Source organism: Calliphora vicina, chromosome 2 (genome assembly GCF_958450345.1).
Source record: "Calliphora vicina chromosome 2, idCalVici1.1, whole genome shotgun sequence".
NCBI classification, from domain to species: Eukaryota; Metazoa; Arthropoda; class Insecta; order Diptera; family Calliphoridae; genus Calliphora; species Calliphora vicina.
Window position 1 is genome coordinate 62,811,506 of NC_088781.1, and position 576,716 is coordinate 63,388,221.

A 576,716-nucleotide genomic window follows, 5' to 3' on the forward strand; every position below is an offset into this window, starting at 1 on the left:
TTTAGCTTATAGTTATTTTGGGAGCTTAAAAAATCTTCCTAAAATATCAAACATCTCGTAATTTTCCGCGATTTGTGAATCCCGAAAAATTCTGGGACTTATTTTCACAAATCCCGGGATTTGGGAAATCCCGATGCCGAAAAATCGCGGGATTTTCGGGATCGGTATTTCGGGATTGGCATCCCTAGTGCATACGCATTGTAGAGAAATAAACAACTTTTAATCAGTCTAGCTTGAGAACTCAAACAAGCAGGTTGTGTATCGTTTTTTTTTATATCTCAATTTAAGAATCAGCGTTGCCAGTGAAAAAAAAATGTCCCAACTTTTAAAGATGTATGAAAATTTTACATTTTTAATTGGGGAAAAGAGACGAAAGTTTACTAGCAACACCGATTCGTGGAGAGAGCGGAGAGAGTGTATAACTAATACAATCGTACAATATTCAGTAAAGAGGCCTTTCTAAATGCCTCATTTTGTAGACACAAGGACTTCTAGCTGCGTTGCAAGAGAAAAGGCCTAAAGGATGGGCTGCCGGTAGCAAACAAGCAATTAATTTTTGGAAATTTGTAATAAGAGTTAATCAAAGAGATGCAGAGTATTTTATTTTTTGATGTAGACTATTTTCATTTACTCACTTGTTATTAGAAGGGGGTTCATTGGGCTTCTTGAACACCTTCTAAGAGCAGGCAGTGTGAATGAAGAAGGCAGTGTGAATGAATTAATTTGACTAAGTACAAAATATGTAATATAAAATTTGCGAGTAATTTTAAAAATCCTGCTTTTTATAATATTTACTTCGGAATTCCGCTTTTGCATTCTTCATATCCCGCTTGTGACATTATGTTTGCACGATTTGAGGTTCTTTTTATTGCTAGTGCAAGAAAAGATCTTGCGATTTGTCTACACTTTTCTTGAGGGCTTTCTGAAGTCGCGAGTATATTTATTAATTTAATCTTAAGCCGTGTGTCCACTAGCATGAACTTCTGCAAGTATTTGCTGAAATGTTTCCACTCAAACATAAACGTTCGGAAGTCTGCTTCCAGAAGTAGTTTGTAGAAGTAATTACGACGAACTTGCTGCAAGAAATTGCAGATGTGTTTCCACATAATGTGAGTACAGCTAGCAGTACAGTTTGCCTTTTTCACGAATGACAGTATAAAAATAAGATTGGCAGCTGAATATTTAATTTAAAAAAAAAACAAATTAATAAAAAGAAACAAAAAGGTTTGGGTGAGAAATTGGGTGCTTGAAGAATTGCGGACTGAAGATTCCATACAGCTGAAACATTTCCTGAGAATGTCTAATGATGATTTTGAATACATTTTATCTTTAATTCAAACAAGTATTCAAAAGCAGTGTACTAAAAATAGATTGACTATACCTCCAACAGACCGGCTTTTAGTTAATCTTCCAAAAAAACACAAAACAAAACTGAAAACAGAAGATAATACTACGATTCGTTTACCCGACTTCTTCTGCAAGTCTTCAAAACACTTTCAGTTCACAGCAAGTTGTTCAAGTTACTTCCAGCAAGCAACAAATTCGTGTTTACACATAATTGCTGCAAGCAACTTCGGCAAGCCGTGACTTCTGAAAGTCGACTTCTAATACATGTTTACACGACAAAAACTTCTGAAAGTCACTTCTGGAAGTAACTTCCGCAAGAAAACTTGGTAGTGGACACACAGCTTTAGATAACCATTTCTCCAAGTGCATTAAACAATGTGTTGTAGCAATTACATCTGTACTGCATACGGTTTATTTCGAATGTGTACAAAAATCAATTGCTACTAATTTATTTTTACCATCTTTAGTCATATTTTATCCCCAATTGTAGTTGGGAGAGTAGTAATTTAAGTCGCAGAAGATTCTCTTCCTCGTTAGTTCTAACAATATGTGACAATTGTTACACGCATCTTTAGAAAAATGTCGTTTATCATTAAATATGGTTATGACCAGTAGCGTTGTTTTCATTTGATTCTCTCTGTTTTAGCTTGTCCTCCAAAAGTATCTAGTGCTACAATTATAAATGTGTCTGGGTGATATAGATGGTGCCTGGCTTTTTGCTTAGATTTAAGATTTGTTTCTGGCCACTGTCCGTGAATACATGCTTTTGGCATTCAGTCGTATTTGTCAGGCGAGCGCGTAAGTGTTCTTATTTCTGTTGCTTCTACTTTTTCACTAAATAAGTTTTTATGGTCAAAAACACTTAAGTGCCAATTGAAATTTTAACAAGTTGCTGGTTTTAAAAGTTTTACTCGGTGTTGTTACGCGCATGCTGTCGTCGTTGTCGAATGCGTAAATTCTACATTCAGGCAGACGCAGGTGGTAGCCAGCCACTGGTGCTGATACGCAACAGATCGTGTTGTAGTATTGTGTAGCTGCATTTTTAATTAGTTGTAAGAATTTTCCTCTGATTGCTAGTGCTAAGATTTTCATGTTAGAAATGTTAGACGGGATCTTAGACTGCTGTTATTAAATGCAAAAGAAGTGTTATAAAAATCTTTATTTATAAGGATATAAAATGTAATAATTACCATTTTATTGTATTTTAGCTCAAATGTTACAAGTCTGTAGTTTTCATTTAGGAATATAATACAATAAATTATATGCTAATTTCCATTTGAAGAGCAGTATTATAAATTTCACTACTTCATAGGTTCCTTTCTATAAATAACCCGATACAATTACCAGATGTAACACAAAAATGTGTTGGCAATTGCAGAGCACTTACAATTACACTTAAAGGCCATGAATACTTTTAGTCTGGAGGACGAAAGTTGTTGGCTGTTAATGGTCCATGTAGTTGGGTTTTGATTTAAGATGTAATTCATACATACAGCATTTAAGGGCAATAAAAAGGTTTGTTTTTCTACATTTAGTAAAAACGTTTAATATGTAAATAAATAAAGGTATAGTTACAGCATTTTTTTTTAAACGCACAAAAAATTGAGATGAAAACCATAAACCCCTGGAGATTTTCCACAAGTCTTCTATGGCAACAGAAGAAATTAAGCAAACTATTTTAATGTGTAAATAAATAAAAGTGTAGTTAAAATTTGCGTACCTATTCTACACGTTTTTACTGATTCTCATTACTAAAATCTACTAGAGAGGAAACAAAAATGTTCAACAAGTTTTAAATTCGTAAAAACTTGCTGAATGGTCATACAACATTTGAAGTTGCATTACAATTTTAAATTCGCTTTGATTTGTCTTTTAACGAGGTTAAAATTGTATATTATTCATGTATAGTTTTTGATATTTATGATTAGTATATTCTGGCAAATCATCATAAATAGATTGATACTTGAACAATGCTATCAAATTGTCCAAATTTACTTTGAAAATCAGTCATTGATTCGAGCAACTTATATACGACTGTTTTATCGCAAAATTGTGTTCAGCATTAAGGCTCATTTTTGGTATTTGTTGCATATGGAGAGTGACCTATCCACAACAGACCCTACAGACACAATTACATCCAAAACAAGTAAGAAAATATAGTCGGTCAAGCCAGACCATATGATACCATACACCGAGATTATGATTATAAACAGTTTTCTTTTAAAATTTATATCGGAGCTATAGCTAATTGTGGAATCTGGCGACATGACTTTTGTATATAGGAGATTTAATGCCAAGTGAACCACCTCTTCCGATCGGGATGAAACCAAGGTTTGTTCTACTGATAGTAATTCAGAAAAAAATTTCCAACAAGATCGGTCAAGAACTCTGAGTTAGAGGGAGTAAAAATTTGACATTTATAACCTATTGTTCTTAGCAAAATGTTTAGATTGCTATTTCTTCAATTTAAAAAAAAAAATTTATTGGAATACATCATTTTTTTAGAGATTTATGCTAGTTAAAGTGATTTTCGGAAGTGGTCCTTATATGGGAGCTATGACTAATTATGGAACGATTATCACAAATTTTGGTGGTACGAGTTCGGCTTATAAAAAACTTATTTGTGCTTAATTTGGATATTTATGTAACTAAGATATTTATGAGCTTATATGTATATTTGCAGATAGGGAAATAATGGACCAATTCTAACCAAATTCAATAGGCTTTGTCTTTGGGGCAATAGAAAAGCTTGTACCAAATTTTGTAGAATTATCTTAAAAATTCCGAAGTGTAGTTTGATTAAAATGTTTACATGGACTGACAGACGGACGTACATCGCTTAATCGACTCATATTCTGAGCAGATTTTTATACTTTAAAGTATGTGTTGGAACAATATTTTTGCACGTTACCAAACATTAGCACTAATCCTAATGTCCCAAAATTGGAGGCCATATGCACGAAATCGTTTCAAATAATCTTCGGAATAAAAAAATAGTCTTTATTTTCTTAAAAATACTTTTCTTTTGAACGCAGGATGTTGAACAAAAAAATATCTTGGTCAAAGGATATCTCAGAAAAGCTGTATTCCATTTTCTAAAGACTTCCCTGAATTATAAGCCATTAACAGCACATACCAAATTCAGAAAATTTCCTAATATTTCGAAGAATAAACAAAAAACTTCAAATATAATTTTGGGCATATCTTTGTAATTAAATTGTCCGATTTTTATAAACTTAGTCTTACAAAAATCGATGGGACATTAGTATTCATCTTCAATTTTTCTTTTTTCATTTCTTTTCTTATTTTCAATTTTCGGCATGTTTTTGCTAACAGTATAAACTAATTTTTATAAAAACAAAATGCAAACATTAATAAAAGTGTTTTTTTTACAGATACATTGGAATCAAAAACTTTCTAGAATTATTGTAAGATTATGTTTATAAAAACTGAACAATTAGTTATATCAATTTGAATTTAACGATCTATAACGACTGCATCATTTATCATGTTTACAAACATTTCCATCAGTAGAAACTTCTACTTATGAACAATGTTGATAATAAGCAGATATAACCAAACTATATCGAATTCTGAAACAGAATTCTGAAAATCTTTAAATTGTTTATGGCCATATATTATTCAAATATTATCGAATTCAGAAGAATAATTTTTAAAAAATTCATAGTTTTGTTCGAAATTTTTCGTTTTGTCCCACTATTCGTAAGCGTTCTTTAAAAAATGTCTTTATCCCCATTCCTCCCATATGATACATTCTTCCTAAATGCCTGTAAGATCTACCATATTTTCAATCTATTCCAAAAATTTGATCAACGCTACTAAACAAGTTTTCATTTTCATATATTGGCTCACAGATTTACTTCATATAAATATATGTATATAGAAAGCGAATATCATCATTAATGAAAAAAATACATTAAGAACGACATTATGTATCTAATTTCTCTATAAACATGACAAATGTTTTATTATAATAATAAACAAGATCTTACTTTTAATGTCTTGAGAATCAAGCAACAATTTTTATGACATTTTTTTTAATTTTAGCCCAAGACCAGCAAAGAAGGTACAACAAACTTGTATATTTTGTTTGTAAGTTTTTGCTTTTATAACGACTTAATTACATAATAATTATAAATATTACCAACAACTCTATATGACAAACATTTTATCCATATTAAATTCCTGTTAATGACATTAACCCAGCAAGCAAACACACTCCTTCCTTAAACTTGTATCACTAATTATCTATTCAAGTGGAATGAATGATGGGGTAGCTGGAAAAGAGGTGTTAATGCAATATTATTGCTTTTACGCTGATTAACTTCGGCCGCTGTCCTTAGTTATATCCAGACATCGAGCGAGAGCTGGACTACTAGCTGGACTCTCTATCCGAGGGCACTTCCTTTGAGCCTTTTGAAGTCTCAATTCTCATAAATGAGGATATACTGTAATGGGCCTGCGTAGTTTTGACCCATATAATTCAGCGGGTCCTAATGGTATTATTCCGCCTGATCTGCTGATCTGTTGACTCGTATATATTCGCCCTGCTTAGCTTGGTCATATATTCCGAAGTCCTGGACCAGGCTTCACACACTAGACCTAAAGTCTTTAGGTCTATTGTTATTCCTCTTGAACACTATGGAAAGGATAATCGATCTGCACCTTCGTTCATCGATTGATCCGACACGTCATTCCTTGTTTCAGCATGCCAATATGAATGGTGGATCTGTTGCACTTCATATAGGCATGTTGGATTTGTAGAAAAATCACTTGAGCACAAAGAACATGCATTGGTGGCCTTTAAAAATGTGACTCCAGAGACGATTCTTTCGGCTTTAGGCGGACTGGATATAGATCAGTCTATTATCTGCTTCATAGGTAGATTTCTGACCAATATAATCAATATTTCTACTATCTTTAGATTATTGAAGCTGGAGACACCGCAGGGAGAGGTTTTATCGCCACTCTTGTGGAATCTTAATACTAATATACTTCCCAATAAATTAGACTCCAAGATGTGCAAATCTGTCTCATATGAGAAACATAGTTCTGGGAAACATATCGACACATTATCACAATGCCTATAAACTTCACTTAGTATACTTAGCCATTGCAGCACTGATAGTGGACTTAATAGTGAATCCGGGGGAAACGGAGCTTGTGCTCTTTCATGAAAGTACAAAATTCCTGCTTCCCATTACCGCGCCTCAGCGGAGTGGAACTCAAGCTATCGGATAGTGCGAAGTACCTAGGTATCATTCTAGACTCCAAGCTATCCTGGAGTCCGAATACCAACGCCTTTGGCGCTCCCCAAAGGCGGCTATTGATATTTATGCCAGCAGAAGGGCTATTTGGAAGACCTGGGGAATGTGAAATGGTTATTTGACATGATGGTAAAGCCCATTCTAATGTATGGAGCACTAGTATGATGGAAGGCTCTAAGTAAATACACCTACTTCAGGATGATTGAGAGAATCCTACGAATCTCTGCACTAATAATTACGGACAAATGATACAGCCGTCCAAAAACAAGTAACTTTTTGTAGATGCACTTCATGAAAACCCCATTTAATTCGATATCGTTGCGCGGCGAACTATTTTTTCGAATGAATAATCCATGAGCTGTTATTAGGTTGAGTTATTGGTCATAGCAAGGCGAATTTATATACAAGGTGGTGTCGGTGGCGAATTCAGGAAAATACGAGCGAATTCATGCATTTTTTATATGTGGAGTTTGACATTCAAAACCACTCTCTCATTGTTTCGAATGTCAAACTCCATATATAAAAAATGCATGAATTCGCTCGTATTTTCCTGAATTCGCCACCGACACCACCTTGTATATAAATTCGCCTTGGGTCATAGTATGTTTGTGTTTGAGTCACTGCAGAACCATTCTCTTGAGTTCTGTTTTTACACATTTAAAAAAAAAAAAAACAAAAAAAAACAAACACAAACTGCGAAGCGTTTTGCTTGTCTGCAGATACACCCAGAGTCTCTGGCGGGAATCGAACCAGCAACCTTCAGATTAATAGTTCAGCACACTATTGACTGGTCTATCGGGGCACCCATGCTACATTTACATATAAATATTGTAGCCTGTCAAATGTACAACGTCCTTGGACATATTGACATCACATAATATCCAATAATACCATATTTCTCCTTTCAAATGTTTCATAGAATTCATAGACGTCAAATATCCTGCATCCATAACAGTGTTCAGAAGATTTGTCATTTGGTTTGCGATTTGTGTTTCTTATAGTGAGTTTAAAATTTTGTTCTAGCGATAAAATGGTATTAAACCGCCAAAACTTGCATGCGGTTTATTCTGATTTCTTATGTGGATTATCGAGAGAACCATGCATTATTAATTAATAAAAGGAACTAAATTAACTACCACATTTTGCCCAAACACCCTCTACAGCCATCCAACCGCAATATTTCAAAATATACAAGAAAACGATGAAAAAAACCTTAACTTCTTATTAAATTACCATCACTAAAGTTGTAATTAATTACAATTTTATTATATTCTACACATCAGCATGTTTAAGCATGTTTAACATAATGATGGGTAGAACAATCAAATGGAATGACATGACTCTAGTACTGCGACTAGGAAGAACTCTTCTTTTTTATTTAATGCTTTTATTTTCAAAAACAAAATTACATTATAAAATCCTTGCAACCCGAGTACATACATTCATTTTTGCAACAATCATTTATGCAACATTTATGTATGTGTACACTGCTTGTCATTCAAAATGTGCTGAAATGTTGAGTGCAATAAAACAAAATAAAATTATTTTGTCTGCAAACAAAAAAAAAGGAAAAAGTGGTTTCTTAAGGAGATTCGAAATCGGTATTGTGCAATTTGATTGATTTCTGCTATAATTATAAAGTCATTGTAAGTCGACGAAAATTTACAAAAACTTCAACTGCTGAGAAGAGTTAATCTAAATGTAGATCAGAGTTGGAAAGGAATTTGCTCGGCCGGATTGTGACTGTTATATTGAGTAACGAATTACAGAAATAAAGCGAAAAAGTAGTGAAGAAAGGGAGACTTATGATTTTTATTCTGAAAGCAATAATTATTGTTATTAAGCGGCGCATCTCCAATAAAGTTAATGACTAATAAAAGCGCAAAAGAAGCATTTCCAAATTATTTAAAAGCAGATACACAGCCCATATAATGCACGATATTTGTTCGATTTGAACCTTAGCTTAAAACCAATATTATTGCTTAGAAATTGAAAATCGCAAAAATATCCCTTACGCTATTTATACTTTGCTACATTTCGGTAAGCTTTTAGAACGAGTAGCTTCATTGTATTACATTCACTAATTTTTGCTGCATTCGAAAAATAATTTGGCTGGTATATAAAAGACATTAAGCTTAAAAAAATTTAAATTTTACACGACACCTAGTACATTATTTAGCGAAAGCATGATCTGGTTTCTTTAACAAACTTTGGTTTTTAGATTTGAGTTCAAGGGATATTTACCCAGAGAACCCCAATATTTATAGCTCTGCAAACTAGAATTGTAGCATATGATCGTTCAACTATCTGACTTACTGTCTTTCTGTCTCATGTTTGTTTGTTTCATTTAGTCATCCAACATGAGTAGCGTAGTGATGACGCTGGCTACAGATGATGATGACAGCGTATTAAACAAAAATCAAAAAAGCTAAACAAAAAACGTTAAGGAAATAGTAACAATACAATTATTGTATGAGGACTTGCAAGATTCATTCAATGATGATCATCAACAGGGATTTAGAAATAATAATACGAGTACAATGAAAAAAATAGCAACAACAAAAAAGTGTTGAACCAAGTAGACATGCTAAATCAAGCAGAAGATGCTATCAACACCAACTATGTTAAACAAAAGACTTGATGTTCATGATGACTAACAACAGCAACAATATTATCGACCTTACAACAATAACCACCATCCATGTAGTAGACAAAATCCTTCCTGCCTTCTTAACCATCAAAGAGACCACAAGTAATTGGCTTTATTCTCTCATCGTACTCGTTTATATTACTCCAAAGTATGACTTTTTTCATCCTTCACTTGGTCTCGAGTCATTTGCAAAAGTTCGTCATCATCATCCTCATGATCAGCTCTACCGAAAATGTTTACAAGTGTGTGGAGTGTATGAAATATTTGTATTTTCTCAAAGAAGACATTTAAACTAAGAGGTTATAAAACTTACAAATGGACAGACGAAATTAAAATTTTTGCAGATGAGGTTGAATAAAAAATACATGGAGTTTTGTGGTCATTGCACAGTGGGGCAAAGTTAAAGTGTAGTTAGACTAGTATTGGTTAGACTTCACAGTCCTCACTGTTTCAAACCACTTTGGAACAATGAAAATCTGAATAAAACAAATGTATATACAATACATATTGATATGGACAAGCTTTTCAAGTCCATTGGAAAAATTAACGCCGCGCAGATGGTACAATTCTCTAACAAGGAGTAGTATGTCGGTATTATCACATCTCTGTCAGGGGATAGAACACTTTTGTTCTGAAGCTGAAGCAAATTGCATGAAAGTACCGGCTTACATGCAATTTGCAATATGGCATTCCACAGCTCTCAGTTAAATAAAGGCTAAAGAATGAGGTTAAGTCGAAAATACTTACAGTTCTTCTAGTGATATTCTGTGAATATTCTGTCCGGGTGAACAGCCGGTGAAACAGAAAGATGCCCTAAAATTTACACAATAGAGTACAATTAAGTTTGCAAAAAGGATTTCTTGTAGCAAGAATTGTACTTTTGCCATAGAAACGATTTTCGGGGTCTGGGATTTAGGAATAAGAAATCCAACTAAGCCCAGAGATAATCAGCTTTCTTCATAAATGGGATTTCCACTTCATTGTGGATCACGATTCCTTTACTAAATAGGATGATGTAAGGTTAGCAACTTCGGTTTAGGCATTCTCAAGTTCAGGTTCCCTTCATCACATTGAAAAAGCCGAATTGACAAAATTTTTCATCTTCTCACAAACTGACGTCGATTATAATCGAAAACCTTGGATAAACCAAAATAAGGTTTGCTTTACGAGCTGCAACTTTTTTGTCCCGTCTATGGATAAGAAGGTTTGGACTTTTATTAAGATTGATTGAATATAACGTTTTACCTTTCTTGTTATTTCTGGACAACGACAGATGGCAGCTCCATTATCCTAGACCAGCTAGCAGACCAATCATCTACTTAGCTGGAACAACAACCGATTAACGAAACTAATACAAGGTAAAAATAAAAATATACTGGATCTTATGCCAATATCGTACATGTATCTTTGAACCCGCTAGAGTAGACCAATCATCTACTTAGCTGGATAAACAACCGTTTAACGAAAACTGATACAAAATAACAATAGACTGGTTGTAATGGCTACATCGTACATGGAGACGCACGATACTCCAATAACTAGGACAATGAAATCTTACACGGAAAATACGCGAAAACAACCGCAACAAATCAAGAGGGATAATGGAGAAAAAAAGCTGTAGATTAACGGAATTGAAATTGATAGAAGGTACAAATAACAATAGACTTGATGTTACGGCAACATCGTACATGTACCCTTGGACCCGCTACAGCGTACATGTATCTACTTAGCTGGAACAACAACCGTTTAATGAAAATGGATACAAAATAACAATAGACTGGTTCTAATGGCAACATCGTACATGGAGACGCACCTTACTCCAATAACTAGGGAAATATGCGAAAACAACCGCAAGAAATCGTACAACATGGAGATGCTTTGTGGAATCCAAATTCTCCCAAGAGGGATAATGGAGAAAAAAAAGCTATAGACCCACCGGTCAACAAGTTGATAAGACTCACACAGCCAGTTGAAGTGACAAGGATACGATGCATAGCATAGCTAAAGGGGTAGCAAAGAAATCAATGAAAGTGACTTAGTTTTTTAATTCAGCTAATGTTTATGAATAGAGATCGGGATGCACTGGCAACTGATTATCCTTTTATAGATTACAGTAGGATTGGACTTTAAAGAGTCGTAACTGGATCCCTATAGAAAACAAGTCGGTGGATTTTCAGACCACCAGTAGGGCCAAGATCAATACAGTAAAAGTTGACCAGATTAGGTAGAAAGCATGATGAGCTATTCCACCTAGTAACACTTCCATGAAGAAAAAACAAATAAAATGATAAACCTAGTAATTGAGTGATTAAAAGTCGACAGTTCGTAGGTTGATAAAAAGGAGATTCGAAATGAGCGAAAAGAACTTAATGGATTTCTTATTTTAGGTCCATTAATTCTGTCAACGAGTGACAAAGATTCCAACAAATACTATCCAAGGTCCCCATTGAAATCGGACATATTCAAAAAAACTATGTCTTATTGAGAGAATCTAGCTCGGACACTGTCGGTCTACTTATGAGGTGCAATTTCCGGGTTATAGTGATATAACACTATACAACAAAATCAAATTATTTTCAAAACTATAAGGTCCGAACAATAAATTTTGATAGAGGAGACAAAAAAAGACACGTGTATCGGCGTTTTGAAATTTTACAGCTGAATTTCATTTGAGGTGGGGTTAAAGTTTCCCAACTCTGGCACATTCTTATTGTTAATCGGCATAAGAAACCATGCGATCCTTACATTTTAGGTATAAAATGTGTTCAGCAAAGTTATGTAAAATGTTACGGAGAACATTTTTGTGGAATATATTAACCCTCTAAATCCTCAAGGCATGGGTCTTTTTTGTCCTTCTTTAAAAACCGCAAAAAACACCATTCAAATAGATATTTAGAAGGTTAAAATGTTCCGTACAAATATTATCCGTGAAATATTACTATAAGTCCCTGAATACACCAAAACGGAAAATTCAACCAGAAAGCCAGAAATAAAACACAACAAAAGAGAGCTGAGGGTTAATTTCGCATTTATTAAGAATTTTATTTTGAAGAACATGTTTGGTATAAAATGTATTCAGCATAGTTATGTAAAATGATACGGAGAACAGTTTTTGTTAACCCTCTAAATCCTCAAGGCATGGGTCTTTTTTGTCCTTCTTTTAAAAAAGAGCAAAAAACGCCATTACAAGAGGGATTTAAGGGGTTAAAATGTGCCGCAAAAATATTATCAGTGAAATTTGACTATAAGTCCCTAAATACACCAAAACGGAAAATTCAACCAGAAAGTCAGAAATAAAACACAGCAAAAGAGAGCTGAGGGTTAATTTCGTGTATATTAAGAAATTTAAAGTACCCAAAAAATTTAGCATGAACAAAAAATAATTCAAATTTAACTAAAAATCACTAATATCTCTATTATTTTACTTTCGACAGCAGATTTGGATAGGAAGTATTACATTAATTACATTTTTTTTAGCTCAAGGCAATTGCTGTCGAAGGTAAAATAATAGAGATATTAGTGATTTTTAGTTAAATTTGGACTATGACTCAGCGAGTTATAGAAAAATTTCATGGATAATGTTTTAGCGAAAAATTTTAACCCCTTAAATCCCTGTTTTATTGGAGCTTTTTGCTCCATTAAAACAGACCAATGCCTTGCAGATTTAGAGGGTTAACATATTCTACAAAAATGTTCTCCGTAACATTTTATACAAATTTGTTGAACACATTTTTGACTCTCTGTCGAAAGATTTAAGACCAATCATTCTGTCGTCTTCTCTTGAAAAATTTGTGGTATAAACTGGAAATATTTATTTATTTATTGATCTATTAACTTATAATTACAAATTATAAACTAACATTATTATGAGCAATAGCATCAGGGGCCTTCAGCTCTAACTGGGAATAATCTTGATGCTATCATCTGAATTTTCCATTCTAATTTTCGAAGACACTACCATAGGGTTGTTTTAGAGAAAACCTTACAAATCATGGATGAGGAGTATTGTGGAACAGATTAACCAGGCTGTAAATATAAATTATATTAGGGTAGTAATATGTTACGAGTCAATACCCTATTTGACTTGAAAATGATTTCGTTAGGATATTTCAAACAGTTTAATAGTTATGGTTCTTGGTAAATTAGATACAAGAAATTCCGAACTGTATCTTAAAAAGGTATATGGGGGATTTCATGTCAAGTGAACCAACTTTTGAAATCGATGTCTTCCGATCGGGATGAAATTTGCACCAAGGTTAGCTCTATTGGATAGTACCTCAGACACAATTTTTCAACAACATCGGTCGAGAACTCTCTGAGTTATAGGGGGTAAAATTTTGACAATTTGGTCAAACAGGGGTTTTTTCTTATCCATGTAACTTATTACCTATTGTTCTTAGCAAAATGTGTTCCAAATAGTATAGATAGCTATTTCTTCGATCTTTCGAAAAAAAATATTTAAAAAAAAAAATAAAAAATTTTTAATATTTTTTTTCCGAAATCAAAAACTTTTTTGACTTTTTTTTAAAATACGCTATTTTTTTTTATTTTTTTTTTTTTCTTAAAATAAAGTTTAGATATTTTCCTTGAACACCTACTTGGTCGCTTAGTGGGATGCGAGTGGGATATCTATCAAAATAAATATTTTGTAACTCAAAACATAAAATTTTTGACTTTTTTTGCAAAATCAAAAACTTTGTTGACTTTTTTTTTTCAAAATGGACCCTTTTTTAATCTTTTTTTTTAGGTCAAACAAAAGCTTAGATATTATCCTTGAAGACCCTTTTGGTCGCTTAGTGGGATGCGAGTGGGATATCTATCAAAATAAATATTTTTTAACTCAAGACTTACAATTTTTGACTTTTTTTTTTGCAAATACGATTTTTTTTTCAAATGGGCCCTTTTTTTAAAATTTTTTTTGTAGTCAAAAGAAAGCTTAGGTCCATTCCTTTAAGATATTTTTAGTCCCTTAGTGGGATGCGAGTAGGATATCTATCAAAATAAATATTTTGTAACGCAAGACATACAATTTTTTAATTTTTTTTTGCAAAATCAAAATTTTTTTCCAATATGGGCCCTTTTTTAATTTTTTTTTTTGCTCAAAAGAAAGCCTAGGTCCATTCCTTTAAGATATTTTTAGTCCCTTAGTGGGATGCGAGTGGGATATCTATCAAAATAAATGTTTTTAATATACATAAATCTCTGAAATATGTCAGTATCCAAACAAAATTCAACACAAATATGTTTCACATATTCGCAACTCATTCCACCAAATTTTGTGACGATTGGTCCATAAGTAGTCATAGCTCCCATATAAGGCCTACTACCGAAAATGTGTGTATTCACATAAGATTCAACACAAATAAGATTCATATTAAAAGAAAACTCTTTATAATCATATACCCGGTATAGGGTATCATAAGGTCGGACATGCCCGACTATACTATTTTACTTATTTATTAAAAAGTCTTCTTCGTTGCTTCTCACAACGGATATTGTTATATTTCTTCGTATGAAATTTTAAAACAAAATATAAAAAATCAAATAATTCAAATTTAAAATATTTTTTAACACTTAAGTAGTTAAGATAGAAGGATAAAATTTGTCATGTGGTATTTAATATTTGGATCTTTAACTCACTATTTTTAAAAAAAAATTATTGGAAATCTAAAAGGATATTCAAGGATAAAAATTTGAAAGGACATTTTTGACATCTTTTGATCCTTACAGGATAAAATAAAAATAATACGAAATATTTTACAACTCTTCTTGATCATTTGACACCAAATTTCACATAGTGGGATGATCAGAAGTATTTTAAAATTTTTTTTTTAAAAATGTACTTCTGTGAAAATTTTAAGACTTTTAAAAGGAAACAGGATCACGAAATGAAAAACTTTAAACGCAGTTTTTCTCTATTTAATTTAGTGTTTCAGACGTATATCATCCGGTTAACGTCTAATATTGAGTGTCGTACGGTGTTATAATCACTCTTTGAGTCAATTCGAAATTATTTCTCTTAATATATGGGGGATTTCATGTCAAGTGAACCAACCAACTTTTGAAATCGATGTCTTCCGATCGGGATGAAATTTGCACCAAGGTTAGCTCTATTGGATAGTAACTCAGACACAATTTTTCAACAACATCGGTCGAGAACTCTCTGAGTTATAGGGGGTAAAATTTTGACAATTTGGTCAAACAGTAGTTTTTTCTTATCCATGTAACTTATTACCTATTGTTCTTAGCAAAATGTGTTCCAAATAGTATAGATAGCTATTTCTTCGATCTTTCGAAAAAAAATATTTTAAAAAAAAAATAAAAAATTTTTAATATTTTTTTTCCGAAATCAAAAACTTTTTTGACTTTTTTTTAAAATACGCTATTTTTTTTTATTTTTTTTTTTTCTTAAAATAAAGTTTAGATATTTTCCTTGAACACCTACTTGGTCGCTTAGTGGGATGCGAGTGGGATATCTATCAAAATAAATATTTTGTAACTCAAAACATCAAATTTTTGACTTTTTTTGCAAAATCAAAAACTTTGTTGACTTTTTTTTTCAAAATGGACCCTTTTTTAATTTTTTTTTTAGGTCAAACAAAAGCTTAGATATTATCCTTGAAGACCCTTTTGGTCGCTTAGTGGGATGCGAGTGGGATATCTATCAAAATAAATATTTTTTAACTCAAGACTTAAAATTTTTGACTTTTTTTTTTGCAAATACGATTTTTTTTCCAAATGGGCCCTTTTTTTAAAATTTTTTTTGTAGTCAAAAGAAAGCTTAGGTCCATTCCTTTAAGATATTTTTAGTCCCTTAGTGGGATGCGAGTGGGATATCTATCAAAATAAATATTTTGTAACGCAAGACATACAATTTTTTAATTTTTTTTTGCAAAATCTAAATTTTTTTCCAATATGGGCCCTTTTTTAATTTTTTTTTTTGCTCAAAAGAAAGCCTAGGTCCATTCCTTTAAGATATTTTTAGTCCCTTAGTGGGATGCGAGTGGGATATCTATCAAAATAAATGTTTTAACACAAAAATTGTATGTCTTGAGTTACAAAACATTTATTTTGATATATATCCCACTCGCATCCCACTAAGCGATCAAAACCATCTTAAAGGAATAGGCCTAAGCTTTCTTTATAGCAAAAAAAAAAATTACAAAAAGGGCCCATTTTAAAAAAAAGTCAAAAAAGTTTTTGATTTTGCCAAAAAATCAAAAATTGTATATCTTGAGTTACAAAATATTTATTTTGATAGATATCCCACTCGTATCCCACTAAGGGACCTAAAATATCTTAAAGGAATGGACCTAAGCTTTCTTTTGACTAAAAAAAAATTTTTAAAAAAGGGCCCATTTTGAAAAAAAATTCGAATTTGCAAAAAAAAAGTCAATAATTGAATGTCTTGAGTTACAACATTTTTATTTTAATAGATATCCTACTCACATCTTCCTAAGTGACAAAATAGGTCTTAAAGGAAAAGACCTAAGCTTTCTTTTGAGCAAAAAAAATTTTTAAAAAAAAGTCCCATATTGGAAAAAAATTTCGATTTTGCAAAAAAAAATTAAAAAATTTTATGTCTTGCGTTACAAAATATTTATTTTGATAGATATCCCACTCGCATCCCACTAAGGGACTAAAAATATCTTAAAGGAATGGACCTAGGCTTTCTTTTGAGCAAAAAAAAAAATTAAAAAAGGGCCCATATTGGAAAAAAATTTTGATTTTGCAAAAAAAAATTAAAAAATTGTATGTCTTGCGTTACAAAATATTTATTTTGATAGATATCCTACTCGCATCCCACTAAGGGACTAAAAATATCTTAAAGGAATGGACCTAAGCTTTCTTTTGACTACAAAAAAAATTTTTAAAAAAGGGCCCATTTGAAAAAAAAATCGTATTTGCAAAAAAAAAAGTCAAAAATTGTAAGTCTTGAGTTAAAAAATATTTATTTTGATAGATATCCCACTCGCATCCCACTAAGCGACCAAAAGGGTCTTCAAGGATAATATCTAAGCTTTTGTTTGACCTAAAAAAAAAGATTAAAAAAGGGTCCATTTTGAAAAAAAAAAGTCAACAAAGTTTTTGATTTTGCAAAAAAAGTCAAAAATTTTATGTTTTGAGTTACAAAATATTTATTTTGATAGATATCCCACTCGCATCCCACTAAGCGACCAAGTAGGTGTTCAAGGAAAATATCTAAACTTTATTTTAAGAAAAAAAAAAAAATAAAAAAAAATAGCGTATTTTAAAAAAAAGTCAAAAAAGTTTTTGATTTCGGAAAAAAAATATTAAAAATTTTTTATTTTTTTTTTAAAATATTTTTTTTCGAAAGATCGAAGAAATAGCTATCTATACTATTTGGAACACATTTTGCTAAGAACAATAGGTAATAAGTTACATGGATAAGAAAAAACTACTGTTTGACCAAATTGTCAAAATTTTACCCCCTATAACTCAGAGAGTTCTCGACCGATGTTGTTGAAAAATTGTGTCTGAGTTACTATCCAATAGAGCTAACCTTGGTGCAAATTTCATCCCGATCGGAAGACATCGATTTCAAAAGTTGGTTGGTTCACTTGACATGAAATCCCCCATATATTAAGAGAAATAATTTCGAATTGACTCAAAGAGTGATTATAACACCGTACGACACTCAATATTAGACGTTAACCGGATGATATACGTCTGAAACACTAAATTAAATAGAGAAAAACTGCGTTTAAAGTTTTTCATTTCGTGATCCTGTTTCCTTTTAAAAGTCTTAAAATTTTCACAGAAGTACATTTTTAAAAAAAAAATTTTAAAATACTTCTGATCATCCCACTATGTGAAATTTGGTGTCAAATGATCAAGAAGAGTTGTAAAATATTTCGTATTATTTTTATTTTATCCTGTAAGGATCAAAAGATGTCAAAAATGTCCTTTCAAATTTTTATCCTTGAATATCCTTTTAGATTTCCAATAATTTTTTTTTAAAAATAGTGAGTTAAAGATCCAAATATTAAATACCACATGACAAATTTTATCCTTCTATCTTAACTACTTAAGTGTTAAAAAATATTTTAAATTTGAATTATTTGATTTTTTATATTTTGTTTTAAAATTTCATACGAAGAAATATAACAATATCCGTTGTGAGAAGCAACGAAGAAGACTTTTTAATAAATAAGTAAAATAGTATAGTCGGGCATGTCCGACCTTATGATACCCTATACCGGGTATATGATTATAAAGAGTTTTCTTTTAATATGAATCTTATTTGTGTTGAATCTTATGTGAATACACACATTTTCGGTAGTAGGCCTTATATGGGAGCTATGACTACTTATGGACCAATCGTCACAAAATTTGGTGGAATGAGTTGCGAATATGTGAAACATATTTGTGTTGAATTTTGTTTGGATACTGACATATTTCAGAGATTTATGTATATTAAAAACATTTATTTTGATAGATATCCCACTCGCATCCCACTAAGGGACTAAAAATATCTTAAAGGAATGGACCTAGGCTTTCTTTTGAGCAAAAAAAAAAATTAAAAAAGGGCCCATATTGGAAAAAAATTTTGATTTTGCAAAAAAAAATTAAAAAATTGTATGTCTTGCGTTACAAAATATTTATTTTGATAGATATCCTACTCGCATCCCACTAAGGGACTAAAAATATCTTAAAGGAATGGACCTAAGCTTTCTTTTGACTACAAAAAAAATTTTAAAAAAAGGGCCCATTTGAAAAAAAAATCGTATTTGCAAAAAAAAAAGTCAAAAATTGTAAGTCTTGAGTTAAAAAATATTTATTTTGATAGATATCCCACTCGCATCCCACTAAGCGACCAAAAGGGTCTTCAAGGATAATATCTAAGCTTTTGTTTGACCTAAAAAAAAAGATTAAAAAAGGGTCCATTTTGAAAAAAAAAAGTCAACAAAGTTTTTGATTTTGCAAAAAAAGTCAAAAATTTTATGTTTTGAGTTACAAAATATTTATTTTGATAGATATCCCACTCGCATCCCACTAAGCGACCAAGTAGGTGTTCAAGGAAAATATCTAAACTTTATTTTAAGAAAAAAAAAAAAATAAAAAAAATAGCGTATTTTAAAAAAAAGTCAAAAAAGTTTTTGATTTCGGAAAAAAAATATTAAAAATTTTTTATTTTTTTTTTAAAATATTTTTTTTCGAAAGATCGAAGAAATAGCTATCTATACTATTTGGAACACATTTTGCTAAGAACAATAGGTAATAAGTTACATGGATAAGAAAAAACTACTGTTTGACCAAATTGTCAAAATTTTACCCCCTATAACTCAGAGAGTTCTCGACCGATGTTGTTGAAAAATTGTGTCTGAGTTACTATCCAATAGAGCTAACCTTGGTGCAAATTTCATCCCGATCGGAAGACATCGATTTCAAAAGTTGGTTGGTTCACTTGACATGAAATCCCCCATATATTAAGAGAAATAATTTCGAATTGACTCAAAGAGTGATTATAACACCGTACGACACTCAATATTAGACGTTAACCGGATGATATACGTCTGAAACACTAAATTAAATAGAGAAAAACTGCGTTTAAAGTTTTTCATTTCGTGATCCTGTTTCCTTTTAAAAGTCTTAAAATTTTCACAGAAGTACATTTTTAAAAAAAAAATTTTAAAATACTTCTGATCATCCCACTATGTGAAATTTGGTGTCAAATGATCAAGAAGAGTTGTAAAATATTTCGTATTATTTTTATTTTATCCTGTAAGGATCAAAAGATGTCAAAAATGTCCTTTCAAATTTTTATCCTTGAATATCCTTTTAGATTTCCAATAATTTTTTTTTAAAAATAGTGAGTTAAAGATCCAAATATTAAATACCACATGACAAATTTTATCCTTCTATCTTAACTACTTAAGTGTTAAAAAATATTTTAAATTTGAATTATTTGATTTTTTATATTTTGTTTTAAAATTTCATACGAAGAAATATAACAATATCCGTTGTGAGAAGCAACGAAGAAGACTTTTTAATAAATAAGTAAAATAGTATAGTCGGGCATGTCCGACCTTATGATACCCTATACCGGGTATATGATTATAAAGAGTTTTCTTTTAATATGAATCTTATTTGTGTTGAATCTTATGTGAATACACACATTTTCGGTAGTAGGCCTTATATGGGAGCTATGACTACTTATGGACCAATCGTCACAAAATTTGGTGGAATGAGTTGCGAATATGTGAAACATATTTGTGTTGAATTTTGTTTGGATACTGACATATTTCAGAGATTTATGTATATTAATGACATTTTCGAGAATGTTGCTTATATGGGAGCTATGGAATATTGTTGACCAATCGTAACGAAATTTGGTCGTGAGGCTTACATAAAACTTAATTGTGCTGAATTTGGTTTGAATATGTTTATAATTAAGATATTTATGAGAGCTTAATTATATTCAAATAGGCCAATTGTATGGGGCTAGGATAAATAATGGGCTGGTTCTAACCAAATTCAATAAGCTTTGTCCTTGGGGCAATATAAAGGCTTGTGCCAAATTTTGTCGAATTATGTTTAAACCTGCGACCTGTAGTTTGATTGCAAGATTTACAATGGATGGACGGACGACATCGCAGAAAGCGATCCTGAGCAGATTGGTATACTTTAAGGTTGGGACAATATTTTAATTTGACCTGTATATATATAAAGGATGAAATTTTGACATTTAGTATAGAATATTTGGGTCTTTAACGCACTATTTTTTTAAAAAGAATTTATTGGCAATCTTAAAGGATATTAAAGAATAAACATTTTAAAGGACATTTTGATATATTTTGATCCTTACAGGATAAAATAAGGATAATACAAAATATTTTTCAACTCCTCTTGTTCTATTGACATACAATTTGTCATTGTTGGAATAGCAGCATTATTTTTAAATATTTTTTGAAAAATGTACTTCTTTGAAACTTTGAAGTCCTTAAAAACGGACACAGGATAACGAAATGAAAAACTGAAACACAGTTTTTCTCCATTAAATGTATAGCTTCAGACGTATATCATCCGGTTCGTGTCCAACGATTTTTTCTCTATTTGTCGGACGGTGTAATCAGTAAACCTTGAGGTTAGTGTACAACTATTTCATTTGGGCGCCTATGTACAAGAAATTCTAATTCATGTAATTGGTCTGGTTCCACCGTACCATTAATTTTATAGCTCACAATTTTGTTCGTTGCCCCATCGCTTTACCACTTGATTTGAGTGCAGTTTTTGATTTGTTTTTTTCTTTTCATTGTGTTTAACTTAAACAAAAAACAGTAACTAAACACAGTATTAAACTTTATGTCAAAAAGTTTAATTTGGATTTTATTTTTGCCTCATTCTGCATTTAGTTTTAGTTAAGGTTGTTCGAATATTTTAGTTCTACGTCTGTTTTTTTTTTCTACGTTCATAATGATTATTATACGTAGTTTAATAATGTTAAATCATATTAGACATGGTGCCACATTTGCTGATGTTTATTGTACAAATTTAACCAACAAATTTGTGTCTTCTTCATTTTGCATCTTCTTGTGCCTTTTCAGCTGTAGCAAATTTAAACTTGAACTTCACCCATGTTGAAGATCACAGTGATGATGATGATTAAGATGATCATCATGATGATGACGATGATGCCATTCAATATATTTTGTTGTTTATGCGGATGTGTGTTCGTTTGTATACAACGACCTACCAAAGTTTTCTTTCTTTTTGCATTGTGTTGCTTGATTTGTTGTCTGCCACATAAAATCATTAAGGTCAAGTTCAAGGTTTTGATATGCAATTATATTAGTTGTTGTTGTTGCTTCTCTTCGTTGCAAGTTGTTTGTGTAGAATGGCAAGTTTTAAGATATGTATTTGTCTTTTTTCTTTTAATTTTTAATGGTTAAGCCAAAATAAATTTGGTTTTATGGCTTTGAAGTTTATTTTGCTATTTTGGTATCACAAATGTGAGAGTCTCTAATATTTTATGAAATTTGTGACACACTTCACTTTTTCACAAACCATCTGACAGTTACGACTTTTTTTGATTCATTGAATTGTCCAATTTCCAAAATAGACCTGTTGTTAGATGACCATAAAAGATGGTTTTGCAACAATTTATACATTTTTGAACGAAAATTTATTGCAAACAGCAAATGTTGTTTGTTGCCTGACAAGTGTGTAGGAAATTTGAATTGACTTGAGAGAATGTAAGACGATCAAGTCTATAATAAAAAGTGGTTCTTGGAGTATTTGAGTTTTTAGTGAAAAATGGTTCATGTCATAATTTCTTAATTGGCTATTAAATAAAACAGTTTTTATATACACAGGACATGAGTCATTTTACCCGATTATTTGTGAAAGCAATTTTAAGTACAATTCTTTAGCAATCATTATTTTCTCTTGCTGATCTAATTTTCATGAATTCTACTTATTATTACTGAAAAGCTAGATGAAACATTATGGTGGTTTTTATTACTTATGAAATTTTGTTTTAGAGGAGTGCGAGATTATTGTGACAATTGATATAAACCGTTACATCTCTGAAATTGGAAAATTCGTTTACTGGGTGGAAAAAACGGTTTTTATTTTCAGCTTATTTTATACAAAATTATCTTTCCAAAAATTTGTAAAAGCAAAATGTCACTTGTAAAAGTATTCGAGTTATTAAAAATTAAGGAAATACAATTTGGTTCAAATTTGAGTAAATTAATTTCGCGATTTTTATTTCTTAGCAGTTCAGTAGCGTTTTGTATGAACAAAAAGTAGTACAAAAACATGTAAAATTCATTGGCCTGAATTATTTTGGTGAAAAGGACCAATTTAGCATTTATACAATATAAATTTATTCAAAGTATTAACAATTGTTAACTATGTATAATAGAGTGCTCCAAAAAAATAAAATTGCGAATTTTGACCGTCCCCCCCTCTAGAATTGTTCTATGTATTGTAGAAACACATTGTGTAAAATATTAGGATGATAGGATAACGTTAACTGGTGGCGCAACGACGCTGAAGTTTTGAGGTGCATTTACAAGGGGGAAAATATGCAATTTTTTCAGTTTTTGTAAAAATTTTGCCATTAAATAATGACTTTTACAATTTAATTTAAAAGAATCGAAATGTGTACGTAATTGTCCTTATAATAAGATATAAAAGACAAAAATTGGTGAAAAAATGTTAAAGTTATTAAAAAATCGCCAGGCCATTAACGTGTCTCAGGCCACTAGAACAAGAAATTTATGAACAAAATTAACATATTTTGAGAAATATTAAAATAAAAGCTTATTTTTACTTAAACTATATCCATATTTACTTGTATATGAGTTTTTGTCCCCGTAGGATACCGTTAACCTATTCGCAGGTATGACCAAAAAAATTAAATTTTTTTAACGGCAGTTTCAAAACTCCAATTTCAAATTTTTAAAAATTTTGTTAAACAAATTTCAGAATTTTTTGATCATCACATGGGGATTTATTGACAACATAATAGGGAATAAAAATGTGAAAAAAGTATGTCAATACCTCCTATAGTTTTTCCGTACCTGCGATATAAATTTTGCGATTTTCGAGAAAAACTAATTTTTTGGCCATATTTTGGGGAATGACCAGAATTTCCTTACTGTAATGATTTTTAAGTAAAAGCTATTCTGAATAATATAGTCCAGGTAATTCTAAATATAGTCTGAAAGTTTTACTAAAATCGGAAAACTTTAACCCTTAAATCGTGAAGGTCAAAGGTCAATTTTTTCAATATTTGGAATTTCTCAGGGAAAGATAGCGAAATATTATATATTTTTGGGCCGATTTTGATGAAACTTAAGAAAAATATAAAATGAAGTCTAGTATTCACAATAACAGTACAAAAATGGAAATTAACCCTTAAGAGTACTTGGGGTCAAAATGAATGTGTTTTTCGTGATTTTAAAAGTTGAGGGTCATTTGGACCCCAAGAGCTATTAAGGGTTAATTTCCATTTTTGTACTGTTATTGTGAACACTAGACTTCATTTTATATTTTTCTTAAGTTTCATCAAAATCGGCCCAAAAATATATAATATTTCGCTATCTTTCCATGAGAAATTCCAAATATTGAAAAAATTGACCTTTGACCTTCACGATTTAAGGGTTAAAGTTTTCCGATTTTAGTAAAACTTTCAGACTATATTTAAAATTACCTGGACTATATTATTCTGAATAGCTTTTACTTAAAAATCATTACAGTAAGGAAATTCAGGTCATTCCCCAAAATATGGCCAAAAAATTAGTTTTTCTCGAAAATCGCAAAATTTATATCGCAGGTACGGAAAAACTATAGGAGGTATTGACATACTTTTTTCACATTTTTATTCCCTATTATGTTGTCAATAAATCCCCATGTGATGATCAAAAAATTCTGAAATTTGTTTAACAAAATTTTTAAAAATTTGAAATTGGAGTTTTGAAACTGCCGCTAAAAAAAATTAATTTTTTTGGTCATACCTGCGAATAGGTTAACGGTATTCTACGAGGACAAAAACTCATATACAAGTAAATATGGATATGTTTTAAGTAAAAATAGGCTTTTATTTTAATATTTCGCAAAATATGTTAATTTTGTTCATAAATTTCTTGTTCTAGTGGCCTGATACACGTTAATGGCCTGGCGATTTTTTAATAACTTTAACATTTTTTCACCAATTTTTGTCTTTTATATCTTATTATAACGACAATTACGTACACATTTCCATTATTTTAAATTAAATTGTAAAAGTCATTATTTAATGGCAAAATTTTTACAAAAACTGAAAAAATTGCATATTTTCCCCTTGTAAATGCACCTCAAAACTTCAGCGTCGTTGCGCCACCAGTTAACGTTATCCTATCATCCTAATATTTTACACAATGTGTTTCTACAATACATAGAACAATTCTAGAGGGGGGGACGGCCTGTACCTAGAAAGTTTTTTTCGTCCATACAATCTTGGAGCACTCTAATGTATAACCTTTTTCTATCTTTCTGATCACATATGGACTCCGAGCCAAAAGAACTGCTCATCTTTAGAGGCCATGAACGAATACAGCCAAATTCGGATACTCATGTTCTTTAGTGATCCGTATCCCAGAGAAAGCGTTCTGCATCATTCGAAACAAATAGTAGTCGGATAGGGCAAGGTCTGGACTATAAGGCGGGTGAGGCAAAACTTCCCAACCTCTTTATTCTAAAAATTTTTTAACAGGTATTACAATATGCGTTGTCATGATGTAATATTAAGGTTTCATGTCTGGCCGCATAATCGGGGCATTTTTCGGCCAATGCTCGCTTTAAACGAATCAGTTCGATCCGTACAGGTTCTCTGTGATGGTGTGGCCAGATTTCAGCAGCTCCAAATAGAAATGACCCTTTTGGTCCCACTAAATGCAGATAATTGCCTTAGCGCTATGGGTATTTGGCTTTGGTGTCGCTTCGGCTGGTTGGCCGGGGTTTCAATAAGATCTCTTACTCTTCGGGCTATCTTAATGGATCAGTTTTTCATCGCAAGTACACGCAGAGAAAAAATATAGTTGTGCATGTTTACTGTAACCATTTCAATATTGTTACAAGTTTTTTTAACTATATTATAGTAACAGTAACTATTTACATGATTGTGGTAACCATAATATGATTAATTAACGATTCACAAATAATTGTTTGTGACAACCATATTTATGATGAATAATTTTATCATAATATGTTGTTCTCAGATTATGATATTCATAAGCCGAAAGCAACATAATATGGTTGTCACAAACATATAATTGTTTACTGTAACCATATATATGGTTGACACAATCATGTGAATCGTTAATTAATCATATTATGGTTACCACAATCATGTTAATAGTTACTGTGACTATAATATTGTTAAAAAAAACTTGTAACAATATTGAAATGGTTACAGTAAACATGCACAACTATAATTTTTCTCTTTGTGTACTGATTCGGTGCAAAAATGATTTTCTTTTAAAGCGTACGAGCATCATTTCGGATATGCAAAATTCTCTCTCAAGGTCTCTCGGCTTCAATTTGTATGGTATACAAATTCCCTGATTCTGGGTCTTCAAACTTTGTCAATATTACTACTTCTGAACCGCACAAACCATCTGTACAACCATATTTATGATGAAACCGATGGAACACATTAATCATAAGCTTTGCCGCTATACTTCCCGCACATGACCCTTTTTGCCCCAACATTCGATTTTTTCGAAGCCGGGCTTCCAACAGGATGTCGCTACATGCCATACGACGACCGCAATTATCGATTTATTGAAATCAAAATTTTTCGATAAAATGATTTCTAGAAATATGCCTGTTAATTGACCTCCAAGGTCGTGGGATTTAACAGCTCTCTATTATTTCCTGTGGGGCCACATGAAGTCTATGCTGATAAACCAGAAACATTTGACGCCTTTGAGGCCAACATTGTTTGTGTTATTCGTGACATACGGCCAGCAATGCACGAAAAAGTGTGTTAAAATTGGACGTCCGGAATACAGCCGCGGTGACCATATTTCCGAAATCATGTTTAGATGTTAATGTTATGTATTGATCTTTCTAATAAAAATTTTTTTTGATTAACATTTAATTTTTAATAAAATAAATTTAGAGTATTTTTAAATGATCCACAAAAAATATTCATTGAAGATTTTGATGTAACTTCAGAGACATATGTATTTCATTAAGAGGATATATTTTTAGTCAAGATATTTTTAAAATCAAAGTAACATCAGTTGTTTAAAAAGCTTAAAAACACAGTCTAATTTAAAAGTTTGAAAGATGAACTTTAGAAGATTTTATAATGTTTTTCTTATAGTAAAACTAAATAAATATATCATTCTAAAATTGGCCAGAAATTGTAAATCTATTCTGAAATTACATACAAATTCACTGAAATATTAATAAATTTTACCTCATTGGTGAAAGTGTTAACGTAATCTTATTTTAATAAAATCTAGAGTATATATTTCCTATTAATTGAGTAACAATATCCTGGATTTTTTTATGAACAAGAGTACAAAATTATTGTATATTGACCAAAATATTGTCGGGAATTGCGTTCTTGTCGAAATCTTTAAAGTTTAAAGTTGAGAGATTTTGAGCCATTTTAAAAATGGTATAAAAAATCTATATTTTTTTGGTCACAGTTCAGAATAGGTTATTCTTGTTAGAAACAAATTCTATTGGAGCTTTGATGAATCTTGGAATGATAAAAAATTGTCTTCCACTATAACAATTCCCAAAAGGAATTAAATTTGTTCTGCATTTACTTTAAAGGAAAAAAAAACTACCCTAATCTTGTCTTCCAGATTAATTAGTTTAGTGGGCGTTTGATGCATTAGATATGAAATTCTATGTTAGAAGTGAAATCAAAATCATGTTTATGACAGAACTTACACCTTAATCTTACAGATACATACTAAATAAAAAAACTAGAAAATCTGTTAAATTTCCTTGGTGTGAAGTTCAAGTTCAAAGACTTAGTACCCATAAGACTACGTAAAACAGTTTTGTGTGAAATTTATACAACTTCCTTTCAATTTTAATTAAAAAATATTTTCAAGCTTAAACAACTTTTAAATGCTTCCAATTTTCTTAAATATTTTGCAAAGGGACTATTTTTTGTTGCCATATGCCATCCACAATACCGGCAGTTTTTCTAAAATTCAACTTTTGTATGAATTTTATTTTGGCTTGGTTCATAAGCCACTTCATATGCATTTAATTCGTTGCACTATAGTTTAAAAGATTTACTTTATAGTTATTCTTATATGAAAACGTATGCAACATATAAACATACATATATAAATATAAATAACTATTGTTGTTGGCTGGTGTTGTTGCCTGGTTTCTCTTATATATCACGTGTCCCGGAATATGACACATACGCGCCACAACTTAAAGCTGTCAAAAGTGTCAGTTACAACAAGTGCGTGTAGTGCGTTTATAACAGGGTTTATTTCATAAAATATTACTCGTAGTTACAACTACATACATTCATAAATAGTCTTGCCAATTTACAACAATATAGATAGACCAAAAAAATCTGTCTGCCGTTTTTATTTAGTTTTTTTTTTCTTGGTAGGGAGACGAAGCTTGGATTAACTTGATTATAAAATATACAACGTTTTTCTAAATGATGAACAAAGGGTTTAAGTTGTATATTTGTTGATGCCACAAATTGAAAGTTGCTGTAACTGCTGCTGTAACAGAAACACCCTGAATCATGTTTTGAAAATTAATTTTGACTTTATGCTTTTTTTACGAAAATAAAAATACATAATTATTTAATTTAAATTTTTCAATAATAATACTTACATATCTGTGAACTTTTGACAAAACAACTTAAGTGGAATTTTCAAAATTTTCAGGAGAGCGCAAAAACTGTTGAAAGAATCGATCAATATTAAGAATTCTACAAAGAATAAATAATTATCGATAAATTCAACAGTTTTTGCGAAATAAGTTGTTGTGTCAAAAACAAATCAACAACAACTCCAAATAAGTTGATTTGCTTTTTTATGATATCTCAGAAACTATCGTTTTGAAAAGTTAGTTTTAGTACAAAAAACTAAGATATTTTCTTATCTCGACTTAAGATGTTTTGTCCAAACTTCACAGATATGTATCTAGTATGTTGATAAGAATAAATACATTACATATTTTAAAATTGCCGCTAATTGATTTAAGATTTACCTTTTAAACTTGTGTTTTGTTTCTAAACCGAAAATAAAGTGTGGTTAAAATATAATTCAGTTTTAGTGTTTAAGGAGTTTGATTGAAGTAATTATGTGGGTGTTTTCATCTCAAGTGATACAACTTTTGAAACCGATGTCTTCTGATCGGTATAAAATTTGCAGTCCTATTTAACAGTAGTTTAGACAAAATTTTTCAACAAGATCGGTAAAGAACTCTCTGAATTAGATGGGGTCAAAATTTGTCATTTTGGGCAAACAGGTATTTTGTAGTTACCTTATAAAGAGAATATTTGTGGAAAATTTCCGACATAAATATTTAAATATCAGTATTTCATAAGGACCCAGAATTTATATACATATGTAGTTTTGACGTGCTACAAACGGAATGAAAAAACAATATCGTTTGATGATGGGAATGTCGAAATACTTTAACCTGTCGCATAAAATAAACAATATATAAGGTTATAAAAGCTTTACTTATATAAAATCAGCGTCATTTACTACAGCTTTTCTGAATTTACATTATTTGCCGGGATCAAGTACTATTAAAGTATAAAAGGTTACCATCATATCGAGCCCTTAGCGCCAAATTATCGTAAGCAACATTTTCTAATTTTTTTTTTTATTGCAAAAATTTTAATTTTATGGACCGACTGATGCTTTAGCGTTCTCAGAATATCAAAATTGTTAATAACTTCAAAATTATACGGGGTAAGATTTTATCGTAAGTCAATGTTTACATTTTACAGTAAACGAATTTTATCGTAAGCGACACATAGTGGTATAGAAAAAAAAGAGAGAAATAAATCTGTAACTTCTAAATGGTTAGCTTGGTTTGAATGAAATTTCACATGCGCAAAGAAAAGGTATTCTCGAGTTTAAGTTCTGAACGTGGACCTCATGGGCCTACCAGGGCCGCGACGAAGTGTCCTCAAAGTAGGACACCTCGGGTATATTATATTTTTAAAATTATCCTATTTCTTCGTTTGTGTTCCGATTTTAAAAAATTACAAACATAAAATCTTTTCATCGAGTGCTACAAAAGACCTCGTCTTAACTATCAATTGTCTCTTATAGCTTAGGAGATATTCGCATTTGAAAATTAAATTTTCAACATTTTTACCCAACCTACTCCAGTTTTTTGATAACAGCGTATTCACTTATTTTCCGATCTTCTCCAGTTTTCCTTCATTACACTAACAAAGTACGTATGTATCAAATAAGAAAAGAACTGTTTAAAAATAATGACTAAGTCCAAAGTTATATGCACTTGAATTTAAAAAATGTTGAAAAGCCGATTTTTCGCAAATTTTTTGGGAAAAAAGAACTTTTTTTCTTTTTAAGTTATCGCAAAAAATTTCTAAGAGGATAAGGAATTTACACCTTCTAAAAGCTAAGTTTTCATAGAATATTTTATATGAAAAAAAATTAAAAATTTTTGTTACCGAGTCAAAAAAACACCTACTTTTTTATGTAATCTTCAAAAATTTTCAAATCGCATATTAGATATCAAAATATAATAATCGATTTTAGATGGCCCAATATGCTTTTAATTATTTTGTAAAGGATTCCGATAACTTCCCGGGAAATAAAATTATCCGGGAAACCCCAAACCCTATATGGACTAAGTGATTGAGAGTAATTTTTTGGTATCAAAAATCTAAAATATTTTTTTCGTTTAAGATAGTTGATGTAAAGATAGCTTTTCAAAAAGATTAAATTCCTTGTGCATCTGTTAGAAATATTTTCGATAGCTTAAAAAGAAAAAAGTCTAAAAATCGCCTATTTAAAATTTTTTAAATTCAAATGCATATAACTTTGGAGTCAGACATGATTTTTAAATACATAATTCTTATTTTATTTGACATATACATTTGTTGATAGTCCAATAAAAGAAAAATCGGGAAACATTTTATGAAAATTTAATTTTCAAATGCAAATACATATGTATATCCTAAGCTGTAAGGGATAATTTTTGTGGTGCTCGACAAGGAGAAATTTAACATTCCCGAGGTGTCCTACTTTGGGAATCCCTGGGCGAGCCCATGGTGGACCCAAGAGGTCTGAATTCAAAACTTAACTCGACAAATCTTCCTCTATGCAATAGAGGAAATTGCGGATTTATTTCCATCTTTTTTTTCTATACAAGTGCAGAGTGATACAATTTTAAATTTTTTGGACTTGCATGAAATCATATACACATGAAAATAGCAAGCGCTACTATATACGCTTCTCAGTTTTTCATTTTCTGATATTATCTCATTTTTAAGGGACTTCAAAATTTTAAGGATATAAAAATATATTTAAATATTTCTACCCTTTAATTTTTGTCATTATTTTTGTCAGGTATCCAATAAAAGATGACAATCTCTAAAAATGCAAAAAAAAAATTCAGTTTTTAGGACTAAAAATTGTAAATAAAGTCTTTTGACAATTTAATCTTTTTATAGTCCTTAGAATTTTCAATATATTTTTTATAAAGGATGGAATTATTTAATTGATAATTTGTTTTTATTTATCAGGACGAAAAAGAGTCAGTTGGTGTACTTTAAAGTTGGTGCTGGAATAATATTTTTGGTTACAAACATTAGCACAATCGCATAATTTAACAAATATTTAGCGAAGATTCTAAGGTCAAAGTCGAATTTTATATTATTCCTTAGCAAATAATGTGTGAGGTCCATCATAAATACAAAACTAAAGGTTTAAAATCTTTATAAACTATTAAATTGATGTGTTTATTTTGCATAAAATTCCATCTACTGCCACCATCAACATCATCGCCATTACACACACCAGCAGTTATAATCATTATGATGTAAAAATTCCTCTAGATGCCCAGCAGTTAAGCAAGTAGTCAATGTATCCCTTATAGACAGTAATTGTTACTTATGTTTGGTCACTTGGCTAACTCCAGTTGATATAATTTGGGTCACTTGGCATTATGTGCTCTTTGCAGTACAGAGTGAAGCCAATTGGTTACTTTATACAGCCCAGGTAATCTAGCGTTAAGTCAGTTGTCACTTAAGTGTCTCTAAGTAATCTAAAGTGTGGCCACTTTAAATTTTTCGTTAGAAATTTGTACAAATTAGTTTTATCAAAAATGTGTTGATATAATTCTCATATAGTTTATTTTATTTTTGACACTTTAGTGTCTTTAAGTAACCTATAGTGTAGTGACTTTAAACGTTTATTTTGTACTAGAATTCAGAAAGTCTTACCCATCAGAATTTATCTATTGAAGAGGTGTCGGAGAATGTTTTGTTCACAAGCAATCGGTATTTGAGGTCAATTAGCATCCGCTTGCACCAGCAGATGTTAAAGTAACTAGTTACGTAGCTGATCAAGTAACCAGTTAGGTAAACGGTATGTAACCGGTATTTGAATCCAATGCATTCACTATTTTGGATCAGCTATCAGACAGTCTCATTGTAATCCAAAAGGGTCAAGGGTTTATGACATATACGTGTTAAAATAACCAATCACTATTTCGGGACAGTCGCTCAGAACTACTGGGTGTATGTAGATGAGTAATGTGGCTTAAGGGCTCTTAAGTGTTATGTTTACAGTTAAATTGAATTTAAAATGTTGCATGATAAAACTCAATTAAACTGTAACATTATTATAATGTGGAAAATTATTATTTCGCATACAAAAAAACCAAAAATAAAAATAAGAAAAAGAAAAACGTAAACCTAAACTACAAATGGAATAACCGAAATGCCCTTAACCCAACCAACATCGTTCATATACAAACACGCAGTATTGCATTCTAGTTCAATCTTGAATCTTACGCTGTGTGTGAGTACAATTCATGTATTTCGTAATGGTACTTTGTGGAATGGACACCATATACATATTTATGTACATATGCAATGATTTAAGAGGGGTGTTTTCTTCTAGGCGTTTATCAATTAAGAATTTCATTCGGGATAAATTGATTTGTTTAATGTTAAATTGATGTACAATATTAAATAAAACTAAAAGATAAAGTACCTAAAGTCCTTAAATGAGAACAATTATTTTTTAAATCACAACAAAATACTTTAGACACGAACTTGAACGTTATTAATTGAAAAGTTGTTTTGAACTTGAAAACTTTAGTAAAGTAGATAAATTGTGTGATTGGAAGTAAAAGATTATAGGCGATATTGGTAGTCTAAAATGTAATTTATGTAAAGAAATGTGTGAAATTTTCGAACTTGTGTAGAAAAGTCGTTATATACAATTTTAGAATTAATTAAAACATTGAATATACATATTGAATATAACTGTTGAAAATTAAAAACAAACTGACAAAAAGTAAAAAATTATGCCGAAATATTTTGGGAATCATTTTAAAACATTGGCATCCTCATTTGTAGGGGAATAAATTTGTAACTTTTAGGCTTAATGCAATCGAAGTATTAAATTTTTAACATAATCAGTTTTAACTTGAATTTTTAAAATTTGTTTGTTAATCCACATCCTTGAGTTATAATTACATTTGCTTATTATCTGCTAGTTATCTGATAGAAAATTAATAGCATAAACATTTTAATTGCATTTTTTATCAGAGGCAAGCATTTACACATATGGGCAATTCCATGTCATCATACGTGACATTTGTACGTCTATAGAGTGGAATAGGTTTTGCCAAAATTAGAGTATCTGAAAAATGTTTTAGTCCTTATTAGGGTATTCATTCGATTAACCGTTAATCGGTTAACCGATTAATTTTTGTCGGTTAACTGTTCGAATAATTTAAAATTGCCGATTTTCAAATAACAAATAAACCGATTAATTTGTGTCGATTAACCGATTAACCGAAATTTCTTAGTTTTTTTCACTTTATATAGAGTTTTAAACACTCAAATTTTATGTCGTAACTCAGGAACATTCCCTTCTAACAATAGTTTTTTGTAGTATAGCTCCAAAACTGAAACTAATGAATTTGGAAATTACCTTTTTCTAGAATGTTCTATGATTAACTTTGTCCAAATGACAGAAACGAGTCTTTTATCAGAACTTAAAGAAACAAGTGTATTCAAAATCTAAAAAAAATTAGAAAAAACTAAAAAAAGAACTGAGAAATTGGATATTCTTTGTCATGCCTTACTTTTGATTTCTCCAATATCGACAATCAGTGATAGAGTTTTTTCCAAGTCAACTTTTATTAAAACTTAAGAAAAAATTCATTTAAAAGGAAAACATTTAAATTATTTTCATTTGTTTAAAGATTTTTTCAGAAGATCTCACTAAAATCCTAAAAAAACCCACATTTGTATATAGAAAGGATTGTTGAATTGTTATGTTTTGTTTGTTTTTATACCCTTCACCATGAGTGGCAAGGGTATATATAAGTTTGTCATTCCGTTTGTAATTTCCACATTTTTCATTTGCGACCCCATAAAGTATATATATTCTGGATCTTTATAGATAGCGGAATCTATATAGCCATGTCCGTCTGTGTGTTGAAATCAACTTTCCGAAGCCCCTAAATAACTTACATACACGATTCATACATCAATATCTCCGAAATTCTTCCGGCTCGGTCGCTATTTAAAATCGAGAAAATCGGTCCACAAATGGCTGAGATATAAGGAAAAAACTAGGACAACCTCGATTTTTGACATATTATTGACCTACATATATCTGGATTACTAAGTCATTAATATAGACAATATGGATATCTAATGATAGATATTTCAAAGACCTTTGCAACGACGTATATAAGGCCATAGTAAGTTGGGCAAAATCGGAAAAAATATTTTTTAACCCGAATTTTTTTTTCATCAAAAATTTGTTTTTTGTCATAAATTCTTTTTCCAAAAAAATTAATTAAAGAAATTTAAAAAAAAAATTTTTGAAAAAACTTTTTTTAAAAAATTAAAAAACAATTTGGAAACAAACATTTTTTTTAAAATTTTAAAACATTAAAAAAAAAATTAATTTTGTTTCAATAAAAATATTTTAAAAAAAATTATTTTTAAGTATAATTTGGTGAAGGGTATATAAGATTCGGCACAGCCGAATATAGCTCTCTTACTTGTTAAGTTTAAAATAGAAATTATTCGGTTAATCGAATCCGTCATATTTAAATAAAAACAATCCTTGGAAGATTTTAAATTAAATAAAATTGTATATCGTACGTGACATACCGCACGGGAAAGATTTTTCTCTTACAGTAAAATATAATTATACAATAACTAGAAAAATAAATAGAAAGTATATATTCGGTTTTAATAAACTATCGAAAACAACTAAATCGATATCATTTTTGAGATGCTTATTAAACCACTACACAATTTTGATGTATTGTGGTTCCAGTAGTACAAATATGATCCAAATTTTAAATTCTATGGAGAAGTTTTTTTTATATTTATACCCTACACAACCATAGTGGAGAGGGTATAATGCGTTTGTGCAGATGTTTGTTCAATTTTAAAAATAATAATATTTCTTCGTTTGTGTTCCGATTTCAAAAAAATTACATATATATAGAATCTTCTCGTCGAGTACTACATATATCATCTCGTAGCTATCAATTATCTCTTATAGCGTAAGTGATATTGGCATTTGAATAATACATTTTTAACATTTTTACCCACCCTACTCCAGTTTTTTGATGACCGCGGTTTCAAATATTTTCCGATTTTCTCTATTTTTAATTTATAGGACTAACAAGAAATGTATATATAACATAAAGAAAAAATTGATTAAAAATAATGACTGAGTCCAAAGTTATGCTTAAATTTCAAGAAATTAAAAAAGGCGATTTTTCGTTATTTTTTTGGGAAAAAGGTGCTTTTATTCGTTTTAAGTTATCTAAAAAAATTTCGAAGAAGATACATAAAGAATATATAGCTACGGGATGTTATATGTAGTACTCGACGAGAAGATTCTATATATATGTAATTTTTTTGAAATCGGAACACAAACGAAGAAATATTATTATTTTTAAAATTGAACATACCCGATGTCTCCTAGCAAAAGAGGTCTTGAGCTCCAAATCTTCTCGTAAAAAACCGGAAGCTCGATTTTGATTTTAGAACCATGGTTTCTTCTGAAAAAGTTCATAGAATTTTCCGTAGATTACGAATTTGCTATACGCTTTACCACGTTTTTTGGGCCCGAACAAATTGACCCACCCTAATGTATATCAAAGAAAAAAGATAAATTTTGTGAAAATGTGTGAATTTACGTAATTGTGAATAAATTCGAAAATAATCTATCAATTTTTATGTTCGATATCTCATTTTGTTGCTATTATATGCAGCTTTGAACAAATTCTGCCGTTTTCGATTTTTTATGAGTTTTTTAAAACACAAAAATTTTATATTTTCACGTAAAAAATACATTTTTTGCTTCAATTTGTTATTATAACTCCGAAACTTCTGAGCCGATTAATGCGCAATATATAAACAGATTAAAGGCTATGTAAATTTTAACTTTTATAAGTTTGTTTGAACAATATTGGGCTGACCCTTTTCGAGTTATCATAAATTATGTGGAGAAAAATCTAAAATAAAAATTCACAATTTTAGAAAAAAATTATTTTTAAAAATCTGTCCATAGAATACTTAGGTAACCATGATGCATCAAATCTACATAGTGGTTAGTGAAGAGTTTTTTTGCTGTTGACCTGTGTAATAGCAAATATACAATCAGATTCATATTTATTTCATTAGTTTTCGAAGCAATTTTAGCCTAAAACATAATATAAACTATTATTTTTGCCCTTAAAATGTTGTAATAAGCTCTAAATACTTTCACATAGAAACATTTTAGTGTTTTCTTCTATTCAAATCATATTGAAAAAAAGTTTTAAGGGCTTTTGTTTTTTCAGTCGTGACTGTCATTCTCGTGGAATTGCCCATATGTAGATCTTTTTGCCAACTTCTAAATCAATAGAGATGTTGGTTTGTTGAATAAATGTACGATAACTAAGGCTTTCTGATGAACACTTTATCTGGTATGTACGACATAAAATCACATCTAAATATTTACAGACATCTGCCCAATCTTAGTTAAATATAAAGAGCTAACATTAAGAAATGGCATAGAAGCCAGAAAAGCATTTTTGTAAAATAATTGTATTATTCTTAGAACAATTTCCAACAAATACCACTGTCACAATTAAACGTAACGTAGCTAAACGTTTCGATCACGTTTCGTAGGAAAACGACTTCATAAATGACAGTTATCAAACGGAAGTTCTAAATAATTCAAAAACTATTAGTACATTATCAGCAACATCATGTGTATATTTGCAATACAACTTAATGCTAAATGGAAATAGAATCCTATAATACAGACAGACGACCAGCATTGCTTCTTTAGAATTTCATTTGCATGTGCAGAAAATATAAATGAATTTTTCTCTGGCATCATGTAATGAATGCAGTATGCATAATTGACAGTTAGAAACAGCTTTTAATTTCTTATGCAAGTATGTAAGTATATACAAATGAAATGATACTGCTCTGCGAGATCTTTATTTTTTTCTTTCTCTCTACTACCTTTTTAATAAGTTGCTTTTTTATTGTAGCTCTCTATTACGAAATAAAAATCTTGAGAAAAGTGGTTTAGATCATACGAAGCATTATGATCGTATCATAATTTAAAAGTTTAAGCACAGCTAAAAAATATGCTTATTTTTAAAAAATGTATTAAACTTAATACAACAATACTCGTTATACTTGTATGTCTTTATGTATGATAATAAAGAAATTTCTCATAATGTAAAGAAGTGCTTGGCTAAGGTGTATCCGAAGAGGCGAAGATAAGACATGATATCATATCATGCATTTATTTGATGTTATAATATAATTTACTTTTTCTTTTTCCTTCTAAGATGACAGTTAATTTACAGCCTGTTAATTGGTTGAAAATATTACATTTTTCATTTTATTATTACTTTAATTTTGTACACACTCTATAAGCCATCATGGAGTTTTCTTACAATCTAATATTATGTTATATTATTCATTGTTAGTTAAATTTGTTAATAAGTGCTAACGAAATTCAACCGGAAATTGTTAGAAAACTATATTGTAATTATTTTAACCCTTTCGGGACTGCTGAGATAATACGTTCCAGCAAATTTTCAAATGCAATTTCTTATCTAAATAACACCTATTAATTATAATATTTGAATAAAAACATAACAGTACATGTCAGTGTATTCATGCAGCTTGAAAATGAATTTCACAAATTTATTGAAATTTGAGCAGTTTGAAAGTCAGTCGCACAGAAAAATATAGAGGGAAATAAATCTGTAACTTCTAAACGTTTAGTCCTATTTGAATGAAATTGAAACCTCTCGTTTAGATTCCGATTTCAAACAAATTGCAAATGAATAATCTCCTAATCAAGCACTATAAAAAATCTTATTGTATCTATCAATTAACTCTTATAGCTTAAGAGATATTTGTATTTGAAAATTAAATGTTCAACATTTTTTTTGATATCAGAGTGTCCAAATATCTCCATTTTTATTTTATTATTAGTATGGTCTAGTGACATACTGGTCTTCACTTGGTATCGAAAAGTGTACACAAATGATATGCTCAGGCTGCAACAACGCTTTGTGTTACAAGTGTTTTGGACAATTTTCTATAAATAAGCAAATAAATGTGTACTTTCATCTAAAGTTAATATTATTCTCATGTTTTATTAATTTTTTAATTTAGAATCACCCATCAAGAACACTGATTGGGATTATATGTCCCACGAAAAATGTTTATTGGGATTATATGTCCCAGGATAAAAGGACGATTTCAGGATTTCTGAGTATGCAAAACATAATACTTTTTCCTCATCTTTTAGAATATTCAAACATTTCTACCATATATATTTTGGTTCTCAAAATAAAACTTCGTCGCGAAAGGGTTAATGTCAAGAGCAAAGAAGTAAATTTTTGACTGGCAGACAGTGTTGGGTTATATGCAAATATGGTTGTATGCAGGCATTTTATGACCAATTATGAAGCTTTGGCCCTCAGTATTTGGTAGTGAGATTTTTATTATCATGAATGTCATTTAGACTTATTAAATTCCAACTTACAAAAGAAAGGATAACATCTTGCAGAGCTTCAAAGTAGTGTCCCATAGGGTGGATCTTTTTTCTTCTGTTTCGATACCCCTAAGTTCTAATATTTTTTCTCCGTCATCTAAAAATCAAGTACTTAAAATTTCACTAAAATCAGATGATGTTAGAGGTTCCACATTTTATTTAAAGTTTCGAGTTTTGCGTCAAAGAAGCAATATTTTGAAAAAAATCAAAAATGTTTGTGCACTTCGTATCTCTATAAATGTTTAAATATAAAATTCCATATTTATAACTAACCAGGCGTGTGCTACTAATCTAAAAAAATAAACAATTTTGAACAAAATGCCGCTAAAGTACAACGATTGCTCACCGAAGCTTCGGTGAGCACTTCTTTGAAATCGGATGGGAAACAAAAAAATGGCACGTGTTTAAACATTTTACATGTCGAAGGTACCCTACTTTGAGCCTTCATAGCGCAGCCCCTGGATTATTTGGGCCCATTTTAATAAATTAAACTCGAATACTCCTTGGCTACACCCAACTCAAATTTTATCCCGATCGGACCTGCCGTTTAGAAATGCCAGATTTATTTCCAAAAAATTTCGATTCTGCCCCACTGTGCGAAGCAAGATGTGTTTCAGTTCAGAAGTGGTGATTTTGACACGGAAGATAAAGATCGGCAAGCCAAAACGGTTTGAAGACCAAGAATTGGCTGCATTGCTTCATGAAGATTGTTGTCAAGGCTTGCAAAATCATTGGGAGCTACTCAAACAACAATTTCAAAACGTTTGAGAGCAGCAGGATTCATCTAAAAGCTGCGAATTGTGTACCATGTGGCTTAGAAACGTTTTATGTATTTATTTTTTTAAATAGTTCCCGAGATACTATTTTAGATATTGTGATATATGGAAAAACTTAAAAATTTGTCATAGGGGGAAATGTTTGTGGAACTTCTGAGGAGTAAATAAAGGCTTTTTTATATACATACGTATTTGATATTGGTGAAAACCTTAGGAATTGAAGATTGATATTTTAAAGTAAAATTAAATAATTTTATAAATTTTTTGGGACACAATTATAATATGGTGATTTTTCGTGAAGAAAATTTTAATTAATGTAAAATTTTAACGGTTAAAGATATCATAACTCAAAAGTCATTTTTGACATTTTTATACCCTTCATCTTCGTGAGAAGGGTATATATAAGTTTGTCATTCCGTTTGTAATTTCTACATTTTTCATTTCCGACCCTATAAAGTATATATATTCTGGATCTTTCTAGATAGCGGAGTCGATTAAGCCATGTCCATCTGTAGGTCTGTCTGTTGAAATCAGTTTTCAGAAGACCCCAGATATCTTCGGGATCCAAATCTTCAATAATTCTGTCAGACATGCTTTCGAGAAGTTTGCTATTTAAAATCAGCAAAATCGGTCCATAAATAACGGAGATATGTATGAGCAAAAAACCGGGACAACCTCGAATTTTTCCCCATTTTTGATCTATATCTCGATTACTAAGTCATTAATATAGACAATATGGATATCTAATGATAGATATTTCAAAGTCCATTGCAACGATGTAGATAATGCTATAGTAAGTTGGACCTACGATGGGTCAAAATCGGGAAAAATATTTTTTAACCCGAATTTATTTTTCAACAAAAAATTTTTTTTGTTTTAAAAAAATTTGGAAAAAACTTTTTTAAAAAAAATTAAAAAACAATTTCAAAAAAAAAAAAATTTGAAAACCAATAAAAAAAAAATTAAATTTTGTTTACCAAAAAATATTCCAAAAAAATTATTTTAAAGTATAATTTGGTGAAGGGTATATAAGATTCGGCACAGCCGAATATAGCTCTCGTACTTGTTTATTTTCAAATACCGAAATTCCTAAAACGGGGTAAATATGTTCCAATAACTGAGTTTTTTTAGAAAAGTGCCTACTGTGGCATTATTTACCGTATGATAGTAAAATAAATTTGTAATTATTTACATAATACATAGGGTTATACAAATATGGAGCTTTTTCGAGGATCGGTGCTTTGGCTTTTTAGAATTTTTTACTCAAACCGGAATTTTAATCCGCTTAAGTGAGCCAAATTTTTCTTTACACGCTTTTGCATTAAGTTACCTTTCCGGATCATATAAAGATTGTATATAGTTCTGAACAAAATTCTTTTCTACAAAAGAAAAATATATGGGCTTTTTGGGAAAAAAATTTAAAAGATACGGCCCTTTTTACGTGTTACAACTTTGGATGCTTTTTATAGGGACGAGATAACTGTTAGCAAGTTGTTTTTATTTTATTTAGAATTTTATCGCCAATACATTTGATATTTTTAAAAAAATTGCGACCATAAAAAGATCATAAATGAATTTTAGGCGATTTTTTTTAAATTTATGGCCCGATATTACCAAATTTAAGGGGCCACGCACTGGCTCTCATTAGCACTAGAAAGCTGAAATTAACTCAAGCTCAGCTCCCATTATGTGAAATTTCGTAACAATATCTCAATAGTCCCCGAGATACCGAATATTTCCAAAAAATTTTTGCATCGGATCCATTCTATGGAAAATACTGTTATACACAATATTTTCTAGAGAAAATACTGTTATACACAATATTTCCTATGTAAAATACTGTTATACATAATACTTTCTATGGTAAATACTAACCAGTAACTAAACTACGTAAACTAAAAGTAGTCAGCCAAAGTTGCGCCAGGTAACTCCATAGTTTTTTTAAAAAACAGAAAAATTAGAAGTTTAATGTCCAAAAATGAGTTTAATGGAACCAGAAATCTTTAACATTATTTAAAATTATGGTTTGTTTAATGCACATGCATAATAACATAAATTCATTCAAAATAATTAGTGAAATATGTTCAAAGCGTTAGGTGTGTTTTTCTCGTGTTTTCAAAAATGGAGTTATCTCGTTTTTCCATACGACCACAGAATTATACTGGAACTCTTAACAATATTCTAATTTCATATTTGATTGTATTAAAATATTTGTCAAAACCAAATAAAAAGTTTGTAAAGAAAAAATTTTGGTATCGGAATGTTGTCTATTATAAAGATGTTTAATTTTTATAAAAACGTACTTGATTTCATGTACATAATGTAAAACAAAGTTTAAAGAAATAGATGTTTTCGATTATTCAAATTATATTTTTTTATTCTGAATTTAGTTTGTATTTTTTCAATATTAATTTGGATTTCTGAATTGAAATTTGTATTTTCTCAATATTATTGTAACTTAAAGAAAATTGCATAAAAGTTTTTAAAAATATCAACTTTTTGGAGATTATCTCACATTGCGTTCCATAACTCTAGTACTACATGATCGATTTTGCCCATTTTCAATACGAAATATTTCAGACCAACAAAAAAATATTTCAACAATTTATCACTAAGGAGATGATAAATTGTTCCCTGTAAACCCTATCGTGCCTTCGGACATAGCCAGATCGTCTTAGAATTTTGTAAGGACACAGAATATGTAGCCATCATTGGTTTGCAATGAATAATTCGATGCGTTATAAATGGAATGACAAAACTAATATACCGCCCAACTTTTTGGTAGTGGATATGAAAAGAGTAGGTCTCTCAATGAATTGGTCAGTGGTACCGCGAAGTAAACTCTTGTACGAAATACTGCTCTAAATGATACATATACGAATTTGCTCCAATTTTTGGAATTTAGAAAAATAAAGGTCTCCCTTAGGGTTCCTAAGCGGGAAAAATTTCCCGGGAAACAAAAAAATAATTTTCGGAAAATGTTTGCCGGGAATTTACGGGAATTTCTTCATAAGTTTTCTTCTAAAAGTTACAATAATCACATTCGATGGCTAAATTTGTTGCTAATTGAATCAATCTATTATATCCTAGATTTTTTTCAGTTCAAGCAACAGATAGTCATTTGGTAAAGAAGTATTACGGTTGAAATAACCGAATTTTTTTCACTCAACTCAAGCCACAGCAGAAAAATTTGGTTATTAAGAATGAATCTAATTTAAAGTTTATGCTCTTAAAGGAATTATAAATTTTAGGGATATTCAAAGAATATTATCTATTCATATTTAGAGAAAATAATTACAATAATAGTGGTTCAAATTTGTTTATCTACAATCAGATATGAAAAATGTCTCAACTATGCATGTTTTATAGAATTATAAATTTTAGGGATATTCAAAGAATATTATTCTGGTACAATTACAAGTCAATTTATTCGAAACAAATTTCTAGTTTTCCGGGAAAGAAAAAAGTCCGGGAAATTAGGAAGCCTAGTCTCCATACACCAAAAAAATTAAACACAGAAATTATTAATCTTATTCTTATTTTATTAAAATATGGAATTTCAAACAGGGTTTCTTTTGCTTTTGTAAAGATATTAGAGTATTTTGTAGTCGGAGGATACTTATTATTTTCTTAAAAAATTCTAAAGGGTCTCATTTTATTAAAACATCACAAGAAAACATAAAAAAATCTACAAGGTCTTCAAGTTGTTATATATGATGGAATTAAATTTTTAATTTCCTATCGTTTTATGCAACATTTTCAAAAGAACATGTTGGCCATTTAAAATAACAAGATAAGTCATTAGTGAAAAGGCAGCAAAGATCTTTTTGCAAACAACATGAATTACTTTATATTTTTGCAATCTCAAATGAATTTATGCAAACAGAAACCACTAATTAAGGGAAAGGTATACTTGGAATACGAAATTGGACATACTAGCTTGTTCTATTAAGCTTAATGTCCTTAAAATGCTACAATAAATAAGATAGAAACTTAATAACATTATTTTCTAAACAAACACAAAAAACCGTCTCTCTTTCTATCTGCAACATTGACAAAAACATCTTATTCGGATAAAACTAAAGGAAAAAATGCAGTTTTTTTAAATAAAAAAATAATAGACCAAGAATAAAGTAAATAAAATCTAATGAAATGACATCAGCTGTCTTAAAAGAAGGTCCAACACTATAGGCAAATTAATTCTTTTTTAGACAATTAAGCAACTAAAGTATAGCTCGCTTTTAATAAGGCGGCAGGTTTTTTGTAACATAATCAAACAACACCTCGAAACAAAAGATATAAGCAACAAACTTGCAAATAAGTAAAACTAAAATGTGTCATTTTTTTTTAGTTTTTTTTTTTTGTTTCCATACTAGTATGTACTTAGTTTTCTATCTTTTTAGTCTAACATCTTATTAAAACAGCGAATGAGTGAGTGACATACTTTATTCTTTACATATTTATACAGATGCAAAACTAAAACTTGTAAAAACCACATGCTCTCAAGGCAAGAATACTTTGTTTAAGTATTTATTATGCTGCATTTATATGGACCGATAGACGGATGAATGCATATATAATCATGGAAATGTTTACATACATAATTATTAGAGAAAAATGGAAAATCAAATAGTCACCTATAATTTTCTAAGTATCAGGCTTTTGTGAAAAGCAAACAGCATAAGTATATAGATTGCTTATTTTTTTTTTTTTGTTCGGAAGAGTTTATGGAAAGTAGTTTAGATTGTAGCCTTAAGTGTAAATGAACAAATTTATTCTTGCATATGAAAGTATATGACAAACGTCTTGACTATGATTGGCAACTAATGCAAAATTCTGAAAGCTACTGACCCATATTTTATGGCGCTTAATTGCTTGACTTCAGCCAAATTTGTTATTTATATTTTTCAAAAAATAATTCTTTTTGTTAAGTGAAAATAAGGGTGCAACTTATATCGTTATTGAAAACTGGCTAATGATAAATTAGATCTCAGAATTTACCCTAAAAAATATGTGGGATACAGTGCGCTTGGGATAACTTCAACACCTTTTTATTGACATTATCTGTTCCAAAACGGCAATCTAAGCAAAATTTTGGCTTTACTAACAATTAAAATAAATATGTACATTAGAGTGTCCCTTAGAATTAAATTTTTTGAAATGCTGAGACAGTACCCGCTGAAAACATTCGTAATGACCTAAAATACCACCAACAACATTTTTAGATTGTTCTAAGAAGGCTAAACTTTCAGAGTAGATTTAGAATTATCCGGACTATAATATTCTGAACAGATTTTACTTAAAATTAATAACAGTTTCGCCAAAATGTGGCCAAAAAAATTAGTTTTTCTCGAAAATCGCAAAATTTATATCGCAGGTACGGAAAAACTATAGGAGGTATTTACATAATTTTTTGACATTTTTATTCCCTATTATGTTGTAAATAAATCCCCATGTGATGATCAAAAAATTCTGAAATTTTTTTAACAAAATTTTCAAAAATTTTAAATTGAAGTTTTGAAACTGCCGTTAAAAAAATATGGAAATTTTTATGATAAATCTCAGAATTTATAGATAACAGAGTATTCATTATAGCATCACCTATCATTAAAATATTTTCATTTCGGCTTAATGCTTCTATTGTATTCTTAATAGGGTTTAAAACCTCTACTAATATTTCTAAATTTGAAACAAGGCCTTCCTCAAACAAAGATGTTATATTTAAAGCTAAATTTGTTTTAAATTAATTTTAAATTTTCCGTTTTCCTGGCACTCCCGACAATAATTTTACGAAAAATCCCGGGATGTCCCGGTCGGGAATTCACATAACCCAACCACTAATGAGGTGGTCTTATTATACCCTACACCACCATAGTGGGGAGGGTATAATACGTTTGTGCAGATTTTTGTAATGCCCAAAAATATTATTCTAACAACAACCTTAAAGTGGGTCTTAGAATCACTTTCTGAGTCGATTAAACGATGTCCGTCTGTCCGTCCGTCTGTCCGTCTGGCTGGCTGTCCACTGTGGTTCCAAATCATAATCTAGGTGGACAAAATTATTTGGCGCTCTTTTTATATAGAATTGGTATCTCCGATTCCAAAGAATATATGATTCAAAATTTGTTGAACTTCTGGCGCTTCTGTCGAGAAAACGAAATGTCCAATGGAAAAACCCATTTGTATTGGAGGAGAGCAGATTGTGAAGATACCGATTTTCATAATTTTGTCCACCTAGATTTTGATTTGGAACCACATGTAAAATTTGTTCGCAGAGTACAGGTCGCAATTTTGAACATATTTCGATAAAATTTGGTAAATATAATTTTTTCGGCCCTAGGACGGAGGTTATTGAAACTGGCTGAAATCGGTAAATTATTTCACCTAGCCCCCATACAAATGTCCTCTCGAAATTGGACTTTATCGGTCATAAATGTTTAATTTATGCATGTATCTGCAGAAAGTTTTCTGCAGATAAGTTTTATATATACAAAATTCATGTCACCAAATTTTGTTACGATCTGTCAATAATTACTTATAGTTCGCATATAACCCCGCTTCAGAAAATCACTTTAATATGCATAAGTCTCTCAAAAATTTTGGTATACACACAAAATTCTCCACAAATGGCTTTCATATAGACAGAAATCACGCGACCAAATTTCATAGTGATCAATCCATAATTTTTCATAGCTCCCATATAAGGCCCACTTCCGAAAATCACTTTAACGTGCGTAAATCTCCTAAAAATTTTTGTATACACATAAAATTCAACATAAATAATTTTATAGTAAGAATTGTGCTAAATTTCAAAATTATTGATAAATTCTCTGAAATAATTTTCATATAGACATAAATCACGACCTAATTGCATGGTGATTGGTCCATAATTGGTCATAGCCCCCATATAAGGCCCACTTTCGAAAATCACTCAAAAATAGAAATTATTGATATTTTTAAAAGAAAAATGTTTTTGCTCATTTACTTAGTGTAGGGTATTATAAGGTCGGGCTTGACCGACCATACTTTCTTACTTGTTTTAATTTCAATTAAGCAAAAGCTGTATTTTTAAGAATTATATTTAAATATATGCCAAATCAAGCTAAAGAAGCCAAGAAAGCATCATCTTTTGTAAACATTCCTTGATGTAAATTTCGGTATTTGTAGAGCCCGTTGCAATAAATGTTTGCCATACTAAGAACTTTTTGGGAAACTTTTCTGCTTTGGAGTCCTAAACTTTTCTAAAACATTCTCTCGAGCATCAGAAATATAAAAACAAGCTGCGAAAATACCATTTGTCATCCATTATACAGCAGGTATATTTTTTTTTTATTAAATTTGCCTTCAATTTCCGTGCTCTTTCTATGGCCTCTAAATTTGTATCAAAATTTTTGTCAGGATCTTTTTGAGCCTTGTATGTTTAAACCTGGATTAGCTTTAGCTTTTCGTACCAAATAGTCTGATTGTGTGACCAACTTGTTGTAGGAAAAGTTTGGTTTTGTTAAAAATATTGAATAATTTTAGTACGCACTTTTTTATCGTCACTCATTTTAATCAGATTAACAACAAATGAACACAACTGACATTAAACATAATAACTGACATAGTTTTCAAAGGTAAATTGATAAAAAAAAAAATCAAATAATTCTCTTGTTTGTTCGATCTCAGTTCTTATATATAAATGTTATGAATTGAAAATCAATGAAATCAAATCATACTATTTATTTTGAAACTTTTTTCTGTTTAGTAAAATTCTATAAACATTTTTGACTTTGCTCATATATTTACAGCTTTCGAAGGTGCAAAGTCAAATGGGTAATTTTTGTATATTTTAATGCTACTTTTGGCATAATTCTAAACTATTGATCAAGCTTAAAAGTATCATAATATTTACGAGCAGTATCGGAAAATCTATGGATTGCACTAAGGTACCGTTTATCTAAAAATACAAATAGTATTGATTAATTGGCTAAAATATTTTTAGCTTAAACGTTGTTCAGACAAATACTAGATCATTTTTATTTTTGTAAAACTTATTATAAAAATTTATTTCTTTTTCAATTTGATACACAATGTGACAGATTAAATTATTTTTGGAACCCCAATTGGAGATACGAAAATTAATTTCAGTATTTTTTTTAAAGAAAGTAAAATTTTTTGTTTTGAAATGCAATCCATATTTCCAGATCAACGAAGAACTGATTAGTACAATGTGGATTGTCTATAATATACTCGCCGACTCGTTCAGATATTAATTAATCTAAAAACATGGATTATATTTCAAAACAAAAAATTTTACTTTCTTTAAAAAAACAGCAATTGTGTATTTTTGAATAAACAGAACGAAAATTATTTGTCATTATTATTTTATCGGTCACATTTCGCTGTGTCTTAACGTCCATGTATATTACGATATTTGACATTATGACGCGCTATCACCAGGAATACTAAATTATGATTTTGTAGGTCATTTGAAATAAATTGAAATATTATTAATATATGTTTGTTTAACTTATATTTAAATTGTTACACAATAGAAATCTGTTCACAAAAATAATTTTCATTTACTGTAGTTATATTTTATTCATCTATCTTTATGTTGCTATACATTCATTTTCATAATTGTGTTTATTGGTTTTGTCCCAGTAAACTAATTTTTTGGTTATTTATTGAGAGCAACTTAACATAAAGAATGAGTAATAATGTCAACAATTATGTTTTTTTTCTCTAAAAATACCAATTTTATTAATTTCGTTAATAAATATAAATTTCTCATCATAAATTATTAGCTTTGCAATAATTTAAATGTTGACAAATTTCAACTTACCAAGTTTAGCAAATACAAAAAATAAAAATTACCAAATGCATAAACCAAATCTCAATCATTTTAAATGAGTCTAGTAATGTGCATTCCTAAACTAAAACAATATTTGCTAAAGTCCAAATTGTAAATAAATATTAAACACATTTCAAATTAAGAAACTTTTTTTTTTTCGAAACCACGATTTCTTTGTACAATTCATTACTTACTTTTAGTCAAAATGCCAATTTAAAATAAAATGTATGGGTTTATTTATTTTTCGGTAATTTATGCAACAGAGTTTTGCTAAATAAATAAAACGCTGATTTGAATTTCGTTTGTTTTAAATTTTAACAAGAAATAAGTAAATAATGATCATGATTAATTTGGTTTGTTAAGTCGTATTGAGAAATTCATTAAAAATTTGCAATAAAAAAAATTATATATATTTAAAGGCGAAACACACACAAAATATAAGCATTAGAATGGGGGAAAAGATTAAAGATTATTTCAAAGATCTTAAGAATTTGATGAGAATTTAAAAATGGCCAAAATATAAATTTAATTAAAGGTAGTTTTAAATTTTAAGCTTTACTTAACCTACTCAAATTTCACAAGGTTGGCTTCTTAACTCTTTTGTTTGTTACTAAGAATGTGCAGAAAGAACTCAACAAAGAGGTTGGTTGCTGCCATTGACCGCTTATAATTTGTTTGGCATTTAATGTTTTGTGCGAAGTATAATATTAAATTTGCAAATGTATAAAACTCTAACTTTAGAACTTTCATAGTATTTGTCAAAGTTTGAGCCAAAATTTCTAAAATTCAAAACATATGATGTCATTTTAAGATTTTTTAAATGCAGGGTTAGCAATGCAGGATTTAAGAAATTTACTTCTGCTTTAAGAAATTTAATAAACTAAGTGCTGGTTTGCACACGTCATGTTTAGAGAGAGGAAAGGAGATTGGAAAGATATGACTCTTTTTATTCCTATCTCTTCACAACTTGACGGGTGTGAACCAACACTAAATGTCGCTGATGTTTTAAATACAGTATTTCCTTAGAGAAGGGTTCCAAAAAAAAAAACACCCAAGTTGTTTACATATTTTATGTTTACACCTTAATGGAAATCTGATATTTTTGCCAAAATATTTATTACTTTTGCGTATTAACTCATGTTTTAAACTGACTTGAAAAGTATAATATTGAAATTTATATTCAAACCTTAATCAAAATATACATTTGCTTTAAATTTATGATTCTTAATTTGCCCTAATACTATGTATTTTATTATTCTGATGTTGTAGCTACAAGTCTGTACCTTAAAGAAATAAAAATGGCAAACATACAAACCTACATACACTTCATACTTTCTAATTATATTACAGTTTTTTTTCGCACAACATCTGCAAAATTCATTACTCGGTCTTGTGGTGTCATCGTTTTATGTGGCACTGTGCAGTGAAGAAAATAAACACACAATTCAGCATACAATAACAGTGATTAGTTGCAACAATGTTATTTTATTATAAGCCACAAATTGAGGAACATGAAGAAGTAGAATAAAAAAAAAATAAAACTACAAGGAAAGAATTTTATTATAGCCATATTATAGTTATTCATTCTAGTTCTAAGGTTAGTTTGGCGCAATAGGGCTTTTGCCAACCTCTACTTACCACTCTACTAATTATTTTACATTTGTTTTTTTTTCTTATAGAGTTTGTAATAAACTTTTATGATAGATATAGCAGAGATATGGACCAACTGCAGCTGCAAAAGTTAGATAGCCATAACATTTGAACATAGACGTATAGAGAATCATATCGTATATAGAATTTTATTAATTGCCATTAAACAATTTACTCCATCATTCAAAGGGCAGTTTATTACTATTTTCTTATTATTTAGCTGCTGTGCTAAATTGGAAAATCTAAATTGAACCATTGGCATTAGGCCATTAAATTGTCTTTGGGCTATTCAACCTTAATACATGCTGACTTTGATTTGCAAATAAAAATACAATGTTTATCAGACATTTTTAAGTGTTTGAAAAGATGCAGCAGCATCATACTTTAAAAGTCTCATTAGAATAAAGTTTTTTAATACGCGAATTTTATAGTATCCACTAAATATAAATACATTAAAGACTACTAAAAATAATTGACAATATTTAAATGTGGAACTAATTCAATTGTTATAGAAATCAAATATTATATTTAAAGTAACTAAAGTTAGTGAAATAAAATATTAAACCCATGATACAATAATATTTCAATTCAGAATCATTAGGGAGAATTGTAAATTTTAATTCTTGTTAGAATAAAGAAAAAATACCATTAAGTATCCCCTTGAGTTTTCACTCACTTAGCACCATTGTTAGAGAAAATTCAAAAAGTACCATTATACTTAATATAGAAAAAGTACCAAAAAACACCCTCTTGTAAATTTCTACTCATTCGGGCCCATATAACCTTTATTAAAGTTTCATTGATGAAGAAATTACAAAATGTACCATTCGAATAAAGAAAAAGTATATTCAAAAAGTACCACTAGAATTTAAAAAAGTACCAAAACGCAACCACTTGTGGATTTCCACTCACTCGGCTCCATATGAAGTCCCCGCCTTGAATTCTTACTCACTTATGACTAAGGGGCAGATTTATATGCAAATTCATGTTTTTTCTCGAACGTTCAAATACAATGTAGACTAATTATCTATCCGATTCGCACATTTTGGTGCAAAATGGCATCGATTTGTTAGTGCATATTTTTGCATATTTTATTGATAATGCATATTTTGTTATATTTTATTTCAAACTGCATATTTATACGCATATTATACAAGTTTTTAATAAAAATATATTTCTTTGTCGTCAATGGGCAATATGTTGCCTGAAAAAAGTTTTTTGTCAAATTTGTTATAGAAATAGGATTAAATATTATCGATTAACTTCCTTCAACATTGAGAAACTGGCACTAAGTTCTTCATTTCTCTATCAGCAATTGAAAAATATCATTTCTAAAAATTTTGCATCAAAAAAGTTTCGAGTTGTTATTAAGTATCAAAAATTTATTAATGTGCTGTTTTTACAATACAAGCGAGTGATTTGAGTGGATGTTTAACAAAAGCCAAATATATGTAAAATTTTCACTCTAGTACTCGCTTGTATTATAAAAACAGCACATAAATGTATCGAAAACATTCATATTTGTTTTCATTGCAATTTCGATTTATAAGAGATTTCGTCATCGAAAGATTTTGTAACTTCACACAAACAGTTACCACTCCTGACAGTCATTTCGCAACAGTTCTAAGAGGTTATCCCGAACTAGTGATTTTATCTATCATTTAGGGTGACAACTAGTTACATAAGTAGCTACGTGACTAGTTATTCTAGCATGTGCATGTCCTAAGCAAAGTGTCAATTGATCCTTTTAAATAACTTAGAGACAAATGCACTAAACAATTAAAGTTTAAAGTGATTACACTATATATTACTTAGAGACACTTAAGTGACAAATGTCTTTATGCTAGATTACATGGGATGTATAAAGTAACCAATTGGCTTATATCAGCGTTACAAATAGCACATATGTACATGCCAAAAGACCCAAAATATATAAATTGGAGTCAGCGATCAGACATTAGTGAGAATTACTTTCTATAAGGGATACACTGACTGATTACTCGTTTAACTGCTGGGTTAATACGAGATAAAAATTAAGGTTGGATGCTACCTTACATCATGATCAAAATTTTGATGATTTTAAATGCAATTCGTAAGATAGATGCTCTAAATATTAATATATCCACCGTTTTTTCAGAAGAACAATTATAATTTTAAAACTTTAACTATTTAAATCCGGGTATAATTTAAAGAGTAATAACTGCTGGGAACACTGTTGTGTATTTTTTAGACATTGCTCGATCCATAGTTTATTATTTTATGTTTCTGCACAAAAATATAAGTGCATATTTTTTAAATTTTTAGGTCATATTTTGATTTTTTTAAGCATATTTTGGACGCATATTTTCCAATCATAAATGCATGAAAATCCGCCCCTACTTATGACCATATATGCTTAATTTCATGTTTCTAGGTTCATTATTATAGAAAATTCAAAAGTATCATTAGAAAAAGTACCACAAGTTAAAATGTCATACTTATATCTTCATTCGTTTGGGCTGTGCGATTATGAAACAGTCAGTAACGTTACTCTTTTATATATATATTGATAAAATGAGGAGCCGCAGAACAAAAGGTACTTTTTAGCATTTTTTGACAAATTGTATATGTTGACAAAGTAAATATGGATATATTTTAAGTAAAAATAAGCTTTTATTTTAATATTTCTCAAAATATGTTAATTTTGTTCATAAATTTCTTGTTCTAGTGGCCTGAGACACGTTAATGGCCACGTTTCACCAATTTTTGTCTTTTATATCTTATTATAACGACAATTACGTACACATTTCGATTCTTTTAAATTAAATTGTAAAAGTCATTATTTAATGGCAAAATTTTTACAAAAACTGAAAAAATTGCATATTTTCCCCTTGTAAATGCACCTCAAAACTTCAGCGTCGTTGCGCCACCAGTTAACGTTATCCTATCATCCTAATATTTTACACAACGTGTTTCTACAATACATAGAACAATTCTAGAGGGGGGACGGCCTGTAGCTAGAAAGTTTTTTTCGTCCATACAATCTTGGAGCACTCTAATATATATATATATATATATATAGCACACTCAAAGGCAGTTAATTTGTCTTAACTTAACGATTTTAAAATAGAAAGGTTAAGAATATTTGAACTCAAGTACAATTTCGTAACAATATATATTTTTTTTAATTTAAATATGACTATGAATTTTATATCTCAAGAACTGACTTTTGAAATTTTGAATGAAAATATTTTCTGTCCGCTTTGGTGTGGAGTTAACAAATATTATTTTTTTTATTTATTGCAGTGATAATATAGTAACAAAGTTTAATATTAATACCATTCAGTTGTCTTAAAAGCAATATGTCCATTAAGACAATGCATTTTCTACAATATATTCCTTGTAATATAGAAATTGGACCATCCTGAACAATATTAACGATAATATGTCATATTTAGAACAGTCTGACATAGTGAAAAAGCTATGTATAATAAAGTTATTAACAAACAGTATTTATTACCCATTAAACATTGACCATTAAAGAATTAATCTTAATGTTCCACCCACATCTAATGACAAATTTATTACTTCATGCTTTTGTGCAATAAATGACTAATGATCTGAACAAATTTAGATCATTAAAGTCGTTGCTAGAAATTTCAAGTAAAATTTAAATAACAGAAAAAAGTTTATTTCGTAAGTCTTTTGTTATTACGCAAATAAGACTTTAAACAACAAATTTCAACAAACTCACCACTATTGATATCAATACAACAACCACAAACAATAACAACTGTCAAAACAAGGCAAAACAAAAACACACAATAACAAAAGATAAATACGAGAAAAAAATAAACAAAACAAAAAAAAAACCGGCTAAATTAACAACGAAACAAATGCCAATAATAAAAAAAACAACACAAAACCACGTGAGTTACGCTGGGCGAATGTGGAAAGGAGGAGAAACATAGAAAAACAAAACAAAAGAAAACAACACACTGACAGTTGAATATTTCCAGTTGTCAATATTGGAAATGTTTGTTTACAAATGAGAGTCACAAAACACAGGTGAGCACAACTCACTAGTCTTACTCACACTCTCAGCAGGTATTGAGGTATGGGTTGTTTACCTTCACATACTCACAGACACACATTTCCACTGTCTGGCTGTATGTGTATATGGATGCAATTCCTCGGCAATTTGTGCATTTGGTCAAGTTCAAGCGTGGTGAAAAAAATACTCGTACTTTTAGGCAATCAACCAGCAGCCACAACAGCTTCAACTATTTCTTGAAATAGACTTTAACAGCGCTCTGGTTACAATGCAGGCCAGTGAGTATCGAAGAAAATGTAAGATTTTTCTTTGCAAGAATTTTCAGCAAAGATTTCATTGCATCTAGTTAGCTGCAGTAATGCAGGCAATGATTAGCTAGCTACTCTTTGGAAAGAGAGCATGCAAGTGTTTTCTAGTCTCTAGTTGAATGCAACTGTTAACTAGTTGCCTAATTTAGCTTTTACAAGTTTTTCAATATAAATTTTCCACATTATATTAGCAAATTTGTGCAATTCGCATTTAGTCTTGCTTTAGACTTCGTGTGAAGTACAACTCCGAATAATTGCTTAGTTGTGGACTCGTAAGTAGTGCTCGGTTTAGAAAAAAAAACAGAAGTGAACTGTGAAGTGTGAGTGTAATTGGTTTTATCTAAGTGAGTGTAAGAGTGCAAGTGCAATTTATTTTGGCAAAAGCCTCTCTAAGTTGGCTTCTTACCTCATCTCTCACTCTCTTTGGCCCGCTACAGTGCTAGTCTATGCAAGAGTATTTGTGTGTGTGTGCAAAATTTACTCAAAACTAGTGCCAGCAGCAGGCATTTGAAAACAAAACAAACAAATAACCATAAAGTGGAAATAATTTGTGCTCTTTCAAAACGAAAATCGCGTTCGCTAACTCTCTCAAACGTAACACAAACAAATTCGTTGATCTATTCGTCGTTTAAACGGTCGGTCGTTTCTACGTTTACACGTTACGTATAAACCCACAAAACGCTGACGTAAGCGTCAACATCTTTAAGACCAACTACAAAAAAAAAATCAACAAGAAGAAGAGAAAGACAAAAATAGAAGTTGTTAGTAGAAAATTCGCATTTCGTAACCCAAACGTTACTCGTACTCTCAACAACTTCATTATTGTGTTCATCATTCATCGTCATTATTAACTATTGTTGACGTAATTATCGTCCATATCTCGATTTCTTCTTGTGCCGTATTTATTTTTTTCTCCCTTTTTTTATTCTATTTGGGATTTTGATGTGCGAACACAAGTTCATCGTGTGGCATTACGAGTCTCTGTAGTAAATGGTGAGTGAGTATGAGTTTAGTTTTTAGCGCATAATTAAACTAATTTGCAATCAGGTGAAAATTAAAAATAGACATTTGTTTCGTTTATTGCAAATCAAAAAAAAAAAAAATAATACAATAAAAAAGTATTCAACTAATTGCAGCAATGTATTTTTGTATGAGTGGAATGATGTTGAATAATGTAGACATGCAAAATGTGTTGTAATTAAATGCAAAATTTAGTAATAATAACACTATAGAATAAATCATATTTATTTAGAAAATTACTTTTGTAGTGAAAATGTAAAAAGTAATTATTTTCATCAATACAAGGGCTTCATAATTATAAAATATATGTATATCCGTGCATTGTTAATCCATATAAATAAATATATATGCATATGTCTTTGTAAGTTTGTTTGACAATCATGACTAAACGGCTGAACCGATTTGAAATTTCGAACATAGATAGATCCTTACTTGGAAACATCAATAGGCTATATATTGTTTCATAACTTGGATCATAAAGGGTTAAAAATGGAAAAATATGTACTTTTAGTTTAAAAACATTGAATATTTGTTTAAAAGGGTAACATTTCTTAATTAGCTCGTATACACACAAAAATAGGTATTTAGAAAGTACCTTTTCAAAATTCTACCTGCAAGGGGGCAAAATTAGGAATTTTGTATTTATCCATATTTAAGTCTGTTTATTTGTTTGTTTGTACCCTATATGAGGCTAAACCACTGCTTACCTCACAATGGATGGGATTGTATAAATGGGCGTGGAACCACCCCTACAAAGTCAATAGTTATTTTCGAATATTTAACTATCAAAACTACAATTGTGAGAATATTCAAAATTTATACGAATCGATTTCTTATCACTGCATGAAGTTTAACCAAAAACGCGACGAATCGGAATAAGGGATTTAACAACTCCGATACGAAGTAAAAACAAGGACAGCGTTAGCATTTTATATGGGCCATATTTAATTAGTGGGAATAGCACCTACCATACTAAGTAAATAGTTACTTTCGAATATATGGAGTACTATAATTGTGAAAGTCTTCAAACTTCATATGAATCAATTTCTTATCACTGCATGAAGTTCAACGGAAAATGGAAGGGATGGGAACTGGGGGTGAGTCACCTTCCATACAAAGTAAATAGTCAAACTTTGTCCGAATATTTCATTTATAATTTTACATACTCTAGTTGAAATTGGGCGTGAGTAATCCACTCAGTGGTCGAGGCGCCTCCCATGCAAAGTAAATAGTATTTTAGAATATCTGCAGAACTATAATAGTAAAGGTAGGGTCACACATGACAAATATTTGACGAAAAAGACGTAACCGCTAAATAAAATACATTTGAATTCTTTTATTTATTTCAAAAACTTATTTTACTTAGGATGATTCAAAACAAAAAATTTTGTTTTGTAAACATGTCAAACTAATTTGTGCTAATAAAAAGTGGTTACGCTTTTTTGAGCAAATATTTGCCGTGTGTGACCCTAAATTAAGTCTTTAATTCTTATACGGATTAATTTCTTTTCATGCATACGGTTTAACCAAAAATGGAAGAGGTAAGAACAGGGGATAAGTCATCTACCAAACAAAGTAAAGAATTATTCTAAACAATACAAGAACCATAACATTATACAACAATATCATATTTTTTCCAAAATTACAAGGTCCGACCAATAAATTCTGATAGAGGAGACAAAAAAAAAATACACGTGCATCGGCGTTTTGAAAGTTTACATCTGAATTTCATTTGAGGGGGGGTTAAAATTTCCCAATTCTGGTACATTCTTATTGTTAATCGTCATAAGAAACCATGTGATTCTTTCATTTTAGGTATAAAATGAGTTCAGTAAAGTTATGTAAAATGTTACGGAGAATATTTTTGTAGAATATGTTAACCCTCTAAATCCTCAAGGCATGGGTCTTTTTTGTCCTTCTTTTAAAAAAGTGCAAAAACCATATAAGTCCCTGAATACATCAAAACGGAAAATTCAACAAGAAAGTCAGAAAAAAGACATAACAAAGAGTGCTTTGGGTTAATTTCACATTTATTATGCAAAATGTTACGGAGAACATTTTTCTAGAATATGTTAACCCTCTAAATCCCCAAGGCATGGGTCTTTTTTGTCCTTCTTTTAAAAAAGAGCAACAAACACCATTAAAACAGGGATTTAATGGGTAAAAATGTTCCGCAAAAATATTATCCGTAAAATTTTACTATAAGTAATTAAATACACCAAAACCGAAAATTTAACCAGAAAGTCAGAAATAAGACACAACAAAAGAGAGCTTACGGTTAATTTCGTATTTATTAAGAATTTGGATAGGAAGTCTTTATTAATTAAATTTTTTTAGCTCTAGGCAATTCCACTTTATTACCATACGCATATTTCAGCTATAAGCGTTCTTCAATGGGTGCGCATGTTAAATTTTTGGGGTACTTTAAAATAAAATTCTTAATAAATGCGAAATTAACCCTAAGCTCTCTTTTGTTGTGTCTTATTTCTGACTTTCTGGTTGAATTTTCCGTTTTGGTATATTCAGGGACTTATAGTAAAATTTCACGAACAATATTTTTGCGGAACATTTTAACCCCTAAAATCCCTGTTTTAATGGAGTTTGTTGCTCTTTTCTAAAAGAAGGACAAAAAAGACCCATGCCTTGAGGAGTTAGAGGGTTTAACATATTCAACAAAAATGTTCTCCGTAACATTTTGCATAAATTTGCTGAATACATTTTATACCTCAAATGTAAGGATCACATGGTTTCTTATGACGATTGACAATATGAATGTGCCAGAGTTGGGAAACTTTAACTCCCCCTCAAATGAAATTCAGATGCAAACTTTCAAAACGCCGATACACGTGTCTTTTTTTTTGTCTTATCTATCAAAATTTATTGGTTGTATTGTGTAACTGAAAGATTCATCAAACATTGTCCGAATAGCTCAGTTATTCATTTACATAATTTGTCTGCAAATGGTCAGGATTAAATTAGTTGTCTTGAGGTGCCACGTCCACTAATATAATAGTAATAAAAGTAAATAATTAATTTCGTAAATCTAGAACACTGTAACCGTAAAATTATTTAAACTTTCTATGAATTAATTTCTCATCATGGTACGAGTTTAGCTAAAAATGCCTGGGATAGGAACTGAGGGTGCGGGCTAGAGTGTGCCTATAAGCCAAACATTTTTTTTGGGGATTTTTGGAACGGGTACCCTCTATTTTTTTAATATATATAAAACTATAGTTAAATATGAAATTTTTTCTTTCTATCATGATTGCAATCCGTGCCGCTCGTCGCTCAAAATTTTGAGGTGCATTTACAAGGGGAAACATTTTTTTTTTTTTAGTTTTTGTAAAAATTTTGCTATTAAGTAATTACTTTTTTAATTTAAAAGAATCGAAATGTGTACGTAATTGTCGTTCTAATAAGATATAAAAGACAATAATTGGTTAAAAAATGTTAAAGTTATTAAAAATTCGCCAGACCATTAATGTGTCTCAGGCCACTAGAACAAGAAATGTAGGAACAAAATTAACATATATTGAGAAATATTAAAATAAAAGCTCACTTTTACTTAAAATATATCCATATTTATTTGTTTATGAGTTTTTGTCTTAGTAGGTAATAGTATAGAAATAGTATGACCAAAAAAAATAATTTTTTTAACGGCAGTTTCAAAACTCAATTTTCAAATTTTTAAAAATTATGTTAAACAAATTTTAGAAATTTTTAATCATTACATGGAGATTTGTTGAAACATAATAGGGAATCAAAATGTGAACAAATTATGTGAATACCTCCTATAGTTTTTCGGTACCTGCGATTTTCGAGAAAATCTAATTGTTTGACCATAGTTTGGCGAATGAACCCAATATCCTTACTGTTATTAATTTTAAGTAAAATCTGTTCAAAATATTATAGTCCAGGTAATTTTAAATATAGTCTGAAAGGGTGCAGTGAAATAAGGCCATAGGCAATAAGACCATATGGCTCTATTGCTCAACTAGTTGGGAAATAAGACCATATGGCCTTATTTCCCATGGTAGAAGTGAAATAAAGCCATTATGGCATTATTGCATCTTAGAAAATTTTTTGTTTGCTTAAATGATTTATTTAATTTGACAAAAAAAGAAAGTTCAATAAAAAATTAAAGAAGATCACTCCAAAAAAAAGTATTTTTTAATAATTTATTTACAAGAAAGGCTTTATTTAGCGAAGCCGCCTGCCGCGTTCCATGGAGGAGAAAGTCCCTAAGATCGGCCGCAGGCCGCTATGCAGAAAAGCGTTATTTGCGAAGACAAGTTTTTTGCACTCAGTAGTATGGCTTGCAACTATTCGGTTTCGCAGAAAAGGGTTTTTTTATTGGCGGCCTGCGGCCGCTCTTTGGGGCTTTCTCCTACATGGAACGCGGCAGGCGGCTTCGCTAAATGAAGCCTGTCACTATAATAACCATACATATGTATGTATGTAATTATAACAAGCTATTTTGCACTGATATGGCTTTATTTCCACTTTGACCAATAATTGAATATGACTTTATTTCACTCCATCGGTGGTAATAAAGTCACATGGTCTTATTTCTCAACACAATATGTAATAAGGCCATATGGCCTTATTACCTATGGCCTTATTTCACGGCACCGTCTGAAAGCTTTCCTAAAATCGGAAATTTTTGGAATTTCTAATGGAAATTTTTAGATTTTGATGAAACTTAAGAAAAATATAACATGAAGTCTAGTATTTACAATAACAGCACAAAAATTTTAATTAACCCGTATTTAAAATTTGGCATTATAGGCAAATTAATTAAATACAGACGATTTTTTCTACAACAATATTAATTTTGTATAAATATAACTAATAGGTAGATTTTCCATGGTAAGAATTAAATTTTAATTTTAATTTAATTTGTGACTTAGGTCGAGGATATTTTATTCATATTATTTGATGTATATAACAAATCAAAAGATACATATACATTAGGGTGGTCCAATTTTGTTGGTCAACAGGGGTATAGTAAAAACGTAATCTAAGAAAAATTCTAAGAAAATTTCCCCAAGAAACTATGGGTCTAATTTAAAAACAACTCTTAAATATCTATGTCTCTCGGCGGGAGCTAGGTTTTCATTTTAGACCAATACTTTCTTTTGGTACTTTTCCTAGAATTTTGTGTAGATTCCGATTTTGATATACGCCTGTCAAGTTTTTTTTTCACCCGAACAAATTGACCCACCCCGAACAATTGACCCATTTAAAATGATACAATTCCAATGATTGAAACAGTACAGCTGAATACTCGAGTAGTAAATATTTTAGATCCCATGTTACATGTTATATTCTTGCATTAGTTTCAGACATACAGCTAAAAATTAAATTTGAGAATTGTGTTAAACTTTTAACACTGAGCAACACCAACTTTTCTGGCTTTCGCTTAAAATTGTATCTTTTCAACCCCGATAGAACTTAAAATTGTGAATGACACAAAAAAAGTAAATTTTAATCTAACAATTTTTTTTATTAGTCCATGGCACTATAGGAAATTTTCCCCATTTCTTGGCCAAAATGCAAAATTAAAATTTTTGAAAATTACATTTTTTATGCTTTAGTATAAATAAAAATATAACAATGTAAATATATATTTTTAAATTTTGCAAAAAAGTTGATTATATGTCACTTTATCAGTTGTTTTGTGTTCGATTTCTAAATAAGTTTTCATATAACGATTGAGTACAACAAAATTTGATACAATTTCTAATAAAAGTTTTCATAATAAAAATATACAGTTTTTAAAAATTAAAAAATAGAAAATAATGGTGAAAGTGAGTACTTTTTTAATATATAGAGAAATCTTGGTGAACTCTATTAGACCGATTAAATTGGAAGAATTAAAGTGACCTCACGATGAAATAATAAAATTATGAAACGGAATTTTATTTGGACTTACAAAAAAATGTTAGCAGATGTTAGTTATAACATCATAACAGTTCTTTAGGACAGTCAATTACCTACAGAATTTTTCATATTTCAGCTGCATATATTTGCATACTTTTTCAAAAAATGCATTTTTTTCAGGTAAATACAGTGTGAAAAACTCAGAACTATTTAATGTGTGGCATGAGAAATATGGTGAAAATGAAAAAAGAGCCGCTATATATGCATATTTCTTGTCACATATTGATGAAAGCGATTGTTCAGAAAATCTAAATCAATGTTTAGAGGAGCAGTCACAAATGTTTTGTGCAAATATAAAAACCAAATTAGTAAAAGTTATAGGAGTTTAAAGCATTGTAGCCGTGTGAATAATTTGACCGACGTTTTTAATAGAGCATTGGATACATCTGATCCTTTCATTTCCAGTATTTCTCTAAACAAACGGATTAAAAAACCGAAGAAATTAAAGCTTTCTACAGAAGTAATCAATTTGCTGAAATCTTATCCTATTTCTTTATAAAATTACCAAACAGATGAAGAGCAATCGGAAAGTGAAGATGAAGAAATAGAAATAGAAATAGAATCGAGCGGTCTTTAGAACCCTTGTTTTTATACCCTTCAGCTTCGTGAGAAGGGTATATATAAGTTTGTCATTCCGTTTGTAATTTCTACATTTTTCATTTCCGACCCTATAAAGTATATATATTCTGGATCCTTATAGATAGCGGAGTCGATTAAGCCATGTCCGTCTGTCTGTCTGTCTGTCTGTCTGTCTGTCTGTCTGTCTGTCTGTCTGTCTGTCTGTCTGTCTGTCTGTCTGTCTGTCTGTCTGTCTGTCTGTCTGTCTGTCTGTCTGTCTGTCTGTCTGTCTGTCTGTCTGTCTGTCTGTCTGTCTGTCTGTCTGTCTGTCTGTCTGTCTGTCTGTCTGTCTGTCTGTCTGTCTGTCTGTCTGTCTGTCTGTCTGTCTGTCTGTCTGTCTGTCTGTCTGTCTGTCTGTCTGTCTGTCTGTCTGTCTGTCTGTCTGTCTGTCTGTCTGTCTGTCTGTCTGTCTGTCTGTCTGTCTGTCTGTCTGTCTGTCTGTCTGTCTGTCTGTCTGTCTGTCTGTCTGTCTGTCTGTCTGTCTGTCTGTCTGTCTGTCTGTCTGTCTGTCTGTCTGTCTGTCTGTCTGTCTGTCTGTCTGTCTGTCTGTCTGTCTGTCTGTCTGTCTGTCTGTCTGTCTGTCCGTCTGTCTGTTGAAATCAATTTTCTGAAGGCCCCAGATATCTTCGGGATCCAAATCTTCAACAATTCTGTCAGACATACTTTCGAGAATTTTGCTATTTAAAATCAGCAAAATCCGTCCATAAATAACGGAGATATGAGCAAAAATCCGAGACAACCTCTGAAAATTTCATCAAAAAACACAATGTATTGCATGCTTTGACAAAAAAACAACAAAACGTATGCTTGGATGTGCAAGCTTTGTGTATTTTGTTTTTTTTGTGTTTTGTTTCTTTTGGCGTTGTTGTTGTTTTTTATACAACTAAAGTTTAGTTTTGTTGTGTGTTGGTTTTTTTGACAAAAAAACAACAAATCGTATGTTTGAATGTGCATGCTTTGCGTATTTTGTTTCTTTTGTCGTTGTTGTTGTTTTTTATACAATTAAACGTATGTTTGGATGTGTGTTGGTTTCATTGCCTTGCGTATTTTGTTTTTGTTTTTTCTTTTGGTGTTTTGTTTCGTTTGGCGTTGTTGTTGTTTTTTGTGTTCTTGATAAATTTAGGATGCTGTACGCTGAAAGTGGGCAATGTACATACATATATACTAATTATAAAAAATAATAATGCATCCACAACAAAGGTGAAGGGTATATAAGATTCGGCATAGCCGAATATAGCACTCTTACTTGTTTTAAATATAGTTGATAATTTAGAATTAGAAAATCAAATTGATGAATAAAATAAAATTTTAAACATAACTAAGTTTGTTTTATTATCAAAAGTTAGTTTACACTCAAAAAACAAAATGGAAGAAAAGAGTTTAGGCAAATATCTAAGAGTTACAGGTTTGGACCGTATCCAGGAACATACAACCCGGAAACACGGTTTGGAAGGAATTTTTAGTTAATTTTATTTTTATCTTTGAAGTTAGTTTTTCTGTAAGATCGTATCAGCTGTTTTTAAAATAATAACCAAAAAACCAACTTGGTGATTTTGTTACTATTTTTAGTGTTTTTTGTATTTAGACCGTCAACATATTATTGTGAACATTTTTATAAATACATACATATATTGTTTGGTAATGATTTAATTTAAACTAACTTTTTTTAATACATTAGAAGAAATTTATATTTATTTTATAAAATTTCAATGTTTTTTTAAAAATATTATATTTTTTATTCTTTTGTTAATAATAAATATTTTCCTTTCAAAAATGTTGGCACCACTGTTAGCATTTTTGTGTGTATATGATATCAGCTGTTTTAGCTGTCACTAAACGTTGCGGACAAAATTCAGTTTTCAACAGATTCATCCGCAACAGAACGGCAACGTTACAGAAAAACTAACGACATACACAACTTCCCCTAAGCTAAAAACAAAACAGCTGATTCGTTACGGAACGGAACGTACAAACTAATTAGGCCTTCATTTCATCGACGCGTGGGTGTTATTGCACCTTTTAGAGAGTATGTGGATGAAATCGATCCACAGTTCGACGGATGAAAATCACGAAGTCGTCTATAAGTTGCAAGAATCGATGACTGGTTTTCAAAGTAAATTTGGATAATTTGGTAACGTTGTTCAAGCGTCATGATGATTCGCCAGAGTATATTGATCATAAATGTCCAAAAGTGAGAGTAGTATGACGTTCATTTGAGGGTTAACCCTTTCGTAAGTTCTATCGGGCTTAAAAAACACCTTTTATTTTATGTACTAGGTATCTTTTTTTAAAACATAATTTATTTTTTGTTAACATATTAAAACTTTTTTAAAACATAGATTTGAAAGAATGAAAGGTATAATAACTAAGCTTTCAAATTACATAAGTTATTGACATGTAGCCTAGGTATTATTTTCGTAATTATACCAAAATTATTAAAACTAATTTATATAATCAAAGTTTAATTCAAGTATAATCAATAATATTTCATTATTTCTCTTCTTTTGATATTAGGTTTATAATTGAAAAGGTCAATGGCATTATTGTGTTCTAGTGTTATTTACATCGCGTTTTTTTAAGATATTAGTCATATTAATTCTATCTGAATAGATATTGTATGACACTGATCAATTATAAAATTAATAAATTTAAATATCAAAAGACTTAAGACAAAAAAACAAAAAAATTGTATATCCCATATACCTATAATGAAAAGAAAAAAATTATAAACAAGATGTCAATGAATGGTGGCCATTATTATATTAGAATAGATTTATATAATATTTTGTATCTTTAACCTTTTCTCACTATTATGATCTTAATAGAATACCATTGTTAAGCTGAATGAATAACGGCATGTTTTTTTTTAAATAATTCAATTTTAAACCCGAAACATTTAATTACTTAATCATTGAACTTTTTGGTACAAGTAAATTAATGCAATATAATTATAAACATTTAAATCAGTTTCACATTAAGTGTAAACAACAAATAAATTTAACAAGAAGCTAAACAAAACAAACCTAAAACGATTACAACATTTAAATTACAACATTAAGCAACTTTATATTTTTACAATGTTTCGAATTATTGTAGGTTGTTGTGGCTGTAGTTAGTTGTTGCAGTTGTTGTATTCGTACAATATATGAACTGTTGCTGTTGCACTGTTAACATTGCACTCGTTACAAATGACAACAGCAACAAATACAATAACAACAACAAGTATAATATTAGTACGAAATAAAAACAGCTACTAAACTAGCCAACAATATAGCAAATTGTTTTACATGCAAATTGCTAAAAAAAAAACAACAAAGTAACAGCAAACAACATCAGAGACAAAGATAATAAAAATAAATAACAAGTAAGAAAATAAAAGCGGTCGAATATGACTTTATACGATCCTACACTAGTTGAGGGACCAAAAGGATAGTGTTGTATGTTTTCTGAATAAGTTTCAAGATGATGAAATTGATACACTACACTATATTCTTTTTGCAATAAAGTAGGAACTATTGGTATAGCTTGGAAAATCTCTTCTATCCAAAATTCATTCGATAACTAATAATTTGAATACTGTGCAAATTTTCATATTACCTATCAGCTTTATGTCGACACAAACTTTAAAAGCTCTATTGAGAATTTAATCCGAAACATTTTCAAACCTGTTTCATGCGAATATGCAAATTATGTTCCAACAATTAATGCAGAAACAAAGTATGTACCATCGAATTTTCTATGTTTTTCGAATTTTACTAAAAAAAACCTTAAAAATAAAAGTAAATTTTTTGACTTTTTCTGAAATTTGGGCCCTTGACAAATGATTGAGAAAGCTATCGAAAAATCGATGGCACAATATCAAAAAATGTTGGTCTTACAAATCGACCCACCCTAATGCTCATCCAGATCCTGCTAACGGCCTTAGCCAACATAGAAATGAAATACAACAATTCTTGCAACTTCAGGAAATTTATGTACCACTCGTCTCTGAAACACACTTTAAACCAAAGAACTCTTTCAGGAACAACGGATACTATACTAATGATACAAAACATCCAAGTGGTAGAGCATGCGGTGGAACAGCAATTTTAGTGATTGAAGGTATTAGATATTTCCCAATGCCAGAATACAAAAAGGAACATATTCAACTATATATATATAGCTGCTGGTGATTATTTTCCGAAGAGAATTTATTTCAGTGATCCCTTCACTGGACCTCTCATTAGACCACTCGCCTACAATTTTAACGTTAATAGAACTCCAAGATAATTGGAAAAGTATTGTTCGTTTTTCACTAACAAGAAGACGAACTAGTTAATGTATAAAATGAATGTTAGCTCATACTTGCCACAAAACATCTCTTTATATATATCACTAGCGGATATCCAGCGAGTGCTACTACGCTAAAAATTATTTATTAATAGTGGGATTTTATAATAAACATTTTTTATACCATATTAATGTATAAAAAGTACCAAATAGAGGGATGAATTTAACCCCTTTTACGTTCAAATTTCTAAATATTGACAAAATCCATTTAATTTTTTTTTAGAAGGACTACAATTCCATTTAAATTGAATATGGATTACAAAAGAGTACTAAAGATTGGGTTTCACCAGTTTTATTCCCTTAACATCAAAAAGTACCACACACCTGTCAACTTATTTTTTGCATAAATTTAGATTAAGTTCGACTTTTAGTGTTAGCTTAATTAGTTCCGGAGATATAAAGATGCCGATTTTACCCGGTTTTATCCGCTTAAAATTCGAATTTCCAAAAATCCTTTCTTAGTGGATCTACACATCGTACCTACATACCGAATTTGAAGACATACAAATTTACACAATTTCAAATTTGGAAAAAATTTCTGTGTGAAAAAATTCGAAAATGGGCTTTACGAATGGACCAAATGTAATATTTTAGGTGTCTGGAACCATCTTCATCGAATGGACCTACTGTAATATTTTAGGTGTCTGGAACCATCTTCATAAAATTTCCTTTCCAATGAAACCGTATAGGACATTTCCCTTCCGAGATAGTTATGATACTAAAACTGTCCCATAGCCTGTTGTAAATATACTCGAAATGTTCTGAACGGTTGCTGCTTGAAAGCTTGTTTATTAACTATAATTGCATCCTGACCATCAGTTTGGTTTCAGTAGGAAGCACGGCACTATCGAATAGGTACATCGGATAACAACTCTTATCCAGAAAAAAATCAGTAATGCTCAGTATTATTTATTGACATATATCAAGCCTTCGACAAAATCTGGCTTAACAATTATATACTAGAAAGAACTTTCCAAATCATATCAAAAGATAAGATCTCTTCACATCGAAAAATATCCGCTGGAGTACCTCAGAGAAGTATTCTAGAACCTTTCCGATTTGGAAAAATGGCTGGACAAATGGAAAATTAAGGTCAATGTATTCACGTTACATTTACTCTAACACTAACAACTAATTCTTAATTCAACATTCAAAACCAAATTAAATTTTATATATAGTCGTATTAACCATTCCCTTAAATAATTCATTACAAATTAATTCATACACTCAATTCCTTCAAGCGTATTAAATTCATTCCTTTTAGAACTTATTCTATGGTTTGGTAGAATTAATTCCTGATTGAATCAGTCAAGTTTTTTTAATTGAAATCTATCACAGAAAATCTTAAATTGTTCTTCAATTCATTTTATAAATTACCAACAGCATTTTTGTATCAGAATAGTGACCCTATATTTCTGAAGGGGCATGTCGAATAGATAATTTTTATAAAATAACATTATAGTCCAGCTGGTTGGTCGAAGGTAGAATTATACTAAATGAGAATAATGATATAAGTTAATGTCTGAGATAATTGAATTTTATGAGGATCGTTTTTGTGGAAGATCTTAAGGAAAACAAATTTAATGAAGAAAAATGTCAATTTGGATTAAATTTTAATTAACAAAAATTTAACCATTCAAAAGTTAAATAAATTTTATTATGAACTAATTCAACATCGATTGAATTCTAATCAAAGAAAAGCCTTTGAATAATGCTCAAAAATTTGTTTCGCTGAGAAAGATTTAATGAAATAAATGGCTGACAATTTTGAATTAAGATTTTAGTGAATTAAGCTTAATATGAATTAATTAATTAGAAGCTGTGTTCTTGAGCTTCCAAAATTCCCTGCAGAATTATTTTTGTCACTTACAACACATTTACTTAAACCAGTAATCGGCACTCATAGACATCAAGGCAGAACATACTCGACTATTTCGATGTACACAACACGAAAATGGGTGAAACTCCTTTAAATTACAACACCAAAAAAAATTACGTGGTCCGACCAATAAATTTTGATAGAGGACACAAAAAAAAGACACGTGTATCGGCGTTTTGAAAGTTTACATCTGAATTTCATTTGAGGGGGTTAAAGTTTCCCAACTCTGTCACATTCTTATTGTAAATCGTCATAAGAAACCATGTGATCCTTACATTTTAGGTATAAAATGTGTTCCGCAAAGTTATGTAAAATGTTATGGAGAATATTTTTGTTGAATATGTCAACCCTCAAGGCATGGGTCTTTTTTGTCCTTCTTTTAAAAAAGAAAATTAAAACAGGGATTTAAGGGGATAAAATGTTCCGCAAAAATATTGTCCGTGAAATTTTACTATAAGTTCCTGAATACACCAAAACGGAAAATTCAACCAGAAAGTCAGAAATAAGACGCAACTTAGGGTTAATTTCGCATTTATTAAGAATTTTATTTATCGCACTGTATAATAATGGGTCATACTCTGGTTGCTGATTCAAATAAAGAACATTAATTTAAGGCAAAAATTTAACTTCTCTTAGCCCTTAATATTTATTTTACAGAAATTTATTATTACTAGGGTCGCCTGGTGGCCGAAATTCGACCACATTTTTAAACGCTTTTTACCACTTTTATGGAAAGAATTTGTAAACAATTTTTTAAATTTTTGACAGAAACCTTTTAAACCATATACGTTTCATCAATATTTGTTGACAATAACATACTTAAAAGTGTATATTTATATATAAGATAGGTTGAATTTCGTCTAAATCAGAACATGTGAACAAATATGATTTGGTGGCTATTAAATACATCTCGAATTCATTCAAACTTAGCTAAAGGTCAAAATCAATATTTTTTTGTCGAAATCTTAAAAATTAGCCTACATTTAAGATGTGAATTCTTTTCTCATAAAAACTCTCCTTTACAAGATCCACAATTTTAGGTTTGAAATTCGTGAATTTGTATCCAGAAAAATTGCAGGACATATCACTGATAAAACTTAACAACATATTATATGTTACAACCCTCACAACCAAACACAAAATTCCCTCAATTAGATCATAGCTCACCTTAGCGAGATATGTGTAAGTAGAGGAGCTGTATAAAAGTCGAGAAAATGATTGTAGTATTTTGTGAAGATGAGCAACCACAGCTACAGCTAAAGCTACAACACAAATAACAATAAAGTGGCGGCTAAGCTTAAATACAATAATGTTTAACTTTATAAACTACTTAATATATGCAAAGAATGCAGCACATAAAACAACAACAAAGTTGAATAACAAAAAAAAAAACATTACCTTCATTGCTTAAGAAGGGATTAAAAAATAAAAATTATTTTAGATTTTTTTTCTACGTTTAAATTTAACTTAAAATATGCAGTTGATTTCTTAAGCTCATCGTTCTACTATTTTTATGCTGTTGCACAATGGAAGTTGATTCTATTTTGCGGTTGATTTTTGTTTAATAAGTATTTGGTCAAAAATACACTTTCAGAAAAACCAATGTGTAATATGTGTACGTTTTTCTAACTGTAAACTTAGTAGACATATAGAAATACAAATCAGAAGGATCAGCATCAGCCGCAGATGAATTAATCAGCACGATCGCACCATCAGTTGCTGATATATGAGAGTTAAAGATACTAAATGAACAAAAAATTTTTTAAAACTTGTTACTCAGATTATTTATGGGCATATACAATTTGAAATTCCTTAAAAATATGAAAATCGCATTAGTTTGATTATTTAAGATTATTGTTACAATATTTGTCTAATAGTAAAGCTAATGTACTCTAGTTTCAATATAATTTCCTAAAAATCCTTTTTTCCTATCATAGGATATTGAACCAAAAAATTGTTTTTAAACATTTATTTGCATTTAGTATAATGTTCCTAATATTTCTAAGAATAATCGAGAAACTTCACATATATTTTTAGGCATATCTGTGTTAGTAGTTGTTCGATTTCCACTTTTTATATATGTATATCACCAAAAACCCTTTGCCGAAGGAAAATGATAATAAATTTAAATAATATCCTTTGAACAAGGTAAATTACATTACATTATTTATTTATATTATTGTTCAAATAATATACCTTAATGCAAATAACGTGACTGACTGACTGATTCATTCATCATCGCAAAGCCCAAACCGCAAAAGCTAGAAATTTTACAACATATAGATTAGAGTTTCGTGTTCGGTTTTAATCGAAACCGAAACCCCGGGTTTTCAAGGCCTAAAACCGAAACCAAAACCGACAATTATTATTCGGTTTTTACTTTAAATCTATTTTCAGTAGAAAAATTAAAAATTTAGAAATGAAAAATAAACTTTTTCATCCAAAGATTCATCAGAGTATTTTATTTAATTAAAAAAGAATGCAAAGTGTTTTTAACAAAGACATAGTTATTTTCAAATATCCAATAAAAGTATGGAGTACTTACTGACTGACCCGGTGCGCTTCGCCACCCCAATTAGAAGAAAGAAATAGTACTATTAAGTCTCTCTTTGTGAATTAATAATAATTCAGGATAACATGTCTCTAGTTTCAAGTTTATTGGTTCATTGTAATGTGGATTCTAAAAAAGTACCATAAAGACCTACATTTTGTATTCCCACCCATTATTGAAAATGTAAAAGAAATGTACCACTAAAGTCACCTTTTGCGAATTCTAACTCATTCAGAATCATGTGTCTAATTTTTAGGTTTATTATTATAAAATATTCTAAAAGTACTATTACAATAAAGAAATAGTACTATAACCAACTATTATGTCCACAAAATAAAATAATTAATATAATAAAAAGTACAATTAAAGGACAAAGTACCAATTTTCCACAACTGAACCCTAGTCAAGTTTGAAATTAAAGTAATTTCCTGATTATAGTTTCAATATTATGCAATATTCAAAAAGTACCATTTTGAAGAACGAAAAAGTACTTCTTAGTTGGTTTAGTTCTTTTTTTTTGGTATCATATTACCACTGAGGCCCCTATTCTTGATTATTTCTTTACTGAGAAGCATATTAGCCAACTTTAATGTATATAAGCTAACTAATTTTATTAAAAAAGTACAATTAAAAGAAAATGTACCAATTTTCCTTTATCTTCTTGAATTTTAAATTTGTTAGTTTTTCCTATATTATCTACTGATTTTGTTTCTATAACACTTGATATTTAATAAATTATCTCAAAACCGACCGAAACCGCGGTTTTGAAATCCTTCGGTTTTTTGGAAACTCTAATATAGATCCACTAAGAAGGGAATTTTGGAAATTATATCATTAAAGAGGATAACAAAAAATAAATCTAGAAGTAGCTGTTTAAATGTGTCCGTCTTTAATCTTGTACTTTTTGGAAATTCAAAACGCAAGTGACCATATGTGGTAAAAATGTGTAGCGTGGATAAGTATCTACCTACTTTCCCGTACATAATATAAAATAATGAATTTAATAATAAAACCATTTAAATCATAATGATGAAATTACCACCTAGTAATTCTCATTTAGTTCATAATAATTTGTATATAAGTAACGAAAGATTACACACTGAAGGCGCGGTTTATACCAGACATAATTTGCCAACCACTTTGATAATAACTTATCAAAGAAGACTGACATAAATCAGTCAAGCCTTTTTCTTTTCGGTACTCATAGTTCTATACAGATACTTCTGTCGCATGTTCCTTACAGGGGCTTTGGCCGACTGTTCAAGACAGAGGCTTCGGCCAACTGTTCAATAAAGAGACTTCGGTCGTTTGTTCCTTAGAGGGGCTTCTGCCAACTGTTTAATACTGATACTTCGGTTGTCTGTTTCATACAGGGCTTCGGCCGACTGATCAAGGCAGAGGCTTCGGCCAACTGTTCAAGACATAGGCTTCGGCCAACTGTTCAAGACATAGGCTTCGGCCAACAGAGACTTCGGTCGTCTGTTCCTTACAGGGGCTTCGGCCGACTGTTCAAGACAGAGGCTTCGGTCGTCTGTTCCTTACAGGTGCTTCGGCCGACTGTTCAAGACAGAGGCTTCTATGAATGAACCTGTCACTCTAACATGGCGATGTCCTAGGAGAGGGTCAATTGACACCTTTTAAGCACTCTGTGATAGGTCACGGTACTAACCAAAAGAATTTATTCTGTTTTCGATATTTTAATACTAGTCATACATTTCATTAAAATATTTTTACCTTTCGCTACATTGTATCCATATGGATACATTTTAGATTTTTGCACATAACTTCGACATTTATGAATATTTTTAAAAAAATGTTTTTGAGTCTATTTCTGGAATATATTTAGAGATGTTTACAAATTTACTTTATTGAATTATCGCTATGCGTGTTCGATTGATAGCAATTTGAAAATGTGTGAAAAAAGATTTTTGAATCCAATTTTTTTTTAAAAAACTGCTTTCGATTTTTTGCATATTTTTTCTATACAAAAGACTTAAAAGTCTTATATTCCAGTACAGAACTGAGGAATTGTAAAACACATTATATAAAATGTTGCATAGCATAACTAAATTTTTATGACACGTAGGAACTTAATATTAATATCTGTCAATATTGATATCAATACCAACCATATGATACACTTAAAACATCTATTAACACCTCCAGTTAAAACTTGTAGCGAAAGGGTTAAAATTCATTGATAAAATAGTTGACAATTTATAAATTGTACATGTCAAGTGATATGTCCTCTTTTCATATATCACGAGATATGTCAATTGTTCCTTTGAAACAATTGACACAAATTTCCCGCAGGGAAGTATCTAAAATATTATAGTCTTAGTTATCCCCTGATCCTGTATCAACGAATCGCATTACCAGAAACCCGTAGTTACCACTTGTGACAAACTGCCCAGTTAGTGAGTCGTATCTATACATCATACCGCCGACGATTATTGAAATCCCGAAGAACCGTATTAATCCGAACATATTATAGTAGCTGTTCGTAATTCGTTATATATAAACACTTTTTATTAACTGCATTAAATTTTAAAAAATAGGGTTGATAATCCTAGAAAGGGTAAATCAATTGTGTTATCACTCTATGTTTGTGAATCCGTTTGTTTATCCTTGACTCGATTGAACTACCTCAGCCGACGACAAAACCACGTTATATATAGTCTCCGTAGTACCGTCTGTTTACATGTATATCTCCTAAATAAATAAACATAGAAATACAATTCAAAATGCATCTGGCTCAGATAAATAAAGACACTAGTGTTTTTGTACTTTTTTTAAATTCGAATTCTTTAGGTCTAAACATTGTATTATATTCGACGATCTTGAACATATGAAATTATTGATATGAATTAGTTTCAGAATAGCCGAATATAGAATTATTTTTTGTTATTATATTAGAACGTTAACAAAGTTTCAGACTTTCTGAAATTTCTACATTTTTCCAACTATCTTGAACTTCAGACCCATTGTATGGTTATTTGGTTTTGTTATTTTAATTTTTTGTTTTTAGTTTTTCAACATACATATATAGTATAGAATATATTGTATTTACTAAAAAGAACTTAATATAGCTGGCGGTTGCTTTAAATAATATGCAAGAACGGAGGCTGTATGCCTGCCAGTACCATGTTTGGCTACTATTTTGTTCATCTTGGTTTTAGTTTGTTTTACTTCATTTTTGGTACGTTTTAGTATCTATGCCATGCGTAGAAATATACAAACAAACCTAAACATATAAAATACAAACATACATATGTATATTGCGGCTGTTGAAGCAACAACACCAAAAACTCGCAAAAAATTTATATAGTAAAGATGCGTATTATGCCTACATATCCGGTTCCATATAATAATGGTATGCTGCATGTTGCAGTGGCAGTTGCAGTTGCCTAGCTGTTGCTAGCTATCATGTATGTATGTGAATGTTTTGTAGCCAATCTGCATTATAAAAATTGTGAATATTCATAGCTTCAGTCTATATTTAGACTTAATGGATTTTTTTGGTTTAGTATGTATGTAAACATACATATCGAGTTGAAATATAAAATCAACAGCCAGCCAGCCAAAGAAAAACATAACAAACAAAACAAAATCTGGAAAAAAACTGTATCACGAAGTTAAATTTTTATTTTAAATAAAAAAAAAACTAAACAAATTCAGCAATCACCCTCTTTTTTGTTGTGGAACAAACTAACCTCGTTCAGTTTCTTCTAATTTTCTTTGTTTTTTATTTTTAATTTTGAACAAGGTTTGTTGCTTAAGTGTTTTGTTTTTCATTAGTGTTTCGTTTTAGGTCTTAATATCTGGAAACCGTTTATAAATTTATTGGTTTTGTTTCCAGTCTTTAAACCAACAAATCATAATAAATGCCAAAGTGTATAGAAATAATACTCAATATGCAGTTTTACATTCAACGTTAATTGCTCTATATATATCTTTATATATATATTATGCACTTAAATTGCAAGCTTTGGTATAAACTAAGAACTGCAATTGCGGTTTATGCTGCTTAATAAGCCTCATATGATTTAATGAACTGTTGCTATTAAAAACAGACATTCATAAATATATAAAGCTAGTATATGCAGCTATAATTAGACATAGATAATACAGAGGCGTATACAAAATCCGTGACTGTATGGTGATTACCAGGGAAACCGAAATCATTCAAATTCATGTTTACTGCATTACATAACATTTTAAGAATTTTTCCATCGATTTGTTAGTGCATATATTTCCCTTAACATCATATTTCTGCATTTATTAATTTTTACAGCATAGCTATGACATATTTTGTCTTTTTAGTGCATATTTTGCCTAATTTTATGTTAATTTTATTATCAAGCAATTTTTCTTCAAATTTTTTTTTTATTAAATTTACATATCAATATTACCAGAAATTAGGAACCGGCTGCAGAGATCTTCGTCCTTCTTATCTTAAAATATACTCAGTTCAGACATATATTGCTTTTTTTATTAAATTTACATAAATACCATTGCGTATGACTTCAAAATGCACAATAGATGGCGCACAGTGGCTCAAAACCGTTTTGCATAGGACAAAACTCTGTAACTTTTGAATCGATAGAGATATTTTAGAAATTTTTTTTATGGACAGGTATTTTCTTAGATTTTTCTCCTTTTTTAATTTCATTAAAATCGGTTCGCCATGAATTTAGGTCGTGTGATTTATGTCTATATAAATGTTACTTCTGTTGAATTTTATGTTTTTACCAACATTTTTAAGAGATCTAAGCACGTTAAAGTGATTTTCGGAAGCGAGACTTATATGGGAGTTATTACTTCTTATAGACCGCTCGCCATGAAATTAGGTCGTAGGATTTATGTCTATATGGAAGTTATTTCTGTTGAATTTCATATCTGTATTTTTAACAGGCCTTATATGGGAGCTATGACTTATTATGGACCGATCGCCATAAAATTAGCTGTCATAAATTCAGTTAAGTCGACTTTATTTTAAAATAGAACATTTGTTTTTATTTGAAAAAAGCTTCAAAACTTTTTCCAACATATACATTCAAATAATTGAAAATATTTTTCAATTGATGTAAATAAAAAGAAGAAATTTCAAAAAATTACAAAAAACAAAATGTACATAAAAGTTCAAAACAAAAAGCTTTTTTTTTAAATAATAAAACATTTGAAATTTGTTTTATGGTACGAAACATAGAGAATAGACATAGAGGGGAAACTCTCCTGTCAAAACCTAACTCAGTTGTCAGAAACCTAAGTGGTGATAATGTATTTGTCGAAAAACCTATGTGAAAACAAAAACAACACTCGTATGTGTGATTATTTTGAGTAATTTTTTTGTTTGAGTTTTTTTCTAGTTTCCGCTCTATGTTCTCTATGGTACGAAATTTAAAATAATAGTCAACTTTATGGACTTAAAATCGACTTTAAGGCTTTCGTAGTTAGGCTGAGTATATACACATATTGATATTTGGAGTAAAATTTGTTGAGATACCTATATAAATTAACTATTTACGACCGATAAATTCCAATTTCGGGAGAACATTTGTATGGGTGCTAGGTAAAATAATGCACCGATTTCAACCAGTTTCAATAGGCCCGGAAAAATTTATGTACCAAATTTTATCGCAATATCTTCAAAATTGCGGCTTGTACTTTGCGCCAGTCATATGAACAGGTAAAACAAAAATAGAAACAAATTTGGAAATAATTTCATTCAAATGAAAAAAGTGTTCAACAAACAGGTCAACAATTATATATGGGCTTAAAGAGGACACTTTGGCCTTACTCCTGATAGTAAAACCCTTAGACTTCTATTCCACTGAAATTAAAATTTGACTAAAATATAGAACCTGAGAAAAAAAATAATAACACAACAGTTATAAACGGTACAGTGATACACCATACTAGTTCTTAAAGACTATTATCCTACCAATATAACAACAAAAAAAGTCATCCAATTACCGAGAACAATTTGCGAGTAATGATAATTTACTTCTGATCAAATTTACAAAAATCAAATTTTTTATAAAATAAAAAATTGGCAATATTTTTATGTAATGTTTTGGCTACCTTAGTTTCAATATGTTTACTATTGAATGACATTAAAATTTTTTAAATCGGAATTAACAAAAAGTTGGATTTTTGGCCGATGAAATTAAGTTCTGTGCCACCGTGTGGCGTATCATTTGCACGCGGTTTTTGTTTTCAATAACTTATGTAATTTTGAAGGATGCATATCTGTCATTTTTTCTCACTTAGTTATAGAACATTATAGTGTAAACAACAAAGTTTTTTTCCTTCAAATATGTCGAGTTTTCTGCTAACAAATGCATTGAAGCACACCGATTGCTCACCAAAGCTTACTGTGAATGTGTTCCTACGGTTTCAACGTGCGAGATAAGGTTTGTGCGGTTCAAAAGTGGTTATTTTGATACGGAATATAAAGTTCGCCCAGGTAAGCCAAAAAAGTGTGAAAACCAATTGAAGGCATTACTCCACGAATATTGTTGTGAAACTTAACAAGAGATTGCAAAATATTTGGGAGCCACTCAAGCAGCAATTTCAAAAAGTTTAGGGTAACATACGAATTGGTTCCGAGAGTCTTAAAAGACGATTTTGCATGTCTGAAATGATATTTTAACGCTTCAGATGATAAATGGATCCATTACGATAACCCGAAACGTAAGATATCGTATGTGAAGCCCGGCCAAGCAGACGAATCGATACCAATGCAAAATATCCATGGCACTAAGGTAATTTTCTGTATTATGAGCTGCTGAAATCTGACCAGAATATTACAGGGAACCTATATCGAATGCAACTTATTTGTTTGAAGCGAGCATTGGCTGAAAAACGCGCAGAATATGCGTCCAGTCATTAAACCGTAATATTCTATCATGACAACGCTCGGCCACATGTTGCAATACCTTTAAAAAAGTATTTAGAATGAAGATGTAGGGAAGTCTCATTTGCTTTATAGTCAAGACCGTGCCCCTTCCGACTACTACTTGTTTCGTTCGATGCAAATGCGCTCTCTGGAATACGCTTCACTTTGGGACACAGTATCCGATATTGGCTTGATTCGTTCTTTTCCACAAAAGATAAACATGTCTTTTGGTTTGGAATTAGGTTTCCTAATTACCCGGACTTTTCACTTTCTATAGGGAAATTTTTCAAATCAGATGGTAGATAAATAAATTTAAACCAGAATTATTTTTATTATTTTCTCTAAATATGAATATCCTTAGAATATGAAATTTAAATTTGATTCATTCTTAATAACCGAATTTTTCTAATGTGGCTTGAGTTGAGTGAAAAAAATTCTGTCATTTCAACCGTAATGCTTCTTTGTCACCTGTCTATCTCTTGCTAGAACCAAAAAAATCTATGAATATAATAGAATAATTCAATTAGCAAGAAATTTGACCATCGCAACGAATCTGAATATAGTAACCTTAAGAAGGAATTCCCGTAATTATAATCCGTATGTTGCCAGAATTATAGGAAAAGGTTGTTAAGTGCATGAAAATTCTATGGTGGTATTAACGGGTGTGTATTTTTAAAATTTCAATATTGGGCTGAAGGAGTCATTTGTATCGATAAAATACAAACCTTTTATCTGCCATAATTTATTAATAATTACAATTGCACTGATATCATTCCTTTACAATAATGTTGCTTTCTTATCATATTCGTATCTTGCTACACAATTCGTACCCTTCTCCACAATATCACTACGAGCCTGTAATATTGAATTAAATTTTGTATTACTCATAACTCCATAAATTATGATCAAAATGTGGGTGAAGCAAACATTTTTTTAACCAGCTTAAAATAAAAAGTTATGAAAACTTAACAGCAAATGTTTATTTTTAGATATTTTCAGTAAAAAATATTAAATTACATACAAAATAAATAACTAATACTAAAAATTCGAGTATTTTATAATTAAAAAACTTTTTTTCTTAACTATTTCATTACAGCTTTTTGTCTTAACAATTTGCCTTTCACAACAACAGAAAATTTTATTTATAATTAAATAAATGTTAAAAAAGAGCCATAATAATTATCATTATGTGGTTTTACATCAATTGATAATTAATTAAAAATCATTATTTCATAAATGAAAAATAATCAACAATTCAATTCAACTAAAAGTGTTTGTTCTCAGTGTTTTTATTATTATTAGCATATAATCAAATTAACATAAAAAATATATAAAATAACAAAACAAAAAATAAAGTTAATAATTAATCATAAAAATATACTTTAAAATTATTATATTTATTTAAAATATCATAAAAAGATAAATAACAAATAATTAAGAGAAATAAACAACGGCTAGAGAAACAAGACAAAAACGGACTTCAAGCGTAAATATTAATGCATCAAGGATTTTGTATACGAAGAAATGTTTAACATCAACATTTAGGTAAATATTTATTTACTACCAAACAATATTTAATATTTACAATACTACCATGAATATTTAATTAGATAACAACAAAAAAATAAAAATTTATTATTTCTCATAAGCGAAAATAAAATATTCAATATTTATTTGTGTACTTAAGTACTCAATGTACCTACTCAAATGTACTTAAATAATTGTCATACTTTTTCTCAGTTTTTATTTAAATGTCTTTAAACGTTTTTTTTTGCATTTTTCTGTGGTTATTTAAGCAGAACTGTGCTTTTAAGTGTAATTTTAAAAACATCTCTAACCTTGAATACTATAAATAATATTCTGATATTGATTTTATTGAAAATATTCACATGTAAGATCGAGTATAAAAAGGGTTTAGTCGGGCTTTCCCGATCATATGATACCCTACACTACCAAGAGAAAATGGTAATCAATTAATCAATTTATTTGCTTAAACAAACATAAGTATTCCCGATCAGTAACTTGACAATAGATAAGATGCTAATAAAAATTGGATACATTTTATAAGAAAAAACTTACGAATGTTAGATTAATGGACCATTTGGTCCATATAAACAGCTAATCTAAAAAACAAGCATAGGATTCAACTTTTTTGTTTTTTTTTTTAATCAACATAGATTAAATACGTAAAAGATAATTGCGGCTTGGTTCGCTTTGTGTGTAGTTTTTAATAGTACAGACGTGTTTTACTTACGACATGGCAAACTTGAACGAAGATGAAATACGAGAACTGCTTAATGCAGAAATTTACTCCGATATTTCAAATTCGGAAGTTGATTATATTTCAGAAAACATATAAAACCAATACAAAATGCAAAAATTAAAATTTTCACATTTTTTGGAATTTTTATCATTAAAATATTTCGTTCAAGGCTGGTAAAAAAAATAATACTAATGCATTGGAATACATCAGATTATCTAAAAATAATGCCAAATTTTGAATTCCAGTTATGAGATTTTAGAATACTAGGATGAATTCAAAATTTCAATAAAAATTAAGTTCAATTTGGGCGTAGGGAAACCTTTATTACACTTGGGTGTATGCACTGTTGCCAGATTTGCCATTTATCGACATTTTGGCGATTTTTGATTGTAAAAATGGCAAAGTGCGATTTGCCGATTTTAGTCCTCAAAATGACGATTTTATGAAAAGTCTATATTTACATCAAGGTTTTCATATAATCATTTAATTAATAAATATAATAAATACAAACTGAACCATAATTGTTTTGGTAAGATAGAAGATGATATATAAAAATGTAATCTGAATTTAAAGAGATTAAATTACTCAAAATGAAAAATGTTTGTTAGATTTTGGAAAAAAAATTGTTAAATTTTTACTTTTAGCCGCGACAATATATGCGAAACGAATATTTAGCCAAGACAAATTAATAAAAAAATTAAATCGTTTATACAAACAGTTACTTGAAGGATGTCTATAAACCTATACTAAAGACTTTTTAAAATTAATAAAGCCTGATACTTGATTTTTTCGAAATTGACATATAGTTGGTTCGAATATCGCATACGTCTTTGGAATGTCTTTGAAATCCCTTTCATATGATATATGAATTGTTTATGTACATGACTTAGTATTCGAGATATATGTAGGTAAGTCGTGGCTTTTTGTGGAAATATGAAAAATACAAACTGAATTATAAACTTACAGTAGCCCAATAAAGTCTACATACAGGAATTCAAATTAAATTTCTTTCGTTGAAAGCTGTATTTGTAAGTTAAAAGTAGTGAAATATATTTGTTAAAAAAATAAATTCACATTAAAAAAATTAAAACAACATCACTTAAGTCGGTTTTAGCAACATTTCCTATCAAATAACGAAATTTTTTTTTGGTTTTTTTGGCTTTAATGTTCAAAATATTATGAAACTAATAGTCCCGCCCACCTAAAAGTAGGCGTGACCGAGAATAAATTTTTCGTTATTTTACTCAGAATCAATAACTCTAATAACGGTGAACTTTTGGGCGTTATTTGATTTTTTTTGCTAAAATCGACATAAGACATTTATTATTATATATCTCATAAAAAAAACTAAAAAAACTGCTTTAAATTAAAATAACATACTAATTTTTCCTGTATGTAGACTTTCTTGGGCTACTGTATATATGCCCTTACCACTCACGGTGAAGAGTATACAAATATTTAATTTTTGTATGCAAATATTAAATAATTCTTATTATATAAACCTATTTTACAACATTAATTGTTTAAATATGTGAATTCTTTATTGGATTGTTAGTTTTCTTTCTAAAAAAACTGACAAATTTCACAAAAAAGTAGGTATTTTTATTTTTTCCAATTTTTTGACGATTTCAAAAATATTTTGCCGATTTTGACGATTTTTTAGTCAAATTTTGACGATTTTATACCAAAATTATCTGGCAACAGTGGGCGTATGACTTAAAAATGCTGGATTCATTCAAATGTTTAGCTTTTATTTTGAAACAAAAACTTCCCACATGACGATTCGTTGTTAAAAAATTGGAAATTTTTTGGGGGGATAAAATAACTTTTTTGTTTACACTATAATGTTCAATGACTAAGTGCGAATAAATGACAGATATGTACCCTTTAAAATGGCATATAAGTTATCAAAAACAAAAGTCGCGTTCAAAATATACTACATCTATTGTAAATCCCACATTTTTAAATTAAAAATCATTTAACTTTGGACTCGTAAAAGATTTTACTTTGAAACATTTTCCATAAATGAAAAAATTTTTAATGAAATCGAAAATGGTTTGTATGGATCTAATCGAGGGCTATTAGAATACCACAAACAATTTTAAAGCGTCTAAATTTATTTTTGGCTGAGATGCTCTACTTTGGAACTACACAGCGAGACAGCGAGACATAGACTCTGTCGTCAAAACTTCAACTGGAATTCTCATCTGCTACACATATCGCACTGGTTTCTCTAAAGAAAGTAAACTCAAAATTTAAAAATGTTCAGTAGAAGCAAAAACCTGTTTTTTTAATACAGTATTTTTTGGCGAAAGAGTGGAGGAAATGATAACAGATTTTTACAGTGGGTAGGTATAACCACAGCCCAGTGGTATGAGAAAAAAAAGAGGGAAATAAATCTGTAACTTCTAAACCCTTTGTCCACATACCCAAATAGGAAGTGTTGTCGACCTTATGTTTTGAACTTAGACCTCATGAGCCCGCCGGGAGCTGGGCCAGGAGTCACCAAAGTAGGTCACCTCGGGTATGTTCAATTTTATAAATGATCCTATTTCTTCGTTTGTGTTCCGATTTCAAAAAAATTGCACATATAGAATATTCTTGCTGAGCATTAAATAAATTCTAAACACTAGGTAAATTCTCAGCGAGTGTTAGGTTTTCCCTAATTAATTTGCCATGTAAAAAACATAATGTAGACATGTTATATATCAATTGATAGAAGATTTTGTCTACTTTCCAATAATGTATACAACTTTTGACAATGAACAAATGCATGGAATACTTTTTTGAAAAATATGACAAAAAATGCTTTTTAATTAGTTTTGGCATAGATACAAATTTTTCAAATTAAAATAAAATTTTTATTTATGAATATTTTGTAATGAAATTTTACACTTGTATAGAATTTCTTAATGAAAATCGAATCTCGCAATTCCCAAAAAATTATTGAAAAATTCCAAAAATGGGATTTTTTCGTTTTTTGGCTATAATATCCATACTAGGGGCGGGATTATCGGAACTCTTTACAAAATAATTTAGAACATATTGGGCCATCTAAAATAGATTATTACAATTTGATACCGACTATGCGATTTGAGCATTTTCGCCCTAAAGTTGAATTTTACATAAAAAATAGGCGTTTTTTGAATGGACTGGGTATCATGGACTCGGTATCAAAAATTATATTATTTTTTTTTCATTCAAAATATTTGATGTAAAGTTAGCTTTTCAAAAAGTACAAATTCATTATAAATCCTCTTAGTAATTTTTTAGATAACTTAAAAAGAATAAGAGTACTTTTTTTCCCCAAAAAATAGCGAAAAATCGCCTTTTTTATTTTTTTAAATTCAAATACATGTCACTTTGGATTCAGTAATGATTTTTAAACAATTCTTTCTTTATTTGATATGTACATCTATTGGTAATCCTACAAAAGAAAAGTGGATAAAATCGGGAAATATTTGGAACCGCGGTCATCAAAAACCTGGAGTAGGATGGGTAAAAATGTTGAAAATTTAATTTTCAAATGCGAATATCTCCTAAGCTATTTTATGTCAATCGATTAATTCAGTTAGAAATTGCTGATCTAATTCCAAAATATTTTGAGTTTGTCCCACTGTGATATCTCATAATCGTCTTAAAGCGATTTTGAGCAGATTGGCCCGGTTGGAGAAATATTTTTGAAAGTTATCAGAAACATCAGTACAAACGCATAATACATCTCCACTAAGATGGTGTAGCGTATAAAAATAAATATTTATGTATTACAATTACAAATAAATGATTTCAAATTATCAAACTGGAAGATGACAAATATGTGATTACTATGCGCCCCAATACTTACACTAACTATAAAGACTTTTGTCATTAAAAGCTGTTACAAATATTAATTATAGTTTTCATAACATTTTACTCCTCTTAAATTATAAATCTAATTTAACCCATTGAGGAATGACACAAACCTTCTGTCATCTTAACTGAGTCTACATAAAAAACTTTCCCAGACCTGAAAAATTTCTCAGGTATTTTTAGATTTTCTATTTGATTAGTTGGATTAAAAAACAGTAGTCTTAGTAAATGAGGTTTAATTTGAATATTTAGCTAAAGCTGAAATTTTCATTAAGAAGGAATGAAATATGGTTTAATTTATCGAATAAACAATAAATCAAACGCTCATAAACTAAACCAAAAAAAAAAACAATTCTAAAAATATCCATTAAGTTCTTTTTTGTTAAATTTATTCCAAAATTCTCTTCAACTTGTTTCAAATGCACTCTGCATAAAATAAAACAAAAAAACAAAAGCTAAATATATTAATATTTCAAATATAAATACATTTTATATATTTAATCACACTCTTCACTTGATAATAAACAAAATGACATCATTTTCTTCATCTACCAGCGATCATAAATATCTTTTCGTGTATTTGTATCGCTTTAAACGGTGTCTGATCATACAAAAAAATATACTCGTACACCAGTTTCATTAAAATACAAAACTTGTTGCCAATTTTTGTTGTTTCATTTAACACGTTTTTACTTTATAAGTAACAAACATGTGTAAAGTACAAAAGAAAAAAAAACTGAAATTAAAAATAAAAAAAACACATACTTATAATAAAAATCGTATTAATGGCTTATTTAGTCATGTATCAAATAGAAGAAAAGAAACTATTAAATAGAAAATATAAAAAAAAAAAATAATAATAAGGTCATAACGAATTTGAGACACACTTCATTGTGATTGTTACAACATTTTAAATATAGATTGACAGCTGATGTGTATTCAAAAAGATAAGCTTAAATGAATTAAATAAAATTAAAATTACCATCAAATATTGGCAAACTACTTATTTTAAGATCTCCATTATTTTAAAATATATAATATGAACTTGTATCTGGGTGTGTGTTACACATTCTATGTTGAACTTTAGATATTATCATTTTATGGAGTTTAATAAAATCTTTCGAGCAGATTTAAAAATTCAATAACAAATATGTGACACTTAGTTGAGTACTTATTCGGAGTACAAAATAAAATCTATGCAAACAACTACAGGCACATATTTTTTCGAAAAATGTTCTTTCAGATAACAAATTAATAAAAAAGTTTGCTAAAAAATGCGAAAAACGTACTTTTGTACTTTCATATTTATATTGGGCCTGGGGTATGCTCTACCAACCTACTTGCTGTCAAGTCATTGACAGGGAATACTTGAGTTTTATATAGACCGAAAGACAAAATTATTCAGTTAGATCGAAATGTGTTTTTTTTTTGGCGAAACTTTGAATATGTATTATATATGTATGTATAATTGATCGCGATATATTTAATATATCGCAATGGAACATGTAGTTCTAAATATTTATTTGACATACGTACATACATTTAAATATTTAAAAGAAAAAGAATTCCATAATTCCCAAAATACGATAAAAACATAAAAAAAATAATTCTAAAATGTCATTATACGTTGAAAAGTAATTAGATCATCAAAAATACATATTTATTTTTTACCAAAAAATATTGAGTTTATCACTCTGTAACATATTGAAATATTGTTCGTAGAACTAAAAAGAATACATATTCTAAATTCTAAGACGATCTAGCTATGTCCGTTCGTCTGTCTGTTGTAAGGGGATAGATTTTTTTGCAAATATTCTATTTTGATCAGAAATTTTTGGTATAGAAAATAGGCAAATACGCTAAATTCGCTGAACCAAAATGAAAGTCAACCTCCAAAAAATCTGATATTTTTCGAAAATGTTTTGCTATGTTCTTTATATAGGAGTACATTGCAGATAATACCATGAAATTTTGCACACATTGTTCCTTTGATAAAAAGACAAGCTTCTCCTACCTCCCATGCAAATGTCTTCAAGTAATTTGGCTCAATGTTACATATATTCCAATATAATAACAGCCTCATATATAAAAAGAAATCACATAACGAAATTTAGTTTGAATCTGTCCATGTTTGACCATAGCCCCCATATATAGGTTACTTCCAAATATCACTTAAATACACCTAATTCTCTTACAAATATTAGGTCAACTTCCAAAAATCACTTAAATAAGCACTTAAAAATGCCATTATGTATTGAATATAAATAACATCGTGCAAATGTCCGCCGCGTCTTCTCTGTGTGGCGCCCAGCCTAATTGTCCAATTTTCCATGACTCTGGCGTATACATCAGGCTGAATTTTTGAACCTATTGAATGGATTATGTTTGCTCTAAGGTAAATACAACCTCAGAGGCTAGTTCACATCACCTCCACGTGGGATGACCATTAGAGTGACAATCAGTTGCATGGAGAAAAATTGTTGTTCGAATTTTGAAGAGTCCCAGCCGGAATATTGTGACACTAGATCCAAATTTTTTGCTGGAATTTTTTGCCAAATCCGACAACGATCGAGGTCATCGAGGTCAAAAGTCAGATTTATGCAAAATTTTATTATCTATAAGAAATAAATTTGTGAAACTCTTTAAAATTCTGCGTTATTTTAGAGAAATATACAGATTTATTTATATTAATGAAAATTACAGTAAAAAAATCTTTTGGAGATTAACCCTATATTTCCTTTGGGTCCAAATGACCCACAAACTATATTATGGGTATAATTCGGAAAAAATGCAAATTTTTCAGTTTTTGTAAAAATGTTGCTACTAAATAATTACTTATGCAATTGAATGCAAAATAATCGAAATGTCTTCGAAATTGCCGTTTTAATGAGATATAAATGACAAAAATTGGTTAAAAATGTTAGAGTTATTAAAACTTTCCCAGTCCAATAACGTGTCTTAGACCACTTGAACAAGAAATTCAGGAAATTTTGCGAATTTCGATAAAAACTAATTTGTTGGTCATATTTTGGCGAATGAGCCCAATATCCTTACTGTTGTGAATTTTAATCAAAGCCTATTCATAGTGTTATAGTCCATAGTGGATTGGTATCGTCCAAAATTTAACGATTTTATTTGTTGACGTACCATCCATCCATCCGTATTATCCAGAAATAGGCCTCATCGCTAAAGATGATTTTTTAATGAATATTTTTATAAAACAATTTTATCGTTTGCAAATCACAATGGACTGAATACATGACATCCAATGTGACAGATATAGCTTTAACAATATGGCCGCGATCAACAGTCATTGACCGAGAATACTTGTGTTCCGTTTAGTCAGAATGATAACTAAATATATCTGTGGGATTTTGACAAAATAAGATAGAAGTCAATTGGTTACTCTACACATCATAGGTAATCTAGAATGAAGTCAATTGTCACTTAAGTGTCTCTAAGTAATCTAGAGTTTAGTAACTCTAAATTTTTATTGTGTACTGCACTTTAGAAAGTAGTTGCTCCTATTTTACCCACCAGAAGTAATTTATTGTAGAGTAAATATAGCTGATCAAGAAACCAGTTACCAGATTACTTTGGACCAGCTATTGACAGTCTCATTGTAATCAAAAAGGGTCAAGAAGGGGTTTATCATTAGGAAATGCATGTGTTAAAACAACTATTCAAGTAACTACTTATGTAACTAGTTGTCACCCTAATTGATAAGTAAAATCAATAGTTCCTTACATTCACCAAGAACTGCTGGGTACTTATTTAAATACTTCTAAATACCCACATTCATGTGTGTTTAATTACCTGAATTGTAGAGACGTAATTAAATTATTAACAAACGACATAATGAAATGACAATTTTTCAAGCATCATAAAAAGTCTATGAACTTTGGAGATTTCATTCATTTGCTCAAACATTAATTATTTCCAACTCCAGGGTTTAAGGCCGTTATTTCACGTAATAAGTTGACTTTTTCAAAAATATAACTGTTTGTATGATTTCAAAATACCCCAAATTATTTTTTTTATAATTTTTTTGTTCAGCTTCCATAAGATTAATGTATTTGGGTACATACACAAAGGTGATTGAATTTTTAATGATTATCGTATGTACAATTTGCCTGTGTGTTGCTCTAGGTAATACTAAAATTTTATTTGACCCATAAATTTTAGCTGGACGCTGTTTTTGTTAAGTTTTTGCACATTGTTTTTTCCCTCATTTAATTTACTGTTGACAGTTTTTATATAAATTTATAAAAAAAAGAATAAACATTCTTGTGTCGATTTCTTGGCTGTGGTCAGTTTGCTACTGTTTTTACAGCCTGCCACAGTATTTTTTTATGTTCAATTTTGTAGTATTTTTATTTTGTAGTTCGTACTAAATTAAGTTGTTTTATGTTTTTATGTCGGTTTCCCACCATAATGTTTAAAAGTCAACATCACGATAATTTATGGTTTTATTAATTTTTGTTTTAAATTTTTTTTAATTAAATGTGAACCGTTATTAAAAAAAAATATATATATAAAATATGTATCTATATTAGTTTTCGATTTGTAGAGATAATTGCTGGAGGTTTAAGTATGTGAGATTTCCTAATAACGTCTATTCTTTATTTATTATCACATGGTGCACTAAATTAGAAAAGAAACATTTATTTCAAGGCTTGATGATTAATTTATTTGTTATCCCATAGTGCACTACATAAATTTCAAAGGCATCTTAATGAATCGACATTTAATTGAAAATACGAATTAAGCATTCTAATTAAGATTTGTGTTCTTATAATTACATCACAAAATTCCACATACGAATTTATATTTCTCACTCGTGGTTTCGAATTTAGATTAAATAATTCAACAAATCAACAAATGCATTTTATTAGAATTATGTCAGTTGCTGTTTAAAGGTTTCATGTTTTTAATACATATTTAAATCAAATCGCCCACTTTCAGTTTTATGTTTTTTAATTGAAATAAAATTTTGCTATCTTTGAAACAGTCGTAATAGTCAATATTTTAAATAGTTCTAAAATTAAAAATTAGTTTTACCAAATTAATATTTTATTCAGTGTTTAAAAAACTAGACTACAAGTAGCTAGACTACAATTAATAAAAACTCGGAGTCAATAATTACTACTACTCTTGCTACCTTCACATTTTGGTAGCAGTAGTTGTAGTAGTACTAATAAAAGAAAAATTTAAAAGTAGCAGAGTAATTTATTTTCTATTGCTACCTTAAAAAAGAAAAAGTTTTGATGTAGCAGTCATTTATTAATTCTGCTACTTTTAAAATTTAGTAGTAATAGAAGTAGCAGTTGAGGTAGTAGAAGAAGTAGCAGTTGAAGAAGCAGCTAAGTAGCAGTTGAGGTAGCAATAAAATAAGTCAAAAATAAAAATCTTCAGCCAAAAAAGTATATTATGTGTTGTTGTTGTGAATGTATATTTGTGTAAGTTGGTCGTGTTGTAAACAAAAGTTCGGCTTTTCTGTTATACACACAGAAAACACGATCTTTCTGTTAGCAACACGAACATCTGAGACGAATAAAATCGAATAATTCTTTCAAAGTCTCTCAAAACAAAAACAACACACAGTGTTTAATTCTGTCAATTTTGGTGTTATGACTGAATATTTTCTTTTTTGACTACTTTTATTGCTACCTTAACTGCTGCATCGACTGCTACTATAGAGCAGTAGCAATGATTTGTATTTTTATGGTACTACTCCATTTACAATTCATGTTTTATTACTACTGCTCTGTTAAGAGTTTTATATTTTGAAGGTAGCAGTAGTTTTAAAAAATCAAGAAAACGAAAAAAGACAAATGCTACTGCTACTGCTACCGCTACATACACTTTTTTGAAGCAGTAGTTGTAGCAACAGTTAAAAATTTGTTAGTTATCGTAGCTTTTTAAACACTGATTTTATTCGTTTGTGTAACTCTTTGATAAACATAAAACTTCCGATGTTTCTTGGCTGTAATTAAAAAAAATTAAAAACTTTGATTCTTCTTGTGGATTATTTTTATTTGGTCTTTTAATTTTTTTTAGATCAAGTCGAGAATATGATGTCACTTAACTGGCCGCCGCCACAGTTGATTGTCATTTGAGCCCTTTTTATGGCATTTTCCCTAACTTTGGCCAAAACTTCCGGCGATAGGTCATCACATTCTTGACGGATATTGTCTTTAAGAGCTGCAAGAGTCTAAGGCTTGTTGACATAAACCCGCGACTTAAAAGATCCCCACAAAAAGAAATCTGGAGCGGCCAGTGCAAATCGCCAAAACGGGGGACCGGGAAATGCATCGTTCAGCATATCGGTTGTGCCATGTGCAGCGTGTGCCGTTTCACCGTCCTGTTGGAACCACAAGTTTTCCAATCCCAATTCATCAAGTTGTGGTAAAAAGAACTCGTTGATCATTGCTCTGTAGCGCTCGATGACTCCTCCAGCGCAAACAGCACACCATACATTGACTTTGAGCGGGTGCAATGGCTCATCGTGGGTTACACGCGGATTTTCAGTGCCCCAGAAGCGTAAATTTTGCTTATTTACGTACCCGCTAAGATGGAAATGGGCCTCATCACTCATGATTATTTTTGATGAAAAATCATCTTCCTCTTGGTGGTGATTAAGGTCAAATAAATAATCAGCAATATTCCGCGTTCTGGAGCAGTGTAGCGTAACATTGTTTATTAACGTGTATTTCGCATGTGTTTAACATGTATTTCGCATGTGTACACATGAACTTTTTAAAGAGTTTAACATCATATTGCTATTTGTCCCGAAATAACTATTCGTAATCATCCACTCGTTATACAGTGTATTCTGTTTCCGTTGTCCATATCTAACCAATTAGGGTTTTAGAGCTTGTAAATATTTTATTTTTTCAGAAATATTTAAAAACAAATATTTTAGGTCTTAGTATTACATAGGAAGAAACCAGTCAAGCGCTGTCACTTGACTTATTTATTTTCACGTCATTGATTCACCATAGTATTTATGTTTTTTTTGCATTAAACGATGCATTTACCTTTACAAAACAGTAATCGCCCAATAACACAATTTTGAATTTTATGTTGCTTGACTGGTTTTTGAAATAAACGATTCAATTATCCCATGCATATGGGATAATAATAAAAAAAAAGCGAAATCTGATTCCAGATCTGATTCTATCAAAATGCGGACCAATGCAAACAATTTAATTTTGATATCTTATCGAACCAACCTTTTATTGAGTATTTATGAAATCCCCAATAATACTGAATATTTTCTAAATATACAGTATGTTTCCGATCACAAGAAAGAAATTTCAAATCAGTATTCTGTATGAGTCCAAAAATAAAAGAAATTTGAAGTTAATATTGTGTATGTGTTCCAAAATAGGTTACTGTGAAATTTAATATTGCAGACATTTTGAATTTGATAGATTTTTAGTCAAAAACAAATCTTAGCCCCTAAAAAAGATTTAGAAATTTACAATATTTTTATTATTTTCTAAAATATATTTCATATTTTTTTAGGAATCTTACACACGTTTTTCAAAATTTAACCCATTTTATGTAGAATTTTCGGCTTTAGCCGTTTATCAACCTCGGTCCAAATGAGGTTGATAAAATCCTAAAATTCGCATTCTGTTATTTTATTATTATTATTATTTTTCGGTAATTTTATGGATTTTTGTTTTTACAAAATATTCTAATTTTAAATAATTAACTATTTAGAATAAGTATATTCCGCCGGGTCGATTTGTATGGACGATAAAAAAGTAAAAAATCGTATAGCAGAAACGCAATCTACGGCAAATTCTAAGAATGTTTCCTCAAGAAACCATAGGTCTAAAATCAAATCCTATCTTGCGCATTTCGTCTTTTATCCAATGTATTGAAATATCATGCGATAAATTCGTTGATGTATACCGCACAGTAGGGCAGAATCGAATTTTTTTGGAAATGCCGGATTTATTTCGAAAAAAATTCGATTCTGCCCCACTGTGTACCGTTAATCTAATCTATGACCAAAACAATGTAATTTTTTAAACTGTAGTTTAAAAACTTCTTTTTCAAATGTTAAAAATATTATTAAACAAATTTCAGAATGTTATCATCCAACTAAATATCAGGATTTTATATCCTCTGGTAAATAGTGACAATTCGGTCCAATATAACAAATTGACCCACGATTCCATAAGATCACTTATGGTTGGTAGCACAATCTTATTAGCATATGTGACTATAATGTTATTAGTCCTATAGCTATAATAGCCAAATAACTATAACTCCTGCTTCTGGTAACCTTTAGTCACAAATTTTAAACTATTCTCATACGATTAGAATTAAAGACACTGCTTTTCCTGATACAGACTAAAAGGACTTAGGGCCTATTAAGGTATTTACACTCTTTCAGACTCCCACTATATCCATAAAATATTACACAACTTAGCCTTCCCTGTCCAGTATTTCATCGATAGTACAAACAAAGTCTTTCCTTTAAAATATTATTTTTTTTCCTTGAAGAAATTACCCGAAGTCAGAAAATATCTGACAGCAAAAAGTCTTTCCAGCGTTTTCAATAAAAACAATTACTCCCTTTAACACGAAGCCTGGTTATGCCTTAACTAATAGTTATATGGTCGGTTAAAATTATTTTTGTATGAAAACTGTCAGTATAACTATTAGTTAACACATAACCAGCCTTCGTGTTACTGGGGGTTAGTCTTTATTGCTTTAGGGTATTTCTGTTTGTCTTTCTCCATTGGGAAGTATTCTGACTAGGGTTGTATACATTGACTTTTTCGTAAAACATCGAATCAATATCACAAAAAAGTCGATTTTTTTTTGTAAAAATTTTATTAAAGTCGTTTTTCTCATTAAGAAATCTAGCAATCATGTACTTTTTACATTAAAATATGATGAAAAGTAGAAAAGAATCGAAAGCAAAAGTCGAAATGTCGACTATTCAAAAATTAAAAAAGTCGAAAGTTCGAAAAGTCGAAAAGTCGACTTTTAAAAAATCGGAAAAATAGCGGGTTGAAAAGTCGTTTTTTTGTTTTAATTATACAATTCTACGTCTAACTCCAGACTATTCTAAACAATAAGACTTGTAACGATGACTTGACTTGTTGTATTATAAACTAAACAATATGCAATAATAACTTTAAGCGAATCTATTTATGCATGCCAATTAGAAAATATTCACACTAGATAATAATATTTTAAAATAAACTTTACTACCAACTATTTGCTGATTATATTTTGTGTAGCTAATAAAATAATGTATTTTTTACGGGTTTTCATAATTATGAATATAATAACACTGTTCAGTAACTGAATACTGTAACTAATCATCACAACGTTTTACAGTTTTTTTTGAATACGTGCACGTTTCTTCAATAAATTATTTTAATAATTCGTAGTAATTTTTAGTTACTGAATAATTAAAATCACTGATATCATCCGGAAATATTTCAAAATGTTATCAGTATTTCTTAATGAATAGGTATTTATATTAGAAAAATATTTCTAACCTTAAATTTGTTACAAATAAAATCATAAAAATAATGCAGGTTTCTGCCCTGAACTATTTTCTAAACTAATCTAGAAAAGTAGTAAATATTTGAGTCATTTTAAATATAATTCTACTTAGTAAGCAATGACTTAAAATGCCAACTAGATATATTAAAAAAAATACGCTATTGATGGCAAATATTTTAAATCACTTAACGAATTTGGACATAATGCGACAAGACAACTTTTAACATTAAATTGAAATTCTAAATAAAATAAAAAAGCGCAAAAACATCAAAATACCATAAACTTTAAACAACTTATCAGTTTTTTTTTGTATTGCTTAAAAGACATTGGAATTAATTTAAGCCATAAAAGAAGATGTTTATAAAATAAACATTTTTAATGCATTAAAATTAATTTCATAAAATCATGAAATTTGTTTCACAATAAACAAAAATAAAATCTCACACCACAAAAAATCAATTACGTTTTCTTAGTCGTTTATAAATAAATTTGACATTTCAATTCTGTAGTAAGATTTTGTATGCAAGCAAAACTAAATTATTACCTTTTCTACATTGTCTTGTTATTATTATATTTAAATGTCCATATGATTTCCTTATTACACTGAATTATGGTAATTTTGAGTAGATATATTTTATGTGAATTCTAAAAGATTTTTTTTTGGATTACATAAAATTACCGATAATTGAATTTTTAAGCCAATTTGTAGATCATAATAATTTAATAAACTATGAAGAGTTTTTGTAACCGGATTTTTTTTGACTTGTATTTCATCGTGTTTTTTGTTTATCAATAACCTTAAGGCTTAAAATACTATAATAAATGAAAATTAGTATGATTAATGGGTAGAGCAACATATGGAGAATTTATGAAAACATTGTATTAAGAATAAAATCTAAATTTTGTGTAGAGTTGTGAAAAATGTAAAGGTAAGTAAAGCATGAGAAATAATGTTGGGAGGAAACAAAAGATTTCGACAAGTCATCGGAGCTTATCTGTTTTTTTAATTTGTTAAAATTTGATACACCAAAACTTTGGCCAAAAGTTTTAAAATCGCTTTGGTTTGTCTATTGTCGAGGTTCGGTGAAATAACTCCCCACGAAAAAATGAAATAACACCCAACAAATTTTTCATACAACTTGGGACTTATTTCATTATGAAACAACTCCTAACGTATAGGGAGACATTTCATAATTTTTTGTTGGGAATTATTTCATAATGCAATAACTCCCAATGAAATTTTTGTTGGGTTTTATTTCATTTTATTTTGAGAATTTGGAGTTATTTCACTGTATTGGGAGTTATTTCATTTTTGTTGGGTTCTACTTTGCAAATGCAAAATATCAAAAACTGGCTTCGCTCATAAAACGGCCTTTGGCCGGTCTCTAAGGTTTTCTCCTCTGGGGTGTATCAAAAACTGTCTTCGCTTAGAAAAGTTTATTGCATAACCGGCCTTCGGCCGTGCGCAAAGGTTTTCTCGTCTGGGGTGTTTCAAAAACCGGCTTTGCTCAGAAAAGATTCTTTTTACATTGTCGACATTTTTCAGGTCGAAACGATTCTTAATATGGTGCGAAATGAAAATCGGCTTTCTGAATTATTATAAAACCTTTCTGCATTGAAAAAATCCTTTCTGGGTAAAGCCGTTTTTTGATACACCCCAGAGAAGAAAACCTTAGCGGTCGGCCGAAGGCCGGCAATGCAAATCAAATTTTCTGAGCGAAGCCAGTTTTTGATACACCCCAGAGGATGAAAACTTTGCGCTACGTTATAGACCCGCAATGCAAAAAATGTTTGGTAAGCGAAGAATAATTTCACTTATGTATTTCTTTATTTCATTGAGAGTTAGATTACATAAATAAATTGCTTCGAATTGGGAATTATTTCATTTCTATTGGGATTTATTTCATTGGGAGTTATTTAGATTTTTGGGACTAATATTTTATAAAATTATGAAACCGCCAATTATTGGGAGTAACTTAATTTTACTCTTTGGTAGTTATTTCATTTTTCAAGTTTCGGAATTATTTAATTTTTGATGGGAGTTATTACATTTGGGAGTTATTTCACGGTACCTCGAGGTTCAAAGTTCAAACTTATTTCCAGCCAAAATATAAAGGATTACTTTTATATAATAATAAGTAGTCTCTTAGTCAAATTCCCCTTATTTTTCGGTTTATTTGGAAGCTCAGTTTGTGCTGGGTATTTAAGACAAATCTTTGGAAAATGGAACATGACTTTTTTGAGATGTCCTTTGTTCAAGGACGATTTTCTATGATAATCCTGTTATGATAAAAAATGGATTTCTACAAAAAAAAACTTTAAAATCTAATATTAATTTATATGACTTTAATATGAGATCAACCATTTAAAAATCTAACAAGCAGTTCTAAAGTAATTGATAGTTTTACTTTAGGTATATTGTATGCTTCTTTTCAAAACCAAACTATATCGAATATCGAAACTGTGGAGAACTTTAAATTTTGTATGGCCATGTATGTATATACAGGTCAACAGCAAAAAAGACTTCACTAACCACTATACAGATTTGATGTATCATGGTTACCTAAGTACAAAAATGGTAAAATGTTTGAATTCTATGGACGTATCATGTATCATGGTTACCTAAGTACAAAAATGGTAAAATGTTTGAATTCTATGGACGTTTTAACACATAATTTATGATAACTCAAAAAGTGTTAGTCCGATATTATTGATGTAAACTTAGGAAGCTTCAAATTTACATAACCTTTAATATTATATATAACGTTTTAATCGGCTCAGTAGTTTCGTAGTTATAATAACAAATTGAAGCCAAAACTATAATTTTTTCGTGAAAATATAAAATTTTTGTGTTTTAAAAAACTCATGAATAATCGAAAAAGGCAGAAATTGATCAGGTTTATTACTTTGTCGCAAAGCCGGATATAATAGCAACAAAATGTGATATCGAAGATATCAATCTATTGATTCGTTTGGAATTTATTCACAATTAAGTGAATTCGCTCATTTTCACAAACTTTAACTTTTTTGTTTAATATACATAAAATTGAGTAGTTAATGGTCTTCTTTCGATTGATTGAATTTTGAAAACATTTTCCCCATGCTATGCACAAAATTTCACATATATATTGCGTTTCAGTAGTTTCGGAGTTGAAGCAAAAAAAATATTTTATACGTGAAAATATAATTTTTTTTTTGTTTTAAAAAAATCATGAAAAATCTAAAACGGCAGAAATTGTTTAGATTTATTGCTTTATCGCAAAGCCACATGTAATAGGAACAAAATGAGATATCGGCCGTAAAAAGCGATGGATTATTTTCGAATTTATTCGCAATTAAGTGAATTCACTCATTTTCAGAAAATTCTCCATAGATTTAAAAATTTTGAAAATATTTGTACTACTGGAACAGCAATACATCAAAATTGTGTAGTGGTTTATATTTTTTTTTGATTTTGTTGCCCTGTGTTATTATCGAATTTAGAAGTGTAAAGGTTCAAAAATTTAGTTTTTTATCGATATTTTTCATAAATATGGAAAACAAAAGATTGTAGAAGCAAACTTTACAAAATAATTAAATCTTAAATTAAATTAAAAAAAATTGTATAATTTTTTTGTTAAACACACACAAACTAACTTGAAAACGAACTTTTATTATTTATGTGCTGAAAATTGTTTTTATTTAAATTATTTGAAAGAAAAAACTGGGACAAATGTTGTCTTGTTTCTTCCTTATTTCAATCTAATGTATTTCAAATATTGTGGCTATTTTGCCCCATTTTATTCACATGACAAAAGCCAACTTAAAAACTTATACAAGTATTTGTTTAAGCATTTGAATGCGCAAAAAAAAGACACACAAATATAAGTGAAAGTTGTTATTGTTTTGAAAACCGATTACAAAGTTAAGTGACATGTTTCTTTTCTTTATTGTAACTCTCAGCATGTCTGTCCGTCCGTCGGTACTATGCTGTCATTCACTTACTTGCCTTCAACCATATGGACTACTCTAGTTATTTTTTATTTATTTTTTTAGTTTGATATACCATTTATGGCATGTTGTATGCATGATAAACAAAAACAAAAACCAAAAAAAAACATAAAATTTAGACTACGTCAACTAAAGTCAAAAGGAAGTCGAAAATTATTGTATAAATACTGTGTTTTACCTATATATTTTTATACGAATTTGTGGCTCTAGAGCAATGGGAATTTCTGTATTTTGTTTTTTGTGACAATTGCTGTTTTAAGGGAATGTAAGTTTTTTCTTTCTATTTGAGGTTGATGTTTAACAGTGAAATTTTCTTGCAATTCAAGATGATGTAAGCTTTTAAATGCATGTCATGAAATTGAAATTGTTGCTAAAAGAAAAAGCAATAAATAAAACAATTTAGTGCAATTAATTTTTCGCCTTTTTTATATTATGGTTAAACTAAAACCGTTATTAAGAGGGGGTGTATATGAATTGAAAGTAATAAATTAAATAATAATTTGTGATTTTTGCTTTATTTGGAAAGATTACTAAGTAGGAAACTTATGTGGGAGTTTAATTTTAAAGACAATAATAATTTGTTTATTTCGCAACTTCAATTAGTTAAGATAATTTATGAAATTATACATTTTTGATATTAGGAAATATTCTTGTTACAAACAACATAACAGTACTGTCATTTATTTTCGGTTTCAGTGAAATTATATTTTGGTATATTTTTGGAGCAAAGAATAGACAGTGTTTGCTTATTTTCGCTTTGGAATTCAAATCCATAGTTTATTCTTGTTCAAACAGGTGATCACGTCTACACAATATGTAATTCTATGGACCATTTTTAAAGAAATTATTTAGCAAAGTAATATAAATTAAATATGAAAGAAGCTCGTCCATAGGATCATAAGATTTTTTGCGCCGAATCTTAAATCGCTCATACGAAACCGAAGGACTATTGATCGATAAGTGTAGCCTCCTTCATTTTGGAAAACTTGAAAAGTGTAATTGATGTTCGACACTATATTGTTCCGTTTTTACCTTTTAAAAACGTGGTCTATTTCGTTTAAATAAACCGGATACTTTTGATTACAAATAAAAGCAGTTTAGTAGTTTAAAATTTGTAATAACTCTTTCTTTATTTAAAATGTACAGGTAGCCACTCAGTGTTTTTATACACGTTTATAAGTTCGCAGAAATACACACAAATATACACTTGTAATGCAGTTGACGTATTTACTTAACGATGCTTCAAATTATACTCATTCACTACTGCAACCGCAGTCAATATCTATACACACAGCCATCTTCATCTGAGTAGCCTAGATTGTTCTTAATGATCAAAACTCGGATATTCGAATTCTAGAGCTTTCGGTGTTAATGTTAGCAGCCTAACATTTATCCCCATATTCATAGACATTTATAAGAAGTTTGTAAAACCAAATTTCCATACAAAATTAATTTTATTAAATTTTTAAAAATTTAAAAACGTTTTATGAAACAATGCTAATCAACCGCATGCTATCAACATTGTTGATACGTAGAAGCTTCTACTTTTGGACATGTTTATAAACATGATGAACATTGCAGGCAGACGTTACAGACCGTTAAATTCAAACCGCTACATTCGCTTGTGAGTTATATTGTGAAAATTGAGTTAGATTTTAACCATTCATAGAGATATTTCCGACCCTGAGTATCAGTACATTTACAATGTACGCAACCACCATCTCGTGGATGGCAAATCGAGGTACTCCACAAAGTGGTGTATTTTTCCCCTCTTAATGAAGCTTGCAATTACATCATTACTTTTGAAAATTTATTCTACTGGTCTTAGGATTGTTGAATATGCTGATGATGCGTACGTGTCAGTACTAAAAAATATCTGGATACTATATCGCAAAGAATGGGATGGGCACTGTTGTCACTCTGTACCTGGAGTAACAAGAGTGGACTCGGTGTGAACCCCAGAATAACTATTTGCGAGGAAACATAACATACTTTCTCTCTACCTCGCTTAAACGAAGTAGAACTTAATTTATCTAACAGAGCATAAATTTTAATTTATTCATGTAGATCGGGAATTACTCCGAAGAGTAACAGAAGCCCATATTAATGTATAATGTACTTGTTTGGGGTGCTCTTGTGAAAGTTACCCACAGTCAATCGTTGTAGGAAATCTTACTAACTTCGGCACTTATGACTACTGGTACAATACGCCACGCCATCAAATGCTATTTTCGCTTTGATGAATTGGAACTCTTAACTCAAACACTAGACTCAACGTTTCTGGGGCATAGAATGTAATGGAAATGCCAACGGGCTTAGGAGGCCGTACAACATTAAGTACTGTACTCCAAAATCTTTCTTCGACAGAGGCACATTTCCTTTATCAGGAGAGTCTATTTTAGGTATTCACTACTGGTTCTATGTCAAAGGAATGAGTTGTGTCGTGGATTGTATATTGCGCATACAGGGACGGGGGTGTATTTGAGAATTCTGGACTAATTTCGTGTTTTGCAAGCTGAAATCCATAAAAAGGGGCGTAAATTGGTTATACGGGGTTGATATTCGAATGTATACTGATTGTCAGACAGACCTGATATCCATTAGGGGTGTCTATAAATATCCTACATGGTCCTGAAATGCCGAGCATCTCTTTAAGAGATGGCCTAATACACTTGGACTCTATTGGATATCTAGGCACCAAGATGAACCAGGTAATCATATCGCGGATAATACTCTGGCAAAGAGGGGAACAACTTAGAAGCTTTTTATCGGTGTACCCCTTTCATAGTGCAATTATTCTGAATGCAAATGTGATTCACAGAGGCTACTTGTAGGACGGCATAGACAATATGCCAGAATATACATAGTTGTCGTTTATTGATTGCTATGATAAACATTCCGCGAGCTCATCTCCCATTTCACGACTACAGCAGAAAGTGCTACAATGAGGAAGAGGAGGAAATTGTTAAACATCTTCTCTACCACTGTCCGGCCCTATCGGATCTGAGATTCGGGACGTTATGCAAACTCTTTTTGAACGACTTGACGAATCTGTCAGATGCGTGACATTAAAAGGAGAAATACCTTCGTTCGTGCCACAGAATGATATGGTAAAGGACTCAATACGGTTGGTACTGACCTTGTACTTCTAACATCAACCATTTAATCCATGGTGGAACCAAATGTGTTACTAGCTAAAGGACATCCTATTGTTAACTAACCATAGATCGAAAAATACTTGGTTATAGAATGATTAAGTAATGGAAGTCAATAGTTACAAATATTTTGTAGGAAACGTTAAGTATTCAAATATATATGAAGATATATTTCGTACTCAATAACTTAGGCGAAACTAATGTCGATAAATTTCTACTATGACTTTTGGTAGATTAGTTTTATAATTTTATCTCTTGTGTAAGTTCACAAAATCAAATCTATTTTGATTTTTCTATATCAGCGATATCTGTGTGACCCACATATTATCAAACTATGTCAATTACACTAACTCAAAAGAGTTATGAACTTTAATCAAACCAATTCGAATGTTCCTCTATGAGATAACTAAAGTAAGGAACTATTTATAACATATACTACTGCTGAACTATTTAGGTTTGCTTAGATTTAAATTTAGTAATCAAAATGACTTCATCTTTAGGATTGTGTTCTTAATAAAGAATTTAAAAATAACATCTATATACGTGTGTTTAAGTCTTTTGTTTGGCTTTCAACATGAGTGAAATATTTTCTATGTTAATTAGTAAATTTATTTTTATTTCATTCTGAATTTATTATTTCCTTTTGTTAGGAAATCACACAATAACAGTGTTTGCACAAATTAGCAAATAAATTAGTCATTTTTTTATTTTTAATATTAAATTAACCGCTATTTTATGTAGAATTAACCGCTATGATATTTCTGTTTTGTTTTTGTTTTGTTACAAGTACGAGTATTTAGACAATTTTCATATAATATCATCATTTTTATAATAATAATTTTATAGCGTATTTAGTTTTTTATTAGCAAAACGGAAAAATAACTTTTTTTTGCGATTATTAAAATTAACAATGACTTTCATAATGTCAAGTTGTTTTAAAATTTTTTTCATCGGCAATTTTTTTGTTTGTCCTCTCTGACATACAAACCATTCATGCAAAACACTAAAATGGGCAATTTGTTTGAAGTGTATGGAGTGTGTCTTTTGTTTTAAAAGGTCTTCATGCAAAAAAGTAATCATGCTGAATTTTATATTTTTTTCTGTTGTAGTTATTGCATTAAGAAAAATAATGTTAAAGAAGGTCCATTTTAATGATATTTTGTATTGTTGTCATCAGCAACATTGATATGGGTACTCACAAAAGTCAGCATTAAATAACAAAAACTGAAATAAATAAAATACAACCAAAAGTAGGTCTAGAGTACACGGGGGTATTTAAGTTTTTTGTTTTTTTATATTTCTTGTTGTCAATATCAAAAACAAAAAAATAAAAAGTTCAAGGTTAACTGCCTGGATTTATTGATCATTAAATAAAATGCAAATAAATAAGAAACCAAATAATTGCTAATAAAAAACAATTTAAATGAATTTTTTGTTTTCTGTTTTTGTGCATAATTAGGCACTTCCTTTGAATTCTGTTGTTGTTGTTAAAACAAAAGACTTGAGAAGTAAACTTTTTATTTAGTATTATTTGCGAGCAGAGTAAAGATTGGGTGGGGGTGGATTGGTTGGTTGGTGGAATTTAACCATTTTATTAAACATTTGTTATATGATGAATTTAGAAAGTAAGCACATGTTATTTTAATGGAAGTTTCTTCGGCAATTAATATATTGCTAGCATCTAGATACTGTTAAAGAATGAAAAACATGTTACTAATTGGTTAGTTCTGCACAAATTTTAAAATTTCACTTGTTTTGTATATGACAGATCACCAGCAAAATTCTCTTAAACTATTTTTTCTTCTAAAATATAAATTGATACAAGTGTTTGCAAAATTTTTTTCAAATGAAAGATATCTTTACTGAACTTAACCGTTATTTAATACACCTCAGAGGATGAAACCTTTGCTACCGGCCGAAGACAAGGTATTTTTAAGAGAAATTACCTTTTTTATAAGTGTTCATAAATAAACTGCTTCCGAATTGAAAATGATTTTACTGTTGTTGGGATTTACTGTATTTCATATCACATTTTGGATTTGAGACTATTTTTGTTATTATAACAAAACTATAATTCTGAAGATTATTCGGATAAAAATATCAGGTTTCGCTAATATTATTGATACCTTCTTTGATGGGATAAAACCATTTGGGGACAAAGATTATGTGTTAATCGCGTGGGAAAACCCATACTCTCTTGCTAATTTAGACATCGATATATAAATAGGAAAATACCAAGTCTAAATATTAGAATTGTAGGCATGCGCATCTGCGAAGATAATCTACCTTTATTATCTAACTGATTCAAATGTAGGGATTCGGTTTCAACAGTTTGCAGTGGTAGCACAATTTTTTTAAATTTTTAATCTAATTTTATTTAAAATTGGGAGGATCTATGTGAAAGCGGACAGCAGTCGGATTTACTATCTCCGATTTTAGTGAAATTTACCACATACATAATATAAACAATACGTTCCTCATATCAGAGACTTTTTCAATGGAAACTTTATTTTTTATATGAATTTAAATTTTTATATGAATTTATATGAAAAAACGCCTTTCTTTATAATTCCTGAACTAATTGAGTCTCCATCGAATATTTTTTGCTCGAATATAGTAGATAGTTTAGGTGTCCTCTTTGATATTTTTACATCGAAATATACACTCCGAAAATTGACATTTAACCTTTTGGTTGTAATCATTTTTTCACACACATTTTAAAGACAATGTCTTTGCTTTTAAAATGGAATCAAATATTATGTTGGAGTTTGAGTAGTTTCATAGTTATGGACAATTATGTATATATACTTTTAGAACATTTTAACATATTCTTCAGTTTTCAAATCGAGATAGTTTTGAACTGGAATGGGTTTCCGATGAAAAAGTCATTGATTTGGAACCATAATATGAGTGGTAAATTTCATTAAATTCGAAGACGTCAAATCCTAAAATAGCAGTCTTCTGTCCGTTTTAATATGGATACTCCCAATTTTTATTTCTAATCCAATTATCTTCATTAATTGTTCAAATTATTCGACTATTTTGCACTTTCGTTCATGATTCTGGATTTTATAAATAACCAAATAAATCTTCTATCTTCAAGGAGTCTTATTAAAGCAAAATGCTCTATAACAAATTCTGTGAGGATCGGTCTCCTTCACATTGACTCAATAAGATAAGTATAGACCTTTCCATGTATAATCGTATCCAGCATATATTTGTAAAAGTGATTTGAAGCTGACTAAATATGAAAAGGTTCCGCTACAATAGGTTATTTGAAGTATTTTAGAACAGTTTAGTTAGAATTGAATTTAAAAAGCTAATTCTTCTACTTACCCATCATAGAAAATGAATAAGTGAACCGCAGGTCCGAAAACCGATAAAAAAGAGGGGAAATATAGTCTTCCATTGCACTATGTGCCCATTTCCAATTTTGGCTGCAAAAATTCAAATGTTCAACTTTCGCTTTTTAAAAAAACAAATTTACGATTCAATTCCTAACACTTCGACGACATAAATGGCAAGAATTTATGCAAATTGGCCACTCAGTTTATATATAAACAGCTATGAAAGTTTACAATTTTTAAATAGAGTTTTCAAGCTGAAAAAAGTAAAACAAATTGCATTAGGGAAAAAGTGATTTTTTTAAAAAAATTGGTTATAACTAAGATTTTACCAAATTGGATTACAATACCGAAGGTGTGTAACTAGAAAAATTTTCTTTTTTCTAGAAACAAACTCAAATTTTTTTAACTACTTTTACCGAAGCATGAGAGCATAATGTAGCAAGTTTTATAACGATAGCGAATGTTAAAGACATAAACAATTGCTTACTCAAAATTTACTTATAGCGGATCCCCAAGAAAACGCCAAACAAATGAAGAAATGCTATTTGTAGATATTGTTATGAGAATATAAAATGGATTTTTTTGAAAGTGCTATGAGAATATAGATTGAGAGTTTTTTTGAAAATGTTTGTGAATTGGTGGGGGAGGGGTTTATCAGAAAATAGGGAAGGGGGTATTGCCAATTTTTTGAAAATGCTTATTTTAGCAGAAGGGGTCTCTATACAAAGTTTTATGATGCTAGATCCCTTGGAAATAATTTTTGACGCAATTTTGGCTTTTGGACACATAGTGCATTGTTTAATCTAGGACGTAAAAGTTGCATTTTTTAATTTTATCAAGAGTAAATATCATATAAAGGACCACGTACTTCATATGTATATTTTGTCAATATTTTTAAACCATTGTACTGAGCTTAAAAGGATTAATCCGTAATTACCCGTAGCGTCCATATAAGTATTTTTCAGAAAAATGTCAAGATCAAATTCAACACAAATAAATTTCGTATTTACAAAATACTATGAGGATCGGAAGAAAAAAATATATTTTAAATAAGAATTTCTCGGAATAATATGATCGGGCGCTATCTTTCTGAAATTATATTGTTGGCACAATAAAGAAGGATTCATTTTTAAATGCTTTACCGAATTTAAAATTATGCAATTTTTCTATTGTGTATAACTTAAAACTGGGGGATTCACAACAGATGGCGTATTTTTTGAACCTGGTTTTTTGTCTTTAATAACTTATACATATGTCATTTTGAAGGGTACATATCTGTAATTTATTTTATTAAATATTATCGGGTAAAAAACAAGGTTTTGTTACTTCGAAAATGTCGAATTTTGTACGGTTCAGAAGCAGTGATTTTGGCACGGAAAACTAGATCGCCCATGCCAGCCAAAAAAGTTTGAAGATCAAGAATTAGAAGCATTAGTCCATGAAGACTGTTGTTAAACTCAACAAGAGCTTGCAAAATTATTGTGAGCTACTCAAGCAGCAACTTTTTTTTGCATATCTGAAATGCTGCTTGAAGCCCGGCCAACCAGCCGAATCGACACTAAAGCCAAATATCCATAGCGCTAAGGTAATGCTCTTTATTTGATGGGGCCTATCTATTACAAGCTGTTGAAATCTAGCCAGACCAACAAAGGGAACCTGTACCGAATGCAACTGATTAATTTGAAGCGAGTATTCACAGAAAGGTAATATTCCATCATGGCAATGCTCAGCCTGTCAATACTTGTTAAAAACTATATAGATCTTGCCCGTCCGACTACAATTTGTTTCGACGGATGCAAAACGCTCTCTCTTGGGTACGCTTCACTTCAGAACAGAGTACCCGAAATTGATTTGATTCCTTCTTGGCCTCAAAAAATTAGCAGTTCTACTAGCGCGGAATCCATATGCTGCCAAAAAGATGAAAAAATGTCATGGCTAACAATTCACAATACTTTGATTAAATTTATATTGTACAAATGTTTTACAATAAAAGCATTTTTATGTTATACACCCAATAAAATATGAAATGTCGTCAGTTTGAGTATTTCTTGCAAAACCTAGAAATCTGGCCAGTACTGTCACATAGCTAATACTTGATTACACACAACAATGTCCAGTGGGTGTACTTCTAAGTATGATTCCAAGAAATAGATTAACCATTAAATCAAGTTATTTTTTTTTGTTCGTCTTTCACTAAACAAAAATGTAAAGAAAAAAAAACCAACAAAGTTATTTGCTTTTAATCATTAACGTTTTTAATAGAAAATAAAGCATCACGTACCATGATCAACATTTCACTACTCGCAGCTGAGTATTTTTAAGAGAACAAGAGAATGAAAAAAGTTAAATAGAGTATTTTGGTTATTCATTGTTATGTTTTAATGATTTTCTGTCCAACTGTCTGTCGGTCTGCCAGTTTGTAGGTCTACTCAAAGCTAACTTAACTTATTCTACCTTAAGTACTTGATGAAAAACATATTTGCAATTGTTGTGATTTTTCTGCAATTTGATTTATTTATAGTGAGTTTTTTTTCATTTCATTGCATTTGTGCTTTGTTTATATTTATTTTCCGCAACAAAAACAACTTCTTAGCGCCTTGACTGAAAGCCAAGTCTAGAAATGTGTTTGAAAAAGGTTTTGTCTTTGGCTACAATTATTTTAACATGGCTCTCGCTGGCTAGCTGGCTCTCTTTAATGGCCGATGCCGGTAAGTGTGTGAGTGGTTTTTCTATAACTCTTGGTCTGTATATTGATTGACCAAGTTGTAGGTATTAAATGAGATCTGAGAGCAACAACATAAATTGTAGTGCAAACAAAAAAAAAACATGGTCTATAAAAGCAGCGGTAATAGTTTGAAGTGAACGACCATCAAGGTAACTACATAACTGGTAACTGGCAAAATACCAACAATAACAATAACAACAACAACTACCACATTCACGTTCAGAGAAACAGCAACAGAAACAGTCACTGCCACTAACAAAGGCGCGTTAGTCAAAAGAAAATCCAAACTATGTTTAAGACCAAATGAAAAAATTGCTGGTAATAGCAGCAACAAGCAACAACAACAATAACAAAAACCAAAACATTTATTGTTATTTCTTTGGTGGCTGAAGTCAATACAAAGTATTTTGAGGTGATTGTGCTGCAGTGATTGTTGGGTGGATGGAGAGTTATTATAAAAAGTTAAAATAAAAACAATAACATTGTAACATGGCAACTCTAGTTGTCTTCTACTTCTTGTATTTATTTGAACCAAAAGAGAAAAAAGTAAAAGAAGTGTAATGATCACACACATACACACTCTACAGCTACTACTACAACTACTATTTATTATTACAATTGATGTGTTGGCGAATAATTTCGTTGCTGTTTGTTGTTTTGAAGTTTATAACCAATTTAGGCTTGTCAGCACTATTACACGTTTCTTTTTGCCCGCTCTCTTTACGCTATAAACAGTGGTTTGTTTGGCCGATTGAAGGTCGTATAAACAAAATTAGTTTCAGACAAGTCTTTTTTTTGGAAATTGCCTATTGTTGTAAACTACATGGACTTCTGTTTATAAATCATCTTACTCTTCAACTTATTTACCTTAATAAGTACTGAATTCACATCATGCAGTACATCGTTAACTTTTGGATACTTTGGAAAAGCATAATTTCTCAAACTCCTAAATATAGGCTATGATATTGCTCATGAGTTTTTATTCGTGGAAACAGCCATATTCAAGATTGAAAACAAAGAGGAGTCAAATGCACCATCTAATATGCATTACAATGATGAAACCAAAAAACGTGGAAAGTTTTCAAAAATTTTCAATTTATTGTATTTTGTATTTGCGTTTATGTATTTTTTTTTTGCGTTTACTATAATAATGTCTCGGACTTACAATACGTAATTAAATCTCATAACTAAACAATTATTGTTCTCTCAGTGGAGAATCATATTTGGAAAATTAGTCTCAAATTAGATGAGTAAATCAGCTCTACGCAGCCTTGATTTGTCTTGAGTTACTGTAAGTAGGGTACCGCGAAATAGCTCCCAAATGAAATAAATCCCAATGAAATAATTCCCATCAAAAATGAAATAATTCCCAAACTTGAAAAATGAAATAACTGCCAAAGGGTGAAATGAAATTACTCCCAATAATCGGCGGTTTCATAATTTTAAAAATATTAGTCCCAAAAAAGCGAAATAACTCCCAATGAAATAAATCCCAATAGAAATGAAATAATTCCCAATCCGAATCAATTTATTAGTGTAATCTAACTCCCAATGAAATAAAGAACTACAAAAGTGAAATTATTCTTCGCTTACCAAACATTTTTTGCATTGTGGGCCTATGGCGTAGCGCAAAGTTATCCTCCTCTGGGGTGTATCAAAAACTGGCTTCGCATAGACATTTTTTTGGCATTGCCGGCCTTTGGCCGGGCGCTAAGGTTTCCTAATCTGGGGTGTATCAAAAACTGGCTTCACTCAGAAAAGTTTTTTGCATTGCAGGCCTTCGGTCGGCCACTAAGGTTTTCTCCTCTGGGATATATCAAAAACTGGCTTCGCTCAGAAAAGATTTCTTTCATTGACAAAGGCCGACAATGTAAAAAGAATCTTTTCTGAGGGAAGCCGGTTTTTGATACACCACAGAGGAGAAAACCTTTGCGCACGGCCGAAGGCCTGCAATGCAAAAAACTTTTCTGAGCGAAGCCAGTTTTTGCTACACCCCAGAGGTGGAAACCTTAGCGGCCGGCCAAAGGCAGGCAATGCAAAACAAATTTTCTAAGCAAAGCCAGTTTTTAATATTTTGTTTTTGCAAAGTAGAACCTAACAAAAATAAAATAACTCCCTATACAGTGAAATAATTCCTAATTCTCATAATAAAATGAAATAAAACCCAACAAAAATTTCATTGGGAGTTGTTTCATTGACAGTTATTGCATTATGAAATAACTCCCAGCTAAAAATTATGAAATAACTCCCTATGCGTTAGGAGTTGTTTCATAATGAAATAATTCGCAAGTTGTATGAAAAATTTGTTGGGTGTTATTTCATTTTTTCGTGGGGAGTTATTTCACGGTACCGTAAGTAGCCTTGCGAGTGTGTTCGGATTATGATGTAATTTTGACAAATAAGCTTCACAAGTTTTTCTAACTTCATCCTTGACCAAAGGCACATCTAAGTCTCCCTGAATGTTCTTATTTCTTACGTAAAAAATACTAGTTTTAAGAAATATATACTGGTATTGCTTACTGTTCCCCATAATTGGATTCCATACGTCCAAATTGGTTTTAGGACTGTCTTATACAGGATAACTTTACAATTAAGACTTAATCGCATAGTCTCTTGTCACATAATCGCCGCATTTTATCCTAAACAAGCTATCCGATATGTAAGACTCTAGTATTTTGTGTTTACTAGAGGCAGTATGAATTTAATCTTGTATAACACTATACGACAAAATCAATTTTTTTCCAAAATTACAACGTCCGACCAATAAACTTTGATAGAGGAGACAAAAAATCGGCGTTTTGAAAGTTTACATCTGAATTTCATTTGAGGGGGGGTTAAAATTTCCCAACTCTGGCACATTCTTATTGTAAATCTTCATAAGAAACCATATGATACTTACATTTTAGGTATAAAATGTGTTCAGCAAAGTTATGTAAAATGTTACGGATAACATTTTTCTAGAATATGTTAACCCTCTAAATCCTCAAGGCATGGGTCTTTTTTGTCCTTCTTTTAAAAAAGTGCAAAAAACACCATTAAAACAGGGATTTAAGGGGTTTAAATGTTCCGCAAAAACATTATCCATGAAATTTACTTAAAACAGTAAAAAAAGACGTAACCGCCAAAAACCAAATTTTAACTATACATTGCATTTATTTTATTACGTATATTGCCAAGATAACGGGTATTTATGTCGCTTACATCATTATGTTCAAATTATATTCGTGTACAAAAATCCAAATTATCAATTTTAACCTTAAAAGACTAATATTAATTAATTTGTTAAAACTAATAAAGACGTAAGCGCCACTTCATATTCACAAAATATGTAGAAAAAACAATAAATTGTACATACGTCTAAATTGTTTTTGCTGTAAAATCATAACGGTAAATTATACAGCGATGGTATTTTGTGAGATGATGCGAATGAGATGATGTTTTTTAAAAAACGAAAATTGATTATCATGGCGCTTACGTCTTTTTGGCGGTTATGACTCGAAATGTTCAGCAAAAACTATGGCTTTTTCCTTTGCACTACGTTCCCAGGTACCATCAGATTTTCTTATCGGACTTTGACCCTCTACCGGTGGCTTAGTATTCTAAGCTGATTTCCAAAGCACGAAGTTTGAGTGCTTAGTGCTGGTTAAACTTCCAAATGAAGGCCTGTTTTTAGTTTCTTACTTGCAGTCTCTGTTTAGCAGCATGAGATCTGTTGTATTGCTAATCTCTTCTTTTCGAGGAGGAGTATATTAATTTCTGCGTTACAAATATGCATTTTAGGTTTAGGAGGAATTTGGTACTTAGAGTGATCCAAGGCCAAAGATATTAGAGACTTGAAGTCTCTGATACAATTATTGATATCTTCCTCACACTGTATATTATATTCAGTGTGGATATGGCTAATGATGTATTTTTTATATTATAACCAATCAGTCTTAAATAATGAAGCTTCTGTATTAGACCATGGAAATTTGCGTAACAATTGATTATAACGGAAGAATGATCAGAAGATAGTTCATATGATATTTCTGCAGTAATAGAGTTTCTATTTAAATTCCTATGTGGCAAAATCTATTAGATCAGGGATTTTTCTAGGATCAGGATGTTTATGAAATTTGTTTTTATTTTGGAAACTTTCGTTTGGCTCAGTTTAATTTAGCGAAAATAAAGCATCAAGTGAGTAATTTTCACATATACAGAGTTAAAAATAAATAAAACGAATTTTGTATGAATTTGGTTTGAACTATCATTCGAATCATCGCTAACATAAAAGTGGATTTATAAAACTCAAAGTAAAGTTAATGCTGGGTTAAAAATGTATAAAGTTCAGAAAGTTACAGATCTTAATACCTTAAAGAACTTAGAATCAAAAGAACAAACGAAAAAATTTAGGTCAAAACCCTAAAAAAAATACACATGTTGTGTGATGGACGATGGAACTTATGTACTGGCAGACTTTTCACAACTTCTGGATCAAGATTTTTAAATTTTGTATCCACCCAGATTTGCGGGAGGCAAATCAACCCAACTGTCTAGAACTTCGCCCAGTGGAAAGAATTAAGGAACGCAGGAAAGTTATACCAGGGCATTTCCAATTTTAAGCGGACCACCTCCTCTAAAAATGTAACGGAAGCAACGATAAATACTTTAATGGAATACCCAGTAATATGCCAATATTTTAATGTCAAAAATTTGTACAAGATGTGAATAAATTTACGTATATTTGAGAAATTTTATATTGAACGGTTTAAGTTTTATTTAACGTAACACAAGTATAAGTTTTTTCCGGCTAATACTAAATTAATGTTAAAATCGCAAAATAATTGCATCCCCTTAATATCTGTGGAGTTTGGACAAAACATCTTAAGTCGAGATAAGAAAATATCTTAGTTTTTCTATAATAAAACAAACTTTTCAAAACGCTCCGTTTACACTAATCTGCTTTTTTTACGAACAGAGTTTCTGAGATATCATAAAAAAACAAATCAACTTATTTGGAGTTTTTGTTGATTTGTTTTTGACAAAAACAACTTAATTCGCAAATACTGATGAATTTATCGACAATTATTTTATTATTTATCCTTTGTATAATTCTTTTAGACAAATAATAAAGTTCTTCAAGGACAAATAATAAAATATTGATCGATAAATTCAACAGTTTTGGCGCTCTCCTGAAAAATTTTAAAATTCCACTTAAGTTGTTTTGTCAAAAGTTCACAGATATGATCTTTAATGATTTGAATAGGGGCAGTCGTTGTGAAGCCTAGAAATAGATAGCATTTGCAAATTGCATATATGCAATTACATGAATATGTCAACCACGACTGAAACAACTAAAACCCCTAAAACATTTTTCAAGATGAGTCTAATAGGAAAAAAACACTAAAATTCAACTTTATAACAACTTTTCAAGAGCATAAATAACGGTTTAAACAGAATATCTTTAATTATATCCATAGTGCGGAGAAAGTTATGTGTTTGTGCTGATGTTTGTTACGTCTCTTTCTGCGTCGACTAATCAATGTTCGTTCATCAGGCTGGATGGTTGTCTATCCATGTAAACATTGTGCGCAAAGTATATTTCAATAATTAGGCAACAACCATCTAGCCCCATAGTCACGTGAGATATACCTTTATTTCGCTCGATACTTTGGACAACAACGTTATGTGTTTGTGCTGATGTTTGTTACGTCTCTTTCTGAGTCGACTAATCAATGTTCGTTCATCAGGCTGGATGGTTGTCTATCCATGTAAACATTGTGCGCAAAGTACTGGTCGCAATTTTTAAGATATTTCAATAATTAGGCAACAACCATCTAGCACCATAGTCACGTGTGATATACCTTTATTTCGCTCGATATTTTGGACAAACAAATTTTAGAAGCTACTTAATTTTTTCAAACTATAGTATCCTCTGAATGGAACATATTTTATTTTTCAAAATCTAGTCAACTCTATAGACATACAAATGTCACGTAGGATGGTATGGAAATGCCCATATGTTTCAGTAGGGAGTCTAAATAAATTTACTTATCTAGCTAACTTACTAATATAACGTTTGATGTTTATATTTTCATCTTTTATTGGACTTAAAATTATTCTCCTGATTTCATATTTTATAAAGGAATTTTTCCTATAAATATATTTTCTATAATAAACATTTTATTGTAAACTTCAATATACAGCAGAAATCGACATCTTGTACCAATCAGCAGTTTTACTATTTGTTATTATTATGATTATTGTGGCTGTGGGTTTCTTGCTACTCCAGCCCTATACAACTGGACTACTCAAGTTCATGGCGTTTTTTGTTGCAATTTCTAAAAGACTTTAAAGCAAAAAAGGGCTGAAAACTTTGGACAAGTAATAATAGTTATATGTGCCAATAATAAGTTGTAATAATCATGATAATAATAGTTTTTAAGTGGTAGGTTGTCTTATGAGTTGTTTCCCTTTTATCATAAAGTCTTTTTTTTCGAATTTTACGTATATTTTTTTCTTTTTTGTGTTCCAGCCAACTTTTAAAATTTTGTTTATCTTTTGTGTAGATTTGCTATTTGCACTAAGCTGCTGCTCTGTCATAAAAAATAAATATTTCTGTATATAAAAATTCTTTTTAATTTTATTTCATATAAAAATCATATCGGTCGCCGCTACATACGTATACGAGTGAGTGTAAGTATGTTTTTCTATATATTTAATTGTTGATAGTTGTTGTGTGATAAAAAGCGTTAAGAAATGAAATGGTATAAAATGAAATGAAAAATCTTTAAATAGAAATATTAAAGAATTTATGGTATTTAAATTGTTAAGCATTTCAAAAAGATATTTATTTAATGCCATGGCTGGGGCTAAACGAACGACTTAAGATACAAAACATGTCGCCTAGTGCTGATGTGAGGGACTGGATGTTTGAGAAAATATTTAGTGTTTTTAGCGGTATGTGTGAGTGTGTGAAACAAACTGGCCATATGCTGAGATAGTTCTTCTTTAAAAGCAATTGATACTGACTTTGCTAAGATTTCACACAGACTGAAACTGGAACTAAGTTCAACATTATTTAAGTTTGTGACAAGATATTCTTAAAATGTTTGTTTTAAAGGGATTGATTTAATTTGAAGAAAAGAGATTTTCAACTCAAGGACATGCCAAAGCAGCAGGTAACATTTTTGTGAAACTTTTTCACAAAACTATAATTTTAATTTAAAACGCTAAATGTGTGTATATGTGTTCCAATATACATATTTCTAGAGAACTTTCAAACAACCATAATTTATTATTTGGTTTTATTCATACAAATGAAACTCACAAAATCCGCTTATCACGTTGTACATATTACGAATACAAGTAGAGCATAATGTTTGAAGCATGTTGCCAATAAGACCAAACCTCAATCTGGCCAAAAGCCAATTTATAAACTGCACAAAAAATTAAGTTGATTTTTATTTGTGTTTATTCCATTATTAAGACCAAGCCTGTTTTCTGTTTCATTCCGCTGTTGGAGTTGTTCTCCTGCTTAAAGTAAATCATTGTTTCAATGATATTGTTTTTCTGGTTTCTTAATAAAACTTTAATGTTTTTTGCTGTTTAGTTTTGCAAAATCCAAACAAAAAAATATTGTATATTGTTTATATCCATAAACAAGTTTCTGTTTCTTTTTATGTTAGTTCATATTTAAGACAAAAATTATCACGATTTTATGTCATATTATTTTATAAAATCATTGTCATAGCTAGAGGTAAATAATACCAGAAAAACTCCATGCAGTCGAATTGACTATCTGAGCTTAATGGGATTTCATTAAGGCGATTTAGGAGAACAAGAAGTGAAAACAGAATTATTGAAAAGTTTAAAGTTTTTTTAGATGAATTAATATATTTCAAATTAATTTTCATTCAAACTGAAGTCGAAAAGGAGTTCAATGAAACTGATTATAAATTAAACTTTTAAAAATACTGATCATTACCGCTAAGTTAATCCACCCCTCTACTAATTTTTAAAGTTAACGAAAAGCAACAATTTTTGCATCTCTTGATCCGTCTCTCTTTAATAGTTGCACCAATTAAAGTAGATTTTAAAGATATCAATTATGAATCTAAGACATATCAGAATATCTTGTAAATATATACATCTGACATAGTTTGTGTAAACTTTTGACCCACAACAATTATTAAACACAAATTCTCTACATTCTTTAGCAAAACACAAATTTTCTTAAAATTCCTTTGCCACCATTTCTAACGCCCAATTGCACTACAATGTCTGCAAATAACGGCAACTGTTTCTTAAAATCTGTTAAAAAAAATCACAAAATATAGATTTGCTATAAAAAATCATCTACCGTAATTCCTTAATGCTTCCTTAAAGGTTTGAAAATATGTTTCCTAGATCAAAAAAACAACAAAAAAAACTTAAAACACTGTTCATTCCAAATGGGAAACTATTATGCAAAAGCCATAGGAAAAACAAAACAACTACAACTTAAAGCGTTATACAACAAAAAAATAAAAACTTAACAGTCTCCAAGTGAAAAACTAGCAGAGTAAACAGAAAAAAGCCTAAGCTACTGTTACTGTAACTTTCAATTAAAGTTGGATTTTCTAGCTGATGAGTGTAACTACACAATACTTGCAGAGACACACACCCAAGGAGGGGTCTTACCACAACCAATGCGAACAAAATAAATAGATGGAGTATAGGGAACATCTGAAATTACTGTAATCACTAAAGGAAAGAAATGTAAAGAAAATAGAAAAAACTGTACACACACTCGTGGCCTAAGACAACAAATTTTCTATTTATGTAAGACACACTGCAATTTTCTTAAAAAAAAATCCCAACCTACTTGTTCTATTGTGAACAGTTTTTGAAGTAATCATTTCATACGTGATAATTTGGACAAACGTACATGTTTCTGAATTATTTCTTAATAAAATCACAATACCAAACACACAGAAAGTTAACCATTTTTTACATTTTCGCAACAATGAATTCTATAGAAAATGATGAAAATCGGTCTACAATTGCACCTAGCTCCCATACATATATACTCCCGGAATTGCGATTGAACGCTCATAAATATAACAAATATGCCACAATCGTAGTTAAATTCCTGCAGAAGTTATATTTAAATATTCAGAAATTATTCCACACAATTAGGTAAACATAGGACAACATACACTGGTGTATATTCCTATAAACGCACTTAATTTTTTTCTGTATTTTTGTTATATCTTTGTTGTTCTCATCCAAAAGCAAAATTTAACTTTTTTAATGAGACAACTTAACGGTACTTTTTGAAAGTAAACTAGTTTTCAAATTAAATTGTTCACGACCAAGGATGTTCCAATAGAGATATTGGACGTAAAATCGATCGTTCGGAAAGTGTGGTGCGAAATTTTTTGAAGAAAGGTCCAAAATATGGAGTTCGCAAACCTACAATGGGAAATACAAAACTAACAAAAAGACAACTTAATCTAATAAAACAAGAAGCATCCCGCAACAAATTGAATTCCACACAAATAAAGAATAAATTGAATCTTCCAGTGATTTCCAAACACGTTGCACACATTTTACGAAACGATGAAAACATATAATGGAAAAAGCCGAAATGTAAACCAATGCTATAAAAGCACCATAAAGAAAATCGTCCAAAAATTCGCAAGAAAATATATGAGTAATTTTCTCTGACGAAAAAAAATTAATTTAGACGGTCCTGACTCATACTCATGCTATTGGCACGATTTGAGATCAAACGATGTTCGGATGTCAAAACGTAATTTCGGTGGTGTCAGTGTTATGGTTTGGGCAGCGTTTTCTGCAGTTGGCAAGTTGAAAATAGGTTTTGTTCCGACAAAAATGAATAGTGCGATTTATAACGAACTGTTGGAAGATGCTCTTCTTTCATTTATGGATGAAAAAATGGATGAAGATTGCTTATTCCAACAAGATAATGCTGCAATCCATGTTTCTAAGCATTCGAAATCTTGGTTTAATGAACATAGCATTCCTCTGTTGGACTGGCCGGCTTGTAGTCCGGACTTAAACCGAATGGAGCACTTGTGGGGATACGTGGCCCGTAAAATTTATGCAAATAATGCCCAGAATGAAAGCATAATGACTGTGACAGAGCTGAAACTAAAAATTAAACAAATCTGGGAGGAAATTGATTCCGATCTGCTTAAAAAATTAGTGGAATCAATGTCAGACCGTATTTTTGAAACAATCCATAACAAAGGATCATCCACACATTATTAGTAATGCTATAATGGCCCATAAATGAAAGTGCGTTTATAGGAAAATACCCTTAAAAATGGCTGTTAATTTCGAAAATTAAGTAAAAAATAAAAATAAATAAAGTACAAATGAATTTTTTTTGTAAACAATATTTTAAGTGAAGTCTTAACTAATTTAATAAACAAATTTGTAGCCCCCTAAATATGTTCATGTTTAATTTTTACAATCTTTTTTAAAAAAAAGTAGTGTGCGTTTATAGGAATATGCACCAGTGTATAATGGGTTCCCCAAAAAACATGTAACGAGATAAAACTGAGCACTTGAACATTTTGTTGAAATTTTACTTGAAAGCAAATATAATTATGTTTTAAACTTGAAAAATATTTGAAAAAATTAAATATCTTTCAAACAAAAAACATATGGCTTGAATTTATGTTTCCTATTTACTGGAGAATTATAATTTTTCCTGAAGTATTTTTTGCCCATTCTCCGTTCTGAAGGCGTATGGGCGACTCATATACAATAGGGCATTGTATATTTTTCATAGCTTTCCAGAGACTATATTCTGTGTTCTTAGTAGGGTCTAAGTTTTTAAGATAATTTCTCAGATTATATTCTTTATTAATCTTTAAGGCTACGTGAAGTCTTCTTTGGCACTGATTAAGTTTAACCTTTACGTTCGGAGATCGCGATTGTTGCCATTGAGGTCTGAGTGTTCTCTTTTCTTTGATAAGAGACTCAATGTTTTTAGGACATTTTGAATGTCTGTAATTCCCCAGGGTGACTGGGGGCGTGGACACTTTAACGGCGTTTGTTAAAATGTCTGAAAATATATCGACAGCGGATTGTATCTCATATTAATTTTTCAATGAGATATTTTGTGGCAAGTGTGAGCTAACATACATTTGATACTTTAAACATGCATGATGAAAAGTCATTTTAAGCTTATCAAAACGTCCCAATGTTTCCTTTCTATCACAACCCGTTAAAAAGTTATATTGCATTTAAAATATTTTTGAATTGTATTCAATGTCTCCGGATTAAAACGATGTAACTTACCGGAGAGAGATTTTGCAAAAATGTTGCTAACAAGTATAATTCATTAATACAATTGAGGTTGACATCAGAGTCAGTGTTGTCCGATTATATTTTTTCCTTCTTCATCAACAAATTTTCAAATTTATCCGTTTTGGCTAGCCGAATCTTGGATCACTTTCCTATAGGTATTTGAAAACAAATACCCTCATTCCTCTGCAGTCAGACGCAGGGTGCCGCTTAATATGAGTCAAATGTATTTAGAAAAAGGTCACCGTATTTCACACTAACATAATCAGATGGCATGATGGAGCAGACCAATGCCACAAAGCTTAAAATTCAAAAAATACGTAAATTTATTTAAATATTTTACAAATTCATAAAACATTAAATATTGGCATATTACTCGCTATTTATAAATTTGTCCACTTTTTCCGGGATACTGCTCCAGTGTTCTTTAATTATTTTTTTACAAGAGCTCAATATCTTTCCAAGGGAGGAAGTTCTTGACAGTTGGGTGGATTTCTTAAATTTATACTACTTCATCCCAGCATTAGCTTTGGCTCTGCGCAAAAAAGAATCAGAGCATTTAACTTTACGAGCTGCTTTTCTGATAGAAGTGGGCGGTGCTCTTCGAAAGAGTTGTTCGACATCTTTTGCTTTATCAATATCTGTTCAATACATCATTATAATGTATAATGGCTTTTAGAACAGTGTGTTGATAAAACTTCAGATCTTTTGTTATTCTTTGAAAAGTTTTAATTATTTTTTTTAATATTTTATAATTTGTTGGACCAAGGATAAGTTTTGGCTGAAATAGTGTGTATAAGTTTGTTTTGACTCACTTTTTATATGGAAGCGATGATGCATTCTAATTCTCTTGACATGCTCAAGATTCATTTAAAATCCATTAAGCAAAACGGATCCCTCAAAAAATATTTGTCTGTTCAAGATGAATATAAGATTGAACTGAGAAAAAGGTCTCAATGTCAAAAAATTAACTGAAATTATGGTTGTCATTCGAATAACAAGATTAACAGTTCATAATTTTATTTCAAGTTGGCTAAATTAATAATTTTATTATAAATGACTTTCTGCAATCAAGTTTTAATTGACTTTGGATTAAACATTATGAAAACTTACTTAAAAATTAAAAGACCTAGGAAATCAAGCCAATTTAGAAGCGTTCCAAATAGAGCGATCTGCATCGATCGACATAAACAGTAGTCGGTAGGGGCAAGGTCTAGACTATAAAGCGGTTGAGGTAAAACTTCCCAACGACTGCATTATAAATAGTTTTTAACATGTATTGCAACATTTCGCCGAGCGTTGTCATGATGTTGTCATGATGTAATACAACTCTGGCCACATACTCAGGGCATTTTTCGGCTCGCTACAAATGAATCAGTTCGTTGAGTACAGGTTCCCTGTAATAATCTGCCCAGATTTTAACAGCTCATAATAGATAGGACACTTGGGTCCCACCTCATATAGAGAAATACCTCAGCGCCGGTTGGCCGGTCTTCACGTATGATATTTTAAGCTTCGTGTTATCGTAATTGATCCACTTTTTTATCACAAGTAATGATTCGGTGCAAAAAGATTTTATTTTGTAGCGTTCGATTTCAAATTGTATGGTAACCAATTTCCCTGCTTTTGGATGAATCCAATGAGCTCCCAATGATTTTGGCACCTCTTGTTGAGTCTCCTTCAACACTTTTGAACCTTTTTCAAATTAAAGAAGTAAAGCAAAACTTCCGCATATGACGCTTGACAAAATTCGACATTTTCTAAGCAAAAAAAAACTTTGTTGTTTACACTATAATGTTCAATATGGTAGAATAAATGACAGATATTTTCTGGTTTTTAATATATTTTATTAAATTATTAGAATAGTAATAATAAAATTTTATTCGACTAAAATAATACTCGAATAATTGAGAACCCTAACTTTGATTTAAATTGTTCCTTCTTATTTCGTATTAAGCAGAATATTGATTTTTTTGTATTGAAAATGAAATAATTACAGTCGGATTCAAATATTAGGATTCTTAGCTGAATTTCATACACAACGTTACTTCAAACAAACTACAGTTAATAGATAACCCTTTTAAATGTCTGCCTTAAAATCTAATGAAAAGAATTACACTTACTAACTCTCATCAAACTGAAAAAAGAAAAATAATGAACGCACAAAATAGTTTCTAACAACAACATTAAACACAACAACTTGCAACTCAACAACATTACATACAACTTTATGCTAAAAGCAACAAAAAGTGGCAGCAAAGTTAGAACTGCAACACAACAGGTAGTTGTTATTTTCGATATTTCTTTTTATTTTTTTTCTTTCTTATTTTATTTTTTTTTTTGGTAACACAAAATAATAATGAGGCAAGAAAAAACTCAACTCAATGTTACAACTTGCTACCAATAAAAACAACAACAGCAACTCCAACGGAAAGATAACAACAAACCTGGAAGAAAACCAGTTACATTGTTAAATGTTCTAACATTTGTTCTTCTTCTTCAATAATACTCCACTGTCTGCTGTGAGTATCAAGAAAAATATTCAAATAGACAAGACAAACATTTTCAAACATGAAAAAAATAAGAATAAAATCTAAAGACTTTGCCACGTTCAAAGAGTTTAACAAAAAAAAAAAAAAGGAAAAAAGGTAGTGTGATGTTATTGTTGTTATTGTAAGTAGTTGTATAATCTACTATTTGTTAAGATTTTAACACCTTTGGGGGCTCAAAATAAACAAAACAAAAGGCCTTAGAAAATCATATACTCTACACACGAGAATAATCGAATCTTAAGGTAGTATTGAATAGATTACAACAACTCAACTGCTGCTAAATGAAATTTGTTTGTGGTTGTTGTTTTATTTATATGATGATGATTAGCTTATTTAGAATTTGTATTTTACATATTTATTCTCTAAATGACAATTCTAATATTTTTTTACATTTGTTTTACCTATATTGGTGGAATTGTTTGAGAAAATTATTTTTAAATACAATAATGATTTCTAATGAATTATGTATTGTTAACACTGGATGCTTTAAGAGGGGTGCAGAACCAGAACAAGACATTTTAATTGTGTTGAAATGACGTTAATATTTTATAAATTTTTAAATTGTTGAGATTTTTGTTACAGACAAATACTTCATGTAATACACAGCAAATACATTTACATACATATATAGTAAGGCATTTTAAGAAATTGGCAAAACTTATTGTTTTATAAAATCTAATTATAGTAATAACTAATTATTGTTTAATATTTGTTAATAATTTGGCTTGTAACTTGCAGTTCTGTCAGTTTCTATTTATAGGAAAGTTGTTGCTTAATAGTTTATAACAAATTTATTTTCAATGGCTCTTGTTAAGTGAGATGTTGCTTTGAGAATTATTTATTTATTTAATTGAAGCGGATAATATAAATTAAATTATGATTTTATAATTACTATGATCATAATAATACATAGCAGCCATAAACAATAGCATCATTATATAAATTAAAGATGACCAACCCAAGGGCTTGTTAAGATGCATGCACATTAGGGTGAACCTTATATTGAAATTTTTAGATTTTCAGGTCTAAAGTTGTTCTTCGTCGCCTAAAAACAAATGGTAAAAATCGTATCAAAATCACATAATGTTTAGAGAATATTTATTTCCAATACGGGATCAAATTTTGCAAAATAATCATAATTAAAAACAGTTTTTGTATTTTATTTATCCATAAATCACAAAATTTCATACATATTAAAAATCTCAAATTCAGCATTTTCAAAATTTTTATTAAATTTTTTTTAAATTTTGATTAAAATTAGTGTATGTATATTAGAGTGCTCCAAGATTGTATTGGCGAAAAAAATTTATAGGTACAGGCCGTCCCCCCCCTCTAGAATTGTTCTATGTATTGTAGAAATACGTTGTGTAAAATATTAGGATGATAGGATAACGTTAACTGGTGGCGCAACGACGCTGAAATTTTGAGGTGCATTTACAAAGGGAAAAAATGCAATTTTTTCACTTTTTGTAAAAAATTTGCCATTAAATAATAACTTTTACAATTTAATTTAAAAGAATCGAAATGTATACGTAATTGTCGTTATAATAAGATATAAAAGACAAAAATTGGTTAAATAATGTTAAAGTTATTTGTTGTGTCTTATTTCTGACTTTCTGGTAGAATTTTCCGTTTTGGTGTATTCAGGGATTTATAGTAAAATTTCACGGACAATATTTTTGCGGAACATTTTAACCCATTAAATCCCTGTTTTAATGGAGTTTGTTGCTTTTTTTTAAAATAAGGACAAAAAAGACCAATGCCTTGAGGAGTTAGAGGGTTAACATATTCTACCAAAATGTTCTCCGTAACATTTTGAATAAATTTGCTGAATACAATTTATACCTAAAATGTTCTTTAAAATAAAATTCTTAATAAATGCAAAATTAACCCTATGCTCCCTTTTGTTATGTCTTATTTCTGACTTTTTGGTTGAATTTTCCGTTTTGATGTATTTAGGGACTTATAGTAAAATTTTATGGATAATATTTTTGCGGAACCTTTTAACCCCTTAAATCCCTGTTTTAATGGTGGTTTTTGCACTTTTTTAAAACGAGGACAAAAAAGACCCATGCCTTGAGGATTTAGAGGGTTAACATATTCTGCAAAAATATTCTCCGTAACATTTTACATAACTTTGCTGAACACATTTTATACCTAAAATGTAAGGATCACATGGTTTCTTATGACGATTAACAATAAGAATGTACCAGAGTTGGGAAACTTTAACCCCCCCTCAAATGAAATTCAGATGTAAACTTTCAAAACGCCGATACACGTGTCTTTTTTTTTGTCTCCTATATCAAAATTTATTGGTCGGACATCGTATTGTATAGTGTTATGAACAATTGTAATGTTGGGCTCTTTAATGAGCCAATTCATTGCTAAAATAATAGTTTTTGCACACAAAAATAAAGCTTGGACCTTTTTCTTTTCCTCAAAAGTAAAGAAAATAAGAAAAAAACTTTTTGTGGAACACTAATGGTCATAGTCCCCATACAAGACCCCCTCATAAAATGGCTTTAACATTTATAATTGTGTTATAATAATTAACATCGTGATGAAATTGGACATAAATAAGTTTTATATGAACCTAAATCTTAAAAGTTGGCCAGAGTAAATGAGTTTTTGATCAGCAGCGGGTAGTTTGCTAGGATAAACCACAGACATATGAGACTACAGCCGTTTGATAAATCACTTTCAATCACATGATCTTCGTACTGATATTAGATGACTTAAGCAAAAGTTTTACATGAGAGGCAGATTTAATGGAAGCCGCTCCAACTTATGTGAGGATCGGTCCATAATTGATCCTACCCCACATTTAACCTCTATATCAGAAGAATATGGTATTATCAATAAGTAATTTATATACATATAATTATAAAAAAAAAAAAAAAATCGACAAGTCATTTAAACTTTTAAAAAATTAATCACACTATCATATTCAGTACAGTTCGGATAGTGGGTATACAAGATTTGGTACAGATGAATAAAACACTATTACCTGTTAAATTTGGGTTAATATGGGTTTAATATGTACAAGTAAAAAAATGTATTTATGTTATAATAGTCACGGTTCAATAGAGTACAATAATTTATATTAACAAACAAATTTCGTCTCTTATATGCCAAATAAGTGCCACCATAATACACTTCTATTAATATTTTACAAGATTTTAGAAGTTTTAAATATTAATCACTTTAAATGTCTCGAGTGTAGATTTTGACAAATATCTATATTTTATTAATACCAATTTGTAACTGTACAACAATAATATTTCAAATATTTAAAATCTTCACAACGTTAGCATTTTGTTACCTCAACAAAATACTAATTTTTACAAAGGCCACACAAACAAATATTTGTCGCAAGTCAGTGCCAAAATATATATATTTTTTCAGTAAAGAAAATATTTTTTATCAGATTCATAAAATATTTGTATGCAAGTGTTTAAAACCATGTTGTAATGTTGTAGCACAAATTTAAAACAACCCATAACATTCATATTGTAAGAACACAGTTGGTATTCAGTTAAATTTTAAACACTTGTTACCCCAAACTATCTCTGCTACCAAACTATTATTTAATATTACAAATGCATTCACATAATAAATAAATGTTTGTCTGCCACTCATTGCTTTGCATTTCTAAATAGATGCGTACGACTTATTTTGAACGTGTTTTAGATCGCCTAAAACTGATAAATATTAATAGAAATTTGTGTACAAAAACAAATTAGCCATAGGGTAATAAATAGACCTGAATAACTGTTTGTAGACAAAATTCTTATAGAAAATTGCATTTTCGTTGTTCTTATGAAATAGGAAGCTGCTTAGGTAGTAACTAATGACCAATGCGGTTACTTTTGTATTTAAAAAAACTCAGTTTTTTGAATATTTTCAATGTGCTTAAAATAGTGCCTGGTAAGTCTTAGGTACCGAATGTATGATCAGCAAATAAGTAATACTGTGATATTACAAACATTGCAACATTATATTCCGGTTCGAAAAGTTAGGTTAAAAAAGATCCAGGGAATTGAAAATATAAAAAAAAAATCAAAAAAAATGGGAGTTTTGGGACCATATTTGGTCCGAGGCTAACAAATGGAATAAATGACGTATTAAAAACTGAGTAGGGTATTCGAAACTGTATTCGAATATTAAATTTGGAAGGGTCTCTGAAGGACACCTATTCAAAATTTAATTGGATTGATCGGTAAGAACATTGATCTTAGTGGAAAAATATTAAAATAGCAATTTCAAAAAAAAAACACGAGAAAGAAAGTGTAATAATACCCTACACTAAGTAAATGAGCAAAAACATTTTTCTTTTAAAATATCAACAATTTACTTTCGTGAGCGATTTTCGGAAGTGTACTTATATGGGAGCTATGACCAATTATGGACCGATCACCACGAAATTGGGTCGTGTGATTTAAGTCTGTACGAAAGTTATTTATGTTATTTTATGTGTATACAAACATTGTTTGGAGATTTGTGCACGCTGAAGTTATTTTCGGAAGCGGGTCTTATATGGGAGCTGTGACTAATTATGGACCGATCATCATAAAATTTGGTGACATGAATTCGGTATATATAAAACTTATTTGGAGCAAAACTTGTGTAGATACCTATATAAATTGACCCTTAAAGTCCAATTTCAGAAGGTCATTTGTATGAGTTCTATGTGCAATAATGGATCGATTTCAGCCAATTTCAACGTACTTCGCCTCTGGACCGAAACAATTATATGTATCAAATTTGATTGAAATATCTTCAAAATTGCGCACAAGGTTTACATGGACAGCCAGCCAACCAGCCAGACGGACGGAAATAGTTTAACCGACTCAGAAAGTGATTCTGACGTTACAAACATCAGTAAAACGCATTATACCCTCCCCACTATGGTGGTGTAGGGTATAATTATCTGGAAACAGTTGAATTGAAATTTCCGGTCTAGTAAAAAAGTGCTTCACAATTTTCTGGTTCACTTCAGCTAAAGAGCTTTAAATTATAGTTGAATGTACTGAATTTTCAAAATTTTTAACATTGACCTCAAATATTTAGAGTTATCCAATTAATACATGTGAGTTTTATCTATATAGTCTATAGTTCCAAAATACAAGGTTCATTTTCAAAAAAACGTTAACTTCTCTTTATAATTGTGAAGTTACAGATTTTTTACTACAGTTAAAAATTTCAAGGCAATTATATTTTCTAATTATAAAACAAATAATTTAAAAAACTCCCTTTGCTAATTGCAAAGATTCTACGGTTGATTCGTTAATCAGTGCCTTAAATAATCATTGTGATTGTCAAAGTATCATAGACATTAAAATTGATATTCTGGCAAAGATTGACTTAAAACTATGTTATTGAAGAGTTCTTTGCTTCACTTGAAAATGTTCATTACTAAAATCTGGTTTCTTTTCAAAAAATCCTAAAAGCTATCTAAAATAAATATAACTTTTAACATTAATCAAAATAACTTAATAATAACTATTCAACAACTTTTATCAGTCAGACAACTTAAAAATTCTTAAAACTATTTTTTTTCTAAATTCCTTGCAGCCATTTGAAATTAATAAATTTTAAGACAATCATTTAGAAATCAATTCAAATAATCTAGATTCTTTTAAAAAAAGTATTTAAGGCAATAAAATTTAAACAGAAAAAAACAACATAAATATGCAATTAATTGATACTGTAGGCTGTAAAAGCCATTAAAACAAAGTAAAAAGCAAATAAACTACAGAAAACATATTTCAAATTTCTTAATTTAAAATGCCTCTGTACAGTTGTATAAATATGTATTTAATGAATAAATTTTGATCACATCATCGCATAAAACTCTAACGTACAATATATGATTTATGATAATAACATCCATGGACTAATACTTGTCAATCATATCAATCAATGTGTAATTCTTACTTAATTGAAGGAAAGTAAACAAAAAAAAAAAGAAACAGAAATCAAACAGTTGTTTCCTGATTCTTCTTAGTTTTTTTTATAATATTGTTTGCTGATTTAATTTTTCCTACAACTTCTAGTCGTTCGTCTATAGACATTCCTTTCAATCACATGTCATTCTATCAAACACTTTAAAATGTTATTTTAATTATTTTCATCTGTATGGGTTTTGATACGTATTATAGACTGGGCTGAGTTTGTTCTTAAGATTTCTTACAGCTGTTGTGATGGCAAAGTAAATAATACAAAAACAAGATGATGATGTTGATGATGGAAACTTCTTTTTTAGTTCTCTTGTTAAGTTTTCTGGTTCTAGTCATCATCATCTCGTCATACTTTTCTCTTAGACTTATTTTCAGTTTGTTTTTTTTTTTTTGCTATTAATTCACCTTTACTCTACTTACATAATTTACCGTTACATTTCAATTACCGCTACCAAACGCTACAATAACAACTTCAAAAGAACCAACAGCAACAACAACAAAAGCCACACTAACGTCAGAAAACAGTAAGAAGAAGATACAAATCCAACTAACATTTCTTTTGCTTGCAACTTGTAGCAATTCTCCTGATGTTGCTGTTCTATGTAGTTGTTGCTGTAGTTATCATTTGTATTGTTGTTGTTGTTTTCATAAGTATGTAATCTGGTTTTCATAGAGCTTGTTTCATAAGTCTTTTGATTTTGTTTGCAGCGCTCCACAGTGGGGGAATTTCAACAAAAAAAGAGATTTGATAAACTTTATGTTTTGAATTAGGGAACCTCGGGTATAATAACTTATAATTTGCTTTGCTAATCCACGAAGAAAATTTTTCCAAAATTTCGTAAAGTTTAGGATCCGCTATTAGTGAAAAACCAGATAAGGTAAGGCCAAAGAAAATTCTATTTTAATTTAAAAATCTATGACCTTAAGGCTACTCTTACAATGATGGAGTACTCGACTCTGCAGCAAATTACAGTTCTTATATTTGATTTGGGCTTTCACTTTTTACTTTTTTTAACTTTGGACTTAGCATTCAAATGTTATCATTAACATGACTTGTGTTAATTATTAAATGACAAATTTTGTCAATAAAATTTAAAATATTTTAACCGAACAGTTAACAGTTTTAATTGAAATGCAGATTTATAGTGACTCTACCATTGTGAACATACATATCTTGATTATATGGCTCTTTTATAGCCATGTTTTATTAAAATCAAATTATCTATTTAGAAATGGCAGATTTATATCCACTTTTTTCAAAATTCACCCACTGTGCACTCTTTGGTTCACATACACATACACTCGTAAACATTACAGAAAACTGAAAAAGCAGCAAAATAAATCCGTTTAGTTGTGTTTTTTTATTCATTATTATTTTTTTTTTTGCATATTTTCAATATCAATTCATATTTCTAGGTACTCGTATTTGATATACAACAGACATACTTACCCATATAAAATCGAGGGGAATCTGAAAAGCTATTTCAAAGGAATCAAAAATAATATTCACCTTTTATATCCAGCTCCTTTTACATCCAGCTATCTCTTAAGGCTTCAAAAGAAAGGATTTATAGATATATATAAAGAATTGTTCACATAAAATCGGGTTGCTCTGTAGAAGCTTTTTACAAAAAATTATTGGCAACATTTTGGACATAACTTTCTTAATAAACCAACCGTTATTCTGTCAAGATTTCAAATTAGTTGAACACGTGGCGAGCAATGGAAAATCATATCAAAAAAATGTTTCCACAATTTTCTAAAAAATCCAACATGCACCTGACAATGAACAAAAAACCTGAAGCTTCCAAACAGTTCTGTGAATGATGTTATAAAACGTTGCAGAGGAACCTTAAGCACGGATCGTAAGAAAAAAGAAACCAAAAAAGTTAGCAGACAAGACCTTACAACGAAAATAATTCGTTGTTGATCGCACGAAAAAATATAAAAACAGTCATAGTATAGCAAGAAGAATACACCTGGATGCTGGTTTAGGGTCATATCGTAGCATTAAATATCCAAGTCGTACTGAAAAGCAAAATATTACTGCTGTAAAACGGTCTACTTTACGAACAAGTTTTGACAAAATTTAATAACTGCCTTATCATGGAAGATGAAAGGTATGTGAAAATGGACCTTCAACAGCTACCAGGACGTAAATTTTATGTTGCGCGGGAATGTCAATCAAAAATATAAATATAAAAAATTAATAAATTTGGAAAGAAAGTACTGGTGTCGCAAGCCATTTGCAGTTGCGGTCTTAAGAGTGCTCCGTTTGTAACCTTTACAGCAATGACTTCGGATACTTACGTCAAAGAATGTCTTCAAAAACGTTTGCTACCCTTTATTAGACAACACCATTCTTCAGTAAAGTTTTGGCCTGATTTGGCCTCCTTCCACTATTCCAAAACTGCCATGGATTGGTATTGAAGCAACAAAGTCGATGTAATACCAAAACATATGAACCCACCCAATTGTCCTCAGCTTCTGCCAATAACCTCTACAGCTATGACTTCGGATATTTGCACCAAAGAATGTCTTCAAAAACGTTTGCTACCCTTTATTAGACAACAACATTCTTCAGTAAAGTTTTGGTCTGATTTGGCCTCCTTCCACTATTCCAAAGCTGCCATTGATTGGTATTGAAGCAACAAAGTCGATGTAATACTAAAACACATGAACCCACCCAAGTTGTGCAAGCCAAAAGTAGAATTTTTATTAGAAATAAAGATATTTAACTAGTTTTTTTTGCATATTCATAATTGCTAATAAATAAGATTGAATTTAAGGTTGAACATTATTAAATCGCATTTTTCTTTATATATATATTAAAGCTTAAGTGCGAGCGGATTTTAAGTGAACAATGTTTTAATAGGATGACCCTTACTTTGCACCTATTCGATTTTCGATTCTCCCAACGGATACTTTTGGAGGTTGCACATTTTATTTGATATTTCGAATATTTTGCATTTCTGTATTAGGCGACGATCGAGATGTAGACCGAGATATTTCCAAAGTATGCTGAGGAATTATGTGGTTATTAAGTTTAATGGGGTGTATAGATTCACTACACAATGTAAATTTTAAATACGTGCGGTCTGCCTTATTTTAGCTGTTGAGCTTCTGATTTGAGATTTTTATCAATTATAATTAAAGAGAGATCTACATTTTCTGGAGCATTTTGCAGTATGTTTTCTGAGCAGTGAGTACTTAGGTACTTTCTGTATTTGCGGGAATATATCGTTGTATTTGTTTTTGCCAAATAACCTCTTGGGCACACAATTTCTTTGCGGGCTAAGCAGGAAGACGATGAAGATAGGTCTGGTGACGACTCTGCTCGAATCATTTATCATTTATATTTTTGTAACACCAAAATCAATAACATCCAATAGTTTTTATCGATCGGCAGGGTAATAAGTAGGTTGTCTAATCAAGATCTCAATCATATTCATTTTGAAAATTTAAAAAAAAATTATCATATTGATTTTCAGCAATTGAAAATCTGGAGGGAAAAATTAAATCAATAAGTTTCGATCACAGATGGTAGTTGCTTGAAGCTCTTCCAAATTAAGGATAAATGTCGCTTGAATTATTAAAAAAAACTGTCTTTTGGAAACTAATTTTGTTTAAAAACTACACTCTCCAATTCCAAAATATTTAAAAGACTTTCCAGATAGCCCTCATATTCACGTATATAAGTCTACATGAGTGTACGTATGTGTGTTTGAGTAAATTGTGTTCAGTGTCGCCTCACGCATTAATCAGTTATGCGATGACGTTTCATGCAACCTAACAACATTTATCACCTTCTTTTTTTGTATTTGTTGTTGTTTATTATTGTTAATGTTTTTTTTATATTTTCAATGGAAATTTAAGCCGCCAATAGTTTTAAATTACCTACATATGTGTGTGTATGTTTTGTTTAATTCGTGTGTATTTGCATTTGCAGTACAGAGTAGCAGAAGACAGAACAAACAAACAAACAAACAACTCAATATGCCAAACGTTACAGTAAAGTTACGTAGATTTTATATAAATACATATTTATAGATTGAATGAACTGTTTACATGTATTTTACCATGTATATGCGTTGTGATTGTTTGTATAAATAGACATGCATATCATTGCATACAGTTTTTGTTTTTGTTTATTTAATTGATAAAATCTAATGTCAGCTTTAACTCACAATAAGCATATAATGCACTATGGGGAAAATGTACTAATTAGCATATTCACTTACGTTATTTTGTATAAGTTTAAAGTAGCAGTAAAATAATTAAAAAAATAATTGATGAGTATTTTTACTGCAAATAAAACTGAAAACATAAGTATAATAAAAGCGATCATGCAATAAAATATATAGTGATGAAAATCAGAAAAATTGGACCATAAATGTATGCTTACGTTTGTCTCCATCGGTCGGACGTTTTCGTCTTATGTGAAACACATGTATCTGAGAATGCTGATCCACAGGATTTTCATATATCCTTCTATCGCTTTTCAATTTCCATTGGGGCATTGCAATGTACATACGCGATCCTTAGGGACATATGATGCTGAATTTAACTGTCTCTGGGTAAAATTAATAATCAGGGCACACTATTTGCACTTTGGGTTTTTGTATAGAAGTCCTAACGAGGGAATTCACTATAAAGCTTAGATGACCTTTCCAATTCCATATTGAAGATTCTTGAGAGTTGTATGAGCCGTGACATTGTAGTTGCTGGTGATTTCAATATGTTGAGCTATTCGCCGCTCACAGCCACCTTGCACAATTAGTGAATGAACCAACATACATTTCATGTTGGAAGGACACCAACATAACACTCTTGACCTTTTCCTCACCACACACCCTGAATAGTATGAAATGAATTCGGATCATTGTACCAATTCCGGCTCCTTTTCGCTTTCGGAGCTTCGCAATGTTTCACAAACAGCTACGAAGCGTTCAATTCTGATATACGAAAAGGCTCGTTGGGCTGAGCTCAGCGATTTCTTCGGAATTTTAATTGGAAACTTTGTTTCCTAGAGAATAACGCAAATCCCATTACGAAAATGGTTGAGAAAGTAATCATGTTGGAAATGAAGACTTTCATTCCATCAAAGACATCCCTGAATAGACCTAGACAAAAACCTTGGTTTAAACAGACGTGCAAAATCAGATCCAGAGGAAGGGGAAGCATTCAGAACATGGCACAATAATCAAAACGCACAATAATAAAAGCATTTGGTCATTCATTAAAAGAGTAAAGGATAATTCTTATTCCTCAATTCCGACTCTTTTAAAGGATGACCAAATATTCACTGACCCCACTGATAAAGCAAACCTTTTAGCTGAATTATTCGCAAGTAATTCTCACTTGCCGGAAAGTAACCAACTCAAAAGAGTATTAGTGGCTATGCCAAGTATATTCTTTCGAGCTGGTGCTGTTAAAAGGATTTTTATCGGATCTAAACGAAAATAAGTCTCTTGGACCAGATGGCATACCAGCGCTGGTCTTGATGCAGTGCTCTTCGATTAGCTAACCTTTTTTTTTAAACGACCTACTACGTCAAACTTTCAACCCTAAATATTCTTCTGCAGATGACAGCAACATTTGTCATTCGTATTCATTCAGTTATAGACCAAACCTGTCGGAGAATGGGAAAATCAGGCAAAACATGAATGATTTTCTTAATCGGCACCTTGTGGCAACATCTGAATGGAGTCGTGCGAATAGGGTAGCTTTCAACGCTCGCAAGGCTCAAAGTTCAATGTTGACACAAAAACGAACGACAGACAATGTCGCTTCATCCGTATTTATGGGTGGTGTAAATATTGTGTAATCAGACGCTCTTGATCTTCTCACTACTTACACCATCTATATCCGACCAGAAATGGAACATTGATAGCATTCAAGTCGAGGTAGTCGTAGATTTTTTCTTATATCTCAGCCATTTATGGACCGTTTTTCTCGAATCTAAGCTGAACTATATCGAATATATTGATGTATCAATCATGTATGTAAGTTATTTGTAGGCTTCAACATACAGAGGGAAATACGGAAATGGCTATATCGATGATCCAGAACATTCGATATTTCGTAAGACTTGTAGTTTGAATTTTATTATTTCTTAATGAATGAACAAAGTATCGAGCAAAATCCGTAGTATACTTCTGTATAGTTCTTTCAATAAAAATAAATTTTCGTAACTCTTTTTCTCATTATCTATACAAATTGTAAAATTTGTCTAGCCCATAGTGTCCAACACAAATAACGTAATCAATTTTCAAATTAAAAAACAAATAAAAGAAATGTTATAAAAACAAATTTATACTATTGCAAATTGAATATTCAATGACCTTAGTGATGACATGCATATAGATGTATGATTTATATAAAATTTATTTCTCTATTAAAAAATAAAATAAAAAATAAAGAACAAATAATGAATTCTAAAAAATAAAAAACAAAATGATAATTCTAAACAACAACTAGAAACTAAAACGTGTTTAAAATTCACAAAAAATTAAGCTCATCTCATCATCTCCCAGTCGTCATCTTTTTGCACACTCTACTCGTATTCGTATTAGTGTGATCGTATGCATCTGATTAGTGTTACAACTCAGGTGATATTAAGTGATCATGATGTAATTTGATGTTGATTATATTTTTAGGTCAATTGTTTTCTTTTTTTTTAATTTGAGTTTTTTTTTTCAATTTTATTTAGCAAAGATTTTTTTTTATAAACAATGAACAAAATCAAAAGCTGTAATAGTTTCGTTTTTGTATTTTGAGACTATTGTAAGTTGCTTTGTGTGTATTGTGTCATGTTAAACACGCGCTGTCAATAACGTCATTTTGTGTTTAAGCAACATATTCTAAACATTATCAGAAACAGCAACAGAAAAACGCCAACAATAAAAACATGCAAATGCTCTCCCATATCATACACATCTTCCAACCCAATATTGCATAAAATAATGGAAACTAAGCAGCAAAAAATAACAAAAAAATTTGCAAACTTTTTTACGCTTGATAAATTTAGGTTAAATTTTTATACAAATATTTATTCATACATCCAGTAATAGCTACAGCAAGCGGCAACAGCAGCAAATACCAACAAAAACAAACTAGCAACAACAAATCACAAATAATTAAAATTCATTTATAAATTTATTTAGTATGTAGAAAAATGTTTAATTAAAAAGCACCCAATAGGGATTTTCCAAAACCACATTATTTTTTTTTTGCAATTTTTGCCACTATTTAAATATTCCACAAGTTTGTAATTTACTTTTGCATACGGTTACAAAGAAATTTTAAAAATTAAATGGAAATATTCAAGGGTTAAACAAGTTGTAAGGTCTTATTGGTATTCCAAATTAAAAGCATTTAAGTTTTACGTAGATGAGTTAAAAAAAATTACTGTGATTGCAAGCGACAAAAATATAGTTCCGTTTAAAAAATATTAACAAAATAATTCCTACTAATTAGCAATATCGCAGCAAATACTTGGCAATTACTGAATAACACATTTATCAGTGAATAGCTACTACACAGAGAAAACAGATTCGCAATAGCAACCGAATTTGTTGCCAATCGAATGATTCTGCCTTAGTGACCGAATTTTACAGTTGTGGCTACAAAATTTTAGAAGTGGTAACAAAAGTTTGGTTGTATCAACCGAAATTCTTCTTTATCCACTGATTTTCAGTTGATAGAATCGAAAAATTGTACGTGTGCAACCGAATCATTCGATTGGCAACAAATTCGGTTGCTATTATTAATCTGTTTTCTCTGTGTAGTATTGTCATTTGAAGAAAAATTAATGACTAAAATGTTTCAGTTTAGAAGAAAAAGTATAGTCGGTCAAGCCTGACCATATGATACCCTACACTGAGGAACGGAGCAACAACATTTATCTCTTCAAATTTTAATAATTTATTTTCGTGGGTGGTTTTCGGAAATGGGACTTATATGGGAAATATGACCAATTATGTACTGATCGCCATCAAATTAGGTCGTGTAATTCATACAAACATTTTTAAGAGATTTATGCTAGTTAAAGTGATTTTCGGAGGTGGGCCCTATATGGGAGCTTAATCAATTATGGACCGATCACCTTGAAATTAGGTCGCGTGATTTATTTCTTTATGTTAAATTTTATTTGCATACAAAGATAGAGATTTATGCTGTGATTTGCGAAGTGAAACTTATATTGGAGCTATTACCAATTATGCAGCGAACGCCCTGTAAAGTAATCTTCGGAAGTTGGCCTTAAATGGAAGCTATGGTTAATTATGAATCGATCCGCTAAAAATGTTTAGGTTTGCTTTCTTTGTATCAATTATCGAATAATCGAACATTTAATTAATTTCCAACTAAAGTTTTATAAAATATTTCATATTGGAAAAAATATCACAATGAAACAAGATCATTAATTCATAATGTTAAATAAAATTGGTCGTCATTGGAAATTTTACAACAAATGAATTACTTCACTTTATGGATTAAGGACCCATGATCCTAATATTTCCAACCATAATTTTAAAACATGAAAACTTTGTGGCTAAAAAAAACAGTGGAAATTATAAAGTACTAGTTGAATGTTAGTTCTTCAAGTTTCTCCAACCCACATACACCTGCCTGTTCTTATTTATTTTCAAATACAATATATAAGTTTGTATTGCATACTATAGGTAGCTTTTTTAATACAGTTGCCTGGACTGAAAAAAAAATTTCCAACTTTTACCCCGAATTTTTTTCTTTACAAACCATCTCCTGAAAATTTCGAATCGAATAAAAACAAGTAAGAAAGTATGGTCGGTCACTAAGTAAAAGAGCAAAAACATTTTTCTTTTAAAATTTAAATAATTTATATGTATTTTTGAGTGATTTTCGGAAGTGGGCCTTATATGGGGGCTATGACCAATTATAGACCGATCACCATGAAATTAAGTCGTGTGATTTATGTCTATATGAAAGTTTACTATGTTGAATTTTGCGATTTATGCACGTTAAAGCGATTTTCGGAAGCGGGTCTATATGGGAGCTATAACTAATTATGGACCGATCGTAACAAAATTTGGTGACATGAATTTTGTATATATAAAACATATTTGGAGCGCAATTTGTGGAGATATATTTATAAATTAAACATTTATGACCGATAAAGTCCAATTTCGGAAGGACATTTGTATGGGGGCTAGGTGAAATAATGGACCGATTTCAGCCAGTTTCAATAGGCTTGGTCCTTGGGCCGAAGAAATAATATGTACCAAATTTGATCGAAATATCTTCAATTGCCGACCAGACGGACGGACATCGTTTAATCGACTCAGAAAGTGATTCTAAGTCGATCTGTATACTTTAAGGTGTGTGTTAGAGTAATATTTTTGGGCGTTACAAACATCTGCACAAACGCATAATACCCTCCCCACTATGGTGGTGTAGGGTATAAAAATCAGCCAAATCGCTCCCAACCGTTCTGACATGATGCCATTACATACATGGACCATTTCATTTTTATATATAAAGATTTGCAATATAGTTGGAATGGTTTTGCAATAAATGATAACTAATTTTGATAAAATTGTAATCAATTTTCTTCATAGGCTGTTTGTAATATGTATTAAAAATAGTTATTTTAATAAGTATGAATTTAAAAAATGTTTTTTTTATTATTTTTTACGAACAAATCATTGAACATTTGAGGACATTTTTAAAATCGAATAATAAAAAAATATTAACTTTTATTCGATTAAAATTAAACTCGAATATTTAACAACCCTAGTGACTTTTGCACTTAAAAATGTACATAATCACGTAAATGTTCATATGAATATTTGTAACGTGACATACGACATATAATTATCATTTAGTTGAAAATATTTTACGCATTCAGATCTGTTGCCAAAGGAGAGGGTGCAGTTTCCGTTTCCTCTCGTTATATGTATACTAGGGTATTCAATTAATCGGGTTTCTGGTTAAATCGGTTAATCGAGCAAATAATTAATCGAGGTTTAGATTTATTCGGTTAATAATCGGTTAATTTAAAGTTATTCGATTAACCGAATAATTTCTATTTTCATTTTAAATTGAAAATACAACAACGAATTTTGTGTACAAAAACATAAAAAACAGCTAATAAGGTATTTGAGATCATATCTGATAACATATCGCCTATTTGCTGCAACAACGTCATAACTCAAAATCCGTGTTTTATGAACTGAGTAATACAAAATATGCGCTGTTCTATAATCCTTCATATAGTTTCATTAGTTTTCAAAAAAATCAATTATTTTTTGTGTGAGAGTGTTTTTTTTTGTTGTCACATCAAAATTAAAATTCATGTTTTCTCGTATATTTGATAAATAAAAATTTGGGTTAAATACAAATTATTTATATTTCTGAAATCGCATGAGTTGTTGAAAATTTATTTAAGAAATAGTAAAATGTCATAAAATATTCAAAGTCGTTTTTCTCGAAACAACTTTTTTTTATATTATGACGTTGTTGCAGCAAATGAGCGATGTGTGAGTTTTTTAGGGTTTTAGTGAGATCTTCTGAAATAATTTTTTTATAAAACTTTTCTGGAAAAAAAACTCTCTCGCTGATTGTATATGTTGGAGAAATAAAAAGCATGATAAAGAATATTCCTTTTTGGATTGTTTTAGGTTTTGATTAATTTAATAGTTTCGTTTAGTTATGATTAAATACTCAATTCAAAAAAAAGTTTCGTTTATACATGTAAATACAATCAAAGTTTCAAATACATGTAAATTAAATATGTCAGTTGTTATACATACTCACTAATCATGATTATTGGATGTTCAAAAAATATCTAATTTTAATTTGAAATTTGTATTTGAATTGAAATGGAAAAATAAATACAAAAATTTTTTAAAGTGCAAAAAAAGGAATTTCGGTTAATCGGTTAATCGACACAAATTAATCGGTGTATTTGTTATTTGAAAATAGGCAATTTCAAATTATTCGAACAGTTAACCGTCCAATCGTCAAACCGGTTAATCGATTGAATACCCTAATGTATAATTTACTATATATTTTCGAAGGTATAAAACCAAGCGTCCCATGATTCGTTGCAGTACAGTAGTAAATAACCTGTTTTTACAGATACAAAAACTCTACCCAAGCACAGTGGGTTCAAAGTGGCCATTAATAAAGGAAAATCGTAATTTTAATATATTTTTTATTGGTCAATAATCAAAAATTCATAAAAAACAACATTTTACAAAAAAAAAATGTTGCTGCCTTTTAGTGTATTTTTCATTTTTTGGAAAAAAAAATTACTTGATTCACAATTTTCGCTGTGACTTTAAAACGAAAAGAGACAAATAAATTAATTAAATTGCAAATCAGAGCATACATGATTTAATATTTAAAAAACACATTTTTGTTTTTTGTATTAATATAATATTAGACGGATATATGCATTTGACGAATTCAATATTTATTGGTATAATTACAAGGAAGAATGTATAGTTGGTCAAGCCCGACTATATGATGCCCTACGACGATAAACAGTTTTCTTTAAAAATTTAATTTTTTTTCGATTTTGTCGTGCATCGCTTTGGCGAATAAGTGCAACAGTTATAGCGACTTTAAGGAGCGGTTATTGACATTATTTTAGAAATAATGAAGACATAAATTCTGTTTCAGCGATTTGAAATGGTTTGTACTGTATGAAGCTATGACCTATGAAGGACTGATTGTCAAAAAATTAAGTGGCTTAATTTCTTTGCATATAAAACATTAGATGTCAACCAATTTCAATCATAATTGTATTAAAATATCTTAAAAATTGCGACCTGGGCCGAATTAACGCATTCGATATCAAGTAAAACTGATCGAAATTTTCTTATTTGATATAATGACAGCAAGAAATTTTGTATATTTCAATATAATTTCGATATCGAAATCATTTTTTGATACGACAGCTCATTCGATCACGAATGGGGTAATTCGTTTGGGCACAACTTTACATGGACAGCCAGACAAATGGACGGGTGTCCATGTAAAGTTGTATCTGTATGTTTTAAGGTGGATACCATACGAAATATTTAAAAACCTTTCAAAACTTTTCCGACATACATTCAAATGATAGAAAGAAATTGAAAAAACAATAAGACAGCTATATTCGACTGTGACGAATCTCAGATACCCTTCACCAAATTATACATTAAAATAAAAATTTTAAATATTTTTAGTAAACAAAATTAAAAAAAGTTTTTGTTAAAAAATTTTATGGGAAAAAATATTTTTTAAATTCATTAGTGAAAAAAATAACAAAAAAATTTTTTGGTGAAAGACTTCCCTATATATTGATGTATGAATCATAGCTACGGAAAGTCGTTTTGAACATACAGATGGACATGGCTATATCGAGTCCGCTATCTATAACGATCCAGAATAAATATATTTTGTGGGGTCGCAAATGAAAAATGTTGGAATTACAAATGGAATGCCACTCATGGTAAAGGATATAAAAAGTTTTAAAATCTATTTGAAATTTGTTTTATGGTACGAAATTTTAAATAATTGTCGATTTTATGGATTTAAAATCGACTTTTCGGCTTTTGTGGTTAGGCTGTATGTATTAAAACAAAAATCAAAACTAAATCATATTTTCTATTTAGATATATTTCATAAATTCTTAAATTTGAATTAAAATTAAATAATTTGGAAATTTTTAATTTAATAAAAAAATACCTCAAAATTTAGACCTTTTTAAAAAAAATATATTAAAAATATTTAATTTTTTTTTTTAAATTACGAAATAATTTGTAATAAATTACAAGTTTAGCTAACTTTGACAAATAAATATTGAAAATGTATACAATATAGATTGTTCATATTTCAGCAGTGTTTATAAAAAACCGGTTTGTCGGTTAACCGAAAAATGGCCTTTTTTAGAAAACCGGTTTTTCGGTTACCGACATCGAAAAAACCGTTTAAACCGGTTAACCGTCATATATGTGTAGAAAACATAAAATGTCCAATAAAGTATATACTTCTTTAAAAATTTGTAGTTTTTGTAGGAATGGTTAATATTAAATAACTAAAAATATGCAAAAGTGCAAAAGTCCATTTTATTTTGTAATAATTTCAAAATTACTATCTCAGTCAAATGGAATTGAGTATAAATATGTTACTAAATATATAATACTTGTTTAAATTATTGGTTTATTCATTAAATTTCAACCAAGAAATGTAAGTCAATTTTTTAATTAAATATTCGATAATTTTTGAAATTTATTATCACCTCGACTTTGAAACAGAAAATGTTACAACTCCAAAAAAGGACCTATAAGTTGCAAACGCACTTCTTCTTAGATGTAATTATTTGTCATTATAAATCATATAATTAATAAAACTCCACTATCAGATTTCAAAAATATTTCAAATCATGAATTTTAGAACGTTTTTTTCGCTCCTGTAATATTTATGAAAAGGACTTTGAGATTTCGAAGAAAAATCGGTTTTTTGGTTAACCGGTTTATAAAAACTTTATTTCACATAGTGATATGAAATTTTATCTAGTTTTAGCCAATACCCGTAACTATGAAAAAACTGAATTCTTAAATATCAACCAAGCGCCACACAGAGGGATGGCTTCATACATTTTTGGCAAAAATTATAAGGAGTGGTCGTAGAGCACCGAGAATTATATGGACCAAACTAAGAAAATAATAAAATTTTATCAAAATCGACCACGCCCAACGCTCACTTTACATACAGTACAAATAGATTTTTTCGCATTCCTATCCAAGTAAAAGTCTAGAAATTTGTTACATATATTTTTTGAAACAAAAGAAGAACGTATGCTGAGTTTCAATAAAATCGGCCATGCCCACCGAATACCGCCCATGCAATCCAAATGCAATACATTTTTGTGTAAAAATTATAAGGAATGGTCGTAGAGCATTGAAATTTGGCACCGAGAATTATATGGACCAAATTTAGAAAAAAATAAATTTTATCAAAAGCGACCACGCCCAGCGTCTACTGCCCATACAATCCAAATAAATTTTTTCCCTATCCAAGTAAAAGTCTAGAAATGTGGAACATATATTTTTTGAAAAGAAGAACGCATGCCGAGTTTCAATAAAATCGGTCGCGCCCACCGCCTACGAAACCCATGCATAGATAAGAATTTTTTTGATATTTCGTTTATTATTCGACAAAAAATGTTAAGTTTTCATCCTGTTCCGAAAACTATTTTTTTTAAATCGAAACAAGACACTCCCACCTTTTATTTTATTAAAAAACCAGCTTGGGGGAAAGTGGGGCTACATTTTTTTTCTCCATGGAAAATCAAAAATAAAATAATTTTTAGAGACTTATAGATTTGGGCATATCTTCTTAACGGTTTATGGTATCCCCATAATTTTTTTTATTGATGGAGAAATATTATATTTTTCAAGTATGTTAAAGGTAAATGGTATTATTAGGAAAATTATACACATATAAACCACTGAATTGCGTGAAAATATAAGTAAATTATTGCTTAACACCCTTGCATGGACTTTACTTCAATTTTTTAAAAATAAAATTAAATTTTTTAATAGACTCGTTATTTAATATGGAAAACCCTAATTTTAGAATATTTTATGCAATTTTATACTCATGTTTGTTAACTTTAAATCGACTTAATCCTTATTTGTAAATAAAAGTACACCTGTTCCTGATTCCTTATATATTTGCATCAAACATTTTTATATTATATACAAAATGAATAGTGATGCACTATTCATTCCCACATAAAAACAAAAACTAAAAAAACAATCATTAGTGTATTTCAAACTAATTCACAAACAATCAATTTTCAACTGGGTATTTTGGTGATGAAATGACAGCCGAGATGTACATATGTACATTTTTAATAAATGATATCATATTATTTAAAACCGCATTTTTTTGCAATTGTCAACAGCAAAAACAACATACGAAAATAATCTAAAATTTCCAATATTTATACAAATGTTTAACGCCAGTTTAATCTACATACATACAGACACATCAACACTTACAATTTTAATAATTATTTCTAGTAACAAAAAATTTTTAGTTTATTTGAGCATAACTCAATGACAAAAGTCGCAAAAATAACAAACAAATTAGGAAAAATTGTGTCATTCAGTTTTGCACAAAACTCATACATACAATAATTGCAGTTAAAACCGAAACATTAAAGCTAATATTTTAACTACTACTAATAACATCGACTTATTAATATGTATTTTTGTTTCAAATTAAAAAAAAATATATGTGTCAATAAATATTTATATATTTTGTAGTTTTTCTATTCACGTTTAAGTTGATTTTTTGTTTGTTTGTTTATTGAGCTACAATGTGTTAACTCATATTTTAAAAAGGAGAAATATCCCCCTTAACTTGAATATAAAATAAATGCAATGATACTTTTAATTTACTTATTTCCCTCTCAGGTATACTTCTCTTTGTGGTTTTTTGTCTATTGAAATATATTTAGTACAAATTGCTAGTGTCAACAATGTTTGTCTGTGTTAATTTGAAGTAACGTGACTTTAAATAATGACAGACGCCTGCTATGAATGAAATTCGTTTGTAAATTACTACTAACGGAAATGTTAAAGATGCATTTGATAAACAAAAATTCAACATATTTTACAATTAGAACAAATTTTTCAAAAGTCGGTTTTTTGTTAAATGCAATTACTCAACAGACAGCTTGAATTTGAATGTGGTTTTAGTATAAATTAAATTTGTAATTCACAATATGGATATATAAATGCATGGACATGTCTAGCTGTCATCAGCAGTTTGTGTATAATTTGACAAGTAAGCATGATCACAAAAGTGGATGGTTACAATGTATGCATGCGAGTTTTAATATTTTGTATAGTTTCGGCTCTTTTTCACCACTCACCTGTATGGTGTATTGTTTCTTCATAATCATCAACAGAGCAAGTTTAACAGCTCCCGAATTCGGGAAAATATGCCGAAAAAGTATGGAAAATATGCGGAGAAAATCGTGGACACGTACATGAAAAATAAAAGTTTAAATTTATTTTGTTGTAATAAATACAATTGGGGTATTCAAACCGTCTCCTATTAGGTCGTATTGTCATAATGTCCTAAAATATTTTTTTAGTTTAAACAAATTCTTGTTGTGCTGCAAACAAAAAGCGATATTTTATGACAAATCAATAAACATAGTTCAAAAAGTATTATTAGTTTATAACTTTTTTGTTTGAAACCCAACAAAAATTTGTTTAAACTAAAAAAATGTTTTAGGACATTATGACAATACGAGCTAATAGGAGACCGTTTGAATCCCCCAAATAATAAACAATAAACTTTTTTTCCACTTTCTCAAATTGAATTAAATTATCTTTATTTTATTTAAAACACAAAAAAATTAGTAAGAAAATTTTATGAAAACAAAATTCATGACAGCAATATTTTTTTTCTTTATTATTATTTTAATCATAGTGAGGTGTATCATATTTCCAAAGAAGTCTAGTATGAACCTTTTAGTTTATTTAAAGATTACATGCACTTTGTCACCAAAATTCCCGTTAACATTTCCGTCGGCATTTTGCAACTTTATAGGAATCTAATTTTCACCAGAGAACTTCATTTGGAACTTTTAATGTATGAAATCCTTCCTTAGGATTTCGAAAGTATGTAATGTATTGATTCTAATGACAATATGAATAACTGCATGTTCTCAACTTCCAGTACGACATTCATGCTGAAACCTATAGCAAAATTGATAACTTTTGCATTAATCGTTCAAATCTTTCACATAGGAACTTCGATCGAATGAGTCCTACACACGTCTCTATGTTCTCCTCGGGCTTACAAAACTTATATCTGTCATGCCTGGGGAAACTCCAATTTTATAATGTCGTAATTAGGTTAATTACTCGATGACCTGCTGAACCTTTATTGCTTCTAAATAGATCAGTAATATTTAAAATGCAATTTTTCCAAAATTTGGTAAAAAATAAAGTATTCAAGAATTTGTTACAAAATATGTGAATAATTCATAACGCTATTGGAGTGCCAAAAAGGACACCTCGTGCAAAATATCTTGTGTATATAATTTGGAATGCTGAACAAATAAAATTATTCGAAAATAAATTTTAAGCACAAAATTCTTAAAAAGTCTTTATATTTACATATGTAGGTATTCATAAACTCCATAATTTATTAGGGCAATGTTTGGCCGGGTACCGTGAAATTGCTCCCAAATGAAATAACTCCCCACGAAAAGATGAAATAACAACCAACAAATTTTTCATACAAGTTAGGTCTTATTTCATTATGAAACAACTCCTAACGCATAGGAAGTTATTTCATAATTTTTTGTTGGGAGTTATTTCATAATGCAATAACTCCCAATGAAACAACTCCCAATGCATTTTTTGTTGGGTTTTATTTCATTTTATTTTGGGAATTAGAAGTTATTTAATTTTTGCAAAGCAGAACCCATAAATATCAAAAACTGGCTTCACTCAGAAAAGTTTTTTGCATTGCCGGCCTTTGGCCGTGCGCTAAGGTTTTACTCCTCTGGGGTGTATCAAAAACTGGCTTCGCTCAGAAAAGTTTTTTGCATTGCCGGCCTTTGTCAGGTTGCAACGATTTCTTAATCTGGTGCGAAATGAAAATCGGCTTTCTGAAATATTATAAAACCTTTCTGCAATGAAAGAAATCTTTTCTGAACGAAGCCAGATTTTCCCCGGAGGAGAAAACCTTAGAGTCCGGCCGAAGCCAGTTTTGATACACCCCAGAGGAGAAAACTTTAGCGACCGGCCGAAGGCCGGCAATGCAAAAAACTTTTCTGAGTGAAGCCAGTTTTTGACACATCCCAGAGGAGTAAAACTTTGCGCTACGCCATATGCCCGCAATGCTTGCTTCGGATTGGGAATTATTTCATTTCTTTTGGGAGTTATTTCGCTTTTTTGGGAGTAATATTTTTAAAATTATGAAACTGCCGATTATTGGGAGTAATTTCGTTTTACCCTTTGGTAGTTATTTCATTTTTCAAGTTTGGGAATTATTTCATTTTTGATGGGAATTATTTCATAGGAAGTTATTTCATTGGGAGTTATTTCATTTGGGAGCTATTTCACGGTAACGTTTGGCCTATTTTAAAAGCAAACATTTTAACAAATTAAAAAGATGAAGGTGAAAACAATCTGACAACAGAAGAAACTAAAGATATTATACAAATCAAGCCATAGAGTGAATGAGAATTACACTCAAGCTTTATTTGTAAAAATATCAAAGCTTAAACAAAACTCCAATAATAAACAGCGAGTTTATCTTTTCTTACATTCATTACATTTTTAATTTTTTGGAAAAAAAAATTTCGAATTGTTTTTTTTTTAAATTTAAAATTTTTAAATTTGGACAAAAAGTAAGATTTTGCAAAAAAAAAAAGTCAAAAATGACTTGAGTACAAAATATTTATTTTGAAAGATGTTCCACTAGCATCCCACTAAGCGACTTAAAATATCTTAAAGGAATGAACCTAAGCTTTCTTTTGAGCAAAAAAAAATTAAAAATTTCTTGAGTTAAAAAATATTTATTTTGATAGATATCCAACACGCATCCCACTAAGCGACCAAAAGGGTCTTCAAGGAAAATATCTATGTTTTGTTTGGGCTAAAAACAATTTAAAACAGGGTCCATTTTGAAAAAAAAAGTTAACAAAGTTTTTGATTTTGCAAAAAAAAGTCAAAAATTTTATGTTTTGAGTTAAAAATATTTATTTTGATAGATATCCCACTCACATGCCACTAAGCAGCCAAAGAGGTCTTCAAGGAAAATATCTAAGCCTTATTTTAAGAAAAAAAAGGGCTCATTTAAAAAAAAAGTCAAACAAGTTTTTGATTTCGGAAAAAAATATTAAATTTTTTTTATTTTTTTTAAATATTGAAGAAAGAGCTATCTAAATATCTTGTTGAAAAATTGTGTCTAGGTTACTATCCAATAGGTTTAACCTTGGTGCAAATTTCATCCCGATCGGAAGACATCGATTTCAAAAGTTGGTTCACTTGACATGAAATGCCCCATATTTTTGGAATAATATCACAATTTTTGATATTCTTTTATAACTTTTTTAGCTATTCCTAGTCTATTCTTTTTAAACAACAATAATATTAAAGCCAGTGTCCTTCTGAGTAAAATAAGCTTTCACTTATTATGTTAGTTACTAGATTTGGAATTTATTTTTACTCACTAGAATACTGTGCTCAAGAAAAAAATATACTTTAAAAAAGTACAAAACTGTTTACCCGAATTTGGTCCACCTTTAAATTTGGTTCAGTTTTAAATTAAAAGTGTTTTTACGTTTTACCGCATTTTGAAACTTTTTCCGCCGTTGAGATGATACTATTCAAAAAAATTTCAATATTTTTGGAAGAGCTGTTAATAAAATATTCATGTGTCAATTTATAGAAACACATATTTAATGAAGATGTACCAAATTTACCCATCTGGGTTTGAATTATAAAAAATTACAAAATTTGTATTTGGCATTTTTTAATAAGTACACAAGTAAGGAAGTATAGTCGGTCAAGCCCGACCACATGATATCCTACATTAATACAATAAAATTAGGTGGCATGACTTCTGTATATATGAAACCTATTTGTGTTGAATTTTATTTGAATACCAAAATTTTTAAGAAATCTATACTCATTCAAATGAATTTCGGAAGTGGGCATTATATGGGAGCTATGCCTAATTATGGACGGATCATTATAAAAATTAGTGACATGACTTTTGTATATATAGAAATTATTTGTGTTGAGTTTTATTATAATACCAATATTTTTAAGAGATTTATGCTAGTTAAAGTGATTTTCGAAAGAGGGCCTATATGGTAGCTATGACTAATTGTGGACCGATTATCACAAAATTTAGTGAGGCAAGTTCGACTTATATAAAACTTATTTTTGTAGAATTTGTTTTGGATATCTAGTTGAAAAAATCGACTCAGAAAGTGATCCTTAGCAGATTGGTATATTTTAAGGTGGGTGTTGGGACAATATTTACGATTCAAAATGTATTTCTGTGTTTATTGGTTTAAAATACACATAGAGTGACAAAATACGGTTTTTACACCACAAAAAAAGTACTAAACATCTGACCACTTATATAGATAAGAATAGGGTAACCTATATTCCAAATTTCATGACTCTAAATTTAGTTATGTTAGGTTTTTATAAATATAGATATAAAAATGTTTATAAAACTTTATTAATTAAAAAATATAGTTAGTACAATAATATTTATTAATGTACTTGATTTCGATAAAAAAAACATTTATTTAAGCCATTTTTTATAGATTTAACATACTTACTTATTCTATTACAAACAAATTATAATTTTAATTATTTTTCTATTTTCTTACAGGTATGCTCAATAATATATTACTTAAAGTACCTAATAAGCAAATTACTGAATAACATTAAATGAGGTAATAATTACAATATAATTAAAATATAATTATAAAATTTACATACTATCTATTCAACAAGTTGCTGTAAAACATTTTAGAAAAACCCCCATAAAAACACTTTGATACTTTCAAAAATTGGCAACTCTTGAGGTATAACACTTACGCTGAAACCCACAACTGTTATACTCGTTTAAGATACACAAGCTTCTAACTAAACTTGTTTTCTAACAACAACGAAACGAATTTAAAGAAATAAAAAAACAAAAAAATAGATACAAACAACTCAGCTGATCAGACAATATAAAACGTATCGTAGCTACTTTGCTAAACAATATAAATTGTTTACAGCAAAACAAAAGCAAAAAAAAATGTAAAAATAGCCAACAAACAAACATGAAATTAAAACAAGTCCAAACAACAACAAATATTATTAAATTGCATTAAACAAACTATTAAAACGTTAAACTAACTACAAGTACACAGTAACACATATTTATAAACATATGTAGTTGGAGCCAAGTTTTTGTGTTGAGATACAATGAGTATGAATTAAATTGAAATCCACATATTTAGTTTAGTACAGAGAGTTGAAACGATACTACGTAACTGGTACTTTTAAAGGTACTACGAGTAAAATGAATTATAAAGCGGATCTAAATAAATTTTAATTTCTATGATAATTATAATTATTTTTTTGCTTAAACTGTGTGTAATTAAAATGAAATATTGTTATAAACAAAAAAATAAAAATAAAATAAGTTAAATCAAAAAATAGATGCAACAAATGTTTTCATTTTGTTTAAAATTCTTTAATTTCAATTTGAATTTCCCAGTTTTTAAGTGTGCGTTACAATTGGCGCCAACTAAATAAATGGTTTTAGTGAGAAAAAATTTATTTAAATTTATGTGAACTACATTTAATTGTTTTACGTGACTTTTCGAAAAAGCATAAAAAGTAAATAACAAATCAGTTAACAGAAACCCCTCAATCACTTGCCATAAAAAGACAAGACATTAATATAATGAAAAAGAGAGCAAACAACTAATGTTGGTAATAGAGAGCAGCTAGTCAGACGAGCGAGAACACTATGAGTCTTACATAATTTCAGCATACTTCTACCCCGTTCCCTCTCTGGCATTCGTAGACGTATTTAGCATTTAATTTACACAAAAAAAAAATTGTTTAAAAACAATTTTTGTGTGAACATGTGAAGTGTGTGTTCAAATGTATTGGGTCTAAATTATTAGTTATTCGTACAATTATTATTATTTTTGCTAAACTAATTGCTGCAAATTTGCTGCTATTGTTGGTAAACAGTGAGATATAAAAGTAAGCATACATTATAATTAAAGGTTTAATTAAAAAGTTAATATAGGAAAATGTCTTCTGTAACTTTTTTATATAGGACTTCTAAACTTCTTAATTTCTTTATGGTCATACAAACTTCAGAGTTGCTCGAAATTTTAATGTGTTTCATCGAAGTCCAAATTTTATATAAGAATTGTTACACCATCGCTAATTTTTTCCTAATTTATAAGCTCTTAATCTTCAATAAATCATAGGGACTATCATTTTTTGAGTTTGTTGTTTGAAAAATGTCCAAAAATCAACAGATCATGCAACTGTCTGATTTTCACTAGTATTTGCTCTCAATGTCAAATGGTTTTATTACATATTACATTTCAACTGTCCCATTCTTACTCTTCTATTAAAAATGTTGGCAGATCATATTACTTGTGGGACAAAGTTATCCGATTTTGCTCAAATGTCAAGCAATTGGTTTCTAGATGACGGAGAATAAATATTAGGTTTTGCAGGGCTTCCTAATGTCCATACGAAGAGAAAAAATATAGTTGGGCATGGTTACTGTCACCATTTCAATATTGTTACAAGTTTTTTAACTATATTATAGTCACAGTAACCATTTACATGATTGTGGTAACCATAATATGGTTAATTTACGATTCAGATGATTGCATCAACCATATATATGGTTACAGTAAACAAATATATGGTTGTGACAACCATTTATATGATGAAGGACTTACCATATTATATTGCTCTCGGCTTATGAATATCATAATATTATGATAAAATTATTCATCATAAATATGGTTGCCACAAACATATATTTGTTTACTGTAACCATATATATGGTTGATACAATCATGTGAATCATAAATTAACCATATTATGGTTACCAAAATCATGTAAATAGTTACTGTGACTATAATATTGTTAAAAAACTTGTAACACTATTTAAATGGTTACAGAAACCATGCCCAATTATATTTTTTCTCTGCGTGCATATTTACATGTGAAGTGTACGACTTCTTCTATATTTAAGCTTGACTTATCTGTTAATGACTGTGTTTAAAGCTTAACTTCTATATTTATTAACATTACCATGCATTGTTGTACGAACATTTTCAACTCCCACTGTCTTTCAAATGAATTGTTCAATATTTTTCATATAACTATGATTGCAGATTGTTTGTGGTTGCTGTAGTTGTCTACATAGTTTTCCTTTGTTTATTTATTTCTCCATTATTTTTTTTAAATTTTTTGTAGCTATCGATTTTGCATTGAATAAAATCAAATTTATTGTTGAGTGTTTAAAAATATTTTTTCAATGTTAGTTTTGTATTTGAAAAAATGTTAAAATTAATGCCAATTTTTATGGTGTGCAGTAACAATATTGACGTAATTCGATCAGACTATTTGGGCCAAAAATAAAATAATTTATTACTCTATGATATCCTGCAGTGTAGGGTAACATAATGGCATTTACCGCATAATGGATAATTGGTAACATACTGAAAAAAATAAAAAAAAAATATGACCATATGTATTTGTCTTCATCTATATAATTAGAGAAAATTAAATATTAATTTAACCCCAATGAAAAGTTAACCACTTTTGTATGGAAACTGTTATTAATAAGAGTTTTATTACAATTTTCACATAGTCAGAATACGGGGATAATAATATAAATTTGTTTATAATCTAAAAATATTAGACAGATCGTTTTTTGACTGCCCCATTTTCTTAAGTCTCCAATATATTTTTGATTTTATCATGAAGGGTATATCAAATTTCATCTACACAAACTTGTAATACTCTTACTTATTTTGAAATCATTTGCCGATTTATGTGATTTTGTGAAAGTGAGTTTGGCATGATTTATTTTAACGACTTTTCAAATTGACATGAATAAACAAAATGACTTACAAAAAATATTTTTGTTTGTGCTTAAGCAAATGCCAAGACTCTCCAACAAAAACCAAATTAACCCTAAGGCTAAAGAAGTAAATATACACACTCTCTACCACAAACACTTTAAAGTAAATTTGTCAATTAAAAGTAAATACATAAAAATTTGTTGAAAAAAAAAACTTTTAAAAGTATTTGTTTTGAAACAAAAAACAAATTTAAGAAGTTTGTTTATACAACTTCATCAGTATTTATTTATATTTGTTTACACGAGTATAATGCAAAACAAAAGATTTAAGACACAAAACTTATGAGAAACCTAAAACATCTAAGCAATTATAAAACTAACATTTGAAAATGTCCAATTTTAGTGAAACTACTAATAAAATAATAATAAAGTTAATTGCGCACCTTTTATTTGTTGCTAATATACACTAATAATACTATAATTTGAACTGATATGGAAAATTTTAAAATTCCTCTAGAACAAATGTTAATTAAGTGTCATTGTGTTTGGCAGTTGCAAAAAAAAAAGAAAAATACTGTTGACTAATGTACGGCGCCGCCCCATATGTTGTTTAGTCGTATTGGATGTCACTGTCACGATGACATTGGTTTCGATAACGTAAACGTTTTATTAATATTAACAATAATTGTGTTATAAATGCAAAGATGTTTCTATATAAATATTTTCTTAGAAACATTTCTTTCGAATGTATATAAATGCTTTTAAAACATTTCGCTGAAGGTTTGATTTTAAATTCACTCAGCTTTTGCTGTCTTACATTACATATGTCTTACTCAATGAGAAGAATAGTCAGAAAATTTGGCACTCAATCATTGTAGCTAACTATTCTATGAATGTTTTACAAAACAACTCAATAACAATAGGATGACTTTATCTAAATGCAAATGAGTCCTCAACATTAGTGGCAAGGGTATACTAGGGTGGCCCTTAATAAACGAAAGTTGGATTTTGGCCATTCTCACACTCCAGTTTGATGAACATTAGTAAAAAAATCATCCTGAAAAAATTTTAGGTAAATCGGTTGGGGATAAGACGTGCCGCAAGCCCTCTGAAGTTTTGAGATGCATTTACAAGGGGAAAAAATGTATTTTTTCAGTTTTTGTAAAAATTTTGCCATTAAAAAATTGCTTTTGTAATTTAATTTAAAAGAATCGAAATGTGTACGTAATTGTCGTTCTAATGAGACATAAAAAACAGCAATCGGTCAAAAAATGTTAAAGTTATTAAAAATTCACCAGGCCATTAACTTGTTTCAGGCCACTATAATAAGAAATGTAGGAACAAAATTAACATATTTTGAGAAATATTAAAATAAAAGCTCATTTTTACTTAAAATATGTCCATATTTACTTGTATATGAGTTTTTGTCTTCGTAGGATACCGCTAACCTATTCGCAGGTATAACCAAAAAAAAATATTTTTTTAACGGCAGTTTTTAAAAATTTTGTTAAACAAATTTCAGAATTTTTTGATCATCTCATTGGGATTTATTAAGAGTATAATAGGGAATAAAAATGTGAAAAAATTATGAAAATATCTCTTATAGTTTTTCCGTACCTGCGATTTAAATTTTGAAATTTTCGAGAAAAACCAATTATTTGGCAATTTTTAGGCCAATGAGCTCTATTTCCTTACTCTTATGAATTTTAAGCCAAACTTATTCAGAATATTATAGTCCAGATAATTCTAAATATACTCTGAAACTTCTACTAAAATCGGAAGACGCTAACCCTTAAATCGTGAAGGTCAAAGGTCAAATTTTTCAATATTTGGAATTTCTCTTGGAAAGATTTCGAAATGTTCGAAATGTTGTATATTTTTGGGCCGATTTAGATGAAATTTAACAATAATATATCACAAAGCCTAGTATTTACAAAAACAGCAGAAAAATTGAAATTATTCCTATATAGCACTTGGTGTTAAAATGACCCCAAACATCTAAAACCATAAAAAAATTATGATTTTAAAAGTTGGGGGTCATTTTAACCCCAAGTGCCATTAAACGTTAATTTCCATTCTTGTGCTGTTATTATAAACCCTAGAGTTTATGTTATATTTTTGTTAAATTTTATCAAAATCGACCCAAAAATATACAACATTTCGAACATTTCGGAATCTTTCCAAGAGAAATTCCAAATATTGAAAAATTTGATCTTTGACATTCACGATTTAAGGGTTAGCATTTTCCGATTTTAGTAGAAGTTTCAGAGTATATTTAGAATTATCTGGACTATAATATTCTGAATAAGTTTGGCTTAAAATTCATAAGAGTAAGGAAATAGAGCTCATTGGCCCAAAAATTGACAAATAATTGGTTTTTCTCGAAAATTTCAAAATTTAAATCGCAGGTACGGAAAAACTATAAGAGATATTTTCATAATTTTTTTACATTTTTATTCCCTATTATATTCTTAATAAATCCCAATGAGATGATCAAAAACTTCTGAAATTTGTTTAACAAAATTTTTAAAAATTTTAAAATGGAGTTTTGAAACTGCCGTTAAATAAAAATTATTTTTTTGTTCATACCTAAGAATAGGTTAACGGTATCCTACGAAGATAAAAACTCACATACAAGTAAATATGAACATATTTTAAGTAAAAATGAGCTTTTATTTTAATATTTCTCAAAATATGTTAATTTTGTTCCTACATTTCTTGTTCTAGTGGCCTGAGACACGTTAATGGCCTGGCGAATTTTTAATAACTTTCACATTTTTTGACCAATTTCAGTTTTTTATGTCTCATTAGAACGACAATTACGTACACATTTCGATTCTTTTAAATTAAATTACAAAAGTAATTTTTTAATGGCAAAAGTTTTACAAAAACTGAAAAAAATGAATTTTTTCCCCTTGTAAATGCATCTCAAAACTTCAGAGGGCTTGCGGCACGTCTTAACCCCAACCGATTTACCTAAAATTTTTTCAGGGTGATTTTTTTACTAATGTTCACCAAACTGGAGGGTGAGAATGGCCAAAATCCAACTTTCGTTTATTAAGGGCCACCCTAGGGTATACATTAGGGCGGGTCGATTTGTAGAGACGCAAAAAAATAAGGAACATCGGAATTCATATATAATTCAGTCATTCCGTTCATAATTTCCACATTTTTCTGTTGCGACCTTATAAGGTTGATATATAGATAGCTGAGTTGATATAACAATATCCGTCTATATCTTGAAAACAACTTTCTTAAACTTCCAAATAATTTACATACATGATTGATACATTAATATTTTTGTATCTTAGGTTCCTATTTGAAATCGATCAAATCGGCCCATATAAGCATTAATCCGCGACTATCATGATGATTTCACCTATCTAAAATGTTTTTTTTTCACAAATTTTATTTTATCAAAATTTTTTTCCGCAAAATTGTGTTTTCATAAATTAGTTTTCACTTAAAATTGTTTTCAATCTTTAACTTAAATAATACTTTAGTGAATGGTATATAAGATTCGGCACAGCCGAATAAGCACTCTTACCTTTTTTATAACATTATTTGAGAGCATTGTTCATCATTCAATTGCCAATATATTTTAAAATAACTTTACTGATTGCGACAATTTCTAAGAGAAATATGTATCAGGACTAATGTACCTAGGACTTTTGGTGCAGAAACATTCCATTATTCCATTAATTCACAAATTTATGTGGCAAAGTAGACGATTCTATATTCATTAATTTCAAGAAAGAAAAATTATCGTGAGGAATTTCCCGTTATTGGGTTTATTGGTTTAAAAAACCAAATTGTTTCATTTAGTTTCCTTTGCCTGGTGGCCTTCTATGTTTTATAATGTCTTCTAACGGAGCTTTTTGAACTCATACTATATCAGTGGTGCTGTATGCAATAATTCTTTCTCAAAAGCCATTTCAGATCTTGCATTATTAATGAAATTCCAGTAATTCATCCAATAATTTATAATAACTGACATATAAACATATTGCCGAACGATCGAATTGTTATTCAATAGAAAACCAAATTGAATAAACTCGGATAGAATTTTACTATTTTCTTTTGTAAGTGAAAGTAAGTCTTTACTCCTAGTTTCAAGCTCAAAATAATAATAAAATAATAGATTCTAAAACTAATATCGTAACAATGATTTGCTGTTCAGAATATACACACCATTTTTCGAAAATGAAAACGTCTTAGTGCGGCCAAAGTTCGAAATAACCCGCCCAAACAAAGGTCGTCTCTCAAACAAAAATATTTTCAAAACCGATTTTAGATAAATCCCTAACGAATATGTAACATTGATTAAAATAAATTCGTAATTGCCAATACAAATCCATCAAAACGATACACAGTGGGGCAGAATCAAAATTTTTTGGAAATAAATCTGGCATTTCAAAACGGATGGTTCGATCGGGATAAAAATTCGAGTTCAAGATATTAAAATAGGCCATACAAATGAACCAGGGCACAATGGTTTTTTTACGTTTTTTTTTGGCATAAACTCTAATCTAAAAGCAATTGAAATTTGGTTTGTATACATTTTTTATACTCCCAAGATGACCTGCTAAGTTTCATATGATTTGGAGCACTATTTCATATAGCTGCTATATAGCCGATCTGGCCGATTTGTCCCAACTTTTTTGTTTATCAAGCTATTGAAGTGAAATTTGATTTGTATACATTTTTTATGTTCCTAAGATGACCTACAATATAGCATATAGCTGCCATATAACCGATCTGGCTGACATTTTGACGTTTCCACTAAAAATATAATTTTTAAATTTAGATTTTTTCGAAAACGTGTGGATTCGGACAAAAAGGATTAGTTTATTATTAATCTGCACACTTTGGTTAATAACTTCTCACTTACAACTTTTTGCAACGCTTTGCCATGCAAAAGTACTGATCCACGAAACACAACTACACTTGTTAAGCTCATTCTAAAAATACATATAAACAACACACGGTACAATTGGACAAAAACACATAACAACGTCACAAACATTGGTAAACTATAGTTTTACATACCAGGACAAACGTTTTCCATATTAATCCTTTTCACTTTTGTGTAAACTTTTGCCAGAACAAACAATCAAAGTTGCAAAATGTTTCCCGCCAAATTTACACAAAACGTGTGGTACATAATAAGCTTTATTTAACAGAGCGCAAACAGAACAGTATTGGTCCACATGTTAAAGTTAAATTTTTTTTTCTAACTAGGGTGTTTAAAAACTAAAAATCAACCAAATTTTAAAATACTTAAACAAAAAAAAATTACTTTATGCCAAAAAAAACGGAAAAAGACCAGTGTGCTGGGGCTGTGCTATGGGGGCTCAAATAGGGTACCTTCGACATGTAAAATTTTTAAACACGTTAAATGTTTTTGTTTCCTATCTGATTTCAAAGATTTTTATATTTTTGGAAAGCGCTCGGCTAGGTCTTGCGAGTTATAGGCATTTCAAAATTGAAATTTTAAAATTTTGCCATACCTTGGTCCGCTTTTTTAAAAATATGGGTTCTACTTTTGGACCAAATGGACTCGAATTTTTTTTAGTAGTTAGACAACTAAATTACCAATAACATACAAAAGATTTCAGAGCAATATCAATTATGGATCCAAAAATAAACGATTTTCATTTTAAATATTCAACAAAATAGTTGACTTTTGCTGTTTTTTGAGCGAAAAGGTGACTTAACTCTTTTTTAATTAAAAGAAAACTTTCTTTAAGAACATATAACAATTTTATGTTTTTCTGAAACACATCTTTACGAAGAATATGATATAAATAACGTGTCCTACTCTTAGAATATGTCGCCCCTACGACCTTCGGAATTTGACCTATTTTTTATCAAAAATTCAACTTTGCGCCTCATGTTCTAAAATCCCAAAGCTGAGATCAGAAAACAAAAAGCAGCTTTGGAAACATTGATGTATTCCCTATTTATCGCCAAAGTATTTTCTCAGCCCCGAAGGAAATGTGTACCCTATGGGCAAAATTGTAAAAAATACCATTTTTGGGATTTTCGCTCCAATTTTTAGGAATTGCCGGATTGCCTTTGACTTTCTGACAAGTTTTTTAAAAAATTTGTATAAATTTTCTTAATGTGACTGAGTCAGAACCAATGACTTATATTGAATAAAATATTAAGAAAATTTATACAAATTCACCTAATTGTGAATAATTTCGAAAAGAATTCACCGATTTTTGTGATCGATATCTCATTTTGTTCCTATTATTTGCGATAAAGTAATAAACTCATGCCGTCTTCGATTTGTCATGAGTTTTTTAAAACGAAAAAAAAAATTAGCTATTTTCACAAAAAAAAATATATTTTTTGTTTCAATTTGTTATTATAACTCCAAAACTTATAAGCCGATTGCAACGCAATACATAAACGGATTATGTAAATTTCCACTTTTCTAAATCATTTTAATAATATCGGATTAACCCTTTTTGAGTTATCATTAATCACTGTGGTTACGGAAAATTCTTGGTTTTATGTGATGCCGGATGGTAATCTTTAATAATTTGGTAGCAATGTTATTGGTAAAAATATTATACATTTTTTATTTTTTTAAATGCAAATATGAAAGAATCTAAATTTCTTGTTTGTCTTGCAATAAAATTAATGCAAAAATGCGATCAAATATTTAAACAAGTAAGAAAGTATGGTCGGTCAAGCCCGACCATATAATACCCTAGACTAAGTAAAAGAGCAAAAACATTTTTCTTTTAAAATTTTAATAATTTATATTTTTGAGTGATTTTCGGAAGTGGGCCTTATATGGGGGCTATGTCCAATTATGGACCGATCACCATGAAATTAGGTCGTGTGATTTATGTCTACATGAAAGTTTACTATGTTGAATTTTGTGAGTATACCAAAATTTTTAAGCGATTTATGCACGTTAAAAAATTTGGTGACATGAATTTTGTGTATATAAAACTTATTTGGAGCGGAATTTGTGAAGATACATATACAAATTAAACATTTATGACCGATAAAGTCCAATTTCGAGAGGACGTTTGTATGGGGACTAGGTGAAACCAAATTTCATCGAAATATCTTCAAAATTGCGACCTGTACTCTGCGCACAAGGTTTACATGGACAGCCAGCCGACTCAGTACGTGATTCTAAGTCGATCGGTATACTTTAAGGTGGGTGTTAGACTAATATTTTTGGGCGTTACAAACATCTGCACAATCGCATTATACCCTCCCCACTATGGTGGTGTAGGGTATAAAAACGTCTTAAAAAACTAAAAACGTTAAATCATATGGCAATGTTTAAAATCTTACTTGCAAATAGAGTCATTAATCAGGAATTGTTTTCGTGAGTTAGCTATTCGTAAATAAAAAATTAATTCACTGTTTATGCGGCAAATTTTTTTAATTACAATATTTTTATTTGCGGATAAGCCGTGCATATAAACGTAGTATATATAGTGGTTATTCAAGCTTCTTTTTGCTGTTGACCTGTGTTATTGATAAGACATAGAATATGAATTATAACAAGTTTTCTAAAAATAGTTTGAACTTATTAAAATAAAAAAGAGTTTGTGATTTATCTAGCATCGCATTTTAGTACAAAAACCTCACCCCTGTTATAATTTATAAGTATTATCCTAAATTAATAGAAATTTCGGTACGTATTATATAAATAATAGACGTCTTATCAGAGGCACAACTGACTTTGGCTCCTGCTCTCATACAAAAACCTGCATGGCATCCCCAGATATTTACATATATTTGATCAAGTTTCCACAACATAAACTGACCGTGTTAACAATAGATTTTTCAAAATAGTAAATAAAAAATTGGTGTATTATGAAATCTATGTTTATATAAGTTATGACAATGACCAATAAATTATTTAGTATTAATATATTCTTATCAATCCACTAGCATCTTCTAAATACGTTTGTCATAACGAAGAGATTTAAAATAAATTTATAATCAAAAATCTTCACATAAGAGACAGAAAAACTGTCAAAATCTTCACTATTTACAATAAATAAGACTAGTAGTTCTGATATTCCATATTAATTAGCACTTATTTAGCGAGTAGTCCCACTGTATCTATAAGTATAAAGAAGCGCTAGTTTGAAATTTACCCAATAAATTTCTTTGTTTGTTCTTTTATAATTTAAATTAACTCCAAATTTATTTATGTTGCGAGTATCTGCCAACAATTTCACTATAAAAAAACTTTTACTGCTATTACGTCAAACAAAAAATTCAAGACACATGCACCAAAATATGCTAAAATTCTAGATTCTTGTGTTTTATGCTGATTGTTTTTTTTTTTTTTTTTTGCACTACAACTTAAATATTGCATAACTCTTGTCGGGTTGTTTACGATAACTCGGCCTCATAAAATCATTGAAATTATTGTCTAAAACTGTAAACATCAACTTTTAACGTTTTTGCTCTTTATTTTTACATCTTTTGAATATTTAATTAAAATCAACATAGTAGTCGTACGTTTATTCGATCATTCGGTATTTCTTGTTCATGTTTTTTTCTACTTATTGTGATCTTTTCTTGTTGTTGTTGTTAATATAGTTATTTTATGAATGAATTCTCTCTCATTCTGAGTAAATGAGAGTGTGTGTTGTTAATTCAGTTATAAACGTTTACTGTAGAAAAACGATATTCTTTTTTTTTCATTCTGATATTAAGTCAAAACGGTAGCAGCAGCGGCAATAATACATCTGTTTTTTTTATATAGATATTTATAGCTGGTAGTAGTACTCAAATATAAATATACTTCTATAAAATCATTAAATCAGATACTCGTAAGTGTATCAGTCATGTGTTGAAACGTTTCATACTAATGAACATGATCATGATATAAATGCAGTTTAGTTGTAGGTGGGAAAAAATCAAGTTATCCTTGAAATATGGGTGAATTACGACAACAATATTAAGTAATTAAAACTCGTTAAGCTTTGTTAATTGCAAACGACACGTGAATTAAACACGACAAGAATACACTACACTGCTAGAGTCTTATTTCTTACAAGAAAACTGTTAAATCCTGTATGAAGTAACTATACTTCCTATAAAATAATAATTGTTTTTCAACTTTCATTACCATTACCTTAAATAGTTTGATAATATTATTAATAGTTATTGCATTAATTGCCATTTTGTTTGTTTATTTTAACTAAACTTTAATAACAATTATTTAATAAAAAACAACCCACCCTGCAAACGAATCAGAACCCCTGTCTACTCAATTTGTATACAACTAAGGTAACTTGCAGTAATTAACTAGCAGCGTGTTTATGTCCGCAAAAAAACACCCATTGTGGTAAAACAAAAAAAAACTAAATTCAACAAAACAAAGAAATCATAATTGTTGAACGTGTTATAAGTAATTTTAATTATTCTCTGGTAATTTAAAAAACTACCATAAAACACATCTTCTTTATGACCAGGCTACTGCTTCTGTTTTTGCTCATTGCTCGCTCTTTTTTTGGGGGGTTGTTACCGCTTAATATGAGCACGATTTTTATAAGGACTTTTTTCTTGAAGTAATTTTCGCATTGAAATTTAGAGCACGTCTTTTTAGCAATATTTTTAAGGTCTTATGCATCATTTATGACTTATTTGTAATGAAGGTTGAAGTGTTTTTGTTTTGTTTTAATTTTATTTCAACTTAAATAGAGCATACGTTGCTACAAAGTGTTCGAAAGAGATGGGCGCGGTAGCAGAAAAAATAAAATTTTGTTTTTTTAAGATCTTAACAACAAGATAAATTGTCACAAAAATCAACAAATTGTTAAAGCATATTTATGAAATGACTTTATGTGGTTTTTTCTTATTTCAAAATATTGGTATTATATGAAAAGAGTTAAAATGCTCCAATAGGCCGCACAGAGGGATGGCTACATACATTTTTGTGTAAAAATTATAAGTAGGGCATTGAAATTTGGCACCGAGAACTATATGGACAAAATTAAGAAACAATTCTAATTTTATCAAAATCGTCCACGCCCACTGATCATACAATCCAAATCGATATTTTTGCATAAAATTTTTAATATCCAAGCAAAAGTCTAGAAATTTAGTACATGCATTTTCTGAAACAAAAACGAACGCATGCTAAGTTTTATTAAAATCGGCCATGCAATCCAAATAGATTATTTCGCAAAAAAATATCCTATCCTAAAGTCCAGAAATTTGGCACATACATTTTCTAAAACCAAAAATATCGCATGTCGAGTTTCAATAAAATCAGTATACACAGATAAAAACAATAATCTGTTCCATTAGAAAGAAACAATTTAACTATAAAAGTCTTAAAGTCGATTTTAAGTCCATAAAGTTGACTATTATTTTAAATTTCGTACCATAAAACAAATTTCAAGTATAACACAGTACAACACATGATCTTTGGAGTCAATTCTGACAATTGCACGTGAAAGTATCCCGAACAATAAGAACTTTTGCATCATTAGTTTTGTCAAGTTGGCTGCCGTAACAATTTAATGGCCGTACGAATTTATTTAGCTCATGGTGGATTTTTATCACTTTTTCTATATTTTAACACCGTTATATCTCAGTATACCGTACGGAAGATCTCTTTTATGTCTGAAGCAAAGTTGTAGATATTGAATAGGAGCAAACAAAAGCGGAACATACCTACTCGAAAAAAGTGCATCCAGTGCCTTAGAAATCGCAAAAATTCCCATTTTCAAAATTTTTTCACCTTTTTTGCTCAATAACTGGATTACAAATCCAATTATGGACCGATAACCATGAAATTTGGTCCTGTGATTTGTGTCTGTATGAAAGTTATTTATTATGAATTTTGTATGAATACCATAATTTTTAAGAGATTTATGCACTTTAAAGTGATTTTCGGAAGCGGGCTTATATGGAAGTTATGACTAATTATAGACGGATCATAATAAAATTTGGTGACATGAATTAAACTAATTCGGCTACACTGAATTCTATGTGGCCAACCATTTTTCTAGGTTAGCTCGCATTTTCGAGATATACCGTTATTTCGAAAATGGAGGAGATAGCATAACATTCACGTACCTCAAAAACGGTTTATTCAATAAACTAAACCGTTTTTGAGTTACTCGAAGATATGTTATACAACCTCCTCCATTTTCGAAATAACGGTATATCTCAAAAATACGAGCTAACTTAAAAAAACGGTTCTCATCACTGAATTCAGCGTACCCGAATTAGTTTAAGCCGCTGGGTTCCCCTCTTGACAGAAAAAATTGTAAATTTCATGCAATGGTTTACTCATTAAATTTCAACCAAAAAATGTAAATTATAATTTTTTTAATTAAATATTTGATCATTTTGAAATTTATCATAACATCTACTTTCTGATATGAAACAAAAAATATTCCAAGTCCCAAAAAAGGACCTATAAGATGCAAACGCACTTCTTCTTAACTGTGATTATTTGTCGTAATAAATCATACCAAAAAAACTGCATTAACAGATTTCAAAAATATTTAAAATCAAGGACTACAGAACGTTTTTTTCCTCTTCTGAAAAGTAACTTAGAACATTTGTACTCTAAGCTGACGAAATGATTAATAAAATAAGAACAAGAAACACAAATGAAGTAAAATTTATTGAAAGAAGGTATTTACATCAATGATATGCACATCAAATTCAACGTTTGGTAAAATCATCACTAAGTTTTTAATGAATCATTAGTAGGATTTAGCCAAAACTAGAATTATGCGGAATTTAATTTTTATTTTTAATAGTTGGGCAATTGATTCTAAAAAAGATTTTAAGTAAATTCATCAGGATGAGTTCTTCGCGGCCAAGATTTGGCCCTCTAATCTTGGCCGCGAAGAAGGATTGGATGAATTTTCAATTTACTGACGAATACCGAGTTGTTGTGCAATTGATTCTGAAAAAGTTTTTAAGTAAACTCACCATCCTCTACTATTTAGAATCATTGTAAGTATTAAAACTTTTCATTGAAAGAGTTTTATATTGTAGTTATTATATTAGCAGTTTAGTTTTCAAAACAGACCAAATGTTTGATATAATGTGTATACAATGACTATAAATATTTTTTGGTTTTTAGATCCAAATTTTAAAAACCAGTTAACCCAGTGATATGAACCGGATTAACCGGATAACCTAAATTCAACATTTGAAATTAACCGGTTCGCAAAAAACCGAGATTTCGAAGAAAAGCCGTTTTTCCGGTTTATAAAAGCTAATTGTAATGCAGCACATTTTCTCCATGTATTTATGTAGGGTGTTGATATTTATATTTCAAAACAGTGTTCGAGGTGCCTAAAGTAGACTCAATGAACCGGAATTAATAATCCGACAGGCTTGGTCTAAGCTTGGTATGCGATATTTTTACACCTTTTCTGAGCAAGACAATCTTGTAAACTGTCCAGTTTAATGGGATGTGAGAAAAGCACATTGTTCTAAAATCTCCAACACACAGTGGATTCCCAAGAATATTTTTTGTAAATTTTTGTCGGTAATTTTCGTGAATAACTTTATAAACTTTTTTCTTAAAGTTCCAATATTCAGATTCGTTTTGATGGCCAAAATTTTTTGCTAATTAAATGATTCCATTATATCCACGGAAGCATTACTGTTGAAATAAGCGAATTTTTGAGCCACAGTAGAAAATTCCATCATTAAGTACGAATCAAATTTTATGCTCTTAAAATAATTATTAAAGTGCATAACATTAAAATTTCTGAGGATATTCACATTGAGAGAAAATAATAACTATATAAGTGGTTTACATCTGTTTATATACAATTTGATTTAAAACAAGTAAGAGTGCTATATTCGGCCGTGCCGAATCTTATATACCCTTCACCAAATTATACTTCAAAATAAAAATTTTAAATATTTTTAGGTAAACAAAATTTATTTTTTTTCCAAAGTTGTTTTTTTCATTTTTTGGAAAAAAATTTGTTTTTTTTGGTGAAAAAAAAAATTTCGGATTCATATTTTTTTCCGAATTTGACCCACTGTAGGTCCAACTTACTATGGTATTATATACGTCGTTGCAAATGTCTTCGAAATATCTATCATTAGATATGCATATTGTCTATGTTAATGTCTTAGTAATCCAGATATAGGTAAAAAATAGGTAAAAAATCGAGGTTCTCCTGGTTTTTTCCTCATATCTCAGCCATTTGTGGACCGATTTTGCTGATTTTAAATAGCAAACTTCTCGAAAGCATGTCTGACAGAAAATTGAATTCAACAGACAGACATACAGACGGACAGACAGACAGACGGACATGGCTTAATCGACTCCGCTATCTATAAGGATCCAGAATATATATACTTTATAGGGTCGGAAATGAAAAATGTAGAAATTATAAACGGAATCACAAACTTATATACCCTTCTCACGAAGGTGAAGGGTATAAAATTGTCTATTGATTTTATACCGATTAAAGCTATGAATGTGACAATACCGATCAAATGCCACTTTTAAATTAGAAGCCCTTAAAATTGTTGGACCAATATTGTAATATAGTGATTTTATACTTCTTTAAAACGCTTTGGACACAAAATGATTGCCGCATGGAAAATTTAAAAAAAAAATTAGTTTTCAATACAAATAAAAAACAAGTAAAAGAGCTATAAAAGAGCTATATAAAAGAGCTTATGTACCATTCAAGAAATTATACTTACAACAATTTATTTTTTAAATATTTTTAAATAAACAAAATTTAATTTTTTCGAAACACTTTGTTTTTAAATTTTTTTTTTCGAAATTGTTTTTTAATATTTTTTTAAAAAAGTTTTTTTAATATTTTTATTTATTTTACAAAAGGAATGACAAAGGGTATAATTAAATCAACGCCAAAATTTGCAGGCTTTTTCAAAGTAATAGAACTTTCATGAAAACAAAAACATTTTTTTTAAATTTTCGATATTTTGTTTTCCATCTAAAACTATCATAATTTTTCTTGATCACTTCGTTTTAGTGAAAAAACGGTACTATTAAAGTCACAACTTAAAAACATCATAAATACTTTTTTCTTGAAACTAATTTTAATATTGTTTCTTTTGTTTGAAATAAGTCAGTTTTACTTATTAAACAATTTGTAGCAATTGGTTGGAAAATGGCTGAGTTACGTTAGTTTAATCTCAGAATACTTCCCAAGCAATAACTTTCAGCTATGTTTTTGTTTCATTTGTATGAAAACGTGTTTTGGAAAAAACGGCTTTCCTTCTCACTTAGATAAGAAATCAACTTAGAGTGTGAAGAAAATGAAAATTTGTGGAAAAAAAATGCGTTTTTCTAAACTTCAACGATCGTGACAGAGGCATTTTCCAACCGATTTGCAAAAAGTTTCTTCTTTGTGAAAGGTAAAATATATCTTTTAGATAAAATAAACAATTTTTAAATTAATTTCAAAACAATATACTTATAAGTTTTAACTTTAAGAATATAATTATTTCAACAATAACGAAGTGATCGAGAAAAACTATAAGTAATTCCGAACTCTTTGGACTCCGAATTCTAAAACTGAATTTCTATAGTGTTTTTTCACGACTAGGCTGTTGGAGATAAAGAAAAAAGCTGTTTAAGTACGATTTAGTTTTTATGTGCTAAATTCCCAATTTAATTAGAATTCACTGAAAGGTATTGTTGGTCAGATCATCAGGAAACCTTTTCCTAAAAGGCTTTAGAAAAGCTAAAGATATTATACAAATAAAACTAAGTATAGAGTGAATAAGAATTACAGATGCTCAAACTTTATTTGTAACAATAACAAAGCCTAAAAAAACACCAAAAATAACAATGTTTGTTTGGGCATTATTTTTAGAAAAAATTTTAAACAATTTTTATCGAACATATTTCAGCAAAACAAAATTTAAATATCGGTAAAAGTATAAGAAATAACTTAAAACTTGCTGTACAATGCTTTGCAAGCGCCCTGTATCATTCTATTCTAATACGGTGGCCACAGCATTAATTGTCTAAAAGCTTATATCCTCCTATCCTGGTACATAATTTATTACCACCACATCCAGAACACTCTGCTGAGAAACTACTAGTACAAGTCTATGAATTTTTATGAACTACCTACTAACAGTATAAGAATTCTGTATCTAAAATCTAAATATAATACAATATAAGAATCAGGGTCTTATTTGTATTATTTTTTTTAAAAATTTAGATCATTATATTAGATTTTGCAAATATTATAAAAAAACGTTTTTTCATGTCATTATATTTAATATAACAAATCACTTCATATTTCTAAAGAATTTTTCTTCTGTTAAGACATCTAAAAATTAATGAAATAAATGCTTGTCTTCCTTCAAAACAAGTACTCAAATTAAAATTGTTTTGTAAAATGAGGTCAAATATTTTAAAACTAATAATAACTATCTAACTAACGTTTACTACCAAATGATCATTAATTATTGTTAAATTGTCATAAACATGACTTGTTTGTTGTCTAACTCTTTTGATTTTTTAAAGTCTTTACTGTTCAATTGATTTTTTTTAATATGTTTGGCTGCACGTAAAACTTGTTTCTTTTTTCAAAATGTGACATCAAGTATATTGCTCAAGTCTTTTGATTTTTTTTAAGGCTTAAAATTTTTTAAGACTTCAATGATTTCATTCATACATTTTTTTTTTTGAAAAATTACAAAATTCACGCATAATGCAGTTACCTATAAAACACCTACGCCAACAGACACCATAATTTAGTCATCTTTGAAATTCGTTAAGTTTTAAGACAATGTGCATTTAAAATGTCTGTTGCGAAGAGCTCATCTGCAGCCAGGCATTAGCGAAAGTTATTTTTTAAAGTGTGTTTAAGCAGTAAAATTTTTTACAAAAAAAATTATTAAAGTTTTTGGAAAACTTTTAATAAGAAGTAGGTGTTGGGTAGGCGTTCAAATTGATTTCTTTGGAATAATAACTTTTTTTTCAATTTTTATTAATGAAAACACATTAAAGCAAAAAATAACATAAATTGCGTCAATAAACTTGATTTAATAAATGAACCATTCAAACATGTCAATACCTAAACAACCTGTTTAGATACAAAGAAAAACAGACATACAATAGAATAAATATTATTTACTAAGGCGTTAATTTGAACAACACAAACTCAGACGTATAAACAAAATAGATATCTAAGTTTAACTTTAACACAAAAAAATACATCTTCTTCTCATAAACCTCTACAAAAAAATGCTTGGTTTTTTAACCAGCAAACCAAGTAACAAACACAAAAAGAGCATCAAAGTCAACTTACCAAAAATGGTCTCAAATAAATGAGTGTGGGTAGCCTCAAATAACTAGTGATCCAGTCATCTTACCAACATCATCATCATCGTCATCATCTGCAAGTTTAAGATTTTAACAAATATACTCGTACTAAACAATACAGTGCTCATACTAACCAAATTATCATTGAATTTGTTCTCTATTTCAAATTCTCTGTTAACATAACAGTCTGCTTAGCCATAAAATTACTCACCTGTTAACTTTGAGTAGCTCTCAATACCTGTTGCTGTTTTCATAGCCAACTACCAAATGGTTGTTGGCTTCAAATACCAACTACAAACGATCAGTTTGTTTTTAGCGCTCGTGCGGTACGGTTGGATTTTCTAGAAAGCAAACTCTTTGCTGGTTTCTGCTTTCAAACTAACAAACAAGAAAAAATCAAATCTTGTCTTAGGAAAATTCAAATCTCAACTTAGTGTGTGAAGTTAAAATAAATCAAAATAATAATAAGATCAAATCTTAAAGAAATAATAATAAATAACAAATTGAAGATCAAACCAATAATCTTATTGAGTAAAGAAAAAAGTGTGTGTGAAGTCTTTTTTTTGCAATTCAAGTGAAAGTTTGCTATTTTGTTAAAACAAATATAGCAAACTAAATTATTTGGTTTTCTTTAAAATTAAATAGAAATTGTTAAATAGTTTGAGAAAAAAATTATAAAAAAGATAAAGTGTGTTAAGGAAAGTGTAAATAATTCGGTGTATTAACGCAAAAAAGCGTTGAGGCCAACAATTATTTGTTGTGGATTTAACTTTTGAAGCTGATTAAGCTGGCAAAAGCATGTACTAATTTTGGATTATTTTTGTTAAAAGAAAATGGTGAGCTATTTAAAAATAATATAAATTTAAACAAAAAAAGTGATTCAAATGTTAAATCGACTGACTATAAGGATTTGCAAAAATAAAAGCAAACATTAAAATAATAAATAAATTATTAAAAAATAATTCACAAAAAAGGATTCTATAGATAAATATGAAAATGTGATATAAACATAAATAAAATAAAACTAAATTACCAATAATAAATAAATTTTGTAAGAAAATATCCTTCGAAAGGTCATTCACTAAAAATATTTAATATTTTAAATTAAAAAAAGTTATACACAGTTTTGAGAGATGTTAACAAATTACATTCTGATTAAAAAAATATGTTTCTAAAAAAAGCAAATTTACACAAAATCCTTTAAATGTCCTTAAATTACTTAGACACCGTTCCAAATTCGAAAAATGGCATACAAATTAATTTATGAAAAAAATATTATACAGAACTTTTTTTTAGATATGAAAATTTCTAAAAAACTGTTTAGTTTTATGATAGTGCTTCATAAACCTTTTCATATAAGAAGTGAATTTCCGGAAATTTAAAACAGGACTAAAAAGTAATTTAATTTTACGTTGACAATTTTTACAAAAACCTTTTATTATTAAAACTGGTTCCAATGCCAAATTCAATTGATTTATTTAAATAAGCATCACCAATAAAATCTTAAGTAAAGTTAAACTGTTTAAGAATTTTAAGAAAAATTTTAAATTGAACTGTAATTTTTTCATAACTCAAAAAAAATTAAGGCGTCAGTTTGCAAAAGAAAACAACAACCACTGAAAAGATTTTAATGGAAAATATTCGAAACTCAAACATTTTTCCAAAATGTGTTTATAGAAGTATCAAAAATGTTCCAAGTTTCAAAAAAACGCTTTTCGTTTTTTTGAAACTTGTGTTTGAAATCTGGTTTTTGTTAAATTTTTTTAATGAGTTTAAGTCTTCTTGATTTCTTAAAATTATTTTTTGATTTTCCAAAGAACTTTATCAAAAAAGTTTGTTTCTTAAGACTTTTGTTTTTATTATAAGATATTGGGACTGATTCGGAAACACGACTGTAAACCCATTTTAAAATTTTTGTATGAAAATCGCATAGTTTTGAAATTATTTTTGACTAATCATTTTCACAATTAATTTTAAGGCAGATACAGATAATGTTTCTCAACACTACAGACACTTAGTTTATAAAAACTGAAACGGATATTAAATATTGTTAAAATATTTTTTGTTTGTGTAATATTTTATATTTTTCATTTTGACAATTTTTTTTATTGATTTATTGAAAAAAACATTTTGTTATTGTATATTAATCGTTAAACTTTTTTTCCTTTGTTTCTTCTGTATTTGGATTTTTTTGGAAAAACTGATTTGAATAAATTTTATTCTACAATGAATTAGTAAATAATTGATTCTATTCCCTAAATACGATATAAAATTAATTGGAAAGTATCTTAGACATTAATACAAGCAATCTAGATTCAATTTCTCTGTGCATTGAAATTTGTAATTAAAATAGAATTATTTTAATATAAATTTGTACATCAAATTGTTGGCTAACAGATGCAATTTTTTAACAAAAAGTAACTAAATTTCTTAAAGGTTTACATTATTCAAATTGATTTTTTAAACTGCATTTATGTAGTTAGAAAATATTATCACATTCTCTTAATTTATCATGCGTTTAGTGAAATGTTTTCAAGACAAAGCTTTTCGTATTGTAAAAAAAGAAATCGTTTGTTTTATAAAAATAGTTTAACAAAAACAAAAACTTAGATCCTTATAAATCTTACAATAAAAATATTTGTCTAAAAAGTCATAAATTTGTTAGCTAATTTTTTGAAATTATTGAAAAACAAGGAATTTTATTTAATTTGAATTTGGTTTTTAAACTAAATAAATAATCTTTAATTATCTAAATAATATAGCTAAAATTAAAGCACACAATAATCGAATCCCAAATTAAAACCAATAAATGTATGTTTGAACAACTTGCTATTTTTTTAAGTTTAAAAATATGATTCAATTCATGTTAAATTCCAGCAAAATTTTAAAATTCTTAAATTTTAAGGTTCTTATGCTCTCCGAAGCATTTGTTGCTGAACCGTGTTTTTTTGCACTTCGACTATAACTTCTTTAAACAAAATGTTGCTTTTTAGTATTCTACCTATAACCAGACATCAATTATTGGTTTTAATTCGGGTCCTTATGAAACTTAAAGATAATCTAATCAGTTTTGAATCTCAATTGTTTTTGCATGCTTATTTTAATTTATTTCGTGCATGTTTAAACTTGCCGTGGTGATTAATGTTAGATGGAACAGGATCAATATTAGTTTTCTCCACAGATATATAGTTTTTCATTTTATCAAAGCATTTCACCAGAAAATATTTATTTGATGTTTTGCAGCTCTTAACCTGGAATATGAATTATTATGACGAAACTTATTATCTATTTTTCAAGTTTTTGCAATGTTCAAATCTAAATACAAGATATAGGCAAAGTGTCAATTTTCATGAAATTTATTTACTATTCCCTATACTTTAATACTTTTCCTTCAAATGAAAGGTTTCTAAGGACTATTCTAACCAAATTTTGTCAGGTCAATGTAAATATTGCTAATTTTTCAGATTATTTAGATCAGACCATTTTTGAAGTTCCTTTGTAATCGACGTTGTGAAAAAGGTTTTCTTTACTATTATCTAAGGAACCCTCGGGCTATTAAAATTACTTTTTAGTAAGCTAACGCCCTTCAGAATACAAAGAAAACAATGTATAATTACTACTATTATTATATTTTTATTTTCTTTTTGATAAGATTGATCCTGTATCGACCTTTAAAAATTTTGACTTAAGTAAATAACTAATGGTGTGTTCTTTAACTTGCTAGTTTTTAATATTTCTATTAAATTTGAAAATTTTCAAAACAAAATATTGAAAAATAGTAAAACTGGCAGGTTAAAAAATACACTGACAATTGTTTAAGTTTAAAGAAATATTTTTTATTAATATTAAATATAAATTTTATTAAAATTTATTATATTACTTCAATAAATTATAATTTTACATTCACTCTCCTATACATACATTTCCAACTAAATATTTTGTGCTTAAAATTTTTTCCATCATAAAATATTTTCAATTTTACGCTCTTATTTAACAATTTGAAAAATTTTCATGGAAAGTTTCTTTTGTTTGCGCTTATTATGAAAGTAAATTATAAATAATAAAACAAATTTAAATTTACTAACAACAAACAAATTATGATTGCTAAAATAACTTCGTGCTTAAATTTTTAGTTTTGACTTGAAATTTCATACTGTCAATGACTGTTTAAATACTTATACATTCGGTAAAGACAGTCATATAGCTGGAACACAGATAACAAACAAAAACCATAGTTTTCTTAACAAACATTTTTTTTATTTTCGAATGCTTTTATATTTTGGTATATTCATTATAATTTAGAAAATCATATCAATATGATAGAAATGGAATTCAAAACTAAAAAAAAAAAACTAATCCAATCAAAGTAAAATTCTGGCATTCAAGAAAAAAAGCATCTTAAACAAAATTGTCTGCTAACAAATTTGTTTATTAGAAATAATAAGGAATATAATATTCATAACACTTTCGAAATTTATTTTATAAACCTTTGAAAATAGGACTTCTTTTATAAATACCCTTACTTATATAAAAATCTATTTATCACTTAAAATTTTTCAAAATAAATGTATGCCTTGATTTCCAACACTTAAGTATTAGCGGAATGTGTTCATTTTCTTCCGCTTGAGAAACTAGCCAAACTTTTCTATAACTAAAACATTTTAAAATGAAAAATTCAACACATTAAAATTTCACAAGCAGTTCAAAGTTTAAATAAATTTTATTTATTTTCTTTTCATTTTCATTTAGCCATATTTCAAGTTGATTTATATTTTTAATTTGAATTTTATTTTGAAATCTCTCCCCCTTAATTTGTTTAACTTTAATTACAAAAAAAAAGTGTTAAACCACAAAAATTCTCACAATTAAAACCGTCAATGACCCATTATAAACGCGATTTTTAAAACAAACATAAAATAACTTGTAGTTTATTGAGAAAATTCACTTTCATTATATGAAGTTTTTTTTAAAACTAAACAGCTGTCATAAACAAAGCAATGTTATGGGAAATACCTTTGAACAAATGGTAGTCATCAAAATTGTACAACAAATTATCAGAGAAGGGAAACAAAATTTTGAAAACTGAAAACTACAAACTAATGTTTGTTACTTAAGTCTTTTGTTTTTGGGCAAAGTTGTTTGCTTAATTTAATATTTTATATAGTTATAAATAGTTTAGTAATCTAGCAGTAGTGTGTTTTGAGTTTCTTAAGTTCTTAAAGATATCTTTAGAATATATATTTTTTGCTAGATCTATTTGCCTCTGATCTCTACACTACTTTAAATATTATCTAGAGTGCCACAAATGGCTCAAAGGTTATAGTTTTTTAGTAGCTTTACATATTTCTACATTTATTAAACTCCAGCTACAATTGCATCTTGCAAATATATTTTATTTAACAAACATGAACTCATGACATACTTAACGTACGAAATAAACAAATAACACTACAATAATAAAGCAAACGAAATAAAAAAAACTACTATAAATAATAAAGAAAATAGAGTGTGTTAAGAAAAACTAAAACTAAAAACACAAACATGGGTTATAGCTAAGACCTCTCTATAACCCCCCTTAAAATTTTAATTTTTTTTTCTTAAACAAATAGTAAAACAGTTTAACATCACAAACGGTTTTTCTTGCAAACCTCTCTAAACAACTTTAATAGTTTACAAAATATTTGCATATTTAGTTTTTGTTTTAGTTTTTTCTTTAAAAAATTTATGTAAACTTTTTCTTTCAAAATGCCAGTCATTTCAATGGAACTGCTAAGAAAACTAAACAAAATAAAAAAAAATAGCTGTGATGGAAGATGTTTAGCAAATAAAAATTGTATGGATGTTATGAAGTTTGAGTTTCAAAAAGTAAATTTATTTTGGTATTTTTTTGTCTTCATTATGATGTTAAAGTAAATTAAATAGCTAATAAAAATGTGCTGTTTCTTTTAACTATTTTATGTGTTAGCCAAAGGTGCAAAACTTTCACTCGCAGTCTATTAGGGTAATTTCAGTTTGATGATGATTTTGTTTCTTTGTAGTATTTGGTTTTTGGTTTCTCTAAAAATTTTATTTTATTTTTTTTCACAATTTTATTTATTTTCTTCCACTTTTATTTATTTGAGTGGACTGTTGTTTTTGTTTGTCTTTCTTTGTTCGTCAAATAAAATAATAAGAAAATGATGATAAATTACAACCAACTAGCTGCAGAGTTAAGGTTGTTGTTTTTGTGTTATTTAATGAATTATGATTATAAAACAATAGACTTAAGTAACAAAGTTTTTGGTTAAAAAAACTATGTAATAATAATAATAACAAATATAAAACCTAAAAAGAAAATATCACTTTATGTCTTAAAATTAGTTTCAAGTTGAACATTTGAAATGCTTTAAATGAAAAAAACAACTTTAAGTAGTTTCAAAAACACCAATGAAAGGCTTATTTAAACACTCCCGAATAAGATGAATATTATAATATTGAAAGACATATTGAAAATATCTTCTAAACCATTTTCGAGCACTTCCCAATTCCCTTCAATATACGTAACTGTGACGGATAGTGGCCTTGTTCCGAAATATTGCTGGCTCTAGTTATTGGAGATAATGACTATGGATCAATAATAAACATTAACGAAAGTCTAGTAATGTTGATTTTTGTTATTGCAATATCGAAAAAAATTAATTAATGTTTAAAATTATTGTATTATTGTATTTCAATTCATATGGTTTTTCATTTATAATGAACATTATTGAATTAGTATGTCACGTTCTTGTTTTTAAGTTGCAGTTTTTCCTTGACTGTATGATTATTATTTATAAACTACTAGCTGATCGCCCCGGCTTCGTCCAGTAGCATTTACTAATGTTAGTTCTTCAAGTTTCTCCAACACACGCATACCAGCCTTTTCTTATTTATTTGCAAATAAAATATCTGAATTTGTACTGCATGCTTTAGGGAGCTTTTTTATTACAGATGACTGGACTCACAAAAAAAAAAGAATTTCCGAGTTTTACCCGGAATTTTTGAATTTTTTTATTTACAAACCATCTCCTGAAAATTTCGAATCGAATAAAAAAAATTCAGCCAAATCACTCCAGAAGATAATTCGACGATATAAATATATCGGTTCCGGTCACCTTACTTCTGGTTTCGGTTACAGTTTTGGTACGATACAACTTTTGTAATTACGTGTTACAACGAACCTCAAGGCACTTATTTGTCCTGAAGCCAACATCCGGAATCTTCACCCTTTCAACCCAGAATGTTAGTTGTCAAATCACATCCAAAGTTGCAGAGCTAGTTTCAGTATAGTCCAGATTTGTGGTTACCATAATTGAACAGTGTAATATTATGGTTGGACTTTATGGTTGATGGCAAATTATTTTATGGTGATCCTACTCAATTGTAATTTAATCCCTTGTTAATCATATTATGGTTCAAAATATATATTTGTTCCTTTTAACTCCTACAAGGAGCATAGGGTGATGCACAAAGATTTATTTCATTCCAATGTAGATGAAAATGGTATGTTTCTATTTCGACTTGTCGTTTCCAGGTATGGTATGGTCTTCCTATTCGTCGACTGCCTTGCGAATTCGATTCCATGGCTTGTCTTGCAATATCTGTCTGTGGTTTCCGCAATGTATGTTCAATCCAACACCATTTACGTTCTCGAATTTCCAGGTGAATCGGCTGTTGTTCAACATGCACAACCATAATATTATTATGTACAACCATATTATGAATTCACCTAAACCATTATATAGTCATAAAAAACATGATAGCTGATATGATCTTATTATAGTTGTAGCTCAATCTTATAATAGTTAGGTTATAAAGGCATCCGGTTTTACCAGGTCAATTGTTATATGAATTGGTTCCTTTGTGATATCTAACGGATCATGTTCAGGTCCTCAATAAAGTCCTTCACATGTCGGAAAGGGGTTAGATACCGAACCAACCCGACGCTCGAATTGTGGTAGTTCAGGTTTCCGATAGAGCAGGGCAAAGACAGAGGAGGTGTTCAACCGTTTCCTAATCGTCTTTTACAGAAGTCATAATAAGGAGTTTTCAGTCTCCTAGCATGCGCACCAATTAAGCAGTGCCCTGTAAGCAAGGTTATAAAATTTCGTAGCCGAGCCCCGGATAGCCCCATTAGGAACATTGACCTATGATATTGGTAAAGGTTCCTTTTAAGCCTCGATACCGAGCAATTTGTCAAACTAGAACAATTTAGAACTATTTTTCTTACCTTTTATCGTTTCTTATACAAAAAAAAAATAATTTTCTATTGCACAATTCATCTAAATTTCCTCTAAATTCCAAAAGTTATCTCATAGTAATTTTATTGACATATAAAGTAAAGTTTAAACTCTTTACAAATCTTTAAAATGAGAAGCAATATCTATTTTTTTAGCGATCACGTTTATATCATCAAATATTTAAACAGCCAAAAATGTAGCCTAAAACAAAACACAATAAAAAACATTTAATGCTTACAGGATCCTCCAGTGTCTTCAAAATTTCTATGGCATTGTAAGGAAAAACTTTTAATTTAATTTGTTTTTTATGTTTTCATTTTCCCTTAATGGCCATTAAAATGCTACTACAAATTTAAAGGTTCATCTTTTTGAAGACCAAATTTTATGACAAAATTTCTCATATTTTAATGTGATTTTTATTACTTCCTGGAAACAAATTTTAACCATTAATTTCTATTTTATGGTTGTATTAATAATTTAATATGTAAAATTTAAGGTTTATTCTAAAATTATATAACTTTTTCATATAAATCATTGATCTTTTTCAAGGTCTGGTTTTTCTAAATGATATTCTTAGTGGATTTTACGGGTTTTCACCCAAAAAAATTTAATGATTCTTTTTATTGTAAAAAAAACACCATAGACAGCAAAAAAGACATTATCTTTAAAATGTTTTCTAAAAAAAACAAATTAAATTTTTAACATTGAATTGTTAAAATTTGCTAAAAACCTCCCACATATCAACACTTATGGTGTTTGCCAATAGACTACAAAATAGCAAGATGTTTTTGGAAACAAAAAAAAAACTAATTTATTAATGAATTTTATATATTTTTAAAGATTTCTACATAAATGAATTTAAATGAACAAACATTTTTGTATGCAGTGGGCGTAACACAAGTCGAAAACATCAATTGGTTGAAGTAGAAAAAAAGACAAGACTGTTGTTCAACACCAAATTGGTTTTCTTTAACTATTTGGTAGATTTTTTAGTAGGCTTGACATTATAACAAGTAGGCGGTATTTTCAGGGAAACATCAAGTACCAGCAATATAAGGAATTTATAAATTTATGCATCGCTCTTTCAATGTATATATAAAGATATGTATAAATGGTATTGAAGATGTTTTCAAGTTTCTTTTTCTTTATGATGAAATAATTTTAACTTTCACTTGTTTCAACTATAAATTTCTTAAGAATTGAGGTATAAATTTCAGTGTTTTTTGCTGATATCCCTTTGTTGTTTTCGAATTTTGAGCATCCCCAAAAAACTAATTCTTGATGTTTTTAATAGCCAGTTACCTTGAAGCTGTGCCACCGCAAAACTAACAAATTCTGATTGTTTTTTTGGCTTAAGAAACCAGTAACAAAAAAAGCGAAAGTAAGTATATGTTTAACAAAAGGACCAGTTTAAATTTTTGGCTGATTTTATTTAAAATAAAGCCAAGAAACCATTTTTTTCTTCAGTTTTGCCAAAAAAAAAAACAATCATGATATTTAAACGGTCACCATGTTTATATTGCAGCACCAAACCAAAGCAAAAATCCAAAAGCTAAATAATACAGCAAGTTTTTTTTAAATAATTTTTGTCTGAATTTCATATGAAATGATGTCATGCTGTATGGCCAGCAGCCGGTCTTTTTTTATATGTTTCTCTCAAATATACAAAACACAGCTCAAATAAAAACTTCAAGACTGGTTGGTAATAAAGCAACAAATTTTGCTGTTCACATACATATGAATTTAGTTTTGGTGTTTTTTCTTTTGGTTTTAAGGTTTTCATTTTCAATTTCATTTTATTTGGCTGCAGCATATGCGGGTTGGTTTTTGTTGTAGTAATTTTTTTTATTTTTATGTATTTATTTGTAACATTTTGTATGGTTTTTTTCCTTCTTACCTGTTGTGTGGCACAAGGTACAACACATAAATTTTATAATATAAATTTAGGTAATTGCCGACAGTTCTTTGTTTGGGGGAAAACGAAACAAGTGTAGAGACAAAATTTTAAGGGATTGAAGTAAAATCATCAAAAGAAAGAGTTAAATAAGTTTTAATTTTAATATTTTTTCTATTTCCTTTAAGATTTTGCCATTTAAGTTCAAAAAAACTTAGCTTTCAGCTCATTGCATTTACATATTTTATTGATTTTTTGAAAAGTTGTTTTTCTAGTTTTATATTTTGATTGCATATAAAACCTTTTAAAATTTACCAAACTCAAATTTGCAAATATAAACGTTTTTTTTTAATTAGCGAATGTTGATTTGTAATAAAATCAAAAAAATAAAAAACACAGAATTAATTTTTTGCAAATAAAATTTATTGACCTTAATTTAATAAATATTTCTTTGGCATTTCTTTTAGATTTTTTAAATTTTATATCACATCTTCATTGGATTAGCAGTGAGAAAAATCTACAATAAAATTTCACAAAATAATAAATATTTTCAACGCCCTCTCTCTTTTGACCCCATTTTCGAAAAATAAAAATAAAATGTTTGCGAATAAACTGTTTGATTTTATGTTGAACATTTAATGATAAATTTTTGTACATATTATAAATGATATTTCAACAATAGAGATCCCTAATAAATATCAAAAAACTTAACTAAACATACAAGAAACATATTTTCATTGGAAAAACCTTATTGAAAGAGCTTCTAAAATCAGAATACCGATAAAGAAGACTTTATCATGCTTATTTTTGTTATAAAAAACCTTTTTTGAAATGACCTCTTAGATCAAAATACCGACAAGAGATGAATCGCCTTCAAACTTTATATCGGTTTATACTGACAGTTCAAAGATGGAAACGAGCACTGCCTTGGCCTCTTGCTCTTAGATTGCCCGATATTTCCTTGTAGGGATTTATACAGTAGCGAGAAGAATTCATGAATAAAATATCGAAACTTTTATCATAAAATAAGTTCAAAATGTCTTCGCAATTGCATATAATTCTTGGCTGGACAACATCTTGTCGAGTTGGTATGGGTTCCAGGCCAAACATTTTTCTTGTTTTCCTTTTTTGTATTAAAACTTTTTGGTTTTTGACGGGAGAAATTTCCTTTTTTCACCCCCTGGATCTGCTCCAGGTTCCAGGACATGATGACATATGGAGAAATGAAATTGCTGACGAATGTGCTGTACTGTGAGTAAACTGAGACGCAAAGGAACATTAAAATTCCTTTGGTTGCGGTCGCTAATTGGGCCCGGATAAACACGACGTAGATCGAAGCAAGATTTTCCATACATTTGTATTGATTTTCATTTAATTGGTTCCGAGATACATAATTTTAGCTAAAAAAATAGATTTTTCGATATAAACATTTTCATATTAACGAAGCAAACCGAACTTCAAAGACATGCAACTGAAACTGAAACAAAATCGATGCAACTTCGAAATCGCATAAATTTTAAAAATACGCAACTTCGAAATGATGAAGAACAATGCGACGCTAACCGCGGTATTGGTGTATGTTTGATGAATGGGCGATAAAAGAGACGGAACTATGATGATCTACGACCAACACTTTAAGAATATCCAAAATGCCTTTGCCCTCTCTGGCTAGGAAAGGATCAAGGCCATCTTGGATCTTGAATATTTTTCTGAATGTATGGCTTACCCACGAAAGAGGAACCATTACCGGAGCACAGAATAATATATTTTTCATGATCTGGATTCTCATTAAAGACTATGTCAAATTTGCCTGAAGAGCTTCAATATTTAAAAAGGAACATTTACAGAAAAGATCCAAAAAAATGGCGTTTGACTCAGCTATTTCAAGTGGAAATAAAACGTTATGAGAAGAGCCTGAAAATATAGAACTCGGAGGAACTCCGTCGTTCTCAAACTTTGTCTCACTTAAATTCACATTTTAAACGAATCCATTAAGGCTCACAATATTACCCAAGCCGAGCAAGAGTAATTTTCACTCATAGCCTATTTAACAATATCGCATGAATGATTTCGTTCGCATTCTAAGCGAAAGAAAACTGATTCGTGTACATAAATATGTAGTTAGGGAAACCAAAATTTGTTTTCTTTCGCTTAGAATTCAAACGAAATCTTTCTTTTGATATTGTGAAACAGGCTATCAGCCTCGACCTACATAAACTCTCTTATTAAACAAAACCTTTTAGTCTCGCTTGATCAGTCATTCAATGTGACACAGTGCAGCTAAACTCATTTTAAATATCATTTTAAGTTGGTAATGGAAATTATCGATATGATTGCCCTCTACTTCTATGAATAACCCCCGACCCACAAAGCAGTATATTTTTCTTCTCAACTAAATATCAGTTTCAACAAAAATTTTAAATAATTTCATATTTCTTTTAAGTTAAAATTACGCTATAATAACTATATTTTTCCAAGATTATAAACTATTATTTTATAGACTAATTCTCCACTAAATCACTGCTGCTCTCTCAACTTAATGACCAAAACTAACTGCATCTTTTAATATCTTTTTTTATAGTTTATATCACTGTAATCAATCTTAAGCTACCAGCAATTTGTTGCTTCAAGCATTTTATTTTTTGGTATAATTTTTATTTTATGGCCAAAATTCTATGCTCAATGCTAAATGAAAAAAAAATACAATTTAAAGATATCAAACACGCAGACTAAATTTTAAAGTTATGCTTAACACAGTTTGTTGAGTCTCATTCAAATTAGATTTGATGATACAAATGCATCATTAATATTTCATATTATTACAAAAAAACATGAAATATCAAAATTAAAATCAAAGAGGAAAAAAAAACAAAATAAATCATTTCAATTTTAAGAAAAATAAAAATACAAAAAATAGATATGAATAAATTTTAAAACAAGCGGAAGTTTATTAAGGTTTTTTGCAAAGATTTAAAAATAATAAAAATGTCAACCATATTTTGTTAAAACTTTCAATTTAAGACAGGAGAATGACTTTATAATGGAAATTGAAAACATTTTAAATTTTCAATTTTCTGTATGGCAACTTGAACCTAAATTGATTTATATGTAATTATAAAGTTGCTTGGCATTTCTGGCTGAGTGAGTGACGGACGGATAGATGGACGGACTGACTGAATGACTGGCTGTCTAGCTAGCTGGCTTGACTCTAATGCAAACCACACAATTAAATATTGAATTCTTGAGTGTAAACAAAATAACATACCAAATCTACAAAATACATTTATTACATGTGGTTTTTGTTTCCACTCCTGGCCAGCTAGCCACCAAATAACAATTATTTGTCCTTTTGCCTAGAAAATTGCTTAAACCACAGCCACAGAGAAAACAGACTAAAGAAGGAATAAAATATGCAGCCAAGTTAACCAAGTTAACAATTTTATTTAATGATGATGTTGTTTGTTCATGATCATGAATGACCGTGTGGTGGATGATGCCGATGGTATTGAAGAGGCATCAACCACGAGTTCTGCTAGAAGCTCAATTATCAAATTACATTTAAAGGAGGATGATTGTTAACATGCAAATTCTTTAACAGAGAGAATAAATTTCCTTATACACACAAATCACTGGCAAGTGTCAGTATGAATAACTTGACTTGACAGGTCTAGGAATCAACAAACAACTACTGGTATTTGCTATTTAAATTTCCATTTTTTTCTTTAACATACTTATGAAAAAGGGCCAGGCTAAACAAAGCATAGCTGACTTTAAGTTGCAGAGGAGAGGGGGAAGGTTGTTTGTTGGCAAAATTATAATGTTTTTAAACAATGAAAGGGTTTAATTTATTATGAAATTTATTGAATTAAATCACAAAATTTAATTGAAAAAATAAGTTATTAAATTTGATTAAAACCTATGATTCGCTGTTATTTTCCATAATTTCTTTAAGCCATTTAACACTGGCCCAAGACCACTGACGCCTAACGAAGGTAATCATGTTGTAAAAGTATAAAGAAATAAATAATTTAACTATTAAAAACAATGTGTAGGTTTTCTTTTTATCTAATAAAAAGAAATAATTTCAACATGTTTCATACTTTGTTTAAAATAATTTGAACAAAAAAAAAATTATTACAATTTATGTTAGGAATTATTTGTATTGTAATTAAAAGATTTAAGTGGGTGTTATATTTCTTAGCTCTTTTTTTATCTTGTATAGATATTTATGATTTTTTAATTTAACTTATTTTTGTTTAAACATTTCTTAAAGCATTTGAATGTGTTACTTATTAATTTACTTATTTTCTCATTTTTTATTTAAATAAAAACCCACACTCAGACTATTGTCAATGTATGAGTAAGTAGAGGTGTTTCACATGTGTTGAAAAAAATGAAAGAAGGTCAAACCACAAGACTGAAATACAATTAATACGTTGAAAAATAAAATATATAATACATAAAATAAACAATTGTAACGAATTTGTATTCAACTGTAAGAAAAAACACGGGTATGACCAATCGAAATGTCAAAGAAATCAAAAAAAAATCTACATGAGCAAAAACCATTTGTAAAGCTAATTTGTTGTTTTAAAAAACAAATTTTGCAGCCAGAGAAATTTGGTTGATTTAAAAAGATTTTGTTAGATTTATCTGTGAAAGTTCTCAATGTTTGAAACAACTCAAAACGAAAGACTTATGACACGAACACAAAACATGAATAGAAAGAAACAACATTTTTTTTATAATTTTTCTGGCATAAAGAGTTTCTGAATTTGGAAACCATTTCGCTTATCTAAATCATAAGGTTGGCCACTATAGCACCCTAAGTGTCTGCATACGAATACATTCATTTTTTTTTTTACTTTTTCATTATTGTTTAGTATTAAAATGTAATAAAACTTGAATTATTTTTTTTATTTTTTTCATTATTAAATAAAGCCCGAGTGGGCTTTATATTTGTTTACAGAAACTTAAAAACAAAACTGGTTTGAAAGGCAAATAAACGAAAATTGTTAAACAAAAACCGTAAAAAAGAGAAGGCTTGGTTTAAATATTAATTTCAATAAATAAAATTAATTGAAAGAAAGGCAATTAAAACCGTTAACCACACACAAGAACATTATTAACAATTCAAAAAATAACAAACCTAAAAAACTCAATTAAAGTTCAATAAATACCAGCTTATATTTTTTAATTAAAATATCACTAGCATTCGTAACAAAACAACAGCTTTAAATACTTATGTATCTTTTTGCCATTTAATAATTTTAAACAGCAAACAAGTTTTTTCAATGCCGTTTTTTACGTATTTTTTTATAAATTCATTAATTTATTTCTTGATTTTTGTGTGTTTTTTTTTGCGGATTACGAAAACTCTATTTTTTTTCAAAATAAACATGACATAAGTTTCGGTTTTCTTTTGGTGTTTTATAAATAAACCTCCCCAATTTGGTTTTATTTTTTTTTTTTTTTGCATTTTTTTCCTATTCCATTTACTTAGTTGTGGGCGATTGTATATTGTAAGTGTGTTATAAATACATATTAGCTTTTCTGCACTCACTATAAAGTTTGAAATGGCAATTGGTGCTGGTGGTGTTGGCTTGGCTCCAGAAATGCTTACAAGTTAGTCAACTTGTCAAACCGGACTTTATGACACCCTATTAGTATGAGTAGAAGCTCGAATATACTTAAGTCTGATGAAATGCTTTTTTTGGGGTTATAGGCACAAGAAGTACTTGAATCACCTACACTTGCATTCGTAATAAAAAAAACTAATAAATTTAAAACAGTAGATCAATTTTTATATTCAAAATATTGACAGATTAACATTATTTGAGAAAGTTTTTATATTTTGGGTCCCAACCTGCAAAAAAAATTGTAATTGTAAAAAAGGTTTTCATTAATTTTGATGGCTATAGCAAATGCGACCCACTGAAAGTTTGGCCAACAACCAAAAAAAGTTTGTAACTAAATGCCGGTACGATTTTATCACATAATATGTGAAATATTAACTATTTAAATGGGACTCCTGCTACACACCACAGCAGTAAATGAATTATTCTGAATTAGTTCTTTTCACAACAAAAATAATTGAATGAAATTTGAATCAATTCAAATGAATTAGGCAGGAATGGATTTCCAATTCAAATGAATTTGTCAAAAATGAGTTGCAATTCGTTTTCAATTCAAATGAATCTGTTAAATGAATTGCAATTCATATGAATTCGTTAAAGTGAATTGGAATTGATTTCCAATTCGTTTGAATTGAATTGGTTTTGAATTCATTCAAATGAATTAGAACAATGAATTGCAATTCAAATGAATGAAATATAAAATGAGTTGCAATCAATCAAATTCAAGAGCAGATCTAGGGAGAATGAAAAATAAAAATTTAAGTTTAGGTTTGCTATTCATTTATCAAATTCATTTGAGTTGGAAATGAATTGCAATTAATGTTTACCAAATTCATTGACTCAACTTGACTCAAATTTCATTCAATTAATTTTTTTTTTGTGTGAAAAGAATTAATTCAAAATTTACTAATTCAGTGCATGAATAATTCACAAATTAATTCTAAAGTGAATGATTCATTTACAGCTCTGCTCCACACAGACCCTTTAAACGATTTTCTGAGAGAGCTGCTGGCCTGAGTACAACTTTATGACATAATGAGATGAGATCAATATTAATTCTTCAATTGGTTACCATTTGGCATCAGCTCCACACAGAACCTTTAGAATACTTAGAGGGTGTGCATCTAGGGTCTATGCGCCACAAAGACATTTAGGGTAGTTTCATCAAATTATAGTAATAATATAGTTTCTTCCATCTTTAAAACGTTCAAAAAAATCAAATTTTAATCAATTCAAATGAGTTGAAAATGAATTGCAAATTCTTATTTATAATTCATTTGAATTAATTCAAAATCAATCCAAATGAATTGGAAAGGAATTCACTTTGACAAATTCATTTGAATTAGAAACGAATTGGATTACAATTCATTTAACAAATTCATTTGAGTTGGAAATGAATTTCAATTAATGTTTACCAAATACATTTGAATTGACTCAAATTTCATTCAATTCATTTTTTTTGTGTGAAAAGAATTAATTGAAAATTTACTAATTCAGTGCATGAATAATTCGCGAATTAGTTCAAAATGATTTTCTCCTGGCCTGTGGCTTCTGTACTACGTAGGCAGCTATTAATAGTAGAGTTTTATGACATAATAAGAGCAATATTAACTCTTCAAATGGTTGGCCCTTGGCAGCTGCTTCATACAGATCTTTTGGAATACATTTTGCGTACTATGCGCCACGTTTTAAAACGTTAACAAATATATATTTTTCGACTGTTTACCCCAGGGGCTCATACGCCACGTAAGCCCTTATGCTTATATCATGTTAGAACCAGTAAAGTTTTTATAGTTTTTGTTCTTAAATCATATTGATAATAAATAATTTGTCGGTAGTTTCCCTGGGGATCATTGACCGCACATGCCTTGAAAGCAGTATTATTTTATAATAGTAATACAATATCTACACAAGTTTATTATAATTTTCCTTAACAAAATATGTCTAATATTTTGAGAGCCATGTCTTATACATGTCCTAATCTGTTGGTCCAATTTTCACAGTAAATCTGGCTGTAGTTAAGCAATAACGCGTAAAATTTTGACTTCCAAATACTCAATTGTTTCTGGTTTATTGGCGTAAATCTAGAAAATTGTTAATCTAATGGCGAATGAGGAGTCTCAAACTAATCACTTTTTCTATTTTAGGTGCTCCTAAGATCTAAATTATACTACGTCATCTTAATTTTCTGCAAAATTGTAATACGTTTATAGGTTGCACATTTTATTTGAAGTCTCAAAATTTGATTGAAAATAGTAATCTCCCACTTACATATAAATCCAAGTAAAAGGTTCAAAATTTCCTTCAAACAAATTACAATATAGAATTCAACTAAAATGCAACCATTGTCCTATTAACATTTGACCAAATATCATTTGCTTTATCTATTTAGAAGAAAAATTGCTGAAACCAGATATTCTTAAACAATCTCCAAGTTTGGTGTAGGGTATAAATAGCAAAACATAAATGTAATAGATAAATCTTTAAATCATGCAGCAGTATTTTGAAAGTTTGTTGTAAATTGTTTATTTTTTTCCACAATTTTCAAATACGCTAAGTATTTGTTTGGTTTGGTCTCACGTTTTTTTCGCCTTCTTTTTATTTAATTTTTTTGCAGCAGCAGTTACTTTACTAAAGCATTTGCAGTTCAGTTTTTTTTTCTGTTTCAAACTACTGCTGTTTGTCTATGCAGTTAATATTAGCAGCGGTAAAGTTAGATTGTTATTGTAAAACTACCGTTAATTGGCCAGTTTTGTTGTTACTTTTTTTATGCACCTACCAAATGCAAACGCTGTAACTATGTGCAATTGCTAACGTAAAGTAAACTGAGACCTAGACAGGGAGAGAGAGAAGTGAAAAAAAAACGAAAACAAAAAACCGTGGCCAATTAAATGAAAACAAAAATTTCCGTGTTTTTTCCTTAAACTTTTAAATCAACACCATTTAGGCAAAACTTGTTAAAATATGAAAAACATGTTTTTTGTCTTCATAGTTGTCTAAGTGAATGAATGAGTCATTAGTTGTGGTATTTTGTTAAAGAATGGCAAGAAGTTGCTGAGATATTTAGTTTTGTTTGAATTTTTTTTTTATAAGGAATAAAATTGTATTACAATGTGTTGGAAAATGTGTGTTAGATCAAGTTGACAAGTTTGTGTATTGAGTGTTTTGTTTATGGAAATGACTTTGAATAGTCACTGATTTAGGTGACAAATTGTTGAAGTGCTTAATATACCAATTCTGCTGTAGTTTCAGCAAAACTTGTTATCACATTAGAGTAGGAGTTAAGCTTTAAGAAAGTTGTAGGCATTGATGTCAAGTCTTAACTAAGAGGGTGCAACTTTGTGACAAATTTGAACAATGTAGGTGAGAAAATACTTTCGCACGCTGTAACATTAACAAATTTAAATGTATTTCAGAGATTTTCTAACAGTAAACAAATATGATTTAACAGGACTTCCACAATACTTTGCTATGTTCCACGCAGTCATATGGTTAAATACATTTTATTTCAATAATTAAATATTGTTTTCCACAGTTTTGTTTAATATTTTAATGTATAATTACATGATTGTCGGCATATGGATAAAAATATGATTGATTTTGAACGAAACGAAAAATTTCGGTCAAATAAATTAATTTTTGAACCTTTACTCTTCTAACTTCGATCATATTTGGTATAAATATTTTCCTTGGTCATAGAAAATGGCAATGCAAGCATATTAATGCTCTGTCGAAAATTTAGTTTCCTCCCAACTATGAACAAATATTGTTATATTTCTAATCATGACATGATCACAAAAAATAGTTCATAAAAGCTTTAAAAATAATCACATTATGATTAAGCTGGTGCTACAAGCATAACATGAGCATATCAGCTATTGTTACGTAACCATATTATGGTTGAGATAAAATCTTAATCTAATTGAAAACATTCATATTATGCTTGTGGCTATGATTACCATAACCATGCTTTTTGTTTTTGTATAGTATACGCGGTTCTTATTGGGTTTTTATGAATAGACAAAATGGTGGTTAAATGTCTAAGTATGACAATGAACCCTTTATAGGTTTCACAAGACTAACAAACACTAATCCTGCTCATTTAAACAAATATCATAGATTTAGCCCTAAAAAAGATGAATTGATTGATTTTCTAAGAAAATCTGCAGAAAACAATTGCAGCAGTGAACTTTCAAATAAAAGTCAAACCTCTAAACCCTTTTTGCACAAAATTTCAGAATTTTTTTGTTTAACACAAAAGAATAAAAATCCACTGACCACCATGTTTTTCTACTACAAAAGCAAAACAAAACAAAGAAAAATCCCAACTATTTTCAGTGATTTTCTTTACACAAAAGCCAAGAAACCAAAGCAAATGAAAAGCAAAACGAAGCGAAACCTCCAGTGAACTCTGAGAAAATAGAAAAAGAAAAATAATCGGAAAAAGAAGATAGATCCATCAAAAGAAATCAACAACAACAATCACACTGAGACTGAGAAAAACCTTTAAATAACTACCATCAGCAATAAAAGCAGCAACAAATACAATAATAATAATAACAACAACATTAAAAAAGGCAGAAAAAAATAACAACAATCTCATGAGGTTTAGCTGACTTTATTTCAATGTTATTTTTGCTGTTGTTATTGTTATTGTTGTTGGTGTATTTGAAAAAAGTCAATAAACTGCAATTTTTACAACGTGCTGTTTCTGTTTTTTTTTTCTTTTTTTATCTCTCTCTCTCTGTGCTTCTTCTTCAAATTGTTGTTGCATCTTCTTCTTGTAGCTGGCTGCAAAGGAAAAAAAGCAACATGTGGCAGCAGTTAGAAGTACTACCAAGTGGTTTTTGTACGTTAATAATATTGAGCTGAAGTAAACGTGGTAGTTGCTTTAAATGAAGTAGAGGAAAGAATACCTCAAAAGAATATCTATGTCTAAGAAGTTTTAGTTTTAGATTCATGTTTTTCATTTGCCATTATCTTTTTGTAGTATTACTTCTTTTTTGTTTTAATTTTTACTCAAAAAGAAAACTAAAAAACAACAATATTTCTGTTGTTGATATATTATTAATGATGTTGACGAACATGATGATGTTGTAGTCACTCAGTCAGTCAGTTAGTCTGCTTTTGTATTGTGCTGCATAATCATCATGATATTTCATAGTTTTAGAAAATACTACAAAATTGTGCTACAATATTGAATTTATATTGCAAGAGGAATAAAAAAAAAATACAATCAGAAGTGCTGTGAAAAAAAAATTGGAAAATTATACTTGTTACTTTTAACATGATTTTTTCTATTATAATTACAATGTGGTTAGATGTATTTTTTTGTTGTTGTACTAAACCAACACTTAAACAACAATCAACTTTACAGAGTTCAGTTTAGTGTACAAAAGGTTTCTTGATGTTTGTTTGAGAATTTTGTTTTCTAATCTACGCATTGAATTCAATATAAAACTGGCGAAAAAAAATCTCTCACAATTTTATGCTGGTTTTAGAGAACTAGAACTGAAAATAGTGTACAACAGCATAGATTTGGTATTACAAGTCTCGTGTTTTTCCATGTTTTTTTGTTTAGACAATTGTATAGTTTTTCTTTTTTGTACTATTATTAACAATAATGATAATGATGATGGTGGTAGAAAAGGTTTAATGTTATTTTTAGTTAACCTGCTGTTTTCCTTTTGTTTTTTTTTATTTTCGTTAAGCTGTGTGAAAATGTTAAATAACTATTTTTACTTATATATGTATAGCTTGAAAAATAATTGATAATGTGAACTTGACATTAGAATATATTAAAGAAGAGTGGTGCTTGCTAGAGCTTTGGAAAAGGGTTTAGCAGCATGACTTATTCCTATAAAATCAGAATGTTGGTAGTAAAATTGTAAACAAAAGATTTAAGCTAAAAACTTGATAACAATTTCGGCCTAATAGTTATGACACGAAATGAGGAAAACAAAAAAAGTTTTGCAAAAAAGCTATATATACTTATAAAGCATTATTTAAGAAAAAGATTTATAGCTCCAAATGCTTTATTTATAAAAAGTTTTTTATTGTAACAAAACTTTTTAAAAATTTGTTTTTTTTTCACAAACCAAAATACTTTTCGAAAAAACTTTTTTATAATCGTTTTTTTAGTAATTTTTATTTATGCATGACCTAGATCGTTAGCCCTACATGATTGCTATTATAGCAGGACTGTGCAACATATAGTATAACCAAATGTTGATTTTTATACAGAAAACCCCAATATCGGTTTTCAATATATGTCAACGATTCTCGAAACTATTTCTAGTAAAAGTAATATATCTAAAAGCATTCGAAGCATTCGAAAGCCCAAAATTATTTTGATTTCAAAATTTGCTTCTTAAGTACTTTTTTTTATACTAGCTAAATAAAAAGTTAATCCACAATAAAAAATTTAAAAAAAAAAACTACAGAAAATATTAAATTATTAACAGCCACTACATAAATATTCTATTTAGTTTATTTATGAACAGCAAAGTGCAAATAAACGTGTTATAATCGTACTTTTTAGTTTAAGCTTCTAGTTATATTTTATATACAAAAACATACAAAATCAGCTTATTTACAACCAAACCCAGTCATATAACGTCATGTCTCAGTAACCGTCGGATAGTGATTGTGTTTTGTTCATGCATATGTTTGTTTATGTTGACGATGACTTTTAACATGAATGAAACTACCACTAAATAAATAAATAAATTGCTTTATAAATGAAATGAAAACCGCAGTAACAAAATTCTTGCAAAAACAAGATGCTATAAAACCAATATAACATCTACTGGACATGAATCTATATAAACATTATTTGTTTGTTGTTGCAGTTGCAGCTGTGATACATTTAAGTTAACAAAACAAAAACAAATAAGACATGAAAAATACATATAAACAAAACAAGGTGGTCGTTGCTTGATTATTCTTTGGAAAAAAATGATTGCCCCTGTCCCTAAGGACCCGCCAATAAAAAACAAAAAAGAACAAATACTCTAGGCTAAAAATACTTACAGTTGCATACTACTTCTACCATTACTACTGCAACATACAATTGGCCGAATCAGTCTATAAATTGTTAACATTGTACAACCATAATTTAAATAAAATGACACAAAAACAGCAAACTGCAACCACAGCAACATTTAGCAGCAACTTATTGCCTCAATAAAACAAAATTCCTTGGATTTTTATTTCAAATTTAAAATAAACAACGAAAACAAATTCAAAAAAAACAGAAAAAAAAGAAAAAATTGGTTTCATTGAATGATTTAACATTGAGTTTTAATTGGATTAAAAAACTATTATAAAAAAAGAACTATATGTTTCTTTATTTTGTTTTGTTTTAATTTATGCTGAAGCCATCTTCTTGCCTTTAAATTTATATCCTTTTCATATAGTTTTAGGCCCCTTAAGGCTATTTTTATCGATAATTAACACCTTGCATTTTATATTTGCGACATTATCATGCAGTTAAGAGCCACAGCGTGGCATTTTTATTTTATTACTTGATTGTATTTAACATGTAGTAGGGGTTTTTTCATGCTATTTTTTCTTATAGTTTATTGCTAAAAATAAGATCAATTTCTTTGTTATGTTTGCTTCATTGGTCCGTTGTAGAATGTACGATTGCGTACATTAATGATATTGATTTACATTGAGCATGGAAAATGTACATATGTCGCATAGGAAGATGAAGTATATATAAGATAAAAATTCTGTGTTATTGCTAAATTACCTTGGAATGTTTTAGTTTTTTTTTTGTTAACAAAATATAATGATAATGTAGTGATTAAAATTTTTACATTGGGTGATATTTTTAAAGATTATTAAAGTAGATAGTGTTAATGATAACATTAACTATTTTAAATATTTAGGGAATTTTGTTTAGCTTTTTTCCCTCTCCATATTCTGCATAATATCTCACTATAGCCGTTGACTTGCTTATACAATTCAAATGTTGCTCGGTTTATAAACATCTCTTCCACAGGATAGTTGCTCGGATTGTGTCCAACTTTTCAGTAAAAGAGTTGACTAAAAAGCGGATAATTTGTCCATAGAAAAATTGTTGAGACAGTAAACAATTATATTTAGATTTTGGATAATTTTTCTATGAAAACTTAGCTCAGACAAGTCACTCAACCCGTTGACTTGCTCATACAAGTCAAAAGTATCTCGGATTATTAACATCTTTTCCATAGGATAGTTGTTAGGATTGTCACAACTTGTCAATAAAAGAGTTGCTCAAAAAGCAGACAATTGTCTATACAAAAATTATTGAGACAGTGAACAATTTTATTTAGATTTTGGATAATTTTTCTATGGAAAATTAGCACAATCCAAACAACTTTTCCAAAAAGAAAACTGCTCAAATTCTAGTTAACTTTTCTATAGAAACTCGAATTATGGCTATTTTGCCCATAGAAAAGTAACTTGAATTGCATCTATTTTTAATGTTGGGATTATGGAAAACTTTTGCTCGTATTATTGTCAACTTTTATATAGATTGTTCGTGTTGTGGTAGACTTTTCTATAGAAAAGCTGTTTGGATTGTGGAAGCTTTTCTATAGAAAATTTGCTCGGATTGTGGTAGCTTTTCTATAGAAAAATTGCTCGGATTGTTGTCAACTTTCTATAAAAAAAAGTTGCTCGTATTATGGTAGCTTTTCTATAGAAAAGTTGCTCGGATTCTTGTCAACTTCTCTGTCGAAAAGTTGCTCGAATTGTTGTCAACTTTTCTGTATCAACTTTTCGGATTGTTGTCAACTTTTCTATAGAAAAGTTGCTCGGATTGTTGTCAACTTTTCTATAGAAAAATTGCTCGGATTGTTGTCAACTTTTCTGTAGAAATCAACAGAAAAGTTGCTGTGATTGTTGTCAACTTTTATAAAATAGTTACTCGTATTGTGGTAGACTTTTCTATAAAAAAGTTGCTGGGATTATGGTAGACTTTTATATAGAAATGTTGCTCGGATTGTCGTAGACTTTTCTAATGAAAAGTTGCTCGGATTGTGGTAGAATTTTCTTAGAAAAGTTGTCGGTTTGTTGTCAACTTTTCTATAGAAAGTTGCGTGGATTGTTATCAACTTTTCTAGAGAAAAGTTGCTCGTATTGTGGTAAACTTTTCTACAGAAAAGTTTCTCGGATTCTCGTCAACTTTTCTATAGAAAAGTTGTTTGGATTACGGTCAACTTTGGTATGAAAAGTGGCTGGATTACGGTCAACTTTTGTATTGAAAGTTCCCACGATTGTGATTAACTTTCCTATAGAAAATTTGCTTGGATTGTGGTCAACTTTTTTGTAGTTTTTCGAACTGTGGACAACTTTCCTATGGAATAAATATTGGTGAGATTGTGGACAACTTTTAACTCACTTTTCTGTAGAAAAGATTTCCACATCTTACCCACATTTCTAATCAGTATGGACAATATTTCTATATAAAAGTTTTTGCAACATTGGAATGTTTTTGTATAAAAAACATGATGAGATAATAATTTTATTTAAAGATTATAACCTATAAATTCTAATATAGAAAATATTAAACTAGAGCAGATTTTAAAGTGTTTTTACAAATTTACTCAAGTTGTTTAGTCTCGAAAGTTTATTAAACTTTTTGAATCATAATTGAATTACAAAATAACCAAAGCACTTAAAACATGTCATAATTTTATAACGATGTAAATAAAGACATAAACTTCCTTTTAAAGGATATGCAAATTACATTACAATTTTCAGCTAAAAGCCAAATAAACAAATTGCCATGATTTTTGCATAAACAATAAACAAACCAACATACTTAAATACTTACATACATATTTTTAAATTATGCGTTTTGAGGCAAAAGACACAAATAAAAGTTAAAGCAAAATGAGTCATAGATCTATTATAAATGCTATTATGCATAAATTTATTTCTGAGTTTGTGTCATTTTAACCATTAACCAACCATTCGCGCCAATGGAGCCATGTAAGGAGTCGGTTAACATTTCTTAACGTTTTACATAATAGTTGGTTAAATTGATTTTAATTCAATCAATGCACAAATAATTGTTCACAGTTTTTTGCTGGGTTTATGTTTTGTTGAAACGTTTAGGCATAAAGGGGGAAAAAAGCAACAGACATAGTACTTTTTTTTGTATACATTTATAAATAAATATTTGTATGTAAAAGTCATGCCAAAAGTCATAAATAATAATGAAAAAAGTAAAGAAAGAAACACACACAACATAAAGCTAGAATGAAAGAAAGAAAAATGAATATTGTGGTTTTAAAGAAAGAAGAAAAAACAAAAGAACAATTTCTTATTCTTTTGTTTTAACTCTCTTTGTAATAGTCTTTACCATAGTTAATTTTTATACAATATATGTATGTATGAAACCGTGTGTATTTTGTTCTTATGGATTTCCGGCGGAAAACCCAAGAACTTACCAAGAACAAAACATAATTTACAATTGTATGTCTTTCTTCTTTCATACTTACATTTGGTATGCATTTTTACATTACACTGTACATACAAATTAGAATTATTAACATCATCATGCATGGCGACAGCCCAGAATAACAAGACCCTACAAGACAAGTTAATGATTTAATTTTGGTCTTTTGTTAAGCATGTTTATTTAATATTCCTAAAGTATAATTATTAACATTACTTTTGGTAAAAGAATTTAAAACAAAAAAAAAAATAAACAATATTTACATAAAATGTTTAAACTATTTCCGTTATAAGCAACACATTTCTTTTAGTTTTACAAATTCCTAAACCTAACTTTTTTATATAAAAATGTACTTATTATATAAAAGTTTTTCAAAAGGTTTTAGTATGATTGATTGTCTTGAGCATACCCCATGTGTGGGTCTTTAAAGAGAATTAACATGTGTGTGGTTTCATTACTTTTTTTTCTTCCTTTCCTTAGAATCATACATTTCTATAATGATGAGTAATTATATAAGTTCTGTATTTTTGTAGCTTCAAAGTCTTTAATATTTCTTTTGCCGCTAGTGTTTCTATATAGTAAAGAACCATAAGTCCCAGGTTATGAAAAGTTATTAAGGTTACTCATGTGGAACTATGGTTATGTAAGAAATTTTATATATGAATAATGTAAGGTAAAAATATAAGCATAAATTATGTTAAGGAATTTGTTAGACTTATGGGGGAACATTTAAATAACAAAATACTTTACTTTAAATCAATTTTTCTAAAGCTTACAAAAAATTAGTAAGAATGTATTATTAACTTCAAATTAAATTAATGAACATGTAACACTTTTGACTCTGGTGTACTATTAGCTTTTTTAATGCAAATTATAGACAGGTAGTAGTCCAAGAAATTATACCAATTAATGCCAAACATAAGAAAAATCTTAATTATTTTAAATTGCTTTAACAATTGTTAAAATTTTTAAAAATCAGGCAAACTATAGATTTAGGAAACGGAATGTTTAACATGAATTATCTAAAGCATGCTAGCAATGTAGTACATAAATAGCAGTATTGCTAAGGACTGTGGACAGTTTTTTTATAGAAAAGTTTGTCCGACTGTGGACAACTTTACTACAAAAAAGTTTCTTCTAGAAGTAGCTCGGACTGTGGACAGTTTTTCCATATAAAATCTGCACAAAGTTTGTCGGACTGTGGAAAGCTTTTCTATAGAAAAGTTTTTCATACTGTGGAAAGCTTTTTATAGAAAAGATGCTAGGACTGTGGACAGTTTTTCTATAAAAAAGTTTGTCAGACTGTGGACATCTTTTCTATAGAAAAGTTTCTCGGATTGTGCACAAATTTTCTATAGAAAAGTTTGTCGGACTGTGGAAAAATTGTTAATAGAAAAGTTTGTCGGACAGCTTTTCTATAAAAAAGTTTGTCGGACAGCTTTTCTATAGAAAATTTGCTTGGTATGTGTGGTCAGCTTTTCTATAGAAAACTTTGTCGGACTGTGGATAACTTTTCTATAGAAACATTTGTCATACTGTGGAAAGCCTTTCTATAGAAAAGTTTGTCATACTGTGGCAAGCATCTCTATGGAAAAGTTTGTCATACTTTGGAAAGCTTTTCTATGGAAAAGTTTTTCATACTTTGAAAAGCTTTTCTATGGAAAAGTTTGTCATATTGTGGAAAGCTTTTTTCTAAAAAAGTTGCATGGACTGTGAACAACATTTCTATAGAAAAGTTTGTCGGACTGTGGACAGCTTTTTTATAGAAAATGTTCCATGACTGTGGAGAGCTTCTAGATTTCTAGGTTGTAATTTATAGCGATTACCTTATGTTTATTATCTACACACATTGTTTATAAAATTACATTATTTATAAATCTTAAATATACATAATATATAAACTTTAAACTAATTGTTATTCTTTATTATCTTTACAGGTAAGAAATCAAGACCAACTGCGCAAATCTTATCTACAGAAATAATTTAAATGCATTTAAAATGTATCAAGGAGGTAAGACGATAAAAGAATTAAAAGAAATAGGACCACCAGAAGCAGGAAAACGAAGAAGTTTAATTATTTTAATTAACTTTACAAAACCCTTGACATAGACAAATAAATACAAATGACATTTGCAAAAGGGATTCCAGATATAAATTTTCTTGCTTACATTTTGAACCTTACTGTTTTCTAATGCTTTTATAAATACATTGATTAAACCTAATCTACCTTAGAAAAAAATCTCTCATCGTAATTTAAAATAGCCATATTTAAATAAAAATTGTTCTAAATACAATCCTTCCATGACTACAACCCTTAAAGAAGAAAACCTTTTCATTTACAAAACCCGATTACAGCACATTATCTTTACATTCCATTTAACAGCCTGTAAATGAACAAATATCAACACTCGTACTTACAAAATAAAATAAAAAATAAAAATCTCTTCAACAAAAAGATTTTTGTTCATACATTTTGTAGTTTTAAGCCCTTGACTTTAAGGTAAATACTACCGCCTCTGCTTTGTACTTAGCACTGAGTGTTGTGTATTTTATTTACAGACATTTTGTTGCAGTTGTTTTGTTGTTTTCTCTTAGTGTCTTTGCATTAAAACATTAACAGCATTTAAATTGAACCTTTAATTTTTCTAGGTTTTTTTTTTCTTTTTCAATTTTATTCTCATCTTCTTTGTAAAAATATCACAAGATCAAAGGAATTTTTCAAGTTGTAAAGCGACATCAAGGCAATCAAATATACATACATACATACATGCATGCACTTATACAAACAAAACCAACACTAGACTATTTACAGACAAAACTAGGGACAGACGAATGAGAATGAACAGACGGACGGACGTAGAGTTACTAACCGATACTAGGCTCTTTAAAATAACAACATTTTCTTGTATTTAAAAAGAAAACCTACCTACTAAAATAAATGAAATACAGAAGAATATTGTTAAATGATAAAGGATTTAGTAGTACTGAAATTTTGCTAATTGAGCTGAAGAAAACTGTAGAGTTTAAGGAACAACTGTTGCAACAGCGTGCAATTGTTGACATTCAAAGAAGCGTTAAGTTTAAATTGTATGACTTGTAGTAAAACATAGACAACATGCTGAGTTTTTGCCACAGTATGGCTTTTTGTAATAGTATGGCTATTGATAATGACTTGTGATATTGTCACTGATACTGGTATTGTTGGTTACTGATGTCATCTACCATATCCAGCATCTTACTATGGGTATAGGACTCTGATTTTGATTCATGCTAAATTGTCAGTCTTTGCACTGTGAACTTTTATGCATAAAAAAAGAAACTTAATCTTAATCCAACTTCTTTGAAGAAAAGTGAAAACTAATTGAGGCTATCAGTGCAAAAATAGTGTAACCCCAAACTATTTATTTAGTGATATATTCAAATTATACCAATCTGTTATATTATGCTCTGTGCAAAAACTATCAACTCCATCAGCTTTTGAATATCAAAAGGTAGCGTACCTCACTTTTGTATTAATATCGGTAATGTAAGGACTGTATGTAACACATAACAACAACCAAAAAAACTGTGGGTTACACCACTTTTACGCTGATGGCCTCAATTACCAGGGATGGAAAGTTAAAGCGATCGTAATCTTTTGACACTATCTCATATTCAGAAGTACCACAGTACTCCCTCGACTCATTTAATACATTCAACCATATTTTATATTAAGAGTCTAGCAACTCTGCAAATGCAGAAAACTCATAGCAATCCAGTAACCTAAACAATTTTGCCTTGCCAATGTTGCACAGTGGGGCAGAATTAAAATTTTTTGGAAATAAATATAGGTCGTACTTTTGAACCGAATGGACTCAAATTTTGCAGTTAATTAGACAACTAAATTACCAATAACATACAAAAGATTTCAGAGCAATATCAATTATGAATCCATGTTTTGGGCGAAAATGTGACTTAACTCTTTTTTTATTATATAAAAAAAACTTTCTTTAAGAACAAAAACAATTTTATGTTTTTCTGTAAGATATCTTCACGCACAACATTTTGGTATAAAAAAACATGTTCTCTTTTTCGAATATGCCCTTCGAAATTTGACAAATTTTTTATCAAATTTTCAACTTTGGGCCACATGCTCTAAAATCCCAAAGCTGGGATCAGAAACCGGAAAACAGCTATGGAAATCTTGAAGTATTCCCTATTTATACCCAAAGTATATTCCCAGTCCCAAAGGAATGTAGAATGACAAATTTAAAAAACTTAAAAAATTCGTTGAGTTTTGTTAATAAATAAAGATTTTATTAAATATTTATTTAGTTTCTAAGTCCCGGTTCATACTGTGAAACATTTGCTGCAAAACATTTGAGTTTGTTGATGAATGGGGAAAGAGGAATGAAAAAGGGAACTTTGTTTCATGTACATGAAGTTTTTGTTGATTATGTCATCCACATTTATTCGTTCGTATTCGTACTGTACAGAAATGTCAAAAACTGAAAAGCAAAAACTTCACTGTGTGGACACGAATGCAGTTTCAAAAGAGAATTTAAAAATGTTTTGCAGCTAATGTTTCACAGTGTGGACCGGGACTAAAACTAAAATTTTTTATAGGATTGTAAATAATAGACATAATTTAATCCACATTAATTGTGAACTAATTTATTTTTGCTTAGATAAGTTAATTCCTATATCTCAATTAGATTCAAAAATATGCCACTTTGTTCTTATTAAAGAAGCTAGCGTTATCCGAGGTCCTTCACAAAATACCGATCTTATAAAGAAGAATTATATTAAATTTAGGCTCTATTTAGGGCCAATATCTATCAGTATAAAGGTACGAAATAAGCCTTTTTGATCAGCTCATGTTTTCCACAATAACTAGTATGAAATTTTATAAAATACAGACGAAAAAAATTTAACTGGTTAAATCAAAAAATTCTGATTTGGAAATATTTGCTAGTTATAAAACTTTTTTTGCGCCAATCCGAAAATATTTGTTTTTTAAATCCAAACTTAATTTATGACATAAACTAAATTAATTCAAATTGAATGTTACATAATTTTTAAAACGTTTTGAATGCCTAAGCAATTATAACAAATCTACAAAATTATTGCTCTATAAATTAAAATTGTTAGTGCAAAAAATATGGCGAAATTCAAATTTCAATAAGAAATCACTTAACAGTTTCTTAATTAATTAGATGACAAATGTTTTTTTAAAAAATTTGAAAATCCCGTTTTCATACAATAACACTGAACCAGTTTGCTGATTATTAATGATTTGAAGGTTTGTTTTTTTAGCTATCCCGTTCTAATTCTATAATTCTTTAAAAAATCCAGTTTTTTTAACAAAAAATTAACATGTTTGATAACAAATTTGCAAAAAATAAAAAACAAAATTTTAACCAAAAAAAAACACACAATTTCTATACACTTAAAAAACCAGACTAGCAACCAAACATTAACAAACAACATTACCAACACAGTAAAAGAAACTGAAAAAAATCTTCATTTGCCTAACAAGTCTTAAAGTATGCCGTTGGTTATTTTAAGAAATCTAAGAATGTAACTGTTAATTTAAGCATCCAACTAAAAAAAAAAATACATTAGCCACAACAACTTTAACAAAAAAAACCCAGTATATGAAAATCAAGACTCTTTAGCACCCACCAGTTTTAGCAGCCTCCTAGCCTTTCAGTAACTGAACAAAAAAAAAAGAACTGGTTGGAATTGTAGCATCCTCTACATGCAACATGAACAAAAAACTAAACAAAATCAGTCAACTAAACAACCAACTAAACTAACCGGTACTAAATAAGTATTAAGTGTTAGAGAATTATTTTTGAAAAAAAAAAAAAGTAAATAAAAAATTGCTTAAGCCAGCAAAAAAAAAAGAAAAAATGGTCGAGTTAAATGTCGAAGTATCTAAAGCCCAGACGCGTTGTTGTAGTTACAACTAAAACTATTTCATGTATTTGTAGTTAGCGCTAAGAATACTTACCATCTAGCAACAACATCTAACAATGTTTCCAAGTATTAGATCTATGTGCGCAAGTGTATCTGTGATGTGTATCTGTGTTTTAGAGTAAAACTATGAGGAAATCAAACAACATTAACTTCCTTTTGGCTGTATGTCTGTACTTAATCATTTAGTTAAAACCAAAACAGATTTGGTAGTTAACTGTTCTTTTCTCTGGCTCTCCTTTTCTACTATTTTTTTTGTTCTCTACTTATTTATTGTCTTGTGTCTTAACAAAATGATAAATGTGTTGCACATTTAAACTCGGCGTAATTAGACAAATACATTTGATGGTTGTTTCCTTTAAGGAAAAATAGACAAATACACACAAGAGTTTGTTTAAATGTGAAACAAACTCTTTTAAGTCGTTGTTAAAACCCAGTAGTTCTGGGTGACTCTTCTGAACTAGTGATCTTACCTCTCCTATAGGGCCACCAACTTTATTTGTGTTTGACAGCCAATGATAGCAGACTACCTCGTAACTTGAGGAGAAATTGGAAAAAGTGAATCTCGTCTACTCATCAAGCCTTATTTTTCGCGGAAACAAGTGGTTTACTGAATTTCGTTCTGACCGTACAATCAGGGAAGATACTAAATGATCTGGACTACCAGTTGAGGTCTCTATAATTGAAAAAAATCACGATATGGTGTTGGCCGATCGGAGTTTGAAAGTGCAAGAGATTGTGGAAGCCATAGGCATCTCGCTTGGATCAGCGGTTTCAATTTTGAATGATCAGTTGGGTATGAGAAAGATTTCTGCAAGATGGCTGCAGCGATTGCTCACAATCGGGTGCACAAAATGATGTACAAAAGGGTACACACATGTGCAGTTTCCATAAAAAATAATCCATGAATAAGGTTACGAAAAACTCCATCTTGAGATTTTACTTCAACTATGATAATATCTCACAAAAAAATACTGGAAGGGATAAAAGAAATTGTAGAAACGTTGGATAAAGTGCATAGAGCTCAAAGGAGACTATGTTGAAATATGAAATAATTTTTTATCGAAAATCATGTGTTTCATTCAAAAAGACATGGGGTGGTCACCCCATCTTAGACCCCAAATAATCAGTCTAAAAGTCATCATCCAGCTAGAAAAATACGGTCTAATATAATAGCCTGTTCTTAGTAGTAGACTGAATCGCAGGAAACTCTCCTAGTAGAGACAGTCCAATAAATGATTTTTTGCAAGTAAACCTTTCCCGACTAATATATGCTTACTACAATGGGAATACTAATAAATGTTTATAATCTTTTTATTATTCAAGGGAATAAGAATTATTATTCTAAGTAATTGAGTACAATGATATCTAACGCAAGACAAATAACATGTCTTTAAAATCATATATACCTTTAATACAGGCGCGGATCCAGGGGGATGAAATAGGAATTTACAACCCCTCTCCCCCAAAATCCACAAGTTTTCATATAAAATAGGAAAACAAAGCAAAATGTAAAACAAATTTTAATGGTTGACCTGAATCTGCACCTGCTTCAATAAGAGACAAAAGTAGCTAGTCCTGAAATTAATACAGATTAGTTGAAGAAGAAGAAAAATTAATCATGCTACACTTCAGATTACAAAGGGACATTAAGTGACAATTGACTCTCCAATTGATTGCTTCTGGTGGGTAAAACAACTATTTTCTAAAGTGTAGTAACAAAAAGTGTAAAATAACTACTCCCTACATTACTAAGAGACACTAAAGTGACAATTGACATAACCTTATATTACCTGGGATGGATAAAGTAAACAATTGATTTCTCTCCGTATTTCCAAGAGCACATGCATGTCAAATGACCCAAAATATATAAATTGGAGTCAACCATCAAGAAAATCACTAAAATTTCTAACTACTTGTGTCTAACTACCTAACCTAACTACTTAACTGGCACCAATTTATTTTTATGTTTATTTTTTAATGTGCTCTTTGAATTGCAGAGAGAATTCAATTGGTTATTTTATACATACATTCCTGATAATCTAGCTTGGAGTTAATTGTCACTTTAGTGTCTCAACGTAATCTATATGGTAGTCAATTTACACTTTTTATTTACTGAACTTTAAAAGAATTACGATAAATTACCCAGTAGAAAGAAAAATTATTTTAGATGTTGTATGTTGTAGAGTAATTTATCTCTAAGTGTCCTTTTGTAATACGTAGTTTAGTATTTTTAATTTATGTAGGGTCAATTGACTTCCGCCTAGAAAATGAACATTTTAAATTAATTCCGTATACGGTAGGACACTTAGCCAGAACTGCTAGGTACCTAATCATTGACAGGTTTATAGTGTTTTATCCACTCACGTACAAAACACATATAACACTTTGTAAAACGGAAACCATTAAGCAACAAAGGATTTAATGTGAAATATTAGCTTGGGAATAGTTTTGAATGAAAAATTAAAGTAATTTTTTCAAAACTGTGTTAAAAAGGTGGACGACTTTTTTTGTTATACATACATATTTTGTGTAGAATGCTTACGTTATTGATAATTGATGTGAGAATATTAATCTCCAGAAATGTAGTTATATTCCTAATAACTTTTACTTTTAAGGGCACTGCTACACGTTCAATATATACTGACCGCGATCCAGTATCACGATACTTATTGAACGTGTAGCATGCAGTATTGATGGATCGCGATCCAAATCGCAAAAAAACCTTATTTGGCGTGATCCATTACAATGGATCGCGATCCAAATATCACAATATATATTGAACGTGTAGCAGTACCCTAAGGTAGTTTCAAAATTGTTCATAATTTTCTTTATTGGCGGAAGAATTTCTACTTAATCCTGAGTTTCAATTCAATATAAATTCTATAAATTTTCTCAACTTGGAAAACGTTCATAATGAGAAAAGCTATCAGCCTAACCACAAAAGTCCTAAAGTCGATTTTAAGTCCATAAAGTTGACTATTATTTGAAATTTCGTACCATAAAACAAATTTAAAATGCAATTTAAAATATTGTTTTATTATTATAAAATAAGCTTTTTGTTTTTAACTTTTATGTACATTTTGGTTTTTTTTCTAAATTTTTCTAATTTTTTTGTTATTTACATTCATTGAAAAATATTTTCATTTATTTGAATGTCTGTATGAGTTGGCAAAAGTTTTGAAAGCTATTTTAAAATATTTCTTATGGTACGAAAAAAACAATAGTTCAATTTTAAAATAATGTTGACTTTAACACAAATTAATTTTAAAATTTTTTTTATAGTTAGGCTGTATCATCATTTCAACATTATTATAATTGTTTAATTGTGATCGTAAACATATGATAGTGGTAATTAAGTCCTAATATATTACAGTTAAGATTCACATGATAATATGAATCATATATAAGATTGAAGTAATTTAGTTTGTGTTTGTGGCAATCATTTTTATGATGAAGGACCATTATATTATGATGTAATGCTTCATGATTGCCACAAACATATATTTTATATTACTACAATAATACAAATGATTACTGCAATCATGAGAATTGTAACTGTAACATAATATGGTTGCCGCAATCATATAAACAACTAGAGTGACCATAATATTTTGTAAAAAAATTTTAATTATGTTTAAATGAACGCGCTGATCATGTAAAACTATATTTTGGCATTGATTGGCTTTTCATTTCCTAAAAGCTGTGACATTCAATTGAGTTTCTAAATGGTTCATAATTTTCTCTATTTGCGAAAAAAATATGGAAGTAAATCGATGTTTCTATTTAATACTAATTTTCAATAGCCAAATTCTCGAAATTCTACGTGCTTAAGAAAGCTGGTTTTTCAACTCGACTTTACTAACAATAAGTCTGGAGAATATGTAAATTACAAATTGAATGTCAAACTCCACTCTTGGTGAACTGTATGCAAATCACAATTATCATCAAATCTTTATCTTAAAGTCATACTTAAAGTACCAACAAGTACTTACATACTTAAACACATATTAAAAATTCTAATTTCCCTACACACAAATTCTTAGTATTACTTATTTCGAGTTGTGGCTCGAAACTCTTTCTGATTAAACAACGAAACCGTTTAAAATTCCTGGTAATTTCGCAATAATATTTGAATTTCCCTTTAACAATTCAAACATTTCAGTTACATACATACATACACACACATTATTTGCACAGTTGTTGACAAACTAAATAAGTACATGATGTTTAAAAAAAAGCACAACTAACTAGACACAGAGCTAGCTACTAAAAGCCAAGATCATTGCCCGCTGAGAAGGACACTTTACATTGTAAGGGACACACATACTAAATCAATACGAGTGCGTCTCTTTTTTTTAATAGTCAAACAAATAATAAAACGCTGTTTATTTTTAAACAATAATTCATATAACGTGGATGAGTTTTAAACAAAAAACAAAGAAGAAAAAAAGACAGTTTTTTTTTCTACTTGATGTTGTTAACAATAAGACAAAACCAAACAAATTTTTGTATAAACAATTTAAGTTAAACTCTTTTTTATCTGTTCAGTTGTGTTCTGTTGGGTTTAAGGCTTAAGATTTGTATAAAGTTGTTCGCATACCACTCTCTGACATGAAATGTACTATGTGGAGAAGTTGAAAGCAGAATTCTGATGTAGATGAAGATCATGAAAACTAAATAAACTAAGAAAAATAACAATCTGTGAAAAATAATAAATTGTTAAAGCAATGAGTCCAATTTTTTTTTTAGGTTTTGTTGAGCTGATCTTTATTTCATTTCATTTTCCTGAACATAAATGCTTACTTTACTTGATATATTGTTAAAGTCTTTAAGATTTACAACCCTTTTGTGTTTTGTGTGTCTAGGAGTTTTACACACACACAAACACACACAAAAAGAGGCTAAAACAAAATCTGTGTTTAACAAAATTGTTGCAACGAGTGTTTAAAGAAACCCTTGCCGCAATTTCATTTTCGTGCTTTAACAAGTGTGGCAAATGTCATGTGTGTGTCTTTGACTAGGAAGGCAAATTTAAAGTAGTTAAACTCTACTCAAGCTGCAGAGGATTCATACAACTCTAAACAAGCGCCTTTTTGGCACGCATAAGTGATTTGTAACTAAATTTTGTTTTATTTCTTTATTTGCTGTTGCTGTAGTTGTTGTTGATTGCAACTTCAGAAATCTCTGAAGAAAATTCAACAAAAAAAAACCATTACACCATGTTGCAGTTTTATAAATTGCATTGTTTAAACTGGGAACTGGGAACAGGGACTTTGATCTTTTTTAGTTAAACGTTTGTTTCTAGTTTAAATGTGGCTGCTGTTTTTTGTTTGTTTGTTTGTGCATGTTAAACAGCCTGACATAATTGAGACATTATCGAACTATTTAAATTTATATTTAATATAATTGATTAAGCAAGGTTTAGTCTCAACAGCAAATTGCAGAAAAATAAGTATAGGTCTTGTTTCTTTTGTTTTTGTGTTCAGCAACTGCATTTGAAATGTCAAGTGGTATGATAGTAAAATTAGTCAGATTGTTAAAATAAACTATAAACTGTAGGTTTCTTATGTTTTTTTGTTTTACAAAGACCATAGAAAACCGGTTATGGAATTATCAATATGTTCATAAATTGAAAAATTATAAAAATTCGAGAAATGTACACATTAACATTTCATAAAAGTTCACCCTGAGAAATAACATAGTTGTTCGTGATCACAGCAATCATTTCCTTATTAGTACAAATTCTTTAACAATATTATAGTCGCTGTATATATGTATATATGATTATAGTAATTAAGTATATGATTGTGGCAATCATTTTTATGATGAAGGATTATACAATATTCTGTTGCTCTCAGATTCATCATGAATATGATTGCCACAAAAATATAAATAATTACGTCATCATATATTTATATTATTGCTGCACAGAGAAGACAGATTCTTGATAGAAACCGAATTTGTTGTCAATCGAATGATTCTGTCTTAGTGACCGAATTTTACAATTGTGGCTACAATATTTTGGAAGGGGCAACTCAAGTTTGGTTGCCTAAACTGAAATTCTTCTTTATCAAATGACTTTCTGTTGTTAGAACTGAAAAATTCTGTGTGTGCTACCGAATCATTCGATTGGCAACAAATTCGGTTGCTATCACGAATCTGTTTTCTCTATGTGGTTGCCGCAAACATATACATAATTATATTGTTTACAAAAGTTGCAATTATGTTTAAATTATTGCGGTGATCATGTACTATTTCTCTGGGAGCTGGCTTTTCATTAACTAAAATCTCTTACTTTTAAGTGAGTTTTTAAATTATTAATAATTTACTTTATTGGCGAATGAATAGAGCAAATAAATCGATTTATATATTTAATCCTTATTTTCAATAGCCAAATCCTCGAAATTATCTAGGTTTCAGAAAGCTGCTCTTTCAAATCGACTTCCCAGCCAATAAGGCTGCAGAATGTAGAATGTGCCACATAATTTAAATCTTTCCGGCATAGTGGTCACTTTTCTAACCACCTTTTCTAGAGTCTTTAAACAATTTTTGGTGACGTCTATTGGCAGTTTTCTAAACAATTAAATCATTTTAAGTCATCGTTTAAGTTTTTTGGCAAAACTTTGCATTCAAGTTGCTCTGGTTTAACTATATATTAATTTGAAAATATTGTAAAGCACAGTTCTTCTAAGAGGTTTTCCGCATTCAATAAAAAAAGGGCAGATTGTTTATTGTTCATCAAATTCAGTATTACTTTGTTATTTAGTGTTTGTTTTGTTGGCTTGTGCTAATAAAGTAATATTTTATACTATACTCTTTGATAAAAGTAATAGAGTGGTTAGATTACTAACCACTGCGACTGAAATAGGTTTTATATAATGTATTTATCTACATAATGTTATGTTATTTTGTAAGGAAGCCGCGTGTACTCAATGAACATTAAATTGAAGATATTTTGTTCGAAGGTATGGGAAAAACTTGGACCCAACGAAGAACACAAATTATTAGTTTGGAAGAGCCGGTTGATGATACAGAAGGGGGGGGTATACCAAATAATATAAAAGAATTGGAGAAAGTCTCACCTACACTGTTATTTCGTTTGTTTTGTTCTGAAAATTTAGTCAAAATGATAAGTTTTCGAACAAATTTTTAAAATTTTTACCATAATTATTTTTAATGCCAACCGCCATGTTGGTTAATAAACTAACCACCATATTCCATAAAAAATCTTTAGCTGTATTCTTGTGACATCACACAACTTTCTCATATAGTTGTTCAAATTATTCTACAATAAAATCAGCATATTGTCAGCAATACTGTTCATTTTAGTAGTAATGTTTTCTGATGTTTTCCTAACGACATTTGGCAAATAGAACAAAAGAAAAACTAGCTAGCGCAATATTTATAAATTGCCTACCGGGCATGATCATTGGTCGATTCACAAGGTCTCCTACCATGTCATATTGCCATAACGTTCTCATATTTCACAATGGTTTGAAAATGTTGTTATTGCTTTCAAGCAAAAAATTACCTAAAATAATACTACTTCGTATGCTAGGTTTATTGTGTTATCCTAACCTGCCTAAGAGTGGGTTAAGCCGAGCCGACGAGTGTTGAAATATTAAAACATTATGACAATATGACATGATAGGATAAATTGTGAATCGACCACATATGTCTTAAGTCTTTTGTTTTTTAAACAAAATTTGTTGCCAATTTCTTTAAAGATTGTTCTTGTTTCTTTATTTAATTTTGGTTGTACGAGTCTATATAAAATTAATTTTGAATTTATATTTGGTATTACAGAAACCAAACTCTACACCCACATTACATTAATTCCCATATTATATTTAAAACAAATTACTTTTTTTAATAATCTTGTTATTTTAGTATTTTTGTTGTTGTTCTTGCATTGAGTCATTCTGTTAGACTATGTCTGGTTTTAAGTTGTTTTCTGATTTAAAAGCTTATTTCAGATTTTAACTTCAAGTGTGAAACATCAAATTATTTTGTAAAAGAAGAGAAATTGTCAATATTAACAGATATAAATGGTATGTTGCGAAATAATTATTAATTAAATAATAAAAAAACTATTGAAAAATATATAGAAAAAATATTAAAATATTGCTACAAATTTTTGAAAAAAAGAAAATTATTAAAATTTTAAAAAATATTTTAATATTAAAGAAACCGATGAAACACATTCAGCATAAGCTTCGGTGTGCTTCAGTGGCACTTTTCTTCAAATTAAATAACTAAGTGCGAAAAAATGACAGATATGTTCCCTTTAAAATGACATATAATTTATTAAAGAAAAAAACTATACGCCATCTGTCCAGATGGCGTATAAAATAAAAATTCGGTTGAAATAAGAAATAACATTTAAATTTTTTTTATTAAAAAATATCTCTTATTTAAGAAATTAGCACGATGTATGTTTTTAATAATTCTCAATTAAAAATTCTGAAAATCAAATTTTAATTGATCATTAAAGTAGATATAAAAATGAGATTTAACAAATATATGTCAAACTCATTAAATAAACCACAAACATCCTCCAAAATAAATCTGTTAAAGATGTGATAAATATTTTTTATTTCGAATCATTAAGCGGTGACATCTTAAACTCTGATATAATAAAATTTCTAAAGATTTGTCAAAGACAAACCGTCATAAACAAAAGAATTTTATTTTTAGGTTTAGTGCTTCATTTTTATGACTATTTTATTGATATATTTCCTCATTTGAAAGATAAAAAAAAATAAACGAAACAAAAGAAACAACTACCGTTACTAGTTTTTCAACTCTAAACAAAACTTTATATTCAAACAGAAAAGAATACAAGCAAGACTTTTGAAAAAGTTTAAAAATGTAATTGTATAGTTTGGTTTGAAACTTTTAAATAATACTAATAATAAGTTTTCAACACTATAACTAAAAATTCAATTGTTCTTTTTTTCTGTTTTATTATACATTTTGTGAATATTTATTATGATGGGTGTTAACCCAACAACAACAACTTTCTTTAAAAAAACCAAAACCTTTTAAAAGATTTCAGTTTTTTCTATATTTTTATTCAGTTTATTTAGCTGTAAGCCTTGTAGTAAGAATTGTATTTAGATGTTGTTTAGAGAATAAACCAAAAACTAGTAGATATTTTTATGTTATTTTCTTTTGTCCAGCATTATTTACACTTCCTTGTATGTTGAAATTTTGTAATAAGAGTATAGAAACAAAAATCTTTGTATAAAATCATAATAAAATAAAAAAAAACTGAATTTTGCTTTACCAGACTTGCAACAATAAAAATTTCAACAACACACCCAACTGGTCTACAATTTCATACGATAATTTACAAGTATTTTATTTATAAAAAAAGAAGAAATTCTTTTAAGTTGGTAGTTGTTTATGGTGGCTTAAAATTCTTTTTGTAGATATTTACTGGTAGTACTCCAGTACTTGAATATGTTTTTGTGGCTTTTATCTAGTTTTGTTTATCAGCTAATAAACGCTTAAATAAAATATACACCTTAAGCATAATCATGATAACAAAACACTGTAAGTAATAAAGAGTTGAAAAAAACAAGTCCCTCTTTAGCCCTTTTTGCATTGCAAAACTTAAAAGCAGGGTTAGACTATAAAGTTTACAAAATGTTTTTAAACTAAAAAACAAAAGCTCTTAAATAAATAGTCTAATGTTATTTTAGGCTTAAGCTATGATTACTTAATTAACTTAATTTGTTAAAAAGGGTTTGGTTCTTGCCTTTAACTGTTTTAAGCAGCTTAATCATGATTTTATAATTGACGCAAATTAAGCATCAAATTTAATTTTTTGCCCGTTTTTTTTTTTAAATGTCAAAGCAAAGCTGTTTCTTTATACTTAAAACCTATCTAACAGTTCTTTTTTGATATTTTGCTATTTCACAATATCAACAAAAGTCATCTAAATTCTTTTTAATTCTAAATGAGTAATTAAAAATTCAATTTTGTTGCTTTTTCTCTCTAAAACTCTTTCAAGATATTTCAAACGCTGAGTATTTCAGATGCTGTATGTGATGATATCACACTTGTTTTTGCGTTTGTGAACTCAAACTGAAACCAACAAAAATATAAAAAAATGACATACATTTCATCGAAACTTGTCTTACCATTAAAGAAGAAAAAAAATCACATTTTATACAATTTATTTACTTATTGTATAAAATGATTTTTTTTTTTTTTTTGATTGAACAAAAAATATCTTAGTTATGTTAATCTGGTTTTTGTGTTATTGGTGTTGGGGTTTTTATTAAATACTTATTCATAATTTCAAGGATGGTCTTCTTGCTGTTTTCAGTGTTTCTTTTTCTTCAACTAAAAAGGTGCGTTCTTTGTCATATGTCAGTGTGATTTGTTGTAGGCCGTCTGCCATTGATGTTTATATTTCTTAGTAAAATGTAGATATTGTCGGCTGTCATGTTACCCAGCTAGAGTCTTTATGTGTTTTGGGGTCTAACAGTAGTTACATTATAATTTGAGTAATTATTCAAATATGTCTTACAAGTAACATTTTGTCATAATTTATGATAAAGGTAGTTTTCAATGAAGATTTTTTTTTTGGTTGTAATTAAGAAATATGAATAGTTTAAAGTTCAGTTTTGAATAATGTTTGTGTTTAGAATAATATTTTAAATATATTTTGACATTTTTAGCAGCTCAAGTTTCAAGCGAACATATCGCACTGGTTCTTCTAAAGAGAGTCAACTCAAAGTTTACACATTTTCAGTAGAGGCAAAAAAGATTTTTACCTTGGGTAGATATGACCACTGCACATCAATTTCTTGCAAAAAATTTAAATTGAAAAATTTAGAGTTGACTCTCTTTAGAGCTAGCAGTGCGATATTCTGTATTCCGTTCCTTTAAAATGTAAAAGTTAGCAAAATACTTTACAATAACTTCAAATGTCTTGAATACTTATTTTGGTTTCGCTTGATTAATCACTACTTTCTTATAAAAATAACATCACTTCCAATTCCGTTAATAGTAATCAAAAAAGAATAACATGCGTCATAAAACAAATTCGTTTTAAATTCATTTCGCATAATTTGATGTTTCACTATATCTGATTTGCAATTTCTATTACTTTTTCGGTTCTTTGGAAGACCTTTTAGAATGAATTTACTTGTTTACATGAAGAAGCACTAGGCAAGGTGAGCCGATTCAATGAATAGGAATCAAAAACGTATGACATGCTTCGTAAAACCAACCCGTATTAAATACAATTCGGATAACAATATTTCTTACCATTTCCGTTTAGCAAATTCTATTACCTTTTCTCTTCTTTAGAAGTTCTTTTATGTTTACATAAAGAAGTACAAAATAGTGTGAGCATTTAAGTTAAGGAAGAAAAAATTTTATATCCAAATTTTGTCGTTCTATTAACAAATACATAAATGGTTAAAATATTCAAAAACAACACAAATAAATGCAAATTTAGTTTTCTGCATAGAATTTACTCAATACAAGTAGATTCTTCATAATGTTAGATACTGAACAGATTTTTATATACATCAAGCAATGGAAATTTAGTACTATTGTACTTTTTGACAACTTTTTAAAGAATGTACTTTTTACAGAATATTGATAAATGATTGCTGAATAATAGCTTATTTTGTAAACATCTAAAAAAAAAAATTCACTCGAATTTGCCTGAATTCGCAACTGCCACCAACTGGTATAAATTCGCATTGATGACCGTAATACGATAGATTGTAGCTCTTTCTGGCGATCCTTTAATTTCTTACACAATTTTCTCATGTTGTTTTTTTTTTTTTTGTAATTTGCCGGTAGCAGTTCTGATTATAATCAACCTTTGGTCTTTATATATTTGCCTTTTTATTGTCTTTCTCTTTAACAATGAGATTTAGAGTGCCAGAAATAAGAAAAATAATATAAAAAGTAAGAGCAAAAATTCTCTATATGCCTACCACTGAGTTAGTGTTATCCAACATTGAGTGAGATATTTTATTATTTAGGTGCATAGTTAAGCTAGGAAATGATATCTGTGGTTTAAAAATGTATATATTTACAAACTGTATATTGTTAAATTTAAAATGATCACTTCAAAATTTTAGTTTTTTTACAAAATTTCCAAAGGCTTAAATTATTTAAACGAAAATCTGTGCAATGTTTAAAAATATAAAAGAAGTACTGAAAATCTTGGCATTTTAAATGTTTCCCATTTTTAATTTCTAAATTCAAGCATATATTTTCTTTATAACATGGACCACTTTAAAAAAATATGTATATTTAAGCAAAAGTTAAATGCTCTTCTGCTCTGGAGGTGATCACTTAGACTCAAAGTACTATATGATTATATATATTATTATAGGTCTATTTTATAAATATTTTTCATTCGGAATATGATCGATCTTACATAAAGTCTAAGATTTTTACAATTATAGAACTTTAAGGCAATTTGTTTTATAATTATAATCATCTAACTATAAAAATATCCGAATAAATCAATGTCCCATCATTTAAGGCAAAAAAAAAAACATATCTGTTATAAAGTAAATCTTTTAAATTTCTTTCTATATTAAGCTTTATTTACTAAAAAAAGCCAATGACTCAATTGACACTGGTCTCGTTAACATACACACCCATAAACCTCATAACTTCTTGTCCACAATCATTACTTATTTGTATAAAACTCGTCCAAAATAAAAAAAAACAAACACGCAGGCAGACACAAAAATATTGTAACAAGTATTTACGGTTTGGCAAGCAGCATACAGCAAACATATTTACAATAAGAATTGCCTATGTCTATTTAATTCAAATAACACATATTTGAAATTCATTTTGCTAAACATACCAAAGGAGATCTAACTCGACATGTATGTCGAGTTGAATTTGTTTATAACTATGAGATTTTTTGGTCAAAACCACTAAAGACAAATGAATTTATTTGCCAAACCAACAAATAATCAACCAAGCAGTCAGACAGACAGACAACCAACAAATAAAATAAAACAACAAGTATGGTTGCATATCAATGTCTAATGCAGTTTGCTGCATGTGCAAAACTTACTAAAAGCAGGAAAAAAAATTAAGACCAACAGCAAAATAAACAAACCAAAAAAATAAAAATAACACACAAGAAATGCATTAAAAAAGCTCAACATTATGTATAAAAAAAGCTTACATATAAATTAAAAATGTTAAAGAAAAAAAAAGAATACATAATGGTAAATAAAATATTAAAATGCGTAAAATTTCCGGTTTTACTAGATTTAGCAAATAGAAATATGAAGAAGTCAGTTTTTATTTAACTTTGAATAAAATGACAACAAGTTAGCGAAAAGGCACACAACACACACACACATTTTACTACAATTGTAGGTTTTATAAAGCTAAAAATAAACCTTAAAACCCGATTTAATCAGCTTTAACAGCTTAAAAATTTAGCCGATCTTAAAAATTTAGATAAAAAAAAGAATTCTTTACACCTTTTTTTTGATAAACAATTCTTTTTTTTTTTGTTTTGTACATTTGTTTGTTACATACAAAACACCCAAATTAAAAATATTTTTAATGTCAAGGTTTCTTATTTCAGACATTTTTACAATAAATGTTAAATAAGTCAGAAACCGGTTACATGGTTACATGCTCTTTCAGTTTCGCCTTGCATTCGTAACAAGTAACCAGAATACTCACTTCTAAAACGTCGCAATGTTGTAAAAAATTTGTACATACAACTTGTTAATTCTGAGTTTAGTTTAAATTATATAGTTTTTTTGTTGTTTTTGTTTTTTTTTCTTTTAAGAAATTCATTCATTAAAATCTCATAAATCATATGATGCTTCCAAAACCAAAAAACAAGAAAAAAAAACATGAAACAATATCATACATAATGAGCCCCAGACAGACTTACAAATGGACAGCATATTATATATTACACCAGCCTCAAGTTATAGTTCTCTGTTTTTTTGTTTCTTCTTATGTTCTCCTTTCAATAACCTTTGTTTCCAGCACTTAATGAAGTAATAATGCTCCAAAAAGGAGTCTTACTTACAAAATCCTTTTTTTTAATGTTTTGTAAATGTTGTTTTTTTAGGTTTTGCTTTTATTCTGGCTAGCCTTTTCAGCTTTATGTTAACATGTTAACAGATGTTAAATTAAGAATCTGTGCTAAAAATGTCATTAATATGCAGTACAACCATGTTCATAATTTAAAATATTTTATTGATCAACTATCAAAATTGTAGACGTTAAAAGCTCTACAATTGATGACAAAAAAGTTAATTTATTTCAGTATGTGGCCATACTTAGTAGGTAGTTCGAAGATTCAATTAAGTCAAGAATTGTTGTTAATAATTGAACAAAAATCATGTTAAAAATATTTAATTATTGTATTTTTTTGTTTCCAACTAGAGAAAATTATGAGGAATTCGTGTTTAATCAAGTAGTTTTCTGCATTAAAATAAATTGAAAAACAACATGCTTTTATGCTTAATCAATTTTTCAGTCCAACAAAAAAACCATAATAATGACTTGTATTGAATTAATTAGGTTTAATAAGTATTATGGTAATTATTGTAATAAGTATTATTTAAATATTATTAAAATATTAAAGAAGTTTCAAAACTTGATGAAGTCTTAAGAGTCTTGATTCTCAATAAATATGTATGTTCACGTTTGGAGCATTTGTTTTGAAATATCAAAGCAAAAGACCTTTTTATAAAGTAAAATTAAAGATAAAATAGCTATGAATACAATTGTATAGACTTTTTTAATGTTGCTAAGAATAACTTCAAAAGAAGAAGCCATAAGGCACTTTCACAAAGGTTAGGTTAGGTTATTTGTGCTCTCATATAGAAGTGATCTTCCTAATCTCATACTCGGCTAGGTTAACATATGCTGCAGCCTAACTATAAAATAAATTTAAAAGTTAATTTTTGTTAAAGTCGACTTTATTTTAAAATGGAACTTTGTTTTTTTCGTAACATAAGAAATATTTTAAAAAAGCTTTCAAAACTTTTTCCAACTCATACATTGAAATAAATGAAAATATTTTTCAATGAATATAAATAAAAAAAGAAATTTCAAAACATTAAAATAAAACCAAAATGTACATGAAAGTTCAAAACAAAAAGTTTATTTTAAAATAAGAAAACAACATTTTATATTATATCTGAAATTTTGTTTTATGGTACGAAATTTAAAATAATAGTCAACTTTAAAATAAAAATCGACTTTTGTGGTTAGGCTGGTAGTTTTTTAATAATTTCTTAATGATTTTTAATCCGAATTCCTAAGATATTTCTGGTTTGGCAAGGTGTCTATATAAAAGTTTTCGTCCGCTAATTCGACTAAATGCCGGACAGTGGTACAGGTAATGTTCCAGAGTTTCGTCCTCTAAAACTCAAAGTGTCCAGTTAAAACATGAACTAGTTTTCTTAGTGTTAGCTTATTCAGGTTCAATATCTCCATTGATCTCTTTAGGTTTGAGTTTCTCCAAAGCAGAGCTGGCATGACTCTGAAATGTTCGTTTATTATCCACTCATTTGTTTCGTGCTTAAACTTTTAGAAGGGATGGAATTTTTCCAGATTGATGCCATCCATACGTCCGTCTTCTAATTTCCAATAATTCCATGATGGCTTGGGTTTTTTGAGCTATCTCTTTAACTTTATCTCATATCAAATGAGCATTAAAGCCAGAGGTTGTAAATTCCCACTTGCAAGTAATAAAACATGATTCATTGTAAGCCAATAAGTATTTAAATATTTCACTTACAGTTAGATTCTTTGAAAGGGAAGTAAGCTTTTCATTTATTTTCGCTTACTTTAATACAAAAATCCCTACAATTATTCGCTTATTTGTTGCTTTACAGTAAGGCGTAATGGTAAGCACTGACATCACTGTTTAACTTCCTAAAACCTAAAAAAATGTTTACTTACTATGCCCAGTAGTTTAGAAACGTTTTTTTTTTCTGAAAATAATTCGGTATCTCGGAAACATGTTTGAAGCTGGTGTGTTTTCGAGTGGATTTACATTATAATGGAGGCCAGTGCTTGGCTCCTCAAAGTTGGTCACAAATTTTTACAAAAAATCCAGTTATGATCCGAGTGAACTGAAGCTTAAAATATAAAAAGCCCTACAAAAAATACAAAAAATACGCTTACATGTGCAGGTTAACTCTATTATTTGAAGAGATATTTAGGTTTATTGATTTATTTTTTTTAATTTTGCTAGATATTTTTATGGTGTTTTAGATATGGCGGACCTACGGAGGGTCCACATTTATTTTTAAAATATCAGCTAGATTCATGATAAAATTCTAAATAAAATAAAAAAACTTTCTAACAGTTATCTTGTCCCTATAAAAAGTTACACGCTTCCAAAGTTCGAATATGTAAAAAGTGCCGTATTTTTTATGTTTTTTCCCAAAAAGGCCCATATATTGTTTCTTTTGTAGAAAAATATTATCTTCAGGACTATAATATAATTTATATGATCCGGAAAGAGAACTTAATGATAAAGCGAGGAAAGTAAAATTTGGCTCACATAAGCGGACACAACACCCGCCAGACATATCCAAACTTGGCCAATTTAAAAAAAATCGGTTTGAGTAAAAAGTTCTGAAATGGAAAAGCAGCGATCCTCGAAAAAGTGCAATATTTGTATAACCCTCTATGTTTCTTAAATACTTACAAAGCTCTTTTACTATCACACGGTAAATAATGCCACAGTAGGCAGTTTTTTTAAAAAAAAAAACTTAGTTTTTGGAACACATTTTCCCCGTTTTAGGAATTGCGGTATTTGGAAATAAAAAATTTCAAAAATTATAATCCGTTGATTTAAGGACATTTGAGTCAAAATTGCTTCCAAATTTTGTTACGATACCGTTCAAATTTTTATTCTTTTCTTTATGAAAAATCACAACATTATTTATTTTTTTTAGTTTTTAAAAATATTATAGTCCCAAAATATTATAAAATTTTGTTAATTTGACTAAAATATCAATCTTCATGTCCTGAGATTTTCACCAATACCAAATACTTATATAAAAAGTCTTCATTTACACCTCAGAAGTTTCACAATCCTTGGCCCCTTTGAAAAATTTTTACGTTTTTTCATATATTCCATGCAAAATGTGTTACACCAAAATTTCTTTCAAGTCAGTATGTGTTTGAATTGAAAAGTTCAACAACTACCTAAAGAATGAACAACTACTTGAAAATATCAAACATTGTTCATTAACCAAAGCATACGGAAATTGTATAGCTATTAAACTTTATGGGAACTTTTATCTTATAAACATTCGAGAACGACTATCGCAAACCTTAATTCTAAAAGGTTCGGGAACTGGGATGCAAAAGTTGATATGATCGTACTTTTTCCATTCATGCCGTTTAAATCTTATTTTCTTTCGTTTTAAAAAAGTAACGAGTCACGCCAACCCAATACACATTGCAAAGAATTTTCTCTGGAAGATGTTGTATATAACAGTATAACAAATAATTTTCCTTCTAGTTCGAGAACAATAACAAATTGTTAACAATATCGATCGAGATTTATTTTAAAAGTAATCTAGAGCCTTTGTTAACGAAAATTCCCGAATAATATCAATAACAAATCATTAGCAATATGAGATTTGTTCTATAATAACAAGATTCGTGATTTGAAAAGTTATCTAATTTGCTGCACAAAATTATCGAGTATAATTCGGTATTCTGAACACTCTCTATAACAAAACCAACATTTTTACACGAGAATCGTAACTTTTTTTTCATTTTTGCACAACCTCGATTATTTGGTCAATTGGGTTTTTACACCAAACTCCAAACACCTCAAACACAAAACTGCGAAATCACTCACCAAACACTTGTTGCTCTCGTCTTTGATCTTCTTCAAAATATTTCATTTATTTAACTTAAAAACAATTACCATTGTTCTTAACAAAAAAACGAAGAAAAGAGTAAATTTGTATTGTTAGAACCTAAGCAAATAATAGGATTTCCTGCTTAAAGTATTTTATTAACCCTTCAGCAAAAAAACAAAAAAAAACCAAAAATCGAATGAAGCAAATAACAAAAATGTACTTAAACACCAACAAACTTCTTAAAGAACAATAATAATTTGTTAAAATTTCAAACACGCACTTGATTTAAACACACTTGAGAGCTTAAGAACAAAACACCACCAGCTCTGCAATACCATACAACAAGCTGGTAAAAAGTAGCAACAATTGTTGGTATGAAGACACTACGACAATGTGAAAGAAATTAAACATGTACGAAAAAGAAAAAAAAATCGTTTTCATACGAAACGATAAAGACAAATTTTATATTTATTTTAGTTTTTTTATTTTTTCATACTTTAAGTCCATGTAAATATATTGTATTTATAAAAAGGTTAATAAACTATGAAAGAAATTAAGTGAAACACCAACAAAACTTATAAGCGCTGAAACATTAAAAACTTATTTTTATTTTATACAAACAAAATGTAAAACATGGTGACAGGTAATTGAACTTTAAGCTTAGGTGATTTTGGTTATTTTTGAACATTTTTTGTGAAAAGGAAATAAGTAATTTGTGCAGAATGTTAAGAGAAATTGTTTGGTTTCGAATTTCATGATGATCCCAACAGATCTTTTTAGTTTGTTCAGTAAACATTCTAAATTGACAGTGTTGTTCTAACTAAATGACAAACTCAAAAAAAAAATCCATTTAATTTGGAGCATGTTCTTGTCAATTTCCTATTTGTCTAGATTTTTTTAGCTTCAGCACACACTCTTACAGACTGCGATTTCAGTTGTGTGCTCTTATTTATCCCTACATGTCAGTTGATATCGATCCGTGTTCTAATTTAACCTCTCCACACAACACGAAGCTTTTCTACAGTCACACACACACGCATTATCTGCCATAATAAAGTGTGTGTCTTAGCTCTTACGTTTTAAAATCCACTGTCAAATATAGGACTTTTACAACTAAATCTAACCTTGAATTAAATTTCATTTCATTACGTTACGTTAAAAGCGAAACTTAGCATTTGGCCTGTTCGTTTTATCAGCATAGGGGCCAGATATATATTTCACCTGTTTGCAGCAACATGCGTTTAGAATTTCTTCCTCTACTCCCATCCCAGCCAACATGATTTATAAACACTTGTTATGCTTAAAGCATAAAATATCAATTTACGCAATTTTTCTTATTTTTCCCTAAGATTTGTGTATTCCCCCCGCTTAAATTTACACATTAACCGTGAGCCACCATTTTTTAGTGTTTAACTAACAGCAAAAATCTTACATGGATCTCTTACACAGCCATGAAAGTACTCAGCTTTTATTTTTGTATTAAGCCGCCTTTTTGGCGTTCAGCGTATGGCGCCCTTGTCTTTTGCTATTTTAAAGTTTGCCTACCATACTTACAGTGACAGTTTGACATTGAAAAAGTGTAATTAATTAGTCATAGTTTAGGCGCTTTAGAGACGCTCTTACTCTTAGACTATCAATTAATGTTGTGTACGACTCTATAATTTGAGTATTACTATATTTGTTAAGGATTGTAAGAGAGTAAAACTTCAAAAGATAAACTATTGTGTATTGTGAAGCTCCAATTGAAGCTTGAAATGATAAAACCATAGTTAAGGTGGTATTTTTAACTTGATTAACGATTTTGTATGCATTTTATGTTAAAGATTTACCTCAATATATTTTGTCTTTGTCTTTTATTGAATAATTTATTAATTTATGTATTTTTTTATTATTCTTTCTTATCTTTACAGCAAAAATGAAAATATTTTTGCCACTAGTCACGTGGATAGTGCTACTTTCGAGTACAGTAAGTAACAAATTTTATTTCTTTTTACTTATATATCATCAAATATTAGTTTAGTAAATATTCTTACAGTAGTTTAATTTATTTAAAGTATTTAATTATATTTTTATCATAATGTTATTTACTATGGATTCTTTTGAATATTTCATTATTTTCATTAGAACTTACCAGTTTAAAATTGCCTCTAATAACACAGGGCAACAAAATCGAAAAAAATTTTAGAGGCTTTTTAAACCACTACACAATTTTAATTTATTGTGATTCCAGTAGTAACAATTTTAAATTCTATGGAGAGGTTTTTTTAAAAAAAAAATTTAAATAAAATTGTGAATTTTTTTAGACGTTTCTCTACATAATTAATGATAACTTAAAAACGGTCAATCCGATATTATTAAATTAAACTCAGAAAAATTAAAATTTATATAACCGTTTATATATTGCGTTTCAATCGGCTAATTAGTTTCGGAGCTATAATAAAAAATCGAAGCAAAAATATATTTTTTACGTGAAAATAGGAAATTTTTTTTGTTTTAAAATTATGAAAAATCGATAACGGCAGAAATTGTTCAGATTTATTGATTTATCTCAAAGCCACATATAATGGGAACAAAATGAGATATCGATCATAGAAATCTATGGACTCTTTTCAAATTTATTCAGAATTAAGTGAATCTCCCATTTTCAAACAATTTTTGTTTTTTGTTTGATATACATAAAATTGAGTAGTTAATATTCCTCTTTCGATTACAATCGGCTCAGTATTTTCGAAGTTATAATAACAAATTGAAGCAACAAATTATATTTTTTACGTGAAAATAGAATTTTTGTTTTGTTTTAAAAAAATAGTTTCCCTCAATAGTTTCGGTGTTATAAATATAAATTGAAGCAGAAAATATATTTCTTACGTGAAAAAAGATTTATTTCTTTATCGCAAAGCCACATGTAATGGGGACGATATCATAAATATCGATTGCTTCTATTCGAATTTATTCACAGTTAAGTGAATTCGCTCATTTTCACAAAATTTTAGTTGTTTTGATTGATATACATAAAATTGATTCAGACTAACACCTTTTGAGTTATCATTAATTAATGTGGTAAAACGTCTAACAAAATTTGTAAGTTTACTTAAAAATTTAGAAAAAAATATCTCTCCATAGAATTGAAAAATTTTACCATTTTTGTACTTAGTTCGACATGGTGCATCAAATCTATATAGTGATTATTCAAGCCTTTTTTTGGCTGGTGACCTGTGTTATTGATCGATTGGCTAGTGGACAGCATAACACACTTCAATATTAATTCCTTATGTAGCCATAATGTCTGCATGTGGAATAAACTTTTTGCAGATGTATTTACTATCACATTAAGTTTAGAAAAGTTTAAATTCACTATCAACAATAGAGGATGTAGTACATCCTATATCCACCCTCACCTCATCTATTTTGCAGGTTCCAACATATTGGAATGCATAAAAATGTTTGTATCGGACAAAGAAAACATGAAATTTATGAAGTTTTCCATTATAATATTTATGTATAACAAAAGCCATTTTTCAATAAAACTCGAAGGCAAAAAAAAATAGTTTGGACCTTTTAGTACTCATTTCAAAATATTAAATTTTTGACTTTGTTATGACCCTCCCTACTTCAGTTTATATTATTCATTAGGGAATTACATCAAAAATATCTAAAAAAACTTTAACGACAAAATAAAAACACTTCCTCAATTGACACAAAATTTACTTATTCTGAACTTGAAATAAAATTCACACAATTGTAACTGAAAAAAACATATTTGAACATGCACAATTTTACGAGTAATTCAAACAAATGAAAAAAAACTCATTATAGTTCGTGTTTGAAGTCTTTTGTTTGTATTGTATGCAGCTACATCTAAATAAAATAATTAATTTTAATTTTTGAATTCAATTTCCCAGGCGTATTTACCACCAATTATAACTACATAACTAAAAGCTTTTTTTCCTTAAATTACATTTCGAAGCCATTTAATTACAGTTTAGCATGAGAATATGGTGGAAAAAAATTCAACACAAAAGTTCTTTTTTTACAGTTCAGCACTTCATTAAAATCATAAATGTTTGAGTTTTTGCGAATTTCAAAACATCATACTACACTAAATACTACTAAAGTTAACATTTTTCAAGTAAATTATAAATTATAAACAGAAATTATACATAAATTTAATGATATTTAAAGCGAAATCCATAATATTAAGCAAAAAATAGAGAAATTAATGATGTGCAAATAGTCAAGCAACGGTATTCTTTTAACTACATAATACTGCATACGGCATATTTTAATTGGACACAAATGTTAATGAAAAAAACAAAACAGCGCATAGAAAGAAAGGTTGGAGAAAATTAAGCATAATTATAGATTTAAGCTTGGCTCAAAATAAGATATAAACATCATTAGCCAAAATGTTATAACATGACTAAACATGCTAATTAAACATTGAAATAGTGTATGCCAAACAAACAAATAACAAAAAAAAAACCTATAATGCTGGTTTATACAATTTGTGTAGAAATATTATTAGATATAAAGACAAGATTTCTTGGGAAAACAATCAATGTTATGCGATGAGATGAAAGCAAAGAAAGTTTAAAGACCTTTGGAGTTAAGAAATATTTGCAGAAAACAAAGTTATAAACATAGAACGGTCATTGGTCTTTAGCTGAACTCAACATATCTTTGTCAATGCCATCATAATGGCTTTCATCAAAACACACAGTGCAAGTTGTATAAAAAATAGAAAGAAATTTAACCAAAAATCTTATTGATATAACAACAATAAGCTTAATTTTTAAGCCAATAAAGGTTTTTTTTTCTTCATCTTTCTTTTTTTATAACATGTAATAGTATTAAAACAGATTTTTATTATGTCTTCTTTCTATTTCTATTTCTTAACATTTGCCAAAGTTTATTGACTTCTTTCTCTTTTTTTATATAAAAATTGTATTTAAATAAACAAATATTATTAGAGTTTTTTTGTTGCCTTTTTTTTAATGGGCCTTTTATGGTTCGTGTGTTTGAGTTTTTAATTTATTTTCAAAATAATTTAATTTGTTTAAATTAGCCATAATAAAATTGATTAATTTTCCTTTTTATAATGAATGCTAAATATAAAATTTAGAGAAATGTTGGCTAAATTTCAAGAAATTTGAGTTTGAATTGCAGGAATTTTATTGTATTTTGTAGGAATAAATTAAGATTATCTAAAGCCATGCGAGGTGTTAATGTTAGAAGTTTTTTTTTATATCAAAAGCCGCTATAATGTATATTAAAATGATTTACTTTCAAATTAAAAGATTAAAAACAAGATAATTTTTATTGTCATCATGGCCAACATCAGCATTAAATTTTAGCAAAAATATATTTAAATTTAAGAAGTATTCCAGCACAAACTTTATAATATTATGTCATTACTGATTAACAGAATTTGTAATGACCTTTACTTTTACATTACCTAGATGTATTTTAGTAATGGCTGGCCTAAAGTCTGAAAGTCCTTATTTATTCGACATCTACATCTGTACTTATATGCTTGCTTCACACTTTGCAGCTGAGCTTTGAATTAATTAATTCATTAATTCAAAAACCTAATTCAGAATTAATAAATTCTGAATTTCAGAACTGAATTCCATAAAGTCATTCGCAATAAACTAATTCTTTAGCATCGTTCAAAGCATTTATTTGCAAAGAATTCATTCATGATTGAATTAATTCATAATAGACTTCATTCAAAATTCAGAATATGAGCGAATTCATCCCTTTTTATGATCATTTTGTTTCTATTACATATGGCTTTGCGATAAAGCAGTAAACCTGACCAATTTCTGCCATTTTCGATTTTTCATGATTTTTTTAAAACAAAAAAATTAGCTATTTTCACATAAAAAATAAATTTTTTGCTTTAATTTGTTATTATAACTCTAAAAATACTGAGCCTATTGAAACGCAATCAAAAGAAGAACATTAACTACTCAATTTTATGTATATCAAACAAAAAACTAAAATTTTATGAAAATGAGCGAATTCACTTAATTGTGAATAAATTCGAAAAGCTTCAATCCATTTTTATGATCGATGTCTCAATTTGTTGCTATTATATGTGGCTTTGTGAAAAAATAATAAAACTGGACAATTTTTGCAGTTTTCGATTTTTCCTGATTTTTTTAAAACAAAAAAAATATTTTTTTCGCATAAAAAATATATTTTTTGCTTCAATTTGTTATTATAGCTCCGAAACTACTGAGCCGATTTAAACGCACTATATATGTGAAAATTTGTACATAGTATCAGAGAAATGTTTTCAAAATTCAATCAATCGAAATAAGAACATTAACTACTCAATTTTATGTATATCAAACAAAAAACTAAAATTTTGTGAAAATAAGCGAATTCACTTAATTGTGAATAAATTCGAAGAACTTCAATTAATTTTTACAATCAATATCTCAGTATGTTGCTATTATATGTGGCTTTGCGATAAAGTAATAAATTTGCAGTTTTCGATAATTCATGAGTTTTTTAAAATAAAAAAAGTTTTTTTTTTCACGTAAAATATATATATTTTTTCTTCAATTTGTTATTATAACTCCGAAACTACCGAGCAATATAAAACGAATTAAAGGTTCGTTTTAGGAAATTCCAATTCATCTAGGTTTATTTTAATAATAATTAATTATGTGAAGAAAAGTCTAAAAAAATTCACAATTATACTTAAACATTTTTTTAAAAAAAAACCTCTCCATAGAATTTAAAATGTTGACCATATTTGTACTACTGGAACCACAATACATCAAAATTGTATAGTAAACCACTACACAAGCCTCTAAAATTTTTTTGATATTGTTGCCCTGTGTTATTTATTCTTTATACTTAGGTTTTTGACAACTGAGTTAGGTCTTTCACATGAGAGTTTCCGATCCATTTATCTATGGGTGATATATTCATTAATTTCGACCAACAATCAGTTTTTATTAGTAATTTAAGAAACAATACTTCCATAAAATATACAACAAATACTTTAAGCTGTTTGTGGTGCGACAGCTAAGGGTCATATTATTCATCCTCAAAGTTTCAAATGCGAAATTAAATTAGACTAGTTGTCAAAAAAACCCTCTGAAAAGTTTTGTGAAATTTGTTTGAATTTAATTTTTATTGGCTCTAGAAGTTGGTCTTTCAATACGAGAGAAAGTTAAAAAGAAATATTCATTAATTACACTATGCAACAAATGAAGACTTTTGGGAAAACACAAGATCATGACAGTATAGGTTCGACTCTACTACCAAAGGGTAGTAAACCTCACTCAGTTTGTCCATTTTGGTGACCGATTTTTTTTTATGGGCCCCCAAAGTGTCTGATAATCAGTGGGGCCTCTAAAAAAGGTGTCATCAGTTTTTGGTTAACAGCTAGTTCAGACTTGATGATACGGCTTAACTTTATATGGCAATAATATAGCTAAGAGTCCGCCAAATAAATTTTGTTAAAATTTGTATCCAAAAAATAGCTTTTTCGTGCACTTTTGTTGAAAACATTTATTAAGAACAATTTTTTTTTTACTTTTTTTAGAATAACTTCCAGGGACTCCTAATTTTTCAATAACAATATTTTGCAAATTTGTAGCTACGGTAAATCTGAATAAATCTTGTGAACATATCAATGCAATCCGAACATATCTAGGCATTCTTAATAGCTGTCGAAAATCACTTTGTAGCTCAAAAATTTTAGTTTTTTACTATTTTTTGACTCTAAAACAAAAATTTGTTGTTAAAAAATGTATGTTCAAGTGTATACTTCTCTATTGTGCTGAAATAACGAAGAATGGGCAAATCATTATCGGTATGATCCGGGCGCATCACTTTATCCAATCTTGATCACGCAAGACCGGCTTGATGCAAGATATGAAAAAACATCAAAATTGTTTAAAGTGGGCAAGGTTTGTGGAGCTTCTGAAGAGTAAATATAAGCTTTTTATATAAGTTTTTGATATCGATGGAAACCCCATGACTTGGAGATTGACATTTTAGTGAAATAAATAAATTTTGTGTTTTTTCGGACGTATTTTACCTTAAAAACTAACAATATTATAAAATGGTGATTTTCCATCAAGAAAAATAAAAATTTTGAATTAATGTAAAATTTGAACAGTTGTAGACATCACAATAAAATTTGGAAGTAATATAGACTTAAATGTTCTTAAGTCAATGGCATCACCAATGTTGCCATTCTTTGTTTTCAAACATCGAAATTCCTAAAACGGGGAAAATGTGTTCCAAAAACTGATTTTTTTTTAGAAAATAACCCACTTTGACGTTATTTACAGTATGATAGTAAAAGCGTTTTGTATATATATAAACAATATATGGGGCTATACAAATATGATGAGCTTTTGAGGATCGGTGCTTTGCGTTTTTAGAATTTTTTAATCAAACCTAAAATTTTGTTTCAAAATTGGCCAAGTTTGGATAGGACTGGGAGGTACAGTGTCCGCTTAAGTTAGTTAAATTTTTCTTTATACGTTTTTGCATTAAGTTCTTTTTCCAGATCATAAAAATGTATATAGTCCCGAAGGAAATTAGTTTTTTTATAAAAGAAAAAATATGGGGACTTTTTTGGGAAAAAACTTAAAAAACACACGCATACAAAGTTGAAATATATAAAAAGATGCTTCAACTTTGGATGCGTGTAACTTTTTGTAGGGACGAAATAATTGTTATCAGGTATGTTTTATTTTCTTTAGAATTTTATCGCAAATATACGTCATATATAAAAAAACAAATTTCGACCTTTCGTAGGCTTATCATATAGAAAATACGAAAAAAAGATCGAGCAAAATTTAAAAAAAAATTAAACCTAAATATCTCTTGAACTAAAAGAGATCACCTACAGATGAAAGCATATTTTTGTAGACCTTTCCAAGGACTATCTACATTTTAAATTTCAGCACATTCGGATCATAAATGGCTTTTTGGCGATTTTTTTTTTAAATGTGTGGCATTGAGGGTCCACTCACTGATCCCCATTCCGAACACCTCAGCCGAGTAAATAATACAGCACAACATAGAAGTGTGTACTTGATCATACTATTTTAACAAAAAAATCTTTGTTTTAGCGTCAAAAAATAGTAAAAACTAAAATTGTTAAGGTACAAAGTGATCTTTATGTGCTATTTAGAGTGACTAGACACGTTCAGAATGCATTGATATGTTCTCAAGAGTTGTTCAACTTTACCGTAGCTACAACTTTGCTAAATATTGTTATTGAAAAATTAGGAGACCCTGGAAGTTATTCTAAAAAAAGTAAAAAAAATAATTTTTCTTCCTATATTTTTTCAACAAAAGTGCACGAAAAAGCTATTTTTTGGAAAAAAAATTTAACAAAATTTATTTGGGGGACTTTTAGCTATATTATTGCCATATAAAGTTAAGTCGTATCACAAAGTCTGAATTAGCTGTTAACCAAAAATTGATGACACCTTTTTTAGAGGCCCCACTGATTTTCAGAAACTTTGGGGGCCCATAAAAAAAAATTGGTCACCAAAATGGACAAACTGAGTATAGGGTTTTACTACCCTTTGGTAGTAGAGTCGAACCTATATAGTCATGATCGTGTGTTTTTTTCACTGTTGCACTGTGTTATTCAAAGTGCAATTGCGTGAATTTGTTATCCTATTATTATAGGCAAATTGTACTGACATCGAGATTTTAAACTCCTTGTAGCCAACTCAAGACCTCATTCACATTGTGTTCTAACTCTTTCCTGTATTCATAACTGTATTCCTACAAAAAATTCCCCAAAATAAGCTATTCTCAAAGAGAGTGTTCCGAATTTGAATACTAATTCTATAGTCTCAAATTTGTAGTTTCGAAATATAATCTTTTGACATCAAAATTATATTGAGAGTATGTTTAGCGTCAAAAATAATACCCATGGATGGTATAGACATATAACTAATTGCACTGATCATAATATTGTTAAAAAACTTGCAAACATTATGAAATGATCATGTACAACTATATTTTTTTCTATGTGTAGTTTCAAACTATATAATAAAAATCTATAAAAATCACAATTAACGACTTCATTACAGCGTATCAATTGTAGTTTTTATCTCACTCTGCTTCTGATAGCAGCTAAAATCACAACTTTGATCTCTATGTATAGCAAAATGTCTGAATAACATTTGATTTCAAATGTTATACATCAAACTATCACTTGATTATCGTCTGCAGCAACACAACAAGTGATGTATATGACAATTATAACGGATGCACTCAGCTACACAGAAAATACAACAAGTTGATGTGAAAAAAACGTTTTTCAAAAAAAAGTGATATTGCAACGCTTAATAAATTTAATTGCAATTGCACTTGAAATCATAAAAAATACATGAAAACTACCAGATACTTCAAAGAAAACTTCAGATTTATATTACAAAAACCCCTCTCGCTTTTTCTCTCTCCACTACTGTTAACAATAAAGATGATAGACATGGCAGGCTGTGACTTTATACATTGTATTGAATTCATATATTTTTTGTTGTATATAAAATCAGTCATATAGACACATAGACAATGTCATGGGACTTTGAAAATAAAGAAAAACACAAAAAAGTACTTAACTATTGTTTTAAGATTAATAGCGATTTTTTTCTAATACTACAACTCAAAAGGTTTTTCAAAACCTAAGAGAGCGGGCGAATTACACAAATGTTATAACAAGTAGTAGCAGCGAGTTTTTAATGAGAAAAATCATAAAAAAAACTATTTTATTGTTCTATACATGATGGAGTTATTAAAATTGTATAAATACACAACATATGTTTGTTGTTAAGACGTCTGGCAAGGTCAGGGTGTTTTATTAACTCAAAGCTTTAGGTTAAAAAGGTAATAAATTAAAAAATAGTTAATAATGATTCTTACTCATACAAGAAAACTAAACTTGAACTTGTCTTATTAAAATGCTGTGCATAAACAGTGACTTCTTAACTAACAACAACAAAAAAAACAGCCTATAGCCAATTAAATAATTATAAACTTTATTAAATTAGACATAGATAAAAACTGTATAATTAGTTTAGCTATCAAAACAAATGTTTCAAGACCCTAACAGCTGAAATTAATGATATTTTGTGAAGTTTACTTGAAACTCACTTTTATTTGAAAAATAAAAATAAAATGATTTTTTTTATTATTTTGTTTTAATTACAAAATATAGTTTTTTGTGTAATTTATTTATCTTTTCATTATTAATGGCTTTTCATTCACAGATTTTCTCTCTTAAAATTATACGCAAAACTCAACGATGTGTATCTTGAAAACATGCAATATGAGTATATTGTTTAAGGTTATTTTGAAGATGAAACATATGCTTTTTTTGTTTTCTTCTAATTTTGTTAGATGTTTTTGTCTAATTGCGTTTTATGTTTATTTGTTTATAAGATTAATAGAATGGGAATAGATGCCAGTGGGTTTGTGGGGGAAATTTGAAAATTTATCTAAATGGGGATGGGATCTATTCTTACACTTCATTACTTATTTTAATTAACAATGTGATTCTAGTAAACTAACAATTCGTGCTTTAAGTCACCAAAAAACTAATATTATGTATGTATCTGAAATATAGATTTTTCGATTGGTTCAGTTTCAATTTAACAATTTAATGGTCGTCCTGTTTCACTTGAGTAGAGGCCTATAGAATTCGTCTGACTTTATAAGTTCATAACTACAAACAGGTGCAATAACTGATTTAAACCTAGGGGTTACTGTGGTAGCTGTGGTTTATTTGGTTAGTGTTTGATCATTAAGCATGATATGGTATGGTATTTGCGACCTGGGTTCATTTCCCACTAATACGCCTTCTCACCACCAGAGGCGCTGCAACCTGTACTAATAACAAACATAATGCGCAATTACAGAGTTTTGAAATACAAGCTTTTCTCCTCCTTTCACCACCTTTCCTTCTACAATCTATCCCCTTTCCCAAGAAAGTAAAACAATTAATATATAGGCAGTAATTGCCTGAGTGTTACTTCTATTAAAAAAAAATGGTGTAACGAAGTAACCACCAGGTTTATTCAATTTCAACCCTCAATCAGAGGCCCTTGTGTGATTAAAGTTCATTCAAATCAGTACACAAACACAAGTAATACCTGTCATTTCATTTTCACTCTCTTATCCTTCATACCTTAGTTTCAGAAAGTAACTTGTGATCTAATCTAGTTGATAATTTGTTTATCTCTTTTCCTCATCGACTCACCACGATCAATTATCATCAGCTAGTAAATCTGATCGCTATGAAATGAATATAAATGAAGCGATAAGAAAGGTACGATCACAAATGACAAATATTATTTCAAAAAAGCATCAACACTTTGTTTGATGTTGTTTACTCTTACAAGTGTTTTCAAAGATCAAACTACATCAAATCAAATAAAACAAAATTCGGCAAATGCCGGTATATTTTCAAGCTCATTCGTTAAATTGAGACTTTTTTGAATAAGTTTTAAGCATTGTGGCATAAGTATACAAGACTAAGTACGTCCAAAATTTGGTTTTTATTAACTGTTCTTCGGGAGGTTGACTTGGGGCATAACCAAGAACTAAAAAGCCTTCATTGGGAGAGATTTCAGTTATAAAAATGATCCGCGTTTGAATGAATATCCATTATCTGAACGAAAAAACCATTTAATCTTCTTTATTCCAGATGCCTTAGCCCAAACTAAAATTGTCAGTCTAACCTTTGATAACTTACTTCTTGCACTAATTTCTCTATCGAGAACAAACGTTTTATGTGGTAGCATCTCCAGCATTGAGAATAACATCAGGAGCAAGATCATGCTCACATATAACATAAGGCAACAAAATCTAAAAAAAATTAAAGGATTTTTAAACCACTACACAATTTTGATGTATTGTGGTTCCAGTAGTACAAATATGGGCCAAATTTAAATTCTATGGAGAGGTGTTTTTAAATTTTTAAGTAAAATTATAATTTTTTTCAAATATTTCTCCACATAATTAACGATAACTCAATAAGAATTAGTCCGATGTTATCAAAATAAACTTTGAAAAGATTCAGCTTTGTATAACCTTTAATCCGTTTATATATTGTGTTTCAATCGGCTCAGTAGTTTCAGAGTTATAATAACAAATTGAAGCAAAAAATATATTTTTTAAGTGAAAATATCAAATTTTTTTGTTTTAAAAATATCATGAAAAATCGAAAACGGCGAAAATTGTTCAGATTTATTACTTTATCGTAAAACCATATGTAATAGGAACAAAATGAGATATCGATCATAAAAATCTATTGGTTCTTTTCGAATTTATTCACAATTAAGAGAATTAGCTCATTTTCACAAAATTATAGTTTTTTGTTTGATATACATAAAATTGAGTAATTAATGTTCTTCTTTCGACTGATTGAATTCTGAAAAAATTTATCCCATGCTATGTACAAGTTTTCATATATATATTGTGTTTCAATCGGCTCAGTAGTTTCGGAGTTATAATAGCAAATTAAAGCAAAAAATATATTTTTTGCTAGAAAATAGTAATTAGTTTTTGTTTTAAAAAAATCATGAAAAATTTAAAACGGCGAAAATTGTTCAGATTTATTACCTCATCGCAAAGCCACATGTAATATGAACAAAATGATATATCGGTCATAAAAATCGATTGATTCTTTTCGAATTTATTCACAATTAAGTGAATTAGCTTATTTTCACAAAATTTTAGTTTTTTGTTTGATATACAAAAAATTGAGTAATTAATGTTCTTCTTTCGACTGATTGAACTTTGAATACATTTTCCATATGCTATGTACAAATGTTCATATATGTATTGTGTTTCAATCGGCTCAGTAGTTTGGATGTTATAATAATAAATTGAAGCAAAAATTAAATTTTTACGTGAAAATAGCAATTTGGTTTGTTTTAAAAAAATCATGAAAAATCGAAAACGGCAGAAATTGTTCAGATTTATTACTTTATCGCAAAGCCACATGTAATAGAAACAGAATGAGATATCGATCAAAAAAATCGATTAATTATTTTACAATTTATTCACAATTAAGTCGGATTATGGGATTTTTGTTAAATTGAGTTTCTTTGTACCGGGCTTTTACTCTATTTGTTTTCAATCATCCTAAGTAAAATAAGTTTTTAAAATAAATAATAGATATCAAATATATGTATATTTTATTTAGTGGTTACGTCATTTATGTCAAATATTTGCAATGTGTATTGTAACCACATATTCAAAATCATTAACATTTCATCTTAAATTATAAACTTTCTTTTTAAAAACTTGCTTTTCAGTAATATCATAATTTTTGCGAACTCATAGTTAAATAGCCACAAATCATTTAAAAAAAATTCTTTGTTTGCAAATTTTTTAGAATAAATTAAATATTTTTGCAAACTTTATTAGCATTTTGATATCATGCTTTAATAATTTACAGGAAAATATTTGTGCTAGTTTTGAAATTTGCATAAAATGTATGAGTTTAGAACTATTTAAATCTATTGTAATAACTTAAAATTTATTTAATATTTTATGCTTTTTTGAAATATTTAGGCCGCCAATCTTTGTAATAATTTCACATGTTTATTTGACACCTCGTTAAATATTCATTAGATGCTTGTATATGTATACATTTTTAAATGTCTTAAGTTAGTTTTAGCAGTTTTTGCCAACTTTTGTTATTCCAAGACAAAATATTATAATAAAGGCGAGCATATGTAAATAAAAATAATAAATTTTAAAACCGTTTTAAATTGGTTTTCTGCAAAACAAAAGACATTTGTCTTATTTTAAAAATAAAACTTGCATAATTTGTTCTTAATGTTGACCTAGAAAAAGTTAAATTTGTAGCTTTAACTTAGAAGTTTAAGTTTATAAAACAAAGAACTAACATGTTTTTGCAGTCTTTGGTTTTTTCCATATACAAATTATATAACATTTATTTATATTTTATTTATGTTTCTTAAATATGTTTAATTCTTAAGTCTTTTGTTTTTTGCATAAGCATTTTTTTTAAATTTTGTTTGCTTTGTTTATTTCTTTCTAGGTACATTCACAACTACAACAACAAACACAATTATATACACAAACACAATTATCGCCATTTAAAACAAATTTAAAAAGTAGTCGATTTCGTAACGAAGTATTTTTTCTAAATTTGGAAGATGGTTATTTTGGTTGTCAAGTGAATGAGTCAACCGACTATTTACAATTATACGAATTATCGAAATTATGCGACGGCAATCAAGATTGTTATCTTGGTTCCGATGAGCTTAATAAAGAGCTTAAATGCACAAGTAAGTAGAAGAAGAAAACTTCCCACCATTGACAACTTAATAACTTTATTTTATGTTTCATTTCCTTTTTAGATGACTGTGATAAAGATGGCACTCAGTGCACAAATGGTGTGTGTCTAAATGGTGTCTGCCATTGTAATGATGGCTGGGGTGGTTGTAATTGTAACGTTCAAGGTGAGTTCATTTTGAAAGCTCTAAACGTTTTGCTGTAGTAAAAAGCAATTAAAAGTTTTAAATGTTTGTTACTAATTTGTATTTTGTTTTGTTATTTTTTTTGTTTTGTTATAGATGAGAACGAATGCAAATACCGTCCCTGTGATGTATTTGCACACTGTACGAATACACTAGGCAGTTTTACGTGTACCTGTTTTCCTGGCTATCGTGGTGATGGTCTTCATTGTGAAGGTAAGTGCAAATAAAATGAAATATTTAGATCAAAAACTAACTTCAAAGCGATTTTCAAATCAGATTTGTTAAGCAATTGAAGGGAAATATTTATGCTTTGTTACCTTAAAATTATATTGAATTGTAATCTCATTTTACAATAGTTCTCAAATTCGTTTTCGCTTCCCTGGCTTATAACAATTCCCCACAATATGTTTTCCTTGCATGTCTACTCATAGAAATTATTAAGCTTTACAAATACATAACTACAATGACAAATTTCCAGAAAATCTACAATTATAAATTTAAATGTGTGTCTGCTGCTTACCTTAATTACCTTTTTTATGTAGGGTGTTTGTTTCTAAATAACATAACGTAGTAAAAACTAGTAGAAATTTTATACCCCAAAATCTTCTCTCATGCATAACATTTTCTTGTTGTCGTCTTTATAGTTTTCTTAACGGTTTCTATACTATAAACATAACCTTAAATAATATTTATACAAAATGCATAAACAAATAGAGAAAAAATAAAAAATAAATATGATCAAAACAAAACAATAATCATAAGCCATATAAACATTAGTTTTTCTCTTGTCTGTGGAAAACAATTCCATACATAGGTTGAATACGGTAGAGGTTTTGTTTAGAATAGTAATGAAAACGAGTATTATACTGCCACTTCACTTCACTCCACTCCACTATACTACTTACATAGTTAGTTACATTCAGGCATTTGTATGTATTTAGAATAGTATAACGAAAAGGTAAAAGAAGTAAAATAATTCAAGCTATAAAGTCATCTAATGATAGCATCTTGTAGTACGGAGGAGAATAACAACAAAAACAACAACAGTCAGCAACAAGATTTTCTAGATGATAAGTAAAATAAAACCTTACATTGTTGTTACAAAAAAAAACAAAACAAACTCAAACAAAACACTGTTTCCCTTGAGTTTTTAGTTCAAAATAAAGGCAAAAGGACAACAATTCTGTCTAAGAACATTTTATAGAGGCTAAATCACTGGTGAATACTCGAACAATCTTCTTTTAGCAGAGAAATTATAGAAATCTAATCGACTTTTTATTCAAAAAAAAAGTCAAAATTAGAGTAAACAAAAAAAAATTTTAAAAAAGTTTTTCTTATCAATAAATCTTTCAACCATATATTTTTACATTAAAATAGGATAAAAAGTAAAGTTGACTATTTAAAAATTCAAAAAAGTCGAGAGTTCAAAAATTCGAAAAAAGTCGAAAAGTCGACTTTTTGTTACAACTATTGGACCCTTAGTTGTTACTATAACATGCAGACTTTGGTCCACATAGAATAACAAATCAATATGAATCTATCTCTGATCTCTCATTATAAAGTACCTTTTCTCTAGCAATAAAGTGGTTTCTTACTGACCTGAAACTAAAAAGTCTTTGATGGAATTTCGGATTTCACTGGATTTATTTCATTTCAACTTATTTTAACAAAAAAATTAACTTTGGATCAGGTTTTAACACTAATTGATTAATCATATTTAAGTAAAATGAAATAAATCAAACAAAAAATTAAAAAAAAAAAATACATGCAGAGAAGGGAAAAAAGATAATATAAATATTAGAGTAAATTTTAAAAATTAGATTAATCACATTTTTTTAAGGTTTTTGACTGATGAAATCAGATTTGCAACCATTTTTGCTCTAAAATGAGCTCAAGCCTTTTTCCCAAAAAAAGACCGCCATTATTTTTATTTACTCAAAAATCTTCAAAAAAATTATGATACCCGAAAATCAAATGCTCTCTAATAAATAGATATATATATATGGGTGATTTCATGTCAAGTGATCCAACTTTTGAGATCGATGTCTTCCGATCGTGATGAAATTTGCACCAAGGTTAGTCCTATTGGATAGTAATTCAGACAATATCGTTCATGTACTATCTGAGTTAGAGGAGGTCAAAATTAGATATTTTTGCCAAACATGTGATTTTTCTTATCCATGTAACTTATTACCTATTGTTCTTAGCAAAATGTGTCCCAAATAGTTTAGATAGCTATTTCTTCCATCTTTGGGAAAAAGTTAAACAAAAAAAATTTACTTTTTATTCTCCAAATTAAAAAACTTTTTTGACTTTTTTACTCAAGACCTTTTTGATCGCTTAGTGGAATGCGATTTGGATATCTATCAAAATAAATATTTTGTAACTCAAGATATAAAATTTTTTACTTTTTTTGCAAAATCTAACGTTTTTATTTTTTTTTTTGCTCAAAAGAAAGCTTAGGTCTTTTCCTTTAAGAGGTTTTTGGTCGTTTAATGGGATGCGAGTGGAATATATATCAAAATAAGTGTTTTGTAACGCAAGATATACAATTTTTGATTTTTTTGGATAATTACTGTTACCTATAATTTACCTATAAATAATTTTATATTACAAAAAATATAATTTTTTAATTTCAACAATTGAGATTACAGAAACCTACAAAATTAAAAATATAATAACTACTGTCAGAGACTACCTGTCAGAGTCCTACATTCGGCACAGCCTCACTCGGTTTCACGACTCTAGTGATATTTTTTATATTATATTCTAAATTCTACGTCTATAGTTGTTAGTCCAATCAAAGATAAACATTATTTATTGCCAACGCCTACATTCGAGTGGGCATGGTTTTATATTTATACAAGTATTTTGTCATATAGTAGTAGATAGGGTTTAAAAATAAGAGCGAAAAATAATAAATTTAATTAAATTATACTTAGTTTTCGTTATGAATGCTAATATGTATTACATTTGTAGTGGCATTTTTTAAATAGTAGTAGTAATACTACTTTTTAAAAACTAATAAAATGTAATAAATTTTATTAAATTCTTTTATTTATTGTTATAAACTAAATAACAGCATTTGATTTCAATTTTAAAAATAGTAGTAGAAATAATACTTTTTTAAATAGTGTTAAAAATTTTAAGTTTCTTAAAATTACACTTATTTTTTTAAGTTGCATTTGAGTTTTTAATAATAAGACTTAGTTAGACAAGAGATTACATAGAATAATCCCAATGAACTAATAAACTTATAACACCTCCAATTTAAACCATTTCCCATTCCATGGAAACAGTGTAAACCTTTTGGTTACAACAAAAATAAACAAATATAAATAAAATATTTTATTACACATGAATGCTTGGTTGAATAGTGAAAAGTGTTTTTCTTTGTTGTTTTCCACATTTTTCTTGATGTTTGTGTTACCATACGGTATGATACCGATACGATATGAACATATAGAAAAACTAATCTTTTCCATTGATTTTTTCTTTTCCGTACTGAACGACTGCTGCCAACATGTACGAGTATCTACTACATGTATGAATTGTATTTATACACCTCACAAACTATCCCATCTATCTATCTATCAAAGTAATGCAAAGTAAATGTTTTGTAATGTAACTGAGTTAGAATATTGAAAACAAAGTGGCCAACATGTAACAACGTCATTGAATTCAGATTATGTAATACTTAAATATAATGGCATAATAAGGAAAAGCAAAACATGAACAAATAAATAAATAAAAAACAAGTCAATACTGATCAATAGAAAGAACCAATATTATAAAAGACTACTACTACTTATATGTATCTATAAATGTAGTAAAGAGAATCAGAAGAGAAAAAAAACATGTTAACATGATGTTCATATTACTTTTTATGTTAGAAAATTCAAAGAAAATTGTGACCGATAGAGCAAACGGCAGGGAAAAGGTATGAAGAACTGTTTTTGGCTTTCAGTTACACCATCACATAAAAGTGCAAATATTTAAATATTTCTGTAACAGAAATGGTAATAACATCTAGCAGGAGTTAAATTGTACTCAAGGGATTTGTAAAATAGTAGTTAAGTTTGTTTATATATGGGCTGGGGGCATGTTGGCGAGTAAATTAAAATTCATTTAAAGTTTAAGTGGAAATGAAGCTGTAGAAATGTTTAGCACAACTGGATTATGTTTAATTATGTATATGAAAAATAGTTTGTGAGCTGAACATGTTATTTTATGTGACATGTGTTTAGTTGGAAATTGCAAGTCCCTGCTGACTTTTTCTAGTGTATTTCATGTCAAGCTGTGATTTTGCGTTATTATTTGCTCAAACTAATTAGGACAAAATTAGCAAGTGCTGCATTGTTTAGGTTTTTAGTGCTATTGAAATTTATCTTGTTTTGTTCTGCTGGTATTTGAACAAATTGTTCTTTTTAATAAGTGTTAACAAGTTTTTGTTCAGAAAATCTCAAAAAGTCCTGACGCAAAACTAGTTATATGACTGGTCCTTTGGGGGTAGTTCTAACACTTTATAGTGCAAGACATTGGTAATAAATCTGTATTTTCTAAACTACTGGTCCCATTGCACAGTGGGGCGCTCGGATTGGTATTAAAAAAACATGCGTGCGTGTGCTATTTATCTCTTATCATTTCCGAGTTATAGGCATTTCAATATTTTAAAATTTTGCCATACCTTGGTCGCTTTTTTAAAAATATAGGGCGTACTTTCGGACCGAGAGAACTCGAATTTTTGTTAGTCAGACAACTAAATTACCAATACTAAACAAAAGATTTCAGACCAATATCAATTATGGATCCAAAAATAAACGATTTTCAATTTAAAAATTAAAAAAAAAAAGTATATTTTTGCTGTTTTTTGGTCGAAAACTCTTTTTTATTAAAAAAAAACTTTTTTTAAGGACATATAACATTTTTATGTTTTTCTATAAGGTATCTTTATGGAGAACATTTTGGTATAAAAAACATGTCCTATTTTTCGAATATGTCACCCCAAGCCCCTTCATAATTTGACCTATTTTTTATCAAAATTTAAATTTTGATGTGTTCCCTATTTATCCCCAAAGTATTTTCCCAGCCCCAAAGGAAATATGGCCGCTATGGGCGAAATTGTAAAAATACCATTTTTTGGATTTTCGCTCCAATTTTTAGGAATTGCGGGATTCCCTTTGAGCATTGGCAATTTTTTTTACACTTTGTTATTTAGATTGACAAATTTAAAAAGCGTTGACAATTTCATTGAGTTTCGTTAATAAATAAAAATTTTATTACATCGTCAAATTTTATCCCGATCGGACCAGCCGTTTAGAAATGCCAGATTTATTTCCAAAACAATTTTATTCTGCCCCACTTTTATTTCTGTTGATTTTATTCTGTTGATTCACAAGGATTTCGTCTGTATACATATAACGATGCAATTTTATTGTGACCTGATACCCTGCACAATTTTAGAGCTTTAAGCTCTCGATGAAAGCTTATATTTGATTTGAAGATCGCTTTTCAGTATTCTACATATTGCCTGGATAGGTGTAGACTATCGATCTTCTGCAATACCTAGGCTATTCTTTTCAAGAGCATATTATTTTATATATAGATGCAACAGATCGGTTTTTAGCAGTACTATTGCCCCGGTATGTGTCCACAGAGAAAACCGATTCGTACTTGAAACCGAATTTGTAGCCAATGGAATGATTCAGCTTTAGTGACCGAATTTTACAACTGTGGCTACAAAATGGGTAAAATAAGTTTGGTTACTTTAACCGAAATTCATCTTTGTCAACTAACTTTCTGTTGACTGAACCGAAAAATCCTACGTGTGCAACCGAATCATTCGATTGGCAAAAAATTCGGTTACTACTACGAATCTGTTTTCTCTGTGTATGTATACGGGCATTATATTATTGAAAGCTTCAAAAAAATCCCAGTTTTGTCGCTATATCATGACGTTACATATTACTAGATGATTTCTTCCAAAGTAGGCCTCCAGGACCGTGATTTTCTCCGCGACTTGTCATCATTAGTGACACTTTAATTAAAGACATTTTTACAACTCCATATTGTTTTCTCCGAACTCCAATTCTTTGCAAAAAAGCTCTCTATACCTGAAACTCTTCACTGTCTTGATCATAAGTCGTTTTATTTTTTGGTGTTTCATGTATGTAGTTCAACATATATCATAGAGTAAGATCTTTTACACTCAAGTAATTACGCGTGTCAATGCATGTTCATCGTAGTACGAGAAGTAGTTGTAGTCGTAGTTGTGGCACACAAGAGTGGCATGAAATTAAAACAACAAAAACAACATTAGTAATAATATAAACAGAATCTGTTTTAGTAGCTTAACTATGTAGTGTATCTGATTTTATATGCAAAAATACTTAAAGAAAAAAAAAACTTTGTGTTGTATAGTTCATGTAGATCAGGCTGATGATGAAGATGATGATGCATCATCATCTAGATGACTTTGGTGTTATAGTTTTTTTCTTCTTTTTTTTTTGGTTTTTTTATACATTACATATATTTTATTTTAGTGTAGCATGTAGTAAGCGTAACAAGTTTATCAAATTTTTAAGATCTTATGTTATGAGCGTGTAAAAAATCTGAAGAAAAAAAAAAAAGAAAAAAAATCTGAGCAAAAATGTTAAACCTGATGGTTGGTGGTGTTTTAGTTTTCAAGACATGTTGCTTCTTATGTAGATATATTTTAATATATGATGGGTAGTGTTAAATACGTGAGGTTTTATTTGGAGGACGAGAGTTTTATATTATTTTCTTACAAGTGCGTAAATGTTTGAACAACAATTACAAACATATTTCGATCAGAACAAAAATAATACCAGGAAATAGTCCCACTGTTCCAATTGCAGCCATATATATATAATACTAATTGCTTATTTTTTTTTTCTATTTTAATTAAAAACATGATCAATAATTTTTCTCTTTAGGCCATTTATTATGCCATATTGATTTATTTCCTTAGAGTTTAATTTGTTCAATTCCCAACAATTCAGGCATTTCCTTTGCACTTTTCCATCGCCTTATGAGTGTAGCTAGCTGCTGACTACTTTTACAATAAAATACCAGCAATAAACCAAAACATGTTATCAACATGTTTGGAAAGATCTTGAAAGAACCCAGTACTTCTGCTGCTGCATTTTCCTAATCTAATAAAACCTTAATTATAAAATTGTACAGGTTGTTTCGTTGCTACTTTGGCTCTTCTAATAACAGGTGCATAATTATGGTTAGAACATTTATATGTAGCAGAACAAATCTCAAAAGCAAAAAAAAAATAAACTAAAACCAAAAGATGTTACCACAACACGTAACATGGCTTAAACTACAACAAGCTAAACTAAAAACGAACTCTTACCCATAAACATGATTAAGTTTCTGGGAGTATTTGCTTTGAGAGTATGATATCAAGGAAGTGATTATAAGATTTCATGACTTCTCAGCAAATAACTAACTACTCTATGTATATAAATAGTTAATGGTGAGAAATATGTTTACTATTTATAATAATAAAAAAAAATAAATGAATTTCAAAATAGAAATAGAATACAAACCAATTATATATTTAAAAGCGATGTTGTTTGTACAAAATCACAAAAAGGGGTTCAAACAAGCAACATGAAATTCACCTGCCCATAAACTAAGCAAAGTTCATGAATAAATCTAGCAATTTCCTAACTAATTAAACATACATCATATGTACATAAGGAGTGAGATCGAAAAATTCTTAACATACATATATGTTTATAAAAAAGAAACCACTAAACTTACAGCTTTAATTTTTTTTTTATTTGATTGAAATTATTATTACAATTTACAAAAAAAATTATTTTTATAGTTTTAATCACTAGTGATGAAATTTTGAACCTTTTTCGGAAACCCTTCCATTAACGTTTTTATAGTGCTTTCTGTCACTTTGCTCGAACATGTAGTCCATCTCCGTTTAAAATCTACCACACTTTTGGACACCTTTTTTGTACTCTTCAATTCTCTTTTAACAAGAGCCCAATATCTCTCCACTGGCCTTAGCTCCGGGCAGTTTGGAGGATTTGCCTCTCTTGGTACAAATACCACATTATTGTTCTTGTACCACTCAAGGGCTTGTTTGCCATAGTGACAGGATGCCAAGTCAGGCCAAAAATAAGTGGACACATTATGAAGTCTTATGAATGGAAGCAGCCTTTTTTGTAAACATTCCTTGATGTAAATTTCGGTATTTATAGAGCCCGTTGTAACAAATGAGTGGCTTCTTTTGCCGCAACTGCATATTGCTTGCCATACCAAGAACTTTCTGGGAAATTTTGTCTGCTTTTGGGTCCTAAACTTTTCTTCAACATTCCCTCGAGCATCAGCAACATAAAATTTTTGACCTGGAAGTTGCGAAAAATCTGCCAGAACATACGTTTCGTCATCCATTATGCAGCAAGAATATTTTTTTATAAAACTTGACTTCAATTTCCGTGCTCTGTTTTTGGCCTCTAAATTTTTAGTAGCGTTCCTGTCAGGAACTTTTTGAGCCTTGTATGTTTTTAAACCTGCATTAGCTTTAACTTTTCGTACCAAATAGTCCGAGCACTGAGCTAACCGGGCTGCTTTCCTACCGGATGTGTTGGGAGCTCTTTTGAAAATGCGTTCTATTTTTTTGGCTTTAGAAACATCATGTGGACCATTCCTTCTACCTGAACCAGGTTTTCTATCAACTGACAAGTTCTCCCGGTACTGTTTAATAACATTGGAAACAGTTTGACGGCAGACCTTTGTATGCTTGGCCAACTTTTTGTAAGACCAAGTTGGGTTTTGTTGAAAATATTTAATAATTTCAGTACGCACTTTTTTCTGGTCACTCATTTTAATCAGATTAACAAAAAAATTAATATAATTGACATTACACATAATAACTGACATGTTTTTCAAAGGTAACTTGATCAAAAAAAAATTCAAATAATACTTGGGTTAAAAAATGTAATGAAAAACGTGTGTTAAGAATTTTTCGATCTCACTCCTTATGTTGTTTTCAGCTAGATTTAACAGGAAAGTTAAAACTTAATTTAAGTGTAAACTAATAATAATCATAAAATAATGAGATTTCACTTTTGTTAACCAAAAAAACCATCATCTTTTTATTTTTAACTGGAGGCCTAATTTTCTTTTCTAACTACGTTTTAAATAACCAACAATTTATTAATGTTTTTTTTTCTAAAAAAAAGTAAACAAACATGTTCAAGGCCATTTTTAAACAAATAAAAAAATGTTTAGAAAAAATTCAAGTATGTTTTAAAAAAAAGCGAAAAGTGTGTAAAAAGTAATCATAAAAATTGTTCTTCTGTAGGCCTAAAAAATAATAACAAAATTTCCGGCACTTAAAAAAGACCTTATCACCTTTCAATTATTTTGAATTAATGAGTCTTTTCTAAACAGTAAAGTAGCCCATTATACCAGCACTTAATTCGATTACTACGCATAGAGCTATTTTTATTTAGCTTTGAAAACATTACAAAATGGAGGTAAAACTGGTAACTTTTCTTATTGTGTACCCCCTTTTTGGTACTTTTTTCGGCTTTATCATTACACAGGTCAACAGAAAACAAAGGCCAGAATAACCACTATATAGATTTGATAATTTTACAATTCTAGGACAGATTTTTTTAAAAAAAATTTAAGTAAAATTATAAATTTTATTAGACTTTTCTCCATATAATTAATGATAACTCAAAAACAGTTAATCAGATATTATTAAAATAAACTTAGAAAAATTTAGATTTACATAACCTATAATACCTTTATATATTGTGTTTCAATCGGCTCAGTAGTTTCGGAGTTATAAATAACAAATTTAAGCAAAAAAAAATTTTATGTGAAAATAGCCATTTTTTTTGTTTAATAAAAATCATAAAAAATCGAAAACGAAAAAAATATTTCAGATTTATTTCTTTATCGAAAAGCCATATGTAATAGGAACGAAATACGATATCGTTCATAAATATCATTTAATTATTTTAGAATTTATTCACAATTAAGTGAATTCGCTCATTTTCACAAAATTTTAGTTTTTTATTTGATATACATATAAGTAGTTAATGTTCTTCTTTCGATTGATTGAATTTTGAAAATATTTTCCCCATGCTATGTACATATTTTCACATATATATTGCGTTTCAGTCGGCTCAGTAGTTTCGGAGTTATAATATCATATTGAAGCAAAAAATATATTTTTTACGTGAAATTAGCAAATTTTTTTGTTTTACAAAAATCGAAAACGCAAAAATTGTTCAGATTTATTGCATACCACAAAGCCACATGTAAGGAAACAAAATGAGATATCGATTATAAAAATCGATTGAATCTTTTCGAATTTATTCTCAATTAAGTGAATTCGCTCATTTTCACAAAATTTTAGTTTTTTATTTGATATACATATAATTGATTAGTTAATGTTCTTCTTTCGATTGACTGAATTTTGAAAACATTTTCCCCGTGCTATATACATATTTTCATAAATATATTGCGTTTCAATCGGCTCAGTAGTTTCGGAGTTATAAATAACAAATTGAAACAAAAAATATATTTTTTACGTAAAAATAGCAAATTTTTCGTTTTAAAAAATTCATGAAAAATGGAAAACGCAAAAATTGTTCAGAGTTAATTCTTGTTGCAAAGCCACATGTAATGGGAATAAAATGAGATATCGATTATAAAAATCGATTGATTCTTTTCGAATTTATTCACAATTAAGTGAATTCGCTTATTTTCACAAAATTTTAGTTTTTTGTTTGATATACATACAATTGAGTAGTTAATGTTCTTCTTTCGACTGACTGAATTTTGAAAACACTTTCCCCATGCTATGTACATATTTTGATATACATATATATTGCGTTGCAATCGGCTCAGTAGTTTCGGAGTTATAACAACAAATTTAAGCAAAAAAATATATTTTTTGAGTGAAAATAGCAAATTGTTTTGTTTCAAAAAATCATGAAAAATTAAAAAAGCAAACAATTTTTCAGGTTTATTTCTTGTTGCAAAGCCACATGTAATGGGAATAATATGAGGTATCGATCATAAAAATCGATTGATAGTTTCGTTCAGTTTTTGTATTCAAGATCTTTATAGATAGATACCTTAGGTACTAATTTGGTTAAAAGTACCAAATGGTATTTTTTTAATAAATGAACTTAGAAACTAAATATTTTACACATACTATATTACAGAATGATTTATGAGACTAACAATAAAATTCAAAAGGACTTTTTTAACAAGAAACTATCAATTGTTTCATTAATTCTTAAGAGAATTGTGAAAAACGTTATGTGGCACTATAAAACTACTATTTCTTTTACCTCCAGTGCACAGTGGTACCCTTTGTTTTTATAAAAGAAATTTTTTCTTTTCTGTATTTTCTGAAAAACACTAGCACCTAACACCAGCTGGATAACATCAGCAGGTTTTCTGATATTTTACCAAGTACATACATATTTGCCAAAGTCAAGGGGCGCAAAAATTATAATATTTAGCTGATTTTAATATTCAGCATAACACAGATTTTCTTTTGACATTTCAACAAGAAAAATAACTTAATTACTTGCAAATAATAATACTTACATATGGTTTTATGTTCTATATATAAAAAAAGAAAGAGAGAAACATTTTAACATTTATTTTAATCACACTTCCCGCTGTTAAAACCGAAATCGTGTTGCACTCGCATAAGTGGAGTGTAATCCATTATAAATAATTTCATTTGCCGGTATTTATTACGCATAAATTTTTTTTTGTAATGTCATTTCCAATTCCTTTTCTAGCTGTGAAACAAAAACAGGCAACACCTGTTTGCTTTTTTTATGGCCATAAAGATGAGTTTGTATATTTTGTTTGTAGGTTTAAAGACAGTTAGTTAGTTTTTAATGTTTATTTTATACGTATGCATATTTATAAGTATGTTTATACATACATATAGAGAGGAGGACAGACGACAGTATTATGCAATTTTTATAGGCCTTAGTTGGAGTTGGGTTGGCGTTTTTTCTACATTTTTTTTTTCATTTATAACATTTCTTTGCTTTTCCTGGTGGTTTGTTTTTTCTGAATTATGTTTATGTGCAAATGCATTTTTGTATTTATTTATGCATTGGACATGTTTTGAAAGAAATGAGGTTAAGTGGAAATTTATATGCGTATACATTAGCATTTTTTCCACTTCTTTTTCATTGACTTACTGTTTCTGCTTTAAGCTTTGTTTAAGCTGTAGTGGTACTTCTTCTCTGGCTATTGATGTTCTTCAGTTGTTTAAATATTCTGGAAAGTTGCAAATGATATTTTTTACATTTTAGTGGGAACCTCAAGATGTTTTACTTTCAAAACTCTTAATGCAGTAGTAGTAGTTGCTCACAAATATTTTTTTTTGTAGAATTGAAATTTATTTATTTTCCTGCTGCACAGAAACTTGTTGAGTGAGTATATGAAAAATGTGTTCGTTTTGTCAATTCATTGGTGGTAAAATATTCAAATTTATATCACGTTTTTTTCATACGATTTTTTGAAATTTTGTTGCACATTGAATGTGTTTGTGTGTGCATAAAATGGTTAACAGTAGTTAACGGTTTTGTGGCATAGTTGAAGGTTTTTATGTTTTAAAGTTAATTTGTCCAAAGCGATTGAGTTAAGTCATAAAATTATTTTATTAATTAAGAAATTCTATTAAAAAATGTTAATATTGATGTAGAAAAACAGGTGACAGAATTAAATGATTCCCAGTAACTGCTATATATATTCAACATGAAAATTTGAGAAATGAATCTGGAAGTAGTCATGAGATTTCGGTCTAGAGGTCATCTCGGAGCTTCGGAAAACCTATTTCAACCAACACACGGACAGACGGTCGATCGGATTGCTTAATCGACTCCGCTTTCCATAAGGATCAACAAAATTTCACAAAGATTTCTCTATGTTACTTAAAGGATTTGGAAAATTTCCAAAACAGATTCTTGTTATAATTTGTAACACCTGCCAGTAAAATTGAGCAAGTTTACATCATTCGTTTTTGGAACGGGTAAGGTCCGACGCCTTGTCAAAATTTTAGTTTCCTTCCTATTGTCAAAATTATAAAATATTCTAGAAATTGTATTCAGAGTGTCAATCGGCAATCGTGTTCTATTGCACACATCTCAAACATTGATCGCCTAACTTCCCTAATTTTGAAGACATAATTAAAAAAAAAAAGTCGTTTCGAGAAAAACGGCTTTGAATGTTTTATGACATTTTGTTATTTCTTAAATAAATATTCAACATATCATGCTATTTCAGAAATAAAACCTGATTTAGATAGTAGATATTAATATATTTCTAATTTAAATATAACCCAAATGTTTACTCGTCAAATATTCGAGAAAACATGAATTTTAATTTTGAAGTTTACAGCAAAAAAAGCACTCTCATACAAAAAATCATTGACTTTTTTGAAAACTGATAAAACTATATGAAAGGCTAAAGAACGGCGCATATTTTGTATTACTCAGTTCAAAACACCCGGATTTTGAGTTATGACATTGTTGCAGCAAATGAGCTGATTTATTGAAGCAATAAAAGAGTCCGTACGTTATCCAGGATCCCCTGAAAATTTATGTCAACACATATGAGGTTAAGCGGGGAACTTTAAATCGACTCATAAGCATTTCTACTGGAATTCAAGTTAAAACAAACTTTATTTCAAGCCTTGAATTATAGTCAAGCAATTGAATTATAGTTGTATTACATTTTATTTCAATAGCATTCTCCAGTAAAAACGAAACATAAATTCAAGCCACATGTTTATTGTGTGACAAATATTATATTTTTCAAGTTTGCATTCAAGTCAAATTCCAACAAAATGTTCAAGTGCTTGAATTTTTGGGACTTTGGTGCTCATTGGGAGATACAGAAAGTCAAGGATTTATATTTTTTTTTTAAATATAGAGGAAATTATGAATGGAATAACAAACGTGCTTGTATCTCCTATCACAAGTGTGGGAAACTATTATAAATTTATTGCACAGAAGCCTACTGATTCTGACAAAAAGGCCTAAAGGCAACTACTTATATTAATGAATTGAAATAAAAAGAACTTCATTAAAAACCTCAAACAAAATTCGCAGAAAATTAGCAGGTGTTAATAATAATAATTCCAAAAGATCAAAGAAACCTTTAAATTTTAAATCATTTTAAGAAATTAACCAATCAAACCATACAATAAAATTATTTGCTAAAATTTTGCAAAACAAATTTAGCAAATCTCATTAATTATTTAGAAGCCTTTAAAACAATATACGCACATGTTTACAATTAACATATTATAACAAAAAAAAATTACGTTCGTTTTTCTAAAAATTTGCCACTTGAGAAGTTCTACATGATTGGAGGGGGGTCGCTCTAATGAGCAAAACATTGAAAAAAGATTGTTATTGAGAAAAAAAGATTAATTAATTGTTACGCATCTAAGCAGCGTTTAAATACACTTAACTGAAAACCATAAACGTATGTAAATGCGTTTTAAACATTATAATCAAGACAATATCAAGGTTGAGAAAAAAAAACTATAATTTCAAATAAAAATCTTATTTCTGAAATATGATTATTAGGTATAAGGCCAACAAAGCAAAACTAACTAAACTAAATAAGGCAATATAGTTTTAAATCGCTATATTTTGAAACAAAAGATGATGATGTCACATTAATCATAATGCGTTAAATTTTTAACTGAAAACCATATAATTAAATACAAATTCAAATTAAAGAATTATTCACACTTTATTAATATTTAAGTAAAAACCAAATAATTAGTTTATTAAAGTAATACTTTTTTCTCAGGCTATGTTTTATTATACATTCGAAAATCTTTTCTTGATTTTCTTTAACTGACATTTGGCATGACTGACAGCTGTCTTTTTATTGATGACTGGCTAAGGAATGGCTTTACACTTGATTAAATAACATGTAGATAGAGATAATGTGGCTGGTAGATGATTTCTTTGGGAATGTGGCAAGACAATTTATGGAAATGTTTTACATAATTTAATATACATACCAACAGATTTCTTTGCCGCATACACTTTAATTCATAATAAACGTGACAATATCTATAATATTTATTTTTAAATTAATAAAATGAGCTAAAATATTGCCACCCATATTAAGCATGCGTAGCAATGTTATTACATGTAGGTCTATCTATTTGTCTGTCTCTACAATTCAGTCACTCAATCAAACGGTCAATGTTTATTGTATTTTTAAAATTACTACCACCTGCATTGCGATTTGAACTGTTTTTAGTTTTATTTTTTTTTTATTTCAATTCTTAGAAATGCATGCGTAGTCTTTCTTGTAACATGCATTCAAGCAGAAAAATTGCGTGGTATTTTTATTTGCCACACAATGTCGTTTCAACAAAAAAAAGTCAATGTTAAATTGTTTTTCTCAATGTTTCTTAAACAACTGAACAAATCAAAATGTTTCAAAAACAAATAAACAAAATACTTACATACTTATTTGGTGTGATCACATACATATAGTTGAGAAGAAGGTGAATTTTATTTTGGATAAATGAAAAATTCTATGAAATTTTTCAAATTTTAAATTAACTGTTGTTTATCAAAAAAAATTGCTTATAACCTTCATCTCAACCCTTGTGTGGAAAACCACACAAAATGAAAACTTAAAAACAAAAATTATATTGCTGGTACAAAAAACGTAGGCATTTCGAATGTGTGGTAAACAACACACGAGGATGGTGAGGGTGAAATGAGGAAAATCAAATAGTGTTAACTTAGCTCTAGAAAAAATCTTAAAACCAAATTTCCATAAATATTAATTCATTTATTAATTTTTTTTCCAGATATCGATGAATGCCAAGATCCACAACTAGCCGCGCTTTGCGTTGAAAATGCCGAATGTTGCAATTTACCCGCACACTTTTTGTGTAAATGTAAAGATGGCTATGAAGGTGATGGTGAGGTGTTATGTACAGGTACGTTAACATACTAAAACTACGGTTACTGTACAAATTTTTAAACCATTTAAGTAAAACCGTAAAAAAACTATATTGCTGAACTGCAACCCCTCTTGTTGTAGTTTGAAATTGACTTTAATCTTAGGTGCTATATGGCTTAAAATTAGCTTCAATCGAAGGTCTTTATATAGCCCAATTTTGGACTCAACCGTAGGTCTTTATATAGTCCAACATTAGACTCAAATACAGTCCAATTTTAGTCTTACTCTTAGGTATTTATATATTAGACTCAATCGTAGGTCTTTATATAGTCCAATATTAGACTCAATCGTAGGTCTTTATATAGATCAATATTAGACAAAATCGTATCTCTTTATATAGTTCAATATTAAACGCAATCATAGGTCTTTATATAGCTCAATATTAGACTCAATCGTAGGAGCTTACATAGTCCAATATTAGACATAATCGTAGGTCTTTATATAGCTCAATATTAGACTCAATCGTAGGAGCTTTTATAGTCCAATATTAGATTTAATCCTAGGAGCTTACAAAGTCCAACATATTCCAATATTAGTCTCCATAATAAGTCATTATATACTCCAATATTAGTCTCAATCATGGGTCTTTATATAGTCCAATATCAGCCTCCATTCTAAGACTTTATGTAATCCAATTTTAGCCTAAATCCTATGTGCTTATATAGTTCAATATTAGCCTGAATCCTAAATCTTTATATAGTCCAATATCAGCCGCTATCGTTTAATATATACAATATAAATACAAATACATATAACCTTTCATTTGCTACTCCTCTCCACAGATATTGATGAATGTCGCAATCCTCAAGCTTGCGGTCTAAATGCCCATTGTATTAATACAGCCGGCAATTACACATGTACCTGCCCCGAAGGCTTTTATGGCAATCCCTACGATGGTTGTCACGACATTGATGAATGTACGAACGGTAATGTCTGTGGTCCTGGTGCCATATGTACTAATCTGGAGGGCAGTTATCGCTGCGACTGTCCTGCAGGTTACGAAGGCGATGGACGTTCAGAAACTGGCTGCCTTGACTTTGATGAATGTGCACGCTCGCCGTGTGGTCGTAATGCTCAATGTTTGAATACAGACGGAAGTTTCAAGTGTCTGTGTCCAGATGGTTACTCAGGTGATCCGGCTCAAGGTTGCGAAGGTAAGTGTTAGTTTTATATTTATAGAGCTTTTGCCTTCTATAGCAAGCAAAGAGAATTTTAAAGCTTACAAAATTTTTCGTATTTTCATTGTATTTTTCTTATAAACTGCACCCACCAAAAAAAAAAACCAAAAAAATCGAAAACAACAAACCAAATTCGACTGAATTTTATAAAACCAAAAATTAAAATAAAAATATATAAAATTACTCCATTCTTTTTATGAAATGGCACTTCATTATTACATCAATGCAATTAAATTCAACATTTACGCACGACTTCATTATGGTTTAACATTAATAATATATTTACAATATTAATAATAATAATAATTGCAAATAACTCATTAATAATAAATGGTTTAATTATTTGTTAAACAATCACTCAAAATATTTATGGCAAAAACTAATACACTCAAAACAAAACCAACAAATACACACAAATACACCCAGACGTCGATGAATGCTCTATTAATAATCCATGTGGTTTGGGGGCTGAATGCGTGAATATGGGCGGTAGTTTTGCATGTCGTTGTGCGCCTGGTTTTATGCTCGAAAATTTCGCATTCGATGAAAAGAATATTACCACTACAACTACAACATCGCTTGAAAATACACACACACCAACAACAGATACAGAAAGAACAGCTTTATTAATGGCCAAAACTGGTGCCGGTTTGGCTTGCATAGATGTAGATGAATGTAACATGAATGATGGTGTCGCTAAATGTGGCACCAATGCTAAATGCATTAATTTTCCTGGTTCATATCGTTGCTTGTGCCCAAGCGGTTTTCAAGGCCAGGGTTATTTGCATTGTGAAAGTTAGTATCTTTAATATTACAATATTTAGTTAACTTTAAAGCTTTTACTTTTTTTTATCTACTTAGTTATTAGCTAAAATGTTACGCAATGAAAATTTATAAGCTTTTGCGGGGGGGAAATCAAATAACTTTGTCAGAAAAAACACAAGAACAACATCGGAACAAAAAGCTTTAAGCTTATTTAAAAACAATAAGCTTTAATAAGCTCTAACACTTAAATTAATTCCCAATTTTAAACTCTACAAGCTTTAAATAGAAAATAATGAGTCAAAATTATTTGAAATTAAACAAATTTTACGCAAAATCGTATCTTAGTTTACTCATTAAAGACAGCTTTTTTAAATAAACTATTTAATATCAAACCTTAAAGCTTTTTCAATCATTAATAATAAAATAACAGCAACATTTCAAAAAAAGCTTTTTATAAATATAAAGCTTAACATAATTAATCCTTTACAAGATTTCAGCTTCTTTTAAATATTGAATTTTTAAAAAATTTCTCACCCAGCACCAAACAAAAAGCTTACAAATTTTCAACAACATTTCTAATAAAAATCTTATCGTAAGCTTTTCATTAGCTCTTCTTTTACTCTTATAAAAAAACGAGCTTTTCTGGCATGCTTTACTTCAGATTCAATTAAAATCTTTTACTTTTTTTCTTAAACATTTCATTAGTATAAATTTCTACAAATCAATTGACATCTATCACTTTATAGTTATTTCTCTAAACTTCTACTGCTGCTCTATTTTCACGCTATTCTCTGCATTTTTTAGTTTTAAGTTTTTTATATTTTTTGATTATTATTATTAGACACTAATTTCATTAACCTTTTTACAACATTTTTTATAAACAACACACTTATTCACCACGTCACCTTTACCGTGCAATTGTTTAAACAAAAAAAAAACACAATTGCTTTATGGCTTCCACCCAAAAATCAATCAAATCAAATACATAAACTCAATGTCTCACTTCCACTGCGTACCTTTGTTTGTCTTTTGCTAAAACTTGTGCCCGTTCCTTCGTTCAGATATCAATGAATGTCAAGATAATCCTTGTGGCGAAAATGCCGTCTGCACTGACACAATCGGTAGTTTTGTCTGTAATTGCAAACCCGAATATACCGGTGATCCTTTCCGTGGTTGTACAGATATTGACGAGTGTTCAACGTTGGAAAAACCTTGTGGTACCCATGCAATATGCGAAAACAAAGAACCTGGTTATGAATGCAAGTGCCCGCAAGGTTTTGCTGGTAAGCCAGATGCTAAGACAGCCTGTGAACAAGTGGATGTGAATATCCAATGCTCGAGCAATTTCGATTGTACCAACAATGCTGAGTGCATAGAAAATCAATGTTTCTGTTTGGATGGATTTGAACCTTTGGGTTCCAGTTGCGTGGATATTGATGAATGCCGCACACATGCTGGCATTTGTGGTGATCATGCTCAGTGCTCAAACACCCCTGGATCGTATAGATGTGATTGTGAGGCCGGCTATGTGGGCACTCCACCTAGAGTGGGTTGCAAGGAGCCTTGTGAGGATGTCCATTGTGGTGAGCACGCATATTGTAAACCTGATGGCAATGAAGCATACTGTATCTGCGAGGATGGTTGGACCTTTAACCCCAGTGATGTGGCTGCCGGTTGTGTGGATATCGATGAATGTGACACGGTACATGGTCCTTTTGGTAATTGTGGTGTTAATGCTACTTGCACCAATTCACTAGGTAGCTTCTCATGCTCTTGCCCAGCCGGATTTTCCGGAGATCCTCTCACAAAATGTGTGGATGTAGATGAGTGCAGAACAGGAAACAAATGTGGCGACGGAGCTGAATGTGTTAATATGAATGGTGGCTATACATGTAAATGTCCTGAAGATTCCATACCAGATCCTGACCCCACTGTCAGATGTGTTCCCATTGTAACCTGTGTCGATGACAACGATTGTCCCGGAAATGCTGTGTGTGATCCAGCCAAGAGATGTTTGTGTCCTGTGCCTAATATTGGCAATGATTGTAGACATCCTTGTGAATTCAAGAACTGTGGCGCTCATGCTCAATGTATGCTGGCCAATGGTCATGCCCAATGTTTGTGTGCTGAAGGTTTCACTGGTAGTCCAGATACACCTGGTGGCTGCAATGATATCGACGAATGCAAGGCTAATCCTTGTGCAGCAAATGCAATATGTTCAAATACCCCTGGAGCTTATCTGTGTCAATGTCCCAGCGGCGCATCAGGAGATCCTTACCGTGAAGGTTGTGTTACTCCTCGTGCACCTGACACCTGCTCTGATTCTAATCCTTGTGCTCCTGGTGAATCTTGCGTACCAGACTCATACACTGGTACCAGTGTTTGTATCTGCCGTCAAGGTTACGAACGTAATCCTGGCACCGGTCAATGTCAAGATATCGACGAATGTTCCGCTACACGTTCCAAGCCCGCCTGCGGCTTGAATGCCTTATGTAAAAACTTACCCGGCAGTTATGAATGCCGTTGTCCTTCAGGTTTCAATGGCAATCCCTTCGTTATGTGCGAACAATGCAATTCTCCAGAATGCCAGTGCCAAGCTCCTTATAAGTTGGTAGGAAACAGTTGTATTTTAGCCGGTTGTTCGAATGGTGGTGAGAAGTGTCCCAATGGTGCTGAATGTATTTCAATAGCTGGAGGCGTTAGTTACTGTGCCTGTCCCAAGGGCTACAAAACAATGTCTGATGGCTCTTGTGTGGATGTGGATGAATGTACGGAACCTGGCAACAAAGTATGTGCTTATGGAGCCGAATGTATAAACAAACCAGGTTCATTCTCTTGTATTTGTCCCGATGGTTATACTGGAGACGCTTACAATGGTCAATGTTCACCAGCTCAACGTAAATGTGCTGCCGATAAAGAGTGTAATACTAATGAAAAGTGTGTACAGCCTGGAGAGTGTGTTTGTCCACCACCCTATTTTCTGGATCCTTATGACAACAACAAATGTAAGAGTCCTTGTGAAAGATTCCCTTGTGGCATTAATGCTAAATGTACACCCACCGATCCACCTCAGTGTATGTGTGAAGTGGGTTATAAGGGAGATCCTCTTTTGGGCTGTACCGATGAAGATGAGTGCGCTCATTTACCTTGTGCCTATGGAGCTTATTGCGTTAACAAGAAGGGTGGTTATCAATGTGTCTGTCCTAAAGGTTTCACTGGAGATGCTTACAAGAGTGGCTGCATCATTGAATCTGGTGAGCCTAAGAGTTCTTGTGCCACTAATGATGACTGCGCTAGCAACTTGGCCTGTGTCGAAGGTACTTGTATCAGTCCCTGTGCCAGTCTGCTTTGCGGTTCAAATGCTTTCTGCGAAACTGAAAACCATGCTGGTTGGTGTCGCTGTCGCGTCGGTTATGTTAAAGATGCCGAAGGCGAATGTGTATCTCAATGCAAAGATGTCATTTGCGGCGAAGGTGCTCTCTGTATTCCCACCTCCGAGGGCCCTACCTGTAAATGTCCTCAGGGTTACCTTGGAAATCCTTTCCCTGGTGGTTCCTGTTCAACTGATCAATGTTCTGCAGCTAGACCTTGCAATCGGAAGCAAATTTGTATAAATGGTCGTTGCAAAGAGAGATGCGAGGGTGTAGTATGCGGAGTAGGTGCTATGTGTGATAAAACAAGTGGAAAATGCGTTTGTGAACCCAACTTTATTGGTAACGCCGATTTAATATGTATGCCCCCAATTAAATATGCAGAATGCAATCCTCCTTGCGCTCTCAATGCTCACTGCGAATACGGATATGGTACTGCTGTATGTGCTTGTAATGCCGGTACCACCGGTAATCCCTATGAAGGATGTGGTGCTGAAAGTAGAACCGTATGCGAACCCAATAGCTGTGGTCCAAATGCTGAATGCAGATCTGATGGAAATGGAATTTCATGCGTATGTCCTCAAGGATTTGCTGGTAATGCTTATGTCGGTTGTCATGATGTGGATGAATGCATTAACAAACCTTGTGGTCATAATGCAGCTTGTCTTAATACTCATGGAGGGTTTGAGTGTCTATGCTTGTCAGGTTTTGGAGGAGATCCCTTCACAAGTTGCCAACCTGTTGACAATACCTTCTGCAATGATCCCAACAAATGCAAATGTAATGAGCGTGTTTATTGTCCTGATGGTTATTCTTGTGAAAATGGCCAATGTAAAAACCTCTGTTCTAAGATATCGTGCGGTCCTCGCGCTGTTTGTGATTCCGGAAAATGTCTGTGCCCCCTGGGCTACATGGGTGATGCCTATAACAAGGAAACTGGCTGCACGATTAGAGGTCAATGCAGCAATGATGGTGACTGTAAGGATTCCGAAATTTGTTTCCAACTTAGCAAAGGTTTGCGTAAGTGTGTTGACGCCTGTTCGAAAATTCAATGTGGCCCCAATGCTCTCTGTGTGGCCAATGACCATCGTTCATCTTGCATATGTAGTGATGGTTACTTCGGTAATCCCAGCAATTTGCAATCGGGTTGCCAACCTGAAAGAAAAGTACCCGATATGGAAGATAAATGCAAATCTGATCATGATTGTGAGGCAGGCTACACTTGCTCTGCAGTCCATGAAGGATCTAAGGAATGTGTTAGCCTATGCTCGAAGGTGGTTTGTGGTACTAATGAACTTTGTAAAATTGATAACAGTGGCAATGCAATATGCAGTTGCTCAGACAGTTATGTTTGGAATCCTGTCAAATCGGCTTGTGAGAAACCCAGCTTACCAGATTGCACCACCGACCAAGAGTGTCCTGCTGCTTCTGCTTGTAGACCTGATGTAGTGGGTGTTTTGAAATGTGTTTCCATTTGTGACGAATTCACTTGTCCCGCCAATTCAGTCTGTGTGGCTAAGGATCATCATGGAAGATGTGATTGTTTAGCCGGCTTTGTGGGTAACCCCAATGATCGTAATGGTTGTCAGCCTAAGCAAAAACACCAATGCCGCTCTAACGCTGAATGTGCAGAATCAGAGGCATGTATTAAATATGGTCCCGAAGAAATTTTGTCCTGTAGACCAGCATGTGAAACTGTCAAGTGTGGTCCTAGGGCTGTTTGTATTACCAATAACCATCAAGCTCAGTGCCAGTGTCCTCCTGGTCCCTTCGCTGGTGATCCTTATGATCCCTTCCAAGGCTGCCAGAGTGTACCCTGCGTATACAACAAAGATTGCCCAACACATCAACTTTGCAATCGTATGACTCACACATGCTATGACGTGTGTGACCAAGAATCATGTGGTGAAAATGCCATCTGTTTAGCCGAAGATCATAGAGCTGTGTGTCAATGTCCTCCGGGTTACAAGGGCAAACCTATACCAGAAGTAGAATGTGTTAAAACTGGAGGTTGTACACCTGGTACCTGTCATCAATCCGCCATTTGTGAGGTTACTGTAGATGGACCAGTCTGCAAATGCCCAGAGCATTTCATTGGAGAACCTATAAAACAAGGCTGTCGTCCAGAAGGCCAATGTCCCAATGGCGATGCTGATTGCCCAGCTAATACCATTTGCGCCAGCGGTCGTTGCATTAATCCTTGTGATAATGCCTGCGGTTCAAACTCAGAATGCAAAGTAGTAAATCGTAAGCCTGTATGTTCCTGTCCTTTCCGTTTCCAACCAATGACAGAGACGGCCAAGGATGGTTGTGTTCGTTCTGTATCTAGATGTTCTTCGGATGTTGATTGCGGTGGTGAAGTTTGCTACAATGGTGAATGTCGTGTTATATGTCGCGAAAATAATGACTGTTCCTCAGGAGAAGCTTGTATGCAAAATGTTTGTGTTATTTCCTGCTTAGACCACAGTCAGTGTGGTCCCGGTTTAGCTTGTCTCAAAGGTGTATGTTCTATAGGATGTCGCAGTAATAAGGATTGTCCTTCAGATCAGTCTTGCATCAGCAACAAATGCGCTAATCCCTGTCAAGAAGGAGGTGTTTGTGGACCTAATGCCCTATGTAATATCGACAATCATCGTAGTCATTGCTCCTGCCCAGAAGGTTTTGAGGGCAATCCTACTCCCGATCAAGGATGCGTTAGAGTACCAGCCCCTTGCCAAGCTACCAACCAATGTCCAAGTGGCCATATGTGTATTGGCAATCAATGTAATTTACCCTGCCAAAAGACGTCGGTATGTGCTGTGGGAGAGCGTTGTTATCAGCAAGTATGCCGCAAGGTCTGCTATACTAGCAACAATTGTTTACCCGGAGAAATTTGTAACAATGATGGCACTTGCCAGCCCGGCTGCGACTCTGATGCTGATTGTCCTCCAACGGAATTATGTTTGGGTGGCAAATGCAAATGTGCTCAAGGTTTCATTGGCACTCCCTTCGGTTGTGCAGATATTGACGAATGTACTGAAACACCTTGCCACAAGTCTGCTAAATGTGAAAATGTCCCCGGCTCCTTTAAATGTAGCTGTCCTGATGGAACTGTTGGTGATGCTTATGTTAAAGGTTGCTCTGCACCCAAGGAATGTTACCAAAATGAAGACTGCTCCACAGCATTGGCTTGTATCAATGATAAATGTTCAAATCCTTGTTTGGCTACCTCATGTGGTACAAATGCCATGTGCAATGCTGACCAACATCAAGCATTCTGTGAGTGTCCTGCAGGCCATTTGGGTGATCCATTCGATAGCTCAGTAGGTTGCTTCAAAGTGGAGTGTATCAACGATGATGATTGTGCTAGCGACAGAGCTTGCGATGAAAAAACAAATCGTTGCATCAAACCATGTGATTTGATTAGTTGCGGCAAAGGATCATGTAATGTTGGCGATCATAAGGCCATATGCTCTTGTTACGAAGGCTATCAACTGAACAATGGCATTTGCGAAGATGTTGATGAATGTTTAAGCCGTCCTTGTCACAGCACAGCTTTCTGCCAAAATTTGCCTGGCTCTTTTGCTTGCCAATGCCCCGAAGGTCTAATAGGTGATCCAGTGCATGCCGGATGTCGCGATCCTAATGAATGTTTAACCGACTCGGATTGTCCTTCCTCCGCAAGTTGCCAGAATGCTAGATGTCGCAGTCCGTGTGAACGTGAAAATGCTTGCGGAATTAATGCCAAATGTGTGGCTCAATCGCACAGCGCCATCTGTACTTGTCCGGCCAATACCCGTGGAGATGCCTCAATAGAATGTATTCACATTGAATGTACTGACAATGATGATTGCTCCAGCGAAAAAACTTGTTTAGACTCCAAATGTGTCGATCCTTGCTCACTTCCAAATGCCTGTGGATCTCAAGCTCAATGTACTGCCCAAAATCATATTGGCTTATGTTCCTGCGAAAAGGGTACCACCGGTAATCCCCAATTGGGTTGCGTTCAATTGCAATACTGCAACTCTGATGTCCAGTGTGCTTCGGGTAGCATATGCTCCAATGGTATCTGTTCATCGTTATGTTCATCCAATCGTGATTGTATTGCTGACCAATTGTGTATACAAGGTGTATGCCAACCTACCTGCAAATCAAATACCACTTGCCCCGAATTCCAATTCTGTTTGAACAATATCTGTACCAAGGAAGTCTTGTGTAGAGAAGACTCCGATTGTGGTCCCAATGAAAATTGTATTGTCGATAATTATGGCAGAGCCAGTTGCGAAAATGTATGTTTAGGTCGCGCTGTTTGTGGTCGTAATGCGGAATGTATTGCCCGCAGTCATGCTGCCGATTGTGAGTGCAAAGAAGGCTTCTTTGGTGATCCCAAGAGTGGTTGTCGCAAGGTCGAATGTACCAGCGATAATGACTGTACCAACGATAAGACCTGTGATGACAATATGTGTAAGATTGCCTGTCTCATTGGTCAACCCTGCGGTGAAAATGCTCTCTGTACCACCGAGAACCACAAACAAGTTTGTCATTGCCAGCCTGGTTTCACCGGTGATCCAAAAGTACGTTGTGACGTCATTGATTTCTGTAAAGATGCTCCTTGTGGACCTGGTGCCAGGTGTCGCAACTCCAGAGGATCGTTCAAATGTACCTGTCCACCTGGTCTTGTGGGCGATCCCTACAACGAGGGTTGTCGTACATCGGTGGAATGTGAGAACAACGAAGATTGCCCACCGCATGCCGAATGCACGAAATCGAATGGTGTACCCAAATGTCATGATGTTTGCGCTAATGTGCGTTGTGGCCAAAATGCGGAATGTATTCCGAAAGGCCATAAAGCTCAGTGTGCATGCCGCAATGGTTATGATGGCAATCCCGCTGACCGGGTTAATGGTTGTAAACCATTGCCAGTGCCTTGCCAAGTTACCAGCGATTGTCCGACCAATACATATTGTTCAGACAGTATTTGCAAACGTAAGTACTAACAAGTAGGTTTAAGTCTTTAAAAAAAATAAAAAATGGTTAAAGGGGTTTTAAATAAAATTCTAGATTAATACCGTAGACACACTTACCCCAGGGGTAAAGGGTTTAAATAAAAAACTTTACTGTGAACTAGCCGTTCACAGCTTTAATAAATACACACCTATACACATATTTACACAAAAATACAAAATTAAATTGAATTAAATTGGACGGTTATGATACTTATTTTTTTTAAAAAAAAAACTTAAATTATTTATAATATTAAACTTCAGAACTGTTAAAAAATATTTCAAAATAAACCGAAAAGTATTTCATCTTTAAATATGACAGTTATTCTCTTGGTAAAAATTGTTCCCTTCTTCGAAAAGTAAACAACCCTAAATAAATAACTCAATAAGTAGTCCGACGACCCTTTAAGTGTTTAATAATGAAAAACTCACTAACCCTTGCTACCATGTATGATACTTAAACTTTATTATCTTTCGTTGCTACCAAAAGCTGCTTGTGTTTTGGATACCGAATGTTCGAACAATGAAATATGCCAAGGCGGTCAATGTATTGACCCATGTACTCAACCTCAAGCTTGTGGCATGAACTCCTTATGCTCAATCGATACGCACTTCAAACAGTGCTCTTGTCCTGCTGGTTTCACCGGCAATCCCGAGGTCGAATGTGTGCGTATACCAATTGCCTGTACAACGGATTTAGAATGCGGTTCCGGTTTGAGTTGTCGCGACTCTATGTGTTTCCCAAAATGCTCTGCTGACCAGGATTGCGCCCTCAATGAGAAATGTTTAAGAGGCAACTGCATGTGTAAGTATTGATTAAACGTTTCTAGGCTTCGTTTATAGGAGTAAATATTATGGAATATGGTGTCGTACAACAAATTATGCTTCCTTTTTAGTAACATGCCGTGTCGACAATGATTGCTTCTTGGGTCATGTGTGTTTGCACAATAAATGTGTTTACGGTTGTCATACCGACGACGATTGTAGTGCTTCGGAATCCTGCCGTAATGATAAATGTGTTAATCCCTGCTCTGAAAATCCATGTGGTCCCAATGCTGCTTGTTCGGTGTCCAATCATCGTGCCTCTTGCAATTGTTTGGATGGCATGGTGCCCAGTCCCACAGCTCAAGTGGGCTGTGTGCGTTCACCTCCACAAGACTGTAATGAAAATCGTGATTGTTTTAATGGTTTGGCCTGTTTCGAAGCTGTGTGCCGTCCTCTGTGTGCCGATGATTTGGGTTGTCTATCCAATGAACGTTGCCAGAATGGTGTGTGCAAACCGTTGTGCAGACGTGATGATGATTGTCGCAATAGCGAAGTATGCTTGGGACTGTCTTGTGTACCTGGCTGTCGTTCCGATCAAGGATGTCCCGATAATTTGGTCTGTGAACATCAACAATGTATTGATCCTTGTGCAGATGCCCGTGCTTGTGGCACAAATTCTCGCTGTGAGGTGTTTAATCATCAAAAGGTTTGCTCTTGCCCCGAAGGTTTGGTGGGCAATGCTGACATCACTTGCAAACCTCCAATTACCACTTGTTCCGGCAATAGCGACTGTCAAACTAATCAATTGTGTTATGGTGGCAGCTGCCAGAGCAAGTGCCGCAACGATCAGAACTGTTTGGCTGATGAGAAATGTATGCGTGGAACATGTCGCACTGTATGCAATACTGATTCTGCCTGTGCTCAAGGACAAATCTGCGAAAATCGTATTTGCCAAATTGGTTGCCGCAATGACTTGACCTGTGCTCAAGATCAATCCTGTATTAACAAACAATGTAAAAACCCTTGTGATACTCCCGGACAGTGCGGTCAATGTGCCAACTGTTTGGTGGTCAATCATGGTGTCCAATGTAGTTGCGCTAATGGTTTCCTCGGAGATGGTCTTAGTGGTTGCCAATTACCTCCACAAAGATGTAATCCTTCGTGTCATTGTGACGAAACAAACACTTACTGTGCTGATGCCTGCTCCCGAACTAGTGACTGTGCTTGTGGTCAATTGTGTTCGCGCGGAAAATGTCGTTCGAAGTGTGGTCCCAACAGATCATGCCCCGTGGGTCAACTTTGCGAACGCGGAGCCTGTGTGGCTGGCTGTAAGAGCAATAATGATTGCGCTACCGATCAGAGCTGCGTTAACGGCCAATGCGCCGATCCTTGTGCCAATAAGAAGGCTTGTGGCCGCAACGCTTTATGTACCGTTTCCGAACATCGTATGCTTTGCTATTGCCCCGACGGTTATGAGGGCGAACCCAGCAAGGAATGCATACAATTTGAATGCCAACATGATGAAGATTGTGAATCGAATAAACGTTGTGATTCTGGCAAGTGCCGTAATCCCTGTTTGGAATATGGTGCCTGTGGCATTAATGCTCAGTGCCGTGTGGTGGATCGTAAGCCTCAGTGCTCATGTCCTCCTGATTTCTTTGGTGATGCCGCCACCGAATGCCAACCTTTGGAAGGTGGTTGTGCCAATAATCCCTGTGGTGAGAACTCTAAATGCAACGAAGTACCTGGCGGTTATGAATGTTCATGCATGGATGGTTGTGTGGGTGATGCCAACAAGGGTTGCTTGTGCGACGGCAATAGAGTCGATTCTTGTCACGAACAAGTTTGTGGTCTAAATGCCGCCTGTCAAGTTCTGCCACATGATGAGGCCCAATGTTACTGTCCCGAAGAATTCCCCAATGGTGATGCCTATGTACAATGTAAGTATGAGAGGAGGTCAGGGGAACTATTAAATGATGCCGACGAGAGACTAGAGAGATTTAAGTAAATTTCAATTTAAAAATAAACAAAATGAGTGTAACAAGTCACGTATATACACAAGTTATGAGTGACTACATAAGCATGTGCACGATTTTTTTTCATATTTTCTCATTTTCATAAACGAATGTGAGTTCAACATTCGCCTGACATTATCTCATTTATTTGCTCATGATCTTGCACAAAAATCGACTTTTAGATTCACTATTACGTGTGATACAAAACGATTTTTACTCGTGTCACTCGTCCATCTCTTAGAAACACCTATCATTTAAAAATAAGAGATTAATTTATTTTACTCCCATTTCCCAGGTTACCTTACTCAGCCACCCAAGAATTGCCTCACCGAAGGATGTGTCGTAGGTGAATGTGTGCGCCAAGGTTATGATTATATTTGCAAACAAGGTAAGTGTGTAGTAAGTAAGTCCCCTATTTGAAATCTAAAGCTTTTAATAAGCTTTCTTAGGTAGTTCACAAAATTTCCTTGTTATAGGGTTTCTGTTTAAAATATTTTTTTTTTATTAATTATTCCTTATTTATTAATAAATTGTGTGAGTAACATTTTAATAATGTTATTAAAACAAAACAAACAAAAAAAAAAACAAACAAATTTTAGATTAACAATTAGTAATGTTTCTTACTTTGAAAGTTTTCTTAATAATAATAACTAGGGTTTTAAGTTGTTAATTACATACATAATTTTTAATAATTAATAATTTTTGTTATTTTGCTTAACTTGTTCTATTAAAACTTTATTAAACATAAAGGTTTGTTTTGAATAATTGACAAAAGTTTAATAATTTTTATTACCACCAACCAGTATTATTAGTAGTGTGTGTAAATACTAAATTTTTGAGTTTTGTTTTATTAAAAACTATTAAATTAACTTTAAAATTGTTTAAATAACAATTTATACACATGTTAAATAAATCATAAAATTATCAACAGGAAATTTAAATCAAACGGGCAAAACAAAAAAAAAACTATATATTGTTTATAATACTTACTATTTCTTTCAATTCAATGGAAAAACACTACACACACCTTTAGTTTTTATAGAAAACAAAATAAAAAAAAATTAAACAAAACTTTATATGAAAAATACACTGAAAACAATTTACTCACGCAAATTTTGTTTTGTTTCAAATATTTTAAAATCCCCCTTTTGTTTGTTTTATAAATTAATGCACCTGTTTTTAGTTTAGCATTTTTATTAGTTTTTATTTTGTATTTATCAACAATTTTAGCTTTTTATGAGCTTTTATAATGAATTCAATGTAAGTTTTATATTTTTCCCCCAATTTATAAAATTCACACGCATATGGAAAATAATAATTGATAAAACAAAATCAATGCAAAATTAAGTAAAAAAAAAAAACAAGAAAATTCGTGAAATGTCGCTGTCGCTATCGCGGTCTCCCAATCTGTGCCTTATTATTTTAATAATTTTAATATTAATACATTTTTAAGATTTTTTTTAAATATAACAAAGCCATATTTAACCTCCCACCATTTACACCTTGACATTTCTTTAAAACCCCCCAAACAAAACACCAACAAAAAAAATCAAAATAAATAAATAAAAACCAAATACATAATGAAACCAGAAACCCTAACTCATCCTTAACTTGAAACTTGGAACTTTTTTTTTACACCACAAAACTCTAACAAAAAAACATAATCATTGGAACATTTATAACAAATTATGATTAATTTTCACCACAACAACTCAACTACAGCGTATCACAAAACAGCTTTTTCTATAAAGTCAATTGAATAGAAAATATCGTTTCTTAAAAGCTTTAGGCTTAAGCTTTTCTAACAAGATATTTCTTCAAAACACTTAACACCATTAAGTAGTCATAAATACAACCGGACTTTTATGATTCTCGTTATATAAAAGCTTCTTTTCGCATAAAGTTTTATTTCTAAGAGCTTTTAAACTACTTTTAAGAGTATACTCCTCTAAATAATTAAGAAAGGAAAGCAAATTCATACCAAAGGCAATTTATCATTTATTAGTAAACGTATCTATTTAGCTATTATATCATAAGCTCTACTCGCAAAAATATCTATTCAGAATTATGTAGTTCCAAACATTTCGTAAATCACTTCTATTTGAAAATATTTCCATAAAAAATAATATTTTATATGGAAATTCTATCATTTGACAATATTCATTCTGAATAAAAACATGTCATGTGACAATAATCTTTCTGAACAAACCCGTTTACTGAAGCTTAAATCATAAGAAGCACGAAACCAACAAGAGTAATTCTTTTACAAATGTTGGATTCACAAAAAATATCGAATAACAAATTTGGTACGCTTTCTTTGTATGAAAAGTTTTACATATTTAAGTATGTTGTAGAAACTGGAAACTGTAAATTCAGAAAATATAGTCAAAAAAGCTTTGCTTTATATCATCTTCATAAAAATTTAAAAATTCCTTTGCAGTAGTATAAGGCATGGGACTTCGAAACATGTCTCCAGAAAACATAATTTAAACAAGCTTTTCTATTTATATGATCAAAAATCCGTTTACTATGCAAGTACAAAGCTCAATATTGCTAAGGTGAATATTTTTTCTCAACTGACAGTAAGCTAAATAAATAGCATGCAATTTATATATGTTTACAGTAGAGGAAAAACTCACCACAGCATTAAAAAGCTTTTAGTACAATACAAAACTTCAAAAATAATGGGTTTTAGTCAGTTTAGTCAAAAAGCTTGTCTTTGGAAATGGATTTTCATATACATTTCATTTACCTTTTAGATTTTGAAAACATTATTGTCCTGCCATGTTAATTTTATTAGGTAGCTGGACCGCTAGTTAAGGGAAATATATTAAAATTAATAGATATTATTTTCCTACAAAGTTCTGGAATTACTGAGATAAACACTCATCGTAGGAAAGACATTCAGACGGACATAATTTTAGATTTTCATTAAAAAACTTTTAGAAAGCTAATTTTTAATTTGACATAAAAAGCTTTTTACTTAGAACTATGAGAAATGTGTGAGCACTTTTATACACTTAGCAAAATAAAACACTAGAATACTAATTAAACTAATAAACGCACGCGGCATTTTCTTTTGAATACAACAAATTAATTTAAAAAAAAAAACTTTAAAATTCATTTGAAATCGTATAAAAACTAAGGTCCTGATTCATACACATGACGGGAAAACAATACTAAAATTGTTCTATGAAAATCTCTCAGTGTTTTTCTTACAAAAAATTTTAAATTGTTTTCCTGTCTTTGTTTTAGAATCAGGCACTAAAAGAAAAAAAAAACAGTATTTAAACTGGAGTAAGTAAAACAAATGGAAAATATGTATAATAAATTAGTAAGGAAATGATTAAACCTGGTTAAAAATATAGAAAACATGAAATCGGCATTCATTTGCATGAGGTTTTGAAAGTCGTCTACAATCAGTTGTTATCTTAAATACAGTGGGGCAATTTCCAAAAAAAATGTATAGTCTGATTTCAAAAAAAAAACTTCACGTGGCTTTAGCAGAGATGTAATTATATTTAAAAAACTAGTGACGGGATCGTAAGATTCATATCTACACAGAGAAAACAGATTCAACCAAATTTGTTGCCAATCGAATGATACGGTTGCACACATAGAATTTTTCAGTTCTAAAAACAGAAAGTCGTTGATAAAGAAGAATTTCGGTTGAGGCAACCAAACATTAGTTACTTCTTTTTTTTTTTTTAAAAAAAAAAGAGAAGTAACACTCAGGCAATTAATATGCCTATATATAATTGTGTTACTTTCTTTGGAAAGGGGATAGTGAGTAGAAGAAAAGGTGGTGAAAGGAAAAGAAAAGGTTTTTAATTGACAACTCTGCAATTGCGCGTTATGTTTGTTATTAGTGCAGGTTACAGCGCCTGTGGTGGTGAGATGGCGCATTAGTCAAGCCAACAACCTTCATTTAATTATTTTACTTCGGTGGCGTTTTAGTGTTATACCACCGAAGGAGGGCGCTGTGATAAATATTAGTTATTAGTAAACTAATAATTATTATAAACTTATGTTGTTGATTGGCAGCGGCTGGGAATCGAACCCAGGCCAAAATACCATATCATGCTTAATGATCAAACACGCTAACCAATTAAGCCACTGCACCCTCTTCTTCCAAAATATTGTAGCCACAACTATAAAATTTGGTCACTAAGACAGAATTATTCGATTGGCAACAAATTCGGTTGCTATCACGAATCTGTTTTTACTGTGTAAGGACTATACCATGCGAAGTTATATTACAATCAGACTATACGCCCCATCTGTGTGGCTTTTGATAAGCGAGGAATGCATGTAAACATTTAATTTCGAGGTATAGTCATTTCCAGTAACAATTGTTTATTATACAAATAAGCAGGGTTCTCGTTTATCCAGAACCTTAATATGGTTTTCTTACAACAGTACTAAATTCGTAACTAAATCTTATATTATATATACGTTTTCATCTGAATTTTCCACATAAATAATACCAAATACATTAAATACAAATAAAACAACTTTATATAATTCAAATTGATTAATAAAACATAAAAGTCCAATAGCACAGATCCTTTTAAACAGCACTTCCCTTAAAACATTTAACACCTAAAGTAAACAGCACCCTGTAAAGACCCTTTAGAAGATGTGTAGGACAAAATGTGGCCTAAAAATAAACATCACACAACAGCTTTACAACAATAAAATGCCGCGATAGCGATATGTCTAATGAAATCTAAATTTTTCAGAAACATAAATTGTCACACAAATTTTATTGATTAAAAAAAGAAGAAACATTAAAACCAGTAGAAGTATTTAAAACTGCATTATTACCTTATCCTTTATGTTAAACTTTAAACCTCTCTCTCCCCTTCTCCTTCCCCTACCCCTCCCTGTCCAAATTCCTTTTATACATATATTGTTAAATAAAAACTTGTATTAAGAAAAAATAATTTTGAGCTAAAACAAATAAATAAATAAGTTTTAAATTGGAAAACGTCTTAAACAACCAACCGAAAAAAAAACAAAGAAAATCAGAAATAAAGTCTCAGATTGGGAACTGTGGACGGGACAATTCTCACTTATAGTTCACATATGCCATTTTTAATCTATCGCTCTCTATCTCTCTCACTCACTCTCTCCTTTAATTTAAAGCATTTTTTATAACAGCACGCATTACGATGATTTATTGAAATTTTTATAAAATATTTATACATTTAAAAAGTCATCATCATTTTATTGAACTTAAACGCCAAATATTAAAATAAACAAATTGTACAAAATTTTACACTAGGTTCTCTCCATTTTATTTAGTTTATTTTAGAGAGAAACAATAATTACCAAAAACCAAAACTTAAAAATCTTTTCCTATTTTTATTGCAAATTTGTAACTAAATTTTTTACTAACATTTGAGAAAAAAATAAAAGCAAATTCGGTATTTTGTTAAAAAAATATAATAGCCATAAGTTGTACATATTTTTTTTTTTTACAAATTGTATATAATCATTACAAAAATAATTCAATTATTTACTAATCCTTTACTAAATGTAAATATGAAATCAAAATTTTCTATGAAGCAGCAATTTTCTAAATTTATTTTGTATAAAATTTATTAAAAAAAAAACAAGATTTGCTAATTTTACTAACCCTTAAACTAATTTTCCTTTAATACAAAACTCCTAATTTTATATGAAATTCTTTAAAAAAAAAACAAAATTTATTTATAAAAAAAAATCCTCCAATAACGTGTCCTCGCGTTAGGGCAGAGCGCATGTGTTGGATGTCGTTTATTAAACGTTTTTTAATAAATTTAATTGGTTTAATTTATTTTTTTTAAATAATATTACTTGGGCTTAACTTGAATTTTTTTATTAATGAAAATCCTTAAAACTACAAATTAATCAAATAATCAATTAATTAAATCAATCATCATCAGCTTGTTGTAAATTTTTTTTTAAAAAATAGCAGCTTACACTTTATTATACAAAATTGTAAGACAAAAAACAAAACTAATGGTTGCCTCAACAAAAAGTTTGTTAATTAATTACGAAAAATATAAATAAAATAACAAAATGTGAGATGTCTACTCCCCTTCACAGTTCTCTGGAATTGCTGAAACTGAATTTGAAACTGAATTCAAAAAAAAAATATACCCACAAAAAACAACTCAAAATTATTTTTCTTTTTATAAACAGTTTTTTTTAATTACATATTTATTTTGCCCAAAAGCACCCCTGGTACTAAACATTTACTACTATTTTTCCCTTTACTCCCCCAAAACTTACACGAAATCCCGCTTCATTTAATCAAAATGTTTTTTTACACTTTTATTACTTTTTTTATTTAAACACAGAAACACTTTTCAGAAATTTAGTTTGTTTTTCGCTTAGGCCTGAATTTTTTTGTTAGTTTAGTTTCTTAAGTTTACACATAAATACACTTTTTAACCTTTATTATCCCAACCTCACCTTACACACCCACCCCACAAAATAACCCTATCTAAAATCCCTTGATTAAAAGAAAACAACAATTCACCAGTTGTTTACAAAAATAAAATAAAACAAATTTAAAAAAAAAAATCCAGCACTTTTTTAACTTATTCTTATAAAATGTCCCTTGAATGTCACATAGTAAGAAAAAAAACAACAAAACCAAACAAAAACTATCACTCTATTTCTACCACACGACTTCATTATTATAGACACCGAAAAATGTACAGCCGACACGGATTGCCCCAGTGAGAAATCTTGCCAGCAAGGTCATTGCATTGATCCCTGTACTCTACGAGGTGCTTGTGGAGCCAACGCGTTGTGTAAAACCGTACTGCATAGACCACGTTGTTCTTGCCCAAGTTGCTTTATAGGACGCCCAGAGGTGGAATGCAAACCCGATCCCAAATGTGAAGATGGCATGACTCAGCCCAGAGACCCACAAGAACAGATATTGTGCGCCCAAGATGGCGATTGTCCAGACAATTTGCAATGCGGTGCTTATGGCCAATGCACAGATCCCTGCCAGAATCCCCAATTCATTTGCCGCGGCCACAAGAAGTGCGAGACTAGAAGACACCAGCCGGTGTGTGTTTGCAAAACGGGCTTTATAGTCAATGAGTTTGGCGAATTGACTTGTGCTCCCGAGAAACGGGAATGTTATCGTGACGATGATTGTGCCTCGAATATGGCCTGTACCGATGGCAAATGTAGGAATCCTTGTATCGTACCAGTGGGCCGTACGCCCATCTGTGCCGAGAATAAGTCCTGCGAGGTACAAGATCATAAGCCGGTTTGCATATGCATGAAGGACTGCCAACCATCGATATCGATTTGTCTCAGAGATGCCGGCTGCCCGGCTGGTTTGGCCTGTCGCAATTTTAAATGTGTAAATCCTTGCGATTTTGCTCAATGTGCTCCCAACTCACCTTGTATTGTAGAGGATCATAAGCCGATATGTAAATTCTGTCCCAGTGGATTTATAGCCGATTCTCGTTATGGATGTCAAAAAGGTAAAGCATCACAAAAAACCAAAAAAAAAAAACTCTATCTGTCTTTTACTGTTTTACTTAAATTAAACAAGCAAACAAACAAAATTCCATTTTTAACTATTTTTCTTGCTGTGTATAGTTACCAAACAAAAATACCATTTAAACCCTGATCTATCAGTATAACCCCCCCCTCAAAAGGAAAGCTTTTCATATTAAAAACAACCACAACAAAAAAGCTTATTAATAGAATCTATTTTTTATAAGCTCTTTGTTTCTGTAACTGTTTTCTCTCTCTCTCTCTCTGCCCTGATTTTTACAAAACTAAACCACACAGTCAGTCTTAAAAAAACAACAACAACTATTTCACCACAATTAAGCTTTTGAAGCTCAGCTTTAATTTAACCGTTAATTTTTTAATGTTACACCCAAAGGAAAATGTTTGTCCGTTTTAAACGAAAATAAACAAGATTTTCTTTTTTTTACAAGTCTGATTTAATATAAACAATTAAAACATTAAACAACAATCAATTTTATTACAATAATAATAATAATAATTTAAATCCTTATTAAAACATTCACACACGCTCATGCTCACTACAGCCAAAAAAAACAAAATAAAATGTCAAAAAAAAATTCAATTTAAACAATTTTTTATTGGGCATTTTCTTTTTGTTTTTAATTATTTCTACACCAACAAACCACCACCAAAATTATTGACCTCTTCCCCTACTTACTCCCTTACTTACTTGAAACTTAACTTATATTAAACAAAAACAAAAATAAAAAATAATTAAACAAAAATTGGTATTTTGTAAAATTTGTAACTGTAAAGTATTAAAACCCCCAAAAAGTACTACTAATCTGTATTTAATAAGACAACAATTAAAAAAAACCCCAACAAGAATTAAATAAACCATTAGTAGCTAACTTGTGTAACTCTGTAAATACTAGTTAAAATATTAAACTTAGGTAAATAATTTAACTAAAGTTTTTTTCGTTTTTTTACTTTGTATGTTGTGTAAAAAAAAATAAAATATAATTATATATAGTACTTAAAAAGGTTTACTAATTCGTTGCAAATGTAAAAAACTGTATAAATTTTTATTATTTTAAAGTCTTATGCTATTCCTAAAAAGAGATTTAAACAAAATTTTTAAAAAGGCCCATAAATTTTTTACCTTTCCCAACCATGAAAATTGCTACTACTCTTTGTACAAAAAGTTTTTTCTACGTTTTTTATAGATTTTTTTTAAATAAATAATTATTTTTATATACTATTGATGACACTTTTCCACTGTTTTCTCTACAATTTCACTTAATCTTTCTCTCTAAATAATTTCCTTTTACTTTGTGTTATAATTTTCAAAATTTTTTTTTTAATTTTGTATATATTTTTTAAAATTTATTAATATATTTTTTAATATTTTCTTTATATATAAAACAAACAAAAAATTCACCAAAAAAAATATCAAATTGTATAAAAATACTTTACACTTAAACAAAAAAAACAAAACTATTTTCCAAACAACCAAATAAACAAACACCTTTAAACACTAAAAATGCATTCAATGCGGACACACAGCTACTATGACAACAACAACAGAGGTCAATATAATCTGTTCAGCCGATGCCGATTGTCCAGATATGTTATATTGCTCAACCAAGGGTCTATGTTTGGATCCGTGCATAATGCAATGTGCACAGTCCAAAATTTGTATAGTCCGAGCACATAGGGTTATGACATGTATATGTTCACAAGGTTTTATAGGCACTACCACCCACCAATGCATACCTCTGATGGGTGGTAAACCTACAGAAATGACAACCATACGTACAGCGACAGACGCCACCGAATTGACCACCACTGACCTGACGACCCAAGCAACAACTTTGAAATATACTACGGCCGATATAGCAAATCAAACGGAAATGCGTACGAAATACACCGAAATTACCGCTGAGGTGGACACTACACTGTCCTATGACAGCACAACAAAAGCTACCACATTCAAAGATACAACTCTCGAACCGGTAGTGATTGAAATAGATGCAACAACTTCAAAATATCTAGAAACTGGAGAATTGACCACTTCAAAGATTTTTGTAGATGAAACCACTGTTGGAAGAGGTGAAGAGACAGTGCAAGGATCTACTTTTAGAGAAGTGGAAGCAACTACTCCAAAATTAATTTCCATTGAGGGCACAACATTAGCTAAAGATTTGGTAGAAGAGACAACAATGGGCATTGATTCAGGCAAGGCTACTGATATTACTATAGAAGTTGAGACAACCACTTCGAAATCGTTAATAACAGAGGCCAAAGCTGAAGAAACAGCTACACCAAAAGCTATTGAAACCACAACTACGAGTAATAAATATGAGGGTACCGAAACTACCTTCTACAAGGAAACAACTGAAGGAGTTGAAACAACAACTTTAGAGATTTCAAAAACTGATACTACACTATCAACTCCTAAAGAAATGGAAACCACATCTTCAAAATTAAGTACAGCGGAAGAAACCACAATGGCTATTGAATTAGTAGAAGGAACTACATTGAAACCAACTGAAAAATATGATACAACTCCAGCAACAACAAAAGAAATAGGAACATCCACTCCAACACTTATTTCAGTAGATGAAACGACATTATCAAAAGATTTGTTAGAAGAAACAACAATGGTGGAGCCATTAGGGGAAGTTACTGTTACCATTTCAGGAAAATATGATACAACAATAGCAATTCCTAAAGAAATAGGAACCACAACTCTACAATTAAGTATAACTGAAGAAACAACATTATCTACAGGTTTAATAGATGAAACTACATTAAGTAGTGAATCAGTGGCACCAATTGAACATACACCTGAAAAACCGTATACCACAACAAGCATACCTAAGGATATCGCAACATCAACTCCAAAGATTAGTTTAGATGAAGAAACCACACTATCAATAGATATGACAGAAGAAACTACAATGCGTACGGAAGCGGTGGAAGAGACCACATTATCTCAAGTTATACCACAAGAAACTACAATGGGAGCTATGGAAGCAACGGAAAAATCTACATTTAAACCAACTACAATTCCTAAAGAAATGGAAACAACTACTTCAAAATTGATTTCAGCAGAAGAAACAACGTCATTCAAAGATTTGGTAAAGGAAACAACAACAGGTATTCCTAAAGAAATAGGAACTACTACACAAAAACTGACAACAATTGGTAAGGAGGATTTTGAAACGACCACATATAATGATATTGAAACTACTCGGTATGAAGAAACCACAGGAGTTAAGAAAATTACTACCGAACTACCAGAAACTTATACTACATTGGTGACACCTAAAGAAATGGAAACTACAACTACTCAGAAAATGGTCACAGCTGTAAAGGAACAACCGATAACGGACTACACAACATCAGAAGCGTCAGCAACATCTAAAGATATGCTCGAAGATACAACTACCTCAAAACTCATTGAAATCACTACTATGAGTGGAAAACTAGGGGAAACAACTACGTTTGTGAAAGAAATCGAAACCACTACGCCTATGAGTATGATAGAAATAGCAACAACGCCAACAATTGCTGATACTACGTTAATGAGGGAAACTTCAACATATGGAGGAACAGAAACAACCATGTTTAGAGAGGAATCAACAAGACCAGCAATCCCTGATATTACTGCAATGAAAGAGGAATCTATGGAAACTTCTACATATAGCGGCATTGAAACAACCACATATAGAGAAAAGGTAGGAGAGGAAATATCTCCAAAATCATCAATTCCCGATACTACTGAAAAGAAAGAAGAATCTATAGAAACTTCTACCTATAAAGGAATTGAAACAACCACATATAGAGAAAAGATAGGAGAGGAAACAACTCCAAAACCATTAATTTCTGATACTACTGAAAAGAAAGAAGAATCCATGGAAACTTCTACCTATAAAGGAATTGAAACAACCACATATAGAGAAACGATCGGAGAGGAAACAACTCCAAAACCATTAATTTCTGATACTACCGCAATGAAAGAAGAATCTATGGAAACTTCTACATATAAGGGAATTGAAACAACCACATATAGAGAAACGGTAGGAGAGGAAACAACTCCAAAACCATTAATTTCTGATACCACTGCAAAGAAAGAAGAATCTATGGAAACTTCTACATATAAAGGAATTGAAACAACCACATATAAAGAAATGGTAGGAGAGGAAACAACCCAAAAACCATTAATTTCTGATACTACTGCAATGAAAGAAGAATCTATGGAAACTTCTACCTATAAAGGAATTGAAACAACCACATATAGAGAAACGGTAGGAGAGGAAACAACTCCAAAACCATTAATTTCTGATACTACCGCAATGAAAGAAGAATCTATGGAAACTTCTACATATAAGGGAATTGAAACAACCTCATATAGAGAAACGGTAGGAGAGGAAACAACTCCAAAACCATTAATTTATGATACTACCGCAATGAAAGAAGAATCTATGGAAACTTCTACATATAAAGGAATTGAAACCACCACATATAGAGAAACGGTAGGAAAGGAAACAACTTCAAAACCATTAACTTCTGATACTACTGCAATGAAAGAAGAATCTATGGAAACTTCTACCTATAAAGGAATTGAAACAACCACATATAAAGAAATGGTAGGAGAGGAAACAACTCCAAAACCATTAATTTCTGATACTACTGCAATGAAAGAAGAATCTATGGAAACTTCTACCTATAAAGGAATTGAAACAACCACATATAAAGAAATGGTAGGAGAGGAAACAACTCAAAAACCATTAATTTCTGATACTACCGCAATGAAAGAAGAATCTATTGAAACAACCACATATAGGGAAACGGTAGGAATGGAAACATCTTCAAAACCATCAATTCCTGACACTACTGCAATGAAAGTAGAATCTATTGAAACAACAACATATGGAGAAACTGTAGGAGAGAAAACAACTCCAAAACCATTAATTTCTGATACTACTGCAATGAAAGAAGAATCTGTGGAAACTTCTACCTATAAAGGAATTGAAACAACCACATATACAGAAATGGTAGGAGAGAAAACAACTCCAAAACCATCAATTCCTGATTCTACTGCAAAGACAGAAGAATCTGTTGAAACAACAACATATAGAAAAACGGTGGGAGAGGAAACAACTCCAAGACCATTAATTTCTGATACTACTGTAATTAAAGAAGAATCTATGGAAACTTCTACCTATAAAGGAATTGAAACAACCACATATAGAGAAACGGTAGGAGACCAAACAACAAAAGGAATTGAAACAACCACATATATTGAAACTGTAGGAGAGGAAACAACTCCAAAACAATTAATTTCTGATACTACTGCAATGAAAGAAAAGTCTATGGAAACTTCTACCTATAAAGGAATTGAAACAACCACATATAGAGAACCGGTAGGAGATATGGACACTTCAACCTATGAAGGAATTGAAACAACCTCATATAGAGAAAGGGTAGGCGAGGAAACAACTCCAAGTACATTTTCAATTGCTACAACTACGCAAAAAGAAGCTGTAACAAGTAGGCAGACAGTAGAACCAGAAACTACTACATCGAAACTTCTTGAAACTACTACTGCAAAATTAAGCACACCCAAAGAACTGGAGGATGAAACTACAATGCGTATGGAATCTGTGGAAACTTCAACCTTTAAAGAAGGAATTGAAAAAACCACAGCAATGCCAATCACAACTCCAATAAAAATTGAAATAGATAAAATCACCACAATTAAAATGTTAGAAGAAGCGACCACTATGAAATATGGAACAACGCTCGTAACTCCTGAAGAAACGGAAATAACAACTCCAATTGTGGGTGCGGATACAGCTGCTACCACACCAAAATTCGTTGCAACTGATGAAAGTACCCTTAAATATGCAACATCAAAAGAAGTCGAAACTTCAACTTATGAAGAAGGTCAATTGACGACTTCAAGATTTATGGAAACTGATCAATTTACCACCACACCAAGAAGTTTAGAAAAAGAAATTACCACAATAGGAAAAGAAGTATCACTCGAAACTACTACCAGTGTTAAGGAACTTCAGATACCCGAAATAGAAATGAGTACTTCGAAAACTTACGAAGCGAAAGACTTAACTACAATAAAAGTAGTTGAAGAAGGAACTGTGACAACAACCCCAAAGCCAATTGAGTTGATGACTCCTGGTATAGCACAAGTGGAAACTACAACTTTGAAAATGTTTGTAAGTGAAGGAGCTACAACACCTGCAGCACTTGAAACAACAACGTTAAAAACAAAATTGGATGAAACTACAGAATATGAAATTACCTCACCGAAATTAGAGGAAACTACATTAAAATCTACGACTCTTGCCAAGAAAGAAATGGAAACGACAACTACATTGAAACAACTTACCACCATTGGTCAAGAAGTAGAAGAAACCTCTACATTTAAACAAATGGAAAGCACTACAGCTCCGACTATGTTAATAGAAGAAACAACCCTTTTTGGTAAAGAATCCACCACTAAGGAAGAAGGAATTGAAACCACTACGAAAATTTCTGATACTGTAGAAACTTCAACTTATAGAGAAATTGAAACTACATTGGCAGGAGAAACAACCACTTTAGCAAAAGCACAACCTGAAGAAATAACCACTTCTAAAGGAACTGAAACCACAACAACTGCAGAGAAGGTTTATGAAACTACTACTTCCAAAATTTACCCAACTGAAGAGCCAACAACATTTGAAGGTGTGAAAGACATTCAAACAACTACTGTAGAAATACCAACAAGTCCTTTTGCTATAGGTAAGACTACATTAGAATTGGAACGTCCGACTACGACTACAAAATACGTTGTCACCTATGAAACAGAAGCTACCACTTCCAGAGAATTAGAAACAACAATTGAAGTGGTTACCAAAGAGAGTAAAATTGAAGATGAATTTACTACAACTAAATCTGTTAAACAAACGACTGGGTATATCTACGAAATTCCAAGTAAATTGACCACACCTAATGATTTAGACAAGGAGACTACCCTAAAATCAATAGAAACAACAACAGGTAAAATTGAAATGGAAACCAAAACTACAAGCGATGAGGAAGGCTTAATTACTACTGCTAAAGAACTGGAATTTGAAACCACAACTCCAAAACTCACTACTGAAATTTTGTTGGAAACAACTAGTAGCAAAGCAGTTGAAGGTACTACAGTAGAAATACCTCAAGATTCAATAGAAACTACACTCCAAGATATTTCAGACTCCACTACTAGGGTAAGTGATGTTGAAAAAATCACTGTTACAGAAATAGAGGCCACAACACTTGGTAGGAAAGAAATAACTGATACCACTGCAAAAATACCCGTAGAAATAACTACATTGAAAGCAGAAGAAACCACAATATCAGGAGCAGAAACTACAATTGGTACAAGCGCTGAGTTTGCAACTACTTCTAAAATAACTTCAACACAAATTCCTGTCGAAGAAACTACTGAAAGTGGTATAAAAACATCTTTAGTAAGCAGAGATATGACAGAGAGCACTATCGGTATAACTACCGAATTTGCAACAACAATTACCATTCCAAAGACAGAAGTTGAAACAACAACCGAAGGACTTATTAAGAAAACAACTTTACCGGAAACAACAATTCCTGAAGGTAAAGAAACTCTTTCTTCTGATGTTTCTACAACGAGAGAAGTTGAAGTTACAACATCTGCAACTTTACCTGGTAAGACCACTTTAAAAGTAGAAGCTGGAGTCGAATCTACTACACCAGATTATATAAAAGCCACTACTACAAAGGAATTTGAAACTACTACATCTGGAGAAAAAGAATTCGAGAAAACTACGGAAACAAAACCTACAACTGAAAGCTCAGCAATGAAAACTACTGCTAAAGAAGGTGAAACAAAAACTTCTGCCGAAATGGAAACAGTAACAATGTCTGAAACTACAACAGAAGTGTATACAAAGGAAACTACCCTAAAGGGAGTGGAAACAACAACAATTAGAAAAGAAACTACAGAAAGTTCCTTAAAAGAAACTACCTTTAAAGATACAGACATTAAAAGTTCAACAACTGAAGGTTTAGTAGAAGAAACCACTTCCAAAGAATTTAAAACTACAACATTTGAAGAAGTATATGGTAAAACCACACTTGGTACTGAAACGGAAACTTCCACAAAAGGTTATGCTCAAGAAACCACATTAAAGGAATTTGAAACAACAACATATGAAAAGGAAATATCGACGGGCGATAAAACTACCTTAGGTATCGAAATCATAACTTCAACTCAAGGATTTACAAAAGAATTTGAAGATACAACAATTTCAGCTAAGGAAGGAACAACTGAAAAGGAATTTGAAAAAACTACTAAATCGACAGGCGAAGAAACAACTGAAAGGGAAATTGAAGCTACTTCAAAATCCACATTGAAAGATAAGGAGACTACAATTAGTGGAATAACAGATAAAACAGAAGAAATCTCAACTACGTATTATACACCAAAAACAGAAACGTTAGAAACTTCTACTACCATATTTGGAAAGACAACTGGTATTCCTTATGTCACAAGTGGTTTACCTTCTACAATCCAACCAGAAGCCATAGATACAACTACTTCCACAGCAACGCGACAAAAACCAACTACATTGGTTTCAACTCTCGAATCTGAACAAACAACTGAAAGTTCCACTATAGGCTCTGATGGTGAAACGAGTTCAATTCCACTTGAAACAACGACCATAAAGTCAGAGGATTACGAAACTAGTTCCGAAATTTCTAAATCAACAATTGTTCCCTTAGAAACAGTTACCGAGTATTTAGAAACAACAACTGTAGTACCAGGAATTGCAAAAGAATCCTCCACAATAACTACAGACTATCCTACCACCACTGTTTCATCTAAAGAATCAAGCGAAACTGCAATTATTACTGAGGAACAGAAAACTACTCCTTCTTTCCAAGACTATACAAAAGGAACTTCAGTCATTACAGAGTATCAAACTACCGCAGCTACTACTAAAGAGCTGGCAACAGGTTCTGTTGCAACTCAAAATATAGCAGATACCACAGAATTTTTGTCCAAAATGACTCCCTACACAGAAACTGCCGAAATCACTACCATGCCATCAAAAGAATCCACTATTCAATATGGTAAAACTACTGGTATTCCGTATATAACAGTTACTTCCATACCTGCTATTATGGCAACTACAACAGAAAGTATTGAAAAGGAAACAACCCCAGAACCAAAATTGGCAACATCTAGTGAATCTGTAATGGAAATGAAACCCAAAAAACCGGGACCAGCTTACACCTACTTACCACCAAAGATACCTTTTGAATATTCCACATTTAAACCAATTGATCGAATTGATGAAGAAATTACCATGGTTGCACAGGTGGAAATAACTACACAAAGCAGTGCATCTAAAATACCAACCATTAGTACAGAATCAATAAAGGACAGTGATAAGACTACTCCATCAACAAAACCTTATACTATTTCACCCACACAGGGTATAGAAACCACTACAGAATCCCTGATTGGCAAAGAAACAACGACACAATCGCAATACTTGAAGCCTGAAACTCTAGAAACAACCAAATCTAGCTCAACAACATATGAATCGTCAACTTTGTCAACGGACTCAGAAGCATCTAGTCCATATGAAATAACTAAGACAACAGAAGCTTTTACGGAAAAAGATTTGGAAGCAGGTGTTACAACAGCAAAACCAAAAGAGTTTGAAACTACAACAGTAACTGAAAAGGTAACTGTCCAAACAACAACTGCAACCAAAGAAATTGGCACAACTTCTGAAATATTAGCAACTACTTCTTCAGAATTAGAAATGCCTACCACTAAAGCCTCTACAGAGCCCACAATTAAACCCCTAGATACAACAATACCAACAACCGAAACAGCCTCGGACTCCCAATATGAAACGTCAACTAAATCATTTAAAACTGAAACATCTGTAACTGAAAAACCAGCTGTAGAACCATTTGACACATCGGAGGCTTATGATGCATCGACCAGTAGGATTTCAACAGTAGAATATGAAACTAAAGCAACAACACAAATAACAGAATCTACTGACGAACAAAAACTTAAAACCGAATATACCACAACCGTACTTCCTGATGAAGCTACCGGAGCTACTACTCCATCTTTTATAATGACAATACCAACGGTAAAAGTTACTACTTCTGACCTAGAGGCCACAACTAAAACAGAAACTTCTGTTTCAACAGAAGCTGCAGAAACCAAAACCACAACCGAAATTTCTTCGGTAATAGAAAAATCTACACAGGTAACATTAGAAGACCTCTCAACAGGTAAGACAACTAAAACTTATGAAGAGGAGACCGAAATTACTAGTCAAAAACAAGAAACAACTACTTCAGTGCCTATAATAATGGAAACTGAAACTTCTACAGAGACTTCTGAATTGACAACCACCATTTATAAAGATACGGTTCAAACAAAACCACAAATTTCCGAAGTAACTGAAACTATGGAAATTGAATATACAACAAAGTCTTCGGAAGATCAAACCACCGAAAAAGCACAGCAATCAACAGTGACATTCGAAAGCACTGACTATACAACTTCGGAAATCTCAAGAACTTCGGAATCAATGGAAACTACTTCGGAAAGCAAATTGCCTACAACCGCTTCACCAGTCATTGCCGAAATAACTGAAACAATGATAGGTGATTTTACAAAAATACCCACAGAAGTTGATTTGACTACTACATATGGAGATCAGAAAGAAGGAGAACTAACCACCGAAAAAGCAAAGGAAGCCACAGTGTCACATGAAGGAGAGGAAGGAAGTACTACAACTGAATTCATAACTACCTCAGATCAGGATAAAACAAGAACTACACTTAAGGAAGCTACCACGAGTCTTAGTACTGAAACAGTAAAGACAACAACAGAAGGTATTTCTTATGAAACGACAACAGTTGTCGATAAAACCCCTGAAAAGGTTTCACAAATTCCCACAACAGATATCGGTGTAACCACAAGTATCCCCACTGAGATTTATCAAGAAACAACAACCGTCTATGGTAAATCTACTGGTATACCATATATAACGACCACTCCTTTGACTATCGTAATGGAGGAAACGACATTGTCGGGAGAAATTACTATGGCTACATCGCCAAAATCTACAGAGAAATTCGAAACAACCTCTGAACTGGGCGATACTGTCACTGAAGAGTTTGCATCCAGTGAAGCGTCAAGTAGTGAGATGACTACCACAAAAGTGGATTTGGCTACTACTACAAAACAGGTTGAAACTACAGCTGAAATAGGCGGTACTATGACAGGAGCGCCAGGTATTGATGTAACAACCGAAAAAGAATTGTTCACCACAAAACAGGGAGTTGAACAATTTGAAACTACAACAAGTGTAAATGAAATTGGCACAACAGAATTTGTTGATTTGACCACCCAACAACAAGGTTCAACAGAAATATTAACCACAAAGAAGGATGAGGATAAATATGAATATACCACCACAAAGGAAGTTGGTACATTTGAACCAAGTCAAACAACAACTATTGCAACTCCTGAATCAACTGGTACAGTACCAACCGCAATAACAATTACAGGAGAGCCAGGTGTTGATGTAACAACCGAAAAAGAATTTTTCACCACAAAGCAGGGAGTTGAACAATTTGAAACTACAACAAGTGCAAAAGAATTTGGCACAACAGAATTTGTTGAGTTGACCACCCAACAAGAAGGTTCAACTGAAACATTAACCACAAAGAAGGATGAAGATAAATACAAATCTACCACTCCAAAGGAAGTTGGTACATTCGAACCAAGTCAAACAACAACTATTGCAACTCCTGAATCAACTGGTACAACATCAGGTGTTAAAGAAAAAACTGAAATTACCACCGAAATTAGCGAGTTTTCAACTGAGACTCCAACTACAACGGAATTATATGAAGTGGCTAAAGAAACAACTCAATCCGCCAGCACTAGTGGAACTACTCAATTTTCAGAGCCAACAACAACAACATCTCCTCTGGAAAGTAAAACCGACAAGACTTTTGAAGAAACGGACAAACCACTAATTGAAAAACCTTCAACTAGTATAACATCCATAGAAGCTAGTACAGTGCCTATACAGAGTTTAACAGAGGGTAAAGATAAATCATTTACTAGCACCGACATGACAACAGAAATTCCCCAAACAGTAGTAACGAAACTTATGGAAACCTCTACGGATGGTGAAAAAGAAAGTGTAACGGAAACTACCAGTACTTTAGCTGCAAGTTCACAATTACCTAAAGAATCTCCAACTGTTGAATCAACCACATATGCTTCGACTATGGGCGAAACTGCTCAAACCATTACTCCCAAAATGGCAGTAAGCACACAATACGATATTTCTACTGAAACTCCTCCAATTGTCGTTGGCACTACAAAGCCGGGCGAACACGAAACTACTACCCAAAGTGCTGAGGCAACAACAACAAGCAATGATACTGGTATTGAAACTGAAACCATATCTGAATTGGAAACATCTACTGTTGTCGATAGGACAAACACACTATCCACGACTGAAGCTGAAATAAAGCCTATAACGGAATTCGATAAAACTACACTAACAACAGAATCAATCTTATCATTCACAACTACAACACAGAAAACAGAAGTTACCTTACCTTCAGAGACACAAATGCCAACAACAGAGTCCTCAGAATTCTTACCAAGTACAGACATTATTGGAACAACAACTACTAGAAAAGCGCCTGTTACAGAAATACTAAAGGAAACAACGGAAATGCCAACTACAATTTTAAGTACAGAGGAAACCACAACTCCATCCTATATTTCAATGCCTGAAACAGTTCTTATGGATAAAACTACACCAAGCTCTTTACCAGAGGAAACTACACTCAAAGGTGAAATTGAACCTAAAGTTTCGGTCACATTGCTTCCAAAAGACACCACTGAATTACCAACATCAACCGAGGAAACTAAAATTGGTACCACTCCATCTCAAAAAGAAATTACTGAGATGCCAACAAAAACTACTCAAGTAGCTGGTGAAACTACAACTACTCAGATACTTTCAAAGGATACTACCACCATTACCAGTGAGCCATCAGAAGAAACTACTTTAATATCTGATACAGTTTCCGAAATGCCGATTACTACACCTTCGAGGGAAGTAATCGAAACTACTGCAACTCAGGAAACAATTGGTGAAACTCGTGGCACAATTTCTCCAGAACAAATTACAGAGATACCAACTATAACTGGTGTTCTTCCAGAGCAAACTACAGTAGAAACATTGGATGAAACTAAGGAAACCACTTTAACCCCTGAAACAACCGTTGCACCTTCAGGAGATAGTACTGAATTCACAACATCCAAATCTGAGGGAAAAGAAGCAACCGAATTACCAACTATAATTACAATTACGCCATCAGATGAAACTACTTTAATTGTGCCATCCGAAAAAACTACTGCAATGCCTGAAACAGCCTCAATTATTCCAGGAAAGGAAATAACTGAAATGCCAACCACAACTGCAAGCTCATTAGAAGAACAAACAACAAAATCCTCAGTTCCTATTACAATGCTGCCAAAAGAATCCACTGAAATACCTACAACACCTGTATTGCCATTAGAAGAAACACCTGAGTTCTTTACAACAAAATCTGCAGAAAAGGAACCTACAGAAATACCAACTACAGTTACTAGTATGCCATCAGTTGAAACTACTTCATCATATGAAATACCAACTACAATTGTAGCATCCGAAAAAACCACTGCAATACCTGATACAGCCTCAACTGTTCCTGTTACAATATTGCCAAAGGAAGTAACGGAAATACCAACGACAACTGTTAGGTCATTAGAGGAACAAACAACACAATCCGAAATACCTATTACAATGCTTCCAAAGGAATCTACTGAAATTCCTACAACAACTGTTGAACCATTAACAGAAACAACTGAGTCATTTACTACAAAATCCGAAGGAAAGGAAACTACAGAAATACCGACTACAGTTACTAGTATGCCATCTGTTGCAACAACTTCAACATATGAATTACGCACTACAATTGTAGCATCCGAAAAAACTACGGCAATAACTGAAACATCCTCAATTATTCCAGTTACAACACTGCCAAAGGAAGTAGCGGAAATACCAACTACAACTATTAGTTCATTAGAAGAACAAACAACACAATCCAGAATACCTATTACAATGCTTCCAAAGGAATCTACTGAAATTCCTACATCAACTGTTGTACCATTAACAGAAACAACTGTGTCATTTACTACAAAATCCAAAGGAAATGAAACTACAGAAATACCGACTACAGTTACTAGTATGCCATCAGTTGCAACTACTTTAACAGATGTAATACCCACTACAATTGTAGCATCCGAAAAAACTACAATAATACCTGAAACATCCTCAATTATTCCAGTTACAACACTGCCAAAGGAAGTATCGGAAATACCAACTACAACTGTCAGTTCATTAGAAGAACAAACAACAAAATCCGAAATACCTATTACAATGCTTCCAAAGGAATCTACTGAAATTCCTACGACAACTGTTGTACCATTAGCAGAAACAACTGAGTTCCTTACAACAAATTATCAAGAAAAGGCAACATCCAAAATACCTACTGCAGTTGAAAGTACCTTAATTCCTGAAACAGCTACTGAAACACAAACTACAACTCTACCAAAGCAAGTAACCGAAATACTAACTACAACTGAAACGCCATTACAGGAAACTTCAATATATAAGGATGAAGAAACTACAGTATCAAGTAAAACTGATTTGCCATCAGAAATGCGAACTACAACTGTTAAACCTTTACAGGAAACTACAAGTAAAATGTTTACGGAAATAACTGAAATAGAATCTAAAACAACAAGCATGTCATCATTCCCTACAACAAATACCCCAGCAGATACTACAATTAGAAGTAGAACCGATTTGCCATCGGATTATTCTACCGACTCCTCTGATACATTAACTCCAACAACTGAAACTTCTATGCTTACAGAAATAATCAGCGAAGTATCTACCACAACAAGTGAAAGTATTGAAACAACAGCATATGCTGAACCACTAACAACTCCACCTTCGACTAAATTTACTACTCCAACAGTTAGTCCAACGAAAGATACTACCGAATTGCCTACTACTACCGTTAATGAATCTCTTACAACTGAACCAGACATGGTGGCTAAATTCCCTACCACAATGATACCCAAGGAAACAACAGAAAACTATACAATTTCCATCGAACAAGATGGACAAATCTTTACCAAAATACCAATTGATATGCTAACAAAGGCAACAACTGAGTTACCACAAACAGTAGTATTCACCACTGAATATGAAACTTCTGACAAACAGGATATGGTTACGTTAGCATCTACAACGAAATACAATGAAACCACTGTGACTCTTCCCACCACCCAAGCCTCCATCACCGAAACGATTAAACAATTTAATCTAACAACCTTAACTACCTTGAAACCTTATTACACTACACTGGTTTATCCACAAACATTTGAACCAAACAATTTTACTACCGCCAGTACACTGCCCTCGAATAAAACCGAAGTATGTTGCATTACGGACTTTGACTGTGACGACGACGAGACATGCATCGGACGACGCTGTGCTAGACCTTGTGACTATTATCGAAATGTTTGTGAACAATATAAACCAAAATATCAATACTGTCATACCCTTTATCACACAACAATGTGCTTCTGTTCCCAAGCTGATCTACTGTTCCCAACTACCACCGATTGTCGTATAATAGCAGGTAACTGAATTTTAGAAAACAAACCAAAAAAAAATCAAGTGTTCTCCACCTACCACAACGTGTCTTCTTCTTTTCATCTTCCTGGAATGCAAATGTTATGCGAGGTTAAGGTTTTAAAGGAAGACACAATGATGAGTGTGTGTTAGGGGGCAGAAATCTCATTGAAAACATCGTATGACTAGATGAAATGAGATTGCCATCTGTGGCCCCACTACACACGATCACATCATCAAGGAAAGTCTTGTTGTATCCGCATCAAATACATGTTTTTTCTCTCGATCTCTGTCTCTCCTTTCTACCACATTGAAATAAATGAACGAATGAATTCACCCACCCACCTTTTTCCACAGTCTACTCTAGTCTCTCAATTTCTCTGTTACTTTCTCTCAATATATCGACACCCATTTCTTCCTCAAACATCATCATGATTTAGTTGAAAAAAAAGCTTTAGAGAGGATTCAATGATTCTCTGGAATGCCTGCATGTAAAACTACACTTTCTTAATGTTTTTCTCCACTCTCCTACTCTATATTTCTGTACCCAAATCACTATGTTTGTATCCTGCCATGGTTAGTTGTTTCGTTGACTTGCCAAAATTATTTTTTGAATGTTCTCTGTGACCCTCTCTTAAATGTTTTTCAACGCTCTGTTTAGCACTTTCTTTAGATCAATTATAAATCTGTTACATAAATGTCTAGTTTTAAGGGATCTGTTAAAATAAGGATTTTATGGTAAAGCATGTTTAGCAGCAAATACTTCAATTGTTGCTTTGAAATACTTTTTTTTTAATCTTAGTTACTCTGTTTAAAAAAAATCTCTTAGTCGAATGAAAGCTTTCTCCAAAAAATGTAGCATGTAAACAATTTTTTGTTGAAAGTCTAGCAAAAAAAGAAATTCTATACAATTCTTGTTTGCATAGTATATAGTGTAAATATTGTAAATAAATTAACTATTTAAAATGGTAAAAGGTTTCTTAAATATACATATATGTAAGTTATATTATACTAACACCGGTTGTGGCAGGCTTTTTATATATGGAGTTTTTAACTTTGTAGCAGCAGCATGTGTATATGTTGTATGGCTTTTAAACAACCAAAGTAGACATTTTTTTTTATTAAATGTTTAATAATTTTTAACTCAAAAACATAACAACTAATAATTTCAAAAAAAAATTTAGAATATCAAATACCAAAGAACATTTTTTAGAAAAAAAAATTGAAAAAAAGTTTTCATTTTAGTTAAAATTCAATAAACTGAAACAATCAAACTGAAAACTCTTCTCTATATATTTTTTTTATAATGTTTATTTTACCCATTTTACTATTAAGAGAATGCTCTAAATGTCTATTTATGTATTTAGTTAACAGCCAATTTTAATTAATTGTTTTATTTGAATTTTTTTTTATTAACTTAACAACAATCTATAGAAATTGGCTGTTCTTCCAACAAGGAATGTCCTGCTCAAAAAGCTTGTATTAATGCCGTCTGCTCTGATCCTTGCTCATTGGCTAACCATTGCGGTCCACAACAGGAGTGCAAGGTTATTGAACATCAAACTGTTTGCTCTCGCGTATGCGAGTGTCAACGTAAAAAAGACTGTCCAGCTGGTTATGAATGTGACGGCTGTCAATGTCACCAAGAAGGTAAGAATGTTTTATTTATGGGAAATTGGATTGCAAGTAGATTGATATTAGGGACTGTTTGGTATTATGTACAATTGGCACACATTCGGATAAAGTCATACATATATCAGACTTTTTGAAATGTTCTACCATAGCAAGCTCATCAAGAGGTATTCACGAATTATACTACTGAAAGTATATTATGTTGTAAAACCAATATCATTTTCTAAGTGCTTCAAAATAAATATTTTTAAAAGTGTCTGCTTTATTCAATTTGTATCACAACAATTTTGAAAGAGTTACACGATTTTATAATATCAATTAATCGAGAAAAGTACCATTCGATTCATCACGCCCTGCTACTTCTGACACACTCAGGACTATATATGTTTAATTTCATGTTTCTAGTTTTAAAACTATAACAATTTCAAAAAGGTACCATTAGAAGAAAGTTCCTTATTTGTAAATTTAACCGCAGGATCAAATGAGTTTCTGATTCTGTGTTCATTACCATAAAAAATTTAAAAAAGTACCATTAGAAGAAATAATAAAGTATGTACTATAAAGTATCCCTGTTTTGGTACCATAAAACGGGAAAAAGTACTAAGACCCTATTTCTTTGATTCTCAATTCAATCAGAAGCATAAAAAAACATTATCGAATTTCTTTGTATAATAAAAATTCCCCCCTTGAGCATTCAAGAGGAAACTATTTTTTAGAATACTTCGTTTTTGGCGAAAGTTTGTGTTTCGAATTTTCAAAAGCTACTAAATACATTTTTTATAGTTAACTTAACAATCTGTTTTAAAAACCTTTTACAGGTATAGGACGCACACCAGTATGTGAACATTGTGCTCCTGGCTATCGCTGTGAACCAACCACTGGCGCCTGTATAAGAGGTAAGTGTGAATTTTAAAAAATTCTTTAGAATTAAACTATAGCATAACCATAACAAACAACAGCAACATATTTGGCTTTCTTAAAAATAAAATTCACTAAAAAAAATTAAAATTTTAACCAATTACTAAATATTTCATATAATTTTGAGCAACATTTTGTAAAAATTCAATATTTGGAAACTCAATATTTAATTATTCATAACAAAAACAAAAAATTCATGCATTTTACTAACATTTTAATTTATAAATAAAAATAAAACAACAAACTAAACAATTTGTAAATATTCAAATTTTGTATATATGTTTCTTTCATAATTACCTTTCCAAACCCACAAAAATGTTGCTTCCCAAAAATAAACTATAAAAAAACCAAAACGAACTGTGTAAATATATGTTAATGAATGACCCCCAACCAACACATTCCACCATAAAAACTAATAGATCAAATAACTACCATAAATACTACTACCACCACCACCACCACTACTCCAACAATTCAAACAACACCTAAAACGGTTACTGAAAAAGATATAACAACTACTACCATTATAACAACCTCCACTGTGTCTAATACAACTGGCCCGGCAGCGTCCACACCCAAACCCAAAACCACTAAAAAGGAAGATGAAGGCGAAGTAGCAACAACGGTAACAACGGAAGTGGAGCTAACAACTACGCCCAAAGTTATTACTACTGGCGTCCCCGATATTACAAGTGTTACGGACTCTATGGAAACTACTACTCCGGGTAAAACGGGCTTAACCAAACATTATCGTGATGGTGAAAATGATATAACAGATGCCACCACCACTACGACTGCTGCCACAAAGGTTGCGGCTACTACTCCTGCAACGGGAGAGGATGTCAAGGGGCCCTTCGATTATAGAACAACACCCAAAATGAAGACCACACGCATAGATACTTCTAATGAACTTGATGAATTCAATATAACCACACTTTTGACAACAACCCCCAAATACGATAGTACCACATTCCCCGTTATGATGGTAACGGAAGAAATACAGACCACTGAAAATTTTACCACGCCTCGCATTATGGTAACTGAAAAGTCCACCATGTTCCCGGTAATAACACCGGAATCTACCACAGAATCCCAAGAACCTGTAACCATGGCTGGAACCACTATGTCGACACCACCAGAAATAATGGAACCCCTTACTACTACCACTGCTAAAGAATTACTAACACCCGATATAACCACATATAGACCCACCATCATGATGGAGAGTCCCTCCACCATTAAACCCCAAATAGCAGAGGACTTAACCACTACAATGTTCCCGGTTATAACGGAAAAGGTTACCGAAATATCGGAAATACCTGGTACCACCACATCTCTCAGTTCAGTTACTATGGAAGTTGAAACGACCACGCCGTCGATGACGTCGTTTTCACAGTTAGATAATAAAACTAAAATCGGTGTTATCAGCACCACCACTACAACCGAATCAATAACAACTACTATCCCTAGTCTAAGTACAACTACTACTACCACTCCAAGCACATTGATCACAGTTATTAACACTACTTGTACAGTTCATACTAATTGTGCCCCCAATCAATTATGTATTATGGGCCAGTGTCGTTTTAAGTGTCGTGGTGATGGAACCAATGAAAACAATTGTGTAAAAGGTATAATTTTCAAATTAAAAGTAACAAAACATTTATGTATAAGTTTAGTTTTGTAATCGAGTTTTAGAATCTATAGCTATACAGGAATAGGAAGAAATTTGAATATATTATATATACCGAGATCTAGGACATTGAATATTTTTAACTTTTACTTTTATACTGGAATCAAGATTTAATTAAAATTCTTCTGGAAACTGTATTAAATATTTTCTTAAAATTTAAATAATTAATTTTCAAGGTTTTAACAATAATAAAAAAGTATCCATAATTTAGTAATCTGAACTTAGTTAAGGTCGTACTTGTGAAATAGTTATTTAAAGGATATTTTAATGAAACACTTAAATATTTAGCAGACTAATTAATATTACTGCCGGAATTTGTAGACCTTTCAGATTTCAATGAAATATACAACAGTTAGTATTCAAGTGTTCATTCAATTATAGGATTTTTATTTATTAAATTTCTGAAATATAAGGACTGAGATCGAAAATTTTTTAATATACATATAAATTAATAAAAATGAAACCACTAAACTGACAGTTTTGAGTCTTTTTTTATTTGATTGAAATTATTGTTACAATTTACAAAAAAAAAAATATTTATATAGTTCTAATCACTAATGATGAAATTTTTAACCTTTTTCGAAAACTTTTCCATTATGGTTTTTATAGTGCTTTATGTCACTTTGTTCGAACAGGTTGTCCATCTTCGTTTAAAAAATATCAAACTTTTGGACACATTTTTTGTGCTCTTCAATTCTCTTTTAACAAGAGCCCAATATCTCTCCACTGGCCTCAGCTCCAGGCAGTTTGGAGAAATTGTCTCTCTTGGTACAAATACCACATTATTGTTCTTTTACCATTAAAGACATTTCTTACCATAGTGACAGATGCCAAATCAGGCCAAAAATAAGTAGACACATTAAGAAATCTTATGAATGGAAGTATTCCTTGATGTAAATTTCGGTATTTATAGAGCACTTTGTAACAAATATTTGGCTTTTTTGTCGCATATTGCTTGCCATACCAAGTACTTTTTGGTAAATTTTTTCTGGTTTTGGGTCCTGTCAGGAACTTTTTGAGCCTTGTATGCTTTTAAATCTGTATTGCCTTTAACTTTTTGTACAAAATAGTCCGAGTACTGACCTAACCGGACTGCTTTCTTACTGGAGGTTTTCAGAATTTTTGAAAATGCTTTCGATATTTTTGGCTTTAGAAACATCATGTGGACCACGTGTGAAACGTGTGTTAAGAATTTTACGTCTCAATCCTTAATTAGAAAATTCTGAAATACAATTGGAAATTGTGTATAGAATATTAGAGAAATCTGCAAAACTTTATAAAAGTTTTTTTTTAATTTTGAGGAGTGCAGATCGGTGTAAATACACTTGGTATAATCAGGTCAAATCAGATAATGGGCTTGTTCGGAAATGTATCAATGCGCTGCATCTGATGCGCAGTATGTTCTAAAATGCAGAAGTTGGCAACACTGCCACAGTGAAACAGATGATGCGCAAAAAACCATCAAACAAGCATCACAAAAATCAGCTGATTTGCATCAGCATCGCAAACTAACCATTGCTGCGCATCAAATGCCCTGCAGTGATGCATTTCCAGAAAGGCCCAATGTTAACCCGTTCTGTATCGAATCTGACATTTTTGGTTTGGAGCATATTCAAATTAATATTTTTTGTTTACATAGAAAATATAAAATTTTTGGAAAATTTTCCCGTTTATATTAATTAGTTGTATACACAGAGAAAACAGATTGATAGCAGCAACCGCATTTGTAGCCAAACGAATGATTTGGTTGCACATATAGAATTTTGTATCCACAACTGTAACAGCATCAATCTGTTTTCTCTATGCACATCTCAGAATTACAGAGGTTGAGTACAAATTATCTCATTATTGCTAATTAGTTTTAGGGAACCAGCATTTAGGATAGCATTTTTTTTATTAGAAGTTAATGAATAGAACAGACACCATAAATACAATTACAGCTTCCCATATAATTTCCTAATTCGACAGTTATAGTCGAATTCAAACATCAATCTAACAAATACTTTGTATATAAAATTCAATTAAAATTTGTAAATATTATTTCAATGAAACACTTCCGCAATGAAACATTTCCCCCAGACCTAACGGTCAGCAAGGCATTAATAACATGTACATAAATAAAATCCACATTAGTTTTAAATATTTTAATCTTATTTATCGTTTTTAATTTAAGCATTTAACCAACATTTTTAATACAATAAAATTTTTAACTTTTTAATAAAATCACCTACCTCATCAACTAAAAACGTAGAATCGCCAGGTTCACCTAAAAATCCCGAACCCTGTCGTTCGAATAACGATTGTATTGAGAGTGAGGCCTGCTATATGGGTCTGTGTCAAGATCCCTGTGAATTTGCTAATGTTTGTGCTCCCACAGCCAAATGTGTAGCGAAAATGCATCGACCGATATGTTCATGTCCAACCGGGCATGAGGGTAATCCCACAGTGAAATGTATAGCAACAGACAAATCAAGTAAGAATACTAAAACGAAACTAAAAAATAAAGAATCACAAATTAATATTTAAACCAAAAATAATATTAAACTAAATACATAATACTTGTGGAAACTTGGAAAAAAAAAATAAAATTTTTTTAAAAACTTGCCCGCTAATAATTGTTGTATTCATTTGCTTTCATTGTTGCTTTAGTGGAATGTGCTCATGATAGCGATTGTTCTGTAACGGAAGCTTGTATTAATCGTCGTTGCCAACATCCATGCGATGCACACAATCCCTGTGCTCAAAATGCTGTATGTGTTAACACCAACCATGCTGCCGATTGCAGTTGCACCGACGGTTATGATGGCAACGGTTATGTGGGTTGCCAACCAGGTATGTCATTTGAAAGTTTTAGTATTCATTGATCTAAAATTGTACTGCACTAGTTTAAACGAGTTATTCTAATCTATAAATATCTTAACTTTTTCTTATCATCTAAAATCAATCAAAATAAAAATACCACACTGTAAAAACAACTCTGCCACTACAAACAAAAAACCGCACGTGTAAAAAAATATCAAAAAAAACACTGTTTAAAAACCCCCCTCCTCTCCATAAATTTATAACACTTTGCAATTGGAATTCAAACCAAACAATATATATATTGTATACATACACCAACAATCAATCAATGAAATTCTGTGCCACTTCACCAACCAACCAATCAACCACCCACATCCACCATAAAAACATTCCAAAACAGCTTTCAATTATGTTCCGGTGTGCCAGTACAATGAGGATTGTCCACCTAACAAGTTGTGTGATCGTTTGAATCGCCGTTGCATTAATCCGTGCCAAGAGGATTCATGTGGTGAAAATGCTGAATGTATCCCAACCAATCATGGCATCGATTGTAGATGTTTGTCCGGTTTTGTTGGCAATGCTTATGTGGAATGTACTGTTTTGCAAGGCTGCCGTTCTGATTCCGAGTGCGATTCTAGCCAGGCCTGCATCAATGGCAAATGTTCTTCGCCTTGCAGCTGTGGAGCGTCTGCCTTGTGTGATGTGGTTAATCATCGTGGTATTTGTAAATGTCCTCCCGGCTATACTGGCAATCCGGCTGTGGCCTGTAGTCCACCTACAAACCCGTGCGATCCTAATCCCTGCGGTCTCAATGCCTTGTGTGAATTGGACAATGGTAATCCAATTTGTTATTGTCCTAAGGGTCTTACAGGAAATCCATTTAAGAATTGCAGTAAGTATCAAATTGATTTGAAACTATTATCTAAAAGATTTCATTACTCAAACATTTATCCATCTTATTCCTTTTTAGTACCAGAAGGAGATGAGTGCTCACCAAATCCCTGTGGTCCTAACTCTGGTTGCCGCATGGTTTCGAACCAACCCATCTGTTTCTGCTTGCCAGAATATGAAGGTCAACCACCACGCGTTCCCTGCAAATTACCTTCGAATCCCTGCGAACCTTCACCCTGCGGTCCCAATACACAATGTACAATGCTCAGTAATGGTTTCTCGAAATGCACCTGCTTGCCAGGTTATGTTGAAAGTCCCAATACAATTAGAGGTTGCATTGAGCCCATTAACCCATGTGATCCTAATCCTTGTGGTGTGGGTGCAATTTGTGATTCAACACGCAATCCCGTTTGCTTCTGTCCGGACAATAAAATTGGTAATCCATTCCGTTTGTGCGAAAAGCCTTCAGTTTCCGTAGAACTGTGCAAACCTGGACCTTGTGGACGAAACGCCGACTGTTACGTGGCTGGAAATCGTGAAGAATGTTATTGTAAACCGGGTTATGCCGGAGATCCTTATCAGGGCTGTCGCGAACCACCACGATCTGCTTGTGAACCTAATCCTTGTGGGCCCAATGCTGAATGTGTGGTAGCTGGAGATGGTCAAAGTGCTTGTGTATGTCCCCATGGTTTGTCGGGTGATCCAACATCGTTATTGGGTTGTCACGGTTATGAATGTCAAGTTGATGATGATTGTTCATTGGATAAGGCCTGTATGGGCTTCAAGTGCCATGATCCTTGCCCTGGTGCTTGTGGTCACGGTGCCAGCTGCCGCGTTCAACAACATCACCCTGTATGCTCTTGTAATCCTGGCCTCACCGGCAATCCTGGAATTTTCTGCACCGCCATGGATGTTCCTAAGAAAACTAAAAATCCTTGCCTGCCCAGTCCGTGCGGATTAAATAGCGAATGTAAGGTTATGAACAATAGAGCTGTCTGCTCCTGCTTGCCTGATTATTTGGGAGATCCTCAATCTGGCTGCAGACCTGAATGTGACATAAATTCTGATTGTGGTTCCAATCAAGCCTGTGTTAATCACAAATGTGTCGACCCCTGTGCTGGTACTATATGCGGCATCAATGCTTTGTGCTCTGTGCAACAACATACCCCAATTTGCCGCTGTTTGGATGGCTTTACTGGAGATGCTTTCCGCCAGTGCATTGCCATTGGTGTTCTACGTAACGTCTCGCGTGATCCTTGTATTCCTTCGCCCTGTGGACCATCAGATGTTTGTTCTGTTTATGCAGATGGTGTAGCTTTATGTGATCCATGCTTTGGAAGTGATTCACAGTACAATCCACGCTGCAGACCTGAGTGTGTATCCAATTCAGATTGTCCGTTTGATAAAGCTTGTTTTGGTTCAAAATGTTTAGATCCATGCCCTGGATCTTGTGGTCACAAAGCTTCGTGCCATGTCTACGAACATAACCCTATCTGTCAGTGTCCTCCTGGCTTATATGGCAATCCTTACGAACAATGTGTAGTTCCTTTGGCAGATAAGCCGGCGCCTTCACCCAGCTGTACCAAATTACAATGTGGAGCTAATGCTGATTGTAAAAAACAAAGTGGACTTTTGACTTGCGTTTGTCGCCGTGGTTACTTTGGAAATCCCTTCGTAGCATGCAGGCCAGAATGTGTTTTGAACTCCGATTGTCCTGCTGATCGTGCCTGTGTTAATTCAAAATGTGTGGATGTCTGCTCAGGAGTGTGCGGCATTAATGCCTTGTGTCAAGTCGTTAATCATGGTCCGGTGTGTGTTTGTCCCGAAGGATTTATAGGTGACGCCTTCAAATCATGTTCCAGACAACAACAAATACCACCCAATCAATATTTGCCTATACCCAGAAATCCCTGTGAACCCTCACCTTGTGGACCTAATTCAAGATGTATGATCTCGCATGAAGGTCATGCTGTATGTTCTTGTTTGCCTAGCTACAAGGGTTCACCACCAGTATGTCAACCCGAATGTATAGTCAGTTCTGAATGTCCTCTGCAACAAGCTTGTATCAATCAACGATGTGCTGATCCTTGCCCAGGCACTTGTGGTGCCTCAGCCAGATGTAAAGTCCTGAATCATAATCCTATTTGCTCTTGCGATGCTGGTTATGAAGGAGATCCATTCGTGTCCTGTGTACCAGTTCAAGAATCACCTAAAGAGGTCGAAAGAAGACCAGAGAATCCCTGTTTGCCATCCCCATGTGGACCCAATTCGATATGTCAAGTTAAGCAAGGCCGACCAGTTTGCTCTTGCGTGGCCAATTACATAGGCAGTCCACCATACTGCAGACCTGAATGTACTTTGAACAGCGAATGTCCATCGGATAAGGCTTGTATTCATGAAAAATGTGAAAATCCATGTGCCAATACCTGCGGTCATAACGCCAAATGTACTGTCATTGCTCATGCAGCATACTGCAGTTGTGATGATGGTTATGAGGGAGATGCATTCGTAGGCTGTTCTAAAGTTATACAAAGTAAGTATTAAAGATAAACAAAAAATCCGATAAAATAGAGTTTTATTTATGTGTCTATGTATATCTGTGTTTCTAGAACCTGAAGATCATGTCGATCCTTGTTATGCCAATCCTTGTGCCGAAAATGCTGTTTGTAATGAACGCAATGGCATTGCCAGATGTACTTGCATTGAACCCTACATTGGCGATCCCTACTCGACTGGCTGTAGACCGGAGTGCGTCTATAACGGTGAATGTCCTTCCCAATTGGCTTGTATTAAACAACATTGCCGAGATCCTTGTGTAGGAACTTGTGGAAACTATGCCGAATGTTCGGTTGTCAATCATGTACCCGTATGTAGTTGCGCCCAAGGCTATGTTGGAGATCCATTTACTGGCTGCAAAAAGGATATTCGTAAGTTACAAGCGTTTGCTAAGACTTAAGAATTGTTGTCATAGCTTTCTTATTTGTTTTTCAGAAGTCAAACCTATTAGCCCTTGTGAACCCAATGTTTGTGGACCCTATAGTATTTGCCGTGTGGTTGACGGTCGTCCCACATGTTCTTGCCAAATCAATTACTTCGGTGCTCCGCCCAACTGTCGCCCAGAGTGTGTTGTTAGCTCAGAATGTAGCCAACATTTGGCATGTATCAATCAGAAATGTGTTGATCCTTGTGCCAACACCTGCGGATTTAATGCTAAATGTCAAGTTGTCAATCACAATCCCATATGTTCTTGTCCAGCAGAGATGACTGGTGATCCTTTCGAACAATGTGTACCTAAACGTAAGTGCTGCAAAATTTTGCTTCTTTAAGGAAAAATTCTTCACCTAATTACTTCTTTTGCCTAATGTAGCTACTGGACCCAGTCGCGATGTAAATGCTTGTATACCAAGCCCATGTGGACCAAACTCCGAATGTCGTGATGTAGAAAATAGAGCTGCTTGCTCTTGTCTACCCGGCATGTTTGGTGCTCCACCCAATTGTCGCCCTGAATGTGTTATCCACCAAGATTGTCCATCGAATAGAGCTTGTATTGCTCAGCGTTGTGAAGATCCTTGTTTGGGAGCTTGTGGTTTCAATGCACTCTGCACATCACAGAACCACAGACCTATATGTTCGTGCATTGAAGGTCACGAAGGTGACCCTTATGCCGGCTGCAGTATGCGTGCAAGTAAGTACCGATTTTTTAAATTGCTGTCCTTCTGTAAGATTTATTATATCTCTGAAAGTTTTCCCCTCAATGGGAGAACCATGTTCAAATGTTTTAATGTTAAACTATTTTCTCTTTTTCAATTTTGTTGCATTTTAAGTGTAAATTGGGTACTGGGATGTTTGTTTTTGAAACAATACTCTTAAAAATTATATTTATGCATGTTAATTGTTTATTTATTGTTCATGTAGCTAATTTCTTGCTATGTTTGAAATGTATATTTGAATTTATTTATGTATATTTACTTAGCTTATTTATGTATGTATATTGGTTTACTATATATATATTTCCTATACTATTTCTATTGTTATTTTCATCATCAAGTTGTGGTACCAGACTTACCTAGCGATCCCTGCAATCCCTCACCTTGCGGTTCAAATGCTATGTGTAAAGAACGCAATGGTGCTGGAGCTTGTTCATGCTTGTCAAACTATTTCGGCGATCCTTATGTTAATTGTAGACCCGAATGTGTACAAAACTCTGATTGTCCGCGTACAAAGTCGTGTATGAATATGAAATGTGTAGATCCTTGTGTGAATTTGTGCGGTTTCAATGCTGTCTGTAGAGTGTCAAATCATTTACCGGTTTGCTCTTGTCAACCTGGTTTTACTGGAAATCCAATGCGCATTTGTCACGAGAAACCATCAAATATGTATTTACCAATACCCAAAGATCCTTGTCGACCATCACCTTGTGGTCTGTTTAGTACTTGTCGCGTTCAAGGTAATCGTCCGGTGTGTTCATGTTTGCCCGACTATATGGGCCAGCCTCCTAATTGTAAACCAGAATGTGTTATAAGTGCCGAATGTAGCTCAGACAAGGCTTGCATTAACCAACGCTGTCAAGATCCTTGTCCCGGTACATGTGGTCATAATGCCAGATGCAGAGTGACAAATCATTCACCCATATGTACATGTGCCCAGGGCTATACAGGAGATCCTTTCCACCAATGTATGCCCGAAAGAAGTAGGTTTTTGTTTTTATCTCCCTCAACAACATAGATCTAATATTATTATTTATAAAACGTAGAACAACCTGAACTACCAAGGGATCCCATAGCGAAACCAAATCCCTGCATACCCTCTCCCTGTGGACCCAACTCCCAGTGTAGGGTGTCTGCTACGGGTGCAGTGTGCTCTTGTTTGCGAAACTATATTGGACGAGCGCCGAACTGCCGTCCGGAATGTTCTATAAATTCTGAGTGTTCGTCACAAATGGCTTGTGTGAATAATCGCTGTGTAGACCCTTGCATCGGCTCTTGTGGAAACAATGCCTTGTGTCATGTCAGTAACCATGCTCCGGTATGCATGTGTCAATCTGGTTTTACTGGAGATCCTTTCTCGGGCTGTTATCTCTTAATACAAAGTAGGTTAATGAGTTTTGAAAACGATTTTGGGAAACGAAGACAAATTGCTAATTGTTGTGTTTATCCCGCTATAGTTCCCGACGAGCCTATTCAACCCTGCCTTCCTAGTCCTTGTGGTTTGAATGCTTTATGTGAGGAACGCAATCGTGCGGCTTCTTGTAAATGCATACCCGAGTACTTTGGCGATCCATACGTTGAATGTAGACCCGAGTGTGTTTTGAATTCGGATTGTCCGAGATCGAAAGCTTGTGTTAACAATAAGTGTGTTGATCCCTGTCCGGGTATGTGTGGCAATAATGCCGAATGTTTTGTGTTGAATCACCAACCTAATTGCGAATGTTTGCTGGGCTTTACGGGAAATCCTAATTTTGGTTGCCATCTTATACCAGAAATTCCCAAACGTAAGCATGATAGAAAAACAAATACAAAATAAATATTCCCAACTAACTTAACAAAAGAAGGGGTTTTACAATAGTTTATTTGTCCATTCTAACCTTTAAAGAAATTAATTCCCCTCAACCGAAATTGGAATATTAACCATTCACCCTCCAAAACCCCTTCTTAGAACTCAACTCCCAATTAATCACACTCACACTCTGCTAATCACTAAACGGTTTAAGAAAATAATTAAAAACCAAATTTCTATGTGTAACTTTATGTTTAGATGATATTATTGTACCCAGCAATCCTTGTGTACCAACACCCTGCGGTCAGTTTAGCAACTGTAGGGAACAAAATGGTCATGCCGTATGCTCTTGCATTGCTAATTATATAGGTGCTCCGCCCAACTGTCGACCTGAGTGCATGAGTAGTTCTGACTGCGCGCAAGATCGATCATGCATTAATGAGCGCTGTAAAGATCCCTGTCCCGGAACTTGTGGCAATAATGCCCTTTGTCGTGTGGTCAATCACAATCCCATATGTTCATGCATGCCTGGCTTCACTGGTGATCCATTCACACGCTGTATATATGAAGAAAGTAAGATCATAACTTCATCATCGTTCATAAATTTTCATTTCGTAAAGATGGTATTGCATCCACCATCTGTCATGCATTCATTCCTTCTTCATTCAAACCAAACATATATTTATTGTTCTTATTTTTTATTTCTCTTTTTCTTTCTTTTCTTTGTAAAATGCTTAAAATCATTTTCCTGCATGCTTTTTATTATTCTTCTTCTTCCGATATTGTGTATGTGTAAATATATAAATATGTCTATGTATATAAAGAACGACCAATTGTCAGGGATCCCATCAATCCCTGCGTACCATCGCCTTGTGGACCCAATTCTCAATGTCGCGTTTCATCGGCCAATGAGCAAGCCGTTTGCTCTTGCTTGCCCAACTATATAGGAAGATCGCCAAATTGCCGGCCCGAGTGCACATCGAACTCGGAGTGTCGAGGCAATATGGCATGCATAAACCAGCGCTGTCAAGATCCTTGTCAGGGTTCATGCGGTTCATTTACCACATGTATTGTAAATAATCATAAGCCAATATGTCGCTGCATTGAGGGTTATATTGGTGATCCATTTTCAGAATGTAGTCCACAAAGTAAGATTTAGTTTATAAGTATTTAGTTGCTTCAAATGGTGTATTTATGTATCTTCGTATGGGCGGCAATATATTTATATTACTTTTCATTGTTTAGTTATTGTGCCACCCGAAAAGGCTGAACCTTGCAATCCCAGTCCCTGTGGTTCTAACGCCGTTTGCAAGGAAAGAAATGGCGTAGGTTCTTGTACCTGCTTGCCAGAATACAATGGTGATCCTTACACTGAATGTCGACCAGAATGTGTTCTTAATACGGACTGTGCTAAGAACCGCGCTTGTATAAATAACAAATGTAGAGATCCCTGTCCAGGAGTTTGTGGCGTGGAGGCAGAGTGTCATGTTATTAATCATTCGCCTAGTTGCAGCTGTCCATCCGGATACACGGGAAATCCTTCGCAGTATTGTCGCAAAGAAACTAAACGTAATATTTTATCTTAAATTCGAGTAGGTTGTTGATTAGTTTGCTAAATGTTTCGCTTTTTGTCGGTTTAGAATTGGATAATGTCAATCCCTGTCGCCCATCACCATGCGGTCCTTATAGTCAATGTCGCGAAGTAAATGGTCATGCGGTCTGCTCATGCATAACTAATTACATTGGTACTCCACCTACCTGTCGTCCTGAATGTTCGGTTAGTTCCGAGTGTTCTCAAGATAGGGCCTGTTTGAATTCGCGTTGTGTAGATCCATGTCCAGGAACTTGCGGCAATGAAGCTATTTGCAAGGTTACCAATCACAATCCCATATGTTCATGTCCACCGGGTTACACTGGAGATCCTTTCATAAGATGTGTGAAAATTGAAGAAAGACGTGTTGAGGACAAACCCACAAATCCCTGCATACCAAGTCCGTGTGGTCCAAACTCACAATGCCGTGCTGTTGGCGAGACTCCCGTATGCTCCTGTTTGCCTAACTTTGTGGGACGAGCTCCTAACTGTAGACCAGAATGTACTATTAACTCGGAATGTCCCTCAAACTTAGCTTGTATTAACGAGAGATGTAAAGATCCCTGTCCAGGATCATGTGGTTTCAATGCTTTCTGTAATGTAGTCAACCATTCGCCAGTTTGCACTTGTGAGTCAGGCTATTCTGGAGACCCCTTCGCTGGCTGTAATCCAACACGTAAGAAATCTGCTGCGTGCTTAGTTTTTATTAGGTCTTGCTAATGAGCTTTTTATCTTTTCGAAATTAAATCAGCGGTTCCTGAAGAACGACTTACGCCTTGTAACCCCACACCTTGTGGCACAAATGCCGAATGCAAAGAACGCAATGGAGCCGGTTCTTGTACATGTCTTGCGGGTTACTTCGGTGATCCTTACAGTGGTTGTCGTCCCGAATGTGTGGTTAATTCTGACTGTCCTCGTGATAAATCGTGCGTTAATCAGAAATGTACAGATCCATGTCCCGGAGTTTGCGGTATTAATGCTGATTGTCGCGTGGGTAACCATGTGCCAACCTGTCATTGCTTACCTGGCTACACCGGCAATCCTCTCAGCTCTTGTCGCGTTATACCTGAACCAGAACCCACACCAAGTATGTTTTGCACACTCGTGTTTTTAACTCTCTGACAATAGGTTCACTAACGTTTCCTATATTTTTCCCAAAGATGTTGCCAAAGATGTTAATCCTTGTCAACCTTCGCCTTGTGGTCCCTACAGTCAGTGCCGCGAAGTAAATGGCCACGCTGTTTGCTCTTGCCAAGCCAACTTTATAGGTTCAGCACCTAACTGTCGCCCTGAGTGTATAGTCAGTTCTGATTGTGCTCAAGATATGGCTTGCCAAAATCAAAAATGCGTAGATCCTTGCCCTGGTACTTGTGGTTTAGAAGCACGTTGTCAAGTAATCAATCACTATGCTGCATGTTCCTGTCCTCCTGGTTATACAGGAGATCCTTTCAATAGATGTTCTAGAATTAAATGTAAGCATGTTTGTTTCTTTCTTTACTCTTTCCCGCGAAGAGAATTGAAAAATGAAAGAATCATATAGGAGTGAAATTTGACCTTTTAAAAAACTATTTCCTTTTCTATGTACACTTTTACTTTTCAATTATCTTCTACGATTGAGGATGGAAAGATCTTGTTGTTTATTACAAAATACTTTCCATCCTTAGTTAATTCTAATTGCATGATTTTTTATATGTATATACAATTAATGTTGTTCTATTTTTATACATCCTCTTTTTATTTTATTATATTGAATGTGTTTGATGTGTGTATCCTATCCAACTATAATATTTCTACACCTACACTATCATCTAAATGTAAACGTAACTTGTTGTTAAATGTAACCTGTTCCTATCCAACTCTACACATCTACTATACCAACACCAATCTACCAACTCTATGTAAACTCTATAACTCTGTCAATGTAGTGGATATAACTCCTATAACAAAAACTGGTAACCCCTGTGTGCCTAGTCCATGTGGACCCAACTCGAAATGTATCGATGTTGGCGATTCACCTGCATGCTCCTGTCTACCAAACTATCTGGGGCGACCCCCTAATTGTCGTCCCGAATGCATGAGTAGCTCTGACTGTCCCGCCAATTTGGCCTGCATGAATCAAAAATGTTCGAATCCATGTGTGGGTACTTGTGGTGTACACACTTTATGTACAGTTATTAAACACAATCCCACATGTCAATGCGAACCTGGCTACACTGGAGATCCTTTCTCTGGCTGTAGTGCTGTACAAATAAGTATATATCTTTCCGTTTCTATTCACCAGAAGTAAAGGATTTTTATTTGACTTTTAATATACAATTTTGTTTCCAAATACCAAGTGGAGCCACAAAATCCTTTACTTCTTTCCATATTTTTTTCCTCTCAGGGGCTATTCATGATATTAATTTTTAATTTACAAAACTTTCAGTAACTACTACGGAACGACCTCGTGATCCTTGCAATCCCAGCCCTTGCGGTGCCAATGCTGTTTGTCGTGAACGCAATGGTGCCGGATCGTGTGCTTGTTTGCCTGAATATTTCGGCGATCCTTATAGCGGTTGTAGACCAGAATGTGTCCAAAACTCTGATTGTGATCGTTCGAAGGCATGTCTCAACAACAAATGTATTGATCCTTGTCCAGGTGTCTGTGGAATTAATGCTGAGTGCCGTGTTCTTAATCATGCTCCCAACTGTCAATGTTTCGAAGGTTACACCGGAGATCCACATCGTTCTTGTGCCGTTACTGAAGTTATCACTATGGCTCCTTTGAACCCATGTCAACCATCGCCTTGTGGACCTTACAGCCAATGTCGCGAATCGAATGGTCACGCTGTTTGCTCGTGCTTGGATAACTATGTTGGAGCACCACCAACGTGCCGTCCTGAATGTGTTGTCAGCTCAGAATGTCCTCAAAATCGAGCTTGTATACAACAAAAGTGTGCCGATCCTTGTGCTGGAGCTTGTGGTTCACAAGCTAGATGCCAGGTTGTTAACCACAACCCTATTTGCACATGCCCAGCGGGTATGACCGGTGATCCATTTGTTGAATGCATTACTGCGAAGGAACAACCACGAGACCCTGAGAATCCATGTGTGCCGTCGCCTTGTGGACCCAACTCTTTGTGTCGAGAAATTGGAGGACAAGCTGCCTGCTCATGCCAAACAAACTATGTGGGCAGACCACCAAATTGCAGACCAGAATGTACAAACCACGATGAATGCCCCAACCATTTGTCATGTCAGAATGAAAAATGTGTCGATCCTTGTCCAGGCTCATGTGGCGTGAATGCTTTATGTAAGGTTGTGCAACATAATGCTGTTTGCTCTTGCACCGATGGCTACGAAGGAGACCCAATATCCGGTTGTGAACTTATACCACCTGTATTGCCTAAACAACCGCAATCATCACCATGTGAACCATCACCTTGTGGTCCACAGGCTGAGTGCCGTGAACGCAATGGAGCCGGTGCCTGCTACTGTCACGAAGGCTACCAAGGTAATCCTTATGATGTTGAGCGCGGTTGTCGCCGTGAATGTGAAGCCCACGATGATTGTGCACCCGCTCTAGCCTGTGTACGTTTCAAATGTGTAGATCCTTGCGATAACATATGCGGAGAATTTGCCCTTTGTACAGTGGATAATCATGTACCTACATGCACGTGTCCTGCTGGTTATTCAGGAGATCCATTCTTCCAATGTAAACAAATTCCGGTAACACCACGACCCATTGTCAATCCATGTGTGCCATCTCCATGTGGTCCAAACAGTATTTGCCGCAATATCAATGATCAAGCTGTGTGTTCATGTCAGTCAGGATTTATCAACCAACCACCAAATTGTAGACCCGAATGTGTGGTTAGTTCTGAGTGTGCTATAGAGAAGGCTTGCGTGAACAATAAATGTGTAGACCCTTGTCAACATACATGTGGTCAACTGGCCATATGTACCGTGAAGAATCACAGTCCCATCTGTACATGTCCTAGAGGAATGACTGGAGATCCATTTGTCAGGTGTTCAAGAATACGTAAGTATTAACAATAACTATATATCGTTGGTCTCATGTAGGAAGGCCCTAATTCAAATAATTGGAAATTTACAAAAAAAGGTAAAATCATAATTAGAACTGTATTAGGGACTATGAGACGAACAATATGAATTAATCTGCTATTACTAGGTTAAGAAATATTAATATAATTGTTGTCTACTTTTCTTTTTTTTAGCAATTGTTGTGGATGATAAACCAAGCACCGAAAAACCACCATCATGTGTTCCATCACCTTGTGGCCCGAACTCAAAATGCCAGGTAATTGGTGGCAGTCCAGCCTGTTCTTGCTTACAAGACTTCACTGGCGCTCCTCCCAACTGCCGACCAGAATGTGTTCTTAACTCTGAGTGTGGTCCCACCGAAGCTTGTATCAATCAGAAATGTCGCGATCCTTGTCCTGGATCCTGCGGTTTTGAAGCTAAATGTCATGTCCTCAACCATGTTCCTATATGTAATTGTTTGGATGGTTATACTGGAGATCCATTTGTACGTTGCAGTCCTACCCCTGTTCAGGAAACACCTAAGATTCCAAATGATCCTTGTGATCCAAATCCTTGTGGTCCCAATGCTGATTGTTTCAACGGTGAGTGCAGATGCCAAGATAATTACCAAGGCAATCCCTATGAAAGCTGTCGTCCAGAATGTTCTCTTTCCGCTGACTGTCCACGCGATAAGGCCTGCTTGCGCAACAAGTGTGTCGATCCTTGTCCAGGAACTTGTGGTATCAATGCAGTTTGTGAAGTACTAAACCATATTCCTGTATGCTCTTGTGTCAAGGGCTATGAAGGAGATCCATTTACGAACTGTCGTTTGAAAATAGAAGAACCAGAAAGACCAGTCCAACCATGCTCACCTTCTCCCTGCGGTGCCAACAGTCAGTGCCGTGACATTAATAATCATGCCGTTTGCTCTTGCTTAGATGGATTCATTGGAGCTCCACCACAATGTCGCCCAGAATGTGTTGTTTCTAGTGAGTGCTCTGCTTTGCAGGCTTGCGTCAATAAGAAATGCGTTGATCCCTGTGCCGGATCCTGCGGTATTGATGCTCGTTGTGAAGTTATAAATCATAGTCCTATTTGTGGTTGTCCACCTGGAAAAACTGGAGATCCATTCAAGAGATGTTTCGATATACCCATTGAAGCACCAAGAGATCCAGAGGTACCCAGAGATCCTTGCGCACCATCACCATGTGGACCCAACTCTATCTGCAAGGCTGGTCCTAGCGGTCCTTCCTGTCAATGTATGCCAGAATTCTTTGGATCACCACCTAACTGCAGACCTGAATGTATCATCAATCCTGATTGTCCTTCCACACAAGCTTGTATTAACAACAAATGTCGCGATCCTTGTCCTGGATCATGTGGCACTAATGCTGAATGCCGCGTTATTAGCCACTCAGTATCATGTTCATGTCCAGCCGGTTATGCTGGTAATGCTTTCGTACAATGTATTCCACAGAGAGAAGAACCAATTAAACCCTGTGAACCATCACCTTGTGGGCCAAATGCTGAATGTATTGAACGTAATGGTGCCGCTTCTTGTAAGTGCATTGATGAATACCAAGGCAACCCCTATGAAGGATGTCGACCAGAGTGTGTCCTTAGTTCAGATTGTCCAACCGATCAGGCTTGTATACGCAACAAATGTAAAGATCCTTGTCCAGGAATCTGTGGTTCGAATGCTCAATGTTATGCTGTCAATCATGTACCAAACTGTGTGTGCAATGACGGCTATACCGGCGATCCATTCTCTAATTGTCGACCTCAACCCAAGATACCACCACCTGCCCCCGGCAACCCTTGTCAACCGTCACCATGTGGCCCCAACAGTAAATGCCGTGAAGCAAACGGTTTGGCTGTATGTTCATGTCTGGATTCCTTCATTGGTTCACCACCAAATTGTAAACCTGAGTGCACAGTTAATGCCGAATGTCCGCAAAATAAGGCCTGTCACAAATTCAAATGTGCCAACCCCTGCGCTGGCACTTGCGGTATCGATGCCAAATGTGAAGTGATTAACCACAATCCAATTTGCAGTTGTTCATTGGAAATGACAGGTGATCCGTTTACAAGATGTTATCCAGCACCCATACGCCCGAAGGATGAACCAACCAAACCTAAAAATCCCTGCGTACCGTCACCTTGTGGCTTGTATTCCGAGTGTCGCGTTAGTGGTGATCAACCATCATGCTCATGTTTGCCTAATTACATTGGAGCCCCACCTAATTGTCGCCCAGAGTGTGTGGTTAACACCGATTGCCCCTCTGATTTGGCATGTATTGCCGAAAAATGTCGCAATCCTTGTGATGGCACTTGTGGAATTAACTCCGAGTGTCGCATACAAAATCACTTAGCTATTTGTACTTGCCGCTCTGGCTTCACTGGCGATCCATTCAGTCAGTGTATTGAAATTATTGAAGAAAAGACTCAGACTCCAGTAGAAATGGATCCATGTGCTTTGCAGCCTTGTGGTGCAAACGCTGAATGTCAACCAGGTGGTGTCTGTGTCTGTTTAAGAGACTATCAAGGAGATCCCTATGTGGGTTGTAGACCAGAATGTACACTGAGCACAGATTGCTCACCCAACAAAGCCTGTTTAAATAAGAAATGCGTTGATCCCTGTCCTGGAACTTGTGGCCAAAACGCCCAATGTGATGTTAGTAATCATATACCCGTTTGTACTTGTCCTAAAGGCTATACCGGCGATCCATTCATCAATTGTCGTCAAGTGGTACGCAACGATTTAGTACCAGTAGATCCCTGCCAACCCAATCCATGCGGTCCTAACAGTATATGCCAAGTTTCCACTCAAGGTCCCAGATGTGCCTGCAAACCCGGTATGTTGGGCTCACCACCCGCCTGTAAGCCCGAGTGTATTGTTAGCTCCGAATGTTCTCTGCAAACAGCATGCATCAATCGCAAATGCGTGGATCCTTGTCCAGGAGCCTGTGGTCAATTCGCAAAATGTCAAGTTATCAATCACAATCCCATCTGTACTTGTAATAATGGCTACACAGGAGATCCATTCAATCGCTGTTATGAAGAACCAAAGGTCATAGAACCTATACGACCAGTTAATCCATGTGTGCCATCGCCATGTGGCCCCAACTCAGAATGCAAGGTTGTGGGCGATAGTCCAGCCTGTTCATGCGCTGCTACTTTCTTGGGTACTCCGCCAAATTGCAGACCCGAATGTACCATCAATCCAGAATGTCCTTCAACGAAAGCCTGTATTCGACAAAAATGTGAAGATCCCTGTGTGGGTTCATGCGGCTTTAATGCTCGTTGCTCTGTTGCCAACCATATGCCAATCTGCAGCTGCGAAGTCGGTTATACTGGAGATCCATTTACTAGCTGTCAACCAACACCAGGTAGGATTTTTGAAATTTTACTTCAATTGTCAGGTTTTAGGCATAACCACAAATTATTAATGGTGATGGACTATGATAAAATAAGTTGAAAAATCTATTACTTGCTATAAGCAGAAATGCTTTATTGAATTACAAAATGGTTATGCCTAGAAATAATATATTCAAGGAGTAAAACTGTGTTATGGTACGAGAAAATTTAGACTTTTGTTGAATTTCTCTTATTTAAGACATTGGGGACAGTTTAAAAGATGGCCACTTTTAATATGTCTCATTCTTTCTAGCAATTTTATGAAAATTTTAAGCTATTTCACAAAATTGTAAGAATGTAAATGTCTTAAATCAGAAAGTGAAAACTGATAAATAAGAAAACTATATTTATTGAGGACAAAATTAATTATTACTTTACAGTTTTACTCCTTTTATAGCCAAGCACAAATTAGAACTAAGATCTCCACCAGTTTTTCGTGTCTTATATTTAAAAGCAAAAAAAAAAATTTCATTACACTTTAATTACGCTGTTGAATTAAATACAATATAAAAATCTCGACAGCTTACGAGAAAAGTTGTATAGGGAGTTCTCTTCGATAAGGAATAAATTTGGCAAAACAAATTTCAGGATTTTATTCTTAAATAATATCATTTTCTTAAGAGAAGGTTATTTTAGATTATATTATGAGGCGTCCGTGTCCAAAAGATTCATCGGATCATGCAAAAAATCAAAATTAAAATCACCCAATTTTACCAATCTCTGGTCATTTAGGTTCATACAGTTACAGAGACTGTTTCCATCTTTCCGTCAATTTGACTACAGAAGTCATTACATATGAGAGATTCAATATCCTAGCGTGTTCACCTAGCTGGATATGAGCATATACAACTGCCACGACATTCACCAGTCAACCACGTGGAATCATATCCACTACACAGTTTCCTGGGACGCTTAGCCTGGCTTTAGATTATGTGGACGCTTAGCTTGGCTTTAGATTATGTGGTGCGTATAATTCATACCATCATCAGTTGGTGGATTTGCTAGAGCCATACCATGGTGATGAAGACCACATTCCACTAGGTCTATGATTCCGGAATATAATACCATTTCAGACATGCCATAGTCAGGACTGCGTTATATTGCTCATTAACCAGTATCATACTGTTGGGAACTGGGGATTTGAAAATATCAATGCAACTCATGCCCAATTCAACAAATGGGAATAGTAGCATTAGGCAGGTCATGGAGTAGTTGTATGTTAAAGTAGGACAGCTAAAGGAAAATCTGAATTTAAATTCTGCAGTACTGGGTCAGTAGTTGGGTCGATAAATGCTGATGTGTTTATACTTTTATGGCTGCTAAGACTGACCCCTACAAATGGGCGGTAAATTGTTAAATTAAATTTCATATCGATTGATAGAATAGGAAAAATATAATGGTTTGTTTTGTACAACTTTATAAGAAACCTTTTTTCATCATCGAAGAGAACCCCTTTTAAGAATATTGCAACAGCAAAAACAATTTAAATGTCAGCACTTTATTTATGTTCAATGTCAACACTGCAAATGGCACAAATGATTTTTCCAAAAACGCGTTTTAAAATAATTAAGTTATAAATATAAAAAGTCTAGTTCTAATTTGTGAAAGTTTAGCCTTTTAAAACAAACAAGAAAAGTGATTGTATCACCATAAAACACAACTGCATTGCAAAGAAATGAAATAAAATTCTTAGGCCAAATGCAGATTTCAATAACTACTTTAATTCTGTACGAGTTGTCTGAATTTCAAAGTATATTGAAAGTGTTTTACGGTTTTGCCGTCTTATATGGCAATCGATAAAAGCAATTTTTTTTATGAATACGTATTTTAAAATAACTTAAATAATTATAATGCCTTCTTAATATACATTTATCAAAATATAACGCAAAATTATCAGCCAAAATGCCTACTATCTGCCTTTTTAATCGTATCGCCTTTTAATTAATGCTACCAGTTTTATGCCTTTGAATACTTTTTACTACACTTTAATCCTTTTGGTAATGCTTATTTTGACCTTTAAACATTTATATAACTGAACCTTCAAGCAATAAAAACAAAACTTATTTACACAATACCTTACCCATATATATAAGAGTAGTTTGTCTGAAAACGTATTTGAACCATCAATCAAATAATGACCCCTATTAACCCTGTTTTGAATACACTACGCTTTCGTTAATTGGCCCAAAACTGCGTTTATTTACTACTCGATTTGACCCTAAAAACAAAATAATACTTAACCCATTATGAAAACGACACAAAGCCATTACTACAAAATAATATCTAGAATCGAAACAAAAACACTGCGCTTCTGAATAATCAACGTTGGTAATTTTATTGCTCTTTTTTTGGACCTTTTATTATAACCGAAAAAAAACAAACAAAAATAATGCTTTAACAATTTTTATTAATTTTTACCAAAATTTTGTAGTTTATAAATATAATTTATGATTTAAGAAGAAAAATGTAACCTTAAAAACTAAAATAAACTAAATAAAATTAATTTATACCAAATAATACCAGAATTTTTACTTAAGTTTAATTTATATAAAAAAAATCAAAAAAAAAATTAAAACGCGTAACACTTATTAAACACAGCTCTTTTAACACCGCTAAACACAGCTCAATTATACACTGAACCAAAAACCAAATTGTGCACATTTATAATAATTAATGTTTTTATTTAAAAAAAAAAGCAATTAAACCCAGTAGTGTTGAACAAAAGTAGTGAAACATTTGTTAATCCAAATAACAGCAATTACATTTTTAAAAATATGTATCAATTAAAACCAAACAACAGCAAAAAATATATTAAAGCTTCACTGACCAATAAAAAAAAACTTGTGGAAAGTACTCACCCAAATGCAAATCACCAATTAAAAACAAAAATCAAACACCTGAGTATGTAGTACTAATCAGTTTAAATGGTTTAAAGAATTCTAAGGAAAATAATTGAAATAATTTTCTGTTATTTCTGCTCTTCTCTTCCCTTTAATCGTCTCAAACCTAGAACGCGTAGTCAATGAACATATAACACCCTGTGAACCAAATCCTTGCGGTTCAAATGCTGTGTGCCGTGAACAAAATGGCATTGGGTCTTGCCAATGTTTGCCGGAATACTATGGAGATCCGTATCAATCGTGTCGACCAGAATGTATTCGTAATTCTGATTGCCCAACGACTAAATCGTGTACTCAAAACAAATGTAGAGATCCTTGCCCCGGTACATGTGCTTCGAATGCTATATGCTCTGTAGCCAATCATATTCCCACCTGCTCTTGTCTGCCAGGTTATATAGGAGATCCTTATAGATATTGCCAAAGAGAGCCAGAGAAACGTAAGAAATATTTATTGATTTACAGTTGTTGGGAAATACTTAGATCTTTATATTTGATTTAAATTATTTCGCTTTAGCCGTTCGTCTGCAAGAACCTACAAATCCATGTGTTCCGTCACCTTGCGGTCCTAACTCTCAGTGTCGTGAATTAAATGGCCAGGCTATATGTTCTTGTTTGGAGAATTATATAGGCTTGCCTCCTTCCTGTAGACCAGAATGTGTATTGAGTACTGAGTGCCCTGCTGATAAGGCCTGCATTAATCAAAAATGTCAGGATCCTTGTCCAGGAACATGTGGTCTCAATGCTGAGTGTAGAGTACGTAATCACAGTCCGCTTTGCCAATGTAGACCTAGATTCACAGGCGATGCTTTTACTAGATGTTATCCCATACCACGTAATTATTAAATTTCTAATTTGCCAATTGAACTCGAAAGTTACCCTATTCCTCTTAAAATCAGCTCCTGTTCCTGTAATTAAACAAATTGAAAGAGATCCTTGTGTGCCTTCGCCGTGTGGCCTTAACTCACAGTGTCGCAATATTAATGGCGTACCATCGTGTTCTTGTTTGGAAACATATATAGGAGCTCCTCCCAACTGTCGGCCGGAGTGCTCTATAAGTTCAGAGTGTGCTTCAGATAAGGCTTGTATACGTGAGAAATGTATGGATCCGTGTCCAGGTTCTTGTGGTTTTTCAGCCGTTTGCAGTGTCATCAATCATACTCCTATATGTACTTGTCCCGAAGGTTATACCGGTGATCCTTTCAGTTCATGTAGACCAGCACCACCAGCTGAGATCTATAGTAAGTCTTTTGCTCAAAAACAAAAAAAAATCAGTTTAACGTAACGGATTTACTTATAACATTTCTTGTTATTAGATGAACCCTCCGATCCTTGTCGTCCATCACCTTGTGGTGCCAATGCTTTATGCAATAATGGTATTTGTTCTTGTCTGCCCGAGTACCATGGAGATCCTTATTCTGGTTGCCGACCAGAATGTGTTTTAAATTCGGATTGTCCTCGTGATAAAGCATGCTCTCGCAGTAAATGTATTAACCCCTGTCCTGGAACTTGCGGTGATAATGCCATTTGTGATGTTATCAATCATATACCAATGTGCAGATGTCCGGAAGGCACTCAAGGTAGTGCTTTCATTAGATGCACCCCTCAACAAAGTAAGATCGATTTAGGCTTTTTATCTAGTGTAAAGAAATACACGTTAAGTTTGTTTTGTAGAATTAATTACAGCATCGAAACCCTGCCAACCCTCACCATGTGGACCCAATTCCCAATGCCGTGAAATAAATCAACAGCCGGTTTGTTCTTGTATACAAGGTTTTATAGGTTCTCCGCCTACTTGTCGACCAGAATGTACCTCGAACTCAGAATGCGCACCTATGCAGGCGTGTCTTAATCAAAAATGTCGCGATCCCTGTCCTGGCACCTGTGGTGTTAGTGCCGTCTGCTCTGTAGTGAATCACAGTCCTTTCTGTACCTGTCCCAATGATTTTACGGGTAATCCGTTTGTTAGGTGTCAGCGTATAAGTAAGTTATCGAGTTCTATTCTCTTGGTTTCCGATTTAATTTTATGAATTTTACTCACTTAACCTCAGTTAAACCTGTAAGCGATGTGGTACCTCAGGATCCATGTCGCCCATCTCCTTGTGGACCGTTTTCACGCTGCAAACCAATTGGACAATCTCCATCTTGCTCTTGTATGGAATCATATATAGGAAGACCTCCGAACTGTCGTCCCGAATGTGTAACTAGTTCAGATTGTGCCAGCAATTTGGCTTGTGTTAATCAGAAATGTGTAGATCCATGTCCCGGAAGATGTGGCTTAAATGCCGAATGTCGTGTAGTTAGTCATGCTGTACAATGTGTTTGTGTGGTCGGCTACACCGGAGATCCATTCGTACAATGTAGCCCTCCTATTGAAAGGGATATTATAGAAGTTCTTACCCCTTGCAATCCCTCACCTTGCGGTCCAAATGCTATATGTAGAGAACGTAATGGCGCCGGATCATGCCAATGTTTACCAGATTATCACGGCAATCCCTATGAGGGCTGCCGACCAGAATGTGTACTTAACTCAGATTGCCCCTCAAACAAAGCATGTCAACAACAGAAATGTCAAGATCCATGTCCCGGAACTTGTGGACAAAATGCCGAATGCCAGGTGGTTAATCATTTGCCTACGTGTAATTGTTTCTCCGGTTACACAGGGGATCCGTATCGCCTTTGCATCCAGCCAGTTGAACGTAAGGAAGCGCTAAAAGTCCAATTTCAAAAATACTCAATTCATTATTTATCTCTAGCTATACGTATGGAATATGTTAATCCATGCCAGCCTTCTCCGTGTGGTCCCAATAGTCAGTGTCGTGAGGTTAATGAACAAGCCGTTTGTTCTTGCTTACCAGAATTTATAGGTCAACCTCCTTCCTGCAGACCTGAATGCACCATATCATCAGAATGTTCCGGTGATAAGGCTTGCATTAATCAGAAATGTGTAAATCCATGTGATAGCTCACCTTGTGGTCAAAATGCAGAATGTAGGGTTCGAAATCATAGTCCATTATGTTCTTGTAATCGCGGTTATACTGGAGATGCTTTCATCAGATGTTATCCTATACCACGTAAGCTTAAAAAAAAAGATATATAAATTGGTTAGTTTTATTAATTTGTGGTTTTCTGTAGCTCCTCCCCCTGAAGTACAACGGGAGGAGATTAGAGATCCTTGTGTTCCTTCGCCATGTGGTCCAAACTCGGAATGTCGCAATTCCAATGGCGTTTCTGCGTGTTCTTGTTTGGCAAATTATATAGGTCAGCCTCCGAATTGTAGACCAGAATGTACGATAAACTCAGAATGTCCTAGCCAACAGGCATGTATCAATCAGAAATGTAGAGATCCATGTCCAGGAGCATGTGGTATTAATTCCATTTGCCGTGTTATAAACCATAATCCATCGTGTGCCTGTATTGAAGGCTATATAGGCAATCCATTCACTAGTTGTTCACCCAAACCACCAGAACGTAAGATATCAATATTTTCAAATCATTCGAAATCTCTTAGTTATAATTACCTTTTGAGCAGCTACTACTCCTCCACCTTTGGATGATCCTTGTACTCCCTCGCCTTGCGGTCCCAATGCAGTCTGCAGTAACGGTCAATGTACTTGTATACCCGAGTACCTAGGAGACCCTTATGTAGAATGTAGACCAGAATGCGTTCTCAACTCGGAATGTCCTCGCAATAAAGCCTGTATACGTAATAAATGTGTGGACCCATGCCCCGGAACCTGTGCAGCAAATGCAATATGTGAGGTTCACAATCATGTTCCTATGTGCCATTGTCCCGAAAAAATGACGGGAAATGCTTTCTTCGAATGTCGTGCCATACTAAGTAATAGAATTGATTTTGTTTCGTTTGATTAGCTATTAAACATTTTTTAATTATTGTTTGCTATTTAGCCCCAGTGCCAACAAATCCTTGTCAGCCTTCACCCTGTGGACCCAACAGCCAATGTCGCGTGGTCCAAGGTACAGCTGTATGCTCTTGTCTTTCTGATTTTATAGGTAGTCCACCACAGTGTAGACCTGAATGTACAACAAACTCCGATTGTCCTCCAGATCAGGCTTGTCAAAATATGAAATGTAGAGATCCTTGTCCAGGAACTTGTGGCTTCAATGCTGATTGTAATGTAGTAAATCATACACCATACTGTAGGTGTCGCAATCGTATGACTGGCGATCCATTTGTAAGATGTCAAGAAATTGTAGAGCCCATAAGAGATGAGAAAATTCCAACTAATCCATGCCAACCATCGCCATGTGGTCCTAACTCGGAATGTCGCGTTAATGGAGATTCTCCCACATGCTCTTGTTTACCTGATTTTATCGGTTCGCCCCCACAATGTCGACCAGAATGTATTTCCAACTCAGAATGTAGTACAAATAAGGCATGTATTAATCAGAAATGCCAAGACCCTTGTCCAGGATTGTGTGGACAGAACGCGCTTTGTCGGGTATTCTCACATACACCCATGTGCTTGTGTAACGACGGCTTTACTGGGGACCCATTCTCCGTGTGCAGTCCGGTGCAACAGACACCAGTGGAGGAAGTGAGACCATGCGTCCCCAATCCTTGTGGTGTTAATGCCAAATGTATTGAACGTGGAGATGCAGGATCTTGTCAATGTTTGCCAGAGTATTTTGGAAATCCTTATGAGGGCTGTCGTCCCGAATGTGTATTGAATTCAGACTGTGCTTCAAATAGAGCTTGTCAAAATCAGAAATGTGTCGACCCTTGTCCAGGAACCTGTGGCCAAAATGCAGAATGTAAGGTTATTAATCATTTGCCATCGTGTAATTGTTTACCTGATTACACAGGAGATCCGTATAATTTCTGTTCCGTCCTTCGAAATGAGCGTAAGCCTTCGACATTTTTCTTGGTGAATTTCTTTAACAATCATTTAATTTTAGCTGTTCGTGAATACGTTAATCCTTGCCAACCTTCACCATGTGGTCCTAATTCACAATGCAGAGAGGCGAATGGTCAACCTGTTTGCTCTTGTCTGATAGATTATATAGGTTCACCACCGGCTTGTAGGCCAGAGTGTACATCTAGTTCTGAGTGCCCTTCGGATAAGGCCTGTGTTAATCGAAAATGTGTAGATCCCTGTCCTGGTGTTTGTGGTCAAAACGCCGTGTGTCAAGTACGTAATCATAGTCCAATATGCAGCTGCAACAATGGCTTCACTGGTGATGCTTTCGTTCGTTGTTTCCGTATACCACCACAAAGAGCCGAACCTACACCACAAACGCCAAGAGATCCTTGTGTCCCTTCACCCTGTGGCCCAAATTCGCAATGTCGTGATGTTGGCGGTTCGCCATCGTGTTCCTGTTTACCAAACTATTTGGGTTCACCACCTTCGTGCAGACCTGAATGTACTATCAATTCGGAGTGTGGCTCCCAAGAGGCATGTATTAATCAAAAATGTCGCGATCCTTGCCCAGGATCATGTGGAATTAACACATTATGTTTTGTTCGTGCTCATACACCCATATGTACGTGTCAATCTGGTTTTACCGGAGATCCATTCGTCGTTTGTAATCCAATACCACCACCACCTGCCAAAAGTAAGACCTTTAAAATGTTCATTGAATTTTAAATTATATATAATACAATGTCCCTTGTTTCAAAAGCTGAAGTCATTGCTGACGATCCCTGTAACCCATCTCCTTGTGGTGCCAATGCAAACTGCAACAATGGCCAATGTTCTTGTCTACCTGAGTACAATGGTGATCCTTATACTGGTTGTAGACCAGAATGTGTTTTGCATACAGATTGTGCACGAGATAGGGCCTGTGTTAGGCATAAATGTGTAGATCCTTGTATAGGAACATGCGCATCGAATGCTATTTGCGAAGTAATCAATCATATACCAAATTGTAGATGCCCTGAGAACATGGAGGGCAATGCTTTCACCCTGTGCTCTCTCATTCCAAGTAAGATTTTAAAACTAGTTTATTCGAGTATTTTGAATTTTAATACTACAAACTTTTTGTAGAACAAGATTTACCCATACATCCTTGCCAACCTTCACCCTGTGGTCCCAATTCACAGTGCAGAGAAGTCAACCAGCAGGCTGTGTGTTCATGCATAGAAGGTTTCATGGGAAGTCCACCGCTATGCAGACCAGAATGTACATCTAATACAGAATGTGCTTTGAATTTGGCTTGCTTAAATCAGAAATGTAGCGATCCTTGTCCTGGTGTATGTGGTCGCAATGCCTTGTGCCATGTCAACAACCATAGTCCGTATTGTAGATGTCCAGATAGGTACGACGGTAATCCATTTGTTAGCTGTCAACCAAGACTAGAATCACCCTCGCCACCTGTAAGACAACCTTGCCAACCTTCACCTTGTGGATCATACTCTCAATGTCGCGAAGTAGGCGATAGTCCATCATGTTCGTGCCTGCCTGATTACGTGGGTGCACCGCCAAATTGTAGACCCGAATGTGTTACTAGTTCAGAATGTCCTTCGAATCAAGCTTGCATTAATCAAAAGTGTAAAGATCCCTGTCCTGGTCTCTGTGGGGCTGAAGCTGAGTGTCGTGTTATTTCTCATACACCCAGTTGCTATTGTCCACAGGGCTATGAAGGCGATCCCTTCTTACAATGTACTAGGAAACAGGTAGCGCCACAGTTGGATCATGTTGATCCTTGCAATCCCAGTCCTTGTGGCCAAAATGCGCGTTGTGTTGCTAGAAATGATGCGGGCTCATGTCAATGCTTCCCCGAATATTTCGGCAATCCTTATGAAGGTTGTCGTCCTGAATGTGTGCTGGACTCTGATTGTGCCAGCAATTTGGCCTGTCAAAATATGAAATGTCGGGACCCATGTCCAGGAACATGTGGCCAAAATGCCATATGTAATGTTCTCAATCATGTACCAAGATGTTCCTGTATAACCGGTTATGAGGGAGATCCTTATCGTTCTTGCTTACCTGTTAAACAACGTAAGTTTTTAATAACGTCAGGTTTATTTTTAATCAACTCAATTCCATTTATCTATTCGACTTTGTTAGACATCAAAGAGTATGTTAATCCTTGCCAACCATCACCATGTGGACCTAATTCGCAATGTCGTGAAATAAATGAACAACCCGTTTGTTCATGCTTACCGGATTACGTTGGTAGTCCACCGCTTTGTAGGCCTGAATGTACTCAATCGTCGGAATGTGCTTTCGATAAGGCTTGTGTTAATCAAAAATGTGTAGATCCTTGTCCAGGAACATGTGGCACTAATGCCAATTGCAGAGTTCATAATCATAGTCCATTGTGTACTTGTAGATCCGGCTTCACAGGAGATCCGTTCTACATTTGTCGTCCCATACCACGTAAGAATATTGGAAATGTTTGCATCCTACGTTATTTTAAATTTGTGTTTCTATTTCTAAAGCTCAACCTCCAATACAAGTTCAGAAAACGCCACAAGATCCGTGTGTACCTTCTCCATGCGGATCGAATTCACAGTGTAGGCGCGTAGGAGATTCATTCTCTTGTTCGTGTTTACCAAATTATATAGGTGCGCCTCCTAGTTGTAGACCTGAGTGTGTTATTAATGCCGATTGTCCTAGTAATCAGGCATGTATTAATGAAAAATGTCGCGATCCTTGTGCTGGAGCCTGTGGTTTAGGTGCTCTCTGCGAGGTAAATAATCACACACCCAACTGCAGGTGTCCTGCTGGTTTTACTGGAGATCCATTCTCTGTTTGCGAAACTGCCCCACCACCACCACCATGTAAGCTTTTTTTCTTAAGTAACGAATAGTACAAAATTAAAATGACATTTTCTTAGCTCCTGTCAAAGACGATCCCTGCAACCCATCGCCATGTGGCCCCAATGCTCAATGTAATAACGGTGTTTGCTCTTGCATAGCTGAATATCAAGGCGACCCTTATACCGGTTGCCGACCGGAATGTGTATTGAATTCGGATTGTTCTCGCGAATTAACTTGCATACAAAACAAATGTCGCGATCCTTGTCCGGGAACTTGTGCCACGAATGCTTTCTGTCAGGTTATCAATCACATACCAATGTGCACCTGTCCTGAAGGCATGGCCGGCAATGCCTTCGTTTTATGTTCTCCCATACCACGTAAATATCAATCGCTTGAAGTACATGTACCAGAAGTAAAAGTTAACTTTAATGTTGTCTACATTTTAGCACCAGTTAAAGGCAATCCTTGTCAACCATCACCTTGTGGTCCAAACTCACAATGTCGTGAAGTAAATTCACAAGCCGTATGCTCATGCTTACCCAATTATTTGGGAGTACCTCCGGCGTGTCGTCCAGAATGTACCGCTAATCAAGAATGTCCAGCCAATTTGGCATGTGTCAATCAGAAATGTGTTGACCCATGTCCAGGATCTTGTGGAAGAAATGCTCAATGTTCTACAGTTAATCACAACCCATTCTGCACCTGCTTACCTCGTTACACAGGAAATCCGTTTGTAGCCTGTCAACCCATCATAGAACCACCACCACAAGACACACAGCCTCAGGATCCTTGCCGACCATCACCATGTGGCCCTAATTCTCAATGCAGAGCGGTTGGTGATACTCCATCTTGCTCGTGCCTAGATGGTTTCGTAGGCTCAGCTCCATACTGTAGACCCGAATGTGTATCCAACTCTGAGTGTCCAACCAACATGGCCTGTATTAATCAAAAGTGTAAAGATCCTTGCATAGGACTATGTGGTTCTTCGGCCATATGTCGTGTAGTTTCACATACTCCTATGTGTACATGTCAAACTGGTTTCACGGGAGATCCATTTACTTTGTGCTCTCCTATACCAGTTCGAATACAAGAGGAACCTTTACAACCATGCAATCCTTCGCCATGTGGTGCAAATGCTCAGTGTACAGAACGCAATGGTGCAGGAGCTTGTCAATGTTTGCCTGAATTCTTTGGAAATCCTTATGAAGGCTGCAGGCCTGAATGTGTTTTGAATTCAGATTGTCCCACCAACAAAGCCTGCCACAACCAGAAATGCCGTGATCCCTGCCCAGGTACTTGCGGCAATAATGCGGAATGTTCGGTATTAAATCATGTACCCAACTGTAATTGCTTTATTGGTTATATTGGAGATCCTTACAGTTATTGTTCCAAACCCCAAGAACGTAAGCTAATATGAAAAAAAAACACATTTTTTCTACATAATTTACTTACTTTAATATTTAGTAGTTAGAGAAGGTAGTTACTAACGTGTGTTTTTAATATTGTATATTATTTAAATATAGCCATACGTCAAGAATATGTTAATCCCTGTCAACCTTCGCCATGTGGTCCCAACTCGCAATGTCGTGAAATCAATGAACAGACCGTGTGCTCATGTCTTCCCGAATTTATAGGCGTAGCACCAGCATGTCGCCCTGAATGCACTACAAACAATGAATGTCCTTCGGATAAGGCATGTATAAATCGTAAGTGTTCAGACCCTTGCCCTGGAGTTTGTGGTCAGAATGCTGAATGTCAAGTTCGAAATCACAATCCATTATGTTTATGTCGTCCTGGTTTGATTGGTGATGCATTTGTGCGCTGTTACCCACAACCATGTAAGCTATTCATACAGTAAAGACCCCGGAGAAAATTTGTATTTATGTTGTTTTTTGTTCACACTCAAATAATTAGCTCCGCTACCCCCTGTTAAAGATGTTCAGATTTATCGTGATCCATGTGCACCATCACCTTGTGGACCATTTTCGCAATGCCGCAATCAATATGAAACGCCTTCTTGCATGTGTCTGCCCAATTATATAGGCTCACCTCCGAACTGTAGACCCGAATGTTCAATTAACGCTGACTGTCCTTCTAGCCAAGCATGTATTAATGAGAAGTGTCGCGATCCCTGTCCTGGAGCGTGTGGTATTAACACCGAATGTACAGTCATTAATCATATACCTAATTGCAAATGTCAATTGGGATATGTGGGTGATGCCTTCGTGGTCTGTCAACCAGCACCTCCTCCAGCAAAAATTGTAAAAGATGAACCACGGGACCCATGCTATCCCAATCCTTGTGGTTCCAATGCAGTTTGTTCTGGTGAAGGCGTATGTTCTTGTTTGGCAGATTACCAAGGCGATCCCTATGTGGCTTGCAAGCCAGAATGTGTACTTAACTCGGAATGTCCGAGTAATCAAGCTTGCATAAATCAAAGATGTCGCGATCCTTGTCCTGGCACATGTGCCACTAACGCCATATGCGAAGTACGAAATCACATACCAATGTGTCATTGTCCTGATCGCATGACTGGTAACGCATTTGTAAACTGCCAACCCGTACAGCAAAGTAGGTTAAATTTAATAAATCGTCAAGTACTCGATATATAATATGTAATTGTCTTAATATAGCTGACGTGTATCGCAACCCCTGTCAACCTTCTCCGTGTGGACCCAATTCGCAATGTCGTGAAATAAATAATCAAGCTGTGTGCTCATGTCTACCAAACTTCTTAGGCTCTCCTCCTAGCTGTCGCCCAGAATGCACCACCAATTCAGAATGTCCAGCTAATCTAGCCTGTCAAAATCAAAAGTGTATTGATCCTTGTCCGGGAACATGTGGAAGGTTTGCCCTCTGCAATGTTGTTAATCACAGTCCATTCTGTACTTGTGTTCAAGGTTACACCGGAAATCCATTCATACAGTGTCATAGAATAAGTAAGTTGTTTAGGAATTTAGTTTTTCCGTGGACATTATTAAATAATCTTGTTGTCAATTAATGAAAACAGTTGAACCTCAACGAGACGTAGAAACTTTGAATCCGTGCCAACCATCACCATGTGGTCCAAATAGTATTTGCAAAGCCATAGGAACCACTCCATCGTGTTCATGTATACCAGAGTTTGTGGGACAACCACCAAATTGTCGGCCAGAATGTGTAACGAACTCGGAATGTCCATCGCATCAAGTATGCTCTAATCAAAAATGCAAAGATCCATGTCCTGGTTTATGTGGTCAAAGTGCGCTTTGTCGAGTTTATAGCCACACGCCAATGTGTTACTGCGAGAATGGCTACACCGGTGATCCGTTTGTTGCCTGTCTCCCTGTACCTCAACAGAGCCCTATTGAAACTGTCGATCCTTGTAACCCTTCACCTTGTGGACCTTATGCTGAATGTCGTCAACAAAATGGTGTGGGATCTTGTCAATGCCTACCAGAATATTTCGGCAATCCATATGAAGGTTGTCGACCGGAATGTGTAGTCGATTCCGATTGTCCTTCGAATAGAGCATGTGTAAATGAGAAATGTAAAGATCCCTGCCCTGGTACTTGCGGTCTCAATGCTGAATGCTTTGTTCGGAACCATCAGGCAACTTGTAACTGTTTATACGGTTATCAAGGAGATCCATATCGTTATTGTGCAAAGGAGGAAAAACGTAAGAACATCAATCAATATGTGCCTAACAAAGTATATAATATTGTCATTCCACCTTTAGAAATTATTCGTGAATATGTTAATCCCTGCCAACCATCTCCTTGTGGCCCCAATTCACAATGTAAGGAGGTCAATGAACAAGCTGTTTGTTCTTGTTTACCTGAATATGTAGGAGCTCCTCCTACTTGTAGACCCGAATGTACATCAAGTTCAGAATGCCCCACGGATATGGCATGCATTAATCAAAAATGTAAAGATCCTTGTCCAGGTGTCTGCGGCTTGCAGACCTTGTGCAATGTTCGTAATCATGTGCCTTTATGCAGTTGTCAAATTGGTTATACTGGAGATCCCTTCACACGTTGTTATCCCATACCTCGTAAGTTATATCAGGCTATTGTTCAAAAGACATTTGTTGATATGTCCCAAATTTTAGCAAACCCACCTGTAGTGTACGCTGAACCTATACGCGATCCATGTGTCCCTTCACCTTGTGGCGCTAATGCACAATGTCAAAACAGAAATGGTCAGGCATCATGTTCATGTCTTCCTAACTTCTTTGGAGCTCCTCCTAGCTGTCGTCCAGAATGTTCCACAAATTCAGAGTGTCCTCTAAATATGGCATGCATTAATATGCATTGCATAGATCCTTGTCCTGGATCATGTGCATACAATGCCTTATGTACTGTTCAAAATCACATACCTAGTTGTCATTGTCCCGAAGGTTATGCTGGGGATCCATTTACTGTCTGTCAATTAGCACCAACACGTAAGCGTTTCAACGAATATTATTTTTAAATTGTATTACAAATATTTCGCTTACTTCTTTAGCAAAACCCATTGTAAAAGATGACCCTTGTAATCCTTCACCGTGTGGTACAAATGCTCTGTGCAATAATGGTCAGTGTTCGTGCGTACCCGAATATCATGGCGATCCTTATGTAGCTTGTCGACCCGAATGTGTTCTAAATACAGAATGCTCACATAATAAGGCATGTATTCGTAATAAATGCGTGGACCCTTGTCCAGGCACTTGTGGAAATAATGCTTTATGTGATGTTTACAATCACGTACCAATGTGTCGCTGTCCTGAAGGAATGACTGGAAATGCCTTTGTTCAATGTGATGTTGAACCAATGCCAATCGAAACAAATCCATGCCAGCCTTCGCCTTGCGGACCGAATAGTCGTTGTAGAGTTCATCAAAATACAGCAGTATGTTCCTGTATTGAAAGTTATATTGGAAACCCACCATCTTGTAGACCGGAATGTACTATCAATTCGGACTGTGCACCACAAATGTCTTGTCAAAATCTCAAATGTGTGGATCCCTGTCCGGGATCATGCGGTTTGAATGCAATGTGTCATGTAGTTAACCATGCTCCAATTTGTACTTGTCCAATACGCTTTTCTGGAAATCCTTTCGTAAGCTGCCAACCTACAGTAGAACCACCTAGGAAATTGGAAGATAAACCAGATGCATGTCAGCCGTCTCCATGTGGTCCTAATTCCCAATGCCGTGTTGTCGGAGACTCTCCTTCGTGCTCTTGCTTAGCTGATTTTACAGGATCTCCACCTAACTGCCGCCCAGAGTGTGTAGCTAACTCAGAATGTCCATCAAACAAAGCATGCATTAATCAAAAATGTAAAGATCCCTGTCCTGGAGTATGTGGTCAGAATGCTTTATGTAATGTTTTCTCACACACGGCCATGTGTACTTGCTCATCTGGCTATACGGGGGATCCATTCACAGGATGCACCATACCACCGGTGAGACTTACAGATCATGTCACTCCTTGTCAACCGAATCCTTGTGGTTCCAATGCTGTCTGTCGACAAGAAAACAATGCCGGATCGTGTCAATGTCTATCGGAATATTTTGGAAATCCCTATGAGGGCTGCAGACCAGAATGTGTGTCAAATTCAGACTGCTCTTCGAATAAAGCCTGCGTTAATCAAAAATGTCGCGATCCATGCCCAGGTGTATGTGGCTTAAATGCTATCTGTAGTGTAGTGAATCATTTACCAACTTGTCAGTGTATGCCAGAATATATAGGAGATCCTTATCAGTATTGCCAAATACCAGAAAAACGTAAGTTTAATTAGCTTCATAGGTTACAACATAAAGAAACATGTCATCTAAACCATCTCCTGTCTACTGAATTTAGCAATTATTAAAGAATATGTGAATCCTTGCCAACCTTCGCCTTGTGGACCCAACTCTCAATGTCGTGAAGCTAATGGTCAAGCAGTTTGCTCTTGTTTGCCCGATTACATGGGAGTACCTCCCACTTGCCGTCCAGAATGCACTACAAATTCGGAATGCTCATTCGACAAAGCCTGTGTAAATCGTAAATGTGTAGACCCTTGTCCCGGATCATGTGGTAGTAATGCTGACTGTCGTGTAGTTAGCCATTCACCTATATGTACATGTAGGAATGGCTTTACTGGCAATGCATTTACGCGCTGTTATCCCATTCCACCTAGTAAGATTTTCATAGATTTCATTTGAAGATATATGTATATCATTAACCTAATTTATGTTTAGCACCTTCACCAATACCACAAAAGGATGTTTCACCTAATCCTTGTTTGCCGTCTCCATGTGGACAATTTGCCGAGTGTCGTGACGTAGGAGGTTCATCTTCTTGTTCCTGTTTACCAACATACAGAGGATCACCACCTAATTGTAGACCTGAATGTACTATAAATTCGGATTGTCCCAGTTCATTGGCCTGTATAAATCAGAAATGCCAAGACCCCTGTCCCGGAGCTTGTGGCTTTAGTGCCGAATGCCATGTCGTTAATCACACTCCCATATGCCAATGCATTCAAGGTTTGATAGGAGATCCATTTGTTAGTTGTCGTCAACCACCAGTAGAACCAATAAAAACACCTCCTTCCAATGAAGATCCATGCAATCCGTCACCTTGTGGAGTTAATGCGATATGTCGCAACGGTGATTGTTCATGTTTACCGGAATACCAAGGAAATCCCTTGATTGGTTGCAGACCTGAATGTGTTCTTAGTTCCGATTGTCCTACGAATAGGGCTTGTATTAATCAGAAATGTCAAGATCCTTGCCCTGGTACGTGTGCTTCCAACGCCATTTGTGAAGTTCATCAACATGTGCCCATGTGTCATTGTCCCGAGGGTATGATTGGCAATGCATTTACCCAATGTGAGCCCATACCACCTGTTAGATTAAGCCAACCTTGCCAACCATCACCGTGCGGTCAAAACGCTCAATGTCGTGTTTTAAATGACCAGGCTGTCTGCTCTTGTTTGCCAAATTATATAGGAGCACCACCTACATGTAGACCGGAATGTACAAACAACAATGAATGTGCCTTGAATAAGGCTTGCTTGCAACAGAAATGTAAAGATCCTTGCCCTGGGGCATGCGGATCTAATACCGAATGTTCGGTACACAATCACAGTCCCATTTGTCGTTGTATAAGTGGATTCAATGGTAATCCATTTATCGGCTGTCAACCAATAAGAAGTAATTTTGTTAATATTAATTATTTTAGTAGAAAACCCCTTGATAACAAATATTATTTTTTAGTTGTTCCCCAACTTGATACTCCCAAATACAAAGATCCTTGCCGACCATCCCCTTGTGGTCCCAACTCAGAATGTCGAGCAATTGGCGAAAGTCCTTCATGCTCGTGCTTGAAAGACTTTATAGGTTCCCCACCAAATTGCAGACCGGAATGTGTAACGAACTCGGAGTGTCCCTCAGCAGAGGCTTGTATTAATCAACATTGTCGTGATCCTTGTCCCGGAGTATGTGGCTCTAATGCCGAATGCCGTGTCATTAATCATACGCCTATGTGTTATTGCCCTAGCGGTTACTCAGGAGATCCCTTCTCAGTATGTTTAATGGTTAAAGATACTCCTATAGAATCAGTACGACCATGCCAACCCAATCCTTGTGGTCCAAATGCTGAGTGTTTAGAACGTAATGGAGTAGGAGCCTGTCAGTGCTTGCCACAATTCTTAGGAAATCCTTACGAAGGCTGCCGACCAGAATGTGTCATCAACTCAGATTGTCCAACGCATTTGGCTTGTATGCAAAACAAGTGCAAAGATCCTTGTCCTGGAACATGTGGCCGTAACGCCGAATGCCATGTACGCAATCACTTACCCACTTGTACTTGTATTACCGGTTATACTGGAGATCCATATTCGTACTGTAATCTTCAGCCAGAACGTAAGACAATTTCAGGAAACAATATCATGTTTAGATTTATAAATTTTACTTATTGTTACCCATCTTTAGCGGTATTTGATGTTGGCAATCCTTGTCAACCCTCACCTTGTGGTCCCAACTCAAAATGTCGCGAAGTAAAAAATCAAGCTGTATGCTCATGTTTGCCTGAATTTATTGGACAACCGCCAGCTTGTCGCCCAGAATGCACCATATCTAGTGAATGTTCATTTGATAAGGCTTGCAGTAATCAGAAATGTGTTGACCCTTGTCCAGGAACCTGCGGTATAAATGCAGAATGTCGCGTTTTAAATCACAGTCCCTTATGTTCTTGTCGCACTGGATTTACTGGAGATGCTTTCATAAGATGTCTTCCAATACCTCCAGAACGTAATATAAACAATTTTTACTCAAAAGACGAAACTAACTTACCACTCTTCTTAGCTCTTCCTCCGGTTATAGTAAAGGACGCATATAGAGATCCTTGTGTACCATCGCCATGTGGTATTAATGGCCACTGCAGAGTTGTAAATCAACAAGCCTCCTGTTCTTGTGTAACTGGTTATATAGGCTCCCCACCGAATTGTCGACCGGAATGTACTATCAATGCCGATTGTCCTTCGAACTTGGCTTGTATTAATGAAAAATGTCGTGACCCTTGCCCCGGTTCGTGTGGTATTTCAGCCCTATGCTCGGTGGTAACACACACTCCCATATGTTCTTGCCCTGCAGACTTTATGGGAGACCCCTTCACCGCGTGTCTACCAAAGCCAGCCTCTCAAGATCCAAGTAATATAGAATGTTTGCTTTAGTATACCATTATACTAAACTTTTTTAACCTATTTCTTAGTTGTACCAAAAGACCCTTGTCACCCTTCGCCCTGTGGTTCAAATGCTGTTTGTAATAACGGCCAGTGTACATGTCTGCCGGAATATCAGGGAAATCCATATGTTGGATGTAGGCCGGAATGTGTTTTAAATACCGATTGTCAACGTGATAAGGCATGCATACGCAATAAATGTAAAGATCCTTGCCCTGGAACTTGTGGTATTGGAGCTTTGTGCGAAACTTACAATCATGTGCCAATGTGTCGTTGTACTCCAGACATGACTGGTAATGCGTTTGTGCAATGTGTAGCCATAGAAAGTAAGATATCACGTTCAATTACAAATGTTGTTGCCATTACAATAAGAATTCTCGTTTTTAGCTCCGGTTCTCAAAACACCTAAGCATCCATGTCAGCCAACTCCATGTGGTCCAAATTCGCAATGCCGGGAACAAAACGAACAAGCTGTCTGCTCCTGTTTGCCAAATTATCTAGGTTCTCCCCCTGATTGCCGTCCTGAGTGTTCCATAAACTCCGATTGTCCACCTCATTTGGCATGTGTTAATCAAAAATGCCGAGATCCTTGCCCTGGTTCTTGTGGACTAAGAGCTGAATGCAATGTCGTTAACCATACGCCTTATTGCAAATGTCCACCGGGTTATACTGGAAATGCATTCGTTATGTGTCAAATTCTACCTCAACCACCAGTCAAGATACAACAAGAGCCCATCAATCCTTGCATACCATCACCATGTGGACCCAACTCAGAGTGCAAGGTTGATCGAGGTTCTGCTTCATGTTCCTGTCTACCGATTTACATAGGATCGCCACCTAACTGCCGACCGGAGTGTATAAGTTCATCGGAATGTGTAAGCAATTTAGCTTGCATTAATATGAAATGTCAAGATCCATGTCCTGGAGTCTGTGGCAAATCAGCTGTCTGTCATGTTGTTAGTCATACTCCCTCATGCACTTGCGTTAGCGGTTATATAGGTGATCCATTCACATTATGTTATCCACCACCACAAATTGAAAGGGAGCAAATTAATCCTTGCTCACCAAGTCCTTGTGGAGGCAATGCCAAGTGCCGCGAACTTAATGGAGCTGGTTCATGTCAATGTCTGCCAGATTATTATGGAAATCCTTATGAAGTTTGTCGCCCCGAATGTGTAGTGAATACAGATTGTCCCGCTAACAAAGCTTGTCAAAATCAGAAATGCCGTGATCCATGTCCCGGAGTTTGTGGTCAAAATGCCATGTGTAATGTCATCAATCATTTGCCAGCCTGTTCATGCTTTGATGGCTATACTGGAGATCCATATAGTTATTGCAATGTTATTAGAGAACGTAAGAATTTAAGCTATATTAGTTATATATTGTATGTAGTTGTACTAAATTGTTTATATGTAAATTAGCTATACGTGAATATGTCAATCCTTGTCAACCCTCACCATGTGGTCCCAATTCACAATGTCGCGAAGTGAATGAGCAAGCAATATGCTCCTGCTTACCTGAGTATATTGGCTCTTCACCGAATTGTAGACCAGAGTGCACAGTAAATTCAGAGTGTCCTGCGATAAAGGCTTGTGTCAATAAAAAATGTCAGGATCCTTGTGTCAACGTATGTGGCTTAAATGCGGAATGCCGTGTTATGAACCACTCCCCCATTTGTAGATGTAGTCCCGGTTATACCGGAGATGCATTTTCTAGGTGTTCGGCCATACCTGCGTTACCACCACCACTTAGGGAACCCTACAGGGATCCGTGTGTACCATCACCTTGTGGACAATATGCTCAATGTAGAGTGGTTAATGACAATCAACCTACTTGTAGCTGTCAGTCCACATACATTGGTTCTCCGCCCAACTGTCGTCCAGAATGTATTATTAATTCTGATTGTCCTAGTCACCAAGCATGTATAAATGAGCGTTGTAAAGATCCCTGTCCCGGTTCATGTGGTCTTAATGCTTTGTGTTCTGTACTTAATCATATACCGTCCTGTAATTGTCCGGAAGGTTATTCGGGCGATCCTTTCTCACGCTGTGTACCCAAGACCTCAGCTTTACCACGTAAGATTTTGTGAAAGCAAATAACTCAAAACATAAATTCAATTGGAATATACATTTTCTTTAGCTCCTTCGCCAACAGCCGATGATCCCTGTCAGCCTTCACCTTGTGGCCCCAACAGCGAATGCCAGAATGGCATATGCTCTTGTCTGCTAGATTACCAAGGTGATCCATACCGCGGTTGTAGACCAGAATGTATTTTGAACTCGGAGTGTTCTCGTGATAAGGCTTGTATAAATCAAAAATGTCGCGACCCATGTCCAGGAACCTGCGCCCCTAATGCTATTTGTGAAGTCCATAATCATGTGCCTATGTGCCATTGTAATGATGTCATGGAAGGCGATGCTTTCATAATGTGTAGACCCAAACAAAAACGTAATAACACGCTATTTATATATAATAACACAGAAATCACAAGATTGTTTTTAAATTTCTTAGTCGAAGATCCACCTCAGAATCCTTGTATTAAATCTCCTTGTGGTCCTAACTCCCAATGCCGCGAAGCAAATGGAGTAGCTTCGTGTTCATGTCTACCAGACATGTTAGGCTCACCTCCCTCTTGTCGACCCGAATGTATTACAAACTCCGAGTGTCCCTCCAATAGAGCCTGCTCAAATAGGAAATGTCAGGATCCTTGTCCTGGAAGTTGCGGATATCAGGCTTTATGTCACGTTGTCAGCCATAATCCTTTATGTTCTTGCCCATCCGGCTATACTGGCAGTCCGTTTGTCGCGTGCCAACCTATATTAAGTATGATTTGTTTTAGTTATTTTTCAAGCAACGATAATAATCTTTAATTTCAATAGTTCAACCCCAACTCGACATCGTACCACAAAACCCTTGCATCCCTTCACCATGCGGACCTTATTCTCAATGCGAAAATGTTCAAGGAGTAGCTTCTTGTAAATGCTTGCCTAATTACATAGGAAGTGCTCCTTATTGTCGCCCAGAATGTGTGTCTAATTCGGAATGTCATTCAAATATGGCCTGTATTAATGAGAAATGTCGAGATCCATGTCCCGGATTGTGTGGCAATAATGCTGAGTGCAGAACTGTAAATCACATTGCTATGTGTGTATGTGTTCACGGTTATATAGGTGACCCTTTCACAAACTGCCATGTGGATGTACCGCAAAAGCCTTATGTTCCACCTCGACCGCTATATCCTCAAACTACTAGTCAGCCACCATTTGCTGAAGTGCCTCAAGCACAAACACCAGACTATGTTCAACCACAATCTTATCCTCAGCCTACAAGACAACCTACTAGTCAGCCGCCATTTGCTGAAGTGCCCCAAGCACAAACGCCAGATTATGTCCAACCACAATCTTATCCTCAGCCTACAAGACGACCTGCAGTATTTGAAGAGCCTCAAAGTCAACCACCTATTATATATCGACCGGAATCGCCCACTTCAACTCGTACTCCACAAATACGACCTGATGTGGTGCCACAACCTCAACCTCCACAATATAGACCTTCAATTCCTCAACAACATATACCATTCCGTGAACATATTACACCATGTGAACCTAATCCTTGTGGATCTAATGCAGAGTGTCGCACACATAACAATGCTGGATCTTGTGTCTGTTTACCCAACTACTTTGGTAATCCCTATGAAGGTTGCAGACCTGAATGCGTTTTAAATTCCGATTGTCCTTCTACAAAAGCTTGTATTCGGACAAAATGTCAAGATCCCTGTCCGGGTACTTGTGGCCAAAATGCTTTGTGTCATGTTACTAATCATTTACCTACATGTACCTGTTATACAGGTTACTCTGGTGATCCTTATAGTATTTGTCGTCTCGAAAAGCAGAGTAAGATTTTTTGAAATCGTGCCTAGAGCTTTGTATTAATATATATTCCTTACTTTTGTGAAACCCTTTAGAAGAACCTGTAATTTATGTAAATCCTTGTCAGCCTACACCGTGCGGTCCCAATTCTCAGTGTCGCGAAATAAACCAACAGGCAGTGTGTTCTTGCTTGTCGGAATATGTAGGTTCACCGCCCGCATGTAGACCAGAGTGTACAACCAATAGCGAATGTTCTTTGGACAGGGCCTGTATCAATAGAAAATGCGCTGATCCTTGTCCGGGTACATGTGGTATCAATGCTGAGTGTCGCGTTATAAATCATAATCCCATGTGTTCTTGTTTGCCATCATTTTCGGGCGATGCTTTCACTAAATGTTATAGCCAACCACGTAAGATTTCGAAACATACCAAAAATGACGTTAAGAATTTTTAAATATAGTAAAATTTTGTTAAATTTAGCTCCACCACCAGCTCCAACTTCTCCGCCGACGTCAGTAGTTGTCGCTCAAGCAGAACCTATTAATCCCTGTTATCCCTCACCTTGTGGTCAATACGCTCAGTGCCATAATCGCAATGGCGCTGCTGTTTGTGCCTGTCTACCAAACTTTATAGGTTCACCTCCGAATTGTAGACCTGAATGTGTGATTAACTCTGATTGCCCAGCGCATTTAGCATGTATCAACGAGAAATGCCGTGATCCTTGCCCTGGCTCTTGTGGCTTCAACGCCTTCTGCAATGTAATAAATCATATACCAAACTGTGTTTGCGAAACTGGAACAATTGGTGATCCATTCACTGGATGCCATCCACAACCCATTATTAAAACTTCACCTCCAATAATAAACAATGAAGATCCTTGCGTTCCTTCACCCTGCGGAGCAAATGCCAAATGCGAAAGAGGTACTTGCTCTTGTCTTTCGGAATATCATGGCGATCCATATGTGGGATGCAGACCAGAATGCGTTCTGAACAGCGACTGCTCTAGAGATCGCGCATGTATTAATCAAAAATGTCATGATCCTTGCCCAGGAACATGTGGCCAAAATGCTGAATGCAATGTTATTAATCATACACCAATGTGTTCATGTCCTGTCAAAATGACTGGAAATGCATTTATACGATGTGAGCCAATAAGAGAAGAACCCACTCGAATTGATGCGCCTCAACCTCCGTTACAAAACCCTTGCCAACCATCGCCATGTGGGCCCAACGCACAATGTAGAAAAATTAATCAGCAAGCTGTATGCAGTTGTATAACAGGATTTTTAGGTTCTCCACCCTCATGCCGTCCCGAATGTACCACTAATTCCGATTGTTCGGCCGATAGATATTGTTTGAATCAACAGTGTAAGGATGTATGTGCCGGTGCTTGTGGTGTAACTGCAGTATGTCATCCGTACAATCATGCTCCCATGTGCTCATGTCCACCCCGATATACGGGAAATCCTTTTGTTAGATGTTCTCCAATAGGTATTCATTGCAAATAAATTATTAGTTTAGCATGTTTTTCATATTCTAATACTTTTGTTGTCAAATACATTGCAGTCGAACCATTAGCTTCTCCTCCACCTAAAGCTGATATACCTACAAATCCCTGTCAGCCTTCTCCGTGTGGTCCATACTCTCAGTGCTCTGTAGATCCGTCAGATAACACGGCCAAATGTTCTTGCTTAGAAGAATTTGTTGGTCAGCCACCACGTTGTCGACCTGAGTGTATAACTAGTGCCGAATGTCCTTCGGACAAAGCCTGCGTTAATCGTAAATGTAGTGATCCTTGTCCGGGTTCATGTGGTGATCAGGCAGAATGTCGTGTTATAGCCCATAGTGCAATGTGTTATTGTCCTAGCGGTTTTACTGGCGATCCTTTCTCCCAATGCGTCCGTCAAAAAGAACCACCAACAGAAGTCGTCGTACCGTGCAGCCCCAGCCCATGTGGCCCAAATGCTTTGTGTCGCGTTCATAATGACTTGAGTATTTGCCAATGTTTACCGGACTATTATGGCAATCCTTATGAGGCTTGCCGTCCTGAATGTTTACGCAATTCAGACTGTGCTGCCAATAAGGCTTGTCAAAATCAAAAATGTCGTGATCCCTGTCCGGGAACATGTGGTCATAATGCTCAGTGTCAAGTCGTTAATCATATACCCAATTGTGCCTGCTTGGCAGGTTATCAGGGTGATCCTTATAGGCAATGTATTAAGCAGTTGGATGAACGTAAGCATAAAATTCCTAACGAAAATTCCAACAAACCTTGATATAACCAAGTAACATTTTAATTTACTTAAAAACAAAGTCCGCTAATGACCCCACCCTTAGTAGAGTACAAAAGAGTGTGCTCTACTGAAACAAAAACAAACGAACAAATAAAAAAGCCCACCTCAGTTAAGCCTTCTTAAATATGCACCAATAATCTACTGACTTTGAAATAAAATCAAGCCTTCAATATCTTCTACTTATTTACGCTTTTGAATATTTCCTTGCTATAGTACTCGTTTACATAATATAATTTATTTTATAAGATAATTGCTTTGCTTAAAAATATTGTATATATTGCTTACTTAATGCTCGATTTAGCTTGTGAAACTAAAACCCTTTTTGAATTAAATTTTCAAGCTATTAATGTTTTGAACTTTAAATATATTTAGCCAAACCTCCCGTATATGTTAACCCATGCCAACCCTCGCCTTGTGGAGCTAATGCTCAATGTCGCGAAGTCAATGGACAAGCTGTATGCTCTTGCTTACCCGAATTTGTTGGCTCTCCTCCAGCTTGTCGACCTGAATGTGTCGTTAGTTCGGAATGCCCCTCCGATAAGGCTTGCATTAACCAGAAATGTCAAGATCCTTGTCCGGGATCTTGTGGTGTGAATGCTGAATGTCATGTACGTAGCCACAGTCCTCTGTGCTCTTGTAAACCTGGCTATACTGGAGAAGCTTTCACAAGATGTCAACTTATTCCGGAACGTAAACAGGACCAACCACCTGTCGTGCCCGTTAATCCATGTATGCCTTCACCTTGTGGACCATACTCGCAGTGCAGAGAAGTCAATGGAGCGGCATCGTGTAGCTGTTTGCCGAACTACATTGGAACAGCCCCCAGCTGCCGACCAGAATGTACCATCAATGCCGAATGTGCCAGTAATATGGCTTGTATTAACGAAAAATGCCGCGATCCTTGTCCAGGATCGTGTGGTTTTGCAGCTTTGTGTAATGTTATAAATCACACACCAAGCTGCTCATGCCCAGTAGGCTACACTGGTGATCCATTTACCAGTTGTAGAGTTTTGCCTCCCCCACCACCATCAAGTATGACCATTTACATGTTTAAGAAATTTGTATCAGTGTAATGAAAACCATTTATAAAACCTTTACAGAACCAAAAGACCCTGTCGACCCATGTAATCCTTCACCGTGCGGTTCAAATTCAGTGTGCCACAATGGCCAGTGTTCGTGTATGCCGGAATACCATGGTGATCCTTATGTAGGCTGTCGTCCGGAATGTGTACTCAATTCGGATTGTGCTCGCAATCGCGCTTGTGTGCGTAATAAATGTATTGATCCCTGTCCCGGAACATGCGGTCGCAATGCTTTGTGTGAGGTAAATAATCATATAGCAATGTGTCGCTGTCCGGAACGTATGACAGGCAATGCATTTGTTTCGTGCGAGCCAATACGCGATGAAATACCCAAGAATCCTTGTCAGCCCTCACCTTGTGGTCCCAACTCACAATGCATAGAACGTAATGGAAATGCAATTTGTTCTTGTATCACCGGTTACTTGGGTAATCCACCAAATTGTCGTTTGGAATGTTACTCCAGTTCGGACTGTTCACCGATGCATGCCTGCATCAATAACAAATGCGTAGATCCTTGTCCCGGTAAATGTGGCTTGAATGCCGAATGTCAAGCAGTACAGCACAGGGCCCATTGCGAATGTTTAAGAGGTTTCGAAGGCAATCCTTATTCAGCCTGCTCGAGAATAGGTAGAATATTTGCGACACATTTCAGCTTTCAACTGCGGTTTAACTAATTGGTATTTTCTTTCAACTCTTTAGAAATTCGTCACGAACCTCCTGCCAAACATAAGGATCCTTGTTATCCTTCACCGTGCGGCCCCAATTCTCAGTGTTCGAATGTCAATGACCAGGCAAGATGTACTTGTTTAGCAGAATTTATAGGTACACCACCCAACTGTCGTCCTGAGTGTACCAGTAATGATGATTGTAGTAATACTTTGGCATGTATAAATCAGAAATGTCGTGACCCATGTCCTGGCTCATGCGGCTTTAATGCCAATTGCATTGTAACGCTACACATACCTAACTGTCACTGTCCTAATGGCATGACTGGTGATCCCTTCCGCATGTGTTACGAACGTAAAGAAAGTAAGGCATCGTCGATAATTTGCGTTATATTTTGAGATTACAAGGCTTTTCGAATAGTTAGTTTACATTTCTATAATCTTATACTTTCATTTCAGTTTTACCTCCCAAGCATGAAGAACCTAAGAATCCTTGCCGTCCTTCACCTTGTGGCAGCAATGCAGAATGCCGCATACGAGGATCTGGCTTTACGTGTGAATGCGTCAATGACTATATTGGAAATCCTTACGAAGGCTGTCGTCCCGAATGTGTAGGCAACTCTGAATGTCCTGCCAATCGTGCTTGTATACGTCAAAAGTGTGCCGATCCCTGCCCAGGCACATGCGGCACAGAAGCTGTTTGTTCGATTAACAATCATATACCAATTTGCTCATGCCCGGCTGGCTATACTGGCAATGCCTTTGTACAATGTTCACATATTATAGTCGAGAATATTCCAGTGGAAAAAACGGATCCTTGCTATCCGACACCATGTGGCCAAAATACCATTTGCAAAGTACAACGAGGTCAAGCTGTATGCGAATGCCTGCCTGGTTTCTTCGGAAACCCGTATGGCCAAGAATGCAGACCAGAATGTACACTCAGCTCGGATTGTGCCAAGAATAAGGCTTGTGTCAATAATAAATGTGTAGATCCTTGCCCTGGAGTCTGCGGCTATGGAGCCGTTTGTCAAACTGTAAATCACAATCCAATTTGTAGCTGTTCCTCATCGATGGTGGGTAATCCATTCGTCGAATGCCATGAAGCACCCAAGCAATTGGATCCTCTCGATCCCTGTAATCCTTCACCTTGCCGTTCTAATGGCATTTGCCGTGTCATTAACGGTATTTCCTCATGTTCGTATCCGGAATGTGTCGTCAATGAAGACTGCTCGAGAGATAGATCATGTGTTAACCAAAAATGCCGTGATCCATGCACTAATGCCTGTGGCCTTAATGCCATTTGCAATGCCATTAATCATAAGGCTGTCTGTACCTGTCCACCTGGTTACTATGGTTCTGCCTACAGTCAGTGCTTGCAGCAAATGGATGTGGTGCCAGCACCTAGACCCGAATGTACAACTGACAGCGATTGCAGCAACGACAAGGCTTGTGTAAATCAACAATGTAAGAATCCTTGTGAACTGGATAACATCTGTGGTCAAAACGCCCGCTGCCATGTTCAGCTGCATAGACCATTATGTGTGTGCAATGAAGGTTTTACTGGAAATGCTCTAAACAACTGCTATTTGATTGGTTGTCGCTCTGATGATGAGTGTCCTGCTACGGAGGCCTGCATCAACAAACAATGTACTGATCCCTGCTTATACACTCAATGTGGCGCTCAAGCTGTCTGCCGTTCCGATTACAATCATAAAGCAAGATGCCACTGTCCCGATGGCTATCGTGGAAATCCTCTTGTACGCTGTGAACGTCCCGAGTGTACTCGAGATGATGAGTGTGCCTTTAATTTGGCCTGTCGCAACGAACACTGCGAAGATCCTTGCAATTGCGGCGTTGGAGCTCAATGTCGAGTCAATAACCATCAAGCTCAGTGCAGATGTCCCCCTGGTTATGTAGGTAATCCAGCAGTGCGCTGTGAAATCGAAGAAACCAAGGTCGCTCCTCAATGTACTATGGACTCGGATTGCAGTAGTAAACTGGCCTGCTTTAGCGGTGAATGCAAAAACCCTTGCTTAGTCACTAAACCATGTGGATCGAATGCCATATGCTCTGTAGTGGATACCTTACCTCTAAGGACAATGATTTGTGAATGTGAACCCGGTTTTGTGGGTGATGCTGATGTTGGCTGTCGCAAAGGTAACTTACGACTATTTAGTTCAACCATTTTACATTATTTATTTGAAATGAGTTTAATAAACTCAAAGATTTTTTCTTTTACAGCGTGTTTTTGTACAAAGAAATTTATAAACATTATCTTACAGTGTATAGCAACACCTTACCATAGTATTTAGTCCTTAAGCACTTTAGAAATTAGACAATGATCTAACTTAAATAGCACTTGCACTACAGCACTTTAATTCAATAATTTAATGCTAATTTGATGATTTTTATCTTTAGAACCTGTTCGCGATCAAGGCTGCCAATCCAATGAAGAATGTCCTTCCACAGAGGCTTGCCGCAATGGTAACTGTGTCAATCCTTGCATTGACGCTTCACCTTGTGCTCGCACAGCTGAATGTTTGGCTCAGCAGCACAGAGCTGTTTGCACCTGTCCTCAGGGTACACAAGGAGATCCCTTCACCAACTGTTATCAACCTCGTAAGTGTTATATTGATATGCTGGATTCTAGCATTTAGCTAAAATTCTAATGTTTATGTGCATTTTTTAGCTGAAATTTTGGCAGGCTGTGCCCATGACTCGGAATGTTCACCAACTACAGCATGTATTAACAAACGTTGCCAGGATCCATGCGCCGAAGGTAATCCATGCGCTGGAAATGCTGAATGCAGAGTTTCTAATAACCGTCCCATATGCTCTTGCCCATCTGGTTGGGGTGGTGATCCACAAGTTCAATGTTTCAAACGTAAGTGATTTTACATAAAACTTAATTCCGTGTAATACAATTTTACTTTCTTTGTAGCCGAATGTAAGATTAATGCTGATTGTCCATATGACAAGGCTTGTATAAATGAGAACTGTGTTAATCCTTGCACCTATGGCAACGTTCGCTGTGGCTTAAATGCTAAGTGTGATCCTCAAAATCATCAAGCTGTATGTGTCTGTCCAGCTGGTACCCAAGGTAATCCCTTCGTATCCTGTATAACCGGACATTGTCAATACAATGAGGATTGTGCCGATCATGAGGCTTGCGATAGATTGAATCGTGTTTGCCGTCCCGTATGTGATGAAGACACATGTGCTGTGAACGCCATCTGCTTGGCAAGACGTCATCAACCACAATGTCAATGTCGGTCAGGTTATACTGGAAATCCTTACCAAGACTGTATACTGCCAAAACAACCACCAGCTGTAACACCAAAACCGGAATGTACTCAAGACGCAGACTGTCCATCACAATTGGCTTGCATCAACCAGCGATGTGCCAATCCCTGTGCCACTCCACATGTCTGTACACCGCAACAAACCTGCACAGTATTGGACACTTTACCGCTGCGCACCATGATTTGTAAATGCCCCAGTGATACCATAACTGATACGTCAGGCAACTGTGTTCCCATCAGACATGATATTGTTGCTGGTTGCCAGCATAATCAAGAGTGTGCCAATACTGAAGTATGCCAGAGAGGTTCTTGCATTGATGCATGTCGCTTGGAAAGATGTGGTATTAATGCCCAGTGTTTGTCTAGAGACCACTACGCTCAGTGTATCTGTCCAAAGGGTTATGCCGGTAATCCACGTGTCGAGTGTAGATTTGTGGCCATTGAGGAACCCAAAACACCTACGGCTGAATGCATCAATAATGATGATTGTCCAAATGACAAGACGTGCCGTAATGAACGTTGTGTTAACCCTTGTGCTGACGAAGCCTGCGGTCGTGGAGCTTATTGTCACGTCCAACAAAGAGAAGCAGTTTGTCGCTGTCCACCTGGATATTCTGGTGACGCCAGACAAGTTTGCATACCACGTAAGGTTTTCATTTTATTTTGAATTATAGACACATAAAATTTACACATTCATATTTATCTCCTAGCTCGTGACGTCATAACTGTAGGATGCAAGTCCAATTCAGATTGTCAACTAACGGAGTCTTGTGTTAATGACCAATGTATAAATCCTTGCAATTGTGGCACCAATGCCGAGTGTCAAGTACGCAATCATCATCCTATTTGCTATTGTAAACCTGGTTTCTCCGGTAATGCCCAATACGGCTGTATTCAAATCGGATGTCAATCAGATGATGAGTGCTCCACCGACCAACAGTGTGTTAATCGAGAATGTGTGAATCCATGCTTGATCAGTGATCCTTGTGCTTTGAATGCCGAATGTTATGGTCGTAATCATAGAGCTACTTGCCGTTGCCCGGTCGGTATGCAAGGCGATCCATTTGTTCGTTGTATTCGTGTTGAATGTAATTCCGATTATGATTGTGCTTCCAACCAAGCGTGTGTGAACAACTTGTGTATTAACCCTTGCCGCGACCAAGACAATCCATGTGCCCAGAATGCTTTATGCCAGTCTTTACAACATCGTGCTGTTTGCAGATGTCCCGACCACTTGCCTTTGGGTAATCCTTATGCTTATTGTGAACGTCGTCAAGAGGAACCTGTTTGCCGGGATGATGGCGATTGTCCTAGCGGCTTGGCCTGCATTGATGTTAAATGTCAAAATCCTTGTACAGAGCTATCACCATGCTCTCCTTCCGCTAAATGCAGCGTCTTGGATAGCGTTCCAGTGCGCACAATGGTGTGTGAATGCCCAGCTTCATATGTACCAGATGCAAGAGGTGAATGCAAACAATTGGTTTTACAAAGTCCAGGATGTGTAGCTGATTCCGACTGCTCGGACCAAGAGGCCTGTATCAATAGGCAATGTCGCAATCCTTGCAACTGTGGAACAAATGCTCTTTGCCAAGTATCGAATCATCGTGCCATTTGCTCTTGTCAAGATGGCTTCGAAGGCAATCCTTACACTTCGTGTAGATCTATTGGCTGTCGTGTTGACAGTGAATGCGATTCCGGCAAGGCTTGTGTTAACAACAACTGTATTAATCCTTGTTTGGTAAATGATCCTTGTGGTATTAACGCTGAGTGTTATGTACAATCCAACCGAGCTCAGTGCAGATGTAAGAGTGGTTATAGAGGCAATGCCTATGAAAGATGCCGTGTTATTGGTTGTCAATCGAATAATGACTGTCCTACCGATAAATTCTGTATGAACGAACAATGTGTCAACCCGTGTGTCTATCAAAATACTTGTTCTTCTAGAGCTGAGTGCAGACCTCAAAATCACTTAGCTGTATGCCGCTGTCCTGCTGGATTCTTGGGTAATCCTTACGTAGACTGCAGACCGGAACCCCAACCCACCTGTCGCCTAGACACCGACTGTCCTTCGCGTTTGGCCTGCATTAATAGTGAGTGCGTAGATCCATGCTTGGTGTTGGAACCTTGCAACAGACCATCCCAGTGTGTGGTAACACCTACTTCACCAGTCCGAACAATGATTTGTGTGTGTCCTGACGGCTATATAAGTAGCGGCAGTGGTACTTGCAAACCTACGAAATCTGTCATCGAAGTAGGCGGATGCGTGGCCGACTCAGATTGTCCTGCTGACAAGTCTTGTCTAAATGGTGTATGCCGTGATCCTTGCAATTGTGGTGTAAACGCAGAGTGTCGCATTAAAGATCACAAACCAGTGTGCACATGTCGTCAAGGCTACGAAGGTAACCCCGAATTTGAATGCTCGAAGGTGGAATGTTCCATTAACTCAGATTGTCCATCAACGCATACTTGCCGCAACCAATTATGTGTACCAGCCTGTCAAGGTGAACAGTGTGGAATAAATGCTCAGTGCTTGGCCGTCGATCATCGCGCTGTTTGTGAATGTGTACCTGGATTCAGAGGAAACGCCCGTGTGTCTTGTACACCTTTGGGCTGTCGTGCCGACGATGAATGTCCCACGAGCAAGGCCTGTGTGAATGGCAAATGCGAAAATCCTTGCGATACTACTGCGGCCTGTGCCATTGATGAAGTTTGCAAAGTATACCAACATAAGCCGCAATGCGCATGCCCACCTGGAACTATAGCCAGACGCAATGGCTGTGAACCTTTACGTGATATACCCATATGTCAATATGATGGCGATTGTCCCAGCCAGACTGCGTGTATTCGCGGGGAATGCGTCAATCCTTGTAATGCAACCCAGCCTTGTGGTGTCAATGCTGAATGCCGTGTTTTAGATACGGTTCCCGTAAGGACCATGATTTGCGAATGCTTGGAAGGTTATACCGGAAATGCCGCCGTCCAATGTGATAAACGTTCATTGTGTGTTATTGAAAAGGGCTTTGTGCGTGACATAGACGGCCAATGCGTATGTCCCCCGGGCACCGCTCTGGACATCTATGAATACTGTACTCCCTGCTCGCCGGAACAAGGTTTTAAGATCGATGAGACTGGCCATTGCGTTTGTGCTTTAGAAAGAGGTTTCGTTATAGACGAGAGAGGACGTTGTATTTGCCCCACCAATCATGGTTACCGATTAACCACTAGCGGCGAATGTGTACCCGACAACCCCGAATGTAACACCAATGATGACTGTGCCGACAATCGTTATTGTCATACGGAAACCAAAACTTGCGAAGATCCCTGTCTGCTTAAAACTTGTGGCATTAATGCTTTCTGTAACGCCATCAACCATCGTGCTCAGTGTCAATGCATTACTGGATACACTGGCAACCCAGACACGATATGTAATCACACCAATTTCCGTACAGATTTCCCCAGACCTGATATGGTAGTCAGCTGTTTGGCCGATGGCGTTCAGGTGGAAATTCACATAACAGAACCCGGATTTAATGGTGTGCTCTATGTCAAGGGTCATAGCAAGGATGAGGAGTGTCGCCGTGTTGTCAATTTGGCTGGCGAAACTGTACCACGCACTGAAATATTCCGCGTACACTTTGGTAGCTGTGGCATGCAAGCCGTCAAGGATGTTGCCAGCTTTGTGTTGGTCATACAGAAACATCCCAAACTGGTGACTTACAAGGCTCAAGCCTACAACATCAAGTGCGTCTACCAAACGGGCGAAAAGAATGTAACCTTAGGATTTAATGTATCCATGTTGACGACAGCCGGAACTATAGCCAATACCGGTCCGCCACCCATCTGTCAAATGAGAATCATAACACACGAGGGCGAGGAAATAAACTCGGCTGAAATCGGTGACAATCTTAAATTGCAAGTTGATGTTGAACCAGCCAGTAAGTCTTAGATCTAATCGTAACGATTAACGAATTTATTTACAAATGTTTTTTGTGTTATTTTTTTTTTAGCTATTTATGGAGGCTTTGCACGCTCTTGCATTGCCAAGACCATGGAGGATAATATCGAAAATGAATATATTGTCACAGATGAAAACGGTTGTGCCACTGATCCTTCCATTTTCGGTGAATGGGAATATAATCCAGATACCAACAGCTTATTGGCCAATTTCAATGCCTTCAAATTCCCCTCATCCGACAATATACGCTTCCAGTGCAACATAAGAGTATGCTTCGGCAAATGCCAACCTGTCAATTGTCGCGGCTACAATGCTTTTGGTCGTCGTAGACGTCGTGCCATTGCTGACAATTCCACCGATGATGCCACCGCTATTGCTACAAATACTGGTATGGAAGGACAGTTGAGAGAAGAAATAACCATATCCTCCAATGCTATATTGACATTTGAAAAGAGAACAACAACGGGAGCTAATGATGCCAATAGTAAGTGGAGAAGTTTTAGTTAAATACTGAATATTTTAATACCGTGAAACATTTTCTTTTCAGTTAAACCTGCCGCTCAAAGAGTGGAAGATATTTGTGTGTCTATGGTGGGTCTAATCATAGCTTTGGTCATAACTGCCCTGCTGGCTTTGGTAGCCGTAGCTGTGGCAGTTTCCTGCTGGCTAATGGCCTATCGCAGAAGACCCAAGACCTTGGCGCCATTGCCCCATCCACCAGAGTTCCCCAATCCGTTGTTTACCAACCCCGAAGCAGTGCCAGAACCCACACCAGACTATTTATCGTAAGATATAAAACCTAAATGTGAACATTTTAAAATTATATAAATATAAAAGAAAAAAAACCTAGAAATTTAAGAATATTATGAAAACATTTTGTAAAAAATACCAAGTGCAAAAAGGTTTTAAACAAATTAAATTGATTTAAACGAGAAAAGAAACCTTTAAGGTTTTCAAGAACATGGATAAAGAAAAACAAAAGTATTTTAAAATCAAAAAAAGTAAATGAAACTAAAATATTTAATTTTTTGTATAAAATTTTGGAAATTTAAACAATTTTATTTAATAATTTAAGGAAATATTTTTTTTTTTTTTTAGTATACATATATAGATTTTTTAAATATTAAAACAAACAGAAAAAAAAACTAACATGAGAATTTCAAATAGTTTTTGGGCAAAATGCAAAAGTAACAGCGCTTCTTAATTGTATAGTATTTTTAAAACAAAACAATTTTAAATATATGTATAATAAAAGTAGTTTAATTTTCATGTGAAAAAAACTAATTTAAAAAACGAAACAAAACTGCCAAAGTTAAATAACCAACACTGCTTATAAGTTACAAATATATAGAGAGAAAATGGGCACAAAGTTTAAGAAACGCTGATTACTTGAATAAACTCAATACACTCTCACACATACACATACACACACACATGCATTTTAAAAAAACTATTCTGAAATTCTCGTACTAACGACAACTTCTTCATTAGTCAAGATTTTCTCTAGTATTTTTTTTATTATTTTGTTCTCCTATTATTGCATTATTAAATAATTAGAACTAATGTCTCAAAGAAATTTGGGCAATTTTGATTACTTTTGTATATAGCACAGAATTTAGACAACAACAACACACAAACACACTTACTTTTACAGCTGCAAAATCAGCCGAAAACAAACTTTTAAAACTGCCACTTAAACAATGCATATATTTGGAAAATACTCCTCCCTGTCTCCCTTTTAATCCAAGAAAAAAAAGTCATTCAAACCAGAGATATATTAAAATGGGAATATTAAGAGATTTTGCAGAAAAGAATTTTTTCGTATGTTTTTCTAAATTCTTTTTAAAGAGAATTTTTTAAAAAACTCCAATTTTGTGAATTTGTTTAGGCCCAACCATCTACCAAAACGAAATTTAAACAAAAAAAAAATGTACTTCACACTTTAAACACACCAAGTCACACACACACACACTGCTTTAATCTCGGAAAAACGTTTCCTAAGACAAAATCTCCTCTCCCTAATGGATCTGGTTAAATAAAAATGCAAATTAACTTTTTTATATTTTTTTTATTTATAATAATTTTTAAGGTTATGTAAATTATTTTTTTTATATATTTTATATAAATGACTAATGGAGGATTTGATATATTAATATATATTTTTTTTAATTAACTTAATAAATAATTGTTTTACCTAATGATGTCCCTGAAACAAAGGAACAAATATATATATGCTTAACAAAATGTTTTAACATTTTGAACCCTGAGAGCAACGATTTTAAATTTTAGGCAAATTTCTTGCTAATATCGAATAATGCTCTCTCTAGATTTCAGATTTGTAACAGAATTAATATGAAGTTGTTTCAAATCTTAAAAACTGTTTAAACATTTTCAAATATATAACAGATTAAAATCAATATTTTGAAAATGAAATACTTCCATAATAAAACCGTTCAAAATGTTTTAGCTAAAAAAATGTGATTAAAAAGCATAAAAAATATACAAAAATTGGCTTCCACACTTTTTTTGAAATTTACAAAAATTTATAAAAATTTTATTAGAAAATACTACCTTTCAAACAAATAATTTTTCTTAAAGCAGCGAAACTTTTTAAAAAGTTAAAATTATTGAGTTTTATAGGTTTTTTTCTACTAAATTGAATTAATTTTTTGTTTTATTCAAAAAAAAAAAAAACGAAAAATAAAAACCCAAAAAATCTAAAATTAAAAAAAAAAAAAAAAAAAAAAAAACACAATGTATAGTCACTATTTTAAGTCAATTTCCTAATATATTTTTTAAACAAAAAAAAATTAAAACAAAAAAACAATATTTAACTATAGAACCACGAACGACTAAAGCGTTATTTCTAAATAAACTTTTTATTTCAATTTATTATTTTTTATTTTAAATCTAACTCAACTATAGTTGTAAATACTAGTTTTCTGGTTTTATTTAGAAAAACGTTTTAGAAAAAAACAAAGAAATTTGCAAATTTTTTCTTTAATACATAAGTTTAATTTATCTCTCTATCTTATTTTGTATATTAAACCATTCATTCCTATTTTGTTTTTAACAATTAAAGTTTTTACTTTCTAATTTACTAATTATGTATACTCCCCCCTTCCCCCGCCCTAGTTTCGTATGCCAGGTTAAATAAAAAAAAAAAACATCGACAGCAAAAAATATTTTCTTAAAAACGTCTTAACTTAAACAATAATTAATTTCAATAATTTTACACAATAGTTTTTTCATCTGCTTTTTTTTTGCAAACTTTTCTTTTTCTTTTTTTTATTTTAGTTTTTAATTCAAAGATTTTTATATACATATTACTTTTTTTAATTAATTATACTTTTTGCACTGGCATTTTATTATTTTCTTTTTAAATTAAACACAACAAAATGAAAACTCTGTATATTAAATAGTTAAATTTAATTTAAAAAAGAAAACATTGTATAAATACGAAATTATATTAATAAATGCATAAATAAATTAAAACTAATATTAAATAAAAAAACAATAAATAAAATAAAAATTATAAAAAAAAAATTATTGTTATTATTTACGAAAATTAAACTGAGCTCAACTAATTTTAAGTTAGCCATTTAAAAAGAACAGTGTATAGATATCATCACTTAATCAATCATTAAATACATTTTGCAATATAAAACAAGTAAGAAAGTATGGTCGGTCAAGCCCGACCTATAATCAGCTATGATCAGTTATGGACCGATTACCATGAAATTAGGTCGTGTGATTTATGTATATATGAAAGTTATTTATGTTGAATTGTGTGTATATACCAAGATTTTTAAGAGATTTATGCACGTTAAAGTGATTTTCGGAAGCGGGTCTATATGGGAGCTATGACTAATTATGGACCGATCGTAACAACAATTTGGTGACATGAATTCCGTATATATAAAACATATTTGGAGCGAAATTTGTGTAGATACCTATATAAATTAAACATTTATGACCGCTAAAGTCCAATTTCGGGAGGACATTTGTATGGTGGCCCGATTTCAGACATTTTCAGTAGGCTTGGTCCTTGGGCCGAAAAAAATTATATGTACCAAATTCTCAGAAAGTGATTACAAGTCGATCGGTGTACTTTATAGTGAGGGCTAGATTAATATTTTTAGGCGTTACAAACATCTGCACAAACGCATTATACCCTCTCCACTATGGTGGTATAGGGTATAATGTAGTGGAAGTACTTATCATGGACTTTAAAATTTGGTAGTGTGGTTTAAGATTATTTTGTTGCACAGTGGGGCAGAATCAAAATTTGTTGGAAATAAATCTGGCATTTCTAAACGGCTAGTTCGATCGGGATAAAATTTGACGCGGGCATAGCCAAGGAGTATTCGAGTTTTAAATCCAAAATTCTTAAATAGTTCTGAAACGTGTAAATATATTATCCATGTGCTCATTAGACTTACCAGAAAAAACATGCATTTGCATATTTTGGTTTCCCTGCTCATCACAAACGATCAGTTTGCTTTGCTGCAAAACTTTAACCATCTTAACTTTAACTTTAACATTCTTAGAAATGTTGCACGTTGGATTTTCATTGATCCGTAAACAATTTTTATGGACAATTACAAACATTTAAACAATAATAAGCCAAAAATTTACAAATATTTGCCTTATTTAAATTAACGGACAGTTTCGCAAACTTTCTCTCAACTGTTACATTAAGAGCTTTTATTAGAAAGAGAGTAAATGTTGTTTATATCAAGAGTCGTAGAGCAGGGATGGGAAATAAAATGTTTAAATTATATTAAAAAATAGGAGAAAATTACTATTCCTGAATGATTCTCAAACATTTGATAGTTATACTGCGGTATAACTATTGCTGATCTTTTAAAATAAATTGTATTACATTAAGAAAAAAGTATGTATCTACATTTTGAAAAAATAGTGCAACAAATTAATATGAATTCTAGATAAATGAAGCAATTTTATATGTGAAAAAGTTCTAAAAAAAAGTATTGCAATAACACTGAATTTTCCATCCCTGTCAAGTGCTTTCGCAATCAGAGATATTTAGAGAGTAAAGAAGAGACACATGATTAAGTTGACATTTATATCGTCACCTAAACACCAACAACTAGAACAAGAATGATCTGAATGAAGTAGATTTTTTTTATCTCAAGTGTGAGAGAACACACCGCGATTACAACGTAGTGTAAGCTCTAACAAGTAGATTGATTAAACGAGAAACAAAATTTTAAATCATACACAAAAAAAATCTTTATCAGTGAAATGCTAAAAAAAAGATAAAGTGTTTAAGAAGAAATAATGCACAAAATATATAAAATGTACACAAAAGGTAAAGTTTTGTATTTAGTAAATCAAATTCTTTAAATTAGAGTTATTTTGCCTCCCTCAGAATAAAGTAACGTGGGTGGAGGGAAAAATTAGAAAATAAATAAGTGAAAAAAGCTGAGCTTAAGTAAATTGAGTAGTGGACAGTTGTTTTTCTTGCGCTTTTAAGTACATCTAAAGAATACAGTGCCGAGCATTTGTTTATATTTATTAGAAAACAAATTAGAGTGCTATAAGTATTCGGCAGAGCCGAACCTTATATATGTTTCACTTCAATAGGAAAAATCAGTATTTGTTGGAATAAATCAAATTATTTTTTGGAGAAAATATTATTTTGCAACACCTATGAAATATATTTGTTCTTAATGTCTTGACTTAAAAAACACCCCTCATTTGAATTACGTATTTGGTCAATTCACAAGGTCTCCTATCATTTCATATTGTCATAATATTTCGCAATGGTTTGAAATTCATTTCCAGCAAAAAATTTCCTAAAATAATACTACTATGTATGCTATGTTTACTGTGTTATCGTAACCAAATAGCAGAGACCTACGCCGAACGCCTAAGTGTCGGTTACGTCTTACGAGTCGTGAAATATTAGGACATTATGACAATATGACTGATAAGACTCCAGTATCCCCCAGTATATACAGTACTTAGTATCCAAGATGTAGGCAAACATATTTGACTAATTATAGGCTTTATTAGAGCTGGTAACTCCCAAAAATATTAGTCCAACACCTTATTTTTTTACACAAGGACAAAGCCTATTGAAACTGGTTTAAATCATTCCATTAATACACCTAGCCCCCATACAAATGTTCTCCAGAAATAGGACTTGTTTGTCATATCTGATTTATATACAATAGCTATCCACATAAATTGTTCCACAAATAATGTTTTTATCCCTTCCAAAAAATAAGATTTGTCGAGGTCATCAATTGCAAATTCTTTGGCGCCAATTCACCCCGAGAAACTCACTGTTTTTACAGATGTTTGGTCTCTGGTGTGTTGGGGTGGACCCACGTTTATGAAACGGTACAAAAACCATATTGCAGTCGATTGTGAGCAAATGCGGCACCCATTTTGCGGAAAGCATTCTCATACCCAAGTGATCATTTAAAGTTGAAACCACTGAGCCATATGAGGTGTCTATTATGGCTTCTACAATCTCTTCAACTTTCAATCTCCGTTTGGCCAACACCATATCGTGAAGTTTTAAATTTTTTCAATTGTTTAGGGTGTAGAGACCCCAGAACTTTCGCCATCTTTTGTGCTTGTACGCCCACAACAAAATTCAGTAAACCACTTTCTTACCATTGATATTTATGGTGCTGAGTTCCCATAGTATTTATCAAGCTTAGCCTTGGTTTGAGTGATGGTTTAATTTGGAAAAAAAATAACGCTTTAATCACTTTTTTCCATTTTCTACTCAAGTCACACGATAGTCTGTTATCAATGGCTGTCAAACACAAAGTAAATGACGCAGCTTGTTTAAATTTTGACAGGAGTTAACTGACGGATGCCTGTTGATACGAGCAGTGTTGCCCTTTTAGTTAGGAGGTGAAAAATTCAAAAAGTCGCGGTATTATTGACCCTCCCTAGAATATATTATTGGTAGTTGTTACCAAAATTAAAAATGCCTACACTGGTTAATAAATTTATGATCAAATTTACACTTTGAATTAAATTAATGTAAAGTTTTGAATTCAGAAATATATTTGTAAAAATTTTGCCATCAATCATTATTGTATAATTTGACGAAATGTTTCAATGGTCATTTTAAATAAACAATTTATGGAAGTTATTATTTTAGAGAAGAATGAAACCACACAAACATCTACATAGTTTGGCTGAAAATGGGCGGAATTCTATTAGTGGGCGTGGCACTTCTCATACAATGTTAATTCTTAATTTCGAATATTTGAATAACTATTTCTAATCTTAAAAGTATTTAAACTTTGTACGAATTAATTTCTTATTACTATACGGAGTTTGGCTGAAAATGGGGGGGAATGAATTAGTGGGCGTGGCACAAAGTGAATAGATATTTTCCAATATCTCGAGAACTATAATTGTGAAAGTGTTCAAACTTTATAATTTTAACCCAAAAATGGGAGGGATGGGTACAGGGTGTGAGTCCTCTCCCAAACAAAGTAGAAAACCGCCATATTTGGCGATTTAATTCACGTAAATGTTTTTATACGGATACGGTTAAGAATATATCTTTATGAATATGAAAGGACATCGATGTGCTATTAAAAAATCTAAAATTATTTCATACACTAAATGCACTATGCGACAAATAGTAGGGTCAGTGATCGGCGGGAATTCTGCCCACCGGGAAATGTTAGATCCCTAAAAAAAGTTAGAAGAGAAGAAATATAGTTGTACATGTTTACCATAACCATTTCAAAATTTTTAACAATATTATGGATACTGTAATTATGTTATATTACATATGATTGCGGTAATCATAATATGTTTAAGTTACTATTCATATAATTGTAGCAATCATATATATTAATGTATTAATTAAGTATATGTTTGTGGCAACCATTTTTATGATGTATTACTTCACCTATTATGTTATTCTCGCATTATGGTTATCATACTCTGAGTACAACATATTATGATATAATGATTCATCATAAACATGATTGCCATAAACATATATTTATTTACTACAATCATATACATACTTGCTACAATTATATGAATGGTAACTTAAACATATTATGATTACCGCAATCATATACATAATTACAGTAACCATAATATTGTTATAGAACTTGTACAACTATATTTTTTCTTTGGATACAGTATTAGATGATTTTAATTGAGTTTTGTAAGACAACTAACGAAAAAAATTATGAAAAACTGATTTTCCAGGGTTCCGCTCAATGAAAACCAAAAATACCACTTTTCTTTATTGACTATGTTGTAGCCGTAACTTTGTGATATTCGCACATTTAGATGGTTAAAAGGCATGAAAACGGCAAACAAATTACAATTTTTCCTATACGATACATACTAATTTCAAATCGATATATCTCGATTCCTAGACCTAACCCAGCGAAACTCCGGGACAAGTATAACTTTTTTTTACCGATCTAACATTTCCCGGTGGGCAAAACCCCCGCCGATCACTGACCCTACTTTTTGTCGCATAGTGATATTAAACTGGGATTGTATTAATGAAATACTTAACAAATATTTGCATAACTTTGGAACTCATGGGCCCACCAGGGGCGCGACCAAGAGTCCTCAAGTAGGACGCCTAGGGTATGTTGCATTTTTAAAACGATCCTATTTCTTCGTTTGTGTTCCGATTATCAAAAAAATTTCCCCATCGAGCACTACAAAAAACCTCGTCGTAGCTATCAATTATCTCTTATAGCTATTCACATTTGAAAATTAAATTTTCAAAATGGATATCAGTGGATAGAGGATTTTGTCTACTTTTCAAAAATGTATATAACTTTTGACAATTAAAAAATTCATGGAATACTTTTTTGAAAAATATGACCAAAAATGGCTTTATTGAATTTTTGCATAGGTACAAAAATTAACGTAAAATCGCGTTTTTAAATTTTTTTAAATATAATATAACTTTGGACATAGACATTATTTTTAAACAATTTTTTTTCTATTTGACACATACCTGTATTGTTAGTTCAATAAAGGAAAACTGGAGAAAAACGGGAATATTTGGATCCGCTGTTATCAAAAAACTGGAGTAGAGTGGGTGAAAATGTGGAAAATTTAATTTTCAAATTCGAATATCTCCTAAGCTATAAGAAATAATTGATAGCTATATATGTAATTTCTTTGAAATCGGAACACAAACGAAGAAATAGGATCGTTTTAAAACTGTAACATACCCGAGATGTCCTACTTTGAGAACTCTTGATCGCGCCCCTGTTGGCCCCATGAGGTCCAAGTTGAAAACTTAAACTCGACAACACTTCATCTTTGTACATGTGAAATTTTATTCAAATCGGATTTATCGTTTAGAAGTTACATATTTATTTCCCTCTATTATTGTCAATAAATTATGCTTACATTTTATTTTTTAACAATTTCACTAAAACCGATTTTTTAAAGGGTTCGCTTATAAGCGAACCCTTCACTATATCTCGTATATTTTAGGACCGATTTATATGATTATCTTAACACATATATTTTTAGTTCCCTCCGTATCAGGGAGCTGTAAACGTAATTTTTTGGGTATACAATGAAGGTAGTCATCGAAGTTTTCAATACCAAATATTTCTGATTCAACACCAAATATTTCTGATCATTCGGGCGGACATAGCTAGAATCGTCTAAGAATTTTATAGGGACCCAGAATATATATACTTTTATGGGTCTACGACCAATATTTCGTGGTGTTTTTAAAAGGAATGACAAAATCAATATACCACCCACCTTTTTGGTTGGCGAGTATAAAACAATAGATATTAATTAAATTCCTGTTTTTAAACACATTACCCGCAGTGTAGTGTGAAATAACAGTATAGAATTTAATATATTTAAAGTAAAGCAAACAAAAACAACAACAACAATAGCTACAATAACAATAAATAAAAGTATCTACACATTATTATAAAATTATCTTGCACATTTAGTTTGAAAATACAATTGTTCTAAAAAATGTAAACGATATTCTCGTATTATAGATCAGTTGACATTTGACAGCGCGTGTAAAAGCACGTTCCGTAGAAATACAAAAAAAATATAAACGAAAACGAAAATAAAATTTAAACGCTAAGAAGTAACTTAAAATTATAATAACAAAAAAAATTAAAAAAATAAATAACAATTAAAACAAAAAAAAACTCTAAAATCCTGACAAAAAGTTAATTGTGATTCCGATGTGCTAAAATTCTAATAAAGAAAAATTATATACTAATTGTTAAAAACATAAAAATTAAAAAAAATATATACAAACAATAAAAAAAACAAATGTAATAAATAATCAATCTTCACAATTGTTTGTCTATCATCTGTTTAAAAACTTTTTCTCATTACGTGTGTTCCTTCCTTCTTTGTTGTTGTTTATTTTTCAAATATTTCGATTCAAATGAAAGTTGTTTGTTCTGAACAGTATAAAAAAAATACGTATTCAACACTATATTCTCTATATTTAATTCCGTACTTGCATACAATAAATATATGTACTTGTATTTAAAAATTAATTTTCGCCCATAATTCAAGTAATAAAATAAACATTTTTTTCACAACCGCTCATATTGTACAAACAAACATAAATACATATAAAATTGCACAATAATTCTACTTCCTAAGTTTGTTAAATTAAATATGGACAAACAAAAAAACAACATGACTTGAAAAGAAAACTAATAAGTACTAATATGCATAATAATAACAATAATAATAAAATGTTCTTAAACATACAAATCATTGAATATAAAAGATAAAAATATGATTGTAAAATCAACCATAAAATGTTAAAGAAAACAATTTAATTACTCGTGCATAATTCATGGAATGACAGTGTATAAACAAAATCACCTTTTATTTTAAAATCTTATTTAAAAGTTATTTGCATATTCGTAATAAAAACAATTTTTATAACCACTTACAATTTATATGCATTAATTAATAATACATCACAATATATCCGGTATGGTCCAGAAAATGTCGCTATTGAAAATTCGAATCGCTTTATAACTAACTAGTTATATGAAATAGAATATTTTAAATAATATTTTTGCAGAATATTTCTTAAAAAAAATCAAACAAATCACTCTAAAAATAGCCGAAAGATTAGCGAAAACCAAAATCGATTTTGGTGCTTATGCACAACCAAATGTAGCGCTCTAACTTGTTTATAAAAAAATAGTTCAACTGCATTTGAATTCTTCCTGTCATTTTTAACTACTTATTATGCAAAGTAGTTGTGTGTAAAAACCTAGCAGAAAGTTTGAAACACTGTACGACACTCAATATTAGACACGAACCGGATGATATACATCTGAAACAATATATTATATGGAGAAAAACTGCGTTTTCAGTTTTTCATTTCGTGATCCTGTTTCCTTTTAAAAGGACTTCAAATTTTCAGAGGAGTACATTTTTAAAAAAATGTTTTAAAATACTTCTGATCATCCTACTATGTCAAATTTGGTGTCAAATGATCAAGAAGAGTTGTAAAATATTTCGAATTATTTTTATTTTATCCTGTAAGGATCAAAATATGTCAAAAATGTCCTTTCAAATTTTTATCCTTGAATATCCTTTTAGATTTCCAATAATTTTTTTTAAAAAAAATAGTGAGTTATAGATCCAAATATTGAATACCACATGCCAAAATTTCATCCTTATATCTTAACTACTTACTTAAGTGTTAAAAAATATTTTAAATTTGAATTATTTGTTTTTTTATTATTTATTTTAATATTTCAATCGTTGTGAAAAGCAACGAAGAAGACTTTTTAATAAACAAGTAAAATGGTATAGTCGGGCAAGCCCGACCTTATGATAACCTACACCGGGTATATGATTACAAAGAGTTTTCTTTTGATATGAAACTTATTAGTGTTGAATCTTATTTGAATACACACATTTTCGGTAATGGGCCTTATATGGGAGCTGGCGGCATGAAATAACCCCCCACGAAATAACACCCCAAAAATAAAATGAAATAAGCCCCCAAAATTTGGGGATTTATTTCATATGCAATAAAACCCTAATTTTGAAAATGAAATAAGACCCCAACGAAATGAAATAATGCCCCAAACAGAAATGAAATAACACCCCAATAATGGGGTGTTATTGGGTTCTATTTCATATGAAATAGAACCCAAATTTTGAAAATGAAATAAGTCCCCAAACACAGTGAAGGTGACCAAAAGCAATTGGGGGTTTCAAGCGGTCTGCTATAAGGTCATATTTTCATAATGTCCGATAGTTTAAACACATTTTTGTTGTTTTTCAAACAAAACAGTTTTAAACTACTAAGACATTTTGAACTACATACCACGATCTTAACTCTGCGAAATTATCACTTCAACTGATATCACAATTTTTTTTTTGTGAATGGTAAATACAAGTTGTTAATATATCGGGACATAATTTACAGATTTTAAGTTTTCTTTATAAATTAAAAAATGAAATTATCCCCCAAAATTTATATTGGGGACTTATTTCACATTGATTTTTTGGGGTATTATTTCATATGAAATAATCCCCCAATTAAAAAAATGAAATAATACCCCAAAAAATAAAATAACACCCCAAAAATCGTTGTTGTTGCTCTCTGTACTAATTTTTGGGGGGTTATTTCATTTTATTTTTGGGGGATTATTTCGTGGGGGGTTATTTCATGCCGCCATGGGAGCTATGACTAATTATGGACCAATTGTCACAAAATTTTGGTGGGATGAATTGCGAATATATGAAACATATTTGTGTCGAATTTTGTTTGGATACTGACATATTTTAGAGATTTATTCATATTAATGACATTTTCGAGAATGTTGCTTATATGGGAGCTATGGAATATTGTTGACCGATCATCACGGAATTTTGTCGTGAGAGTTCGGCTTACATAAAACTTAATTGTGCTGAATTTGGTTTGAATATGTTTATAATTAAAATATTTATGAGAGCTTAACTATTTTCAAATAGGCCAATTGTATGGGGCTAGGATAAATAATGGGCTGATTCTAACCAAATTCAATAGCCTTTGTCCTTGGGGCAATATAAAGGTTTGTGCCAAATTTTGTCGAATTATCTTTAAACCTGCGACCTGTAGTTTGATTACAAGGTTTACATGTATGGACGGACAGAAGGACGGACATCGCTTAGTCGACTCAGAAAGTGATCCTGAGCAGATTGGTATACTTTAAGGTGGGTGTTGGGACAATATTTTTGTATGTTGCAAACAACAGCCCTAAACCATTATACCTCCCCCACTATGGTGGTGTAGTTTATAAACATGCACTTTTCTTAATAAAACTTATTTGTATACTAAAAAATTTTTTTTATATTTTAATTTGACCTTTGTTTATATAAAGGATGATATTTTGACATTTAGTGTAGAATATTTGGGTCTTTAACGCACTATTTTTTTAAAAGGAATTTATTGGCAATCTTAAAGGATATTAAAGGCTAAACATTTTTAGAACATTTCTGACATCTTTTGATCCTTACAGGCTAAAATAAAGATAATACAAAATATTTTACAACTCTTCTTGTTCTTTTGAAATACAATTTGTCATTGTTGGAATAGCAAAAGTATTTTTAAATATTTTTTGAAAAATGTACTTCTTTGAAACTTTGAAGTCCTTGAAGTCCGAAATGAAAAACTGAAAACACAGTTTTTCTCCATTAAATTTATAGTTTCAGACGTATATCATCCGGTTCGTGTCTAACGAATTTTTTCTCTATTTGTCGGACAGCGTAACAATTTAAAAATATACCTAATGACATTTTTTAATAAGTATTGTATATCAACACATCGCAAACTTATTGACCTTGGGTTCTTTAAAGTCATTTGGAAATTAAAATTTTTTTTTTTTTTTTTAAAAAAAACTTGTAATTTAAATTTTTAGGAAAATTAATAAATATTGAGGTATTGTGTACTTTTAAATATTCGTATTTTATTATGAAGTCGATATCGGACATAATTGATCTTAGTTGCATTTGAAAGATAATTACATACAGTAGAAGACAAAACCGTTCAAAAAAAGTCACGAAATTTTTGTATTAGCGAAGAATTTTATTGTTCACTGTGTATAAGACAAATATTAATTAATTTTAAAAGAGTATCAATTTACTAACTTAAACAATACATAAAAACTAAATTTAAAAATTGGATTAAATATAATATACTACTTTTAAAACAAAGGTCGGTGTGAACAGTTTTGTCCCTTGTTTCAAAAACATAGTAATTTTGAAATTAATATTTTGTATGACCACCACGAGATTTATTTAGAGCTTTGATTCTTTCTGGCATACTTTTAACAAGATTTTCCGAAATGTTTGTTCTTATATTTTGCCATCTTAGAAGGGCTCGCTCCCACAATTCAACTACGGGTCACGGAAAATATTTTTCGGCAAACATTTTCCGTTTTAAAATTGTCCAAAGGTGCTCGATAGGGTTTAAATGTGTAGACTAGGAAGGCTATTCGAGCAGTTTTATTTCGTTATCAACAAACCATTTTTTTGTTATTTTCGTGATGTTCTTAGGATCATTGTCCAGCATAAATACTTCTTGTTGACCACGTTCAACACCGAATATATCCAGACTCGGGAGATAAGAGGCCTCCAATATGGTAATATAGTCTGTGCCACTCATAATACCATTGATACGCCGAAGTACACCGAGCTCATTGCCACGAAAACATTCCCAAACCATGATTGATACATCCCCAAATTTCATAGTTTGACATATGTGGCGATCTTATACCACAATGCGTTTATCAACCCATGTGCATGTGTTTAATCTTAGTTTCATCAGATCAAGTAACTTGTTTCCAATCGTCAAATGAGAAGTTTTTGTACGATTTGTTTTTTTTTATAATCGCTCTTGCTTTAAGTCCGTTATTTTTAAGACATATTCGAATTGTTTTGTCACTGACGTTGACTCCTCACTAAGCACTTAATCTAATTGCAGTGGAAACTGCAGTATTTGTAGCTCCTGAAACGATTAAGCGCCTTGTAGTTCGAGCATCAGCAGAAGATAGAACATTAACGTTAATGTTCTCCACCGTAAATTTTGATCACTACAAAATTTTTATGTATTGTGGTCCAATTTTTAAATGGGGAAATGTTTTCAAAATTCAATCAATCGAAAGAACAACATTAACTATTCAATTTTGTGTATATCAAACAAAAAACTAAAATTTTGTGAAAATGAGCGAATTCACTTAATTGTGAATAAATTTGAAAAGTGCATCTGTAAATTGATTTTTTCTATAGTGGACATAATAATCTTTTTATGCTTCTTAAATCAATAAAATCTGACCACAGCTCCATAAAATACAAATATTTAATGATAAAGCAATCAATCCCGACCATACTTTCTTACTTAAGTACTTTTAAGATGTCTTCGATCTATTTTTCGTGTTAAACATTATCTTTTAGGAATATGTTATTGAGTAGTATTTATATACACTGAATCAATTAAGTCTCAGTACAGACAATATAAGCTAGCTATTTATGGTAACTTTTCAATACATATTTAAACCTTTTTTTAATTAATTTTATAAAAAATCTTATAAACTAGAAATCAACATAAAAAAACTACAAACATTTTCATTAAAAACATAAAAATTTACATAAATTCAATAATTGTACGAAAAGTATCACCAAAAAAATCACCGTACAGTTAATTATTTTAAGGCAAGGAATCCCAATATTAATCTTAATTGCATTTAATATGTGGTAGGTCCTCCTTTCTGAGCAATTGCAGCATTTTAATGGCTGTGCATGGAATGGACCAGCTTTGTTGTTGTCAGGGAATCTATTTTATACCACTCTTCCATTATAACGGCTTTTAGCTGATCTTTACTCTTTATATTGTGCTGCCGAATCTTTCTTTCCAAGTGATCCCATAGATCCTCAATCGGGTTGAGATCAGGTGACTGAGCTGAGCGATTTAAGTGATTATGAACATTATAAATAAGACATTCCTTTACTAATCTAGAGGTGTGTTTGGGATTGTTGTCTTGTTGAAAGCAATACAAACGTCCCAAGCCTAATTTTTCAGAACTTTGTTTTAAGTTTTCTTTTAATATATTAAGGTATGCATATTTATCCATCGTGTTTTCAACAAAAATAAGATTTCCCACCCCAGATGAAGCCATGCAACCCCAAACAATAACGTTACCTCACACATGCTTTACGGTTAGCGTCAAATGCTTCGGATTCATTTCAGTATTTGGCTTTCTCCATAACATTTATCTTCCATCAGAACCAAAAACATTCAATTTACTTTCATCGCTAAAAATAGAAAATCTTTATCAATATGCTCGATAGCGTAATCCAATCTCTTTTTCATGTTCACTTTTCGAACAAGGGGCTTCTTACGACTTACTCGACCATTGTATCCATTTAGTTTAAGAGCGTTTCTTACAGTTTGGGGGTTTACCGTTAATTCATCACTAGTTTTCAAGTTTCCCGCAATTACACATGCGTTAATTTTTGGATTACCTTCTACAAATCGTACAATTCTTCTAAGTGGTGGTCTATTTTTCTTGGATGGTCAGTTCTTTGTTTATTTGACATTGTTCCGGTTTTTTTGAACTGTTGAATAACGAACTGAATGGAAGAGCGTAGTCCTTTTACAATATCCTTGATTTCGGTTAGATTTTTTCCTTCATTTTGCAAGTTAATAATAATTTTCTTTCTATCCCTTAAAATATGCTTATTTTTGGATTCCCTGATAACAACAAAGCTGGTTCATTCCATGCACAGCCATTAAAATTAAGCAATTGCTCAGAAAGGAGGACCTACCACATATTAAATTCAATTAAGATTAATATTGGGATTCCTTGCCTTAAAATAGTTAACTGTACCGAGACTTTTTTGGTGATACTTTTCGTACAATTATTGAATTTATGAAAAAATTTTATGATTTTAAGGAAAATGTTTGTATTTTTTTTTATGTTGATTTCTGGTTTATAAGATTTTTTATAAAATGAATTAAAAAAAGGTTTAAATGTGTATTGAAAAGTGACCATAAATTGCTAGTTTATATTATGAGTATGTCTGTACGCAGACTTAATTTATTCAGTGTACATTTTATATTGCACAAATTGACAAATCAAACATACATTTCAAACATTTTAAATTAATACTCCTTATGTCAATTTAAAAAATTGACAAAGGAGTATATAATTTCAAAACTGGGTATTGAAAATTATTCTGCTTTTCCATTAAATATTATAATATGATATACTTAAAAATGGAGATTGTATAGAGCATCATAAAAAATCCGTATTTTCGATTTTAATTCCAAATAAGTTCGATAAAAAGAGCGGACTTAAAATCTTGAATACTGGATACTGATATATATTTTAAAAAATAATAAAAAATTCAAATATTGATTCGGAAATGTGTTTGTCATTCTGTTTAAATAATAGAATAAATAATGTTTATTTCAGAGATACTTTAAATTTTGTAATGAATACTACCCTAATAAAAAATTAAAAAAACGCATGACTAGATACTAGGGTATTCATTCGACTAATGATCGTTCGATTAATCGAATAATTTCTTACGAATAATTATTCGAATAATTTTAAAATGGCCATTTTCGAATAACGAATAATTCGAACAATTTTATGTAGAATAATCGAATAAAACGAATAAATGTTCATATACATATATTTAAATTTATAAAATTGTTTAAAATTTTTCATAATTTCAAATATAAATAAGTAATAATGACTCACAAAAATTGTATTGTTTCTGAAATTCGACAAATAACTGAAGACAAAGGGACTTTCTATCACTGCAGATGAGTGTTCCGATAGCTCCTTCTATAAATATATAAATATTACTGCAAGAAGTTACAATTCTAAAAACAAATCTTTCAAAATTTTTAACTTAGGACTTGAAACAATGAAAATAAAACGTACGGAATAAAATATTTGTTATTTAGCTAGCGAAATAATTATTATATTAATGTGATGGAGAATGTGATTTTGAAACGTTCGTCGAAAGTGATATTGAGGATGACATTTATAATGATTACATTGATATAGATGAAGGCCATGATCTTAAAATATATGTATATAAGTGATGTTATTAACCGCGTACGTAAGTGTTGCAAAATATTTAATAAATCGAATGATAAACACAAATATTGCAAACTAAAGATTTATTGCAAGAAAAGCAAGGAGTTCGTCTTATATGTACATGATTTTGTACATCGTTGAACATCAATGTCTAACATGGTAATACACTTTTTGAGTATTTGTAAATGCTTCAATCATGCACTGCCTGACTTCAAATTAGCCACATTCACTGACAATGATATCAAACTTTGGACCGCTTTATTAAGCAAAGATTCGGCAACGTTGATAGAGCTTGATGTATAATACAATTTGTTATAAATAATTTAGAAATAGTGAATAATTAATTTACTAAAGAATTAGTTACTCAATTTAAAACCCGAATTAATGAACGACATAAAAAAGTTCTTATTACGTTTATATTTTATTTGAATTCAGGATCATGTCCAACTAGCTCAAATTTTTTAAAGCATAGCTCTAAAACGGAAACTAAAGGGTTTGCTAGTCAATTGCTTTGCAAATTGTTCGGGAGTTAATCTGATCAGAATATTTCTGTTGAAAATTTAATGTTGGACTTTGTTTTCGAATGTTTTTAACATTATCAATACTTGAATTGTTAACTTTTAACGCTATTTTTTGTTTTTCTTTAACAATAAAATATTAAAAAACCGACATCAAAACTTCAATTCTTTACTTTTTTAAAAAAATTTAAATTATTCGAATAATTCGATTAATTTTAAACGTGTGATCGAATTATTCGAACAAGTTAAAATCTCTTAGTCGAATTATTCGTTTTATTCGAACAAGAGAAAAATCGAATAATTCGAATACCCTACTAGATACCTATAGTGGCGGCCAGCTATTTAGGAACAAATATTTGAATTTTTTTTTATCAACTGAATTTTAAGTGCGATAGTGCCAAAAAAAAAGGACAAAGGGTATGAAATTTTGTATTAATATTGGAAAATCGGTACAACATATATGGACAAAGATATGTGGAAATACGTTGACCCGATTCAGCCAAAACAAGTGGAACTAAAAATACGAAATTTTGTCTGAATATTTTCTAATAATAAAAATCTTTATATATATAATTCTTCTGTACGTGTGTTAGTAACTGAACTCCTCCTTAACGGCTGGGCCGATTTCGATGAAATTTGATGCGTGTGATTGAGTGGGTCCCTGGATGGTTTAGATTCACAATCGACCTATATAGGCACAATGGGCATGGCACCTCCCATACAAACTAAAAATTTTTTATTGGATATCTGAACTACTATTATAGCGGGAATCTTCAAACTTTTTATGAGCTATGGCAGAACAACGTTTGCCGGTACAGCTAGTATAATTATATAAAGTTAGGAAATAAGTTTAATTAAAAAAAAATAAAAATTTTGCCAAATTGTAGAAAAGCCGTATGTGTGCAAAAGTCGTACGTGACATTTGTACGCCTATAGAGTTGAACAGATTTTGGAAAAATAAAAGTATCTGAAAAATAATTTTATCTTTATGTTCCATTCAGAGGGTACTATATTTTAAAATAATAAAAAGTTCTTTCGAAATATTGTTGTCCAAAATATTGAGCGAAATAAGGGTATATCGTACGTGACATAAAACGGAACTCATTTTGAGGTACATGTAGATATATACGAAAATATTCGAATCGTGAGAGGCGTTATGTTTTCTTTTAATTTCTTACACTAAACGAAATATTTTTCCTTTACACTCCGTCATATAAAAAATCTTTGGATGATTTTATAATAAATAAAATTTAATATCGAACGTGACATACCGTACGTGACAGATTTTTCTCTTATAATAAAACAATATATATTCTGTAAATATATGTATACAAAAACTAAAAAAGTGAATAGAAAATATACATTCGGTTTCAATAAACAATTTGGCAATAGCAAAAAAACAATCAAAGTCAAATTCATTTCATACTACAAGCTAATTGGGAGCCTAGTTTTAACCGCAATTTTAGCCTAAAACATGTCAATTAAATTAAAAGATTAAATATAGTCAGTTTAAACTATTATTTTTGCCAAAAAAATGTTGTAATAAGCTCTAAATACTTACACATAGTAATATTTTAGTGATTTCTCCTATTCAAATCATCTTGAAAAAAGTTTCTGGGGTTTTTTGGTTTTCGGTCGTGATAGTCATTCTCCTGGAATTGCCCATATGTAAAGTAATACGTTGCAAAAACATTGCTTTTATTGTTTAAACTCAATTAAAGGATAATTAATAGTTTTATTGTTTAGAAACCATTTTGGGATTATTCTAAAATCATACTATTTACCCAATAATAATTCAATATCAACCTTTTCGTAGTGCACAAATTTTTGCATATACCTATATATATCTCGACAAGATCAAATCAATATAAATATTCCAAATAAAAAAGTCATAAAATTTGTTATATATAACTTAAAATTACTCTTAAATTAATTAAGTGCAATTAGTTGTAACACTCGTAACTAAGAAATTAAACAAAAAATGTGTGAATATAATATTAAAATTAACACAGAAAAAATGATTTGCATATTCATTTATGTAAAATAAAATGAATTATTAAATAAAATATTCGTGTCTGGGGAAAAATTTTAAAATAATTAATTAATAACAAAAAAACGTTGAAACGATAAATGTGGACCATCAAAGGTCAAACAAATACAGTGGAACAAAAAAAAAGACAAATGCAATGTGTCATCAAGACAATAATGCGACAAACACGCAAAATTAGAACAATTTTAAAAACAATTAAACTTTTTAGAAGACAAACTAAAAACACAGCATAAGAGAACTCAAAATTAATTAGAAATATTTTAATCATTAGTTGGAATGCTAATTAATTAAGGAAATTTAAGAATTGAGTTTAATTAAATGTTACAAAATTATTCTTTAGATAAAAATGAAAGATAACAAATAATAAACGCAATAAAAACAATATCAAATACCCACCAATAACAATAATAATAATAACCAAACGGAACCAAGAAAAAGACTGTAAAACGAGCAAACTTTTAGCCAAAAGACCACAATGGAGACAAAGCCTAGTGACAAACCCACCACAAGCAAAGCGGCCCAATCGGGAAATTCACAGAGCCGAGCATCACCAATTGCTCTCATTAATATGGGCTCGAAGTCACCATCTGCAACATCATCTACTAACACCCCCACACTCGGACAAATAGGCAAACAGGGTTCGATGAATTTTCGTCACAGTTATCTGTACGATAGTGATGCCGACGACCAGACATATTTGTTACGCACCCCCTCGATACGTTCTCATAAATTCATTATAATACCAGCCAGCTCACCCATGGGACATGACAAGAAATTTCCAACCGCTTTGTCCACCTCATCATTGACATCTCTGCAAAAATTACCCCTACGATCGCCAACAAATCAAAATCTCAGTGAATTAATCGCTACACCATCAACTCCCACCCCTTCAACCCCATCACCGAAACCAGCTGTAAACAAATTTCGCGCACAACCCCAACCAACTACAACATCTACATCACCACCATTATTATTGTCTCGGTCGGATGTCATTCATCATCAGCCAAATGTGTCCGAGTCGAAGAGAGCAAAACCGACAGCAGCAACACCGACGACAGCTTTGTCTAATGTCAACAACACAAGTGTTAAATTTACAATTGAGGATTACGAATCTGATAACGCCACTGATGCAACAGCTACAACAACAAACGCCCCAACAACAATAGCCACATCATCTTCATCTAGATTGGATGCATTGTATTCATCTAATATGCCTGCTGCAATCACATCAATTTACTCTGCCAGCAACAACAGCAATTTCACACTTCCATCACAATCAAAATCCACATCAACACAGCTATTGTTGTCATCCTCATCGTCCACATCAGTCACACCAGCATCAGCTTTCACCAAATCCCCACCATCGTCCAGTGTGCGACCTGTCTCAGCTCTGTTATCACCAACTCAGCACAATTTTAATAGTGGCATTGCCAGTGCCAACGGTACTCCATCACTGGGAATTGGTTTGCGTCCACCTAACGATCGTAATAGCAGCATGCGTTCTGTTGTATCAGGTGAGTGAATGAGTGTAAATCAAAATTATGAAAACATTTTTGGGTTTAGTTCATTTCTGTTATTATTTTCAACATTTTATTTTATTTAATTTAATTTTTATCAATTGTAAAAATTGTAACGGGGAGAGATTTAATCATACAATCACTATGATGTTCGAAAGTAGCTAATGATTTGTTTATGAAAATAATACAATTTTTATTGATTAAATTAATGTTAAACGTTATTTTTTAAATTGAAAATAAAAAAAACGCATAGCAAAAATATTTTTCAACATCATGAACTTGTTATTTTTTAAATCTTCTATTCTCGATCCACCTAAAAAAAATTTGTTATCGGAAATTTTACCATTTTTTTTGGCTAAAGTTTAATTTTTTTCAAAATACACTTTTTTCGCATTACAATAACAACAAGTAAGAGTGGTATATTCGGCCGCTATAGTTGCGGTTCGGAAATGGCTTAGATATAATCAAAAACCAAAAGAAATTTATTCACCAAAAAAATATTCCGAAAAATTTATTTTATTTATTTATATTTCCAATTCATTTCAACTGAATTGATTTTTAATTAATTCATTTGAATTAAAAAAAAAAGAATTAGCAATTCATTTCCAACTCATTTGAATTGATTTGGGAAGTAAATCTATAGTAATTTTTTATTTAACTAATTTTTTATGTAGAAGACAGCTATTATTACATACATTGTTATTTTTCCTGATTTTGATTATTTTATTTTTTGGAAATAAATATAACATAAATATTAGCAAAAAGTTTGTCGTTGGGTATTCGTGTTTTGTCGTTCAGCGTATTTCAAAACAAAAATCAGTTCTTCTTGAAGAAACAAACTCCAAACACCATGTTTTCTTTGATCAGGCGCGGATCCAGGACAAGGCTTTTAAATTTTTGTACTGAGTATTTTCATTTTGGTAGGAACAATTTTTCATTCCCGCTAGAGATCTGCTCTTGAGTTTGATTGATTGCAACTCATTTTTGATTTCATTCATTTGAATTGCTAATTCTTTTTTCTAATTCATTTGAATTAATTCAAAATCAATTCAATTCTATTCAATTCAAATGAATTGGAAACGAATTGCAACTCATTTTTACAAATTCATTTGAATTGTTGTTGTAAAATGAATTAATTCAAAATTTATCTAATTCCCAATGAATTAAAATCAAAAAAGAATGATTCATTTACAGCTCTGTTAGAGGAGCAGTCACGAATATTTTGATCAAATATAAATCTGAAATGGCATAAGAGTTGTTGTTGTTTGAAATCTTTTAAAATTCGAGCTACTATTTGGCGTAAATACTTCGATAATAAAACTTAAACGCTGCTTGCTTCTACTAAATTAGCAAAGTTTTTGTACTCACAACTTTTTGGATAACATTAGGGATAAATTTTAATGCGGTATCAAAAATTTCTTCAAATAGTCGGATTTAAAAATAGTTTTCCCGAAATTGACTCATTGTAGTCATTTTTTGCCAGATTTGGTTGATTCTTTCAACTGAGACAAAGAACAGAAAATATTTGCTGGTCTGTGGGTTATCTGGGGGCTTTGGAAAACCTATTTTAACCAATACAAGGGCAGACGGTCATCACTGAATCAATTCATAATATATATGGTAACATACCAGAAAATTTTAATACTTGGGAAATGAAAAAATTGTTATGTTTTTTAAGGTACATCGATGTTCGTTCATAGCCATACAGAAATACTTCAAAAATATGGCGGTTTACTTTAGATTTTCTTTTAAAAAATTGTCAAAAATACATTTTTTCTGTGCAGATATTTGTTTGGTTTGAGGCTTCTCTAAAACTATAACTTCAAGAAAGTGTTTATTTAAAATGTCCTTTGGAACTTTTTGACGAATTATACAATAACGATTTATCCCGAAATGTCCAAACTCAGGCGCGTAAATCAGTCTGAATTTAACCGATTGCCTTGAGGGCCGCTGTGATTTTTGGCTTATTCGCATATATCTGTGACTTAATAAAACCTCACAAGAAAGTCTAACGGGGTCAAATCGTACGATCCGTGCCCAGTTCACATCACCTCCACGTGAAATGATCATCATCTCCTCGTGCAGAATACAAAGACAAGAAGGAAGAATGCCAATTTAATCAAAGAAACAATGGATTAATTAAATAAAAGCACTGTTCTAGGTGAAAAAACTGTCAAGCGTGGCACCCGGTGGGTTAAACTAATTCAAGTACGCTGAGTTCTGTGGTGCTAACGAATTTCGAAATATTGCTAAAAAGCATTTTTTTTTCTAAAACGACTGAGCGATTAAAAAAATCTTTTAAAGTGTCTCGGCTTCAATTTGTATGGTACCCAATTTCTCTGCTTTTAAATGAATCCTGCTGCTTGCAAACGTTTTGAAATTGCTACATGAGTAGTTCCCAATGATTTTGCAAGCTCTTGTTGGGTTTCAGAACAATTTTCATGGAGTAATGCCTCCAATTCTTAGACATCAAACTTTTTTGACTGTCCTGGGCAATATTTGTCTTCCGTGTGAAAATCACCACTTCTGAACAGCACAAACCATCTCTCGCACGTTGAAACCGATAGAACACATTCACCACAAGCCCATGACGCTTTGTTGGTTATAAAATTCGACATTTTCGAAGCAAAAAAAAAAACTATAATGAGAATAAATGATAGATATGTACCCTTCAAAATGTCATATAAGTTATTAAAAACAAAAACCGCGTTGAAAAGATACGCCATCCATTGTAAATCCGGCATTTTTAAATTGCAAACGGTATGATAGACTTATGTATACCCTTAGCACTCACGATGAAGGGGTTAAACAATGTAAATAAATTCAGTAATTTCATTGCTTTAAAATTACATTTTAGCATGCCAAGATGCATATGTAGAGTGACAATGACAACGACCTCTGTGTTTACTTAACGGACATCATTTCAAATTAAGAACATTTTACTTAGTAACATTTTATTTCAAAATCTTTTTAGTGTCTAAATAAAATGAGATTTTCATACACATCGCTAAATAGTACGTGGGTCACCCAGATTATTTTACATTTACAAACTGCTAACGAATCAAATTAAATTGATCTCATTGTGTTCTTTTAAATGGATTTATCTTTAATGCGCTCATACATATCGTTTATCGTTGCACATTTGCAACAAAAAGTGTAATTGAAAGAAAAAAAAGATTTTTTAAATTATAAAATAAGTAATAAATAACTTGTGTCAGATGATTCGAATGGGTTCTTGGGGATTACGATGATATTTGAATTATTAAGTAACATTAAAGCATTTCAATTACAAATTGAACAAAATAAATGTAGATTTTTACTTAAATATTGATCGAAGACGATAGTATTTTTTACTTGTAATTTTTATTTAATTTTTTTGTAATTCATATTCAAAATACTTTTATTTTCCATCTTACAGCCTATTTATCCGATCCAAATGAATTAACCATCAACAGTTTTATCCAACAAGATGGTGACTCAAGTTCCTATTTATATCGTGATAGTGTTGCCAATCAAATATTTTCAGATGTCACCTCCGTAAGATCGTTGGCATCGCTTGGCATTGGATCAACAGATGGTCGAAGATTGGTGATAAAAAGGGTGCCGCAAACACCAACGGAATTATTAAATATTGTTAATCCGCCAACACCACAGTAAGTAACCATAACAAATTATGCCAATTTTCAAATTCTCACTAACACAGTTGGCTACACTATTTTTAAAATATAAAAGCTTTCAAAAACAGCGCATTGATCATTTCTTAAATCTCATATGAATATTTACATATAAATATGTATGTTTGTACATCGATTTATTGATGAGCATTTTAACACAAATTAAAATCGAGATAAAATGAATAAATATTTACTTTTTAAGGCAACGCAAATGATAACGGCCACATGATTTTTGTTTTAATTTATAACGATTTTTATTATCACAAACATCTTAAGTAAAATCTTCTCATAGAAAAGTGTGAGTAGCAAATACCAACACGTGTTATATCAAAGTCTTAAATGCAAATTTTGAAACATATTTAGCAACATTTTCTCCAACTGAGAATATATTTCCATAACTTTTGGAAAAACAAATTCACTGACAATAAAATTAGAGTTTAAAATATTAAAAATAAGTAATTAACACTTCCATTTAATGCCCAATATAGCACGATTTAATGTTTGTTTAGTTTAAAAAAAGCAAAACAAGTCAAAACAACATTTCTAGGTTGGCCACATGGGAATATTTGAAAACCCTACAGTAGACACTAGGGTATTCGAATTATTCGATTTTTCTCTTGTTCGAATAAAACGAATAATTCGAATAAGAGATTTTAACTTGTTCGAATAATTCGATCACACGTTTAAAATTAATCGAATTATTCGAATAATTTATATTTTTTTAAAAAAGTAAAGAATGAAGTTTTGATGTCGGTTTTTTAATATTTTATTGTTAAAGAAAAAAAAATAACGTTAAAGTTAACAATTCAAGTATTGATAATGTTAAAAAACATTCGAAAACAAAGTCCATAATTAAATTTTCATCAGAAATATTATGATTAACTCCCGAACAATATACAAAACAATTGACTAGCAAACCCTGTAGTTTCCGTTTTGGAGCTATGCTTTAAAAAATTTTAGCTAGTTGGACATGATTCTGAATTCAAGTACAATATAAACGTATTAAGAACTTTTTTATATCGTTCGTTAATTCGGGTTTTAAAATGACTAACTAATTCTTTAGTAAATTAATTATTCACTATTTCTTATTTATAACAAATTTTATTATACCCTCAAGTTCTATCACGGTTCCGAATCTTTGCTTAATCAAGTTGTCTTACACTGAGGGAAAAATGACGTTGCAAAATTGACAACGGTTGGTGTCATTTTGGCACCATACGGTGTCACTTTTTTCGACACCATACGTTTACAATTTGTAAACAAATGGGTATGAATCGACAACGCAATGTTGTTAAATTAAACGCCAAAACATCTCAACGTGAGTTGCTGACAAGTTATTGTCAAAGTGTGTTTTAAATTTTATTTACATTAAAAAAGTGAAGATATTTAAAAATTAAAATATGTATAAAAGGAAGTGTTATTGTGTTTAATAGTGAATTTGTGTTGATGCAGATGAAGATCACCGAATCCACTGACGACATACAACTCCAAAAATTCCTGGAAACAATAAACATACAGTTTTTGTACATTTAAAAGGAAAGTAGAGCTACATATATAATTATCAGCAATGTAGAATACAATAAGTATTTGTTTTATTTTTTAGAATGATGACCTGTGGAAGCAGTGCCACAATTAGGGATGCTATTTGAAATTTCACATACAGGAACTCCGACAATTGCCACCAATGTTTTGCCAAATTTAAACATGAAATTTATATGTATTTTATATTTAAGTATTTATTCGTATTGTATTTAAAAATAAATGTAAAACATAAAGGAATTATTATTTATTTCAATTACCAAATCGTACACGAACGGTATCAAATCCACAACATATGGTTTCAAATTGACAACGGTACGGTATCAAATTGTCAACGGTCTGGTGTCAAATCGTACACGAACGGTGTCAAATCGACAACGGATGGTGTGAATTCGACAACTGAATGGTGTAATTTTTTCGTTGTCAAATTGACACCGTTCGTGTACAATTTGTGCATATACGGGGTTGATACACTATTGACACCGAATGGTGTCAAATCGTACACGGATGTGTTCATTTTTTCTCTGGGTGTAGGGAATTACGCAAATCTGTCCAAAGTTTGATGTCATTGTCAGTGAACGTGGCTAATTTGAAGTCAGGCAGTTCATGATTGACGCATTTACAAATACGCAAAAAGTTTATTACCATGATGTTCAATGATGTTCAAAATTATGTACAAGACGAACTCCATGCTTTTCTTGCAGCAAAACGTTAGTTTTCAATATTTGTGTTTATCATTCGATTTATTAAATATTTTGCAACACTTACGTACGCGGTTAATTACATCACTTAGATACATATATTTTAAGATCTTGGCATTCATCTATTTCAATGTAATCATTATAAATGTCATCCTCAATATCACTTTCGACGACCGTTTCAAAATCACATTCAACTCCTCTTTAATCTAAGTTAATATTTTGATTATATTATATTATTATATTGCGATTCTTCTAATATTTCGACAGCTAAATAACAAATATTTTATTCCGCACCTTTTATTTTCATTGGTTCAAGTTCTAAGTTAAAAATTTTGAAATATTTGTTTTTAGAATTGTAACTTATTGCAGTAATATTCATATATTTATAGAAGGAGCTATCGTAACACTCATCTACAGTGATCGAAAGTCCCTTTGTCTTTAGTTATTTGTCGAATTTCAGAAACAATACAAGTTTTGTGAGTCATTATTACTTATTTAAATTTGGAATTATGAAAAATTTTAAGCAATTTAATAAATTTAAATATATATGAAGATTTATTCGTTTTATTCGATTATTCTACATAAAATTGTTCGAATTATTCGTTATTCGAAAATGGCAATTTTTAAATTATTCGCATAATTAATCGTAAGAAATTATTCGATTAATCGAACGATCATTAGTCGAATGAATACCCTAGTAGACACAAGTTCGGAAATTAAGTTGTTTTCCAAAAAAATTCTAAAGTCTAGAATATAAAATATGTATAATCTTCTTTAGTTTTCTTTACCATACATTTTGTTATCCTTGCAATAGTTTGATTTTCGATATGTATTGCCCATTTGTGTAAAATGATTTAAAAGTTTATAAAATTGTAATTATTTTAAGCAAGGTTGGCTACCGCTATCACTAAGCTAACGTAGCCCCAAAATAGCATTTCTGCGCAACTACCATTGTCGCTAAGCTACCGTTACCGAAATAACAACTAAATACCGTTAGCAATATTGTATAACGGTTAAAATGTAAGCGTTACCGTTACATTTTTAGAGTTCCGAGTCGGTAGGCAACCGTGATTTTAAAGCATTTTCAAAGCCCCATTAAAATTGTTAATTTAAGGGCTTAGTGCAAAACCACAACAAGTCACTTGGATTCGAAATAGGGTTCCTCATTTCTGGGACTTTTACCATTTCCGGTAAATTTTCAAAAATTCTGTTCATGTCCGAAAACTTTTTTATACTAAATTAAGCCAAAAACCAGTTAAACTGTTGAAATAAATCAATAAAATTCAATAATGTTTCCCAAAATATCTTGTGTCTTGTGATAAACGTTCGTTCTTTATGTAATTTTTTTTATATATTTTACAAAATATTGTCAGGTGCAATAATTTTCTTTAAAATAAATCAATATTTTTTAAAATGGTATCAAAGTTTTTCATAAATATATTTCAATGAGCTTTAGAAAATATATTTCATTAAAACCGGTTACAAAAACCGGTTTGTCAAAAAACCGAAAAAGGTAAAGTTTACAAATATGAAAACACCGGTTAACAGGTTTTCGGTTTTGGATACTCTAGTCACTTTCTTTTAATACAAGCACTTTCTAATGTACAAGAATACAATGATAATGCAGTTGTGGTTAATTTTAACAGCGCCTATGATAAACTGAGTGCAATTTTCTGATACTATTTATATAAAAAGTGCCATCTTCTAGTAGTTTCATGAATTATCTAACGGACAAAACTATAATGTTTTATTTTTAGAGCTTTTAGCAGCTTTAACAGTTAATGTTGTTATACTTACAAACTATGTTAATAACAGTGTGATCACAAATCTGGCCTAGTAATATAAATTGACTAAAGCGTTTACGAGATATCGCTCATTTTGTGTTTGACCTCGTTTATCAAATCGGAATGTATGGAATATAACATCATGCAAATGTCCTCAGCGGCTTCGCTGAGTGGCGCTTATCCGAAATGTCCAACTGTCCATGACTTTGGGGCATAAATTAGGCTTTGAGGAACGTTGTGGCTTATTCAGTCAATTCGCACGATTTCGGTGTCCACTTCACAACACCTACACGTGAGATAATCATGACCACAAATCGCTCAGGCATAATGTCCAATATGGCATGAGCTGTTGGAACCACAAGTCATTGGTGTCCATATCATCCAATTCAGGTCATAATAAGTTGGTAATCATTGACCTATAGCGCCCGCCGTTGACGATGATGACCTGGCCAATGTCGTTCACAAAGAAATATGGACCACCACAAAATCCACACCAACCAGTGGCTTTTTCGGGATGTATTGGACGCTCTTGGATCTCATTGGACAATTTTGATTGTTGACGTATCCATTCATCCAGAAATGGGCCTCACCGTATAATGGGCGAAGCTCGAGGAACGTTTCCTGAACAGAACAAACACTCCTGCGATGTTGTCACACGATTGCGTTTGTGGTCGATTGTGAGCAAAAGCGGCACCCATCTTGTGGAAGTGATCATTTAAAATTTAAACCACTGAGCCATGTGAGATTTCTATGGCTTCCACAATCTCTCAAACTTTCAATCTCCGATCAAATTGTTCAATTGTTTTGGATGTATAGACCTCAACTGGGCGTCCAGAACGTTCGGCATCTTCCGTGCTTGCATGGAGACAACGAAATTCAGTAAATCACTTGTTTACCATTGAAATTGATGGTGCAGAGTTCCTAAAGTATTTATCAAGCAAAGCCTTGGTTTGAGTGATGGCTTTTTCGGCAAAAAATAATGCTTAAAGAGCACATGAAATTCACTTTTTTCTATTTTCTCCTCAAGTACACAGAAAAAAATATATTTCAATTCAAACATTTATCCCATATTGAACTGGTTTCAATTATTTCATAATTAAATCAAGTATTCATTTGCGCAAAATCAAAATTTCTTGATATTTTCTATTGAATTTTGTGTTTTGAATTTAATTATTTTGTCAATTGAATATACAATTTTCGTTATTGTTTGAATTTCAAATACAAAAATTATTGAATAGATAATTTTCGTAATTGAAACACAAAAAATAACAAAAATGTGTTTTCAGTTACGAAAATTATCTATTCAATAATTTTTGTATTTTAAATTCAACCAATAACGAAAATTGTATATTCAATTGTCAAAATAATCAAATTCAAAACACAAAATTCAATAGAAAATATCAAGAAATTTTGTTTTTGAGCAAATGAATACTTAATTTAATTATGAAATAATTGAAACCAGTTCAATATATGACAAATATTTGAATTGAAACGGTTTAAGAAATAGTTTTTTCTGTGTAGTCTGATTTCAATGGCTGTCAAACACGAACTACGTGACGCAGCTTGTTCAAATTTTGAAAGGAGTCAACTGACATATGATGCCTGTTGGCAGAAGTAGTGTTGCCCTTTCAGTTAAAAGGCGGTATATTCAAAAAGTCCCAAACTTAGTGTCCTGATCTCGTAATATATTTAATACATTTAAAAAAAAAATCTTTACAAAAAAAAATAATTTTTCGCCAGGGAGAGAACATCTGAGAGAAACAATTTCAAAAAGTATTATATTAACTCGGATTGGCAGATTTGGCAAATTTTGTTAAACAAATTGTTCAAAATTCTTCTAAAGAGATTTCAAAACTTTAGAGCTTCAGCCAGATTTTGCAAAATTCTTACAAAACTTGATTTCACATAAAAATTAACAGTTCCAAAGGGATTACGGCACCCTAACACAGCTAAATGTGATTGAAATATTTATAACATTTGCCTACATCATTAAACTCTCTAACTAACGCTGTGTATTATTGTAGGGCATTTATAAATAACACTATTTAATTTCTTAAATACACAACAAGTATTTAATAGTTAAGGAAAACAGAGGTATTTAGGATCTTAAAATTAATTTGAATATTTAGTAGTCGATAAACGGTCTATTTAAACGGACGGGCTCCTCTGAAGTGCGTGTGAAAATAAACCCAAACACAAAAGTATTTCGGAGCAAAAGCACAAAGAAAACAACTCCTTAAGGCAATGGCTATAAAATAGTGTATTGGAAGAAAAAAAATCAAATCATACAAATAAATATTGGTTAAAATTGCAAAAAAAAATTGTGTTAACAAGGAAAATAACGAAAAAGGAATAGAAAAGTTTAACACAGTAATGCCGCCCCGTATCGATTTGGAACGTTTATCCTCGAAATATTCGGAACAATCGTATTCGCGTTTTCAAAGGGTTGCTAAAATGTAAGTGTCTTAAGAATATTATTTCAAGTAATTTACATTCACACATATTTCAATTATAGTTTTTAAATTACTAAAGAATAGCTCTTGTAAAATCAATAGATTGATTATTATCACGTGATGTTTGACCAGCAAAGAGACAGAAAGAGAAATGAACAAAAATCTAAAACATTGTTATAATTTACAATTATAATTGTGGGGTTATTTTTAGTTTCACTCAATTTAAATTGATCGCAATTTATTTTAAATACACACATTTTATTTTTTTTTTAACTTTTTCAAATACTGGTTATCGAACTGTTTTAAATATTTATTTATACAATTAGCGTGTATTTAAGTTGATAATGATGGGGTTTTTAAGCAAATTACTAAAGCGGCCAGTATTAATCAAAAAAAAGGTGTTAAAGGTGTTAATACTATATAAATTATTTAAATTATATTATTTGTTATTTGTTTAGTATCTACTACTACTACTATTTTATTAAAATATTACATAAGATTTTAGTGTATATTTTGAGTTTGTTTGTGGTTTCTATATCATATCATACGTTTTAAGCTAATCAAATTTCTTTTTATTGGATACGGACGAATTAAATTGAAAAAAGCATACTAATTGAGGAAATATTTAAAGTATCACATGAATTTTATAGATGTGAACTCCTGCTAGAAAATTAATCTACAAATGAGTACATTAATGAAATCACACATTTAGCAGAATTGGAAAATTAAGAGAAATATTTATAATGTAAATATCTTTTATAATATATATTTCTAATATAATAAAAAAGGACTACAACATCCTCTTGTTAACGATCTAAACAGCGCAAATAAAAACCCTTAGTAGTAATGCCTTTGAATTATAAACAACAATTTTTAATCAATTATTAAAAAAAAATAATTATATGGGGTATTTCATGTCAAGTGAACCAACTTTTGAAATCGATGTCTTCCCGATTAAACAAGACAATTAAGAATTTTAGCATTAACTTTCCAGTGGGTCGACTAAATATAAAATTTATATTTTAAGTTCTTAAATGAATTTTTAAGATGCTTAACATTTAAATATTTAAGGATATTGATTCTTAAAGAAAATAATGACAATAATACTGGTTTAAATTGTTTTTATGCGTTACTAATTGAACCCGGTCCGCGTTGCTGGCCCATAAAAAACATCTGTTTTATATTGCATCTCGATCTCGATTTTAATATACAGTGTCGGACAAGGGCGGTGATTCAACCTTCAATGTTAATACATATGGTGGCATTCTGGCTGGTTCCAATGAATTCAAAAATTCAATAGGATAATTGACGGTTTCTTCATTCATTACTGTGTCAATCGATTTGTATTTTATTGTTTCGCCAGGCAATTTCAATTGTGTTTGGTCATTGAGCTTGTTAACATCTTAATTTTTTTTTTGGTGACAAAATTGCACGTTCCCACCGAAAATCCGAATTTTTGTAGTTGGTTGTAAGACCTTGTAGACAACGGCTTGAAAATTCATTTGGATTTCGCAGAACTTCGGGAACAAAATCTCATTTGTGGCGGGATCAATTAGAATTTTTCCATTTCCGAAGTCCAACAATTGTTTTGAGAATGTTTCAGCAGAAGGGTCTTGGGGCAAATGCACACGCATGTATTTCGATAGCATTCGTTGAAGGAATTTCGCATCATCATTGGGAAGCGGGAGCAATGATCCAATTCTGTGGTACATTTGGCCTTGAACTTTAAAGGTGGACTGAAGCCAACGTCATTTGAAAGCATGAGTTGCACTTTTGTATATTTTGAAGGAAGTGCTTGGAAATAGGATTGGCGCCGGAAATGTAACTTAGAAGCACAGGATTCCTTAGGGAACTTCAAAACGCTGCAATGTAAGCAATGTTTGTTCATTGCGCCAATCAGTAGGTCTTTAAGATTTCTGTAGTCATCATACTTATTGTAATAAAATGCCGGCAACTTCAAATCGATTCTTTCTCTTGATCGAGCCATTCGGGAGCGATTGGATACTAATTAGAGTGTCCAAAAAACCGGCAAATTTAAAAACCCGGTTTCCGGTTTAACCGAAAAAGTGTGTTTTTTAAAAAACCGGTTTCGATTATTGTCTTTTAAAAAACCGGTTAAACGGTTTCGGTTTTTGTCTTCAAAAAACCGGTTAACCGGTTTATATTAAATTTTTATTTAATTGAAATTTAGCATTTTTGAATTTTTTATGCAATTATTTTAAATATTTTACGAAATGTTGTCAAATGCTACAATTTTCTATAAAATAAAACAATATTTTTAAAAATGGTATCAAAGTTTTTCATAAATATTGTTACGAAATTGTACTTGAATTCAAATATAACGATTTTAACGGCTGATTTAAAGTTGCATAATGCTTTCAAATAGCAGTGCCCAAACTTTAACATGTCTGTGGGCATTGTTAACATTGAATAAAAGCTTTCAGTTGACCATTGATCGTAAGTATGGCAACGCTGTTTGCTGCGACCGTATATTCGAATTCGAATATTCAGTTAAAGAACATTGTAAAAATAGAGCTTTCTAGATGGTAATGCAGTGTTATAAATAGTGGCAGAGGTTGCAGTCGTGAGTGAATTTATCAGAGACGCTTTTCGAATAAACATCAACTGAGTGCCTTAAAGTGAGTGCTGTGTTTTTCAAGTGAATTCGTGTGCCTGTATAAAGTGTGCCTGTATTTCTGCGAATTTATAAACGTGTATAAAAAACATTGAGAGACTATTTAATTCTGTTGTTGTACATTTTAAATAAATAAAGAGTTGTTACAATTTTCAAACTACTAAATGGATTTTATTTGCAATCAAAAGTATCCGGTTTATTTAAAGGAAATAAACCAGCGTTTTGAAAAGGTTAAAACGTAACAATATGTTTGAATGAGCTTTAGAAAATATATTTCATTAAAACCGGTTAACCGTCTTACAAAAACCGGTTTGTCAAAAAACCAAAAAGTTAAAAAAACCGAAACCGGTGGAGTTTACAAAGATGAAAAACCGTTCGACCGGTTCTCGGTTTCGGTTTTGGATACTCTACTTCTAATCTTTCGATATGCTGTTGAGGTGTCTCTGCAGCTCTCGGTGAAGATGCACTGCGACGCATTTTCTGAAGCCACGATTCTCGTTCTCTTTCCGTTTCTGCGGCTCTAGACGCAGAAGTCCTTTCGGAAACAAATTTTATTTGAATAAAACCGTTATTTTTTTATTAAAAGTGGAATGCGGAGAATTATTTAAAATATTTTTTTTTTAAATAGATTTCATATGAAAATTTCTTATTCATGCACCTAATATGCAAGAGTAAACAAAATTGTTTATCACAGACCGAAAATCAAAAATCTGAAACACTGTTATCCAAAAGGCTTTTCTGAAGATTCCCTGAAAATTTCATCAAAATCGGTCCAGCCATTACCGCCTTGTTGCTTAACTTCTTCTACCGGAACACAGTGAGGGAAATGAAAAAAGTGGAAAAGTTTTCAAATAATAAAAACCTCTTTTGTATGACCCAATAATAAATATTCTAAATATTTCGCAAAGGGTATTTATAGCCCGGACCTCGGTACCGTTAACAGAGTCAAAAATCTAACAAATACAATTTTGGAGTACTTTTTTCGAAAATAAATAGCGAAAAAAATTACTTTTAAAATCTTTTTTTTAATTTAAATGCATAAAACTTTTGAAATAGTCCTTTTTTAAATTCAAATCTTTCAATTCGGATTGAGAACAAAAATATGGCATAATTTTTAATTTTTTATATACCCGAGATATCCCACATTGGGGACTTGAGGTTCCGCCTCACATTAGTGTTTAAAGTCCAAATTCAAAACTTAAACTCAGGTATACCTCCTCTATAGTCGTGGAAAATTTTATTAAAATTGGACTATCAGTTTAGAAATTGCAGATTTATTTCCACTTTTTTTTCATTTCCCGCACTGTGCAGCATACTTTTACCCACCTAAATATGCATGTTAAAATAATAAAAATATTAGCTTTTAAAAAAAGGTGTATCTTTTTTTACGATCCCGAATGTGACACACAATAAAAATCTAAATAAAATACTGACTGTTATTATTATAAGCAGTAATTTGTTTTATAGTTAAAGCCACTAAATTTTGATTCGAATTAAAATCGTCACTAGAATAACAAACGATGATTTTGGGTACAGGAACGCGACATTGAACAAAATCAAATGAAATATTTACAGTTAATTGAACCTAATTTGTTGCTGATCGAAATATTTTATAAAATCAGTGCCGTCATAAAAAAATAATTAAACAAAAAATACGAAAGGGCAAATTTCATTAAAAGTAGCTAAGACTAAGAAAAAATATATTTTCATGATGTGAACTCAGATTAGCCGAAAATACATTATATTATAAAAATTTATACATTTGTTTAGTATTTTTGGTAAATTTCATTGAAATTGGAAATGACAAATCCGAAAATATTAATTTGTTGCCTGTTTACGGATGGATTCTCTTAATACTTGTAGCACTGTGTTATTATTTATTCGATAATACAAGAATGATTCTTAGAGCTTACTTTACGCAGTCGTTTTAACCAATTAATATTTGCCGCCAAAATTCAAAAACATCGTACATTTGTTTAAACAAATTACTCATCTGTTTACACACAATTTAACACACATTTACATGGAAACATGTCCGATGTGTTTTAATTAAGTTATACATGTTTATCGTCGCATAAATCATGTAATTAATTTAATTTAATTATAAAATAATGATAAAGTACAACTGTGAATATGTTACATCAGATAAATAATACTGAATGAATTATTATTCTAACTATTTTATGTACATATCTTCACCTAAAACGCAAAAGAGCCTATCGTCACCTTTTTAAAATTTTACAGGAGAGACAAAAAACTAAATAAAATGTAAAGTGTTGAGGTTACAAATATGATTTTCTTTAATAAAGTCATTATTTTTTTAAAATAGAAAGCTAATAATTTGTGAAGACGTTAAATTAAAAACTCAATTTTGAATTTTTTTGTTACGGCCTTTTACATTTCAGTTGACGATATGTATGTAAGTTTTGTACGTCTTTATGTAAATATACAGGCATGAAAATATAAATAGCAATATATGAAAATATAAATTGTCATGTGTAATGACAGCTATCAAATGGACCAGTCATATTAATGATTAAACAAAATCCTTGGATATATGGTTTGAAAACAATGTGAATGTAAATTTAAATGAGAGAGAAAGAGAAAGAGACCGATCTTGTTAAAAAATTGTGTCAAAACTAGTATCCAATAAGACTAACCTTGGTACAAATTTCATCCCGACATCGCGATACATACATGAGATGAAAACCCCCATCCCATGTATTTGCAGCTACACTCAGGTCTCGTTTTATGCGGATTTTTTTTATACGGTTTTTAAATTAACGATTTTTTTTTTGGAATTTTAACAGATTTTAAAATTTTAGATGTTTTTTTTTTAAATTCTAGTGATGAAAATGATATTTTATAATATGATGATATGATTATATCATCTAGTGATGAAAGTGCCGTTGAACCAATTCCTAAACCGACAATTATTCATTCATTCAGATTGATCATACATACATTTACAGAATTTCCTTAAAAAATGTTTTAGCTTATTTTTTGGATCATTTTCTGTTTTTCTCTTATTAATGAATTAATATTGTATTTTTGTTTATTTTTTTTAAAGGGTTTTTGTTTTTACTGTTTAAGTAAATGAAATAAATATATTTTTGTTGATTTTTTTTTATTTTTGTTGGATTTTTAATTAAAATTTGAATTTATGCGGTTTTTCAGAATTTTGGAACGAATCATTAGTTTTTATATGAAGCTAGAGTATCGTTTTATGCGAATTCAATTTATGCGATTTTTTTTGGAACGCATCTATCGCATAAAACGAGACCTGAGTGTATTTAAATAATTCACTTCAAATTAAAATTATTGCATTTTTATAGGCATAAATGTAGTTTAATTTATATGAACAGTATTTAAATGTACATACATACGTGAATTTTAATTTATTTATTTTATTGTTTAATAACCACATGTTATTAATACGATTACGTATCTCTAAATGTATTGTTTAATAATCACAATAATTGAATGAACAAATAAAACATTCTATAGAGAATTTTAAAATAAAATTGTTACCAACTTTAAAGCAACAATTGAATTAAAATAATTGTAGATATACACGACGATTACTTTTTTTTACACATTTCTATAGTAAATAATGTGTTGACAACAATTAAATGTGATTCGTTGAATTAAATAAGTTTGATCAGATTAATTAAGAAATAAAAAAAATACACTTTCTTATCTGATTTTCAATTAAATTTTGATTTAAATAAATTTATCATAGTTTTGAATGCATGAGAACAATTTTTATCTCAAATATGTAAAGAAAAAATTGTTGTGGTTCCTATATGTATGAATTATTAAAACTTTTACTGGTTGAAAATGACATAACCTTCCGCATTTATCTGATAAAAACTAGCACGTCGACACGTGAGCAAACAGTACTTAGTAATATTTACATATTTAGAAGCATATATTTATTTAAAATATTGCATAGATTTAAATGCTTTTTAAAATATCTAAAAAAAATAACATTTAAAAATCTAGTGATATCTAGTGATATCTAGTTATAATACAAATCCGATTCTTTAATAAAAACAAATATTATATACCCGATACATTTTTGTTTTTCCCATCAATTATCGAGCCCATTATAAATAATTCAATTTAACATAATAACAAATTTTTAGACAATGAATAATACGGGATTTCCTTAGAAAATAAATAAACATATACGAGGGTAACTAAATATATAATTGGGAGATACAATAATTTATCCGAAAACAGAAAGGAAATTACAATACTATTTTCGGATTTGTCATTTTTGGTTTTCCTGATAAAATTTTGGAGAAAATACTTCTAAGTACTCTGATACTATACTGTAAAGTATGGAGATAATTAGGCAACATTTGTTTCTATTCCGAATACAAGGTCCCTTACTTAATGTTATTAAATAGTAGCGGTAGAACTTGCCCGTTGATAGAAAACTTGGTTCAGGTAAAAGGAATGGTCCACATGATGTTTCTAAAGCTTATAAATAGAATGCATTTGTCTATGTGGTACGAAAAGTTAAAGCCAATGCAGGTTTAAAAATATACAAGGCTCAAGAAGTTCCTGGCAGGAACTCAGCTAAAAGAAAGAGCACGCAGCTTCCGGGTCAATATTTGTATGTTGCTGATGCTCGAAGGATTATTGTAGAAAAGTTTAGGACCCAAAATCAGAAAATTTTCCCAAAAAGTTCTTGGTATGGCAAGCAATATGCTGTTGCGGCAAAAGTAGCCAAATATTTGTTACAAAGGGCTCTATAAGTACCGAAATTTACATCAAGGAATGTTTATTTTTGGCCTGATTTGGCATCCTGTCACTGTGGTAAGCAAGGTCTTGAGTGGTACAAGAACAATAATGTGTTATTTGTACCAAGAAAGGCAAATCCTCCAAAATGCCTGGAGCTAAGGCCAGTGGAGAGATATTGGGCTCTATTTAAAAGAGAATTGAAGAGCACAAAATAGGTGTCCAAAAGTGTGGTTGATTTTAAACGGAGATGGACTACCTGTTCGAACAAAGTGATAGAAAGCTCAATAAAATCCTTAATGAAAGGGTTTCGGGAAAAGGTTCATAAATTCATCACTATTGATTAGTGGTTTCTTTTTTATTAACATTTATCGTCACCTAAAATGCAAAATAACGTAACATTACTTTTCATAAGTTTCTAGGAGAAGCAAAAAAAGATATAAAATGAAAACTACTTGAGATATTGAAACAAAATTTTCAAATCTGAATTACAATGACACTAGAAATATATTTTATGAAAAAAATAAGATATGTGACAGAGCTGTAAATGAATCATTCTTTTTTGATTTTAATTCATTATGAATTAGCTAAATTTTGAATTAATTCATTGAATTGGAAAAATGAATTGAATGAAATTTGAATCAATTCAAACGAATTAGGCAGAAATGAATTTCAATTCATTTTCAATTCAAATGAATTTGTAAAAATGAGTTGCAATTCATTTACAATTCATTTGAATTGAATTGATTTTGAATTAATTCAAATGAATTAGAAAAAAGAATTAGCAATTCAAATGAATGATTCAAAAATGAGTTGCAATCAATCAAATTCAAGAGCAGATCTCTAGGGGGAATGAAAGATTTCTCCTACCAAAATGAAAATATCCAGTACAAAAATTGAAAAGCCTTGTCCTGTATACGCGCCTGATCAATGAAAACATGGTGTTTGGAGTTTATTTCTTCAAGAAGAACTGATTTTTATTTTGAAATACACTGAACGACAAAACATATTTAATATTCACGAAGCAATTAATAATTTTTGATATTTTTTGACCCACGACCACCCAACAATAAACTTTTTGCTAATATTTATATTATATTTATTTCAAAAAAATAAAACTATCTTCCAAAAATAATCAAAAATCAGGAAAAATAACAATGTATGTCGTTCAAAACACAATTGAGTTTCATAAATAAGGCTAATTAGATTTAATTAGAATGCATCATTCATCTTAAACAACAATAGCTTTTCAAAATTATCATCTGAAAGAAATCCACGTTTAGAATAGAGGCGTACGAAAATAATCTTTCAACACCAGCTGACGATGGTAACGGCGCATTATATTTAAAGGAAGACTTTTTAACCGTCGATTAATTATACTGCATACTTAATGACATTGAAGAATCTGCTAAATATGCTGCGAATTTCGCTTCGGAGTTGGAAATGAATTGCTAATTTTTTTTCTAATTCGTTTGAATTAATTCAAAATCAATTCAATTCAAATGAATTGTAAATGAATTGAATTAATTCAAAATCAATTCAATTCATTTGAATTGGAAACGAATTGCAATTCATTTTTACCAAATTCATTTGAATTAATTCAAAATCAATTCAATTCATTTGAATTGGAAACGAATTGCAATTCATTTTTACCAAATTCATTTGAATTGACTCAAATTACATTCAATTCATTTTTTTGTGTGAATGATTCGCGAATTAATTCAAAAATGAGTGATTCATTTACAGCTCTGATATGTGATATGTTTTTTGAATTGTTATTTTCTGAAACATAAAAACGTATCATCAATATAAATTTTTATGAACAAATAAAAACTTAAATAAAAATATTTTTTTTATTTTTAATAAAAGCAGTTTAAAATAGAACTTTTGTTTTATTTGAAAAAAGCTTCAAAACTTTTTCCAACATACACATCTGCTCAAAATAATAGATACACCAAAATTTATTTTTTAAAAACGAAAAAAAATAATGGTATATTGTAAAATTATAAAAAAAATTCAGTCGATTTTTATTTATAGTTAAAAGGAGAGTAAAAAACAAAAACAAAATATTTCATAATTAATAATTAATATTATAAAGTAAATTAAATTTCTTAAATTTCGAAAAATTTGGTGCTCATAATAATAGATACATTTTTAAAAATTCTTATTAAACAAAAGCTAATAAATTTTATCTTAAAAAAATTAGTTTATTATTAAAGTAAAGCTAGTATCCAGTATATCCACCTTTGTTTTGTAAAACTTTCTCCACTCTTCTGGGCATACTGGATATCAAGTTCTGACACTTCTCCAATGGAATCTCGTACCATATTTTTTGCGTTTTCTCCCATAAATCGTCTTTATTTTTGAAAACTTCCTTCGAAAGCCTTATCTTTAATTCACTCCACAAGTTTTCTATTGGGTTTAAATCAGGGGATTGGCTGGGCCAGCTTAAAACAGGTACGTTATTCTCCAAGAACCAGTTTTTAACTAATCTTGAACTATGTTTTGGGTCGTTGTCCTGCTGGAATGTCCATATTAATGGCATATTTTCCGATGCATATGGAAGCATTACGTTTTCCAATATGTCTCTATACCCACTAGCATTCATGGTATCTTCTATTCGGAATATCGGACCAACACCATTCCATGAAAAGCAACCCCAAACCATTATGTTTCCCCCGCCATGTTTTACCGTCTTTTTTGTAAATTTAACGTGGAATTCTTTTCCTTTTGGTCGGCGTACATTTCTTTGGCAGTCGTTTCCAAACAAATTTATTTTTGTTTCGTCGCTCCATAAAATATTTCTCCATTTTTTTTCGCCTTCACACCCGGACCATTGTAAGTGCTCTTTAGCAAATTCTAATCTTGTCTTGATATTTTTTTGGCGCATTAGTGGCACTTTTCTGGCAATTCTTCCCGGCAATTTAGCTTGTAAAAGACGACGACGAACTGTTTGTGGACTGATTTCGTTACATAGCTCCGCAGAAATAGCTTTCGATGATATGAAAGGGTCTTTTTTAACCATAAGGACGATCCGCCTATCTGTTTCTGGACTGGTTTTCTTTGGTCTACCGCGAGTTTCTCTTTTTTGTTTTTTAGATAAAGCATTTTGGACAAAATGTAAAGATCTTCCTATGCTCTTTGCTATTTCCCGTAATGATTTTCCTTGATTTCTCATCGTTTGAACAATTTTTTTCTCATCTTCGGTACAATGATGATTTCGTCCCATTTTCTTCAAAAGAGTCCTATTTTTTATAAAATTGTTGCTAAAATTTAAATTATACTTACTGTTTCACGTAAATAGGAACAAAAAATTGCACAAAAAAAAAATTGTATATAAACAAATTACAAATTACTGATGTGTATCTATTTTTATGAGCAAATAATTTTTTGTAATTCAAATAAATTCGTTTTTAAAAATCAACATGAAAGCAAATAGTTGCCAGATTTTTGACTGACATGACATTGCCAGATAAAAATTTTAATAATATGATGTATTCTTAACGCTTGCGAGGAAATTTTCAATGTTACCGCCATTTAAATTTTTTCCAATTAGGTGTATCTATTATTTTGAGCAGATGTGTATACATTCAAATAGTTGAAAATATTTTTCAATGAATGTAAATAATAAAAAGAAATTTCAAAAAATTAAAAAAACAAAATGTACATAAAAGTTCAAAACAAAAAGATTTTTTTTTGAAATAATAAAACAACATTTTAAATTTTATTTGAAATTTGTTTTATGGTACGAAATTTAAAATAATAGTCAACGTTATGGAATTAAAATCGACTTTAAGGCTTTTGTGGTTAGGGTGATACATTTTTAATTTTATTGTGTTTTTTTATTTTAATTACTAACAACAACTTTTTTAAACTAAAAAAGTTCTTCATTAAATTTTCATTAAGACTGCAAAAAATATTCAATTGCAACAAAGTTATTAAAAAAAATTAGGATACTACCTAAAATAAGGTAAAAACAATTTATTAATTAATTACTCAAAGTGTATGCGTTATTTTGTTTAATCATATACTTGATTAAAATATTGTACACATATGTAATATGATTTAGTGAATCGTAATCAATATTAAAAACAATTTCGAATTTTTTGATGATACTTTGTTTTGCATGGTGACGATATGCATGTTAAGATTTTTTCGATCTCAGTCCTTATATACATGATTTGAAATGATTTCTTTTTATACCTACCACTAACAAGGGGGTTAATTGATTTTATCATTTCGTTTGTAACAGATCGATATTAGTAGTGGAGGATGCCTAAGATTCGGCATTGCCGAATCCAATACTTTTATACATAAGTTTGCCATTCCTTTTGTAATTTACATAATTCTTATTTGTGGCCCCTTATAGATAGCGATATTCAGCCTTATCGTGTAAGGCTTAGACGTTTTACGACAACGACAGTTTCGTACTAGATTAAAGAAAACATTCAACCTGTTTCATTAATCTAGTACGAAACTGTCGTTGTCGTAAAGTGCATAATATTTATACATGATAAGGCTGATTGATTTGGCGTTGTTCGTACATCAGCGTAATTAAAAATATAACAGAACTTGGAAATTTGCATCGACATTGGCCAATTTCCGGGAAAAATATTTGTAACACTTTTTGACCATTTGAAGAAAATCTGAGAAACCAGAAAAAAAACTCTTTAAGTAATATCTGTGAGGTAGTTTGTAGCCAAGACATTAAATATAAGTTTAACGCGTAATGCTCAAACCCCGAATATATGTTTTCATATAAAATAACAATTTCCCTAAAACATATTTATACCCTACACCACCATAGTGGGGAGGGTATATTCGGTTAGTGCAGATGTTTGTAACGTGCCCAATAGCCAACTTAAAGTATACCAATCTGTTCAGGATGACTTTCTGAGTCGATTAAGCGATGTCCGTCCATCTGTCCATGTAAACCTTGTAATCAAATTACAGGTCGCAATTTCAAAGATAATTAGACAACATTTGGTACAAGCTCTTCTATTGCCTCAAGCCTGTTAAATTTGGTTAGAATTGATCCATTATTTCTCCTAGCCCCCATACGATTGCCCTATCTGAAAATAGTTAAGCTCTCATAAATGTATTAGTTATATAGATATTCAAACTAAATTCAGCACAAATAAGTTTTATATAAGCCAAAATCGCACCACCAAATTTTTTGATGATCGGCCCACAATTGGTCATAGCTGCCATCACCGAAAATCTCTTTAACTAGCATAAATCTCTTAAAAATGTTGGTATTCCAAGTTATGCCATTAAATTGTATAACAATCGGTCCATAATTAGTCATAGCTCCCATATAATGCCCACTTCCGAAAATCATTTTAATGAATATAGATTTTTAATTCAACACAAATATGTTTAATATATACAGGAGTCATGCCACCTAATTTTATGGCGATTGGTCCATAATTAGATTGGTGTAGGGTATCATATACCAGAGCTGTAAATGAATCATTCTTTTTTGATTTTAATTCATTATGAATTAGCTAAATTTTGAATTAATTCATTGAATTGAAAAAATGAATTGAATGAAATTTGAATCAATTCGAACGAATTAGGCAGAAATGAATTTCAATTCATTTCCAATTCAAATGAATTTGTAAAAATGAGTGGCAATTCATTTACAATTCATTTGAATTGAATTGATTTTGAATTAATTCAAATGAATTAGAAAAAAGAATAGCAATTCAAAAGAATGATTCAAAAATGAGTTGCAATCAATCAAATTCAAGAGCAGATTCTCCTACCAAAATGAAAATATCCAGTACAACAATTGAAAAGCCTTGTCCTGTATACGCACCTGATCAATGAAAACATGGTGTTTGGAGTTTATTTCTTCAAGAAGAACTGATTTTTATTTTGAAATACGCTGAACGACAAAAAATATTTAATATTCAAGAAGCAATTAATAATTTTTGAAATTTTGTGACCCACGACCACCCAACAACAAACTTTTTGCTAATATTTATATTATATTTATTTCAAAAAAATAAAACTATCTTCCAAAAATAATCAAAAATCAGGAAAAATAACAATGTATGTAGTTCAAAACACAATTGAGTTTCATAAATAAGGCTAATTCGATTTAATTAGAATGCATCATTCACCTTAAACAACAATAGCTTTTCAAAATTATCATCTGAAAGAAATCCACGTGACGATGGTAACGGCGCATTATATTTAAAGGAAGACTTTTTAACCGTCGATTAATTATACTGCATACTTAATGACATTGAAGAATCTGCTAAATATGCTGCGAATTTCGCGTCGGAGTTGGAAATGAATTGCTAATTTTTTTTTTAATTCGTTTGAATTAATTCAAAATCAATTCAATTCAAATGAATTGAATTAATTCAAAATCAATTCAATTCATTTGAATTCTAAACGAATTGCAATTCATTTTTACAAAATTCATTTGAATTAATTCAAAATCAATTCAATTCATTTGAATTGGAAACGAATTGCAATTCATTTTTACCAAATTCATTTGAATTGACTCAAATTTCATTCAATTCATTTTTTTGTGTGAATGATTCGCGAATTAATTCAAAAATGAGTGATTCATTTACAGCTCTGTCATATACTTTCTTACTTTTTTTATAAAAACCATTATTTTCTACTAACATGAAGAAGGGTAAATTAGATTCGGTGCAGTCGAATATCTCTCTGACTTGTTAATTATCTATCTAGTTGTTCGTACTCTCAATATTTTAATGCAAATTGTTTAAACAAATACAAATTTCATGCTATAAAGTATTTATTATGTATTTAACTTTTCTTAAATTGTATATAAAGGCATTATTTAAAGATAAATTATATTTTAAACTAATTTGAATATTTTAACACAAAATAGTCAAAATGGCCGTCATTTATTCAAATATACGAGGGAGTTCTAAAAAATATATATCAAAAATGAACATATAAAAAATGCGGCTTGTAATTTTAAACTGATTTTTTCACACAAATAGCAATTAACAATCGAATATTTCAAAAGTATAGACCTTTAGATGACGTAGTTTTCCCATGTAAAATCGAACTATATTTTAAATCAATCCGGAGTTTTTCCCTTTTCCCATTTTTAACATTGAATTTGAATAGGAAAAATGGGAAAAGCGGAAAACTCTCGCGGTTGTTTTGTTCATGATTGGGCTGTATGTGTTTTTTTTAGGTTTGAAAGACATTTTAAGCCTGGCCTCGTTGCTGAAAAAATCACATTTTAATAAAACAAACAATTAATACGTTTTATATTACAAATCCAGACACTCTCTACTAAGTCTGTCTATGTATTTAAAAAAATTTCAAAATTATTTTCAAACGCACAGAACTAGTTATGTGGCCTGTCCGTATCGGTGTACCACGCTCTTTTCGACTCTAGTTGTTAGTTATCATGCCATCAAAGTCAATTTGTTCCATTTGTATTAAACTACTCGTAGTATATAACTAAAATATTTATTAAATCTAATACTTTGTATGTTTACTTCTTTCCAACAGACTACCCGATGATGATGACGATGATAGTTTAATGGATATGTCTGATGAAACATCCAATTTGAAACCCAGAAATCAACATTGGGGTAATAAAATGCAATTCGTATTGGCATGTATTGGTTACTCCGTGGGTTTGGGTAATGTTTGGCGTTTTCCCTACATGTGCTATAAAAGTGGCGGAGGTAAGTGTGTCTGTCTATGAGAATTATAAATTCAAAATTCCCACGTTAATCTGTAATTGTAATTTATATCAAACACGAGTATTTAAACTATAAAAACAATAGCAAGCAAACAACAACAGAAATTCTTAAATATTTAAATACTAATTTCCTTTTACGTAAAAATTATGAAATAGAATCCATATGATACGAAAAAGAAAAAACAATTTTTATAAATTTTATACATTTTTTTCCATTAGAAAATAAAATCCATGTCCATAGAGAAAATATACATAGAGCGGAAAGTAATTCTATGTCAAAGACCCAGCTATCTCTGTTGTCAAAAACCTAAGTGGTGAGAATGTATTAGTAAAAAAAATTATGTGAAAACAAAAACAACACTCATAGTGTAACTTTTTGAATAATTTTTTTGTTTGAGTTTTTTTCTAGTTTCCGCTCTATGTATATTTCTATGTCCATGTGTACGTATGTATTCAATGTAGTGTTATTATTTTGTATGCTCTTTTCTACTAAAAAACACATTTTGTTTGATAAAATAATACTGAGATCTTCTATATTTAGAGGAAAAAAAATACTAAAGATTATCATACAGTTTCCGCTGATTTCTTTTCAGTAAAAATCACACAAATTCATATGTATCATTGTTAGTTTATGTAGGAAAATTTATATTATTTTAAGCGCAATATTTCATTTTATTTTATTAATTTTTTAAAGCCGCATCAGATCCGTTTGACTTGCTAAATAAAGTGCGAATGTCATAAAATAAGTCTTGGCAAATTTGTCATATTTGTGACACTTGACTTCCAAGAAAAGCGTTATTGCTACAATCAACAAATTTATGACATCCGATGAGCTGGAAATTGGACCAACAAAGTAATAAATTGTAATAGCTGTTTATTTGAGGTTTTTATATAAAATCCAAAGTGATCAGGAATAAAAAGTGGGTTTCATTACGGATGACAGTTTCCTACATAAATTTACATTTCGCAACAACCAATTAAACTTTAATAAGTGTTAAACAAATATTAGGGCATTTTCTGTAAATACTATCCACCTTTAGGTATACAAAACGACATAGAATTACTTTCTAATTCGATTTAACATTGTGCATCCGTCTGGCTGTCATTATAAACCTTGTGGACAAACTACATGTCACAAATTTTAACATATTTCGATAAAATTTGTTACATACGAATTTTTGTCCCAATTATCCTATCGAATGAATTCTCTAATACCTATATATTTTAGACATTTAAGACCGATAATGTTCTGTTTCGGGAGGACACTGTATGAATTTCAATAGAGTTCGTTCTTGGTCCACCTTAAATCGATACACAAAGTGCTTCTGAGTATATTGGTATACTTTAAATTAGTTAAACTAATCATTACAAATATCAGCATAAACGCATAATACTCCAAAGGTTCGACAGAATTAATTCATAATCAAATTAAATTGTATATATTTTCACTCTATTAATGACTTGATTGCGAAGTAATTCATAGGCTTAATTCCCTAGTAGGTACTTCAAACGTATTAAATTTATTGCTTTGAGAAATCAATCTACCTATATATAGAATTAATTCCTTATTGAATTATTCAAGTTTTCATTAATTTTAATGAGTTATTGAATGAATTGAAATTGAGAAAATCAAATTAATGTTGAGAAAATACAAATTAAAATCAAGAAATACAAATTAATGTTTAGATATAACAAATTGAAATTCAGAAAAGCAAGTTAATATTAAGAAAAACAAATTGAGATTGAGAAATCCAATCGATATTGAGAAAATACAAATTGAAATTAAGAGATCCAATTTAAGATTGAGAAATTAATTTAAATTAAGAAAATTGAAATTCAGAAAATACTGAGAAAATCTAAATTGATATTGAGAAATAATAAATTTATACTCGTATTAAGTATTTCATAAGAAAAAAATATTTAAAAAATGTCTGACAAATTTTTAATTTCTCAATTACAATTCCTATTTTATCAATTTCAATTGGGTTTTATCTCAATATTAATTTGCTATTCTGAATTTCAATTTGTACATTCTCAATATTAATTTGGATTTCTGAATATCAGTTTGTTTTTTATCAATATAAATTTGGATTTTCTCAATTTCAACTGGAAGAGGTGTAGTTGTTATTTTGTCATTCCGTTTGTAACACATCAAAATCCTCATACAATTTTCCAATTTTGTATATAGTCTCCATACTAGGGCCCCTTCAGAAAATTGTTTGATCATTCACAATTGTCTTATAATAATTAATATCGTGATAAACATGTTTTATATCTACCAACTTTTGTGAGGATCGTTCCCTAATTCACCCTACCCCACATATAACCCATATATCAGAAAAATATTTTATTGTCAATAAATAATTAATATATAATGATATTAGCATAAATTTCGACATAAGTCATTTAAAGTTTTAAGAAATTAATCACTCTATCGAATTCTATACAGTTCGAACCATAACTGATTCAAGTCCCCATAGAAGGCCAAAACTACATATTTATGGGTATATAAGATTCGGCACAGACGAATTTAACACTCTTCTTTGAGTTGATATTTATTGAAAATAGTCTCTCGATATCCTCCATTTTTATTATTCATCGTTATTAAACAAGAAAATTTTATATTGCACTTGTCCCCAATTCAACATTTTTGGCAATTTTTCCAAAACAAAATTAAACGATTTTTCTAGTGGCTTCATGAAGTTTTTTCAGAACTAGATTGTGTTATAAAACACTATAGAATTTCTTAAGAAACACAATATTGTTTCTCAGGGCGGGTTCTAGAAGTAGTTACGATATCACTAGTTCTATGGATGAAGAATCTTAAGTGGGTTTGTGATTTTAGAACAAATTCTACAAATTTTCCTGGTTATAGAATTATAACAATATTATTTTAATTTTCAGGTGTTTTCTTGGTTCCGTATTGTATTATATTGATTGTCTGCAGTATACCGTTGTTATTTATGGAATTATCAATTGGCCAATACACAGGCAGAGGACCCATAGGTGCTTTAGGACAATTGTGTCCATTATTTAAGGGTAAGTACTAATTTTAAACAGAATTCCAAAAATGTTTGATAATCAATTTATACTAAATTGTAATTTTCTAAACTTTTAACATACAAACACAGCTTTGAATAAAGATTTTACCCTAAAAGTGATTTTAATTTTAAGCTCTTAGTATTTCAATTTAAAATAAAAGATCTACAATTATCGAAGCTTCATGTTACCATGATCTAATTATCTGGTATAGTTATGTATAGTCTAATACTTATTCTTATTTGAATTTATGTATGAAATACAAAATAATTTCACTCTCTAATGCATTTGATTTATAGCAGTAGAGAAGTGTGTTGTACAATTTTTTCAACCGTATGCTAATTAGTAAATTGTAACAAAGCGGAAAATGTGGCTGCTGAAGTATTTATTTGTAAAATGGTCATAATAAAATAAAACAAATTCAAATACATATATTTACAATCAACCAGGAAACAAATAAATATTTTTTAAGTAACAATAACTATATACATATGTCGGTATGTACAAATATGCATGTAGGCGTTAGATTTTAATGACATCTAAGGGATTTGAAAACAAATGAACAATTAATTTATTAAAACAAATTTAATTATTCATTAATAAGAACCAACAACATATTTAAATGATTGTTGTACACACCTTATTTTCAATATTATGCAATATTAACAATTCTAAGTATTTCAAATAGATGACAAAAAAATTATGACAAAAAAACAATTTCAAAAAAAAATTCGGGTTAAAAAATATTTTTCCCGATTTTGACCCATTTTAGGTCCAACTTACTATAGCCTTATCTACATCGTTGCAATGGACTTTGGAATATCTATCATTGGATATCCATATTGTCTATATTAATGACTTAGTACTCCATATATAGATCAAAAATAGGTCAAAAATCGAGGTTGTCCCGGATTTTTGCTCATATCTCCGTTATTTATGGACCGATTTTGCTGATTTTAAATAGCAAACTTCTCGAAATGTCTGACAGAATTATTGTAGATTTGGATCCCGAAGATATCTGGGGTCTTCAAAAAATTGATTTCAACAGACGGACAGACAGACAGACTGACGGACATGGCTTAATCGACTCCGCTATCTTTAAGGATCCAGAATATATATACTTTACAGGGTCGGAAATGAAAAATGTAGAAATTACAAACGGAATGACAAACTTATATATACCCTTCTCACGAAGGTGAAGGGTATAAAAACATACAAGGTTCAAAAAGTTCCTGACAGGAACTCTGCTAAAAATTTAAAGACCAAAGACAGAGCACGGAAATTGAAGTCAAATTGTATACAAACAATTTTTATATTACTGATGCTCAAGGGAATGTTGTAGAAAAGTTTAGAACCCAAAAGGAGAGAATTTTTTTTAGCATGGCAAGCAATATACAGTTGCGGCAAAAGAAGCCAAACATTTGTTACAAAGGGTTCTATAAATACCGACATTTACATCAAGAAATGTTTGCAAAAAAGTATGCTTCCATTCATAAGACTCTTTAATCTGTCCACTTATTTTTGGCCTTATGGCATCCTGTCACTATGGTAAGAAAGGTCTTGAGTGGTAAAAGAACAATAATGTGGTATTTGTGCCAAGAGAGGCAAATCTAACTACTATAAGACAATTTATTCCAAAAAAAATTTAATAGGTTTTGGTTTAATTTAGTATTAAATAATTCCTGAGAATTCCCAGGAATGAAAATATTTTTTTAATTTCCTACCGGGAAAGGAAAACGTCCGGGAAATTAGGAGCCCTAGATGTGGTCAATAAATGGGAGCTATGACCAATTTTGGGCAAATCTTCATAAAATTCGGTATAAAGATTTTTATATAGATGAGGATTATTTAATCTGATTAAGGTCCATTATTATAACTTGCCTTTATAGTTAAAGGTAACTTTAAGCAATAGAAAAAGGTACCCTTAAAGTTAACTTTAACTATAACGGCAAAATGTAATAATTAGGGCCTAATAGGGTTTTTACACTAGCGCACATCTACCATCAATTTGCCAAGATCTTAACATCTTCCCATAAGAATTAGACAGGTCTGAGTGCCAACATCTATCTACATCTTTAAAAAATGTTCCTATCTCATTTCGTTCGATTATTTTAGTGTCACCACTAATAAAATTCGATTCGATTAACCGAATAATTTCCATTTTAATTTTAAATTGAAAAGAAAAACAAGAATTTTGTATAGCATTTTGTTAATAAAAAGAACAAAACCAAACAAAACATAACATTTCAATAAAACAATAAATAAACATGTGAGTTTTTTTAGGATTTTAGGGAGATCTTCTGAAATAATCTTTTTAAAAAATAATAAAATTTAAATGATATATTTTCCAACGATTATATTTTTTTAATAAAACTTGATTTGAAAAAACTATTTCACTGATTGTAGATGTTGTAGAAATCGAAAGTAAGGCATGATAAAGAATAACCAATTTCTCAGTTATTTTTTTTTTAGTTTTTGCTAAGCATATAAAATTCTCCATCATACAATGGCAGTCGTTTTTGGATTTTTTAGATTTTGAATACTTTAATAGTTTCTTTAAGTTGTAATAAAAGACACGTTTCAGTAATGTCTTCAGTTTCGTCTAATACCATATCGTCCTCCGACTCATTAGGACAAAGTTCATTATAGAACATTCTAGAAAAAGGGGTCATTTCCAAATTACTTAGTGTCAGTTTTCATACTATACTCCAGAGAACAATTGCTAGAAGGGAATGTTTAAGAGTTAAGAAATAAAATTTGTGTGTTTAAAACTATATTTCTACATGAAGTGCAAAAAAATAAATTTCGGTTAATCGACACAAATTAATCGGTTTATTTGTTATTTGAAAATCGTCAATTTTGAATTATTCGAACAGTAACTGAATACCCTAGTGAAAACCCTATTAGATATTTAAATGAGATTTATGAGTATTTAAGTGGCTTTCCGAAATGAAACTTAATGGTCTTGTGATTTCTTATTACACAAAACTTATTTTTGCTGAATTTTGTATGGCCTATTATATTGGCATTTGTGTACCATAGAGAAATTTTCGGGAAAAATTTGTGCGGGAGCTAGGAGAAACCATGGACCGATTCTTAACATTATAAAAATAAATAAATATATGATGAAAAATGTGAACTTTTTGCTGATTTTCAATACTAAACTGCCAAGGAAAATTATAAAATTTTTTGTGTAATTTTGATTAACTTCGGATGTATATTTTGAGAGTTTTGTACAACGCACAAACGGAATATCGACTTAGAATTTTATAAGGATCAAAGATATACATATCGATGGCTTAATATAGAAAGGTCGTATCTCAACTTTTAGTTACTTTACAGGAGAAGGAAAAAACTCAATAATATCAGAAAGTGAAATTGAAAAAAAACAACTAAAAATTTGTAATATATCAACAAATATTTTTAGTTGTTTGTTTTAATATAAACCAAAAAATATGCATTCCACTTTAAATGAGTTAGGGGGTTTTCTTTCAAACGATTTTTTAAATGAGTTAGGGATTTTTTATAATTACTGTAAATCTGTTATTCGTCAACATATGAAACTGAATTTTTTAAGGTCTATTTGAATTTTGTCTATCAGAATATGTAAAAAAACTCGATTTTGAAAAAAAAAAACGAGATACGACCTTTCTATATTATATATACTTTGTTGTGTCTCAGATGAATATATCTTAATGTTACACACGGATTGACAAACATAACCTCATTCACAACTTTTGGTGGTAGAGAGTATAAAAGGAACAAAACAACATTTGTTTCAATATTGTTTTTCTCAATCTGTGGACTTTAAAAAGGCAAACACATTTTCAGAAAAGGACTTTGTGATATATAATAAAATTGTCACGTATTTAAAAATAAGCACAAATGAATTAAACAAATTTTGATTTTTTCTCATGTGTATTTACAGATTTACGTACTATATATATAAAATGATATAACTAATAAATATTTATTAGTTCTGTTTTTTTAATTAGACAAATAATTTTTTATTAGTTTTATACACAATCAAATCAGTTCATACATTTGAGTACATCTGCATATTTGTCACTATGTCTATAAAAATCATACTAATTATGGTTGCAATAAATTTTTATAACAGAGAATTATAGCGTCTATAATTTTTAAATGGTGGAACTTTTTTTTATAAAATATGACGATTATGTCTAGACTTTTTTGAAGTCAATTTGTATTTATGCTTTTTTCAGCAGTTAGTGTAATTTGTAATTGTGAACTTATTTATTTATGTAGGTTATTTGTTAGATTTTAAAAGCATTACAAATTTTAATTAGGAAAGAAATACATTTGTAAAAAGTGTAGGAAGAATTTCGGTATGAATAATGGTATTAATGAAAAAAAAACATTGTCCACGAAAAATCTTTTTAGAATAACCTTAAACTGTACTAAACAAATTACAAATATAACCTAGTAAACTTGGATTCAAACCTATGAACTTTTTTAAAAAATTCTTAAATAAACAGTATTCAATAAAAAAAATATATTCTTTGAAATAAACATGAAAATTCAAAAATAATTACAATAAATTATAACCATAGAGAAATATATATAGAGCGGAAACTCTCCTGTCAAAGACCTAACTCAGTTGTCAAAAACCTAAGTGGTGAGAATGTATTAGAAAATAAAAGTATGTGAAAACAAAAACAACACTCGTATGTGTGATTATTTTGAGTAAAATTTTGGATTGAGATTTTTTCTAGTGTCCGCTATTGTTTCTCTATGATTACAACGTTTGAGATTTATAAAATGGCTTCTTTGTATTGATATAAAATAAATAAAATACAATAAAAAATCATAGATAAATACACATAGATCGAAATCTCTGATGTCAAAGACCTAACTCAGTTGTCAAAAACCTAAGTGGTGTGAATGTATTAGTCATAAAAAACTATGTAAAAACAAAAACCACACTCGTATGTGTGATTTATTTGAGTAATGTTTTAGAGTCTTTTCTACACCATTTCCAATTTTATTTAAGAAGTTTCTAATTATATTTCAGAAAATTTCAATTCAATTTCTAATTATGTATATTTCCGAAATTTCCAAATGAATTTTTAGAAATTTCCAATTATATTTCAGAATTTTCCTAATGTAATTCAGAAATTTCCATTTGTATTTCAGAAGTTAACATTTGTATTTCAGAAATTTCTAATTGTATTTCAGAAGTTGCCATTTGTATTGCTATTAGAATTTTCCGAAATACAAATGGAAATTTCTAAAATACAATAGGAAAATTCAGAAATACTATTTGAAATTTCTGAAATGCAATTAGAAAATTCTGAAATACAAATGGAAGTTTCTGAAATATAATTTTAATACTCTGAAATTCAATTAGAAAATTCTGAAATATAATTGGAAATTTCTTAAATACAATTAGAAAATATTGAAACACATTTGATAAACATTAAAAACCATTATAAAAATACTTTTAATATTTTACTGCCGTTTTGTTTGAACATACGAATTTGAAAATTAAAAAACAGAAGGGATGATCCATGTTAAAGGGGACAGCAGTCGGATTTACCATCTCCGATTTTAATGAAATTTAAAAAAGTTATTAAAAATACGTTTTTTCATTAAAATCGAAAAAATCGGGTTAACAAATATTTTTTCCGATCTTGACCCATTGTAGGTCCAACTTACTATGGTCTTTGAAATATCTATCATTAGATATTCATATTGACTATATTAATGACTTAGTAATCCAGATATAGGTCAAAAATCGAGGTTGTCCTGGTTTTTTTTCCTTATATCTCAGCCATTTGTGGACCGATTTTCTCGATTTTAAATAGCAACCGAGCCGGGAAAATTCCGGAGATATTGATGATGATGAATGATGATGATGAATCGTGTAAGTTATTTTGGGGCTTCAGAAAGTTGATTTCAACAGACAGACATACAGACAGACGGACATGGCTTAATCGACTCCGCTATCTATAAGGATCCAGAATATATATACTTTATAGGGTCGGAAATGAAAAATGTAGAAATTACAAACGGAATGACAAACTTATATATACACTTCTCACGAAGGTGAAGGGTATTAAAATTGATTATGAATAAGGCCTTTATTAAATTTCAATGTTTTGTGCTTATTAGGAAGAAACACAATATTTCTCTAGAAATTTATTTATGAATATTTCATTATTTTCTAGGTGCTGGCTTGGCAAGTGTCGTTGTGTCATTTTTAATGTCCACCTACTACAGTGTCATAATTGGCTATTCGATATACTACTTCTTTACAGCCTTTAAAACAGATCAACCCTGGATAGATTGTAATAATCGGTAACAAGAAATAACTGCAACCAAACTATAGAAATATTACTTAAAATTCATTTAATTTTTAGATGGAATACTCCAGATTGTTGGGTGCCACAACGTTTGGCAGGCAATGCCACAGCACCGGCCACATCGAAAACACCTTCCGAAGAATTTTTCCAGTAAGTGTACGATTATAAATCTTTTAGAACTTTTGATTATTGTGAAATCTTTAAAACAGAAACAAAGTGCTGCAGATTAGTCCCGGTATAGAGTTTCCTGGTGATATGCGTTGGGAATTGTTTGCTTGTTTGATATGTGCCTGGTTAATGGTTTATTTTGCCACCTGGAAGTCCATTAAATCATCAGCAAAGGTATTTTCAAATTTAAATTAAAAAAGTTTTAAAGTAATTAATTTCCCTCTCTTTTAAATTTCTAGGTCCGTTATTTTACTGCCACTTTCCCTTTCATTTTGATTATTATTCTAATGGGGCGTGCTGTTACTTTGGAGGGTGCTGATGATGGTTTGCGTTATTTCTTTAGGCCAAATTGGTCTGAATTGAAAAACGCCAACGTCTGGATTAATGCTGCCTCACAAAATTTCAATTCTTTGGGCATCTCTTTCGGTTCAATGATTTCCTTTGCCAGCTACAACAAATACAATAATAATATTTTACGCGACACGGTGGCTGTAAGTGTGGTGAATATTCTGACAAGTTTACTGGTTGGTGTTTTTGCCTTTGCCACCTTGGGCAACTTGGCTCTGGAACAGAATACAAATGTCAAAGATGTTATCAGCGATGGTCCGGGCCTAATATTTGTTGTGTATCCTCAGGCTATGGCCAAGATGCCCTATGCTCAATTGTGGGCCGTAATGTTTTTCTTTATGTTGTTGTGTTTGGGTTTAAATTCACAGGTGAGTTGGATGTTACATCTTCTATATTTTTCACATACATATTGAATGATATTTTTTTATATTGTTTGCAGTTTGCCATTGTTGAAGTTGTGGTCACTTCGATACAGGATGGTTTCCCAAATTGGATTAAAAAACATTTAGGTTATCACGAGATTGTAGTTTTAATAGTTTGTGTCATATCGTTTTTATTCGGACTGCCAAATTTAATACAGGTTAGTGGAAATTAATGGAACAGCACTTTACATATAAATATAAAAAATTCAACTTTAAAAGTGGAAATATTTTAAAGAAAATTAAACAAATGTACAAATTTGAGTTGAGAAATTTGTACATTTCTGGCAGGTGGGTAGCAAATAAGATTAAGTTCTATTATACTTTCCGCCTGTGGTTAAATACCCAACAATCTGCCATGCCGTCATCAAATAATGTGAAACTAGGCTAAATCTATAGACATAACAATCGCGAGTTTTGGTCTGATATGAGCCACAATTTGACGTGTACCAAAAGAAGCACCCTAACTTTTTATCAGGGAATTTGTGTCCAAGAACCAAAAAAAGCTTAATTGAGGTTATAAGCTCACTTGGTTCACATATCGAATAAACGAATTCATCCTCCATAGATACGAAAGGTCATGCAGAAAAAGACTGTGCCCTGTAAGCACGACATTTAGAATCAGTAGCCGATCCCGTGAGAGTCCCGTCAAACTGGCTTTGTTTCGGAGGATTTATGATTATGACCTTTGTATAATAATTTTTCTTTGCACGTCAAATACCCGTAGTTTGAATATACTTCCAAGTGAAAATTAACGTAGAGAATTTTACAAAGTTTTTAAACTGTCACTAAGGAGCTGGATAATGGTAACATTGATTCTGTTGGTAAATCGCGAGAATATTGTGGTGTATCTCTCGCCAGTCTGCAAGACACTAACTCGTGTACAAAGAAGCACCTCTTCAACAGTATGGTTTTCGCTAGGGTCGTATCGAAGGTCTCAGACACTGTCAATTAACTCACGTGATTCCAGATCAGTTCACGGTTCGTGATCCCACTCAGTTTTCGCAAACCGTTTGTTGAGTCCACTTCTGTTAAAAGAGGTTTGTACAGAATCCACAAGATTTTAATTCGTTACTTCAGATTAAGGATATATTTATAAAGACGACTTCAATTTTGGAATGATTCGTTCTAACCCTTAAATCATAAAACTATTCCAAACTGGTTTTGCCATATCTCAAAATATACGTACACAATATTATCCCATATATATCCAACCTCTTCAAGGAAAATAATTAAGCTTTCTTTTGAGAACAAAAAAGTTTCTGTTGTTGGAAAAAAAAACTCAAACATTTTTTATTTTTTTTTAATTTCTCTTTCGAAAGATTGAAGAAATAGTTATCTAAACTATTTCGGACACATTTTGTTAAGAAAAATTGGTAATAAGTTACATGGATGAGAAAAAACACTTGTTTGGCCAAAATGTCAAATTTTTACCCCCTCTAACTCAGAGAGTTCTAGACCGATTTTTTTTGTCAGGATTACTATCTAATAGGACTAACCTTGGTGCATATTGCACATAATATTATCGTCCAAGGCTGTCAATCCGGCAACAACAACTCTGAAACCACAATTTCTTCACACCACGAGCAGTTATCACCAACGTAGTCGTAGTTTCTACGATTGGTCGTTCAGTGGTCAGTTATGCTGATCCAGTGTGGTCACCTTCGTGAAGAAATATTCAACCACAAGCTGCCTTCCACCATCTTCATAAGAATAAGAATGTTCTTACGGGTCAGGGAATACAACATCATGTTAACACAATAGTTCCTTCAGAGATGTCTAATCCTCGAGACGTGTTAAACCAGAGAGTATTTAGAAGTATGTGCTTTGAACGACATTGATAGAGACTCCCTCAATTTCGCGATCGAATGATACTGTTGGATTCCGCCATGTAAAACAAGAGGTTTTTTGCACTGCTGAAGTTATAAATCCTTTTGTGCAACACAATTTAATCATACTGTATCAATCTATTGTATAAAAACGATTTTTGGAACATCCACTTATTTAAATGTTCATTGTATAACTTAAAATTAATCTTTTTCAATATTACTTAACCAATTTGTTTGTTTTTTTCTTTTTTAGGGTGGTATATACTTCTTTCAACTAATGGATCATTATGCTGCCTCTGTGACGATTATGTTTTTAGCATTTTGTCAAATGATTGCGATTGCTTGGTTCTACGGTACCGGAAGATTATCGAAAAATGTTAAACAAATGACAGGCAAGGCACCGTCATTATATTTGAAATCATGTTGGATTTTGTTTGGACCCTGTTTATTATTTGTAAGTTAACAACAATTTAAGCAAAGAAAATGTTTACAACCTTTTAACATATTGTTTATTTGTATCTAGGCAATTTGGATATTAAGTTTAATTAATTACAAAGAGCCCACCTATCACAATGGCAACTATACCTATCCAGATTGGGCCTATGGTATTGGCTGGATGTTTGCCTCTTTCTCTCTTGTTTGTATACCATATTATGCTATAATCAATCTGTGGAAAGCTCAAGGTAGCAGTTTGGCAGAAGTAAGTTGTTAATAAATTAAAAAATTATAAAAGTATATTTGTTTTATAAAATATATTTCCTTGCCCTAGCGCTTTCAAATAGCTTTACGTCCAAATATTTATGAATGCAAAATCTGTGGAGAACATCATTGTGAGCATGATTATCCGGAACAAGAACAGTATATGTTATCACAAGAATTGGCCGGTGTTTATAAAGCTACTACACCCATACATAACCATCCACAGCCCACATTTCCCATGAATATGGGACATAAAGCCGGTTACAACCCGATGCATTTGCACCAACAAGAATCTGCGCTATCGAGACAGGAACATGTCTATGAGAAACCTTCGACTTCAGTGAATAATACTACCGTTGATGGACAACCTACTACATCGACTAGATGATTAATTACGCCGTATAATTTTAGGCTTTTAATTTTATTGCATATATTGTAGTATACTTTTAGGATGAATATTTGAAAATTATTTTTTGTTTATTTTTTCTGTTTTTGTTGTGCAAAAATTGTTATTTACAAATTGCGTTTATTAGTTTTTTAGTTTAATTGTAATGTATGTATGTCTTGCAATTGTAGATAAAAACTATTTAGTATTAACCAAAGACTTGATGAATCGTATGAAAATAAAAATTTTCGCAAGCTTAAAATTTTGTAGATTTGTTTAATTGCTGTATTACGGCAGGTTTGTCTCATAAAATTTAAACAATGTTTACAATACAAATGTGCTTCGGAAATAGGAGTTTTTTTTGTCATAAAATTCAAATAATATATTGTAAAGACTGAAAGATCTTATTCGCAATAAAATGTATTATACCCTACACCACCATAGTGTGAAGGGTATATTTTATATAGATGGATATATTTGAATGGTATGTACTTCCACTCGGAGACCCGTAGGATCTATTATGATACCCTTTAGAAATAGAACTAGGTGTGAACTAGATGTGAAGAGAAGAAATAAAGTGAAAACCCAGTATAAAATGTATAGTATAGACTGGGATTCCCAGAATAGCCAGCATATTCCCCTGATAAAGCCAAATAGATTATCAAGGAATCTTTCCCCTAGACATTTTTGCATGAGACCCTGTAATCTAGGACAGTTACACAGAATATGTTTCATAGTTTTTAGTTCCTTAATATCCACGCACATCCTACATATACCATTCCAATTGAACAGTGTCGGATTATCACTCCTACTAAAGACCTGAGAATTTTCCTATCCAACTCATTTAGTATTCTTGTTGCCTTTACATTCAACTTAGGCCAAATAGTCTTGGACATCCTGCAATCCGTCCTACTACACCTGGATTGGTTCGTAGAATCACGGAATCTTTCGAAGATCAACTTATAGTAGTGCAATATATGAAGTTTAACCTCCCAGTCCCTATTAATATAGTCCAGATCCGAACTTTGTCTGACCAGTTCTTCTGCTATTTCATTCCGCTGTATGTTACAGTGTAACGCTTCCAGAGCACTCTTACAGTTCAACGCCGATGGCACCAGTTATTAAAATGGAAGCATATCTCTGAACTTTACTGATGATCTTCCTATAACTACTTTTTAACATTGCTTCCCACCAATTCGTGCAACCATTAGTAATAACGGGTCTTATCTGGTCTGATCGTAATACCAAATTCTTACCATATAATTCCTGCATTTTTAGTACGCTTTGAGAACCCATTTTAGACTTTCCTGAGTATACTTATTCCATGATAATTTCTTAAGAAGGTCCCTAAATACTTGGCTTCCCCTGATAAAGGGAAACTCTGTTTTCGTTGGGTGAGAGGTCACCTAGCGCCGCCTGCTTGATTTCGCTGATTGTCGAAAGAATCTTTCACTAGATCAGAATCACGTCATCCGCATAAGCAACTGTCTTCCTACCCTTAAATTCAAACATCGTGAGAATAGAATTTACCGAAAGTAACAATAACAAGGGAAACAATACTCAACTTGTGGTGTAACCCTGGTAACCTGTCTTCTAATCCTTTCATCCCCTAGGTTTATGTTGATAATCCTGCTACAAAATATCGAATCTATCCAAATCATAAGGAAGTCAACACCAAGTTTAACTAACGACTCTCTTATTGCCTATATATTAATGTTATTAAAGGCTCCCTCTAAAGTTATTGTCTATGCATTAAGTCGTTTTCAATGCAACACCACAGACTTAACCTTAACCTGCCTGGAAACTGCACCGAGCATGTCATTAGTCATAGCTCCCATATAAACCCGTTTCCGAAAATCACTTTAACGTGCATAAATCTCTTAAAATTCAACATAAATAACTTCCATATAGATATAAATCACACGACCTAATTTCATGGTGATCGGTCAATAATTGATCATAGCTCCCATATAAGCCCCACTTCCGAAAATCAGTCACGAATATAAATTATTGATATTTTAAAAGAAACATGTTTTTGCACATTTACTTAGTTTAGGGTATTATATGGTCGAGCTTGACCGACCATACTTTCTTACGTTTTTTTTAATTATTGAATGTCACCGATTAATATAGTGGGAATGAATTTCGCGGGAATGAATAGATTTTTTTTAATATTTCCTGGGAATGGAATAAATACTGGATAGTAGGAACCCCAGTGTAGGGTATTATATGGTACATTTATGTATAACTAAGTACAACCCTCATAATTATAGAATTGAAACATAGTTACAGAACTTATAAAAATCGAATAATATAACAAATTTGTTTCATTTTCAAACAGGTGATTTGATTTAACCCACTCAAAGTTATGAATGTGCTGGTTTTATAATACAATCGCGTAATTTGAGGAGAAACTTTACATGTGTTTTGTTATTGTAACAAAAACAAAATATGTACATGTATAATTTCCACTCAAAGTACTCGTTTGCATTATAAAAACATATTGGAAATGAGCAACATATTTTGAACTTATAATTTCAATAAACCATGACACAACAATTATTGTATCATGCTATAAACTAAATAAATTATTAAAATTCTGTTGTATTTAATGTTTTCTTTTATTATATTTAAATAATATACAAATATAGTTGCTTTCTCATGTGTTTAAAGCATTAAGACATAACGATATAGCTTATCCATTTCATCAATTTTGGGTACTGCATTAAAATTACGTGGACTTTTGCAATATTCCTCATAAATACGTTGACTTTCCACACTTACAGTAGGTGGTTTAACAGACAAATATGAATCTGAACCATAATTACTTAAAGGTTTTAATTGTATACCCGTATTGCGTGTACTAGATGTGGTAGTAGAAGATGGGGAGGATAAACTAGATGCCTGTGTTGTCATCACACCACCAGTGCCACCACCACTCAAAGGTTGTGTTGTCAATTTAGCCATTTGTACATAACGTTTATAAATAGCCATGTTTTCTTTAGATGGATTACTTACCTTACAGCCGTACACTTCTTCCATGGGTGGCAGTAGAGTGGCCAATGTTAAACGTGTTTCTTTATCTAACGTTTTGTTTAAATTTTGCTCTTTCAACGATAACGAGGCACTAAATTCTTCATCTGACGAACTATCCGAAGCCTCAGACGTTGAACTGGAATCATTACTCGTAGTAGAACTAGTTGAACTTTGTCCTGTTAAAGAAGGATTTTTCGGTTTCTTACGTTCCTGTATTTGCCGCTGGAATGGTGAGTAATTTGTTCGAAAAGTTGGCAAGTGACGCATGGCTAACTGGCTGATTTCAAATGATATATGTTCACTTAAATCAGTCCATTTGAACGATTGATGATAGTTTGAATAACCATCAATCATTTCGAGATCTTTGCTATGCACTCGAAACAGTTCTTTGACAATTTTATTAGCATCCGAACAGGAGTAGGGTAAACATTTGCGAACTTTCATACGGACCCAATCGGTGATGAGACGAGTCTCATTGCCCGGTGATAGGGGTTTATAGGCATTATGCATGTAGTAATCGGTTTGCAGTTCCCAAATTGGTTGGTTTTCTGAAAACATATAACAAATATTATGAATATTCTCTGTAATTAATGCTTGATTTTAATACTTATTTCTTAAACGATGTGAAAATAAAAGACTAATTTCACACAAAAAAACATTAATTTTAACATAAAAAAACAAATAAGGAACGATAAATATTGAAAAGAAATTTTGTTAAAAAAAATGTTGGTGAAAAAAATCTGGTAAAACTTATTTATTTTTTTTATTTCATTTATTCAGAATCACGCCAACCAAATATGATTAAAAATCCACTCAGAACAAAAATATGGTCCGATTTTGACCCATTGTCGGTCTGATTTCTATGTCTATCATTAGATATCCATAGTGTCTATGATTACAATGTGACAATAAAATTTTTTTCTGATATAGTGGTTATATGAACCTATCCTCACAATATTTGGTAGTAAGATTAAGGTTCATATAAAACTTGTTTATGTCAAATTTAATCACAAATTTCATTCATGTTGACCGATTTTCGCTATAATTTACAGTATAATTTCAAAGTACTTATTTATAACTGCTCAAACAGTATACCGGTGGGACATTTGAACGGGGCCTAGGTGAAATCATAGACCAATATTGCCCATTCTCATAGATTTCAATAAACTCAAACAAAGATGGGTATTTTCATCATTTCAATTACTTACGTTTTAAATGACTCTTACTCGGCTTGTAATAGCCCAAAAACAAATTAATACTGTGCTGCTTTTCCGTGTCGTTAAAGGTGTTGCTGTAATACCGACTTAATGTCTGCATAATATCATTGCCTTGTGAGGCCCAAGCCGCCGTCTTACGATACGTTTTAATGCGATGAACCAACTGAGAACCGCCATATTGCAAAGCCAACGTATCACCATGTTCTTCGTACAAATTCTCCAGCATGGTAACGCAATCCGAATCAAATTCCAATTTTGCTGATTTGATAAAACCCAAACGTTCCAACTGATGACCCAAAGCACACTTTCCTATAGCAAATTGTGCGGTATTTGTGCGATCCAAACAATCAACACAGTTTGTGCGCACCAGGCCAGTTTGAAATGTTATGGGATGGCCGCGGGCTTTAAAAAACATACCAGTTTGTTGCACCACCGATTCGGCAATGTCGGCCAGCATTTCCATTACATTGCCACCGCCACGACTTTTGCGAGCCATATCAAAGTGTATGTATTTCATGCGATGTTGGGGTGGCAAGAATTGATTAAGATATCGTATGCTGTTAACCAGTTCTTTTGCAATAATATTTTCATGTTGTCGCTTTTCGCGTTTCTTAACCAAATTCAATATGATAATGGGTGAACCATAGTGAAAGAGTAATCTTTCAAAATGTCTGGCCGGCGTTTGGGCATAGGGATCAGAAATGTCCAATTGTATTGGTGGTTTTGGTACCATTTTACTAATATCCTGAGACCAATGTGATGGTACAGATCCACGCATTTGTGTGAATGAACACATGTTATGACCATCTGTCACTATTTGTTCTGTCTCCACTTCATTGGCCACATCACCACGAAAATTAGCTCCACGTTTTAGAAATCTTGTACCAGCAAATCTGGTACTTCTGCGTGCTATCAGGCAGACATTTACTCTTCGCCCAAATACACTGATGCACGACTGGCTAACATAACCATGGGTAACTTCCAAAAGCCAATCTCTCAGCATAATGCCACACGACAACATGGGTTCGAGCAAAAATGCATTCCAAACAAAACGTTTGCGCGAACAACTTCTGAAAGCATAATCCACTCGTTCATTGGAATTCTCTACATTATTTGTGAGAGAATCCCAGTCGGGCAAGGGCTCATCCGTTTCTATATCCACATGTGGGCCCACATATCTGGGAGCGGAACAGTTATACTGTAAAGTGCGTGTTAAATCGTAGGAATATGAAAAGTAGAAATTACTTCTCAAATCGATATTTTGAAACATTTTCTTGTAGCGTTCTTCGTAGGGATGTGGAGTTTTTAGAGCCACTGTTGGTTCATTGACTTTAACCATAACCGTATCCTTTATAGTGTAAATTAAATGCATACCCAAATGTGCACAACATTTCCTTTTCGTGACCAATATTAAATAGTAGCCCTCTAAGAATCTTACAAATCCCAATACTCCATAGGCTGAAATAACTTTGGGTGAGCCGCCCAAAGAGCCGAGAAATCTTCGTATTTCCAAGGCATTGAATTCATTGGGATTTTCATCAATAACCAACCGGTCGTGTTGGGTACGATCGATGGTTAGTAAACGAAATCGCGTTTCTCTATTATTACTGCCCAATAAATACAAACGCTGAAATTTAGATTTGTTTACTATTTATAACTTCTTGAGATTTCTCATTTGCTTACCGTTCTGGTTTCATACAGTACCACTTTTTGTATAGCACTTATCAATGGATTGAATATTATATTTGGATTATTATTATTCATCTTTTAGATCACATTTAAAACAGATATGTGTAGAAACAAAATAATTTTCCAATGATTAACGAAATAAAAAAATCAAACAAATTTCTGGGGGATTAAACAGCTGACTAATGATAACAATTTCTTATCGTTTATATTGAGTAGTAATCGATAGCGTATTGCGGCTGTCAAAGCTAATTTACAACAAAAATAATCAGCTGTGCTAGTGCGTATACCTTGTTAAATCATATTTTTTTTCAGGAATAAATAATAAAGGACCCAACGCAAGGCGAATTTATAGAAGGTGACGACAGAACTACAACAAATACAACATATACAAAAACAACAGGTACTTTGTTTTTGTAAAAAGATAAGTGAACTGTCAAAGTTGCCTGTGGTTGTTTTTGCTTTTGGGTTTGTTGTATTTTTCGCCACAACAAACACAAGTGAATTGACAGTTCACTTGTCTAAACAACTGAATAAAAAAAATAATCAGCTGTTCTTCTGTCGTCACCTTCTATAGATTCGCCTTGACCCAACGCGTATTTATAAAAGGTGACAACAGAACTACATGTACAAAAACAACAAGTACTTTGTTTTAGTTAATAGATACATAATTGAATTCTCAAAGTTGCCTTTTGTTAATTTGTGTTTGTTGTATTTTTCTTCACAACAAACACAAGTGACAGTTCAAACATCTAAACAAGTGAATAAAAAAAATAAATAGCTGTTCTTCTGACGTCACCTTAAATAAATTCGCTTTGAAAGGACCCATATTGTAGGGTTCTATAGTTGAAACAAAAGTCTTCTTTTCGACATTTCGACGTTTTCCGTTTTTTTAAAAGTCGACTTTTCAACATTCGACTTTTTTAGTTAAATCGAATTTTTTCGACTATTTTCGACTTTTTACCATTTCTTGTAAAAAATACATGGTTTCTATAATTATTGATGCGCCTTTTGTAATGTTTAGCAATATAAATTAAATGAATTAAAGTGATAATGTAATAAATAATATTATCACTTTTGTTTCTAATAATTAGATTTAAATTTATAAAATAGTTATTATAAAACACTTTCCTAAAAGTTTCTGCAATTCGTGTATATACAATATGTATAAAAACATTTAGATTTTATAGACAAATTTTGGAAGAATTTTTTGTAGAAAGAGCATTATTTTATTTTTGCATACACTAGAAAAAATGAAAGTGTTCCAAATTACAGACTATTATTTAATTTTGGTTATTTTGTGAATATTTAGTTTTAGTATACTGTTTAAATATTTTTTAAGAACCTATAAGTCGACTTTTTTCTACTTTTATCAACTATTCGACTTTTGAAATAATAATAAAAACCCGATTTCGACTTTTCAGTAAAAAGTCGATTTTTCGAACAATCGACTTATAGAACCCTAAAAAGAAATCGCCGATGTCAGTGATTTCGGCGGCGGCGCGGCTCGTGAAAATTTACCGGCTGTTACGGCTTGCTACTCTGCACTCTGTGTGTGTGTGTTTGTTTGGCGTTTAGTGTTTTTGTGTAAAATTATTCTGCTGTTGTATTTTATTTATTTTAATTAATTAAACAATTGCATTTAAGAACTTTTATATAGTAATTATATATTTTAAAACTGATCACATATATACATCGAATTAAAAAATAATGACACCGTGGGGTAAAATCTGTCGAATTTGTGCCAGCCCAGCGGATTATGAAATTTTTGCCAATATACCGATTTATTTACATGCAAATTGTAAAGATTATTTGGATTGGCAAAAGCCCATTAATGAGATGCTCGAGGAGACCACGGGCCTAAAGGTAATATTGGATAGGTGTGAAGTGAATTATAGTTTGTGATATTAATTTAATTTCTTAGATTTTTTCTAAAACATTACCAGAAACATCTGTCAATTGTTTTTTTTTTTTGTTACACACATAATACACAAACAAAAAATACAATTGAAAGGAAATTAGAAAACTATATTTTATGTCTTGTCACCAATAATTGGTCTGTTCCAGTACTACTCAGGTTTACAGGTTTTATTCAAAATTAATCAGAGAAGTAGAAAAATATAATACATAGGTATATTGAACATTTAATCATGGGAACGATTTTCAGTAAAAACCTAAAAATTCGATAAGCACTGGAACAAAGCGAATATTCGAATTCCAAACTATAGCATTAAATTCATAAAATTTGAGTGTACAAATCCAAATTATACATTGTTTTGAGTTATAGGTTTTCCAAATACGTAAACGTACTTATATTTATACACATAAAAGATCTATATCGGGGTTCGATTAGTCAATGGTAAGAAAAACTAATAACACAGTGATACGAAAAGCAATGAAGTAGAAATACCTTAGAAGTGCTACAATTTTACTGGCAGGTGTTTTCAATTTAACAAAATCTGTTTTTGAAATTTGCGACTCTCCTAAATCCTGAGTTACGAGTAAAAAACTGGTTATTCGCACCTTTTTGAACTTATATGCCGGTAACTTAGTTGAATATAAATTTTCTCAGCAAATTTAGAAAGAATTAATTGAGACCTTTCGAATGGTATATATAATATTTATGTAACCTTTAGAAATCTGCCACCAAAAATACTAAAATCTCTAAAAAACTTTATTTCTAGCAATCCCTTGAATTAAATTCTTAGCACTCCAAAATTAGGATTGATATTTATCAAAAGAATTATTTAAATACTCTCATAATATGGCTATATATTATATAGCCAATTAAAACTGAAGCATTACTTTTACTTTTTTTATTTGCTAAAAATCCAAAATTTTAAATTCTGAATCGTCTTTAAAAAACATTTTTCAGGTCTCTCCCGATGATGGCCTGCCAAAAAATATTTGTGCTCTATGCATTTCATATTTAAAACACGCAAAAACATTTCGAGAACAAGCCATTAATACGTGTTTAAACTTTTTAGCTGTTAAAGAATATAAAAATATTATCAATGACAAAAAAGTATGGAATTATGACGAAATAATAGACGAAGTGGCATCGACTACGCAACGTCATTACAATGACGATGACAACCTGAAAAATAATCAAAGCAAAGATCAAAATAAAGTTTCCAAACAACTTATGGCCAACACAAATATAAATGCTACACCAACTCTATCAAGACAAATACAACTTTCATTGCAATATCTAAGCACCCTGTACGATAACAATGTAAGTGCAGCAGCTACTACATCAAATTTGGAAAGAGGCGGTAATGGCTTATACAAGCCTTCGTTGGGTACAAAACAAAGAAGGCAATACAACAAATCAATTGATATGATGATGCCTGGTTCGAGTGGTTGCACTAGTAAAAGACAAAATTTGGAAGACGATCTGCCAAGGACAACATCAAGTGATGAATATGAAACGCCAGAGGAAACGGGAACAGGACATATAAAAAACAACATATTCTCATATAAAGAGAAGAACTTTGAAGAGGATGATATTATGGATTTAGATGAACTTAAAGATGCTATAACCATTAATATACCCTCAACATGCAAGGAGCACAAATGTTCGTTTTGCTTTAAACGATTTATGTTTGAGGAATCATTTGGTGAACACATTAAAAGTTGTATTGAGTATAAGTTTGCGACATTCCTGGAAGAAATGAATAATCTCTTGTACATTAGGCGGACTAAAGAAATTTCACCTCACGAATTCATACGACGAATGATATTTAGTTTGCGTAAAACTTGTGAATGGTTAAAGGAAAATTGTATTGACACTACTTTACCTGACTTACTACAGAACAATCAAACGCCAGCAGCTGCCACAAATAAACAAAGACTTGTAAGCGAATGTAAATCTACAGCTTCATCCACAGAGGAGCACCTATCCCATAAAGTAGGACATAATAAATTCAGTAAGACTTTATTGGCAACTTCTCCCACGTTATCATCGAGATCAGCCATTGTACGCAACACACCCATTAATATGAGCAACAATATTTTACACGAAATTGAAAGATCGGAAAGTAGAAATTCACAAAAACTGATACTAAAGAAACCTATACCCATATTGGCTACATCTTCTGCTATCAATACTATAAACAATTTAAAGCCGGCTAATGTGCAATCTATTTCACAAGACTCGGAACGTTTAGCATTTATGGAAAAACTACAAAATGCTGCCAAACCCATAGTTGCCACTGCAACTGCTGCCCCAGCTACAGCTGTATCAACTCCTATGAAGCCAATATTTCAACTTAATACGAATAATCCTCCTACTCCACTTCTTAGTGTTAGACAAGACTTATTAGTCACTATTGCCGCAAATACAAATACATCAATTAGACACACATCTCCTTTGTTAGATTTGTTACAGTCATCATCTCATAATTCCACAACTCACGTTGTTAATCCTTGTGCCCGTTGTCCTCAATGTAATTTATATTTCGATACATTAGATGCTTTAGAAATACACAATGCTATGCAACACAATTCATTGACAACTGTTTCGTGTGCACCAAGTACTCAAACAGAAGATGAGCTGGATTCAGAATACAAACGTATAATTGCACTCTTTGAAGATGAAGATGAAATTTAAATGAAATTGTAATTGTGTTTTTTTTATAAATGTTAAGAAATTGTTTAGTTCAAGGAATTCATATTCACCAACTGAAAAATGTTTTTTTTTTACTATACTTCCTGATAAATAGTTTATTCCACATATAAATATTAATTTCTAAACTAGTATTACTTTATTTTTTATGTTTTATGCATACATATATAGTTTTTAAAGTTTATTTTTTAAATTAAAGCATGTAACTTCGAACAATGTTGAAAATTTTCGAAATCATGTTTATCCACATTTTGTAAACATAATTGTATACTATATCCGTACGTCTTACATAAGTAGGTATGTGTATTTATTTTATTTTCATTTATATTTTTAATTTTATTATTTTAAATTTTGACCATTACATACAAATGTATTTATGAGTTTATTTATTTTTGTTTAATCAACATTTGTCTTTTACGTATATATACGTATAATTACAAAATGTTAACCCAATGTTTTAGTTATTTATGTAAATTTCAATATTTTTTATATACATATGTATAATAAAACGACATGTAATGTGTTTATTCAAGTAAACTAAACAATCTACTGCTTTGCCATTAGAGTTTCTATTTGGGAAAATCGCGTGCATACAAAATTACTAATAGTATGATCGAAACCCTTAAGATCTACTCCAAAAACAGACGTGCTCCTAGTCTTGAAAGTTAGTAAGTAAACATTGTCCATGAATATTTGTCTTGAGGTTTCAACATGATATTGAAGGTCACCCATCTAATACAGCGGTGGCCAGCTATTTAAGACAAATACTTGAATTTTTTTTTCATCAACTGAATTTTAAGTTCGATAGAGCCAAAACAGAAGGACATAAGGGTATGAAATTTATTATTAGTACTACCCGACAGATGTTGTCCTGTTCAAGTTAAAAAAATGCTTGTGTTCGATTTGTGAATTTGTGATAAGCGGTTTGAAAAGGGTAAAAATAGTTAAAAAGAAAAAAACGTATTATTGAATGATAATTTTTATTCATATAGGACATAGAATAAAATATACATAGAACCGCTACTGAGCGACAAATAAGTTTTTTGTCAAAAACCTAAGTCTTGCAAAAACAGAATCTTATATATAAATAGGCCAGATGTGCACAATATAAAAAAAATATTTCAAAATTCTTTGAATAAAAGTGGTTAAAAGAGTTTTAAAAGTGGTCGAATTTCGGCCACCAGGCGATTATAGTATGTACATGTAAATCAATGTACATACTTTGAGTTTTTACATAAAAAATCAAATTTTGGTCAGAAATATGAGTGATCACAGATCGAACTCTTTTTCTTGATTAAACGCTTATTGGCCAAGTTATTAGCGAATTTAGAATTCAGATATTTTGAGTTTTTATATCAAAAATCGAATTTTGGTCAGAAATATGAGTGATCACAGATCGAACTCTTTTTCTTGATTAAACGCTTATTGGCCAAGTTATTAGCGAATTTAGATATTTTGAGTTTTTATATCAAAAATCGAATTTTGATCAGAAATACATATGAGTGCTCACAGATCGTGAACTTTTTCTTGATTAAACGCTTATTGGCCAAGTTATTAGCGAATTTAGACATTTTGAGTTTTTATATAAAAAATCGATTTTTGGTCAGAAATATGGGTTATCACAGATCGAGCTCCTTTTCTTGATTAAACGCTTATTGGACAAGTTATTAGCGAATTTAGATACATATTTTGAGTTTTTATATTAAAAATCGATTTTTGGTCAGAAATATGAGTGATCACAGATCGAGCTCCTTTTCTTGATTAAACGCTTATTGGACAAGTTATTAGCAAATTTAGATATTTTGAGTTTTTATATAAAAAATCGATTTTTGGTCAGAAATATGAGTGATCACAGATCGAGCTGCTTTTCTTGATTAAACGCTTATTGGCCAAGATATTAGCGAATTTAGATATTTTGAGTTTTTATATAAAAAATAAATTTTTGGTCAGAAATATGAGTGATCACAGATCGAGCTCCTTTTCTTGATTAAACGCTTATTGTCCAAATTATTATCGATTTAAGCTATTGTGAGTTTTTATATAAGTAATCGAATTTTGGTCTGAAATATGATTGATCACAGACCGATGATTTTGCAGATGTATTTAATAAGTGGGCGTATTAGTGGACGTGGACAATTTTTCCCTTATTGTGAATTCTAACTCATGTGGTTGATTATAATAAATTATTCAAAAAGTACCAGTACCAGAATAACGCACTCAGTACAATATATTCTGAATTTCATATTTTTAGGTAAATTTTTATAGAAAATTCATAAAGTGCCATTAGGAGAATGAAATAGTACCATTAGTTTTGTTTCCTTAACACCATTAGTCCTCCTATGCTTGATTATTACTTCACTTAGAAGCATATCAGCTGAAGTATATGTCCATAATTTAAATAATGTAAAATGTTATTGTAAAAAAATAGGAGAAAAAGTACCAGTTTTGGTCTTGACCAGTTAAGTTTGAAATTTCATGTTAATGGTCTAAAGAAAAAAACAGTTTACATGGACTTGGACCAATTTACAAATTCGCACTCGAGCACAAAGTATACAGAGGCGACACGGCAAAAAAAATATATTTGTTTCTTTCGCTCGAAACAATTTCAACTGGTTTGGTTTTGTGCTTATTTATATAGTTGTTTGTTTTAACGCACTGTCTGTATTAAACCGCAAATTTGTTTTCTCTTTCTATCGAAACAATTTCAAAAAAAGCTGATTTTAGTGTTTTTGAACTGTCAAATTTGACGCCTCTGTATACTTTGTGACTCGAGTTCCAAATAACAACCTGTTAAGGGTTCATATTTCCAAAAAGTACCAAATTCAAATTTGGCGTTTTTTGTGGAGTATACAATACGATTTAAAACTTATTTGGTAATAACCAGGGAAACCAAAATATGCAAATGCATGTTTTTTCTAGCGAGTCTAGCGAGTATTTGATAGTGCATATTTTTGCATATTTAACCCTTAAATGCATATTTTTGCATATATTTGTTTTAAGAGCATATTTATGTCATATTTTTGCGTTTTTAGAGCATATTTTACTGTTTAATAGCATATTTTGACTTTTCAAAAACTAATTTTGTCTTACTTATTTTTCGCTGTTGTGTTACAGGTTTTCACTTCCTTTGTTTAAAATTCAAAATTGAAAAATATATGGTTATTTTTAATATAAAATAAGCACTATTTTAATAATTCAAACTTAACCATTCTATTATATGTCACTTTGGTTACGCAAAATTCTTATTTTAAATTCAAAAATGAAAGAATTAAAAATTATTGTTTGTCTTGCAATCCAATTAATGCAAAAACGCAATGAAATATTTAAAAAACGGAAGAAAAACTAAACACGTTTAAAAATATGGCAATGTTTAAATTGTTATTTGCAAATAGTGTCGTTAATCAGGAATTGTTTTCGTGAGTTGGCTATTTGCAAATAAAAAATTAATTCACTGTTTATACGGCAAATTTTTCTACTTTCAATATATTTATTTGCGAATAAGTCGTGCGTATAAACGTAGAAATTGTCTTTTAAATTTGCTCCTATAACATCAGTTGATGTCGAAAGCACATTTTCTATGCGTAAAAATGTTTTCGGATCCATTAGACAACGATTTTTATTTGAAAATTTAAGTCAATATTTTGTAATTTATTGCAATAATTCAGCAAATTGCCACAAATAATTTTTTAACTTCCTTGGCACTATTCAACGTGTAGACTCCACACACTCGCTGATTTTCCTACCATCAATGTTAAATTGAATTATTTAACAGAAAACTTTATCAGAAGATGTGAACACTCAGAATTCCAGCACATAAACGAGCTAATCGCTTTATAAATTTTACCCTTTTTTAACCTAGTTTTAGTTCTTAGTATATAGAAATTGATTCAAAAAGGTTTTTTAAATTTTTTCCTCCAAAACAATTAACACATAAACTTATTATCAATATTACAACAAAACAAAATGTTTAAGTAGAAAAGGAATATATTTATTGCTAACCTCTTTAAGTAATAAGATAAAGTGTAAACAAATAAATATTAAAAATAAACACATAATAAATAAATAAAATTGCAATAATAACCTTAATTGAAGAAGTGACTTTATATTTATATAAAATATCATCAATAAATACTTCTCGAGGCCTTTTCATAGCTTAAGTTTCTACTCAAGGCGAATTTATACAAGGTGGAGTCAGTCAAACAGCTGATAATTTTTTTTTCGCTTTTTGGTTCTAACTATTGTCAAATTTTGTTTTTATATTTAAATATCTACATATTCTAAGCTTATTAACAAAATATTTATTGTTTACATAAATAAGTAAAGCCCTCACTATTCAATTATCTACACTATATTAAGTTTAAATACTTATTTGTTAAATTTTTCATTTTGGTTTTTTGACATTTGTTAAGACCAATCGTTGTTTTTGTAGAACTAACACCACCTTGTATTAATTCGCCTTGTTCCTACTGTTTTTATGTTGTATTTATTTTTTCTTACTTGGGGGTTACACGATCAAGTTTTGCCTTTCAAGTTTTAATACACTCACACTTTTTTACTAATACACTCACACTTTTAAGAATTGAAACGAACTTGCATTCAATTTCACATTCAAGTTGGTGTTCAATTTTTCATTCAAGAAAACAGCTGATTACATTTTTATGTCCAATTTGTACTAAAATTGTTTTCAAGTTGCGTGCTGACTACGTCACCGCTTTCAATTTTTATAAATTTTGATAAACAGTATATGTAAAAGACTATCAAGAAAAACTTGATCGTGTGGCTGCAGTGTAATACTTGTTTTAGTTCATGTTATTTTTTTTTATTTTATGTTACTTTACCTTTTTAGAGATGAATTGTATTGATTTTTTTAAATAAAAGATTGTTTTTTACGAGCATATTTTTTAAATTTTAAGAGCATTTTTTAAATTTTTTACTGCATATTTAAAGCGCTTAAAACGCTTTTTTAGAGCATATTTCCGGTTTCCCTGGTAATAACACATGAAGTGACAACACTGCATGTAACAAAAATATGTTTTAACCCTTCAATGTTCTTTCTAATATAATTACATTTTAGTCAATGTGTGTAATATTAGTAAGCTTTTAATCTACTACTAATTCAGCAACTCTGCTTAGACAACCTGTTGAATAAAGGTATCATTAACATTTACATCTGGGATGGATAATTCAGATTTTAAACCGAGATTGAAAAATGTTAGCTTTAAGGCGTTAAACTTCTTTACGAGTTGAAAAAGTTAATTGTTTTGGACTACAACTGTACTGATAAAGAAATAAAAGATGCAACAATTTTTAGAGACACTTATACATATATTTAAAAACAAAAAAGTTTTGTGGTGGCTGTATTTGTATTGAGGGAATTAAAGTTGTATTTTATTATTATATTTAATGTTGAAGACATTGACCAGTTTTACATAAATTGATCAGTTTTAAATAAAGACAAAGTATTGTCGTTAAATTTCTAACGTCAAAATATCCGAACGATTAAAATGACACTAAATTTTCCATCCCTGACTTACATTGTGTTGTTGGTTGGTTATTGTTTTGTTATTGAAAAAATCTTTTACGTGCAATTTTCTACCTTAATTTGTTATAATTTGAATTGTTAAATATTAAGAATTATGCAATTTTAGTGAAATTTAATGAATCCATAAATGGTTTCTTCAGAAATCTTAATGATAAAAGAAAAATGTGTAATTTGAAATATAAACTAAATGATTAATGAATAAACAACAAAAATCTCCCCGAAAAAATCGTAGACGTAAAGAAAAACAAAAAAAAAGAAATTCCAATGCGCAGAAGCACAAGCCAACAATCAGTTATTGTAAATTGTTATGGTGGAGCAGTGTAAAAGGTGGGTGAGGTACTGCTTTATGTTGTGTGTAAGGTGGTGAGCTTGTGTGTTGAAGTCGTTTTCTAAAAACTAGTGGATCACCACATAAACAAACTAAAACACTTGTAAGGCTTTTGCTTGCTGGAGCTCTGGGAAAATTGTTGATACATACATTACACAGTGAAGAGGAAAATGTACTTTAAGTAACAATTATAAAAAACAAAAACACAAATTCTAATTAGAAAAACCGTTGTCTAAGCATAAATTACTTGCAACGTATAGAAAAAGCAGAGAAAAAAAAATACAAGTGTTATTACAATACAAATAAACGGTGAAAATAATAATGAACTTTATTGCATTCGAGTGATTCCAAAGTCAACAATAACTACAACAATATGTTAACTTTACTAAGTGAATGTCATTTTTGGACAACCCGCGAAGATGTGCGCATTAAACATACAGACTTTGGAGCCTTTCGCTATACACGCAATCGTGAGTTGCAACACATGCCTGTGGATTATTGTGCGGAGGCTAAACGTGACTATACAGAGCGACGCAATGGTTTGACTGTTTTAAAGAATTCCCGTAAATCTCGCATGGGCAGACTAAAAGATAACCTTAAGCGTTTAGAGGAGCTCATGCGTACTTCAAAAGTTGTCCACATACATTGGACGGATGGTTCACAAGTTCTGCTGCTTTTTGCCAACGGTATTATTGCTCATATTTGCATCGATATGTTCACCGGGGATATTTCACGCATGGTGTACGAAAAATATTTAGTGGGCAAATTGGCTGCTGACACTATAACAGATGGTGAGTTTTTCATTATTAATTTGCATGACTACTGTTTTGTTTAATTTCTACATTTGCTCACAAAGAGTGAACGTTTTTAAACATTTGTATTTTTAACAAAATAGTAGAAAACATTCCACTGACTAAACTCTTTAAGATAATTTTAAATTTTTATTTCGCTATGAGATATATTTATCGACATGAACTTTAAAATTAAAAACTATTTTTTCGCATTTCTTTTTAATGCAAATAATAAAGACCGACCAATATTCGTTTTGGCCTAATATCAAATGAAAACACATAATTAATGGAAACCAAAATGTATATAAATAAATTTTTTTAAATTAAAATAATTTCGGAAATTAATAGTACATAAGAAAAGTCTCAGTTTTTTCGGATTAGTCCGAATATTAGCATTGATTTCGGTCGAGTTCTTTTTAGTAAATATGTTTTCATTAAATTTATGGATATGGATATTTCCTAAAAAAAAACTATTTTATTTATATAAAATTATTTAGTTCATAAAAACTTGTTTCCAAGCATTTATGAGATTTATGTGGAAATTATTTAATTGCATAAAATTAAAACCATTCTTCTTCACAGTTTTCTATGCTATTGGGACAATTGAACATTTTCAAAAGTAGAACTCCCAGTGAAAATTAGACACCTTGGATTTATATTCAACTATAAAAATCGAGTATATGTGAATGAGCCTTATTTTCACTTCTCATTTTTCTTAATATACAATACATTCTCATGAATTAGGTTTTTGAAAATATACATAGGTTTTTGGCTCTCAGTTACCTATCAGCTGTCATCTATGACTTTCATATGCAACAGCAAAATATAATTTTGAAAACTAGCTTTTATTGATATGCTCTATCAGGGCTTAGTTACTTTTGGAATAAAAATAGTTTGTAATTTTTACCCGTAGATACTGATGTGAAATTAATGTCAAGTTACCTTTTAGGTTGTTGTTGTAGCAGCAGTGATTACTGAGTTGACAGCCCTTGGCCGAGTGAACTCGGGTCATTCCGGTGCGTAGAACCGGCTGTCGTGGGTAAATTTATCTGCTTGGTTTTTTACACCGTAGATATCTATTTGTTGAAGTTACGGGCATAAAAAGAAGAAAATAATCTTTGAATTAAACTATTTATTATATTACACAATTTATATGATATAAAAAAGCTTGTCGAATATTCGATCTAGTGATAAAGAGATTATTTTAACAGCTTAATAAAATTTTCAAACATAAGTTCGAATTTTGAATAATATTACGATGTCATCAGGTGTATGCATGAATGCCAAATTGCAGCCTTTTGGGGCTATGAGAACTGGTTCAAAATCTTTACCTTAACTAACATATAAACAAACTTAAATGTAAATAGTTTTTTATTGATAATCTACACCATTTCCAATAGTATTTCAGAAATTTTTAATTGCATTTCAAAAGTTTATAATTAATTGTATTTCGAAAATTTTCAATATATTTCAGAATTTTCTAATTGTTTCAGAATGTTCCAATTATATTTCAGAAATTGTTAATTATATTTCATAATTTTCCAATTGTAGGTATTTAGGAAATATCAATTTGTATTTCAGAATTTTATAATCGTATTTCAGAAATATCTGAATGTTATATTTCTGAAATATCTAATAAAAATTCTAATCGAAATTTCTGAAAAACAAATAGAAAATTCTGAAATACATATAGAAAATTCTGAAATATAACTTTAAATTTATGATATATGTAGGTACAATTAGAAACTATTAAAATATAATTGGAAATTTCTGAAATATAATTATAAACTTTTTAAATAAAATTAAAAATGGTGTAATGCCTTCCACTTGTTGCTGTTTTCCCAAACTCTATTTTCTACACATATTTTGAATACACAATTCTAGTTGTAAATCGTATTTAAATTAAAGATTCGTTTATGAATATGAATGTTAAATTAAGTTCTTTTTTTCCGATGATTCTTGTTTTAGTGGGTCTCGCATAAGTTTAGTTAAATTTAAGAAAATCGTATACAGATATTATCATGTTCGCAACTGTATATTCATTGAGTACATGTGTAAATATGTATGTAGTGTATATAAGTACACGCATATAACTGTCAACATCATATTCATTTATTTTTTACTTACATATGTACATATTTTTATTACAACTTTTGTTTCTGCGATAATGATTTAACATCTTTGTAACATTTGATTTTTTCAACATGTTTATTTGTACAAAATGTGTGCGCTTAACGCGCCAACAATGACGATTACAATGTATGTGATGATGATGAAGATAATATTGAAGATGACTTCGTCACTTTGCACGTCATAATGTATGCTGAAGAAAAGCAAATGTATACAAATAGAAATTCTCATAATGCTCAGCATTTAAAATTAAATTGCTTATTTAAATATGATTTACAAAAGGAAAGAAAAATAGAACAGTATTCTCTTCTAGTCTTAAATTTGAATGTATTTCAAAGCAAAAACGTTGTTCAGGTATGTTCTGACTTTCGCACGATTGCCAAATCGCATGTGAGTTCCAAACTTGTTTTTGCACGTTCTGAAACTCAGACGTTTTGCTTGTCATATCACAAACCTATGCATTTTTTCAAATTACTAATATTTTTATCTAGCATTATATAAAAACAAACGGGAATTTCGTTTAAATTAATCACAGCACTGTCAATATATCGGGTGTAGCCCTGGTTTCGTTGCTATTTAAAATAGAATGCTGAGATCTAAGCAAAAACTCACGCCTAACTCGATTTTTAAAAATATTTTTCATAATACAAATTTTTAAAATTTTGAATTTTTTTCGCAAACATTTTTTTAACAGAAATTATTTTATTTAGATTAAATTTATGAGATTTTAAAAGTAAATTAAAATTTTTCAAAAAATAAAAATATTATTAAATAAATTATTTTTAAAATGGAGTGATATTACGAAATAAATGTATTGTTGCGGGGATAAGCAAGTTCCGATGCGCATTTCGCTTGCTTAGGCCAACTCACTTCCTGATGAGGAAATCTTTCCCAAATTTTTTGGAAAACGAAAAATATCTTATGTAAGTCTTACGATAAACTCTAGCAGAAGTTATGCAGCCTAAAATATGATTTTATCCCAATGTCCTCGATTAGGAATCCAACGCCGGGATCCGCCGGGGTAGAGTCCACTTGGATGGTCTTGTCATGCAATTATCGACATTACTATGAATATACCTAAAGTAGTCCAGTATTTTAGAGTGTCCTAGGTCCTTACCAGACCACAAGCCTCCAACGTTCATCCTCACAGCAGAGTAGAGGGTCATTTGTATAACTATCGTTTGTTCAAAGATAAACAGAGTTGCAAAGCAGAAGATTATATATAGTAGCATTTACAAGTATGCAAAATAAACTGCAGGAGAAATACAGTGTATCATATTCGTTTATTCTCAACAACATAGACCTTACCGCACCTGTTATCAGAATTTCCTTAACACCCGTTCGAAGTCCTTTCAGTGTGAAGCGTTCTACATGGCATGCTACCACACCAATAATCTGTAAAACAGGATGGGTTTAACAACAGCTTTAAAGATCGAATTGATATCCTTCGGTCCAATATCCCAATTGGTACCAATTGACCTCTTCTTAATCCTGTTTTGAATGTTCAGGTTCCAGGATAATTTTCTATATAAAATTAAGTCAAGATACTTAGCATTATCTCTGACCTCATTACCGATTCCATCCGTTTTCATGGGGTTAAAGCAAAGCTCCACTCTCATATCAAGGAGCGGTACCACAATTAGCCAATTTTGAAACACAGATACCACCTAGTGTGTCACAAATGAAATACACAGGTCAATCCCAAGTCCTTCAATACCAGATAGAATGATCGGTATTGGTATTTTGTACCAGCCAAAACAAAATGCATTCACTGGTTTCCTCTGAGACTGATACTGTATCTTCATCACTGTAATCAGACAAAGTTAATAAATTCAAGGAGCAATTAACCAAAATACAGGACCAAATTTTCGGCCATTCGGAGGAGCATTTCTGGTATCTTCAGTGTCAATTGGACAGACGGCCTCGTTTCTTTTCATGCCTACTTCAGATGGCAAGACCTCCTCCAGATTTGATTTTAGCTATATATAGCATTAATTAAATGTACAATACGTTTCTACATGTGCTCAAATTCCAGATATTAGCCGATTTTTCACAAAAAACAGAAAAAAATCGGTATCTTTAGAAAATAGTTTTTGCAAATACAGTTTTTTCTTTTAAGTTGTACTGATTTCAAACAATTTCTTTTACCAAAAAAAATAATTTCAACTAATCGCAAAAGTATTTTAAATTTCATACAGAATCAGGCCTATTTAAAAAAAATCAATTTTAGCATTGTATTCTTATTGAAAACACTATTATGCCCCCTCTTGTAGCTACTGCTTTTATATTTATATATAATTCTTACTCACTGCACGTGAAAGGAACACTTTATATCGTCATATAATACATTCTACTGAATGCAATTTATTCGCATGCAATTAAATGTTAATTAATTCATTTCTTTTACAATATTTCATTTTCTTGTCTTCATTTCACATTTTATTACACTAAACTCCATTTATGAATGTTTTGTTTTTATTTACTTGCAGCTTTTTTTACACGTTCTCACATTGTTTTGGCCTACAACACAAATCAAGTGACTGTTGTGCATCTGCAGAAACCCAATTCCCGGTCACAAGGTCCTGAGAAAATTTCCCACATGGAGCCGAAAATATTCCATGCCATCATACCGGGAGCAGCTGAAAGGAAGATAGCACGTCGTCTAAGTGTTAATACCACATTTGATATGTTTGTTATATGGACAAAATCATCACAAAATGAAGTATTTCCTTGGCGGCCAACAATGAGAGATCAAGATCGTGCCAATATTCATGTATTTAAACTGAAAGGGTATGTGATGAAGCATATTGTTGATTTTGTATTCTTTAAACTTTTGTATTTCTTTTTTAAATTTATAGCAACCAATTGGATTTTTTCGCTTATTGTTGGTCGGAAAATGATCCATTACATGTGGACTTTTTGCGATCCACCGAAAACCAAATTTTAACTTTGGAACAGAAAATTTCTCGCAAGGGTGAAATTACGGCTGAAGTTTGTTCTTATGAAATAGCTGTGGGCAAAATGCAAAGGAGTCCATTATCCTCCATACCTATGGGAACTCAGATAACTACATATGCCTTTAGTCCCGATCAAGAGAAATTATTTTTAGGTACTGTGGACCGTAATATATGCCTGCATGATTTAGTTATGCAGACAACGAAATGTGTGGCACAGATTGATATTGTAAGTAGAAAACACAATTTCAGTTAAATCGTCAGTATTATTGCTTTGCGCTTCACTAAAACTGAGCAAAATATATAATAATGGGAGTATTTACAAAATTATGGCGTTTTGAAGAAATCCTTAAAGTTCAAATCAAACCAATTTCTTCGCAGCTGTCGTATATTTTGTTTATTTCAAATGAAAATAATATTAAAAAGCTATAATTGGCTTATTTTGAAAGTCCTTTAAAAAAAAACAATTTTGTGATTTTTATACTCTTCACCATTAGTGGTAAGGGTAAAAAAAAAAAAAGAAATGACACAGTTATATACACTGGTATATATTTCTATAAACGCACATTACTGGAGTATACATTTCTGGTTCGGTATAGACAGCGGAGACGATATATCTATGTCCGTCTCTTTGTTGAAATCAAATTTCCGAAGCCCCCAGATAACTTACATACATGATATATCTGCTATAGTCCCGGTTCGGTTGCTATTTATATTTGGAAAAATCGGCCCACAAATGACTGAAAGAAACCTCGACTTTTGACTTATTTTTGATCTATATATGAATTATTAAGTCATTAATATAGACAATATGGATATATAAATATATACATTTCAAAGACCTCCAAAGATGTATGGATACATAGACAGAAATTTCTTAAATTTGAAAAAATTTCGCTTTAAAAAATGAGGTCCTCCGTGAATATTTTTCACTGTCAGCTGAATAAATATATTGTAAAATTTAATGAAAGCAAAAACGTAGAGTATACTAAAAATTCCGGAATTTGATTTCTATTTCGATTAATCGTAATCAAAAATCGATTTCAGCATAAAATCGGAGTATATAATCGATCACGAAAAAATCGGTTTTAGACCCTGAAAATCGATTCTGGACCATAATCGTAATCGATTTACCATTCACTAGTGTGTACTTCCTTTGGAGACCAATAGATTCCATTACGATATCCTTTAGAAATATAACCCGGTGTGAATATGATGTGAAGAGAAGAAAAGATATTGGAGAGAAAAAGAAAGAAGTCAGGTGACATAAAGCTAAATAAAGTGAAAACCCAGTCCAAAGAAAAATAAGAAAAAATAACAGGATATAAGTATAGACAGGTATTCACAGAGTCCCCTTACCTAAAAATAGCCAGCCTATTCCCCAGATAAAGCCTAATAGATTTCCTAGATCTTTTTTAACCCGAATTCATTTTAAAAAAAGTGGAAAATTACACTCTGATTTATTTTTTACACTTGGTTATATTTTGTTAAGAATACAACTTTTGGTGGAATTTTTTTATCTTGTGTTTGTAATTTTCCATATTTTTTTCATCAAACAAATTTATTTCACTAATAAAATTGTTTATCGAAAAAAAATTTTTTAAGTATAATTTGGTGAAGGTTATATACGATTTGGCACAGCCGAATATAGCTGCTTTACGAGTTTTTACACAAACTGTTTCTTATGGCTAAAAACTCTTAAATATATGTATATACAAATAATTTCTTTTTAAATACGAATTAGAAAAACAAAAAACATTCTAAAATTTCATGTATATATTTGTTAAATTAGATTCCTACCCAATGCTCCTGGCACAGTGACTCCAGCATGATTACCATCGCAAATACAAGATCACAATTTGAATGTTTCGATCTAGCCTTAACACCCATTAGCAACCAACTGCAAAGTGAAGATGTGACACCAACAAACCTTTTGGACTTATCACACTACTTTGCCGCACAACCAACTCTTCTGCAAATTTCCTTTAGTCGTAAACCCGAAATCGGTCACAGTTCTAATAACTATGCCGGTACAGACTGTTTTCTATTACTACTTTACGACCAAGGGCCAATAGGATGTTTACGTTTCTTTGCTGGTGCAGGAATGCGTGGCGATATACATAATTCTGGTCTAACAGCTGATGTGATACTGGACAAATATTTAGCGCTCAATCAATTGGAAAAGGCTGTAAATCTGTTGAACGCTTTGAATTGGGAAACCTATGGAGCAATGTGTCTTATATCACTACACAAAATAGCAAATCATGTATTTTACAAGGGTGATCAACGACGAACACGCATTGATTTGATGGCAAGAGCTTTGAAAACATTTACCGATTCTCTAACCGAAGAAACAAAAGATGAATTTAGTGATCAAGTTTTTGATTTAAAACGACGATTTTTCTTCTTCCTATTAAGGTAAGACCAATTACACACAGCAAAAAGAAAATTCAGCCTCAAAGGCTTTATGGTATTTTAATATTTCGTTGGACTCATTGAGGCTAACGCTCATGATCTAAAAGTTGTTGCCCAATTTTTGTAAAATCATTTAAATTTTCATTAAATATTTTCCAGGCGCAATCTATTTGCTGAAGCTTTTGAAGTGGCTCAAGACATTGAAGATTATGATTTATTTATGGATCTCTTTAATATTACAAAATTTGATCCGAATCTTATGGAATTTTCCACAGCCTGTTTCAGTCAAGCAGCTGCCATACTGCATGAAGAAGACCGAGCCAATGGAAACCTTAGTACAGCAAGTGAATTCAGATCTGAGTCGGCCTGCTCACAGTCGACCATATCAGATAACACTGCCCGAAGTAGATTACAGCAACAACAACAGCAGCATCAAAAATTTCTGAAAAACTATGTGCCACCTTTGCCATCATTTAAATCGAAAGTCTTTAATGCTGAAATGATTAAAATCAACATACCTAAACCAGAGTTACGCATAGATAATTCTATACAACAAGAAAGAAGTAGACCTCCACCGCCACCAGTGCCGGATAAAAAACAAATTAAACTGAATCCCACTACAATATCAGCCTCAACATCAATTGCCTTAAGTAGTAACTTGGCAAATTTATCCTTAAAAAGTGCGGCAGTAACACAGCACCATCATAATTCAAATGGTTTTAATAACAATCCTCAATGGGGCGACCTAAATGTGTCTCTTAAAAATCCTCCATTGAAATCGGCTTTTGTTCCTCACTTTAACACAAATAATTTTGCAACAAAAACCAATTCTGCCTCGACATCCATGCATTCGACGAATAACAATGTCTTACAGCCCTCAGCGTCGACGTCATCTGCATCATATTCTTATCTTGCCTCACCGATTATCATAAGTGATTCTCATGCGAGTATAGCAACGCAACGTACATACCAACAGCCACCAGCCCCAATAGTACCTAATAACGCCTATCAACCAAAATTTTTCCAACATCCCCTTGTATCCGGCAATATTCCGTCATCGGGCACAACCTCCTTAGCTCCATACAGTATATCTAATGAAGAATATCAAAAGGTATTGCTGAGCAAAAAACCAACGGCTTCAATACTCTCGAATGGCTCGGCAACACAAAATGGTAGCAATACTTCTGTCCTGAGTGGCAATAGTGGACAGAATGGCAATATAAAAGATGGTAGTAAACATTCCAGCGGAGAGAAGAATAAAGTCAAGTTTTCGGATACAGTACAGGTGGCTGTTGTGCCGGTAAGTGGTAGTGGTAATATGTTGTTGATAACAAACTTAAATAATGTTACATTGGATAGTAGTAAATATGTTTAAAATTGTTGCCTTATCTCTTTTTATATACAAAAATTTAGAGTTCGAAATAGGTTTCCTAATTTCCTAGATTTTTTAATTCTTATTTCAGTAAAACGTTAACTCTTTACTATTAATGTGTTCAGTTTGAACATTATCTAAATAGTATTGCTAAAATTTGAATTATTCGTAAGGCCTTATTCATAAACTTTTTTAATATTTTTTAATTTAAACATCGTTTTAAAATCAACTTGGAAATTTTGCTTTAAAACATTGTTTAAATTTAAAATTTGTTATGAATTCGAAAACTTCTCACAAGTAAACTACTATTATTTCCAATATTTTCTGTAAATATTAATATCCTAGAAGTTGTAATGATAACCACTTTATAATTCCTTTAAGAACTTAAAATTTTCTAAATCTTAATTCAATTTTTAAAATTAAATTTTTTGTTTACTTATTGTACATTAATTCATATGCATAATTCCTTAGTAATTCAAGCTTATTGAATTAATTCCTTATTGAGTCATTAAATTTTTCTTTAGTTCAAATGTAATGATTACAAATAACACAAAACTGAATAAAGAAAACAAACAGCCCAATTATGAATAAAAAATTCCGCGGGAGTTTTTTCCCATTGAATTTGAAAAGGAAAAATGAGAAAAGGGAAAAAACTCCCGGGCAATTTTTATTCATAATTGGGCTGAAAATTAATTTAATTTGTATTCAACATAAATATATATAAATATAATGTTCGATTTCGGTCGGACTCTAGTCTAAATACATGGAAATAGGACAGCAGGTCATCTGAGAAATTCGTTAAGTTTCACAAATAATGCCTTTATATATTTATTAAATTTTAGACCATTAAAATCTGTACAAACATGTCGTTCATAATTTACATATATGTAATACATATTACATATTATGTATACAATTTTTGATTACAACGTTCCTATAACAAATAATTAATGTATCAATGTAATAAAATAAAAAATTACTCAAATTATCCTTTATTTCAGGAAATACCCCGCAAAGACAAACTCCTTATTAAACGTAATGGTTATGCTAGACCTCCTCCAAGAAATTTTACTAACCCCAAAAAGGAATTACAAGATAGCTTACCACTTTGTCACCCAAACGATGATTATTTAAAGGATTTTAATCCCTTACCATCAGGTAGTTAACCATAAGAACAAATAAAAATCATTAACACAATTTCTTTATTGTATTATTAACAAAGAAAACATTGTACATTTTTAGCAGAACCACCACAAAGAATCGCAAATAGAATTAACATTAAAGAAGAACACCATCAAATAATTAACAAAACTAACACAACAACCACCACCATCACCAATTCCTCAACTCCCAACACAACAACTACTCCATCCATAAAAGTAGTACACTTTGGTGTAGTCTAATCCACTACAACTACTAATTTCACCTATAACCTAGTCCCTCCAATATTGTTTTCCAATTGTCTTCCAATTTTAGTGTAAGTATTCACAACACACAAAAACAAAAAGTAATTCCTTATTATTCTTAAAACACCATAAAATAAATTTAGTTAAATCATAATAATAATAATACACAACATATACAACTTAGTTTTAGCTACACATTTGTATGTTAAATTATTTGTATACACATGTTTTAAAGTGATTTTGTTAATATGGAAATCCTAGCAATATTTAGATAGTACAAGAGAGTTTTATTTATAATTTATTAAATTTATTATTCGTTTTTTATTTTTTTACAATTTGTATGGTTACTTAAAACAAAAATAAATCAACATTTAAATAAAATTTTTAAATTTTACTTTTTCTTTGCACCACCCTGCATTTTTTCCAATTCGGCCTTAAGTTCTAGCAGATCTTTGTCTGGTACGTAACGTCTCTCCTCGCATTCATCGGTATGTTCCTGCACAGTGAGTTGCACGCCTTCGGGTAAGGCTGCTTGGGCAATCCTTAAAAACATGGGGTACAATGGTACATCCATATCTTGAAGTTGTATGTTACGTTCGTAAACAGTTAAGCGATACTCTGAATCTACGACTGTGGAATTTGGTTTAAGTCTTTGAACGGACATATTTTGAGGTGGTAGAGCATAACTGAAAAAAATGTAATAATAGTGTTAAAAGTGGTTACTTTTTACAGGTGTATCATAAACTATAATGCTAAAAATGTTATAAGCATGGAAGTGCGATTAATCAAATAATCAAGCATTCTGATAAATCAATATAATGATTGGGCAATTAATCGTTTATTAAACATTTCTGATTAACCAAATTTAGGATTAATCAATTAATTTGAATTTTGATTTTCCAAAAAAAGTACACAAAATTCAAATAATTTGTTTGAAATTATTTATAATACAACACCAGGTTGAAAATAGCGACACTGGATTGAGCGGAATTTCCAAAAATGTTATACCACCATAAACCATTAAAAAAAGCACGACACTACGGTGACGCCAAAAGTGAAATACACGTAGTATTTTTGGTGTGACTATATTGAAAATGATGACCGGGGGATTATCATTTTATCGTGTTAACGATGTTAGTATATATCTTCGCTAATACATACAATGTATTCTATCATCCCAATTATGAATAAAAAATTCACCGGGAGTTTTTTCCCTTTGAATTTGAATAGGAAAAATGAGAAAAGGGAAAAAACTCCCGGGGAATTTTTATTCATAATTGGTCTGTATATAAATAGTTATCGATAACAAAGTTTTTTTATATAAATTAGTTATCGATAAAAAAAATTTTAGTTCTCTAATTTAGTTATCGATTACAGTTTTCTATAAACATTAGTTATAACAAAGCATTCTGTATAAATTAGTTATAACAAAGCATTCTGTATAAATTAAATATCGATTTTTCTATATAAATTAGTTATCGGTACGAAACTGTCTTTTATGCCATGTTTCCACGGCAGTCTGAATTACTTAATTCGCGTTTTGAATTACGATTGCGAATCAACCTGTTTACACGACAACATTCGTAATTCAGTTTGACATTTATTTATTTCTTCTTCTTGTTTTTTTCTACTGTTTACATGTTTTGTTTTTTTGTTTGTTTGGTGCGAATTTTAAATTTGTAATATGGCAATGGATAAAAAAGGTAAGTAAAAACATAAAATTGTAGTAATTAAACAAATATAATTTAATTATTATTTTCATTATTAGAAAAAAGAAAAAGTGCAAGCAAGTGGGACCAGGGCAGCGAGCGGGCTTTATTATAGAGGGCTGAAAGAATGGCAGAGCTGCTACTTCTACAAATGAATTTAACTTTAATCAGACTATTTATTTCTTTTAATTTATTTAATACAAAAATCTTTTTCTTTATTTTGTTTTGACATTTTTGTTTGGACAGCTGATTTTGATACATAAATAATCGATAAAAATTAGAGATGACAGTCATTCGTTCGTAATTCATAAAGTAATTCAAACTGAATTACGTACGAACAAGGTAATTCGCACTTGAAATTTTGTATGGCGAATCATGTAATTCAGTTCGTAATTCGGGGTTGAATGACGAATGAGAGCGTGAATGACGAATAATGCAGTCGTGTGAACATGGTATTAGTAATCATTGGTAATAATCAAGGCAAGGATTTTCATGCACTAAAAAATTAAAAATATGCGCTTATAATATGCACTATAAAAAGAGAAAATATGCATTAAGGACAAAAATATGCAATAAAAACACGTTTTTTATTTGAAATATATTTATTAATAAAAGAAAAATATAAACTTTACTATTTTCAGATAGGGCAATTATATGGGGGCTAGGAGAAATAATGGACCGATTGTAACCAAATTCAATAGAGTTCCTCCTTGGAGCAATAGAAAGATTGTACCAAATTTTGTCGAAATATCTTTGACAAAATGACACGATTTCGTTACATCATATGTATACATCCGAATGATAATGCAGGCTGTTCTGCAGGTATTATCGAATTACGTCGTTATCAAAAGTTTAATGATTTCCTGCAACCATTAATTTTCTACGAATTACGTCGTTAGCAAGCATTAATTTTCTAACATTAGTTGGTACATTAGGGTGGTACGAACAAAGATCTTGTGGATAAATACTTGAACGGGATACTTGAGGATTATGGACTATTGGTCTTCCCCTGACAAAAATATTGATATATCATTCTTTAATATGCGACTGTAAATGGCAAAGATATACAGCCCAATTATGAATAAAAATTCCCCGGTATTTTTTCCCTTTTCTCATTATTCCTATTCAAATTCAATGGGAAAAAACTCCCGCGGAATATTTTATTCATAATTGGGATTATAGCGAAAAATTTAAAAAGACGAACCCTACGTTCTGTCTTGCAGAAATACTTTACATTAGGGGGTGTACGGGGAATTTCTTTTTGTGGTACGGTCTAATGTACAGTGTACACTAATATAAAAATATATCCAAAAGAAAATGAAATATGCAATAATTGGGAAAAATATGCAAAATATATGCATTTAAAAGGAAAATATGCATTTATAACAAAATATGCAAAAATATGCAGCAACAAATCGATGCCATTTTGTTGCAAATTTTTCGATTCGAAAAGATAAATTGTCAAAAGTGATTTTGAGTTACTGCCCTGGTAATAATCCATATTGGTAAAAAAAATTATCTATAAAAAGCGTATCGATAAGAACATTTTCTATAGAAATTGGTTATCGATAACCATTATTTCTGAAGTAAATTAATAATCAGTAACATTTCAACGGAAATATGTTGCAATTATTAAACTTTTTGCACAAATAAGTTATAGTCTGGTAAAAATTAATTTCCAAGCCGGTAGCAAAGTTTTCTACATAAATCAAATTGTTGTCTAGAACACAAAATCTTACCAGTCAGCGACATCAATGTCCAAATACTCAGCTACACTATGCAAATAACGTTGATAACTTTCCAATATGGGATAATCATAACCCTTAATTTGTACATTCAGACTTTCATATTGAGGGAATTTTGGTTTGAGAGACTTTAAAAAAATAAATACAAATTATTTAATAACATTTTTCAATGAAAATTAAACATTACCTCCAAGTAATCCGGTTCATAAACACTGGCTGGAATCGCCGATGTTGTGCTAAGATTTCTAATTAAATTAGCATTATTTTGTTGTGCTACTCTTTTAACCAAAGGATTAATCTGCAAAAGTATTATGAAAATAATTATTTATTTAAAAATACTAATTTTTATTAAAAATACCTTTCGCAACATTTTGTATTATTTTCTTGAATTTTTTGAGGTTATATCACCTATCAGCTGTTGCTTCTTTGACAATCGGAAGTGTTTGGAAATGCATTTCTAGTTCTCAAATACTTTAGGGGGTCCAGTTAATTTTAATTTACAAACCGTTAATCTGTCCGTTAAATATAATTTAAAATCTTGTTCAAATGATATTTCGTCCATGAGAAAATCTAAACTGTTTTACTTAAACTGGCTACACACGGAATGATTTGTTCGCCTGATTTGTGATTGAAAATTTTCAATTACTTGTGATTTTGTGCGCGCACAGCCCCATTAACAAGTCGAACACGAACAAATCGCACTCACAAATCACCAGTGTGTGGGCAGCTTTACATATTTATTTATTTTATACCATTTCATAGATTTTAATTGACAACTAACTGATTTATAAAATAAACAAAAACATCATAGAATCTAGTTGGTCCGCAATAAGGTTCCTAATCGAATAAAGTTTCCCGGCAATAGTTTTTAGAGATTCTCGCACAATTTCGGAAGTTTATTTATAAGTTTTCTTTTTAAACTCACAGTATTATTTCTGCTCAAATAAAACAGATTCGTTGTGAATGGTTCCCAATAGAATGATTCGATTATATCCTAGATTGTTGCGATACTAGCAACGGCAAATTAGTCGAAACAGAAGAATTTCGATTTAAATAGGTGGTTGACTTAGTACAAATTGAAAGGAATTATTAAGATGCTTAACATGAATCTTTTAAGGATATTCAAATTTAGAGAAAATGTAGACATTTTTATTATCTTCCGGGAATGGAAAAAGTCCGGGGACATTAGGAAACAACGTGTGTAGATGGACAGACGTGCTGATGACCCCTTGGTTATCACAATGGGATCAGTTTTGATGAACTCAAGTGAACCGCTTTAAAAGTGGCTGATCATGGTATCTAACATAACATTAATAAATATATTAACCGGATAAGTTTACACAATACGTAAATTTACGCACGAGTAAGATTTCTTTAATAAAAAATAAAAAAATATTTTAAAAAAATATATCAAAAAAAAAACCCGTTAAAATAATAAAACTTATTAAAACAAATATTTTGTATAATTACAAACTTTGACGCTAAAAAATACTTTTAAAAAGGTTAAATTGTTTTTAAAATTAAAGTACAATTATTTAAAGTTTGTATTAATTATATATTTCTTTTATTACTTATAAACTTATATGGTATGAGCATTATTTGCTTACATAAAAAAATAAAAATTATTTGCAATTAACTAACTCACTGTTTATATGCCACTTTGATTAAAACATATGGCAATGTTTTAAATCTTATTTGCAAATAGTGTCGTTAATCAGGAATTAGCTATTCGCAAATAAAAAATTAATTCACTGATTATGCAGCAAATTTGTCTATTTGCAATATATTTTTTTTAAATAAGTCGTGCGTATAAACGTAGTGTATACATATAAGCAAATATTGAATTTAACGGTTTATCTAAAATGAAATTAGAAACTTGGTAACTCTTCCACTTTGTCTATGTACTATATAGTTGTTCCATTCTAACACAATTTATTAGATATTTTACAAAAACTGTCAGTGTTGTTAACTTTTCTGCATAAAATCCAGCTAAAAATTAGCTTAATCTATTCAAAATTCAAATGTTAGATATACATTAATTATTAATATTAATTTATTGTGTTTTCTTCTTTTATGACTTCAAACTTTTGAGATATTTATTAAAAAAATAAAATACTAAAAAAAACATTAATGTTGGAATAAACCTTAAAATATATGTTTTTTCTATTTTTTAATATTTTCTTATACCAAAAACCTTGATAATTCCGTTAAAACACTTACGATACCTTAATCTGAAATTTTTTTGTAATTCTCAACTCAAACAATTTCTCCTTTTTTGCCATTTAATCCGGATATTACAGAATTCTTAAATTATTGAACACAAATTATATTCAGATGTTATGTATCTATTATTTTTTCTGAGCAATTGTAAAAAAATTGCGTTAAATTAATTTTTTTTTTAAGTTTTATTTTAAAACTCGTTTTCAGATATTTGTTTCTGAAATTAAAAAAAAAAAAATACTCATTAATTATTTCTCTATGAACCATGGCACAATCAAGCAGGTAAAACTATGTTCTAAATTATAAATCTTCTAAATTGTCAAATTAAACAAAGCTGAAAAACCAATAAACTAAAATTTTCAATTTAAAAACTATTAAATATTTTTTTTATTCAAATTTTATTTATAAAATTTATAATCATAATAAATTAAGGTTTTTGACCTAATAAGAAATTTTATTTAAAAACATGTTTTAAATGTTCTTCTAAAATATATGTGAATTTTGGAAAATGACCAGCAGATGAAATCAAAGTAAAAAACTTTTTCCCGCTAAGCTAATTTCGAAATCGCTAGGTTTGACGGGAGAATCATTAAATTGGCAGCACTGCATCAATGACAGTAGAACAATTCTAAATGCAGCAGCAGCAGAACTGAAAGAAAAAATAATATGTACGTGCTAAAAAAATAATTTTTCTACGAAAAAATTACAAAAATTTTTTATATTTTCCGAAAAAATATAATAAATTTTCGTGTAATACAAACAAAGAAGGTTTAGTAGAAGTACAATAAACGAAAGAAAATATAAAATGTTTCGGTTGAAGGAAAAAATTAAATGTGTTTTCTATTGCGTGGCGTTGCTAATAACATGGGGAAGACTCCAAATGGTTGTTGGAATATCGGATCCCGGTATAACAGATTTTACATTAACACCGGTAGGAAATATATATGCATTTTTTCAACGACAGTATTTAATGATTTATTGTCTGTTTATTGTAGAAATTAATAACTGAACGAGAAATGAGACCATTATTGGCAAATACTAAAATTTATGTGAAAAGTAAGTTGTTTGCTACTTGTTATTGTATTTTTTGTGATAAGGGATGTTTTAAGTAAATATCGATTTAACTTTTGTCCGTGTTACTTCTATTCGCAGTTGAATGTCAAACTAACAGTGAAAATTCTTTTAATATACAAGTATCCTGGTCATTGGTGGAACGACAATGTTGGTTTGATGCACCAGATGTAAGTAAACAATAAAATGTAAATAGATTTTTATAAATTTACTTTATACTAATGTATGTTTTAGCTCCAAAAAGCTTATATTGATTTTGACAATCAACAAAGAGCACAAAATCAGTCGTCACAGTTGGAAATTAAAGGGCAACTCATCACCACATGTCCAAATCATATAATCGTATTGGAAATACCCAACAATGGTGACGCGTCAAATAGCGCTTTAAAATCGACAACGGTATCAAATCTACCAAGTAAATCAAATAATGTGGCTTTAACTGCCAAATCACCAGTTGATAATTTAAAGAATTCAAAACATCCATTTTCAGTAAGTATTTTATATTATTTTGTAAGGTATATCTTTCTGTTCTGTTTGTTTTTGTCCTCATTTTCTATTTATCGTTTCGTTAAAATTTTTATCTTTACGCTTAATTTGCTTTTGTTTACTGTAATCCCATGAATGATTCATTATTTAGAAATATGTACCTATAATGAAAACTTTTCTACACATTTTTATCATTCGCATATATTTAAATTAATTTTCTTATCTTTAAATTTATAGAAATTTTGAATTAAAGTCATAAATGGTTTAAAATTTCTGTTTATTGATATGTACGCAAATTAATAGCAAAAATTGTTTGCGTCGACATTGTATGTACAGTAAAGTGAATGTAGATCAATTCTTTAAGGAATATCACTGTAGCAATGAAGAATAAGAGAAAAATCTAAAAAAATTTTGATTTGGTCTTTAGCTCCCTACCAAGGCGTAATAATCAGGTGACAACGTATCGGCAATAATGACAATATTTGTTAATTATCCAATGACTGGCAATATCAAAATATGTTGTGAAACATGAAAAATATAAAAAACAAACAGCAAAATTATGTTATTTTGGTCTTACATTAGATTTTTGATTATTCAATCTTCGTCGATTTCAAATTTTTTAAATATATCCTATCCAAGGGAAAATTGTACGCTTAAAACGATGGTGATATCATTTAAAAAAAATTGGACTCGTTCAAAATTATAATTTTGTTTTTGAAAAACTGTTATCATTGGACTCGTTCAAAATTATAATTTTGTTTTTGAAAAACTGTTATCACCCTCTCCTTTAACTGGCGAATTTCTTTAGAAATGGGCTATTTGATATGGGAGAAAATACATAAAAATTGGTTTGGAGCCTTAAAAATAACAAAAAAAAGTGAAAAATCGAATAAAAACGTTTTTCGAAGAACTCTTCTATAAATCCAAAAAAACATTTTGTTTGGGAAAAATTATATCGCCATCGTTTTAACCCTTTCAGACAAATATAATTAGTTGAGACAGAAAACTTCAGTGTAAGCAAATTTGAGGCTGCTAATTAAGAATATGACGTCAAATAAATCGGCAGACCTGCCTGCTGGGTGAGGTCAAATATATTGGACGAAGTTTCTTAAAGGACATGTATATTGAATATTGCTATGTCAAACACATACTTATGGAACGCTAACGAACTTATGAAAATAGCTTAATTTAACAAAAAACAATGAAAAATCTATCCATTTGTGTCAACGCTACATGACTTTAAAAGGAAAAACCCAAATGTCCATAATATTGGACAAAATGAAAAAGTTAAGCGTACAATTTTACCTTGGATATGATATACATATTTAAAAAAATTTGAAATTAGCGAATTTTTTTACCTCAAGAAAATATTTGTTATTACCTACTAGGGTATTCAATCGGTTAACCGTTAATCGGTTAACCGTTAATCGGTTAACCGATTAAATTTGGTCGGTTAACTGTTCGAATAATTCAAAATTACCGATTTTCGAATAACAAATAAACCGATTAATTTGTGTCGATTAACCGATTAACCGAAATTTCTGTTTTTTTGCACTTTAACATACTTTTTTGTATTTACTTTTCCATTTTAATTCAAATACAACATTACATATTTTTTCGAACATCCAAGAAACATGTTCAGTGAGTATAACAACTGACATATTTAATTTACTTCGATGGCTTAATATAGTAAGGTCGTATCTCAACTTTTAGTTACTTTATAGGAGAAGGAAAAAACTCAATAAAATCTGAAAGTTAAAGCCAAGAACTAAAAACTAAAAAATTGTAATATATCAAAAAATACTTTTAGAAAAGTTGTTTGTTGTAATATAAACCAAAAAATATGCATTCAACATTAAATGAGTTAGGGGTTTTTTTCAAACAATTTTTGAAATGAATTAGGGTTTTTTTAAATTACTGCAAATCTGTTATTCTTCAACATAGAAAACTGAATTTTTTAAAAAACGAGATACGACCTTTCTATATTAAGCCATCGACATGTATTTGTCGAATGAGATCATGATAATAAACGAAACTGGAAACACTACATTTTTTTATCAGAACTTATCGAAATTATTAAAAGTATTTAAAATCTAAAAAAATCCAAAAATGACCTCAATGCTGTAATGGAATATTTTATATGCTTAGAAAAAAAAAATAAAAAAATAACTCAGATATTGGATATTCTTTGTCATGCCTTACTTTATCTTTTCGAGAGAGTTTTTTTCCAAGTCGAGTTTTATTAAAACTAAAGAAAATTATTTACTTTTTGGTTGAATTGTTATGTTTCGTTTATTTTTTATGTTTTTGTTCATTTTATTAATAAAATACTTAAATAAGTACAGAAAATTCATGGTTTAATTTTCACTTTAAAATTTAAATAGAAATTATTCGGTTAATCGAAGAATTTAAAATTAACCGATTATTAACCGATTAAATCTATACCCTGATTAATTATTTGCTCGATTAACCGATTAAACCAGAAACCCGATTAATTGAATACCCTATTACCTACTAAAAACCTTAAAAATAAAAGTAAAAACTTTAAATTTGGGCGACTCGAAAATGATTATTTTGATATGTCTCCCTACCAGATATTGAAAATCTGATTATCAATACCAAAGAATAATAACAAGATGTGAAACGCTGTCGCTTCTTGTTATATATATTGTTATACCCTACACCACCATAGTGGGGAGGATATTATGTGTTTGTGCAGATGTTTGTAACGCCCAAAAATATTAGTCTAACACCCACCTTAAAGTATACCGATCGACTTAGAATCATGTCCGTCCGTCTGGTCGGCTGGCTGGCTGTCCATGTAAACCTTGTGCGCAGAGTACAGGTCGCAATTTTGAAGATATTTCGATGAAATTTGATACATATTATTTTTTCGGCACAAGGACCAAGCCTATTGAAACTGGCTGAAATCGGTCCATTATTTCACCTAGCCCCCATACAAATGTCCTCCCGAAATTGGACTTTATCGGTCATAAATGTTTAATTTATATATGTATCTCCACAAATTCCGCTCCAAATAATTTTTCTACACACAAAATTCATGTCACCAAATTTTGTTACGATCGGTCCATAATCGGCCCCATATATACCCGCTTCCGAAAATCACTTTAACGTACATAAATCGCTTAAAAATTTTGGTAAGCACACAAAATTCAACATAGTTAACTTTAATATAGACATAAATCACACGACCTAATTTCATGGTGATCGGTCCATAATTGGTCATAGCCCCCATATAAGGCCCACTTCCGAAAATCACTCAAAAATATAAATTATTGAAATTTTAAAAGAAAATTTTTCTTTTACTTAGTGTAGGGTATTATATGGTCGGGCTTGACCGACCATACTTTCTTACTTGTTTTGAATTGTCTTAAGCAAATGGAGTTTTTGACAATAAATAAAAAAATTAAATTATATTTTATTTAGCGGTTATGTCTTTGTCAAATATACACACTCTTTCACAAACATACACCCTTATCGTGGTTGGCGTAAACGTTATACGCCTACGACAGTTTCGTACTAGATTAAAGAAACAGTTTGCATTTTATCTTTAATCTAGTACGAAACAGTCGTAGGCGTAAGTCGTTTACGCCAACCACGATAAGGGTGATAATATTTGTTTCCACACATTTAAACCATTAAAGTAACTGAAACTTGTACATTAGGTATATAACTAATTTTGTCGAAATTATTGGCATACCACCACGTGATGGCCAATGTTGTATAAGTAATCAAAATCATTTTTTTAGGTCATTTGGAATCAAAAACATCACGCACCAACACCAATTTCTAAAAAACATTTCCTCTCACGTCCAAAATTTCACCGTTATTAGAATTTTTGATTCTGAGTCAAATAACGAATTTTTTTTTGGTTTTTTGGGCTTTAATGTTCAAAATATTATGAAACTTAATAGCCCCGCCCATCCAAAAATATGCGTGACCAAGAATAATTTTTTTCGTTATTTTACTCAGAATCAATAACTCTTATAACGGTGAACTTTTGGGCGTTATTTGATTTATTATATATATAATAAAAAAAACTAAAAAAACTGCTTTAAATTAAAGTAACATAATAATTTTTCCTGTATGTAGACTTTCTTGGGCTACTGTATGTCCGCAGTTATTATTAAAATAAAATATATTGTTTTTCAAAATAATTGAAAATATTTAATGAAAAACTTTATTGCGTTTGGTGCGTGAACTTTTTTAACAACAGCGAAAAAATAATAAAGTGGTTTTTAATATTTTTTAATGCTCTATTCGACTATGCTATGCCAATTTGCATATTTGTAAAAAATGTAAAAAGTGTATCCCTATTGTACATATGTATATAAAAAATCGTGACAATTTTTAAAATATTGGGATTTTAAAAATTTACACGGGACATTATGGAAAAAAGAAAAATTATTGAGGTAATTGGTAACTTTTAATTTATTTAAATGTACCACGAAAAATTTCTAACTAAAAGGTACGTTTTAAAGATTAAGCCTAATTTTCCCGGCTTCTGGTTATTTCTTAAAAATTATTTTTTCTGTTAAAATAATTTTTGTATGAAAACTGAGTATTGATAGCGGCCATATTGTTGAAGCTAGCTCTGTCGAATTAGCTGTCTTTTATTCAGTTTGTTTTGCCAAATCACCATGGACGGATATAGCGTTCAACAAATTGGATTATATAGACACCAACGAAATGTGGTTTCAACAGGACGGACTACGTGCCATACTTGTATCTCGTGATACTCGTATCTCACAAACACTTTGTTTTATTTAAATTTAAAAATAGTAAGAGCTTAATAAAAATCCTTTACATGTAAATTTATTTTAATTGCTGTATTTTTTAGTTTAAAATCAATTGTTCTTTAATAACATGATGTGAAAAATTCAATGATTCAATGTCAAAATGCGCGAGTTTGTAGTTTACAAGTAATTTTAAAAAAACAAGACATATTCAATATGACCTCCAAATGTTATTAGCATAGAGAAATACATAGAGTTAAAACTCTAAAGTAATTTACAAAAAACAAAACAACACATACTTGTGTATCAGATCGTTATTCATTGCTTGTTCATATGTTTAAATTATCTATAGAAATTTGAGCATTTATCCTTTTTTAATTTTAATTAAAATCTTTACAAACAAAAAGAAAGAAAGGCGTAGAGTCGTAATTTTTGATACTTTTTATTTGAATCTTGATTTTTTTTTAAACGGGATCAGAATAATTGACTTTATTTTATTACTGTGTTAAATAAAATTTTTATACCTTACACCATATACCTTACACCATATGTGGAGGCTATTATGCGTTTGTGCTGATGTTTGTAAGGCTTCACAAACATTTGTTTAACACCAGATCGAATCTGAATCACTTTCTTTACATGTAATGCCACTTCAAAAAGGTTAAGGGTATCATGGGGATACCCTTGAGCCTGTTGCTCCATGTTAATCGTTGTTGTGCCAGAACAACTCTTGTTATCTTCGGCTGTGTTTGATCAGTTTCTGCAATAGGAGGCCTCCAAGTACGATATTCATACGGTAATTGGTTTCAGGTTACCTATGTTTACTGTATGAATTTCGTTCAAAGATGTAATGTACGACGTGTGATCAAGCTGGTCATGTACATATCCACTTATGTAATTTTTGTACATGCGAAGACCTTTTCTGACATGCCTCGGTGGGGATTAGGCAGCTTTGCATTGTTTCGATCAGCTGTCTTTAAACTCGACGAACGACTGATAGCCACTCAAGTAGTTCACGATCCATCTCTTCAGGTTGTTCAGGCAGGGAGGACTAGAATATGTTCTGAATATGTTCTAACTGACGGTATCGAAGGCTTTTGATAAGTCTAGTGCTACCAGGACCGTTCTTTCTCACGGTTTATGCTGTGTCCGTCAGTCTGTCTGACTGGCTGTCCATGTAAGCCTTGTGAGCAAAGTAAAGGTCACAATTTTGAAGATATTTCGATAAGATTTGGAACATGTATTTTTTCGGCCCAATGACGAAGCCTATTGAAAATGGTTTAAATCGGTCCATTATTTATCCTTTCCCTCATGCAAATATGCTTCCGAAATAGGACTTTTTTACCATAAATGTCGACACAAATTCCTCCACAAATAAGTTTCTTGAAGATCACTCAAGAAAAAATATTGAAATTTTAAAAGAAAAATGTGTTTGCTCATATACACATTGTAGGGCATTATATTACTTTCTTGTTGAAACTGAAATTTTTTTTCTTTCTTAATAAATCAGAGAAATGAAATGTATGTATTTATACAATATCATGTCCTAGGTTTTATCCTACATATTAAATTTCTATAATTCCAGCCTACAAATAAAGTATTTTACACGGTACAACATGATGGTATTTATGAAATATCAATAACAATTGATGCTAAACAGGACCACATAGAATATTCAGCACCAGTACATATCGAAATGCTGGGCCCGTATGGTTATATATCAGCTACAGATTTTCCCTTTTTGCCGGTAATTTATAAATACTACAACTAATATTATAAAATAAACTTATAATTAATTTATTTTAAATTTATTAAAATAAATTTTAGTTTTACGGCATAATGTGCGTTGTTTATGTCATATTTGGTATCATCTGGTTGGCGGTGTCATTTATGCAATGGCGTGATTTATTACGTATACAATTTTGGATTGGCGGTGTCATACTATTGGGCATGTTGGAAAAGGCATTCTTTTATGCCGAGTATCATTCAGTAAATGCTAATGGTATTTCTGTACCAGGGGCAGAGCTAACAGCTGAATTTGTGTCATGTGCCAAGAGAACTTTAGCTCGTATGTTAGTGATCATTATGAGTTTAGGGTTTGGTATTGTAAAGTAAGTTTTGTCATATTATTAAAACAAGCAATAATTTCTTAATTCGGTATTTTCATTAAAACTATAGACCGCGTTTGGGTCCCATGTTGCATCGTGTGGTTGGTGTCGGCGCATTGTATTTCCTTTTGGCTTGTGTTGAAAGTTATTTGCGTGTTATGCGTAATAAACCAGATATACAAAATGAACTATTAGTGGCCAGTATACCATTAGCTGTTTTAGATACGGGCATATGTTGGTGGATATTTACCTCATTAGTCCAAACAACCAGAACTTTACGCTTGAGAAGGTTTGTTGAAACAAGTGTTATTTTCAATATGTGTTTGCATTAAATAGCTAACAAATAAATAAATATGTTTGTTTACAGAAATATGGTTAAACTTTCGCTGTATAGGCATTTTACGAACACTTTGATATTTTCTGTTATTGCCTCCGTTATATTTATGCTGTATGCGTTGCGTTTACGTAAAGCTGAAAATTGTACTCCAGTAAGTTTATAAATAAATAAATTTTTATTAAATATTTAATATATGAATGTTTACATTAAATTTTTAGGGCTGGCGTAATATTTGGATTGACACAGCATTTTGGCATATTTTATTTTCGGTTTTATTATTGGTCATTATGATTTTGTGGCGCCCTACAAATAATAATCAACGTTATGCTTTTACTCCTTTACTTGATAATCCAGAAGATGAGGATGATGATGGTAAGTTTCAAATATAATATTAACATAATTCATTTTTAAATTTATCAAAATTTCCATGAAAACCTTTTATAAATTTAAAAATTGATTATAGAGTAACATAGAGACGAGACGTAATTGTCAAAAACATAAGTCTGTTGTCAAAAACCTAACTCTTGCAACAACAAAATACACGCTAGTCAATGTATTTTGTTTTTGTATCAAACATGATTTGATATATTTTTGTTTGACAAAACGGAGTGTCTCGTCTCTATGCCTTAAACCATAGAGAACATAGAGCGGAAATAAGAAAAAAACTCAAAAAAAATATTGGAGACAAAAACATTTACTTTAAGATCCGACTGTAAATGCCAAAGATATAACGAAAAGTTTAAAAAGGTGACCCTTACATTCGGCAAAAAAAATTGTGTAACTGCCTTGCATAAATACATTATTTAGGGGTTTTTTTTTTTTTTTTTGCTTGTAATGTGGTACGCTCTAGTGTACAGTGACTGACTTAGGGGATGATATTTTCCCGAAAATATCTGCTGACTAGAAATGTTTGGTGATGAAAATGTAAAATCGGTCCAACTAAAAAAAATTGAACAAAATGTCCGTTCGACGTTTTTAAATTACGAGAAGACCTAGATAACCGAAATTTGGTACAAATAATTATTGCTAAAATTGCAAAAATAGCTTGAATCGATAAAAGGTTTTGGATTTAAATATATGAACAACTTTGTATCTATTCATATTTTGATACCAATAACATGTAAATGCATGAATCTAGCAAGGTGGAATTTAGCTCTGATGTTTCCTAGTAATAGAAAATATAAAACTAGCCACATCGGGTGAATCAGATAATTGTTTTATACCAAATGCACAACAATCCGTGCCCGTTACATATATAATATTCGGCACCACCAAATATAACACTTGTTCTAATTCATTTTCTAAATGATTAAAAACAAATTGAATAAAGAAAAAATATTTTCAATTAATTTGAATTAGATTAATAAAATAAACAAAAATTTAACCATTCTAAGGTTTAATGAATTGTCTTATGAATTAATTCAACAATGATTCATTGTTGAATTAATTCAGTGTTAATTAATGAATTTTATTTAAATATAACCCTTTAAATGTAGCTAAATAATTAGTTTTGTTCGGAATGGTTTGATGCAATGAATTGCTGACAATTTTAATTCTAAATTAAGATTTTAGTGATACTTAAATTTAATTCAATACGAAGCTCTGGAGTAAATAGTGCCAAACTAATATTTTAAAATACATAAAGTGGTTTCGGTTATTTGGTCAAATAATTACCAAATGCTTTAGAAATGACTAATTTTAAAAACATGTATATTATTTTCAATTTATAGAAGAGGATCAATTCGTTGCCGATGTATATGGTGTAAAAATGCGTGGCTCCAGCAACGGAGCCAGAACTCCACCTTCGAATCAGAAAACCACAACTAACGAAGAAGATGACTTACGATGGGTGGAAGATAACATTCCCGAATCAATGGCTGACGTTACTCTACCGGCTCTGGATTCGGACGAAGAAATCATAAATACTAAATTTGAAGTTTCAAAAATGCAATAAAGCATAGAAATAAATATAAAAAATAATAATAATCACATTACTCATTGTTTGCAATTAACAATGACAACGACTGTATGGCTTATGTAGGAATAATTTTTGTTTTGTGGCTTTGTGTTAATTATAAATTTTAATTAATTTTAATTTCTATACAGCAAAAATAATTTTATTTTAAATCCAAAAATATCAATTAAAACTAAGTAAAATTAACTAACATTAACTAATCAAAAGTATTCTATTTTATTTAATATTACCATTCGTTTATTTTCATTCTCATAAGCTCTTTATTAATGTTTAGTTCTAACTACTTTTCACTTTTAATGCATAAATTGCTGGTCAATCTGATAAAAACAATAACTTTTTTATAATCTCTAAACTCACTTGCTTCTTTTTAATTGTTCCTAAAACAAAACAAAGTAAATTACATATACGATTTTGAAACTAAAAGAAAACAAACAAAAACAAATAATGTAAAATATTGTAAAACATATTTTTTGTCTATCTACACTTAGTCATCAATATTTTTTTTTATAAAATCAAAAAATATATCTTTCTCCCCATTCTTGCTCGTATATAAAATATAATTTAGTTTTTAAATTGTGTAGATAAATAATCAAAAAAAGAAGAAAATGTTTTTCATTATTATGAACGATCATTAATTATTAATATACTTTGTAAATATTTATAAAATATTATTAATAAGTTTATATAAGTTTAATAAAACATTTCCTAGATGTGTAACAAAAATAAAATAAATTATTTTTTTCCCTTTAAACACATTTAGATGTAGACAAAATTAGTTTTCAACATAAAATCTCTATTTAAAACTGTCTTTATAAACCGAAATAAAAAAATTAAATAAATATAATTTTATATATAACCCAAACAAAAAAAAACTTTAAAATTCGAATACATATGGGCAATTCCAAGACTGAAAAAACATATACCCTTGAAACTTTTTTTAAAGATGATTTGAATAGGAGGAAACATTTTTTTTGCCATTATCAAATTGTTTTTTCAAACCGAATATATGCATATTTTCTATTTATTTTTTTAGTTTTTGTATATATATCGAGCCCTTAGCGCCAAATTATGTGAACGTTGCTCAAATTAGCACACTTCAGGTACATATGTTAAATTTTTAAAACGATCCTATTTCTTCGATTGTGTTCCATTTCTCCGCATCGAGCACTACAGAAAACCTGTTCGTAGCTATCAATTATCTCTTATAGCTAGGAGATATTCGCATTCGAAAATTATAACATTTTTACCCACTCTACTCCAGTTTTTTGATAACAGCGGGTCCAAATATTTCCAGATTTTCGCCATTTTTCATTTGTTGGACTAACAAGAAATGTGCGTGTTTAAATAAAATTTAAAATGTTTGAAACCGAGGGGACCAGGTCCATCCAAAAAACGCCTATTTTTACGTAAAATTAAACTTTAGGGCAAAAATTCTAAAATCGCATATTCTATATCAAAATACAGTAACCCATTTTAGATGGCCAAACATGTTCTTAATTGTTTTCTAAAGGGTTCCGATAACCCCGTCGCTGGTATGGGTTTATAGACCAAAATTGCGGGATTATCAATAACAAATTTAAAAATTGGTTTTTATTTTTCCATTTTCAAAAGAAAAATCTATATAACTGCAAAATTTCATTAAAAAAACAATAAAAATTTAATTTCAATTTGAAAATTTTGTATCTTATCAATAACTCAATAAAAATTTGGACCATATTTGTACTACTGGAACCACAATACATCAAAATTGTGTAGTGGTTTAAAAAGCCTTTAACATTTTTTCGATTTTGTTTCCTTGTGTAATTGACCATAAGGCCCCACTTCCGAAAATAACATTAAATTATTACATAATTACACTCTTAAAAATGTTGGTATCCAAAAAAAAAATTACATAAATAACTTTAATATAGAAAGAAATGACGCGATCTAATGTCATGGTGATGGGTCCATAATAAGTCATTGCTTCCATACAAGGTCCACTTCTAAAAATCGATTTAACGAGTAAAAATCTCATACAAAATTTAACAATTTAACAGAAAGAAGTTTCATAAAGAACTAAATCACTAAAATTTATCAGAAAGAAATTTCATACAGATCTTAATCATGACCTAATTTCATGGCGATCGGTCTATATTTAAACATAGCTCCCATATAAGGCATACTTCCGAATATGAATTTAACGAGCCTAAATCTGATAAAATTGTTGGAATCCAAATTAAATTCAACGAAAATAATTATCATATAGAAAGAAATTACACGACCTAATTTGATGGCTAACCTTCCATAATTGGGTATAGCTCCGAAAATCACTCACGAAAATAAGTTTGCTTCTTTTGTTTAAAATTGATGCATACTATAATCATATTCATAACATATTAATAAATATCGCCTCATAAAATTCACATTGGTTTTATATATAATTTTATCCTTAAATCGAAATTGTAATGTGTTAAACATTTTGCACGCTATCTGTAAATATAGCGTGCAAAATGCTTGTACACTAGACATGAATAATTGCAATATTGATTTTAATTTTTTAGTAAATTATTAACAATAGTATAGTTAACCGAAGTATTATTAAGTATGGAAAATAAAATGGATATAAAAGCAAAATTTCGATCATCTCTCAAAAAATGTCGGGAATGGTTTGATAAAGAGCATATATATTATAGGTAAGAATCTACCAATAAATTTAAAGATTTTCACAACAAAACATATTTATTTTTGATTCTATGTATGCATGATGTGCTTAGAATATTTTGGGGCTTTGTTATCATCATTTCGACATGGAATATTATATCGATTTTTTTGCTGACTCTAACACGCTTCTTTTCGGATTCAATAAGTATTGGCATTGAGACAACATTTCTTCATTGGAACAACACATTTCCGGCAGTAAGTTTCTGTCTGACCAAAAATCGGTCCAGCAGTCGTGTTATGGAATTTGTAAAAACTGAAAAAATTCCACACAAAGTATCGGCAACTAATTATGTTAAGAATCTACACGATTACATGTTTACCAATCCGAACAATATTCATTTCAAGGAAGATTATTGTGATGGCTTGAATAATACCTGTGGCGTTGACATATTAAGAGTAAGGAAAGAGGTAATTAAGACTAGATAAACTGAAAATATTTAATAGAAATCCAATGTTTTAATCCAATGCAAAAATAGACAAATATGTGTTATTGCAGATAAATTAAGTTTGTGGGCTAGTGCTATATAGCAAAGTTTAATTTTCTGCAAAATCAGAGCAAGGAAACTTAAAGCTAAAATTATGATCAGAATGTGTTAAATATCGGTAGTGGTTCCTAAAATTAAGTTTTTTAATATAAATTTAATTGGATCTTTATCATTCCAAATTTAAATCTACAGGAAATTAGATATAAACAATATCAATACTTGGTCCAAATTTTATTGGAAATACACCAATAATAAACAAATATTAAATGCAATTTTTTTATTTTTGTCTATGAATTAAAGCACTGTAGAACGCCTTTCTGTAGTTTCTTTCAAGTGCGGTAACACAGCTTTAAATAAAAAAAATTATTATAATTTTCAGCTATTACCAAGTTCGTGTGAGGATTTTATGACAAATGTATCATTCCGTGGAGTAATGTACGAAAATTGTACACATATTTTTACATTTCATGAATTGGAGATGGGTTATTGTTATTTGTCCAATAATTTGATTGACTAGTAAGTATTGTATGGTAAAAGTTCATAATGAGCATTAAACCACGGAAAAAACACAGTGTGATGAAAATTCTAGGTCAAAGATCATAAACTAGAAAGCGATTGTGTGAGATATCATTGCCAGTTTTTAGTTATTAGAATGGCCTATCGATGCCATTATGTAAGGAATATAACATTGTGCAAATGTCCGCCGAGGCTTGGCTGGGGGTGCGCATCTTTAATGACGAATTAAGAAAACCCCAAAAGAAAAAGTCTAACGGACATGAGCTGTGCGGGACGTCTCGTCGTCTTGTTGAAACAGCATGTCAGGCCAAAAGAAGTTGGTAGTCATCGACCTATATCGCAGGCCGTTGACGGTGAAAATATGGACCTAATGAAGTGGCCACTTAAAATTGGTACGCACATAAACCTACAGTTATATTTTTTTAAAGCTTAATAAATTAGCTTTAATTTCATGTATGTATAAAATGTTTACATACGTTGTTTCATTTAAAAGTTATGCTCGCTTTAATCCGTACCGATTTTAAGTGGCCACTTCTTTATGCTAGCCATAGATCCACATCAAAGAGCGATATTTTCGGAAAGCATTCTACGCTATTGGATCATGTGGATTGGTATCGTCGCAAATTCCAAAAATAAGACTCAACGTTAAATGGGTGAAGCGAGCGTAACGTTCCCGAACCGAACACCTATTTTGATAAAACAATTTTTAAATTTACATGTGTTGATGTAAAACAAACTGAATAATGACAGCCACTTAGACAGGTAGCTCCAACAATATGGCCGCTATAAACTGTCAATGTTTTGAAGTCCTTATTGGAAGTTATACGACATTTTTGTGACTTTTGACCCTCAACAAATATATATTCCGTGGTAGTTTATTTTATAATCAATACAATATTTTCAACTCATTGTCTTTCATTCCGAAGTTTACAGTTCAATATTTTAACTTGATCAAGTTAAATAATTCTTAAATATGTGTATTAGGGTGGGTCGAATTGTATGGATTGATGATCTTTATAATTCTACTAAGAATTTTTGGAATTGCGTTAACCGGTAAGTATTGCGAACCTGGATGGGAATTCTGGGCTTTTTCCTTCAATTCGGCTCCAAATTTCTTTTAACTTTATTAACACGTCAGAAAAAAACTTTGGAATTATTTGAATTTATGTATATTTTTATACTTCTATGTAGCACTACATACAACATATTTAAGAATAGAGAATAGGGCAAAACTGCTTCGAATTATTCGTAGAATCTAAAAAATTTACCCACCCAACAAATTTACGCTTAATTCGTTAGTCTCTAATTCGTTTTTATATATTTTAGTTGAATTAATTTATAATGCATTCTCAAAAGAATTAATTCAAGAATTAAAACACATGGCAAATATTTGCCCAAAAAATCTAACCACTTTTTTTTAGCTCAAATTTGTTAGAAGTTTTTTACTCTTACAAGTGTTTTATAAAATAAAACTAAATATTTGTTTTGAAAAATATTCAAAAACACATTAAAATATATTTTATTTAGTGGTTACGTCTTTTTCGTCAAATATTTGCCATGTGTGACCCTATCTTAAGTAATTAATTCGTAATGAATTTTTTAATATTATGGATAAGATATTGGATTGAATTCGATTTAGATAATTGAATTCATAATTAATTTTTTCGAATCTTTGTTTACAACATATTTTAGTGAATCATTTAACAATTTACCGTTGAAATTTGATATTTCACATAAGGACAGGAGCCTGAAAATATATTTAAAAGGTGGTTTCTTATGGAAATATGAAGTAATTATAGTTAAATACTTTTTATATAGATATGTATACTTAAAGTTATTGTTTCGCATTTAATTTAATGTTAGATGTATGTGCATAGTCCAGAGGATTTGCCCTATTTCAATTCAATTACATATGATGCTTTTTCGGATCCTACGGTATACAGATTCAACGTTGAGGAATACGACAACAACCCAGATGTTAAACATGAATCAATTCAACAAAGATCGTGTAAATTTCCAGATGAAAGAGATCATGGATCACCATGGCATTATAGGTATGCAAAATGCTCAATTACCGGAAGATAAAAATTATTTTAAGGATACTAACAAGGACTATTAATAGACACTGAAAATATAAAGGCATATGAAATTGATTTAATTTCTCCTTTGAAACAAAAGATAATTTTTAAAAATCGGTTGGAATATGACTGAGTTAATTTTCTTAAATATTTTTATTTTCAGTTTTTCAACTTGTATGTCTTATTTAAGAATACAATTTGAATTGGAAAAATGTAATTGCACCCACTTTACTTCACCTAAAACATGTAAGTTTAAATATTGCATTTTTTTGGGAATTCCATTTTTAGCTGAACGATGTTTTAAACTTCGAGCAAGATTTGAATTTAGCGACGCACAGTGGGATCAATAGAAAATAAAGTGATAATAAATCTGAATATTCTAAACAACTGATCCGATTACAAACTGAAGTATTAACGAATCGTAGAAACTGAATTTGTGAATAACCTGTTAGAACACAAGGTGAGATACGGGGGAATGAAATTTTGTTATAAAGCGAGTGGAAATACAAAGAAATTCCTGTTTATTTCACTAAGATATATCTTACAATATATAAATATATTTAAGTTTAAATTTTTAAATGATCGTTTTTCACCTTAACTTTATATTGTTTTTCGCAAATATCTTTGGTAATACATTCCAAAATATCACGACTAGTCGTGAAAAATAATCAAAGTTAACATTTTGAAATGAGTTTGAAAATGGAAACGTTTTTACAGAAACGGCGCTCTCGATATAGAGATATTTTCAGGTAATGATCGTAGATCCACCATGAAGGGATTTTTGGAAGTTCGAAAGTTTGGTAACCTTATAAGTTCTGAACTAATACAGATACAAAAAAAATGTAAAATGCGTATTTATCTACTTAAAAAATTAGTAGCCTGTCAACTAAATACCTGTTTGGTATATTTTTGAAATTCGAACCTCTTATGGAAGAGAATGGTTTAAAACTGTATTATTGTACTTTTTGGCTACTCCATGTATCTCCATTTTCATGAATTTTTTTCCCAACAGATAAATCACAATATTGCGATACTAAAGGTTTAAAATGCATTGAAGAAGGTAAGAAATTTTTAAAATATTTGCATACAAAACGCCCACCAATTCAACATAACATTTTTATTAAGCTCAAATATCTACTCAAACCAAAGAATATGTGGTTGAAAACAATGCATGTTATCCCTCCTGTTTGGAGCAGCAAGTTACATTAGTTGGGTATGTTTAAATTGATAAAAATTAAGCATAGTATGTACATTAGGGATATAACTATTGAAATTTTTTGCAAATATGCAAATTGGCATAGCATAGTCGAATAGAGCATTAAAAAAATATGAAAAACCACGGTATTATTCGCGGTTTCACGCACCAAACGCAATAAAGTTTTCCATTAAATATTTTCAATTATTTTGAATTACAATAAATTTTATGTTAATAATATCCCTCACACTTGGAAAAAAATATGAAATTATTTATATTATTTTTCAGAGAAAAAAATTGTTTGGTTTATTTTAGAAATTGGAGTTGGTGCGTGATGTTGATGACCTAAACAAATTATTTTCATTACTTATAAAACATTGGCCATCACGTGGTGGTATGCCAAAAATTTCGCCAAAATTAGTTAGATCCATAATGTAATAAATAATAAATAATTAAATTTTTATGTAATAAATATTTTTTTTCGTTTTTTCTTCATATTATGATGCACAGTGGTTTACAAACTTTTTATTTTGGACATAATTCGGTAGCTAGTAAACGATTGGATTTTTATGAAATTTATATAGACAGTGTGTTAGTAGGAATGGGAGTTAGTGGGCGGTCGCCAAAATTGCTCTCCTCCAGTCTACAAAATTTAAAAAAAAATCGCCAAAAATGTATTTGATACTATGTACTTGAAAATATCTACAAAGCTGTCTTTTAGTTCAAGAGATATTTATGTTAAAAATTTGTTTTTAATTTTTGCCGGTTTTTTGTTTCTTTACATTTCTGATTGAATTTCAAATAAAATAACAAAAGTAAAAATTGTCCTAGTTTAGGTGTCACGAATTTGGATGCGTGTAACTTTTTATATGGACTTGACAACTGTATGCTACGTTTTTCTATTTTATTTATAATTTGTTTAGAAATATAAAAAACCGGCACACATTTAAAACTAAAATTTTCAAATATCTCTTGAACTAAAATATTTTTAAGTACTATCTAAATTGATTGAGATTCGGATAACTATTTTTTTATTAAATTTCGTATGGCCGAGGTGACTATTTCAACTATGAACCCATTTAAATACAAATCAACTCAAAACACTTCAGCTATGTGAAATTTTACAAGATAAATCCAACAGTTCAGGAGCTACTGAATTATTTTTTAAATAAAAAGATTCTAAACCACTGTGTGATTTGACAAGTAAAATTGCTATGTGCCAACTCCTGTTTGCACTCTAAGCTTATGTATTTAACATTCCCCTTTTTCCATCTTTGCAGCACCAATGAAATTAAAAACACAGAAATTTCAGATATGTTTTACGTTGAGGTGAGAATAACGAATTTGCCCTCTGTTCGTTATAATCGAGTTGTTACCCAAACATATTTGGATTTAGTAGGTAAAAAGTGATAAAAATTTGTTGCATAAAATGCTTATAGTTTAAAGTTTATAAAATTATTTTCACTAGTTTCTATTGGAGGTGTCATTGGACTATTTGCTGGAGCTTCTGCTTTAAATATTTTTGAAATATTTTATGTAATATTACGTAGAAATTAATAATAAAACATTTACAAAAAGGATTTAATAATTTTGCACAACAAAATACTAAACAGTAATACTACTATCACAGATTAGTACTATAATAATTAAATCGAAGAAATATCAAAATTTACTCAAACTAAAAAAATATTTCTTTTACAATAAAATTTGTATGTATGAATTTGGAAAAAGCATGTAAATTTTACAATTTAACTAGAAATTAAGTCGATTTTTTAAATGTTTCCTGTTTTAGATTTCAAATATGTACATATTCAAAAATGTAATGATCTTTGTTAAACTACTCTAAGAGTTTAAAACTAAAACTCACTAAAGCAAAACTTTTTGTTAAAATTGACGTATAGTAATTTTAATGAACCATCTAGCGAATATTCGAATTATTAATTTTGTTTCCAAGATAGCAGTTGTTAATGCACACATCCTGTAACAAAATGCATAGATATCTTACGAACCGAAAATTGAAAATTAAATAATTCGGTCCGTATATGAGCAATATATCTTGATTTTCTTTTTTCATATAATAACCACATTATTACTATTGTTTGTCTCAATTCAATTAACATGTACTTTTTATTATCTCTCATTAAACTTTACAACTTGAAGTTTTAGTGTTTTATTAGTTTTTTATTTAAATATTACGTCTATACTATTTATGTTTAAATAACTAGGCCTATATAATTCTTTTTGTGTTTGTTGTTCATGTAATTGATTGATTTCCTAAACAAATAAAATACATATAAAAAAGTGATTTTTATAACATCTTAATGCCCAGTCATGTTGAATTATTTAATACTTTCTTTCAACATTTATTAACTTTGTTTTCTTCTTCCACACACCTCCTCGTTTGCCATTCCCATTGATTATCATCATCTACACTGCTGCGGGGGCTCTCGGAGCCATCTTAATTTCAGTTAGAATCGGGTTTAACGTTGCGCCTCAAAATAGCCGCAGCTAAATCTTGTTTCATGGCTACTTGTTGTCGTTGATCGGCCAAAGGTTGGGTACTGCGCAAACCATTGACGATGTCTTTGGTTTTACCAAAATAGATTTCATTCAAGGTATTGCGTATTTTATTTTCCATTTCTTCGACCATTCGCCCAATATTGGCAATGTGGGGCGAAGACTCACTCACATTGGCATCTTGTTCAGTTTGCCGGGTTAGGGAGCCACCCAAGTTCATTGTGCCGGAACCTTGTTTGTTAGTTTGCAACCATAACATAGCGGTGGATGTAAGTTTATAGTGTGCTGTACGACCGGTAGGTTTTTCTTGAACTTCCACAACATGTATAGAATCCCAACAACCACGAATTTTTTTACTGCCGTCACCGGCTTTTTTAATAAGTATAACGGCAGCAAAACCATGATCCAAGTCCCATAGGTAAACAGAGGAAACTCCGCCCTCATAATACATTTCACGATATTGGTCAAAGGCATAGTTGGCTTCAATTTCCAATTTACGCAAACGTTCCGATGGCATTTGTCCATCTTCTAGGGGGGGATAATAGGTATTGGACCATGGTGATCTATATGAATCACCATCACGATTATAGTCACACAATAAATAATCCTTGCCATGTTCCTTATCTTTGGCAATTTTCAAAGGTTGATCTACAGAGGAAAGTAAATCTTCACATAGATCGGGAGCCAAGTCAATAAGATCACTTAAATTTTTTTCAATTTGTTGAGGCGGCAAACGGCGCATTAAATCTAATGCACAATCCATTTGTAATTCAGACTAAAAAAAAGTATAAATAGAAAAAAAATACTTTATTAAGTAAATAAAAATAAGATAAAGTTGTTATCATTTTTCTCATAAAACAAAAATTGACTCATCGTTTATTTTGAAGGCCTCTTCAAACCGGTAGTGCTCCTCCCTCATAAACAAAAGCCTTTTTAAAAGCAATAAATCCTCATACAAACATATCTAAATTCATTCAATTAATTTTTTACTCATTCATTTCTGTTTTTTCTTTTTCATCTCCATTGTAATGTCTTTATTTGTATTTTGTAACTACAAAATATTTTCTTATTACTCACCATTTTTGATTTTTTTATATTTCTTTTTCTTCTACACTTTATAGGTTGCTGTTAATAGCCGTACTTTTTGTTTAATTTACTGATTACACAGTGGTATATTTAAAGAACTATTAACAAGTTTGAGAATATTTTTAGATTAATACTTTATTATTAATAGTTTAAAAGATTTTCCCGAATTTTGAGGTCAGGAAAATTGCTGATGAATCGGGAATGGCTTTTTTCTGCAGCTAATTTTTTTATTTCTTCTTGTTTTGACAGTTCGTAGTAGGTGATGACAAATGTTGTAACACAGTTGTATATTTCAGTACTTTTCTTAAATTATTAAAAATAGTATTTTTTTTAATTAAAAAATTTTGATCAATTACAATATAGTCATCTCTTTTCGACGCATGCGGTTGATAAATATATTTTTAAATTTTACAGTTATATATTTGTAGTACCATTGTCTTTTGTAGTTTTTTGAAAAAATTAAAATGAATTATTATATGTTAATCAGGGGTATATAATTTTTTTTTGACTGCTGAACTCATATCTATTTTTGATACCATAGTTGGGATCAAAAATATAACTACATATATTTATTTTATATAATTTTTTGATTATTATATCGTATACCTATATCGAGTTTACCTACATATATGGAAAAAAATATTGAAATTTTTATAAGGTGTTATAAAAACTAGAATGCTATTCTTTATTAAAATAATGTTGAAAAAATTATTTGAAAATTAATTTTATCTAAAACTATGTTTATTTTGTAAATCAGTTTCTCATTTTTAAAAATTTTCCATGAAATTTGTAAAAAAAATTAAATGATAAATATTTTAAAAATTTTTAATAAGGATGTTAATTTGCGAATTTGATGATTAATATTAGATATAAATATAAAGACAGCAGTCTAAAAAAATTACTTTGGAATACATTAATTCTTTATTTAAAAAAAAAATTGTTTATATCTAGGTTTTTTCTTAAAACTTAAGTCGTGTGAATGCTTAATTACAAAGTCGAGTTTCTAAAGAACTAACCCATTTTTTTTAAAAAATAGAGTAGTTACAAAAAATTAGAAGAATCTATAGATAATAAAATACTGCCAGATTGTTCAACTTTATACTCCGGCTCATCTGGCTTTCGTAAAAACACAGTACACACAAACACCGTGCATTTCTACGAAAAATCTAATATTCAAAAAATGGTTTGCTCATTTCTACAAAAACAACTATTGGTCTTAACAAATATCAAAAAATAAAAATTAAACAAATAAGTATTAAAACTTAATATAGTGTAGATAATTGAATAGTGAGGGCTTTACTTATTTATTAGGGTTCTATAGCTGAAACAAAAAGTCGACTTTTCGACCTTTAGATTTTTTCCGTTTTTTAAAAAGTCGACTTTTCGAACTTTCGACTTTTTCCGTTTTTTAAAAAGTCGACTTTTCGAACTTTCGACTTTTGGTAATTTATAAAAGTCGACTTTTCGAACTTTCGACTTTTTAGTTAAATCGACTTTTTTCGACTTTTCGACTTTTTTAGACTATTTTCGACTTTTCGACTATTTTCAACTTTTTACCATTTCTTGTAACAAATACATAGTTTCTACATTTATTGATGCGCCTTTTGTGATGTTTAGCAATAAAAATGAAATTTATCAAGGCGATAATAGTTAGAAGAATGTTGTGTAGAAAAAAGCTTTAATTTATAAACATTTATTTATTATTTATATTAGAATACACTACAAAAAATGCAAGTGTACCAAATTGCAATAGTTTTAGTATAATGTTGCAATTAAATATTTTTTTTAACATAATAAAAAGTCGACTTTTATCGACTATTCGACTTTTATCGAATATTTTCGACTTTTATCGACTATTCGACTTTTGAGATAACATAATCGATTGTTTTTTCCGACCAAAAAGTCGATTTCGACTTTTCGACTTTTTTCAGGAAATAGTCGATTGTTCGAACAATCGAACAATCGACTTATAGAACCCTATTATTTATGTAAAAAATAAATATTTTGTTAATAAGCTTAAAATATGTAGATATTTAAATATAAAAACAAGCTTTGACAATTGTTAGAACCAAAAAGCGAAAAAAAAGATATCAGCTGTTTGACTGATTCCACCTTGTATAAATTCGCATAATTTCAGCCAGGGCACACTTAGAAAGGTGCAAGGCGAATTCATACAAGGTGCTATCAGTTCTACAAATACAACAATTGGTCTTAACAAACGTCAAAAAACAAAAATGAAAAATGAAACAAATAATTATTAAAACTTAATGTGGTGTAGATAATTGTATAGTGAGGGCTTTACTTATTTATTTAAAAAATAATTATTTTGTTAATACGATTAGAATATGTAGATATTTAAATATAAAAACTAGCTTTGACAACTGTTAGAACCAAAAAGCGAAAAAAAAATTATCAGCTGTTTGACTGACTCCACCTTGTATAAATTCGCCTTGGAAAGGTGACTGCGATGAAACAGCTGATTATTTTTTTTATTCAGTTTGAATTGTCAATTCATTTGTGGTTGTTGTGGCGAAAAATACAACAAACCCAAAAGCAAAAACAACAACAAGCAACTTTGACAGTACACCTACTTTTAACAAAAACAAAGTTCCTGTTGTTTTTGCATTGTTGTAGTGATGCAGTCACCTTTGTAAGTGTGCCCTGATTTCAGCGGTTCACGACGTGGACAGCGCAGTGACATCGGCTCTCAGTGTTGCCACTGCCAAGTTTACTTCATTATTTTCATATCAGTCAGCTTTTATATATAAACCATCTACGGGAAGTGATGGTAATTTAGAGATTTAGACGAGAAGTCTAGTGATTTTGAAAAAAAAAATTTAACATAGAATGTATTTTTGTTTTAATGCTATTAATATATATACATATGTATTTAATTGTTTACATTATGATCAAATTTTAGTTTATATCTATATGAATTCGCATTTCCATTAAATTTTGTAGCAATTACCCAATTTATTATAACATTCAGAAGTATATCTTATATAGAGATCAATTCGTTAATTTGTTTCGCAGAAGGATTTCTTGCGGCTATTTCTTAAATAAAGTACTATATATTATAAGGAGATCAATTCGTTAATTTGTTTCACAGAAAGATTTCTTGCTTTTTGCTATCTAAAAGCATTGGTTATTTTATAAACAAAGACCTTATTATGATAAAATCTATAATAAAGATATTTGTCTATACAATTGCGATATATCGATACAAATTTAAAAGATTTTCAGATACAAATTATTTAACGATTAATAGCTAAAATTAGCTCTAAAATAATTTCAGCGATTTTTGGCACACCTTTAGTGGACTTTGACGATTAATGTTATCATCACTGGCGAAAGACGTCGTCTTTTTTTACATTTCATTCGTTGCAGTGCAATAAAAAATTTCACTTCTTAAAAATTTTTTTAAATATAGTTTTTAGCCATTAAAAACCGCGTATTTATTAATAAATTCTATATAAATTGATACATTAACAAATAAGCTTTAAGATGATATAAAAATTATGTACATATAAATAAATTTGTAGCAAGAAAAATGCATTTGAAAATTCTGAAAAAATGTTGATCAAAGATGAAAAAATTGTGTGACGGGTGTATGTTAAAATTGAGAAAAGTGTAGAAAAACGAAAAAGTATTAAAGAATAAAAAAATAGATGAATGAATAGAAAAAAATATGAAATAACAGTAAATGGAGACGTAAAACGTCAGTTGCTGGTGGATGTCATTGTGGGTTTCTTTTGTATTAAAATTTTTGTTGTAAATAATAGAAAGCAAAGGAATGTGAACATGAAATATGTATTATTTTAGTGCGGGTTATAATTAATTTCTTTAATTAATATCATCATTTTTGTTATCAATTTAATTTCGTTTATTTCTTCGATAATACTGAATTCTGTTGTCCAATGTGTAAAAGTGCGTGTTAATTTGCGTACACCAAAGTAAGAAAAATAATCAAACATCATTGCAAAGCCTGTTGCTTTTAATTTTTGTCACCTGTTTAAGAGGAGGTGTGTTATTACAACGATATTATTGCTATAATTATAAAAATCACAACTGCAAAAACAACAGTGACATTAACTATACTTTCTTGATCTTTGATAATCAACCTTCAATAATTGTGTGCTGAGCCAACCTGCTAATTTTCGAGTTCGTTATTGTTTTGTCGGTATTTGCTGCTTTCTTGACTGGTTTTAACAAGAAAAAAAAAAACAAATTAAACTTCAACTCTTTTTAAAACAACAAACAAGTCTTGCTATAAAAAATTATTTTTTTTTGTGTATATGTTCATTTTTTATTAGTTTATTCTTTTTGGCAAGACCTTACCAAGTTTCCCACTGTTTTTTTTTGGGTTTTCTGTGGTATGTGTGCGTGTGAGTAGTCTTGTAAGCGGTTTAAACAGAAATTTAAGTTGCTCGTTAGTTGGCAGTTTCAAAGCTTAAATTTCACGCATCTAATTGGATTTTTGTATAAAGGTAAGTTAATTTCTTTGTACTTTTCTCATTTCATTATTGGTACGTAATTTTATCTCTTATAGGTATATACATATATATTCCATTTTAAAATCAGTATGTAGCTTTTTAATTAAATTTTTTGTGAATTATAAAACAAAATATTTATGGTTAAATCTCAGAATATTTTCACATAAAAGAAACTGATATTTGGTATAAAACAAGACCATCGAAAAAGCTGGTACTTTAAAAATATTGTTACTTTCGAAAGCTTATGAAATTCTAAACGTAAAATTGTAAAATATTTGTCTGGTCTCTTATAGTTTATGAGTTATACACCTTTAAAGTTTTTAGGCCTTATTCATAATACATTAATTTTATTACAGGCTTATAAAACGAATTTTGTATGGAAATTTTGTTTATAAAATTAAAAATTGATTATGAAGAAAAGTTTTTACATATAACTGTTAATACCTATCTACTATACAGGATAACACTTCTGGACAATCAAAATATCATTTGAAAGTGCTCCGAGAGACCTTCCGATTGGCAATAACTTCTCCGAGAATATGCTTTTTTAAGAGGTCTGTCATAAGCTCCGAAAGTTTAAGGTGGAAAACACGCGCGACTAAATCTGTTCGAGCCGTTTGATATGTTTTCATATCAGTTGTTATCTCATTCCACTTTGGATTGCACGTCATCAGGCTTTCCAAACTTACGAAAAATAGTGACTGCATCCTCTTAATTCTCCTTCCATAGTCCAAAATTTTAATTCTAACTATTTTATGGTAAGCCCCAATATCAGTACCATATGCTTGGCAATTCATAGCTTCATTGGTCTTTAGGAAGCTTCAAAATTAGCTGAAATGTAAAAAAACACAATTTTGCTATAAAGACTATATTCTTGGCAATTTTCAGCTTCATATGTCGTTAATATAAGCTAATATGCATAAAAATTAATTTTGCCACGCCCCTTTTTCCTCTTAATTCTCCGTCTACAGCTACGTTAGGATTTGGCCTGGGTGTTTTACTATATGCATGCCAATTTTCAGCTTTCAATACCATCAGTGAGTGGGCTAAAAAAGTTCTGGATAGACAAAAATATAGATTGTTGTGCATTAAAGTCTAGAAATCACATTTTTCGTTGCCAAATGTCAAATCAGAGTTAAAAAATATTTCAGTTGGCAAAGTAAAATTAAAAATAAAATAATAATTTTTACTCATATTATCCAATGTATGGAGCTGACGAAACACATCGTTCATAGTCAAGGCGAAATTATTAATAAACCAGTATAAATACCTGATAATGCCAAGGTGATCTGGTGCTTTCAGATTGAAATTTTAAAATTTCGGATTTGAAGCGCCATTAGTATTATAAGTATGCCGAATTTTAGTTTTCTATATATTTTCCTAAATTGCGAACGAAGTATAATCACGTTAAACATTGATAGAAATAATGTGAATGTTTAGCAGAATACGACCGAATATTCGGTTTCGGTTAAATCAGTAAAATACCAGTTAGTGAATGGTATGAAAGCCTAATAATCGATTTTCGACTTTTCGATCAAGCATTTTCATTTCAACTTTTACAGTCGATTGATGGAACCCAATAATCGATTTTTTAATAATCGACCAGCATTTTTGGGAACTATAGCAAATGAACCATATACGCTATAATTACGGATTAAAATCATATTTTGCAAGAGTATTATAATTATTATTTATGTTGAGGTCATTTTATAAACCGTAACGGCAAACATTTGACAACAATTTTATGGAAAAAATATCGTAGCACTTTTTATAAAAATTTCTTAAGGTTGATATAATTTCGCATTAAAAAATGCGGTCCTCGTTATCAAAAATCGATTTCAGCATAAAAATCGGAGTATATAATCGATCACGAAATAATCGTTTTTAGACCCTGAAAATCGATTTTCGACCATAATCGTAATCGAGTTACCACCATTCACTAATACCAGAAATACTGAAACCGAAACTTTTAAAAAGAATAACATTAGATTATGGAACTTTATAAGGGGAAATAATTGTGGAATATAATAAATAAAATTAAACTATAACAAATATTGAAAATAGAAGCTGCCAAAAATGTCACATTTTGTTCACAAATCTTCTCACTGATTCACTCACTTATCTTACGTTTTCTTTTGTACATATCTATGTTTTAGTTATTGCGGCATAAAGAAAAATTTTACTAGTCTAGCGCAGTTTTTTGTTGTTATTATTATTTTGATTTGTTAATTAGCGAAAGTGCACAGGGAGTCTAATTAAAGTCGTGCCTCAATTGTGCAGACACTGAAAATTTAATTATATTTTACATGAAATTTTTTCTTTTAACCAGGTCATGAGAAAAGCTGTGACGTATAAATACATAAAGCCAACGCTTATAAAATTAGTTTAATTTCATTTAAATTGCAATGAGCAGGAGAGAATTTTTATAACGTTAAATTTGTTTAATTAGATATCAACGAAATTTTTGGAAAGTAAATGTAAAGATAAAATTAGAGAAATGTATACATGCTTACCCAGCAAAAAAAGTGAGGAAGAAGATGCAGAATTTTCACAACAAATAGCATGCTTGATGTACTTCCAATTTTGGTGAAAAAGCTATGAATTTTACATTAGCTTGTCATTGGAGGGATGTTGTTCATTTTTGACAACTTTTTACTTAATAAATTCGATGCTTTCGATGCGATTAAATTTCGATTTTAAGGTGTTATTTTAATGTAGGTAGTGGATACCTATATTTTTTGGCATCTTGGATGGAAATATAAATAATAGAAAAAAAGTGATGTAATTGAGCATTTATGAATTGATTTTAATGTAGTTATAAAATTTATGAAACAATGGTTGATTAATTTTAATGATTAAAAAATGTAAAAATTGTTTGTATACCAATTTTTACAGGTTTTAATAAATTTTATAAAATTCAAAAAATGTAGGAAACAATTACATCAACGAAATATTTATAATTCAGTGTCAAATACCCATATTTAAAATCACATCTTCAGAGGTAGAAAAGATTCATTTGTAACTTTAGATGTGATTAAAATGTCATATGTAAAGATGCACTTCCATTATTTTTTGCTGGGTAACTATAGATTTAATGCATTAAAAACTTTATTTTGAATTTAAATTATTCTAAAGAAAAACAAAGATAAATAGAATTTTAAAGTAGGAAGAGCATCATGTAAAAACTGTTACCTCAAAAAATATTTCAGTTCAAGATGAAAAAACAAGATTAATGGAGTCCACAATGTAAAGTGTGTGTTGATCTGAAACATGCTCTGAAATTAAAATAATTAACTTTTTTTTTGTAAATTAATAGAACATTAATTTTCAGATTAGACCGAATATTGGATTCTATTCAGATTCAGCCAGAACAAAAAAAATTATAATTTTAAAAATTTATTACTCTGTAGTTTTAAAAGTTACTTTTTGAATATTATTTTGATACCTAACAAATATTTCTAAAGTCCTAGCGAATATTCGGTTTCGGTTTAGGCCATAAATCGTTCTTATATCAGTATTCGGTCAAAAGTTTACCTAAACTTTTATAAAGGAAAAACAAAGATTATGGAATTTTAAAGTAGAAACAGGTTTTGAATATAATTAATACAACACTAATGCCCAGTTTTTGACTTCGTATTTAAATACGTATTTAGTTAATTTGTATTTAAATTTAAGTGGTACATATTTAATACAGTTTGAGTGCTATATAATTTTTCTTATTTAAATAAGATAAAAGTATGGTAGCTTTATTAAATATCAAAAAATTATCCATAGTTTTGTATTAGTGAATTGTATGAAAAGCTAATAATAGATTTTCGACCAACCTTTTTTCATTTCGATTTTTACAGCCGATAATCGAACCCAATAATCGATTTTTTAATAATCGATCTGCATTTTTGGGAACTATAGCAAATGACCCAAATACGCTACAATTACGGACTAAAATCACATTTTGGAATAGTCTTATAACTTCTTTATATTGAGGTGCTCATTTTATAAATCGCAACGGCAAACATTTCGTAGCAATTTTTATACAAATTTTTTAAATTTGGAAAAATTTTGCTTTAAAAAATGAGGTCCTCCGTGAATATTTTTCGATGCCAGCTGAAGATTAATATATTGTAAAATTTAATGAAAGAAAAACGTAGACAATAAAAATTGCAGAATTTTATTTCTATTTCGATTAATCGTCATCAAAAATCGATTTCAGCATATAAATCGCAGTATATAATCGATCACGAAAAAATCGTTTTTAGACCCTGAAAATCGATTTTCGACCATAATCGTAATCGATTTACTTTCACTATTTTGTATAAAACAGCTATTCAACCAAAACAAAAATTGATACATTTTGCCCAATAAGATAAAAAAGATTATTAATAAATAAAATTATTGGTAGGAAAATGCACAAAAGAAGCCCCCATTTCCCCGCATCGGAAGTGTAGTTGTTGTTAAATGCCGTAAAAACTACAGCGCTACAATAGAGTTAAAAAACAGGAAACGAAAGTCAAGTTTTGTTAAAAACATATAGTAGTTTATGAAACTTAAATCGAATTTAAATGGTCAACGTTGGCCATTTAAGTAGCATTTAAAAAAGCTCTGAGAAACTCGTTTATATATTTAAATAAAACTTAATTTTATTAAAGTGGGTGCTGCTTAAAAAACAGTGCTCTAAAATTACAAATTAATAAATATAAAATTAATATTTTATTAAAATGAGTGCTGCAAGGCACCTAAAAATAAGCTGAAAGAAGCTGCTATAAAATTATAAATTAATAGTAAAGTTGGAAAGTTTTGGGTTTATTTTCGAATAATAATTTGTTGGCCGAATATTAGGTACATATCAGTTTCGTCGTGAAAAAAATCGGTTTTGGTCGGTCTCTATATAAATTTCATTTTCCATCTTACTACTACACCGTTTCCAAAATAATTGCATCTCGGCTTCGGAATGTACGGTTTCTCACTTAGCCAAATATTTATATTTCAAGTGGGTCAACATTTTTTATGTGCTTTATTATTGCGTTATTCTTAAAATTTGACCTGTTATACTTGGTTTTTTTTGGTTTTTAGTTTAACTAATTTCCGGGAATTGAACAGATTTTTTTAATATTTCCCGGGAAAAGAAAAAATCTGGGAAATTAGGAACTCTAGTAGTAACATAAGACAAAACAAACATTATTATAGGATATTTGTGAATTTAAACATTCATATTTGTTTCATTATTAAAACAAGATACTATTTACTATTCTTCTTTTTTTTGTTCACCCAACTAACACAAGTATTGCAATAGTATCAAAACATTATTTTTTTTATATTTTTAATAAATAAAACAGAAAATTAAGAAAGAAACAAAATACAATAACAAAAAATTAATTTTTTATTACTAACAATTAGTTTGTTCAGTGATGTTTAAAATAAACTCCAAGTATTGCTACGCATTACTTTATTTAATTAATTTTCGTTTTTTATACCCTACACCACCATAGTGGGGATTTTGTTATTAGTCTAACACCCACCTTAAAGTATACCGATCGACTTAGAATCACTTTCTGAGTCGATTAAACGATGTCCGTCCGTCCGTCCGTCCGTCCGTCCGTCCGTCTGGTTGGCTGGCTGGCTGGCTGGCTGGCTGGCTGGCTGGCTGGCTGGCTGGCTGTCCATGTAAACCTTGTGCGCAGAGTACAGGTCGCTATTTTGAAGATATTTCGATAAAATTTGGTACATATTACTTTTTCGGCCCAAGGACCAAGCCTATTGAAACTTGCTGAAATCGGTCCATTATTTCACCTAGGCCCCATACAAATGTCCCCTCGAAATTGGACTTTATCGGTCATAAATGTTTAATTTATCTATGTATCTACACAAATTTCGCCCCAAATAAGTTTTATATATACAAAATTCATGTCACCAAATTTTGTTACGATCGGTCCATAATTAGTCATAGCTCCCATATAGACCCGCTTCCGAAAATCACATTAACCTGCATAAATCGCTTAAAAATGTTGGTATACACACAAAATTCAACGTAGTTAACTTTAATATAGACATAAATCACACAACCTAATTTTATGGTGATCGGTCCATAATTGGTCATAGCTCCCATATAAGGCCCACTTCCGAAAATCACTCAAAAATATAAATTATTGATATTTTAAAAGAAAAATATTTTTACTCATTTACTTGGTGTAGGGTATTATATGGTCGGGCTTGACCGACCATACTTTCTTACTTGTTTTCTTCTATTTTTAAACATGATTTGATTTTTATTTAACAAAATAAGAAGTGTTAGTAATAACTGTTTGCTGGTATGGCTTAATATTTTTTTTTTTCTTACAAAAGTAAGTCACCCGGATTTTGAAAACAAAACAAACTAACAAATAAATAATCATAATATGAAATACATATTTATACAAATAATTTTATTTGAATAGATTATTTTGGGATTTTCCCTTGCTGATATTTAGTTTGGAGATCTTTCAATGTAAATGTTTAATAAATAATGCAGTTAAAAGATATTTTATATATAAATTAAAAAAAACATCGAATACAATTAAAAACTCTAAAAACAGCTGAAACAAGTAATTTAAAACTTTGAGTGATGACCTTGTCATAATACTTGTATGCGTGTATTTTTTAAGCACTGCCAATAAATAATTTATAAATTATGGTCAATTATTAACTATATGTTTTTTATTAAATAATTCAATAACAAAATAAGTTTGAATACGATAGTATTTTGTTAGAACTATCTTACAAAAGTCATGTAAAGTAATATAAATATTATGAAACATAAATAAAAATTAATAATCTGGGCAGTTAAAAATGTGGGGGTATCATGAGGATCCTGACCACAAGCTGACAATAAATTTAAGACAGCACGGTCCATGCGGGACCAGGAAGCACTCAGCCTATTGCTCCAACCTGACTCCAGTTGTGCCAGAACTACTCTTGTTTTCCAGGGAAGAGTCTGCTGTAGACATGTGTATTATTTTGTATGCCTAAACATGGTCTAATATTATTAGAAAATTAATGTTTTGCTTTCCATTAATAGAAATTGAATTGCTTGATATCTATAAATTTATTAACTAATTTAAAATAATAACATAACACTATACAGAGGAATATGTGTTAATATTTTAAATATATTTATACCTGCACATTTACTTTTGTACATTAGGATGGCCACGATTGTAGGTGGAGATTTTTAAGCAATTCGATATCTTTACTTTCATGATTTACAGCAAAATTTTTTGAAGTTTTAATATTATTTATATGTTCAATTGTCACAATAGGTCTACTAACCTGCGCAACATTGACCTATGAATAAGACCGACTGAGGTTGCACCGTATTACACTATTTTATGAAAGAACTTTCGACAATGCTGTAACTGTTACCACAAGAATTTTGGTATTATGAGAGTGATCTTTGAAAATGATCTGTCGCCAAATAATTTTCAATATTACTTTTTATTGAAAATGCAGGCAGCATAACCTTTTTTAGAAACATTTTTTTCTTTTTGTAAAAATTTTGTAAGCATGGATTCGTTTAATATTCTTTTTGGACAAAGTCCAAATGATTTTTTTCTGCAAAAAACGTTCGGACTATAATTGTTTTTGAAATATTTACAATTTGAGACCGTATTTAGATGTTCGTCTGTTCTTGTGTTGGTTGAAATACATTTTCCGAAGTCCCCAGACCATAGAAAAAATACATATTGAGCTAAATTTCTATATAATATATCGACAACTGTTACAGTTAATATCGACCATATTAAGTTTGCTTTGCCGACTCACCATGGATATAGCGTTCAATAACACGTGCAAATGAGAAATTATTTTATCAAAATGGGCGTTCTGTTCGGGCAACGTTCCTCGCGCTTCGTCCATTTTCCGGTGAGGTCCATTTCTGGATGAATGGGTTCGTCAAAAAACAAAATTTGGGAATATACCAATCCACATGAGATCCAAGAGCCTCCAATGCCTCCCGAAAAAGTCACTGTTTGGTGTGGATTTGGGTCTAGTGGAGTTATATGTAGGTCCATATTTCTTTCCATAAAGGCGATGACGGCAATCAACGTCAACGGCGATCGATATACAAAGGTCGATGATTACAAACTTCTTTGGCCTGAATTGGTGATATGGACACAATGACATTTCAACAGAAAGGCGATACGTGCTTCACAGATCACGCCACATTCTGCACGACCAATTTGACGATATGGTCATCTCAAGTATAGGTGATGCGAACTGGTCACCGAGATCGTGCGATTTGACCTCTTTAGAGGTTTGTTGTTGTATTTTTTTAAGTCACAGGTATATGCTTATAAGCCATAAACCACAGCAGCCCTCAAAGTTGTGTATTCTAAAACTGTAATTTAAATGTGTGTTTTGAAGTATTTTATAAAAAGTTAATTTTTTTTTAATAAATAATGACTCGTTATTGTTTTTAAAAAACTTGGCGATTTTATTTACAAGAAAGAAATAACCCAAAGATTTTAAAAGTAAAAACGTAACATTTTTAACTTAAAATTAAGTAAAACATCGACCAATTTGTTTGGTGCCACCCTAATGTACATACGTATGTATGTTTTTATTTCGTTATTTCATTATTTAGGCCATTGCTTCCTTATCATATCTTTCAATGTTCTTGCAGTCTATACTTTTAAATTTATCTAATTCAATTATACAATTTAACTGAGTTTTTAATAACACATACACAGTTTCTAATTACAATTGGTTATGTCATTTCTTTACAGATTTCTTTGTTCGAGTGGATTGTTAATATAAACTAAATGATGTGATGGCTAAAATGGCTTCAGGAGATCTCTCTTTAACCAGTACTAGTAGTCAAGAAGGTAAATGTTTATTTTATTTATTACATTTTTAACTATGCACCACAAAAGATAGCGGAGTGGAATTTGTTATTTAGTTTGTGGTAAAACATTATTTATTGTTTATTATTTTGAATAGTTGAAATAAGTTGTTGTTGTGTTTACAATCTTTGAACTAGTGTGACTGAAGAAAAAGAAATTTTTCTTCTAAACAATTTTCAAAAGCTTTATAAATTAGTACAAAAGAAACAAATGAAAATTTCACTCTTATAATACCTTTAATATTTGAATAATATGGATTATTAAGGTTATTATAAATTCGTATTAAATGCTGAAAATTAACTTAATATAAACATTTTTTTTCAATATAAAGCGAATAATAAAAATACCAATAATTTTTAAATACGTTCACTGGAGAATACTTCAAGCCTCTTGTGTTGATGTTGTTGTAACAGCTAAAACTATACAATTTTCTAATCTAGCACAATTTCTAATAGGAAATTGTTCTAATTCTACTAGGCTGTCAAAAGTGGGTTAAACAATTTGTGTGGGGTTCACAGCCGTTATTTGGGTTTCATCGACAGTAATTCGTTTCATAGGAAAACAAAAATTCCCTGTTTAAAACTGTATGTCTCATATTTTTGAAATACTTTTTGATACCACTAGAGGGCATAAAAATCGAATAATATTTACTTTTAATATCATTACGAAAATAATTCTCAAAAAGATTTTCTATTTTTTCTTTTGAAAATTACAAAATATCTGTTCCTTTATACACTGCGTGTCACAACTATAAACGCTCTATTTGTATAGCATATATTTTTTAAATTGATTGAAATAAATTTCCAATAAAACACAATAAGTTGTAAGTAGATCAAAAATTCTTTAAATAAAAAATAAAATGTAGAAACCACACTTAAGTATATCGATTTTTATGGATTGGTGCATGTTTTTTGCTTAAATATTAGTTCTAAATTTTAATTTTCAAAAAAAGAAATTAGTAACTTGCAAACAGTACCTCCAAGGGTATTCATTCGACTAATTATCGTTCGATTAATCGAATAATTTCTTACGAATAATTATTCGAACAATTTAAAAACGGCCATTTTCGAATAACGAATAATTCGAACAATTTTATATAGAATAATCGAATAAAACGAATAAATGTTCATTTAAATTTATTAAATTGCTTAAAATTTGTCATAATATCAAATTTAAATAAGTAATAATGACTCACAAAAATTGTATTGTTTGTGAAATTCGACAAATAACTAAAGACAAAGGGACTTTCGATTACTGTAGATGAGTATTCCGATAGCTCCTTCTATAAATATATAAATATTACTGCAAGAAGTTACAATTCTAAAAACAAGTATTTCAAAATTTTTAACTTAGGACTTGAACCAATGAAAATAAAAGGTACGGAATAAAGTATTTGTTATTTAGCTGGCGAAATATTAGAAGAATCGCAATTAATAATCAGAATTTTAACTTAGATTAAAGTAGAGTTGAATGCAGAGTTTCCAAAAAACCGAAGAATTTCAAAACCGTGGTTTCAGTTTTAAAAATTTGAAAACCGATCGGTTTCGGAAATACATAGTACTATTTCTTTATTGTAATAGTAGTTTTGTAATATTTTATGTTATCCTGAATTATTATTAATTCACAAAGGGAGACTTAATAGTACTATTTCATTCTTCTAATTGGTATGGCTTAGCGCACCGGGTCAGCCAGTACTCCATACTTTTATTGCATATTTGAAAATAACTAACCCCCATATGCATAAACAGTTTATAAACTTATCAAAGGTTTATAAAACAAATTTTATGGAATTGAATTTTGCAGTCAATTTAATTTTAATTGTCAAGAAATACTTGGATGAATCTTTGGAGGAAAAAGTTTGTTACTCATTTCTAAATTTTTAATTTTTCTACTGAAAATATATTAAAAGTAAAAACCGAAGAATAATTGTCGGTTTCGGTTTTAGGTCTTGAAAAACCGCGGTTTCGGTTTCGATTAAAACCGAACACGAAACTCTAGTTGAATGTGATTTTGAAACGATCGTCGAAAATGATATTGAGGATGACATTTATGATGATTGCATTGAAATATATGAAGGCCATGATCTTAACATATATGTATAAAAGTGATGTTTTTAACCGCGTACGTAAGAAAATATTTCAAAATATTTAATAAATCGAATGATAAACACAAACATTGCAAACTAACGTTTTGTTGCATGGAAAGCATGGAGTTCGTCTTATACATGATATTGAACATCGTTGAACATCTTTGTCTAACATGGTAATAAACTTTTTGCGTATTTATAAATGCGTCAATCATGCACTGCCTGACTTCAAATTAGCCACGTTCACTGACAATGATATCAAACTTCACTTTATTGTATAATTCCCCAAGACCACTTAATTAAGCAAAGGTTCGGCAACGTTGATAGAGCTTGATGTATAATACAATTTGTTATAAATAATTTAGAAATAGTGAATAATTAATTTACTAAAGAATTAGTTACTCAATTTAAACCCCGAATTAATGAACGACATAAAATAGTTCTTAATACGTTAATATTGTATTTGAATTCAGGATCATGTCCAACTAGCTCAAGTTTTTTAAAGCATAGCTTCAAAAGCTCAATTGTTTTGTAGATTGTTCGGGAGTTAATCTGATCAGAATATTTCTGTTGAAAATTTAATGATGGACTTTGTTTTTGAATGTTTTTTAACATTATCAATACATGAATTGTTAACTTTAACGTTATTTTTTGTTTTTCTTTCTTTAACAATAAAATATTAAAAAACCGATATCAAAACTTCATTCTTTACTTTTTTTAAAAAAAATTAAATTATTCGAATAATTCGATTAATTTTAAACGTGTGATCGAATTATTCGAACAAGTTAAAATCTCTTATTCGTTTTATTCGAACAAGAGAGAAATCGAATAATTCGAATACCCTAGTACCTCCCCATATGCCGACGAATTATCATCCTAGTTCTAAAGAATGCTATGAACAGCTTACAATGTTGGAGGAACTTATCCCACATTATTAATGACAGAGTATTAATATGTCCATTAAAGAAAACCTAGTTTCGTTCAGGAGATCTTTCCGATTCTTAATAAAATCATTGAATAAAAGAACAATAAATTTATTTTCATCAAAAAATATCACATAATTTAGTAATTACAATACATTATTGAAATATATTAAGCTTTAAATGTTTTAAGGAGTTTTTAATAATAAGGATATACGAGAGCTGCAAGGCCAACTTCATATAAGGCCAACTTCATGAAAAAATTATTGAAATTTAAAAAAGATGTGTGCGCTCATTTGGTCAGGTCTTGACAGACCATACTTTCATACTTGTTACAATCAAATAATGAATAAAAATAATAAATAAACTAAATTAGTCTAAGAATAAAAAAATACCTACAAAAGCCTTTTTAATTATAATTTTATTTCGTCCTATTTCCAGAAGAAAGTCCTGAATATGCCGATTATGATCGTACGCTACGACCACCGTCGAACTCTAGCGGCAGTACAACAGCAGGCAACATGAATAACAATGCCAATAATGGCAACAGTAGCGGTGGTGTTGGATCTGGTAATCCAAAAATTTATGACACCATTAAAATACAATATGATTCCGCACTAATGGAACTGAAAACGCTGCGGCATCAGCATGGCGACACGGTGCGAAGATGTGATAATCTAGAAAATCAATTGGCATTTTATCAAGAACAATATAATGCGGCTATGAATCAAATCAAAAGTTCCGAACGCAACAAACTAACGGACGTGGCTGCCGAGAATGTTCGATTGAAACAACAGAATTCAATGTTGGAAAGAAAACTTATGCGTTTGGAGAATGAGAGTGCTAATCCGCAAGCAGAAAGGAATGCCAATTCATATTATTGTGATTATAATGATGGCAGTAGGGGAGGTCCGGGAGGAAATGGAACAGCCGTGGGCAAATGTGATGGCACATGTCCGAAAAATGAACAACTTAAAGAAGAGCTAATTTTAAGTACGGATAGAAATAATGATTTGTTGAAAGAGAAGGAAAAGTATAAAAAGAACTATAGTGCCGCTTTAATGGATTTCGAGAAGGAAAGAAAGTTCTTTTGTGATGCTCGCGATCAGTTCAATATGCAAAGGGAACAATTTCAATTGCAGCGCGAAATTATGGACAAAGAAAATCTAAAGTTGAAAAGTTTATTGGCGGCGGAATCCAATAAAATGTTAATGATTACAATGCAGAAAGGTCGCATTGAGGAGGAACTAAATCAATTGTTGTCGGAGAAAGACAATGTCTTGCAGGAACATCAAAAAATGTCCGACGACTTGGCGGCAGCCAATAAAGAGCTTGAGCAGTATAAAAAAGATGAAATTATGTATAAAAATGAACTGAAAGCTTTACAGCAAACGATAGCTGATTTGAAAAAACGAGACTTGCTAAAATCACGCGAAAGTACGTGGTCCAAGGAATTCTCCGACAGCAAAGATGATTTCAAAGAAATCGAGAAGTTACGTAAAAGTTTAGAAAAAGCTCACGCCGAAGTAGACCGAGCTGCCCAGGATACCGAAGAAGCCAAGAGGGTAAGGGATTGGGCCATATCGCAGAGAGAGAAAATAGTCCAAGAAAGAGATTCGGTGAAAACATTGTGTGATAATTTACGCAAAGAGCGTGATAAAGCCATCTCCGATTTGCTGTCGGCCATAAGGGACAGTGAGAAAATCAAGAAGCAGAAAGATGAAGCTCAAAGAAAAATAGATGTGCTTAAAGAACAACTGGAACAAAATCAAAACAATGATTCATCTTCGCGTCGTAGTTTCCGCATGAGCACTTATGAGGCTGAGGATATAATGGATATTGATTTGACCAATTATCATGCAGATTGCGATATTGGTATTATCATAGATGACAGCCAGCAAAGGCAATTGGTGTGTGGCGTTACGAATGTTTCGCCCGCATTTGGTAAACTGAAAATAAATGATGTCATAGTCAAAGTGAACAATTTGGACTGCCAAGGTCTAAGTAAACGCATGTTAATTGATGAAATACGCTCCTCGGCTCCACGTTGTAATCTCTTGGTGTCCCGTACTCGTCAGAGTAAGAGACACTTCTACACAGTGCATTTGAATTTGCAGCAAAATCCGAATCATGGCCTCCACTTAGACACGGGGGTGTTCATTTCGAAAATTGAACCCAATTCGTTGGCAGCATTTGAACCTGAACTTGAGCCCGGCGATAGAATACTTTCGATCAATAACAAATCCATGGAAGGTATACAATCTGTAGAAGACGTAATGTCAATTTTGAATGATGATCGCAACGAATCTATAACGTTATTTGCTTTAAAAAATGTCCAAGACTCTAGTAATTCCGAAACCCAAAGAAGAATGACTACGTCGGCCGCACAAACGGACTCAATTGATTCGATGCACCGTGTGACAGGCACAAAACATCCTTCGAAAATAGCCGAAATGTTAAGTAAATTTAAAGAGAAGATTCACATTTCCAAACCGGGTTCCGATGGTGATCATTTCGCCCAAGAACATGATGCTTTGGCGGCCTTGGATTCAGTATTAAGTGAAAATTCCTCGGAGAAAAGTAAAGAAAATCTCTTCAAACGCAATAAAAGCAAGAAAAAAGAAAAGGAAGCGGCTGCAAAAAGTATGGGTACTTGGCCCAGAACGAATATATTGCAAGCATCACAAGAAAATCCAACTGGCACTATAGTGCAGAGGGAAAAGAAACGTGCACCTTTGTCCTTGTTTACCGCAGGACCCATTAATGTAGACAAAGATGATGAACGTGTGGATTCAGATGAGGCGCCGCCACCACCTTTGCCACCCGTGCAAAATAAACCGCAGGCGCACATACGCAATGGGGTAGTGGGTTCTAATATCAAGCACAACCCCAATAGAAATTCGAATCCTATTCCTGCTTCCGTATTGTTTCAAAATTCAAATGCTTCTGCTGGAAATGGCAACAGTAACAACTATACAGTTAATAATTATATGAGACATTCGGTGTATGCAACACCTTCAGGTATGGAGTCGGAACCTTTGGTTATGGAACAGTCCAAACCTTTGCAGAGACCAAATCCTATAATGGCAGCTGCTCCCAATATGAGAGCTAAGCAGACAGATAAATATGGCAATCCAAGAATACAAAATCACAACTATCAAAATCGTTATTCCTTGAACATCACCCCCACAGAACTGTATAAAACCACGGGTCAACAAGCCCAACAACAGGTCATCAATAACGGCGGTCAACATACTGCGCAACAGCAGCAGCAAATGATTTTAGGAGGGGATTTAATAGCGCGTAAACAACATTTATTTGACATGTTCCACAACAATACGTCACCGAATAACAAATCCGCTCCTCATCCAGCGCTATTTGTGCCGCTGCAACCACCCCAACCCCCGCCTCATTCAACGAATTTCATGCGATCAAATTCTTCTAATCAACAGCAACAAAACTCTTTAGATATGATATCTATGAAATCTCAAAATTCAATAGATTCTATACTCTCCACCAAAAGTCCGCCAATAAGCGAATATGCTATACTTGCCAACTATCCTAAGCGTGGTATTCCCATGCCACAATCGGCTCCTGGGTCGGCTTCAAAAAATGTCTCGAAATATCCCAGCGATAGTGAAAGTATTGCCTCGGGCATAACAAGCGGGGCCGGTCTCTTTCACTCGTCCAACAATGGTCCACCCTCTAGACATATGCCCTTGTTTCCCTCCTTTACCCAGTCAACACATTCAGCTATGAGACCTATACGCCACTCTAGTCCGTTAACTTTGCCCTCGCCACCACCTCTGCATCCCGGAAGCGGTGGATCCGGATCAAATGCTCATCCTCATCATTTAGACTCGTCGATTGGTATACCCACCTCATCGGTGGACAAATTCGATATGGATTACATGAATTCTTCAGCACACAGCCAACATCATCAGCAAACACATCCCCATTATTTGAATGACTACCCGCCTAATATACCCAACCACAATGCCTATCATCCTCTACCCAGTATCCCGTCATCGGGGCAGGGCGTCATCTATGAGGGTGGTACTTTTCCTCGCAAAAAAGATCATCAGCGTTTACGCATACCCTCCAACCCAAGTGTAGCTAGTAAAAATAGCGGTGTTAAAAATAGTTCTGGTTCCATCGATCATCATTATGCCTCGGCCAATAATCCATCAGCCCTAATGTCAACATCCATGGCGCCGTATCCGAATGTGGGCGGTGGCGCTATTATGACGCATCATCATCACACGGCATTGACAAATGTGGCCGCTAATGGCGGGAATAGTGGTCGCGGTTCACCTATGCCGCAGGTTCACGTTGAAGTGTTGTCGCACGGCGGCAGTAAACGCAATTCGAATGTGCCGTCGGATTTTTTATGCCCTGGAGATCTTAGAAGAGTCACGATTGAAAAGAGCGATAAATCGCTTGGTATTACAATACAATGTAATAATAATGGTGGTGGTATTTTTGTGTCAACTGTAGCCGACAAAAGTATCGCCACTCGTGCTGGTCTTCAGGTGGGCGATCAACTCTTAGAAGTATGCGGTTTGAATATGCGTTCGGCTACCAATGATATAGCAGCTAATGTCTTGCGTCAATGTGGTAACTCGATAACTATGTTGGTGCAGTATAATCCAGAAAGTGAGTACACATTTCAAATGACTCAAAATAAACACAGATTTTTCATTAATATCTTTTACAGAATTTCACTCAACTGAATATGAAGGCACTCATAATTTAGAACCTGAATCTCCGGTCAATCATTCGGGATCACCAACACCACGTAACTCTCCCCGACCACCCATACGTCCCATGATGGCCTCCTTGCCGCCAATGATAATGCCAGCATTAACGCCCTCATCCAATTCAATGACACAAAGTGCAATAATGCCCCAATCATCTTCGATGATTTCACAAAAATCCATAAAAGATCAGAGTTTTGCCGATAGTCTGGAAAATCAATCCGATATAAGCAGTAGTCAAGATATACCATCATCAAATGCTACAACAACTACAACGGCTTCGACCACCTCCACGCTGCCATACGAGGAAGAGCCGCGTTATGTAACACTCCACATGGATAAGTCAAAAAACCCGGGTATAAAACTATTTGGCGGCAATAAAGTGGGTATTTTTGTACATGATGTTCATCCGGGATCACCTTCAGATCGAGCTGGTGTACGCAAAGGCGATCAAATATTGGAGTATAATGGTGTCGATTTACGTTGTGTAACCGCCGAACAGGCTGCTAATGAGATCTCGAAATTAACCGATACTGTAACCATGTTGGTGCAAAATAAATTAAAAAGTATGTTTAACTTTTACGACTACATAGTATGTAGTTGAATAATTATATTCATTAATTGTTCTTCCTTTTCATTTTATTTGTAGAATTAAAGCAAATCAAGGATAAATCAGGTGATTCTTTTTATATACGTGTGGGGTTTGATCGTACTGGCGACTTGAATGAAGGTGATTTGCGTTTTGTTAAAGATGAAGTTCTGTATGTGGACAATACGGTTTTTAATGGAACTTTTGGTTTATGGCGTGCTTGGAAATTGGATGGAAAAGGTTATCGCAAAGAATGTGGCATCATACCTTCACAAATGAAGTTAGTTTTAAACAGAGTTATAAATGTAAACACACCTGTATCATATGCATAACTTTCATTTTTGATTTCTTTAGAGTGGAAGAAGAATTACGAGCAGCAGAGGTGGTAGAGTGTGAGAGTGGCAGCACGGCCCGTCGAGGCAGCACTTCTACACGTCGTTCGTTTTTTCGTCGCAAAAAACATCAGCGTAGCTCATCGAGAGATTCGACAGAAATAGCTAGTTTTAGTAACACACAATTGAGTTATTTTCCTGACTCAGGCATCCTCAATGATGATGGTGGAATTTTAAGTTATCAAAGGGTTGAACGATTGGATTGTAAGTATTTTGTTTTAAATTATATATTTTGAAGTATTTACGGACAGACTTTGTATATTCAATATTCTATTTCCATCTTATAAATGAGCAACGATTAATTTCAGTGTATTTTCAGGATTATTACTATTGAAAATAAGCTAAAAAGGTTAATAAATATCTGATTTATATGCACTTACAAAAAATAACTTATGGAGTTAGTCAGAAATATTCCAAAAAACATATTAAACTAGTTCGTCCGTCTTCTCATTTCTGTTGCACATATAGATACAAAGAAGACTCATTGCACTATGCGCCCAATTCCAATTTTTATGGCAAAAATTCAAATGTTCAGCTTTCGCTTTTTGAAAAAAAATTCCTAACACTTCGACGACATAAATGTCAAAAATGTATGCCAATTGGCCAATCAGTTTATATATAAACAGCTGTGAAAGTTTACATTTTTTAAATAAAGTTTTCAAGCTGACAAAAGTAAAAAAATTGCATTAGGGAAAAGGTGATTTTTTTTTTTAAAAATAGTTATAACTAAGATTTTAACAAAATTGATTACTGTACCGGAGGTGTGTACTTAAAAAAAAAATTTTAATATTTTACTAAATGTTTATATTAAGTGAAGTTACGAAAAAGTAGTTTGTTTTCTGTAGTATAGAACTTACGATGCCTGGATTTGCCCAAGGAATGATTCATATGTGGTTATTTGTGGGAATGTCAGGCTTCATGATATACTCAAATTTTTTGCAACTACTTGCACCGAAGCAAATAATTTTCTTTTTTCTAGAAACACACTAAAATTGTTTCTAACTAATTTTACCGAAGTATGAGAGCTTAATGTAGCAAGTTTTATAACGATAGCGAATGTCAAAGACATACACAGTTGCTTACCCAAAATTTACTTATAGCGGAGCCCCAAGAAAACGCCAAACAAACGAAAAAAAGCTATTTGTAGAAAGTGCTATGAGAATATAAATTGAAATTTTGTTTTAAAATTTTTGGTGAGTAGGTGGGGGGCTATAAGAAAAGTGAGAGGAGGGGTTAATGGCAACTTTTTTAAAATGGTATTTGTGGAAAGTGCTATGAGAATATAAATTCAAATCTTTTTTGAAAAAGTTTGGTGAGTTGGTGGGGGAGTGGTTATGAGTTTTTTTTAAATGCTTATTTTAGCAACAGGGGCCTCTACACAAAGTTTTATGATGCTAGATCCCTTGGAAATATTTTTGCCGCAATTTTGGCTTTTGGACACATAGTGCATTGTTTGAATTAACAAACATTTAATCATTCAAAGGTTGAATGAACTCTGTTATGAATTAATTCCATTATGAATTTAATTCAACGATGAATGAGTTTTATTTAAATAAAAGCCTTTGAAGAAAGCTAAATAATTACATTTTGATGATTAATTATATTCACTTTTGGTAAAATTAACGCATTGTACTTTTATATATAACATAATTTAATTCTAAAAATAAAAAACAAACTAAAAATTATTCATTATTATGTTATAGACAAAACAATGGAAACTAACGATTCATTTTTACATAAACTGTCTGTTGCTTTTAATGATATACCCTTCGTAGTCTAGGGATCAAAATAAGAAACTTTGCCCAAGGAACCATACCTCTAAAATGAATTCTGATGTTCCTTATGTTGACCCAAAGTCAAATTTTGAAAAATCCCACCTTGACCCATTTAAAGTGCCAAAATCTAAAATATATGACCGACCCCCACTAACATTGGAGGGCCCTCATTGGAGTTTTTCACAGGAATTCCCGGGACGAGAAAACTCGGAAATTAAGCAAATTGTGTGAGAATTTCCGGGAATTATTTTCCTTAGTTTTATTTGATGTTTTTTAAACTTGGCATTCTCTAAAAGATGCTTAAAGCTTGAAAACATATGCAGAAGATTCATACCAATAACATTTTCATTAATGTTCAGGGCTGTCACAGAATTCTATTACGATCGAATGTGGAATTCTCTTCTTCTCTTTTTCACAAAGAGTAAAACGAAAATTTTTGGAATAAAACCACTTTCGGTCATAATAAAAAAATTTTTTTAAAAAAAATAACGACATCAGAATTCATTTTAGAGGTATGGTTCCTTTTGCAAATCCCTAGAATACGATTTTCTTTGTCACTTGGGCGATTTTTTTTGCGTCCCTACAAATCGACCCGCTCTAGTATACATATATAAGTTTCTCATTCCGTTTGCAATTTGCGACCCCATAAAGTATATATATTCTGAATCGTTATAGATAGCGAAGTCGATATAGTTATGTATTTCTGTATGTTGAAATCAACTTTCCTTAGCCCCTAAATAATTCATACATCAATATATCCGCTATAGTCCCGGTTCCATTCCTATTTAAAATCGAGAAAATCGGCCCACAAATGACTGAGATATAAGTAAACAAGTAAGAGAGATATATTCGGCTGTTCCGAATCTTATATACCCTTCACCAAATTATACTTCAAAATACAAATTTTAAATATTTTTAGGTAAACGAAAATTTGTTTTTCCAAGGTTGTTTTTTTTTTAAAAAAATGTTTTAAAATTTATAAATTTAAAAAAAAAATTTTTGTTTTTTAAAATTAAAAAAAAAATTTTGTATTTTTAATTTTTTTTGGTGAAAAAAATATTTTTTCATATTGTAGGTCCAACTATGGTCTTATATACGTCGTTGCAAAGGTCTTTGAAATATCTATCATTAGATATCCATATTTTCTATATAATCCAGAATAGGTCAGAAATAGGTCAAAAATCGAGGTTGTCCTGGTTTTTTCCTCATATCTCAGCCATTTGTGGACCGATTTTGACTCCGCTATCTATAAGGATCCAGAATATATATAGTTTACAGGGTCGGAAAATTATATTGCGGAAATTACAAACAGAATGACAAACTTATATATACCCTTCTCACGAAGGTGAAGGGTATAAATACTACGACTACCTCGATTTTTGATATTTGTTTGATCATTATCTGGATTACTAAGTCATTAATATAGGCAATATGGATATAAGGCGTATATAATAACATAATAATTCAGACCTACAATGGGTCAAAATCGGGGAATATAACTAATTAATTCTTGCTGATGGTTTAAGGGAATTGTTAAGGGGATATATTTAATTTGATTTTGAAAATTGAATTACGAATTAATTCTTTAGAACCTTTGGAAACAAAGTTCACGTTCCAAACATGTTCACGACCAAGTCTTCCCTTAATATTTTCAGATTTTAATTTTTTCTAGATTATTCCAAGAATTTTGTTAAACATGAAAGTATATAGAAACTATATGCACAAGTCCGTTATAAATATAGTTTAGTACATTGTATTTAGGTTGGATAACTTATCAACATTAAAATGAACCGTTACAAAAACTGAGGTACATATATCAAATTAAACTGTATTTTGTTTTTAGCTCCCGTTCGCCGACCTGTTTTAATAATAGGACCACTGTCTGAGTGTGTTATGGAACGTTTGACTATAGACTTTTCAAATCTCTTTAAATTTTGTGAAGTAACTGCCATGGATTGCTCCCAAGATGCCATGGAGGAGGGACTGCAACAAAATATATTCGTGGATTATCGCAGGCGAGGCAATAAGTTTGAATGTACTACGGTGGAAACTATTAACAATGCATGCAAGAATGTAAGAAATTACAATAAAAACCAACTATATAAAATTAACAAAATTTAAACAAATATTTCTGTGTTTTCAATATTAAGGATCGTCGCCACTGTATACTCGATATATCCATATCAGCCGTAGAGCGCTTGCAGCGTTTACAGATCTATCCAATTGTTTTACTTTTACGTTTTAAATCGGCTAAACAAATACGGGAAATTCGTGACTTTGGCACTGATAAAATATCAGCCAAGGCAGCTAAGGAAATGTACGAGCGGGCACTCAAATTAGAAAGTGATTATAAGCAGTATATATCAGGTAGGTTTATAATATAAATACATTTTTATTCAAAATTATTTATTTATCTGACCTCGTTTACAGCCGTAATTCCGGGTGTTAGCATTAAACACATGTGTACCCAAATTAAAGATGCAGTTGACAAGGAACAGGATAAAATCTTATGGGTGCCTGTTTCAAATATTTAATATATAAATAAATAACTATAGACAACGAAGCGATATATACCTACATACATACAGCATACATAAATGGAATATAGTATTTTATTATTTGTCTACTGTGCGCACATCAAACTATACTGTAAATTATTTTATATACATTTTTTTTTATTTTTACTTTAAATTGCTGTCTAACACAAGCTTAATAAGTATTTAATTTTTTCGTTTTGCTTCTTAAGGAAACGTATGTGTTTGTTTAAGCTACTTACTTAGCCTTACTTTAAGTTTATCGCAAAAACTTGAATTTTTCAACTACTAGTATTCTTTTTTCTTAACTTTGTGTTGTTTTTTATTTTTTATTTCTTCTACTAGCGCTTTAATTGAAAAGTATTTTCATTTTATTAATTTTAAATAAACAAACTATGCTTTAATATATTTTTTTTGAAAATTTTCTCTTTATTGTTTAACATTTTAAGTTAAATTTTTTCTTTTTAATTAATCTTTAACTATAATGTGTTTGCTTTGCCTTTACTTTTTTCTTGTTGTATTTATTAAATTTTTATTATTTTAAGTTATATTTTCTTTTCTTTTAGCACATTTACTATTACTATTTACTACTTACAATATTTTCTTAAAAAATATTATGATAAAACTTATGTAAATTAAGTGCCTTAAGTGTTTATTTTTCCAATTAACAATTAGAAATTGTTAAAATTTTTGTAAAATGTTTTGTAATAGACAATAATAATAAAATTTTATATTAATATATATATATTTTTCTTTATATATATCCTATATACACAAAATACATATTATCTGGGTTACAGGGTTCTATTTTAAAAATAAATTTTTTTTTTAATTATTTACATTTTACATGCAAAACTATATATATTTGATGTTTTTATATTGAAATAAACAAAATGTAACCTAATATTTATACAAATACATACAAGAAATGCTTTTTTTAAATAAATTTTTTTTAATATTATTAAAGTGCGTTTTTTTAAAAAGGTGAATTTAAAACAAGCTTCACCAAATTATACTTCAAAATAAAAAAACAAAAAATTTTTTTTTGTTTTTAAAATTTTTTTTTTTAATATTTACAGAAAAAAAAATTTTGGTGAAAAAAAAATTCGTGTTAAAAATATTTTTTCCGTTTTTGACCCATTTTAGGTCAAACTTACTATGGTCTTATATATGTCGTTGAAAAGGTCTTCGAAAAATCTATCATTAGAATCCATATTGTCTACATTAATGACTTAGTAATCCAGATATAGGTCAAAAATCGAGGTTGTCCTTTTAAATAGTTGTCGATTTTAAATAACAACCGAGCCGGAGATATTGATGTATGTAAGTTATTTGGGGGGCTTCGGAAAGTTTATTTAAATAGACAGACGGATCCAAAATATATATACTTTATAGGGTCGGAAAATTATATTGTGGAAATTACATACGGAATGACAAAATTATATACATATACCCTTCCCACGAAGGTAAAAAATATGTAAACAAATTAAGCTAGTTGTGGTTGTTTCTCAGCCATTTGTGGGTCATTTTTTTTTAATAGTAACCGAACCAGGACTATACACTATATGATTGAAAGTTGATTTCAACAGACAGACGATCCTGAATATCAGGCCTGTCACAGAATTCCATTCCGATCGAAAGTGGAATTAATTCCGTATTTTGCTTCTTCATAAAAAGTAAAACGAAAATTTCTTTCGGAATGAAACCACTTTCAGTTTTCAAAGTGGAATTGATATTTGATTGTAATTATTTGATTTTCTAAAATTTTTAATCAATATCTGTACCAAAACCTTAATTTGTTTTAATGTGAAAAACGCTGTCAAATTAAAATCTGAAATACAGAAATATGAAATATTTTTGGAATTAATAAATTACACGGAATCTGAAGAACCTAAAACGAAATCGATCGGAATAAAAACTACGGAATTGAAACCATTCCGAACAAAATGTGTGACAGGCCTGTATATACAGCCCAATTACGAATAAAAATTCAGTTGAAAATGGGAAAGGGAAAAAACTCGGATTTTATTTATCATAATTGGGCTGATATATTTTATGGGATCGCAAATGAAAAATGTGGAATTTACAAACGGAATGTAAAACTTATATAGCATGAATTCCATCAAAGGGTAGTGGACTAATACAAGATTTTCATCTCAGGTCATCCGATTTTGACCATATACGGTAAACAATTTGGAGACCTTAGGACATTGCCGTTGTTAGTCTTTTATATGTCGAAAAACTAGCGATTTTAATCACGATATAAATTTTTGTAGAAATCAAGAAAGTTTACATTTGCTGTAACTTTAAATATTCTTATTTTATCGAATTTTGTTGATTTTTGAAAGATAATTCACCATGCAGACTCATTTGACCACAAGTCATAGCGAGATTTCCAAAAAAAGACTGATGCCAAATTTTGCGTGGATCGAATGGCGTGATAAAAGAATTTCAGGAGCCTTATACTTAAGAAAAATAACAGTTCCGCTTCACGCTTCATGAGCTGATTGTCATTGTCAGCTCTCGCGACGTTTTTAAAAACAATGAATCACATTTTTTGAGTAGCCGCTCTAAAGTCATATTCCACATTAATGATAGTACAACACCTTGTGAGGAACCCCTGATACCCAATCTGGAAATAACGTAGTCTCCTAATGACGTTTTGATAAGCCTATATAAGAGCAAACACTCTATGAAACCAGTATGTGATCGGTCAGTCTCTGATATTAAAAGTCCCTTCAATATCAGTGAACGACATCTGGATCATTGACGATGGTTGCATGGACATCTTCTGGATCAGACTCCAGTAGGATGTCTTCGACCTTTACCACATTTAGTCTACCAAAGGTATCACTCACCAAGCTAAAGTTTTATAGGATCTTGTCAGGGATCCGAAGCAGCTGGATCTTCGGAGGTTGATTTAGCACTATTCAAAGGCGGAAACTCAAGCTTTTCTTCAGAAATAATGGCGCTTGGTTTACCATCATTGAGATACAGTAGAAGACAAAACTGTTCACGATTAGATAAATAACATTTTCCTTTTGTAAAATGTTCTTAATTTATTTATTACAAAAAACAGGAAATAAAGCACTTCAATAACTTTTCAGTTACTTTATAATGTGTAAAGCTATAAATTCACCCCTATCGGCAATAACATGTGAAATTTTGTTTCCATGAAATATTCATTTCCCTCGAAGGGAAAATTGTTATCGGGCATATCACGATGAACTTTACATTCACAATAGTTGATTTTGTTCGTAACAGCTGTTTATTGTTTACAAAATTCCATCTAAAAATTTCACAACAAGGTGAATATTTTCACATGAACAAAGTTGATGAACGAAAAAAGGAAAAGGGAATTTATTTCATGTGAAATATTGATTCGCGATAGGGGTGATTATGTTTTGAAGGAAAACACCCTAGAATATATACATACAAGATTGCGTTTCTTACCAATAGGATAAAAAAAACAAAATAATTTATCAGTCCTACGAAGTTATGGTGGTCGTCCACCGAATTTATCTTCTGCTGGTGCTCGAAGAGCAAGGCGCTTAATCGTTAGAGAGACCCATAGATTCAACGTCAGTGACAAAACAATTCGAAGATGTCTTAAAAATAACCGTCTTAAAGCAAGAACGATTATAAAAAACATTTTTAAGTCAAAGGCAACGTAAGGCTCGATTAAAGTTCGCCAAATCGTACGGAAACTTCACCATTGACAATTGGAAGCAAGATCGCAACATATGCCAAACCATATTGGAGGACTCTTATCTCCCGAGTCTGGATATATTCGGTGTTTAACGTAGTCAACAATAAATATTTATGCAGGACAATGATCCTATGAACACAGTGAATGCCAAAAACATGGTTTGTTGATAACGAAATCAAACTGCTCGAATGGCCTTCCCAGTCCACACATTTAAACCCTATCGAGCACCTTTAGACAATTTTGAAACCGTTTTTTTAGGTTAGCTCGTATTTTCGAGATATACCGTTATTTCAAAAATGGAGGAGGTTGTACAATATATATTCGCATAACTCAAAAAGGGTTTAGCTTATTGAATAAACTAAAAAAACGAAATTCCGCAATAGAATTACCTTTAAGAAAGCCTAAAACTTTTTTTAATCTGCATAGTTGTTTTAGAAATATAAATTTTTTTTGGCAAACAAAAATAATTTTTTAAGAAAATTTCGAATTTTTTGTTTTTTAAAACGGTATAAAAAATTGGAATTAAAAACGGTTTTTTTCAGTTTATTCATTAAACTAAACCGTTTTTGAATTACGCGAATATATGTTATGCAACCTCCTCCATTTTCGAAATAACGGTATATCTCGAAAATACCAGCTAACCTAAAAAAACGGTTGGCCCCCTCTTGACAGAAAAAAAGTGTCAATTTCATGCACAGTGTAATTTTTGACAACTACTAGAGTAGTTTCTATAATAAATTTTCTTTCTTGTTTGGTTTTGAACATTTTTGCAGGTCGATTTTAATAAGTAATAATGATGAAAACAAAGCAAAGAAATACAGCTCAAGTGGGTTGAGAGGAGCCGCTGGAGCTGGAGCCGGTCAAAGATGACGACTTTAAATGCAGATGTAAGGCTTGTGGCAAAATATTTAATTGCGGTTGAACTAGAGTGATCAAATATTCGACATAACAAAAAAACGGTTTTCGAATAATTCGAAAAATCGTAATTTTTAAAAACCGGTTTTCGGTTTTTTCTACCAAAAACCGGTTCGAATAACCGGTTTTTAGCTTTTTTGTCAATTTATGAATTGTGGAATAAATTAAGCTTAAATAATTTTAATAAAAAATCGTTCACTCTTTTAATAATTTAACATAATTTAAATTTATTTGACACAACTTTAATTTTTTCAATATTTTTGACATACAAATTATGTCAAACTGCATTGCAAAAGTCAGCAATGCAATGCAGTGCAAAAAAATATTTTACAAAACGGCAAGATTCTTTAAATTTTCAGTTTGTTGTTGTTTTGAATCCACACATTTGACTAGTGGAAAATATAAGATATATATATTATATATCAACGTGTAGGAAATTCTGTCTTCTTTTCAAAAATATATACAATTTTTAAGAATTTAAAAATTTATAGAAGACTTTTAGCAAAAATATGAGAAAACATGTTAAAATGGTATTAAGGCATATTTGTGTTTATTTTGCGTATAAAATCAAAAGCTGATTTTAATAATTTCAGGCTTGTTTTATTTGGAACTTTGTTTTCTATACACATAGAAAAAATAATTTTTTTATGCCGTTTCCAAAAACAAAAATTTCGAAATTTTTCTAAAAAATATTTTTTTTTTTGCCAAAAAATTGATATGTCTAAAACGACTGCGCAGATTAAAGGAAATTTCAACTTCCTCGATTTTCGAAATAACGGTGTATCTCGAAAACAAGAGCTAACCTAAAAAAACGTTTAGCACCACTGGATTTAGCGTACCCGAATTAGGTTAACTCGCCTGTTGCCCCGCTTGCAGAAAAAAATGTAAAATTAAATGTAATCGCGTAATCTTAAAATAAATAAAAAAATATTCGATTTTATCTAATAATTCGAGACAAAAAACCCGGTTTGTCGAATAACTCGAAAACCGTCCTTTTGTAAAAACCGGTTTAAAAAAACCGGAAAATTGGAAAAAAAACGGTTTTTCGAATAATTCGAAAACCGGTTTGACCACTCTAGGTTGAACACAACCTAACTGTTCAAAATTGAAAAAAGTAGTGTAGGGAAAAAAGGGATTTTTTTTCATAAGTGTAGGGATTTATGAAAAAATCTCCTGGCATCACTGCTCAGAGAACATAATTTAAAATCGTGCAGTCCAAGAATGGCCCCTCTTTTAAATGCAAGATATAGCCAAGCGCATGAAGTTCCCAAAGATACGTCAGACGTCCTCAAAACTCGAACACAATCCAAAATATATTACAAAAACCTTTAAACATGAAGGGGGCTGTTTTGGGGGTGGTGCTATTTTTTTTTCGCAGTTGTATATTCGCGTAACACAAAAACGGTGGTTTATTGAATAAACTGAAAATACCGAAATTCCGTAATGGTATGCAAATAAAATTTAACAGAAATTAGTTTCATGGCATCTTATTTGCTGAAAGTGCCTTGGCAGTCAATGTGTTAATGGCCTGGCGAATTTTAATAACTTAAACATTTTTTGACCAATTTCTGTTTTTTATGTCTCATTAGAACGACAATTACGTTCATATTTCTATACTTTTAAATTAAATTACAAAAGTAATTTTTTAATGCCAAAATTTTTACAAAAACTGAAAAAAAATGCATTTGTCCCCTTGTAAATGCATCTCAAAACTTCAGAGGGCTTGCGGCACGTCTTTACCCCAACCGATTTACCTAAAATTTTTGGTGTCTAACGTTCACCAAACTGGAGGGTGGAATGGCTAAAATCCAACTTTCGTTTATTAAGGGCCACCCTAATGTAGCTCCCATATATAGCAAAGCATATAACTTAAAAAAAGTTAGTACCCAAAAACAATTCCATATACTTAACATAATTTCATGGAGATCTGTTCATAATTTGTTATAGCTCCCATATAAGGACAACTCACGAAAATAAATTATTAAAATTTTAAAAGAAAAAAGTTTTTACTCATTTTGTTAAATAAAACTGCAAATAATATGATGTGTATAATAATTATATTCAAAATTTATTAAGGAAAAAAATTAACGTTTAAAAAAATAATAGATAAAAACTATAAACATGTATGTATTAAATAAAAAATATCAATAATGTTTAAAATGATAAAAAAAACTATATAATAATTATACATTATTTGAATAGATAGAATACGTAATATATATATATATCGCTATAAAGCTTATATAACAAATTTTTTATCAATTCATTATCACTAGCCTTAATATGTAAAATGGTTATAAAAAAGTACATATATTTACAAAAATTAGCTCTAAAGAGTTGTACAAATATGGATTAGTGATATACTATAAATTAAATTAATAAAAAATGAACTTGAAAATGCGTTAAATAATTTAATTAAAATGCATAATTATGAATAAACTGGTATGGCCATTTCATGTGTGACAATCAATTTAATTAAGTTAACAAACAAAAAATTATTCTAAACAATTTAAAACTTTAGCTCCTACTAGGCGGAGGCTTTCGCGCAAAGTTTTAAAGTATTTTCAAGGTACAAACGCTCTGTATTTATGTTCTTCTTTAAAGAAAACACTATGTTCAACTATATTTACAAAAAACATAATGCTTACAATTACATACATTAAAAAAAACTTATTAATACAAAATAATTATAATAAATAACAACGAATTTTGCGACTAGTTTACAAAAACAATGAAAAATAATTAAAATAAAAAAGTTTAACACAACAATTGCATAAAACATAATAATAATAATTATAATAATTGAAACAATACAATTTACTTAAAACTTAACACTCATTAGTTAAATAATAAATAGTTTCGAAATTTAATTTAACCTTCATAAAAATCAAATTCATCTTTTGGACGGTACCATTCCTCCGTAGCATGTTCATAGATGGCATTTTTGACTTGTTCTTCGGCCACTTCTATGGGATGTCTGTAGTCACTGGTGCCACTCTCCGACCGTGGTGATCTTGATGTGGCCCTAAAGTCCAACGGAATATTGTAACATTTGCAGATACAGCATGAGGGGAATCTAAACCAATCAGAGAATATACCACGACATTCGTTGTGGGGATCGTAGGCCAATAGACGGTGCAGACGGTATTGTTGCTCACAGCGACAACCTTCACGGCAGTACATTTGTTTGTGCTCATGCGTACATTTTTCCCAATGCACGTATTGTTCGAAGGGATATAGATTGAGTAGAGCCAAAACTTCGCCTCGTGTATTGTTGGCCCAAAATGGGGCCACAACTTCTTCTTTTACCGGACAGGCGTTACTGAAATTGAAAGAAAATAATTTCTATTAGATTTGATTCATTTTGTTTATATCTATCAAGCTTGTCAAACACTATTTTCGGAATGGATTCGATTTTGTAGTAACTATTCAGATCGAATAGATTGCCAACGTTTTGTATATCAAAACGAAAATGTTAGTGCTGGTTCACACACGTCAAGTTTACTTGCGCAAATCTTGAGTTTGTAGATGAGAGAGGAAATTGGAATGATTTTTCTCTTTTTATTTCTCTCTCGTCTATAATCTCAAGACTTGCTCAAGTAATGTTGCTCATATATGATAGTTATATTTCATTTTCTGTAGTGATTCCAAACGGGCTTTAATCCAAGCATTCCGGTTATTAAAAATGTAAATCTTTGGATTCCTAATTTCGAGATTATTGTTTCATATTAAAAAACACCCAATTTAAAAGAGCTTCGAATTAATTAATTCAATTTGAGCTTAATTCACTAAAGACTTAATTCGGAATAATAAAATGACAGCTATTCATAAATTCATTTCCAACATATAATTCTTTAGCATCATTCAAAGGCTTTTATTTAAATAGAATTCATTCATCATAACAGAATTCTATCAACCTTTGAATGTTTAAATTTTTGTAAATTAAAATCTAATATAAATTGAATTACAATATTTGTTCTTCATTAAGTTTTGTTTTAGATTTACTTAAGCTCTTTTGTAATAGATTTGAATTGAAGAAGAATTTAATAATTCAATACATGTTTAAAGCTGAATGATTCAGTAAGGAATTAATTCTGTAGGGAATGAATTCTCAATGGAATGAACTCAATGCATTTGAAGTGCAAAGGAATTAAGTCTATGCATTAATTCATAATGATTATTTTGATTTCGAAAATGGAATTAATTCATTCGAACTTTTGAAATTTAACGGTTATAAGTGATATCAAAAAAGTTATTTTATAACAGTTGTTTTGTGACTTTAAAAATAAAAATCCATCTAAAACAGTTACTTTTCAACGTAAAAATAAAAGTTCGCATGAAACTCTTAAAAAAAGAGTTTTAAATAACCGTCATAAAAAAACTCCTTTGTAGACTTTTATTTTTTCCGTCATAAAGTAAAAGTTATTTTAGCAGTTTTATTTTTCCAGTCAAAAAAGTCATTTTATGTACATTGACACCTAAGCTTGCCGCTGGTTAGATTATTACGGTACCGTGAAATAGCTTCTAAATGAAATAACTCCCAATGAAATAATTCCCACCAAAAATGAAATAATTCCCAAACTTGAAAAATAAAATAACTACCAAAGAGTAAAATGAAATTACTCCGAATAATCGGCGGTTTCATAATTTTAAAAATATTAGTCCCAATGAAATAAATCCCAATAGAAATGAAATAATTCCCAATCCGAAGCAACCTGACAAAGGCCGACGATGTAAAAATAATATTTTCTGAGCGAAGCCGGTTTTTGATACACCCCAGAGGAGAAAACCTTTGCGCCCGTCCAAAGGCCGGCAATGCAAAAAACTTTTCTGAGCGAAGCCAGTTTTTGATACACCCCAGAGGATAAAACATTGGAGCCCGGCCGAAGCCCGGCAATGCAAAAAATTTTCTGAGTGAAGCCAGTTTTTGATATTTATGGGTTCTGCTTTTGCAAAGTAGAACTAAGTTGTATGAAAAATTTGTTGGGTGTTATTTAATTTTTTCGTGGGGAGTTATTTGATTTGGGAGTTATTTCACGGTACCGATTATTACAATTTGTAAAGCACCTTGCATTGCAATTTAATAAATTTTCATTAAAATAAAAACAAGTGGGATTTTAATTTGCTATTGTTTCATTCCAATTATTAAAATTGTTGTTGTTGTGTTTTTTTCTTAAACAAATAATTTACTACACAAATTATATCAGATAGACTCCATAAAGAAAAATACTGAAAAAAGTAGAAAATAATCGAAAAGAGTTTTATTTTCTGAAGGAAAAAATAAAACTCCTCAAATGACTTTTATTTTATGACGGAAAAAATAAAACTCAAATGAGTTTTTTTATGACGGCTATTTAAAACTCTTTTTTTAAGAGTTTCATGCGAACATTTATTTTTACGTTGAAAAATAACTGTCAACTGTGGAGTTGAGATAATTTTTTTTAATATCACCATAGATTCTGAAAGAGCACGTCAATACTAATCTATTGGTATATAACAGTATAGGTCTCTTCTAACATATTGATTTTTTGATTTCAAATTTTCTGGTGGACGGCAGAAAAAAAATAGCCAATGTTTTACCACTAATAGTGGTAAAACATTGTCGGTTATTTTGCTGTATTAAATAAGAATGTCAAATTATTTTGAGTCTTGTGAACATTAAAATCGACTCAATTCAGAGTTTGTCACAAAATACTAATTAAGCATGTCATTCATGTTTTGCCTGCCCCAATCTGCTTGGCTTGACCTATAGTTGTATGAATACGAATAGCAAATGTTCCCATCATCTGCAAAATAATTGATAACGATGAAAGTAATTCTTAAGCAATCGGTAGACAAAATGGAACCAACTGATTATACCCTATTAATTATAATAATAGTCTCGTTAAAACATTATAAAATACTTACACTCCTCTTGCATTCACCGGTGGAGCAGCTGGTTCTTGTTTCATACTATCCTGAAATAGTTGACTATCCTTTAGCACTGGCTTATTAGAGGCTAAACCTGCTGCAGTTACAGAGGATGTGGCACTTGCTACTGGTTTTCGTATTTTTTCACCCAACAAAAGTTCTGGATTCGATTTAAACGGTTGTACAGATGGCGTTAAAGATTGCGAGCCTGGTGGTGGGGTGGTGGGAATCGCATAACGATTGTTATGTGAAGTAGTGTAGCGATTATAGTTTTTGTTTAGATGACTCTTAAACGGTGATGTTTTGGTGGTGGTAAGAGGAGTTGTCGAGGATGAGGTGTCTGCCGTCTTATTTTCGTTGTTATTGGATGAGGCTAAAGTTGTGGTTGTTATCCTAGATGGAGTGGCTAGTGTTGGATTTGGTTTCAATCGTAATTTAGCTGAAATTGTAGAATCGATTTTGTGCAAATGTTGAGATGGTCTCTGACGTTGAGAAGAGGGTATAAAGGGTTTTCTTTGTTTGGCGGGTGATCTCTCAGCTACAGTTTCGGGTTTTATTGTGGTTGTAGGCTTGGATGTTGTTGATGTACTGATAGAAGCGGAAGTAGTGCTATCAATTTTTTGTGCTGTTGTGGTTGTTGTTAAAATTACTGTAGAATCGGTTGTTATGTTAGTTAAACCCAATTGTGGTGAATCCACGATTTCAATATTATCACCTGAAGTTTTGTCGGCTGATGCAGTTTCATTGGGAGTTTCATAAACACTATTGAATTCAATATTAACATCTTCGTCTTCTTCATCCTCCACAGTTGTGTCGCCATCTTCAAGTTGTTTTTCCAACTCAGTTTTTGTAGTTAATTCAAGATCTTCATCAATTTCAAGTAATTTTGATTTGAAATTATTTTCCAATTTTTTATTTAACTCAATGGTATTGCTGTTATTGTTATTGCCATTGGGAGCAGTAATTTTTGTTTCTGCCTCCGTGTTGGTAGTCTTTTCCATTTCACTGTTATTCGTGGTTGTCTCCAATTTTTCTGTTGTGCTTAACGGCGACTTTGTGGTTGTTGTGGTTGTAGTAGTTGTCACTGGCCTAAAGTGCGGTTCACGCAACACATCATTCGATTTGAAATTATCAAAATCTTCTCGATTGTGCATTAACTTAGAAGCTCTGCGATTGTAACCATCTCGAGAATATCTGTCTGTAGCCAACTCAATATCTTCCACCTCGATTTCATTATTGATGATTTCATCTCGTAATACTGATATATGGCGAACATCACCATACATTCGTTTCATTAAACCCTGATTTTCGTGGACGAATCGTCGTACAGCGTGCCAGGGATAAGCTGCTCCTGGTAGGTTACAATAGGCTTGTGTTGTAAGATCACAGGGTATGGCGGCTAACATTTGAGCACGTCCTCTTCTGGATTGTTTTGCATTTGGGCTACAAGATGTTGCCGAATCGAAACCAAACGAAGAGGTCTCTTCGATCGTGTGAGCAAAAAGGAGAAGAAATATTAAATTGCCCTGAAAATTAATCAAACAGAGAAATATGGATTTTAAAAAATTATAAAGTTAATGATAAGAAAAATTTAATATTTATTTGTATTATTGAGTATTTTTTTAGGATAACTGATGTGTTTTTGAAGATTATTGGTACAAATCTGACTAAGGTATAACATTCTTCTTATATGAATGCTCTCTCTCTATGCTAAATATTCCATCCATATTATAATTTAAACTTAATAATACAATTTAAACTAAACCACAATTAAAATGTATTTTTTTTATTTAAAGGAACAACAACCTCTTTTGACCAAAAAATTTTACCAAATAATTGCATGACGATCGGTTCATAATTGGCCATAGCTGCCATACAAATTCCATTTCCGAAAATCACTCAAGAAAAGAAATTATTGAAATTTTAAAAGTAAAATGATTAGCTCATATACTGAGTGTAGAGTATTACACAGTGCAACACGAAAAAATATAACCATATACGGTTATAAAAGACCAAAAAAAGACCCGTGTCTCCCAGTTTTGCCTAAAGTCATGCACTTTTTTTGGGGGCCTCGGTGTCATTTTTGCAAAAAAAAAGTGATCATTTTCTCAGACTCATATCTTGCAAACAGTTCTGAATTTTGATTTACTCTCTGAGGCAAAGTTGAAGTCCTTGACACAAAGAACAAATTGTGAACAAATAAAATTAAAAAACTTCATCTTCAAGATCAAAATCGCAAAACACTTTACAAAAATCGATTTTTTTACCTTTTTCCCCTGTTCAGGTCCGTAGATAGCAAACCGTTCAAAATTCAAGGAAATAATCAACTACAAAAATGTACCTAAGATTTCAATAAATAATTCTCTAGAACATATGAACTTTCTAGGAATGATTCTTAACACCGTTTAGGTAGGTCAATATAAGTTAGTAAGAAACTAGACTAAACTAAAGGAATTAAGTATTTTGGGCCATAAACTATTAAATTATTATAAACTAAAGCATACTTTTAGGCAGCTCTAAACAAATTATTTCTTAATTTATTTGAAGATGAAGTTTTTTTGATTTTATATGTTCACAATTTTTGTTTTTTATGTCAAGGGCTACAACTTTGCTTCAGAGGGTAAATCAAAATTCCAAATTATTTGCAAGATATCGTCCCCTCAATAAAGCAATAGTGTATAAGCATATACACCATTATTATTATATTACTTTTGTTCTACATGTCTACTAACACAAAAATTGGGAATTGAGCATAAAACAAAATTTACTAAAATTTTGTATTCCCTCAATTATTTCGAAATGGCAAAAAAATTATACACTTTTGTTTTATTAAGGGGACGATATGAGCCTGAGAAAATGTTCACTTTTTTGCAAAAATTACATGACTTTGGTCAAAACTTGGAGACATGGGTATTATTTTTTTTTTGTCTTTTATCACGTACTGGTGTCCGTATATGGTTATATTTCCATGACTTAAGAAATTACACACAGTGTTATTCTATACTTTCTTACTTGTTTTCAATTGGAAATATTTGTAAAAAATTGTTTATTTAATTAAATTACTCCATACCTTATCTTAAATATCAAAATTCATCATTAGCTCTCAACCAATCTATCCCACTTTCAGTGAAACATTTTGACAACAATCTGACTATTCGTATTATCTAACAGCTTTAGGAAAACTTATTTTAAACATAATATGTAATCTCTTTTTTTATAATCTCATTAAAGTTTCCATCAAACATCGCAGATAGTTACATGTAAAATACCAACAAAATATTATTAATTTCAACATTCAGTTTGATATTTAAAGACACAAATTGGGTAATACTCGTAACCACTTACATTCATATGCCGGTACACTTACATTCATATGCCGGTACCGATTCACAACGCAACAATAAAAATACAAACAACATTAAACATAAGTAGACTTTATATTCATAGATACGATAGTAGCAGATAGTAGATAAATGTAATTCAACCGGTTTATAAAATGCATTTAATATTATTTTTTTTATTTTACAAATTTTGTAATAGTTAAATTATAATCGTAATAAATTTACAAATATAAATGCAAGTAACATTTGTGCATATGTATGTACATTTTACCGACTCACAGAAAAATTAGATTTTGTTATATGCTTCAAAATAAACCATGGTTTGTTTTCTGATGTCTCCCAAAATATTTTGAGTCTAGTGGTAACCGTTTTTAAAAGTTTTTTTTATTGTATTTTCTCCCAAAACAACTCTTACAATATTCGGTATCATTTGAAGGGAATTTCATCATGCTATAATTTTGTCGCACTCCGATTATTTATTAGGACAAACATTTTGATGACCATATCGATCATATTTCAAATATCAGATTGACTATCCAATAACATGCAAACTAGTACGAATATTGAAAAAAAGAACAAACCATTTCTTAAATCTCTAAAATTCCTAATTTCCACAATAAGGACTTTTAGATATTTAAGGTGAAAATTTTGTGTCTTGAACATATAGCTAACATCAGATCGGGAAGTAGGTTTCCAGAAATTCAAATTAAATTCTAACTACACCATTTCCAATTGTATTTCAGAAAATTCCAATTAAATTTCAGAATTTTCCAATTGTATATCAGAAATTTCCATTTGTATTTCAGAAGTTTAAATTTATTTTAAAAAGTTTCTAATTGTTTTTCACAATTCACCAATTGTATTTCAAAAATTTCTTTTTATTTATTATTTCAATAAACTAGCCTATTGGCCATAATCGATCATAAATTTCGACTTAATATTTGTATTTCAGAAATTTACATTAGTATTGCTATTAGAATTTTCTGAAATACAATTAGAAATGTCTGAAATTTAATTGGAAATTTCTGAAATATAATTAGACATTTGGGAGGATCTATGTGAAAGCGGACAGCAGTCGGATTTATCATCTCTGATATTAATTAAATTTACCACATACATAATATATCCAATATATTCCTCATATCTGTGACTTTTTCAATGGAAATTCATTCCGATGTAAAAATATAGCGATTTGAAAATTGAAAAATATGTTAAAATTGTCTAAAAGTATATACACATAATTGCCCATAACCATGAAACTGCTCAAGATTTTATGTGTCCTCATACCATGTTCGATTTTAATTTTTAACACCGCGATCTTTGATACTCCGAAAATTGACCTATAACCTTTTGGATTTAACAATTTTATTCAAACCATTTTATTAACAATATCTTTACCTTTAAAATGGAATCAAAAATTATGTTGGACTTTGAGTAGTTTCATAGTTATGAGCAATTATGTGTATATACATTTAGACAGTTTTAGCATATTTTTCAATTTTCAAATCGCGATAATTTTGAACTGGAATTGATTTCCGATGAAAAAGTCATTGATTTGAGGAACCCTTTGGAACCGTAATATGTGTGGTAAATTTCATTAAAATCGAAGGTGACAAATCCGAAAATAGCAGTTTTCTGTCCGTTTTGATATGTATTCTCCCATTTCTAAAATACATTAAGAAACTTCTGAAATACAATTGGAAATGGTGTAGAATGAATTTTGAAAAACGGAAAAAATTGTTTTGGTGAAATTATATGGGGTTTTTACAACATTTTAATTTAAACACAGAAAAAACTATTTCTTAAACCGTTTCAATTCAAATATTTGTCACATATTGAACTGGTTTCAATTATTTCATAATTAAATCAAGTATTCATTTGCTCAAAAACAAAATTTCTTGATATTTTCTATTGAATTTTGAGTTTTGAATTTGATTATTTTGACAATTGAATATACAATTTTCGTTATTGGTTGAATTTCAAATACAAAAATTATTGAGTAGATAATTTTCGTAATTGAAAACACATTTTTGTTATTTTTTGTGTTTCAATTACGAAAATTATAAATTCAATAATTTCAGGTCGCAATACTGTAAAGAACTTAAAAGCAAAAGAACAAGCGAAAAAATTGAGCTCAAACTTTATACAAAAAAATACACTTGTTGTGCGATGGATGATGAAACTTATGTACTGGCAAACTTTTCACAACTTCCGGATCTAGATTTTTATGTGGACAAGGTAATGTTCAAGAATAGTACCGGATAAAAAAAATTCCCCAAGAAGTTTCACGTGCGGCAAGCCATTTGCAGTTTTAGTAAAAGCAGACACGGAGTGTTTATGCAAAATTATATTGTTTAATGAATTGGTACAATCACCCCTATCGTGAAAAACATGTGAAATTTATGTTCCCATGAAATATTCATTTCCCTCGAAGGGAAAATTGCTATCGTGATATTCCCCTAAACTTTTCATTCACAATAGTTGATTTTGTTCGTAGCAGCTGTTTATTGTTTACAAAATTCCATCTAAAAATTTCACAACATGGGGAATTTTTTCACGTGAACAAAGTTGATGAACGAGAAATGGGAAAAGGGAACATATTTCATGTGAAATGTTGATTCGCGATAGGGGTGAATATTTTAATAAATTTACGTATTTTTGAGAATTTTTATATTGAACGGTTTAAGTTTTATTTAACTTAATACAAGAATAATTTTGTTTGGCTCACTCTTTACAAAGGTATCAAAATTATGTTTTTATTTTTCCCCAGATATAGTAGAATTTTTAAAATTTACCATACTCCTAGTAGTAGTACTACTACTATCTATTTCCTGGAAAGGAATACTGCAATCTAAATATCATGTCTATACAATTTTGGCTAGGCGATTATAATTCAGTTAGTCAATTTTTTATGTCTAGATTGTAGATTTGTATTGCATTTGAAAGAAAAATTATGAGTTTTTTATTCTTCAATTTATTAAAAAGTTTTCAAAGCACGTTATAAATAATTGTATACATACATATGTGAGGTAATACTGTTGGTCTTAAATATTGATAAATATTTTAAAAGTTTGAAACTTAAATCTACATACATACATTTGTATAGTTTTATATTAATGAACATTTTTATTGTTTAAAATTAATCAAAAATTGTGCAATTATAGCATAAACATTTTATAACCTTTTTAATGGCTTACATTCCATAGTATTTACAGCTAACTGACAGGCAAACGGAAATTTTATTAGGCTTAGTTATAAACATTATCGGCTAATAACTTGGCCATATGATTGTTTATTGTTGTTTTTTTTTTGTATAAACCCAATATAGTTTTGAAATGAAATGGAAAGTTTTCCATTTTATCATTTCCTCTGTAAAGGGTTTAATTCATTGGATTCTCATTTTTTTAATACACTTGGATAAAAGTGAAAGAAAGACAGACGGACAGCCAGACAGACAGACAGAAAAAAAGCTGAAATAATAATTATAATGAAAAATTGTTTTTAGTTTGCCATACAACTTTTACTTTGTCTTGTAGGTTGTTGATTGTATGTATATTTTATATATTTTTGTGCATCTACATATTGAAATTTTTCTTTGGTCGGTATTATTTTTTTTCTTCAGTTTTGGTTGAACTGTTTTTATGGTTTTGCTTGACCAGACTGTCAACGTTGATTGAATTTGTGCGTGTGTTTTCGGTTTTATTTTCGCCACCATATAGTTTAAAAACTAAATTTTCTTTCGATGGCAAAAAAAAAAAAAAATTAAAATAAATTGAAATAAAAAACGTTTTTACTTTCTTTTCTCTATGTGTGTGTATATAAAATATTTATTTTTTTTAATATATTTTAGTTGATTGAATTTGCATTTCACCTGATAGTGACATGATTTATTGCAGTTGATGTTTAATGGGGGAAAAAATTGATTGAAAAATGCAACCAATTTATTTTGAAAGATAATTGTTTGGATTTCAGCGGAGCTCAAGTCTTTCGTTTATTTTTGTCGGTGGTTTATTGAAAGTGAAATTATTGTATACAAAATTTATTGAACATAGTTCTAAATCAAAGATATTAAACTATTTTACAACGATTTAATTGATTTTATTTTCAGATACATTTTTTTTTGTAGTAATTTTTTTTAATTACTTAAAACGTACGTTTTTTATAAGATCTTAATTATTTTGTTTCTGACTATAAAGAGAAAAGTCATAAAAATTAAATTTTTTTCTCAAAATAATAAAAACGCGTGAATATGTAAGAAATCAGAAGATTAAAGCAACAAACTTTGCTTTAGCAAAATCTTAGTGCTAAAACGAAAGAGTTGAGAAACAAACATTATTTATATATGTATGTTTTTGCTGTCTGTCAGTAAATCTGCAAATAACACTAGTTTACGGTTTAAGGTTTTTGTTCATGATGTGCAACATATAAGGATTTGTTAATTTAGCTCGTCTAATTTCGGGAAAAATATTGAAAAAATCCAGGACGTCATACTTTTGAGATATTTATAAAGAAAGGAAATACTAAAAATAACATTAAAATTGGAACAGAAAATAAATATTAACAGTGCTATTTCTGTTTTTGCAAATATTTGCATTTGTCTCCCTCACAACACTCTGCTATCATATGATGGTCTCAAAAACCCTTTATAATTCCGTTAAAATCCTTCACAGTGGTGTCGATCGGTAGAAAAGTGGTAATAAATCTGTCTCTTTTAAACTACTGGCCTGATTGCAAAATGATGTAGAATCAAATCGTTCAGGACGACATAAGCTTTCAGAAAATGAAATTTGTGACCTTTTCTGTTAGAACAGAAGGTGTGATACAGGGCGTTAAAGTTTAATACCTTTCGTATATGGTCAGATATTAAATGAATTTTCTTTATAAAGCAAATCGGATGAATAATATAAGTTCTATAAGTTATATATAATTTTTAAATTTCAATTTCCACCTAGACTTTATTTAGTTTTTTCGCAAATATCTTTCGCAATAGTTGTCAAAAATTCTTTCTAAAAACATTAGTTTATATCTAATAAATTCCAAACCAAGACGTATTTTTTTAAATCCTTAGTCGTATCGTGAAAAATAATCAAATTTAAAATTTTTAAATGAGTCTGTTGTCAAAAACATAAGTCAAAATATCTGTTAGATCTTTTTTCTTCCTAATCCAGGATTTCTTTGAATACTCATGTCTTCCTTGTAATGTTTAATGACTTTTGAAAACGATGGGTCTTCAAATATTTTGCTATTTTTTTGTAAGTCCATATTGGATTTTTTTGAAAAGTTTTAATTAGTTTTTCACGTACTTTTTTTTCGGTGACCAATAATAAAAAATAATTTGTTGGATAAGGATAAGTTTTGGCTTGGAATAGTGTGTATAAGTTTTTTTTTACTCACTCTTTCTATACGAAATAGAGTATCCAAAACCGAAACCGAAAACCGCTCAACCTGTTTTTTCAATTTTGTAAACTTTACCGGTTTCGGTTTTTTTAACTTTTCGGTTTTTTGACAAACCGGTTTTTGTAAGACGGTATTTTATAAAGCTCATTCAAACATATTTATGAAAAATGTTGATACCATTTTTAAAAATATTGATTTATTTTATAGAAAATTATAGCATTTGACAATATTTCGATATAAAATAATTGCATAAAGATAGAATTCAAAAATTTCCGAAGATTTAGTACACAATTCTTAACACATTCCCTATTAGCATCCACAAATAAAAATAAATTTAAGGAGACCTTTTTCATATTAAATAAAAATTTAATATAAACCGGTTAACCAGTTTTTTGAAGACAAAAACCGAAACCGCTTAACTCGTTTTTTTAAAAGGCAATAATCAAAATCGTTTTTTTCAAAAACACACTTTTTCGGTTAAACCGGAAACGGTTTTTCAAATTTGCCGGTTTTTTGGACACTCTAATACGAAAGTCACGTCATTTCATTTTATGATAATTGGTCCATAATTAGTCATTGCTCCCATATAAGGCCCACTTCCGAAAATCACTTTAAGAGCATAAATGTCTTAAAAATGTTGGCAGCCAAATAAAATAAAAATGTTGGTATCTAAATAAAATAAAATTTAATATAAATAAGTTCCATATATACAAAAATTACAGAATTCACGTCGTCTAGTTTTATGAGGATCGGCCCATAATTAGTCATAGCTCCCATATAATTCCCACTTATGGAAATCACGTTAACATGTACAAATATTTTAATATCGAAATAAAATTTACCTCATATAAGTTTCATTAATTTTTAATTATTTTTATTATTACAGTATTTAGTCTTTTTTTTAAACTGGTGTAATTAGAGAAGCCTAAAGCCATCGACTTTATAAACATTTTAAAGGTCATCTGTGTTTTAATTTCAATATTTTAAAAACAAAAGTGACTCATAATCCAATTTAGTTAGTAGCTTAGTATTTAAATAAATAAATAATTTGTGTTTAATATTTTCACCCATTACATAAAATCTTTTAATGCCTTTTTCCCAATAACTTCTCTGTAACTTTGTATTTAACTAAAATACAAAATTTCATAATCGACCTAGATTTCAAAAAACGCACCAAAACTAACACCAATTTCTGTGTGTATGGGTCTGTGTAAAAAAAGCCCCACAACAAATTTAAAAAAAAAAACTGCAAAACAGCTAAAGCCGAATAAGAGAAAGAAAGAAAAAAAGAAATGTCTGTGACAACTTAATGCCAATTAAATTAACAAATAAAAAAGCAGTTAGTGGCACCACAACAAATGGACAGAGAAAAAAGTGTACAACTTCTAACATAAATAGTGTTGAAAATCAAATAAACATGATAATGATGATGGTGACGGTGATGAAGAAGTCTTTTTTTCTATTTTTTTTTTGTAAATAAAACACTTGCACGCATACTAAAACTGAGAGAGAAAAAAAAAACAAAAAGAAGATACACAAATAGATAAAGATGAGCCATAAACTGCTTTCAAATGAGTATTAGTTTTAGTCGTAGACAAACTAACTCTAATAACATTGTATTAAGTCAAATCTCATCATTATAAACATTTGTCAAATGTTTTGAACAATAAATACTATACAACTAACTACTTGTTCATCATAGATATTTAATATGTCTAAGTAAGTGGTGAGTGTTTAAAGTAGCTTTGGTGACAAGTCCTCGATTTGCTGTTTCTTCATTTTGAAAAAAGTTGCTAAATATTTGCTTTTAGAAACTTGTGGATTAACCAAAATATGTCGAAATTTTTCGTAAATAAAGTGCATGTTTGTGGTATAATTGAAAAATAGTAAAAAATTATACTTATAGGTTTTGCAATAACTTAAGCAGCACATAATGAGAAAAAATCAATATTTCCCAATTTTCTCCAATCTTCCTTTATTGTAGTAATAACACATGTATGTGTCAAATAGAAAATTGTTTAAAAATAATGACTAAGTTCAAAGTTATATACATTCGAATTTAAAAAATTTTAAAAAGGCGATTTTTCTTTTAAAGTTATCGCAAAAAATTTCTAAGAGGATGATGTATAAGGAATTTATACTTTTTGAAAAGCTAGCTTTTCATCAAATATTTTAAAGGTTCATTCAAAAAAACGCCTATTTTTTATGTAAAATTCAACTTTAGGGTAAAGATTCTCAAATCGCATATTCGATATCAAAATATAGAACCGATTTAAGATGGCCTAACATGTTTTTAATTATTTTGTAGAAGGTTCTGATATCCCCAACCCAATTTTTGGGATTTTTTAACACTTTTTTGGGAATTGTGGGATTGCTGATAATACATTTCAAAATTTGTTTTTATTTTTCCATTTTAAATAGATAATTCTGCATAACTACATAATTTCACTAAAAACTATTCATAAATAAAAATTTAATTTCAATTTGAAAAAATTGTATCTAAGCAAAAATTCAATAAAAACCATTTTTTGTCATATTTTTCAAAAAAGTATTCCATGAATTTTTTAATTGTCAAAAGTTATATACATTTTTAAAGTAGACAAAATCCTCTATCTATTGATATATAATAAGGGTCCTCATGTAAACGCTTAAAAGCCTCGCAAACTGTGCAATCTGTGCATTTTTACACTCTCGCAAATGAAATGTCAAAAAATGTATGGAAATTCGTTTGCACAACTCCGTTAAGTTTGCGCGACAAGAATAAGAAATAAAAATCAAATAAAATATAAAAATTTTGTGCATGTGAAAATTGTGTAACTTTGGAACAGAATGATTGTATTAAATGACATTGTGTATGAAAACATTAACCAACAGCTAGAACATAAACAAAGTCCTCCAAACTATGTATACCACCGTTTTTTCCAAAGATTTAACTTTCATTCAAAATTTTAAAATTAAAATTTATACAATTTGAAAAAAAATTATTAAAGCTTTTGTTGAATTTATGTATTTTTATTTGACAAATATAAATTTTCTGTATAAACTTGCACAAAATTGAAAAGGTGGGTTCATGAAACATGTCGCGCTAATTTTCCCATTTGCACAAATGGGAAACATAAGCGTTTAAATGAGTACCCTTAATATGCCTCCCTTATGTTTTTTAAGTGGAAAATTAATTAGGGAAAACTTAACAACTCGCAAAGAAATCGGAACACAAACGAACAAATAGGATCGTTTTAAAAATGTAAAATTCCCGAGGTGTAGTGTTATATTAGGACATTATGACAATATGACTGATAAGAGACCTTGTGAATTGACCAAATATATTTAATTTCAATGTGTAATTTGTTTATATAATAAGTAGATCAGTAGCCCGTTTCTGTATTTCTCGAATCGAAAAACTTTCCGCATGAAACGATATGTTTTTTCTCGCACAAGTGTTTCTGTATCTTGAGTTTGCGAGAATTATCTGTCATTTAAATAATTTTCCAGCAATTATTTGAAGGATGTGAGAAAAAGTGTTTCTGTAACAATATTTTGCGAAAAGTTTCTCACAAGAACTGTCAGAACAAGTCACATTTGAAATTGGTGTGAGAAACTAAATTTTAAAAAATATAGATATTTTTTACTTCGTATGTATAAATATGGAACCCAAATCAGCCAAAAATGTAAGTAGCACTGAGTTTGAATAAAATAATTATATATACACATGTAAGTACACAAAAATGTGTTTCTAAATTATTTTTTTAAATTCAGAAGTTATAAGCGCCACACTTTACTTTTTGTTTTATATTTAAATGATGACAATCAATAAAACACAATTGTTATATTTTGGCATTTTAATTTTTTTAGCCTTTCACCGTTTGGTTTTATTATAATTTCTTACTTTCGTTGACGTTTGTCTTGCATTTGACACTTAATTACTGGAAATATTCCAGTAAGAACAGAATCTGTGTTGTCTGTTTTCGCATTCAAATGTAGAAACACTTTTTTCTCGCACATCGAGAAACGATGGAATTTTTTGTTTCACACTTCATGTGAGAAGTTTTCCGATGCGAGAAATGCAGAAACGAGCTACAGGTTTAAAAACATTCAGTCAAACTATTATCGTTTAAAAAAACGCATAAAATACTTACTTTTTTAAATTTGTTTTAAAGAAAACATACTTTTTTACTTTTTTTAACAAAAGGTACATGCAGTTTTTTAAGGGGGCGAAATAAATAAAACTTAATTTCCCAAAAATTTTAAATGAACAAAAAAAGTACCTTTTGTTCTGCGGCTCTCGAATAGGGACTTAATGATACTTTTAGAGTTTTCAATAATAATTTCGCTGAATAAGTGAGAAGATGGTTAATTAATATTACCTTTTCTTTTTTCTAATTTAGGGTTCCTAATAGGAACAGCTTTTTGGGAATTCCCGGAAATATTTATTTAGAAATTTCTGTATTTCCAGTATATTATTTCTGCGCAGATTCATTGTGATTTGTTGCCAATCGAATTATATGATTATATCCATAGATTTTTTCGATACAAGATACCGGAAATCATTTGATTAACAATAATTTTGGTTACAACAACTAAAAAAATATGGATATAATCGAATCATTCTATGGGCAACAAATCACAATGAATCTGAGCTAAAATAATACTGTAAATAAAGAAAAACAGAAATTTCTAAATAAATATTCCCGGGAATTACCGGAAATTTTTCCCGATTAGTAATCCTATTCAAATTTCACTAGTGAATTTTCTATTCACTATTTCTTTCCTATAATGGAACTTTTTGAATTTTTATATGATCCTGAATGAGGGATAATTCATAAAAAGGGAAATTAAAGTACTTTTATTTAATTATAATGGGCACCTTTTTGAATTTCTATATTCATGATTTTGAAAATATGAAATTATACATAAATTATTGTGAATAAGGGAAAATCCACAACTGTGGCGTACTTCATTAATCAAAGTTAAAAAAATAAATTTCTGATTTATAAATACAGTTCGGCTCAGTCTCCCCACCCAGAACTGCTGGGATTTGCATGTGTCCAAGTCATTGGCGTAGATAGGGGGGTGCTGGGGTGGGCAAAACCACCCCAGACTCGCATCTACCCACCCCAGATAAAAATTTGGAAAGTCGCAGAAAGATTTTTTTGGATTTGTAGATTGTTCCGTTAAGAGATTCCTGTGCCCTAGAACATTAATCATGGGGTGTTTGGAACCCAAAAAGTTAAAAAATATTCCAATGCCAATCGTACAACGGAGTACATGTAATGTTTGGTTTTTACAAGCTAAAATAAAGGAGTCAAATCCGCAAACCTTTTTGGTTCATTTTTTATCCGACAGGCTAAACTCAGTTATTGTGGATAAATATAGAGAGTTTAGATATAAATAAATCTTTTCAACTCAAAAGTAGTATTTTGTCTAATATAATAAGGAACAAATAACAGTTTAGATCAAGAGGAAAATTAAAAAAACCCCAAAAAAAATAATTATAAAAATATTTTATAAAATAGTAGTTAAGTAGTAGTTATGTTAGAAAACTGTATTTTTGTGATATTTTAGTTTAGTTTTAATAAAAAATTATTTTTTTTATAACAAAAATTGTTTATTTTTACTATTTGGGAAGGGTACTTGCCCACCCCAGAATAATAGTCTAGCTACGCTTATGGTCCAAGTAGTACTTGAGCTCAATATGTAAAATAGGCCATAAAAATAAATTTAACGAAACCGTTCTACATTTAAGTAGGGAATTTCTCAAGTCGTTTAAAATACCCAGTAGTTAACTTTATTTAGCACTGAGTTTTTCTCTTTTTCTATTTCTATTGACTAGTTTTTGAACAAGAAAAAAAATGTGTCGCAACACCTTAAAATTTTCTTTGTTGTCATGCATCATTTATGATGCCATCCATACAATGCAACTAAAAACTAAGAAAACTTTCTATGAAAAATCGAATACAAATAAATACGAGTTGGAAAAAATGAACAAATAAATAAATAAACAAACCAACACATTTATTAGTTGAAAGAAAATCATCAATACAAGTACTGAGTACTTTTGTTGTTTTCTATTTTATTTGTTTTAACCACAAATGGACAAGTTTATGTCTTTTAAACACAAATTTGGTATGTTCTTAAGACAACAACAACTACAAACCAAAATTACGAAAATAAGAAAATGACAGACAGACAGTTGGACAGACAGAAGAGTTAATAAAGAGTGTGATTTCTATGTTATTGAAAAGTGTCTAGAATAAGACAGTTTGTCTGTCAGCCAGTCAGTCAGTCAGTCACTTTTGTTTGTTTTTGCTGCAGTACGAGTCTTAAAAATAAAGTTGTTTGTTACATTTATCCGTTTTTGGTGGACTTGTAGTTGCAACTTGCAAGTAAGTAGTTAGTTGCTTTTTTATTACTATAATTGTTGTATTTATTGTCGTTGTTGCGTTTATTTTTTTAGCTTGATGTCTACTTTAAAATTCTTTTTAAACACCTGATTGTATTAGAAGATTTCACATAAACACCTTAACATGACTAAATTTGGTGTGAAATTAAACATTAAATGGTTTAAAATGTATGGACATACAAAGTAACAAATAAAGACATATTGCTGTAGATATGGTCAACAAAATTTTGAAAATATTTGCTCCTTTTTCGGTGAAAATATTAATTAGTAGTAAAATGTTATTAGTTCTAGCCATAGACTCCTCTAAAAGACCTAACTCAGTTGTCAAAAACCTATGTGATGAGAATGTATTAGTAAAGAATGTATATTTCTCTATGTAAAAAACTATGTGAAAAAAACACTCGTATGTGTGATTATTTTGAGTAATTTTATTGGTTGAGTTTTTTCTAGTTTCCGTTCTATAGAGAAATAGACATAAAGAGTGTTGTTTTTGTTTTCACATAGTTTTTTTTACTAATACATTCTCGCCAGTTAGGTTTTTGACAACTGAGTTAGGTCTTTGACAGGAGAGTTTCCAATCTATGGTTCTAACAATTGAATAAAATTATGTTTCTTTTCTAAAGGCCTGATTAAGAAACACGACCGAAAAAACTATTTTATGAAAATCCTCTCAGTTTTCAAATAATCATATACTAGGATTTAATCAGCTACTTTGTAGTTTGGAAATGTTAAAATTAAACGTAATAAATTTCAAAATAATTGTTACGATTTTCCCCTTTTTTGTTTCTAGATGAAATAATCCAGGAAATTCCAATTGCATTATTGGTATATAGAAAAATAACCAAAATACCAATTCCATTCTGGATCACATGTATCTAATTTCATGTTTCCAGATTCATTTGTGGATTTAACTCTTTCAGGATTATTTCATGATTTTAGATTCATTATTAGAAATACAACATATTCATATATGTTTAATTAAATAAGTACAATTAAAAGAAAATGCACCAATTTCACGTTATATTATAGAAAATTCAAATAGTACCATTAGACTAGGGAAAAAGTACCATTAAGTTCCCCCTTTGTGGATGCCAACTCATTCAGGGTCATGTGTGTCTAATTTCATGACTCTAGATTCATTATTAGTAAAGGAAATATAGAATTTACTCAGTATATGTTTAATTTCATGTTTCTAGGTCCATTATTACAAAACATTCAAAAAGTACCATTGAAAGGAAAAACTCCAATTTTTCGTTTCCGAACCTACACCTCCAAAGCACCCGTCAACCTTGAATTTTTTAAATAAAATTGTTTGGACAAATACAGCTCAAATTTATTTGCAACTCGTATTCGAGTTATTGTTATTGTATAGAAAACAGCATTTTAATGTTTTAGAAACAATTTAAAATTTTAGGTACTTTTTTGCCATTGAGTTAATAGAAATGTTATTCAAATAAATTTCAATATCGTCATAGTATTATTTTAATATTGAACTATGTAGCTAAAACCAGGTGTGCTTTGCTAACCGTATCGTAATGAAAGGAAAAGTTTAGAGTTAAAAAAATATATGAGAAATGAGAGAGCTATTCAAACAAAGTTTGAATAATCTCGTAATTATAGTTCTCAAGATATTTAGAAATAACTGTTTTCTTTCTATGGGAGGTGACTCAGCTCTGTACTGATCCCTACCATTTGTTGGTTGAACATTATGCATTGATACGAAATTGATTCATATAAAGTTTGAAGACTTTTGTAATTATAGTTCTAGATATATTGGAAAATAACTATTTACTTTGTATGATAGGTGCCACGCCCACTAATGTAATTCCGCCTATTTTCAGTCAAACTCCGCATAGTGATAAGAAATTAATTCGTACAAAGTTAAAATACTTTTACGATTATAGTTCTTCAGATATTCGAAATTAAGGATTTACATTGTATGTGATCCCACTAATACGATACGGGCAAAGTTTTAAGACTTCTACAACTGTAGTTCTCTAGATATTCGAAAATAAACGAAAATGACATAGGGTGTGGACCCTACCCTCTGTTCCGATCCATTCCATTTTTGTTTAAACTTCAAGCACTGTTATGATATTCGTATAAAGTTTGTAGACTGTCACAATTATAGTTTTGTAGATATTAGAAAATAACTATATACTTTTTATGGGACGCTCACTTTAAATTTTAAAATATATAGTATACTATTATTCCTTAAAGATCTAGAGGAACATACAGTAAACATTTTAAGATGAACGGTCCAGTGGTTTAGGCTCCTACAAGCCACAGACAAACAAATAAACAGACATGCATTAATTTTTGTGTATATAGATTTTTATGCAAATAGTAAGACCCCTTTCACACTAGGCAATTTAGATGCGCAAGTCTCTTGACCAACAACAAAACAGCATGCAAAATTTTCTTCTCCTTAACCCGACACTACCTCTGGCATCTACAAACACAAGAGACTTGCGCAACTAAATTGCCTAGTGTGAAAGGGGTCTAAGATACAAATATTTTAGAAAATGGGTTTTGTGTCATTTTTGGCACAATTTTTAACTCTTAAATGCTTGAAATTCCAAAATGTTGGAAATATATATTTGGTTGATTATTTCTATGTTTATTGGCTTAAAAGAAACATACAAAATATCAAAATACAAAATTTTACCCATTTTCTCCCCAAAAAAGTTCGAATTTAAAAAAAGTACCAAACACATTTCTGCCCTCTTTTAAATTAATGAAAATGAGTTTCAAACGTTTATATACCGTTTTTATATTTTGTCATTACGTTTGTAACACATTGAAATATTGATCGTAGACCTACAAAATTTTATATATTCTGAGTCGTTATAAAATTCTATGGCAATCTAGTTATGTCCGCCTGTCTGTTGAACGCATTATCTAGTCTAAAGGAAAGGACTAAGGGGATAAAATTATCCCCAAATATTCTCAGTTGATCAGAAATATGTACATGGATTTAAACAAATTTAACTATAAAGGCAAGTTGTAATAATGGCCCTTAGAACGAAATGTCCGACCTACGTTTTAAAACAATTAAAACTCAATGGAGCCTAAAAGAGGAAACCTTGAAAATAGGTACAAATTGTTACTACTAATGGCTAACTTATGTAACTAAAAATGAACAACATAGTTTGGTAAAAACTTTTGGATCAAAATTTATGAAAAACTTGGGACTTACACTGATATTTTCCATTAGAAGGAAATACAAAATTAACTTAGTCGTAATAATTAACAAAATGCAAATCGGGGCTCATATTATATTGGAGATAGGTAGATTCGCGATGATTAGATTTGAGTTTCCATTGGAAATGTCAATGAGAAACATATTGGATATATTATGTATGTGGTAAATTTCATTAAAATCGGAGATGGTAAATGCGACTGCTGTACGCTTTGACAAGTAAGTTTTCAAAATATTCGAATTTATAAAATTTCTAAAATTACTCCCTTTTAAGTAAAAACTCATACTCACACCCAATGTTAAAAATGCGTTCATTTTTGTTTATTAATTTTATAAAACTTACCAGCGTTTTAGACAAAATTATAGTTTTAATGAACTTTAATTTGAAATAACAAATAACTATAAGAATCCTATTAAATTGAAATTGAAGGTAAATTTATAAACTTCTACTTAAATACACATCAAATTTCTCAATAAAAATTGAAAGTAGACAATTTTTTAGCTTTTAAATCTAAAATGTGTGCAATTGAAGAAATATAATGGCAGCATATTGAGTTCACTACAATCTGCATAAAATAAGCTTTCAATTTCTTCTTTTACCAATTTAACAATTATTGAACTCGATCAAATTTGATTAAATGCCAACAACTTCAAGTGGTTTGTAAAAAAACGAATAAAAATAAATTCGACAAAATAAAAAATAATAAAAAAATGCATATCATGCATATTAATTATAAATAAACAAACAATTCAAATACAATGGTAAAAGACAATTTGTGTAAAGGAAATTTGGTCTGACTACTTATAAAATCGAACGTAATCATAAAACTAATAAAGTAGTTAAAATTATTAACATCCATTCATTCAAACATATGAATAATGAATAACAACAAATTGTTGATACGATTATGGTAACCAACTAATAAAACGGACGGACGGACAAACAGACCGACAGACATAACGAAACAATTTACTTTAAAATTAACATATTTTATAATTATGCATACATACATGTATGTTTTGTATATTTAAATAAAGAGAGAGAAAAATACGAAAAGTTTCACTTTCTTTAAGTTTTTTTTATTATTTTTCAAATTTGTAAATATAAATAACTAAAAAAAGAAGCAAGTTATAAACATACACACCTATAAGGTGCTATTGACACACTCACACTTCTACAAATGTGAGTACATAGCAATACACCAATACACTAAACAATTATTTAGTACATAACTACTCTTATGTGGTAAATAACTGATGGTTACATACATAAATATGAGTAAATGCACAATGTGTTTGTTGTGAAATTTGTTTAAATTCAAGGTAAATTTGTGGAATTCCAAAAAAAAAAACTAAAAATATTTCCCTTTAAAATTGCATAAAGAATTTGTGATTACAAAAGGTGTTGTTGGTTGTCTTTTAAGTTTTGTTTCTGTTAGGAGAAACATGTTTGTTTCTGAAGTCTTTTGTTTTGGGTTTACAATGTTTGTAAATACTAGTATATTAGAGTGCACCAAGATTGTATGGAAGAAACAATTATTCAAGTACACACCGAAACCCCCTCCCCCTACAAATGTTCTATAAATTGTAGAAACAATTTCTGTAATGATAGGTTACCGTTAACGTGGATAGGTTACCGTTAACGTTGGAGATGCAGGAGAAAAAAAAATATTTTTTTCAGTTTTTCTAAAAATTCGAAAAGAATCGAAATGAGTACGTTATTATCGTTCTAATGATATATAAAAGACACAATGAATTTTAAAATTCCCCAGGATATTAACTTGTCTCAAGCCACTTGATATGAAATGTAGAAAAAAATAACATATTTTGATACATGGACAAAAACACTATTCTTTTAAAATCTATGAAACCGACATTTATTGGTCATTATTTTACTATTTTGTCAAAAAAGCTAATAATTTTGTGTCAATGACATTACTAGCAACAAAATTACAAAATTTTTAAATTCAGGATCTATATCTTTATTAAATATAGCTTCCTAAAGTTTAAAATTATTAAAAAAAAATATTGAAACGACAATTAATTTTTTTTTTATTTTTTTCAATGAAACACATGTTTTTGGATAAAAAATCATTTTATTTTTCAACATAGTCTACTTTGAGCTCTATACACTTTGTTCAACGTTTCCATATTTTTTTATCCCTTATAAAAAATAAGATTTGTCGAGGTCAACAAAATACGTATTTATTTGTGAGATGATTTCATCGTTGGTTTCAAATCTCTTTGCGCCGAGACGTTTCTTCATGTTTGGAAACAAGAAATAGTCATTCGGGCCTAATGTGAAGAATAGGGCGGATGTGGGAGCAATTCGTAACCCAATTCATGAATTTTTTACATGGAAACTGCAGACGTGTGCACCCTTGTGTTTGTGGTTGATTGTGAGCAAACGCGGTAGCCATCTTGCGGAAAGCTTTCTCATAACCAAGTGATCATACAGAATTGAAACAATTGAGCCATGTGAGATGCCTATGGCTTCCAGGGCGTCCAAAACGAAATTCAGTAAACTACTTTTTTTAATACATACATAGAGGAAACCGATTCGTGTTGGCAACCGAATTTGTTGCCAATCGAAAGATTTTATCTGACTACAAAATTTTGGAAGTGGTAACTCATTTATAATATAGTTTGATTGCTTTAAAAGCTGATAGAATTTGCGTGAAGTTTTTAAAAAATACAGTGTTTTTCTTGCGTGAATTTATTCAGTTTTTTGTCTATCATATCATAGAAACTTTGAAATGCAAACGTTTTAAGGACCACTTGAACATTTTACAAATTTTCCACCTATTTATATTAAGAAAATTGGTCTAAGGTAGACACAAAATACGGTGAAAGAGTTATGGCAACTTACTAAAGTGATAGTTTTGAATGCGGAAAACGAAATACTTTTATCCCAAAACATTTTGCTAAGTCACATCCAAGATCCTTCGTGAAAACTGAATGTAATAGTAAGCTTTTAAATGACAGTTGTATGAATATAATATTGAATAGTATGGTTATTTTGACGTTCTACTATAATGCTTGTGATTTACAGAGCGATAGAAAACATAATAAAAATAGCTACGAGTGTGATATATATTTTTAATATGGATTTTAACTCATTCTTTCATTAGAATAAAGAAAGCGTAGACAATTGGAAAATTTATATTCTTTGAATTATTACAAATAAATTAAAATAAAATGAATTTAATCCTAATTAAAATTTATTTTCAATTTATATAAAATAAAAAGTTCGAATAATTACCAAAAATCTATAAATAAAGAAATATTGTTAGTAATAATCCATTTTAAAATCTCAGTCACACACATGAAATTAAACATATAAATTTCATGTTTATATGTCTATTATTATAAAATATTCAAAAAGTATCTGTAAGTAGATACTAACTCTTGAAATTTTGACTGTATATTCCTTTATATCTGAAAGGAACAATAGGCTACATTTATTTTTAAATTTCAAGTGGGCTTGGCTCTAATTAAAATTAAATAGATATTATGGAATATCTGGTAAACTATAGTTGTGAAAGCCATAGGATTTACTTCAGTACCATTGTGCGCTATTTGGCTGCAAATGGGTATGATTAGATAAATGAGAGTGGTACTACCCATACAAAATAAATAGTTATTTAGAGAACAATGATTTTGAAAGTCTTTAAGCTAAGTACGGATGTATTCCTTACCACTGTACGAAGTTTAGCTAAAAATGGGCGAGATCGGAACAGTGGGTGTAGCACCTTCATTAGAAATAAATTTGCAATTTCATGAGCCTTTAAGCTTTGTTTATATGACGTTTGGCTATAATTGGGCGAGATCGACTTAGTGGGAATGATCCCCTCTCATATAAAGAAAATAGTTATATTTGAATAACTGGAGAATTATAACAGTTATTGTAAAGATTAAAATGAGTTATCCTGTTACCATTTTACATAAAATATATAAAAATGGGTGGGATCAGTACAGTGGTATAGTATATCCCATACCAGGTATATAAGTAGTTATTTTCGAATATCAAGTGGATTGTAAATGTGAGAGTCTTTCAAATTGTGAAAATTACGTTGATGTCACTGTCTTGATATGATAAAAATTAAGGGGATCGGATAAATGGACGTGAGAACAGTTATTGAGAATAACTGAACGCAAAAATGCAAATGGGTGGTATCCGAAAATACAAAGTAAATAGTTATTTTCGAATATCTAAAGAACTGTTGTATCTAGAATCTTCTAACTTTTTATAAATTACTTTCCGATTATTGTTAGTAGTTTAACTATAAAACTGAATCGAAACTTTTCCACTGTAACAGCATACGAAATTATATAAGAAAAGTGTCAAGATTTTTTAAAATTTTTTATACTTTCAGTTAATTTTCTATAATATTCGTTGATATTAATTTTTTTTTATTTTACTACGATAGCGATAGGGAAGCGCAGCGGGTTAAGCTAGTTATAAGTTAAATAATTAATTTTTAGGTAAACAAAATTTATATTTTTTAAAGTTATTTTTTTAAATTTTTGGAAAAAAAATGTTCGAATTGTTTTTTAAATTTTTTTTTCTTAAATTTAAAAATTTTTGTTTTTTTAATATTTAGCGAAAAAAAAATTCGGGTTAAAAAATATTTTATTCGATTTTGACCCATTGTAGGTCCAACTTACTATGGTCTTATATACGTCGTTGTAAAGATCTTTGAAATATCTATCACTAGATATCCATATTGTCTATACTAATGACTTAGTAATCCATATCTAGGTCAAAAATTGGTCAAAAATCGAGGTTGTCCTGGTTTTTTCCTTATATCCCAACCATTTGTGGATCGATTTTCTCGATTTTAAACAGAGACCGAGCCGGAAGAATTCCGGAGATATTGATGTATGAATCGTGTATGTAAGATATTTGGGGGCTTCGGAAAGTTGATTTCAACAGACAGACAGACGGACATGGCTTAATCGACTCCGCTATCTATACACTGAGGGAAAACCGACGTTGCAAAATCAACAACGGTTGGTGTCATTTTGACACCATACGATGTCACTTTTTTCGACACCGTACGTTTACAATTTGTAAACAAACGGGTACGAATCAACAAAAAAATTATTCGCGACGCATTTAAACGTGAGTTGCTTTTTATAAGTGTGTTTTAATTTTATTTACATTAAAATTTTTTAAATATTTTAATAAATAATAAAGGATAATAGTGATGCAAATAAATGGTTTAAAAACCAAAATATAAAAGAAAGTTTAATTGTGTTTGATACAGATGAAGATCCAGGCAAAGAATACCACCGAATCCATTGACAACATACAACTCCAAATGGAAACTTATAGATTTTATATTTATTTTATATTTAAGTATTGTATTATATTAAAAAAAGTATTGTATTAAAAAAATGTAAAAAAATAAAGAAATTGTTATTTATATTAATTACTAAAAAAAATAGAAAGGAAAAATTGTCAGGTGTCAAATCGTACACGAACGGTATCAAGTCGACAACTTATGGTGTCAATTCGGCAACGGAATGGTGTAATTTTTTTGACACCGTTCGTGTACAATTTGTACACATACAGGGTTGATACACTATTAACACCGAATGGTGTCAAATTGTACACGGATGTGTTCATTTTTTGCTGGGTGTAAGGATCCAGAATATATGTATATACTTTATAGGCTCGGAAAATTATATTGTGGAAATTACAAACGGAATGACAAACTTATACCCTTCTCACGTAGGTGAAGGGTATAATTACCATTAGAAGTAAAATACCCTTCAAAGTATTCCATTGTGCAAACTTTTTTGTCTTAAATATGTCTGCATGTGCTCAAGAAAAAAATTGTTTTAAAAAAAGTAGCAAACTGTTTGCACTGATTTTCCAAATGAAATCATTTGTATGACTATATGAACAAATGCTTAAAATTTTATCAAAATTGTCTTAATAATTTTTAAAAAAAATTATTTTTTCCGTTTTTACCCGTAAAGAGTTCGAATTTCCAAAAAGTACCAAATTTATATTTAATATTTTTTGGTAAAAAATACGATTTAAAATTTATTTATATTTTTATTGGTTTAAAAGATTCATAGGGTGCCAAAATCCCTAACCATTTCGATTTTAAAAAGTACCATAAATATTAATTTTAAATGTTTTTGGTACCTGTATTAACTTACTCGGGTTTTCCCCCTAAACCTTCGAATTTCCAAAAATTCCATCTTAGTGGATCTACACAGGAAAAAATTAATGTTTCTATCTTTCGGCTGGGCGATGTTGAATCAGGGGCCAAATTACCGCATTCGTCATCGCATGAAATATGGAATCGAAAAATAATTTCGATATCGAAATTATTATCAAATGTATTAAATTTCTTGCTCGATATCGAATGCCATAATATCAAATAAGAAAATTACGATAAATTTTACTCGATATCGAATGCGGTAATTTGGCCGGGTAATTTATGGAAATATTAATTTTATTTATGAAAATTCGTCTAGAAAATGTTTGTGAAAAATACTTTAAAACTTAAAAATTTGAAGTTAAACTTAAAAATTTAATAATCGAATTGAATTTAGTTTTTATAAAAACAGACAATTTTTTATATAAACGTTCTAAACGAATTTGTCCCTTTAACAAAACTCTTGGTTTTAATTTTATTTCTTTCCGAATAAAAACCCAACAAACACTCACAAAATCAAAAGACTTAGGGTACAAACTAGATGTAATAACAAGATTTTATATTAAAAAAAAATAACTGAAAATTTCGAACAAAAACAGCCTAATTAGTTGTTATATAATTTAATGACATATTCAAATTTTATTTTATTCGATTATGTAAATTATTTTAAACGAGTAACTGTTTATTGGTTGTACAAACAAACAATCCCAAACAAGTGTGGGAAAATGAAAATGATCGAGACACAGTTTTACATTTAAACGACTCAACTAACAAGTTCATGCTGTTATCAGTGAGATAAATTTTCAAACAAACAAATCTTAATTTAAAAACAAATTAAGCCAACAAACAAGCTCTCAGATAAATCGACAGGAAACAAAAGACACAAACATTATGACTAAAAATTTAAACAAAAGAAAATGATAAAAAATAGCAAAACTATTACTTACAATTAATATTTTTGATATTTTAAAACGTTTATCCATATTTATATATTCCATGGCGATATTATTATATTATGATGATGTTTTATAGATGAAAGAAAATACACAGGAAATTAATGGAATTAAAAGGTGTGTGTGTTGTTAAACCACATTAAAAAGTAAACAAATCACTTTTAATTATTGTTGTTATTGTATTAATTGTGATTTAATAAAATTATTTAACATTTTTAAACAAACAAATCTGAAGTTACAAAAATATTGAAAACACACACATAATCACTTAATTACCAAATTAATTTGTTGGTAAATTAAACAAAAAGTTGTCATCATTTGTTAGAGAAGGCCTGTCTTTGGGTCTGTTGGATCTGACAAATTTGTATTGAATTTCTTTTTTAGCGTTATTTATTTATATTTTGCTTCTTTGAATTTATTTAAGTTGAAAATATAACGTTTTTTTTAATTTGTTTGAGGTGTTTATTAATTTCCACAGCACGTATTTTAACACTGAACTAAAAAAACACAAAACGTTTTTTTATTTGATACAAAATGATTTTGTTAAACTTTTTGTTTGTTTGTTTCAAACTTTCACAAAAATTATTTAGAAAATTTTATAAATTTCTCAAAATATGTATTAAAAATATTCATATATTTGTTTTTTTTTATAAAATTGTGATATAATTTTCTTGTTTTATTTTTACAAAAAAAAAAAAAACAATTTATTTTTTAGTTGTAATTTTCTTCAGTTGTATTTGTAGTTTTCCCAGTTGTTATTGTTTGTTTCTTTAGAAAATGTAAAATTCACGTTCACACGCTTTGCACTCACGATTGCAACTGTTTTGTCTGTCAGGTTTTTTGTTAGTTGGTAGTCTGTCTACGACTGCGACGAGTACCAGGCCATAAACAAACACCCAAAACATCCGACAATCATCTCGACCGAAACTATTGAACCAACTAACAACCAGTCATTCATCGTTTTTGGTAGCGTAGTCGTCGTAGTAAACTATAGTTAAGTTTTTTTTTCTTTTTTGTATGCGATTTATTTGTAGCTAAGCGTTTACGAGAGCGAAAAAAAAAAATACGAAACCAAGAAGGTAAAAACTTCGAACCAAACACAACTCAGCACAACTTTTTCTTCTATACATATATATTTGTTGTAAGTTGTTGTTGAATGACCACCAAACACGTATTTTTTTGTTGCGTTTAGATCACTTTGAATTCATATGAGTGTAAATGACTAACGTTTGTAGGAATAGCAGCGGTTGTGTGCATGTGGTGTGTTTTATGATGTCTGTAAAGTTTTTTTTGCTCTCTTTTAGTGTTGTCAAGAAGGCATTATAATATGTATAAAATATAAATACAACGACTTAGGGGAAGGAACCAACTCCGAGTTCATTAGGAAATTATCGAACGAGTATCCGTGTGAAATCCACTGGCCTCTGAAAACATGATATAAAAAGACCTTCAAGCGTATGCCAAGGTTGGCGATCAATTGAAGCAAAAACGAATAAGTTGGAAGAGTCAGAAAGACATCAGATCAAGGTTAGGTTAGGTAGCCGTCCAAAGCCTTTCGTCTCGTACAGCTGACATGGATCCATTGATTGTTCCCTTTGTGTTACCTGTGGAAATAGGAGATAAAGGAAAAAAGAAAGAGAAGTAAAAGAAGAGGGAAATTTGTAGGTTGAGTGAGTAAGCAAGAGAAGATATGGATCGAAGTTAGAGGAGTTAGAGGAGAGAAGAATATAAGAATTCAAATAGTGCAGACCATCATGCGACAGATACTTGGTCACTATGAGGTGCAATTTGCATGCTCGGTCTTATTAACCACCTGATTTCCCTAATAAAGGCATTCCGCTGTCGACTTGTAAGCAGCGGATCCTTTAGTAATATCTTCGAATTATCTGGGAAGGAATTAAGGTGCAAAAATTCATTCCCAAATAATTCCGAAATATTACTAAAAGATCAATCGCCTAAAAGCCTGGCATGCAGATCACTCTGTGCCGGGCAATTACAAAAGAAATGTAAGAGGTGAGGCAGTCTTGCAGCATGGGTACCGAAAGTGCAATGCCCGGCGATCATCGCCGCCATATTACTAACTCAGGCCATATCATCCTCGTAATGGGACAGGTGGATTCATTACCCCACCTTGTTTGGCCAAGTTCATAATATGCATTATTTATCCGCTACTTACAAGTCGACAGTGGAATGCCACATAGAAAGTATATTTCATCTTCCGACATCGAGGCTCCTATTTCCGCCAAAGTTATCGCCAATACAATTGCCTTCGTTATCCCTGCATCCACGTACCCAAGTGAGTACAACTGTTGAATGACTCGCCATTCACCAAGGCGTTATTCATTCTCGAAAATATTGTTAAGAATGCTGATAGCTGTGGTAGATGAGTTCCAAATGTTTTTGGATTCTATACTCAGTATATTTTAGGTAGCAGCCGAAGATACCGAAAGATCCAAGCGTAATCGCTTTTAGACGGAGGGAGACAAATCGCCTAAAAGAATAAAGGTTGCCGACAAAAAAACGGAATTTCCAACAACCATGACTACATTCGCCAGACGACCCTTCAACGAGTTGGTAAAAGACTCAAAATGTACTACATATAAACTACGGGTACTCTTAGCAGAAGACAACTTGGACTTTGGCCTGACCATTAACACTTTTCTTTATACGCAGGTTAGCTCAGCGGACCTAACAGTCACAAAGGTCGAGCTACATGGCACATGAGAAGGCAGCTCCACCACCCGAAGTGAACGCTCTCCTGGCCTCTGTGTGGGTTTCTTACGATACAATTCTGGGATGCGATGTCAATGCCAGGCATTTAATCTGGGGTAGTAGTGAAATCAATGAAAGGGGTGAATCTCTATCTTATTTCATTAATACTAACAAACTAAGTATATGTAATTCCGAAACTACACCACCTTTAATTTTTCCAAGTTCAGATAACTATAATTGATTGGAGGAGGTACTAGACGTTACACTCATTAATGATAGGTCTATGATAGGTGAAGGGTATCAAAAAAAAAGATCCTTATCTGACCACACTTGGATTTTCTTCCAAATTAGACTTCAGAATTTGACAGAGAAAATACATTTTAGGAAACCAAGAAGAACCGACTGGTTCAAATTTAATTGGATCATGAGTTGTTGAAGACTCGATCGCTGGTCTTAAAAAAATAGAGGAAAGTTTCATGCCAAATAACTAAGCGAACTTAAGCTACATGTTGGAACTCGAAACTATCTTAGCTACGTAAGGAAATATCAGAGGGAATAAACTTAAAAAAATTACTATATTAATATGAATTTAGATGAATTTGGTTAAGAGTTTCAGTTAGTTTTGATACCAGTTGGATTGCCTGTGTGTTATTGCCTGTTAGCTTAGAACAGAACATACAATATCTGTGTTTTCCGGATCTCTAATTAAAGTCACTTTTGGGGCATTTGTGAAAGATATACATTTCTGGCCATCTAATAAAATTTAATGAGTGGGAAATCGTAATTAAATATAGTATACAACTTTTTAATTACTAGATACTAGTTACGAACTACTTCTTCGTAATGTATCTACGATTTGTTTTACCTAGTAGACCTCCCCACAATACTTAGACATGTTAATTTAAAGAGAATCAATTTGTAACTCTCTTCTACTCTCAGGTGTTTAATATTTCTTTTTTCGTTTTATTATTTTAGTTTTTTTTTAATTTTTTTGTTTCTCCATAAGATTCTCTTATGACGTTTATATGTTTTTTTTTGTTTGCAGCTGTATGAGTGTTGTTCGATTTCAATGTTTTAGTATAAAACGCGTGCTCGAGCCTCTTCTGTTAGTAGGTCAGTAGTGGTCTTCTTCACTAAACAACAACGACAACAACTACAACACCAACATATGCTAAGATATCAACAACGACCAAACCGACCAACAACAATGATCAAAATAATAACAACACACTCATACTCATTCTGCATACATTTAATGTACTCACTATAGTGAGTGTTCAAATACATATTTATTAATGTTTGATTCTACAATTTCTTTTCTAGTTAAATGAACAAAATAAAAAAAAAGAATTATAAGACGATGATGTTTATGAATACCCAGACCAAAAGTAATATTGTAAATAAAAAGAAAAATATTGTTTGATGTCTGCAACGATTTTTGTTTACTTTTTTATTTTTCGTATTCTTTTTCAATTGTATTGTATTTTTAATAAAAAAAAATATGAAAAAACGATCATCTATATCGATTTTTGCAGTTTGTAATATTTTTTATTGTATTTGTAAGAGTAAATGTAGTTGATTTATTTAAATGTTTATTATGTTGATTTTTTCCCTTTTTGTCATTATTAAGATTTTATTACGGCATGAAAATAATATTTGAAAATCCCAGACATTTTGTTGGTTTTTTAAATGTAAGATTTGTTGTGTTGCATAATGTTCAGAAACACAGTGGTTTGAAAGGAAATATGTGTGAATTAAAATACATACATCCGCCCAATAAAATATACAAAGCCATTTTAATGATATTGTATATATTATCATCTGACTGTGGGAAGCTTACTTAGCTGTGTGCTACCGGATGTGTCATGTGTTGAGGATAATGATAGATTCTTTTAAGCAGCCGCTGGCAATCAGCGGATACGTGAGGAGAGTCATGGAAGTTGAACCAATTGGAGTCCATCTTGGGGGTTTGCTGGCAGCCCCAGCTCCAAGATCGGATACGGAAGCCTAATCAGCAACTCATCCTAAATTATATGATTACCGAAACCTCCAAAAACGCAAATAAACCAAATGATTTCTTTCATTTCTTTGATTCCTTTGGCTTTAAATACCGGACAGGATTTGGAACGATCAAACAGATTCCACAAAACTGGGACAAATATGCAAAGACAACTCTAACAGCGAAAGAGCCATGGGCTGTCATGGCTTGGGAAGAATGACCGAAAACAGCGAGATGTTAACTGAAACGTGTTTAGCTAACAATCTGGTAATTGGATGTACAATCTTCCCTTAAAAGAGAATATATAAGATTATATGGGTGTCTCCAGACTATCACTCGGAGAACCAGATCTCTTCTCGATGTACGAAATAAGCGTGCTCTAGTGACTATCATCTTCTCATAGAAACCATTCAACCTAAAGTTGCAGCGGTAAGAAAAGGAAAACTTACTCATGAAATATTCGACGTGCAAAAGCTGTCCAACCTAAACATTAAAACTGCCTATTCACAAGCCTTAAGATGCTCCTTATCTAATAACGAACTTGCGTAAGGAGCAGCCATATTGATTCGTAATATTGTGCAAAACTTATGGGATCGAAGGTATGTTTATCAACATACCGAAAAAAGGTGATCTCACCGAATCTAAAAACGGGAGAGACATAACACTTCTAAGCATTATCAACAAGTCATTGCTAACATCGTCCATAATCGATTATCTGATTCCCTCGATCAATAATTTAGGTGCGAACAGGCGGGATTTAGAGCACAAAAATGCATAGATCATATTAAAAGTTTTCAAATCATTATCGAACACTTTTGCACCCCGTCATTTGGAATGTTATTGCCATGTAAAGGTGTATTGTCGGATACTACATGAGAACTTTGTAAGTGGTACGGTGAACGTTAGAGCAGGTGTAAGGCAGGGTTGCATCTTATCACCTTTACTCTTCAACGTAGTTTTGGATATCGTAATGAGAAACACAATATATAACAGAAGAGGGATCACGTGGGGTCTTTTCAATCACAAAATCATTCTGATATGGTAGAAAATTTAAAAAATGGAATAAATATACCAAAACAATGGTAATGAGAATCAACCCATCATGCAGCATACCGTTCTCCATTCAAAATATCAATCTTCAAGACGTGAACCATTTCTGCTATTTTGGTAGAATCTTAACTGTCACTGGCGGATCTCCGTTTCATCATTTGGCCAGCTAACAGCAGTATAGAAGTCTCCATCCTTCTCCATTATAACTACAGGTTCGGAACACATCAGATACCAGTAAAACTTGAAATACTAAAACGAATCGGTAGCCCGGCGTATCATACAACACTATATTTGCCATGTTCAAGTTCGTGTGTTATCTGACATTTAATCTGGTAAACATCCTGTTTCAAACATGGAAAATTTCTGAAACCATTCTTGTTGGTCACATATTTAGTTACCAAAATACATATTCAGCAACATTTTCATAGCTACTCCACTATAACTCCTCGATCCACGAAGTCGCAGAAGTCATTGATCAAGTAGGAAGTAACTGTGATTACCAGAGACGAACTTGTTTCTAATGTTAGAAATCCATATATTTGAATTTGACGCGGATTTTTTAGATTAGAAGATATTGCAATTTCAGGGCTAGTTTTCATTAAAATTGATTAAATAAAAATAAATATAATTGGCTGTATCCTTATTAACCAAGCAAATTAAAAAAATGTTAAAATAGTTCAATGAAAGAATTACTTATGTGAACTAGAGATATATTTCTCTAGTTCATTTGAAGAATATGAATTTTGAAGTCAAAAGAACCCTATGAACAAGCTTTTGCATCTGAATGGATATTTTGTTAAGACCGATAAACGATATTAAACCTAATGCTGTACTGGTGATACTATAACTACTGAAAGGTCTACTAGAGATTCGACTAAAAAAAACATCTTACATAATTGATCTGCCAACATGAATTCGTGTGTACATCAACATTCAAAGGAACTAACCTGTCCGCACTACTTAGGTTAGGATACATAAATCGCAGGCGAGTGGACCCATATGCTCTTTGGCAAAATAAATAATAAAATCTTCCTGCATACTCTGGAAGACTATGTAAATACTGTTATTCCCGTGGACACCATCAGGTACTTCCGGGTTTTTAAGAGAGTCCAGATTATGAATGAAGCTTATACCAAGATATCTTATTCTGCGTTCTTGAGGAATATGTTGTACCGATTCCTCTTCTGACAACGTCGGCAATACCGAAGTAAATAAATCGTAGAGCACCTGAAGCCCATTTTTTCCAACGTTTATTTAGTGATCATGTTCGATATCTCAACCAAAGAGATGTGAGTGTCATTATGAGATTCTTTACAGTTAATCAAACTCAGCACGAAATGATCATAATGGAGTTGAGATCCCACACTAACTAGACACGATTCCGTCCGAGCTAGGCCAGTGAGTGTACGAAATTAAATTTAATTTTCTAAAGAGCCTATATAGTGTAAGAAGTATTTTAGAAGTTATAATGAGCTGACAGGAATAAGAGCACGTCAGTATTAGTTAGCAGCGTAAGGCCAATGATCTCTTCCATGAAAAACGTGGGTTTTTTACTTCAACTTGTAACCGATTTTATTGAAACTCGGCATGAGTTCCTTTTTTGTTTCAATAAATGTATGTACCAAATTTCTAGACTTTTGCTTGGATATAAACAATTTTATGCGAAAAAATCAATTTGGATTGTATGGGCAGTGGGCGTTGAACGTGGCCGATTATGATAAAACTTATTATACCCTACACCACCATAGTGGGGAGGGTATTATGCGTTTGTGCAGATGTTTATAACGCCCAAAAATATTGGTCTAACACCCACCTTAAAGTATACCGATCGACTTAGAATCACTTTCTAAGTCGATTAAACGATGTCCGTCCGTCCGTCCGTCTGGTTGGCTGGCTGGCTGGCTGTCCATGTAAACCTTCCCCCTCGAAATTGGACTTTATCGGTCATAAATGTTTAATTTATCTATGTATCTACACAAATTTCGCTCCAAATAAGTTTTATATATACAAAATTCATGTCACCAAATTTTGTTACGATCGGTCCATAATTAGTCATAGCTCCCATATAGACCCGCTTCCGAAAATCACTTTAACGTGCATAAATCACTTAAAAATGTTGGTATACACACAAAATTCAACATAAATAACTTTCATATAGACATAAATCACACGACCTAATTTTATGGTGATCGGTCCATAATTGATCATAGCTCCCATATAAGGCCCCTTCGAAAAATCACTCAAAAATATAAATTATTGATATTTTAAAAGTAAAATATTTTTACTCATTTACTTGGTGTAGGGTATTATATGGTCGGGCTTGACCGACCATACTTTCTTACTTGTTTTTTTTCTTAATTTAGTCCATATAATTCTCGGTGCCAAATTTCAATGCTCTAAATATAATTTTTGCATAAAAATGTATTGCATTTGGATTGCATGGGCGGTATGCGGTGGGCTAGCCCGATTTTAATAAAACTAGCATACGTTCTTCTTTTGTTTCAGAAAATATACGTACCAAATTTCTAGACTTTTACTACGATAGGAACAATTTTATGCGAAAAAATCTATTTAGTTTGTATGGGCAGTGGGCGTTGGGCGATTTTGATAAAATTTAATTTTTTTCTTAGTTTGGTCCATATAATTCTCGGTGCCAAATTTCAGCGCTCTACGACCACTCCTTATAATTTTTGCAAAAAAATGTATGAAGCCATCCCTCTGTACGAGACGTGGATGAATCGTCTGATTCTCATCCACTTGATGATATTGTAAGTATAATGTCATTCGAGCTGTAATTAGATAGAAGACAAATATTAAGAAATATATTTCCAAATACACATTAGCTCATAGTTTCGAGACGCAGACTAATCTGCACTACCCTCAGGCCATTTGGAATTAGAGCGAGTAGTTCGGTAAAAGGCCTTGATCCAGGACGATTTCTACCTTAGCGTTAAACAGGTTTTTAAGAAAGCCTAGTTTACTATGTCATGTCTAGTCAAAAATCTGTCCGATCTGTTAATCCTGGTAGAATTACAGACTGACAAACTCTGGCTACCCTGTAGTACTCTCTCTTCGGCGTGTCTTCTGAAATCAACAGTAGTGATTTAACACGGAGAGAGACGAACACCATGTCATCAATGAGGACCGGCTAAACTGAACTGATCCTGACAATATATGTACTTCATATGCATAGACAAATTTTAGTGACCATATAAATTTATTTTTTGGTCACATTCTAGCAAAATCTACCACGGTTTGGCGGCTTCTTAAACCACAAAATAAGCAATTATAAGTTTATTTTTTTTTTATAAATAACAAAAAAAAGTAGTTACTACTAATATTAAAACATATCTTTTTCATATTACAAGTAAATATTGCAAATATATAAAAAAATCTTCTGATCTCGATGTTGCTGCAACGGTTGCAGAAGAATGAATTTGAATAGAAATCAGAAAAAAAAGTACAAAATCCTTTAAACGTCTAGTCATTTCAGGGTGAGATGGTTGGCGATGATGATGATGATGAGCATGACGAAGATGGGATTCTGTATGAACATTTCGACATGCCTTAAGTGCAAAATTGCAATTGTGTAAATAAAAAAAAGTCGTTTGAGCGAGTACTTTAGCTAATGATAAATTGTTTATTTGATTTTGTTGGTTTTGGTTTGGTTGTTTGTTTATTTGTTTAAACACATTTAGTGGGTTATAAGTTCTTACATGGCGTTTTATTTAGATTTTCGGATTTGTTGCTTTAGTGTTAGAAAACTGTGAGAACTTTATGAAAATTGTTAAAATGTTGTTGGTTGTTTGGCTGGATGTTTCGTAATAAATTGCTGTTAAATTTATGCCATAAACATTTGAAAGAAGTAACGAAAAAAAGGAAGATTGTTTTGTGATTTTTTAAAGAAATCATTTAGTGAAATTGTCAAAAGTCATTTATAACAAATGTATTGAACTTATAACCTGGCTAAGGTAATCGATATGATGTCAGTTAACGTGAATCGATATATTCCAAATCTATTGTATGAATCCAAAACTAAAGTCTTTAAATATCAATTTTATTCACTGCTTAAAGGGGCAAAAGGAGAATATTGGATGATTCATATCTATGTATCTTTGAAAAATTTTGTGATGATTTTGGAACTATATCATCTAAATTAAAGTCTTATTGCTGTGAATTACTGAAAATAAAATTTATTTGAAAATATTTCTCGAATAGCTTTATAGCTTGGTTAATATGGACCAATATTTAGTACCTACATATTTTAAGTTCTAGTTCACATGGGAAGTAACTATTTCAATTAACAAGAAATAAAATATTATTAGCCTCCCGTATGTAATATTAACTACATGGAAAACTATTCATTGGTTTCCAAAAGTTAAATATAGTTTAGAACTGAAATTGAAGTCATGATTTAAAATTATACAGACACATACATTCATTTAAATACTCATTCTTCATCACTCATTCGCTCGCATTGGAATAACCAGTAAATATTTATTGGATACTTTTTTTCACATGTTAGAGGAAAAACCAAAAGCTAATTCAATCCAACTCCAAACCTATTCATACGAACAAAAATGACAATATATAAAAAAACTATATATTTGTTCACCAGAGATTTAACACACAATGCATGTGATTTAAAATAAGTTAAAGTTTTAAACAAGACACAAAAATAAAAAAAACCACTGCAAATTTCTTCACACACAGACGCCGCCTAAAGGTAAAAGAAGTAAACAAAAAGTAGAAGAAGACGACGACTAAGAGATGATAGTTTTCTAAAGAAACAAAGTTTCAAATAAGTAAAGCTTTCTTTTATTTTATTGTTAAAGACAATAACCGCATGTGAAAATGTTTTTAAGCAGTATATACCGACTATGTTAACTACTCATCATTTGTAGTCAAATTACATATAGAATTCCTAGTACTAGAAAACCTTAAGCCTGATGATGGGGATTCCGTAACAGCTTTTTAACTGAATTTGTTATATTGACATTTCTGGTTCAGCATAAATGATTTCAAATCTTCTCAGCGTTTTCCAAAAATTTAACAACATTTATATATAACGTTAAATGATAGGTTATAGTTGGGTGGTTTTAGGTACCACAAAATGCTACACTTTGATAACAGTTCGACATTCGACAGTTGTACTCACATAGGTACGTCGCCACAGGGAGAATGAGGCCAATTGTATTGCTGATTACTTGGCGAGAATAGCAGCCTTGATGTCGGAGGACGAAATAGACTTCCTTTGTGGAATCCCGTTGTTAACTTGCAAGGAACTGATACATTACGCATATTACGAACTTGCCCAAGCAAGGTGGGGTAATGATTCCACCTGTGCCATTACGATGATTATATGGCCTGCGTTGGACTGTAAACGCACGTCGTATCTACTTCGACTACAAGGAATACGACTCAGCAATATGGTGGTGATGATCAGCGGGCATTGCCACAAGACTTGGGTTACCTTACCACGACTTCTGCAGAAGTTGTCAGAGTGAGGAAGATACCATCTTACACTTCTTTTGTAATTGTCTGGCACTGAGTGATAGATATACGAGCCAGGCTTTTAGGTGCGCGATCCTTTAGTACCTTCTCCGGATTATCTGTGAAGGAACTAAGGTGCATATTCGCCTTTATCAGGGAAAGCAGTTGGTTGATAAGACCGAACATACAAATTGCACCTCATAGGCACCTAGCAACTGCGTTAGTTGAATTCTTTGAATTCCCCCCCTTCTCCTTCCGATTCTATCTATAGTCTACTCTAGCAAATTTCACTCTAACTTAATCTATAGACTTCCCTTTTCTCCGACTTCTATATCTCTTTTCTTCTCAGGTATCACAAAGGGAACGAATATTGGACCCAAGTGAGCTATACGAAGCGAAGGTTTTGGACGGCTGCCTGATTACCATACCACAAAATGCTGGTCTTATGAAGCTCATAATATAATTTAATTCAATGTCAGATAGGTCAACCTATCTCATGAAGACTATTTATTTACTCACCATGTTTTCTCATATCGGAAACATCCAGAACTGCGTATGGTACCTACTCAGACAGTGCCCATTTATCACTGACACCAAGATCGAGCATTGTCTCCCGGTTCTCCTTCAACTATTCTTGCGATAAAATCTTACCCCTATATTCTTGATATTATTAACAATTTTGATATTCTGAGAACGCTAAAACACCAGTCGGTCCATAAAATTTTAATTTCTGCAATAAAACAAAAATTTTAAAAATGTCGCTTACGATAATTTGGCGCTAAGGGCTCGATATATAAAAAAGATCTTCTGATCTCGATGTTGCTGCAACGGTTGCAGAAGAATGAATTTGAATAGAAATCAGAAAAAAGAGTACAAATCCTTTAAACGTCTAGTCATTTCATGGTGAGATGGTTGGCGATGATGATGATGATGATGAGCATGACGAAGATGGATGTCTCATATTGACTAAATACTCATAACCTTCGCAAAGTATAAGTTTGCAAGAGAGTATAAGCACGTAGCACTTAGGCTGCCCTAATATTCCCCTATATGTCCCTGTGTCTGGAACCCAAATTATCACCTCGATAGAAATATAACAAACACACGAGATTTCATTAAAGATATACTATTACGGATCTCAAAAGCCAACCAATATTTTGACCTCCTACGATCTATAAGCTAATCATCTGTCATATGCAAGATATTTAATTAGGATATTTAACTATTGTGTGAAGACTTTACTTGTGAATGTTTGTGAATCATGAAATACGTCAAAAAATCCATGTGTATTTATTGAATGTTTTTAATCCAACACCATATCCATCATGTAGCTTTGGAGGCAAACAAATCAGCTCTCAAAACATATTGAAATACTATATCGATTGATCATAAACCTCGCACACATCCAGATTAAAATAGTTAAAACTTTCATCGTCAGAATACCACAGGGTAAAACACAACAATATTGACAGATCTTCTACTCAACTAATTTACTAAAACCTGAAATCAACAATAGATCCTACTACCTTGAGAGAGACAAATACTATTTCATAAAAAAAACAAGTAAGAGTGTTTTATTTCACTTTGCCGAATCATATCACATTTTTTCTGATATAATGGTTATATGGGGATAGAGTCAATTATGCACCGTTCCTCACAAAAGTTGGTAGAAAGATTTAGGTTCATATAAAACTTGTTTATGTCTTATTTTATCACGATATTAATTATTATAAGACAGAAGGACGGACATAGATAGATCGTCTTAGAATCTTCCGAGCATCCAGGATAGAAAAAGAAAGCTACCTGGAAAAAAGTACCAAACCCTTTAAACGTATAGTCATATAGTGCTTAGTAAGCTTTGGTAAGCTCATCTGGCCTATCATTCTATATATCCACGTCTTGGACTAAAGTATCGACTTTTTGAATACATGACATTCTATCCCAGAGTGATGAGTATTCCAGATTGGTGTTAGCGTCCAATAAATTCGTTTGTGCATTAAGAAATAGTGGATCAAACTATTCTAAACCTTCAGTATCCAAAATCTTTTAACACCTAGAACCGTTCTTTCCACTTCACTGCAAAGTACAACGTACACAAATTGATTCATTTCCGTGAATTTTTTAATACTTAATCTGTCAAAATTTAAAATGATTGGTTAAAAGATTTAAGAGGTCTGGAAAATATTCATTTTAAAAATATTCGTTTCAAATCGCAATATATATATAAAAAATTTGTAACAAGTCTTTAGAAGTTTTAATGTAAAGCATTTTAGTAATTTCTTTAAGAACTTAAAATTTCAATTTGACCTTCTGAAAAATAAATTATACTGTTTTTGTCTCTAGATAACTTGTTTTAAAAGTTTTTAGAATTTGTATTAAGTACCTGATGAAAGCTATCTAGGGATTTTGACACCATATTTTGGTGGATTTCTACAGGGGCTTACTATATCCCTTTCCATTTTCCAACACCAAAATCAATATATTCGGACACACCGTTAATAAACGGGCGGCATTGATATTCATTTAGAATTTTAAAATACTTTTTTACGTTTTACCAATTCTCCATTTTCCGACCAATCAAATTACTCCCAGAGCTTTTTTCATATGATTTTCTTAAACATTTTTTGACTAACAGAAAAAATATTAATGAAATCGGCGATATATTATGTCCGATATTATAAAAAAAACTGGACCAGGGAACGGTATGCGTATAACTCAATAACTATAAGAATATATTAAAATCTTTGATTTTTAAAAGTTTACATACATGTCTGAGGTGCTTTACTTTACGACGGAACAAAGCCGCTCCTGATGGGTCTTCAAAAGCTACTCCTCTGCTAAGTCGGTGTGAAATTGTATGCCAATCGGATCAGGCGATTAGCATATCTCGATTCTGTATGTTGTATAGGGTGAACACATAATGACTATAACGCGCTTTATGTTGCATGCAACATCTTGTTATTGAATGTAAATCTGTGTACGAGTATACGTATGTGTGATGAGCATGTCTGTATGTTATTGCATTGGTGCATAATGATTAAGTGGCAAAAGTGCAACTTATAATGAAATTGGAAGTTGTGGGAATTATCCTGACTGCAGTCAACTCAATATGAAGTTAAACTAAACTGTATTGAGCTCTTGAGAGTGTTGTGTGAGACTTTTTTTGTTTTTTTTTCTTTTAAGTTTTCTTGTGTTGTCTTTAGTTTTCTTTTATTTTCATGTGTTTAAATACGAAACTGGCGGGTGGTCTTCTGTATTTGCTGTTACTGCTTCACTTCAATGTATGTATGTACGTAAGCATGGATGTGTATTTATTTTCGTTGATTGGTGATTTAGTTGAATGTGAAAATTTTGCCTAAATACTTGTTTTCTCCCACCACCAACCAACCAACGAACCATACCAGCCAACCAGCCCAGTCATCCAGCCAAATAAGTTACCACAGCAAAATACATTAATACTCATGTATCATCATAATGACTTACATCATTATCACTATAATCATCATTATGATGATCGTCGTCGTTATTTGTAATAATGTGCATCATTGAAAGCGGCAGCAGCAAAATGATCATATAAAACGGAAAAAACACAGTGTTAAATGTTGTGTTGTCGTTGCTTGTGTGTTCATTGGCTGTTATTTATTTTTTTTTGGATTTGTTTCTCAAACTAGTTTTTTGTAACTCTTTTTATTTTCTCAAATTTTAATGTATTTTTTTATATTTGGATTTTTTTGTTGCCAAATTATTGCGAAATTCAGGGAAATTACGTTTTTATTTTATTTGATTACAATTTCTTTGCGGCGCTTATCTTTTTGCACAACAAAAACAACAACAATGATCGCATCTTAAACACTGTTGCCAGATTTTACGATTTTCTTTATACCCACCACCGAAATGATGTTATGACCGACCATCTGTCTGTCTCTTGAAGGCACAATAGGGCCATCAGGGAAGGAGATGAAATTTTCCTCAAATATTTTTTCTTGAAATATTTGGTATTGAAAATGGGCAAAATCGGTTAAGTTGAATTAGTGGACAGAAATATGAGAAACGCAGTACAGCTACTAAATAGGAACCAGAAGATCAATTTGAGGCTAGTAATAGTCTTAACTGGTCACTGAGTCTGCTTGCATGATCGGTAAGCATTCCGAACTCCGACTTCTCTTCAGCAGTTAATTCCACAGTTGCCCGGATCGCGGAAAAGAAGAACCTGTTTTTTAACTGCATTGTGAATTACCGGCTTGTCATATTGATAAAACATATATGGTTAAAAATTCTTTCCATAAAAGTGGTAAAAAGCGTTTTAAAAGTAGTCGAATTTCGGCCACCGGGCAGTTCTAGTTTTAAGTAAATCTTTACTATTTACTCTTTACTTACTACTTTAGCTATTACAGTTTAAAAGATATTGACAAAGCACAGTGGTTTAGAAACTTTTTATTTTGAATATAGTTCGTTCCCTAACCCAATAAAATATATTTAATAGAATTTATTGTGTATATATCGTACGGCTTTTGTATGAAAAATGAAGAGTTCGGCAATTGCACAGATCACCCGAATTATCGATTAACAGGAGAGATACAAGTAATGGATGCAGTAGCATTCTATAGTTATTCGCGATTAATGCTTAATGAATCTAAAATTGATAATGGATGGGTGGCAACCACGATCAAAAGTCTTAACTGAATAGTTTAGCAAAAACAGACGTGTTTCTTTCTTTAGCGTCTTCTGATCGTATTTTTGTTGTTGTCTCTTTATTATTAAGAGGCGTATGTGTGAGAGTTTTTTTCTTTCCCACTTCTCAGGTCTTATTGGAGTTGGGTGCTTCTTTCTTTTCTTTCTTCTTGGCCGTTTGTTGTAGATGGTTTTTGATTGTTTGACTTTTAAGTTTTTTTTTCTCTCTTCTTGTTGTAGTTTTTAATAGTAGTTGTTGTTGTTTTAGTTAGTGTTGCTGTTTTTTAATATGTTTTTTTGTATAAGTCTTTAAATGGTTTTACGTTAACATGATATTTAGGGTAACATAAGTGAAAGTGCAAAAAATTTATGGTTACCTTAACAAAAATAACAACAAATACTCTCTCACTTACTGCTTAAAGATTTATAAAAAAAATATACAAACGCCTGTTTTGTACACTAACAATATTTTTTTTTATCATAAAATATTAAAATGGTAATAAATAGTTGCGTTGCACACAACATGTAGCGATTGTAAAAGCGGAAGTAAAAGATTTTATTTAAATTTTATTTCTAACTTTGTATTAATTATAAAGTTTGTTATTGTTGTAATATTATTAATAATGCTTTAGTTATGTTGTTAGTTTTAATTTTGTTACTAATGATTTTTTTTTAAATTTTTTGTTTTTGTTTTGATAAATCAAAAGACTTAAGAAGCGAAGCTACTAATTAACATTTATTTATAGCAACAGTTTTGCCAATAATCTTAGAGATATTGGAAATTGATATGAGAAATTAATGTTATTTTTGTTATAATTAGTAAGAGTATTCAATAATTAATTAAAGGAACTTTCTACAATAGAATAATTCAAATATAAAACTGGAAATTTTACGGCAAGCAGTGTTGTAAAAATTTTAGAAATAAGAAGTGATATATTATTTTAAGCGACGAAAACTTCGGGTTATGAACATAGATGTAGTACTGCTATCGCGAAAAACTAAAACTATTTCCGCACTTCAGCAAAATTCATCTGACCATTACACTATGGTCCCAAATCGATTTTTTTTTTGGCAAAAATTAAAAAAAAAATTAAAAATTGTTAAAAATTTATTTATTTACCTAAAGGCAACACTCCAAGCAATCAAGAAAATATATTTAAAAAAAAAGTTGGCCAAACTGCCGGTCTGCTAGGCTTTCAAAGTTGAAACTTTAAACACATGTTCTTAAATAAGTGTTAAAACAGTGTTACAATTGTACAACGAGCAAATATTAAAACATAAAGTTTTAAAGTATTTAAAAAATGGAACATGTAGCCCAAGTTAAGTAGTTTCATGGTATATTTTTGAATTTTTTTTGTTGAGTCCTTGCCGTAATTCTTGATATTGTGATTGTGTAGTTTTGTAGTATCGCCATAACCTATAAGATCCGTGGACCAAAAGTGGTGTTTGGGAACGAACTTGCATGGAATTTTAAGTGTGGAAGTGTTCGCCAAAGTGTGTATTTTGAGTGTATATTCATATCTCGCCAGCATTTTTCAGCAAACTCCCAAAATTGTCATTTTATTTTAGCACAATTTTTGATTATCGGATTGGCCAACAAACGGTCACAAATATGATATACTAATAGAGTGGGTTCTTTAAAAGAATCAGTAAAAATCTGAATATTAACAAAAAAATCAAATAAAACGAAATGTATATAATTTTCTTTTACATATAAAAAAATAGTTCAGTTTGGATACTTCCCATTTAGTGGGCGTAGGGTGTGGGAGTGCTCCAATTGACTATTTTTTTGTTTGAATTTATTTATATGCCATGGACATTAAATGTGCTGAAATTAAAAGATCTGACATGATTATTTTAATTTATGCCATAAAAATTCGATTTGAAACCACAGTGCATTATCAGGTAAATGCATCGTTTAATTGAAAAAAAAATTAAATACATGAAGCAAAGTCGAGAAATCCGTGTTTAGTGTAGAAAGAAGTCAAGTGACAGCGTTGACTGCTTTCTGCCTATTAGGGTATTCAATCGATTAAACGTTAATCGGTTTAATTTTGGGCGGTTAACTGTTCGAATAATTAAAAATTAACGATTTTCAAATAGCAAATAAACCGATTAATTTGTGTCGATTAAAACAGAAACCCGACTAATTGAATACCCTACTGCCTATATAATAAATGATGTAGGTCTCAATAAAGAAAGAAATAAAGGATTTAAAAGCTCTAAAAATCTACTAGGTTGAATATGAAGGGTTTTCTCTGGTTCTACTTGATCGATATTGCCCGTTTTCAGTACCAAACATTTCTGATCAACAAATAACATTTAGGTAAAATAAAAAATCTTTTAGGGGAGAAAACTGAAACATATAAATGAAAGTTACATATTAATTTTTACTTTTTACTAATACCAAATATAAATTTGTTACTTTTTGGATATTTAAAACTTTAAGGAATGGAAATGTAAAATAAAATGTTTTTATATAAATTGATAGGTTTAATATTTAAAAAATTTAACTTCAAATTTTCAGTAATAATGGACAAAGAATACATAAAAAGAGGACTTACAGGTATTTTTTTCAAACTAATATTACTTTTTGAATATTCTATAATAATGGACCAAGAATCATGAAATTAGACACACATATGGACAATTCCATGTCATCGTACGTGACATTTGTACGCACATAGAGTGGAATTGATTTTGCAAAAATAAGAGAATCTGAAAAATAATTTGGTCTTTATGTTCCATTCAGAATATCGAGCAAAATAAGAGCATATCGTACGTGACATAAAACGAAAGTAATTTTGAGGTACATGAGAGGCATTATGTTTTCATTTAATTTCTTACACTAAACAAAATATTTGTTGGATGATTTCATAATAAATACAATTTAATATCGGATGTGACATACCGTACGTGACAGATTTTTCTCTTATAGTAAAACAATATATATTCTGTACATATACAAAATTTAACTTTTTTTCAAGTTGTTTTTTTCATTTTTTGTAAAAAAAAATTTTTTCGATTGTTATTTAAAATTTTTTTTTTTTAAATTTAAATTTTTTTTTTTTTAAATTTTAAATTTTTTTTTGTTTTTTGAATTTTTTTTTTGTTTTTTGAATTTTTTTTGTGAAAAATAAAATTCGGGTTAAAAATTTTTTTTTTCGATTTTGACCCATTGTAGGTCCATCTTACTATTATGGTCTTATATACGTCGTTACAAATGTCTTTGAAATATCTATCATTAGATATCCATATTGTCTATATTAATGTCTTAGTAATCCAGATATAGGTCAAAAATAGGTAAAAAATCGAGGTTGTCTTGGTTTTTTCCTCATATCTCAGCCATTTGTCTACCGATTTTGCTGATTTTAAATTTAAAAAAATCCTCAATTTTTATATCCACTTTTTCATTCCGCAATATTTGAAAGATCATTCCAGATAAGATTATCAAGAATATGGAATACACTACCTAGGGATCTAAGATGTTTCTCATCTTCGCCTTATGCCTTTCGAAGAAAACTAATGAATTATGTAATTACATATGATTTATAATTTTTTCTCCTTCTCTTTAACTATTCCTCAAAATTTAAAAGATATGCACTTTCATGCATTATAATTTTTTTGTTTTATTATTATATAATGATTTAAAAAAGGGTCTGATAACTATATTTTTTATTTTTTTTATTAAATTATATATACATTTATATTTATTTAAATGTTTGCATAAAAGAAAAAAAAAATGTTAATAATTTTGTAATTATGTACTTGTTTTTAACTATTTTTATTTATACTATTTTTGTTAAAAGTTAATATATTTAATTATTTTATTTAGTAGCTTTTATTAGCCATTAGCTAATATAACCTAAGGCTTGGTTATATAAATTGAAGAAAAATAAATAAAATATTTATTATACAAAAAAAAAAAAAAAATTCTCGAAAGCATGTCTGACAGAATTATTGAAGATTTGGATCCCGAAGATATCTGGGGCCTTCAGAAAATTGATTTCAACAGACAGACGGACATGTCTTAATCGACTCCGCTATCTATAAGGATCTAGAATATATATACTTTACGAAAATGAAAAATGTAGAAATTACAAACGGAATGACAAACTTATATATACCCTTCTCACGAAGGTGAAGGGTATAAAAATATATATTCGGTTTCAATAAACAAGATGATAATAGCATAAAAACATTCAGAGTCAAATTCATTTCATACTACATGCTAATTGGGAGCTTAGTCTCATTTTTAGTCTAAATTTTAGACTAAGAATTAGACTCTAAAACATACCAATTAAATTAAAAAATAAAATATAGTCAGTTTAAGCTATATTTTTGCCATTAAAATGCTGTAATAAGCTCTAAATACTTTCACATAGTACCATTTTAGTGCTTTCTTCTATTCAAATCATCTGGAAAAAAAAGTTTCAAGGGTTTTTGTTTTTTCAGACGTGGTTGTCATTCTCGTGGAATGACACGGAGGAGTAAACAATATTTGTTTTTCCTTATTTAATGAAAAATTTAATTACAAATATGAAATTCAACATATGTATATTAGAGTTCGTTTGTGACCAGGTCACTTCATTTGTAATGGTGTTCTTTTTTTTGGAAAATTCTTTGTGGTGGTTCAATTGATGTTTTTTGAATCCTTAAAAATAGTTCCACAATCCCACAAATCTCATAAAAAAATAAAAAAATAATTTTAGTTTAACGTTAACGTTAACGGTAACAGCACTTTTAAAGTTTTCTATAATAGTGGAACTAGAAATATGTTTTATGTATACAATAAACTTAATTATAGAAAACAAACATTTGTGTTTTCATAATTCAAAATTATTTATAGAATAATGGAAACTGTATTTTAGAGGTTATAGTTTTCCAGTAATTCTGTAATGAAATTTTATTAATATTATAATATTTGGGGATTTTTGAACTTACATTTTATTGTGTTAGGGGTATTAAGAAAACTATAATACAACCCTGGGTATCAGTTTAATTTCAGGTTTTATTTTAATGTGCACAACCACTATTCCCTTAATCTTTGTTTTCTTCACTTACTTTTCTAGTTCCAACCCTTGGGGGTGATCCCCTTGTGTGATCCCCCAAGTGTTGGTTCAAAAAACTTTGTTTATTACACTGGAATACAAATTTTTATACTTAATCAGCAAACATTAAAATTTCACATTATTGCATGTTTAAATTAAAGATTACTGACATTCCATAAAACCATAAATATGAATGTCAATATGAACATAAAAATTTACTTTATATCCATTAAAGCCACAAAACCTAAGGAAAGCATGTCTATATTTTTTTATACTAATTAAGAACTAAACAAAATAATTAGTTCTTAACATAAATTTCCACTTAAAAGTTTTTAATTTGACAATACATGAATTTTCTCTTATTATGAGTAAGATTTTCAATGCATTTAACTATAGTCAGTAAAATGTTTATTTTTATTAGAATTTCTCTATTAAATTTACATTATTATAGTTGAAATTCACATAACTTTCATTAAGATTAAAGCAAAAGTACTTTCATTACTCTAAAGAAGATTTTAATGATAGGGAAAGACAATAATTAAAAACGTTGAAATACGAGAAACTATATTCACTTTAATGATTGAAGAAGAGTTTTAATATTTTATAAATTCAAATTGCTTAATTTTACCAAAACGTTGAGAGATCTATTGAAGATAGATATTTGCCTTAAAGGTATAAAAGTAGGAAAAATATTAACCCTTTGTAGTAAAAGAATACAAAATATATATTTAGAGCTATGTATGTTTTTAATACCCAATGTATTTCGATTTTTTCAAAACAAGAATTAACAAAGATCCAAGATCCTTAAAATGCTATGAGGTGGTCGTTAATAGATTTCCCGTTAAGTCACTCAATTTATCAAGAAAATTCAAAACACCAATCCAATAATTTTTCATTAATTTGCCGTCTAACATGGTATAAACTGCCAGCCAAAAAAACTTAATATTTTTTTCTGTTTTATTTGTATAAAATCGAAGCACAAAATGAATTTCCTTTTAAACTTTTTGCTGTGGGTTGATTTGTAGTATCCCCCAGAAGCAAAAATACGTGAATCCAAAACAACAACAACAACATCTTTGTGATCCAAGAGCAACAGCAATATTAACAGCAACAACAACAACATTATTATCAATTCATATGATAATCATTCAATTGAAAAGTAAATGTAAATGTTACCCGTAAGTATCTATGTACGTATCTACTCCATGTGTTTCGTTATGGATGTGGATGGAAATGGTCTAATGAATACATGATGATGTTGTTCTACTGCATACTTCACCGATACATCTAACTACAGTTTATTGATGTTGCTATTTGTTGATGTTGTCGCTGCTGCTGCTCTATTCGAAAATCTAAGTGTAGTAGACAATGATGATGATGATGATGACTACGACGATCATGACGAAGACAAAAACAAAGACAACGACGCAAAGATCAACTGACGCTAATATGTCTGTGAGTGAAAGAAGCAAAAAAAGAAGTTGCTGGATTGCTCCGTATGGTGTTGTTTTCATATTGTGTGTCGTGGTGTGGTTTCGTAGATAAAGAAGAAAATAATGTTGAAATTGAGATTAATTTTATTACTACAAACAAAGTGCTGACTGAATGGTGGCTAGATGGAAAGACGGACAATATGGATACACAGACAAATGAACGCACTTGTTTTAAATAAAAACACAACTCTGCATAAGTGCAATCTGAAAAGTTTTTCGAAAATATACAATTGGTCAATCCACAAGGTCTCCTATCATGTCATATTGTTAGAATGTCATACTTGGCGGCTCGGCTTGACCGACTCTTAGGCGTTCGGCACAGGTTTCTGCTAGTAGGTAACGATAACACAATAAACATATATAGCATACATAGTAGTATTATCATAGCTGTAAATTGTGAATATTTTTATTCAAAATATTTCCAAAAACTTAAATATTTTTGAATTTTAGTTATATTAAAAAAATAAATTTATATTGAAATCATTCTATATTATTCAAAATAGGATACTAATTAATATATATCTATTTAGAATATAAAGCATTAAATATTATTTGATTTCAATAGAATACGATATTAAATAAATTATACTTAAAAGTTTTTAATAAACATTTTTAAAATTATACTAATAGTATTTGTATTTCAGTAACAATAAGTTGTATTTTAATTATTATATAATGAATAGATTTTAAAATATTCTAATCAATATGAAAACATGTAATTATTTTCAAATTATATTTTTATAGTAAAAATGAAATATTAATTTAGTTTATTCAACTAGTTATGAATAGAATATTATTTTACTTATTCGAAAATTTGTTGATAGATTTTATTCAAAGCAGTTTTCTTTGAATAATTTTATTTCTCCAAAAAAAAGAAAAATATTTAAATATTCAACAACAAATTTTAGAATACTTTTTTATTCATAGAAATTTTCTTTGAATAATTTTATTTGTGAAAATAAAGTCAAATATTTTAACAACAAATTTTTCAACAATTTTATAAAAAAATATTTTTGTTTGTGAAAATGAGCTCGGACGATAAAGATTTTTCTTCCGAGGATTATGAAAAAGATCCTTCGGTTGCTATAAATAAACAAAAACAATGCTCAAAAATAATTCAACGATATTTTGAACGTATAATTTCACTTGCAGAGTTATTAAATAGCCCTAGAAGGAATGCCATGTAAGACGATCATTTTGAACAACTAGTTACTTTAAAAACAGTTTTTAAAAATAATTCATGAATTTTGTTCTTCACAATTTAAATTAATAATAAACTTCCAATTGAAACCATTAATCTGTGTCCATATTCTAGTGATAATCAATGATTAAGTAGTAGTTTTTAAAAATAGAATATTAGATATCAGAGAACTAGGATTCCAATTTCCCGCAAAAAAGAAAAAACCAGTTAAATCTGAAAAAAATTTGTAATTCGTTTCGAAAATAACTTTTTCAACTCAGAATGCAATCACAAGACATTTTATATCCGTATTATTGTGAAATACATAAAAATATTCTTTAACATTTATTAGAATTATTTCTATTCAGTAATTTTTGGAAAAATAAATTTATTTGTTTGAAATTTGTGAGAATTAAAAATATTTCTAAAGTTTTATTAGAATTATTTCTATTCAATCATTTTTTGTTTGAATAATTTTAGTTTTTTGTGTTTTGTTTGAATAAATATTCCAAAGAAATTAGTTGATTTTATTTGTATCTAATTGAAATAAATTTAAATTTTATTCAACTTTGTTTTATTTGAATATATACAATTTTACTATTTTCTAAAAAAATATCAATATAATTTAATTAAACTAATATAAAATGATTTTATTTATAATTTATTTGGTTTTAAAAGATATAAATATGCATAAATTTTACTGTAAATATTATTAATAAATTATACAAATACTTTATTTAACTAATAAATAATTTGGAAAATAAATATTTATAATTGGAAACAAAAACTAAAATAATATAAAAAATATTTATATTTTGTATTTTATTCACAAGTTACAGCTATGAGTATTATGTTAGAACATTTTTTGCTTGAAAGGCAATAGCAACATTTTCAAAATATTGTGAAATATTAGGACATAATGATAATATGACATGATAGGAGACCTTGCGATTTGACCAAATATAGCGTTATTACAACGATCGATATCAGCCATCATGGCTTATTCGAATACCCGCATACTATAAGGTAAAGTCAGTGTAAAACTACTTGCATGACGTTGCTGGTACTATTAAGAAAACGTTTGACAGACGGGGATATGTTATGGCATATATTCCTGGATATAAAAGGTGCTCCCAACAACAATGTATCATCAATAGTGGAGACACAAGTGATTTAGAGATATACCAATGGAATGGTAGCGATTATGATAACATGTGTACTTAGGACTACTCCAACAGTCGAGAATAGTGAATAGGCCCTCTATTCTCGACTGGTTACCACCACAAGACCAGATATCTTGGCAAAATATCTTGGTGCATTCGTACTGACGGCTCTAGACCACACGAAAAAGTCTCTGGAGGAGATTGCGAAAGAGAACCCACTTGGATGGAGATGGGAACAATCTGGAACAATACAGATATGCAGATGATACAACTGTCTGGCATTTAGGAACCTATGACGTAGAACTTTTGGTCAAGAAATATTTTTTGGCAAAACCTGGGGCCGAATTACCGCATTCGATTTAGTACATTTTATCATAATTTCGATAAAGAATTCATTTTTCGATACGGTAGCTCATTCGATCACGAAATTTGGCCCGTAATTTGGCCCCTGTCTATCCAGAGGTTATTAGGTTAAGATCCACACCTTCATTAAAACAACATAATGTCTGGAGAAGCATAGTACGAAAGGTGCGATAGGAACAATGCACCACGATAGACCCAAGTATGCTAAGCTTCCGGCAGATACCAATTAAACCTAACCTTGTTTCTAGTTTATGCTCTATTTATATATACAGGTATGGATTCTAATAGTAAGGACACTTCTTGAGCCCCACAGTCAAATTCTCCCTAGGGTCTTGTTTGGACATCTTGATGAAGCTCCACACATTTGACGAGGTTCACGGACCTCATTCCTGGAAATAAGTCAGTTCCTTAAATTTTCAGCTGACTAGAGCCTTTATCTAGTGCCACGAGGCGGTGGAACTTGCCCTGGATCGACGGTGAGGTCACTTAGGTGAGCACGTGGTGGCTGTAGTTTGAAACCCAAAGCGGGAAGAAGATCGTTGGTTTAAGGACTGATATTTGTGCTATTGGATAATTTCGGGCCACCAATTGTATCTAACTAGTTGTTGGTGCTGATTCAACAAGGCCATTGAAAAGCCACTGTGTTCAGGAAACGTATTGGGGTGGTGGCATTCGTAATATACTTATCGTTGGGCTTGGTTCTTGGTTGAAGTCAATTGTGTGTAGTGCCAGAATACACACTTTGACTTTAATAATTGTCCTAGGCTTGCTAATTGACTAGCTAGCTATGGATGGCAGGGATTAGATAGCCCTAGCTCTCGAAGAAGGGGTTTGTGCATTGATCACAGTTAAATATGAAAAATATCGTTGCTCTGAAGCACAGGAATATCCAAGGAAATGCCATCCGAAAAGAATATTAAATGAATCTAATAACTTACGAACATGAATGATGTATCAATATATAGGGCATGATCCTTTTGCTGTGCAGTTCTCACTTTTTTCTTTAAATATGTGCAAATGTGTTGATCTTAATGTTCATAAGACACTTGAAATGTTGCTTGCATTTGGTAACTGTGAATCAAAAATCGATCGCTATACATCAGATAAAAAATCAAATGGAATGTTGATTTTATCTGGACAGATAGAAGGCACCTCGCGTCATATGTTTCGAATTTAGTTATTGGCTTTTATACAAAGATCTACCTCCAACTAAATTTTATATTAAAAGGCTTTATTTTCCATTTTCCTATTGCTTTTAAAACAACTTTTCAGCCTCTCCTCGCACGATAAAAAGTTGTTGTTTTAATTTCGAAACACTTTTAATTGCAGATCATTGGTAATAGTACATATTGTTGGTGTTGTTGTATATTGATGCTGTTAATAAATGATGATACATACAGTCAGTCAGTCGGTCTTGCTGTGCGATGATGTCTAACAACGATTAATGATGATGTTGTTGCTAATACTAATATCATTCTTGTTGTCGTGCTGCTTCGAACTGCAGTCAATAGTAGTTGTTGCTGTTCTGTCATTTCGTTGCTGCTGACAATGTTAAGTTATGTTGCGTTGGTGAAAGTAGAACATTTGTTGCGTTGTTCGGTGCTATGCTACATAGATTTGAATTATAAATACGATGGCGGCGACAAGGAAAATGATGATGTTGAAAATATATTAAGAAATATTTAATTGCTGCAGAAAAAACAGCTCAAACAAATAACAACATAAAATGGCCCTTGATGTCTCTTACAGCTTTCCTGAATTTCAATCAGTATTGCATTTAAAAAAACTCCTTTCCTTTTTATGTTACTTTTCAGTTTTTCATTTGAGGTTTAAGTTCTTTTTGGCATCAGTAATATTTAGTATTGGAGTACTGTTAACTTTTCATACTTAATGAATGAACAGAAAATGGGCAAAAATGAATAGGGTCATAAATTTTAGATATAAAGACAAAATAGATAATAATTAAATAGCAAGTGCAAGAATCTGAAAAGTCGATGATATTTGGAGAGACATCATTATTGCAAATGTGAAGAATTTGTAAAAGGTTCACTCTAACTAATTTACAGGTGGGTTCAAAATATGTTTGCTTTATTTATTTATATTCCACTGATCATACTGATCATATAGTTCAGGTGCTGAGAAGTTCGTATTTGTATCAGTGTTTGTTTTAGCTTTTTGCTGTATTGTTCTAATACATTTGCCATAATGCTGTTGCTTGTACCAGCAGATCGGGGTAACTGTCCCGAACTAGTTATTTTACCAATAATTAAGGATCAGCACTATTTATATAACTAGATATGTGACTAGGAATTTTTACATGTGCGTGTCCTAGGCGGACACTACATAGATTATATAGAGGTGGCTTGAAAGCTAATCCAAAGTTGTCAATGCGTGGGATTCAGATACCGGTTACATAGAGTGAGTTATCTTACTAGCTACCTAACTGGCTATTTGACTAGCGACATAACTAGTTATTTTAACATGTACGTGTCCTAGGTGGAAACTAATTGGTCCCAAATAATCAGTCTGAAAGACATAGTTATACTAGTACTCAAACCATACAAGCTAATAGCATGTTCTTAATAGTTCAGTCATCTCTCGCTGATCAGTTAATATTATATGCTTATCACAAGGGGATCTTTCATATATCAGCTAAAATAGGACAGACAAATAAGACTGTGCAACAAATGAAGACGTTTGGAAAAACATATGGACTGAGCAGTATAGATTCGATTATATTACCAACTGGTAGTTAATCCATATATTCAGATTGGTGATTTTGGTGACCAATTTTTTTATGGGCCTCCAAAAATTCTTAAAATCACAAGTCTATGTTGTGCAGTGTTAATAAAAAAATAAATACCTACTGTACTATATAATAATATGTGCTGGTTAACGACTTCACATTACAAAGTAATGTATGTATTTTAACTATGTAGTTGGCATTACCAAAATTCTCAAAATTTTTGCTGGGTTCAAGTTAAAAAATATCCATTTTAAATATCTTCATCCACGAACAATATTTATTCGATTTAAGTAATCTATATTAGAGTTAATTTCAAAAATTTGATTTGCGATACCGTTTTGATAAGCCTTTTCATCGTGCATGTTTAAAAAATCAAAAATTATTTTTTTTTTATTTTTGTTATAAGATTTGTTGTGGGTTTTTGGAACTATTTTTAAGAATTCAAAAAACATAAATTTTATTAGTTTTTAATGTAGAAATGACTGGTTAAATCGGATTTGCAATATATTTAACCGTTTTTGCTCCACAGAAAAATGTGCTCAAAATCCGCGTGTTTAGATGCGTTGAACCACCACAACGAGTGAAAATTTTCCAAATAAAGGACGCCATTATTTTTATTTACGCAGAAAAATTATAATACCCGAAAAACAAATTAAGTGATCTGGTCACAACCGAACTCTAATCTATATAAATAAAAATCAAATGTCGATCGTTGGAACGATTTGGACAATTTTTTTTTAAATGTTCCTAATAATCAAACATAGGTTTTTACGGAAAGAAAAATTGACCACTCCCACTTTTTCCGATTTATCTAAAATCAGAAAACGGCTGCACCGATTTGGCTATTTTTTTAAATGTTCGTAGTAATCCAATTTAAGTTTTTACTTAAAGAAAAATTTACCAAGCCCAATATTAGCCCATTTTTTCGATATATCTAAAATCGCAGAACGCATAGACCGATTTGGCTAATTTTTTTAAATGTTTGCTATAGTCTACAAAAGAAATTTGGCACCACATGTGTATTAGAACATCAAATCCAAATTTAAAACTGAAAGAAGAAATTTACAACGAGTCTTTGATATTAATTGAGGATATGTGTTTGATGATGTCGATGCACGATGAATTTAATCAAGAGTAGCGACACGAAAAACAATATGATTGCGATGCCTTGAGGGAATCAGTTCGAACACTGTTGAATCGACTACAAAAAGGTTGTGATCGATTCAAGGTTGTGAAAGATGGAACTGGAGGAATTTTTTTTTGGACCTTCCCGATGGAACTGGACAAATTTTTGGTCGCGTTGCTTTTGGAAACGATCATCAGGAATTGCAGCTACGTTTTTAGGAGGCATTAGACAACACGTTGCAAGATTTACGAAAAAATCAAAGCCGATTTGGTGGTGTCGAACTCTTCATTCAGCACACAAGTTGTCATTGAATAAGCAAATCAATGAAAATCCAACATTCAACATTTCCAAGAACAGTGCGATGGCCAAAGTTTTGCAGCAAAGCAAACTGAATGTTTGGAATGAGTGTTCAATGGCGCATAGAGGCATTCGAAAAAACTTTGCAAGATATAGAAAATAATCAAAGCCGGTTTGGTGGTGCTTGTATATGAGTTTTTGGCTTCGTAGGATACCGTTTACCTATTGGTAGGTATGACCAAAATAATTTTCAAATTTTGAAAAATTTTGTTAAACAATTTTCAGAATTTTTTGATCATCTCATTTGGGATTTATTGAGAATATAAACTTCTTCTATATCTATATACTATGTATATACAAGATGGCGCAAAAGTAATCCTCCTATCAGAAAATGCTATAAATTTTGCGATTTGCCCCTAATGTCAAAAATAATCATGAGTGATGAGGCCCATTTCCATTTTAGCGGGTGTAACCCACGAAGATCCATTACACCCGCTCAAAGTTACTGTATGGTGTGCTGTTTTCGCTGGAGAAATCATCGGACCTTTTTTCTTCGAAGACGTCGCGGGCCAAACGGTTACTGTGAATGGTGAGAGCTACAGAGCAATGATCAACGAGTTCTTTTTGCCTCAACTTGATGAATTGGGATTGGAAAACATGTGGTTCCAACAGGACGGTGCAAGACTTCTTTTTGTGGGGCTTTTTGAAGTCGCGGGTTTATGTCAACAAGCCTCAGACTCTTGAGACAATATCCGTCAAGAATTTGAGGACATATCGCCGGAAGTTTTGGCCAAAGTGATGGAAGGGCTCACATGACAATCAACTGTGGCGGCGGCCATTTACATGACATCATATTCTCGACTTGATGTAAAAAAAAATTAAAAGACGAAATAAAAATAATCCACAAGAAGAATCAAAGTTTTTCATTTTTTTTTTAATTACAGCCAAAAAACATCGGAAGTTTACTTTTGCGACACCTTGTATAAATGAAATGGTCCATGTATGTAATGGCATCACGTGAGAACGGCTGGAGCGATTTTATTCGATTCGTTATTTTCAGAGGATGGTTTGTAAAGAAAAAAAATTCAAAAATGCCGGGTAAAACGCGGATTTTTTTGTTGAGTCCAGTCAACTGTAATAAACAAGCTCCCTAAAGTATGCAGTACAAATTTGGATATTTTATTTGCAAATAAATAAGAACATTAGTAAATAGTAGGGTATTCTAATCGGGGTTTAGATTTAATCGGTTAATTTTAAATTATTCGATTAACCGGATAATTTCCATTTCAGTTTTAAACCACGAATTTTGTGTTCTTATTTAAGTATTTTATTAGTAAAAAGAACAAAAACAAAACATAAATTCAACCAAAAAATAAATAATTTTCTTTAGTTTTAATAAAACTTGACTTAGAAAAAACTCTCTCGCTAATTGTAGATGTTGGAGAAATCGAAAGGAAAGTAAGTAAATAAAGAATAAATAGCTCAGATTTTTTTTTTAGTTTTTTCTAAACTTATAAAATACTCAATTATACCATTGGAGTCCTTTTCAGATTTTTTAGATCTTGAATACTTTTAATAATTTCGATAAGTTCTCATAAACATTACTGTCCTACTCCGACAAAAACATGTAAATTAAATATGTCAGTTGTTATACTCATTAATCATGTTTCTTGGATGTTCGTTATATATGTAATTTTACTTTGATTATATTTGAATTATGAAATATGATAAAGTGCGAAAAAAAAGAAATTTCGGTTAATCGGTTAATCGACACAAATTAATCGGTTTATTTGTTATTTGAAAATTGTCAATTTTGAATTATTCGAACAGTTAACCGACCAAAACTAATCGGTTAACCGATTAACGGTTAATCGATTGATTTCCCTAGTAAATAGCTACCGGTCGAAGACGGGCGGTCCACTAGTAGGGAATGAAATAATTATGAAAATATCTACTATAGTTTTTCCGTACCTGCGATTTAATTTTTTCAATTTTCGAGAAAAAAAATTATTTAGCCATATTTTGGCGTATGAGCTCAATATCCTTACTATTATGAATTTTAAATAGAACCTATTCAGAATATTATAGTCCGAATAATTTTATGTAAATATACTGTGAATGTTTTACTAAAATTGGAAAACGTTAAACCTTAAATCGTGAAGGTCAAATGTCAAATTTTTCAATATTTGGAATTTCTAATGGAAAGATAGCGAAATGTTATATATTTTTGGGCCGATTTTGATGAAACTTAAGAAAAATATAATATGAAGTCTAGTATTTATAAAAAAAAGCACACATATGCAAATTAACCTTTAATGGCACAGGCGATTAAAATGACACTCAACTTTTAAAATCGAACACAATTTTTTTTCTAAATTAGACAGGACAACGTCTTTCGGGTCAGCTAGTATAATATATGAATATATTTTAACTTAAATTCAAATTAATACTTCGTTCTTATATTTTATTTATTCGCAATCGGAATATTTAATGTGCGATTATGATTACGATTAAATAGTGCAATTACTATTAAAATCGATTTGCAACTACTTAAGCTACGTTTCCGCATACACCGTAATCGGCACCGAAAACGAAAGTCCATACATTTACACAGAAAAAAAGTTAGTTTCAGAAAATTTTTTCGGTGCTTTTAACAACTTTTTAAAGTACAGTATCAAATAAAAGTTTGAAGTGACTTCTTTCTAGATTACATAGTGACACTGAAGTAACACTTCACGCTATATTATCAAATGATCCAAAAATATATAAATTGGAGCCAGCCAAGTGATCACACATTAGTGAAAATTACAGTATATAAGGGATACATTGACTACTTGTAAAACTGCTGGTTAACATGGATGACTTTGTTTTCATCAATGTTGTCGTCGCTTATTCGATTGTTGTTGTAGTTTTAGTTGTCGGAGTCTGAGATCTCGTAGAACATACTTTTCTTCTTCTTCTTTCTCTTTAACTTCCAATAATACATATATACAATATATAACTTTTTTTTAGCTTAGTGTAATTATATTTTATGGGTTTGGCTTGGTTTTTGTTGTTGTTATATATTTATATGTTGTCTAGTGTCTCATCATGCGTATGTTCGTTCATGTTTATGTAGTTGTGGACTTGGACTACACTTTCTTTATAGATTTTCCGCCAATAGTTTTTGTACTCGAAGTCATCTTATATTTTCATTTGTGTGTGTTGAGTTTGTATGTGTCTGTAGATGATTACTTTAGACTACATGGCGTCATTACATTTGACTTTTTGTAGGAAAAATTGAATTTATTTTCTTGTTGCTTTTTCTTCTTGTGTAGTCGTTTTTTAGATTTTTTTTTATTTTCATAAGCTAGTACGAGTATTTAAGCAATTATTTATCGCTTTGTTGATTAGAATTTTTTATGCTTTTATGTTTTAACTTTTTGTCTTAATTGTTGGTTTGTTGTTTTTCTTTTGTTTTATTAATTTTATTTTTTCCTAGAGTGGCAAACAGTAAGTAGAAATCTCCCACCAAAAAACTAGTGTTGTTTTAATTATACTTAATGAAGGTTTAGTTTAAATGGTTTTTATTTAAACAAATTCTTTAAATTTCTCTTCTAAAATTAGAGCAATTATTTACGAAAAATATTTAAACAGAAAAAATAAATAAAAGTTTGTTGCTCAAGTTTTTTGTTTTATTCTGCTGTTGCCTCATTTGTTACCGTTAGATTTTAGTAAGTGGCAGGTTTCACACAAAAATCTATTTGCAAACAATTGTACTAATGGGCTCTAAATTGTTCTAAAATCAATTAAAAATACTGAATGCGTCGTGGTTTTCCAAATAAAAAAGAACACTTTTATTTTAAAATAAAAGGTTTAAATTCAAAATTTTCTTTATTTAAAAATGTGAGCGCGATTCAAAAACTAGAGTGACATTACAAAATAACCATAAGTATATAAGTACCGACTATTTATTTGATTGACTAAGCTGCCAGATCATATGTTATGACAGAATGTATGGATAAAAATTAACAATAATAATTCTGTTTTACAAATATTTTCATTTGTCACCATCTCTACACTCCTAGCATATGCTGGTCCCAAAAAACCTTATAATTCCGTTCAATTCCGGCACTATTCTAAACTACTGACATAAGTTTTCAGAAAATTAAATTTGTGATGACCCTATAAGAACTCAATGTCAAAATTGATCTTTAGTTTGTAAAGCTTTATGGAGCTCGTCACTTGTAAAGGGCCTTTCATTAAGCGCTTCCTATCTTTAATTTAAATAAAACAAAGTGTGTCATCAATATTTTTATTCGTTTCAAAAGCCTATTGACATAGACAACAACTAGATAGGTAACTGAGAGCCTAAAACCTAAGTCTGTTGTCAAAAACCTAATTCATGAGAATGTATTGCATGTATTTTGTTTTTGTATCACCCGTATGTATGAAAAGAGAGTAATTTTTCCTCTCTCCATCCGTTCTATGCGTTTATTCTATGCCTATTGATGTCATTATGTATGGAATATAACATCGTGCAAATGTCCGCCGCAAATTCGCTGGATGGCGTATCTCAAAAAAAAATTCTAAAAAGATGTTTAATGAATTTATACTTTTTGAAAAGCTAACTTCACATCAAATATTTAAAATGAAAAGAAATTTGAAAATTTTTGATACCGAAGGGACCAGGTCCATCCAAAAAACGACTATTTTTATATAAAATTCAACTATAGGGCAAAAATTATGAAATCGCATAGTCGATATCAAAATATAGTAACCGATTTTAGATGGCCCAATAATATCCATACCTGATCCTGGTATATATAAGTTTGTCATTCCGTTTGAAATTTCCACAATATAATGTTTAAACACGTGCCATTCATTTTTTGTTTACCATCCGATTTCCAAAAAAAAATATATTTTTGGAAAGCGCTCGGCTAGCGTGTGCTATTTATCTCTTAGATTATCCGAGTTATTGGCATTACAAAATTGAAATTTTAAAATTTTGCTATACCTTGGTTCGCTTTTTTTAAATATAGGGCACTTTTGGACCGAATGGAGTCGAATTTTTTTTTTGTTAGTTAGATAACTAAATTACAAATAATATTCAAAAGATTTCAGAGAAATATTAATTATGAATCCAAAAATAAACGATTTTCAATTTAAAATTAAAAAAATATTGGATTTTTGCTTTTTTTTGGGCAAAAAGGTGACTTAACTCTTTTTTATTAAAAAACTTTCTTTACCATAGGTCTCCACGTAGCAATTTTTATTGCCAAACACAAGCAATAACGTCGGCAGAACAACAGCACAGCGATTGCTTTAGGTGAAGAAAACGTTCGTCAAAAATAAAAAAATGTTTGCTTATATTATGTGTTAAATGTTTTTTTTTTACTAATTTCTTACTTTAAATAATGTATGAATTAATTGCACTGAATCATAGAAAGAAGAAATTTTACATTAATGTTAACTAAACTGACAGCTTATTGCTTAGCAATAATTGCTCAGGCAATTCGTAAAGCAATCATTGCGCAATGGATTGGTACATATGGCAATTTGCGGTCTACACTAGCAAATTTCATTGACGCAATCAAATTTGACAATTGCAGCAATAAATATTGCTACGTGGAGACTTAGGGTTAAGAACATATAACAATTTTATGTTTTTCTATAAGGTATCTTTACGGAGAACATTTTGGTATAAAAAATATATATTATTTTTTGAATATGTCGGCCTTATGCTCTTCGGAAATTGACCTATTTTTTTTATCAAAATTTCAACTTTGGGCCACATGTTCTAAAATCAAAAGCTGGGATCAGAAAACGGAAGGCAGCTTTGGAAACCTTGATATGTTCCCTATTTATCCCAAAGTATTTACCCAGTCCCGAAGGAAATGTGGCCCCTTTGGGCAAAATTGTAAAAATACCATTTTTGGAATTTTCGCTCCAGTTTTTAGAAATTGCGGGATTCCCTTTGACTTTTTGACAAGTTTTTTTTTTACATTTTGTTATTTAGAATGACAAATATGTATAAAAATCGTTGAAAATTTCATTAAATGTGTGGCAAAGGTAATAATCATTTTTACATATACCGTCAGCAGTAGTTTTCTATAATTTATATACTTATTTTTTGTTCAAAAACGTTATTTGATATTTATTTAAATTAACAAAAATTTATGCACATTTATGGCCTCATTTTGTATCTTCAAACGAATTTTCGTTTGCGTTTCCGTTTGGAACGAAAAAATAAAAAATTGGTATTTTATAAAACGAAACGATATTTGCGTTTCAAGTCAATTTTATGATGAGGTACCAATTCTGAAAACATCGTTTTTATGTCAACTTTCTGCCAAATAAATTAAATTATTTTCCAACAAATAAAATTTATTGAAATACATACATATTTTGTAGGTATGAAAAGAAAAAAAAACATTCACATACAAATCATGGCAGAATCAACCAGGTACAATTATTAGGGAGAGTTGTCAATGTTTACCCCTACAACGTCAAACTATGGATGTTATCACTTTATGTTCTCATTTGATTTGTGCGCGATTTTAGATTTTTTTTGCGTTAAACTTTAATTTTTTACATTTTTATTTTGTAAAATTAATTTTTTTCTCACATAAACTTTTCAAATTAATTTTTTTCAACAAAACTGGAATTTAATTTATTTTTTGTTTAGACATTAAATGTTGATATTTTTAATTTTCTTTTGTTTGACATTTTAGGGAAATTATGATTGAGAACATACTTTATAATAATTGTACCTGGTTGATTCTGCCATGATACAAATGTTTTTTCTTTGAAAATTGAAAAATCAATGAAAAATGTATTGAAACGAAAAAAAAATTCTCAACGTTTGATCTTGATATTTCAAGCGCTTGGGAACGTTTTGTTTTGCTTTATAAAATCCAATTTATGTATATACAGAAACGAAAAATACGTTTTGAAAAATATAAAAATTCAAAAATGACAAATTTTTTCGAAAAAACGTTTCGTTATGTCTTACAAAATTAGGGCATTAAATCGTATTTTTATATTTATTGTTTCTTGTACAATTGTGTACACACCATTGTTCATTCAATTTTAAAATTAACGTTTTTTTCAATTTAAAACAAATATTACTGTACAGCGGCTTATTTTGACAGTGGTTGATTCTTCACTACCATATATGTTAAGATATTTCCATATATTTTGTTGTTGTTTTTATAATTATGAACGCAGTTCTTTTGCTGGAAATATTAGTTTGATTTATATTTACTGTTTTGTAATTTTTTGATATGTATAATATATTGAATTAAATAAAATAATTAAATACAAATTTTCCCAGTATTAATAAATTCCCCTTAATAATTTACTACCTATTAATGCAGCTCTGTGCATTTACAAATGACAGTTGGAAAATTAACAGCTGATAACTGTTTGTTGTTATTGTCGTGGCAAAAATAAAGAAAAAATAGTTTCTTGCAAAATTAATACGAAAAATTATTATTTTTTAACTAAAATGGATTTAGAAAGCGAAAGAATATTAAAATTAATTTTTCCAGATGGCGTACCAGGTGAGTAGATAAAAATTAACAATACAAATTCATAAAAATTAACAAATTTTCTTTGCAGACAATTTACGTGACAATCCGGAATTGTTCAATTATCTCAATAAATTGGGTTCATACAAAGTGGATCAATTGAAAAAGGAGCAGACCCGTTTAACAGAAGAAACTAAACATATTGTAGAACAGACACAAGACTTGGCTATTTCCAATTACAAAACATTTATTAAAACTGCTGAAAATTCACGTTCAATTTACAGTGAATTCAAGAATGCCGAGTCCCAGGTGGAAACTTTAATTGATAAATTGCCAGAATTAATTGATAAATGCGAAAATTTCCAAGGTGAATCCGTGGATATTAACGAGCAACGTCGTTTGAATTCTATAACTTTAAAAAAGAATGCTCAATTACTGGAGATTTTAGAGCTGCCTCAGCTTATGGAGCGCTGCATACGAGAGGGTAGATATGAAGAAGCTTTAGAGTTGGCTAGCTATGTACAAAAGATGGGAGAAAACCAGGGTCACATTCCAATAATTAAGGTATGTAATTTTTCTGCCTTTTAAAAGTGCAAATTCTGTATTTGTTTTTTTTTTTTTACAGAGTATTGTTAATTCCGTGGAAATGTTATGGCATACAATGTTGGTACAACTTGTGGCTCAATTGCGAACAGATTTACAATTGCCCAAGTGTTTACAAATTGTTGGTTATCTACGTAGAATGCAGGCTTTCGGTACTAATGAACTTAAACTGAAATTTTTACAAGCTAGAGATGCCTGGTTGACCAATTCGTTGAAGGCTATACCTATTGATGATGGTAAGTGAATGAAGTTTTGTAGGAACAATTTATGCTTCAGAATTGGACACTGAATTTAAATTTTAAATATCCGATTTAAAGGTTTCATAAATAAATATTTGCCCAATTCACAGTTGAAGTCGTAGCGTTGTAAGTTGTTTGTGAAAAATATTTTTCAAACAAACATTTTTCGAAACAAAAACAAAATATTAATAAAAAAATTACGACATACAACGTTACAACACTACGACAGCAATTGCGAATTGGACAAATAATCAACAAATTATATAGATATTTTATTGTGTCAGTATTGAAATAAAACCATTTTGCTTTTCATTATTTATTTTTCAGCTCAACAACACTTAAACAAAACGATAGAAGTAACTCGCGTAAATCTCTTCAATATTATCAATCAATACAAAGCGATATTCCCAGAAGAAGATGCCTCAGAGACTTTATCAACTTCAGCAACAAACCAAAAACCTTTACAGGGTGTAAGTTGTGACGGATCACGCATATTTCAGTCGTGGTTACATGAAAAAGTAATTATTTACAATATTAAAATATTTTCCTTTTTAACAAAATTTATTTTCGCTTCTCTTTTAGATTACTGACTTTTTAAAAACTTTAGAGTTTGACTTGCAGCGTGGCATAGTACTATTCGATACTGTTTTGGGGCAATGCATGTATTTTGGTTTGTCTTTTAGTCGTGTTGGTGCCGACTTCAGAGCACTTATGGTGCCAATATTTGTTAAAGTAATTAAAGAGAAATTTCTAACTGCAATTGCAGTAGTAAATCAAAATTTCGAAAAAGAATTGGAGAAATATACTCTAATAAACAAAGTAACAGTTCATAACAGAAATTCTTCAGCTAACAGTGATGTAAACGATTTGGAATCTTATTCGCCGCCAGAAACTCTGTTAGATTTTCATCCCTTGGCAGCTTTGTGTAATGGCTATTTGAATGCTCTTAATGACTTGCGTTTGTGTGCTCCAACTGCTTTGGCAAATGATGTTACCAATAGTTTGCAACAATCTCTAGAAATGGTGGCCAAAAGAATTTTAGCCTTCTATCGCCAGGAACAACAAGCCTTCACAGCCAATGAAAGAGACACATTTACCAAGCTGTGTGGATGTTTTGCCTATGATTTAATGCCCTATCTTCAGCGTTGCATACATGCCATATTTCCACCCAGTGTCTTAAGCAGCCATTTGGGTTTAAATTTAAATAATCTAGAGAATACAAAAATAACTTATTTACAGCAAAAAGTTATTTTGGAGCCACTAAAACATTTATTACCCCACAAAAATGATGGATATATGAAAGCTGAAGCACCAAAGGCAGTAGAATTCAATGTGGCTGTAACAGCCGAAGGTTAAACATATAAATAATTATTTAATAAAATTTACAGTATAAGGCAATAAATAATCGACTAAATATTTAAATAGTTAATTTAATAGCAGGCAGTTATGGTTCAAAAAATAATAAATGTGAAACATATACTTGGACCATGATAAATAGTGTTAGGTGAGTAGTTTTTTAAATTGTTTGCATGATTTCGACCGGGTTATGTTAACTGTTGATCACGAATGTTGTTTGTTCTTTTTTGTTCATTGGTTTAAGAGTGAAGAACAATTTTGATATTTGTCCCAAGGTTTGTAAAAAGGATCATGTACTGTATACTGTACAAAAAATTTAATTCAAAGAAAATGTAGTTTCAACGACACACAGTGGTATGAGAAAAAAAAGAAGGAAATAAATCTGTAACTTGTAAACCCTCAGTCCGATTTGAATGAAATTTCACATGCGCAAAGGGGAAGTGTTGTCGAGTTTAAGTTTTGAATCTAGACCTCATGAGCCCATATATAGAATCTCCTCATCGAGCACTACATAAAACTATCAATTATCTCTTATAGCTTAGGAGATATTCGCATTTGAAAATTAAATTTTCAACATTTTTACCCACCCTACTCCAGTTTTTTGATGACATCGATTTTTCGCTATTTTTTTGGGAAAAAAGTACTTTTATTCTTTTTGTATAATGAATTTGTACTTTTTAAAAAGCTAACTTTACATCAAATATTTTAAATGAAAAAAATTTATAATTTTTCATACCGAGGGGACCCAGGTCCATTCAAAAAACGCCAATTTTTTCTGTAAAATTCAACTTTATGGCAAAAATTCTCAAATCCCAGGTCCATTAAAAAAACGCCAATTTTTTCTGTAAAATTCAACTTTAAGGCAAAAATTCTTAAATCGCATACTCGATATCAAAATGTAGTAACCCAGTTTAGATGGCCAAATATGTTTTTAATTGTTTTGTAAAGGGTTTCGATAACCACCCAGCCCTTGGTATGGATATTATATCCAAAAAACTGAAAAAGCCCATTTTTGGGATTTTTCAACAATTTTTTGGGAATTGCGGGATTCCTGATTACAAATTTCAAAATTAGTTTTTAGTTTTCTATTTTCAATGGCAAAATCTATAACTATAACTGTAAAATTTTATTAAAAAATATTCATAAATAAAAATTTAATTTCAATTGAAAAATTTGTATCTTTGGAAAAACTCAATAAAACCATTTTTTGTCATATTTTTCAAAAAAGTATTCCATGAATTTTTTTAATTGTCAAAAGTTATATACATTTTTGAAAAGTAGATAAAATCCTCTATCCATTGATATATAATATGTCTGCCTTATGTTTTCTACATGGCAAATTAATTAGGAAAAACTTAACAACTCGGAACTAAATAGTCTTATTAGTTTAGAATCTAAACTAATAAGACTATTTAGTCCCCTTAATAAAACAATAGTGTATAATTTTTTGCCATTTCGAAATATTTGAGTTCAAAATTTTTGTGTTAGTAGAACAGTTATGAACAGTTTTTAATAAAAAATCTAGAATAGAGTTGTGCCGCTTTGAACTAAAACGCTCTTTTTTAGTGATTCAGTTAAAAGGCTATACTACGCCTACAAAACAATTACAAAAACAACGTTTTTGTAATTGTGTTGAACGTTTTAGTTCAAAGCGGCACAACTCTAATCTAGAACAAAAGTAATATTTCAATTAATCTTTTGACCCACTTTGTGGAAGTAGAATTTCACCAAATTTCGACCACATATAGAATAAGTTATGTAGATTATTATTATGCAACAAAAATAATAATGGTGTTTATGCTTATACACTATTGTTTTATGAGGGGACGATTTGAACTATTGTCATAAAATAATACTTTTTTTGTTTAAAACACAACAACAACTATTATAATATATTAGGACATTATGACAATATGACTAATAGCAGACCGTGTGAATAACCCAAATATAATTATAGTATAAAATGTGCAAAAGTCTACACGATATGTTGAATCAGCAAATGTAGTATGTTTTAGGCTAAAATTGCGGCAAAAACTAGGCTCCCAATGATATGGAATTGTCCATATGCCAGCAAATGATAATTCAACATATCGCACACCCAGTTCAAATGTGACACAACTCAAAATTAATTTGTCGGGTTATATAAACCCGAAAATGATATGATACAATTGTTGTGTTTACACGATATTTTGAATTTCATATGATAATATCATATTGCAAGTTTCAGGTTCGATTTTACCGGCCATTTCTTGATGGTTCTAATGGCCTCGTTTGCGTATATCTGCACATCTTCTAGATTCCGAGCTTGGACTTTTACTGCCACATCATCCAACAATTTTCACCTCACCCGGTACTTGGAGCCTGAACACACCATCTTACATAATGTTCCATAGTAATGGACCGATCCTTGCGGAACACCTGCCGAAATGTTTTGGGACTCAATACCATTGTCCGGCACATACTACAGGGTTCTATCGGAAAAGTAATATTTTACTATTCTTATAAGGTACTCCGGAACGTTAAGATTCTGTAGAGTTGGAATGGGGGCTAATGGGCAAAGTTGATCACCTTGGGCCTAAACATTTTTTTTTTAAAAATAAGAAAATAAGAAATATTTAGATATTTCTTGAAAATATTTATAAAAAATATGTATGCTAACATTCAAGAGATATTTTAAAATTGTTTGGAATATATTTGGTTTAATTTTATTACGATTTTTAATTCGTTCGAATTTTACACTAATTTGAATTTTAATAAATGGTAAATGTTATTCTGAAATTTTATTGGAAACATTTTTTTTTTAAATGTTAAAGTTCTTAAGTTTTCAATGATATCAAATAATTTTGTGCGTATGCTTATTTCAATTAGCTTACGTTCATTCACAATTTGCACTAAAAACTTAAAAAAATTTCGAATTTCCAAAATAAAATGTTTCTAAACCACTGTATATATGTATATGTTAAAGTTTCGTTCAACATGCTCGATTGTGTTTTAGAAACACAACACACATAATATTGTTGACGAATGAAATATTGAACCATCAATAAGTACAGGTAGGCCTCCATTTACGCGGTTTGTTGGGCCCAAAAGAATTGCGTGTAAATCAAAGTCGCGTAAAACGAGGTTCTAATTTAGAACGAAATGCTTTTGTGGGGCCAATAACTATTAACTTTCGCGTAAAACAATACATCAGTCACATAACAAATAAGAAATTGGGACCTAAAAATCGCGTTAAATCAAAAACACCTTAAATGCAAACGGACGTAACTACACAAAAATTCAAAATTGAGGTTTTTTTGATTATAGTTCTAGTTATCAAACTACAGTTCACGCAAATTTGCGATCAAAAATTACAACATTACTAAAGAAATTCAAATCTATTATTATTGATTTTATAACGTGTTTTGCTTCTCCTGTAAAAACAATAAAAATGTAATTACGTCCGTTTGCATTTAAGGTGACGATATATACTTTTTAAGTAAACTTATTTTATTTGTACTTTTATAAACTTAAAACAAAAGTAAAGTAAAAAAACTGAAATAAAAAAAAAATCTTATCGAAAATTAAGAAAAAAATTTCAATTAAAAAACAAAATATTCCAATGCATTAAAGAGATCAAAACAACAAAAAATTCATAAAAATTAACAAAGCAATTTCAAAATAATAAAAAAGTGCATTTAGTTTTCAAAAAAGAAATCTGTTATTCGTTTTCCGTTTCTTGTTGTTTGGCAGCAAACAGCATTATACAAATCGTGTAAAAAAAAGTCGCGTATTCGAAAAAATGGTTGCTAATTAGAGTTCGCGTTATATCGAATTCGCGTAAATAAAGTACCGTGTAAATGGAGGCTTATCTCTATGTGTTTTCCGTTTCTTGTTGTTTGCTGCCGCATTATATACAAATCGTGTAAAAAAAGTCGCGTATTCGAAAAATGGTTGCTAATTAGAGTTCGCGTTATATCGAATTCGCGTAAATAAAGTACCGTGTAAATGGAGGCTTACCTGTATATCGGTAATATTGTATAGGTACGTATTTAAAGTCTGGCTGAGTTATGATTAAGAAAATTATTTTACTAACAAACTTTTAAATTACTATTTACTATATAGAAATAATTATATGATTATAGAATATAAAGTTGTGTATTCTATTAAAAACTCGATTTAAAAGCTAAAGAAGATAATACATATATTTTTGTAGAAACTTCTCTTAACTCCCAACTTTCCTCATATTACAAACATACACGAACAAAAAGTAAATAATGTAATTTATGAATTACAATTAAAAACGAAAAATTAGCCACATGAATCCAAAACAACCACACACAAATGGAAGTTGGAGATTCAACAGAAAAGGCAAACAAAAAGAAGAAAATCGAATACAGTCAATAATTCTGTTTCTATTTTCTAGCATTTCTCTTCCAAACAATCGATTTTTTTTGTTGTTCCGTTGCTATTTCTGGTAAAGATTCTAGCGAAAATGGGGTTGGGCGAGTAGTGGATGTTGAAATGAAAATTTCCTCAATGCTTTGGTCATCATTTTTGCAGCTGGTGTAATAAAACTCCCCATTTGGTCATTTGGCAATTATACCGATAAATTAGCAACAAGAACAATGGCACAAAAATCAAATAAATGAGCAGAGTTTTTAAAGCATCATACATTCGGAAGTGTATTTTTAGAGGGGGGAAAGAAGTATGTTTGTATAGAGTATATAAAATGACAATAATGTACAGACCCACACATACACACACTGAAGTAACGAAGGATAATGGACAGATAAGTAAACAGACATTCATATATCGAGGATACATTAGATAAATGACAAGAGCACTACATCAGTTTAAATACTAAACATGAACTTAAGCTATTAAATACATATATACACGACGATAATTTTTAACATTTATGTATACAATTTTAAAATAAAAACTAAATTTAAAATTCTTAAAAGGGTGGCATTTTTAATGTTACCAACAATTCTTCAATTATTTTCAGTAAGATTTTCTAATTCACAGGGGTAAATGTGTAAAAGCTAATGCGATTTTCCTTTCCGGAAAAGTATTATATGTAAAGAACTGGTCGTTAAAATTGGTTGTATAAGGAATCGAATCAAAAATATTTTTAAGATTTAAATACACAATAGCATATTTATTATAATCACCAGGGAAACCGGAAATATGCTCCAAAAAAAGCGTTTTAAGCGCTTTAAATATGCAGTGAAAACTTTAATATATGCTCTTAAAATTTAAAAAATATGCTCTTAAAAAATCCAACTTTTACATAATTTTTAACCAAAAAATATACATTTATTTGAAAAAATCAATACAATTCATTTCTAAAACATAACATAAAATAAACAAAAATAATATCAACTAAAACAAGTATAACAAAAAATTAATTCAACATAAAAACAATAAGCTATGAAAAGGGCTCGAGAGGTATTTTTTGATATTTTATATAAATATAAAGTCACTTCTTCAATTAAGGTTATTATTGCAATAAATTACAAAATATTGACTCAAATTTTCAAATAAAAATCGTTGTCTATTGGATCTGAAAACATTTTTATACATAGAAAATGTTCTTTCGACATCAACTGATGTTATAGGAGCAAATTTAAAAGACAATATATCTTTAACACTTAGAACGGTTAAGTTTGAATTAGAACTAAAATTTGATATTTAGATGGCGCTATTATTAAAATAGTGCTAATTTTATATTAAAAAAAAGGAAGTAAAAACCCGTAACACAACAGCGAAAAATAAGTAAGACAAAATTTGTTTTTGATAAAGTTAAAATATGCTATTAAACAGTAAAATATGTTCTAAAAACGCAAAAATATGACATAAATATGCTCTTAAAACAAATATATGCAAAAATATGCATTTAAGGGTAAAATATGCTAAAATATGCACTAACAAATCGATGCCAAAATTCTTAAATAGTTCTGAAACGTGTAAATATCTTATCCATGTATTCATTAGACTCACCAGAAAAAACATGCATTTGCATATTTTGGTTTCCCTGATAATCACAAAATATTGTAATATTTCCAAAAATGTTTGCATATACATATCTATACATTATTTTACCAAACTTTCGAAAAGGGCAATATTTTTCGCTACATTTCCGATTATTGTACCAGTTTAGATTTTAAATTAAATTTATAAAAAAATTTAAATTTTTACTAAAAAATGTTGCTGAGTTGATTAACGATTTTGTTAGCTATATATTAATCTATTTACTTTCTTTAAATCTGTTTTTACAGCTCCGACTGTACTCTGTTTCTCCCAAGAACTCATCCTCAGTAAACAAAAGAACTCTTCAGTGAAAAGAAACCAGAATTGCCGCCACTATAATAAGAAATGGAAAACTACAAAATTCTGTGCCGAATCTTATATACCAAATTATACTTTAAAATAAATTTTTTAAATATTTTTAGGTAAACAAAATTGTTTTTTTATTTTCGAAATTGGATTTTCATTTATTTAAAAAAAGTTTTTTCCAAATTTTTTTTAATTACATTTTTTTTTAAATTTATTGAAAAAAAAATTTATGAAAAAAATTTTTTTGGTAAAAAAAATCGTGTTAAAAAATATTTTTCCCGATTTTGACCTATTGTAGGTCCAACTTACTATAGCCTTATATACATCGTTGCAATGGACTTCGAAATATCTATCATTGGATATCCATATTGCCTATATTAATGACTTAGTAATCCAGATATAGATAAAAAATAGTCCAAAAATCGAGGTTATCCCGGTTTTTTCCTTATATCTCAGCCATTTATGGACCGATTTTTCGATTTTGAATAGTAACCGAGTCGGAAGAATTCTCTATATATTTATGTATGAATCATGTATGCAAGTTGATATTAACATACAGACGATCCAGAATATATATTTTTTGTGGGATCGCAAATGAAAAATTTAGAAATTACAAACGGAATGACAAACTTATATATACCCTTCACACTCATGGTGTTTCCAATAAATTTTTAGAATAATATTTGCCATAAAATCTTGAAATATCATGATATAGAGATTTTTCGTGAAAAAATTTAAATTACGAATTAGTGTAATGTTTGGATTAAGATGTCGTAATAAAATTTGAAACTTGTATAGATGGATGATAACCGAAATTCCTGAAATGGGGGAATATGTTCTGACGTTATTTATCTTACTAACTTTCAAGAAGAATTAGAGCTTTGCGTTTTTAGAAATTTTTAGATAAATCTGAAATTTTTCTTCAAAATTGGCCAATTTCGGAGTGTGCTGAGGGGGGCCCTTAAATAAGCCAATTTTTTTATTTACTCGCATTTAAGTTAAGTTTCTGAAACATATACAAAATATATACGAGATCTTTTGGTCTATTAGTTAAATAATATGTAGACCTTTTTGGTAAAAACATAAAAAATACTCTTTATTTTACCCTTCCGAATTTGGAACTTGATAATTATTGTATTAAACTTTTCTTTATTTTATTTGAAATTTTATCAGAAATAGAACTGATATTTTTAAAAAGTTTTCCGAGCCTAAGTAGGTTCGTCACATCAAAAAAACTTAAATATCTCTTGAACTAAAAGAGTAACTCCCACAAGCGTATTTTTCTAGATATTTTCAAGTACGATATAAATATAAAATTTCTTGACATTCAGATAAGAACTGAATTTTTTGTGATTTTTTTTAAATTTTGAAGGCCCGAGTTGGGTAGTTTTGGAGGGTAACACTAGCCCCCTTCCGATGTAAATACAAATCAACTCAGAAATACCTCAGCACTGATCATGTGAAATTTCATTAAAATATCTCAAATCGTTTACGTTCTACCGAATTATTTCCAAAATAAAAAATTTCTAATCACTCATACAAACTTCGGTACATTATCGTATGAAAGTGCAGACTTTCGTTATGGATTTTGACCGAATTCGGCAGTCTGAATATTTAGGAAGATAATTAAAATAATTTAGGAAGTCAGCTACGTGACTATTTATTTTAACACGTGCATGTCCTAAGCAGGGTGTCAATTGACCCTTTTGATTTACAAAGAGACTGTCTGATAGCACATACCGGTTGCATAGAGTCAGTTACCTTACTAGCTATCTAACTGGTTACTTGTTCAGCTACATAACTGGTTATTTTAACATATACGGGTACTAATTGACCTCAAATAGATAGTTAAAAAGACATCTCATAGACAGTTCAATAACCGATTGTTTTTAAACAAACCTTCCTACTTTCTAAAGTTCAGTACAAAATAAACGTTTAAAGTGACTTTACTATAGGTGGTACCGTGAAATAACTCCCCACGAAAAAATGAAATAACACCCAACAAATTTTTCATACAACTTAGGACTTATTTCATTATGAAACAACTCCTACCGCATAGGGAGTTATTTCATAATTTTTTGTTGGGAGTTTTTTCATAATGCAATAACTCCCAATGAAACAACTCCCAATGAAATTTTTGTTGGGTTTTATTTCATTTTATTTTGGGAATTAGGAGTTATTTGACTTTGCAAAAGCAGAACCAATAAATATCAAAAACTGGCTTCGCTCAGAAAAGTTTTTTGCATTGCCGGACTTCGGCCGGGCGCAAAGGTTTTCTCCTCTGGGATGTATCAAAAACCGGCTTCATTCAGAAAATATTCTTTTTACATTGTCGGCCTTTGTTAGGCCGTAACGATTTCTTAATCTGGTGCGAAATGAAAATCGGCTTTCTGCAATGAAAGTAATCTTTTCTGAGCGAAGCCAGATTTTAATACACCCCGGAGGACAAAACCTTAGCGCCCGGCCAAAGGCCACCAATGCAAAAAACTTTTCAGAGCGAAGCCAGTTTTTGATACACCCCAGAGGAGAAAACTTTAGCGCCCGGCCCAAGGCCGTCAATGCAAAAAACTTATCTGAGCGAAGACAGTTTTTGATACACCCTAGAGAAGAAAACCTTAGCACTCGACCGAAGGCCCGCAATGCAAAACAAATTTTCTGAGTGAAGCCAGTTTTTGACAAAGAGTAAAACTTTGCTAAGTTCCTTTTTTTAGATTACATATGTAAATAAATTGCTTTGGATTGGGAATTATTTAATTTCTATTGGGATTTATTTCATTGGGAGTTATTTCGCTTTTTTGGGAGTAATATTTTTAAAATTATGAAACCGCCGATTATTGGGAGTAATTTCATTTAACCCTTTGGTAGTTATTTCATTTTTCAATTTTGGGAATTATATAATTTTTGATGGGAATTACTTCATTGGAAGTTATTTCATTGGGAGTTATTTCAGTTGGGGGCTATTTCACGGTACCCTATAGGTTACTAAGTAATTATTGCCTTCACTCTATGTTGCATGCAGGGATGTCAGGTACTATTGATTTGTCCCCAACCAAAATTAGAAATATACCAACCAAATATAGTTTTTCTTGAAATTTTCACAAAAACTAAACTTCATATTAATTTAATTGGCCAATACCCGATCAAATTAGTTGTTAAAATATCAAGAAGTTTCCTTCAAACCCTAATTCTTATAAATTAGTCGAAGTTTCTTTTGAAAATATACATTCGAATTGGTTGAAAAATTGTTTTCCTCTGCATCTCGTAACATCTTTTCAAATCTTGTAGAAAATTAGTAGTGGTATATTTTTTAACCAAAGATTTTGCAAAAACCGAGTTGAGAATAACCGATTGTAAATTCAATTTATCTTTACCATCTAAATTTCGTTGTGATCTGCACAAAAAATTGGAGTCAGCCAAGTGCTAGGACATTAGTGACAATTACAACTTGCTTAACTGCTCGGCAGTTTGTACGAATTACACACAACGTTTAAAGTGACTACACGCTAGATTACTTAGAAACACTTAAGTGACTATTGATTTCACGTTAGATTACCTGGGATGTTTAAAGTAACCAATTGACTTCTCTCTGCACTACAAAGAACACATACGGATCAAACGGTAATGTTTATTATTTTCATGTTTCGCCTAAAAGTATACAACATTGTTTTGTAAGAAATTATTGTAACGGTATTGGCTCCCGCTTATCATTTTCTTTTTGTCTTCTAAAATTATACATAGTTTGGTCTGAAATTTTAAATCACACATGGCAAATCTTTACTCAAAAAATCGTAACCACTTTATTTAGCACAAATTTGTTTGACGTTGCACAGTGGTATGAGAAAAAAAAAGATGGAAATAAATCTGTAACTTCTAAACCCTTAGTCCGATTTGAATGAAATTTGACATGCGCACAGAAGAAGTGTTGTCGAGTTTAAGTTTTGAACTTTGACCACATAGGCCCACCAGTTTTTAAAACGATCCTATTTCTTCGGCTGTGTTCCGATTTCAAAACGATCACATATACTATATAAAATCTCCTCGTCGAACACTACAAAAAGCCTTGTCGTAGCTATCAATTATCTCTTATAACTTAAGAGATATTCGCATTTGAATATTAAATTTTTAACATTTTTACCCACCCTACTACAGTTTTTTGATAACAGCAGGTCCAAATATATTCCCGATTTAAAAATCGTGACTGACTCCAAAGTTACATGTATTTGAATTTAAAAAAAATTTAAAAAGGCGATTTTTCGCTATTTTTTTGGGAAAAAAGTACTTTTATTCTTTTTAAGTTATTTAAAAAATGTCTGAAAGGATGTATAAAGAATTTATACCTCTTGAAAAGCTAACTTTATATCGAATGTTTTAAATGGAAAAAAATTTTAAAATTTTTAATACCGAGCGGACCAGGTCCTTTAAAGAAACGCCTATTTCTTCTGTAAAATTCAACTTTAGTGCTAAAATTCTCAAATCGCATAATTGGTATCAAAATATAGTAACCCATTTTAGATGGCCCAATATGTTCTTAATTATTTTGTAAAGGGTTCGGATAACCCCGTCCCTGGTATGGATATTATAGCCTAAAAACTAAAAAATCCAATTTTTGAGATTTTTCAACACTTTTTTTGGGAATTGCGGGATTCCTGATTACAAATTTAAAAATTGGTTTTCAGTTTTTCATTTTAAATCGAAAAATCTATATATATATAACTGTAAAACTTCATTAAAAACTATTCATAAATAAAAATTTTATTTCAATTTGAAAAATTTTTATCTATGCTTAAACTCAGTAAAAAACATTTTTTGTCATATTTTTCAAAAAAGTATTCCACTGTGCGTTGTTTACTCTTACAAGGGTTTTGTAAGATCAAACAGCATTAAATAGAATAAAACTAAATGTGTATTTTGAATTGTCCTAAGTGAAGGGAGATTTTGAAATAAATAAAAGAATTAAAATATATTTTATTTAGTGGTTACGTCTTTTTCGTCAAATATTTGCCAATTGTGACCCTACCTTAATGATTTTTAAATATAGTAAATCAGGTTTCTTTAATTTATGATGCCCTTGCCTTTGGCATGTATAATTGTTCTTTTCTTTATTAAGTAAACTATGATTTAATTAGTTTTAATATGAATTAAATTCCGCTAAAAAGGAATTTAAGGTGTATATTATTATTTCTTTATTATATTAAACCATCTAAGATTTATAAATAGTTTAAATTAAATAAAGTAATAATAAAACATATTTTTAAAAGAAGTTATTAAAGAAAATAAAATCTCTGAAATGCTTTCAATATGTGCTATCTAATAACCTAAAATTCTTTTTAAATTGTAGTTTTTGTTACAACCTCTTTTATCGTCAAAATCCTAAAATACGAGTATGAATATTCAAATGTTCAATCATACAAAAACGTGTGAATTGTGGATTCACACACGACTAAATATACAATCAAATACAAATGGAAATCGTAACAAGTGCAACACGACAGAATATGAGGAAGACGGACGGACGGGCGGACCATGCATATGAGGTCATATAACCAAAACCAACCAATCTTTTTTTATTTTTTTCGTTTTGTTTATTTTTGAATTTCTAAAAACCGTTAAACGACAATATATTTATGCAATTTCACACGAAAATATTCGCATTTCTTTCTAAAACGAAAAATAAACAAACCCTCATACAGACCAGTTGCTCCAATGTACAAGTACGCGAGTGAGTGCAAAAGTACCACTATTTTTTCTTTTGTGGTTGTAAATGCATGATTTAAATGGGAGTTACAAATTGGTTGGTCGGTCGGTCGGACGATCGCTCGTTAGGTCTTTTATAAATAATATTACAAATTGGTAGGTGGATTTTGAATGCTTTTAAGTCTACCACTAAATACAAACGAAAGCACTCAAGCTGAATTTACAATAGAGCAATAGGCTCTGTGTATATGTACGAGTATCCCTGCCAGTTTTACTTTTTTTTTTGCTGGACTCTTATGTGCCATAGATTTGAAAATATTTAAACGCATACACTGCCACATATGCATATGCTGTAGCTTGCAAAACAATAAAAAAAAATCGAGAACCTGGCAAACCAAAGTGTATTCAATACAATAAAACTTTACAAAAACATTGGATCATTTATAGAGGCATGTGAGGGCAGAGTTTTAAAGTAATTTCTTATTTTCTTATTGCAAGTTGTGAATTGTATATTTTTTGGGCAAACTAAAGATTAATCAAAATACTTAGAATGTTGATGATGACATACCTTTAACAAAATGCTTTCCGTCGAACTACATTTATTGTATTGAACCTTACATATCGCTGATATTGCTCGGAAGTTCTGAAGCAGTATCTAATATCACTTGGAGCTTCGTCAACTGTTTTATTTACTAAGATACAGTGTTACACTGTTAAAAGGTCTTTGGAATTAAATTAAATATGGTGACGAAGTTGCACTAACGATTTGAATTTAACTGTCTGTTAAATTCAAATCGTTACTGTCTGCTTGCATCATTCATCATGTTTATAAACATTTCCAGTGTTCAACACTGTTGATAAAACGCTGTTATTAACATTGTTTATGGGTATGGAAACATTTACTGTTAAAGCTGCGAAATTAATGCGAGTAAATCATGTGGATTCGATTTACAGAGCACCAAAATATGTGTATTCGTTTAAAAATTAAAATGTTATTCGAATTCGGTTTAAAGAACATTGGTGAAATACATTGTGATTGAGTTACAATGTCGTTGATATATGCATCTGTTCTAAAATTTAGAATCTAAATCGATAAATTTAAAAACGAGCGTTTTTCAAAAACCAAAAATTCACAATATCTAGTGGTACCCTACATATATCAATTAGATTAAGTATTTAAAACGTGGATTTATATCAGTGGTCAGACCAATCGCATACAGTATTTCAAGCTTTTGGAAAACTATAGTAAAAGGATATTTATTTAAATAGATGTGGATGGCGGGATTTTTATTATGTCCCGAAATAACAATCTCTGATATTAACTATTTAAAGAAAAAAAATTTATATTAAACCTCAAAACTCCGCCTGGGGCACATACGCCAGATACAAGGAATCCCTGTGATTTAGGGCAAAATGTTGATAAAATGTAGAAAAAATCAGTCACAATTTATTTACATTTTTTTTGCTAAGTTATGTGAAATAAACTATAAAAATCTAGTTTATTATACTTTGTTTTGTGAATTAAGGTATAAAACAGTAAAATACGATTATATTTTTTGATTTTATTGTCTTATTTTACAAATGACAAATCTGCCCCAACCCCATGGCGTATTTACCTAATGGGTAGGGTGGTTTCGCCATTTTTGGTCAGTCTAGAAATGGTAAAAAAATATGTATATTAAGATGAGATAGGCAAGACATATCTAAGTATCCGAAACAAGAAAAAAATTAAGAATATGTATTGTGGTTTAAATTTGAGAACGCCTCAAAAAAAAGTCGCGTATGGTCCCCCTTCTACCCTACAAAAAGGTTTAAGACAATTTTTTCAATTAATTTTTTAAATGATTTGATTTAACAAAAATTTAATCATTCAAAGTTTGAATAAATTCTGTTATTAATTAATATTAAAATTAATTCAGTTTAAACAAAGGCTTTGTAAGAATCTAAAAAATTAAATATTAGGAATGAATTCATGGAATGAAATGCTGAAATTTTTTAATTACGTATTATGATTTTAGTGAATTAAGCTTAAATTTTATTAATTAATTCGAAGCTCTGATATTTAATAATTATAACACTAAGTTTTTATATGAAATTTGGCTATAATATTCCTAATTTACAGTATCATTATATATTTCGAGAATAGCCGGGTACCCGGGAATGTAGAAAAAAATTTCCCGATTCCCGGGAATCAAAAAAGGTCAGGAAATTAAAAACCATAGCCGCTATACCCTTTAGATTGTCCATGCGGTAGGTCCAATTTTCGGTCACTCTTTCCAGTATTGCTACTGGTATTTTGCAATTACACGAGTAATGTTGGCTTCCAAGTCTTGAATCGTAGCTGATTCACCAACGAAGAGTTTTGAATTCACATAACCCCAAAAACACCAACGGTCAGTTGATATCTTCGGAAAGGACAGTTGAAAAGTTCGGAAAGCGAAAGTAGCGAAGGTCGATGAAAAGCCTTATGTTGCACTTCGAGCAATATTGCTGAATAATTAAGTAAATAAGATCACAATATGATACCAGTCCCGCGTGATCTGTAAAAAAACAAATGAAAATAACCTCTAATATAATATGAAACTATAAATTAAATGGAGAAAAACTGTGTTTTCAGTTTTTCATTTCGTGATCCTTTGTCATTTTTAAAGGACTTCAATCTTTCAAAGAATTACATTTTTCAAAAAATATTTAAAAATACTCCTGCTGATTCAACAATGACCAATTTTATATCAAAAGAACAAGAAGAGTTGTAAAATATTTTGTATTATCTTTATTTTATCCTGTAAGGATCAAAAGATTCCAAAAATGTTCTTTAAAATTATTGTCCATTAATATCCTTTAAGATTGCCAATAAATTCCTTTTAAAAAAATAGTGCGTTAAAGACCCAAATATTCTATATTAAATGTCATCATAAAGTACAAATTAAAATATAAAAAAAATAATATATACAAAAAAGTTTTAGTAAGAAAACTGCATGTTTATAACCTACACCGCCATAGTGGGTAGGTATAATGGGTTAAGGCTGATGTTTGCAACATACAAAAATATTGTCCTAGCACCCACGTTAAAGCATACCAACCTGCTCAGGATCACTTTCTGAGTCGACGGACGGACATCGCGATGTCCGTCCGTTTGTCCGTCCGTCCATATAAACCTTGTAATCAAACTACAGGTCGGAAGTTTAAAGATAATTCGACAAAATTTGTCACAAACCTTTATATTGCCCCAAGGACAAAGCGTATTGAATTTGGTTAGAAGCGGTCCATTATTTCTTCTAGTCCCCATATGATTGCTCTATTTGAAAATAGTTAAGCTCTCATAAATATCTTAATTATGAACATATTCAAACCAAATTCAGCACAATTAATTTTTATATAAGCCGCACTCACCAGACCAAATTTTGAGACGATCGGTCAACAATGTTCCATAGCTCCCATATAAGCAACATTCTCAAAAATGTCATTAATATGCATACATCTCTGAAATATGTCAGCATTCAAACAAAATTCTACACAAATAAGTTTCATATATTCGCAAAGCATCCCACCAAATTTTGTGACGATTGGTCGATAATTATTCATAGCTCCCATATAAGGCACACTACCGAAAATGTTGGTATTCAAATAATATTCAACACAAATAAGTTTCATATCAAAAGAAAACTCTTTATAATCATATACTCGGTGTAGGGTATCATAAGGTCATTACATCTCTTTATCCTGACAGCATAAAATAAAAATAATGCGAAATATTTCACAACTCTTCTTGATCATATGACACCAAATTTAGCATTTTAGAATGATCAGAAGTATTTAAAATTTTTTTTTTTTAAAATGTACTCCTCTGAAAATTTGAAGACCTTTAAAAGGAAACAGGATCACGAAATAAAAAACTGTGAAACTAATTCAGTTCCATTTAATCTCTAGTTTCCGTATGGTGTAATTAATTCACTCCTTTAAATTTTGACATTTACATACTTCTGTATGATTTGGTGTGTAATACATATTGTGTATGCGTTGGGGGTAAGCATTTTTATGGGGGTTTGGGGATAAACTAACAACATACCCAGCAGTTAAGCAAGTAGTCAATGTATCCCTTAAAGACAGTAATTGTCACAAATGTCTTATCACTTGGCTGACTCCATTTTATATATTTTGGTCATTTGACACGTGTGTGCACTTTGTAGTGCAGAGAGAAGACAATTGGTTACTTTATGCATCCCAAGTAATCTAGCATGAAGACAATTGTCACTTAAGTGTCTCTAAGTAATCTAGAGTGTAGTCACTTTAAACGTTTTGTGAGTAATTCGTACAAACTGTTTTTTTACAGATTGTGTTAATATAAATCTCATACAGTTTATTTTTATTTTTGCTTAAGTATACTGATATCGCATGTAACATAGCATGAAGTCAATAGTCACTTTAGTGTCTCTTAGTAACCTATGGTGAAGTCACTTTAAACTTTTTTTTGTACTGCAGTTTATTTTACCCACCAGAAGCGTTGACTACCTTCGATCAGCTATCCGATAGTCACATTGTAATCAAAAGGGTCAATTGACCCCCTGCTTAGGACATGCACGTGTTAAAATAACTAGTCAAGTAGCTGATCAAGTAACTAGTTACAAAGCTAGCAATGTAACTGACGCTATGTAACCAGTTTGTGAATCCAATGCGTTGCCTACTTTGGACCAGCTATTAGACAGTCCCATTGTAATCAAAAAGAGACAATTGACCCCCTGCCTAGGACATGCCCGTGTTAAAATGACTAGTCACATGGCTATTGAAGTAACTAGCTCCCACCCTAAATGATGGGTAAAATCACTATTTCGGTACTGTCTCCTAGAACTGCTGGGTATTTACTGAAATTTTCGCATAAAATCAAAATCGGCTCGTTTTTTTTTTGTGTGTGTGTTGTTATTTTTGGTTGCATAAAATCCATACATTCATCTAAAATTTTGTTATATTTTTTGTTTAGTGAGTATTTTTTTGTTGTTGTGTGGAACTACTTGGTTCTTTGTTCCGAATGGTGTTGTTGTTGCATTTGTAGTGATAGTTACTCTGGCTGGTTTACAAAACTAACTCAACTTTAATTCAAATGGAATTTAGGATTTTGATTGTATGTACACACACACATTTGTACATAGAAATGTTCAGATTATGTGGCATGTGTTGTTGTTGCTGTTGTTTTGAAGCAATCCATTTATGCATATGTATTTTGTTGCATGCACCAATAGTTAGTCTTCTATTGCTAAAATTGCATTTTGGTAAAAAGGTCCGTAATTCTATTCTATATAAACTTGTATGCAATTCGCACTCTTTTTTCTCTCTCGTTTTTTTGTTGTTTTTCCTTTAGAAAATTGCATTGCGTACGCGTTTTTTTCTGTGTTGATTTCCCCCCTTTAGTTTGATTGATTGGGTTTTTAGATTTTTTGTTTTTTTCTTTTTTATTTTGCGAACGGGGGTTTTAGTTTTCTTTGTTCCTCTACTACAGTTGTGTTTTATTTATAAACCTTTGCTAAAGTGCACCATAGTACAACATTGTAAACTACATGTTGGGTGGGCTGATTGATAATGTTTTGGAAAAAACTCTATTATTTCTAGCTGATTATTTGTTCTAACTGTCTCTCATATACCGTTGAGAATGACAGATGTAAATAACGTTGAAAATATCATTAAGTTTTGTTAATAAATAAAGATTTTATTACACACACAAAGTTTCAAGACTCCCACTATACTAGTACTCCACATATGCAACAATAAATTTTTAGTTTGTGTGGGAGGTGCCATGCCCATTGTTCCTATATAGGTCAATTGTGAATCTAAACTATCCAGGGACCCACTGAAACACACACAACAAATTGCATCGAAATCGGCCCAGCCGTTAAGGAGGAGTTTAGTTACTAGCACACGTACAGAAGAAAGAAGAATTACATATTTATTGAGTTTCTAAAACTAAAATTTGTAATAGGATTGCAAATATTAGGAACAATTTGATCCACCTTTATTCCGAACTAAATTTTTGGATTAGATAAGTTAATTTTTGACCTTACAAATGAAATTTCAAGTCAATATCTCAATTAGATTCAAAAATACGCCACTTTAAAACTCCGTCCATCAAAAATATTGCATATTTTCATACTAAAAATTGTTTATAAATTTTCTTAATGTGAATGAGTCAGAACTAATTGTGTTGAATAAAATAATTCAAAGTGAAATTGTTATCGAATTGATGCCGTACAAATCGGTGGATCCGTTATTTCCCAAAATGATGTCATCAACTATGCAACCAAGTTTTTAAACTCGCTGGAATTACCCAGATTACCGACTCACAATCTCCAACTGACAGTCGGATCGGTAATCATAATGTTACGAAAGACGCTTAATCCATGCTTCTCGCATGGTCAATTGTACGTCGCCTGTTCCTGAGTCGGAACATCATCATTTTCTTTAAAATTTCTGTTTAATTACGCATACTCGAGACTCTTAAATCTATTACAGGTTTTTGGATTAAATTAGTATTAAACAAGTGTGCAGAATCTTATATACCCTTCACCAAATTATAC

The 576,716-nt window shown here is 31.2% G+C and overlaps 13 protein-coding genes across 17 annotated transcripts; 9 read left to right on the forward strand and 4 right to left on the reverse strand.

Annotated features, from left to right (window-relative positions):
• Positions 1–167,219: 167,219 nt before the first annotated feature.
• dpy (dumpy) lies at positions 167,220–345,069 on the forward strand. The gene is made up of 80 exons (XM_065500045.1): positions 167,220–167,373; positions 218,517–218,572; positions 231,674–231,923; positions 231,996–232,097; positions 232,212–232,328; positions 248,008–248,139; positions 248,945–249,316; positions 249,767–250,135; positions 251,167–258,441; positions 258,949–259,263; positions 259,355–261,163; positions 261,534–261,626; positions 286,015–286,230; positions 287,031–287,108; positions 287,550–288,761; positions 291,075–291,296; positions 291,473–291,655; positions 292,026–292,517; positions 292,596–295,049; positions 295,126–295,443; positions 295,508–295,813; positions 295,884–296,201; positions 296,565–297,206; positions 297,270–297,605; positions 297,681–298,007; positions 298,271–298,585; positions 298,837–299,160; positions 299,258–299,581; positions 299,653–300,279; positions 300,355–300,690; positions 300,764–301,075; positions 301,529–301,855; positions 302,029–303,624; positions 303,821–307,015; positions 310,054–310,380; positions 310,458–310,775; positions 310,840–311,181; positions 311,257–311,553; positions 311,615–311,923; positions 311,992–312,639; positions 312,697–313,014; positions 313,076–313,411; positions 313,473–313,769; positions 313,850–315,517; positions 315,584–315,886; positions 315,949–316,902; positions 316,981–317,283; positions 317,346–317,687; positions 317,744–319,069; positions 319,190–319,504; positions 319,581–320,258; positions 320,300–320,595; positions 320,664–321,699; positions 321,757–322,095; positions 322,152–323,411; positions 323,488–323,805; positions 323,868–324,824; positions 324,888–325,535; positions 325,605–325,922; positions 325,995–326,321; positions 326,383–326,679; positions 326,741–327,706; positions 327,775–328,428; positions 328,493–328,801; positions 328,871–329,191; positions 329,233–329,584; positions 329,903–330,246; positions 330,318–330,632; positions 330,703–331,713; positions 331,801–332,457; positions 332,889–333,548; positions 333,617–334,225; positions 334,298–334,627; positions 334,723–336,423; positions 336,685–336,885; positions 336,956–337,150; positions 337,208–338,212; positions 338,279–341,503; positions 341,576–342,007; positions 342,071–345,069. The coding sequence occupies exons 2-80, from the start codon at positions 218,522–218,524 to the stop codon at positions 342,310–342,312; spliced, it is 53,751 nt and encodes a 17,916-aa protein (XP_065356117.1). The 5' UTR covers positions 167,220–167,373; positions 218,517–218,521; the 3' UTR covers positions 342,313–345,069.
• On the forward strand, positions 270,301–284,595 carry LOC135952561 (mucin-17-like). The gene has a single exon (XM_065502564.1). It carries the CDS (start codon positions 270,301–270,303, stop codon positions 284,593–284,595), a length of 14,295 nt encoding a protein of 4,764 aa, XP_065358636.1.
• A 17,510-nt stretch (positions 345,070–362,579) lies between the features above and the next one.
• ine (inebriated) lies at positions 362,580–402,433 on the forward strand. Of its 2 annotated transcripts, XM_065499410.1 has the most exons (12): positions 362,580–363,712; positions 367,134–367,368; positions 388,763–388,941; positions 391,863–391,997; positions 398,189–398,318; positions 398,381–398,473; positions 398,533–398,665; positions 398,731–399,207; positions 399,279–399,419; positions 401,341–401,541; positions 401,611–401,787; positions 401,857–402,433. In XM_065499410.1, the coding sequence occupies exons 1-12, from the start codon at positions 362,674–362,676 to the stop codon at positions 402,172–402,174; spliced, it is 3,258 nt and encodes a 1,085-aa protein (XP_065355482.1). In that variant the 5' UTR covers positions 362,580–362,673; the 3' UTR covers positions 402,175–402,433. The 2 variants fall into 2 exon arrangements, with proteins under 2 accessions (XP_065355482.1, XP_065355483.1); XM_065499411.1 differs by lacking the exons at positions 362,580–363,712; positions 367,134–367,368 and adding an exon at positions 373,553–373,869.
• Positions 402,434–404,768: 2,335 nt separating this feature from the next.
• FIG4 (polyphosphoinositide phosphatase FIG4) lies at positions 404,769–408,248 on the reverse strand. The gene is made up of 3 exons (XM_065499689.1): positions 408,108–408,248; positions 406,416–408,051; positions 404,769–405,755 (listed from the first exon to the last, which is right to left on the reverse strand). The coding sequence occupies exons 1-3, from the start codon at positions 408,186–408,188 to the stop codon at positions 404,839–404,841; spliced, it is 2,634 nt and encodes an 877-aa protein (XP_065355761.1). The 5' UTR covers positions 408,189–408,248; the 3' UTR covers positions 404,769–404,838.
• A 1,424-nt stretch (positions 408,249–409,672) lies between these two features.
• On the forward strand, positions 409,673–413,282 carry LOC135951881 (uncharacterized). The gene is made up of 2 exons (XM_065501627.1): positions 409,673–409,976; positions 410,986–413,282. Exons 1-2 carry the CDS (start codon positions 409,821–409,823, stop codon positions 412,720–412,722), a joined length of 1,893 nt encoding a protein of 630 aa, XP_065357699.1. The 5' UTR covers positions 409,673–409,820; the 3' UTR covers positions 412,723–413,282.
• Positions 413,283–418,312: 5,030 nt separating this feature from the next.
• Positions 418,313–430,056, forward strand: frtz (WD repeat-containing and planar cell polarity effector protein fritz). Of its 3 annotated transcripts, none has more exons than XM_065500641.1 (7): positions 418,313–419,398; positions 424,018–424,318; positions 424,387–424,711; positions 426,275–426,900; positions 427,057–428,197; positions 429,271–429,427; positions 429,512–430,056. In XM_065500641.1, the coding sequence occupies exons 1-7, from the start codon at positions 418,981–418,983 to the stop codon at positions 429,670–429,672; spliced, it is 3,129 nt and encodes a 1,042-aa protein (XP_065356713.1). In that variant the 5' UTR covers positions 418,313–418,980; the 3' UTR covers positions 429,673–430,056. The 3 variants fall into 3 exon arrangements, with proteins under 3 accessions (XP_065356713.1, XP_065356714.1, XP_065356715.1); XM_065500642.1 differs by having other exon boundaries at positions 429,515–430,056; XM_065500643.1 differs by having other exon boundaries at positions 429,492–429,653.
• On the reverse strand, positions 429,961–433,532 carry mRpL48 (mitochondrial ribosomal protein L48). The gene is made up of 4 exons (XM_065500644.1): positions 433,488–433,532; positions 433,317–433,427; positions 433,124–433,257; positions 429,961–430,361 (listed from the first exon to the last, which is right to left on the reverse strand). Exons 1-4 carry the CDS (start codon positions 433,497–433,499, stop codon positions 430,067–430,069), a joined length of 552 nt encoding a protein of 183 aa, XP_065356716.1. The 5' UTR covers positions 433,500–433,532; the 3' UTR covers positions 429,961–430,066.
• Positions 433,533–436,008: 2,476 nt separating this feature from the next.
• On the forward strand, positions 436,009–446,085 carry LOC135951033 (transmembrane protein 87A). Its single transcript, XM_065500589.1, has 10 exons — positions 436,009–436,280; positions 436,345–436,405; positions 436,502–436,590; positions 436,655–436,909; positions 443,249–443,410; positions 443,491–443,774; positions 443,842–444,060; positions 444,139–444,259; positions 444,327–444,480; positions 445,839–446,085. Exons 1-10 carry the CDS (start codon positions 436,155–436,157, stop codon positions 446,060–446,062), a joined length of 1,695 nt encoding a protein of 564 aa, XP_065356661.1. The 5' UTR covers positions 436,009–436,154; the 3' UTR covers positions 446,063–446,085.
• A 2,734-nt stretch (positions 446,086–448,819) lies between these two features.
• On the forward strand, positions 448,820–454,656 carry ppk29 (pickpocket 29). The gene is made up of 8 exons (XM_065500046.1): positions 448,820–449,191; positions 449,648–449,784; positions 451,477–451,573; positions 451,648–451,838; positions 452,026–452,108; positions 452,875–452,922; positions 452,988–453,075; positions 454,338–454,656. The coding sequence occupies exons 1-8, from the start codon at positions 448,820–448,822 to the stop codon at positions 454,465–454,467; spliced, it is 1,146 nt and encodes a 381-aa protein (XP_065356118.1). The 3' UTR covers positions 454,468–454,656.
• Positions 454,657–455,143: 487 nt separating this feature from the next.
• Positions 455,144–456,898, reverse strand: cpb (F-actin-capping protein subunit beta). The gene is made up of 2 exons (XM_065499796.1): positions 456,652–456,898; positions 455,144–456,349 (listed from the first exon to the last, which is right to left on the reverse strand). The coding sequence occupies exons 1-2, from the start codon at positions 456,652–456,654 to the stop codon at positions 455,522–455,524; spliced, it is 831 nt and encodes a 276-aa protein (XP_065355868.1). The 5' UTR covers positions 456,655–456,898; the 3' UTR covers positions 455,144–455,521.
• A 3,120-nt stretch (positions 456,899–460,018) lies between these two features.
• Positions 460,019–484,045, forward strand: Dlg5 (Discs large 5). 2 transcript variants are annotated; one of them, XM_065502176.1, is made up of 9 exons: positions 460,019–461,147; positions 469,910–470,008; positions 473,474–477,688; positions 477,750–478,355; positions 478,439–478,658; positions 478,733–478,974; positions 482,389–482,618; positions 482,696–482,912; positions 482,976–484,045. In XM_065502176.1, the coding sequence occupies exons 2-9, from the start codon at positions 469,954–469,956 to the stop codon at positions 483,077–483,079; spliced, it is 5,889 nt and encodes a 1,962-aa protein (XP_065358248.1). In that variant the 5' UTR covers positions 460,019–461,147; positions 469,910–469,953; the 3' UTR covers positions 483,080–484,045. The 2 variants fall into 2 exon arrangements, with proteins under 2 accessions (XP_065358248.1, XP_065358247.1); XM_065502175.1 differs by lacking the exon at positions 460,019–461,147 and having other exon boundaries at positions 469,899–470,008.
• Positions 484,046–490,566: 6,521 nt separating this feature from the next.
• Positions 490,567–495,133, reverse strand: spz4 (Spaetzle domain-containing protein 4). The gene is made up of 2 exons (XM_065501578.1): positions 493,611–495,133; positions 490,567–491,025 (listed from the first exon to the last, which is right to left on the reverse strand). Exons 1-2 carry the CDS (start codon positions 495,017–495,019, stop codon positions 490,575–490,577), a joined length of 1,860 nt encoding a protein of 619 aa, XP_065357650.1. The 5' UTR covers positions 495,020–495,133; the 3' UTR covers positions 490,567–490,574.
• Positions 495,134–555,822: 60,689 nt separating this feature from the next.
• Cog8 (conserved oligomeric Golgi complex subunit 8) lies at positions 555,823–558,193 on the forward strand. Its single transcript, XM_065501220.1, has 5 exons — positions 555,823–555,970; positions 556,029–556,501; positions 556,563–556,776; positions 557,107–557,297; positions 557,362–558,193. Exons 1-5 carry the CDS (start codon positions 555,916–555,918, stop codon positions 558,133–558,135), a joined length of 1,707 nt encoding a protein of 568 aa, XP_065357292.1. The 5' UTR covers positions 555,823–555,915; the 3' UTR covers positions 558,136–558,193.
• The last annotated feature ends 18,523 nt before the right edge of the window (positions 558,194–576,716 follow it).

What these genes read in the sequence shown, in the direction of transcription:
- dpy (XM_065500045.1), top strand. Translation starts at nt 218,522, where the DNA reads ATGAAAATATTTTTGCCACTAGTCACGTGGATAGTGCTACTTTCGAGT. An exon ending in TAGCTGTCAACCAACACCAG is followed by an intron (nt 307,016 to 310,053) that starts GTAGGATTTTTG and finishes TCTCAAACCTAG; the next exon opens with AACGCGTAGTCAATGAACAT. An exon ending in CCTTATGTTCCACCTCGACC is followed by an intron (nt 329,585 to 329,902) that starts GCTATATCCTCA and finishes TCCACAATATAG; the next exon opens with ACCTTCAATTCCTCAACAAC.
- LOC135952561 (XM_065502564.1), top strand. Translation starts at nt 270,301, where the DNA reads ATGACAACAACAACAGAGGTCAATATAATCTGTTCAGCCGATGCCGAT.
- ine (XM_065499410.1), top strand. Translation starts at nt 362,674, where the DNA reads ATGGAGACAAAGCCTAGTGACAAACCCACCACAAGCAAAGCGGCCCAA. An exon ending in TGGATAGATTGTAATAATCG is followed by an intron (nt 398,319 to 398,380) that starts GTAACAAGAAAT and finishes TTTAATTTTTAG; the next exon opens with ATGGAATACTCCAGATTGTT. An exon ending in CCTTCCGAAGAATTTTTCCA is followed by an intron (nt 398,474 to 398,532) that starts GTAAGTGTACGA and finishes TCTTTAAAACAG; the next exon opens with AAACAAAGTGCTGCAGATTA.
- FIG4 (XM_065499689.1), bottom strand. Translation starts at nt 408,188, where the DNA reads ATGAATAATAATAATCCAAATATAATATTCAATCCATTGATAAGTGCT. An exon ending in TACTGTATGAAACCAGAACG is followed by an intron (nt 408,052 to 408,107) that starts GTAAGCAAATGA and finishes TCTAAATTTCAG; the next exon opens with CGTTTGTATTTATTGGGCAG. An exon ending in GAGTAAGAGTCATTTAAAAC is followed by an intron (nt 405,756 to 406,415) that starts GTAAGTAATTGA and finishes ATATGTTTTCAG; the next exon opens with AAAACCAACCAATTTGGGAA.
- LOC135951881 (XM_065501627.1), top strand. Translation starts at nt 409,821, where the DNA reads ATGACACCGTGGGGTAAAATCTGTCGAATTTGTGCCAGCCCAGCGGAT. An exon ending in AGGAGACCACGGGCCTAAAG is followed by an intron (nt 409,977 to 410,985) that starts GTAATATTGGAT and finishes AACATTTTTCAG; the next exon opens with GTCTCTCCCGATGATGGCCT.
- frtz (XM_065500641.1), top strand. Translation starts at nt 418,981, where the DNA reads ATGTTAACTTTACTAAGTGAATGTCATTTTTGGACAACCCGCGAAGAT. An exon ending in GTGTGGCACAGATTGATATT is followed by an intron (nt 424,712 to 426,274) that starts GTAAGTAGAAAA and finishes TTGTTAAATTAG; the next exon opens with ATTCCTACCCAATGCTCCTG. An exon ending in TTTTTCTTCTTCCTATTAAG is followed by an intron (nt 426,901 to 427,056) that starts GTAAGACCAATT and finishes AATATTTTCCAG; the next exon opens with GCGCAATCTATTTGCTGAAG.
- mRpL48 (XM_065500644.1), bottom strand. An exon ending in ATGAACCGGATTACTTGGAG is followed by an intron (nt 433,258 to 433,316) that starts GTAATGTTTAAT and finishes ATTTTTTTAAAG; the next exon opens with TCTCTCAAACCAAAATTCCC. An exon ending in GACATTGATGTCGCTGACTG is followed by an intron (nt 430,362 to 433,123) that starts GTAAGATTTTGT and finishes CATTTTTTTCAG; the next exon opens with TTATGCTCTACCACCTCAAA.
- LOC135951033 (XM_065500589.1), top strand. Translation starts at nt 436,155, where the DNA reads ATGTTTCGGTTGAAGGAAAAAATTAAATGTGTTTTCTATTGCGTGGCG. An exon ending in TTAGGGTTTGGTATTGTAAA is followed by an intron (nt 443,775 to 443,841) that starts GTAAGTTTTGTC and finishes TTAAAACTATAG; the next exon opens with ACCGCGTTTGGGTCCCATGT. An exon ending in AAGCTGAAAATTGTACTCCA is followed by an intron (nt 444,260 to 444,326) that starts GTAAGTTTATAA and finishes TTAAATTTTTAG; the next exon opens with GGCTGGCGTAATATTTGGAT.
- ppk29 (XM_065500046.1), top strand. Translation starts at nt 448,820, where the DNA reads ATGCATGATGTGCTTAGAATATTTTGGGGCTTTGTTATCATCATTTCG. An exon ending in TCCAATAATTTGATTGACTA is followed by an intron (nt 449,785 to 451,476) that starts GTAAGTATTGTA and finishes AACATATTTTAG; the next exon opens with TGAATCATTTAACAATTTAC. An exon ending in TTTAAAATGCATTGAAGAAG is followed by an intron (nt 452,923 to 452,987) that starts GTAAGAAATTTT and finishes ATTTTTATTAAG; the next exon opens with CTCAAATATCTACTCAAACC.
- Dlg5 (XM_065502176.1), top strand. Translation starts at nt 469,954, where the DNA reads ATGGCTAAAATGGCTTCAGGAGATCTCTCTTTAACCAGTACTAGTAGT. An exon ending in GGTGCAGTATAATCCAGAAA is followed by an intron (nt 477,689 to 477,749) that starts GTGAGTACACAT and finishes TATCTTTTACAG; the next exon opens with AATTTCACTCAACTGAATAT. An exon ending in GGTGCAAAATAAATTAAAAA is followed by an intron (nt 478,356 to 478,438) that starts GTATGTTTAACT and finishes TTTTATTTGTAG; the next exon opens with AATTAAAGCAAATCAAGGAT.
- spz4 (XM_065501578.1), bottom strand. Translation starts at nt 495,019, where the DNA reads ATGTTAGCCGCCATACCCTGTGATCTTACAACACAAGCCTATTGTAAC. An exon ending in CCGGTGAATGCAAGAGGAGT is followed by an intron (nt 491,026 to 493,610) that starts GTAAGTATTTTA and finishes TTTCAATTTCAG; the next exon opens with TAACGCCTGTCCGGTAAAAG.
- Cog8 (XM_065501220.1), top strand. Translation starts at nt 555,916, where the DNA reads ATGGATTTAGAAAGCGAAAGAATATTAAAATTAATTTTTCCAGATGGC. An exon ending in TTTTCCAGATGGCGTACCAG is followed by an intron (nt 555,971 to 556,028) that starts GTGAGTAGATAA and finishes TTTTCTTTGCAG; the next exon opens with ACAATTTACGTGACAATCCG. An exon ending in GTCACATTCCAATAATTAAG is followed by an intron (nt 556,502 to 556,562) that starts GTATGTAATTTT and finishes TTTTTTTTACAG; the next exon opens with AGTATTGTTAATTCCGTGGA.